Below are 576716 nucleotides of genomic sequence, written 5' to 3'. Positions count from 1 at the left end.
CCCTTTCAAGATTTCTGTTTTCTGTGTTTGATGTACCCATGCAAATTAGGCATCCTTTTGCAGGACAAGTTTTCTTTAGAAACAATAAAACTAGGGCTGAAACAACTAATCGATAATAATCGATAATGAAAATCTTTGACAACGATTTTCATTATCGATTAGTCGAATCGATTTTTATCAATTATAAAAAGAGGTTTTTTTCAGAGCAAATGCTCTGAAAAACTCCTCTCCTTATATAATCCGACCTCAAACAGAGATCGGATTGTAACACTAGAATCCAGATCCCCCGCAACGCTGCAGGGGACCTGGATTCCCCTCACCGTCGGCCGGTGGGTGTCCGTGCGACAGACAACTTCCGTCTCTCCCCTCCACTTCCATATACCCCTCTGACTCCTCCCCCCTCCCATACACCACGCTGCCTCTCTCCCGATTCCCTGGTGTTTTGTGAACCTCCGTTGCTGACAGGCGCTTTCACTGCAGCTTCATAGAAGCCTCTGCGTAAGTGAAGGGCAGTAACGGAGGCTGTCTGTGCACATCATGCAGACCCCCACCAGCTGACAGAGAATCGAGGTCTCCTGCAGAGGATCATCCTCTCTGTCAGCTGGTGGGGGTCTGCATCGCACAGACAGCCTCCGTTACTGCCCTTCACTTATGCTGAGGCTTCTATGACGCTGCAGTGAAAGTGCCTGTCGGCAACAGAGGTTCACAAAACACCAGGGAGTCGGGAGAGAGGCAGAGCAGTGTATGGGAGCCACTCTGGCTCCTCCCCCTCCCATACGCCACTCTGCCTCTCTACCCGGCTCCCTGGTGTCTTGTGAACCTCCGTTGCTGACAGGAGGCAGAGTGGAGTATGGGAGGGGGGAGGAGGCAGAGTGGAGTATGGGAGGGGGGAGGAGGCAGAGTGGAGTATGGGAGGGGGGAGGAGGCAGAGTGGTGTATGGGATGGGGAAGGAGGCAGAGTGGTGTATGGGATGGGGAAGGAGGCAGAGTGGTGTATGGGATGGGGAAGGAGGCAGAGTGGTGTATGGGATGGGGAAGAAGGCAGAGTGGTGTATGGGAGGGGGAGGAGCCAGAGTGGTGTATGGGAGGGGGAGGAGCCAGAGTGGTGTATGGGAGGGGGAGGAGGCAGAGTGGTGTTTGGGGAGGGGGGAGGAGGCAGATTGGTGTTTCAGGGAGGTAGAATGGGATATCTGGGGGAGGTAGAGTGGTGTATGGGGGTATAATGAATTTCAGGGTGGTGCAGGGCATTTATGGGCGGCGGAGTGGCATATCAGGGTGCACAGTGGCATATAGGGAGGTATAAGGCACAAATGGGGGTGAGTGGCATATTGGAAGTTATAAGGCATATGGGGGGTATAAGGCATATCGATATTAGGCATATCAGGGGGGCATAAGACATATCTGGGGGTAAAAGGTATACCAGGGAGCTCAGTTGCATATCACTGGCATATAAGGAGTATAAGGCATATCGGGGGCACAGTGGGATCTCTGGCATATAGGCGGTATAAGGCATATATGGGGGCAGAGTGGTAAGCTAGGGGTCAGATTTGCATACCTGGGAGGGGCAGTTTGGTAAATAAAAGAAAATATAAGGCTTTTTTCTCATAGTTTTTATTAAATATGAAAAATAGTTAACATATGAATTAATATTTACTAATAACTTTGTATTAAAACCTAGTTTGAGAAACACTGTTTGGGTTCTTGTAGCTTTTATTATTATGTCAGTAAAACAAGAAGGTGAATAGAGATGAAAGTGTAAATTGTACGTTTATTACATTATTTTACATTTTAGAAAAAGCATTTTTTTATCCGATTAATCGAAAAAATAATCGGCCAACTAATCGATTATTAAAATAATCGTTAGTTGCAGCCCTAAATAAAACCAAAATTACAATTTTTGTACAGAATTTCTTCTACACAGTAGGTGCCACTGCTGAAAAATTATCCAATTTATCTTCAGCGACATCTTCTGACTACAGCAATTCACAATGCATACAGTTTTTTGTGTCCCTTCTGTATAACTCTATAGTGTGCTGCTTGGTAGTAGTGTGGGTGGTTGTGTGTGTGTTGGGTATAATTATTTTACTTCTACTGCCAGGGCAAAAGCATGTTGGGGCATTTTTTTTTTTTTTTTTTTTTTTTTAAACAATCTTGTTAAAAAGTGGGTGTTTTTCAGGTCCTAAATTTCTTGGGAACAAAAAGTAGGGAACAAATTAAGCAGGATTTGCCACGCAGGGCAAATCCTTTCTTATTGAGATCTAAAACCATGTGACTGTTTAAAAACCTACTGTCTCTAAGCGGAGATGATTTAATGTAAAACTGAGATGATTTTGAAAACTACACATTGTGTGTTTCAGAGATTCCCTTAACTTTTCCTGACTAGAAATGTAATTGGCATGGATATTGCATCTTCTAAAAAGCAGTTGTGTTTTTCACTTATCTCTGTCTTTCTTGTCGCTAACATTTTCAGAGGCTGCCTATGTATCCACTCCCATAGCCATGGTGCAGGCTGCAGCAACCATTTTAAAGGAACCAGAATCACTTCCTAAAAGGTTTTTACAGACATTTCATTTTACTTGATTTTTTTTTTATACAGTGTGTTTTTAATTGAAGGTAAAAATTGTACATTTTAATTATTATTAAAATAATTATTTTTTGAAAGCGTTTCATTTCACTAAATGAAATACCAGTATTGACTTTATTGACATAAAGTAGAGCGAATCATCTAGGAACTAGAGCAAAAAACCCCACCTTCCCAAACTTATGTGTAAAACGTTAAGGTTCAGCATTTGAAACCTAAACCTATGGAACGGGTTTTATTGAGTACTATATTGATAAGAACGCTTCATGTTGCTACTCTTCATACGCAACCCCAACATTTGATAAATAAGGAGTCTGTAATAGAGCTTTAGTCACTCTTATGTTTGTCAAAGTTAATTAATGACTTGTTTTATATTGAAAAACTCAAGGAGAGTTTGATGTCTGAGCAAAACCAGAGTGTGTGAGATCACATTATTATGATAATAACCATGCCGTATACAGTAATATAGGTTAGCGTTGACAAAACCCAAGTTTTATCTCTGTTAGATTTAAAATGTTTTATCAGCAACCCTGGAGGCTGTCATTGCAGTCAGTCCTGTACTTCTTTGGGCATCTTTCTCTGATTCTTTATGGCAATGGTAATGTAGTCCCTTCCTCCATAGACTTTCATAATGTCTGGCTGTGTGATTGCCAATGATCGACTGTATGGTTTACCACAGGTAGTGTGATAAAGAGTCAAGGTGTTTGGAAAAAGATAGCAGAGCTTGAACACATATAAATGGCTGATGTGCAGCTGCCTTACTGGAACTGTTTAAAAGAAAATAGTGCTATATTTTTGAAAAATAATTTTTAATCTGAAACTGTGTGTATGTATGTATGTGTGCAGGCCCGGACTGGCCATCGGGCACACCGGGCGTTTGCCCGGTGGGCCGGGCCACGGCAGGGCCGCATTGATTTAGGGGCTGATGGAGCTGCAGCTCCAGGCCCCTACCCTACCTACGGCCGCAATGGCGGGTCTGCGGCCGCACAGGGTTTAAATTAAAACATCAGGGTTTTTTTTAACTTTATTTAACATGGAGGATGTTAAATAAAGTTGAAAAAAAACCCCGATGTTTTAATTTAAACCCTGTGCGGCCGCAGACCCCTAAGGCCGGCCCTGGTGGGGGGCTTCCCGGCCCCTTAGAGCAGGACCGGCCTTAGGGGTGTGCGACCGCACAGGGCGTCACACTCTAGGGGGCGGTCCGCACCGGGTGCCAACTTGCGGCACCCGGCACCCCTCCAGAGACGGACAGTAATGTCCGCCGCTGGAGGAGCAGGCTCGCAAGGGAGCGGTATCGGAGGTCTTTAACAGACCTCCGGTTCCCTTGAGTGATTTTAAGCCGGGTTCAACCCGGCTTAAAATCACTCAAGGGAGCCGGAGGTCTGCTAAAGACCTCCGATACCGCTCCCTTGTGATCCGCGCGGCAACAGCTGCTGTGCGCCGGGGTTTGTTGTTAGATCCCGGCGCACAACACTGAAGCCGCGCCCACCGCTGTCCGTGCCCTCTGACCCGGAAGAAGACAGAGAAGACAGAAGAACTGAAGAAGAGGAGCGAAAAGGAGGAAAAGGAGCTGTAAGGAGAAAAGAGGAAAGGTAGGAAAATATTCAGTGAGAGTGGATTAGTATATATGTGTGGATTGGTGTATACGTGTGGATTGGTGTATACGTGTGGATTGGTATATACGTGTGGATTGGTGTATGTGTGGATTGGTATATACGTGTGGATTGGTATATGTGTGTGGATTGGTATATAGGTGTGGATTGGTAAGTGTGTGAGAGTGATGGGTGTTATGCTGTACCATTTCCAATGTCTTTTTCATGATCTAATTATGCTCTAAAAGTACATCATAACTCCCATCACTCTATACTGTTCCATACAGTGGCAGAGCTGGGAGGCAGAGGCCTTGCACCCTAACCGCAGGACTCCTGAAAGGTAAGTGAACTTCAAAGAGGGAGAGGGTAGATAGTTAGGAGGGGGTAGATAGGGAGAAGGGCGTGAGATGGGGGAAAGGGGGTAGATAGGGAGAAGGGGTAGATAGGGGAGAAGGGAGTGAGAAGGGGTAGATGGGGCAGAAGGGAGTGAGAAGGGGTAGATAGGGCAATCATACTCCTATCATGCCAAGTCTGCGAGTACATCCTGGAATCTGGGTATGCCTGGGCATGATAGGAATGTGATTGCTGTTAACAATCATATATATATATATATATATATATATATATATATATATATATATATATATATATATACATATACATATAATATTGTTTTTTTAATTGTTTTGTCCTATTTTGGTGTGTTACTTACTTTAAATAAAAGTGTTTTTTTTATGGTGTGGGGAGGTCATATTCGGTTTCGGACAGGTAAATGCTGCATTTTCGGTTTCAGTCCAGAATTCGTTTCAGTGCATCCCTACTACTAAGCCAGACCATGAAGTGGTAGGCCTACACCACATCAATGTTTGGCGTAGTATATAGTGATTGGGGTTATGCTGCACTATTGTTCATGTCTGGCTCAATGTATAGTGATAGGGATTACGCTGTACCACTGTCAATGTGTGCCTCAGTATATAGTGATAGGTGTTATGCTGTACCACCGTCATTGTCTGCCTCAGTATATAGTGATAAGTATTATGCTGCACCACCGTCAATGTCTGCCTCAGTATATAATGATAACAGTGAGAAGAGGCAGAGGTGGTAGATAGTGATACAGGGGGATAGATAGTGAGAAAGGGGAGTTTTGTTACAAGTTTTTATTCCTTTCTTTTTTTGGGATGGGGGGGCACCAGAGGAGTAGTCCGCACAGGGCGCCAGAACACCTAAGGCCGGCTCTGCCTTAGAGTGGCGGACCCGGTTGCAGTTGCGGCGGGCTTAAGGGGCTCTGCGTTAATGCGGCCATATAGGCCCAGTCAGTCCAGTCCTGACTGGGCCTATTTTAAGGTAGGAGCCTGGAGCTGCAGCTCCATCAGCCCCTAAGTCAATCCTGCCCTGCCACAGGCGCGGTCGCAGTTGCTGCTTGCTCTGGCAACAAGGTAAGTAGGGTGAGGGAAGGGGCTGCAGTGAGAAGGGGCAGAGGGGGGTTAGGTAGTGAGAAAGGGGGAGAGGGGATAGATAGAGGCGGTACATATTGAGAAGTGGGGAAGGGGGTTACATAGTGAAAAGGGGGAACATAGTGAGAAGGGGCAGATAAGATGATGAGAGGGGGTAGTGTGAATGCGTATGAGAATGAATGAATAAATGTGTGGATGAATTGTGTGAATGCGTATGACAATTAATGAATTCATGTGTGGATGAATTGTGTGAATGATTTGTGTGACTGCATTAATGAATGTGTTAATGATTTGTGTGAATGATTAAATGCAAAGATGGTACATGAAGGGTGGGCTTTAACAATAAATAAATAAATAAATAAATATGGGCTGCTCAGGCTTAAATGCCCGGGCCTATTTTTTGTCCCAGTCCGGGCCTGTATGTGTGTGTGTGTATGTGTGTATATATATATATATATATGTGTGTGTGTATATATATATATATATATATATATATATATATATATATATATATATATATATATATATATATATATATATATATATATATATATATATATAATATATATGTGACATTCATGTAGGATTGGTGGAGGAAGGGAGGTATGTTTCTCCTAGATTCCTTTCCTATGTGAAGTAACACCAGAGTCTTCCACCTGCTAGGTGATTAATATAGGTGAATGTCTGTGGGAGAGACATGTGAGTAAAGGTTGCTGGACATATTATGTTAAGTTGGCAGAGAGAAGCTCTCCAGCTGGTAGTGAGGGACATCCCTTGTATAGTAAGTGCCGGACAGGCAAGGTATTTCTTTTGTTGCTGCAATCTTTCTAATAAACCTGACCCTGTGTCAGGTTGCACAAACTTACTGCTGTTTGCCTGGTTTGAATGAAGACAGGCACTTGACCTCAGCGAGGGGCGATCCCAGACCTATCTCACAATATATATAAAAATAAATGTGTAGATGTTCCCCATTAAAATCAATGTTTCCTAGTCTACGGTAGTTACATTTTGATAAAGCCAAAGCTCAACATCTGTTTACTAAAGTTATCATTCTGAGACAGTTTAAAAGCTGTTCAGACCCTTTCCAACACATTGTATTTGAATTATTTCTAGTAGCGTGTAGCATTTATTGTGTTCCTGTTCTGTTTTTCAGGGGTGGTGTATTTACGCCCGGTGCAGCCTTCTCTAAGACCAAACTGATTGACCGTCTCGACAAAGCAGGCATCAACTTTACTGTCATCAGCAAATCGGATGCCTGAATACTGTGATATGCTGCACCGATACGCATGATTAGCTGCAAGCATAGAAAAAATCTAAGTGCGTTATATTCATTTTTTTAAATGCAGGTATAGCATTAATTGCACTAATGAACTTGTTTGTCCTTGTATCAGTATACTGTTGGTTAACCCTCTGTTAACTTGAACTGAATTAAAAAAAAGCGCTTAACTTTCCCTGATAAAATCGCCTCAGAAATGATCATTTTTATGGTTGGTATATTGGTTGTTGGTATACTTCAACTTTCATGGAGTGAAATGCTAATAGTTAAATATAGACCTAAAACCAGAAGTTGATGGCAGTTCTAGAGGTGGTAAAATGGTATTTAGTTCTACCCAGCGCTTCAACCCTTTGCGGTCCAATACATTTTCACTAAGTGTGACAAGCAGGTCCAATTTAATTCAAAGAGGATATTGCACATATAAAGTACAGAAAAAAGAGAAAAGGGCAAGCCAAAATACAGTATACAAACACAGTAGGCATGTGTCAGTATCGTAGGAGGCATATGAGGTACAAATCGGTAGTAAGGAAGACACAGTCGATACATGTACAAGAAAAATACAAAAGGATCACAGAAGGCACATAATACAGACAACCCATATGATAGCAGGGATGCACAATACATAAGTAGTGTCAGTACATAAGGTGCGAAGAGTATAGGCGTAAGAAATCGTGACAGGAACTGTAGCAACAAATAACCTACATAAGGCACCAGTGTGAGGAAATATTAACAAACTATCAGAACAGCTGTCCAAAAAAGAAAAAAGGGTGACAGGGGAGTCAATGTGTACACAGGCAAGGAAGATGAAACAGAACATCCGTTAAGTAAGCAAACTTGTGATGTCTCAGCCCCATCACAATTCCTGAGACTCCACCTCAACCGTAGCCAGAGCAGGTCGGAAGCCCCGGAATCGGAGAGGACCCCTTCAGCGTTTGAAGGCGGAACCAACCAGTGGAGCGAAATGTATTGTAGAGAGATCGTTTCATAGAGTCGTCCATAACAGCAATAAAGGAAGACCTTTTTTGGAAGAAGTATTTAGCCTTTACTTCCAGCCAGTCCAGGCGAAAAATGTAATGCAGCCGGCTCACAACCATGTCTAGGTGCAGCGGGGTAGGCTGTATCCATTGGGCCAGTATAGCTTTTTTACTAACCACTGATATGGTATTCAAAAGGGTCTTTTCCTTGGCAGTAAAGGGGCGGATATCTGGAGACGGTAAAATTCCAAAATGAGCGCATTCCACAGTCAAGTGGAAAGTAATACCCAAAACTCTTAACTACATATTGATGAACGTCTTTCCAAAAGTTGGCGATGTAGGTGCAGGCCCAGAGGCTTTGATAAAGATCGGCGTCGGTTGCCGCACACTTAAAACAATTAGAACTATCTCCCAACCGGGCCGCCACATAGAGTTTCGGAGTCATGTATGCTCAGTGAAGAATTTTCAGAAACATTTGATTATAGGAACAAGACACCAAAAGCTTAGAATGTAACACTGTGGCGTCAACCAGGGCATCTAGGTATATATCAGGGAGGTCTTTCTTCTAAGCGGGTAGGCCCTGCCTAAGGGATCCCCGGGTGATAATAGGACGAATTTGCCCATAGAGAAAGGACATGGTGAGGGGGCTGGAGGGAGTACGAAATGTTATACTGCCAAGAGGATTGTTGTGATCCCTAGGTGACAACATAGTATTTTAGTATGTAAGGACGTTTTACTTTACCAAGAGGGCAATAAAGGTTAATTTAAACATGGATAGGCATGATGCTCTCCTGAATATTAGACAATATCAAGGACCGATTAAAGTTTTGAGATGTTAACAGCAAGAAAATATTGTAGGGCTAGATGGACTGAGTGGTTCTTACTACCATCAAATTCTATGTTTCAGTGGCAGGCGGTAGTAGAGCGGATGCAGTGAGGGGAAAGACATGGGGTTGTAGCGACCTGTGACACGACAGATGGCATCAGTTGATACTGGGCCTGATTTCTGATGCCAGCTCTATATCCGACTCTGCTGGCAGTTGAACGTCCATGCCCTCTCACCTACACACAAAATAAAGTCAACATACTGTTGCCCTAACTTTTAGTAGACATGCTTTCCCTTTTCTTTTTCACGATAGCAGCAACATCATTTTTCAACTTGCAAATGCAGCATTCAAGTTGCTGCCAAAAATCCTTGAACATCTGTGATTGTTTCTCAGTAAAAAGCCGCAGCGTGCAAATATTTTCTTCCTCCTGGAAGAGATATATTATATGGCTCAATTAGACGTATACTGAAAGATAAGCAAAACACTGGTATAAAATCTGTTCAATGGTCATGAGATCACATCAAAGAATTTTGTCGGATTTACAACATGGGATAAGTCGTAAAAAGAGGTATACGGCAGAAATGGGTATTTGGAGAAACAGGACACGCACTTATTAAATCACAAAGGAGGCAGGACTAGGTGGGGATTGGGAGGGAAAATATAAAAAATAAACCACTTCTGAGGACCCAGTGATCAGCTGTGATTACCATAAGCCTTTGGGACAAACCTGGAGCTTTCCCAGTTACGGTCAACATATGGTAATTGGTGCCCTTAAATGCTTTGTACATCAACTACAACATCTACAGAAACAATTTGAAATGCACCTACTTTATATTATAAGAATATTCTAATGGGTTGTCCAAAGATATTCAACAAAAAAGGAATTCAACTGGCATGATTTCACAGATGAAACAAAATATGATCCGGGCAACATTGAAGGCACCCTTCCTTAATATTTGTTTGCAGGATTTCAAATAGCCAATTTTAGCTCTTTCCAAAAGTCTTAATCAGATTGAGAGTAGGACTCAGTGGTGACCAATGTGAAAGTCTATTTTTTTTTCATTTTGTGCTTTTGGAAGAGTGCTTTGGTCATTATCATACTAAAGGACCCATGTTTGACCCATGCTTTATTTTCTTTATTTGGAATAAAATAGTAATGCACTGCTATTTCTTAATAGTTTCTTTAATGTACCTTGGGCTCTATTACTATTGCACAAACAAGAGTACATATTGTTATACCAACAGATACACTATATGACCAAAAGTATGTGGACACCCCTCTTAATTATTAAGTTTAGGAGTTTCAGTTTTAGCTGTTCATGTCGATATGCTGCATTTGGTTTTCGCCACGTGGGGCTGTGCATTATGGCCAAACATCTCCGCTTTGGCTTTGTCTGACCAAAGACATTGTTCCAGAAGATTTGTGGTTTGTTCAGAAGCAACTTTGCAAACCTAAGCTGTGCTGGCATGTTCGTTTTAAGAGAAAAGAGGCCTTCTCCTGGCAACCTTTCCAAACATGAACTTGCTTGGACGTCCTTACTCCTGGGAAGATGGGCAAATGTTTTCCATAATCTTTCTCACTGTAAAATGATGGACTTTAAATTGTTTGGAAACAGCTGTATAACCCTTCTCAGATGGATGGGCAACAACAATTGTAATTGTAATGGTCAGGTTGCCACATACTTTGGTCATATGGCTGATCTATTCAGAAGGTACAATTTGCACTGTTCATCATTAGTAAATAGATTAACATTTGCTAATGCAGTAATTAAAAGATTATTTTATGTGGCCACTGCTATGTCGCTATGGTCACAAACATTAGGTAAATGTTTGGTGGGCCAGTGCCTGAGAGCTCCCCTCTTTTTCACCTACCTGTACAGCCCTGTGCTATAAAAATGGAACATGCGCCCGCACACTTGTGGTTTACCAGTTTTTAAGTGCCAGAACTATTCAGCTGTGATACTGATCACTGATGCTGTTATAGCCATGTTCTGGTGGCTGCACATACACATATGAACAACCTTTTGTACCGTGTCATTCTGCAACGATACACAGTCCTACAATGTCTCGATGCTGCAGGCCTCAAAAAGTCACACATATTTACATACAGTATATTACTCATACTGCATGTATTCCTAGAACAATATACTACATAACATTTTTCTTTGTAGAAATAAACACCTTGTTAATATTCTTACCGGTGGTTTGTAGTGTTTTAGTCGCAGAAAGTGCCCCCTGATGGTGTTCATACTTTGATAGAAAACTTTAAGTGCTCTTGCAAAGTCAGCGTCGTAGCTGGTCTTCTGAACAGACAGCCTTCCACTTTCGTTTGAAGGAACTACGCTTTGTGTACTTTTAGCTGAACTGCCTTGGGAGGACGTTCTTATCATTTTATCACAACCTAAAATGCCATTTGTAAGATTCAGAATCATCATTATTTCATTTTTATGAATTAAAAGTAGTAATTGTGGTCTACAAAACCCTATTCACTATAACCAAACTAAAACAGAGGTTGCAACGTGCTTTCTTTTCAAGACGTAACCAGCCCAAAGTAATTAGATCTTGGGAAACACATGAGACGTCTCTCTGCTGGCAAATAACTCTCTGAAACTCTATTAAACATGTCCACCACCCTTTTTATATGTGTAGATACATTATTACTTACATTCAGCTTTGCATGATTGTGATTTCTTTAGAGACTCTTTCAGAAAACTGTTCTCCTCTCTTAGAACCCTGTTTATGTCTCTAAGAAGTTGTGTTTCTTGTTCTAAGTGTCGCAACTTTAAGCAGAGCTCTGAAATTTGGCTGTTTGAATCCTGGAAAACAGATTTAACTGAATAAACCTTAATTGTGGTCAGATTATTTGTAGTGCAATGTTGTTTTAGGATCAAAGCTGAATCATATTTCTGTGACAGAAATATCTTATAAGCTCTTTCCATCGAGTAGTATCGAGTTTATCCCAGGATTGCTATGATGATTAAGAGATTATCTCTCTGAAATTGCCTCAAATATAACAGGCCTCAAAAAAGGAAAAACAATAGAGTTCAAATATGTTACTAAGTTAAAAATAGTTATGGGTCATAAAAGGAATTAGTCAATAATTTACAATGTATTGCACATGTTACCCTTTTCATCATATTGCCATATGGCATAGCATTGTCCATAATGTCTTGGTAGTCTGAAGGGGACATACCAAGACATTTTGGACAATGCTATATTTTCAACTTTGTGGGAACAATTTAGGGTAGACTGTTTCTATTCCAGCATGACTGATTGCACAAAGACATGGACGGGTGAGTTTAGTGTGGAAGAACAACGCCGTTGGACACCTTTGGGATGAACTGGAACGGAGACTGCGAGCCAGGCCATCTTGTCTAACATCAGTGCCTGATCTCACACATCCTCTACTCAATGAATGAGCAAAAATTCCCACAGAAACACTCCAACATCTTGTGGAAAGAAGAGTGGAAGCTGTTAAAGCTGCAAAGGGTGGCCAACTACATATTAATGTCTATGTATTTAGAATGCAATGTCATAAAATCACTGTTGGTGTAATGGTAGAGTGTCCCAATACTTTTTCCATATAGTGTATTGCTATATTCTTTTTTTGCTCAGTTTTCAAATAAATGAAATGCACAGTTAAAAGAGAAACACAAAAATACAGAATTTGACGGAAGGTAAGGACCATTCCGCCCACCCAGTCTGCCTTTTCCTGATGTAGAGTACCAGACCTTAAGCAGTCCTTGGTCTTGTGTTAGATTCAAGATAGCTTTATGCATGCATGCATGTTTAAATTCACTCACTCTGTTCACCTCTACCACTTCTGAGGGGAGGCTGTTCCATTTATCTCCCACCCTAATTAAAAATTACTCCCTGATGGTTATTTGCTGTCATGCTGCACAATTCAGTAGCAGGTCTCTTTTTACAGTTTGTAGTAAGTGACAGTATAATATCAATAGTCAATAATATACCTGATACATCATATTAGTGCCTGGCTTTCATTGTGAAACTTGTTCATCCTCTAGTTTTTCTGAACATTTCATGCTGTACTATTTGGCCTGTAACATGCATTTTTCTAGTCTTTGCTTTCTCTGATTTGAAAACAAAATAACATGGTAAAAAGTAATAATTACTTACAACAAGAGTTGAGCTGGAGATCAAAGTTTTTGTACTGTCAATTAAAATCTGGCCTTCTGCTGTGCTCTCTGGATCTGACAGTGACCAATCATATTCAGAACATCCCTCTGTTGTGCAAAAAACAAAACAAACAAATGTACATTGTTTCATCTGTTTATACACTATATGACCAAATGCATGTGGATACCTGACCATCTCATCTGTATGAACATGTCGAACATCCCATTCCAAAGTCATGGGCGTAGTTGCGCACATCTTTGCGGCTACAACAGCCTCCACTCTTCTGGAAAGCTTTCCAGGCAATTTTTGAGTGTTTCTGTGGGAACTTTTGCCCATTCATCAAGTAAAGCATTTGTGAGGTCAGGCACCAATGTTGGACGAGATGGCCTGGCTCTCAATCTCCGTTCCAGTTCATCCCAATGGGGTTAACGGCACTAGAGTTCCTTCACACCAAACTCTTCAAACCATGTCTTTATGGACCTTGCTTTGTGCACAGGGGCATAGTCATGGTGGAATAGGGAAGGCGCTAAGCATCTGTGGAGGAAATACCCAAATACTACAAATTCATGCTTTGCTCTTTCACTCCTCTATCTCTCCAAACTTACTTTGTTTAGATAGCATCAGGGATAATATCCTCCCTCGTAATGCTATGTTTCTGATGTCCTCTTGTCCTCCCACCTCACAATCTGCCCACTTGACCCCATTCCCCTGCATTTCCTACAGTCTCTTTCTGGTACCACAACCCATCTTTTTAATCTCTCTAAACCACTGGCGTGGTTTCAATCCCCTTTCAAACATGCTAGCATTTTAATGAAGCCTTCTGCATCCGTATGCAACTACTGTCCTGTGTCCCTTCTCCCCCTGACCTCTAAACCACTGGAATGTTTAACCTATACCCACTTGGCCATCCATAACGCGCAACTGATACAATCCTCAAAAAAATTATTAATGATCTCCTAACAACTAAAACAAAAGGTACATTTTTCTATCTTATCCTTTCGGAACTTTCTGTAGCCTTCTGACATCTTGACAACCCCCTCCTTCTGCAAACCATACATATCATTCTACACATCATATAATGAATGTATTAAAAAGATACTTGCAACATGCTCTAATAGCACTTGGGCTCCTCCTTTACTTTCCACTCTTTCCGCCCTGCTTGTCTTGCCTCTTTCTATCCACACACACTTTTATTTCTCCTTTTTGTCCCTGTTCAGTTTTTGAGTTCTCGCTAGCCATATAACCCCATTGGCGGGATCCCGTAGCTAGCAAATGCAGGATTTGTTTCAAAATAATAAGCATGTTTTATGTTATTTTGTAATATGGTCTCAGAGCGACATTGCTGTTGACATTCTGTGGCAAACTGTATACATGTGTTTTTAGGTAAACTCTGTCTGTGTCTTGAGATTGTGGCACACCTTAAAACGGTTTAAATAAAAATGGATATTTAAAATAAAGAAAAAATACCCTGCAGACCCCACAAGTCGACAACCAATGCATTCTTCTGTAAATAGCTCAAAAGTTCATTTGATACGTTCAAGGCAACAAACTGAAGCTGGTGTTCAATAACTGGATTCACATTTTTCCAGACTGGTTTGGTGTACAATGGATATGGAACATCATAAAACTGATAGCTGCAGAAAAAAGTGGAGTATGGTTTGAAAATATGACCAAATTGTATTTTTTTTTACATAAAGTAATAATAATAATAATAATAATCTTTTAGAAAACACATTTTGTTCTTCTCATACAGTGAGTCAGTTAAACATACAGTGAAGTGTGATAATTACCCTATTTGAATACCCCGATTACTAGTTTCTTTTAACCATCGGACACCAAAACACTGTATAATATGGATCTGGAAAACAATTTTTCTTCCTAGTAATTCCAGAGGATCGATTACTATATCTTCTTCTCCAAAGGGCCTGGAATCGTCACACAAAAGAAACATAATAATAATAATGTGGTACTGTAAATGTACTCTTTTGAAGCATTTGTAGATATGTAATACCGTATTTGCTCGATTATAAGACGACCCTGATTATAAGACGACCCCCCAAAATCTGAATATTAACTTAGGAAAAAAGAAAAAGCCTGAATATAAGACGACCCTAAAGGAAAAAAGTTTTACCAGTAAATGTTAATTCATGTAAACTATTTTTTTTAATAAAAGCTATGATTGAGAAAAATATTTTTTTTGTTTTTATTTCTTGTATTTTCCAGCCTGTCCCCCAGTTACGCACATCTGCCCCCAGGCTTGCCACACCAATATGGCACTGTGGCCCATGATATGCCTTTTAACCCTCTATATGCCACTGTGCCCCATGGTATGCCTTTTGACCCCCTATATGCCACTCTGCCTCCAGAAATGCCTTATACCCCTATATCCCATTCTGGCATTTAGGGGGTTAAAATGCATATTATGGGGCAGAGTGGCATATAGGGAGGTATAAGGCATTTCAGGAGGCAGAGTGGCATTAAGGGAGTTAAAAGGCATTGTATAGAGCACTCTGCCTCCAGAAATGCCTTATACCCCTATATGCCACTCTGGCATTTAGGGGGTTAAAAGGCATATTATGGGGCAGAGTGGCATATAGGGAGGTATAAGGCATTTCAGGAGGCAGAGTGCTCTATTAAATGCCCCCTTAACGCCACTCCAGAAATGCCCTATGCCCCCATTTAACTAACACACACACACACACTCTCTCCCCCCCCCCCCCTCCCCTCTCCTCTCTCCCCTCTCAGCCCTCTCTTACCGGTGCTTCCAGCCGGGGCAGCGGGTTGACGTCGCCTTCTGCTGCAGCCGGAAGGAGGTGGAGTTGGCAGCGGGGGTTTGTATGCGTCCGTCGCGTATACTTTCCCCGGCTGTCAGAGATCAGAGATCTCTGACAGTCGGGGAAGGTCTACGCGACGGACGCAGACAACCCCCGCTGCTAGCCACACCTCCTTCCGGCTGCAGCGGACGTTGTCTACGCGGATCGCGTAGACGTCAACCCGCTGCCCCGGCAATACAGCAGGAAGCACCGGTAAGTGTGTATGATGGGGGGGGGGGTGAGACAGGAGGATCCAGGTCCCCTGCAGCGGTGCGGGGGATCTGGATCTTAGTCTCCTAATCAGACTCTATTTGAGGTCTGATTAGAAGACGACCCCGATTAGAAGACGAGGGGTATTTTTCAGAGCATTTGCTCTGAAAAAAACCTCGTCTTATAATCGAGCAAATACGGTATTTGCTTTTGGAAGTACTCATGTAATAAACATTGCAAGAAGAGAGGTTCCATGATGAAAACCCTCGTATGCTCAAAAAAAAGTAGAAAAGACCTACTACTTAGTGAGTCTTTAATTTTGTTGGAATTATTAAGTATTAGTTCTTCAGCATTATTTATCTAAGGTTGGCATTAACTCTTTGACTACCAAGGCGCTGGAGCCAATTCTTTCTGCTTGGAGCTAGGTCAATTTTTGCTGCCTTGCTTTAGGTTACAGCAAGGTTACAACCTAGCTTAGACACCTTATATACTTTACAGAAAGAAAGCTTTTTGTTTCAGGATACGTTCAGCCTAATTTAGGGCAAAAACAATATAATGGTAAAAATGTAACCCCTCCCCCACGTGCAATATATTTGTGCTATTATTATTTTCCTGTATATGCCACGCATTGTAGGATAGGCATACAATAGATTGGGTTGTTATGATTATATATAGTTTGGGATTTTTTATTGCAAGAATTTGGATTTCGAATATGTACCACTCTTTTGGGTAGCATTTATCTGAGTTTTAAGATACCAGAGTAAGAACCAAGAGTAAGAATATAAGATGAAAGCTGTTGAGTATGAGATGGAAGGAGGAGTGGTACATACAAAAGCCAGTTAAAGCAAGCAAAATATAATGATAAGAATATATTTAAAACTGCTGAGCAGGTACACAAAAAGCATTTTATAATTTCATAATTTTCAATTTACCTCTCTCATATAGTATATTGTGAAATCTCACAAGAACTCTAGTTCTTGGATTCTGTAGCTATATATACTTTCACTGTATTATTTTGTGTATTTGTTACAATTAAATGTTTTCTGTTAAATAAGAAAAACACCCAACAAGTATAAACATTCTGACATACATTACTGCCAATGACCGTAATTACTATACCTTCCACTACTGGAACAAGGTGAAATATTTATTACAAGAATTGCTTCCTCCAACCCTTCACAATTAAGAAGCTCAGTTTGTTCCTCCAATTTCATACAATAAGCTAGAGACTGGAGCCAGATGTGAGCAGAACCTAAATGAATAATTCCCACGGGGTCCCAGAACGGATCACTTTCACGGTCAAAGTTGACGTCTCCATCCAAAAAGCGCTGATACAATTCCTCCATTAAAAACTTCCTGTTGATGAACTTGGATTTCGACCAAATCCACACCTATGATGATATCACAAGAAAATAGGAGACGTTATGTGAATATTTAAAATAAAAATACTCCACTACATGTCCTTAATAAACAACTATGGAAGTAGACAACAAAAAAGGGGAACATGCAAATTTAGAATCTGTATTTAACCCCTTAAGGACAATGGCCGGTCCCAAAACCCATTGAAAACAATGCATTTTGAGCCCGTACATGTACGGGCTTTGTCATTAAGGGGTTAAGGGTATTTGCGGGAGTTTGTGCGAAGTTGGTAGAGGCACATGTATCATATTTTACATGAAATATATTCTATGAAATTTCAAGTATGTCCTGGATTAGCAGTACTGCACAACTGTTTTTTTGACATTAGTATTTTACAGACAGTAAATAATAGTGTTATTATGTTTACAATTAATATTATATTTATATCTTAAATTGGGTTTTAGCTTTTGGGTTATGTGTATAAACCACTGTGCAACCTGATCTCACTTGATTGAGTCATTATTTTACTAGTTATTCTGCAGAGTCCATTTCTCCAAGATTCCATATGAACTTGCTATACTCAGGAGATGAGCTCTGCTGTTGGGCCTTGCTTCATCTTAGTGAACACCTGGCTGATTATTCTTCTGTGTTTACCGGTGAATAGTCACCTTGGGGAAAACTCAGGACAATCAACAATCCACAGCAAGGAGGTATAAAACATATAGCGTAACCTACTTAATTACCTCTTCACTACTGAAATTGGTAATGGTGATAATCATGTATTCATGGATTTCCTAACTGCTCCATTGTCATATGCAATTTAAGGATCCCCTACACACCTCAGCTGGTATTCCAAAGGATGCCTTATACCCAGTACATAATGTTGCAATTCAAATCAGTTATGACTGGGATGTTTGATCATAAACTAGTGTTCTGTAAAATAACCAAGATCATAATTACACATAATCACCCATAGGCATAACCCCAATTTCACGGACTTTTCCCATATCACAAACAAACAATATAAAGTACCGGTATTTCTCAAATTCACTTTCTATCAATGATGCACCTGGTTAGTAGTTTGATTGATAACTTTCACCATTATTTCCTTTTTTAGATCATAACCTCTGGAATCAGTCAAGGCCAAATTTTTCACCTTCAATTCAAATTTAAGATCCTGTGCCAGGAAAAAAAATTTCATTAAATCATCATATAAAAACATATATAGCTACAGAGACATCATTCTTTGTGTATCAATATCAACCCACGTATTGTTGATATCCAAACAAAATGACCAATTGATACCTCAATAAATAGCATATAATAGGTGCCTAAGTGGCTCTTCAACTCTCCTTAAATATTGGCTTAAAAATATTTCACACTAGATGACGATGTATACTTATGCTCACATGCACTCAACCAAAGTGATAAACAAAACTGTAAATATTATCTCTGTGCGAGCTGCCTGGTGACATAACATGATCCCAATAGGTTCCTGTCTCCCCATGCCGGTTCCTTAGAATGAGGAGACAGGAACAACGGGTAACCTGTAGTTACGCCAGTCAGTTGATGTATGAGTTAAGTAAGCTTGTCACACAAGTCATTTCTCAACTAAAACCAATCTTATGAATGCATACTCATGCCGGGCTAGTGTTTACCTTCATAAGCTCATCACTCATCTGATTTGCTTCTGCAACCAATGGCATCAATTTAATGTAGTCATGGAAGACAGCAAGCACGCTTGGATCTAGTTTACCTTCTTGATCGTGGGCAGCACCTGAGGAGCACAAGGAAATCTAGCACCCACCAAACCAGAGAGAACAAAATAGAGCATTTTTTAGACTTTAAGTTAATGAAGTGGTTAATTAATTTGTAACTCCTTGATACAATCCAATTGAATGGGTAGAAATTTGAAATTATGCGTGAAGAGCTTGAAAACACGAGATGTTGGTCAAGATGCTTTCAGGCAAAATTTAGCCACATCCATGATAACTCTTAAAAACTGGTTGTCTAGTCTAATCTATTTTGTGGAAAACAGAATTGCGGTATTTTAGTCCCAAAATAGTTTTGTGAAATAATGTCATTTTTTGTTTTACCAAAACACTGATGCTTTCTTATGACTTATTGACATTGTTAGACTAATTTATGACTGCACATACCTAACTTGTCAACACTAAATCCTTCAGCTGCAGCAAGTTCTGACTGAAAGAAATCATAGTCAAATCTACCAATATCCTCAGAGCCACGCTCAACAGGAAATCCAATATAAAGGTAAGCACTGTTTGATCCAAGGATAATGCGATCCTGGGAACACAAGACAAGTTACATAGCTTTATTCTGGGAAACTCTAATATCAAATCCATACGAAAACATACACGCATGCTTCAAGCAGCCAAGACTGCAAAAAGAAGACTGGGGGGCTGGTGTGCTGCAGCTCAGTAGCTGCAGCTTCTTCTTAAGGTAAGTGATTTTTTTCTTATAGGTTAATGAATACATATTACAAAATATTTTAATATGTATTCTTCTTTGGTGGGACTGTATGTGGCAATGAACTGTCCATTTATTTGGTATTGAAGTAGACCATCAATAAAACTTGGTGGTCTTATGGAAGTGTTGATTTTTTAACAAGATTATTCTACCAGCTGCTGCAATACAAGGTGCAATACAATAACATACAAGGGCGATCAGCAATGGCATGGTCATCATGCCTTTCATTTGCCTGTCAAAATTAATTCATCTTCTCTCCCTGGAAGACCAAAATCCACATAAAAATGTTTTACCTACCCTTGCCATCTAACAGTAGGTCAAATGGACAAAAGAAACTCAAGTCCTTTAATTTAAGCAAATACATTGATTGGAGTTCCACACCAGCCAACCACAATAACTGAGCAGTTGTTGGAATGACTTTGATGTACAATATCAGATTCATGTATATTGTAGTCTGCTCATAAATGCAAAAGAAAAATGCCTTTTTATACTGGTATTTCTAACTCACAAGATGCTGAAGCTTGGTGTCGGTGACTATTGCCACTCCATTAACAATGACTTTGGCTTTGCCATGCGGTTTTACAAACACCTTACTGTCGCTGTTCACAAATGTAGCATGATTGGGTAAAATCCTAAAGGAAAGCAAAACATAGATTTAATGCCTATGGGAATTGAAAACTGCTCAACTTCATCAACTTTAATTTTTCTAATGAATTTAATGAAATAATAGACTTAACTTTGGGAGGAAATGAGACCCTGAAGCTGCAGGTTTCCATGACCTCCATGTCTAGCTATTCTGGAGACTGATTGGCTGTTTGAAGCAGCCATTAAGTGTCAGGAAAGTACTTTTTCCGCACATGAGTGGTCTCAGAACCCCCTGCAATGTTTGCTGAGCCAGTGCTGAAGCTGACAGGCGGTAAGTATATCATGTTCCAGGAGATGTGTTTGGCTGAATAGAGCTCCAGCAATGAAAATCTTACATCATAGGTGACAAATCTCGTCATGATCTTAGATAGATCATATGTGCTAAATACAAAATGCCTGGAACCTCAACAGCAAGGCTATATCATTATTTCTGAATCAACTCCTTCTGTTTACGTAATAATGGAGGTCTAAGAACTGCTGCTCATAAACCTGCTTATTATCCAGTTTTATTGCTATATAGAGTCCATGGAAGGACTGTAGACTCACTATTTGGTTTCAGGGGTATATACAGAATTGAAAACTGGTTTAAATACAGTTATTAACATACCCTAATCCCCTCAGGATTACTGCATTGGAGGGTGCCTGGCCAACATCAGATGATCCTATAGTGCAAAATATATACAGTGATTATAAGTGGCATTTCACAAAGTGATCCTCTTATGTTTTTTAAGTTTCATCTGCAAGGTCTAAAGTCAAATGCTTGAAATTACTAGCATAGTATTAAACTAAGGTTTTGCATTTTCTACTGATTTTTTTATAAAATTATTTTGATCTACTTGGAAATCCATTCATTATTTCATTGTTAACATACCAGGGAAGTCTCATGGTTTGCCCTGAGTCTCAAGGTATTTACCGCAATATTAGGGTCTCAGAGTTAAATGACAACTTCTCACAACTTCAATTTAAAACAAAGAGCAAGCACTATTAAATGTAAGCAGATCATATATTCTGACAACATTTATAAAAGTCTCTCTGTCTCTTTTCACTGGTGCATGTTACCATTTTGTATGAAGTGTTTTAGTACTCCTGTAAGCTGTGGATCCTCATTAACATTCAAGAGATAAGGGTATGTCTGCATCATGCGTCTTTCCTACAAAAAAGAAACGATATATAGCAACTAGATAATACAAATGGATACTAACCTTAGTGTTACTCAATATACCGGTAATTAATGGATTTAGTAGAAATCACACACACACACATATATATAGTCCATCAAGATACTATCTTAACAAAGGGTCACGCTCTAGTCTGAAACGTCTACATTTTGGTAATGGCAGAATAAAGATTTGAATACAAGTCCTGTAAGTGTGTGGCCCAATTTATGGACTGTGATTGTTACTGGTGGGAACAGCACCCGGGCAAGTGCCAATTCTTTAAATATATACAGACAAACTGAGTGCAAGCCCTGTGGATTGTGTACTGTATATATATATATATATATATATATCCTGTGATGGAAGCATTGGAGGCATTGAGAGCATACAACTATATAAAAATATCGGTGTTCAAAAACAACATTTTGGAGAGGAGTAAAAAAAATGACTGGCTGCTGAAGGGCTAATTGAAGCTGCCAGAGCTGTTAACATACCGAAAGCCATTTATTAAAATTACAAATAGTTTGTACTTTTTGTCTGGCAGTTGAACTGTTATGGAGACATTTGAGTTTCCAGCCTGTCTTAGACCTGTGACATGAATGGGACATTACACATTATAACATATGCATTAATGTACCTGTGTGATTGTGGCAAACTGTTGTTCCCACTCTTTCCGTGCCTCCTGTAGCTGATTTTCCCAAGTCATTTGCATGGCTTGGATACGCAGCTCATTCTCTGTAAGCAAACGATGCAGCTCCCCTAAAATGAAAAACAAATATGCCTTTTTAATTCTTTATTGACTTCTGTCTGAATAGCTTATAGCTTTGTATCAACAGGACTGGCCATATTTCAGAAAGGACACTGAAGTGTCAAGTGTGTCTTGGGCTGGTAAATTCAGACACAAAAATACTCAATCTTAGCATTGAACACTATTAGTCTAACCCCAGCTAAAGACAGATAATTGTATTAATCTAAGACCAAGTAATAAGGTTGTTAGTGCTTTTTTGTATTAGTCTTGGCCTAGCAGTCAGTAGTGTTCTGTATTAGTCTAAGCTCGGCTGTTTAAGTGTAATCCCGGTTGTCGATACTGTTCTGCATTAGTCTAGGCCTAGCTGCCAATACTGTTTTGGATTAGTCTAAACCTAGCTATCAGTACTGCTGGGCAAAACTGGTACAAAGCTGTGCACACTGTATCAACAAATGTAAAAATGTACTCAATAAGGATGAGGGTACAAATGGAAAATGGGTTAACCTGTAAAATCCTCAGGAGGAACATCTCCAGAGTATGCTCATATTTTCTGTATTTCTTATCGATCATTACCGTATAAGTCTAAGCACAGCTGTCAATACTGTGTTCTTTTACGCAAAGGGAAGATGTCAGTACTGTTTTGTACTATTCTTAGCACAGGTTTTAATACTGTTCTGTAATAGTCTAAGCTTAGCTGTCAGAACTGTTCTGTATTAGACTAAGGCTAGCTGTCAGTACTGTTCCAAATTAGTCTTATCCTAGCTGACCATACTATTCTGAATTAGTCTAAGCATAGCTCACCATACTTTATCAGTTGAAGCTCAACTTACTTGTATCTTGTTCCACCCTTTTCCCTGAATTTCCAAGCCCAGTCAACCGGGTCAGCAACTTGTCATTCTCAGCTTTTAACTCTTTAATAAGTCGCTCAGTTGGGCTGGTGTTGATAACAGCTTTATTTTTAATTTTCTTTGCCCTAAAAATAAATGAAAGGTTTTACTGGCAATTAATAAGTAAATTGGTTTATTTTGTGACCTGTGTTGAAAAATGCGCCACAAAATCCAAAAGAGCTTTAATTCACAGTGAAAACTGAAAACATTGTGTACGTTAAGCGAGTGTAGAATCACCTATCGGCATATCTGAGAGTTGACAAAGTCTCCTCGTAGCAGATATCTGCTGGACTAATAGCAGCAATCTGAAAAAAGACAATAATGTTATAAGAATAGCAAAACTCATTTGGACAGCAAAATTAAATTTTTCAAAACATTTATATTTATTGTTTTATTTCAATAGCCCTCAAAAGATTTATGTCTGGTGTATTGAAAAAAGAACATGAATCTCATCCAGTTACATTTTTACATTTAATTCAAATCCTGAAGTAATGTTAAGAAACACATCTTTATAGACACATATGTTAGCTTTTTTTCAATTCACCGTTTATTGCAAGTAAGATATGACAGAGCACAAGATCTCAACAACAGTATCGTACAATCAGGATATACATGGTACAAGGTAAGGGAGAGGTCACCTCCCACAGGATGCATACCAATAAACTGTTACCACAGACATAGATGCACAGTATCCATGAAGGGCGGACAGTCATGGGGGAAGGAGATATGTGCTACATAATATCCGCATTCGACAAACAGTGGCTGAAGGCGAAGTGTCATTAGTAACAACAACAACGGAAGTGCCTGGAGGAAACGTACAGCGTAAGGAGGAGACGGAGACCTGGCCGGGATACCGGTCAGCCCCATGCCACAGGTAAGTCAGGCACAGAAACATATCGTGTGAAACCAAACACAGTGTGAATGTGAACCAGAAAGGAAATAAAAACAAAAATTAAATGGACTGAGAGCGGAGACCTGAAGTGAAAGCAAGAGGCAGGTAAGAACTCAGGGCACTAGGGAGTCCGGGCGGTCAGCAAGGAAGGAAACATAGGTGCGCCAGTGAAACCACTGGAGCTCGACCGAGTGTTCCCGGCCCTTAGCGGCCCCCGTGAGGACCTCCATCTGGTAGATAAATTCGACGCGCCGGAATCAGGCAGACATAGAGGGGGGCTGGCGGACTTCCAGGATCTAGGAAGGGTGGTAAGGGCAGCATTAATTAAATGAAATTTGATGGAACCTTTGTAGGGCTTGTATGGGATAGTGTTGTGGTGAAGGAGCACGGATTCCGGGGTAGCTATGAAAGTCTGGTTTGCTACCATGACTGTAGACACCTTGGCCCAAAAGGGTTGGATTGCCGGGCACGACCACCAGATATGGTAGAGGGACCCAGGGAGGGCGTTGCAGTGCCAACATGTAGGGGGAATCTGGGGCAAAAACCTGTGAAGGTCAAGGGGAACTTTGTACCAGCGGGTGACGATTTTAAAGAGCGTTTCCTGCACTCTGCTGGAGACGGTCCCCTTGTGCACAATCATAAGCATCTTCTCCCACTCCTCGAGGGAAAAAAAAACCTCCAGGTCCCCCTCCCAGAGACTAAAGTAGTAGGGTTTAGTGAGCACTACCGGGGCGAGCTGGATGGTGTACAGGGCAGAGAGGAGGTGTGGGGGCTCCTTGTTCGCTAGGCAAAGCTGTTCAAACGCGGTAGGGGCACGAGTCCCACCAGCAAGGGAGCCAGAGGAAGTGAGAAAGTGCTTAATTTGGTGGTGTAAGAAGACAGTCGGGAAGGGGTTAGTCGGGAGTCCTGTCAATTCCGCCAGCGGTTTAAAGGTGGAGCCATGGGATACATGGCAGACCCTAAGTACAGAGACAGTAGGGGGTGTAAGAGACGACATACGACTGGCATCCCCCCCAGGTGCAAAATCAGAATGCCCTGAAATAGGAAATAAGGGGAAGGGTTCTATTGAGACATCGTCAGCTCGCATAGCCCCTTTGAATGCTTTCAGTGTGGGCGTAATCAAGGGAAGAACACTAAGGGGGCAGGAGAGGGCCGCAGCCTATATGTTAGCTTTTTAACATTTTATCATCCTCAGCATCACGGAGCCATAAGCACCGCACAGGAATACTGAAAGGGTGCCATTACAACAATTTCTTCTCATTAAACTCAAGTTGAGTGACAGATGCAAAATCTGCTTTTTTTAATTAATTCCCAAACTCTCTTTTCATCTTCTCATCATACCTTCTTCCTAAGCTACCAGAATCAACTTCTACCACAGAGGATGAATGAATAAATGAGGAGGAATAATTATTCACATCCTAAGATGAAGAAGTTAAGATGGTTTTGTTTCTCAAATATTGATATTACTGAAATATTGGATTTGAGATAGTAGCAGATCACTATCACTTTTGTTTTAATTTCATCAACATTGACATGTCATCCCTGTTAAATACCGCTAGTCTGCTCTGAAATCTGGCATGTTCCTTTATGTTGTATAAGAGAGTGTCAGAGGATGGAGGGTTGTCACTACATTTTACCATAACTGTCCTGCTGTTGCCCCCCAGTGCAGATTGCAGAAGTTTGGTCAAAACAGAGTCGCGATATGGAATATGTAAAACCTTCTTCCCCATTGCTGCTTCAGCAAGTGCACTACAAAATAAATGGAAGAACCAGTTAAGTATATCAACGTAGTAGTGATGAAAGTACAACAGCAACCTGAATTTGGTCTGGATTTACGCCATACAGCCACTTGCAAAACAGGAAAAAACAATTATTAAATGGCCCATTTGTTCTGCCCTTATTTATTCCTATATATTACTTATTTATTCCTATTGCTTTATGCACATCCTACTTTTGAAAATAATTTTACAGTGTTTGACTGTAGTACTTTCACTGTAATTTTATTATATATATATATATATATATGTGCACTACTTTTAAAGTTTTTAAAAATAATTAAATAATAATAAAAAATAATAATATATTTCAGATGTCACTTGTCCAGATTCAACATTCTTGTCTAGAATGCACAACACATGTCCAAAAAAGCCGTAAACATGGCAGGTGAAATAAAGTACCCTGCACATGTGCAAAAAAGCAAAAACAAATTGCTGTATATCAGTTTCACTTTTTATGCAAAAACATGGGCTGCAGCATTAAAAAAACAAACCACTATGGTTTACACTAAATTATGTCTGAATCAGATGTTATATAATTGTATTTATTAACCCACCACATTCACAGTGACATCTGTAGAAATGACGACTTCTCTAATCATATATTTTCACTTTTCATGCCAATATTTAATGAAGAAATACCAATATAATTAGCTAACCTCAATTAGAAGTTTTCGCTTGATTGCATGAGACATGTAGTGATTATGACTTCGAAACAGCACAAACAGAGGTGTGCTGATGGGATATGCATAACAAGTATGTATATCACATGCAACTGAGCAGGTAACTTTTAGTTTTTAATGTTACGGTTTTAGTGTGTAATCTTCGTTTCATGGACAAGTTTTAGGCAGGTCATAGAGAAAAAGCCCGTGCACAGGAAGACCAGAATTAAACTATTTTTGTTATTGTCAAGTAATTGAAATACACCTCCATAATTTCTGCTTTAGACAACTGCTTAGTGTTTTTATAGTTTTTATTCTGCCCATGTTCACAAAATTGAGGTAGGACCTTCCTAAAATATAATAAGACCAGCAAAACCACACTCTTTCTTAAAACGCACCACTAATTAATTTGTAACTGTTTTGCATTTTGATTAAACTACGAAGAAACGTCTCTACCTGATCACATTGCCCAATGTAGTCAAACTGAGATTAACGCAGGTGCCTTCACGAAGACGATCACCTTCAGATCCAGAAGACTTTTGTCTTTCACTTCCTGCCAGGTCCACCAAGTTTATACTGGACTGTTTAGTAATATCCTCTTCCATGAAAATCTAGAAAGGTATATACACACATGAACATCAGTGCTCCACATATATGACTTAAGAAATATGATATATATATATATATATATATATATATAATATATGGGTTAATTCATTAAATATGTGAGTTCGGCAACAGTATTTGACTTTAGGGGTAAGAGCATCTTCATAGATAGCTTGATGAGGTTTTGGGATCTGATATGTAGTTAGATACAGAGGTGGAGCTAGTAGCTAATTTGGTTACCCAAAGGTTACCCCACTTAGACTTTGAATGGTTGAGAAGTGGGCAGGGAGTAGGAAGAACCTCAGCAGGAGTGCGTTTGGCCAAATAGCCACCACCTTCTCAACTGAAGACACTAACCCCGTATCCTGGAGATGAAGTGCTCCACAATGCAAAATTACTGTTAATGAGATTTCAATTCTTCTGACAGATATAAGAAAGTTTCCACAATACTGGTGACTAAGTACCAACCACCTACCCAATGATTGCAGACACTAACCAAGTGTCCTGGAGATGGAAATGTTTATATATTTTCTATAGAGCATTTCTAGTAAAGGTGGAGAAAGCTCCAAACAGCTCTGGCCACCACCATTACTTGACATATGAATGTGTTACAGTCTTCTAAGCAGCCATGTCTTCATTACCTGTTTGAAGTGGATGGTGATAACCATGTGGGAGCGACTGCTGCTGGCATTCATACTGGTTGATGCAGTGGTTCTTATTTTTTTCCCTTGTTCCATCAGTCTTTCAATTTGTGTATAACTTTCGCATGGCACTAACTTGAGACCATCAACATAAAATCCCTGATGCTGATCTTCTCGCACTTTTAGGCCACCAGACCTCTTGGTTTTGGACAGCAAATCTGTGACCTATGAAAAAGTAAATTAGAAAACATGATAACAAGTGGCAAGTAAACTGCTTCATAATATAGGCTAAACAATAAGTTAGAGCCTTTACTATTTATAGTATTTGGAAATCCTGACTGTGTGCATTATTGCTTCCCCTATATGTTTTTAATAGCTACAACTGCATTGTTGGGTTGTAGGTTATTTCTTGGTGAGTTACAATTGTACTGACATTACCTTAAGGAGTTTTCATTATTTCAAATAACATTTAAATAACCCACATGGATAGCTGACTGTGGTATATCATGCATCATACATAAGCGGGCAATTTACCTGCTCATTATATATTTCCAGCATGCTAAAAGTTACCTGAAATAAAAAGAAAAAAAAATCATCCTGTAAAAATGGTGTACAATCAGTGTTTATTTTCTAAAAGAATAGATGACACATCCTCTTAGTAAAAGCTATCAAGCTGTATGAAGTGTCTAAAGTCAAAATCACTCTTGGGTTGACAGACTCCACACTTACTCCAGGAAACCTGCCACTAAATGAACCACGTGCATAGCAGTGATCATTCACTCACCCTAATTTGTGAGTTTCAGCCACACCCATTTCTAACAGGTGTATAAAATCCAGCATATTTCCATACACAAACTTTGGCAGTAGTATGTCAGGGGGCAACTCCATATTAAAGCAGGTGTCCACATACTTTTGGTCATATAGTTTACATCATTTATTAGTTGCTGCCCTTCACGACAAAGCGCGTACATGTACATTGTCCTTAAGGGGTCCTATGGGCTATGTGATTAATATCCAAATGGGGAGGGGCTCATGACAATGTTAGGAGATTAGATAGGCTTATCTTTCCTGGGATTAATGCTCATGGATCAAGGAAGTAGAGGTAAAGTGAAATCATAAGAGCATGTTAGCACTCATTAGAGTTTAGTACTGTATGTTACTAAAATATTGTTGCTTTTTTCTGGCATTGAAATAATTGAATCTTGTGTGTCCAGAATTGTCATATCCCTTTGATACCTACCATGAAACCTACCTGGTACCTTTGTTCTTTTTCTTGGTTATTTTCAATAGCTCGAAATAGCTCCTCACATACATTTGGGATAATACCTCCGTTAGCCCCATATCCAATCATAGAGTAGCTTTTCCCGGAGCCGGTTTGTCCGTAAGCAAGTAGGGTTGCATTGTACCCCTGCCAGGCATTATTTAATACTCCCTGACCAAGATCATGGAACACCGTTTTCTACAGAAAGGGAAAGACCCAATCAAATATAGTAAACATTTTATAACATTTCAGGTTTATTATTTCTCCAACCTTGAGACGTACAAGAATTTATATGACACCCCAAACCTTCCAGTCCTATAATCTCCAGCAGGAGTGTTTTACGAACTTGGTTGTTTGGTTGTTTGATGTCAGTGCCTCCAAAATTGATGCTCTTGAAAAAGTGATTTTTTTTAACCCAGGAAACATTGCATGATATGTTATTTAGGAGATTTACAGATTTCAGTTTTAGTTTCCTCATGAAGCAAAGAAATGTGTTGAACAGGGAACTTAGGACACAAGTTTCTGCACACTAAATAAACAAGTATAATTAATTGGTGCATAAAGGCATAGTTTACCACACATGTATAAAAAAAACTCATCTTGCCCACAGGGAAAATGTTTGGAAATTATTTCAATGTAAAATGTATATTATTCAGAAGCAATAAAAAATAGCAACACAGAAACCTAAGAATCATCAGAAAATATGGCAGAAATACTTTCTGTTCACAAGCACAAAACCCTCCATGTTGATTTACAGGATCCACACAGACTTTCCTTGTTCATGCTGTGATGTTAAATACAAAAATATATCTTACTTGATCTGCGTATCTGTTATGACCATCTGAAACTAGTGTGCCATCTTTGTTTTTCAAAAATCCATTGTGAGACCAATATGCCAGATCAAACTTAAATGTTTTTTCATTTCCAGGATTTTTTGGGTCAGAAATAGTGGTGCAATTGGTTTTCATAGAAACAATGCATTTGCTCCTTGCATATTTTTCTCTCTGAAAAAAACAGAAAACTTAGATGATGTAAATAGGATAGTTGAGGATATTTCTTTCTCTTAATTGCCTTGCTTGCATAAATAGCTTTTTGTGGGCACAAAGTATTTTTAGCCTTGTTTTACTTCTTCTCCCCGGCCACACACCATAAAACAAAAGGTCCATTATTTGGCTGTTGTGTCCCAAATAATTTGTTATAGAAACCAAACTGGAGACATTCACCACAACCAAGCTGCTACTTGCTCATTGCACTTGGATTTCCCCTACAGAATGTAAGGTCAATGTATATTTTCTTTTAATGGCATGTCACACTGTCATTAATTTTACAATTTCTGAGGTAATGAAGTACAAATTATTGATTTTGTTCTACCAGATATATTTGGGGCACACTATATAACCAATGATACAGATCATTGAGAATATTAGGGCCATCGTCCCCTGAAAGCACAGGAACAGGGCAGTGGTTGTATGTGATTATTGTACAGGGCCATGGTAAAAAGTTTGAAGAAACTGGTTTATTCTCCATCACCATTCTGATGTTGATATGTAATTTCTCAGCAACTTATTAACTCCTGGTGCTGGGGTATACAGAACTGAAAAAATAGATTTTAGATTTCCTTATGTAATAAAGTGGAAACATTGTTTGAACTGGGAATAGCAACCTGAGGCAACCTGAACATGGAGTGCTTTGGTTTTTCAGAGAAACTGACATAAATCTGCTTTGCTAGAATACAAATATTAGTAGGTTTAAAAGTTGTTGGCAATCTAAATATGTCCCTAATATTTTATTGCTAGCAATAACACACATTATACTTTAGGGAGGAAAAGGAGCTACAAATTATTATTATTATTATTATTATTATTATTATTATTATAGACTGACTATTGAGTGGGGTGCTTTATCTTACAAGAAAAATATATCTCCAGGACATTGAGGCATGTAAGCTGTTATAATACAACGATATATGTCATAAAAGCCCCAGAGAAGGACCGAAATGTGAGGTTTTCATCTGTAATACAAACAGAACACTGTAGATAAATGACCTCTTCTCTCGCTTCTCTTCTCTCTCGATCTCTCTTCTCCTTTCTCTCCTATATATATATATATATATATATATACACTCTCAAGTAATGTAGTTGTTTATTTAAAACACATTCATATTGTGCCTTAATATTTGCAAAAAGTTAATTAGCCTAACATACAAGTGTGTTCCTCAAGCAGTTTAGCATTGAGACATTTTAACCTTGTGTCATATTTAGTCATGCACACCAGATATATCACCTCCTATAATAAAAACATAACAAAAATACACCAAACGAAAACAAGTCAATAAAATGAGTTACCGTATTGAAAGGCCTCACTCGTACCGCAACTTTCACACTGTCATAGTTTGGCATCCTTCTAATGCTTGAAACAGCTTCTAAAGCAGTCGGAAATAACACAAATTCTTGGGTAAACAACATGTGCTGAACCTGCCTATTCCACCGATTGAGGTTTTTCCAATTAATTATGTATGTCTTCTTAAGTTTCAGTTACAGTATTATATACATGGGATAACTTCTCATCTTACGGAAATGTTCACTCTCTCCTTTGCGTTTGTATATTGATAGTTTCAGAGCCCTAACCAGGTAATATCACACAGTAACATGCATTATTTGTATCAGGGCCCTAGCCAGGTAATATCACACAGTAACATGCATTATCTATACCAGAGCCCCAGCCAGGTAATATCACACAGTAACATGCATTATCTATATCAGAGCCCATCACTTGTTTTTTTCCTGCCCTCCTTACATTATTGCCCTCACATCCCTTACACCCACAGTACCTGATTACAACAACAAAACTTTCCAAAGCACCACTTTGCACCCACAGGTCTTGCCAGCGCACCAAGGTTGCACACACAAGCCTTCCAAAGATTCAGATTGCCCATCCAGGCAATGCCCCAGCCAGCACCCAGATAGCACACCCAAGATGGCTGAGTATCATGGGGAATGCAGTTAACAGCTGATAAAGCTGCAGATGTTAGCTGTGAATAACATTTCCCATGATGCTCAGCCAGCCAGGGGTCCACCATGATGCTGGCTAAGCATCATTAAAAGAGTAGTCCACAGCAAAAGAGATTTTTTTTAGATTAATTACAAAAAATCTAATGTTAGCCTCATGTAATGTAATGGCCCCAGCTGCCCTCTTGTGTATTGTGACACCACTACCTTGTGTATTGCCCCCAGTCAGGCCTCTATTATGTTTTCATGCCCCCTGCCAGCCCCCTTTATGTGATACCCCTAACCTCCTTGTGTGTTGCCCACAGCCAGCCCCCCATTGTGTATTTATATCATAGCCAGCCCCCTTTTAGTATAGATGCAAGTGATGCCCCTAGCCATCCCCTTGTGTATTAATGCCCCCAGAACCTTGCGTCCCTTGCCTTCCCCCACTGTGTATGTATGCCCCCAGCCAGCATCCCCTTTAGTCTTGATCTATATAATGCCCCAGCCTTCTCCTCATTTTGTATTGTTGCCCCTATTTGTTTAGAACCATAGCTATTATCCTTTTTTCTGACTTTCCTGCCTGCTCCCTGCTCTCCTCCACGGGACTGACTGCCACACGAGGAACTCTATTGACTCTGTGAGCCTGCCCCCTCCAGCATAGGATCGCGTCTTCAAGGAGAAGCTGCTTATCAATTTGCGCAGTTTCTGTGCCCTACTGGCCTGCCCATGGGACGCTAAATCGGGACAGATTCATTCAAACTATATGATCCTTCAGAAAAAGAGGATTCCTTCTATTCAGCTGCGCGTAAGTCATGCAGCAGAATAGATAATATTTTTAGACAAAACTTTATTACAATCAGTCCTAGAATGCTCAATGGGTCTTATTACCTGGTGTGATCATGCCCCTATTTCTATGGCATTTAAGGTAGCTCATCCATTTATAGGTAAAGGCTCATGGCGCTTGAACAACAATCTTATCTTAGATGAAGCACAAATCCACACAGATCTAGCTTTATACTTTGAAGAGAATAGTTTGCCAGATACTTCTATACAAACTTTATGGAACGCCCATAAGAAGGTGATTAGGGGTAGACTCATAAGCATAGCCTCCTTCCCATGGGCGTAGGAACCCCTAAAAATCGGGGGGGGGGATAGCATTTTCTCCCATCAGATACCCCCTTTTTCTCCCCAATATACCCTACCCTACTTTCTCCTCATCTCTTTTTTTTGCAAACACATGCAATAACATATAACTGGTAAAAATAATGTATGTTTAATACATTAGGAAAAAACAGCTAATCTTTGTAACAAAATATTTTTTTTAAATATTGAAAAATTGGACCCCAGGAAAGCATTTCCTTGGGCCGCACTCCACACTCCCTCCGCTCCCACACCAAAAAAAAGATTTGCCACACTGACCATAGATTAGGGGAAGACTGTGAGAGTCAGTGCAGTCTTCCCTCCTTCTGACCCTACCGTGACACTGAGAGGTCCTCTCCCCCGTAATCATCCCCAGAGTCCCTTTGTCCCCTCATTCACTAAGCCACGCCTCTCTTTTACTTATTCCCTGTAGTTCAGGTATAGATTAAATAAAAAACACATAGAAACAGCACGTGTATGTATAGATCAACTGAATAAGACATACAAACCCTGCATTTGCAGGTATACATAAATAATGTATGGAAACATAGCATAGCAGATACACATCAACAGAAAAACCCAGCTTTGCTGGTATAAATCAACTGGAATTCACATAAAAACTCAGCGTTAAAGGTATAGATAGAAACCCCCTAAATTACAGGCATAGATCACAAGTTGCACACCCCAAAGGCCAGCCCTGGCATCCACATTCCCCACATAGAACCTGACCAGCACTCAGATTACACAACAGATAACAGCCCAGCGTGAGCCAACTTTGTCCCCAAACAGCCCAGCATGAGCCAACTTTGTCCTCAAACAGCCCAGCGTGAGCCAACTATGTCCCCAAACAGCCTAGTGTGAGCCATCTTTGTCCCATAAACACCCTGTCTGTGCCATCTTGGTCCCCAAGGCTCAAACACCCTGCTTAAGCCATTTTTGCCTTTCCCTAAATTACATCCATGGTACACATATCCATTAATGCATTCTCACAAATAATTCATACAATTCATCCACACATGGATTAATTATTTCTCTTACTCATTCACACAATTTATCCACATATTAATTAATTCATTCTCACTCTTTATTTCAATATTCTTACTACCCCTTTCTTACTTTCTATCCCCCATTCTCACACTATCTACCCCATCCACCTTCTCACACTATCTACCCCATCCACCTTCTCACACTATCTATCCCTCTCCCCCTTTTCACACTATCTAACCCCCTCTCCCCTCCTCACTATCTACTCTTTCCCTAACCCCCTTCTCACTATCTACCCTCTCCTTACCCCCCCTTCTCACTATCTACCCTCTCCCTACCTCCCTTTGTAGTTCACTTACCGTCCTGAAGTCCTGTGGTGGGAGCGTGAGGCCTATAATATTCCGGACTCCTTTGTTCAAGCTGTGATGGCCTTATATACTTCCCCATCAGCCTCAGTTTATTCATCGCAGCTAATTTCTTCTCCATTTTGCATTACAAATGGTACACCACAAGGATGTCCATTGTCCCCTGTCATTTACACCTTAGCCATGGAGCCCCTGGCAGAGTGCATACGGTAAGATACCCTTATTTCTGGCTTCTCTTCTAAAACAGGGAAGGAAACTAAATTGAGGTTATTCGCTGATGACATCCTAGGTGTTATTACTAATTCTTCTGACTCTTTATCGGCTCTATTATCTCAATTGCAACATTATGCTGATGTATGCTTCCATAAGATCAATACTCAGGCCTTAAGCTTTCATTTGCCTCAGCCTCTTAAGGAGTTTTTCCGTATTACCTATGACTTTGAATGGAGGAAACATTTTATTTCCTATCTGGGCATTAAGATGCCACGTTCATTAACTAAATTAAATGATTTTAATGTTAAATCAGGTTGGGTAGAACCACAGCCATTAAAATGATGGCCCTCCCAAAACTTATGTATATATTTCGCACCATCCCAGTGCCACTACCCCATAAGCTTTTGCTTCATATGAAAACGATACTGACTAATTTTATTAATTTCGAGAATTTCTAGATTGCTTTACACACCCAACTTCAAGGGAGGGTTGGGGGCTCCCAATTTGGCAATATATTACCGAGCTACTGTACTCTCCCAAGCGGTTCTATTTCATGCAACGGAGGCATGTCTGCAATTGGTACATGTGGTATAAGACTAGCAGAAAGTTTCCATCATTGCATTCTCTGACTAAAGCCACACCGCTGGCCACTCTAGAGATTTTAATTCCGGGTCCTGATTTGAGAAGCTGGACGGGTCCTCCTTGATGCGGATCAGTGACCTATATGATAAAGCGATCTTGAGATCATTTGAGGATATCAAAACCTCCTATTCGATTCCTACAACTGAGTTCTATAAGTATCTACAAATTAGACACTACATACAAACTTCATTGTCCCCTCCCCGGTCCTTAGAGCATATTGTTTCACTTTGTCACAGCAGAAAGGCATGATTTCCGCATGCTACATGACACTTTTGTCCCAATCGTGGGAAAACAAGTTACCCCACGTACATGCATTGGAGAGAGAGCTGGCTACCACGTTCCCTTTGGAGTCTTGGTTGAGCGCAGGGGAAGCTATGAAAGGTGTTTCCCAGTGCATGAACCATATCGAGTTACAAAAAAAAATAGTTTGTAGATGGTACCCCAGTCCGATTGGCGCACATGTTTAAGTCATGCTCGCCACTCTGTTGGAAAGGCTGCAATGAAGAGGGACCTACGATTCCACACTGTGGAAAGAGATTTTCAGGTTTCTCCACTCCTTACTTAATATTAAGTTGCCTTTCACTCCAGACTTAGCTCTTTTACATATGTTCCCAAATGGCATCACATCCCATTGGTCATTCAAATTTTTTTGGCTACTAAGCTTTTGTTAGCAAATCCTCTGATGTTCCTTCTATTGCCCATGTGTTACATCAAATAGACCAACACAGGATTTTAGAGAGGATGACCTACGTTAATGAACATAAACTCCACATATATGAAAAAGTGTGGTCTCCGTGAATGAATAGAAAGGATTCCCAAGGTCAGGTAGAGAGTGGCAATGATATTGCAATTTAGAATGCTAAAACCCTTACTTAAATTAAGGTATCCATCGCATTTAAGTGAAATTCAATAACTTCGCTAAAAATTCAGTTAGGCAGAAGTTACACTACTATATATTTCACTACTACTACTACTACACTACCAGTACTCTGATTCATGTTTACTACATATGATAATTCCGCAGGGTGCGGCCCGCGTAAGATCGGCAGCCAGGGCAACCGACTTACGCGGGCCGCACCTCGAGCCCTGCTACTTACCTGTGGGAGGGTCTTCTGTACTGCATGGAGAAAGCGGAACCTAGCAGAGTTCACGTGACATCACATGACTCTGCTCCAGTCCTGCTTCCTCTGTGCAGTACCAGAGAACGCAGAGGGAGGCCACACCCTCTGCTGAAGTCTGTGAGCGGCATCGAGGAGCTGCAGTGCAGGTAAGGGGGTGGGGAGGGTGAGGGAATTAATCTGTGAATGAATGAATATATGAATGAATGAGTGTGTGTGTGATAGCATGGATGTGTAAGTGCTGGAACCTAGGCATGATGGGACTGTGATTGCTGTTAGCAATCACACTCCTATAATGCCAAGTCAGCCAGTACATGCTGAAACCTAGCTAGCTGCCCCCCTTGTGTATTGATGCTGCCAGCAATATGGGGTCTGCACATCACTTACAGCCACCATGTACCAGCATGTACTGGCTGACTATGCATGATAGGAGTGTGATTGCTAACAGCAATCAAAGTCCCATCATGCCTAGGTTCCAGCATTTACTGGTTGGATGTGTACGTTCTGGAACCTAGGCATGATGGGACTTTGATTGCTGTTAGCAATCACACTCCTATAATGCCAAGTCAGCCAGTACATGCTGAAACCTAGCTAGCTGCCCCCCCTTGTGTATTGATGCTGCCAGTAGTATGGGGGGCTACACATTACTTACAGCCACCCTGTACCAGCATGTACTGGCTGACCTGGCATGATAGGAGTGTGATTGCTAACAGCAATCACAGCAAGCACAGTCTCATCATGCCTAGGTACCAGCATTTACTGGTTGCCTGGGTATGATAGGAGTGTGATTGCTGTGTGGGCAGTGTGGGCGCCAGGGCTGGCTTTGGGGTGTGCAACCTGTGATCTATGCCTGTAATTTAGGGGGTTTTAAATATACCTTTTAATTACGTGTTTTTATGTGAATTCCAATTGATCTATACCTGCAAAGCTGGGTTTTTGCGTTATTCTGTAGATCCATATCTATATATTTCCATACATTGTTTATGTATACCTGAAAATACAGTGTTTGTATGTCTTATTCAGTTGATTAATACCTGCAATGCTGTTTCCATGTATTTATTTGATCTAGACCTGCAATGCTACGTTTCATATACTATTGTATACCTGCAAATACAGGATTTGTATGTCTGATTCTGTTTATTATTTATTCTGTTTAAAGCTTGGTTTGTGTGTTAATATGTTGATCTATACCTGCTATCGGCAACTGGGGCTAATATTAATATATATGGGCAGCAGGGGCATCAATACAAAAGGGGCAAAAACACTAAGGGGGGTATAAACGACAATGCAGTGTGAAAAATCCATCCTGATGTAGACGTCTGTGACGTAGATTGTGTCCTGCTGTTTGTGTGTTTTTGGTTATCAGTGTAGCAGAGCCTGTCCTCGGGTGTGTGTGTGTGTATAGGTGTTGGTGTGGCAGAGCCTGTCCTGGTGTGTTTTTGGGTGTTGGTGTGGCAGAGCCTGTCTTGGTGTGTGTGTTCAGTTGTCAGTGTGGCAGAGCCTGTCCTAGGGTGTGTGTTTAGGTGTCAGTGTATCAGAGCCTGTCCTGGTGTGTGTGTTTGGATGTGGCAGAGCCTGTCCTGATGTGTGTGGGTGTCTGTGTGGCAGAGCCTGTCCTGGTGTGTGTGTGTTTGGTTGTCGGTGTGGCAGAGCCTGTCCTGGTGTGTGTGTCTGGGTGTTGGTGTGACAGAGCCTGTGTTGGTGTATGTGTTTGGTCATCTGTTTCCTGGCACTTAACTTACAGTAGGAATTTAATTTATATTTATCCAGAGATAAAATGCCCTCCTGAAGTTTTAGTGACTTCAGGGGACAAAATGTTCAAGGCCCTGAAATCATTTAGTGGAAAAGTTATTTATTGTGTTATAATATTTATTTCAAGGATTAGTCGCACTCAATTGTGGCTTCAGGCTTCCCATGTTGCATGATCAAGTATTATTTTAGTCCAATACAAAAGTATAATTCCATAGCACATTACTTTTGGAAATTATGAATGCCCCCCCAGTTTGACTGTGGTATCTTGTGTGCCCTCCCTATATATTGTTTCTAGAGAAGCCACTGCATGGCTATATCAATGTATAGAATTGGTACTTGCAAACTCAGGTTTAGTGGTTAGAGACCTTTTAGTGAATGAAGGAGATGGACATCACAGTTTTTCCTACCTTCTGCTGAGATTGGTGTATACAAAAAATTAAAAACATTGTTGTGTAAAGCAGGAGTAGCCTGGTGTCTAGACAAAATACTAGTAAAGTAAGAAACCCCACTAACATTTTCTTCAAAATCATTTATTTACTTTATTCTCCATAACCATAAACACTAACAATTTGCTATATAAAATCAGTACAGACATTTAACCAAGTTTAATTCAAATGTATTTAAAGAGGAAATATTTTATGTTTATAGTACTTTCACCCATATACCCTGCATATGTACCAAATATATACCAGATTTTGCAAACCATTCATTAACCGTGCTGTTAGTGAAAGGTTATATTAATTCATTCATTGATAGCCTTACTTTTATTTGTAATTAATGCACTTGGGCCAATAAACCCTATCCAACTACATTCTCTTTTCAGAATGAAGTCATTATGAAATCTACCATATTTTACTGTGTACAGGATTTGTAAACTTACCAGAACATATATAAGTTTGCTATTGGGATTTGTTGGATATTTTTATATGTGAAAGTACACTAGAAAAAACTGTACAAGGTCACATTTTTAAATCTCAATTTTATTGAACATAACTTCTCTCGTCTCTATCATTGCTTAAATTTATCAGACCTCCCAAACATAAACCATAGACTGCTGTAAATTCATTTTCATAGCCGCCAGTCCGTCTTCCCATTTAAATGTTCATTGCAAGGCTGATGAACTACAAATAAAAGACAATACAATAGGTTAAAATTCAGTTATAGATACTACCCTTATTAACGTTAAAATTGTGATTGCATATATTGTTTTTTCAGAAAAAGAAGGGCTTTCTTTAGATAGAATTATTTTGATCATGTCATTTAGTTTACTATATAAAAATAATAAAACATAGTGAAAAAAAAATGTTTTATGGCTTTTTACTCATCTATAAAAAATAATGGATAAACCTGCTGAGTCAATTCTAATATTTGTCCTAAGTTTAGGAATACCCAATTTTTTATTTTGCAAGTTTTAGGGCAAAAAGTTGTGCTATTCAAAACTACTACTTCTAATCTTGTAATCCTGCACCTATGTCTTATTTGGGACATCTTTGAAGCTGGCCTATTCAATTTACCCCATCAAACCACTTTTTTTGTTAACTAAGCACCCCATGTGTATTTCAAATGCTAGTATTTACAATGCTTCTTTGAGAAGATACAGTGCTAATTTTAGGACTTGCTCATAAAAATAAACTTTCTTAAATATTTTTTTTTTACATTTTGCTGGAACTGAATGGTTCCCCTGATGGTTACATAACTGGAGAATTATTCTTAAATGTTTAAATATTTCATTTTTTTAAATGTTTTCGACATTTCACAAATCCATTGTGACTACATTGCTTGTGGTCGCTCTCCAGATCAATTAAAGTGCGTCCTAGGGGTTTTTTTTGTCGTGTCACTGAATGCACACATACACATGAACACATAAAACACAAGTTTTATTACCTCAGCCTGTTTCAAACTTATGGAATCTGCATTGCTTCGATCAAGACCCTTAAACACCCCTGAAAATAAAAATGTACAATGATTTAATGCCAAAGTAATAACCATGATTTGAAATGAGGTTATATAGCTGTTTCTTACAAATGGGAGAAAAAACAAACAAGTCAATAACTTTCTATGTCCTAATGAACAGAAGATAAAATCACAATCAAAATAGATTACATTGTGTTCTAAAAGATATATGCAGAATCTCTGGCCAGTTTGTAGACCCCGATACTTGAAGAACAACCCTTGCATTAGACACATCGAACCACACACAAGAATTTTGCACTCAAGCATTTGACATGTTAACTACAAACACATGGAAATGTTGTGCTTCGTTATACAAGAGGTTAACTGCATGTACACAAGGCATCAAAGGTTAACCTAAGTAACCTAAAGTCAGAGGTTACTTACATATTGTAAGTTAGTTATATATTGGTTACATTTTGTCCACTTTGCTTACATAGGGTAGTCTACTTGGAAGATGTTATATTGTATGTACACCAGCTCCAGATGTCAGGGGGGGTACCAGGCTGTTAAGGAGCACAGCCTGCTCCCGGTAAAAAAAGGGTTCTTCCTAGAGCCAATCATGGTATGTAACAGTCATGCTTGTCAAATAACGCCCACCTGGGAACCCTACTTATTAATACTTCTTGCTCTTTTTACAGCATCTGTCTATAAAGAAGCATTAACATCAAATAAATAGTCAGATAATTATATAATGATCAAGTCAAACAGAAAAGCTACTCTTTCTCCACATAAGAGCAGAGCCATGATGCACACATGGGGACACCCTCTCCCTCATTCCTCTAATCGTGAAAGCTCTGTCCAATTGTAGAAGCGGTCCGAGAGGCCTGGTTAATGGGGCTGAAGTGGACGAAAAAAGAAGACAGAAGAAGAGGTAAGAGAAGTGGGGCTAAAGAAAAGGAGACATGGACATAGAAGCAGTTGGCAGAGAAGGTAGGGAACAAAACTCCTGAGCCCTTTGTTTCGTTTTCATTTGTTTTGTCACGGATCCCTTCCTCATTTTTGGACAAATTAACGAAATAGGCAAATTAAATTCCACACAAATTCAAATCCACATGTCTACTTCTTATAAGTAAATACTTACTGCAAGCATTTTCTAAACGAATCAGACAATTGAGAAAGTCATCAAATTCTATCTGATAATTCTCATCAGCATAACGTAGGACCACAAGTTGCAATACAATATTATTAAGTTGAAACCCTGAAAGAAATATTAAAAAGAAATATGAATTGTTTTATGTTCATAAAGCGTCATTGAGTGCATTAACTAAGTAGACAAGTGGCCAGTCTAGTTAGACTTGACTGATGATGCATAGTCTTGCATGCTAACACTCACAAAAAAATGCAAGCTACAAATGCCTGCAATTTTGCGAGAGCCAGAAGAGGGCATGCAAGTTAAATTAAAACTAACATGTCCAAACTTTACTGTAATTTTTTTTTTTTTTACTGTAACCATCAACCATATGAATAATAATAATAATGCAAAAGGCATACCTGGGCCATAAATAGGATCCGCTATTAACCAATTCTAGAGAGTGCAAATGTGATTTGACTTTAGTGAACCTGTGAATTGAATTATTGTCTAAATTGTGTGAATTTGTTGGTGCAAACTCACCCTTTTAGCCAACTCACATACACCTGCTGTTTAGTTAATAGAACTGAAAGGCAACAAATAGCAAATGCATTTCCATATTATATTACACAACACATTTTAAAAATATTTTTGAAAGAAAGAGGTGTTTCCACCTATCTCATTACCTGCGGCTTTCAAAGCAAGTCGAAGTTCATATGAAGACATAGTTCCTGACTTATCTGTGTCATACAACATAAAGATACCCTGTAAATAATAAAATTCTTAATCACTTCAGATACAAATAGTTTTGTTATATTATATGGAGTATTAATAGGTATACCAAAAAGAATGTTTGAAGGATATTAGATATGTGCTCAAAAGAAGAAACAAAGTATTAGTAAAAAAAGTGTCAATTGCATTACAGAATAAACTCAAAATGTAATCACCCAACTGAAATTGTGAATCTCCCATCAAGTTGAGTTTGGCGAGAGATATACCCTGCATAGTTCTACACAATAAACCAACCCAACATCATACCAAGTTGTATTCATCTTAATGGGTACAAGTTTAAATGTGGAAATGTTTTAAATTCCATCATGGAAACCAACACTGCTGACTGTCTAATATTTAATACTTCAATATCACAGCCGGTTCAAGCTTTCTTACTATCCAGTTTTTCATTTTGTCCCAGAAAATTTTGAATTCATCAAATTCAAGCTTTCCGTTGCCACTGGTCTGGTGCACCATGGGTTAAGGTCAATTTATAAAATCAGAAAATTATTTGGGGCATAGAAAACAAAAAGTGTTATACATCAATATAACTTTACTGAGAATTACTGAGACAGTTAGTTGTAAAATATACATTTAGTCTCCAACCTCTCATTTACCGCACATATCCAGTCTGTTCTAAAAATAAAAACCCTGCTGTCTACGTCTAAAAAATATTGTATTCTTTCACCGCTTCTCAATACAAGGTGTAAACTAAGGCTCTGGATCATCTCCCACTTGTCAACTGTATCGCAGTCTTCGGTGACCTCCCTTAGGCCCATCCTACCACCTTCAATAAATCAAAAATGCCACTGCCAGACTTATCTTCCTTACCCGTCACTCTATTAACGCCTCCACCAACTTTACTGGTTGACTTTAAGCTTCAGGATCTAAAATCTTGACTCTCACATGCATAGCCCTACGTACATCTTCTCACTTACCTCTGCATGCACTCCAACCCAGACTGTCCACTCATCTGATGATTTTTGTCTGTTCTTTTTTCTGATTTCTACTGTGTAACACTTCTTAATGGCTCTGGTATGCTATTCCCTAGCCTATCTTTGCCTATGGTCCTTACAAAAATCCCTCAAGAGCCACTTCTTTAGGGATGTCTTTTCACTCATTTCACCTACTCTATCTCCTGCTGTTGGTCTGTACTTATATCCAGAAGTATTATTATTTATTTAACTAGTGTTTCTTAATGGGATACCCTTATGAAGCTGGTCCATCACAAAGAGAGACACTTTTACCTTTTAAGTAATATACATAACTCCTTCTAGATAGGCAGTAGGTAGTAAAAGTCTGCAAGCATATGCTTACTGCTTGTTATGTCCAGTTTACCCATTGTACAGTGCTGCAAAATACAAAGACACTGAATAAATCAATAAATAAATGCTCCTGATAAATGAAACATTGGCCAGTATTACCATACTCTCTCTTTCCCTGCCTGTTACACTTTCCAATAAATAAAATTGTTAGTCTTGGGCAGAAAAAAATTAATAAAGAAGATTTCATATACAGCTTAGAATAGCCTATATTTTACCTAAACAGTTTTGTATATGCATCATTTCTAAAAACCTATAGATCCACATTTATAGTGAAGCCATTTTGTTACTAGAATATTTTAGCCATTTTTAAAAACAATTCTGAAAGGATACATCCATCAGGGAAATTATGTTTAAACATGACAGAAGACTCAATTCCTTGAATTGAATGTTCTTTGCTGAAAAAAAGGAAAATGTAAAGCTCTAGAGATTAATGGTTTGGGTAAAATGTCGACAAACCTTGTTAGGAACAGTATAATAACGCTTGTGTATGGAATATTTGTTTAGTTAAAAAGTGTGTATACTGTTAATACACAGAACTTGGCAAACAATTGTGTGTTGTTTCCTTCCCTAGTGTCACATCATAGGCAAATTAGTGTACACTGATGATGTCATAAATAAGGGGCAGCCCAAATATATGAACACATTTCTCTTTATCTACACAGCTTGCAATTCTTTTAATACAATATAAAGATCACCTTATATGAGCTACACTGACTATAAATACTGTATACGTCACCCTTTAAATTCCTTGCACGGTCATGTTTTTAATGTAATTTACAAAAACATATTTTTCTTTTTTGTGCAGTATAATGCACCATCAAGACAAATGTATTTACTTCTCCGTAGAACAGAGTTTAAGATATGTTGCAACTCTTCTGCATTAACCTCCAGGTCCTGAAAGAAAAACCAAATACATTAAGATATTTCAAGCACTATAGGATTGTTTTACAAGACAGTAAATACTAATAGCTGCCTCCTGAAAAAGTTTTCTATTATTTTGTTTACATCATTAACCACTGTGTAGATGCCATGCTTATTGTGTCAAAATGGTTAAAAATATATATTTTTATTAACCACAGACAGGCCCGGACTGGCCATTTGGCACACCGGGCATTTGCGGCCCAGGGCTGGATTGACGTAGGGGCTGATGGAGCTGCAGCTCCAGGCCCCTACCTTAAAATAGGCCCAGGACCGGACTGACTGGGCCTATGCGGCCTCTACGGCCGCATTAACGCAGGGCATAAGGGGCACCTGCCCCTTAAGCCTGCAGCAACTGCGACCGGGTCTGCCACTCTAGGAGGCCGGGCAGCCCCAACCATTGCTGGCCTTAGGGGTGTGCGGCCGCACAGGGCTTAAATTAAAACATCGGGTTTTTTGTTTTTTTTACTTTATTTAACATCCTCCATGTTAAATAAAGTTTTTTTAACAAAAAAACCCTGATGTTTTAATTTAAACCCTGTGTGGCCGCACACCCCTAAGGTCGGCCCTGGTGGGGGCTGCCCGGCCCCCTAGAGTGGCGGGCCCGTTCGCAGTTGCTGCTTACTCTGGCAACAAGGTAAGTAGGGTGAGGGAAGGGGGTGCAGTGAGAAGGGGCAGAGGGGAGAGAAGGGGTTAGATAGTGAGAAAGGGGGAGAGGGGATAGATAGTGAGAGGGGGTACATATTGAGAAGTGGGGAAGGGGGTACATAGTGATAAGGGGGAACATAATGAGAAGGGGAGGGGTAGATGGGGAGAAGGGGTAGTGTGAATGCATACAAGAATGAATAAATAAATGTGTGGATGAATTGTGTGAATGCGAATGAGAATTAATAACATAGTAGTAACATAGTTCATAAGGTTGAAAAAAGACCAAAGTCCATCAAGTTCAACCTATATACATATTGTGTCCCTACTGTGTTGATCCAGAGGAAGGCAAAAAACCCTTATGAAGCAGATGCCAATTGCCCCATACCAGGGGGAAAATTCCTTCCCGACTCCAAATATGGCAATCAGAATAAATCCCTGGATCAACGTTCTGTCCCTATTAATCTAATATCCATAACTTGTAATATTATTGCTTTCAAGAAACACGTCCAGGCTCCGTTTGAACTCTTTTATTGAGTTTACCATCACCACTTCCTCTGGCAGAGAGTTCCATAATCTCACCGCTCTTACTGTAAAGAACCCCCGTCTGTGCTGGTGTAGAAACCTTCTTTCCTCCAGCCGTAGAGGATGTCCCCTTGTTATAGATACAGTCCTGGGTATAAATAGGTCCTGGGAGTGATCTCTGTACTGCCCCCTTATATATTTATACATAGTTATTAAGTCCCCCCTAAGCCGTCTTTTTTCCAAACTAAATAACCCCAATTCTGATAATCTTTCTGGGTACTGTAGTCCTCCCATTCCCCTTATTACTCTGGTTGCCCGTCTTTGAACCCTCTCCAGCTCCACTATATCTTTCTTGTACACTGGTGCCCAGTACTGTACACAGTATTCCATGTGTGGTCTGACTAGTGACTTGTACAGTGGTAGAATTATTTCCTTGTCGTGGGCATCTATGCCCCTTTTGATGCACCCCATGATTTTATTTGCCTTAGCAGCAGCTGCCTGACACTGGTCGCTACAGGTAAATTTACTGTTTACTAAAACTCCTAAGTCCTTTTCCATGTCAGTCGTCCCCAGTGTTTTCCCATTTAATACATATTCCCAGCCTGGATTTTTCTTCCCCATGTGCATAACCTTACATTTATCTGTGTTGAACCTCATCTGCCACATCCCAGCCCAAGCCTCCAACCTATGCAGATCCATTTGTAATCGTGCGCTGTCCTCTATTGTGTTAACCACGTTACAGAGCTTAGTATCGTCTGCAAAGATTGATACTTTACTATGCAATCCCTCTACAAGGTCATTAATAAATATATTAAAAAGAATAGGACCCAAAACTGACCCCTGTGGTACCCCACTAGCAACAGTCACCCACTCAGAGTATGTACCATTAATAACCACCCTCTGTTTCCTATCACTGAGCCAGTTACTTACCCACATACACACATTCTCCCCCAGCCCAAGCATTCTCATTTTATGTACCAGCCTTTTATGTGGCACCGTATCAAATGCTTTGGAAAAATCAAGATATACGACATCCAGCGATTCACCCCGATCCAGTCTTGAGCTCACCTCCTCATAAAAGCTGATCAGGTTAGTTTGACAGGACCGATCCCTTGTAAACCCATGCTGATATGGAGTCATACATTTATTTTCATTGAGATACTCCAAAATAGCATCTCTTAGGAAACCCTCAAACAGTTTACACACAACAGAAGTTAAACTAACAGGCCTATAATTCCCCGGGTCACTTTTTGTCCCCTTTTTGAATATTGGCACAACATTTGCTATGCGCCAGTCCTGGGGAACAGACCCTGTCACTATAGAGTCCTTGAATATTAGAAATAGGGGTCTGTCTATTACATTACTTAACTCCCTTAGAACGCGGGGGTGAATGCCATCTGGACCTGGTGATTTGTCTATTTTGATTTTTTTTAGGCGGCACTGCACTTCTTCCTGCGTTAGACAGGCGACATGTACTGAGGCATTTATCTCATCCTGCTGTATATTACCTGGCATTTCATTTTCCTCTGTGAATACAGCAGAGAAGAATATATTTAATAGATTAGCTTTTTCCTGATCCCCATCTATAACTTCTCCCTCATTACTTTTTAAGGGGCCAACGCTTTCATTTTTAACCTTTTTACTATTTATATAGTTAAAGAACATTTTGGGGTTTGTTTTACTCTCTTTGGCAATGAGTCTTTCTGTCTCCAATTTTGCTGCTTTTATCTGATTTTTACATATTTTATTTTTTTCCCGATAGCTTTTTAGTGCTTCCTCACTGCCTTCCTGTTTTAGTAGCTTAAATGCCTTTTTTTTGCCATTTATTGCCCCCTTTACATTTTTATTTATCCACATTGGTTTTCTCTTGTTCCTGACTCTTTTATTCCCATACGGTATGTACCTTTCACAGTGAGAATTTAAGATATTCTTAAAAATCTCCCATTGAGTGTCTGTACTCTTGTTTTTGAGGACATTTTCCCAATTTACAGTGTTAAGGGCTTCTCTTAGTTGATCAAACTTTGCCCTCCTAAAGTTCATAGTTCTTGTGGCTCCTCTAAGAGTTCCCTTATTGAAGGACAAGTTATAATGCATCATATTGTGATCACTATTTCCTAGATGTCCCCTGACCTGCACATTAGTTACTCTGTCAGGTCTGTTGGTTAATATTAAGTCCAGTAGGGCGCCCCCTCTGGTCGGGTCCTGTACCATTTGGGACAGATAATTATCCTTACTTATAGTCAGAAACCGGTTTCCTTTATGAGATTCACAGGTCTCTCTTTCCCAGTTTATGTCAGGATAGTTAAAGTCCCCCATAATAACCACCTCATTGTGATTAGCTGCCTTGTTTATTTGCTTTAATAATTGATCTTCTGCTGCTTCCATTATATTTGGTGGCTTATAGCAAACCCCGATCATGAATTCATGTGTGGATGAATTGCTTGAATGATTTGTGAGACTGCATTAATGAATATGTGTTAATGATTTGTGTGAATGAGTGAGTAAGTGTTTGTGTCTATCATGAATGTTTAAGTGATTTGGGGAAATGCAAAGATGGTACATGATGGGTGGGCTTTAACAATAAATAAATAAAAATGGGCTGCTCAGCCTTAAATGCCCGGGCCTATTTTTTGTCCCAGTTCGGGCCTGGCCACAGACATGCTGATATGCTGGTGAAAACGTCTCTGCACAAATGAGCTAAAATTTTAGCGTCACCACGCAAATTGTACATAGCTCTTTTAAGTAAGGATGCTTTTAGCGATGCCCGCTCCCCCGAGGATGTCAGCGGAAGCATGGCCATATTCCCCTATCCTATTCTATTGCTATTCTTGCAATATCTGCACCGGGTTCCTGTGGTTTCTAGTTACGCCCCTGCAGTGTCGAATGAAGTCAGACAAGCCAGATTCAGGAATTGAGAGATACAGAATGTCAGGAATCAGGCCAAAGTCGGCATTCAGACAAAAGCAGGAACTAGCTCAGGTCAGGATTGGAGAAGTCAGGGATGTCAGTGCAGCACAACAGGACACCTAAACCATGAGAGACTGTCACTAGCAACTAGACCACACAAGGGGCTAAGAGGGTACGTCCTTATATAGGACTAGGGAATGAGTGTCAGATGAGGTAGTATCAGATAGCTACCGTAACAGGTGACCAATCCCTGTGGCAATAGTCCAACAGAAAGCATTAACACAGGAATAGCAGTCCTCCTCTGGGGAGTCTGCAAAGTACAGGATCAGCACACAAAAGGTTGTGGGTTCAAATCCAAGCTACCCCCTTTCAAGGGTGTTACAGACAGCTGTCTAAATATAGACTAAGTAGACCATGGAAAAGGGCCCTTCCAATTACAAAATATATTACAATTAGGATATAATAAAAACAGATCAAAACAATTTGTGGCTATCTATAGAGACTTACTTGTCCCGCAATTTGTTCAAATAGACTGCGAAACTGCCTCTCTTCTTCAGTCTCCTTCTGAGGGGGATTTGGTTTTGGAGGCTGTAAAAAATATATTTTTAATGGCTCTGTATTCACCTAAATCAGGAAAAAACAAGCAATAAAAAAGAAATACATTTTTACTTACATCTGGAAGATCAACATTTATTTCTCCATCAATCTCTCTGAAAAGCAAAAAAAAAAACATGTTTTTAATACCCATGATGGAATTTAAACATAAATGTATGGGATTCACGTAAGGTTATCCTGAATATTAGACAAGACCAAGGATCAAAAAGTGTTTGAGGTTTTCCACTAGGAAAACACAGGCAAACTAATTCTGTACTTACAACTGAATAATGTTGGGGAATATTTTTATGATTAAATCATTATAAATGATTAAATAAGGTTGTCTAATTTTATTTGAAAATTGGCAAAATTAAGTACCCTTTAAACAGAGTGCCTCAGTATAGTTAGGGATGATTACATTTGGAATGATTGTATGGTTATTTTTACATGTAATACATACAAGTACATTCTTCTAATGTAAGTTAGACAGTGATTCTGTTGGGGTACTTTGATTGTTTCTACTTTTATCATACCATCTCTAATACATTTATTTATACGCACAACATAAAGACTCATATTACCTACTAACACAATATACAGACAGAACACATAAATTATGCATGTTACCACACACATGCTAATTTAGACACAAATGCTCATACTGGTATATTCCTATTTATATATACATTATTGAAATGTATTGTAAATTAACATATACTCACATATACCAACTCACATGTTACATTTATGTATTAATAGTTATTCTCTATCAGACATACAAGGTCTGTATCTAGGGCCCCTGAGCTCTTTTGGCCCCAAGCTCTTTAATCCAGTTGCTACAACAGTAGTAGCCATTGTGTTGGTTACTGTAAAAAGTGAAGCAGGTGTTCAGCAGGCTTACATAATATGACCCTAGGCTTACATAATATGACCCTGCAGAATACTGTGTGCGAGGATAATTGGAGCTAAATAATCATAAATGAGAGAGTATGTATGTGGAGGGCAAAAGTACCTATGAGCCCCATATGGGGTACACAGCAAAAAAACATAACTACACACATTATTAAAAAAAAGGGAATTGTGATCAAATAAACCATGATAATATTCTAATAAATTCCCATGCTGGCATGCATAGTATTACATTTCTTACAGATTTTTTTTTAGTAGAAGCTAAACTGTTAAAATAATGGACACGATAGCTACGCTCCTGTGAAAAGATACAAAAAACCACAACACTGTAAAAACACAGAACTGACCATGGCTATAATCACCAAGGGTCAAGTTAACCAAATAATAAGCCCATGATGATTCTCAAAAATCACCTTGGAGTATTCTGGAAAAAAAATTACATTCGTCTATCAGGCCAAGCTCAGGTAAACTCACATGTCTCAGTGTTAGACATTTCAATTAAAGTATGAAAACATGAACTATTCAAAATTGTATTTCCCCACACTTAAAAATACCCCAACTAATTCACTCAAAATTCTGAAGTGTTTATGCTTCATGAATACATCGACTTATGTACTTCCGTACTTGATATCGGCTTTCTTCTCCGAAAAAATTCTCAGGCAAAAGTCTGCTTCTTGGTGAGGTTCAAATGTTGTAGGAACAAGAACATAATCTCCAGGTGGAAGCTTGAATCTCTGAGAAATTTCTCTCAGGTTAACATAAGTTTTGCTCCGTGCCTTAGAAGCACTAAATTTGAAGAAGTCTTTTGTCAACTGTGTTTCGGCACCAGGACTCTGGAAAACCACATAAACAGAATTTATTTTCCACGGCACAATCCTTCCCAAAAATATGTGGCAAAACTTGACAAAAATTAAACATGGAGCATTACTTTTTGTCTTGTAACTTTACATTACTTTATTGTAACAATTAATAACAACTATCTGGTAATACAATATTAGAAAGAGAATGTGAGCATTTGCCCCTTATATACTTATCATCAGTTAGCTAGAGCATTTGCTTGGCAACATCCTCCCCCCAGGCTCATAAAATACTCCTAAACTACATTAATATACATTCTTCAATGCACTCATTCTTCAATAAATTATTAAAACAGCTTATATCTTGTACTTTTGGGTTTTTAACCAGTCTATTTAATTTGGAAACATTTGATTTATAAGTGGGAGATTATTTCACTTCAATGATGACGAGTTTGGCTAAACCTGGATAAGAATGTCCTGTCCCATCAAACCCAAATACCCCCAAAAATTCCAAAAAAACATGTACACTTTCCACATGACTATGCTGAGATTACCAATTAAACAAACCTGATAAATAGCATATCCTATTGTTAAAAGGTCAGCTCCTGCTTTTCTTAATTTGCGTCTATTCTTTTGCATCAGAGCTGCAATGAATGTGCATTCCTTTTGTCCCTCATCCTTTTCTTTTAGGCTCAGTTTGATTTGTGGATTTGTCCAAAATGTTTCTAAGAAAATACAATGTGTATAAAAAGGACAACATATTCAAAATTAGGTAGTTTTACAATTATGATATGTTTAGTTTGTAACAAACATTTAATATTGCAAGTAAAACCGCAAGTGGTTTTGTAATATATTTCACACTAATTTTGCATTACATAGGAAACAATGTAGCTGAACAAAAAGCTCCTGAGGTGTAACATTTAAAACATAAAGGAGACTTTAAATTTCAATTTATAGAATTATTTGTGCCACTGAAGAACATGCAGGAAAAAAAACAATTAAAATAATTAAAAATGCTTATTCAGGGCCATAACTATGTTGGACTATTAAAGGAATTAACACAGTGAAGTCATAATCTATAATCTAAGGTTTATAATATGGATGTAACTAATACAATGATATAACTCACATGTTTAAATGGGTAAATAAGATAAGACATACACTATTTTTTATATAATAGAATCAGCCAGTTGTTTCACATAATTGTAAAAAAAAGTGTTTCTGATTTCTCAAGGTGCCTTGTTTAAATTTCCTTTGGATTTCAAGTCTTAGTTTCTTATTACAAACACTAAATACAAAATGTTTTTTCCAGAAAAGAATGGTCCCTGTGTGTCTCTTTTGTGTGTCTCTTTTCATGCATTCAATGCTTGTGCCATACCGAAATACTGGGCTTTCAACTTGAAACATTTAGCCACTTTGCACTATATCCCTTTATTACTTCCATATATTTAAGTTCAATGTATGATATTCAAGCAAGTGATGCATAGAAAATGATGTACCTAAAAAATTCCTGCATCCTCCAGCTGTAGAACCCCTGATCCAACTTCCTTCGTGAACCATGACTTCCCATTTTTGTGGAGTGTCATCATCCAAAGCATCAGGAGTGAGATTACAAATCTCAACTTTATCAAAGTATCTTTTGAAATCTTCCAATTTCATCCTAGTTTAAAAATGGAGCATATGTAGAAAAATGTTAGTCTCAAGGAAAACACTGTAAAAAAAAAAAAAATTAAGTTATACTTAATGCACATAATGTGTCAATCAACCATGCTTTTGGATAGATGAAATGCCCTTCTACAACCTGGATATAAAACAAATACAGTACATACATAATTGTAGATTCCATATGGCCTTTCTCATGGTGACAAATTAAGACCTGCAGGCTTGTAAATGGACACTTTATTCACAGTTACAGGGAGCCATGTTTTTCATTACACTGCATGAAAATGCATGGTTTTCTGCTATTTTACTAAAATGCAACAGTTCCCATTTTAACATGCTTTCTTTACAAATGTAACTGCTAAAAACCAAATACAATATTTTTCTATTTATGTAATCATGAGCACTGGCATTGCATTCCTTATAACTACTGATCATGAAATTACATTACCAGAATTCCCCATCATCAAGTGATGTCTGAGACAAGCGATTTTTCTCTGCAGGGTCAATCAAATTCCACTCTGAAGAGCTAAAACCAAATTGTTAAAATTGTAAGTACCTTTATTATTTTTTTTTTCACATTCAAGCAGTTACTGAAGCGCAAAACAGGGTTTCAAATAGTATGTTAAGGGCACAGTTTTGGCAGCTCCACCACATCGTATGAAGAAACAAAACACAACAATTCTTCTCCAGAGGCATTTTATGGTGTCCAAGCCCATCAGATGGGTCTTAGTCAAAACTAATGCTACTTCACAAGGATCCATATGTGTCATCTACCCTACCCCATGTGTGTAAACAACACATTTCCAAGACCTGTACCAAGAAATGAGAACTGTGTATATAATCAAATATTATTGATATTGTATGTTTTTGTAGTTGACTCAAAAAGACTCATAGTTTTGTCCCCAAGATACAATAACAGTGTCTCATATATAAACTTATAGGCCTTGGTCATAATTGGAGTTATTGAGTACCTATGTGTTAGTTAGTAGTGCTGAACCGAGTCCATACTCACTTATCACTCCAAGCACCATTCCACTCCACCTGGCCCCAAGGGTTCCTGACTCTAATAAGTTGAACTTTTTGACCCCTGTAATTTAGCTATAGACAAAAAAGTAAAAACAAGAAATAAATGAATTATTAGGAGTTTTACCAGGGCCATGGTTACAACAGACACATAGCATTCAGGAACTCTTAAAAAGGCTAAGCTAACAGAAACAAAACAAGCTGAACCATACAAAGTAATATTGCTTTGAAGCATACATTGCTTATATATCGTCTACAGAAATCACTACACATGAGGAAAATTTTTATTCAATAGTGTGAGAAGTATATGTATAGAAACATATTGTTAAATAATAATAGTATAATGGCAAAGGTAATGAGTGAATAGTCTCAAGGACTTGAAAGCATTTTATGTCAATAAATATGAATGAGAAACCAGTAAATATCTGTAGGCTGGATTTTTTAATGTACTTTATTTTGAAATAAATTGTGTTTAAGGTCATTTTAAGTTATCCCAAAAGTGACTGCTAGAACTTTAGGATTTGTTAGTATTTCTTAGAGGAGGGAGTAAGTTATGGAATAAGCCACTCAAACCAAAATCGAAAACAAAGTTTTCACTGCAGATACAGGTCCTCACATGCATCAGAAGCACAACATGAGGATACATTAGCGCTTATACCAGTTCGAGTATCTCCACCTTCCGCCATCAGAGCCATGCTATCCATGCACTATTCAAGTACAAATTATTTAGAACATACGAATAGTTAGAAATACGTGGATTATCAAGTTTTACTAAAGAATAATTTTAGAAGTTTTTGTTGTTTACTGCTCCCTTTATACCTACCGTATCCAAGCCAGTAATGGAATATGCATGTCCCTTTACAAGCCCTTGAGGAGTTTTAGCTTCTGTTTCAGCTGAACTTGTGATCTAAAAAGTACAATGTGAAATTAGCGACCTGTACAGTGAATCTATGAAATCACACACACACGTTATCTCTAACATACTACAAAACCCGAAGTCTGGTTTGTGGCCCTGGCAGCAAACAATTTAGCAAAGTGTTGCTTTGAGCTGTTTGGATGGTAGCACTACTATTCATGAAACAGAAAGGTACTTGGCAGACTTTACCAGTATTTTCGGAAAATATTATTACACAATAGTTTATAATATAGTATATTTTATATAACATGTATAGCTTTTTATTTTTTAGCATAATATTTATAAGAAAACTTTAATATATTTCAAGATTAGTAGAAATAACTATTAACCTAAAACCATAGAAAATTGAAGACAGCCCATCTAGTCTGCCTATTTTTACTGATACAGAGACTCAAACCTTAATCAGTCTTTCATTTTGTCTTAGATTTAAGATAGTGTTGTGTCTATCCAGTGCATGGTTTTAATTCCCCTCACTCTATTATCTACTACCATCTCTGTAGAGCCAAATAATAATTACAATTTATGAACTATTCAAATACTTACATCAATAGAACAGCCAAGAAGTGATCCTCTTTTAAGAGCTTTGTCCATGATCTCATAATAATTGGCTGGAGCAGTTTTATTTTCATAGGTTTCTGAAACCCCACCAGTGAAATCTTCCATAGCTTCAATTGTACTACCTCCTTTTAAAGCTTCATAGCTTCCGTGCAGTCTGCAATACATCCACAGAGTAAGACATGTCACAGAAGACAATCCAGGACACAAATGAAGCAGTATTTTGGGGGGACATCAGCACCTGATGGTTGAGTGTTTTATTGTGTCATATGATACTTAGGTTTAATTTTTGAAAATCTAAAACACAACATTTTTATCTGTTGTATGTCACTTTTTACTCTTTGTAGTATGGGTTGAAAGAGAGCCAATGATTAAACAATTAAAAATGAGAAACTGTTCTGCTCTTCAAGTGACCTGGAATTAGGGCAATTGTTTATCTTCTACAAATATATTTTGCACCTTCAAGATGCTAAGTATGTAACATGGCAAAAGTTCCAGATTGTGGAAAGAGCAAGCTACTGACAGTTTTTACTAGCCTGAGCCAATATACAGACCAAAAAAGTCCTGTAGCAATATATTAGAATTTGATTTTACTGAAAAAAAAATTGCTTAGAGTAGAACAATTTAATTACTATATTTACCTACAAATCTATCCCATCCTAATTTTAAAACATTTTCAAAAGTTGTAGAAAAAAAAACTCACTTGGCATATGCCTTTTCCAATAAAGCACTCCAAAACTCATTCAGATCAGCTGAATGCAGAAACACCAGACGATTTCTAAAGGTGGGCAGCCGGTCATCAATCACTACATCAAGCCATTCGTTATGCTGCCAAAACTGTAAAATGACAATTTTATATATACATCTATCTATATATATTCACCACAATACCTAGGTGGCAACGGTTGCTTATCCCCAGGGCCTGCCTTTAGGCCATCAGATGAAATTAATAGAAATATGCTTCCCAAAAAAAACAGCTGCATTGACAGACAGCACACTGATCAGTATATACAATCCCGGCACTAAGTGGTATTGGGCCTACAAGCAACTACACCATTAAGACTTCCCCCAAAGTTCCACCAACAGCATAGTTCCCAATATTTGAACTGGCCAAAGCGGGGCACTTTTGTTTCAGGTGGTGGGATTTGAGGCATGGCTTTGGGGGTTAGAGACATCACCTATTGATGCCTATTTACACAACTGCCTTTTTAGGATCATAAAACATTGCGATACACTCATACCTTTTAAACATTCTGAGCACAAAAAAAGCCATAAGGGGAAAAAAATGGATTCTATCTGCTAAAGAGGGACAAGTGGGGACTATCGAATAAGTTGCTGTACACAAGGCTTCTGGGGCTAATCCAGAAAGTTCCAAGGTATTTCTGTTGGTGGCTTATTTTACCAACATGCTCATTTTACTTTCTTCCTTAATATGGGGTCTGTCAGTGAAAATGACAAATATGAAAGAAGATACTTCTGCGGCAATGAAGGCTTTAATGGGGGGGGGCATTTAAAGCCTTTATTCATATGGCACATTATGTAATTTTACTGTTGCTTAGGGGACATAACAACTAGTTTGCATAATACCCTATTTTTGACAGCATCATCTGGCACCATATGCAATAGACTTGCGCATTTGGATTCATCTGCATTGCAAACTTACAGAATTTTGATGAACTCAGCAATTCATACGAAGCCACAAAAAAAGAGGCCAAACCTCCAAAGAAGTTGTCCGAAATTCGTGTTCCCTTTCACTCTCACTTTCTAAATGTTTCCCTTCCTTCTCTGCTGACCACTTCCTCTTCTGTCAACCACTTCCGCATCTTCTTGTTTTTCATCTTCATCATCCGCAGGCATAACCTGGCACAAACTTCTGTCAAAATGGGGGTGCTTCCGGTGAAGTCCTCTCACCCAATCCTCCGATCAGGGGGAAGGCATCACTGAAAGCACCGCGATTTGTCAGAAGTTCACCTTAGGGCAAAATGGTGTCACAAAAGAGGTGCGGATGCTTACATATTGCATCCGGTCATATTTAAAGCACTCAAATAAAATCAGTATAAAATGATACACATACCTGAAAATGAAATATGCCAGCATAATCAGCACCAAATGTTTGATCAAGTGGTACGACTCTGGACATCACCTTCTCATTGAGCGTCAGAGAAGCAACAGCGGCTAAAAGCCAGCAGTCTCCTGCAAGTGCAGTTTTATTTAGAATTATTTATATTTTGTAATAATGTTTTTATTGAGTGAGTTTTACAATTATGTCAAAATAAAAGACATTAGCACTCTATTTTATGTTTTTGCAAGTATTTTCTTAAGCCTTTATATGTTTAGTAAATATTAACATACTGTAGTATGTATTGTTAAATAAAGATGTTTAAGTATTTTAAAGAGGTCCTGATATTTAGAAACTGACCAGATGATGCGTACATCTTCAGACAGGCAATGAATGTATACTTATATATTTTGTGTTGCATATATTAGGTGGTTTTATCACAGAAACATATACATGAACGTGTGACACATCTTGACAGATCTATCCCATTATACCTATATATTGTATTAAATAAAATCATAAATGTATCACCTGTTAGGGATAGCTTCCTGAATAGCCAAATTTCTACCTAGTATGTCCGACTGCAACTCACAAACTTTCCAACCATCCTCCATTAATTCATAAAAAATAACAACTGAGCCCTCCATTAACCAAAGGGGACAGTGACTTTGTATGCAGTGGGACAGGGTAAAAAATAAATTTTGAGACAGAAGAGCCCGATGTACTCCTTCCTATACCACGTTTACAGGAAATTATTATTATTTTTTTAATTACATTTCAACCAGCCTATGCATGTGTGTAAATGTCCCCATATAGATATACAAATATAGATTTGTTTAATATCATGTTTAGGACAACAAGGAAAATGAAAACATTATAAACAGATCTGTTTATTTTTGTGAATGTGTATAATCCATTGCACATGGTGTTAAATAAATAACCAATGGTGGTAATTATAAAAATACAATTTTTTTTTAGAATATAAAGAACTTACCAAGGTCTCCTTGACAAACATCTGTTCGTGTTGCGCCTCCTACAATAAACTCAGGGTTTTTAACAATTTCCTGATAAAGAGAAGAAATACATTTATTTCAACAGTTAATCTTACATGTAAAAATAAGATGCAATAGTACCAAAGAACAATCAGCTATGCACAAAAGGCACTCCAGCCATCATATACAAATACATATGACAGCTGCTTGGCCCCCTTAAAAATGTTCACATTGTCCATTTTTCCAAATGCACAGGGAGTTCTACAGAACTCTTAATATGCATTTACCCCCCCTCGTGCCACCCCCGAGTTAAATGTTGTGCAGGTGATGTGTTCAGCTGATCATATCTCACTGCACATGATATACTCACCCACAGTCTGCTCCAGCGATGGGTCAGTGAACTCTGCAGGCAGGGCTCTGTACTGCAGCTCTGGAGCTTCAGCTTCTCCTAAATGCTTATTTTACAGGTTTAATGAATGTATATTAAAGTTCTTAGAAATAACTGTAATGTGCATTCTTTGATGGTAACGCTGCATGGCACATTGGACTGTCCCTTTAACACCTAAGCAACAAATTGAATGTACCTGCTCACTAGACCATTCAATATGGTGCTGTAGGCAAAAACCTTTTTTACAAATTTGCACAAGAATCATCTTATTGAAAAATGTTTGTTTTTTTTATTATAGAGATGTTTTAACATACATTCCCTTCATATGTCCCTTGGGACAACATTCCACCTTGTTATAATGGCAAAACAAGATTAACAAGGGCATAAATGTAATTCACATAAGTAACACACCCAGAGGCACACCCATCACTCCTGTGGCTTTTCTATCAGTTACAGTGATCAGTTTGCCTAACTCTTGCCTGGGGCCACCTGTGACTTCTACTTATCCCTTACCTCTGCATTCACTATCTCTCACATATGTTGTCACCAGTGTTCCCTCTAAGCTGTGCGCTTGTGCGTGCGCACATAGCTTTTTTAGAGAGCGCACACGTCCAAAAATTGTGCGCACAACAGTTTTTCCCCAAAAAAGAAAAAAATAATTTTTTTTAAAAATTTATGCGCCGCGGATATTGTGCACACAAAATTTCTGCTCTGTGAAAATTTTTGCACAAGAGAAATTTTCTGCGCACGCCAACTAAGAAAATTTAGATGGAACATTGGTTGTCACCTCCATCTACAAACAGGCCTAAGATTATGCCATAATTTACAAAAGAACCAGACCAAATCTTCACGTTTTACTAATCTTTCAAAGTATTATAATATACATATGAATCCTGTAAACACATTAAGCGGTAGACATAAGCAAGGTTCGTAGCCAACATTTCAGGGAATTACATCTATCAACCTTGTCAAAGACACCGGCGTCTTTCTATGAACATTATACCTGATCATCAACCCACTTCAGCAACTGCCCTAACCTAAATATTCCTTTACTAGGACCTTACAAGGGTTTTCAATTTATTGTTGAGTATGATTTCCTTCCTTAGGTCGTTATTATTATTATTATTATTTTTTGCTTTATATAGCGCCATCAAATTCCGTAGCCATCTTTTTAATGTAGTGTATCATTTGGAAATCCAAAGCATGAGCTGGTCGCATACTGATACAATAAATACCGGAACCATATGCACTTTATTGCATTTGATAGCAGTGTGGTCCCTTTACATTTCTTGTGATGTTCCTGGCACACAGCTTTTGCTCCTTTCTCTACCTCACCCCAGCTAAACGCCATGATGGAGATGCTTGCTTCTTTAGTGGGCATTAAACTGTTCCGTAAAAACTGTCCATTAACTAGTAGAGGATCATAGGAACCGTAATTCAGTTCAACAGGGTAGTTTTCCTATATCCCTCTGTTACCGGGTGTAGAAGTACAATTAACCTATTCTGACTAGGAGATCTTTGGTTTTATCCCCCAATATCTACCAACATTTCTCATGAATCAACTAAACAAAGAAGCATAGCCAAGAGCTAACAAGCTTTAAATTATGTAACACCAGATTTATACTCTCTATATAAACCACCAATGACTCATCTAATGCAATAAAATGTAATTAACAGAATAGGTGAAATCTTAAGAGAAGAGATTAAAGTTGTAAATGTCAAAGTTTATATGTATTAGTAAACAAATGCTAACCATTTAATAAAAGTGTATGTGGAGTCCCCCTCTCAAACAGTGATGCTGTGGGCTCCTGATATACACATTCAGGGTTTGGGTTTGGATGTCAAAATAGTTTAATGGATAAGGTTATGGTTGAATTATATTATACAGAATGTTGTAATAGTGTATATTCAAAAGAAAGTCTTATTATTAGAGTAGTGCCTCAGGTTCGCTACTGGGACCTATACTTTTAAATATTTTTATTAGTAATATTACAAAAGGTCTCATAATGTGAGGTATGTCTATTTGCTGATGATACAAAGGTCTGCAGCAGGGTAGACATTCATGGTGGAATAATCCAAATGGCAAATGATTCAGTAAATCAGAAGAATGGTCGAAAGTATGCCAGCTGCACTTCAATGTTGCTAAATCTAAGATAATGCAGCTGGGACATCAAAGTGCCAAAGCAAAATATATTAATAAGGGTATTGTGTTGAAGCAACAGAAGAGAGGGACCTGAGAGTAATTATTCCAGAGCACTTAAAGGTAAGCCAGCAATGCAACACAATGCCTGAAAAAGCAAGCAGGGTGCTGCGTTGTATTGGGAGAGGCATTAGTATAAGGAAGAGGGAGTTGGTTCTGGCACTTACAGATCTCTCCTATGGCCTTATCTAGAGTATTGTGTACAGTTCTGGAGACCCCCATCTCCAGAATGATATAGATGTGCTGGTGAGAGTTCAGAGAAGGGCTAGAAAAATGCAGAATGTGATAGAAACATTTAAATACTTGATGGCATTTAACAAAGTGCCGCAGGGAAGTTTATTTGAAAAGAGGAAAAATGTCAGAACAAGGGTCATAATCTAAACTATAGAGTAAAAGACTTCGATATAATGAAAGGAAGTTTTACTTTACTAAAAGAGTGGTTGATAACAGAAAACATTTCCCAGGAGAAGTGGTGGAGGCTAATACAGTGAATTAATCTAAATAGCATTTGGCTATTCTGCATCTGGAATGAGTCCAATAACTGATAAATATGTGTCTCCACAGTAGGAAAAATAACAGACTAGATGGGCCAAATCATTCTTAACCGGCCTCAAATTCTTTGTTTCTATATGTGTGTTGTCATAAAATCATGTTGCCTCCCTGCCCCAGGGCCAAAACATACCAGTCCTCCCCTTGCTCTTTCACATGATTCCACTTAGACTGGACACCATTTATGTGGTATAATAAAGCAAGTGCCAAATACAGCGCAATCTGTGGCCAATGTGTGTAAAGGGCCATTTCTCAGCTGTGGATAGATAGCTGCTAGCGAAATAACCAGTGAGTCATAAGAAGCAACAAAAGCAGGTTTAACAGGATATGGCAGCAGCTTCACCACCTGCTAGTCAAATATAAGATGTCATGTGATACATGTTTGCAGAAAACATGACAATTACACAAGGAATTTATATTTGGGTTATTTTACTTAAATTGGTTGACTATGGTATAGCACTGGCTCTGGATAGACTGCAAATTATTGGAAAAAAAATTTTGGTGTTTTAGAAAGACACTAACAGAGAGTTACCACTGTTTGATAATAATGAAAGGTAAAAATCTGAACAGGGATTTTTTATTTAATTTTCTTTGCTATTTCTTTTCTCGCACTCTTCTATATTTTGTCTCTCTTTTCTCTCTACTTTATTTATCCTCCACCTTTGGCCTTTTGAAAAGTTAGGAGATGTGCAGTGCTGATGATCCTTATTAGAACCAGGTTTTACTTTAATCAAAGGGAAGTCATCCAATATTTCAATCCCTTTCTACATTGACAGAATACATTGAGCTAGAATTTATTTCAAGTTCAGACTCTAAGTAATAATGGATGGTCTGTGTGGTTTTACACTTAAATCTGGGCACTTTAGTTTAAAAATATTGTCATTAAAAATGTAATCTCAAGAAGACAGAAAAAACCTGTGCAATCATGAATATCATCTTCTCAAGGCAAAAAACTATTTTGTTACATACCAGAAAGGTAATGCATTTTTGAAGCATATGATGATATATCTTACTTATTCCTTACTTGTGCCTTCATTCCACAATAATACATTATGTTTTGTGATATAGACATAGCCTCAATGATTTTTTGTCTAATATAATTTCTTAGAATGTTAGTGTTGTTATTAGCATTAAACTACTTTATAAGATAACAAAATTATGTATATGTGTGGTCAATATAAATAGCAAATTTTATAATTTTTGGATCTCATGTAATATACCAAATTCATGAGGTGCTGAGGGCACCTTAGCTACAAGACCACCAAATATAAGCTCTTGAATCAAAATATAATATTCAATTCATAAACAGTACTTAGAGCTATTCTGAATCCGTTTTATTTTAGAGAAATGCTAATAATTGTATCATTATTATAAATGAGTATAATAAAATGAAAGAACAGAAGGATTCCTGACAGAATTTGTAAGCAGAGAATAAGTAGGGGCAGGAGAAGGAGGAGTTTGCCCAAAAGATGGTTTAGTAGGAAAAGTAAAGTAATTTTGGGGTGATTTATTAAGGCCCAAATTCTGGTACAGAACCCAGAGCCCACCCCTGTGAAAAGTGGCCAGGACTGACTACGGAGGTCAGTGGGCGGTCCTGCCGACATCGCTGCAAAACCCCCATTTAAGGGTAAAATAGGCTGGAAGCGGGTTGTGTCAGGGCCCCACTCCCACAAACCGGAGAATTCGGTTGTCGGACTGAAGAAGCAGCACTTCTCCCGGAGTCTCTGGGAAAAACCTGAAGAGTTCCCAGATATGCCTATTTTATTACCCAGTACAAAATCACTAAATACTAAATGCAAATGTAAGGAACCAGTGTGCATCTAGAAAAAAATACATACTGCGAGTGCTAGTTAGAAACACCTTTCTGAAGCATAAATATTAGGGATACTATTTGTATGACTATACAGAAGTTATTATTATCATCATCGATATAGCTCCAATAATTCATGCAATGCTTCCTACAGTACATGCATTCCAAAACTAGAATTCACAGACTAATATAAACCAACACATTAGATAAAGAGGGCCTGAGAAGCTTACAATCTAGAGGAAATGGAGTGTAGAAAACCCATAAGTAGTATGGTAGAAAGAGGCAGTACTATAGATGAAGGTAGGAGTTGTATCAGCTGTAGATACGGTCTTCTGCTACTACATCCAGGTACGCCAATCTTTGCGAATCTTATCTAATCCGAACACGGCTCCTTTGTTTACCATGTGGCTGATTCAGTCGTACTACATTACTCAAAACACCACTGAGAATATCCTGCAAGTTTTGGACATCAATAATTCATCAATGTAGTGAGAGAGATCAGGACTTTAAAATATACACAAACAGGGTGTTTGTTGATTCATTGCTTGGTTTTATGTACATGGGTCATTTCAGCAGCACCGAATATGCAATTATATGCTTGTTATGGCTTGCTTTCCTATCTGGATGTTTAAAAAATATTTAATATGTGAAATGTAACCATTTAAGTGGTACTTCTCGATCCACTCAAATATTGCCACACAATTTAGGTTTTCATAATCAGAGATGGGGTTATATATAAAAGTGAACCTGGTGAAAAAGTGGTCGTGTTGCCATAGCAACAAATTAAATGGTTCAATCAACAGGGACATTCTTTTGGGTACTTTAGTAATAGGATAACTTTTCAAATTTTGCAGAATCACCGTTGTGTTGTGTTTGTTGGATTTAAAAAAAAAAATCAAAGCAAGCATTAAAATGTCAACGCATTTAATGGGCATGAAATATTTTATACAGCTTTTTAATAAAAAAAGTGCTTCTCTACATATTGATTAATGCAAAATTATCATCAGGGAGACACACCTAGATATGATTTTTATTGTGTATTTAAATGTAAGTTTGCAGCACAATAGACAAATTTCAAGCTAATCCTAAAACACACCCCTTTGTTTTGCCGAATCAAATATTTACTGATCAGACTATACGGTGCCACAATCTTTCTATAATATTTATCTCCAATATAACCACATATAGACACTTTTCAAGTCTATCTCGCTCACTCATACCTCCCAAATGTCCTATTTCTGTTGGACAGTGCCAGTTTTCAGGTAGTGGGGATAATGGGCTGGTTATGTAGAACAGATGCCCACAGAGCTATGAAATCAATAAAAAGCTTTGCTTTTGCCGCACAGACCTCAGTCACAGCTCCCACGTAGCCACCTCTTTGTGTATTGGATTAGGACATCATAATGTAAAATCAAATCCATAACTTCCCAGATTAGGCTACCTGGAGCTCTTGCTCTTCTGGGGATTGGCTTTCTGAAGAGGCAGAGGTAGTCATGTATAGGGCCAGGTCTAGTCCCAGAGAGCCATTAGCGGGAGGGCAGTAGGAGCTGCTAACCTCTCTGGAGAAACATAAACCACAGATAATACTCCAGTATGGTCATATCCCATTGTTTAACTTTAATACATAGTGAGGTGGCAAGTTAAGCTGATGGCCTCACCTCTAGCCAGGCATCCAACTAAGGTATCCCTTTTTTGGACACATGGAATGTTGGAGGTATAGCTTCATACCGGAGTCCAATGTGCATGGATTTGTATTTTAATGTATGCAACCTCTGCCTACTTCTACCAGCACACACGCTATGGAGCATCTATTGAAGTTCAAGCTGAGTTGTTTAAATTAATTGGATTTCAGCTTGCAGGAGTGGCAGTCAACACACATATGCCCATACGCTGGTTGGCATGCAGTAAAATGCCCTGTGATCCATGCAAATGAGCTCCAGTATATATTTCACTTAAATAAGGGTCTGGAGTGTTCCTATAATTCGGTGCCGATAACTTTTGCAGCTGCGTTCTCAGCATATTTTAGACCATAGATGAAAGATAAAAGAAGTCATATATATAATCCACATTAAGTTTAAATGCAGTAAAGAAATACGTATATATACACACTTCTAACCGTATATTACAACTAGAGCACTGATGGGCACCCTGGTTTCACCCTGAGCCCCATGTTTTTTGTCTCAATCTAAAGGTCTTTGGGGCAGATTCTCAGGGTCACGCAGTCTGGAGCTGACTCCTTCCTATTCTACTCCACTGCAGTCATATATAAGACTCACAATTAGTGCTTTTACATCCATTATGTAATGGCTGATATTCCTACTTGAATGCATGTGACACAATTAAGCATATCTTTAATAATGACAAGTCAAGGTTTCAACAAGGTCTTGTATTAGAGCCAGGGCCGGCCCTACAATGGAGCCAACTGGGGCAATTGCCCCAGGCGGCACTTCAGAAGGGGCGGCACTTTGCCGCCCCAAGCGGTTTTTTTTTTGGTTTTTTTGAAGCGGAGGAGAGAGGGGCACCGAGTGGTTTTCGCTTACCCGCTCAGCGCCCCTCTCTCTCTCCTCTGCGGCGAGTTTCCCTGTTCGGTCTCTGTGCCGGCTTGTAATGCAGAGTGCCGGAAGTGACGTGAGTTTCCGGCGATCAGCATTACAAGCCGGCACCGTGGCAGCACAGGGAGACTCGCCGCAGGACTGTTTAAGGGTAAGTACCGGTGGGGGGCGGGTAGATAATGCCGCCCCCCCTCGGCGGGGGGCGGCATTTTAAACTTCGCCCCAGGCGGCGTTAAGTCTTCGGCCGGCCCTGATTAGAGCCATTTGCGTAATACATTTGACGGGTCAATACATAAGAAGCACCACAATGGGTTCCTAAAGAGTTAATATTTCAAGAGTCTCAGGGCAGCTCATTTATAAATTTCCCACGTATGTCATTTTTGGCCATTACAAATAATTAACTGAATTGTATGTGTTTTGTGTATTACCATGAAGGCCAGGCTTGTCTTCTCAGGTAGGGTACCAAAGTAAACACGCAATCCTTGCACACATATTGGCTTTACATTTTCTATATAGACCTTGCCAGGTTCCTCCTCCATTTGCCACATATCCTAGGCACAAGCCAAAGTTCCGTTGTGACATAAACCCCTCCTGCTTATTTGAGACACCCAGTAGCTGAGAATGAGGACAATACTTAGTTATCTCACCTTAGGTCTTTTCCATTCAAATGGGATATTAGGCTTCTCGCCGTAGAAAAGTGAGGAACAATCAGCGGGAAAGTCCACATCTTCAAATAGGACCCCTTTCCTGAGACACTCCTGTCTGAGTTCTTCATAGGTTTTTCCAGTTGAGTGAATGCTTTTGGCTGTCTCAGGAACACTTGGGTCATTTTGACATCGATCTTGATGGATGTAAGGCATCCTTTATGCTTTAAATGAGACTGCTTGTGTGTCTTGGTACAATATCCAATGCTTTGCCAACAGGTGAGTGACACACACAGGTAGTTTGCTGCAGTCTGACAGCCTAATAGAGACTACAAAAAGCTGGACAACTAGATTGTTCACTGCAAGGTGATTAAAACAAACACTCAAACTATGTTTGCCCCTCCTTTCTTTTCCACCTGTTAGAAGCTACAGGGATCTACCTTTTGTCAAAGTTAAATAAAGGGAAATAAGTAAACGCCCTGAGAACCAACAGTATTAAGAGTGAACTTTCACTTTTTACATGCAGATATCAAGCTAATTCAACACTGCAAATATCAAAAAGAATTAGTTCTGTTGAAGAGATCATACAACATACAACAGAATTTTATATATACAGTATATATATTTATGTATAAAAATGGAATGTATATGTAAAGTCTGTGTGTATACTGTATATATATGTGTGTGTATGTATACCTTCTATGGAATTCCATAAAGTCAAACAAAATAACACAGAAAGGCTTTTTCAAAATACACATTGGCCAATTGCATACCAGTCACTGTAGTTTGTAAGTATAAATGGTTAAATAATAGCTCTGCCCAGTTACAATCTTGTTCCCTGCAAATGATGTATCCGCTTTATCCTGTCTAATCTATATCCTACCAAGAAATCCTTTATTGTTCCTAACTTGTGGTGTACTTCACAGTGCTATACAGATCTCTTTCTACTGAAATACAAAATATAAAAAAATATATAAATAGGAACACATATAATACATATATACACATATATACATAGCAGCTCATTATTAAGATTACAAAAGGTGACATTATATTGATTAGATTAAATTACCACCTACCAAGTAATAATATTGGAGCCATAAAGGTTATGCCATATAACTTATTTGACATTACCTGTAATGCTGATGGAAATTGAGATGAAGGCTATGATACACAATATAACCAATCACACCAATATCAGCTTGTTGGACATCACATTCCAAAACCAGGGGCACTAATATGGACTTACCCCCACCCCACTTAGAGGCTATAACAGATTCAACTCTTCTGGAAAGGCTTTCCACAAGATTTTGGAGGGTGTCTGTGTGAATTTGTGTCCATTTAGTCAAAAGACCATTTGTGAGGTCTGGCACTGATGTTGGATGAAAACCCCAGTCTCATAATCAGTGTTCCAATTCATCCCAAAGATGCCCAGTTGGGTTAAGGTCATAGCTCTGTGCAGGTCACTCAAGTTCTTCCTCTCATAAAACCACTTCTTTATGGACCTCGTCATGCCGGAACAGGAAGGGCCTTCCCAAAACTGTTGCCATTCAATTTTCTAAAATGTCTTTCTATGCTGTAGCATAACTAAGAGGCCATCCCAAACCCTAAAAAACTTCCCCAGACCATTATCCCTCCTTCACCAAACTTTACAGTAGGCACTATGCATTCCAGTAGGTAGGGTTCTCTTGGCATCTACCAAACCCAGATTTGTCATTCAGACTTTCAGATAGTAAAGCATGATTCATCACTCCAAAGAGCATATTTTAACTGCACCAGAGTCCAGTGGCAGCGTGATTTACACCACACTAGCGAACACTTAGCATTGCACATAGTGATCTTTTTTATGAATCTCCAGATGCACATTGCTTCCAGAACTCTGTAGATAATGGTTTAGAACTCTGTAGTGAATGGCAATCTTTATGTGCTCAATAACCCTGCAAATGATCTTCCACTTCATTGTTGTTTGGCTTGTCTGACTATGCTTAATATCTTTTTGTGCCAGCCACTCAGCTGTGCTGTCATACCTAAGACCAGACAGCTGCTCTAAGTCCAAGGGCTCAACCACCTGAGTAATTGGCTTATTCTGGCAGAAGACCTTGCTGACCTGGCTGCTGGACTCTACACCTGTTTAACATCAGTATCATTACAGTTTTTCTATGGAGATGGCATGACTATGACTACTTGATTTTATAGACCTGTTGGTACTGAGTGTGGTACTGTGAATCAATCTCCCAGACCATCTTAACAACATTGTAGCCCCCCTCCAAAAAAAACAAAAAAACATGTGAGACGAGGGTTAATCAACAGAAGTATGCATATGTGTGTACATGGGAAAGCAGGGGAGGGCTAGCTGCTTTAAGTTGGATGGGCAAGGATATGATGTTTCCCAGTGGATGCCCATACACACACATATACATATACATTGCCCTTATACACGCCTGTCTATACACACACATATATACACATATACCGCTCTTACACATGCCTGTCCATACACACACATATATATATATTTACTGCCCTTAACATATATGCACACATATGCACTACCCATATTCACACAAATACAGTGACCATACATACATAGTGGGTCACACTTTTCCTTACAGCACCCCTCTCTCCCCATATCTTACTTTTCTTATCTGCGATATCCTGTCTTCCATCTTTCATCCTGTCATGGAAGTGTGAGGTTTGCCACTTCAGAACTCTGCTTCAGTGCTTCCTAATCACTATGCCCCGGTTATTGATGCAGAGTACCGGGGTAAGATGTCATCTCCTCAACCAGCCTTGCTCATCGAGCGCCTCCTACCTAGACCAGGGCTCATGGTGCCTGGGTGCATACTGCCCATGGGGGGCGCTTGATGAGCAGAGCTGGTTGGGCAGATCACAATCTTGCACCTGCCTTGGCTTGGCTCTGAAGACTGGCTCAGAGGAGGCGGCCTCGCCCTCACATTGCTGGCAGCAATGTGACTCACCACAGGGCCCTTGGAACGCAAGGCCCCCAGCGCTTCCCACTCATGCTCACGGGACTCTTAGCAGACCCCTTCAGTGTTCACCAAGTCAGCACTAGAGTTACATGGTAGCGAGTACATAATTTGCATGGAGATATGTTTGGCTGAACACATCTCAAGAATGGGAAATAGCTAAGAGGGTGGGTAAAGGGGTAAATGCGTATAGGAGGTTTCCACATACAGAAATGTAGAGGAACCTCTTGTTACCAAATACATTAAAGTGTATATGATGGCTGAAGTGTCCCATAAATGTAAAAAAAAATGTTATATGCATGCTTTAATGATTAATTAATAGCAGAATCTATTGATCTCTGAAATATCTATATTTGCTCTGACAATTGGACAACATGTTTCATATCTTCCACAAAACTAATCACATACCACAACAATCATTTTTATTTTGATGTAAAAAAAAAATCTCAGAGAATTCACATGTTAATGTGTTTTTACTATTGTGCACAAAGTGACTTTGCAGGTTAGGCCCCTCTGGCATTAAACTGGATAAACAAGTATAGCCCCTTACAGGAATTGTAACCAAGCCCTAACACAGCATAAGATTAGCACCTGGAATGTAAAAAATCCAGTTTGACCTTACAGTTTTTGCCACCACACTTGTAGATAGCACTGGCCAGTTACATAAGAGAATGTGTGAAGTATTACATTACAAATCACTTATATGATACTATGGAGGTTATGTATAAAGGTGTCTCAAGCCCATGATATGTCTATCTAACAAGGGGAGGGTCGTAAATGTTTAATAGAGAGAAATATTCATGTAGTCTCTGAGAACAGGGAGTTAAGATAACTGTCCTATTGAATATAATGCATATACACACTCACACACACATATATACAGTATATATATAAATATATAATGTGTGTATATATAGATCTATATATATACATCTATATATATATATACAATATATACATACACTATATGGACACAGGATCATTACACCAACAGGGACTTTGATGACATTGCATTCTAAACACATAGACATTAATATGTAGTTGGTCTTCCCTTTTGCATTTATAACAGCTCTTCCACTCTTTTGGAATGTTTCTGTGGGAATGTTTGCCCATTCATCCAGTACAGCAATTGTGAGGTTAGGCATTTATGTGGTTGGTCGAGAAGGCCTGTCTCGCAATCTCCAGTTGATCCCAAAGGTGTTCGATGGAGTTGAGGTCTGGGCCAGTTAAGTTCTTCAATACCAAACTCATCCAACCAGGCCTTTATGGACCTTGCTGGAATAGAAAAGGGCCTTCCCCAAACTGTTTAGACAATGTAATGCTACCAACACAAAGTTGGTAGCATTACATTGTCCAAAATGTCTTGGTATGCTAAAGCATCACAATTTCCCTTCACTTGAAGTAAGGGACTTAACCCAACCATGGAAAAACAGCCCCATACCATTATACTTCCACCACCAAACTTTAGCACAACGCAGTCAGACATGTAATGTGCTCCTGGCATCCACCAAACCTAGACTTCAAAACAGAAAAGTGTGATTTGTCACTCCTCAGAACATGTTTCCACTGCTCCACAGTTGATGATGTCCGATTTCACGAAGCTCCCGCCACACAGTTTTTGTGCTGATATTAATGGCAGTGAAAGTGTGGAACTCTTCAGCTATGGAATCAGCACAACGTTGGCAAATGTTGTGAACCAACCAAATTACAGTTGACTGTTTTGCAGGGATGTTTTACAGGGATGAAATTTCACAAACTGACTGACTGCAAAGGTGGCATCCTATCACAGTACCACGCTTGAATTCACTGAGCTCTTCAGAACGACCCATTTTTTCACTAATGTTTGTAAATGCAGACTGCATGGCTAAGTGTTTGATGCACCTGTGGCATTGGGTCTGATTGAAACACCTGAAATATATATATATATTTACCTGTTACATGGGTTTATTTGGTGTTAATAGTGCTAACTCCAACCAGGACATATACACCTCACAGTGGGCATGTAACATGCAACGTAACATGACAACCCAGTGCCCATATATCATGAACTTACAACCTGGTACAATTGGTGCATATTACACAAAAATATTTTCCATTAAATAATAATTTATTTTCAAACAATATTTTTTCTTCAATTATTTCTCGCTTTAACCACTTGCATAACTGGTTTTACTGGCTTTCCTGAAAAGATTTTCCGAGAGCCACTAAGCAGTATTTCCTATAGACAAACACTGAGTATATATACTTCAGTGTATGAGTACTTGGAGTAATTTAATACAATTCTTAGAAATTAGTAATACATATCAAGAATATATATATATATATATATATATTCAATAAAATGATGCATTGCACAAAATATGACCAGTGTGATAGATCTGCCAGAATTATAAAGGTGTAGTTTGAAATGTTTTTCAGTGCTTTAAATCATATTAATAAAATATGCTGCTAATCTCACAATAAGAAATAACTAGAAACATAACACTGTATAGCATGTATAACATGTATAGGAAAAATAAAAAACTGACTCTAAGCACACCTACAAATTCTCCATGGAGCAAGCTGCAAAGTGGCCACGGTGTGAAAGAAACACTGCCATATGCTCCAAACAAACTCATAAGTTCTCAAAAAAGAGAAAAAGCATAATACAAAACCACATTCCGCTGCCCATATCATGGGGGATCTGGTTCACATGGCTGAAAGTATCTACTTTTTCAGTAGAGCCTACTTTGTAGACACTTTCAGCCATGTGAACCAGATTCCCCACGATATGGGCAGTGGATTACTCAGTGTTTGGTTTTTTTCTTTATATTCATCTTACAGTAAATACTGGTGGAGTATTATCACACCATACATGTCTAGATATCCTTTTTTTCTTTTTAAAACAATTTATTCAAAGAGGATAATGCACAGATGACGTACATAAAGGAGATATAAAGGGCAAACTGAAATACAGTGTACAAATACAATAAGAATGTATCAGCATCACAAAAGGCCCAAAAGGGTCAAAACATCAGGACGGAATGCTTGGCAGACCCATGTGTAAAAAAATACATATAAAGAAGGAACCAACAGGAAGGATACATAATACAGGCAGGTCTGACAGTAGCCATTTATGAACGACGTCCGTAGAGAAGGCTTGGTCGGTAAACAAGACAAGCAAAAATATAACGAACATGTAGTAACCTAACCCCATCACAACTCCTGGAGCACCCCCCCAACCATAGCCTGAGAAGGACGAAACCCTGGAATGGGGCAGATCCCCCTCAGCGCCTGAAGACAGAACCAACCAGTGGAATGAAAGGAATTATAAAGGGACAATTTGACAGAGTCATCTAGGACCGCAATAAGGGAAGACCATTTTCGGAAGAAGGATTTAGCTTTAACTTCCCTATGCATAGCGGCCTCTAACCAGTCTAGTCGAAAAATACTATGCAATCGGGAAAGAACCATGTCAAGAAGAGGCGGGGAGGACTGTATCCATTGGGTCAGAATGACCTTTTTACCAACCGCTGATACAATAAGCAGAATAGCTTTTTCTGCAGCAGAAAAGGGACGAGTACCGGAAGGCGGCAAAATACCAAAAAGAGCCCACTCCACTGTCAGGGGAAGGGGTAAACCCAAAACAGTAGTAACATATTGGTGAACGGCTTTCCAAAAGGTGGTAATAGAGGAACAAGCCCAGAGGTTATGATAGAGATCGGCATCAGGCTCTGCACACTTAAAACAATTAGAGCTATCACCCAACCGGGCCGCAACATAAAGTTTCGGAGTCATATAGGCTCTGTGGAGAATTTTCAAAAACATTTCACTATATGAGCGGGACACCAAGAGCTTAGAGTTGAACACCGTGGCGTCAACCAAGGTATCCAGGTCTATCTCCGGGAGGTCCTTCTTCCAAGCAGGCAGGCCCTGTCTAAGGGACCCCCATGTAATAATAGGGCGAATTTGCCCATAGAGAAAGGACATGGTGAGAGAACTGGTAGTAGTACGTAGGGTCACATTATCAAGAGGATTATTGTGGTCTTTGGGCGATAGCATAGCAAGAGTACTCACAACAAAACTGCGAAGCTGCAAATAATGTAGCGGGTGAACAGATACTGAGGAAAATTTCACACGGAACTGCTGCCAGGTAAGAACACACGAGGTAGTAAGGGAAAGAAAATCAGTCACAAGGCGTCCCCCAACACACTCCAGTCTCCTGAAAACAGGAGCAGATTTGCCATGCTGGAATCTGGGATTACGGACCATGGTCACATAGGGAGAGTGCAAGAATCCCAAACCCAAGCGCTTTCGCACCCGGGACCAAGCCCTAGACGTGTGATACAGCAGCGGATTTAAGCGTAAGTCACGCGGCCACAGATGGGTAGGCATATGTAGGAGGGATGGCAAACGGATATCAGGAGAAAGCCGGGATTCCAGCCCAGTAGAGGCAAAACGGTGCCTGTCTAAAATCCAGTCAACCGCATATCTGTAATTAGCTGCTAAATTATAATCAGGCAGGTGAGGGATATTCAAGCCACCATTGTTAGTGGGTTGTTGTAATTTGACCAGTGCAATCCGAGATCGCTTACCGCCCCACAGAAAACGCTGGAGAGAGCGATGGTGGGCATGTACATCAGCCCGCCGTAGCGTAATCGGGAGCATATGAATAGGGTAGAGAAGTTTAGGGAACGCAGCCATTTTATACAAGTGGCATCGTCCCGTGAAGGAAAGGGGAAATTTGGCTCACGATTTAAACAGTTCGTCCACTTGTTGGAAAAGAGGGCGAAAATTTCGCTCATACAGTTGGGAAAGAGAAGATGGGATCACAAGACCCAGGTACTTGATAGCCGAGGTGGCAGTCCAGCGGAAAGGAAAACGATCGCCCCAGCCATTCCTGGCCTGAGGGAAAATTGGGAGGGCTTCTGTTTTGGTTGCATTAATCAAAAACCCCGAAGCCCTATGAAACAGCGCAAAAAGGTCCATAAGAGGAGGGATGGACTGCTGAGGATCAGAAAGAAACAAAAGCAGATCGTCGGCAAAAGCAACCACCTTCAAGTCAGCGCCACCCACAGGGATGCCCTTTAGTTGGTTAGAGCAAAGAATCAGACGAAGCAGCGGCTCAATGGCTAAATTAAATAGCAACGGGGAAAGGGGGCAGCCCTGACGTGTACCCCTTCCCAACGGGAAGCGTGGTGAGTTAAGCCCATTAATGAGGAGTTGGGTGAGAGGAGAGCTATATAGAGACTGAAACAAGTGAGTAAAACGGATGCCAAAATGATGGAATTTGAAAAAGGACGTTAAATAATGCCACGAAATACGATCAAACGCCTTGTCAGCATCACAACTAATGACAATGGCAGACTTGTTTTTGGTCAACTTAGTGGAGACAATGGCCGAGATCAGACTGCGAACATTTTGGGTAGAATGCCTCCCACGAAGGAAGCCCGTCTGGGATGGTCCGATCAACCGAGCTAAAATGGGCTGGAGGCGAGAAGCCATTATAGCAGTAAAAATTTTAAAATCCTGATTGAGGAGAGAAATCGGGCGATAAGAGGACAACAGCTCGGGGTCACGATTGGGCTTAGCAATAAGGACCGTCCTAGAAAGATTAAAGTCTCGCGGGGGAGGTTCACCTGCAAGTAGACGGTTATATAAGTCCTGGAGATGAGGCAACAGATGGGGTGATAAAATTTTGTAGTACTCCGCACTGAGGCCGTCAGGCCCCGGCGTCTTATGAGTTGGCAGGGACTTAATAATGGACCTAATTTCTTGTAGAGAAATAGGTGCTTCTAGGTGATCCCTATCCTGTTGGGTGAGCTTAGGGATTTGAGCCCGGCTGAAAGTGTCAATCATTGCATCAAAAGCAACAGGTTCCTCGGTATAAAAGCTGCTAAAATAGTCAACAAATAGTTGGGAAATCCTGGTAGGGGACGAGGTACGAGTTTGATCACGATCCCTCAAACGGGTAATAAATTGTTTCTTATATTTAGAGCGAGTGACTAAATTGGCCAGGAGTTTCCCCGCCCTGTTGCCCCAACGGAAATATGTATTGCGCATATAGGCACAGGAGACCTGCGCCCTCTCAGTGGCCCAAGCATCATATAACGCTTTAGTCTCCCTATAAACCTTCGCAGTTTCAGCAGATTGGGACAGGACATGGTTAGAGTACGCCCGAGACAGATCACGACCCAAGTGCAGGAGCCGCTCAGCAGTCTCCCGCCTACGTCTCGACACATAGCTAATAATATGTCCGCGCAACACAGGTTTAGATGCCTCCCAAAATAGGTTCATATCATCCGTATGAGCGAGATTATCATCAACATAATTAAGCCACTCCCGTTCCAAAAAGGAGTGGAAGTCGTCGGAGTGAAAGAGATTAGAGGGGAATCTCCAATTGTAGGAGAACGATCGAGGGGCAGCAAGCCGAAGATCTAGCCCTATTGGCGCGTGGTCGGAAATAGCTATAGGAAAAATGTGGACAGCCTTGATCCTATATAGCAAAGGCTCCGGGAGAAAGAAATAATCTAGTCTAGAAAAGGAGTCGTGGGGATGTGAGTAAAATGTAAAATGCCTGTCCACCGGGTAAACATGTCTCCAGGTATCTACAAGATGGAAATGGTCTAACAGGGGTGTGGAAAGGAGCCGCGTGGGGCGAGAATCTGAGCGGGAAGTGTCCAGGCCAGGGTCAGCGGTAAGATTAAAGTCACCCCCCAGAATAATATTAACAGCAGACAGTTCTGACAATACAGCATATACTCGAGCCAGGAAGGAATACTGGCCTGAGTTTGGGGCATAGAGGTTGACCAGAGTAAAGGTGTCAGCCCCCAATCGTATTTTCAGAATCGTATACCTGCCCTCAGGGTCATACCTTTCCGCTTCCACAGAGAACGGCAACCGAGTCGTGATAATAATAGAGGTACCCCTGGATTTTTTAGAAAAAAACGTAGAGTAACAACCAGCAATCCAAGGGGCGGTAAGTTTATTAGTTAGCGGATCACACCAATGAGTTTCCTGTAGATAAATTATATCAGGATGGAGTTGGTGGAGACGGGTGAGAATTTTTTTACGTTTAACAGGAGAGTTGAGACCCTCCACATTCCAGGAGATAAGTCTAAAAGAGTCGACAGTATGCACCCCATCTGCGGAAGCGTGTAAGGCAGAAGAAGCAGAAGCCATCAGCCTAGACCCTTACGGGGAAGCAGGATTCCAGTAAAGTAAACAGTAAACAGGAGTCCCAGGGAGTCCCAGCGAGCCCCCATTGAGACAGACTTATCAATGCGAAAATATAATCGACAAACAGGTTGCCCTAAGAATGAACAAGACCTCTCATGATGCGAGAACAAACGCACCAAAAAACCCAAACAAAACAAAAAACCCTAAAACAATAGTACCGAAAACATAATAGATTCCAAGAAACATATGAAATGCAGCAGGCATTACTTGGAAGTAACCAAGGCAGAAGGAGGAGAACGAGGAGAAAGAGAAGAGGCAAGAGGCGAGGACCCGGTGCCCCTTTGTGAGGCTTGCAGGTGAGTCGGTAAAGCCAGGTCATCAGCCATGAAGCGCTTAGCATCTTCCGGGGAATCGAAGAGAAAGGACGTACCAGCATGATGTATTCTCAATTTCGCTGGGTACAATAAGGCAAACTTTATCTTCTTGGAATACAATTCCGTGCAAACCGAGGAAAACTGCCTTCTCTTCGCGGCAACAGCCGCAGAGAAGTCTTGAAAAAGCAAGATCCGATGGCCTTGGTAACGAAGATCCCGCACTTTACGGTAAGCCTCAAAAAGCCTGTGTTTGTCCTGGAAATTCAGAACTCGAAAGATAAGTGGGCGAGGTCGAGCTTGGGAGCTCTTAACGTCAGGCCCGATCCGATGCACCCTTTCCACAAGCACTTTATCATAGGGAGAGGGAAGACCTAATTCTTTCGGCAGCCAATTACTGACAATGTCCATCAGGGAGGAGGCCTTTTCAGTTTCCGGGAGACCCAGCAGTCTGATATTGTTACGCCTGCTACGATTTTCCAAATCTTCCAGGCGGTCCTGCAATTGAAGGATAGCAGCCGCTTGATCTTGCACAGTAGCCGTCAAAGATGTGCGGTCGTCCTCCAGGTCAGAAACGCGTGACTCCAATTCGCAAATTCGTTGACTCTGTGAGGTAAGCTCGGCCAACGTACTATCTATGGAAGCAGTCAGTTTGTCGAGTTTCACATCTAAGAGGGGAGAAATCAGATTGACAATATCTTGAGCCGTAAGTGGAGGTGGAGGCGTGCAATCGTCAGGGGATGCCTCAAGTGTAGCCTGCTGCGGAGAGTGAGGAGCAGGAGCAGATCTGGAGGTGCCATGTGTCTTGTCCCGTGCCTTCCCCTGCCTGGTAGACGATTTCGGTGTCGGATCCATGTAGCGTTCCATGGGGCCCAGAAGGCACCGGGCACCCCTCGTTATGAAAAAGGGGAAAAAGACGAGAGGGGAGAGAAGAAGAAAGAAAGAAGAGAGACGGAGAGGGTAAGAAAGAGCAAGGTACCAAGAACAGCTGCCAAGGTGGAAAGCAAACTGTAAATCAAGTGGTAGGAGATACACCACAACAGCCGCAAAGTAAACAAAATACAAGCAGCACGGTATATAGTGCAATATATGGTGCAGTGCAAACAGAGACGGTGAACCACGCACTGAAGAATTAAACACAGCGTATAACCTATTACAGTTCAGGGCAGTGATAAACAGCAGAAAGCAAACTGCAATGGTGTATGAAGTCCAGCAGCAGGAAGGAAACCTTTAGTCCCAAGTCCCAGTCCCAGTCCCCCCACCCAACCTATCTAGAGCCCACCCCACACCCCTACCGAGCTAGTAGCACAGGAAAACAAAATAAAAATAAAAAATAAAAAAAAAATAATAATAATAATAATAATAAAAAATAAAACAACCCACCCAGAACCCAGGCCAACCACCCAACCTAACTAGAACCCACCCTACACCCCTAACTATCTAATGCCACAGAGAAAAATAAACACAGAAAGGCCTAATAGCCACTTAGAGTCCAAAGCCTACCCCAGCAATCGTGCCAGGTATGAGGAGCAGGTGGGAGAGGAGATCAGGAACAGACGGGCACACGCTGGAATAAAGGTGATCACTCCCGGTGGCAGCAGCAGGGATGTGGAGAAGAGGACGAGGACCAGCAATCAGATCCACCGCTACGGAGCAGGTAAGTGCCTCGAAGACGCAGCCCCATCCGCGACACCTCTGGCAATGCAGCAGCCAGGCCGGAACGAAGCAAGTGCGTCGCTGGTAGGGCAGAGCAACATCGAACCTCGGCAGCACTGGGAAGGGAAAGGGCCGATGAAGGAGGCAGGTAGGGGCCCCGAGTGGGGAAGGCAAGCGAGGTCTTGTGGCGTCGGGCCTAAAGCCCCAGACTAGGCCTTGACTCCACGTTGCGGTTTAAACAATGTCCCCGCGACCGAGGAAACAAAATAACGGCAGGCCAGCAAAGGTGAGCAGCCCACCAAGCACCCTGAGGGGATGATTTGGCGCAGCAGGATCAAAATACCCGCGGATGGGAGCAGATAAAAGCTTAGGCGGCGGAGCGCAGCTAAAAAGCGGCCATCTGTAGGGCCCGCCACCCGGAAGTCCTAGATATCCTTTTTTTTTAAGCAGTTTTTTTTTCCTGTTGCTGTTATATGTAATTTGTACAGTATGAAGTTGTGCATAGGTTTAGTGCTTTTCATTGTTAGCAGATTTATAATCATTATGTTAAAAAAACAACATCAAAAAAGGATAACACAGCACCATGGATAGAAGTTCTCAAATATTTGATATCTGGGACCTATTTGGAAAACATTTTAATTTGCCAGGTGTGAACAACCAGTCTTCATCTTCTGGAGTTTGGCTTAACAGGCCACACAAACCTTTTTCATGAATTAAAATATTAGCCATACTTAATATTTGGCTGTTGGGAGGAGTTTTCCAAAATGCTTGTCTATTTTAAACTTTTTTTTTTTTACAGTATATGATGTTGATGTCACAGTCACACAAGAAAAGGAAGCAAAAGTAGGGGAATCTTGTTGCTGTATGTATTCAGATATAAGGGACATGAAGCACAATTGTTCTAGTGAACCAAAGTGATAATAACACCCATGCACAAAACAAACAAGTGCAAATAGAGTGCAATTCTATTACATCACTTATCTTTTTATGCCTCGATGTGGAAAAGGAAATGGTGAAAATACTAGAGCAACACATGTCTCCATTAAGGGCCATTGCGAGCACCAGATCCCGCACTCTTCTTTCATGGGGCCCCACTCCCCAAAGGGATATGTGACTCCCCTTCTTCCCTCCCCAACCAAAAGGCCTGCGTGAGGGGTAGATCTTCTTGGTCCCACGCTAAAATGGGAAGGGACCACTGAGCCCAGAAGGGCTACCATGCCTCCCTCATCAGAGAAACTGTATCTTTGAAGGACCCACTTCCACGAAAATAAATGTATGACTCCATATCAGCATGGGTTTACAAGGGATCGGTCCTGTCAAACTAACCTGATCAGCTTTTATGAGGAGGTGAGCTCAAGACTGGATCGGGGTGAATCGCTGGATGTCGTATATCTTGATTTTTCCAAAGCATTTGATACGGTGCCACATAAAAGGCTGGTACATAAAATGAGAATGCTTGGGCTGGGGGAGAATGTGTGTATGTGGGTAAGTAACTGGCTCAGTGATAGGAAACAGAGGGTGGTTATTAATGGTACATACTCTGAGTGGGTGACTGTTGCTAGTGGGGTACCACAGGGGTCAGTTTTGGGTCCTATTCTTTTTAATATATTTATTAATGACCTTGTAGAGGGATTGCATAGTAAAGTATCAATCTTTGCAGACGATACTAAGCTCTGTAACGTGGTTAACACAATAGAGGACAGCGCACGATTACAAATGGATCTGCATAGGTTGGAGGCTTGGGCTGGGATGTGGCAGATGAGGTTCAACACAGATAAATGTAAGGTTATGCACATGGGGAAGAAAAATCCAGGCTGGGAATATGTATTAAACGGGAAAACACTGGGGACGACTGACATGGAAAAGGACTTAGGAGTTTTAGTTAACAGTAAATTTACCTGTAGCGACCAGTGTCAGGCAGCTGCTGCTAAGGCAAATAAAATCATGGGGTGCATCAAAAGGGGCATAGATGCCCACGACAAGGAAATAATTCTACCACTGTACAAGTCACTAGTCAGACCACACATGGAATACTGTGTACAGTACTGGGCACCAGTGTACAAGAAAGATATAGTGGAGCTGGAGAGGGTTCAAAGACGGGCAACCAGAGTAATAAGGGGAATGGGAGGATTACAGTACCCAGAAAGATTATCAGAATTGGGGTTATTTAGTTTGGAAAAAAGACGGCTTAGGGGGGACTTAATAACTATGTATAAATATATAAGGGGGCAGTACAGAGATCACTCCCAGGACCTATTTATACCCAGGACTGTATCTATAACAAGGGGACATCCTCTACGGCTGGAGGAAAGAAGGTTTCTACACCAGCACAGATGGGGGTTCTTTACAGTAAGAGCGGTGAGATTATGGAACTCTCTGCCAGAGGAAGTGGTGATGGTAAACTCAATAAAAGAGTTCAAAAGGAGCCTGGACGTGTTTCTTGAAAGCAATAATATTACAAGTTATGGATATTAGATTAATAGGGACAGAACGTTGATCCAGGGATTTATTCTGATTGCCATATTTGGAGTCGGGAAGGAATTTTCCCCCTGGTATGGGGCAATTGGCATCTGCTTCATAAGGGTTTTTTGCCTTCCTCTGGATCAACACAGTAGGGACACAATATGTATATAGGTTGAACTTGATGGACTTTGGTCTTTTTTCAACCTTATGAACTATGTTACTATGTTACTATGTTACAATGAATAGTGCTCCATAGAGAATTCTGTGCACCTAAAAGGCGGGGGCAAGTGACACATTAAAATAGAAGAGCCCAAAAGCTGTGTCAATCAAAAAGTGTCATATGTTTAGAAAAACGGTGCCTCAGAGGGGATATGATAGCATTATATAAGTATATTCAGGGCCAATACAAACCAATGTCTGAAACCCTATTCATAAACAGGACTATGCATAGGACAATAAGGATGTGGAATGCCCTGCCTGCAGTCTGTACAGACATTTAAACAGCAACTGCATGAATACTTGCAAAAACATAATATTCAGGGATATAATTTTAAAATTATGGGGTAACAGCTTCTTGATCCAAGGAGAGATCTGACTGCCATTCTGGGATCAAGAAGGCATTTTTTCCACCTAGTTTGTTGCAAAATTGGAAAGAGCCACAAACTGGATTTTTTTGCCTTCTTTTGGATCAACAGCAATTAACTGATATGGGAAAGGCTGAACTTGATGGACACATTTCTTTTTTCAGCCTATGTATCTATGTAACCCTCAAAATCAAACTTAATCTGACACTGCAGGACCATGGTCATGGAGGCTCCAGGCAACCTCGGCTCTTAAGGCTGGTGTACTGTAAGGTCTTTGGGGGTTGTACTCCTCAAAGGAATAGGCAATCCCTTCCTTTTCTTCTTGGGCTGAAATAACAGCGGTGGAGGGGCATATATTCTGCACCAAAAAAAAAACCAATCTTCAGGGGACCTGGCTCCACCATGGCCTTTTCGGTTATTAAAACTTGTGAGGGTCCTTGTACATCACTGTGCTCTTTACTCTGTCCCCAGATGAAGTGGAAGACAGACTTGTTGACCCTTGTTGACAGTGGCCAGAAATACAAATATTTTTAAAATCACTACCTCCAAACCTCTTAGGTCAATAGTATTAAAAAATACATAATATGGGGTAATATGTAAAGCATGCATGTGGCCCTAAGGAACTGAAAAAAATGGTGTACTGTAATCAGGAGATGTTACTGAACATAAATTGTGTCATTGTTAACAAGATGTAGTTTTTTTTATTTTAGTTTAGGGTTTTTTGTCTATCATCACTAATCATTATGTTTTATGTATTTCTATGATTTTAAAAGAAACATAAGGTAAAAATATTTTGGTCCTTTGGTTGTGAAAACCTGAAGGGGTTAAAACATTTGTGGTAAAAGCTGTAGAGAAAACGTTTATGTAAATAGTTTCTAGAGCTTGTTCAGTCTTCTGTAACAATGCATATTAGAGCACAGGAATCACTACAGGAACTTCACTTTCACACGAGTGTTCCAATGCATTCTACATTTAGGAATCATGCTATGGAACTTCAAGAGATGTATAGCAATAAATATACCAGTCACCAACAGCAATTCTAATGCAGTTCTAAAAAGAAACAACATAGTATAAATGTACTTGAGCACTTAAACGTTGCCCTTTGTTTGTAATGCAACGACAGTAATCGGGTGTTCCATAGTTGGGATAAAGCCGAAAAGTGCCCAAGCTATCGTAAGTTGAAATTGCAACCCTAGCTTTTGAACAGCAAAATGATGTATCCCTCCCCCCAAAAATTGATAAAGGGGACAGGACCAGAGATAATGTAAAAGATCTGCACTCCCAGATTGGCACTTCAGACAGTTAGAGTGACTCTTCTATCCAATATCAAACCGCAGTTTAGTCGACATATAGGCTTTATGTAGGATTCTATGGAACATCTCACTGTAAGATCCTTATACTAAAACCTTACAACACAGATTAGTTGCCTTCACTATCTGCTTCGTCCAGAGCAGTAGACCAGAGCACCAGACATTTGCTATGTGTTTCCAGATTTAATGTTGATCAGAACATTGAGTAATTTTGGAGATATTACATGTGCGTGCCCCACTTACGATTGTGGCCTGATCAAGAGGATTGTTTAGGTCCTTCTTCTTTAATTGAAATATAACTTTCATTACAAAATTAGCTAATTTGATTTAATTTAGGTGTGGAACGACCACTCATGGAGATGTGCAAGAGGGAGCCTTTTTAGTGAGGCAGGTTTCAAGAAATCATTCAGCAGGATTGAGTGCATGAAACACCTGCACTGCCTTTCCATGTTGGAATGCCGGGTTCCAAACAAGGGGTCTTCTCACCAATCTCCAGGCCCTACATGTAGTTGACTGTAAGAGGCTGGAAGTTATATGGAAGATGTAGGAGAGAGGCGAGATGTATAACCGGAGGTATTTGCTGTTCAAGTTTAGTCCATGTAAAGGTTGCCAGTCCACTGCCATTCTATAGTTAACTGCCAAATTCTACTCATATACATAAGGCAGATTCAGTCCTACCAGTGCTGATGCCTGTTGCAATTTAAATTACAATTAAAGGGAAATGGGTTGCCCCAACCTAAGTAAGCCTGTGAATAGATGGCCAAGGATTCTGTCTTAATTTACAACAAATCATGAGGCCTTATGGAAGGAATGTAAAATAGACAACATCACTGGCACAGACTGTTGGGTCTAGAGAGGGAAATCAATATCTGAAAAGATGCTATTTTGATACCAACTTGGACGACCTGGACGACCTGTATGTCACTGTACAATTCAAAAATATGAATCAAAGGTTCTACTGCTAAATCGAAGAGGATGGGGAGAGGGGTAAACCTGCCGCACCCCTCTCTCAAGACTAAATCAAACCCACTTAAATAGATATAGAGAATCACACAGTAAGTTATTCCTACAACAACTTGTACTATTCAGCTCCATCCAGACCTGGGGACTTGCTGAGGTTATGGGACTTAATAGGATTCCTCTAATAAGGTTATGGAGCTGCTAAGCGTCTCAGGCTCCCAGGCAGAGGCGGAGTGTTTAGGAATCTTTGCGTAGAACTCAAACCATCGCCTGAAAGACAGCTGGTTCAGTTTAAAAAAATGTGAAAATAATCTGCAAACTCTGCGGTGATACCCTCCAGTTCGGCCACCTCTGTCCCCAAGGCAGGAAAGAGTTTAAGAACTGCCTGTCTTTTACCTTTTGATCTTTTAATTAGGTTAGCCAAGAGCTTCCTTGTTCTGTTCCCTCACCAAACAAAAATATTTTTAACACAATCATATGAACAATGTGCCCTCTCTGAGACCCAAGAGCAGTAGAGTGATTTTGGTTCTTTATATATCTGTGCCATAACCTCTGTACCTTTGAAATGAAGCAGCAGCTTCTTTTCAGTCTCCCTCCTGCGTCCCAACGCATAAGCAATTATGTGACCCCTCATTACAAGCTTAGGAGCCTCCCATAACAGGTTGATATCATCTAAACGCTCAAAATTGTCATCCACATAGCTGTTCCACACCTTTTCCAGGTATCACCTTAACTCATCTGAATGATATAATGGAATTAGGAAGTGCCAATTAATGGAGGTATGCTTTGGCCTATTCAAACTAGATTCAGTATCTCACAAAAGTGAGACACCCCTTACACTGCAGAAATTACACTCTGCTACAATGTAAAGTAGTCAGTGTACAGCCTGTATAACAGTGTAAATGTGCTGTCCCCTCAAATATAACTCAACACGCAGCCATAGAGGTGTCTAGGGGACATCTACAATAAGGTTTGGAGAGGCTGCACTCGATATGATTGAATAAAATTGAGCCAGAAATGCATTGGGTGCATAGACCAGAGTGAACCATTCACCTTCAATACTTAGTGACAGCACAACATATCACCCCTCTGGGTCACAGATGATTGCCTCCACAGACTGAGTCAGACCAGACCCCAACAAAATCTAAACTCTCCTTTCTCTGGTAAAGTACATAGCTGAGTAGCATTATTTTACCCAGTGAGCTTTTAAGAAATTAGCATTTGGATCTGTCCAGTGCATCTCTTGGAGAAACACAATGTCTTGGCATAATTTTTGAGGTGGATTAGCACCATTTTTGTTTAACTGGAGAGTTTAAACCCTCCACATTCCAAAACATAATTCAAAGGGTATGTTTTATATGGGATGTGTGCACTACAGGTGACATTGTAGCATTATGGTAAGGCATCTATCCAATCCCAGTCCCTGGAGTCAACCCCCCAGTCTTTTTTTCCATAGTAGCATCTCAAGGCGGTCCCAGCATACAAGGTATAAAAACATGATGCACCTGTTTGACCAAGCCATTGTGCGTTGTGTTTGATTTCCCTCCTACCTTTTTTAAACTTTCCCGCGTCCTCAACGTCGGTGCCCTTATAACTTCACCAAAAACAATAACCAAAATAAAAACAGAAACAATATGTCAGCAAATATTGACAATGAATATGAATTAGCTTCATTCTCATATCATTACCAGTGGCTATGATCATTCTTCCTGAGGCTTAGGGGAGACAGGAAGGACAAGAGGAGAGAGGAAGAGGAAGGAGAAGAGAGGGGAGGAGTAGTAGGTCCCGAAGCCCTGTACAATGCTGGAGATCTTGGCTGACCTTCTGTCTGTGATGGCAATGGCAACTCTATGGCCAGCTGGAACACCGCAAGGATTTTAGATCCTCAGAGCGCATTTGGAGCATCAGTAAAAATCTTGGATGTGCGCCTCCTGTAAGTCTTACATATAGAATTAAAAACTTTAAATACTTAAATATAAATTCATACATAATACTTCTAGGTGAGATCTGAACAGAGATCTGTAAAGCTCCATAACTACCTCTCTCTCTTTCTGTTACGAATGCCATTAACTATACAATCCACCACCATGCTTGTTTTTCCCCAGTTCCTTATTGCATTCCCTGCTTACTTTTAAGTCCTCTCAAATAATTACTTTCAAATCCATCTCTCCTGTTTTTGCTGATAGAACAGTGCCTCCAATATATCTCAAGAGCATTATTAAACATTTATCAACATTAAACTGCATCAGCCCCATTGGTCACTATCTAGTGAGACAACAGCCACACCTAACAAAGGAGATCCATGAAGATTCAAATAGAAAGCTGAAGGTGTTTTTGCATTGTTTTATAGCAATGAATAAACACACAGCACCTGCAAAGATCACTTTGTTATTAATGGTCAATGGTACCTTGTTGCTGAGACCTATAAAAGCTTACTTACATTAATGCAGTTTGTGCCAAAGGCTTCTTCTAACTCCTTACTATCTATTATATCTCAGTATGTTTAGACTATGGTCATTACACTAGCGTCATTAGATGATGATAATGCCACCGGAGGAGTGTTTGAAAACCAGATGTATGACCATATAAAGCCTATACAATTAAGTTACGTTTGCTAGTGCAAACAGATGTGCGTTGCCAAGCAAACAAATGTTTGTTGAAGATGTGTCTGGAAAGTCACTGATCAGAAAATGATTCAGTATGTAAATCTAAGTTGGCAGAAAAATGACATTAGCACTTCCTAGGCATATTATTAGTATTTGAGTTACTGAAGGGACCTCTCCCTCACTCACTCTATTTTTGTCTTAATTCATTACCGAGCCCTTTTTTTTTCTTTTTAAAGCGGAAGAGAGAGAGAGGGGCGCTGAGTGGTTTTCACTTACCAAGTTGTCAGTACCCGGTCGGCGCCCCTCTATCCTCTGCGAGCCCTCTAGCTCGGTTTCGGTGCCGGCTTGTGATGCTGAGCGCCGGAAGATGACGTCATTTCCGGCGCTCAGCATTAAAAGCCGGCACCGAGACCAAGCAGGGAGACTCGCCGCAGGATTGCTGAAAGGTAAGTACAAGGGGGGGGGTAGATAATAGGGAGGGAGAGAGAGGAAGGGTAGATAATGGGGGGGCGGCATTTTAAACTTCGCTCCAGGCGGCATTTTGTCTTGGGCCGGCCCTGCCAAGAGACAACATAATTTGGAAACACACTGGTATAATACATAATTAATAAATACATTGCCAAGCCAGCTTACATACCGTTCTGTAAAGACTACAGTAATCAGTGGCGTAGCTGTAGGGGTTGAAGCGGTCACAGCTGCAATGGGGTCCTTGCCTCTAGGGTGCCCGGGCCACCCCTGCGATCCCTTTTTCCTGTCTCCTCGTACCGGTTCGAAATTGTTAAGAAAGGGCCCTTCCGACCTGGACCACAGTGGTGAAACCATGAGAAAGTTACTGAAGAGGTAAGAAGGGCATGTATATTTGTGTGTATATATAAATATATATATGTATATGTGAGCATGGATGTCTTTGTGTGTGGCTGGATGTGTGTTTGAGCATGGCTGTGTAACTTTGTGTGTGAGCATGGATGTGTAATTGTGTGTGTGTGTAAGCATGGATGTGTAATTGTTTGTGTGTGTGAGCATGGATGTGTAAGTGGGGTCAGTTGGAGTGTGTATTAGAATGAATGTGTATTGGTGAATATGTGTGTCATGAGTGTATGTCGGAAAGGGGAGCAAGGGGCAAATAAGTTGTTTGGAGGCAATGATGCCACATACAAGCTGCTTGAGGGCAATGATGGCAGATACCAGCTATTTGGGGCAAAGATGGCACAGACAGGCTGTTTGGGGGTTAGGATCCCACTGATAAGGTGGCAGTCACAAGTTGCTTAGGGAAAAGGTGGCACTATGGCAGATCAGTGTATGTTGCTTGGTAATAAAGGTTAAAATGTATGAAGATCTGGTTTCATCTCCTTTTGTTCCAAAAAACATCCTGTATCTGGGGACCTGGAGGCTGCAGTGTTGTGATGTGATATTTTGGGTGACTTTCCCTGTACAATTACCACACTAAACGGTGTAGCAATGCTATGAAATTTGCCAATTTATCTCTTTTTTATCCAGAGTAAAAAAGGGACACTCTGTACATAGCAAACCATTGGGACTTTTACACTACCTGCAATTTTTTAACATTTGGTCTCTTTGGAGCAGGTCTTGGCACAAATCCAAGAATTTGCTGGACAGCAAGGTTTGTGTTTATACTAACTTAATTTGTGTACTTTTGTTTATACGCAGTATGGGTGCAGCTCATACCTAGAAAATTTGTGTATAAACACCTACTGGGGAACAGATGTTTCCTGCAAGAAATAAGATTGCAAAGTGTAGAAAAACAATGTGTAAGCAAAAACATAATAAAAATAACAGTCAATTCTTAATAGACTTGTAAATTGTGTATATATATAGCAATAATATATAGTTTTGAGTTCCAGACATCACATATACAATGTGTATGATAGTTGAGTTTCGTCTTTAGAGTAACTTTTTTCCAGTTGCAAATGCATTGTGAAAATCAGTAGAATCCCTCGCTAGATTTGCACTGTTTCCATGCCCCCAGCTGTCGTGCATTCACTCGAGCACATCTTCTGCACAGTAGTACCCATGTATGGAGGCTCACATCCAGCTGGCTCCAGCATTTGCTTGCGTGAGATTTCCAGAGGAGGTCTTGCGAGAAGAACCACACATGCTCAGAAAGTGCTCCCATTGATTATAATTGGATAGCTTTCCTGCCATTGATTGGTTGCTGTAGTACAGAATAGCATAGGACAAGTGTTGTGTTGCATAGTCTTTTAAAGGTAAGACTTTTATTTTTTCCCTTACTTGTAAATAATGCATATTGAAGCACTGAAGCTGAATACGTGCAGCCGGATGTTAAAGTACCCTATGTGCCATGGGAGTGACAGTAATGGTAAGTTTGGGCATTTTCCTGGTTTGGCCTCTTTAATAGTAATTAGATAATAATTATAATGTATAGTTGTTGGAAATTCCTTTAGGTCAACGTCATACCGTATATTTGGTAAAGATCTCTTCTTCATGCATATTATATTGGTAAGGTATAATATGCCTGAAGAAGAGACCTGAGTAGTTAGCCAACAAAGGCATCATCTTTACTATATTCACTTTTACTTTCCACTCCTAACATGAGCCTCTGGAGGGGGCCTGAGTCCCTCACATCCCTACCTTGAATATCAACGCATTGTTTTCAAGATAGAGAATTGTAATACGAGTGCAAGATAATCTATACTTCTTTTAACTTTGAAGGCACTGTTGGAAAAGGGAGTAGTTTGTTCTTCACGTGGAAGGCATATTGGGGCTTAAAATAATGTCCTGATATGGAGTGGGGGCTGTGTCCTAAATTGATACTGGTATCTAATATTTCTGATGGTTTCCCGGTATATGCCTAATATGACATGATGTATATTTCCTTATAGATTAATTCCTAAGAGTCAGCAATATGTCATTAATATTTGACTGAAAATGAATGATGAGACCCTATAGATTCACAGTAAAAAAAGGAAATTGAAGCGGACCATTTGTATGATTTTTCAGTTGGTTATTACAAAGGTCACCCAGAGATGACAACTGATTGGGTTAGGACTCCTCAGCAGGAATGACGTAAATAAAAGGGAAACATTCCAAACAAATTAAAAGTAGCAGGGCATACCACTGATTGTGAAACAACTCTAAACGTCATGTGTGGTTATAGAACTATATCATGCTGCGTGGAAATACAGCAAAAACAGCAAAGACAATGATTGACAGATGTAGAAATGTTTTATCTTATGTTTGCCCTCATGCTGTGTAGTAACAGATGTATGATGTTGAGAAGTAGCACAACAAAAAAAGCCAGCAAGTGGTCACAGAACATTCTGAACAGATAGAGGAGTCCACGGATATTAGCTAATAAGTAACCGCAGTTATGCAACAGTTGAAATAATATTTGAAGCAAATATATGTTTGCCCCAGTTTTGAAGAAGAGGAAACTAGAACTGGTCATCATCAGGGATCTGTGTTAGGTACGTACACATTCAATAACTCGACCGTTGCGATTTTATTTAGTTAAATAATCTGTTTGTGTAGGTATCCATCAATAAAAGTAGTAACATTTTGTTGAAATGTGTTTGGAGGACAGATTGGGGAACATCCTATATAATTTTGTAATATAATGATGTTATTCTTTCAGCGTATATTTAAAAATGGTATTTTATATTTATTAAAATAACATAAGTTATTAGGTTGGTACTGTTTTGGTTAACACTATAAAAATAATTGTTTAATATAGTGTTATAATATTACATAATACACTTGTTAGAATAAAATATTTTTCGAAATTTTAGTTTTTTTTAGTTCCTCGCAGTTTCCAGTATGTGCATCTACCTTATGTAAACTACAGTTTACAACAGTAGTTCCTAGTGGCTTAATGATGACCTCCTCAAAGTGTTGTGTCAATGTGTGTGGATCATTTAAAGTTCGTGCAAAAAAAACTTGTCATGCAACCAAAATGTTTGTCAATGTATTCACTTTTTAAAAAACAAAATGTTTTACTAAACGATTAATTGCGTCTGGGGTTGTTGACTCCCTCATGCTGCTTCTCCGAAATTTTCAGATCTTGACTGTCTTTGTCTTTAAACTGAGCAGCATCCAAAGGACAACCTATTAAATTTTGTTATTTGCTAAGCAACCCCTACACAACCACATTTTATATACCGTATATATATTTAAAAAACAATTCTCTGCAATGTCGATCTTATTGGATCATTATAGAAAACGGTAATGGTCCAATGAGCAGGGTTATAATATAACATTGTTCTTTGCACACAAATTGCTCTCTATAATTAACCTTAATTGCTTGATGGTTCTGTTGTAGGCCCCTTTGGCTAGCTTCGTTATGCAAACATCTAACTGTTCATCTAAACATCTAATCTAGCTCTTGAAATATTATGTGGCCCAATTTTTCTCATTTGCACTTGTCGGCTAATGCTATCTCCTTTTGTTTTTAACACCCACTATGTGAGCGTAACTGTTATCCATGATCTATCTAACTCTTCACACAGCTTAGATTTAAACCTACTAGAATACTCTAATCTAAAGATCTATGAAGATCTATCATATTCAGTCCCCAAGAAGAAGCAGGATAATTTGCATCCTCATAGTCCCGTTATTCATCTCAAGCCTTCCTTTTTATCCTTTGACGTCTACACCAACCAATAATTTGTCCACTATTAAATTCTTGTTAACTTGTCAGTGATGTCCCCGAACCCATTTTTATTATCTCACGTGATAATTTTCAAGTAGTCAAATTTTTCTACCCTAGTAGCATGGAGGTTTTTGTTTCCTTCTATAATAATACCTACCCATTATAATGAATGATTGTTGTTTTTTTTTGTCTTGTTTTTTGCAGATTTCTACAAATCACAACAATGAAACTTCAAATCTTTTTGTTGCATTTAGCTGCATTTTTTACTATCTCGGTATGCAACCGTGTCTATGTGCATCCTTTCACTCTGCTTATGTACAACAAAACTGAGTGTGAAAAAGTGGATAGCCAAAACTACACCACTGAAAAGCTTTTCTTACCCATTTCCATTGAATCAAAATTTGAGCCTCAAGAGACACCATTCAAAGACAAAACACCCCCCGCAAGAAAACAGCTTGGACTTACAGGTGTATTGACACCTTTAATAGATTCTGTCGGTTTGCGATCTTTCAATGCGTTGAGGAAAATCAACAAAGATGGCACTTTGCTTTTGTCCTATATTGACATATATTCATCACTTGTATCTTTCTACCTTGGTGCATCTGCAGAAACTTCAGATGATCTTCAAAGATTTTTGGGATTTGAACACCCATCTGGCAATGCAGATTGTCTTTCTAAAATGAATGGCCCAAAAGTACTTTCAACCATCAAGCAAATAGACAGCCTTTTGTTTTCCAATGATGCGAACATAGATACACTGAAAATGGTTTGCATATTTGTCTCAAAAGGTGTCCCATTATTCGAAGAATTTGTGCATCACCTGATTCCTTCTGCTAATGAACTTCATGTAAGGTCTGTCGATTTTACAAATTCACTCAAGACTACAGAATTAATCAATGAATTCATTGATAAAAGAGTATTGAAAAAAGGCAATTTTTTATTGAAGCCTGTTGATGGATCATCCAACCTTCTCTATACAAGATATAGTAACTTTAAAGGTAAGAACAATTTTCATTTACAAACATATTTTTAGGTTATAAATATACAGGAAAAAATAAATACAAAACAAAGGTTGATGTTGAGAAAGCTTTGTGCACGTCAATGTGGCATAATCTTGAGAAATAGTTTTTTAGAAGTGATTTAATTTGTTTACTTAAAGGGGAAATATAAATCTATTGCTCTAATTATTAAATCAAAGGATGCATTATCTAGGGCCAGTTTTCATCCTTATATAATTAATAATACATAATCTTCATAATTTTCACTGCAACTCATTTAGTGAATACATTTCAAGTACATACTCTGGAATGTATGAATTTTTGAGTGGAAACTCAATCTCTATTTGGTTTAAGTGAGTTATTAGTAATTGGTGCATTATTTGTTTGTAATGAGGACTTCTGTTCTGTTTACTTTTTTGGCACCCAAAAACCACTCGTTCTTCATCCCCCCTTTCCCTCAGTGCCTCTCTTTTCTAGACACTTGGAATGTCTGGTGGGTATTAGTATTTAACTCAGTGTTACATATGTTCTATAACCAGAAAGGGTACAATTAATGTTTCTGAATGTTTTTAGCAAAATTGTGACATTATTGTCATATTAGCTAAGAGTCACATAAAATGTCTACAGAAAGCCGTGTCCCCTGTAACCACTTCGCCTGAAATGCCCCTCTTTGTCTGTTTAGAATGGTGGGTGGAATAGAACGTTTTTGGCTTTCTTTTCTTTATACATGTTTATGATTTATAAAGAGGACTGTTTTTTAAATACGTCATGCCAGTTTGACAACATGGTTCCTTTTATGGACACCTCGGCATGGGCTGTATTAGGACATTGTTTCCTGTAATCTAGATAAAAATTCAGATGTGCTCATCAATACACACATGGAACATCAGTGACCAGGCAGGGAACCCATGTTTAGACAGTTTTGGAGTTTATTAACCAAAGTAATCGCTGGGAGAGTTTTCAGGAAAGTTGCAGTTTCATCTCTCTCATTTTACATTATGAATGGTCCACCCCTGTGAGCTTCTGCTTGAAGAAAAGCTTAGATGGTCCTGTATAAAGCATTTCTTGTAATTTATATCACTGACTGAACTCTCTTTAAGCAGGGTCAGCTCGGTCATGTGGAGAAATGCCAGGGATGGTCCTCACAGAGTTGAAACCACAACTCTCCTCCAACTTCTGTGGTCAACTACTGCTTTAGTAAACTGAGCTTTAGTGTTTAAAGGGCCTGAATTAGATAAGATGGTATATTTTCTTTTAATAAACCATGATGAAAATTAAAATGATTTGATTCAACCCATTGTGAAAAACTTTTAGGTTTTTCCAAGAACACCTACGGGATAATAATTTTTAGATGCTAAGGCAAGGTTGAAACTGCTTTGTCTTAGTGAATTCACAAAACACTATTCTATAGTTTGCATCTGGACCCAGTCTGAAAGTATAATCCAGGTGTTTAACACTTAGATGATGCTTTAATTGTATGCTAGACACTACTGTAAATGTATTAGTAACTTGGCTGCTCATCATTCAATAATCTGTAACCTGTATCATTTTCCAACAAGCAGACAGTATCGTATGAGATTAACCGGGATTGTGCAGCTGGACTTCCCTACTGCACCTCGTAAATGTATTGGCTAATTTCAAAACTATTATTATTAATACAGTTGTCTTCCATTTTAATTGATTAGTGCTAAGAACCCCCAGAAAATGTGGCTCCAAAAACACATCTACAATTCCAAAACTATTTTTCCAAACACTAACGCGATCCTTAAGGTCCTACTGTACCTTCTTTAATAATGATGCTAGTTTCATAGTTAAAATGTGACATGCATAAGAATTCTGCTTTTTTTTATTTACTGCCTCCAACTTTTATAATGTTTTAAAATGAATTTACAATATTGGAATCAGTTGTACCCTTTTCCCCCCTGTTTTTCATTTCTTCCCTTCAATAGAACACACCACTGCATTTGGATAATGGGAGCTAGACTGTTACAATGTATTTTATAGATTGTTCAAAAGAATTAAAGGTCTACATACATACATTTAACATGACTAAATACTAAAGTGCCAAAACAAGCCTCATACCTCTGCAAAATATAGAATATTGTTTTGTGAATTCACTAAACCAAAAGCAGCTTCAACCTTGCCTTAGAATTTGAAAATTATTATCCTGTAGGTGTTCTCGGACAAACCTAAACGCTATTCACAATGGGTTGTATTAAATAATAATAATAATAATAATAATAATAATAATTATCATGGTATAGTTCTATATATCGTCTTGATTTATACCTCAATGAGTTTGCTACTTTAAGGAACAGGGCTATCCCCAAGAAAACTGAAAGGGTGGGGAACCATAGTGACCCATGGCCCAGTAATCATACTTTCTGGAGAGTTCCCAGATTTGTAAATCGTAATTGTTTTCGAGGGTACCATATGTAGACTTGGTTTTATTAATAAATAACCAATATCTCTGTTATTTAGGCAAAGTGAGGAATTCTGTTTCAGTTCTGGAACCTCAAGACTTTTGGATTCAGCCAAACAAGAAAATTTCAGTTCCCATGATGTCAGTATCAGGAACGTTCCAATATCAACCTGGTGATAAAGTGAACCCGTCAATATTAAAGATTCCTCTCAGTGAAAATGATTTCTTGTTGCTGGTGCAACCAGACAATGAAAAGTCTCTTGAGGATATAGAGTCTACATTTTCTATGGATACATTACCAAAGTGGCTGAATAAGTTATCAGACAGGTATGAAGGTACAAGTTTCTGATAAATATTGTTTTAATTTTTTTCACAGACTAAGGAACAGTCATTTTATGCAATGTAATAATAGGAGATTTGGGGCTTTGAATTTAACCCATTTTAATATATGTATAGTCTGCGATTTAGTATGAATAATATATTTAAAAAGAAAAAAAAAGAAATTCAATTACTGTTTTTTAAATCTTTTGGTTTGAGTTCAGCAAACTATTTTATAAATAATCCTGTTGGGATAAACACTTCAGTATCAAGCTACTTGCAGACACTTTGAGCAATTCACTAATTTAGCCCAATCTCTCATGAATCATCATCCACACTATTCCACCAACAAATGTTATGACATCAGAAGCAACAACTATCAGGCTTCCTTTCCCTGGTCAGCTGAAAAATTTTAGTCATATTGGGAGAATCCTGGGGCGCCCCCACACAGCCATTCACATTTCTATTAAACAAGGCAGTCTCTTCATGTCCACTAAACTCTGAAGAAGCCAGTATTGGCGAAACGCATCAGGTTCTCCACAACACCATTTTTTGGTGTCAGTACGTAAATTCAGAGACACACAAACGGTCCTATATTTTAACAAAATGTATTTTTACGTGCTTGTTTTTTTTATTATGTAATGTTTTACAGTATTAAATATTAAAATGACCTGTCTTCGGACACTACTCCTGTACATACTGCTGTTGACTGGATTAAATAAACCTTTTATTTCTTTTCAGGAAAATAAATCTAGTGTTGCCGAAGTTGACAATCAAAAGTACTTATGATATCCAAGAAATTCTTACTGAAATACAACTGCCAACCCTTCTTGGGAGAACAGCAAATTTCAGCAAAATAAGTAATTTAGACATTCATGTTGGAAAGGTAATGATTGTATATAATATACAAAAATTAAATTGATTTTTCTATTCATTCAGCAGGCATTCATGAAATATGACTGATATACTTATACAGCACAGGGGGCCAACAAAGCTCCTTTGCAGCAGAATTGTACTTATGTTGGCACTTCATAATATGTCTTATTCAGCGCCTACATTATTTTGTATTTCTCCTTTAAGTTATTGTGTTTAGACAAATGAATCACTTGGACTACATAATATGGATAATATTAATCTTTGCGGGGCACGCCATTTTCTGTAAGATCACATAAGAAACCAATAAAAGGAAAATATTTATTGCCCTAATTTTGAAGCTTTATTCCTGAAATGCTTCAAGGAAATATGGGTATTTGTATTGGCATATAAATTAATATGCAAAGCATTATTCTGCCATAGTAATAAACGTGGTTTCCTTTTTCAGATTATAAATCAAGTTCATTTGGAATTGGAAGAAAGTGCCATGGACACAAATGAAGCCAGAGATCTCTCTTTGAATGAAGATAATATAGAAGCTCTGAACATAAAATACAACAAGCCATTTTTTCTGGCTGTTTTTGAAGGAACCACTAAGGCGTTGATGTTTTTTGGTAGAGTGATAAATCCTGATAATGCCCTTTAAGATTTAGCAGATTGTTTAAAGTCCAGATCAACTGAAATTATTGTAAGACACAGACTTGCCCAAAGCTGCCTTCTTTGAGTATTTTTATCCTATTCTTGTGTGTAACTGGGCGGCTATAAGGAGTAAACAATACAAAAACACCAATAAGCAGCATTGGCTTAAATTTCCTAAATTTAAAGCCAAGTATTCTAAACGTAGTAAATCTTTACATAATTAAAAACAAAGCTATTGTCATTTTAACAGCAAGCTGAACTATTTCAAAGCAAATGAACCATTAAAAGGAAAATATTAAAACTGTACCTTTTAACCAATATTTGTTTCAATGAGTCATTTTAAAATATGAATGACAGATGTGTTGACAAAAAGATCACACTTTCTCACATTTAATATGTATATTAACATTATACCTACCTGGTAATTTGCTAGAAATGTTAAAGCCAGGTTTTGATGGTTAGTCCCTTGCAGGCAGGGAAAGTAGCAGGGAGTAGGTGGAAGTGTGTGGTGAACCGGTGGTCTTCAAGGACCTTGTAGACCTGGTTCCTCTGCCATATCTGTAGTGCTGCAAATCTGGCAAGTACCCAGATACAAATGTACATTCAAGTATTGTATTATTAGCATCATATTTTTATTGTAGTGTTTGTTACCTTTATTGTGGTTTTTATCATAATAAAACCAAAAATCTGATTGTATCACAACTATATAAAAAACGTAATATCTTCCAATGGACAGTTTATGTATTCTTGAATTCAATATTTCAAGATAGACTATCACCCTTGCAGACCTCTCTAATAATAGCTTCCTATGAACCTACCTGCTGGTCTGTTTTGTATGTGTGTTGTGATTTTGTGATGGCCATGTGTCCACATACTTTGGGACATAGTGTACCACCACTGGGCTTGATGGAGTTTATTCAAAGCCAGAACATGCTTATAATATTCAAGGCATACTGGAACATAGTGCGGAATACAAACATTGACAACTTAAGTAAATACAGGCATATCATCTGTGTAAAGTCAACAATAATAAAAGAGTACATCCTAGATATAAAAGCTAGGTAAGAACTGTGTTTTGTCACAAATTGATGTGATACAAAGAAGCAACATTACTCATGACACAATACTACATTTGTTCTGGCAGTGTCCTTTTACAGAGGCTTAGATGTTTTGCAGTTGGTTAGATATCACATTATATAGTGGAGGGAAATAATAGAAGGGCGGCACACCCTAACAGGTATGTGGATACACATTTTGGGGTGCTGATATCTACATGCAACAACAAGAAATCAACACACAGCCAACAAATATACACTGCAAATTCCATTTGAAAGCATCTATGTCAAGGGTGTCCAACCTGCGGCCTCCAGTTGCTGCAGGACTACATCTTCCATACTTATCTGCCAGCCACTTAGCTGAAAGAGCATTATGGGAAATGTATTCCTGCAGCAGCTGGAGGGCCACAGGTTGGACACCCCCGATCTATGTGAAGCATAATTACAGGAGATTCTCCCCCACCACGTCAAGTAGCTCAGTTCTGGGTACTGTTTTCTGTTTAACCCACTAAGGTTCACCTGTAAATTAAGGCCCTTTCTGGATACCATTAATGAGGCATCCGTATGGTAGGAGAGGTGCTTAACCCAGAAGTTTGGAAGCACACTCTATATAAATACATATTTGGGGTGCTTCTGAAATGACCATTATGTAAATACAACAATTCAAGGTTGTATAGAATACATGTATGTATAAATATGTATATATATTTTGTAAAGAAATAAGAAAAGGAATTCGTAGAAAGAATAAATATTTTATTTCAATGAGTAAAAGTCAATTTATGAGCTCCAATATGTTCTAATGTTATATATATATATATATATATATATATATACTGCTCAAAATAATAAAGGGAACACTTAAACAACACAATGTAACTCGAAGTCAATCACAGTTCTGTGATATCACACTGTCCACTCAGGAAGCAACACTGATGGACGATCAATTTCACATGCTGTTGTGCAAATGGAACAGACAACAGGTGGAAATTATAGGCAATTAGCAAGACACCCCCAATAAAGGAGTGGTTCTGCAGGTGGTGACCACAGACCACTTCTCAGTTCCTATGCTTCCTGGCTGATGTGTTGGTCACTTTTGAATGCTGGCGGTGCTTTCACTCTAGTGGTAGCATGAGACGGAGTCTACAACCCACACAGGTGGCTCAGGTAGTGCAGCTCATCCAGGATGGCACATCAATGCGAGCTTTGGCAAGAAGGTTTGCTGTGTCTGTCAGCGTAGTGTCCAGAGCATGGAGGCGCTACCAGGAGACAGGCCAGTACATCAGGAGATGTGGAGGAGGCCGTAGGAGGGCAACAACCCAGCAGCAGGACCGCTACGTCCGCCTTTGTGCAAGGAGGAGCAGGAGGAGCACTGCCAGAGCCCTACAAAATGACCTCCAGCAGGCCACAAATGTGTCCACTCAAACGGTCAGAAACAGACTCCATGAGGGTGGTATGAGGGCCCGACGTCCACAGGTGGGGGTTGTGCTTACAGCCCACACCGTGCAGGACGTTTGGCATTTGCCAGAGAACACCTGGGATTACGCCAGAGGATTGGCATATTCGCCAATGGCGCCCTGTGCTCTTCACAGATGAAAGCAGGTTCACACTGAGCACATGTGACAGACGTGACAGAGTCTGGAGACGCCGTGGGGAACGTTCTTTTGCCTGCAACATCCTCCAGCATGACCGGTTTGGCGGTGGGTCAGTAATGGTGTGGGGTGGCATTTCTTTGGGGGGCCGCACAGCCCTCCATGTGCTTGCCAGGGGTAGCCTGACTGCCATTAGGTACCGAGATGAGATCCTCAGACCCTTTGTGAGACCATATGCTGGTGCAGTTGGCCCTGGATTCCTCCTAATGCAAGACAATGCTAGACCTCATGTGGCTGGAGTGTGTCAGCAGTTCCTGCAAGAGGAAGGCATTGATGCTATGGACTGGCCCGCCCGTTCCCCAGACCTGAATCCGATTGAGCACATCTGGGACATCATGTCTCGCTGCATCCACCAACGCCACGTTGCACCACAGACTGTCCAGGCGTTGTAGGGAGATCATACGGGCATGTGGAGACCACACACACACTACTCCATATCCAGACCTCCATGGGTTGTTAAATTTGATTTCCATTGAGAATTTTTGTGTGATTTTGTTTTCAGCACATTCAACTATGTAAAGACGAAAGTATGTCATACGATTAGTTCATTCATTCAGATCTAGGATGTGTAATCTTAATGTTCCCTTTATTATTTTGAGCAGTGTATATATATATATATATATATATATATATATATATATATTGTAGTAAAGCGTATGGGAAAGTGGTGGATGGGGTGTATATCTCACCTGGTTTTCTTAACCAGGCACGGTAGCAGACATCCAGGAGGATACATGCTGGTTTAGCAGGGCGTAGTCTGCTAGGGCTCTTTTGTTTAAAGGTACATGGGCTGGATTACTTGGATAAATGGGAGAGCTCCAGTCCACAACCCTAGTCCACTACGGGTTTTCCTTACTCAGGTGAGGTTTCCTATGCTCATTACTGGGGAGGAAGCCTTAAAAAAAGAGGGCTGTTAGGTTTGTAGGGTGTAGGAGAGACTGAGTCAAGGAGCAGCTACAGCCAGCGCTGCAGCCCCCCAGGTATGAAGCTTTCCCTATGGACAACCTGTTACTTTGCCCTGTGCCAGACCTTAGGCTTGTAGTGGGATAGTGAGGTATCCTGATGTTTAGTTAGAGCTGGACAGGCTTAGAGTTTGTTTTGTTTGCAAGGTGCTCTGTGCCTACATCATTTAAATAAAGACTCTTGACTTTTGAAACCTGCTGCTGGTGTGAATACTGTCATTGTCGCCCCATGTGTGAGCTGTTCCCTACAATATATATATATATATATATATATAATCTAAAGGTCCATAAAATGATTCCAATTAAGGATTATGTGCTAGGGGACATAAGGACATAATAGTACGATGGCCTTTGAACTGGTGGGGATCTTTCCACACTGCTACAGTGTTACACAGGCTGTCTCTACTGTCAGCAGAAGCTGGACTCGCCTATACAGATAGACATGTTTGGAGGACTGGACCTATGTAGCCACATCCACCCATGAACGCTGCACCCTGACCTCTATGATGGTACTCACCACAGAGTAAAACCACTGTCTGACATTAGTGAGCCAATTTAAAATAATCTTTGCCATGCACATTTATGAATACATATTTAAACCGTTTCAGGGTGTGATAACATTATATTTAATCACTTGGTGTTATAAATGTAGCTGGTTGTGGTACTTGTAGCCCTGATGGAGAATTGTGCTTTACTGCAATGAGTACAACTTGTTAGAGAGGGCTGTTCTAAAGCAAAAATAACGTAAATGATTAATTCATGCTTAACTCAAAGTTACTACTATATAACAATAGGTTATGGAAATATGCAGCCAACAGGTAGCTACTGTTGTACATCTGGTGCATTAATCCCTTTAAATCCCATTGTGCACATGTTCTGGTTTGAGTATGAACTTTGGTTTAGTCTCAGTTTGTAGACAGATCCATATGTGCACAGTACATGTTACTGGCAGAGATACTTTGTCACATTTCCATGTCCAACAAGCTTTGCCAGCAGAAGACCAGAAATTACTGGATGAAACTAACCTCTGTGCTGATAAATGTCTTCCTGGTTCTGGAAGGTTCAAGTTTGCAAAGACATGATAACCTTTTACACTTTTGGCTGGAGATCTACAGGACTTTGACCGAAAGGGCTGCCATATAAGACCACACTATTGGGGGTATATATATATATATATATATATATATACTGTATTACCATTTGGGTTACATGGGGCCCCTGCCGCTTTTCAGAGGATGATGGATAAGATCCTAAGGCCTCATGTCTGTTATGCTGCAGCATACCTCGATGATGTTGTTATCCATAGTACAGACTGGGAATCTCATCTCCCTAAAGTTCAAGCTGTACTTCATTCTATTCGCTCTGCTGGCTTAACTGCCAATCCTGCCAAGTGCACTATTGGCCTTGAAGAGGCAAAGGACTTGGGCTATTCGATAGGGAGAGGGTTGGTTAAAAGTGGAATCTATACAAAACTGGCCTCGACCACTCACAAAAAAAGCAAGTGAGGGCATTTTTAGGGTTAACTAGTTATTATAGAAGGTTCATTCGTAATTTTGCTACTATTGCAGCCCCTTTAACTGACCTTACAAAAGCAAGATCCCCGGTTTCTCCAGATCTGGTCTCCAGAAGCCGATCAAGCTTTTCATACTTTAAAAGGAGCTCTCTGTGCTCAGCCGGTCTTGGTAACTCCAGACTTTTCTAGAGAATTTATGGTACAAACTGATGCTTCTGATGTTGGCTTGGGGGCTGTCCTTTCCCAAGAGTACCAAGGTGAAGAACATCCTGTTTTTTATTTGAGCAGAAAACTAAACCCACAAGAAAAGAATTACTCCATAGTAGAGTGTCTGGCGATTAAGTGGGCTTTAGAGGCTCTTAGGTACTATCTTCTGGGGAGGAAATTTAGGTTAATTACCAACCATGCTCCCCTAACATGGATGTCTCAAAATAAAGACACAAATGCAAGGGTAACCAGGTGGTTCCTCAGTTTACAACCCTTCAATTTTACTGTGGAACATAGAGCAGGTCTTAAACAAGGAAATGCTGATGGGCTCTCCAGGGTACACTCCTTGATATCCATTAGCCTTTTGCTTTTGGATTGTCCACCCATCTGCTATGGGCGAAGGTAAATTATTATTTTTTTTTTTTATATTCAGTTACAGAATTACAAATAAATATTTTTCCCCAAAAGTTATGTTACTGCCTTACCCCCTCCCGCAGAACCACTTCAATTCTAGCAATCCGCCATTGGCCTGGTATACCAGATGGCCAGTGCAGAGATGTTGCTTGAGTTAATGCTTTTGTTATCTATTGATAACTATACATACAAATGTGTGTGTGTGTGTGTGTGCGTATATATATATATATATATATGTGACAAAAAGGCCGGTACAGTAGTGGATGGGCGGTATATACGCCCTACTTTGGCTAATTTTGTGTGTCCTTATATGTAAAATTAAAGCCCCAGGGAAAGAGAAGCACAATAAAAAAAACTACAATATAGGAAGTGACTTGTAAATTGTGTAATGGGTCCCTGGGGTGGAGTATCCAGAAGAGCAGGGTGGGCTGGTGCTCCAACAGCTTTTCAAATCCAGACCAGGATTTACAGGTGACCAAGTATAGCTCACCTGGTCTAATCAGGAGGGTTTAAAAAGCCCAGCTTGGTTCAATTCACTCTCTCTTCTTATTGCCAGCCAGGAGAGCTGCTGTATTTATTTTGTTTGTTTGGCGTGTTTTGATTTGAAGAAAATAAATATTTAAATTCTATCTGGATCTGGAATTGGCTTTTTACCCTAGAAGACAAGTGATTCTGAAAGATCTCTGACTAACTCCTTGTGCTTCAAAGGAAGTTCATTACAATATATACACACACACACGCTATATTCTACACTTACATTTATGAGAACGTTTTGCAAACGTTTAGGAAACAAGCCAATTTATTTATCTTGTCCTACATTGTTTAGTGTGATTAAGCACCGTAATAACCAGTCCGGCTGTATTTGCACACTTAATACCGAGGGTTAATGTATCACACAGTTTATTTTAGGTTTACAACCTTCTTTTTTTGTGGCTATGCAGAGGATGTGGATTAGTTCCTCATTAGTACCTAAAATAGTAATGTTGATTATCCCAAGCATAAAAGGAAACTCAGAGGTAGAGTGATACATAGGCTTTAAAGGAATTTTATTTGACCTCTATACACTTGGGCTACGTAAAGTAGAAAATCTCAGACATCAATCTCTTTATTATTGTATGTACAAGATATTTAAATCACTTTATTTTAACATATTGATTTCCCCTGAAAGTACCACTGTTGTTCGCATATACCGTTTTTTTCATTTGTATAATATTAGAAATCCAAAAACCTTGTGAAACATTGGATAAAATGGAAAGGAAAATAACAGAAAAAAGTGCATTTGATAAAATCAAGCTTGTTCTGTTGTTGCTTGTTCTTTAGCCGCTTGAACTAACTCTATAAGAGCTGGGAAGCTTTTTATGTCATTTGTTTCTAAGCCCAAATTCGCAATCTGAAGGAAAAAACAAAACATAAATATTAAGAAAACATAATGCATCTATCTCACACTCTTTTTTCATTGTTAGGCGTCTCAATCAGTGCGATCATTTACTGTACTAAATCCGATCAGAGAATGTACCAGCATGTGGTACAGAAGTGGTACTGACAAACATATGCAATTTTAAAAACTTTTTTAGCATACCTGATTCCCCATATATTCCACATCAAGCGCCAACTGAAGTCTGATTTTATTATCATCAGTAGTCCCTCCGTTAGATGTGTTAGACGATGTTGTGGTTTTTCGAGCTTGTTTAAGTCTCTTTAAACTCTCTTCCATCTTCTTTACAGAGCTGAGAACATCTGATACAGTGTCATAATACCTAAACACAACAGGGTAAAGTGTCATCTTCATGGCAACAAAAAAATGGGGGGCCAGAATGCCACATTCAATAAACTAAAACCATATCAGTTTGCAGATGAATGTTGCACAAGGAAGAGTGGTATCCATGTTTAACTTGCAGGAGACAATAGCTACAGATAATCAGCAGCTGATGACTTCTTTATGAAGCTTATCTATTGAACAGTGGAGTGACTTGCAGTAAAATTTCATAAATCACATTAAATATGCATTGTTCTACTATTAGAAAGATGACCCTTGATATATTGTTAATTTAGTGGGATCACCAATGCGATGCTTACTGAATAAAGCCACAGGGCTATGATGTTATACTCCAACATGATTTGTCACTGCTGTCATGAATGGACAAAGATAGAGATAAAGACTCCTCTGCTTCTTCCCACTACACCACCTGTTAGCAGGTGGGACATATTAGGCATGAAAGATGGGCAAGCGTAAGGATCTGAGCAACTTTTAAACGGGCCAAATTGTGATGGTTAGACGTCTGGGTCAGAGCATCCCCAGAACTGCAGCTCGTGTGGGGTGGTCAGTACCAAAAGTGGTCCAAGGAAGGAAAAGCGGTGAACCGGGGACAGGGTCATGGGCAGCCAAGGCTCATTGAAGCACTTAAAAGGGGGGGGGGGGGGTGAAGGGTGGCCCATGTGGATAAATCCAACAGATTAGCTATTGTGTGCCAAACTGCTGAAAAAGTTAATGTTGGTTCTGACAGAAAAGTGTCAGAACACACAGTGCATTACAGTTTGATGCGTATGGGGCTGTGGATTCGCAGACCAGTCAGGGTGCCCATGCTGACCCCTGTCCACTGCCGAAAGCGCCAACAATGGGCAACTGAGCCTAAGAACTAGACCAACGAGCCATGGAAGAAGGTGACCTGGTCCGATGAATGTTTTCTTTTACATCACAGGGATGGCCGGGTGCGTGTGCATCGCTTACCTGGAGAACACATGGCACCACGATGCATCCATGGAGGCCCTACCTCGCAACTTACAGGACTTAAAGAGGATCTGCTGCTACCGTCTTGGTTAAGATACCACAGGACACCTTCAGAGGTCTACTGGAGTCCATGCCTTGATGGGTCAGGGCTGTTTTCGTGGCAAAAGGGGGACTTACGCAATATTAGGCAGGTGGTCATAATGCTATGGCTGATCGGTGTATTTTTCTTTGTTGGCAGGCTAAATCTTGACTTCGACTAATAACTCCATTTATGGCAATAACTATTCTTCTTATAAAGAGTACTCATAGTATAACAAATACATGGAAGGTTTATCTGCATTGAGTCATTGGTTTTGCTTCAGCCGTACAGTAAAAAAAAAAGAAAATATATATATAGTGAGGTGCTTATCTGCATCCATCCACCCATAACACTGTAATAAATAACAGTCAAAAACAACATAATAGAGTCCCAGATTAACACTGGACAAAATTACCTTTGATCCACCTTTTTTGACCCAGAGAGCATAGATACCAAATGTCTACTGTAAAAGCAAAAACTGTGCCGATTATGACCAATTTTTCTTTATAAACATTTCGATACATACCTCTGAATGCTGCCAGACAAGGCACCTGTCAGCCAATCCTCTCTGATTGACTGCTTAAGCAGATTTTTGTATTCATTTTGAAGCTGATAAAGGTGCTTCAGGGCATTGTCCAGATAAGGAGAAGCCTTGGTCGGTAATTCCTAAGTAGTATTAAATTGGTATGTAAGCAAGGTTGATAATCAAAACAAATTTTATATAAATTTATACTAAACAATGAAACTGGGATGCTAAGATGTATTTCTCAATGAGTCTTTAAACCTTAAGAACAACTTTTTCTGATCAGTTTTAGAAAGATAATGCTATAGTTTTAAAATCAGGTGTGGGGGGGCATAAAAAGTCATGATTTAACTTTAACAAATAAGCACCGAAACTCAGCAAGAGTTGAGACCAGCTGGGTTAACTATGTGGTCACCTTCTACACATAGCACAATCTCTATCCAAACTACTATTAAGCTTTGGATATAACCTTTTTTATGAGGAATCACATATTCATGGGATTTAAACCTAATGGTATTACAACAAGTACTAACCTTGTTTGTTCTCCTGTAAAGCCTGGGGACCTCAAGGGCGCTCTTTAAATAAGCAAAGCAGGCCTCGCTAAGGTCATTTGTAATTGTCTTATTAATTGCCAACAGAGGTATGGATATTGCATTAAGAGTATCCTCTAAGGCACCTACAGAGATCATATTATAAGGGGGAAAAAAGCAGAATAAGAATATGCAAAAAAATAAGAAAAAGATACTGCACATGACCTATACTATACTACTATATATGCAACTAGTAGAAAATGTTAAACATTTTTCCAACTTGCACTTTAAGGGACACTCCAGCCATCTTCTGCTTTTTAATGAATATGATAGCCGAGTGTCTGAGTAACTAATGAGAACCCCCTCTATATATTTCCCATCGTTTTCCAACCACATCTACTTACAACGCAGAAAATGCATTTGGTCTCCTGCAAAACAGCTTACAGTTGCAAGGGGTTCTACCCAGTGAATAACTGCAGAACGCACTCCTATTGTTTTTATTGGGAACATTAATCGGCTGTTTCAAGAAGCCAAAACGGATGTCAAACACAGAATGACGATGGGTAATCAGCAGCACCCCTGAAGCTGCAGCATTTGCACCAAGTAGTGTTTTAATAAAAAAAAATATTCTCTGGTGGGGCTTTATGGAACATAAGAACACAGAAGAGCTCGTCTGTAATTTTTGTGTGTTTTTAATATAAATTATTTTTATTACAAGTTTGTTTTAGGAAAATACTGAGTGACCAACACCAGGTTGTGTTAAGAACTTGATGGTCAAGTTAGGAACCGAAAGAAAATAACTTTAAAATGCTGAACTAGATGGGAGGTTTTCTTTTTTTCTCAACAACTGGGACTCTGAGAAAAGCTCCAATAATGTCACACAGCGACAATGGAATTTATTCATTAAAGTTGGTTGCTGGGTGAAGCCAGTGAGATGGAACGGCAAACTTGTCTTCCAACAATTCCTTGGATGGCCCTGTATAAAACATTTTAACCACTGAGGATTCTCGAAAGTCATCTCACCGAACTATGCAGTTCAGATCTTCTTGTAGACAACTCTGCATAGTAAGTTGAAACCACAACCCTCCTGCCAGCTCCTTTAGTGAATAAATCCCAGTGTGTAATACTGTACTTTTTGTATAAGTTGCCAAGTAACTTAAGTCTCATAAGGAACACTTAATGAAATCATTCAATGATCCGGTATAAAATATATGAAAGCAGTCTCACCTGTTACTATGGACATGTTCTTGAAACCAACCTGATCAAGCTTTTGCCTAATTACTTCTGTTAGCTCTGGTAACTAAAAGAAATAAAAAGATCATAAATAAAACGATACTGTAACCTAGATTTTGAGCAATCTTTGTAATTGTTTTGGATTAATTACAACCTCAAAAATGTATCGTATGCCAACATGATTTGGTCCAACATTTATATTAAATTGTATAGACATGGGGCGTTAGGCTAAAAAAAACAAAAAAAAACCAAACAAACCCAAAAGCCGGCACTCGCATAACTGAAGGCTTTTGTTTGGGCCTGTATGTACTTTGTGATTAAATGCTTGGACTCTATGCAAACCGGTATATTTACTGCAGTAAAGGAAGTCTCATTTTTTCACTCTGATAGCAGAAGAATGCCTTCATCAATTACCTACGCAAATTGGACCCCAATAATCATTTCAGTTAAATATATGACCGGAGTGGGATGGAGTTTACCTTTTATACATGTCGGTGTTGTAATGCTAGCTAGTCAAAAATTATTTATTGGATGTACCTGATCCTTTATTTTGTCAACATCTGCAACAACAAGCATGAGCTGACGTGTGGAAACGACAGAAGGCTGCGACTCTGGCGCTGACCCACTTGCTTGGTCGTCACTGGTGGTCAGAGGCGAGGGGATCAAGTTACTCATTGGCTGCGGAGTTTTACCATCATTTGTTGTCTGAGATGCCAACTGGAGATAAGCATTCAAAAGACAAACATTGAAAAGAAATAATAGCCCCAAAAAATCAGGCCCAAATTCAATTTCAAATAACATTAATCTTAAATGAATATTTTTTATAAGTTTTGTTTTTATTAATTTTTTTTTTTTTTTTTTTTTAGCAGCCAAGGCAAAAAAAAACCCCTCAGAACTGGTCTGGCAAATGGAGTTTTGGGAACCGAGAACTGAAAGTTAAAACTTCCACCCTGATCTACCTTCAGCAATCTGAGGTTGGCTACGGGTCACTTTTGCCAGTATGTCCCTAAATTACTTTTTCTGCATTCAAACGTAGTTTTAGAAATGCTGCTATATAAATAAGAATATAATGAAGGCTTACCTCTTTAAGAAACAAGCAGTAACGTGACAGCAATTGAAGCGTTAGTTTCCAAAAACGATGTGCCAGTAAAGGTAAAAAGACCTGATCGGACCAGCAGGACGTCAGGCAGGTCCAGAGGACATGGGAAGCTCGAAGACAGTAAGGACTGCCAGCTGAAAGGGAAGGCAAACACATGTATGCATGAAACAACTGCGACCACAAACACTTCTTGTGTTGTACAGAGGCTCACTGGTTACAGCATGATAGAATATCCAGATTACAGGCCATACAACCCAAACACGGCTACTACAACATGTTTTATACCCTCGATGCAGAGCGGCCATTACAGTGCAACATAAAGGGTGTTATCAAAATGTATTTTATGAAATAACTACACATCATGCACTCAGATATTTTACCTGGTGCATCTTCTAGGCCAGCACACAAAGCGGATTCAAGACATCCTGCTATTTCCTTAAATCTAAACAGGAAAACAAAACATTGTAATACTTTTTGGTGCAGCAAATACTCTCCCAAACTTCGGCATAACCTTTATTATTCATAAGTAAATAACATTGATATCAAACAACATGAAACCAATTTTGGGTACCTATTAATATCTTTTGTTAAACATTATGCATTCATTAGTATTAGCTGTCTTAGAGATTTCATTATGTCATGCAAAGCCTGCAGTTACTCTTTCAGCATTCCCTATAATATTTCAGAGCTTCTGTTAATGAAGTGACCTTCACGGGTTAAGCTTGGCTAAAGAGCTGAACCCAGCAGTGGTTAGACATGAGACAACCCACTCTTCAAACGACTAGGTATAGGAGGTTTATCTACACTGTTCTTAGGGCTCATCAAGTCATCTTAGTGACAATGCCTACCCTGTATATCATCATTATAAAGAATAGTACTTGATACAGTACATACAAGAACCGACAAAGTAACTGTTATACGCTTACAATCTAGGGTTAATATAAAGAGACTTTCAACAGCATGTTGGAATCCTCCTCCCCCTTTTTGTGTTAAGAAGTGTTGGACCAATGGAATAAAATATACTGTTAAAACAACTAATTTGGCAAAAAAATTACAAATGTAACCATTATGGAATCTGTTTGCTTTTCACTTAACCCCTATGAAAGCTTCAAACGGATTTTGTGCAGCGATAACCCTGGCATAGGTTTTTGACCCGAACATTTTTGGGAGTAAAAGTCACGTGTTCACCTTATCTGGAAATACACGGGCAAATTCCACTTGTTGTTAAAACTGTGATAGGACGGATGTGCTCGTAATCGCTTAACGCTAGTTTGAGATCCACACTGTCTCTCAAACTTTCTCACAAAGTCCATGCTTATGGTGTATTTCTAAAAGGAAAAAATAAAAGCAGTAAAATAAAAGCAATTAAAAACACTTTCAAGTATAATAATTGTTTTCAATAAAGCAGCAAAACACAAGTTATCCCTCGCATTTAGCAAAAAAAAAGCACATACTACTACTATTCAGTATGGTGACAACAAAGGTATCAGTCTGGTCCCTAAATCATTTATGGACCAGACAGCAAACTATGGACGCTGTCTGTATCTGTTTTGACCTGTTCTGTCCTAATTCAGGGCTTCAGCTATTTCAGTTGTACTACGTCGGCAAGGTGGATCTTTCTTTAGAATGCCATGGGCCATTATTACCTACTATGTATGTTAAATCAGGATAAGATATTAATAAAAAAATATAAACTGAAAGAGCCCCTAAACAATCAATGCATACTTTCATACGCATTGTTTAAAGTTGGGGAAAAAATACAAAATATATTTAACTTAGGGAGAAGTTGCAGTTTTCCACCCCCTCCACGTGCCGATGTTTTACTCTACCGGGGTCTGAATAGATCTGTGCCCACAGCATTCACCACTGGAACCGACCGTTGGTAAGTAATGTCACATGCAGCGAGATCTGTTCAGCCTAAAACATCTCCGGTACAGAAAGTAACCGAGGGGTGGAGGGGAATGTATATGGGGGGATTCTGCAGAATACCTTCATGCATTTGCAAGAGGGACGTCATGTCGAATTTAAAGGACCCCTCAGGTATCATTTGCATTCAAGTGCATTTAAATTGCATGACATAAAGCTGAAAGTATGGGTGAAGCACAATCAGAAAGAGGTGCAAACATGAAGCATGACGCTAATTGTACAATACAAAATCTTGATTACAAAAATGGCAAGACCAATATTTTAATTACCTGATGAAATATGTCTGGATTTCCTGGGCTGAAAAGAGACGGTAATTTTTCCTCTAAACCTCGTGCAATTTCGGGCCAAACAGAGGTCAATAAAAAGTCATACCCAGGAACCATGTCTGCTTTATCACTATAAAAAAATAAAAAAACATGTATGAAATACAATTCAGATTGTAAGCTGACAAGTGGGGCCCTCAAAAGCCCACCATTCTTGCCAGAACCTTTGTGTAAAAGTACCATAAAGCTCATGGGAAGGGTTCGTAACGGCTGTTGTGTCTGTATGTGTTAATGTATATTTGTTATGTTTGTGTTAAAATTGCACAGCGCTGCGTAATTTGTTGGTGCTTAATAAATAAAAGGTAATAATAATAATAAAATATACAACCACAGTTATGCACCAAGGATATTGTTCAACAGTTTGTTATATCAGGCCCTCAAGTGGTCATTCTACACCATGACAGCTAAAGTTGAACACCTAATGTTATTTATTTCACAATGCCATATTTGCATTAATGTATTTTTCCACCTGAACTTGTGTTTTCTGGCTATTTCATGCGCCTCATACAGTCCATTTAAGAAAATCACACTACACTCTTATGGTACATTTTTACCTAATATTCCAAATAACCGTCAATTTGTCAACCAGAGCTTCAATGGTTTCGATACCCTTTACCTTGTCCAGTGACGGAGACCAGTTGGACAGTTTATTACAGACATTTATTAACTCTTCATCAGTTTTTAATTTATATCCTAATTACAATATGTATGGTTGTTTCAAGTTGGTCCACGAAGGGATGAGGAAGGTAGGTGAATAGGATTTTTACCTGGATATGGCTCCTCCTGTTACTTCCCTAAGAAGCCTACAATGGTAAGGAACAAACTCCAGGAGCTTATTATACATGGCTTGTAGCCCGTTGGGATGAGACTGTACATACTGTTCCACTATCACCTGCAAGCACAGAAATCATAGGTTAAGGATGAGCAGATCTAAACAGAGCCTGATCAACAAACCATTTCTTTAAATGACAGTATTATCTCTTTAAAGAAATCTAAAGGAAGAAGGACGAGAGGCTTAGGTGTAACGTAAGGAAGTTTTGACAGTGACGGTGGACATGTGTAACAACCGTCGAGCACAAGCTGTAAAGGTTAATGCATATAAAGATGCATGGAGTAGGCATATGGCTATAATGAGTGTATGACCTGGAACACATTACGTTTTTCTTGTTTTTAAGAAAATGTGACAAATTAACTTCTCTACCACATTACTAGGTACAGCGTTCCTTAGTCAATGGACCGGTTGGGGAGATGGTCGAAGCCAAGTCAGCACAGACCGTGTGTTATACATATAGGTTTCCATGCAAGTTGACAACGTATGTATATCTGCTTCCAGTAACAGTGGCCCATAATCAAAGAGGATATCTACACAAACAGTCGATGTTATACAGGTGAAGTTTACCTCCTCAATATAAGGTTTCACCAGCACCTGGCCCACTAATGCTTCCGCATCTCTGGTTTTGTCAATTGTTGCATATGTCCGTAAACAGTGACGTATTATATCCACGTTGGAAGTCTGAAGACCTTCTAAGAGCAGACCTTCCAGAGACTGCTGTAACATGGCCGTTATGCCAGCAATACGCTTCAAGGCAAAGAGAAAGAAAACAAATTTTTAGAAAGCACTCTAAATTACTGTTGTTAATGTGGTCAAGCTTTGTATGTGTGCGTGTGTGTATATATAATTATGTGTAATTATATATAAAACATACATGTCACAAGACATTAACCTGGCCAACCTCGTGTTCTAGGGAGCTGGAGAAATGGTATACCAGGTGCGATATGTAAATGTGACTGATTGTAACAGTGTAAAAATATATTTGATGACACCTGTAGGATCGTATGATCTTGTCTTATGACTGTATCATTCCCATAAAGCTACGGGAATACATTAACATTTATAAATGCTCTTTAAAGCTTCATATATCAATCTCTACATCCATACTTCAAACTGCTACATTTTCAGATGGTCTTCTCATACATATTTTAAAGATGTGAAGTTTAGTTACGACTTGAAACAATGTGGTTTATTCAATAAAAGTAGAGTCCTCATATGAGTTGTGAATTTAGCTTCCTGTTATACATAATGAAGGTCACTCCGGTGAGCTTCTGCTTCAAGAACAGCTTGTCTGGTCGGTTATAATGTATAGTTAAATCAGCAATATTTGTTTAAAGTCTTCTTGCATGTGGAATTATGTATTATAATCCCTTTCGTGATGGAGAAACCTGACCATTTTGTCCTTTCATAATGAATAGTGAAATGAGAGAGCTTTGACCACAACTGCCCTGTTCCTGCCCATGCCATTAGCAAATAATTCAAATACATGCCATGAATGGTATAAATATATATAATTTCAGATACTCACGGGTCTCAGTTTATCCAACAGAGGCATGCCCTTGCTTTGGACTGCATGGAACTGTAACTGGTTAAATTCTGTGGCAATTCGTTCCAGGACCTGTCCAGTCAACAACGGGCTAAAAAAAAATGGATAAAGTGTAATTTTACACCCTTTTCTGTGTTGGTCCAATAAAAGGCATCTCCTTTGAACATCTCACGTACCCAATAAATTTAGAATTTACTAGCCAAAAGGGCTACTTTCATTCTGAGCAGTAACAAAAAAACCTCACATTGATGTTTCCCTTTCGGAAGTTCCCCACTACTTTAATACAAGACTACTTACATAATATTCTTTTATTTCCAATATAAAAAAATAACTTCTGCCTATTATTTGCATGCCTTTTGTTTTTTGCTTGGAATTTCAGTTTCCATAAGTGCCATTTCCGTGCAATGTATTTGTGAGTTAAAAAGATGTACCATAAGGACACAGCGACACTAGATGCACACTGTATGGCCAAAAGTATGGGGGCACCTCACCATCACACCTATATGAGCTTGTTGGAGATTTCACTCCAAAACTATGGGCACTAATATGGTGTTTGTCAGCCATGTCCATCAGACTTCCAGTGAAGCATTATTCATCCCTCCAGAGTCCACTGACAATGTACAGTAATGCTTTACACCCCTCTTACGGGCGCTTGGCATTGAGAGTAGTGATCTTCAGCTTCTGTACAGCTGCTCGTTCAAGGACACCTATTTCATGTCACTGAGCTTTTCAGTACGACCCATTCTACTGCCAATGGGCGTCTATATGATTAATTTATACATCTGTTAGCAACGGGTTTGGCAGAAACACTAGCCACCGGAGATTGGCTGTATCTACTAACATGCATAAACTGATGGCATCACTCGACTGACCTGCTTTGATCAGAACCACCCTCTTTGCAGCTTTGGGAGTTAAGTATTTTTTCAATCTTTTCAACTGAGCGAATGACTTGAATCATCCTTAAAACACACATCTGTAGATAAAGATAAAGAAATCTTTTAGTTTATAACAATAACCCATCTTGAAATTTCTATATTGCAGTTCAGTAGATTTTCATTTCTACTGACACCAGTTTAACCCCTTCGTGACAAAGGCTGATTTTACTTTTTGTACCCTTCGTGACAATGGCCTTTTTAACTGAACCCACACACATTAGATATTGTTTTTTTCCGGACAAGAAGGGCTTTCTTTGGATGACATTGTTTTGATTGTATCATATTATTTACTATTAAAAAAAGTATAAAATATGGTGAAAAATTTAGAAAAAAATGACTGTTTCTAACTTTTAGTTGAAAAATCTTTTACTCATCTATAAAAGGTAATAAAAAAACCTGCTAAATAGATTCTACTAGGTAGCGTTTTGCTATTTCAAAGCCATTTTTTCCAAATCTGGTAATTCTTCCCCCCATGTGCCATTTCAGGTATCTTTGAAGCCGGCCAATGCAATTTACCCCATCAAATCATATATTTTTGAAAACTAGACAGCCCAGGGTATTCCAAATGCTGGTATTTTAACCCTTTCCAAGCACTTATTCTACCATCAGCCTTTGACAAACTTTATGGTAGTAATTTTTTTGCATTTGTTTTTTCACACACATTTTACTTTAGGTATGAATAAACAGGTTCTGGTATATGTCACTATCAAAAAACACCCCAATATGTGTTTAGCAACATCTCCTGAGTACAGCGATACCTCACATGAATGATTTTGCCTGGCTGTTTGGGGGCAAAAGGGCCACATTTGGGGCATGCACATTTTTCAATGTTGAACTTTGGCATTTGGGGATCCACTGCCCATGCCCTATTTGGTACATCTTTGAGCCGGGCCATTTCAGTGTGCCCAATAAAGCTATATATTTTTGAAAACTAGACACCCCAGGGTATTTCAAATGCTAGTATTTTAACTCTTTACATGCACCATATCTACCACCAGTCTTTGTCAAACTTTGTGGTAGTCATTTTTTTGCATTTGTTTTTTCACACACATTTTACTTTAGGTATGAATAAACAGGTTCTGGTATATGTCACTATCACAAAACACCCCAATATGTGTCCAGCAACACCTCCTGAGTACAGCGATACCTCACATGAATGATTTTGACTGGCTGTTTGGGGGCAAAAGGGCCACATTTGGGACCTGCGCATTTTTCAATGTTGAACTTTGGCATTTGGGGATCCACTGCCCATGCCCTATTTGGTACATCTTTGAGCCGGGCCATTTCAGTGTGCCCAACAAAACCATATATTTTTGAAAACTAGACACCCCAGGGTATTTTAACTCTTTGCATGCACACATTTTACCACCAGCATTTTTTTCAAAGTTTGCAGTAGTATTTTTGTGTGTGTATTTTTCCCACACACACCTACTTTATGTATGAATTTACAGCTCCTGGTATATGCTGCTGTCACACGACACCCCAATATGTGTTCAGCAACATCTCCTGAGTACAGTGATACCCCACATGCATGGAGGGAACTAAAAGGCCACATTTGGTACGTGTGCATTTTTCTAATTGGAAATTAGATGTGTGGCCATCCTTCCCCCCGTGTTAATTGGGACCTTGTTGAACCCGGCCAATTCAATTTACCCCATCAAATCATAAATTTTTTTAAAGTAGACACCCCATGGGCATTTAATATGCCAGTATTTTAACTCTTTCCATGCGAGAATTGTTTTAAGCTAATATGCTAATTTTAGTACTTGCTCACAAAAATATATTTTTTATATATATATATATTTTTTTTTTGCCTTTTTTATTTTTTTAACATTTTTTTTCAACATGAAGGTTCCCCTGATAGTGACATCAGTGGGAAATTATTTATACATTATACTGTTTTTTTACTATTTTTTTTCTAATTATTATTAATTTTATTTTTAATTTATTTTTTCTAATCACACTGTGATTAGAAAGCTGAGCTCCACTGACTTGCATGGTTGAATGCAGTACCTATATTCAACCTGCAAGTGGAGCCAGAGTTCTCTAGAGGGTCAGGAGACCGTCTAGCGAACCTTTTCATCTTTATTTTTTTTTTTCCCGGGCCGCCGTCAATTTGCTGATGGCGAAGATCACCGGCAGCTGCGGCTGTGACCGCTATCCGGAGCGGTCACAGTCCATCCCCAGGTAAGTGTTTGGTGTCGCTGGATGCCTCCTGATCGAGGCATCGTTGATCGCCTCCTAAACGCTTTTAAAACGGGCGTCCGCCGCCATACAAAGTATGGCGGATGTTGACGCCCCGGGGAGGGGCCAGAGATGGCCCCTTTGTGCCGATAATGGCGTTGCTGAATGCCTCGAGGTCGAGGCATTACAGCAACGCCGTTTCGGTGCAGAAAGCGAAAATAGATCGCTTTCTGCACCCGTTTAATGAAGTGCCGGTCCTGGCACGTCATTTGTCGTTATCGACTTGAATTTCCGTGATGTGCCCGGACCGGCAATTGTCATCAAGGGGTTAAACTAAACCACTATATTATTGTATATGGTGTTTAGTGAATTTTTAATAGCTTTTTGTAAGGAGAGAGGAAAAAAAACAGGGTGCAAACGAGGACAGTAATGAACATTAAAGAATATAATTCTCAGCTGTATTCAAGCCCTGAAACTCTATTCACACACATTTACTCAACAAGTATAGGGGCAAGAGGTTGTTCAATTGCCCTCCCAGGCAACTATTTGAATAGCAAAGGCCTGGACTAATTCCTGCATTGTAAGGGGAACCTAAGGAAGGATGCTAAGGAGTCGCGCAAGTTCTTATCGCAGATTACAAATTTAGGGTAACCTAAAGGCCTTTTACAGCACTACACAACCTGAATTTCTCCTATACAGAAAACATCAACTGGATTTATGCCGTATGCATAAAAATATCTTTATGTAACTTTTTATCCTGGTATATATCGGAGAAATGTTTACTTTTTCTACTGTTTCACAGTAAATCACATAACTGGTACCTGCTCCCTTCTACTACGAATACACAGATTCTAACATTGTTTTGGTATTTTCAAAAAGGTCAGCATGAAAGGGACTCTTTTTAATGATTCTGTTAGTACAAGAGTCCTAAATACACAGCTCGTACCTTCTTTTTCCTTATATCTTCACGTTTAGCCAAACGCTCATCTACATCCCGGATGACATCCCTTACTGATGTCTTCAGACTCTGAATAAAAGAAATTAATAAAATATGCACACGTTGCAATTATTATTTTTATCTGCAGAAAAATAATTTACATACGCATTGGTAACATGATTTAGATGGTAGATTACATTCAAAAGTTACAGTAAGTACAACACAATACGTCTATTGATATTCTATATTATTCTACTAACAAAGGACAGTGCATACCTAATGATTAAATGAAAGTGCATCTGTCGTTTTCCAAATCCTATGTAATGAGATTTATAGATTTAAAGGCACAGTGCCAGGGAAAAAATATTTCCTATATGCCATACGCTATATAAAATTGTAAATCTTTATCAAATAATATATTTGATTTCACCACTGTGTTCATGTTTCCATCTGAAGGAAAAACCTCTGAGGTTCTGAAAGTTTATGTAACGGTACATGTTCTTCTATGTTGGTCCAATAGGTATCAACCTCAACTGAATACTCCAGGAGAAATAACAATATCTTAGACAACCAAAAATATAAAGCTGTCAGCCATACCAGGACTTCTTCCCACAGCTGTCCCAATGGTACTGAAAGTTGGCTCAGTGCTTTATCCATTCCAACCTGGTCAACAAGAGAACCAAAGCACATATTCAATGTTGGACTTTTTCAAACATAGCAACATTAGTTTGGAAGACTTTTAATCCAATGATAGGGTTAAACTTCATACTTGTATACAGTATTTATGCTTGTAAATTATATCAGAGTGCAAGCTTTCACGGCTACACGTCGCTTCTTGTATATAAAGATGGGATATATGGGTGGGGTAATATTGAATATTTGTTCACTTTTATCAAGAAGAACACATGCTCAAAAGGTAAAGTAAAGCAAATGCATTAAAAAGATTCAAACTGTTTTAAAAATACAAATAATCTGGTTCACTTTCTCTCTGAGCAAGCAGATTCCACGGTATCTATTTGGGGTTCCACTGTAAAAGCTCTGGAAACGTGAGGACTTTCACCAAGAGCACAATAAAACAAAGGTCCTGGCATTATTTATACACACGCATGGTTGCTGCAGATAAGATCCATCATCCTGTTAAACAGGCCTTTATTTATTTTTTCTAAGCAAACATACGGTGTGAAAGAAAAAACACGGATCAAGCGTCTTAAAGGACAACGCTTAATTTGCTTCGCCCAGCTAAGCGAGATTTCTAAGCTAAGCTAAGAGTTTTTCTCATTTTAAAGAAAAATTTTTTTATAAACTACATTATATGTGTTATTCTAGCATATAAACCAGATATCACCCCTAGATGCACTTTGATGATGTGTTTCAAAAACCTTCCCATAGCTGGGGTGAGAAAATGGGCACATGGGGAAAACATAAGGGGTAGCAGAGCTATCACATGCATTAACAGCTGTCTCATTCATTCTGTTTTGTTCTTATGTGTCTTTTTTGTTTTTCTCTGTAGATATGCCTCAATTGCACACTTTATTTGATTCTATGTGGTTAATTCACTAAAATGGGAGCTGGAAGGAGAGTTTGTAGGAGAGTTGTGGTTTGAACCCCCAGAATTCACTATGCATTAAGAAGGACCATGCCTATCAAAATTTATTTTACTGATTTGGACCTACAAACTGCACAGTTCAAACAGTGAGTGGACCAAGGAAATTTGTACTGCCTTAAATGTGTTTCATACAGGGCAATCAGACCCATTCCTGGAACAAAGGCTCACTGGGGTTGGCTCTTTCTGATGTAAATTGAAATGGGAGATACAACTAAAAGCTCTTCTACAAACTTTCTCATTCATGCACCACTCACTTTCTCAAGGAGGGAATGAAATATGCTTCCAGCCAGCTTACAACGATGTGTCTCAAAATAACTTCCCATTGCTCTTCAATTATCATCAATAATGCTGTATCGGTACCCTTTTTGATATTAAAATGGATATATTAACACAGGGCTCGACAAATCCCAGGCGCCAGGTCGCCATGGCGACAGAGAATTTTGTCCTGGCGCCTAGGTTTTGTCAGCCTCTTACATCCAGAAAAAATTGTGGATGTAAGAGGCTAAGTCACCACACGGGGGCGCTGCTGTTGCTGTCTGCCCAGCAGTCTGGGCAGACAGCACAGCCACTCAGAGCCCGCCCCCGAGCCTGAGATCCCTCCCACGGAGTGATCCTGTAGGCTGAAACTGCGGTTGCTGCAAAACCAGCAAGCAATCGTGTTTTCAGCTGCCACAGGCAGCTTCAGGGAAGGGGGTTGTGTGTTGATTGGGTCCCCACACAAGTGTGGGGACCTGACCCAACACCCCCCAGCTGCCTGATCGCTCCATGAGAGCGACAGTGCAGCTTTAACCCCTTCAATGCCGCAATCGCGGCATTTAGGGGTTAATTCCCGTTTTGTACGGGGCTCTGCTGCTGGTGGTCTGCCTGGAAGCCCAGGCAGCCCAGCAACAGCAAAAACGAGCCCCCCACAAGCCCTTTGATGATTCCTGTAGGCATGGAAGCCTACAGCAGTCATCAGAGACTCCCCCTGCAATGGCTGCTCTATAGACCAGCAATTGCATCCCAGCTGCCAGAGGCAGCTTCAGGGACAGGGGGAGAGGGTTCTTCGGTCTCCACATGAGTGTGGAGACCAGCCCCAACACCCCCCTGCTGCCTGATCGCTCCCTGAGAGCGACAGTGCAGCGTTAACCCCTTCAATGCCACATTTGTGTATGACACATTCGTGGCATTGCAGGGGTTAACATTTGTCCCCACAAGCTTGTGGGGACTAAATATCAGTCAATGCTGTGCTCCAATGGAACATCAGCATTGAAAGGGTTAAAAAAAACAATAATTAAAAAAAAAAAAAACAGCACTGACCTGAAAGTCCAGGGTGCTTCCAGGTCAAATGCTGTGGTTTTAGTAAGTGGGCTGATGATGATCAGATCACTCCTAACCAACTGTTAGTTGAAAAAAATCCTGGCTCCTAACTTTTTTACCTGGCGCCTAGATTCACAACAACAGCTGCTGGTTGTTTAGGACTGGCACTAAATAGACTTCTGAGAGGGAACCAGGTTATGAAAAACTGCAAATCTTGATTAAAGCAATACTGAATATAAAATGAAATATACCAGGTTGGTGGAGAGATTCACAAAGTCTGCATAGTCCTTGTTGATCAGCTCTACCATAGCTGTCTTGAGAAGTCTATAATATAGTTCCAAGTCATCCCGAAGATCCTCCAGCTGTACACGTTTTCTGCATTCTGACATAAAGTTATCAACATCGAACCCATCCTAGTGAAGATCAATATAAAAGGTTAGGTTATAAAGTCATTTGGTAACATGTACATATAGCTTAGTGAGAGCCTGTATACTGATTTTAGTAGCATTCATCACAGCTCATTTAGTGGTCTCAGATGACTTATGAAGAGAATTTGAGCCCCATTGGGTTCAAGTCCGATATATCAAACTTCAACTCTAACCTTAATACAATATTTAATATTGATTAAGAGTTTGTGTCTTCCCAATAAACTCAAATCCTACCCCTTCTACTGTTTTGTTAAAGCAATTTAGAACTAGAAAGATTGTAGCCTCCATAACAGGAGAAATAAGCCTAGTTTAGGAGAGAGGAAGGTACCCCAAGAAGGTATCAGTAACAGTATTTGTTTCCTTAGTATTTCTTTCCTGAACATATGACACGACCAAGGAGCTTTCAAGGTTTTATAAAAGTTAAGTATTGGCAAACTAAATGGCATGAGTGTTACTATGAATGATATATCAATATCAGCAGAGAAATTAAATGATTGATGTGTATTGATTAATAAACAATTATCAACTCTACATCCTAGAAGAACATAACTTGACATACCGAAACAGTAAAGTCAATATAAGGTGTTTAAAGTGTACATAACTCTTTGGGAGTTATGTGCAAACAGTGATTTTGGTGCAAGAGTTCTTAGCACCGTAGAAACCCAAATAATGTTGCTGATGATATGACCAGTCAGGCGCAGAGTGGCAATCTGGCACACAGAGCATATACCTTTTGGGCTACTGGCCAACAACGCAACATACTGATCTGATCCTACGCTCCAGTGGCAGATCAGGTGCTGCAGAGTGTGAATATACCTGGCCACGTGCTACATAAGCATAAAACGTAGTCTGCAGCTGCGCATAGCCACCCGGCAACCAAACTTATGTCATCAGGCAGCGGCTGGCCTTAAAGTGCCAGCGCCGTCCCATCATCAGTCCAGCTCTGCGTCCAGCCCACTGGATGTCATGTTTTATACATATCCCATTGGAATTTAGAATTAAAGTGTATCAAATTTTATTATATACACATATTCTGCCCTATCATAAATAGGAGGGTGAGAAGGATTTTAATCTCTGAAGAATTAACACAGGCTCCTGTGGGTTAGTAATATTCAGCTTTTCTTTTTGTAATAAGTATGGTACTTGCAACCAAGCCATATATTGATCCAGAATAGGTCTTGTTTGAAGCAATAGTCATGGCAGATATCCCATAATAGTATTATTCATGACCGTCTAATTACACGACAGGTTTATTAGTATATTTGTTTGCAATGACTTATTGCGTAGGCGAGCAGTTATTCTGAAAATAATTCTGTGTAACACACAGTGAAACTTAAATAATAAGTAGCCCGAACCTTCATGAACTCGTCTTTATCAAAGCACAACGAACCCGGACCCTGCGGCAGCTGCATTCCGACCCGGTCCATATCGCAGCCAGCTCGTGGAAGGCAACAAGCTTACGCGGCACTTCCGCCAACCCCTGCAATAGAGATGCGAAAGCTGGCTGGCAGAGAAGTACAGTAATGGAGGATCTGGATGTCACAGCGACACCTAACGGCCGCCAGCAAAAATGGTGCGTCTCACTGAATGCAAATTCATGAAATATATGTTTTTGTTTTTTGCTGTTGACGCAGAAAACATCTGTGCTTAAGGGAAGAACATATATATATATACATATATATATGCTGTGTTCCAACGGCACATTGTGTTGGCTAATCCAAGTTTAAAAGGCTAATTGATCATTAGCAATTATGTTACCCAACTAGAAATTTCTTTGTTTTTCATGAAAAAGTTACCCCAATGTTTTGAATGGTAGTGTACATAGAACACGCATCAACTGCCTAGCCAAGTACAGGCATAGCATGTGTATACAACGACAGAAACTATACACCTGAAACAAGGGACATCCCAGATATCACATTTTTCCTTTCTTTTTTTGTATTTGAAGAACACAGAGTACTTTAATATGCATTTTTCTTTAGTGGGGCTGTCAGGGGGCAGTAAACACAGTGCCAGTCAAGTTATCTGCTCTGTGAAAGCACAGCACCAACTGTTCAACAATGCAATATATGATCGCAGAAGGAATTATACTTGGGACAGGTAGAAGATAAATACAAATGCCCAAGGATGTGGAGTGGAGGGCTGAGGATTGGTCCCTCTCCTCCAGACTGTCGAATATAAAAGCAATGCAAAACCAATATCATCATCATTTAAATGTATCAACCCTACTTCCTCCTCCTGCTATTTAGATAAATTGTCCCAGTCACTATTCAAAGCTAATATCATTCTCTGACAATGCACATCTTTGCCCCCAAACCACCGACTATACTTCGTATCAATCAATACAATGATTCCATGGTACTTCCGGGTCGAGCTGCCCAGAGAACTACGGCTCCCAGCGCGCTCGCGCAAAGCCTGCCGGGAGCTGTAGTTCTGGCGTTCTCCGTGAGAAGAGAACAGAATAGTGACGCCTGTGGCCTAATCCACCAATGGATCCTCCGGGAGAGAAGGTACTGCGGTAGCGTCCTCAGCCCGGCTGTTGGATCCATTTCAGCCCTCCTTAAAGGGAACAAACGAGCGTTCAGGGATGTTGCAATCCAATAAGCGCCTGAAAGCTTTTCGTTATATCTGCCGTCTTTGTTCTCGGTTACTGATGCTCTCATAAGCCGCTCCATGTTATGATTTGTGTGCTTCCGATATTTTGTTTCTGGCTTTTCATGTTTTGCTTTTAACAGGAAGACAATTCAAATGATGGAAGGGATCCAGAAGATATCTCTAATGATGGAAGCCAACCAGCGAAAAGGAGATGCACAGCATCCGAGGAGAGCTCCCCAATCTGTGAGAACTCCAACCAGGACTTTGGGTACTTTTCACAGTTACAAATCAACTCTAATTTGGGGAAAATATATTTAGGCACACGTATATGCCCTAATTTGGGGAAAATATACTTAGGCACACGTATATGCTCTAATTTGGGGAAAATATACTTAGGCACACGTATATGCTCTAATTTGGGGAAAATATACTTAGGCACACGTATATGCTCTAATTTGGGAAAAATATAGTAAGGAACACGTGTATGCTCTAATTTGGGAAAAATATAGTTGGGTACACGTGTATGCTCTAATTTGGGAAAAATATACTTAGGTACATGTGTATGCTCTAATTTGGGAAAAATATACTTAGGTACACGTGTATGCTCTAATTTGGGAAAAATATAGTTGGGTACACGTGTATGCTCTAATTTGGGAAAAATATACTTAGGTACACGTGTATTCTCCAATTTGGGAAAAATATACTTAGGTACATGTGTATGCTCTAATTTGGGAAAAATATACTTAGGTACATGTGTATGCTCTAATTTGGGAAAAATATACTTAGGTACACGTGTACAGGAAAAGGGGACCGTCTTTCCTTACGTATTCAGCTTAAGGAACTTGTGTTATAATTATTTCTGTTGCTAGGCGCTAACAATGACAATATAACGCAACCTCCACCGATCACCCGGACCCTATCAGCTCGTCCCCATCCCTCTCCTACTGTTTCACACTCCCTCTACCACCCACTAGATTGTAAGCTCACATGAGCAGGGCCCTCTTCTCCTGTTGTACCAGTTTGTTATTGTGTGTGACATTAAACTATTCCACTGATTGTAACAGCGCCACGGAATCTGCTATATAAATAAATTTATGACTGTTTGGATAATGGTTTTAAACCCGTCCTACGTGCACGTATTGCTGTTTTGGGTTGTCCAGTAAACACCGTGTTCTCTAACATGAGTATGTTCTTGGCCAGACTGCCCAAAATAAGGATGTGGTGTTGCACGACGCTGCTTAAATATTATACTATTACACTCATCTAATCTCAAATAAAATCACTTTATGAGATAGATTAACAATGACTCCTCTCACAGGTTCACAGCACCACTTTTTGTTATATGCCTGATTGCTTTAGTAATGAAAATGTGTTATTTTTAGGTCCAGCTACTTTCCTGCAGAAAATCTGATTGAGTACAAATGGCCACCAGAGGAAACGGGGGAATACTATATGCTGCAAGAGCAAGTCAGTGAATACTTGGGTGTCACGTCTTTTAAGCGTAAATATCCAGGTAATATGCCTTGTTAGGGAAAACTGTATTATGTCTGCCTTTATCTATTTCCCAATGTTAACATGCTTTACAGAGATCCTTTTTCAGTTCAGGATAAAGTGTCCTTCATTTTATAAATTAGACAATAGCTTGATTTTTGATATCTGTACCTGGTGCGCGATGGATCAGCAGGTTCTTTATGCACCGCTGGGTAAAGCATAAAGCAGTTATGTACAAAAAGTGATTTTTGGGGCAGTCTGGATAACCCTAAAGGGCATTGTCTTGCTTATTGGACCATTCCGTTGGGTGCTGTAGTATTGAGTCCGGTTTTCAAACTTTGTACCAAAATAACTTTTTTTGTACCTATTTCCAATTGTTATTAGGTCTCTGTTCATTTGAGCTAGCAGCTTTTTAAAGATATAACTCTCACAACCCCTAGCCAGTTTACATACAGACAGTTTCTAGCTGAGGGTGATCATGGGAGACGTAGTTTTAAACAAAGCTGTCTATAAATGACACCTGGTCAGAAGCAAATAATTAGATACCTAATACAATAGTTAATATGTCCTTTTCCCCATCTGTTAGATTATTTTACATTTTTGATTTAAATTTTGTGGCCAAAATTGTAAAAAAAAAAATATTTATCATAACATGCCCTGTAGATTAATGGTTTGTTTCAGTTTGGTGAAATACAAATTACATTATTATTTTCTCTTTTATAGATTTAGAGCGAAGAGATTTGTCCCACAAGGAGAAACTTTATTTAAGGGAACTTAACGTGATTACAGAAACACAGTGTACATTAGGTAATTCTGTCATAAATCTAAATTTTCATACATTTTATTATAGGTTCATAGTGTCCCTGCTGCAATTTGGTTTTATTTCATAGCTGATGACCCGCATCTTTCAGGGTACGGGTTTCATAGAATGACCTTTTTTTTTTTTTTTTTTTCTTTTTTTTTTCTTCCATAGTCTTTAAACCAATAAATACACTATTTATTAGCGAGCCTGGCTGTCTTGGCCAGGAATTGCAGATTCATAATTTATTGTCATTGTTCACTGTAATGCATAGCTTAAGACGTTATTGTAAATAAACTTTCTTTTGGACCTTAGGTCCTCTTTCAGAATACAAGGCTTTTTTTTTATCCTTCCTAAGAATGACTTGGAGTTTCCTTCATCAGAATGCATATTTTCATAACATCCCATAATATTTGCAGGCAGACGTATTCTCATTCATTCTCATCTCTCGTGAATTGCCCTTCGTTTCATTTTTTTTCTTCAATCCTCACAGGTCTGACTGCTTTAAGAAGTGATGAAGTTATTGACCTCATGATAAAGGAATATCCGACAAAGCATGCAGAGTACTCTGTCATACTGCAAGAGAAAGAGCGACAGCGCATTACAGACCATTACAAGGAGTACTCAGTAAGTGGTGTAAGAAGGAAACAATTTTCTCTAGGTGTGTGTGTGTGTATGTATATATATATATATATATATATACTCTACAATGTAAATTGGACACCTTACAACTAGTATCACCTATGTTCAATACCAATGTAGCACTAGAGTAATTGATAAGGGTTTCTATTAGAACATTGATTTTTGCCTCCTAAGAACCCAAGCGTCCTCTTTTTCGAACTACCCCAATGTATAATTTTTTCTCTAGTAATAGCCCTGTAATAACTCCTGATTTACACTGAGACTTCTTTAAAATATTTATTAAAATTTACTGTACAAAAAGATACCCAAGTAAATCCATTTTAAAGAAAGTTGTAAAAGGATTTTTGCTTGTTTGGGAAAATAGTATGTCTTAGATGACTACTAAAATGATTACAGACTTATATGGAAGCCATATGGTAAGTAGTTTGTCTTGTGAGGATATAAGAAAGCAGTTAACTGTAACTGTAGGTCTTTGGATGCTAAAGGAGTGAGCAGTACAAACGAATGGCAATGGGGGCTGCTGAGATCCCTTTCAAACCCCACTGAATATCAGGCTGGATCTGAATTCCAGATGCACATTGGGTTCAGGAAACTCATAGAGACATTAAACATTATATAATATAACATGTTATTTTTATATTGACAACGTTTAAGGATTTTTTTTTTTTAAGTCTTATTTTTATTAGAATGATGGTATGATAATATTAGACTGCTTTTGAAATCAGCAATGTTATTAAAATATTTAAGTATATTTTTATTAACTTGTAATTATAGCTTGGATGGTAAAAAGGGATCTGGCAGCATTGCTGATCTTGTATCGGTTGTAACTTTGCTCTTATTCTTTCCATTTTATCTTTATTAATAAAACAATATTTCTGCCAGAGAGCCTTTGTATTGGACTTGATTTTTTGTATGTTTGAAAGGAATGAATTTGAAATTAATTCTGATTTATGAATATTTGTGGGATTTGTAAAGGATGTAGCGTGGCTCAACTAAGATCCCGTTGTGCAAGATATCAAATTAGCCCCCTTCTCATTGAATCTTTGCACCTAATTCAAAATAAATGGACCATAGTGGCCCATGGCAGGCACCCACTTTGCCAAGGATGGATGGATTAGGCTGCCATTTTTATTGAAGGGCAGAAAACTAGATTATTTCTGTTTTTAACCTGAGAAATGTGACAGTACAACACTGTGTGTATATATATATATATATATATATATATATATATATATATATATATATATATATATATAAATGGTGATGGGGAGGAACTGTAAAGATGTTTTACTTAATTACTTTTCAGTCATCTAATTGGAATATTTGGATATAATGGTAGTGTTATTATCTTGTCTTATTATGCTTTCTTGCCTGGAATGTGTATAAACCATACAGGGTGTTATTTTTGGGTGAATTTGCAGAAAATCCCCATAAAGAATAGGGAAAAAGTCATTGAAAACGATGAGAATTAGATGGGTCAATTGGTTCCTTTTTTGTCATCATGATCATTATCAATGTATAGATAGTTGCATTGAAACATTTGAATGGCTAGGTCTTATGAAGTCACCTGGGATTATAGTAAAACGTATTTGGAAGTCTGATTCCCATCATGGTAAAGTGATCTCACTACTGTTAAATCATACAAACAATGAGATTTTTATTTATTTTATAGACTCAAGGCACAAATTGTATTTTTTATACCAATATTTTTCCGTAACAGATAACTACTGGAGGGATTCAGAATGAAGTATGTGATCAGGATGAAACGGGGAAAGTAAATACAGTTTTACTGCCAATTTATTTCTTTTCATTACTTGGCATGAATGGAACTGCGCCTAACGAGGACATCTGTTTTTCAGCAAATGCAGCAACAAAATACGCAGAAGGTGGAACCCAGCAAAGTCCCCGAGTACATTAAGAAGGCCGCCAAAAAAGCTGCCGAGTTCAACAGCAATTTAAACCGTGAGAGAATGGAAGAAAGGAGGGCCTACTTTGATTTACAAACACATGTAAGAGGAGTTAACGTGCAGAGAATTTTGTATTGTTGGTCCTCAAGAACCTGTCCCGATATTTCAAAGGTCTTTTCTAGTGAGGGCCACATCTGTCATATGTAAATAATGGATAGGAAGCCTGCGCTGTTTAGCATAGGGGGCCGGTGTTTAGAGATTTCTCAGCAGATCTTGCATTTTTGTGTTGATGAGAGAGACATGAGTGTTCACTCAAACATCTGTTCATTATTTAACAATCTAAGGTTTTTAAATATTTTCATAATCTCCTTAGTTCCAAGCCAAGCTCTTAATGGAGTTATTTAAAAACCTATAAGTGATTAACAGATCTTAAGGTGAACACTCATGTCTCTGTTGTGAACATACAAATAATTCTAATTATTATAATAGTCTCTAATTTCTATTGTGTGTGGGGTTTTTTTATTCTTGTTATCTGCACCAATTACAAATCAGGTAGAAACTACTAAAATACCAGTTGAGAAATTAGCCATCGAATGAAATAAAAAAAAAAAAAATGCATTTATACTTTTTAAATACAAATGAATTTACTTAATGGAACAGATGAGAGGCGCTGTATGTGCCTAATGTACCAATAAGCTGAAGATGTGGCACTACATTTTTTTTATATATTTAAAAAGAAAAAAAGTGGCCTTGCTGTTAAACGTACATTTTAGAGTGAAGGGTTTCATTTTAGTATTTAAATTGTATAATTTCAATGCCATACCATATTTGTATATATAATACTGTCCGTAATGTGGCATAGAGTCTCGTTAACCTTGCCAAGAACAGCTTCTTGTTATCCAGCGGCCAAAACATGAATAGGTATCATGAAATTGATAATTTACACCTTCTTAATTAAAACCAACTTTCATTGCATTCCCAGCTAAAAATGATAAACAACACAAAAATTACTCACAAATAATCGGCTGTTTGACCCACATTTATTTAGGGCTTCACCAATGTTTTTAATATTTTTTTTTTTCATCTATGGAACAATAGGTAATTCAGGTACCTAAGGGAAAATACAAAATTCTGCCCACTGAAGTAACGAAAGTGAGTCCATATCCTGTTTCTCTCATACCTGGACAGTTTCAAGAATACTACAAAAGGTATGTATTTTGTAACCGCAGTCAATAATACCACATCATTTGTTTAATTGGGGTCCTCCTCACCTTTTGTTTCTGTAAATTCATTTAGTTGTGTTATGCTATACTTGTTAAGTCTTGTTTACCCATTGTACACCACTGCAGATTATGATGGTGATATATAAATTATTAAATAATCATCATTATTAAGTAGATTCTTTTTTTTTTTCTTTTCTCTTTCATGCCAAGGTGAATTACAGTTGGATTCGTATTTCTTTCAATTTAGGGACACTCCAGCCACCGTACCCAGTTTAGTGCATATGATAGCTTAGTGATCCCTTTAAACTTGTGTGGTCCCCATAGCAAATGCTTTGGGGATATTACAGAATCCCAAATATGCATTTTGCCCACTTTCTGTACAGGTGATCAGGGGATTCTGCAGTATCCACCTATGCATTTACAACTGGGACCACATGGTATACTTACTGTCAGTCAGCTCCAGCACTGGGCCAGTAATGTTTTTTAAAGAATACAAAATAAAATGCTCACAAAGTCCTTTCGTAATCATTCTTCTTTGGTGAGGCTGCCAGAGACATTAGACTGTCCTTTTATTTTCTGATTTATTTCAACAAAATGAAGTTTGCAGGAGAGTTATAGTTTCAAATCCCTTACTTCATTGTGAAGGGCCAAACTGAGCTTTAACTTCCAAAGAGGTTTGGTTGGCCTTAGGTATTGCCTGGACACTATATGAAGATTTCTCCAATGTTACCTCAACTATTGAACTATGCATTATGCCAGGCCTTGAGAAATCCCAGGAGCCTTATATCCCCTAGATCTTTTAATCGGGCTCTTAACATTTGCCATTTTATATTGATCATTATGGGTGTACCTCTTTCTGCCGCCTTAATAATGTTAAGATGGCTCCTAACTTCTTCGCAATTATGCCCAGCCCAAAGTTTCATAATGCATACTAAGTTCGCAGAGCGGATATTTCACCTCTACTACAAACTGCGACTGGTTTGTTATGAATAGCTGCCTGCTCGAGCTTCGTCTAGATAATGAAGCAATTCTTTTTTTGCGTAGGTATTCCCCAAATGAGCTCCGCTACCTGCCACTCAACACAGCCTTATATGAACCGCCCCTCGATCCCTTGGACCCTGAACTGATTGCCCTCGACAGTGATGGAGATTCAGATGAGGTTGAAGAGGGGCGCAACGAAAAGAAAAAGAACAAAGCCTCCTCAGTAAGACTCATCTGTGTCTTTACTTGCAGAAATATATTAGAAAGACTAGCCTACGGCCTCACTATGCTTTAGGCTCATTCTGACGTATGATGTACTGTAAGAACGACATCTCTCTGTAATAAAATACAGGTTTCTTATTAGTCCTTAATCAGTCCTTGGTCTTGTGTTAGATTCAGGATAGCCATATGCATGCTTAAATTCATTCACTCTGTAAGCATCTGCCGTCGCTGGGACCACCGTCTCCAAGTATTGTGATGGAGACCCATACTTCGCTGTAAAGATCTTCATTGCCGCTGAAAGCTCAATTGCTTGTGGGATTAACCCTTTGTGAGTGGAAAGGGAATCCGACAAGCACAAGGGGAACACGGGGTCTATGAACCCATAATCCTTGGGGAAGTCGGTGAATATACTCCTTTTAACTGAGGGGTACGCGGTATATTGCTAAGTAAATACATTTTTTTCTTTTTTATGAATAAAATACCAAATCTTGTAAGGTTCATTTGCTTAACATACTAGAAACTGCAACAGCACATTTCGGGTGATTCTCAGAGTAAGTAATTTACTACTTATTATTGCCAGTAATAGCTGAATTTTTTTTTACTTTCCTACAACGCAGGGCAGCTCATCTGGAAACGTGTCTGAAGGTGAAACCACACAGGACACCCAAGAGGACTCCCTTCAGGGAAAACCGAAAGCGAAAGAGAAACCTACCCCGAAGAAAGAGGGCACCAAACGTGTACAGTCCAAATCGCTCTCCGGGTACAAGGTAGAAGAAAAAAGCCCCTGACTCGGCTTCTTTACTGACAGCCTCTCTCCCTGAAACATTAATACTCCTTTACATTTCAGCTCTTCATCCACGCTTGTTTTCTCCCAGTTTCCTGCTCCTTGCACAACCTCATCCTCGTTTCTCTTGCTTTGTGGTGTTCTTCCATCTTCCTGTCTTCCGGTTTGTTTCACTGGGGCTTTTCTGTAACCTTGACTAAGAAGTAGCGTCTATGGCCATTCTGATCCTGCTCTTTAACATTTTTATTGCCAATGTGTAAGTTCAGAGGAATGGCCATAGATATTGTTTTCTCCTTCAAACTGACTTTTATCTGGTTGTGATTGAGTTTAACCACACTACAAATTCAGTGGGCCACCAAGTTTGCCTTTCTCTAAATGTTCCCCTGGACTGAAACAATGGGATAAGTAATAAGTTAGGAATAAGACATTTTGAATGCAGTTGGTTGATTTTTGGGATCTCCATTGGGGTTCCTTCTTTTCCAAATTAGAGATTACAGTATTATATACAAGTAACAAGTAAGTAACACAGTTATAGTCTGCCATGGATCTTGATGCAGAATGTGTACCTGTGTGTGTATATACATATTAAAACACACACAAGTATGCAATCTGGGCAGTTATTCAGTGACGTAAACGTTGAAATCTCCCTTAAGCCAAGTAGGGGGATTGTGAATTTTTGGCACTAATGCACCTATAAAGTATTTAAGGCAATTCAGTTTTAACATGGAATCCAATTATCCAGCTATCTTAACTGCGTTGAATGCTAACTGACTTAGCTTTGGGAATGATGAGTTTTAAATTTGATAGACTGGTGTCTGAGCCATTGCACCTACAGGGTTCCTTGTTTTGTCTTATGTATTTCACATCCTGCTTTTGCAGTAAATAAGAACACATTTCACGTGTGAGTTAAGCATTTCCACAATTGTGGCCTGTATGCTTAGTGATCCATGTACTAACACCACATAACGTTTTCAGGGATTCTCCCTCAACTTATGTTAAGGGGTTTTTGTGCATGTTCTGTTTTATTCATTAAAACGTGTTTGAGATACTTGAGGGAGTTTCCATTGCCAAGAAAGTGGTTAAATACCTACGTTTTTCAGGAGGCAGGAGAAATAATTTTCTGTTGTAGACGTGGTTGATAATTTGTGCTAAAAGCAGCTCATAGACCACACGCACACACACACACACACACACAAAATAGCTTATTCTATTTCAAATTATAGTATTTGATCATATCTACCGATGAATGACCTCCAAATCTAGCTGTAATAGTCCTTAAAATTGGAAACCAGATTATTCTATATTTATTCCTAGACCATTCAGTGCAGTACTGTTGGTTTTAAGAAGTGTATTATTTTTGGTTTAATTCATATTTGTTACCTAAAGCTTACTCTGTATACCATTAAGCTGAGCATATGTATTCTTTGGATATTTGTGGAGCCACTACACAAATTCATTAAGTCCTGTAGGGTTAGTTATGTTCAGCCGTATGTATTCCCATAAATCTATAAAAAGGCACTATGTCTGATACTGATACTGAGATTATGTAGCTGATAATAGTCATTCATTTTATGGCATTTTGGGTGTGATGTGGAGACTGGTGCATAGACAACATAGGTTCCTACCATGAATATGCAGTATTCAGTCATTCATTGTGATGGTTGTCCCTGTATGGACAAATGCATTGAGTCTGTGACCTAAGGATCTCCCTCCTACGGGGTTTGGTTTTTCTTGTTAGGAATCGAGATCCGTTGCCATGAAATTGTGTGTATTTGTATTGACGTTTGCTGATCTGATAGGTAATTTATTTTTTGATTGTCAGTGTAATTTCCACTGATGAAGATGAACAGCTCCTATATACCTCTGAATACACCTTAACAGACCAGTCTTGTTGTGCTTATGTTATAAAACTCATGAGCTTAAAAACGGAAAAGTTTTAAAGAAGGAGTAGAATTAAAACATATGGTAATGGAAATCCCTCTCCAGTACTCTGCCCCGTATTTGTGGTAACCACATATTAGAGTTCATTTTGTATGCGTACCAATGCATTTTACCGTTTGCACATTGGCACATGCATTCTTTTGTTGCAGGAATTATAAAATTAGACTTGAGTCTCATTTTCTGGCTTCTCCCCCACACATTGAAATCAGGGAAGGTAACTAAGTATTGCGTCTATGCTTCCCGCAAGTGTGCTGGAGCTCTCCCATTGAAGTCAATAAGCAAACTTGAATGTTGCAATATAAATCAAGCTAGTTAGTCAATAAAGGTATCATCTTTACTAAATCGGCTAACACAGTTCTATGCTGATTCTATGGGAGCTCGGCTTGCGTGAGCGGCAGCCGCTCATGTGTATACAACCAGCTCCCATTGACTTTCCATGGAAAATGGACTCTAATATACATTAAACAAATCCTGTCTTTTTAAAGGTGCTGTTTTTTTCTACCCTGTTGAATTCAACACTTTTATAACATAATTCCAATTACTGTTGAATACACAAACCCTTCCCAGAAATAATTAGAGAGCAAAATTTGATCTTATTCATATCGTACCTGGCATAGAAATTTGGGGGGGGGGCATCTTAAAACTTTTGTTTTTGTGATTAATAGGAAGTATGCTAAGCTTGGTTTGCTTGACATATATGCAATTAATGACTTGACAAAGTGGAACAGCATCTTTAAAACCCAGAGACTTTTCTGAAATTTTGTAACAAACCCATTATTAATGCCATTATGGTTAATCCCGTGTCCTACACCTCTTCCCCATATCCTGTTTTGCTCCATCTATTTTCTATATAACATGAATCTCGTGAGATTTTTTGAAAGTGATTTATGCAGGACGTATAGCCTGGTGCCTCCATCGTATTTCCCATGAAGCAGCAGGAAAAACCAAAGGTTCTTAAAAAGAAACAAATATATATAAATATATATACAGTATATATTGTAGTACTTTTATTCTGTGTTTGCAAAAATGGGATAGGGTTGACTCAACCCAGCATATGGGACAGATATCCGTCTACACGTTTTAAATGTATAGTCTAATATTGGTTTATTTATTCTGTAGACACAACTCCTGTGCATGTACCAAGATTTCAATTATTTTTATTTTACTGTTTTATTTTTCTTCTCAATATGTAAATAGGCTGACAATTGCTTTATTTTTCATTTATAAATAAATGACATTTAATGTCATCCTGAAGGACTCTGTCATCTTTTTGAAGGCGATAATTCTGCCAGCAGTATCCATAATTGCAGATTACATTAAATCATTAGTTTTCTCTTTCTGTTTTTGCTTCTAACTGATGATACATAATTCAATTATCACTTAATTACCGTTAAAGTTTGTACTCGGTTACCATTCATGGACTTATTCTTGGAAATCAAACGACTGAATTCCAAGGACCTTCAGACTTGCACTATAGCTAGTGTTTCAGTTGGCTAAAGATTTGTTTCATAAGGCATTGGCTTTTTGGGTATTTGTGATGATTTTTTCCATTTTTTTGCCATCAAACCTAAATTAGTTAATACTATATACATGTTTTACCCTTAACGTCAGTACCTAAAATATAAGGATTTATACAATGGGCATATCTTGGCATTGACCTGTAGATCGTGTAAATATAGTACATTTCATAGCAATGGCCATTGACTCTCTTCACCTTGCAACTTATCTTCACACGAGCCGTGATGACAACTCTGGGCTTGGAAAAACTTCTGAGGTTTCACATACTAATACCATAGCACACAGTGGGATATTATGATTGTAATCCCATCTACTGTGTACATCTTTATCTAAAGCTCATATAGCGACTTTATTTTATATCTTAAACCTGTACTTCAATATATTTTTCCATGGACAACAAAATTATGACCTGCTACTAGCAAGGATATAAAGATTGCTGATATGACCGCAATATTTTCTGTGTACCTGCTAGTATACCCAACAGCACAGAACTTTACATTGATGATTTCCAGCACTAATCGACAGCGGAATGGAAGATGTGTCAATACAGTTTCACAATCGGTTTGGCTCATTTGAAAATTTTGAGCTTTATTAAACATTTGTTTAAACGCTTGGGAGATTTTATAACAATTGTATTTATACAGACCTATTGCGTAAATTGTCTCTAAAGAACATGATATGCACGAGCTGCAAAATTTATATTTAGTATGTAAAAGTTATGGGCTTTAATGATTCGTACTGGTGAACGAAGCCTTGCATTTTAAAGGTTGTGGAGAGACATAAAAAAAAAATCTAAAACAAATCTGTTGAGATGAATTTCCCATAGAGGTCGCTGACCTGAATGCACAGATCAAGAGTTAACTAAAGTGAAGCAAGGTGTATTCGAGAAAAAGGAGAGCAAAAATACAATTTGATTGAATTCTTGTTTTTGTAGTTGTACCCCCTTTAAATCCTCTGATGTAAGTTACATTTACGCATGACATCATTTTAATTCTACTTCCCTATATAAATAATGTGTTGTATAACAGACTATATGGTACAGACAAAAATAGTGTTATCCCCTATTAACTTGTAAATGATGATTCATATATAAGCGCTGGATCTTTGTGAATATTCTTAAATTTTTAGCAATCATAGTATTTTTCTCGGTTTAAACAATATTTATACAATTACTGATTTTGCTTTCCTATTTAAGCTAGGCGTAGTTGCAATAGTAATAGTCCTAATTTATTAAATTATGATGCAAATTATCGCTTTGAACGAAGTCTGCTCAGACGTGATCCCATTAAAAAATGTTTTTACCTATTCTCTTTATCTTAATTTTATAACTAAATGCAAATTTAGAAATATCATTTGTGGTACTGTTAAGTGTCCTGAGCTTTCCAGAAATATTTTTTTATCTAGTAAAAATTTATATTTTTTGCTAGGCAGATTTGTCATGTGGTTCAAATGCAGGCCCTGATGTAAACTTATAAAATATATATAAAATTATATATATTATTGTTTAATGTGATTCATATGAGGGGGAAAAATATAATGGCATATCTGTTAATGTTTGTCTGCGTAATGTTCTAGACCACTCAAGTAATCCCATACTTCAAGGGACTGATGTCCCATCCACTCATTTGACGAGCCTTTATAAGTGTGAGCAGACATGGTTCTTATTGAATGTTTATCCCTTTACAAACAATACTGCTGGTGTACTTAATCTATTCACACCCTTACAACTATTTGCACATATTAATTTACCAATTGATCTAAAAGTAGAGGTTAACCAAGAGGGCCCTCAATGGCATGAAATGATAGCACTTTTCTACCGTTCCAGCCAAAGTCCAATCCAAATGCTATTTGTGGGATTTGTCTGAAGGGTAAGGACGTGACCAAGAAAACAAGGGCTGAGAAACTAATACACTGCTCCCAATGTGATAACAGTGGTAAGTAGATCAGTCTCTTTTGCACAAATTCCTTTACTGTGACATTTCAAATACTTTGTGCTTCAGAGCTTCAGCTTTGGTTGTGTTATTCCATTGGTATAGAAGTAGTTCACCAAATGATGCTCAGGACATTTTTCATACAGCGTACAGTTAGATGTTAGAGTAACTTTATACTTTGTATATCGATAGCTTTGAAATAGGGCTCAACAAATGCACATCACAGTTAGGAGCTGCCGCCTCTACTGTTGAGGATGATGTTGCCCATGATGTGGTACCAAGTGACTCTGCTGAGCTTCTGTCTCCTAGAAGCATATAGCAAGGAAAAGCCAGCTCCCTATAGAGCCATTTCGTGAGTCCAAGTGAAACTCTACGTTCCATGATGCAGTTGCTAATTGCCATATCGACCTACATTTCAGGGAGCACTAAAAAAAAAAAAGTATGCAGAAAAAGATTTTGTTACTTCCTGAGTAACATCTGGGAGTATTTTTCTTACTTATAGGGGAACTGTGACATTCCAACTTAACCCCATCCCAAGTTTTTACAAATGTTAACATAATATGAACTTTACAACTGTAAACAATCATTAGATGCTTGTGCGCAGTACCTGAACTAGCAGTAGGATATCGGTGCAGTTTCCACTGGATCATCATGTAAAATGATAAATTGGTATGAAAGGGCTGTTTTTTGTTCCAGATATGATAGGTCCAAGTTGTACACCAAAATCCATGTATTCAGCATCTGTTATTTTGATATGCAGGAGAGGAACCCTTTCAGCAATTCATATGTGCAGAGCACATTTTTTTTTTATTTATGTATTATGTTATGTAGAAAATGATTTTTAGGTTGACCAGCAACTTTAATTTACTAATTTCCCTGTAGGCTTCATAATGGCCATAAAATCTCCTACACTGGTCAGATATGTGCCAATTATTAAAGTTTGATTTTGGCTATAATGGCTCATTTCATGTAATAAGAGTATACTACACACTGCTGCAATACTAATTATTATTAACTGAGATGCATGACGTTTTTCAGGATCAATATGAAATGTTTAAGTTAAATCTTAAAATGGCTGATGTATTTTTAAAGTGTGTGCATTTGTTGGGGTAAAATAGTTTTTCAACTACTATGCAGCATCTGAAGTGTTTTGGTAGCCACCAATTATCCATAATCCTTACATTCTTAGATATTTAGCAGGTTTTCTCTATTAGTCTTGGGAGTTTGGGTTGATCCTGTCAGTTAATGATACTTGAATAACCATGTACTTTATGTCTACCAGATGTCATAAATTCATTGATACAGCTGACACAAGTGATAAGATTAGAGCAGAGATGGTTACATGTTCACAGACTGTGTGTCTGGAACCTTGTACAGGATTCCATGGTTGCTGATTGCTTCGGTCTCAAAGTTTATACTGACTAAACTCAAGGCTGATGTAGAGGATGTTTGCAATTATACAATTTGTTCTTTTCATTGATCCTAGGCCACCCATCATGCTTAGATATGTCTCCAGAACTGGTCGCTGTAATAAAGAAATATCCTTGGCAATGTATGGAATGTAAAACATGTATAATCTGTGGACAGCCTCACCATGAGGAGGAGATGATGTTTTGTGACCACTGTGACCGGGGATACCACACATTCTGTGTTGGACTTGGTGCTCTCCCATCAGGTACACTTTTAAACAATCCTATTCATTTTTTTGGTGGGGATTCTAAATTCCATTTTATTATAGTTGCTGTTAGTTTAGGGGCTTGCACAATATAAAATTATAAATCAATTCTCAAATAATAGAGTGCAAATAAGATCAAAGAAGCCAGATAGAAAGTTTTATGGCCCCAGATATGCCACTCTGCCCCCCGGCTTACCTATGCATCCCTAGACTTGCTGCCCATGTTCCAGACTCCCTGTTGTCTAGTGGGGGCAGCCGGTAGACGTCTGTGCAATGCGTGTAGACAACCTCTGTTGTTGGCCGGCACTTCCGCCGGGGCTTCTATGATGAAGCACCGGAATGTCATGTCACGCCGGCGCTCCATCATAGAAGCCCCAGCGGAAGGGGCTAGGGAGCGGTGGAGGTTGTCTACGTACATCGCACAGACGTCCACTGGCTACCAGAGGAGGATCCAGGTGCCCTGCACCGTTGATACGAATTGCGCATCCCAGAGCTAAACACCAATTATAGGCCGTACCCCCACTTTAAAGACTTAAATTAGGGGGGGAGTGGGGCCTATAATCGAGCCAATACGGTTTTTGTGTGTGTGTGTGTATATATACACACTTTTTTATGTCAAAATTTAAATATTGGATTAGCATTTTGTCAATATATACATGTGTCTGGAGTGTAACATGTGGTACACCAAGTTATAAATATAAGAGGGCAGCCTATAATTGGGACAATACAGTATGTCATTAGAAACCAGTTTACATGACTAACTTGTAACGTTATTATTTCAAAAGTGTTGCCATAATAAAAAATAAATAAAACTTAATTTTATTTCAGGTCCCTGGATTTGTGACTGTTGTCAAAATGTTCCAGCCACACCAAAAAAAGGAGTCAAAAGAGGCAAAACCAGCAAAGAAGGATAGCTGGCTATTTTTATTCTCAGATGCTGTTGAATGCACAAGCCTTTCAAAACGGTGCTACATGCTCTTGGATCTCATACGTGTACCATTTTTTTTTCATATTTTTACACCAAATAATAAAACATTTGGATTCGTAATATTTTTTTTTCAGTAGCATACAGGGACCTGACATGAATGGAAGAATCATGTTTGTAGGGTGTGTGCTTGATTTTATATATTCATTATGAAAAAAGTGAATACCTCGTTATCAAGTTTAACCACAGAGGGTTGTATGTGTTCACTGATAACTTCACTTTATCCTCAGAAACCACAAAAATAGATTGTCAAGTATTTCTTTGTATATTAGTCAAAAAGAATTATGAGGGCTAAAGTCTAGTTGGTAACATTAATATTTTAGATCGTTAACTACTTGAAACGTCCATCTTACTAAAATGTCTACTGTTGTTATGCGTCTTAAAAGCATGCTCTGAACTTCTCCTTGAGCTCGGAGAATCAATTTATATATGAAATTCTGTGCTTCACCGTCGGATTACATGAGAAACCTCAAAAGCTCTTTAAAGCCCAGAAAACCATTACACACTGAGGTATCTGACAAAGAATATTGTGTTTGCCTGAATTCTTGACATTTATCCTATTGGGAAATTTCAAATGGGCTGATAGACTGGAGCCATAAAAGTTAATTTAGTTAATTCATGTTGCCAGGTGTTTTACAAATTAAAGATGGCTTTTAACAATCAACTAAAGAAACACTTTAAGCCCTAACTTGTGTTGTGATTTTATTTTTTTAAATACCAGAAACGTGATATTCTCTATACAGGTGCCTCATTTATTTTGCTGCAGTGTAAAAATCCACACCTTACTGACCTACTTGCTGCAGGGTTTATGCTGTCTGGTGACAGCTATCTTCTCATGGTAATCTTAAATTTAGCATTTTGTTATTCAAGGATTTGTCATGATGATTGCCACACTATATACTAGCCAAAGTGTTCCAACAATAAATTGTAGTAGGAATCTCTCTGGTAAACACCATGATGTCGTTGGATGGCTATGGGTTAGCAATGTAAACTTGCTTGTACTGGATTCCAAAGTGAAGGATTGTTTTTCTTTAATCCGTAGTTTTTAATATATAAGACTCTACTATAAATTCTTATAACCGGAAAATCAAGTACAAAAATATTTGCATATATATAAAAAAAATGATGCAGTACTGTGGAAAATGTTAAAAGGGTAGGTATAAAATGCATAGGACCTTAAACATGGGGGTCGGCCAAGGAAACTTGGTGCAGCAGATGAAAGACACATCATGCTCATTTCCCCTTCCAATCGGAATATGTCTAGCAGTGCCATCAGCTCTACATTGACAGAAAACAGTGGGACCCTGGTACATCCATCTGCTGTGTGGAGAAGTCTGGTAACAAGTGGTCTTTATGGAAGACTTGGTCAAAAAGCCATTCCTCCCATGTGGAAACAAGGCCAATAGACTCAACAATTCAAGAAAACACATGACCTGGAGTGCAGAAAAATTGCAGCTGATGAGTCAAAATGTGAAATATGTGAATGTAGCAGAAGGAAGTTTGTTCACCGACGGGCAGGAAAGCAATACAAGAAAAAAAAAAAAGGCTACCGCCAGCTTGTATATGACAGATCAGGTGTTGGACCGAGGCTAAACTAGTACTATAAAGGAAACAGATGAAAAACCGGCCTGTAGGAAAGTGATAGATGGTGTATAGGAGGGGAATCTAAAATATACGATAAATATATAATACTGTCCACTAAAGAAAACAAAATCAGGAATGGACATATCTCGTAAGAAATTTGTTAAAAATGGTATAGGTAAACTATGACAAAGCAACTTTTAACAATTTCAGCTTATGTTCCTAGTACTTTTTGACACCCAAGTACCTTTGCCTGAAAGGGGCTGTTTAATTTTTCTGGTTGTCCCCCTCACCTGCAAAAGTAGAAGATGTAGGAAATATGGATGTTTTTTTTCTTGTGCTAAACCATCTTCACTGTACCTTCTGAAGGTTTATTATCCCCAGTTAAATATGCAAAGGGCTAAGTAGCCCTAACTAATGCTATATATTAATATAAGAACGTTGGACATTTAGAAAAAAAATACTATGAGCCTGGATTCCAGGCTACATCTTTTTAGACATTCCAGTTTCAGATCACATGACCCCTTTTCAGGTAAATTCAGAAAACTCACAAAGTGTCAGTTAACAACAGATGATGTGCCTGGCATTAAACAAGCTTAGAAACTAAGATCAATTTAACGGTGTTGCTGTAATGCCTCGTTGTTGAGGCATTCAGTAATGCCAAAAACGGCAGTAGGGGCCCTGTGTGGCTCCTCCCCGGGGCGTCAACTTCTGCCATACACTGTATGGCGGTGGATGCCTGATTTAAAAGAGCAATCGCCTTCTAAGATTGAATGGTGTTGCTGACATGCCTTTATAGCGAGGGCATTCAGCAACACCAAAAACCCATCCCAGGACGCACTGTGACCACTCCAGAGATAACAATTTTGGAGTGATGTCACAATTGGGCACCATCCAGTTCCAACAAAATGTAAAAAGTTTATTTTCATGAGCAAGTGCTAAAGTTAACACTGTAGTAAAAGCATTTCCAATTGGGCATCTAGTTTGATGGGGTGACTTGAATTGGCCTGGCTCAAAGATGTCCCAAACAGGGCATAGGCACAGACTGACCAGATGTAAAAATGAGGAGGAAGAAAAAGCACACCTCCCAAATTTGGCCTTTTAGCTGACAAACAACCCAACAAACCTATGCATGGGTGGTGTTTGACAGTGACATATATACCAGGAGCTGAAAATTCATACCAAAAGTAAAAAAAAAAAACATGCAAAATTAAGTGAATGTAAAAACTTCAAATTTCACGATATGAAATACCGTATTTCCTTGATTATAAGACGACCCCCAAAAATCTGAATATTAATTTAGGGAAAAAAAGAAAAAGCCTGGTTATAAGATGACCCTATAGGAAAAAAGTTTTACTAGTAAATATTAATTCATGTCATTTTTGTTTTTATTTCCTTTTATTTGCCAATCTGCCCCCAGAAATGCCTTATACCCCCTATATTCCACTCTGCCTCCCTGATATGCCCTTTACCCTCCTATATGCCACGCTGCCCCATGTTATGCCTTTTAATCCCCTATATGCCACTCTGCCTCCAGAAATGTCTCATACACTTACACACCCAGACACTAATATACCCACTTACATACGCAGACACTAACATACCCACTCTGACACTTACATACCCAGACATTAACATACCCACTCAGACACACTTTCAAACCAAGACACGCACTCAAGCAACTAAGGCACTTCACTCACTGCGACGCCTCAGCAGGCATCTACCAGATCCGCTTTGGGACGACACAGTGCCGCCAGGGTTCCGGTCTTGCTTCTGGAGCGCTGCCTGTCATAGAGAGATCAATGATCTCCCCAACCGGCTCTGCTTCCCCGGCAGTGGGCGGGCTATCCCGGCAGTGGGAAGGTACGCACGTATGCAACCTCCGCTGCTGCCCGCACTTTCGCAGGCGCTTGGTGATAGATGCCCGGTGGAAGTGCCGGAAGCAGCTGAGGTTACCAGACAGGAGGATCCAGGTCCCCAGACGAGGGCTATTTTTCAGAGCATTTTTAGCAAATACGGTACCCTGGGGTGTTTAGTTTTCCACAAAATATGGTTTAAAGGGGCAAATGGAATTGGCAAGGTTCATATATGTCCCGAATAGGACATGGGGGCAGAAGGACCAGATGTCAAAGTTCCAAGTTGAAAACCTGAATTGCGCATATCCCAAATGTGGCCTTTAAGCCCCCAAATAACTTGACAAACACATGCATGGGTGGTATCACTGTACTTAGGAAATGCTGCTGAACACATATTGCGGTGCGGTTTTAAAATTAGACATTAGCAAGAGCTGTAAATTTATACCTGAAATATAATTTGTGTAGACTTTTTTTGTAATGGTAAATTATATACCGATAATTCAACCAAATAGCTGCAGGCCTGGAATAGAGAGGGATAATTTGGTAATGTCTACATTCTCTCACACTTCGCACACACAAGAAATGAGACAGCCGAGCATCTGTTTGTTACTCATCTAAAAATTAGCTAAATACAACCGCAGATGAACAACACATGACATATTACACCATGTCATGCTTTATTAAAAACGAAGCCTAAATGGCCTAAATGTGTGAAAAACTAAGTACACCTCAACATTCAATAGCTTCTGCAACCACCTCTAGCAACAATTACTTGAAGTAATTGTTTTCTGTATGACTTTATCAGTCTCTCACATCATTGTGGAAGAATTTTGTCCCACTCTTCTTTACAACGTTGCTTCAGTTCATTGTGGTTTGCGGGCATTTGTTTATGCACAGCTCTCTTAAGGTCCCACCATATCATTTCAATCGGGTTGAGGTTTGGACTTTGCACCTTGATCCTTTTCTTTTTTCAGCCATTCGGTTGTAGATTTGCGGGTGTGCTTGGGATTGTTGTCCCAAATTTTGGCCAGGTTTTAGCTGTCGGACAGATGGCCTCACATTTGACTCTAGAATACTTTGGTATACAGGAGTTCATGGTCGACTGCAAGGATCCCAGGTGCTGTGGCTGCAAAACAAGCCCAAATCATCACCTCTCCACCACCATGCTTGACAGATGTTTGTGCCGATATGCTGTGCATGATTTTAGCCAAATGTAGCGCTGTGCACTATGGCCAAACATCTCCACTTCAGTCTCATCTGTCCTATGGACATTGTTCCAGATGTCTTGTAGTTTGTTCAGATCCAATTTTGCAAACCTAAGCTGCGGGGCCATGTTTTTTTCTCCTGGCAACCTTTCAGACTGTACTGTCATGAACATTAAGATTTATCATACTGAGGCCTGTAGATTCTGAGATGCAGCTCTTGGGTTTTTTGCAATTTCCCTGAGCATGGTCTGAGCTTGGGTTGAACTTGCTGGGACGCCCACTCCTGGGAAGATTGGCAATTGTCCTAAATGGTTTCCACTTTGGAATAATCTTTCTCACTGTAGAATGATGGACTTTAAATTGCTTGGAAGTGGCCTTATATCTCCCCTAGATTGATGGGAAGTAAGAATTGCTTCTTTAAGATCATTGTTGGTGTCTTTCCTCCTTGGCATTGTGTTAACACACACCTGAATGCTCCACCCAAGCAAACTGCTAAAACGTTTAATGAAGTAGCCACACTTGCGGATGATCAATTAATCAAGGGCTGTAAATATGAAATTTAAATGAACGCCATTTTGTATTAAATATACATGTTGTTGTAGACACTTTGGCCAATGTAGACAAGTCTTGTTAATGATTTCTTTCTCATCCTTAACCCCTTCAATCCCAGGGGTTTTTGGTACCTCAAAGCCCGGAGCAATTTTGCAATTTTTGCGCTGTCGGTTCAGCGATTATTCACTTTTCCTGTGAATAGTGTACCCATATAAACGATATATTGTTTTTTCAAGGAGAGATAGAGCTTTCTTTTGATACCATAGTTGGATGATTAGCTGAAAATTTAGAATTAGAAATTTAGTAAAAACTAGCAAAAATTTTCCCTCTGAATCCTCACAAAATTAGGTAAAGAGACAGAAAATTCCATCCAGATTTATCAATTCAGGTGTCCTGATTTCAGAAATACCTAATTTATATAGAATTTTCATACTTTTCCAGCCCATAAAGCCAACATACTATAAGGTGTACATTACATATAGTTACATATAGTTCATAAGGTTGAAAAAAGACCTATGTCCATCAAGTTCAACCCTTCTACCTAACCTTTCTATTCTTGATCCAAAAGAAGGCAAAAAAACCCTAATTAAGCTACTTCGAATTCTGCCATCAGGGGAAAAAAATCCTTCTTGACTCCAAGAGGCAATCGGATTTCTCCTTGGATCAAGAAGCTCTAAAATATTAATATTATTCTATTTATATCCCTGTATATCGTGCCTTTCTAAGAAAATATCGAGGCCCCTTTTGAAGGTATCTAATGTATTGGATAACACTACCTCCCTTGGAAGTGAATTCCATACCTTAATTGTCCTCACTGTGAAGAATCCCTTCCTTTGTCGTCTATGAAACCTGCGCTCTTCCAGTCTCAGAGGGTGACCTCTTGTTCTTTGTATATTTCTGTTAATGAACAGGTCACTGAAGAGCTCTTTATATTGGCCCTGCATATATTTATATAATGTTATCATATCCCCTCTGAGACACCATTTTTCCAGTGTATATAATTTTAACTTTTTTAGTCTCTCTTCATAACTAGTATCTCCCAATCCCTTTATTAATTTCGTAGCCCTCCTTTGCACTTTTTCTAATTCCATAATGTCCTTTTTAAGGACCGGTGCCCAGAATTGTACCGCATATTCAAGGTGAGGTCTTACCAATGACCTGTAAAGAGGCAAGATAATATCCTCCTCCCTTGAATCAATACCTCTTTTTATGCATGTCAAAACCTTATTGGCCCTCGCAGCTGCTTGCTGGCATTGCGCACTGTTGTCAACCGTTATTCCTAAATCCTTCTCATTGGTAGTTTCCCCCAAGGATATTCCATTTAAAAAATAGGTTGCATTTTTATTATTTTTACCATAATGCATAACTTTGCATTTCTCTATATTGAATCTCATCTGCCACTTGCACGCCCAGTCCCCAACTCTGTCTAGATCATCCTGCAATGAAGAAACATCAAGATTAGTCTGAATTACCCGGCCTAATTTTGTGTCATCAGCAAAAACTGTGACATGGCTACTTTATACAAAGCCGTAAAATTTTTACATTAGGTATGATGGGACTGTAACTCTAATTTTAAACAAATAAAACAAAAACACCCACAAATGTATATATTTCTGTAAAGCAGACAACCCAGGCTATCCTATCAGGGGTATTTGGGCATTCTACATGCAGGTATTTGGCCACCAATCACTGTCAAAGGTGGCCACAGAAATGAGTTCCTGCGCTTTTTTCAACAACGCGTCTTAGTATTTTGTAGTATTCTTAGGATTTTTTGTACAGGGTATGTGTTACGGCAGAGAAATCTATCCTAAATTGTTCAGCCGCCTCTCCTGATTACGGAAATTTTTAGTAGACCTATGTTTCATTTGGGGCGACGCTAGCTTCTGCTGCCAGGGGGGAGTCCAGGCTGTCAAATGACAGCCTGGTCACCCGTGCAGCGGTAGGGATGTGTCCCTGACGCTGCACGAAGGGCTAGACGCACCGGTACGTCCATAGGGGTTTCTTAGTGGGCGTTTTTTTGGACGTCCCGGTACATCTATAGGGGATTGAAGGGGTTAAGTAAACCCGCTCGCAACAATGAATAAATTGAGAAGTGACTGAGAACGAACACCTTGTGTGTGTCTGAATTATTTACTTCTCCCAGAAATCTGCGCTTGCCACTCTGAAGCTTCTGCAGATTTACTCAAGAGCTCCCGGGAGGCTTTCGGTTCAAGAGAGGTGTCCCCCATAAGAGGAGGGGCGAAACCTTTTCAAGGGCATTTGATTATCAGCACCTCTCTGCTACCGAGCATCGTAATTCCTATGGAAACAATAAGGGTGTACATTGGTTTTCACACATGGCTTCACCTTTTTCCCTTTATTTTTGTTGAATAAATCATGACATAGTGTAGTATATCATGTGCTGTTCACCTGAGGTTGTATTTTAGACCTGCTAAAGAACAGATGATTGTTATTACATACTATGTAAAACCATAGAATTCAAAGAGGGTGTACTTTCTTTTTCACACAACTGTATGCTTTATGTAGTTTGTTTTTATTTTATTTTATACATTTCCCCCCAAAGACTGTGGCCATAAACCACCTCAAAATAAACTAAACAATTATTCTGACTGAAAGTGCGGAAAATATCACTAAATACATTATCACTTGATTATTTTAGGTAAGAAAATAAATTACAAAGTAAGAAGCCCACTATTTGGAGGACCTCTTAATGCCTATCTTTATTAGATGGCAGATCCAAAATTGGGTACTACCCTGGCAAAATTCATTTTGATTTTTGCTTAATCATACACAATAATAGAAGATGAGTAGTATAACATGAAAATCAACATTAGTTAATGAATTCCTATTTTCACTGTTAATACTCACACAAGAGTTATATATTTTGGAGAGTTTATGATTTCAACCAGGCTTGAAGTGTTTGTGTACGTCATATGGATAAAGAAATTGATTGTAACTCTGCTTCACAGAAACTAAAAAGGTAAAGGGAGAATCCCTACTGAGACACAACCATGAGAGTACATAGAATTTGATAGCAGATAAAACCCATTTGGTCCATCTGGACTGCCCATTATTCCTCATGTAAAGACTCAGACTTAAAGTTAGGAGAAATATAGCAGCAGCTAATATTTTATTTGGTAATACCACAAAACATTTTTTGTACAGATTCCAGTCTGTAGCTTGTATTTTTTTGTTTATTCAAAATACATTCTGACTTATCAAATTTACAGTGTGAAAATATTTGACAGTTTTATAAAAATGCAACATTCCCTTTTCATCCTTCAGATAACCTCCCCTAACAATTTACTTTATGCTTTGGTAAGCATGTGAGCACTATTAGCCAGAGATGAGGAATAATAATAAAAAGAAAAGTGTGGGATTACAACACAGTTTAGCTTCCCAGAGGCAGCAAGCTTTTCCATTAGGATTCTAGCTAAGTATCATGGGAGTTGTAGTTTCACAACAGATGGAGATCTACCACAGACAATGCATTATATAGGCCCAGCTCACCAATTTCTTTTTTGTCACCAGAGCTGTCCCTTCCTATGTATAAAGTGAATAATTTTTACTATATAAGATCATTTATATTGAAATCCCGAATAAAATAGATCAGTGTCCAATGGAGATACAAGGGAACATACTGCGGCACTCTTGAACTTCCTGGTCCTTTTTTATTGTTTGTAGAAAATTCCAGTTATTGCATGTTACAAACTTAACAAGCTTTGAGTGAACAGAATACTTAATACAAATGTCATCGCAATTAGAAAAGGATCTCAAGAATTATTTTCAAAATTCCTATAAGTATAGTCCGCAGCACGGATTCCTCCTCCTGAGCTGTGTCAACAGGAGCATGTTGCTGCATTTTATGATTGGCTTCCATCTTTTCAGGGTCAAAGGAACCATCAATAAAAGGATCATCTGGGATAGTTTGGTCGTAATACACTTTTATTTCAAATTCACTTTCCATGTAAAACGGGTGACCGTAGATTCCAATGCCCACCGGACGACTGAAATGTTCTGGAACGGTAATAGTGTCAAAGCCACACGTTGTTGACTGGAGCTCATACTCATCAAAGCTAGGGTGAAGTGTTGTAGTGGACACGTACATATCAGCATCACCTTTCAGGCTCTGCATCTGGAGTATTATCTTTCCTTCATGGTTTAATCTCAGATAACTGTAGTTTCCAGCTCCTATTTGTCCCTGAATAACATGTAATAGCATCCATTCTTCTGGGATCTCCTCCATTAACAAACATGTAACCAGAAAGAACTTGTATGACGCTAAAAGCAGGAAAAGGGCTCTTTTCCAGTGTGCCACCATTTTTTAACCAGGCTTGACATTAACGCTCTAGGGCAATAAAAGAGGACATTTAAGTTGCATTAATGAACATTTGTTTGTGCTGTTGAACATAAAGTATGTTTAGGTATTACGGATAACACAAGGTCGCCAGAATACGGTTATCAACATACTGAATTAAGAATGAAATCTAGAAGAAAGGATTATAAAACAGGCCCTTTTTAACCTATTTTATCGGTTTATTTTAGTCTGTCTATCCTAGTTTCGCCATGCCCTTTGAATGTACGCGCCGTAGGAAGCGTTGGGTAAATTATTGGCGCCATATAAAGATAACAGCATATTTTGTCCCTCACTGACTGTTAACTAAAGGATCCTTATTAATATTCACTCTTGACTGCATTAATCAAGCAGGTCATATCTTCTTGACTTGGCTCTTACTAAAAGCTTCAATAAAATCGGATGGGGTCAAAACGTTTCAACTCTAGGAAGCCCCAAGTTATGCATTATTAATTAACATGTAAGGCTCTATGCAATTTCTGATATTGTTTCTTTTTAAACTCAGCCTCCCATCTATTTACAGGCTACCCAACAGGAAGCTCTTCAGATAGGGTTTGCTGGAGCCCAGTTAATTCTGTGAGTCAGGAGTTGCAGTTCAACAACTGGAGGGAAATACCTATGGTCTATCCATTAACAAGCTAAAGAAGGTAACTCTTCCTGTGCGTATATATACGTAACTGTTACAAAAATACATGCAATACATTCTATTTCAGCAGTGACAATTCTAGAGCAATTCACAACCAGGGCTGATCATTGCTCCCAAAGCGAGGGACGGTGTTGTTCCAAAACAGTGCAAGCAGAAGGCCATAATTATTTTCCATAAACATGATATCGTTAAAGCTGCCGTGTCTGGACAAGCAGCCATGTTAAAAGAGTTCTTACAGCCAGGCTGCTACGTGTAGGCAGGTGGAGGAGGAAGCCGCGTCACCTCGGACCCCCCAAACAGAACTGCACGGACTCACCAGAGAGGAAACTGAAATTCCCCCGGAGGTGAGCAATCTCCAGTCCTTCCTGTACAGGAGTAGCTCTCGCGAGGGCTGCTGGTCGGCAAGGGGTGGAGCTAGCAGGCGGGGAGTAAGACTGGTATAGGGAGAGGGTAAAATCGCGATGGAAGTCAAACATAAGGGTGTTTACTGTTTATACGGTCATGTGCAGCGGAAGCTAAATAACGTCAATGTGGAATTATGGCGGGGGAATGTAGGAATTACAAGATACGTTTCTGCGCTGATTAATAGGGTCGTTTCCCTTATGTGTCTGATGCGGCTAATCAGTGTAATATAACAGTGCGTTAAGTTCTAACAATACAAGCTGCATTGTAGGTCCCTATGCGCAGCACTGGTGTGAAGTTAAAAATATGGGCCCGGGATATGATGGGTTCTATTCACTAAACGGACAGTTATGGCTTCAGCTCCTTGACTTCACTATATGTTTTTAAAAGGATGGTTTACTGTTCTTGGCAGCCCCACTAAAGAGGAATGTATGAGAAAATGTACATTCAAGTACTTTAATGTGCAGTCTAGCAAAATGAAACCTCAAGTACAAGCTGCAGCTCTTTAAAATAAGGTGTTTGTGTCTGACTGGCGACCTAGTTCATATTTTGGAGATGGTTTGTTTGTTTGTCTGGTATAATGGAGTGAAAAATGAACCTATTTTCACTTATTTCCTTATAATACATTGCACACATCTAGTGTAATTATGAAAAATACCCCAAAAAGGCATCCATCCTACTAATGAAACCCTCTTAGGTCAATAAACTGCACAGATTACAGCCATATCCATTGGTAACAACATATCAGGCAATCATTAAGGAAAAATGTTTGGTGTGGAAGTAATTGGCCCGTATAGTCTGCCTGTTTTTCCTGACCTCATTTAATCCTTGGTTTTGTCTTAGATTTAGAATATTTATACCTATCCCATACAGTGGATACAAAAACTCTACACACCCCTGTTAAAATGGCAGGTTCTTGTGATGTTAAAGAATGAGACAAAGATAAATCATGTCAGAACTTTTTTCAACTTTAATGTGACCTATAATGTGAACAATTCAATTGCAAAGCAAGCTGAAATCTTTGAGGAGGAAAAAAAACCTCACAATAATTGTTGAAAGGTATCAGTCAGGAGAAGGGTACAAAAGAATTTCAAAAGCATTAGATATACCATGGAACACAGTGAAGACCGTCATCGTCAAGGAGGGAAAATATGGCTCAACAGAGACATTACCAAGAACTGGATGTCCCTCCAAAATTTATGAAAAGACGAGAAGAATACTGGTCAGGGAGGCTTACAAGAGGCCTACCCCAACATAAAAGGAACTGCAGGAATTTCTGGCAAGTACTGGCTGTGTGCTGCATGTGAGAACAATCTCCCATATTCTTCATATGAATGGGCTATGGGATAGGGTGGCGAGATGGAAGACTTTTCTTACAAAGAAAAACATCCAAGATGATGTTTGCAAAAACACGTCCCCCAAAAGCACCTGGGAAAATGTGTTATGGTCTGATGAAACCAAGGTGGAACTTTTTGGCCATAATTCCAAAAGATATGTTTGGTGCAAAAACAACACTGCACATCACCCAAACAACACCATACCCACGGTGAAGCATGGTGGCGGCAGCATCATGCGTTGGGATTGGTTTTCTTCTGCTGGAACCGGTGCCTTAGTCAGTTCCAAATACCAGGCAATTCTGACACAAAACCTTCAGGCGTCCGTTAGGAAGGTGAAGAGGAAGTTCACCTTTCAGCATGACAATGACCCAAAGCACACATCCAAATCCACAAAAGCATGGCTTCACCAGAAGAAGATTAATGTTTTGGAATGGCCCAGCCAGAGCCCAGACCTGAATCCAATTGAACATCTGTGGGGTGATCTGAAGAGATGTCCTTGTGATCTGACAGATTTGGAGCGCTTTTGCCAAGAAGAGTGGGCATATATTGCCATGTTAAGATGTGCCATGCTAATAGACTCCTACCCAAAGAGACTGATTGCTGTAGCAAAATCAAAAGGTGACTCAACAAAGTATTAGTTTAACCCCTTCAATCCCCTATAGACATACCGGGACATCCAAAAAACGCCTATTAAGAAACCCCTATGGACGTCCCGGTATGTCCAGGCCTTCCGCTGCACGGGAGATCAGGCTGTCGTTTGACACCCTGGACTCCCCACTGACAGCTTTCTGCTGTCCGATCTCCTGTAACAGCTTCCGGAATGAAAGCCGGTAAGCTGTTACGTTGCAAACTGCCCGATCGCGCAGTTTCAAATGTGCGATTGGGCATTCCCTTCCGGGTTGCGTCACCCTGCGGGGATATCCTGCCCTCCGATGAGGCACAGAGACGCTGCGATTTCTATGCAGGTCTGTGAGGACCTGCATAGAGATCACAGTGTTATCGGTGCAGTGGGATCGCGGGGAGGGGAGTGAGAAACCAAGCTGGAAAAAAAAATGTTAATTCATTTAAAAAATAATATTAAAGAAATCATTAAAATAATAATAAATAATACTAAAAAAAAAATGTGAGCTGTGATGTCATTGTGACATCACTGGCATGTTCAGGAGGTCTCTAGGAGGACCTCTAACCATTTCTGTGTAAAAAAAAAATAAATAAAAAAAAAATAATAAAAAAAATTATTAAAAAACCTTACTTCCCATTGCCCTAGCATAACATCTAGCCAGTATAACCCTCCTGCCCCTGTTCACAACCCCCAAACCCGTTAAGCCATAGGCATAAAAATTATACAAAATTGTATACCTTATAGTATGCTCCCTGGTGCTGGGAAAGTCTGGAAAATCTATATAAATTAGGTATTTCTGAAATCAGGACACCTGAATTGATAAACTTGGAGGGGATTTTCCATCACTTTACCTACTTTTGTGAGGATTCAGAGGGAAAAAGTAAAAAAAATTCGCTAGTTTTTATTAAATTTCTCATTCTAAATTTTCAGCTATTCATCCAACTATGGTATCAAAGAAAGCTCTATCTCTCCTTGAAAAAACAATACATAGTTTACATGGATACACTAATCGCTAAACCGACATATCGCAAAAATGGCAAAATTGCTCCGGGCTTTGAGGTACCAAAAACCCCTGGGAAATCAACTCCCAATGAACTCTGGTAGAACATATTTATTTCACCATATGCTTTGAAATTTAAAGAGGATACATAATAAGGACACTAATTTTGGATTTCATTTCATCTCATTAGTGATGATAATATTGTTTACATAGGGATACATTGTGTCATTTGTTTTTATCTACTGTACAGAAGTACCATTGCAAGCCAGTCAAAACTCTCTTATCATTCTGCTTGACGTAAACAATAGAATATCTTGATCTTTAGGTGGAAGTGCCATGATTGTTCAAATTGATTTAATAAACCTCCGAGGAGATGCTACAAACAGCTCGTGCATTCATACCCCTTGACGTTCTAGATGTCCAAGTCTGCACCCCGAAGTTGAGGTGCATAGATCACCTCCTTACCTTACCCTAAGAGCCATCTTGGGGTACTCAGCAGTAGGACATTGTGAGGTGGAGCTGCAATGGAGGTCTGTGCTGTAACAAAAAAGACCTCCGTTGATTTTTCAGCTTACTGGGCCACTCAGGGAAGGTCAGAGGATCTTCCCAACCGGCCCATGATCCTCTGCCTGAAAATCGTGGATTGAAAACTTTTCTCCTTTCCTATTTTATTTACACAGTGCTTATAAACATTAAATCGTTTACCATCGTTATGCATGTCCAATTTTATGCTTTCATCATTTAATCATTTGAGGCTCCAATTATTCATCAGTCATGTAAAACCTAGGGACATACTTCACACATGCTCACTTGATGTAGCTCTATTATAGTGTGTTTGCTTTTTGCAATTCTAGAACTTTCTTTACCCTGCTTTGAAACCAGATCTGTAAGCACCCTGTTGTGAGGGACCATCTGTTAATTTAATGCGATTTGGATTGACCCTTCCTGCTTCTCTTACTTGGGCTTTAGTGGTTGCCAGGATACCTGTGCTGTGGAAAAGGCTTCCTGTCAGAGCAGTACAGTTACAGAACAGGTAGGTGAAACAGCAAATATAAAGGTGCTAGCCTTCTCCAGCGCCCCCGGTGCCTCTCTTTAAGTGGGGCAGTCCCTCATTTCCCTCTGATATGTTGACTAGTATTAAATCTTAATGCACAGAAAAGGAATATGATTTGATTAAACTAAGCATATTTAAAAACTACCATACCTATTCATAGCTCTTTCTGTAATTAAGGAAGAAAAGTGTATTTTATCTACACATGTTTTATAAACAAATGTCTGCTCTTTCTGCACACATCATATCATAGGGCTTCAAAACACTTATATACTGATACATTAAAAAACAAGAGAGAGCCACATGTGACTTGATGCCCCAAACAGGGATACCTACCAAGCAGGTGCCTCTTTTGCAATTGCAGTTACATGACCCCACTGTAAATGCGAGGCTACTTGCACAGTGCAGGAACAGCCAGAACGAAAGCTGTTGGTGAGGGGAGTGAGTGAGTGAGTGAGTGAGAGGGTAAGGGAGGGAGGGTGTATGTATGTAAGAGCATAGCAATACTGATGTTAAGCAGGTTTGGAGTCCAGCAGCCAGGTCAGCAAGTTCTTCTGAAAGAATTAGCCACTCACCCAAGTGGTTGAGCCCCTGAGGTCTGGTCTTAGGTACGACAGCAGAGCTGAGTGGTTGGAACAGAAGGGTAGTAAGGGTAGTCAGGCATGCTGAGGTCTGTAGGTAGGAGAAGGCAGCAAAGTCAGACGGTCAAGGATCAGTAACGGGTAAGTAGAAAACAACAGCAGGCTTTATTAAAGTGGCCCGCTTCCACCTCATATTCATCTTCACCATCTGCCAGGACTGTAAGGAACTGGAACTCCTACAAAACTAATCTCTGGTATGATAGTAGTTTCTTCTTTAATATTGAGAAGATCAGGTATCATGAACAAGGCTTGCCATTTCTGGAACCAGGCTGATGAAATAAATCAGAAAATGTAATGAAATTGTTGCTGCAGATTTTACCAAGCTTCCTCCACAATATCAGGATTTTGCAGATGTATGTGCCAAAGGCTTTATTCGTCCGTCTACTTCTCCAGCAGGCGCTCTTACATTCTTTGTAAAAAAAAAAGAAAGATGGCTGTTAATCGATTACAGTGAATTTGATAACATCACCGATAAAATTGGCTGACCCTTGCCTCTTATTCCTAAGTTTTTTTTATGAAACTTGGTTCACTAAGGGGCCTAAAATCTGGTTTGCATAAGACCGGGTGATCTTTTAGAACCAGGTACGGACATTATGAATATCTAGTAGCTGGTTGGGCTTTGTAATGCTCCTGCAACCTTTCAGCATCTAATGTTGGATCAGTTTGTTGTGGCATATTTGGATGATATACTGATATTTCATGGGACTCTGGAGGGGTCAAAGAAAAAAGGACTGCATTGTTCTTGAGCTCCTCCGTACCCACCAACTATAAATTAAACTGGAAAAAAAGCTTTTCTGGCAGAAGCAAGGTGACGACTTGAGCAGGGATAGCAGTAGCCACTGCAACATCATGTCCTCTGTAGTTGATTAATTCGCTACGCATGGTATGGATTTAAGCTATCTGATCTTTCAGCATTTGAAGGGTTTCTACCTGAGTCTCCACAGTTCTTGCATTAAATGCTGGGCTAATTCAGAATTTGTAGGACAAGGGGGCACTGAGGCCTCTTGGCTTTACCTGCCGCCTGCCAGAAGGCACCAGCCCTCCCCTACTCCCAATTGTCTCTTTTTAGGAAGAACAGTCCTTCATTTTGGATCCAAATCCCTCTACCCCTCCTTCTTCCTTTAATAATGCTTAGAGGAAAATAGGATTTCATTCTTACCATCTCTAAACAACAGCAAAGGAGGCAACAGCAGATAACTGTCTTTAGGAGACATTTGTAATATATTGTCTGACTTAAGCATTTTTAAAGGGGAACTCCAACCATTTTTATTACCAGTATCACATTGAAATAAGAAAATATAAACCTATAACACCCTGTCACGTGTTGAAGTAAAGTGGAAAAACAGAGAAATCAAAATAAAGTAAAAAAAAAGTAAAAATACTTCCCTATTTCACACTGCCGCAGCCCAACAAAACACTCCTCTCCGTGTTCAGAAAACGTACAGAAACAGCAATCGGGGCGCGTGTGTATATAGGAAAAAAAGAAAAATATATCTGATAGTGTGTTACATAGGTTATCACACTATCAGATATATTTTTCTTTTTTTCCTATATACACATGCGCCCCGTTTGCTGTTTCTGTCACATTGAAATAAGTTTTCCAAAAATATGTTATTGTATTCTGTTTGAAAACCGTTCTAGTTTTAGATAATCAGTGTTTTAAGACAGATTATCAAATAACAGAATTTTGCATTACAAATAAAAATGCAATTACACTGTATACCCAAAAGATGACACTGTGAGTTAAAAAATACAAAACGTTATACAAACCTCCTGCCCCAGTGTATTCACACCTATTGTAAATGTCTGTATATAATTATTACATGACTACAGTTAGTGTATGAGTCCATTTATTGTACACACTATTCTATTATAATATAAATTATAACGCGCTAAGTACATCTGATCTGTATTGTCTTTATTCACACATTCAAAGTTACATTTTCACAGCTAGCTCAGGTTCACTGATCAGCTTCTTTGTTTACATTGGTCTGGGGGCGGTTAGTTTACTTGAGTCACCATGGCAACACAAGACTTTTCTTGTTTGGGATTTCCAGTTTACTAGGACTAGAGAGCTCAGTCACTGTCTGGTAGAGGGTATGTTCACTTTTATATTTTCTATAAATACTTTATTTCAACAGGACCCTCCTTACCTATTGTTTCTGAAAGTCAAGTTGGTATGTTAAATACTACTTGCAATGTCCTGTTTTTCCATTGTACAGAACTGTGGAATATGCTGGCGCTATGTAAAACATTTATTAATAATAATGTTATTGTTATGAATATATGTTTGATTGAGTACTTTGTTTTGTAGATATACCAAATGAAAATGAGGATGAACAGTCTTAATTTGCAAAACACTTCTCCACAATCTGTTGTTTCTGAGAAACAATTCACAGTATCAACTACTTCTGTGTCCCACGTGGAGCTTGCTTGCAGCCAACAGTACTGTGCCTTCCCACTAAATGGAAACGAGCTTTGCATCTGGAACACAACAAATTCTGATGAACAGGTAAGATATTTGTTTACAAAAGTAATATTAGATCACTGAACTAAAATAAACCATGTAATTATGCTTATCACATGCAGTAGGTATAATCAGAGATCAGGAAGATCGTATATCCATACATATCACAATTGCAGATGTATCAATTGGGTCTGTTTCAGTTTTGGGACGAAAGTCACATTGTCCTAAGACTGGAGAAATTTAGCCAAACGCGTACAATATGTAGGTTCATAGTTTCATACCAATTTAAGCAAGAGTTTATTCTCTAAAGTGAGAGTTGGCAGGAAGGTTGAGATGTCTGTTTCTGGATGAAGTATATTATAAATGGCTGTCTCTGGCCAAATTATCTGCAAGAATGGCTGAGCCGCCCCTACATAATGCCTATTTCAGTGAGTTGGCTTTCAAAAAATCACGCTGATTTGAATATAATTTATAAAGGACCATCCAAGATCTTCTTGGAGCTGAAGTTCACTGGGGTTGAAATTTCCTGTCAACTTTTTCTTTAGTTAATAAATTGTTTTCTCCATGGTTAGACCTCATTTAGCAAGATCTATGTTCAGCAAGTATACTTTTATAGAGGCGTGATATCCATCACTGACTATACCTATAAAAGCAGTACAGATGGTGAGGTGTGTTTCCTATACATTCATCTTCGTGCGAAGGGGATGCATATGTGACTAGTTAGGCAATAGAGTCTTCAAGCACAATGCAATGGAAAATAAAGCTAGTCTGACCAAATATTGATGATGCCTAATAGCCTGCCATATGATAAGTACCAGTTAGCATCTCCCATTGAGCTTCAATTTTTATTTGATCACTTGTGCTGTTGCATCTCACACACAGCACATCAGACATTCTACAGATACGAACAGTGCAGACATGAAATATGGGCACATTGTTATTGAAACTCAACATGTATGCCTTAATGCCATCATCCTTGAAGCTGGAATCTGGCCCACTTCCATATGTTTGTGTTGCCCACTACAGACAGACCCAATTAACATGCCTCCACCCCTTGGTGAGAAGACCAGACAGAAGGGTGTCCCAGTCTTCTCTAGTCACTATGCCAGTGAAGAGGGTTGGCGATTCATCTTTGGGTCTTCTGCTGCCTGTACCCCACAGATGTATTCAAGGGGAGTAGATTAACTGGAAAATGTGGTAAACTTCATGGTGAATTGACAAAAATAAATTAATGTATAATAAATGGTGAATAAAAATAAATGACCCAAGCTGGTAGTGAAAACAAGACAACCTTTGAAAGAAATCCTTAACTATATTGATACAGATGAACAAAAGTGTCCTCTTAAGCTTATGCTAGTTTGCTCAAAAATAGAGAAAGATAATGAATAATGACTCTTAGTTCAGTCAGGAACCATATGGCATCACCACAATTGGCACCACAAATCTTACAAAACCGTATTTTTGAATTGTGAGGATGTATAGGACAGAATCTTTTACATATTCTTATAGAGAATTTTTTTTTATTTAACATGTAGTTTCATGTAACTGACTGAGCCTGCTCATTCTTCAAATGTGAACACATAGGGACATTGTTTACATATTCCTTATATTACAATGTTTCTTATCTAAGTTGTTTTTATTGAGTTTCAAAACGAGTTCATCAAATAGTTTTCCAGAGTTCCACTAAAAGTGCTGAACTTCCTGCCACATCTTTTTGTCTCCCTAGACTCGCCTGACTACGATTCCCCCGGCATAGCGATAGACTTAAACGCCTGCTACCAAAGTGTGAGAAAAATACACTTTACCTCATGCATTTTCAGTCATGCGTATTTTAGCATAAACATTTACACCCATTGAAACCATGCAGCATTGTTATTTTGCTATTATTAACAACAAATATATATTTATTATTTTTGACAGGCAATTGTGTTAAAAGGGCACCACCAAATAATCACTGCAGTTACACTTAGATATGGCACGGATTCATGCCTTGTTTGCTCTGCGTCACGTGACTATGTTATACTGTGGAACATAGATGAATGTAAGAAAAGCATACAAAGAGGTGAGTCATTTTGACAATTATGGTATATTTTTTTAGTAAACTTGCTAATTTTCTTTCCACGGCTGTACCTTGATTGCATATGTCTAGATGATCAGGATTTGTCTCTGAACCCCTGTTCCTACTTCAAGACACCAATCTTTTGTACATTATCCCACAAGACAGAGCATTGGGAGGCTGCAGGGATTTCAGTTTTTAAAATGAAGGCACACGCATGTCAAATTGACAAGACTACTCCTTTAATCATCACCTTCAATATAATTGTGTCATCACACTTTTACTGTGCTATGAGAAATGGGTGGGTTGTATTCATCATGCCACCCTAATAAAGAATAGAAAAAGGCTCCAGGCACTCAAGGGTTCCACTTAGGCAGGTTTATTGAAGGAGAAGGACAACAACGTTTCGACCTCACAATGAGGTCTTTATCAAGTTTATCATTGTGAGGTCGAAACGTTGTTGTCCTTCTCCTTCAATAAACCTGCCTGAGTGGAACCCTTGAGTGCCTGGAGCCTTTTTCTATTTTGATTTACTGGGGAGCTGGCCCTTCCTGGCACAGCTAAGCACCTGAGTTCCTGTGGTGTGTGTGCAGATACCTGATTCTGGTGACACCCTAATAAAGAATGACACAAAAATTAATTTTATTTCCATTTGTTTCAGTTTACTTTTAATACACTGAACCACAATGATCCAGGTGATCCTAGAGCAATAAAGAAACAAGAATTTTACTTTTTTCTGAAAAAAGGTTTTATATTTAAAATAAAACATTTTTTAAAGTGATCAGCAAAGTGATAAATGAAGACCTGAGTATTTAAAGTGAGGATTTAATTTTGAAATCACATTTATTTCATTTTCTTTTAAGGTTTTATTTCTTTTGTGGAGGTTTTAAGGTTTTGGTGAGGTTTATGAATATAAACCCAATTCAGAGGAAATCAAGAAAACCTGTGTTTAAAGTGGAAGCGAACAAAACACTGATTCAATGGCAATTCCGATATTAGCATTCTAATAATCTGCGACAAACACTCAAGGTTTTGTTGGTGATATAGTCAGTAGGCTGTCTAGTGTTACAGGCTGCTGTCTTTTCAGTCTTCATTGCCAGACCAAACCTTGCGCAGATCTGTCTGTTTTCCGAAATAAGGCCTTTTTAGCAATACGTGTCCTTCATGTTTATGTGATGACTTTACACGTTATGTGTAATCGCTGGAATGTTCCAAGTTCCAGGATGCTTCCATTTCGCAAGTATAGCTTCCGAAGAGTGCCAGAGAATCATGAGTAGGTGAATATACCTGTTAAAGCTCCGAGTATGTTAAAAAAAAAAAGAATTTACTGGACTGCGACAGGTTGACCAATTTATCACCTTCAGAATATAATACACTTTGACATCCAGATAAGGTTTGTGTCTTTAAATCGGTCATCCAACAAATAAACAAAATAGAATAATTCGAGCAACTAAAACAGCAACGTGCCAAACGTATGAGTATTTTTCCTTATTATTCATAGTCTTTGGCGTTTTTACATGAGCAGCTCCAAAGTAAAGGAACTATAAATGCATTGAAACCTCTGCTTTGCATATAATGACCTCTGTTAGTCTTTTGACAATATGCACTTACTCTCTCTGTTTACGTTTATTTTCTCAAGTATGTCATAATACACGATAACATATATGAAAAAGAGGCATTGATAGAAAAAGAGAATGACATTTATTAACTCCTTTATTAACTCTTCTTATTATTCGGTTTCTAGCTCTTTAGCCCTTGTCTATAGGCCACTGCTAGATGGCACTGTTGAACTGTTTAATGTAAACCAACAGCATGTTTATGATACATCTGATTTTACAGGGAAATAGCCAATTCCTAATGATTACTTTAGTTTACATTTGGTTGTAAATGTTAAATCTGTAAATCGGAATTTATTTTGCTTTTGTTTGTTATAAGAAGCTTTATTTGTTTCTGTGGTATATCACCCACCAACGCGCTTCACTTGAGTCATGTGACTACAGGCTAAATTTAAGCCTGAAAAAATATAATTGGGGTATAACTGAATTTAGGACGCACCCCTACTCTTAAGAGGGAGCAAGAGAGGTAAGATCTATGTCAGCTTTTGTCATTAAAAATTATTGAATTAACGTGGCTTTTTACCAGCGTCTAAACCTTTTTTTTTCTAATCAATATATTCAATAGGAGGGGTTCCTCGAGGCCTTGTCATCGGAACTGTTCTAGGCGAAGTGTCCTATTTGGGATTCCATCCTGATAGGATGATGGTTGTGGCTTGCGCAGGAAACGAAATATTCATTCTTAATGCAGAGGTGAACTAATTTATATGCTGCTGGCTTTCTTTTGTTTTATTAAATGGTTTAAAGCTGTAAAACTTGGCTGAGAAATATTATCTACGTAGATGTGTGCTCTTAATTAATTCTCTGTTTATTGTAAAACTAGGGAAACATATCGTACGACAATTGTACATCGCCAAAGCAGCAAAAAAATAAGCATCACAGAAAGAGATTAGTTTTGTTACAGTGTAATAATCTTGGCAGATGTCACAATATTAAGTTTCCCAGAAAATATCATACAAAGGTAACCAATGACAGAGATATGAGTAAAATAAAGAACATTGAAAATAGAGGAAAAACACGTGGTGCCACTATCCAATACAATGATAAGCAATAATAAGTTAAGTACCATGTGTCCTGACAATCAAAGCCCATTAAATGCTTGGTGTATTTTTATTTAGGACTTTTGTCTCACTCCATGTGTAGAACGTGCAGCAAATGACAACTAACCATTCATAGAATCGCCAATAAAAAATAGAAATGGTATTGGCGCAATAAATGTGTAATTTTAGAAAGCACAAAAATTAGAAAATGGATTTTTTGTCATTTTATCCAATGGACTAAATTAATAATGCATTTTTTTTATCCATATGTACTGTATGCTGTGGTTTAAGGGGCAGTGTACCATACAGTGACATACAGTCCCACCAGCAACGTCTCATATTGAATTATGTGACTATATTATTATTATTTACCTGCAGAAAAAACACCTAACATAACTATGTGTGCGTTATAAATGCTTAATTTAACAGCACGAAGATATACTGGCAGAATTAACAGGGCACTTGGGCTCAGTGACGGCAGCAGAATTTTTGGAAGACAATCTCATTGTGTCAATCTCTGAAGACAGAACATTTAAGGTACCATTGGTATACTAGCACTTAGAATTGTGTTATTGTAGAAAAAGTCCAAATATATTTTGAAGGGAGTCGGGTTAGCTTGGACGTTTTTTTTAAATCAGTCATGGGAGGAATCTTAATCATATCCATCTGAAGTGTCAAGAGGTTTTACAGAGAGGGTGGTAGACAACTGCAACAGCCTCCCATCAGAAGTGGTAGAGGCGAATACAGTGAAGGAATTTAAATATACATGGGACAGGCATAAGGCTATCCTGAATCTAACACAAGGCTAAAGACTGATCAAGGTCTGAGTCTTTACTTTAACAAAAGTGGGCAGACTAGGTGGTTGCTTCAGTATGTCTACATTAAGTTTTTTCTAAAAAAAAAATTCTAGAAGTAGGCAAAAGTCTGATATTTAGAGATTCAAAATATATTTAGGCTTCGGTTACTCTTTTGAAATGAAGGCTTTTAAGTAGTCATTTTAGATGTTAAGTCTGTTCTGTTCAACTATTAAAATGTCATTATTTAATGTGCTGTAACCAATGTGATCACGGTTACCATCTTGGTTCAGATACAATACCATGATGGTAATGCCAGTCAGTGGTCAGAGGAGGGAGGTAAGAAATACAGAATTACAATTTGGTAAACTTTTATCAATAAAGATAACGTTGTTATAAAATCATTTTTCCAAAGAGGTGGAAGACAAGCTGCGCAATAAGTTATATTATCATACGATCCATCTTATTAAATTGAATGAAGGCTTAGTATGCTTAGTAGCCACGACAATAGTATGCAGAAATAAACTTTCTGTGTTTTATTACAGGTATGGGACTATCACAAGAAATCCTTGATGTATCAGTCATCAGTGCTATCAGGTGGTTCACATATTCGTTATCTCTATGAATATATTTGCCTATAAACGGAAGACTGGCTCCATTCATTGAGGATAAAATTGATGTTACATTGCTTTTTGTAACCTTCACTCATAGCTGATAATAATTTTTAAATCAGGGATGTCTCTAGGTTTTTAGGGGACCTATGCATATACCACATATGAAACAAATAACCCATGAAATAAATATAATTTTTGTCACCAGGTCATGGTCATTGCTTTGCGATTCCTAAAATGCTTGTCATTTTTTTCCCTCACAGCTTTTCCTCTTTTGAGTATCTACATTGATGTAGAAAATAAACAGATGATTACTGGATGTGCAGATGGACAGGTGAGATTCCTAAAGCATGGTCCATGTCCCTGCCATAGACAATATTTAAATGTTTCAGGAGAGAATCTGTATTGAGCTAATTCCTAAGCAAAATGCCCTGTATTCACTAATTGTTGTTTAAACTATGAAATGTGATATTATATTACATGTCATTTGGGAGAGGTTTGGTAGTTTTACATTTGATCGGCCTAGATATAAGCAGTACTTTATTACTAAAGTACTTTATTAGAGCGATCACATTACTATTATCATGTATTGCTATATTGGATATATAGTCAACGGGAGCACTTTTCTGTCAATAATGGGTTGTTTCTAGCAGCCAATACTGGCAAAAATCTTGGACCAAAGGAGCAGAGGCAGTGTCTTCAGCTAGTTAGTAGGGAACAAATGCATATTAAAGTGTTTATTAAGTACTTTAATATGCTTTCATCATTGGTGAGATTGGGACAGCAGACGCTTCCTTATTTATTAAACTGAACTGTAAAAGGTATAATTAGTAGACTTGGGCACCAGGGGGCTCTTCGTCTTCGTGCTCGTCTTCGTAAAAAAAAAATCTTCGTATTCCGCGAATATTCGCCCGTTCCTGTTTTCTCTTCGGGCGAATATTCGTTTTTTCCGGTTACGGGGTTAATACGGGGTTAACGCGTACCGCAGCAGCTCTGCCGCCAGTAGTTTAAATGTGCGTATCGGCAACTCTATTGGTCGCCGAAGATATATTAGCCATATATGTTCGGACAGAATGCTGCCCTCTGTTTATTTTACATTAAGTAGCATAATAAATAACTGGAGTTCAAGCATATGGAACAATGCTACTTAATGTAAAACCAACAGAGGGCAATATTCTGTCCGAAGATATATTAGCCATATGCGACAGTGTGCTCATTTGCATTTATTCAAATACAATATATTCTCATGATCCTTCTGTGTAATGGTTTAATACAAAAAAAACCCAAATAAATAGAAAAAAAGAGTTTGCAAGTTCGACAGAATTAATGTCCGCGTTTTCATGTTCGCCCGAAGACGAATGCACAAGTCTAATAATTAGACAAAGTGAAAAGTTCACTTTAATATTACCGTATTGGCTCGAATATAGGCCGCACTTTTTTCCCCCACTTTAAGTTTTTAAAGTGGGGGTGTGGCCTATATTCGGGGTCTAGCGCCCGACGCCCGGGACATGCAGTCCTGGGCGCCGGGCAGGCAGCGGGGTTTGGATACAGATCCCCCGCAGCGGTGCAGGGGACCTGCATCCTACTCCCCGATACGCTCAGACAGCCTCCCCTGCCAGCACTTTCCACGGGGGGGGGGTGCCGGCACGGGAGGTTGTCTAAGTGCATCGTGCGGACCGTCCGCACGATGCGTTTTACCTCTGCCCCCCCGACTTACCGGAGCAGACTCCCGGGTGTCTTGCGGGGCCGGCGGGGGACATCTACGCAATACGCGTATACAACTTCCATACAGTTATATACGCGTATTGCGTAGATGTCCCCCGCCGGCCCCGCAAGACACCCGGGAGTCTGCTCCGGTAAGTGAGGAGGACAGTGGTAGCATATCTCGGGGAGGGAGGACAGTGGCAGCATATCTCGGGCAGGGAGGACAGTGGCAGCATATCTCGGGGAGGGAGGACAGTGGCAGCATATCTCGGGCAGGGAGGACAGTGGCAGCATATCTCGGGCAGGGAGGACAGTGGCAGCATATCTCGGGGAGGGAGGACAGTGGCAGCATATCTCGGGGAGGAGGACAGTGGCAGCATATCTCGGGGAGGAGGACAGTGGTAGCATATCTCGGGGAGGAGGACAGTGGCAGCGTATCTCGGGGAGGAGGACAGTGGCAGCGTATCTCGGGGAGGGAGGAGGACAGTGGCAGCATATCTCGGGCAGGGAGGACAGTGGCAGCATATCTCGGGCGGGGAGGAGGACAGTGGCAGCATATCTCGGGGGGGGGAGGAGGACAGTGGCAGCATATCTCGGGGGGGAGGAGGACAGTGGCAGCATATCTCGGGGAGGGAGGACAGTGGTAGCATGTTTTTTTGGTGCTTTTTTAAAGAAAAAAACTTTTTCTTTAAAAAAGCACCAAACTTTTAGGGTGCGGCCTATATACGGGGGCGGCCTATATCCGAGCCAATACGGTAATTTTGTGCAATAAAAAGAAAAATCTAGTGATGTCAAAGATTATACTGATTCCAATGTGGCCGTTTTTGTTTTGGTACAGCAAACAACAAAATTTGGAAACAGCTATCTGCGATCTTGACTATCCATTTTGTGATATGTTTGTGTAAGAATATATTTTTGCCCTCACTGCTTTGGACTTTTAAAAGAGCCAAAAGAATCTATTTCTTAAATATTCTTTTTTTTTAGCTGCGGATCTTTAGTTTGTTAAAGGAACACCAGTTTCGATGTGTTTGCCAAACCGATCTACAGAAGGAGAAAATCAGATTCTCCAGGAAGATTGGAGATGCTCACAGATATGAAAAATTAGGTGAGCAGCACACTCTGTAAGAGGAATGACATAGCACATATTTATTCTTATACGACTATTATTCACAAAGAAATAATAAAATAAAATACTCTCTTAAATTAATAATAAAATAATGATTTAATAGCATTAATAGTAAATGATCTTTCAAAAGTTTTAACAAGCTATTTAAAACGGTTTTACTGCTTATGAAACTTTTATTTCTTTTAACCCCTTAATGACAAAGCCTGTACATGTATGGGCTCAAAATGCATTGTTTTCAATGGGTTTTGGGACCGCCCATTGTCCTTAAGGGGTTAATGTAAACTACAATGTTAGACGAGTAGTAACCCAGTGTGTATTTTCCCCAAGATGCTTTAGGACCAAAAAGGCTATCCCCATGTAACTGGAGGCTTCACTTGGCTGTGGAACATATAGTGGAAATTCTGGGGGGAAAGGCAAAACATTGTTTTCTTTGGTTTCACTAAACTGTATTTTTTGTCATATAGACAGAGCTTAAAAGACTCTTATACTGTTTTAACAGAAAAAAGAGGTTTCAAAAAAGCTATTTTTTGTAATATGCTGTTCATTTACACAGATGAATTGAAATATGAATCATCTAAGACTTCTGTCAGCGAAAGGAAAGCAGATGATACGATGGATTCAAGCCTTCCTGTGCTTTCCATGCAGAAATGGGAACCATCACCAGAAGAGAATGAAAAGTAAGGCTTTTCAAATACTATTTATATATTTTCATCATCCTTGTGTATGCATAGTACAAGTGTGCCAAAAGCGTGCAATTAATTCCTAGTTACCAACTTTCAGAGCTCTTCTGACCGGTCATGGCTCTGTTCAGATTTTGTCAGTGACACAACATTGTCATATAATCCGCTTAACAAAAGGATATGTCCCACATACATCATGTGGGGTGTTGTTACTTACTCATGTGTCGTCCACGTGTCCCCTCGGGACCGTTCTAATGGCACAGTATTGATTTAGACATTGATCATGGCAGATAGTTGGCAGATATTCCAGCAATCAGAACACAGACAGCCAGCAGTTGGGACACTTGAGACTCTTGTCAACTATCCAATTTTGGGGTGCGGCTTTACTTTGCATCTTATTATAAAACCATACGATCGGTATAGTTTAAAGGATATAGGTCTGGTTTATGAACTATTGATCTGGAAGGATAATATTGATTCTGTAGAGATTTATGAGTAAATAACTGCGATGGTGCTATTAGTGAGAGACTACTTTGTTCTGCTTAGTAACAAAGGAAGAAACTAATCAATATTCTACTGATTTGTCTGTTATCTATGTAACTCATTGTTGTGCACCTGGAGGTCGTGATTCTACATTGAGCACTCCAAGGTTCCTGTATGATGCCAGATTGCATTAAAACCCCAGGCCCTGTTGCATTACTTGTCTGCAGTGTTATTTGTAATATTAAAAAAAGTATTTGTCAGCAGTTTCTTTATATTTTACACTAATATCTCTAGAGCTTTAGCTATAACCAATTCAATTTTTACGATATTGAGTATTTATATGTTTCTGTTTGCATCTAATTATTTTTTTCTGATTTAAAGCTCCTTGTTTGGGATATCGAGACGTTTGTGGATTGGAAGTTCTACTGGTTTGCTTTTAATAAATATTGCCAACCTCGAAATTGAAGCTGTTTTAAATTTTAAAGGTAAAACAAAGTTATCCCATTTTTAGTTTGGTTTTTATTTTTTAATCATGGAATCATCACATTCATCAGATATTTATTTTTCTTAATAAAATTGAATCTGCCTGTGAAAACATTCAAACCTATAAACATCTCCTGTTTTTTGGTATTTTGTTTTCTAATGGGACATTATGATGTGTGATTTTGTACAAAGTTTAAAAAGTGGTTAAGGCAATATTCCATTGGTTGCTATGGTGATGGGACAACCTTTTTAATCTTTACATCAGAATCACTTTCTATACATAACCCCCATGATCTACTGTAGTGATAATCTCCTACCTATTGTCACAAAATCTGTGTTAGCTGTCTTTAGGCACTTCAAAGCCTTAAATATACTGTTTTTGATTTATTCACCATCTGTAGACCTCATCATGGTGAGTATGCTCAGTAGAATGGAAATCGTTAGACTGCAATGATCTCACTTGAGTCATTACCTAAAATGCTTCAGATTTCTGGCATGTTGTATTTGCATATGGTGCTGTCACTCAGCTAGGTTATCATATAACGTGTAAAAGCATATATCATTTCCTCACAATCATACTTTCCCCCACCCCAATGCAAAATGTTAGGGCTCTGTGGCAAAAACTCCCAAATGGCCATGTTTGGGTATGTGGTTTGCTGGTACTATTAGGGAAGAAAAAGCTGTAGACCACATAGACATTGTTTAGAAAATGAAAGAAAAAAAACATATTTCCGGATTTGTTATATGCCTTTGATGTAATATAAGGAAGTTTTACTTAATTGAGACAGAAGATGTGGAAGAGGTTGATACTGAGGGAACTGAAACATACACAATAGAGGAAAAAGGCTGCCCTGGATCTAAGATAAGACCAAAAGCCCAAAGTAGGATTCATATTTTTACAGAAGGGGAAAATGGCAAGCAAGGACACGTTAATGCATATCACAGCTGCATGGTCCCTTTTCGTGGTGTTTTTTTATGAATGTATTGGGGATACTGCAGAATCCCCCCATATGTATTTGCCCCTTCCCTGCCCCCCAGCTATTAAGTCTGCTTCAGCACAGATCCCTGTGTTCATGTGTGGAAAGCACTACATTTTGATCCATGAGAAGATGGAGTCTTTTATGGGGTCAACATAGAAAAAGATATAGTCACATAAGCTTTTGGGGTTAGTTCTGAGTTCTCTTCTTCTTTGTACAAAATATTGTAATCAAAGTTTATAAACTGTTTGTTTGGGGGCAGGGAGACCAATCTGTTAAATTATTGATTATTTTTTGTTTAGTAGACGGGAAGAGGATCATAGAAAACCTTAGAAAAAGGGTCAAAAACAGTCAGTAGGCCTCCAGTAGCATAGCAAGAATTTAATTATATAGCTTTGTGCATTAGTCCAGTAAATGTAACACGGTTCTAAAGAGTCGCATACAAATATGACTGCTTTATGTATACATTTTGTTTTTCTTTTTTAAAGACTATGAAGGCCTCAACATACAGTTGGCTGGATCATGTTCATTGTCAAGCAGTATGGGCTATAAGGTGAGTAACATACTGAATATGTTTCATTATTATCTGTATTATGTTTAATCAGCATAATTTATGTAATTATCATGTAATAAAGCACATACTGTTCCATAGCATAATGCAATAGATTACGTACCACGGTAAAAAATGTATGTTTGTGGCCCTGTAACACTGGAGTGATGCATGTCTGATACAGATTAATACTAATAACCCAATTAGAATTCACTCCCCAACTAGCTTTTCTGTAGTATGACATATACACAAATAAAAAACCTCAACTCCGCAAGTTAACCCTGTGTGGACTAATGATGTATTAGGTACAACACAAACATTTTTACTTTTTTTTTTATATATATATATACATATTGTATTACTGTGTTTTTCTTTTTTTCTGCAGACTTTCTGTTTGCTTTCTTCAATGTTTGGAAATCAGATTTCACTTCTAGAGATTGACAACCATGGTTTGAGGAAATCCCAGCAGTGTGAATTATCGTTTAGTAGATCACACCATAATTTATCCATTGTGTCTAGGTAACAGAATATGTGCTTCATGTAATAAAGCTATTTTCATCCAGTCCTTTGTCAAGTATTGTATATGCTGTTGTTGTTGTTTATTATTATTATTTAGTTAGCATCATATGTTCTATACAATGAGGTTATGCATACATTTGATATAAGTAGAGACAAAAAGATACTGTGAAATGAAAACAAGCGACAACATAAATATCAATCTAATATGTGACTTATTTGCCCAAGTGCACTCCCTCCAAACCCATTAATTTAAGGGTTGGCAAAAGATAGCTGTCAGGTCCAGATAAATGTACAATTGTTTTGTTATATCTATATGCTCCGATGTAATAATGGTAAGCTCCATCAATGGTGGACGTCTTCAGTTGGTGCATAGATTGACTCGTGTCAATAAATATCCTCCTATAGGGTCAACCCTCTGACATGGGATTGTGTCTGGTAGATATCAGGGAGCATACAGCTTTAACAATGCTCAAACTTTATCCTGATTACCTACTGTAAGGTCACCCATTCCATGAGTCACTTAGGTCCTTTACTTAGTTAAGAATCTTGCCTATTTATTTTGTGTGTGTAAATCTTTTCGGTACATGTGCAACACAATTAAAAGCTTCATGACTATATGTAACAGTAGACCTTTTACCAAAAGCATCAGAAATATCATATTTTTTTGTTTGTTTTCTCTTTAGTGGTCCTTTGCTCACATCCTCTCCCCTGTGTGCCAAAGACTGCAAAAAGCCAGCCAGTCAAAAGGCAAAAGGTTAGTACAAACTGAAAGAAATACTATAGTTTTGCTGATTTTATTCATTATGTCATTATAAATGTAGTGCTTCGTTATGCAGTGTATAGTTGTTAATACTAATATTTAAATAGAGGTATTCTTAAAAAAGAGTGAGGACATCAGTTGGTGTAGTGGAAGACATACACTATAATTCTCTAAATCCATAGGCAACATAATCAAAAGGGGGGCTGCTTGTGCATTCCTGTAAAATGTAATTCTCAGTAAACTAAATTTAATTTAAAATTAAAATGTAATTTACAGATGCTTGCAGTCAGTCATTTTAAGCTTGTGCTGGGCTCATTGTCACTGGCCAACAGTACTTTAACAGTTCATTAATATTTATACCCATTAATTATTATTATTGTATTATTAGTTATTGTTTTATATAGCAACTTTATATTATGCAGCTCTGCACAATAGGTAAAGGGAACAGGGAAGAGCAGCGAGGCCCTTTTCAAATAGGTCTAGCAATGGAACTGCAGCCTTGACACAATGACTTTTACAGCCCCCGGACAAGGAAGATTTTCAGGGCATCCCCATTATGCTATGTCCAGGTTTAGGTGCGAGTTAGTGCATTTATATGTATATGTGTTCTGACACCTTTTAACTTTTGAAATGAAATACTGAAATTGAACATTTTCCCTTGCCTTGTATTCTAAAACAATTTTCAGTCACATATCATTGTTCTAAAATCCCCCACACCAAGAATTAAAATATTTAATAAAAAAGGAGGAACTGGGATTGGAAGTCAGACCTGGAAACTGATATATATATACTGAATGAGCTACAGCAATGTTTAAATTGTTTTCTTAGTGGGGGGTAAGCTGTATATGAATGAATAACATGTGATGGATATAGGAAGTAGTAGTTGTACTGAAACTAATGTAATGGAACATCCCGTAAGAGATTTTCAAGCTATGCTGAGAATCAAGGAAAGGGATCTATCAAACTCTTAGGATTACAGCTAAGCAGTCCTTACTTAGATATTGGAGTATATTCTCTAATATAATCAAGCAGTAGCTAGTGTGTTAGCCCAAATTAGTCAGTGTTTTTGTGGAACATTTTACTATCATTTAAGGCATAAACTAATAGTGGATTTATCCACTAACTAACTAACAGAATGAAGATACTGCGGTACGTATGATTTTGTAGTCACAAAGATTCTTCAGTGTTGATTTTGTATATAATGTACAATATACAAAATCTACATTTTTGTGTATAACTAAAACAGTGGATTATATATTGCTCTGTTTCCCTATTAAGAAGACTACTAGACTAGCTGTATTTTAGGTACTTCATGGAAGCAAAAAAAGAGGGGATGAATAGTATGAAAATCACCTTCTGGATATATACACTGTGTTTCTCACATGGCCCATCAATTTTATTCAAATATCCACCCCCTCTGTAAATTACAATCAGGCGTTTGCGAGGTTTGGGTTGTCACAATTTGTGGTGAACATCATCCTGCTGGTGTCCTCCCCTGGTGGCCTTAACTGAGCAGGGCTGGTAGAACACTGATTTCCTTATAACTGGCCCAAAATGAAGGGAACATGAGGGCTGTTCCTACAAGGAGTAAAAGAAGAGTAATAGAAAAAGAAGAGAGTAATAGAAAAGGATAGTGTCTATAACTGAATCCAGTAACTTTGAAAATGTCTGCCATGAACCATGTTTACACCTATCCCTGTTTATGACATTATGTCAATTCCCTTATCTCTCTCCCTTTGTATTCATGGTGTATGTATTTAGGAACCCCAGACCTCTGAGGCCCAGAAAGCTTATGGAAATGTTTCTAGGTTGGCCCAATAAAAGCTGCCAACTTTCAGCTAATGACTCCATTTTCTTTTGAGCTAATGCGGCAGTATCCATTCTTCTTACTAATAACCATCCCTCAAAGTATTTACTTTTTTCTGTGAAAAAATCATTAAGCTGATGTTTTAACATGCAGAAAATATTTCCCCAACATTTACCTCAAAGTGGTAAATTAAATGTAGTTAATGTTACGTGCTTGTATTATAATTTATACATCTGATATATCAGTCTTTAAATCACTCCTTGAACGTTTTACTTATTTTTGAAAGCTGTGATGATAAATTACTTTTAGAAAGTAATTACTTCACAGTGCAATTTTTTCCGCCTCATTCATCATTTGATTAAACAAATATGCAACTTTGCCCTGTGGAAGAGATTTAACTAGAAACTATAAAATGTAAGGAGCAGGATACTTTGAGCAGCGTGTGTTGGACACCTAACGTTCCGAAGTGTTTGGCAGCATTTTGGCTTTAAAGATTTTCACAGTCATGCACTGTTTAATTCATCAGCGAAGTGAAGACGGCGGCTTCTGTTTTAGTTCTTGTATGTAAGGTACAGTACTATCGAGTGTTATCTGTCTCTCTCTTCACACATGTTGATTTACAAGCATATAAAATCTTTTCGACTTGAACGTGAAGATAGGTAATAAGATCAGTAATTTATTTTACATGCGTCCAGTTCGGTCATTGTCATCTGGACTAAAAGAAAGGAATGAATCTACTAAAACAGTCCTGCTAAAGCAGTAACCAAAGTTACTTTTACCATTATTATAATCTTCTTGTAACAGATAAGATACCGTGAAATATCCAGGTTGTATGTCTTTCTATATTCAAACCTTCCCCAGCTTCTCCTTTAAGAAACCATGTTTCCACCATAGAAACATAGAATTAGACAGCAAATAAGAACCACTTGGCCCACCAAGGCCATTTTCACTAATATATTAACCTCTCCACCACTTATGCTGGGAGGCTGTTCCATTGATCTTCAATCCTCTCAGTAAAGTTAAACTACCTTACATTACATCTAAGCCTCTAAACCTTTTTAGTTTTAGAGTATGATCTTGTTCTAACATTTTTCCTCCTTTGAACCTGGCAGACCCTCCTACAGATCAGTAATAAATATGGGGGTGTAGGGTGCCTTTGGAAACTCTGATCATGAGCGTTTTGACTTTTTTTAATTTGAAATTTACATGTCAAAAATATACATTTTAGAAAATAACTGTATGTATGAAGCTATACATTATCTTTAAAGTCTTAGAACATCTACCAGCTGTTAAAAATTATTTTCTTGCCCTAAGACAGAGTAGGTAAAACACACACTCTCAATCAATATTTTATTAACAATACAATAAAGTGAAATAATGACTTGTTTATTTGACCAAAGATTGCCTTTCACTTAAGGCTTGTACCACTGCATTACAGACCAAGATCCAGTCATATTACGATAAGGTAGTTAGTTATTGGTAACTCATATTGATCACGTGCCTTGTACCTTCCACAGTGCTAGAGATGTGTGTTTGATTGTGTGTATGTGAATTAGTGTGTATGTGATATATATATATATATATATATATATATATATATTTAAATATAAAATGTACTGTAAATGTGAATCAGTGTGTATGTGAGATATATGTAATATAAAATGTATTTTATATGTATGTAATGTGTGTATATGTGAATCAGTGAGAAATATATACATATATAATATAAAATGTATTTTATGTGTATGTGACGGTGTGTATATGTGAATAAGTGTGTATGTGAGAAACAGATATATATAATAGAAAATGTATTTTATGTGTCTGTGATACACATACATATTATAAGTGTGTTTACATGGTGCCACGGACATCCTGATGAAAGTCTGAAAATAAAAGACTGAAACGTTGACTTACAATACAGAGTCTTTTGAATTTATTTGAAAACAAGTCCCACGAGTGCCGGCAACTACCCTTGGAATTTATATATATATATATATATATATATATATATATATATATATATATATATATATAATATATATATAAATAAATATAAGCCTGTATGTGTAATCTCATCCGCTTCAGAGTATGTCCTTGAATGGCAGAAATAAAATGTGGTCACCCAAGCCGTGGCACCATGTAAACCCTAATTTAGGAAGAAAAAAGCTTAAAAATATCATGGGCTAGTCTATATTTCACTCCTTACATATGACTAAAAAAGGATGGAATTTGGAGACTTGTGCTCTAAAAATACAGTGTTAGTCTAAGGCATTAGGTAAAAACACATCAGTCAGGTTTCCACATAAAATGGAATGAGACCTACAAATGAGCATGTCTGTAGCTTACACCAGCAAACCACAAGAATTCAAACCAAGCCACCAGAACCGTTCCTTCATAAAATGAACAGCCATTGTGCCAGTGAAGTACACATGCATTAAAACACTTTCTAAATGATCGATGGTCACACTTAATTTAAATGAGACGCTAGATCAACTGTACTGAGAAATGGAAAATCAATCTGTTATCTTACCACGGAGCTATCCATGATTGCTTTTACGAACTTAGCTAGGAATTTGACCAAATAGCATTTAGGAAGCTGTTTCGCTGCAATAAGTTATGTTATGGGTGGCTTTCCAGAATGCAGATTTCTCAACATCTCTACATCTGTAAAGTGTGTAAATTCAGATAATTAAGTACATTATAAATAACACTGTTTAAAAAAAGAGTGACTGGAAAGATTAAGAATAGCTTTGTTAACAAAGAAGGTAATTCATGTTTTGAATGTTTTTCTTCAGCACTCAAGTTTTGAATATTACTATTTTAGTATATAACTCAGAACCATAATTAATAGATTTAATTCTACATCTCCTTATTACCATATTTGGTTATGAAATTTCATGAGGGCCCATAGTACCTTTAGGTGACTCTCAAGGCAACATATCTTCAGAGAAATATTAGTTTGATCTTCCTTCACTGTGTCGTTGTCAACTTCTTGTTTTAGTAGTTGGGTGTTAACAGTTTTCACAGGGATATATGTAACTTACAGCAGTGCTTCTCCAACCTAGAGTGTATGAAGACCTGTAGGGGTTTTGGAACCAAAACGTGACCCACAATCATTCACCCTACTTCCAGAGTGTTAAAGCATATAAAGCATGAACCCAAGGGTGCAAAGGACCTTACAAGACAAATGCAACATTGAAAAAAATATATAATGTAGTAATTAAGACACTGTGTATCTGCCACGTAATAGTAAGATATACAATCACAAGCAATTCACCAAGCCTTGAAAGTCAAGTGTGTGGATATTCTGTGGCAGCTCTCCCCCACACTCTTCTATTAAGGGTTTGTCATGACCTCTGATCTCCCCAACCAGAAGTGTCACCTGTGGTGTGTCCGTAATGTGGTTATAACCAAATAATATGATATAACTGTATAACCATATTACAGACATACTACTTTTTTTTTATTCCTGATGAAGCCGTAAATATAAGACCAGTAAAACAAGTGAAGATAGGACCTACAACTTTCTACTACACCTGAGATTGTATGACACTCTTTTTGGGTTATCCAGGATGCTGAAAGATATTCATTTATGGTGGTCCAGGGAGACCCATTGCGTTATTTGAAAATAAGTCTGTGCATCAGTAGCTGTAAGTGGCTTTGTTGTTTTAACTGTGATACTCTGCCATTGGTGGTACTTCTTTATGCTTTTAGAATCAAATGGAAGTAAAGCTATTTTACAAATTAACTTGTTTTTATGACTGCACATAACTGGTTCAAGTGTGTTACACATTTTACACTTACCTCATTTTTTTTTACTCTCTCCTTTTACATACGCACCTCAATTTCTACTGTTTCTATTTTATTCAAGCATTTGGAGAGTGAGTGCTCTTTTTAGACAGCAGCAGTGTATGGGCTGATATTGTTTTATATGTGGTAATGATTATCATTGCTTTAGTCATCATTCTGTCTCTATCTATCGTTGTCCTATGAAGCATTATGCAACACTTGTCAGGATCGTTTCATACGTACACTACAAAAGTATTGTCTGGACGAATGGGTGAAAATTCCCACAGCAACACTCCAAAATCTTGTGGAAAGCCTTCCCAGAAGAGGGGAAACTGTTCTAACTACAGAGAGTTGACAGCTACGTATTCATGTTTATGTATTTAGAATGTAATGTCATAAAAATCCTTATTGGTGTGATGGTCAGGAGTCCCAATACTTTTTTGTCCAGATAGTGTATCTCTGCTGTATCTGTGGTCTCTGCCTAATAATAATGAAGTAGGTTAATTCTTATGCTCCTGTTTGGAGATGTATCGAATGATATACTCTCGTTGTATCACTTCCCAAGCTGGAAGAACAGAAACTACTGTGTTATTGAAGAAACAGACACAACTATATATCCAAATACCTCTTTTCTGAATACTTTTGCCACAGTGTAATACAAGAATGGAAATACAGCTGCCAGACATTAAAACAGGGAATTGGTTTAACCATAAAGATAACTTTACAATGTAATGTTTTCCATTTGAGGTATTAACCCTTTCAGCGATGTTTCCTGAGAATTTCAAACCATAAACTGTAATTTCATTTCTAGGTTCTTCCATAAGTGATAGATAACACAAAAGGTAGCTTCATTAGAACATATTTGAGAACAGATATTTTTAGTGACCTACCACTAATTTTTTATTTGCTGTTATATGTATGAAGGAATATGCTATAATTACAGTAAACCTTTATCCAAAAAATACTCTGTTCTCGTGGATATTACACACAAACACAAAAAGAAAACGGGTGGAATATATGTTTGGCACAGTTATCAGGACCGTTTTAGTCAATACTTGGTGTTACCTCACTTTGCCAGGATAACAGCTCCGAGTCTTCTAATGCCTGATGAGGTTGGAGAATACATGGCAGGGGTCCAGAATCTTTCTAGATCCTTTAAAAGTTGAGATTGACACTGGTAGACTCTCCTCTTAAGTTCACCCCACAGGTTTTTGGGATGTCCATGATAGGAGCTTGATTTTGTGGTCAGTGAACCCTTTCGATATGTGTTTTGGATCATTGTCTTGCTGGAAAATCCAGCCGTGGCCAATTTTAAGCTTTTTGGGAAAGGCAGTCAGGTGTTCATTTAATGTCTGTTGATGTTTGATAGGACACATGGCATCATGGACTCTAATAAAATGTCCAGGTCCTCTGGCAGAAAAACAGAGGTACTTTTCCATATGGCTACCTCTCTGTGTGCACCAAACCCACCTGTGGTGTTTATTGCCATAAAGCTCTATTTTGGTTTCATCTGACATAGAACCCGATCCCATTTAAAGTTCCAGTAGTTTCTGAAGACAGTTGAGTTTGTTTTTGGATGAGAGTAGAGGCTTTTTTTGTTGAAACCCTTCCAAACTACTTGTGGTGACGTAGGTGATGTCGTATTGTAGTTTTGGAGACTTTATGACCACAAGATGCAACCTGTGCAATTCCCCAGTTGTGATCCTTGGAGATTTTTTGGCCACTTGAGCCATCCTTTTCACAGTGTGTTGAGACAATTTAGACAGATGTCCCCTTCCAGGTTGATTCATAATATTTCCAGTTGACTGGAACTTCTTAATTATTGCCCTGATGGTGGAAATGAGCATGACCATAATTTTGCTATTTTCTTATAGCCACTTCCCATTTTGTGAAGCTCAACAACCTTTTGCCTCAAACCACAGCTACATTCCTTGGTTGTACTCATTGTGATGAATAAAGAGAATTTGGTCTATGTGTTACCTAATATTTATACCCCTGTGAAATAGGAAATCATAGTAATAGTTGAACAATATCCTGTTCCTAGTCACCCAGGTGTACTAAAAATGTAAAATGTCAATGGGAAAATGCTTCAAGTATGGTTTTCTCATATGAATTAACAGGGGTGCCAATAATTGTGCTACACATATAACCATTCTTTTTTTTATTATTTATAAACCTGTGTTTGTGTTTGCAATTGTTTGATATCCATGAGAGAAGAGTATTTTTTTTAGGAAAAGATCAAAGGGTTTAACAATAAAGACACAAAGGGTGCCAATATTAGTGGAGGGAACTGTATATCATATTTTTGATACTTAAAATAACTGGTATTTTTAACAGAGCCAGGGATTGCACTAGCTCAAAACAATGAGCAGCAATAAAAAATTCACAATAGAAGAAAAGCATTTAACGCAAATATTTATTAAAATTAAATTAAAATGACATAAAAATCAACTTATGTTGAATTGCACAAAATCATTATGCAACCACAAATGTCATTTTGTGTAATGATGATAAGCAGCTTAAAAACAAATGGAAATGTTGATGTATTGCAGTTTCCAGGACAAACTTATGTAGCTATTTAGAAACTGTCTTTATTTATCTTCACATCATATATCTGTATGGCCTACGTCCTGTAAAGGGACACACCAGCCATCATGCACTTTAATGCATATGATAGCTGCATGGTCCCTTTAAATTTTCATGGTGCCACCATTGCAAATTATCTGAGTTATTCTACAGAATCTTTCCATATGCATTTTTCTGTTTGTCTGCCCCCCCAGGACTGGAGGGAGACAAGATAATAAGTTTTGTTTTGGAAAGATTGCATTTTAAGAATAGTTAGACATCCAGTTAGAAACAGAGGCAAGGCACTTAGGGACACTGAGTGTCATCGACACACAAGAGGGTACTGAAAGCTAGACAAGTAAATTAGTTTGCCAAGGGAGATAGTGTAAAGTAAAAAGAAGTGTTCCTAGAACTGGGCCTTGAGGTCAACCAACTGAAAGGGGAAGGGTAGAGGAAAGAGTTACTAGAGACGGAGATGCTAAATGTGCAATTATAAAGGTAGTATGTGAACCAGGAAAGAAGAGACAATTGTGACTGCGAAGAGGAGGGAGGTCCACATTGTCATAGTAGTGCCCTTGGATCTAACAATCAGTAAATTATTGGTAACTTTAGCAAGAGCAATCTTTATAGAACGTTGAAAGTCGTAAATCCAGATTAAAGAGGGTCAAATAGCAGTAGCATTTTGGAAGCCTCTTGGCTCCTGAGATTTTTCCAACATTGAAATATGTTGTAAGATGATCTCAAGTGTAACTTTGTCTTAAATGCCTTTTCCTTTTGCCTATAATATTATATATATATATATATATATATATATATATATATATATATATATATATATATATTTAATGCAGTAGAATGATAACAGCATCATTATTTGTAAACCAGGCTCCAAGAACATGGTAAAGGACCAACCGCTTGTATTCCACAATAAGGTCAAGTCATCGGGGTATTCTACAGCACCGAGGTGAGCACATATGAACCACTGCTCATAATTTAGAAATATGTTATTTCAAAAACAATATTCTGTGTCAGAAAAAACACAGATCTTAATGATTGGTTCCACCAGTACTTTTGGGGCAGAACATGGCATCACATCCCTGTACCCTGCTCTATAAGTCATACATTTGGAGATACATGCCAAAAGAGGGACATATTTCCCATTCCTCTTCAAATAAAGGATTGGCTGTGTTACTCAAGGCCTTGTCAGCCTAGGCCCAAATATATAATAACACTTCAAATAGCTTTAAAATCACTTTATGGAGTCTTTTTTTATTTATATCTGTTCTTACAAGATAAGTAATACAAGGTCCCATAAGATTAGATGTCTACACGTTTCTCTATGTTGGCCGAATAAAAGGTTTGGACCTTTAGACAAAAGGCTCCATCTCTTAACAATGAGGACTGTTTATGCTTTGGTTTATTGTGTGATTAGGGATGTAATATGACAGCACATAAAAGAGAAATATGTCTACTTTTAAACTTTTAGAATGAAAATGTTTTCTCCAAAAACTAACATCAAGAAAACAAGTGAACCTTCTAAGGTGAAAAAAAACTCCCTAAGGTGAGCATCACACTGTAATCATGTGTCAAACTGTGCCAGGAATACTTTAAATAGGACATGCAAGACTAGTAGTTAGCCAAATGATCCATGATGAGACATGGAGCTATTACTGAAAATGTCAGACAGAGAACATAGACACATCATAGCCTGATAACGGAACATTAACAAATTAAAATAGGTTTTACAAGACAGGATAAAAACATAAAATGAAGCAAAAATTTTTTTTTTTTTAATTGTTTTCTATTTTTTTTTAGTAATGTAGGAAAGGATTATCCTTTAAATGCACTTGCTCCCAGCGTTCTTCACAAGCAGATTTCATTAGGTAACAAACCAACAGCTGTCTGCTGTATTCAGTACTCGGGTATGTATTTCATGGGGATGTATCATGTTCATTGTATCTTTTTATATTTTGTTCAACTATGTATGTACCCTAATAGGTTAAGTAAGGTTAGGTAGGTCATGCAGAGTGTGGCAGATGAACACAGAAGAAAATAAATTCTGATAAGCTTTTCTTTGTTTCCAGTAGACCTCTTAAATTAAAGTCATGGTCTTTGATCAGAAATTGCACAGAAATTAATCTTTGCCCCTGAGAGCAATAAATCTAAAAACCTAACATCCACATATATAAACACAACTAAGCTGAATCCCTTGAAATTCATGTTCTGGTCACGAAGCCCATTGTTATGACACTTAATGTTTTGGTCCCTTGTAGTTCCTGGAGACCTGTGTAATTCAGAAGCTGAACAGTAGCTGGTGCAGCTCTGTACGGCCCTGAGATACAGAGAGGTGAGAGAGGAGGACTTTCTTGTGAAGATATGTGTCATAGTCGGCCCAGATTTCTGTAGCACTGATCCTGCCTTCTCTGATAGGGCCTTTAGATGACATCATATCCCCAATCTGTCCATTCTGAGAATCCATTCAGTATAAGAGAGCAGTCCTACAGCAAACTGTGATTTTAGAAGTTCCCTCAGCAGGCCCACTAGCTAAGGCAGGGGTGGGCAATTAATTTTCCCATGGGGCCACATGAGAAATTGGAATGGTTTTAGAGGGCCAGACCTCTACAAACTACAAACTCCGAAGCCTTGTCCATTTTGTTAACTTATGTGCTGTTTAATAAAGTTATTCAAGCCTACGTCATTGGTAGAGGTGCTTGAATAAGTAAGGCCTGAATAACTATTAGCACAGCACAGAAGTGAACAAAATGAACAAGGCTTCGGAGTGCATATCGTATTTTTCGCTCTATAAGACGCACCTGCTGATAAGACGCACCTAGATTTTAGAGGAGAAAAAAAAGGAAAAAATATTTTGAGCTAAAAAATGGGCTAAAATATTTATTACAATAACTGAATAAGCTATGAACACAGTAAGACACACGCAGTAAGACACACACAGACACAGTAAGACACACACAGACACAGTGAGACACACACAGACACAGTAAGACACACACAGACACAGTAAGACACACACAGACACAGTGAGACACACACAGACACAGTAAGATACACACAGACACAGTGAGACACACACAGACACAGTAAGACACACACAGACACAGTAAGACACACACAGACACAGTGAGACACACACAGACACAGTAAGACACACACAGACACAGTAAGACACACACAGACACAGTGAGACACACACAGACACAGTAAGACACACACAGACACAGTGAGACACACACAGACACAGTAAGACACACACAGACACAGTAAGACACACACAGACACAGTGAGACACACACAGACACAGTAAGACACACACACACAGTAAGACACACACACACAAACACAGTAAGACACACACACACAAACACAGTAAGACACACACACACAGTAAGACCTCCCTCCCTAACCCCCCTTCTCAGTATCTCCCCTCTAACTCCCTAACCCCCCCTTCTCAGTATCTCCCCTCTAACTCCCTAACCCCCCCTTCTCAGGATCTCCCCCCCCGCCCCGGTCACTTACCTTAAACTCCTGTGTTGGAAGCGTGAGGCGTTTGTCTCGGGCGCCGGCGCTTCACTGCTGATCGCCGGCGTCTGACGTCATATGCCGGCGCCCAGCGTAAAGCGCCGGCACCCGAGACAAACGCTTCCAACACAGGAGTTTAAGGTAAGTGACCGGGGCGGGGGGGGACACCGGACTCATTGGTGAGTCACCAGGACACTCTTTGCGGGCCGGTCCGAGCTATTCAGCGGGCCGGATGTGGCCCGCGGGCCGTGCTTTGCCCAGGTCTGAGCTAAGGTATCAACTATTGGATTAGAAAGACAAATTCCTGCCCTGGGGGGGACAGGAAGAGTGAGAAGTGTAACATTTTTGTTTCAACTGACTTGAATATGTGCCTTCAAGGGTAATTACAGTTAGGGTATTCTAGCTTATTCATGTACCTCCTCCCCTAACATTCTACGGTATTTCTCCACTGCTCCAAACTGGGATGTTTTTCCCAAAATTTAGTATTCGTTTATTTTTAAAGTGAAAGGGCATTTTAGACCTTGTTAAAAAAAAGCTATATTTTGACTTATTATGGTAAAAAAAACCAAACAGATGGTTAAGTCAGCTCAGTTTTTTCTCTTTAAGTATGCTCCTCTTAGAGCTAGTTCCATTAATGGGCAATGTAATATGTTCAGTCTTTTAGAAAAACATATTGCTATCATTTGAAGCGTTCTATGATTGGTAAGGGTTTATCTGAGGTTAAAACTGCACTAGATGGTTGCATTGTGTTCTTTGTGGATATGCTCACATTCCATAGGAAGGCATCCTGCTTGTCATTACATCTTACTCATATCCAGGTTACGAAAGTGTGCCCATTCAAACTGTGCTATATACATATATTGGTGTTTTATCCTCAGGTTCTCTTTGTGCTATAACTAGATCCATGAAATAAGGAAGTATAGACTACACTTTAATTAAAGGCTTGAGATGTTTTACAAAATAAGTATTAAACTGATGGATTTGTATGCTTTTCCTAGAGCTAATTTCATGAACGAGCAACTTAATCTGTTCAATTTTGAATAACATAGTGCTATCATTAGAAGCATTTCTTGATTGGTAAGAGATTATCTGAGGATAAAACTACACTAGATGGTTACATTGTGTTCTTGGTGGATATGCTCACATTCCATGGGAAGTCATTCTACAACAGCATTCTGCTTGCCTTTATATCTTATATCTACATAACCAGGTTGTGAAAGCAATATAATAGTATAGTATAATATAAAAGTATAATAGTATATACAGTATAATAGTATATAGTATATGATAGTATAATATGTAGTAGGTTTACTAGATCCATGAAATAAGATAAGTACTCTTTCAATGAAATGCTTGAAATGTTTTACAGATCATGATGCTTATATACTTATTCTACTGGTAACAAGTACTAGTAAATCACAAGCCGAAAAACAAAGGCTTTTGATCCACCATAGACGTACATACTTTTGTTAGGAACAGATTGTTACATTGGGTGCAGTTATTGGTTGGGCACAATTATTTATATCATATGTACTTGTTTATTTCTGTTTAAGGAGACGGACAGAAACTGGCATGTGGATTAGCTGACAAATCTTTAATGGTGTTCAGTTCCAGTCTAAATGGGGATCCGGTTGTTTTTACAGGTACTGTATATTTCAGACTTTTGAAGTCATGTATGAAGAAATATACTGATGCATATACATACTGTGTACAATAGTAAAGTATCTAAGGACCCCAGTGAGTTCCTCCTATTATTTTACATTACATTTTATTTATAAAGTGCCAGTTGATTGTGTACCGCTAATACAATAGAGGAGACTAAAAATTCTAAGTTAAGACAAACTGGTACCTATTGGGAAGAGGGCCCTACTCTTGCAAGCTAATGATCTATTAGGCTATTCACGGCACTACAAGAAAGACTTGAGTATCCTTGCATAATACATATTTAATTTAGGAATATTTATTTTCTCTCTGTTGAACTATGATTGTATTGTTCCATCATACATACATTGCAAGTCTGATCTGAGTTTTCTACCCAAACATAAAGGGTTAAACAGTCAGCATTGTCTAATGCCCATCACAGATAGACATTCTGGAAGTAAAAAGGTCACAGAGACCGTTTTTTTTTTTTTTTATCACAGTGCTAAAGCTTAAATGATTCAGTTATTGCAAAACATTTTTATCACTTACATTCTTCACACACATTGTGCCAAATAATTTGATTCCATTGCTATGGCACATCGACATAAACATTAAAATAAAACAAGCCTAACAAACCAACAATTTACAGCTTTTTACAGAGAGATAATCTTTCAAGGCTCTACTCTGGGGCAAGAACGGAAATATGAAAATGATTAAGCCCTTAATTAAAAAAGAGAACATTGGTGTTTAAATATTTTTAGTTTAGTTTTAGTTGATATTGTGATCTGATCACTGTATCAAAATTACTATATTATTAGTAACCTCTCTGGTTGCCTACACCTTTCAGCAAGAGTCTTGAGTATGTCAGTGATAAACTGTACCTTTTTAAATATAATAGTCAATTTGAGTTGCAAATCCTCCTGTGTTTTATCTTAGGGCTATTATTGAGCCAACAGAAAGCCCTTAGTGAATAAACCTCAATGTCTTCTACGTGGATGTTAATATTACAGATTAATATTTTATCTCTTTGTCGTAGGTCATGATAGAGCAGTTAATGGATTGTCTTGGAGTCATGATAGGAACTTGCTGGTTTCTTCTTCTGAAGACAGAACAGTGAGGATCTGGAATGCTAGGAATGCAGACCCTGCATTAGTTCTGGTAAATAAATTGTATTTTACTGGCAACATTTTGCTTGATATCATATCTGTGTATTGCCTTTAGTTCTAGGTGGAGAAGCTGGCAGGATTGCTTTAACGATATTGGTCCAATTCTCCGTAAAGAAAAAAGGCCGATTTATTGCTGGAGTTTTTGTAATTCTGTACATTCTCCTTGCAATAATTAAATGAACCTGATGTACCCAGTAATGCAGTCCTAGCCTGCTAATCAATGACACAATGTGTAATGTTTCTTGTAAAAACACTGGGCTTTGCTAGAGGAAAGGGTAGGTGGTCTTGAATAATTTAAAGAAACTAGAACAAGTAATAAGAGCGTCTTATTCATGGGGAAATACGGTAGTTATAAAATTAAATATGGTTATTACAGACTAGATTTGAAATCATGTGCCTACATTTGCAGACCAATGGGCGCCATCAGTATGATTCCAGTACATTTATTTTTCACCCAGTCTCAGTTTTTCCTGACATTGGTTTATCCTTGGAATTTATCTTTGGAATTTGCCTCATCACAAAACATTTGCGAAATTTAACATACCCACACAATTATAACATTGATAGACATGGTTAGGTTAACGTTTGAATGCTAAAGCTTTGTTTAAACAATACCGATTTTCTGGATTAGTAAAATATGTATATATCCTCCAAAATTCAAGACTTTTGCCTTTCTACAGTGATTCTGCACTGGGTTTGACATCAGATACGAACAGCATATCGTTACTGTAAAACACAATTGATGGCTACTGCTGCTTCGTTAACAGCATGGATTTAGACATCATTGTATCTGTTAGATACATTGCCTAGTTTGCTCGACGCTTTTGGTCCGCCTGGACCTTTCTTCACTTGAGCTAACAATTCCCTATGAAACGTATCCTGCTTTCTCTCTGTCTGATGTAGATGTCAGCCCGAGAGGAAGTACGGTAAGCTTTTTAGTTGGCATTGGCTAACTTTTGAAAAGGGGGTATCCCAGTGCCAGTAACAACACACCATTTTATCCCAATTAGAAGTGGCAGGTTACCAGGAAAAAACTATTAAAATTCAAATGGATTTAGCCAAGTAGTGCACACCAAATATATTTGCTTTGTTAAGCACTGCATATGAAATGTATTTGTGCATATATATATATTGGTTAATACTTTTAACACCTTTGTGACCAGAGCTTTTTTGCCATCTTTACCTTATCTTTCTTCAACCATTAGTCTCCTTTTCTTTGTTTACTGTACTCACGCAAATTATGTTTTGTTTCTTCAAGGACAGATAAGGCTTTCTTTGCATACCACTTTCTTTTGTATAGTCTTTTATTTAATATGAATTAAATGTAAAAAAAAAAACCCCATATTTTTATAAACATCTTTATTTTTTTGACCAGAGATCCTTTTCAGGTCTATAGCCCCTTAAGCACTGGGTTAGTTTTTTATTTTCTGTACCCTTTGTGACAATGGTTTTAACATTTTTGCAGTGTTGCTGTAATTTTCTTCTCTCTCATTTGGTGCACCCACCAAATATATTGTTTTTTAGTTCTAATTTACTAAAAAATAAATAAAATAAAATATGGTGGAAAATTGGAAGAAAAAACACTTTTTCTGACTTTATTTGAAAAATCTTTTACTCACAAAAAAACTGCTAACTAGATTCTAAAGTGGGCCCTGAGTTTTATTTGCAAGTTATGGGGCAATAAGTACAAGTAGCATATTGCTATTTTAAACCCATTTTTTTTCCAACCCTTTTTTTCCTATTGCACCCATGTCCTATTTGGGACATCTTTGAATCTGGTCAATTTACCCCATCAAACCATACATTTTTGAAAACTAGACACCCTATGGGTATTTCAAATGCCAGTAGTTTAACTGAGCGGTATGCAAGTATTTTACAGTTGAGAAGTAATGCTTACTTTGCCCAGACTGGCAATCAGAAAAACTAGGAAAATGCTCAGTGGGCCAGTGCACCTTTTTAGCTGCTTGTTCACCAGATCCCATCCTTTAGTGAGCGTCCTCATCTGGATACACCCAGCTGCATCATTTTATTGGCCACAGGCAGGGCCGGCCGAAGACTTAACGCCGCCTGGGGCGAAGTTTAAAATGCCGCCCCCCGCCGCCCCCTGCGGCGAGTCTCCCTGTGCTGCCACGGTGCCGGCTTGTAATGCTGAGCGCCGGAAATTCGCGTCACTGCATTACAAGCCGGCACCGAGACCGAACAGGGAAACTCGCCGCAGAGGAGAGAGAGAGGGGCGCCGAGCGGGTAAGCGAAAATCACTCGGTGCCCCTCTCTCTCTCCTCCGCTTCAAAAAAAACAAAAAAAAACCTTCTGAAGTGCCGCCTGGGGCAATTGCCCCAGTCGGCCCCATTGTAGGGCCGGCCCTGGCCACAGGCCTTAAAGTACCAGGGCCAATTTTGATGTACAGTCCAGCTTGGATGCTTGACATTTTATTCCATGTCCGAGGTATGTTGAGGATGGTTTACAGAAGGGCAGGACTAGGGTTATAGTCTAATATGGGAAACATTTAGATGGCAGATAAGAACCATTTGGCCTATTCTGCCAATTTCTTCAGCTATAAAAATCCTAAACCTTATTCAGCACTTAGTCTTGAATTCAGGGTAGCCTTATACATATCCTGTGCATAGTTAAATTTGATCACTGTACCACATCTGATTGAAGGCTGTTCAACTTACCTACCTACCTCTTAGTCTAAGCCTCTGAAACTCATATCAGAGATAACCTCATATCTTTACATTATTCATCCTTAGAAAACATTCCTTCAGGTACTTTGTTGGTTACTCAGTGCTATACATGTTAAAATCCTTAAGTCATTTCTGATAAAAGTGAGAAAGCCATTGGCTTTAAGGCAGTTGTTTGTAGGAGAGCATTGAAGATACAAGAAAAAAAATTGGAAATTTTAAATTAAAAAAAGCATTCAAGATATTAACATCACTAAGCCAACTGTAAAATTCATAACAACAACAAAGAATCGTGCACAAAAAAATCCAAGTTACTTTTTTATGTGGCTGGAAATAAGCTCTTTCTTCAAAAAAAATATTTCTTGTTCTTAACTATAAATGTGATTGTAAACTTTTAATTAAGTGGTCTGTTTCAATTGTGAGAGTTTTTTGTTTTATTAAGTTTTAACGGAAAAATGGTTGTTTATTTTTTAGACCAGAAAGTTTTGGTTTGAATAACTTTCTTTTGCTCCTATTTCAGGGGAAGGAAATATTTTCTAAGTCTGTTCGCTTCCCCCAGTTTTACTACATGGATAAATTTATTTTGTTGTCGTCTGGAGCAGAGTTTCAACTTCTGAAGTATTCCCTGGATGACTGCAAGGATGAAATAAAACGGTATTTGACATTTCAAGTTTTATTGCATTTTTTTCATGTTTACAAATTATAAAAAAATAAATATTTCCATGCAAAAGCAAAAATGCACGCAGAATGCAAACAAAAAGACAAGAAGGAATAAAAGAAAGGAGGAGGAAACTCCATCCTAATCCTGTCTAACGGATGTATGAGGTTCCAGGGTTGCTGGCTATACTTTCAATATAAATTAGTTGGCAGTAAGCATCCTGGCCATAACGCAGATAAGGTATGTTGGTTAATGGTAGCAGTGGTTTAGACTGATTATTCTCAACATGTGGTACATGTACTTCATGGTCTAAATAAAAAAATATGCCAAATGGTAGTTTGATTATGTTAATTGACACATAAGATTGTGCTGAAAAGTTTTCTATGCTTCACCTGTCTAAAAAAAAATTGAATTTTGCTTTTAACATTTGCCAGCCCTAGCATTTTTAATGAGCTGTGCTGTGTATATTAACAATCGCTAATACATGCAAAGAAGGCTTGAAAACAATGGAGCTTTGTAACCTGATGAAGAGGAAAAGTAAGTTTGTGTATAGAAACACTTTCACATGGAGTGTTGTGGACAAAGAATAGTAAAAACCAACTCTCTTCACCAGATGCTGAAGAATTGTAAAGAGCATTGAGTAGAGTGGTGGGGGGAATGGGAATGGGGGACAGAAGAGGAGATGCTTTGTGTTATAGAGATGGGTTTTTGTTTGAAAAAATAACCCATGTGAACGCATGTATATGTGTAAAAAGTCTCTTAACTCACAGTTTGTTAATTAACAGCAAACAAAAGAAAAAAAACAATTCTCTTTACACATAGGCAGGTAACTAACTCACTTCCATACATGTTCTTCAAGTAGCCTCCAGTCCCAACCTGGAAACTTCTCACACTGGCCTCCCCAGGATCAGTACTGCAGCACCTTTTAAACCCAAGTGGTTAGTTTCCCTGATCCACATGTGCAGCCCTACCTGTGCACTGCAGACAGAATTGTAAATGCCCGACCCCCCACCCTTGTTTGGCGACATTAAACCCTTGGTGCCTTGTTAGGGGGAAGGTTTTATACACCCCATCACAGTGACCAAAATAGTTTAAGCTCAGTTCTGGCTCACATTCCTATCGTTCTCCATCATTCAATAGTACCTGGCTGCTGGCCAATTTTAGAGAGGACACACACACCAAAGGATGTGTCAAGATTAAGATACTCTTCCTGTACAATACTAAAATCCAGTTTATTGACTGTAATGTTACGTTGTGTCATGTTCATGAAGTTTATTTCAGTCTTGCAGAAATCCCATGTGTCTTTCTCCCATACTATATCATTGTGGATATATGTGGAAGACTGAATGCACACACACATATATCAGGAAACATCACAAGCTATATGCATATAAAACAATAAAATAATTATTGGACATGCCTCTTTGGTATTCATTCCAACTCAAATTAAGAATGTTTTCAAAAAACCTGAATTCTACAGTACATGAGCCATAAGATATGTGTACTTTAATGGATCTTTTGTCATATTTGTCACAAAGTTATGCCAAGTACTCGTATATCAAATTTATTCTACCTGACTGAGCATGACAGTCTTCCATTAATTAATTAAATTGCTCTAGGGACAGGATCATTGTAAATAATGGTGATGGGGTGTAGCGGATAGAATAATATCAGATTACCAATATGGCGAATTGAACTAGAGGATAATGCGAAAAAACACTATTCCACAATCTACTACTGTTTCAGAATTGCTTTACATTTTCCTTTTACCCCAGTGAAAATAAACTTTTATTTCTTTTGCCTTTTCTAAAATATTTTTATACATAAGGACTTTCTAAATGAGCAGACCCTAAACCGATTTGGATATTTTCTAGAATAGCCAAAGTAGGCTAAATGTAAGCATTCTTTGATTCATAGTAACATAGTAACATAGTTCATAAGGTTGAAAAAAGACCAAAGTCCATCAAGTTCAACCTATATACATATTGTGTCCCTACTGTGTTGATCCAGAGGAAGGCAAAAAACCCTTATGAAGCAGATGCCAATTGCCCCATACCAGGGGGAAAATTCCTTCCCGACTCCAAATATGGCAATCAGAATAAATCCCTGGATCAACGTTCTGTCCCTATTAATCTAATATCCATAACTTGTAATATTATTGCTTTCAAGAAACACGTCCAGGCTCCTTTTGAACTCTTTTATTGAGTTTACCATCACCACTTCCTCTGGCAGAGAGTTCCATAATCTCACCGCTCTTACTGTAAAGAACCCCCGTCTGTGCTGGTGTAGAAACCTTCTTTCCTCCAGCCGTAGAGGATGTCCCCTTGTTATAGATACAGTCCTGGGTATAAATAGGTCCTGGGAGTGATCTCTGTACTGTCCCCTTATATATTTATACATAGTTATTAAGTCCCCCCTAAGCCGTCTTTTTTCCAAACTAAATAACCCCAATTCTGATAATCTTTCTGGGTACTGTAGTCCTCCCATTCCCCTTATTACTCTGGTTGCCCGTCTTTGAACCCTCTCCAGCTCCACTATATCTTTCTTGTACACTGGTGCCCAGTACTGTACACAGTATTCCATGTGTGGTCTGACTAGTGACTTGTACAGGGGTAGAATTATTTCCTTGTCGTGGGCATCTAGGCCCCTTTTGATGCACCCCATGATTTTATTTCCCTTAGCAGCAGCTGCCTGACACTGGTCGCTACAGGTAAATTTACTGTTAACTAAAACTCCTAAGTCCTTTTCCATGTCAGTCGTCCCCAGTGTTTTCCCATTTAATACATATTCCCAGCCTGGATTTTTCTTCCCCATGTGCATAACCTTACATTTATCTGTGTTGAACCTCATCTGCCACATCCCAGCCCAAGCCTCCAACCTATGCAGATCCATTTGTAATCGTGCGCTGTCCTCTATTGTGTTAACCACGTTACAGAGCTTAGTATCGTCTGCAAAGATTGATACTTTACTATGCAATCCCTCTACAAGGTCATTAATAAATATATTAAAAAGAATAGGACCCAAAACTGACCCCTGTGGTACCCCACTAGCAACAGTCACCCACTCAGAGTATGTACCATTAATAACCACCCTGTTTCCTATCACTGAGCCAGTTACTTACCCACATACACACATTCTCCCCCAGCCCAAGCATTCTCATTTTATGTACGAGCCTTTTATGTGGCACCGTATCAAATGCTTTGGAAAAATCAAGATATACGACATCCAGCGATTCACCCCGATCCAGTCTTGAGCTCACCTCCTCATGAAAGCTGATCAGGTTAGTTTGACAGGACCGATCCCTTGTAAACCCATGCTGATATGGAGTCATACACTTATTTTCATTGAGATACTCCAAAATATCATCTCTTAGGAAACCCTCAAACAGTTTACACACAACAGAAGTTAAACTAACAGGCCTATAATTCAATTATATTAAATTTCTCTTTAGGAAAAGCATGGGCTGTCTTGGCTTATTATTATTATTTATTGTTTTATACGGTGGCATCTAGGGCTGAAACAACTAATCGATAAAATCGATAATGAAAATCGTTGTCAACGATGCTCTGAAAAACTCCTCTCTTTATATAATCCGACCTCAAACAGAGATCGGATTATAATACAAGAATCCAGATCCCCCTCAACGCTCCAGGGGACCTGGATTCCCCTCACTGTCGGCCGGTCTCTCACCTCCGTCTCTCTCCCCCTCCCATACACCCCTCTGACTCCTCCCCCCTCCCATACATCACTCTGCCTCTCTACCCGGCTCCGTTACTGACTTCATAGAAGCCTCAGCGTAAGTGAAGGTGAGAAACGGAGGCTGTCTGTGCGATGCAGACCCCCATCGGCTGACAGAGAGGATGATCCTCTGTCAGCCAGTGGGGGTCTGCACGATGCGCACATGCGGTCAGATGTGCATAACCGGGGGCAGTTTGGTAAATAAAAAAAATTTTAAACAAGGCTTTTTTCTCATAGTTTTTATTAAATATGAAAAATAGTTAACATATGAATTAATATTTACTAATATCTTTGTAATCAAACCTAGTTTGAGAAACACCATGTTTGGGTAGCTTTTATTATTATGTCAGTAAAATAAGAAGGTGAATAGAGAGCGGCCATTGCAATAAAGAGATGAAAGTGTAAATTGTACGTTTTTTATTACATTATTTTAAATTGAAAAAAATTTGCATTTTTTATCCGATTAATCAATTAATCGAAAAAATAATCGGCCAACTAATCGATTATTAAAATAATCGTTAGTTGCAGCCCTAATGGCATCATATTCCACAAAACTGTACAATCTTAAAATGTATACCAGGTTAATATTGGTTTGGATTTTTGAAATGTTTCAATGGAACTGCAAGCCCTACCTTATTTGAATGCAGTAGGGTCAGGATGGGTCTTAGACAGAAGAAACCTCAGACAAGAATACTCTTTGACACCTCTGTTGTTATTTTTAGATAGCATTAGGTATTGACACAATTATTATCTGTTTGCACAAAACATTCCAATCATTTAGAAAGAAGGGAAGTTGGGACGAAAAGGGGCACAGGGATTTTTGTTCCAATATGGTGAGCTGCCCCTAGTAAACTGTCCACATTGGACATCAGATTCGGATCCCAGCTGCTAAGACCGGCCCTGAATAGGGTTGTGCCTGGAGGGTATTTAGCATAAGTGACAACAATTAAATTAAATTGAGTGTGTTTTCAAAATGAAAAGATGGCTAAAAATAGGCCTTACATTCTTTCTTGTGAAGTTTACCCACAAATAAACCAACCAGAAAAAATACATTTGCAAATACTGTTATTTTTGAAGTTCCCGTAAAACATTTTTTTTCTAGTAGCAATTTTAATATTAGACTTTCAAAGCCATTTTTTCCATGCATGCTTACGGAAATACGTGGTTTAATGGCTTTTATGGTACAAATAGTCACTTGTGGCTTATGTTATCTGTTACATGTAGAAAAAGGAAACTTATGGGGAAATAAGTATATCATCAACTGTGGTCAAACTTAGCATAAATGTGCTTATGCCAGTATGATCGATTATTTCAGTATTTTTAGGACTTAATTGTTGAACAAATGTTTTGTCTTTCTTGAATGTTTTCCTAGGACATTTTGATGATATTTTATTTCCAGTGAACCCACTAAATGGCACATTTTGATTCATGTGGTATATTTTGTTGTTAAGCAATGCCTGGATACATTTCAAATATATCCATGTGTGATATCTCAGTTGCTAAAATTGCTAAATTTTGTGTGCAGTTTTGTGTGTGTAACAATAATGGCTTTATTTTAAATTTAGCACAAAATGGTGGACACAAGACTATTTTCTTGAGATGTGGCTTCTACATCAGACAATAAGAAAAATAATATATATTAACCATGTTAAACATGTAAACGTAGTAATCAAATTTAGTTAAGAATAAATCCTTATTGGCTAACTAAATTGCATTGGATTGCAAGCTTTCAATGTCATTTAGGATTGAAAAGAGGAAGAGACCTATGCAATCTCTAGAAACTGCTATGTAATGTGGACAATTAGCCAATAAAGGTAAAATCTTTAACAAATTTGCTTATTTAGTTTATCCCAGAATTTATACATTTTAGAACTATATTATTTGATGTTCCATAATAGTTTGGAATATTTTCTAAGAAATTAACTACAAAAATATGGAAATATATTTTTTCTACAAGTGAGAAGCAGTTATATAGGAGTTGATGACTTCCTTATGTACTTAAAATGTGCACTTATGTTTCTATTTCATGATGAATAGTTCTCATCAATCCAAAACAGGGTGTGTTGACAAAGTCTTAGGTGATCCCTATTGTGATAAAAGTGGATGATGTGAGGTCCGTGAGATCTGTAGGTCTTTGGATTAAATTTTTTTAGCCTTGTGAGCATTTGAAAAGGACACAGTTTGTACCTTGTAGACTATCAAAAACCAGGGAGAACCCTACTGGAACTAAATTTGATATACACACCTAGGTGAGGCATAGGTGAGAATGATGTTGGCTTCATTGTGGATGATATTCAAATCCTTCACCAGCAGTTTTCCTCTATCACACCCACCAATAGCAGTGATTATTCATTCGACAAAAATGTTTAGGATACATATAATGGCAGTGGAAATATTATACAATGCATCCATCACATTTTTAGACTAGAAACTGCACTTTTAATGTCAAAAAATTTAGACACAAAGGACATGCATTAAAGTTGGCAATTCTGATTATTTTTGGGTATAGTCTTGCTGAGAAAAGCATTTATGATCTCTTGAAATTACACAAATATTGTGTTTCGTTTATTCAGTCCCTGGATTTGAGTCACAAAATATTTAGATAAGATTTAAGACTTAAGAAAGTGAAATAAGAAACGATAAATGACAGCTGTTTTATAAGCTAAACTTTGGATGACAATTATTTCAGCCCATACAGTTAAACTCATATCATAATACATTTTTGTAAGATGCATATGTTTGACTTTGTTAAGATTGAATGTGATACTGAGTTCTGGACCCTCAAGTGCTATTAATAAACATGTTAAACCCGGTACTTATGGATTCATCCACAGTATGGTAGTTATACTGGAGCATAAGTATAATGAAATTCTTACCAGTTACTTACTCCGGACAGCTGTCACAACCGCCACTGCGAGTGATTTTGCCACTGGCAAAATGGCGGCGCATCCTGTAAAAAAAATAACAGAGTTGGAAAAGTTCGCCAGAGGGTCTCCAGACCCTCTACAGAACTCTGGCTCCACTTGCAGGTTGAATACAGGTACTAAATGGAGCTCAGCTTTCTAATCACAATGTGATTAGAAAAATATTTAAAAAGATATTAAAACAAAAAATATGGAAAAAAAAGATTAAAAAACAAACATCTAGTTCCAGGAAAATATAAAAAAAATAGTCCAAAAAGAATAAAATTAATAAAATACAAAAATAAAGTTTATTATTATGAGCAAGTGCTAAACCTGCGCTGTATCTTCCCAAAGATCTGGACATGGAAAGAGTTAAAGTAAAAGCATTTTTTTTAAATACCCAGGGGGTGTCTAATTTTAAAAAAATGAATGGTAAATTGGAGTGGCCGGGCTCAAGATAGGGCATAGGCACAGACTAACCAAAATGGGGACAAAAAAAGCACACTTCCCAAATGTGGCCTTTTAACCGCCATGCATGTGGTATCACAGTACTCGAGAGATGTTGCTGAACAAACATTGGGGTATTGTTTGATAGTGATGTACACCTGGAGCTATAAATTTATACCCAAACTACAATTTGTGTGAAAAAAATACAAAAAAATTACTACCACAAACTTTGGCAAAGGCTGGTGGTAGAGTCTCATGCATGGAAAGGGTTAAAATACTACCATTTGAAATACCTTGGGGTGTCTAGTTTTCAAAAATATATACGGTTTGATGGGGTAAATTGAATTAGCCGGCTTCAAAGATGGCCCTATTAGGACATGGGGGCAGTAGGACCAGATATAAAAGTTCCAAAAAATAGGCACTTACTAAATGTGGCGTTTTACCTCCCAAACAACGAGACAAACCCATGCATGAGGGGTATCACTGTACTTGGGAGATGTTGCTGAACACATATTGGGGTGTTGTTTGATAGTGATGTATACCAGGAGCTGTAAATCCATACCTGAAGTGCAATTTTAGTGATAAAAAAACATACAAAAAATTAGAATTAGTGAGAGGAAAGGGTTAAAATACCAGCATTTGAAATACTTAGAGGTGTCTAGTTTTTAAAAATATATATGGTTTGATGGGGTAAATTGCATTGGTTGGCTTCAAAGATACCCGAAATAGCACATGGGGGAAGAATTACCAGATTTGGAAAAAATGGTTTTGATATAGCAAAATGCTACTTGTACTTATTGCCCAATAACTTGCAGAAAAAAGCAAAAAAAATAAAAACATTGGGTATTTCTAAACTCAGGACAAATAGTAGAATCTATTTAGCAGGAAATTAGATAATATGATCGAAACAATGGTATCTGAAGAAAACAATATATTACTTGTGTGGGTACCCTAAATGAGTGAGTAGAAAATTACATCTAAACACGAGCACCGCAAAAGTGTTAAAACAGCCTCGGTCCCAAAGGGTACAAAAGGTAAAAAACAGCCTGGTCCTTAAGGCAGGGCTTGACAAATTTGTTTTAAATCTAGGAGCCAGCTAAAAAAGTTAGGAGCCAGGACTTTTTTGCCCCAGCACTCACACTTTGCCCTGCACTCACACTTTGCCCTGCACCCACAGTCTCACACTTTAATCCAGCCCTCACTTTGCCCCAGCACTTTGTCCCTGCACTCACACTTTGCCCTGCACTCACACTTTGCCCTGCACTCACACCTGGCCCCAGCACTCACACTTTGCCCCAGCACTCAGCAATCACAGTCCTGCCCAGACATTCCCAGGTTCCAGCATGTACTGGCTGACTTGGCATGATAAGAGTACATGCTGAAACCTGGCTTGCTGCCCCCCCCCCCCCCGTGTATTGAGGCAGCACATCCCTTAGAGCCCCTGTGCCATGCTCCTCCCCCCACTCACACAACCATGCTATCACACACTCATTCATATACTCATTCATACACCCTCCTTCACCCCCTTACCTGCACTGCAGATCTCTCACACACAGACTTCCATAGAGACCCTGCTGATTCTCTCTCTGCACAAACTTCTCTTGTCCCGCCCACTGGGAGGAGGAATGGAGCAGTCATGTGACATGAGATTAATTCATGTTACTCCTCTGGCTTCCTGCTTCCTGCGGCCAGCACAAGAGACGCTGCTTGCACAGTAAGACACACAGTTAAGCAGTGCGGCCCCTGTGGGGATTATTTTTGGCGTTTTTTTTAAATTTCGGCATTTTGCCGAAGATGTGTTTCGGCCACCGGTTTGGCTCACAAACACCTGGGATTTGTCGAGCCCTGCCTTAAGGGGTTAAAATAGCTTTACCTTATTTGGCCAATCTAATATATATGTCACCCTGGGAATCATCAGTCACACTGGTTGGGGCTTAAAGTGAGGTCCAATCAAAGTGAACATGCTGCATTCTAATTTGGTCCCTACCCCATCGAGCATTTCAATTCCCACAAGGACAAGGAAGGAAGATAGAGAGCAGTGGCTTCTCCAGCTTTCATATTTAGGGGGGGCACATGAGGGGCCAGGGACCAAAGTAGGGGAGCCAATTATAAAACAGTACATATACAATATATATATATATATATATATATATATATGCATTAGACGTGCATTTTTAACTACATAATATGTACTTATCTCTTTGAAGTAAAGACCGTGATTGAAATATGATTTCAAAATAACAGCTGAACTGGCAGTTATTTTTCATTCTTTAATATTAGCCCCTGCTGCCAATATATATTGATAATAGCCCCTGCAGCCAATATATATTAATATTAGACCCTGCTGCCTATATATATATATAAATATAAATAATCACTCCAGAAACTGCAGTTTTCCAATCAACGTTTCAGTCTATTTATTAGACTTTAATCAGGACATATAAATATTAGCCCCTGCTGCCGATATATATTAATATTAGCCCCTGCTGCTGATATATATTAATATTAGCCCCTACTGCCTATATATATTAATATTAGCCCCTGCAGCCAATATATATAACTATTAGCCCCTGCAATCAATATTTATTGATAATAGCCCCTGCAGCCAATATATATTAATATTAGACCCTGCTGCCTATATATATATATATATATATATATATATATATATATATAAATATTAGACCCTGATGCCAATATGAATATAAATACTAGACCCTGCTGCCAATAAATATTAATATTAGCCCCTGCTGCCAATATATATATATATATATATAAAAATATTAGCCCCTGCTGCCGATATATATTAATATTAGCCCCTGCTGCTGATATATATTAATATTAGCCCCTGCTGCCGAAATATATTATTAGTCCCTGCTTCTGATATATATTAATATTATCCCCTGCAGCCAATATATATTAATATTAGACCCTGCTGCCAATATATGAATACATTTTAGACCCTGCTGCCAATATATAAATAAATATTAGCCCCTGCTATTAAAACATATATAAATATTTGCCCCTGCTGCCAATATATATATATATATATAAATATTTGCCCCTGCTGCCAATATATATATAAATATTAGACCCTGTTGCCAATATATTTTATAGTGAAAAAATTGGACCCTACCCAAGCATTTCCTTGGGCCGCGCTCAATGCTCCCTTGCATGCAATCACTCCCAACGCTAGCACACCATATACAAATATATATTTGCTACACTGACTGCAGATCAGGGGAAGACGGTGAGAGTCAGTCCTTCTGGCTGCACCGTGACATTGAGCGGTCCTCTCCACTGTAATCGTCCCCAGAGTCCCTTTGTCCCCTCATTCACTAAACCATACCGCTCTTTTACTTACACCCTGTAGTTCAGGTATAGATCAAATAAACAACACATGGAAACAGCACATGCAACTGAATAAGACAAAAAAAACTTGTATTCGCAGGTATACATAAATAATGTATGGAAACATAGCATTGCAGGTATAAACCAACAGAAAACACAAACCCAGCATTCCAGGTATAGATCAACTGGAAATCACATGTAAACTCAACACTGAAGGTATAGATCAAATAAACAACACATGGAAACAGCACTCCAGGTATTGATCAACTGAATGATGTATGGAAACATAGCAGATACGGATCAACAGAATAACACAAAACCCAGCTTTGCAGGTGTATATTGTCACGTTCTGCCCAGGCTGCGGAGCTGCATATCTGTCTTGTTTCAGTTTCCCTGTTTTTCTTCGATCCATTCCTGGATTTCCTTTTGCTTTGTTCTGATCTACCATTCCTTGCTTCTGCTTCAGCTCTTTGCTTCAGCTCTGTTTCCTTTATAAGGTGTGCCCCACCTGTGTGTTCTATTTGTCTCAGTCTTCAGTCTAAAGGTATGTCTCAGTGCTATGTGTTTGGTTTACATGTTTGGTTTGTTTCGTACCACTGTCAGCAGGGATTAGCGTTAGGACCCACCGTCATTGGAGTACTTTGGTGTAGTGGTGGGCTAAGCATACTATGGCCATATGATGTGACGGAATCTCCAATTGTTATCAATCAGTTCTAGGCTAGTTCCTGTATTCATGTTTGTTTGTCTCTTATGTACCTTTGCCCTTCTTCCTTGTATCATCTGAGGATTCTGGTTCCTCTCTCCTCTCCCTATGTCCTAGTTTATATGGCCTATCCTTGCTTAAAGGAGAAGCGTCCGAGGATTCCGGCTCCTCACTCCTTCCCCTGTGTTCCTTGCCTTGTTCCCTGTCCTTTGTTGTGCCCTGTATCATGTATATCTTGTCTAGTAATGTTTATTCCTTGTCTGGTTCACTGTCGTGCCCTGTAACATGTATGTCTTGTCTGGTTATGTTTCGTGCCTGGTCTCCCTCTCCCTTGCTTGTTATGTTTCTGCTATACCCTTTGCTTAGCTTTCATACTCCCAGCCTGCAGCATCCTGCACGTGATTCTAATGATATGCTTCATGCCTGCTCCAGGATGCCTGCGGGATATCACCTCTCTTCATTCTGGACTTCATCTGCTGCCATATCAGGGCGCTGGTGTTTGGCTGCACAACCCTAGGTGCTCAACTCCTGGGTGAGTGTGGTCACCCTGCAACCAGGCCCTGTCCAAACTCCACTACTGCACTGTGACTCCTGCATACAATCATCGGGTGCGCTGGGTCCTTTCAGTCATCTGTTTGGACCCAGTCCGTGACATATATAAATTGGAATTCACATATAAACTCTGCATTAAAGGTATAGATAAAACCTTTAATGCAGAGAGGAAAAAGACAGAGAGATAAAAAAGAGTTGGAGAGACATAAGAAAGAGAAAGAGCAGAAGAAGGATGAATAGAGAGATCCAAGAATAGGAGAGAAAAGAAAAAAGTGCAAATCATATTAATAACAGGTTTATATGCTAGTATAATACCGTATTTGCTCGATTATAAGACGAGGTTTTTTTCAGAGCAAATGCTCTGAAAAATACCCCTTGTCTTATAATCGGGGTCGTCTTATAATCAGACCTCAAATAGGTCTGACTATGAGACGACTAAGATCCAGATCCCCCACAGCTGCAGGGGACCTGGATCCACCAGTGCGGGGAACTCTGATCGCTGACAGTCGGGGAAGGTCTGCGCGATGGACGCAGACAACCCCCGCTGCTAGCCATGCCTCCTTCCAGTTGCAGCGTAAGTGCGTGGGATCTACACGCTGCCCCAGCGGGGGAGTGTTAAATGGGGGACATAAGGCATTTCTGGAGGCAGAGTGCTCTGTGAAATGCCTTTTAACCCCCTTAATGCCACTCTGCCTCCAGAAATGCCTTTTTAACCCTCTATACGCCACTCTTCTCCTGAATTATTTAAACCTCCCTATATGCCACCCTTCCCCATAATATGCCTTTTAACCCTCTAAATGCCAGAGTGGCATATAGGGGTATAAGGCATTTCTGCAGGCAGAGTGGCACATAGGGGGTCAAAAGGCATATCATGGGGCACAGTGACATATAGGGTTAAAAGGCATATCATGGGGCACAGTGGCATTTAGAGGGTTAAAAGGCATATGGGGCACAGTGGCATATAGGGGGTATAAGGCATTTCTGGGGCAGATGTGCATAACTGGGGGGCAGGTTGGAAAATAGAAGGAAATAAAACCAAAATATTTTTCTCAAATCATAGCTTTTATTTAAAAAAAAAAAAGTTTAGATGAATTAACATTTACTGGTAAAACATTTTTCCTATAGGGTCGTCTTATATTCAGGCTTTTTCTTTTTTTTTCCTAAATTAATATTCAGATTTGGGGGGTCGTCTTATAATCGAGCAAATACGGTATATTCACAGGTAATAGACATAGGGCTTGTAGAAAGAGAACATTGTTCTTTTTGACTGGTTTCCCTGAATTTACCAGAATATTGTACACTTGTTTCTATCATATACTTGTTTCAAGGTTTCTTTTGGATATTTTGATTAATAAGAAGGAATGCTGTGCTCTTGTTTTGCAAACAAATTGTGAATGACTAGGTTTCATTATCCAAAATAAATTAAAACATCATTATACTTTGTACTTTATCTCACCAATTTCACATGTTTCTCTTCTTCGTAGAACAATGTTTTTGTACTAGCTGTTCCACATAATGAAAACAAATGCTGAATTGTACATTCTGAATTACAGAGATAAAATATCTTTCATGACCCTTTTTCCTTGGATGTTTCAGGACAAAATGTGATTTATTTTTTTTGTGTGAAAACATTTATCTTATGCTTAATCTCTTTATGTATTTAAATGTTTATATTACATATCCTTTCTCACCTCTTTCATCCAAGATATAGACATCAGACATTTTTTTTTTCCTGAAAAACATTTACTATTGACTATGGATGTTCTCCAAGTGTGAAGTAGAAATAAAATCTCACCTAATAACACCAATTTATAAATATTTTAATTAACTTAGTTACATGCAGATGCTTATATCATTTGTTTTGTAATTTGTTTTCCTTTTAGTTATATGAAAAAAAATGTATGTGAAACAATTCAGAAGTTTCAAATGGCGACAGCAATGGAGATCACTGGACTTTCTTCTGTAAACGACTTTTATTCCTGTATCCTTTTTGTTGTGTTAATTCTTTTTATTGTGTATGACTCCTATTATCAGCTAATTCAAAGGGTTGTTGATAAGAAAAAAAAGATACATTGAATTAACTACTTCAAAAACTTTGTAGCTGAAAAGAAGATTTTGGACTTTTTTTGCAGAGAAATCAAGATGCCAAAATAAGGTTTATCTTAGTCATATGATTTCTTTTTAAAATAGATATTAAGAATAAAATCATGGTGTGTTCTTTAGTTATTTAACTGTCATTGCTGTTAAAAGAAAGTATAAACACGTAATAATAACAGTGAATAAGGATAGACTAGAAGAAATTAAAGAGAACAACACAATGAAAAATAATGGTGAATCAAAAACATTCAACAAAAGACAACATAAGAAAGGTCTAAGTGGGTGACAACATTTTAGCTGTTTAGTTCAGCAGCAGTAAAACATACAAGCAAGTGACCAGAGTAACAAGTACAGTAGGTCTAGAGTTTTATCGGTCTATATTATAGCAGTACTCAACATAACAGAGTAAGCCTACCTGGGAACTTCTTCACTCTGGCTACCCGGAGCTTTCCCTTGTGGGGAGCGGAAAAGAAAAAATGTCGGTGCGCTAAGCTAGTCTCAGGCTCAAATAATACAAATGTATAATATGAGGCCTACCAAACAGTGTGAGTATGCTGCAAATACAGTGTGTTGGCTGTACAATGTATACAAAAAACAAAATACTGTCTGCGCTTCTCACCCTAATAAAGTTGGCAACAAATATATAAACATAATATAAATTTATATTATGTTTATATATTTGTTGCCAACTTTATTAGGGTGAGAAGCGCAGACAGTATTTTGTTTTTTGTATACCTTGTGGGGAGCGGCCAGGACTGCCCACTGACATCAGCTGTGGGAGCGCCTGCTGAAATATCCCCATTTTAAGGGCAAATGGGCGGGGACCCGGAGAATTTGGGTGTTGGCTCAGAGAACCGGTGCTTTACCCGGAGATCTCCGGATCAAACCTGGAGAGTTCCCAGGTATGCAGAGTAAAATGAAGTCTTCAATTTTACATGATGCTTGGAACACCAGGCGACTATTATTATGACTATTATGATTCCATGTACTCCATGAAAAAGTTGGAATTTTTAAGCTATTTTTGTCCTGAACACAAATCTTTCAGATATTGTACTGTCAGCTGGAAGTGACCGTACATTAGAAATTTTTGACCTAAATGTGGGTTCCAGTGTGGCAGTGATTCCAGATGTCCATTCAAGAGCAGTCCACCAAATATGCCAAAACAAGGTAACGCATTCAGTAAATGTTTTTTTTTTGCCAAATAAATACCATATTTGCTCGATTATAAGACGACCCTGATTATAAGACGACCCCCCAAAATCTGAATATTAATTTAGGAAAAAAAGAAAAAGCCTGAATATAAGACGACCCTATAGGAAAAAAGTTTTACCAGTAAATGTTAATTCATGTAAACTATTACATTTTTTAATAAAAGCTATGATTGAGAAAAATATTTTTTTGTTTTTATTTCCTTGTATTTTCCAACCTGCCCCCCAGTTACGGACATCTGCCCCCAGGCTTGCCACTCCAATATGGCACTGTGGCCCATGATATGCCTTTTAACCCTCTATATGCCACTGTGCCCCATGATATGAATTTTAACCCCCTATGTGCCACTCTGCCTCCAGAAATGCCTTATACCCCTATATGCCACTCTGGCATTTAGGGGGTTAAAAGGCATATTATGGGGCAGAGTGGCATATAGGGAGGGATAAGGCAGAGTGGTGTTCAGGGGGTTAAAAGGCATTTCATAGAGCACTCTGCCTCCAGAAATGCCCTATGCCCCCATTTAACACTCCCCCCCACACACACACACTTGCCGGTGCTTCCAATTTCCTGCTGTATACCGGGGCAGCAGTCTTCCTTCTGTCTTTCCCCCCGTTTAACACTTCCCCCACCCCACACACACTTACCGGTGCTTCCAATTTCCTGCTGTATACCGGGAATTAGAGTTCTGATCTCTGACAGTCGGGGAAGGTCTGCGCGATGGACGCAGACAACCCTCGCTGCTAGCCACACCTCCATCCGGCTGCAGCGGAAGTTGTCTGCGCGGATCACGTGGACGTCAACCCGCTTCCCCGGTATACAGCAGGAAATTGGAAGCACCGGTAAGTGTGTGTGGGGTGGGGGGGGGAGTGTTAAATGGGGGGGAGACAGAAGGATCCAGGTCCCCTGCAGCGGTGCGGGGGATCTGGATCTTAGTCTCATAGTCAGACCTCTATTTGAGGTCTGATTATAAGACGACCCCGATTAGAAGACGAGGGGTATTTTTCAGAAAAAAACCTGCTCTGAAAAAAACCTTGTCTTATAATCGAGCAAATACGGTAGTTTGGACTATAGTGCTCCGTCAGCATTATGCTTTTTCGTAATTGTGTTTAATTTCTTCTACATTATATTGATGCTAAGCACACAGTACGTAGTGCTACCTGTGTGTGCCTTGAGTAGTGGTTCAATTAAATCAATTACACCAAATGTGTCACAATCTACCCTTTTTGAGGATATATGTAAACCAAATGCCACACATAATGCAAATTACCACAGATATTTCATAAGATATATAGTCTCTACCTTCTTCTGGATCATTAACATCAGGATTGTCTCTCTGACATTTTAACTGTGGTTCCTTAATGTTCTGTAAGTATGTTTTCTCCTTCTGGGCATTTTTTTTATGATGACATCTAACCTCAACCATCAAATTATAAACTACTATTTCCTAAATGAATGGCTATTACAAGAAAGTCTTCAGCGAGCAGTTTTCTGTTAAGTTTTCCCTTAACAACTGCTTATCTGCAACTGATAACTCTCACGTGGAACACAAATGCATGCTTTTTAACAACCTTATGTCTTGTAATAAAATATTCACTCCATGGTTTTTTTTTTTTTATATCTGCATTCTCAAAATAAGCATGCCTGCAGTCCTGGGTACTGTATATATACTATAGATGCCTACAGATCCCATACCACTATTTAAATCGGCACTGTCCCTGGTTGCTGCATGGGTTGTTTGAGGGAGTGAAAAATCAATAGATTGCCTGTGCTGTCCCATGTTGCCTCCTTGTGATGCTAGCGTTGCCTCTTGCCTCTTGACACTTGAAATGTTGGAGGTATGGAGGAGAGTAAACATTAACAAGATTAAAAAGGGCAATATACAAAATCTAGCATTACAGTAATGCATGTTAAAACATACTGCACATTGCCTTGGAAACTTTCAGAGTTTTCCTATGGGAGATAAGACACCTACTTAAATAGAATGACAACCTTGTCTATGAAAATTTTTACAGACCGCATGGATTAAACAGACACTCACTGGTCACTTTATTAGGTAGACCTGATCAATTGCTTATTAACACAAATAGCTAATCACCCAATCACATGGCAGCAACTCAATGCATTTAGGCATGTAGATGTAGTCAAGACAACTTGCTGAAGTTCAAACCGAGCATCAGAATGGGAAGAAAGAGGATTTAAGTGACTTTGAACTTGGCATGGTTGTTGGTGCCAGGCGGGCTGGTCTGAGTATTTAAAAAAACTGCTGATCTACTGGGATTTCATGCACAACCATCTCTAAGGTTTACAGAGAATGGTCCGAAAAAGAGAAAATATCCAGTAAGCGGCAGTTGTGTGGACGAAAATGCCTTGTTGATATCAGAGGTCAGAGGAAAATTGGCAGACTGGTTCGAGATGACAGAAAGGCAACAGTAACTCAAATAACCACTCCTTACAACCAAGGTATGCAGAATACCATCTCTGAACGCACAACACATGGAACCTTGAAGCAGATGGGCTACAGTAGCAGAAGACCACACCGGGTGCCACTCCTGTCAACTAAGAACAGGAAACTGAGGCTACACAAAATTGGACAATGGAAGACTGGAATAACGTTGCCTTGTCTGATGAGTCTCGATTCCAGCTGCGACATTCAGATGGCAGGGTCAGACTTTGGCGTAAACAACATAAAAGCATGGATCCATTCTGCCTTATATCAATGGTTCAGGCTGTGTTAGGGACCAGGAACCAGACGGACATAAAACGTAAAATGCAATCACCTTTATTGTAATAACAATAGTGAACAGAGCCAAATCGTGATCCAAAAGCTTATGCCAAAAGACAAGCCGGGTCAGGAACCAAGACGGGTACTCAGACAAGCCGGGGTCAGGAATACGGAGATCAGCGAAGTCAGGATCAAGCCAGGAATCAGGAGCCAGGAGGGACGTCAGAGAAAGCCAGGTCATACACAGGAATTCAGGAACACAGAGATAGCACTTGCAGCCGGAAACAACACAAGGGCACAGGAGTGACAGGAGTGTAGCCATGGCAACCCATCCAGGCTATATTAGCCTCCAGCAATGCAGCAGAAAAGCAGCTAGACCATAACAGGCTGGTGGTATAATGGTGTGGGGGACATTTTCTTGGTATGCTGTAGGCCCCTTAGTACCAATTGAAGGTTGTTTAAATGTGACAGCCTACCTGAGTATTGTTGCTGATCATGTCCATCCAGTGACCAGTGAGTGTATATTGTGTTGCAATGCTCATTCTCCTCTTCAGAAGTTAAATACCCCTCAAGTATCCGTCAGTAGGAGACACGGTCCCTCTTTCCTTTCCTTACACCCGTCTTTTGTAGAAGCTTATTGATTAATTGTTTACTTAATTACATAAATAGCTGTGAATATCTCACAAAAAAGTCCCACCCCTGGCCACCACCTAAATTAAAAATGCCCCTCTGGTCATGTTGGGGGGGTTACAGTTGACAAATTATCATCTAATTAACTTTCTATACCAAGTCTTGTTAAATGAATAACAGTCATTCACTGCTTTAGTCTGCTCCTTATACCTTATTCAAATTCATTTGTGTAAGCTATGATAAAGGTGCAGTTTCATCTACAATGCTTAATTTAACCCCTTAAGGACTAAGGCTGTTTTCTCTATTTGTACACTTGAATGAAGGTTTTTTTGCACCCTTGAAGTTGTTTTACTATCTTGTTTTCAATAATAATTTCCTCCCCTATGATTTAGTTTAACCACACAAGTTATATATTGTTTTTAAGCCGTTCTTTTGACACCATACATATGTATGTAAGCCATAATTTATTATGACAACATTGGGAAAAATACAATCACAGTGTCACCTATAAAAATGACATAGCTAGTGCAAATGGAAGAAAATTCAGATATTTGTCTTGATTTTGGAAACACCACAGATGCCTGGTATTTTCATCTATTTTAGTTACTAGGCTTAATATGAAAACTGTGCATCACTGTTTCCAAATTAGATTTTTACATTTTGTTTTAATTGTGATATCCTGGTTGTTGGGCTCCCGAAAGCAGCTAGAAAACCAAAAGGTAAGGTGCAGACTGTGATCCCCTCAACTAATGATGGTAGCTTATGTAGGAGCAATCACAGGCTCATGGGGGCTTCTGCCTGCCTGTTGCTTGTCTGTCCATACTTCTAGACACAGTACCAGTGACCCCTGCTTCCGAACGCCACAGGCACTTTGAAGCCTCCAACATTATTTCTGAGAAGGAACCAGAGCTACAGATGGCTGTAGACATATCAAGGCAGTTCATCCATTACAGGACAGCAAGAGAGTCAGCTGTCTAGAGGACTTTTTGCACTATAATGGAGCAGCTTATGGATTCCTCTTGCTCTTAGAGAAGGCTACATTGCATTACAGGGATGGCAGGGACCTGAGACAGCACCTTTGATTTAGGGTCTGTCCTGGGCAATTGGTACACATGCGTATTATATACTAGCTCAGTCTACTTGGCAAATATACCAATTTCTTATCACACAACCATGGAATGCACTAAAATGGCATTGCCATAGTCTTGCTCACTAGCAGGATTCACTGACTAATGAAATGCTTCATTATATAAGCAGGATGGCATTATAATTCAATTTATTTTTCCTGATATAAGAAATGTATTGGTATAATAAAAAATAAAACCCACTTTTGTTCAGTGGTACACTACATCACTGTATATACTACTTAATGCTCAAAGGAAAAAAAATCTTCCCTTTACGTATTGTACATTTTTATAGCCGACAACATCCTTCCTATGTCTTTGATATGTTAAAACGGCTTATAAAATGTGGTAGATTTAAAGAGTATTATATACAAAAAGTAATGTTATTCTGACGTCTGTTTTGAATTCAACGTCTTATTAGATTGGGATCCTTTCAGCAGTTCTAAGAATATGGAATCATATACTTCGGTACATTGTGATCTGGTAAAATACTTAGTGGTGTTGAGATGTTAAAGTATCACTTACAACACGTGTATAAGCATTCAGCTACTGGTGTTCTGTTCTTCTGCTCAGTCAGCTGATTGATTTTGGGCAAGTAAACAGGGGATGCTGTCAAAGCTACAGACCCAGAAGATCACTTGGGACTAAAATTGAAGCACATAATTAAATGTGGTTTTGACAAGAAAGTCAAGCTTGTTTTTCTTTCATCAAAAAAATATTAATGGAACATATAAATCATTTAGCAAAAGTTAACATTCAGTAGACAAGGAACAAGGGCATTCTCTGTATCCCACAAAGTTATGCGTTAGATAGCAGCCCTGATATTAAGGAAACCCACTAGAACCTTTTTACTATCTTTTTACTTTTTACTACCCCCCAGAATTATCTCAAGACATATTTTGTGGGACACACTTATACTGAGCAGAACATCTTCATCTTTAGCTATTCTCAGACCAACTTGGCTTTTAATAATTGTTATGCGTAAAGAATGAGGGTAAATACATTCTTGGCATCATTAAGGGTGTAAATATTTACCTGCCAGTATTTATCTGAAGTATAACTTCATAGTAAATGTAGTATGCATTATTATTGTTCGTTTATTGGTTATTACATATAAAAGTTTTGTGTGCTATAAGGCAAAATCAGGCTGCCGACTGTGGGCAGGGATCACATACATGTAGCAATTATTATTAGTATTTTGCACTTCTTACAATACATATATTCAAGGCATATGACAAGACTTGTAGTGACAAAGATAAACCGATACATTAGGTAGAGAGGGCCCTGCTTGCAAGCTTACAATCTAGAATGGTGTCCCTCTTTAAGTCCTAAATTCCGGTGTCCATCTTTTGTCTTTTGATGTCCCTCTGGTTTTGGTCTCAAAATGTTTGGTGGGTATGAGTGTATCATAGTTTTCTATAGGTATATAATTTCCTATATTGTTATGTAAATCAGCCAAAATTGTGTTTATAAAGTAAATTGTGCAAATACTATGTATTCATATTTATAAAAATATGGTAAAATATTGGTAAGTCACACAGTTTCTCCCCACTAAAACAAAGATGGCCCTCATTTGAAATGACATTTTTAACAATACTTTTTCCATTTATTAAAACAGGGCTCTGCATTCAGCACTCAACAACCTGAAGCCTACAATCTTTTTGTCACAACTGCTGTTGGGGATGGTCTAAAGTTGTGGGACATAAGAAACTTACGGTATGAAAAATTATTTCTTATACATACATACATAACTTTTTATTTATTTTTATAAAAAAATAGACAGACAAATGATGCATATGTATAATACTTGTATAACTAAGCATTAGAAACATTCTTCCTAGTATGCTTGAATGCCAAACCATTCCCAGAAATCAACACAAAAGCATACAATGATAGTTTGTTGCCACATAAGCTGCAAAAAACTTCTTTAATGTTCCTGCATATGATATGATTTGATCAAACCTTGACAAATGAATAAAATGACAGATCTGCTAAGGCTTACTTACTCAGCATACCAGAGAGTGCAGTAAATGTCTTGTCTTAGTGGAAAAAAAAACTATAACAGCTATTTATAATATGACATCAATGACTGATACCTTATAATATTACCATTTATGTATTGTGGTGAGGGATATTGAGACATGGTCATCCTTGTATATTCGTTTGATAGGTTCTGGTTTGTTTATTTTTCACATTTGGTAAAATCGTATACTGTGAGCAAGATTCACTTTTATTTGAAACCAATCATTATGTATGCAGTGTGGCTTGTCTTTGTCTTGATGGTGTAGTTTCCAGTGGTTATGTGGTTTCAGCAATGGGACCATTATCTGAAATATGCGTATACTTCGAAACATATATGTACAATACTTTAGTTAGAGTTGTATTCTGACCTAGGCTGACTAGAGAGATAGGGCCTTTGGGGTACAGACTCTTTGACACAAACCAGGGGCAGATTGCTCAGTTTTGAAATGGGCTAGTTACAAGAGTGATATTTTAGCTCCTCAACTGGCCCATTTGCACTATAAAGGACCAAGTCTAGCCAGCCTTCCTTAGTAGAAGGTGTGACAGAACCCTCCATCACTGCGGCCCCTGGAGAGACCTGAGAGGCAGCCTCCTCCCTATCGACTATGGGCCCAGGCCTTGTAGAGACTTCTGTGTGTGGATACAGGGGTTCAGTTTCTGCTGATGTTCCCCATGTTTTAGCACTCAGAGTCTCAAAACTGTAACGTCAGCTGGACATCCTGTGGTAGGAAGAAGGCTGAGATTGTCTTAGCATTGTTAATTGTATAGGTGTGAAGTGTTTCCCCTGTTATTGTGTGAGTTAGCCCTTGTCTTAAGACTAGGTGTCACTGCTGCATACCTAATTATCAATTACATAACAGGTAGCTGTTAATCCTGTGAGCTCCTGTTATCCCTGTGTCCTGGCCATTGTCTGTCTTAAGCCAGACTATCGTCATTCCACGTCTGCGTCCCCAATTAATGTAATTATTTATGTCTCATGTCATTCTGTCCTTCCCCGGATATTGTGCTGCAGGATTTGATCTAATTACTTCCTTCCTGCCATGGTAATTAGATCATGTGATATTTGTCTTGCCCCTTTTCTTACTTGTGTATATATATAGCTCTGTCTTTGGTTTTAATAAAGGAGTCCTGTTTTCACCTCAACATGAGTGTTGCCTGATGTTTGGGGTGGGCTGTAGCCACACTGTGTAGCTAAGCTTCAGATAGCCACAGTGCCAATGCAGCTTTGGTGCAGCGACATCCCCCCTTCTATCTACAACGCTGGTTCTGCCTGGTGCTGAAGGGGTTACTTGTTGGTGTCCCGTCAGGAGGAAGCAACGTTTGGCGGGAGTACCCAGTTGGGGTACAGGTCGGTCCCGTCACATTGGTGGCAGCGGTGGGGTGTTTCCTTCCAGATGGGACATCCAAACCATCACCAGGATTGGTCACCCTTCGGGCAGAGAAGGAGCAACGCCAGGATCCTCAGCTATGGAAGTGGAGTTCAGACGGCGTATGCAGGAGGCATGGGCCCAACCCGATGGACCTGTATCGGCTGAGGACGAGCTGCGGTGGAGGGATCATATCCGTCAGCAACTCTGGTGGGAGACTCTGCGATGGAAACAGGAATACCTGGGTAAGTGCCTCCCAACCAGCGAGGACATTTACTGGTTCAAGCTGGAGGCACAAATGCCGTTGCTGGGAAAGCAGCCCAGGGAGGAATGGGTGTCCAAGTTAGACTGGCTGGTCCAAACAGAGATGATGTGGGATGACGGATACAGGGTGTTACGATGGTATGCAGCCCAGGTGGGTTGGTGCCTGGAAGGTACAGAGCCCACGGAGGGCTATGACTTTGGCGGCCTGGGATTGTTATGGGATAGTCTTCAGGAGGATCTGGACTTCGGCAGTACAGCGGAGTGGCGGATTATGGACCTCCGAGATTTCAGAGAATTGGACCTCCCAGGTGCACTAGGACTGAGAGGTGATTTAGACTTTTTACACAGGAGTGGGAACTGGAGAAATCATATAAAAAACTGTTTGACCGTGTTCAGCAGTATGCCCCAGTGTCCATGGATTTTTTTAATTGTTCATCCGAGGATGTTAACCCAGGATGGGTCTTCACACCGGGGTCCTCCGAATGCTGGGTAGTTCGCCCAGATCCACAACCCCCAGCTGAAGCGCTGACAACAGGGTGGAGAGCCCCTGGCCTCTGCCCCGTACCTGCAACAACAACAGGAATCCAGGGAGATGCGGTAGCCAGCCCATCTCCCCAGCGGCAGCAGGAGCACGAGGGAGTGGAGGGTACCGTCCCTCCTCCCCAGCGGCTGTTGGATGACCAGGGAGACAGCGCAGTCGGCTCATCTCCCCACCAGCAGATGGAGAACCAGGGAGGGGATGCAGACGGCATCACTCCCCAGCGGGTGGGTGAGTGTCCAGGAGATGGCGCAGCCGGCCAGTCTCCCCAGCAGCAGCTCACAACTCTGGGAGCGGAGGAACCTGTTCTCCCTCTCCAGCGGCAGATCCCAGCTGAGGGAGCTGAGGGTGTCATCCCTCCTCTCCAGCGGCTGACTGATGACCTGGGAGTGGAGGGTACCATCCCTCCTCCCCAGCGGCTGTTGGATGACCTGGGAGACAGCGCAGTCGGCTCATCTCCCCACCGGCAGATGGAGCACCAGGAGGGGATGCAGGCGACATCACTCCCCAGCGGGTGGGTGAGTGTCCAGGAGATGGTGCAGCTGGCCAGTCTCCACAGCGGAAGCTCACAACTCTGGGAGCGGAGGAACCTGTTCTCCCTCCCCAGCAGCAGATCCCAGTTGAGGGAGCTGAGAGTGTCGTCCCTCCTCCCCAGCGGCTGACGGATGACCTGGAAGATGGCGCAGCCGGCTCATCTCCCCAGCGGCAGATCCCAATTGAGGGAGCCGAGGGTGTCGTCCCTCCTCCCCAGCGGCTGATGGATAACCCGGGAGACGGCACAGCCGGCCCATGTTCCCAGCGGCAGAAGGAGCATCAAGGAGGGGGTGCAGGCGGCATCACTCCCCAGCGGCAAAGTGAGTGCACAGGAGATGGCGCAGGCGGCCAGTCTCCCCAGCAACAGCTTACAGGTTCTGAAGCGGAGGAACCTGTCCTCCCTTCCCAGCCGCAGATCCCAGTTCAGGGAGCCAAGGGTGTCTTCCCTCCTCCTCAGCGGCGGACTGATGACCTGGGAGACGGCATGCCCAACCCATCACCCCAGCGACAACAGGAGCACCAGGGAGAGTATGCACCCATCATCAATCCCCAGCGGCTGGGAAGATTCCAGAGAGAAGGTGCTGTAGGCACTTCTCTCCAGCGGCAGTTTATTTTTCTGGAGAGTCAGAGGTTGGGCCAGGGAGTACTGCTCTTGGAGGGGCAGATTATTTGGGCATTGATGGGCTAAGTGAACTAACTGACTACGGAGTCAACCCGTTTGGGGTTTCCTCCTGGGTCAGTCCTATTTGGAAGCCAGCCTCCTCCCTATCGACTATGGGCCCAGGCCTTGTAGAGACTTCTGTGTGTGGATACAGGGGTTCAGTTTCTGCTGATGTTCCCCATGTTTTAGCACTCAGAGTCTCAAAACTGTAACGTCAGCTGGACATCCTGTGGTAGGAAGAAGGCTGATTGTCTTAGCATTGTAAATTGTATAGGTGTGAAGTGTTTCCCCTGTTATTGTGTGAGTTAGCCCTTGTCTTAGCTAAGCTTCAGATAGCCACAGTGCCAATGCAGCTTTGGTGCAGCGACGTCCCCCCTTCTATCTACAACGCTGGTTCTGCCTGGCATGGAGGGGTTACTTGTTGGTGTCCCGTCAGGAGGAAGCAACGTTTGGCGGGAGTACCCAGTCGGGGTACAGGTCGGTCCCGTCACAGAAGGAGCACTTGGATACTGTGTCATATCCTGGGGCTCAACGTCAAGGACAGGGATCACGGAGTGGAGGCCACTGAAAGCCACTGTCACACCTACCATTGACACCGCAGAAGTCAATGAATGGAAAAGGAATATTAATTGTCAGGCAGTGATGCAGGGATGCCCCCTGCTTAAAATGAGGGGGCAGATCGCCCTCTTGGGTGATCAGGGCTCCTGGTGTGCTGCTGCTGCTGCTCAGTAGACTGGTTGCAGGGGAGATCACTTAATAATTTTATTTTAAAGTTCCTACAGAAACACAGCCTAGAGATGTTTGACAGAACATGGCCAGTAGTCACGACACCGGTGTAACTAGAAACCACAGGGCCCTGGTGCGAAAATTGCCCAGGGACATCCCAACTTCAACAACTGGTCTGTGCCATGATTGCTCCTTGCCTCCCTTCCAACATACACTCTGGCACACATATGTAAACACACACTTACTCATATTTACGTATGCATTCATTTCATTCAACACACATTTACGTATGCATTCTTTCAACACACATTCCATCTCACCTCACTTACACATTCATGCTCACACACAAACACCTAGACATCCATGCTCACACACACACAGTTACACATCCATGCTCACACGCACACAATTACACATCCATGCTGACACACACTATTACACATACATGATCTCACACACATTTACACATCTATGCATATATACAAACACATATACCTACATCCCACCTCTCGCCTACCCCCCTGCTTACCTCTCACCACTCCTGCAGCTTTCTTTCTAGTGTGCAAGCAACCTCAGTTTCACTGTGGTGCGGTTCAGGCCCTATGGTTACACCAAAGAAACAAACTCCAAAAATACAATATTCATTTTTGGAAGATTTATTCCAAGGTCTACCGAAACTATGTTTCTCATGTTCACAAAGAGGAAAATGCTACCTTTGTAGTATTATTGCCTTTGAATGTTAGCTTGAAAGGGATATTAATGCATGGCCGTATCCATTATAAATATTGTTTTAGATCTCTTTTAGGAGCTCTGAGTGATTAAAGTACATACTTAGATTCCACAGCCAACCCATTGTTGGTTATTAGTGTTGGATCGAAATATACAAGGGACTTTCAAAAAGTTTCCACACTTTTTTTTAACTCTATTTCAAAAAAAATTATATCAAAAACAAATTGTATCACTTTTCTAAATAGTCACCTTCCTTTGCAATAGAATTTTCCCAACGTTGTGCCAACTTTTTTCACAGAAGACGGTCTACATCAACTTTACAAACATCTAAGGGCTTGGGCTTATGCTCCTCAGTCAGCTGCTTAGGCATCCACCTGGCACACACTTTACTGAATTTAAGGCTGTCATGAATTACTTTCCTCCAACCTCTTCAACTGTTATTCTTCTGTTTTGACGAATCAGTTCCAGGGTTCTTTCTCCATTCATCATGGTCATGGCTGTAGCTAGACGTCCAGAGCGCTCTGCATCCGTCACACCAGTACAGCCATTTTCAAACGTTTTAATCCACTGATAGACGACTCTACGAGAGAGAACTTTATCCCCATACTGAGCACACATGCAAAGATGAATTTGTGCTCCCGGCACACCTTCTGCCCACAAAAAGCGTATAATAGAACCCTGTTCCTCTTTGGTGCAATTAATACGTTTTGTAGCCATCCTCACCCCAGTTATACTAAACTGCAAGGGCAGCCGGCTTGACACTCAGAACTAGTCACATGACACGCTAGGACACGACCAATTACTACTCCTCCTGCCTTTACCCTTTCCAACGAAAATATAGTGTCTTTAGAGAAACATAAAATAATTTTTGATCTCAATCATCATCTTTGATCTCAATACGGACACTTTCCTTCCACTAATTGCTTTAGCTGTCAATCAGTGACTGAAACATACTGCAACTGATTTAATTTAAAATACTATACTACCACTGATTGACAGCTTAAGCAGCCAATCGGTGGTAAGATATTTCAGATCATGGAGAAAGAAGATATTGCAGCTTGACTATAACTTCTGTTTGAGATAAGTGTTTTAATTATTTATCTTTTGTTTGGGAAGAATACATATTAAAGGTATAGGTAGCAATTTCTGGTTAATTAACTCCTAACTTTTATAGGCCTCTTATGTCTATCATGATAAGTCACGACAACTCTTTGTGTTACTGACATAGATGACTGCATTGTTAAATGTTTTTTTACACATGTATTTTGTATATTACACCTAAAGTATGTACTATATTAAAGCAAAGCTATATTAAAGATTATGACCCATAGATAATATTCTTATATTTTTTATATCATATTATACTAGAAATAACAAAGCTATTGTGTGTGATGGATCACTTATGTAATTGGTGTAATAACCAAACTTAAAAAATAATCTTAATTGAACAATAATAGCAGCTACAGTTTAGCTACTTTTTAATATATTAAATATTTAGTATTTTGGTATGCTTCAGGGACATGCTAATCCTTTCTTCCTTTAATCCAATAAGAGAGCTTCAACAAATAGAATAATAACAAACCAAAAAAATTATTCTAATCCTGCAAGATTAATAAAAGTTTTACAGAAATATCCTATGTCACCTGTTTTGATCTGTAATGTAAACCACATGATATACAGATCTGTTTCCAGTATCAAAAGATTGCCTCCATTCTTATCTCCCAATATAAATCACAAACTGTTTTCATACCATAGCTTGGAATACTAATGGAAATAGTTCATATTTCTAACATATGTTATTGTCACTTTACATATAGTGAAATGTATAAGATCACAAATTTAAAGTCCTTTAAAACCCCTTAAAATATATATTCTTCTTTGCCTGCAATTATTCATTCAGGCATTCAATCTTTTATTATAAAAAAATAAACATAGTGAAAGATAATACCCTCAGTTGTAATTATTGACCATACAGATCGGGTTACAGTGCTATTAAATATGTGGTTTAGTTAAAAAAAAAAGACTGCATTAAATTATTATCTATTAAGTTTCTTTAGAAAACATTTGCAAATGGTTTCTCCTGTAAAATGTGAATGCATCTGCAATGGCTCATGGAAATCTCGGAGTTCAGAGGAGGGCTACAGCATGCAACAACATCTATATGACCAAAAGTATGTGGACAGCTGGCCATCACATCTACATGCACAAGATTTTGGAGTGTTTTTGTGGGAATCTGTGCCCATTCAGCCAGCATTTGAGAGGTCAGGGACTGATGTTGGACAAGAAGGCCAGACTTGCAATCAGTGTTCAAGTTCATCCCAAAGGCGTTCAATGGGGTTAATGTCAGGGCTCTTTGTCAGCCAGTCAACTACCTCCACACCAGACTTATCAAACTGATGTCACAAAGTTGTAAGCATACAACTAAGGGCCCAAAGCCTGAAAAACAGCCCCAGACAGTTATCATTCCTTCACCAAACTTTACAGTAGCCATTGGCATTGGTCATAGTGATCTTCGGCTTGTGTACAGCTGTTCAGCCATGGGAACCCATTTCTTGAAGCTCATGGCAGAAAGTGCTTGTGCTCATGTTGCTTTCAGAGACAATTCATAGGTGATTTTTATACACGTCATCACTCAGCAGTGCGCACTGTGAGTGTGCGTGGTCTATCGCTGAGCTGTTGTTTCTCCTAAATGCTTTCACGTAACAATAATAGCACTTACAGTGGACTAGGGCAGATCTAACAAGACAGAAAGTTAATGAACTGATGTGACAAAGGTGGCATCTTACTGCTTACTTCTACTGCTAAAGTTTGTCTATGGAGATGGCATGCCTATGCGACCACTTCTGCATACGCTTGCAAGCTTACCTCTGTAAGTGTGCGAGCAACCTCTCTTGTATCGCCCTGGGGAAGCTGGGATGCAGCGGAGCAAGTCCATCTGGGTGCCAGGGCTGGCCTTTGGAGTGTGTGACCTGTTATCTATGTCCGCAGTTTAGGGTGTCCATACTTTTGGATTTATACATTCAATACTGAGTTTACGTGTGATTTTCAGTTGATCTATACCTGCAAGACTGGGTTTGTGTGTTATTCAGCTGCTCTATACCTGCAATGCTATGTTTCATCTGTTATTTATTAATAACTGCAAATACAGGAATTTGATGTCTTATTCAGTTGATCTATAGGGGACAGTGTAGGGCATTCAAATCATTAAAGGCAAGATAGATGGATATCTTTGTTGGGTTGTTAGGGTGATCTCTGATTTTATGTTCGTTTTGTTTTTTCTGGACCCCTCTATGTAAAACAAAGACTGTTTTCACTGATCTCATGTGCTAGATAGCCAAGATATCTCTTGATGGCACTGCATCAATTGTTTTGAAAGAAAATATTTTATACATGCCTCAATGGCTGCATCCCATTTTAGCACCTATAAATGTCATCACAAATTAGTGTTTTCTTTCTCATTTTGTAGATGTTGGATTGTTTGTCTCTGATAAGGTTCTGAATTAAAAAAATCCTTCCATTGTAAGAACAATAATTTATGATGTTACATTTTTGTCGTAAATTGGAAATGGGGTAGTTGCTAAAATAAAGAAAGTGGTAAAGACATAAGATAGGCGGATCTACATATCTTGTTTCTTTTTTCCTCAAACCATAGTGTTTTTTCCAATCCAGAAGGATTAGAAGAAACTTTTTATTGGGCCTACAAACAAAAATACAACAGGAGACAGTCAGAGACACAGGATTAATCAATATTTTCAACATCAGTAGAGATAGGTTGTGGATTATCAATTGATATTAACCCCCAACCACCTGTTCTATTTTACCTTCAATACATTTTGTATATATTTGCCTCTACCATTCCAGAAGAATTGACCTCTGAGCTCCCAAAGGCATTTGTGTCTCTACAATTGTTCTATTATGGCCCAATATGTTCTATCCATAACCAGCGTAATGGTTTAGACAATAGAAAATAGCATACAACCTTCTTATTGCACCATCCTTTTCAAGAATTTCCAGATCGTATCAAAATAAAATGAGATAATATACTATAACAATTGTAAAAAATATGTTAACTGTTCTATTAACTTGCAACCTGCAATCTTTCTTTTGCAACAGGTGTGTTCGCCGTTTTGAAGGTCATATAAACAGATGTCAGCCATGTGGAGTTGCCATAAGTCCCTGTGGGAGATTCATTGCATCTGGATCTGAAGACAGATGTGTACGTTTATTGTATGGCAAAATAACAATGCCATTTGCCACTGTGTTTTTCTTGTTAAATATTTTACTGGATGGTAAATGTGGAATAGCCTCCCATCAGAAGGGTTTAACACAGTAAAGAAATGTAAACGTGCACAGGATAGATATACAACTATTAGACAAAGGACAAATTAAGGTTTAAGTCTTTAAAGCTAGATAAAAGGGCAGACTAGATGGTTCTTAGCTGCTGTCAAATTATGTGTTTCTATGATATAGTGAATAAACCCACAAGAGGATTAATTTTAGAAGTCGGATGCATCTTATAACTTGCAGGACTTAAGTTGGCTATGAGGGTTGCATTTTGAGACCCCTCTGAGACTGCAAATTAGACAGTTTATACATTTTTGTCTAATAATTATAACCCCATAGATCTTCTAATCCCAATTTAGGGCTTCGGAATTGATGCTTATTGTGTTGTACAAACATTTTGAAAACCACTAACTCATGATATGATCTTTTGAACAGTCTGGGCAGAGGAAATAAAAAGGGAATACATTAATATCCATGCTTTAGTATTAAACATTTATATTACAGTATATGCTAGTGATTCCAGTAACATATACATTTGTAGGCCTCAGATATGTATAATACATATCTTTTGATACACTAGACTGGTATATCTCCAAACCCTTATGCCCTTTAAGCCATCCAGTGAGGGAGTTTGTATTTAGCTTTGTTTACTTCTCACCTAGTCCCATCCACTTTACTTCCATCATAGCCTTACTTGTCTCCCATTCCTATATAGACACAGAGGGGAGAAATGCAGCATAGCCAGCAAGCAGGCCTGGGCTGGTCATCTGGCACAAAGGGCAGATGCCTAGTCAGCACCACACATTCACCCAGTCTACTGCTTCTGTACTTCAACCGGCCGCATGCCACATGAGCAGAAAGACACTTGAAGAGTGTGTATATAATGTACTTACATGTTTAAAAAAAATAGGTTGTGTTTCTAGCACCAAAAAATAATACGGTAATAATATGCACCCACTTAAACATGTATTGCCCAATTAAGTGTATGAGGCTGTCTTTTTTGACATGTAAATGTTTGTCTTTAACCATGGAGTCCTTCCTTTCTGACATGGCAGGTTTTAATAGATATTCTGAAATGTTTCCCTGTGTTACATAGCTGTTTCTATACAATACAATTTTCTTTGCATACGTTTGAATGTTGCTGTGTATTTCTCTGCATAGCTTTAAATACCAGTATATATATCTATATTTTGTCTTCTAGGCATATATTTATGAAATGCGGTCCAGTACATATTTGCAAAAACTCCAAGGGCACAGAGATTCCGTCATCAGCGTAGCCTTTAATCCATCATCTGCCCAGGTACGCAATTCTTGTAACTGTAAACACATGGCTGTAATGTAAACGTGACCTACACAGAGACTGAGGTGGATGTTTTTATGTTTCACAATGTTATCAAATTTAAAAATCAGACACATATTATAAATACAGGTATACCAATGATGTGTTTTTCTGTCAAGTAATAATGCAAATCAATTGTAGAACATTTTGAAACCTTATGTATTTGGTTTCTCACTGAGTCATATGGATTGTGCACGTTTCCTCTAGACTTGGGAGCCAGCCAACTCTTTGTGTTCGTCTTAGTGGGGGGGGGGAATCTTCGTATTCCCCTAATAATCGCCCTTTCCTGTGTTCGGTTCGGGCGAATATTCGTGTACATTCTTCGTTTTTTGTAGAAGGGGTTAACGCGGTTATCTCATATTATTTTGATACGATCTAAAAATTCTTGAAAAGGATGGTGCAATAAAAAGGTTGTATGCTATTTTCTATTGTCTAAACCATTACGCTGGTTATGGATAGAACATATTGAGCCATAATAGAACAATTGTTGAGACACAAATGCCTTTGGGAGCTCAGAGGTCAATTCTTCTGGAATGGTAGAGTCAAATATACACAAAATGTATTGAAGGTAAAATAGAACGAGTGGTTGGAAGTTAATATCAATTGATAATCCACTGTAAATGTGGACCCACTAGACAGTCACAGGATTTGACTATATACCAAATGTATCGGTTTGTCTTAGTCTGTCAATTCTTGTCTTGTCATATCCCTTGAATTTATGTATTGTATTAAGCGCTGCGTAAACTGTTGGCGCTATATAAATAAAGGATAATAATAATAATAATATAGTACTTGCCACACTTGCCACACTGACTTTGCTGATTAGGAGGAAACTGTCAGTCAGTGCAGTCTTCCCTCCTTCTGACCCTAGTGTGACTCCAGGTGAAGTTTCCTCACACCACAAGTGCAGAGGAGGAGCCCAATAATGTGCTAATCGCATAGCAAATTAATGTGTCTGGCAAGTGACCTGAAACAAATGTGTGAGTGGCAATCAGGGCTGGCTTAAGGTGTTCTGGCACCCTGTGCAGGCCACCTGCGTCGTTCCCCTGTCATCACCCCCAGAGTCCCTTTGTCTCCTCCTTTATTGTGCCATACCTCTCTTTTCCTCTCTCATGTAGTTCAGGTATAGATCAAATAAAGAACACATGGAAAAACATAATTGCAGGCATAGATCAATCCTATTAGCATGCATCATATAGAGCATACAAAATTTAGGATGTGTTGAGTTTTAATCTGAATCTAAATATGTGGGTTTCAGAAAAGTATACACTGTGTTGTCAAGGGTTAACTGTGTCCCCAGTGGGAAACTTCTGAGAGGAATGGATAGAGCTGAACTCTAATGCTCCAGAGTAGTTTTTTTTGGTATAATCCCATTTAAGACCAATTGACATACTTTAATTACATTACAAGATAATGTGCATGTGGTTTTGAAGTATGGACTAATGGCTCCGATTATCATTCCTCATAAACTTTTCCTGTGTAGCTAAGGCTGTTCTGGGATTCATACAACATTTCTCTTTTAATAAACTGCAGTTGTGCCAGTTTAAAAATAGAAGCAAAATCACAATGCCAGGCAGCTATGAAAAAGCATGTGTGTAGCAGTCAAATACATTTTTTAAACCTTCCAGTTCCAGCATTTGCTCATACTGTAGAAAAATGCTGAGATGTTTATGGGTCCTGTTATGGGCACTTTCTCAGCTACAATGTCAACAAAGAGGTTGCCTGCAGTCCCTAAGACTAGAAGATTCTTTCAACAATGGAGTCCTAAGGTGCTGACAGACTGTCAAAGTTGATGACTCTAAAACTCTGCTGATATTTACACTTTTAAAACTAAATCCAACATTGGAAACATAATTTTGAGTACTGTTGATTTCCCAAGCCCTTCCTAGAAATAATTGTCTAAACAAGAAAGATTTTGTCTCATTCATAATTTCGTTCTGGGAATGCTTAATTGTCGTGTGACACAAAAGCAAGCACTGCTAGGTTGATGCCAACTAAAAAAGCTTCTTGAAAGTTTGTGTTGTTTTTCTTATATGATTAAGCCTTCAGAGTGAAAGATAATATGACAAATCTTTTGTATGCTTATCATACTAGAACTACCTAAACTTGTGCTTTTTGATATTTAATAAGTATAGTTGATTTGTATATATTGGGTATTAAAATTAGGCACTGAAAATGTCTAAACAATTAGGACCTGACGCTTGTTTCCTCCTAATATAATTGCTTTCCAGGATGTGCAATCACATATTCTGAGATACAGATATTTAGTTACAAAGCAGCACACATACACTTAAAGATGGAGCCCACACATAGCCTACAGAGAGAGGCAGAATCTTATGTTACACTATATGTCTCAAAATTTTAAGTGGCCAAAGATGGACATCTTTGCTTTAGTTGGTGTGATTAAAGGTGCGCTTGTTCCGAGACTTTTGATGTGTCTTTGTGTTGCTGAGTTTAGGATGAGAATGTATTTTACTTACAATGTTTCATTTATGAATACAATGTTTCTATACACATACAGGGTGATTTCATCTTCCATTTTTTTGTACCCTTTTTTGGTATTAAAAAAACAAACAAACAAACAACAATTTCAGGGGAGTGGTGGCAACATTCAGCATCGGGGGCAATCCCATTCAGGAGCCCAAACAGAAACATACTGGGGATTAAAATAAATCATACGTATATAGGAGTTGCAATAAGGCATATGTTCAATGTTGCTGATGGTCTGTCTGTGCATCTAACCCAGTAATAGAGAAGCCTAAAGCACACTTGGAAGACTCCATGCCCACTACATGCTATCCAGCCGTGTTCAAAATGCATTAACATTTAAGAAAATGCATAACAACTCATAAAGAGAATAAAGAATGGATTCAGTCAATTCATAAAATCTTCCTAAAGCCCTTGTAACACCATGATGTCTGTATGTGGAATTGCAAGTAAAACACATAAAAACACCCCTCTCTACACCCCTTTTGGCACTCCTGCCCAAAACTTTTTTAATTCAATTGCGAACAAATTCTAAATATGCCCCTTACTCACCACTTACATTTATTTGCCAGAGAACTGTCATTCTAATTCCAGCAGTAATTAATTTTGACTTACTCACCAGCCATGATTACAATACCAAAATAGGTGCATGCAATATGTGTTAAGCTCCCCGATGTCATGGCTCGCGTAAGCAGATCGGTTAGCAGCCCAATTGCAGGGGATATTTCAGGGTCCATCTGTACTACGCCATGCATAGCCACAGACAGGTAAATAAAGACAAAAGACTAGAGACATACACAAGGTTGGTAATAAGGAAGATCTATATTGATGAGTGTTGGCTGCTCAGGTAATATAAACAGGACTGGTTTAAATAGCAGAACAAGACACAGGCGGAAATAAAGTCTGTAAGTAATATACAGATAAGAAAGTCCCTGGACAGGAACACAGCTGGAAGCCCTCTGGCAGGGCACACAGCAGGAACAGGCACCTCAGACTTGGATAGGGGACAAGCTCCTTGGACTCGGATAGGGTACAGGCACCTGGGACTCGGATCTGTAGCTGGACTGGAGACCCTTAGGCTGGGCACATTGCAGGAAGCCCTCAGTACGGGCACACAGATTTTTTTCCTGTATACTTTTTGAAACAATACTTCATTTATACAACCCATCAGTTATATTGAGCTCACAGCTTCCACTCAGAGTAGAACATTAGGCATGAGTCTATTGGTTTGTGGTCACAGACGTAACCATTAATACGATTTAAGTTTGATGTGTCTGTCTTACACTCTTATGCCTTACAATTTTCTTTTTACACCTTGTATATAAATATATAGATTCAGGTATGGATTTGACTTATAGAACCACATGTTACTTGAATGAGCTGGCAGAAAACTATAGTTCGTACAAAATCTGCAGTTTCTATGTGCAAAAAAAGAGTCATATTAGAAACTGCTGTTCACAGAAAATTAGGATTGAAAACACATTTTCAAGATGTTCACAATGGAACGCATTTTTCCTTCCACTTGAAAGAATGTTTAGAACAAATGAACATTTGATTAAATTATGCAGTCGAAATGATTTTCATTACCAAACAGCAAGACAATCCTTAACCACACAGAGGTAAAGTTCCAGTATTCAGTGTTTTTCTAATTTGGGTTCTGGCACTCTCACACAGCCATTACTTGCAATGCTGATTTAGCAGACTGTCTGCAACCATCTGACTTTGGAGAGGTCCCATGTGGACATTCAGAGCCGAGCAGATGGATGAAAAGCAACATTTCATACTGTACAATTGTAAATTTGGGTACACGCTTTTGGGGGTCATCTGATTATTAGATATATGTTTAAGTGACAGATTACACAACATAACCTACCTGGCGTCTCCGGCTGAAGCCCTGTTTCCTGGGTCAGCTTCTTCTTTCCCTGGGTGAGAGAATGGTGTTTTGAAATGCCCATTTACCACCTACTTCTTGTCCACTAAGGGCTGTCTGGGGCCAGGCCCACCACTACATGCTCTAGCCCTGAGCAAATTAACACATTGTAATATTTCATTGTGAATAGAATGTGAGCATATGTTTTAGTTTTTTGATCAACAAAGAAAAAAAAATGTATGCTAATGATACTTGTGAAACACTAAAATGTGAGTTATTTCCACAATAGGCTTCCTTGAATTCCCAAACTGTTTGAATTTGAATGGTCTCACATTCATTTCATTACCTCCTCGCGGATGGATAGTAGTATTATGTGCACCTGGGAAACAAATGTTTCTTATGTCTTATACCATTGCTGCATTCAATTAACCTAACATCAGGAAGATTTATAAACTTTACTGTGAATGGTAATGATGAAACTTGTCAACCAAGAGTTACATATACCACCTGCTAAACACAAACATCTAAGATGCAGTTGTTCACTACGTATGAATAATATCCCTCATGGACTCTTTATGGTTTATTTATTACACTCAACCATATTTTATTACTACATAATAAAGCATGTGGTACTGCAGATACAGTGGATGGGATGATAATTCTTACATATCAACAGTCTCTTTGTAAACAACATTTGGGGTATAAACTATTTTACTTGAGGGTACCAAGCAACCCTGAATGAGAGTATGAAGAATTTTAAGCTGCCTTTTCAACTGTAGCTCTAGAAAAACTGACATACAATTGTCCATGACTAAATACAGGTGTCAGTAGATATTACAAAAGTTCTTAAAGGTAAGGTATGTCTTTTTGCAGATGATACAATGTTTTGCAATTTCTTCTGGAACAAGAAAGATTACCAATGATTTAGGTATTTTTGATCATTCCTCTTAGGTGTTAGAATTCTCGAGAATGTGGCAGATGCAGTTTCATGTTGATCAATGTAAAATAGCACACTTGGGGTGTAAAAATGCCAAGGTAGAATATAGCTGTGGGGCAATGTTCTGTCAGTGGGAACAGAAAGGAGTCACTTGGGAGTAGTGATTTGTGCTTAAAGGTGAGCAGATAATACAATAAAGTGTTGGAAAAACAAGCATGGTACTGGGCTATATAGCTAGGGATATTAGTAGTTGGAAGAGGGAGGTGTTTCTGCCAAGTTACAGATTTCTGGTCAGACCTCACCTAGAGTATTGTGTACAGTCCTGAAGACCACATCTCCAGAAGGATATTGACATTTTGGAAAAAGGTCAGAGGAGGGCTACAAAAACGATGAATTGTTTGCAGAAAAGCATGTGTCAGGAAACGCTCCGGGATCATTTAAATACATAAAAGAGCAAAAGGGCCAGAGGTTTAGATGCAATGTAAGGAAATGGGTGGTAGATCAATGAAACAGCTTACCAATATAAGTTATAGAAGCTAATACAGGGAATGTAAACATGCATGGGATAGGCATAAAGCTATCCTGAATCAAAGACAAGAGTCTTAGTGGAAGGAAGATAATTATATTTAGAGATGAGAGTAGGGTACATTTGGATCTGCCGTCACATGAAGGTACTAGAGCCTAATTTTACTTATAAATTGTATAGCTTAACAAATAATGCTGATGTGGGCTTTGCATAACATAAAATAAGTAAACATAAGATGTATCCATAGTTTAGATGAACAGTTGGTCCATACTTCATCAGAAATTGTTTCAGGAAAAATAAAAGTAACCTGCTATATTTGTTTTCATTTCTATGTTTTATTGTAGTTATTTTCATGGTTAGGGAAAGGAATGGCATATTATCACAGGACACATTAGCAGTCTTTGAAAATCCTGGCAGGGTGGATTTTTCTGATTATGAAAACAAAGTGTTAACAGTTATTTATAGCTCTTTACTATGGCATTAAAAAAATATTCATCCAATTGATTGGTGTCTTCCATGAGTGATCCTTAGCTGCATACTTAATTTTTGGCTCGAATATCTTTGCACAAGCAAAGCATTTCTTTCTATTGATATGGAAAAGTCTGGTTTAAATTTTGTCAGTACAGAACTTTGGCTTTGATTTTACTTAAATCAATCTTAGCTTTACCTCAATATTGGCTTTGCGTATTTTCCGGGATCACACATGGTAAAGAAATTTACTTTGCCAGCATCAAAAGTATTTAATCATGTTTCATTAAATTAAAATTAAGCAACAGTGTATTTACTTTATTCTGTGTTTATTGGCTGTATCATTTACAAATAAAACACAACCTTGTTATTTTGCTAAAATAAGTAGAATTAGAAGGCAGGCTTCTGAGAATTCCTTCCTAGCATGGGTTGCATAGAATAGAGGCATCCACAATGCTAAACCTGCTGGTTTCCTATTCAGTTATCAGCCTCTAAAAGTTGTAATCTCTAAATTTTTATTTACATAAGACAAAGCAAAAACTAGTGAAAAAGTGACAGTTCGGAAATTGCCTATATCTCATCTTAAAATGTATTTAAATGCACAAGGGGGCCCCTTTATATACCGTATTTGCTTGATTAAAAGACAAGGTTTTTTCCAGAGCAAACGCTCTGAAAAATACCCCTCGTTTTATAATCCGGGTCGTCTTATAATCAGACCTCAACTAGGTCTGACTATGAGACTAAGATCCAGATCCCCGCAGCGATGCAGGGGACCTGGATCCTCCTGCCCCCCCCCCACTTACCGGTACTTCTGAGTCCCCGGTGCTTAGTCCGGACAGCGTGTAGAGCTGTACGCGATTCGCGTACACAACTTCCGCTGCAACCGGGAGGAGGTGCGTTTAGCAGCGGGGGTTGTCTGTGTCAATCGCGCAGGCCTTCCCCGGCTGTCAGAGATCAGAGTTCCCTGTGATCTCAGCTGCAGCGGAAGTTGTGGACGCGAATCGCGTAGAGCTCTACACGCTGCCCGGACTACGCACCGGGGACTCAGAAGCTCCGGTAAGTTTGGAGGAGGGAGGGGGAGGGAGTGTTAAATGGGGGCATAAGGCATTTCTGGAGGCAGAGTGCTCTGTGAAATGCCTTTTAACCCCCTTAATGCCACTCTGCCTCCAGAAATGCCTTTTAACCCTCTATACACCACTCTGCCTCCTGAAATGCCTTATACTTCCCTATATGACACTCTGCCCCATAATATGCCCTTTAACCCCCTAAATGCCAGAGTGGTATATAGGGGTATAAGGCAATTCTGGAGGCAGAGTGGCACATAGGGGGTCAAAAGGCATATCATCGGGCACAGTGGCATTTAGAGGGTTAAAAGGCATATCATGGGGCACAGTGGCATATAGGGGGTATAAAGCATTTCTGGGGCAGAGTGGCAAGCCAGGGGGCAGATGTGCATAACTGTGGGGGCAGGCTGAAAAAAAAAAGGAAATAAAAACAAAATATTTTTCTCAATCATAGCTTTTATTAAAAAAAAATTGTTCACATAGTTTACATGAATTAACATTTACTGGTAAAACTTTTTTCCTATAGGGTCGTCTTATATATTCAGATTTTAGGGGGTCGTCTTATAATCGAGCAAATACGGTATTTCACTTGCAATTCCACTCATAGCCACCAGATTAAGAAGGATCTTAGCCGACATACACTATGCCTAGACCCTTTCTTTGCTTATTTTATTGGTTTGCAATGTTTTGCCTGGGGTGAATTAACATCAGCTAGGTCTAGATAGGATGCATAAAGAGTCCCCTCTGACTTACAGAGACAGCATCATAGATGTATTCTCAATATGTGTATGTCAAAATAATTTATTTAACCACATGGTTTGACATGTCGTTTGACATAATGTCTTAAATTTCAGAAGTTTATATTTGCTTGTAAGTTTTGACCACATCAGTGATAAGACAATATGTTTCCTTGAAAATCTCCCTTATTCCAGCAAGTAGTTCACCTGCGACATATTAATATGAAAACCCCTTGTTTGAAGGCATAGCATCAAATCGGTGCAGAAGATGAAGCAACTGGTATGAGACTGTATGCTCTTAAAATTGTGATGCTGAAATAATTCACTTGAGACTTATCATGGAGCCTAGCAAGGGCATTGTCTTCTCAGCAGACTGTATAGACAGCCAGCGTACTGTACTTAAAATGCAGAAGAAATTAAATATTTGCCGCTAGATTTATCGCGTTGCCATCCTGTGGAAAAAAAAAATCTTTAAATGACCATGTTTTCCACCTTTTGGTCCTCAGAGGATTAAGAGCTCAGTCTTTCCTACAAAACCTTAGATTTATTTTAGATTGGCAGACTTTTTCAATTTTTACACATTTCTACAGAGTTAGAATTTATTTAATATGGTTAAGGCAAAGCACATCTGTATTTGTTCAAAATATCTTTATATTACCATCAAAACCTTTAGTATTTTTTTTTTCAGTTTAACCCGTCACTTCTAAAATTGGACTCATTCTCCCTCTACATTTTGTAGGGTTTTGTTTTAAATATTGATGCCTCTATGTCTATGGTATATATTACTGTCTTTTTCCATTTACATAGCACAATAATTTTCATGAGTAATGACTAGAATAGTCACTTTGTTTTTTTAAATAATGTGTAAATCCTCTTTTTTTGTATAGTAGAGTATTGGTCCCATTTTGCCCCAGTAAAAGATTTCCAGAGACCTTTCCTTTTAAATGCAATAAAAGAGCCCTTCACCAGCACCCCAGCATATACCAAAGATCTGCTTCCCTTGTAAACCCCTTATGACATTGCATGTTATAGAAAAGGACCCCTTTTTATGCTGCAGTGAAGATAGTGTAGGTGAAGGGCTGAAGGGCTCTTTTATTGAAGGCCAATGTAAAAAAAAAGTTGGAGAGCCAACCTCAGAGGTGTCTTCTTCAGTTGAGGACAGTTGTCCTAGGACTCAACATCATTTTTTGGCCCAATAAAAGGTGTAAGCTTCAACTAAAGACTTTAAAGTAAAGAAGGGTAACAGAAATCTTTTATTTTTTCTCTGAAGCCTCTTTTGAAAAGTCGAGCATTAGAGTTCCTTTCCTTCTAGTAAACCACAAAAAAACTGTAATATTCAGAATGGAGAAAAGTCCAGAAAGAGCATCAGTCTGTAGTAAGGTAGTCATTTTCCACTATAGTCCGTAGTATCCAAAATCACGTCTTTCTGCTCGGTTCTTTAGCCTTTTTGATTAAAGTGTTTGTAATCTTATAAAAACTTACTTGAGTAGCAGAATCCATTTTCCTTTATTAATGATAGCCAGTGAGATATATGTTTTAACCTTGTACCTTAGATTATCTTAAAATGTTTCCATTTGTAATAAAAAAAAAAATATTTTGGTACTCTTTTGCAGATGTTCAGAAACCTCTCTTTACTAGTATAGATGAAACCCGAACCATCCTTCGATAATTTTATCAAGTAAAGAATGTTCTATATTAACAACACTATCAATAAGACATCAAAATGTATTTTTAGGAAGCATTATAATACCATAAACTTGCTATGTAAAGAACTGATTTTTCTTTTTTTTACATAGAAATGAGTTGCATCACAAGTGACTTACTGCTTGCATCAACATATAGCAAGTGGTAGCAGATACATATTATTATTATTTCTACATATTATTACTATGTTATTTATTTGTTTCTATAGTTCCATCATATTCGACAGTGTTATACAATACGCAAACAGTACATATATATATTATATCACAACATGATTTGCACGCAATTATTTTTTTTATTAAAAAAGCCACCTGTGCCTGTTTATATTTGTATAAAGGGTAAGTTTGTATCACCTTTTTATGTAGGTATTGTCTGTTTAACCATATCCTCTTTGTTTCTGTAAGAATTTATGTCTAATTAATTTTTGAGCCTTCTATGAGACCAATAAAATGAACAATGGAAACGAATATTAAGAAAAATTCAGATTTTTTTTTAATATTCAGATCAAAGTCTTGGCTACATACTTATACCTCTTCAGTAAGTGACTCGTTTAGACAAAATACAATTGTGCACTTTTTTTCTTATGAATATCTTTAACAAAACCACAAGGATGGAAAATATTTGAAGTGCAAGAGAGTGGTCTTCTAATAGAACCTGAGTAATGGAAAAAAGTTAAGGGAGAACTTAGGGGACTCTTTGCAGTTAAACAAGTTTCCAAGGTTTTCCATGAATAGCCTTTGGGGAGCATTTCTAGTCCAACTATACAAATAATATAGTGTTAGTGGTATAATATAAAAACAAGGCTTCACCAGTTAAAACATTAGTGGCCATGTTCAACTCATGTAGTTTTGTGAATGTAGTTGGCAGTAGACACTTTTACCCCAGTTGAACTGATGTCCCTTGGTGATAAAATAAAAAAGTCCCATGAAAGTATTTGAGATAAGACCCACTTAACTGTCTGAAAAGTAAAACAAAGAGAAAATACAGTGCGGCTTATCAAAACAGTTTTTTGTTTTAACTGGCACTGTGAAAAGCTCATACATCACCAGCTTCAGAATAATGTCAACCACAATATCTAAGAACACAATTTTATGCAGTACAGAAGTATTTTTAAGTTGACAATGAATTAAATGTGTTTCTTTTGTCTTTAAATAACACCTGCAGAGAGAGGCATTAAAGTTGTATATGCTTAAGTTTAAGTCTTTGAAGTATAGACTACTTAACTGTGTGCAAGTATAGCAGTGCTGTTAGTAGACCTTTACCCTTCAAGTGCCAGCTTTGTGTGTGGTGCGTTGTCAGCAGAATTTTGTAATGGTACCAACCAGCCTATGTGCATACCTAGGAACGCTTTGGATCTGAGTCTCTGGGTAAAGTGCTGCTTCTCCTGGCCACTTTACGTAGGTTGACAGGTATGCCTATGTGTGGCATTTTAAGGTCTCCTTTTTTTGTAGCGTAGTCCTCAGGCAACCAGCCAACTTTTTACCCAGTCCCAGAAGAAGTTTTAGCTGTTTAATAAGTAAATATGAGTCTACCTTTGTAGAGTAAAGGCACATGTTTACTGTTAAATGCAGAGATTTCCTTTTGTGGAGAAGAGAATTCTATAAATTGGTCACAGTATTTCAAAAAGCAAACTTAAGTTCCTGCTTGCTACATCTTAACTACTTGTTAACTAATGTGGTTTGGGAAAAAGAGCATATCATGCTGCTATCTGATCTATTGTGAGATCATCTGGCTAGCATGAGGGTAAAAAGTCTGATCCCTTCTAATATACAGGGATCAGGGATTGTGATTTAACAGGTTTCCCCCTGCCACTCTAAACCCCCTCCCTGTGGACATTCTATGATTAAAGAATTTAACAAGTTATGCTTAAACATTTTTGTATTGTGTACTGTCACTTTTATGGATTGTTTATTCAGTCTATATGTACAGTACATCCAACCGAATCTATTTGATCAATTTAGCTTAAGGGGGATGGAACCTGTTTAGAAAAATATTTAGTTTCCATTATTTTTACTCCTTTGTCTAGAATTAATGGATAAAAATTCCTTTTTTAGACCTTTATCTATATTCTGTTTGTCCTAAACCAGTCATCAATAGCTTGACTAGTCCTTAACATAAGCTGTTTAAAAGATTTTCTCCTAACTAAAGCAAAACTGCAAAAATCTTCCTGAGAACCCCCCCCCCCGAATTAGCCCTATTACTTCTCTATGTATTTTTGTTTGTAAGAATAAAATAATTTCTTATTGCTGTCAAGCATTTGGTAACAATGCTACCTTGTCCATCTTCCAGGAATACCTTAATATACTTGAAGTTGTCATTGAATGCAAGATACTTTGCAATCTGGATCATACGCATACTCCTGTTTTGTTGGTGGCTGGTGTTTCTTCATTGCCAAAAGCACAAAAGATATATGCTATAATACTAATTATTTTATGTCATTTAAACAATTGTCTTCTTTTCTTAACACTAAAATGTGGTATCTGATTTTATGGCAATTTTCAATGCAATTTAAGTAATAGTTGTCAGTCCATCCCTTCCCACAACACAACCATAAAAGATAAATACTGTATTTATGTGTATATACATACATACATATATCTTGGCTATTTGTTTAGCCATTTGAAGTATTTACATCAATTTATTCTTAGAAGACTATATACATATGTATATAATATTTGGAAATGTTAAACTTGCCCATGTGTGAAGTTTTATGGATGTTCCATGAAAGTGTGATGCAAATCCATAGAAACATTGATGGTTCATTCTTGTTGTTGTTACATTTGTCACGCACAGTAGACAAAGTGAAACTGTGTATCTCTATATATGCGTAACAGACAGTTGTATAATACGGAGGGGGAATGGGGAAGCACCTTAAATGCACTACAGCTCCAACGAGGCCTGGTGTCTCCACATTCTCTAAAGTGAGGGTGTACAAGATCAGTGCCACAGATGGAATAGTTTTATGAGCACCCTTTCAGTCTTATTTGCTGATTGCAACCACAGCTTTCAGAAAAAATATCTTTCATATCCGTATTATTTTGTGCTCATACACACATACGCACTGGCTGTTCACCGAGGCATCTTAAATAAAATAGAATAACGTTTCTCCTAGACATGCGTTTCCTAACGTTATTTTACTTAAGAAAATTGTCCTATACACATTCCTTCTTTCGTTTTGAATGCCTTTCGGTGCAATTTGTACCAATCTTTTTATTGTGTCATATACAGTTTTATTTCTTATTTCTTTTTTCCAAAAAGGTGCAGAGCATATGTATAATCTGTGCATGCAGTAAAGTGCAAGTCAAACTAGGCCCAGGCTAAACCCTGAGCTCGGTAACGCAAGCAACACTGTACAGCGAGCAATATTGGCATAAGGACCAAAACACTAAAGCTGACTCTAGCTCAACTTCCTCTTGCACCTATAGTTAAGTTTGCGGGAATGTCTTGACTAGATAGAAACAATTAAAGATTTTACAGATCTTAAGATGACCTTAATTCAAATACTGTACAACATTTTTGTGCACAAATAATAAGATGTTCGTCTCTGTCCATCCATCCATGCACCTATCTGACCTGAGGACCAAATAGCCAGTATAAAAGAAAACAATGGAAAACTCAATTGGGTAATTAACAAATAGTGTCGATATTCAATTAACATTAAATATTATATTATTTAAAGACATGAGGAGAAGTGTTAAGCTCCACATATAATTTAAATATTTTCTATAGACAGGATTTATTATCCTATCAGTCTATACTATTAGTGTTTTAGATTCTAACACTCACGATTTTCAATCCAGAATTTGACACTTCAAGGTAAATGTCTATTACAGCTGGTTAAATAAGGTCATATTCCTAGGAGACTTTGGCTACATAGACAGGAAGTTGCGGATTAAGCCGTATTCAGCTACTGCCAAGAAACACCAAAGATACTCGGTTTATCTGGAAAATAGATTTTACAGTGGTCGGGCTGTTATTTTCAGCTGCATTCACGTAATGTTGACTTTACTTGCAGGCTGTTCTTTTCCTAACCAAAGACAAAGTTTTGGATGCTTTCCTAAACCTTTTTAATAGTGAAGTGCTTCACACTGCATTATTCTGTAAAGTAGAACCTCTGAAAATGAGGTTCCTATCCAGTCCTGAATTCTTGAAAAGCGCTACTTCAATTTTTACAGTTTTACTGAATGTTCCTAAAAAGAGGTTTATTTGTTAGCTAAATTACATTCTATGTGCTCACTCTACATAACCAGTTCTTTAGGGAGACTAAAACAGCATGTGTTTAGGATATTTCCTGAACTAGTTCTTATAAAGAGTAAAACAACAGATGTTTAGCATATTTCTGATTGAATGGCTCATTTATTTTCATTCATAAAGACCAGATTTTAGATGTAGCTTATTTCATGTAATATAAACTATTTTACATAGCTGGGTATGAGTTGACCTATAAATAAATGTACAATGGCTTCTGTAGACTTAATGCAGTTTGCATATAAAGGATGATACTGGTGCAAAGTCTAAAGTGATCTTATTACCATAGTAACCAATGGAATGGTCCTGTGCTTAGAATGTTCCATTGGTTCCTGTGATAGTAAGAACACTTTTTAAACTTTGGATAACAATCACTTTTTTTTTTTATAAAACCCAAATTTTTTTATTGTTTATAATCCCCTTTGTAAAAGTTGTTACATATAATAGCATTTATCTTCTTGTTTTGTCCTGTTATCTTCTAATAGTGGTTAGAGGGACATCATTTGCAGACATGCAATATATATATATATATATATATATATATATATATATATATATATATATATATACAGTATCTCATAACCCCTCACATTTTTGCAAATACTTTATTATATCTTTTCATGTGACAACACTGAAGAAATGACATTCTGTAGTGAGTGTACAGCCTGTATAAGGCTAGGTTTCCACTTGGGTTTTTTTTTTGCAAAAACGCCCATAATAACACCAATTCTGCCACACAGCGTTTTATTAGTGAAAAAACGCTGCAGCCAGATGTTAGCTGTTCTTCAATAGGAAATCGCACAATGCCATATCCACTTGGCGTTTTTCTGTTTGGCGTTTTTTCAGTCCTCTTTGGCGTTTTACTGCTTTTTTGGGCTCTGTGGCAGTTTTTCATAATCGCAGCATGTTGACACTCTGGCGTTTTTTGCAAGGAAATCTTGGCCTTTTTCTCCAATAGAAGTCCATGGGAGAGAAAAACGCCATGAAAACGCCATGTGGGTTTTGCCTTGGCGTTTTTTATGGTGTTTTTTTCCACAGTTACAATGCAGAGGATGGACCCAGTATCTGTGTGTCCTACGATAAATAGGCTGGAAACAAACAGTTTCACACAAAACAAAGTTCATATTGAGTTTTACACCATTTGGAACAAACATGCCATTACAAACAAACATACCCGACGCATATACTGGATCCTGCTTGCCAAAAGCAACAGCAAACAATTTGCACCATGATTTGGGGCCAATCTTCCAAGAGGTGCAGACATTCGGAATAAAGCATGCCTTACAAACCACAGATAAGAGAAAAAAGGGTCCGCCGGGGCGTGTTTAAGTAGAACTCTACCAAGGAAATGACATCAGGAGGGGCAGATACTTGCCATTTATCCTAATCCCTTTTAGCTGGGTGAAAATTCTAACTTGTAAAGGCTGGCAAAACTGCCTATGGTCAAAAAAGCAATATCCACAGAAAGGCTAAAACGCCAGAAAAAACGCCAAAATGCAGGAAAATGCAGTGGCAGTTTTCCTGGCGTTTTTCCTGGCGTTTTTCATCAAGAAAATAACGCAGGAAAAATACCCAAGTGGAAACCTAGCCTAACAGTGTAAATTTGCTGTCCCCTCAGAATAACTCAACACAACAATGTCTAAGCCTTGGCATCAAAAGTGAGTACACCGCTAAGTGGAAATGTCCAAATTGGGCCCAAAGTATCAATATTTTGTGTGGCCACCATTATTTTCCAGGACTGCCTTAACCCTTCTGGGCATGGAGTTCACCAGAGCTTCACAGGTTGCCACTGGAGTCCTCTTCCACTCCTCCATGACGACATCACGGAGCTGGTGGATGTTAGAGACCTTGCGCTCCCCCACCTTCCGTTTGAGGATGCCCCACAGATGCTCAATAGGGTTTAGGTCTGAGGACATGCTTGGCCAGTCCATCACCTTTACCCTCCGCTTCTTTAGCAAGGCAGTGGTCGTCTTGGAGTTGTGTTTGGGGTCGTTATCATATTGGAATACTGCCCGAAGGGAGGGGATCATGCTCTGCTTCAGTATGTCACAGTACATGTTGGCATTCATGGTTCCCTCAATGAACTGTAGCTCCCCAGTGCCGGCAGCACTCATGCAGGCCCAGACCATGACACTCCCACCACCATGCTTGACTGTAGGCAAGATACACTTTTTTTGTACTCCTCACCAGGTTGTCGCCACACACGCTTGACACCAAAGACGTTTATCTTGGTCTCATCGGACCACAGGACATGGTTCCAGTAATCCATGTCCTTAGTCTGCTTGTCTACAGCAAACTGTTTGCCGGCTTTCTTGTGCATCATCTTTAGAAGAAGTTTTTCATGCAGACCAATTTAATGCAGTGTGCGGCTTATGGTGTGAGCACTGGCAGGCTTACCCGCCACCCCTTCAACCTCTGCAGCAATGCTGGCAGCACTCATATTTCTATTTCACAGGCTGTACACTCACTACTTTACATTGTAGCAGAGTGTCATTTCTTCAGTGTTGTCACATGAAAAGATATAATAAAATATTTGCAAAAATGTGAGGGATGTACTCACTTTTGTGAGATACTGTATACTGTATACTAACATGCAGACACACATGCACACACACTAAAATACCCAAGCAAACAGACACATACATACTCAGACACACATACATAATGTTGCTGAACATAAATTGAGTTTTTTCTAATAAATCATCTATGCTCTAAATGATGGACTCTACATATAAAGATGAATTCTGAACAAAGCCCTATCTGTCCACAAAACATTATTATGTGTACATAATTAGAGAAATCATGATTGACAAACATATGGTAAAAATGTTGCAAAATCTCTGTTCACTGGGGGGGTAGAAAAACCTGTCCTGAAAGTAATAAATGAATAGTCTTGTCAGGAACATTTTTATATGGCGGTTCGTTTAAAAAAAAGTATCTTCTTTCATATCATCTGAATACCGGGTAACTCCCTTGACAATAATCTTTTTCCCGCTCATACAAAACAGAATGACATGTGAAACAAAAGAAACTGTTATGTAAAACACATTAGGTTTTTCTCATAATGTATTTCCTAGAATACCCTAATTAAAAACTTCCATTTATTTATAATCCACGTACAGAGACTAGTCTTGCATATTGAACAAAATGTTTAACTGCTATGTTTAAAAGTCTTTTACAGTATTCCAAGTAAAGCATTAGTAATGAGTTCATCAAAAACTGTGAGAAAAACACTGTATGTTGTCAGTGTATGTATTAAGATATTGAATTACTGAAGCCGTAGGCTTTTAATTTTGTTATCGTTCTGGCAGCAATTCACATTACATCATTTCCTGGGACTATCTATCTCTTCTTTAGTAGAGGTGACAACATGGTTACAGATGAATAAAACTTGCCAGACTTTACTTTCCACCATCATTGTCAAGCAGGGATTACTTTATTTACAGCTGAGTACACAGATTTATATTTATCTGTATTTATTTACAAAGATCTTAACTTGCATATTACATTCATGGCTAGACGGTAATACTGCCTCTGTAGTCTGACAAGATTTCTCATCTCTTTACTATTTGGAATCAGAACCCTGCTTCCATTTGCTAATTGTCTCCAACATTTTCTTTGCCAGATCCCTGCGTTAGGCCATTCCTTTGTTTCTGGGAAACTTGAAATGGTTATGGCAAAGTGTAGCTTAAAACAGTAACAGTTTAACCCCTTCAATCCCAGGGGTTTTTGGTACCTCAAAGCGCAGAGCAATTTTGCCATTTTTGGGGTATGTCGGTTTAGCGATGATTCTCTTTTCCTGTGAATAGTGTACCCATATAAACTATATATTGTTTTTCAAGGAGAGATAGAGCTTTCGTTTGATACCATAGTTGGATGATTAGCTGAAAATTTAGAATGAGAAATTTAGTAAAAACTAGCGAAGATTAGAAAATTAAACTAATTTTTTTTTTACATTTTCCCTCTGAATCCTCACAAAATTAGGTAAAGTGATGGAAAATCCCCTCCAAGTTTATTAATTCAGGTGTCCTGATTTCAGAAATACCTAATTTATATAGATTTTCCAGACTTTCCCAGCACCAGGGAGCATACTATAAGGTGTACAATTTTGTATAATTTTTAGGCCTATGGCTTAATGGGTTTGGGGGTTGTGAACGGGGGCAGAAGGGTTATACTGGCTAGATGTTATGCTAGGGCAATGGGAAGTAAGGTTTTTTAATATTTTTTTTATTATATTTTTTTTATTATATTTTTTTTATTTTTTTTTATTTAAATTTTTTTACATTTTGTTTTATTTTTTATATATTATTTTTACACAGAAATGGTTAGAGGTCCTCCTAGGGACCTCCTGAACATGCCAGTGATGTCACAATGACATCACAGCTCACATTATAATTTTTTTTTGTATTTTAATGATTTATTTAATATTATTTTTTAAATTAATTAACTTTTTTTTTTTCTGCTTTTCTCTTTCAGGACGGGAGGGGGAGTGAGAGAGATGGTTTCTCACTCCCCTCCCCGCGATCCCCCTGCACCGATCACACTGTGATCTCTATGCAGGTCCTCACAGACCTGCATAGAGATCGCAGCCTCTCTGTGCCTCATCGGAGGGCAGGATATCCCCGCAGGGGATATCCTGTCCTCCGATGACCTTCCGGGTTACGTCAGCAGTGACGTAACCCGGAAGGGAATGCCCGATCGCACGTTTGCAACTGCGCGATCGTGCGATCGGGCACTTTCAACCGTAACAGCTTACCGGCTTTCATGCGATGCCGGCTTCTGCTGCCAGGGGGGAGTCCAGGCTGTCAAATGTGTCCCTGACGCTGCACGAAGGCCTGGACGTACCGGGACGTCCATAGGGGTTTCTTTGTGGGCGTTTTTTGGACGTCGCGGTACGTCTATAGGGGAATGAAGGGGTTAAAATGTTCCATCATTGGAAGGGTGACTGTCGAATGCTCTAGTTTGACACATTGGAGCTTACATATAATAAATGACTCTGTAAAGGTCACCTGTGAATTTTCTTAACAAAAAAAAAAGTATAGTTCAGAGCAAATGACAGAAAAAGAAATTCCCAGTACATGCCAAGTCAAAGAAAACTAATTATTTTTCCCTCAAAGGCCAGACCCCTCACATTAATACATTTACTTAATTGAATGGAATACATGTAGATTTTACACCAAGCCCATGTAGGTGAGAGCACACAACATAATGCTTAGTAGGCACACATAAGATGGATTTTATGTATCATAGTCATTACAAAGAAGCTCCTAGGTATAAACAATTTAATATTAAGATAGATCAGCTTGCCAGCATGTAGGGAAAATGATCTGAACCATTAGGAACTTTTTTCCTTTGTAAGAGAAACTGCCAATCCATCAGTAGTATTCTCTTCTCTGTCATTTTGGTCTATTCATTAAGAGGTTAAGTGGTCAGTTGAGTTAAGGGTTTGCTCAACTGACCCAGCTCCAGCCACAAGCCCTCACATGCTAACTTCCACAAAACAACTCTCTATAAACTCGTATGTGCTTGCATATAACTCTCGAAGTTAACCACACTATATTAACCAAGGAGAAGCAAGATTTCCCCATTCTTCACGTGCCCTGTGCACTGTGATGGGTAATTAAACCTTCGGTGTATATGTCCATTTAGCAGGGGATGGCCCCCAGCTGTGCATTTTCTTCCCCATCTTGTTCTCAGTAGGATAGAGGGGTTATTTTTCAGAGTATCTTTGACTCTAAATTAATGTGAGGATATTAAGTATATATTAAATCCCATCTCCTATGGTGTGCCAGCCATCGTTGTAGTGCCTCACCCCTAAGTCCCCTTAGTTGGAGTTATGGTCTATCCAGGCACCGTCTGGGTCCTATGAGTTTGGCACCTAAAACAATTCACCAGTAAAGGAAAAAAGGCCCATCAAGCAATGATCTATGAAGCAAATGCTCCTCAATATTCGCCATGGGCCTTGCAAAAAACAATTTTTAACCCCCCCAACAAAAGAAAATAATCCATCTTTGCCTGATGCATCTCCATCTGTATTGCATCTCCATTCACTTCATAGGTACCCATTCAAGCATATATTCAAGTCAAGGGGATGTTATATTTTTTTAAATGCTTTTTTACATTTATCCTACAGATTACATTAAAGGATGGGAACTTTTATTATCAAACCAGTATTAGATCACATTCAAATATCTACAACCATAAACTTGTTTCTTTAGGTTCCCCCTTCCCCTAAAAACAAATATTTATATATAAAAAACTCCATGGGATGATCTTTCTGTGACTGTTACATTCCAGAAAATGTTGCATAATATTTCATATTATAACAGTTTGTCCATCTTTACCCATGTTTGTAACACCAACTAAATCACCCCTGTGGAAGCAGGCAAAAATGCTAGTGTGAAAGTCTGAGTAAGAAAAGATGTTCTGTCATTAAGTGTGACCAATTGATGAAGAAGAGAAAGGGGTGCTTAAAAATGGGATCAAGGAACAAATAAGGTTTGAGATTCTTATAGCAGGGTAAAAATGGGAAGACCAGATACATCAAATAGTTCTTATCTGTCATCAAATTCTATGTTTCTATGTTTAAATGAGGCTAGCAATCCTTATATGAAAAGTTATATATTGGTAATCATTTTAAAATAAAAATGCAGAACACAAGTACAATAGGCGCTGTAATCTCTACTGCAGTGATCCTACTTGACCTCAGCTTGGTTAAAATCACTCCTACACATTGACTCCTGAACATAAACAGTATAGATGAATCAGGAACTCTCTTTATGGTGACTTATTAGACAAAGAATTTGGGAAGCATTTTCAACATTCTGCCTTCTTTTTATACAAACAAAAATAAAACATGGATATGTAGCATCCAGAGATATGCCTTATTTCTTCATTTTAGCAATCAAAATATAAATTCCCAGAAACTGTCCAGCTAAGTTACGTTTATCCAAGATGAGTTGGTCAAGGTCCAACAAATGATAATGCTGATCATTTGTTTTTACTTTATTGACTTCTTCAATTTAACTTTCTCCAATATCCTTTTAACTATTTGTTATGTCTAATTAAGAAAGTAATTTGAATATAAATTATGAACCGTGATGTGGGTAATACATTTCTAAGGTCCATGTGCTGGTGGTTTCCATTGTGATCATTTAATAATGTTAAGTCTTTGGATTTATGGAGCAGCTGATTTTGATGTCAAGATAAGATTTAGGGAGCGAGAATGCTGTCAGACTCCATTCAGGCTGCGGAGCTGCTTCTCTCTAGTGTCCCCGGTCTAGCTAGAGTTCCCCTGTTTCGCTAGAGTTCACCCTTTGCTGTAATCCATTCCTGGATTTCCTTATGCTCTGTCCTGTACTTCTGATTCTTTGATTCCAGTTCTGCTCCTGTTTCCTTTATAAGGTGTGCCCCACCCATTTGTTATGTTTGTCTCTGTCTGCAGTCTAAAGATATTTCCTTCTCTGTTCTGTCTATAGATTTAATGTTTAGTTTCAGCTTATTAGTGATTCAGTAGGCAGGGTTTAGCGCTAGGACCCACCCTATATTGGAGTACTTTGGCGTAGTGGTGGGCTAAGCATTCAATGGCCATACGATATGACTAAATCTCCAAATGTTATATTGTCCTAGGCTAGTCCTGTATTTTTGTGTGTCAGTCTTTAATGTGCCTTTTCCCTCCTTTCCCTGAATCATCTGAGGATTTCGGTTCCTCTCGCCTCTCCCCGTGTCCCAGTTAAGATATCCTATCCTTGCTTAAAGGATAAGCGTCCGAGGATCTCGGCTCCTCACTCCATCCCTTGTGTTCCTTGTTCCCTGCCCTTTGTTGTGTCCTGTATCATGTATGTCTTGTCTGGCTATGTTTCCTGCGTGGTCTCTCTGCTCCTTGTCCCCCTTGCATGCTATGTTTCTGCTGTTACTCTGCTTAGCTTTCCTACTCCCAGCCTGCAGCATCCTGCACATTATTCTAGTGCTATGTCTCATGCCTGCTCCAGGGTGCCTGCAGGATATCACCAAGTTTTGCTTTGTTCTGGACAACATCAGCTGCTATGTCAGGGCCCTAGTATGTGGCTGCACAACCCTAGATGCCCACCTGGAAGAGTGCAGTCGCCCTGTACCAGGCCCTGTCCAACTCCGCTACTGGGTCATCTGTATGGACCCAGTCCCTGACACATGCCTACCTCAAAACAACTAATCCACACCCTTGTTATCTCCCGTCTAGACTACTGCAACAACCTTCTTACCGGCCTCCCTCTCTCCCGACTATACCCCCCTCCAGTCTGTCCTCAATGCCAGACTAATCTATCTCACCTGACGCTCTGCATCTGCCGCACCTCTCTGCGAGTCCCTCCACTGGCTCCCCATCCATAGCAGAATTAAATTCAAATTACTCACTCTATCCTAAAAACCTCTCACTAACGCCACTCCCTCTACCTATCCTCCCTCATCTGCAAATATACTTAAGCCCGCCCTCTAAAATCCAACAATGACCTGCTCCTTGCTTCACTTATCACCTCCTCCCATGCCGGCCTACAGGACTTCTATCGCACAGCACCAACCCTCAGGAAGTCTCTTCTCAGTGCTGTCTGACTCTCACCAACTCTACCGTCCTTCAAACGCTCCCTAAAAATGTTTCTCTTCAGGGAAGCCTACCACTGACATAAACATCAAAACCTCTCTCTCACCCACTTACAACCCTTATCTCGCCCTACATTAACATCATTCACTACCATGCAGTCCTCACCTCCTGTTTCTCACCCCTTATCCACCTAGATTGTAAGTTCCTGTGGGAACAGGGCCCTTCATTCCTCTGTATGTGAATTGCTGTATTGTACTTGTCGTTATCTGTAACATTTTCATCTTTGTACAGCGCTGCAGAATCTGTCTGCGCTTTATAAATAAAGTATAATAATAATAATAATACCTTGTATGACAGAAGAAGGAGCTCACAGGGTGGACAATCTAGTAAAAAGTTTGAAAAGTCCTCTTATCACCATAGCAACTAATGATCTGGTCCTGCAAAATGGAACATTGGCTGCTCTGGCGATAGCATCACTTTAGCTGATTGGAAGGGGAACCAGTAGACTGTAAATACAAATAGTATGTACGTGAGTAAGAAATCCTCACCTATTATGTTCTAAAGGTTCTATAATGGCATTGCAGAAGAGAAGCAAGATTCTCCCCAGAATGTTTTAAGAACACATCAGACCAGCTTTACTCTTATTACATGGATAGGAGGTTTTTAGGGGAAAAAGAAGAAATAAAACTTGAATTGGCAAACATCCCTAATACTCATTGGAGTGAGAAACATTCAATAAGGTCAAATAGGAAAAAGATAAAATTGTGTTACAATTCTTCTGGTTTCCACTGGTACATTACAATTAACACATGGCAAAAAAGCCTTGAATTTTCCAAATGTTTAGATAACTTGTCAGGATTCTATCCTGACTGCAGGATAGCTAAAGTTTAACCCTTTGTTCGCTATGTATTTAATCCATGTTCTGTGTATTAATGTTCAGCTGTGTTTGGTTATGATGTATCTGTCTCCCCCACCTGAAGCCTATGCCATTACCACACCTGACCTAACCAACAGGCTTTATTATTCTGCCTCCCTCACCTAAAGCCAATGTCATTCACACCTGACATAATGACCAGGCCTATATCTGGACACTCCCCTGTTTGTTAGGTGCCTTTGCATTGAAGTTATAGGACCATTTTGCTCTGGCCCTGTACCTGATCCTGACTTGTTCCTGGCTTCCTGTGTACCTGATCCTGTATTGCTCCTACCTTCAGCCCTACCAGTGGGCTTCTTACCTTGTGCCCTTCCAAGTGGGCCTCCTACCTTGTGCCTTTCCAAGTGGGTTTCCTACCTTGTGCCCTTCCAAGTGGGCTTCCTGCCTTCAGCCCTTCCAAGTGAGCTTCATGCCTTCAGCCCTTCCAAGTGGGCTTCCTGCCTTTAGCCCTGTCAAGTGGGCTTCCTGTCTTCAGCCCTGCCACGTGGGCTTCCTGCCTTCAGCCCTGCGAAGTGGGCTTCCTGCCTTCAGCCCTGCCAATTGGGCTTCCTGCCTTGTGTCCTGCTAAGTGGGCTTCCTGCCATATGTGCATTTTCTTGCTAAGAGACTGTTTAACCTGTATTTGCTTGTCCTGCCATAATATACAATACATAGCATTACCTGGAATTCTGCCTGTGGTGTATTTCTTTTGTGCCTGTCTGTCTTAGCCTTCGGTTACTATGCATTGTCGTGTTCAGACAGAACCCCAGGTATCCCCTGCAATGAGGCTCCTACCCAACCTGATTACCCGGGCCCTGACATAACTAGTGTCTTATTTCTGTTGGAATTAGGAGATAGTTTGTTGTATCAGATTAAGCCCTCCTTTCTTTTTATTTTTATGCATACCATTCATTTGTTGCATATCCTCACACACAGAAACTCTAAACAGAGATTTTTGTTGCACTGTAAATACTATAAATACACTATAATAATAATATAATAATATAATCACCACCTTCTTTTTGAGTCACTTGCTTCTACAGGCATTCGAGATACAGATCTCTCCTGGATCTCCTCATATCTGTCTAACCGTTCCTTCTCTGTCAGCTTCTCTGGCAAGACATCATCACCCCTTCCACTTTCGGCTGGCAAGGCTCTGTCCTTGGCCCTCTGCTGTTCTGTCTTTATACTTCATCTCTTGGCAAACTAATCAAGTCATTTGTCCTCCAGTATCATCTATATGCAGATGATACCCAAATCTACCTGTCTTTTCCTGATCCTTCTCCATCTAGCATGTCCCTAATTACCAATTGCTTGTCTGCTATTTCTTCATGGATGTCACAACGCTACCTGAAACTTAATCTTTCTAAAACAGAACTCATTATCTTCCCTCCTTTCATCTCCACTCCACTACCCGAATTCTCTATCATCATTAACAAAACAACTATCTTTCCTACTAGTCAGGCCCAATGCCTTGGGTTCATCCTTGACTCTAACCTCTCCTTCATCCCTCACATTCAGTCCCTCACCAGATCCTGCCACCTCAACCTAAAAAACATCTCTCGCATCCGCCCATTCCTCACCCAAGAATCCACAAAAACTGATTCATTCACTTATCATTTCCCGTCTTGACTACTGCAACGCACTTCTTGTTGACATTCCTCTGTCTCGACTCGCTCATCTACAGTCTGTCCTAAATGCTGCTGCTAGGCTTATCTTCCTTGCACGCCGCTTCTCTTCTGCTTCCCCACTCTGTGAAACTCTCCACTGGCTCCCTATTACCTTTATAATTAAATTTTAAATCCAGGTACTAACATACAGGTAGCCCTCCATAACACTGCTCCTCCATACATTTCTGCCCTCATAAACAAATACTCTCCTACTCGATCCTTACATTCTTCCCATGCGCTAAGGCTCTCCTCCTCACTTATCACCTCTTCCTTTTCCCGTCTACAATATTTCCCTCGGGCTGCCCCATATCTCTGGAATCTACTTCCAAGGAACCTTCAGCATTCACCCTCCCTCCCAACATTAAAGAAACATCTCAAAACTCACTTCTTCAGAGAAGCATACCATCTTAGCACACTACCTCTCACCTTTTCTCTGTGCATTATGTTTGTCACCCCATTCCCTCAAGATTGTAAGCTTGGGAGCATGGCTCTCTCCACCTATTGTATCGGTTTGTCTTAGTCTGTCAATTCTCATCTTGTCATACCCCTTGAATATATGTATTGTATTAAGCGCTGCGTAAATTGTTGGAACTACATAAATAAAAGATAATAATATAATATATATATCTATATTAGCCCAAGAAAAAATATTTTTTTTGATCCAATTTAAATTGTTTACTGATGTTCTCCTGTACTTATCATGAAAACAATTAACATTGTATTGTACATCACAGAACTCTTGTATCCCCCAGATTGCCAACCAACAATCTGCCCACGTAAAACTCATCCTGTTAATTTTTTGGCTTCTAGAGTGTGGGTTTTGTAGAGAAATTATCTACTGTGGGTTTGAAAAGCCAATGGACCAGTTTTTGGGGTCCCGAGCAAGTTGATTTTTGCTGGCTATGTATTACTCTCATAAAAACTCAAAAATGACTTATAAGCTCACCCTTGGAAAAGCTGAAGTTTATAAACATGGTGACATTTTAGCTCAGTTAAGTTGCAAGAATATACAAAAACAATTTAATTACTAGTGTATTTTCGTTGCGTCTCAGAGTTTGTTTCCTTGGTATGCCAGGACCACCGGAATTGTGGAAACTCTTGAGTTTTTTGGCTCAAATAGGTTTTGTAATGCTTTTCCATTTTTTGTATTGGATTTTTTTCTTTTATCTATTATATATATTTGTACCTCACAGTAATTTATTTTTCGTGTTAACAGATAATTTTTCTTGATACATTGTGTATCCCTGGAATGTACCACTGGATAAAATTACATATCACATGAGTGAATATTGGAAATAAACTATTTCCAGTGCGAATATTCTTCCTAACATTGTAAATAAATGTTATTTATATTTTTATTTCATATTGTTTAGATTTTATCCCAAGTCCTGGTGTTCACAGCAGTAATGAACCAGTGGATTTATTCAAGCCCTTATTATATCACATTTAAACATTCCTAACTATGCATAATAATAGAGTGACTTAAATGAGCCAGGCTTTTCATTTACCCAGTCGTTTATCTGCATTACGTGCTGATGAACATGTGAAATACATATGCAACATATGTAACCTCTAAAAAAAAAAACACCAAAAAAAATGAGCGATACAAAAGCAAAACACTAGCCAATAAATTCAGTTTAGCTGAAAGTGATATGGCAAGAATACCAGATTCAATATGTCATCTTTTTCAATAGAAAACATTCCACATTTACATCTTACTCCTATGTACCCTTAAGGGTCTTTATATTATTGGTGTATAATGCCTAAACAATTTCTTAGTTACATCTGGAAACATTTTTGTAGTCATTTTACAACACCAATAATAAACCAAATTACATTGTGTACCAATGCAAAGCCTATGGCATACACAGTGAGTTACTTGCCTGTCCTTAAACTAGGTCATTTTCTAAGAACTATTGTGAAATGTTTTTTTTGTCTTATTGTAATGTATCTCATCATGCTGGTACTAGTAAATTGTAGCTTGGGGGAAAATGGGCAAAGTGTCTATAACTTGAGCCTGTGACAATTCTTGTTTAAGCCATTGAAGCCCGCAGGTCATTTACTGGAATGTCTAACACACTCCAGTAGGATGAAAAAAGTAAAGAAAAAAAGTAAAGAAAAAAACAATAGTTATGCAGCACCTAGACATGCCTCATTCATAAAGATTGTTTACTTTTTGTTTAAGGGTTTTGAGGTTCACCTTAAGTATGCTATCCATCAAGGACAGTGAATCAAGAAAGTTTGTTTCTACCTTCTCGTTATTTCAGTGCCTGCTGATCACTGTGAACACGCTACATCTGATAAACTACAGGGGATCATTAAGATTTCCCCGGTAAATAGGCCATCTCAATGACACATGTTCTGCCCCTCACAGAGGAGAGAAGCAGAGATTAACATTGACAAAGCTAGACTCATCCACTGAAATACCAGAAGTCTTAGGACGCATGCAGACCCAGCTACCAAAGGGTCTACATATTTTAGCTGACTTGTCTCCAGCTAAATCTTCTCCTTTTATGATTTTGCTTTGGGCTCAAGCCCATACTGGTTTGCCCTTCAACATTTAGCATACTAGCAAGAGGTAATGATAAACAGATATTACCCAGGGATGTACAGTTATGGACAACAAACTTGCATTTTATTGATTATATTACAGTTCCTTCAGTCTCTGAAATCCGCATCCCTTCTGCCAGTGACTCCTGTCTTGGCCTGGTCCTTTGTGGTTGTGGTTATACTTTTACGACTTAATCTGATACTGTATAGAAAGGAAGTGTAAGCAAGATACAAGCCAAGCAAAATGAAGATTATTTTGCGGGAAAATTCACAATACTTTCCGATGCAGCTTAGTACAAATAGCCAATGTACTTGACTTTCTGATGAAGTATTTAGCTTTTACTGGACAGGAATGTTGTTAGCATTGCTTTTAATTTAAGTGTATATTTATTTGTTAGTTATAATTATAGCTGGGTTGGTTGTAATGTTTCACGGTAAATATCATTATTGGCATGATAATGTACTATATATATATGTATTTGAGTCCACAAACGCACATGTACAGATAAGTGCAGAGCCTATTTATGTTTATTCTGCAATCATTCAATCATGGAATCATTCAACTTAATTAATTCATATGCAATATGTTGTAGGAGCCCAACTCAAGATGGTTAAGTTGTGGCCATAGAAAGTTTTCCTGATCACTCATTTTGGGGGCTTTTAAGGATTAGGTAAATTTAGGTGCAGCTCTCCATCACAAGACTTCTGCCCATACAGAACAACTAATTTATTCTTGCTTGTAGGTTGCCTATAATGCATAGCGAAAACTGTTGGAATGCACAGTTTGCCATCAATCCTCCCATTAAGCGCATACACTCCTCTAGCTGACAACCAATATTAAGTGACATGGTATATTAAGAACTGGATAATCATCAATACGGCTGCAAGGGAAAACAGCAGGGTCTGTAATGTTGTAAAATACCTTATTAAATTTGCAAAACATTGGTGTTAACCTATGTCCAGTATGCATGGAAACATTTTATTTACAATAACAATCAAAGATAAAAAAATAGTTGACGGCTCAGTCCCAGGATGATATAAGATGTTTGTATGGCAACTCAGCAACTGCATATTTTAAGCAGCTTAAGCAGTGGTTTGGGCTTTATTCTCTCCGTAGTTATGGGCAGCAATGATAAATAACTTGGTTTCTTTAAAGTGTGATCTCTTTCTACAACTTCACTAGAGGAAAAGTTAATCCTAGAAATTTTAGCCCCTGGATACTGAAAATCTTTTTCTAATTTCTTGTTGCCTTTTTGCACATGCACAGGCTACCATTGCATATCCCTAAATTAGTGCTGAAACACTACATAAAATAATTTTATACCAGTGTCAGTGTTTTCATATAGTAAATAGAAGTAGGTATAGAAGTATAACAAGAAGGGGGCTGTATCAATAAGCTATTGCCTGCAACTGGTTATGAGATCAACTCTTTTATAACTGTCACGAACGGGGTCCATACAGACGACTGTAATGACCCACAGCGCCCAATGATGTAATTTCAGGAGTCACTGTGCAAGAGTGGAGTTGGACAGGGCCTGGTGCAGGGCGACTGCACTCACCAGGGTGTTGAGCACATAAGGTTGTGTGGCCACATAACAGGGCCCTGACATAGCAGCGGATGTTGTCCAGAACAAAACAAAGTGATATCCTGCAGGCACCCTGGGACAGGCATGATACATAGCTCTACAGACGAATGTGCAGGATGCTGCAGGCTGGGAGTAGGGAAGCTAGCAGAGTACAGGAGAAACATAGCAAGCAAGACAGAGCAAGGAACAGGGAGACCAAGCTAGAAACATAGCCGTACAAGACAAACATGATACAGGACACAACAAAGGACAGGGAACAAGGCAAGGAACACAAGGTATGGAGTGAAGAGCCAAGATCCTCAGACGCTTCTCCTTTAACCAAGGATAGGATATCTTAACTGGGACATGGGGAGAGGAGAGAGGAACCGAGATCCTCATATGATTCAGGGAAAAGAGGGCAAAAGTGCATAAAAGACTGACACAGATAAATACAGGACTAGCCTAGGACTATATGATAATAATTGGAGATTAAGTCACATCTTACGGCCATAGTATGCTTAGCCCACCACTATGCCAATGTACTCCAATATTCGGTGGGTCCTAGTGCTAAACCCTGCCTACTGAGTCACTAATAAACTGAAACTAAGCTGTAATTCTAAACACAAAACAGAGAAGGACATACCTTTAGACTGCAGACTGAGACAAACATAACAAACGGGTGGGGCACACCTTATGAATGAAACAGGAGCTAAAGCTAATAGCAGGACTGGAATCAAAGAATCAAAAGTACAGGACAGAGCATAAGGAAATCCAGGAATGGATTACAGCAAAAGGGGAACTGTAGTGAGGTAGGGGAACTGTAGCGAGACTGGATGGGGCAAGACAATAACCTTATGTGATATCTGGACCAACCTTGCCTCTAGAGTTCAGCCACTCTCAGTGAGTCAAATTAAAGATGACAGGTTAGGTGTCTCGGTGCACAAACTGTAGTTGGTGTATGTATGCCTTTGAATTCTTGTCCCTAGGCTCTTGAAATCAGAGCATATTACTAGGCACCCTGGTCAATGTGTATAAGTTATGAGGAAGAATTAGTGTCCTCTCCCCACCCAGGTCTTGCCCCAATGCCAGCCCCTTTCAATTCTTTTAATGTGCAGCCACATCCCTACATGTATCAAGCATCACCTGATTAACCTTGAAAACCCTATTCCTGTCCAGGTTTAACCAAAGTCAAAATAAAATAACACAGTAAACACAGGAACATTGGCTTATAATAAAACTCAAAAGCAACATTTTATGAATAATTTCATAAAATGTAATTTACTTGTCTAAAAAAACCTCTTATTTTATTACACAGTGACTATGTTAACAATATGATGTTTGAATACAAAGTTGGCCTTTTGTCAGACATTGTTATTTGATCTAGATCGCCTCATTCACTTTAGAGATTTTAATGGATGATTAGTACCAAGGAACAGAACTTCTCCTGGGTCTTTATGCGAGTCAATGTTTGCTATTACATCACAAGTAGGGAGCTGAATTTGTTTCTGCAAAAAAGATAATTAAAATAAATTATTGGAGATTCTTTACATAAGTGAAAGTAAAAATGTTTGCCATTTAGCAGTATTCGTTGTTGGACCATATTACTAGTGCTTCATTTATGCAATATGGCAAGTACTTATTGCAATGCCTCCTACAAGGTTCTTTGTCAGCTTGTTAGACTATTAGTGCTTAATGGATAGATATGATAGAAATAAATGATCAATTCTCTTCTGAAGATGCAAATCACAATGCAGATCCTAAATATATATTTTAATTATTCTGTTAAAAACAATACAAAGGTTTGCACGTTATTCAGTATAAACAGACATCTATGTCAAGTATGTCAGAATATGTAAAAGGGATAAATGAGCTTTAAAATCATATTCAATAAATCAAAGCCAGACAGTTGAATACCTGTGGGTCAGAGCTATTTTTTTACCTACCAAGACATGGAAATGTAATTTAACAAGCATACAGAACTGAATAACATGAGGATTAGACTATATCCTGAATTCCTGTTCTTCCGGTAAAAAAAAATATAATAAATAATCCTTAGTGGCATTAAAGGCTCTATATTTCATCTAACAAGAGATAGCATCACAGACCATTGAAATCTTCCATTAATATACATCTTTTAGTGCAGCAATGATTGCCTTTCACTTTGTGGACACAATGATTTGAAATGGGTGATTTTACTGTGAAAAATAACTCTTGTAAATGAATAAACAAGGCACTAAGGAAAATGAAGCTAGGGGGCCTTAATGTTATGGTAATTAATTTTATTAGGACTAAAGAACACCGTATATGTAAATGATTTTGTTAAAATGCATTACAGTAATTGAACATTTAGATGTGGCATTTGTAGAAGTCTCAATTCTCTTGTTGCAGCAATTGTGTAATGGCACATAATACCTGGTATTTTCCCAGACATGCCTTCCATGAAGCTCCCTCTGTTGATAGATGCTAGGAAAGGAGACTGGCCCTGACAAGGGGTGAGAGACTAGCTTTGTATAGAGGCAGGGTTAGCCCCAGGGGGTGTGGAACCTGGTCAAAGAGCAAGCCTGACACCAATACTCTTCCACTGCATGAATATTGAAAACACTAACCCAGAGACACAGGGACGCAGTGTATCTCTCAGATACTCCGGGTGGAACCCAGTAAGTTTCCAAGCTCTGCTCCTCATTGACCATTGGGCCAACATCATAAAGCCCCGGCTCTTACCAAAACTGTTCCAGACAAAAGAAGTGTGAATGAAATTGTGACACGGAATGATGTCTTTCGGAAACTATGTGGGTGACACCACACTTTAACTTAAGTGTGTTATGGTGGATGCACCTCTAACCCTTGACTTTGGCTAAACTTAGATCTAGATACTGAGCTGTGCGGCACAACTCAAGATAAAGCATTTTTTTTCCTAAGTAGCATTTCAGACTGCAGTGTCATATGGTGTAACAGCATAGAAAGAATAGGAACCATATGATGCCTGGCCAGAATCTCAATTACATAGCATATTTCAAAAGGAAAGGGGGAGACGAACTTGTGTAAATGTTATTGCAAGTAACTGGAATTACTGTCCAGCACCTTACACGTTTGAACTGGTGTTCTTTTACTCAAAAAAAGAATAGGCATACTTAAGAAGAATACCGCATGTGACAGTTCTTTGTTAATGCCTAGATCTTATAGGCTTTGGGCAAGCTTTAAAAAAATATTCTTACATGGGAAATCCTTCTCAAGCCAGTCACCTGTACTGCAGATACAGAATGGGGCTGTTTCTAAAAAATGATTGCGGTGCAAAATTTGAAAAATGGTCTTATCACCAACGCAACCATTAGAATGGTCCTGCTGGTTGGACTAAGTGTGTTAGCAATCACACTCCTATCATGCCAAGTCATATTGCTAATTTTTTTTGTCCAATTGTGGTGTGTTACCTACTTTTATAAAAAATTTGAGTTTTTATTATTATTTTTAAAGGTGGGGGGTCATTTTTGGTTTTGGCTAAGTGAACCGTGAATGTTTTGGTCCAGAAGTTTCATTTTGGTGCATCCCTAGAATAAATAGAACTATTTCATTTTTCAATATCCTGAGTCCTGAATTTGTAGTCACAAAACTTTCTAGGTCCAGAAATCTTTGAGAGGAAAAGTAAAGGTTTTGTGTAATTTACTTTATTTTAATCTGCATATTTTATTAAAGGCCATATTTTCTCACACTGAGTGAAAAATGAGTGCGGCCCTCACACCTATACAATTCTGATGAAGTGGCCCACTGGAGAAAAAACTTGGACACCCCTGCTCTAATATTAACTTTTCTCTTTAAGCATAGGAGCACAAAATAGTGTTTTCCTGGAATGTTCAGATTTTGTGTTGGTCACAGTTTAATCCTTTATAAGTAAAATACAATGTTTATTTTAATTATTTAAAGATCTTAAATAAGAATATCCATTATATTATGTGTTAAAGCTTTAGCCAATGGCCTACAGTCTGTAATTACTTGAGGTTATGAAATTCAAAAGAATTACAAAACAAAATGTAATTCATTAAAATAAACTATTCCAGTGCGTAATACCGCAACATTGCCAAAATGCTGTTGGTGCTTTTTGGTTCTGTAGGAGAACACAGTAACAAAGCACTTACTATAGGCAGTAGTTCATTCCAACTCAAAAACATATCATATAGTATCCAGGTCAAAAACCTTAAAATGTAAAAACGTACTTTAAAATCATCTGATCTGGGAGATCATTACTGTTAGGTTTTGCAGCGGAAGTTGCCTACGCGAATCGCGTAGATGTCTACCTACTGCCCCGACTACACACCAGGGAGTCAGAAGTACCGGTAAGCTTGGGGGGGGGTAAATGGGGGGGCATAAGGCATTTCTGTAGGCAGAGTGCTCTATGATATGCCTTTTAACCCCCTTAATGCCGCTCTGCCTCCAGATATGCCTTTTAACCCCCTTTATGCCACTCTGCCTCCAGAAATGCCTTTTAACCCTCTATACTCCACTCTGCCTCCTGAAATGCCTTATACCTCCCTATATGCCACTCTGCCCCATAATATGCCTTTTAACCCCCTAAATGCCAGAGTGGCATAAAGGGGTATAAGGCATTTCTGGAGGCAGAGTGGCACATAGGGGGTCAAAAGGCATATTATGGGGCACAGTGGCATATATGGGGTATAAGGCATTTCTGGGGCAGAGTGGCAAGCCTGGGGGCAGATGTGCATAACTGGGGGGCAGGTTGGAAAATAAAAGGAAATAAAAACACATTTTTTTCCCCAATCATAGCTTTTAGTTAAAAAAAAAAAAAAATAGTTTACATAGTTTACATGAATTAACATTTACTAGTGAAACTTTTTTTCCTATTGGGTTGTCTTATAATCAGGCTTTTTCTTTTTTCCCTAAATTAATATTCAGATTTTGGGGGGTCGTCTTATAATCGAGCAAATACGGTATGTCCTACTTCCCCGCAGTGGACCATGTCTTCCAATTTTTTATGGATGGCAGGTCCACTTTAAATTAATGTTTGATTGGTGAAAACTTTTCCTTTGCTTGAAATCTATCTTCAGAACTTTCTAGGTTTGACCCAGAGTCTCTGGGTGAATCACATTTTTTCCTTCTCCTGGCTTGGGTGTGACATTTGGTCATGCCCACTCCCCACCCACTTCCTGCATACTGTCTGCCCACTTCCTACTCATTCCCCACCTGCTAAAGGCTATGGTGCCAGCCGTACCCCTATGTGATGTGAGACCTGCCTCTTCACAAGAGGGAGAATTCCAGGCAGCCAAAAATGAGAAAATCCCTGCTAACTCCATTGCACATATCTTTTAAATTAAATGTACTGATAATATGAAAACATATATTTGTATGATTAATAAGCTGTCATATTATATGTACAGATATATTTACCACATACAGATCAAACAACGCTCAGTGTTTGTGCTGATGTTGCTTCCAGAGCAAGTTTGGAATTCTGTATTAACCCCTTCATTCCCCTATAGACGTACCGGGACGTCCAAAAAGCGCCCACAAAGAAACCCCTATGGACGTCCCGGTACGTCCAGCCCTTCGTGCAGCGTCAGGGACACATCCACATCGTTTGACAGCCTGGACTCCCCCCTGGCAGCAGAAGCCAGCATCGCCGGCTTTCTGCTGCCCGATCTCCTGAAACAGGTTCCGGCATGAAAGCCGGTAAACTGTTACAGTTGAAAGTGCCAGATCGCGCAATTGCGCAGTTGCAAACGCGCGATCGGGCATTCCCTTGTGGGGATATCCTGCCCTCAGATGAGGCACAGAGACGCTGCGATCTCTATGCAGGTGAGGACCTGCATAGAGATCACAGTGTGATCGGTGCAGGGGGATCGCGGGGAGGGGAGTGAGAAACCATCTCTCTCACTCCCCCTCCCGTCCTGAAAGAGAAAAGCAGAAAAAAAAAAAAGTTAATTCATTTAAAAAATAATATTAAATAAATCATTAAAATAATAATTTATATATAATACAAAAAAAAATTATAATGTGAGCTGTGATGTCATTGTGACATCACTGGCATGTTCAGGAGGTCCCTAGGAGGACCTCCAACCATTTCTGTGTAAAAATAATATATAAAAAAAAAAAATGTAAAAAAAAATATATAAAAAAAGATAATAAAAAATTATTTAAAAACCTTACTTCCCATTGCCCTAGCATAACATCTAGCCAGTATAACCCTTCTGCCCCCGTTCACAACCCCCAAACCCGTTAAGCCATAGGCATAAAAATTATACAAAATTGTACACCTTATAGTATGCTCCCTGGTGCTGGGAAAGTCTGGAAAATCTATATAATTTAGGTATTTCTGAAATCAGGAAACCTGAATTAATAAACTTGGAGGGGATTTTCCATCACTTTTTTTTTTGTAAAAAAAATTAGTTTATTTTTCTAATCTTCGCAAGTTTTTACTAAATTTCTCATTCTAAATTTTCAGCTAATCATCCAACTATGGTATCAAACGAAAGCTCTATCTCTCCTTGAAAAAAACAATATATAGTTTATATGGGTACACTATTCACATGAAAAGAGAATCATCGCTAAACCGACATAATGTTATCATTATATACTGAGGCAGACATTGACGGTGGTACAGCATAACACCTATCACTATATACTGAGGCAGACATTGACGGTTGTACAGCATAACACCTACCACTATATACTGAGGCAGACAATGACGGTGGTACAACATAACACCTATCACTATATACTGAGGCACACATTGACGGTGGTACAGCGTAATCCCTATCACTATACATTGAGCCAGACATTGACAATAGTGCAGCATAACTCCTATCACTATATACTAAGCCAAACTTCTCACTCCCTTTTGTCCTACCTACCCCTTCTCACTCCCTTCTCCCTATCTACCCCCTATCCCCCCGTCTCACTCCCTTCTCCCTATCTACCCCCTCCTAACTATCTACCCTCTCCCCCTTTGAAGTTCACTTACCTTTCAGGAGTCCTGCGGTGGGGGTGCAAGGCCTCTGTCTCCCAGCTCTGCCACTGTATGGAACAGTATAGAGTGATGGGAGTTATGATGTACTAGAGCATAATTATATAATGAAAAATACATTGGAAACCCCCAAACCCGTTAAGCCATAGGCATAAAAATTCTACAAAATTGTACACCTTATAGTATGCTCCCTGGTGCTGGGAAAGTCTGGAAAATCTATATAACTTAGGCATTTCTGAAATCAGAACACCTGAATTAATAAACTTGGAGGGGATTTTCCATCACTTTACCTAATTTTGTGAGGATTCAGAGGGAAAATGTAAAAAAAAATTAGTTTATTTTTCTAATCTTCGCTAGTTTTTACTAAATTTCTCATTCTAAATTTTCAGCTAATCATCCAACTATGGTATCAAACGAAAGCTCTATCTCTCCTTGAAAAAACAATATATAGTTTATATGGGTACACTATTCACAAGAAAAGAGAATCATCGCTAAACCGATATACCCCAAAAATGGCAAAATTGCTCTGGGCTTTGAGGTACCAAAAACCCCTGGGATTGAAGGGGTTAAGTAACTCCCTCTGTAAGTGTGTGTGGGCTACCACTTAGTGGTTTACAGTTGACAAGGGAGAGGTGGCACCATATATCAGTGCCACATCTACAGTCACTGTGCTCATCAGTACAACCTATTCTATTCAGTGTTTGTCTATGGAGATGGCTGCGAATCTACTTTTATACGCCTGTTAGCAATGGGTGTGGCTAAAACACGTAAACGCAACAGTTAGGAGGCGTGTCCACATACCTTTTGTCATATAGTGTACTTGCTTCAGCAGTGTTTAGGATAAACTGAATAATAGCTGTGGAGTTTATTATGCTATGGACCCTTTTTGCGCCTAACATTCCTTTTGTATACTGTTTCCTGCACCAGCTAATAAACATAATACTATTTTTGTAAAATATACATAATGAAATGGCATTCAGGCAGGGGCGTACCTAGAGTATTTGGCACCTGGGGCGGATCCTGTATGTGGCACCCCCCCACACACACCTGTATAGCTTCTACCGTTATATACCGGCGCAGACACTGAAGGTGGTACAGCATAACACTTACTGTTATCATTATATACTGAGGCAGACATTGACGGTGGTACAGCATAACACCTATCACTATATACTGAGGCAGGCATTGACGGTTGTACAGCATAACACCTACCACTATATACTGAGGCAGACAATGACGGTGGTACAACATAACACCTATCACTATATACTGAGGCACACATTGACGGTGGTACAGCGTAATCCCTATCACTATACATTGAGCCAGACATTGACAATAGTGCAGCATAACTCCTATCACTATATACTAAGCCAAACTTCTCACTCCCTTTTGTCCTACCTACCCCTTCTCACTCCCTTCTCCCTATCTACCCCCTATCCCCCCGTCTCACTCCCTTCTCCCTATCTACCCCCTCCTAACTATCTACCCTCTCCCCCTTTGAAGTTCACTTACCTTTCAGGAGTCCTGCGGTGGGGGTGCAAGGCCTCTGTCTCCCAGCTCTGCCACTGTATGGAACAGTATAGAGTGATGGGAGTTATGATGTACTAGAGCATAATTATATAATGAAAAATACATTGGAAATGGTACAGCATAACACCCATCACTCTCACACACTTACCAATCCGCACATATACCAATCCGCACATATACCAATCCACACACATACCAATCCACACACATACCAATCCACACACATACCAATCCACACACACACCAATCCACACACATACCAATCCACACACATACCAATCCACACACACCAATCCACACACACACCAATCCACACACACACACCAATCCACACATATACTAATCCACACATATACCAATCCACATATATACCAATCCACACATACTAATCCACACATACCAATCCACACACATACCAATCCACACACATACCAATCCACACATATACCAATCCACACACATACCAATCCACACACATACCAATCCAGACATATACCAATCCACACATATACCAATCCACACATATACTAATCCACACATACCAATCCACACATACCAATCCACATATATACCAATCCACACATATACCAATCCACACATACCAATCCACACATATACCAATCCACACATATACCAATCCACACATACTAATCCACACATACCAATCCACACATATACTAATCCACACATACCAATCCACACATACCAATCCACACATATACCAATCCACTCTCACTCACTGAATGCTTTCCTACCTTTGCTCTTTTCTCCTTACAGCTTCTTTTCCTCCTCTTCGCTCCTCTTCTTCAGTTCAGTGGGCGCGGCTTTAGTGTTGTGCGCCGGGATCTGACAACAAATCCTGGCGCACAGCAGCTGTTGCCGCGTGGATCGCAAGGGAGCGATATCGGAGGTCTTTAACAGACCTCCGGCTCCCTTGAGTGATTTTAAGCCAGGTTCAAGGGTTGAACCCGTCTTAAAATCACTCAAGGGAGCCGGAGGTCTGTTAAAGACCTCAGATACCGCTCCCTTGCGAGCCTGCTCCTCCAGCGGCGGACATTACTGTCCGTCTCTGGAGGGGTGCTGGCAAGTTGGCACCCCCCTGATGAGCGGCTCCGTGGACCGCCCCCCCCGCCCCCCGCTAGGTACGCTACTGCATTCAGGTATGAAATTCAGATGCATGCAGGAAAGTGTTACTATATTCTAAGAGATCAGTTATAAACGGGAAAATGTGCCTTCTGTGTCAACATGTTGCTCAAGTCATAAGACCAGCAGATACTGTAAAAACATAACTTACTGATTATACGTTAAAAAAAACCCCAAGAAATATGAAAAATCAGAAGTACTTTTGACATTTGTAGAGCACAGCAATGACGCATGTTTTGTAGTCCAATCGAAGATGCTGATCAATCAGTGGCTTGTACATCATACACTTAAGTATGAATAATGTGTTCCTTGTTTCCGAAACTGCAGTCCATCCTACGTATTTATCAGAGAACCTACCTCACATAGAGCAAGAGAGCATAACTGGACAGCCTTTTTGCATTCATAATGTGCCTTATGTCTCTTGATGTCTGGAACTGTAGAAAATATTCGCTGTTGATTTATTTCTGGCTTTGCACCCATCTCTACACGTGTACGTGGCAAAGTTCTCTGAACATTCTGTGGTCTTTTTCAAGGAATGTAGATGATTGGTTTCAATAGCTGAACTTGGTCTGTGAGCCCAATTTTTATTCTTTCCTATTATGTTAAATGATTAGAAACGTGCACAATGTCCTCTTTTGAAAGCCTCTGGAAAAGTTGGGCTACAAAAAAATCTATTCTAGTTCCCTCTGTAAATCAGGTATTGCACATCTTGGCCACAATCAGCTAACACTTTTTTAAATATTATTAAAATATTTCAGGCATCCCCTGTAAAGTTTATCAAATAGATTTATACATGAAATTGTGTTTTATTTATACATGAAATTGTGTGAACAATAAAAATGGGATAAAAGCATAACGCAATCTAAATTCTACCTACGCTAAAGAATATCTATATCTGTGGTGAGAATCCCTAGATGATCAATAGAAAAGGCAAGTCAAAACTTAAAGTGCCTTTGGTGCACTAGTAGCCAGAATGTTCCAATGAGCTTACAAATCTCCCAGTTTGGATGATTTTGAAGACATTCTTTGCTATAATAAAGCATCATCACCATAGCTAAGCGTGGTTGTCTTCATTAAAGAAACACTTGTATAGCGACTTCATTTCAACATCTTAAAAGACTTGGCATAGAATTTTTCCACTCATATAAATGTGTTCACTATACTAGTTATGCCCTGGATGGAATTTTCTGTACCATTCAATTCTAGAATCAATATAATATCACTTGCACAGCCTACAAAGCTGGATGTCTTTTTAGTTCTTGGCTTGTTTTTATAGTTACCCCAGCTGAGAGAGCTGCACTGATCTATCTTTGGAATCTCATTTACTTTTCATTTCATAATAATTTATGTTGGCAAAGCCATTGTATGGTAGGAGAACTCAAGAGAAAGTGACAGGTTGAGCAAGTTCTCTTAACCCTGTGACTACCCTCTCAATTGGGGGTAAACAGTTGTTTTTGCCTTTTAAAATCTGTTTTTCATTAAATAATATGGAAGTTTGTATTTTCCTTTCCTCATATGCTGTTGCTGATTCAACTGTTTTATTTGGTCCAATTCTAGCAGATGTTCATAAGGTACCTTCAGTGTGCTTAGACTTTAATAGGTGAAGTCAACCAGTAAATCAACTGCTGGAATTGTGTCATCCACCTCCTCCATTAACTGAGCTTTTGCATGTTGCAACAAAAATATGTTTTATGCAATACATACTGTATATATACATATATGTAAATGTATACTTGCTGCACCTGGAGAAAGAAAAATAGTATTTTTTTTTTTAAATAATGAACAAATTAAAAAAACAGAAATAGAACAGGATTCTCCAAGAATCCCCAATAACCAAAGGTGGGGTGACGGTTGCTCCCTTCTTCTCCTACCCATCATACTGTGGGAGAGTAATAAACTCTAAAAGCTGTAGTTACGGCTACTGTGGGAGATAATTCCATCCTACGTAGACAATGGCCAAAGATCCGTAGGTCACATACCAATTGTGCTACTCTCCACAAAGAAAATAGTTTACTCCCGCAAAATTCTAATGACTCATTCTTCCCTTTGCTATATGTGTTTGTACATGTGTGTGTATGAATATATAATAAGTGATCTAATCGTAGGACACGTTTATTAAATAAGACTAAAAAATAGAGATTATTGAATTATTAATGATGCTTATTATTATTGTTTTATATAGCACAAACATGTTCCACAGCAGTGTACAATTATATGATCAAGAAGACTTAACATTTTTAACAAAAGGTTTATATTAGTAAAGAGCAATGGATTTTTGGAGTTTGGTATTTGATTTTATAGCTAGCGTTGACTATGTATCTGTCAAGGGACTTCAAGTGAAATCATATTACTCGAAGAAAGGAATACTTTAGTTTCAGGAATCTACAGGTTATGCTTAGGTTCATCGTGAATAAATTACTGTAAGCTTGAAAAAATCATTACAAACACTTTTGTTCTAATCCTGTTTTCTGTAGGTCTTTTCTGCTAAATGCTCAGAGGGGAAACAGAACATTTGGAGTAACAGTATTCTGCTACTGATTGTAGAAGATCATTAATATGGATCTCTGTTCACTGTGGCGCAAATATTTAATTAAAATTATATGTAAGCTGAAGGAGAAACCAGAAATCATTGTAACATGGCCTGACATTTCATGGATTTGGAGACACACTCACTAGTTAACCACTTAAGGCCCAGGGCTTGTTTATGTTCTAAACTGCCATTTTCTTCTTTCTTGTTTAGCAAACCTACACAAATTATATATATATATATATATATATATATATATATATATATATACATATATAGTGGCAGTAGCACTCCATTAGTTCTAGGTTCTCTTGTCTCAACGGGAGTCTGGAAGGCAACATTGGAAGCCAACTCAAGGCAGCTAGCACAAGTGACCATCAAGTGCAGCATATACCAAGGTGATGCACTGTCCCCACTACTGTTCTGCATAGGCTTGAACCCCCTTAGTCAGCTAATCACAAGGACTGGTTCAAGTCCTGGTTCAAGAGTGGAACTACCATCAGCCACCTCTTCTACATGCATGAAATCAAGCTGTATGCCAAGAGCGAACGAGACGTCTCACTGATCCACCTGACATGGATTTATAGACATTGGGATTTCATTCGGACTTTCATGCTGCCGGATTGTAGTACAGAGGGTACGTTAGACCAATATGGTGGAACCACCGACAGGCCACATAGCAGACCAGCTACAAGTACCTTGATATCCAACCATGATAAGAAGGCAAGGAAGAAAGCAACATACAAGTACCACTAAAGGATAAGGCAGATTCTGAAGAGCCAGCTTAATGGGAAGAACAAGATCTGCGTCATCAACATATTCGCCCTGCCAGTCATCAGATACCTCATGAGCTGGCCAATGGAGGGCACCGAGGCTGCCGATGTGAAGACCCGGAATCTACTTACAATGTATGGAGGTTTCTACCTCAAATCCAATGCACAGAGACTGTACACCAGCCGTAAAGAAGGCTGAATGGGTCTGTAAGTATCAAAGCCGCTGTCCTGAATGAAACCAAGAGCATATGGGAGTACATCAGTAAAGTGGCACTCAACGTTGAGCTGCTGAGAAAATGGCAGTACCAGACATGCAAGTAAGATCAAGTGGAGGAAGTACCATGGCAAGCCAAGACCCTGCATGGGATGTGCCATTGGCAAGTATCAGAGGTGGCTACAGTATATACTGGGAAAAGTAGGGCTTTTTAAACCATATTCATATCTATCTATCTATCTATCTATCTATCTATCTATCTATCTATCTATATATCTATATATATATATATATATATAAAATCAGACAATATTTTTATGACTTTTTTTAAGGAATAAAAAAAAAACACCTTTATTCACACTTTACAGGTATATAAATTATCCACAACTATAAATGAGAAAAAATATATTCTTTAACTTGCTCGGGTTTGAAAAACATGCTATATTCTAAGTCCCACCACACTTACTGCCCAATATAATCTCTAAGGAAAAATGTATTTCATCTAAGTAAGGATAGCTAAATTGTTTTCTTAAGGGTTGAAAAATAAAGTGTCACATGAAATATATGTTTGGCTTTCATAGTCTTTTGCATTGTCCTCCAATGCTTCATACTTGGAACTCAAAAAAAGACAACTATTTCCTCCTATAGTATAGGTGAATTGGTAATTTGATAAGAGTTTTTACTGGATTAAAACTTTCTAGTTCCACTGATGATTCTCGGCAGTTTTAATGTTCATATTGCATACCCAGCTGATTTTGCAGCAATATGAAAAGTTGCTTGCGAACTTGCACCATCTGAATGCAAGTGGTAGAATTCAAAAGAATGAGTAATACTATTATATTTCCTGGTCATGTGGTTAAATGGTTTTAGTTATAGAACATGGTTGTGTATAAACTGGCTCTATTCACGTGTCTTGGGGGTTTCAAATGACGTTTTTCAAGGACAGTATTCACCATTTTGGGGCAATACGATAACAACCATGTGATGCAACATGGGTGGCTTGGTTTCTCTATCCCCTGCAAAACTGGTACATTTTTACATAAATACAGACAAATTTGGTTCAATTTCGTTTTAAAATCATTGCACAGCTATAATATCTATGGCCACATGAGAAGAAAATGTGTCTATATATCCTAGGATCCTAGGAACCTCAGACAAGACCTGGTTTGGGAAAATGTGCCAGCAATAAGCATGAAACACATACGTGCCATTCCTTCAGCTCGCTTGTCAACCAGTGATTTGCCGTTTACCTAGATGTGGCATTTTTGAGTGGAAAGACTGATTAGTTGGTATGATGTATTTTTCTTTGTTCTTTTGTGGTTTTGTAAAATATATTCTCATAACTTTGGATGGAGGTTCAGAATATGAAGTCGTTTTAAAACTTGTGCATTGGACATAGAGAAATATAGAATGTATTTCATTTACATTGTAACATAGAATTTCTTACAACATAGAATTTGTTTTTACTTTTTTGTGAGCCATATCTCTGTGCAGTTGTCTTGCACGAAATAGAAATCGAAGTTAACTTTTTGGGAGACATTTTACTTATTGTGTATGCGTTAAAGCAAAATCAGCAGTTTTTGGTTCTAAACATATGAAATCTTCTCCCCAGTGCAAAATGCTATGTACGAGTTCTCGGGGTCCCTGTTTTACATACTAAGTTCAGTTTGTAAACCCAGTCAATGAATGAATGAGTAAGTGAGTGAACGTAAAAGTGTTTAGGGGCAGAAATGAGACAGACAGGCTATTAAGGGGGCATAGGTGGCACAGACAGGCTGTTTCAGGGACAGAAGTGGCACAGACAGGCTGCTTAAAGGTCAGAGGTGGCACAGGCAGGCAGTTTCAGGGGCAGAAATGGCACAGGCAGGCTGCTTCAGGGACAGAGATGGCACAGGCAGGCTCTTTCAGGGGCAGGGGTCTCACAGGCAGGCTGCTTCAGGGGCAGTATAAATATAAAGTTAAAAATATATTTAACCTTGAGCACGGGTTAGCAGGCCATCTTTGTTTAGTCTGAACCAATAAAAAAAAAAACCTATACATCTTAATACATGATCTTGTTAAAACAGACATATGTATACAAGCTGTTGGATGGTCTGTGAAATATATACTGGCAGTTCTAGGTGACACTAGTGCTTAAGAATAAAGAAACACTGTATTAGTGTGTGGGCACTGGCTCATATGAACAAAGTGATACCTAGAGTTATGTCTCACTGCTACAGAAGAATATTATTCTTAGGTGACCGCATATAACCCACACATTCCTTCACAAGTACCGGACATGATTTCATCACACAGAGATTTTACATATTGAAGCTTGTATCCCATTAGGGTTTTATACATCAATATATTTTATATATATAGACAAAGGCTTATCTATGGCAAGGAGTTATTTTTCATGTTCCCCAACAGAGAAACATATATCTTGCTAAGAAGTTTTTGTTATGCAAAAATAGTTATCTAACAATGTTAGCTTTTAAGTGTTTAGAGTGGAAGCAAAGTAAGGTAAAACACATAGACAGATGTTACAAATTGGCTAATGTGATAATGTTGCAATTTTGACCATTTGTCCAGGCATGTAATGTAGGCATCTGCAGGGCCTGGCACTAATGATATCTGCTGGTCTGCAAGTGTGTTTTGATGTAAAGGAATAACTTTTATTACTAACACCACATTTTAATCAGAAAAACAATAATATTTTATGAAAAAAGTGAAGGAGATCTAGTCTCAGGAAGTTGTCCACGCAAAATGTGCATAATGATTACTAAATGATTATCCCTGGGCTATTCCTGGGCTCTCTTGGACAGTAATTGCCCGTGGTGTTTTGGTACAAATGCACCAAATGAGTTTATGCAGAGTAGTGTTGCAAGTGCTGGACAGCTATGGACTTAATTAGCCTTATCAGGTCCATATGCTTTACTTAGTCCTACTGTACACATCAGAATTTAGACATGACCTGTTACATTTACATATATATATATATATATATATATATATATATATATATATATATACTGTCTGGGCCATGTCCCCAATTACACAAAATGTAGACTTTTATTATGTTTAATAAACATACCAGAAAGAAATAAACTTTCTAAAATATTGATGTGCAGCTATGCATTAGTAGGTAGTAATATAACTACATAGAGATAACATCATTAAATAATTAGAATAACTAGAAGAATTGATGCTGTTTGGAAGGCAAAGGGTAATCACACCAAATATTGATTTGATTCAGATTTTTCTTCTGTTCTGTCACTTTTGGGTTTTGTTAAGTGATAAAAATAAGCTATTAACATGTCTATTTTTTTAAAGCATTCTTACTTTACAGCATTTTTTTTCACACTTGCCTAAAATGTTTCCACATTACTATTTATATATAGGTTAAATCAGATGGAGAGTTAATTTTGAGAGTTAGAAGACCAAGAAAATAGGTCACATGATATCCAAACTCTTTTGCCAAGCCAGATGTTAGATTTTTCAAATTTTGATAAACCCTAAGTGTCAGTTTATCAGACATGACTCCAAATTCATTAGCAGCAGATGTCATTATTGCCATAATGAAAGTATCCTTGTGTGCACCAAGAAGCCTTTGGGATCCCCGTAGGACCTAGGGGTTACATTTTACCCCTGGATAAGAGACAAGAGCAAGTGGTATATACAGGCTTCCTGACTTAGGCCAATATGCTATTGCTGGGTCTGTCAAGGAAGGTAGTTATTTAGTGGCTATAGTTCAGTGCATGGGGTTCCAAATAAATGGGATGACAGATGAAGAAGACAATGCATACGTTGAGCATTTTCTGGTGAGTTTTCAAGTGGGAAGGCAGAAATGTCAGAGCAATACCCATTAGTTTAATGCGAAGAATATATTTCTGGGAGAAAAACAAAATATACCGTAAATGTCAATGTGGAAGATCCATTCAATAGCATTTCAGGATAGCACTACTGAAGATGCTTTTATTTCTACAGTTTGGTGAAGTTGAATCTCAGAAATGTGTTATTCCATCAGAAAGTTCTGAAATCAGAGTTAATCAGGATCTTTAAAAATATACATTATTAAAGCATCTTACAATGAACTAAAATATAAATACAACTGATCTTTATAACACAAATGACGCACTATACCTTTTGTATATTATTTTAACACTACAATAAGTATGAAATTGATAGTTTTACAGTTGTATATATTTTAGCAGTCACAGCTCTTGTATAACTCAGTAATCCAATTCATGTATGTTTTTTTCTGGAGTTACATTAAACATGAACTATTTCAACACATAGTCATTTGATAACTTCAGATTAAACCTAAACAAGATGTTGCATGTATGGAAATTTCATACTTTACTTCTGTCTCAAGAGGAAGGGTGCCTATCTTTACGTATCTTTTTCAGTAGCAAAATGAACATATCGGGAACATATGGCTTTAATAACACATTCCATGGATGGAAACTGACAGATTAAGCAACACAGCATAACATTTGACCCCTAAAAATTGTACAGGCAACTTATTGCAGATTCCTCTGATATTTATCAGTTCCTATTATATCGCTTAATGGTGATATTTAAATCTAATGATTTACTGTGCAAACAGAATCTGTTTCTTTATTACATTTAATAAATATCTAATTACTAAAATGCCAAAGGGGAGCCCATTTTTTCTTACAATATATATGAAATATTAAATATACCTATGATTGTACTTCACCATTATAACTGGACATTCCTTTTGAGTTATTTTTTTATGTTTGTATGCATTCTCTATTTTAACTATACCATTCACTTCTCATCCTCTCCTTGCCCCACCATGTCCAAATTAATTTATGGTCATGTTAGGCTTTCCTGACAATGGTATACAGACCCTTACCTTTCCTGTTCAAAGGTGGGGAAGTAGACCTTCCGAAACATTTTGACATAGAGATTAAAACAACAGTTAAGTCTCATAGGTGTTCCCAAAACTTATAAAACATGATGCAATCGCCTCCAGTTAGCTCCAACTCTAACTCTGCTGGACACTGCATGCAGGGATCTTCCTACTGATTTCAATGAGAATACTTTCCTGCCACTGATTGGCTGTTTAAGCTGCCAATTAATGACAGGAACATACTCCCATTAACTTCATTGGAAGTAATTTACTGCCAGTGATTGACAACTGTTGTGTCAGGTAAATGTTTGTTTTCTTGTTTTTGGAAGAATGAACCTCTTCAGTGCCAGAAAGAGGATGTTGTGCGATGCATTTAACCTTCTCCCATAAACTACAACATACATTATTTACATTATTTTATTATATTAAGACTTTGAACATGAAACCACTATCCTAACCAAAAATAAAATGTTTGCCGGTTACTAGTGGTAAAAGAAGGAAGTGTCTGCTTACGGTTGATAAATGTAAAATTGGTTGCTTCCAAAATAAATGATATGTTTATTTTTTCTACTTTGAAGTACAAATAGATATGGTGATAATGCCATGTCATTTCCCCTAATTTCTTTGTTGTGCATGCAATTAAAAAAATTATTAATTAAGTGAACCTTCCACTCATATGTTATAACTGGTATCACATTGAAAGATTGTGGTGTTATTTTCTTTTTTAAAATAATACTCCACCTAACATAGTTGTTGTAGACAGTTGCATATCATTTGTACATGTTCAAACTGTCTTCATTCTAAGCCAATTTTACTAGAGAAAGACAGTGCATCCTTATCATACTACCTCACACTTGTAAAATAAGAGAAATAATTGTCTTAAGTAAAAAACAAAAAATGCTTTTAAAGCTCACTTAACGTAATGTTAGTAATGAACAAAATTGATGAGCGTTCCTCTTTAACCCTTTTTAACAGCAATTATTTTGCTAATATGTTTTGAAAAAAAGGTACATTTGATTTATGTTTTCGTATAACAAATATATCTAATTTGCTGTCTGTATTTTCCTGGTTTCACAGAGAATCATTTTAGTTTTCATATGAATCATTTAGGTGGTATATAGGAAACAGGTAAACCACCTGACCGCACACACAACTAATTCAACTCAAGAGCAAATTATTTACTCACAAAAAAGCTCAGGTGCCAACTTGTTCAGTTAAGTCCCGATCAAGTTGCTGTGGGGTTTATTGTGGTGAATGTTACTATTATTTTTATTATTGTTATAATTATTATTATTATTATTGTTATTATCTTTTATTTATATAGCGCCAACAATTAACACAGCACTTCTTACAATATATACATTCAAAGGGTATGACAAAACTCTAATAATTGACAGACTAAGACAAACCAATATTAGGTAAAGAGGGCTCAGCTCACAAGCTTACAATCTACAGTGAGTCAGTTCTCTCGTGTGAATCTTTCCGCCAATCAAGTCACAGGCTGAGTCAGTGACAGAGCTAAACAATGGGAATTTAATAAAGGTATGTCCGAGATATAATTCCTATAGGACAGTAGATCTGGAGGTTTAGTGGTCAGATATTGGCATTAACAGTTCAGTTTATTCACTGTAAATTGTTGATTTAGTATTGTCCAAGCATATTCTTCTCACAGAAATAACATGATGTACTGTCCTCTGAATAGAACAAATGGGAAACACTACATCAGAGTATTATAGCTAGGAATGGTAATAATGCACAAATAATGGTGCAAAGTAACAGAAACCAACAAATAAAACTTACATTCGATTAGAGGAAAATGCCGTATTACATGGTTGTTATGGAATGTTGTATTTCATGCTTTAAGATGCATTCATTTTCATAAACTGGTTTCTGGAAGCTACCGACAGTTTTTATGTTTCATAATATTTTATATTTCATAATAAAGTCAAAGCTGTTCTCTGTTTACATTTAAATGTTATAATCCCCCTCCATATATTATAGATATTAGGAATAGTATATTTAAATTCCAATTTGAACATGGTATGCACTATGCAACTTTCAGCCACAAGGGGGCAACCAGTGTAAAACCCATCAGTAAAAGCTGAAGAGACTCCATTTATCAACATATGATACATCCGTATGATAAGTATTTTATTGTTTTATATATATTAGCACTTTGCATTGGAAATAATATCTGAATTTCAAACCAACTTGGATATAATTATCGACAAATCAGTAGGAAAACAATGCTTTTACCCAATGGATTTAATGTCTGCCTTCAGTCAGAGAGTGAGTGTGATATAATCTGATGTGTAATTTCATTGATTTAATCATACATGATACAGGGCCAACTGAGCTCTTCCTGCAGCAGAAGCTCACTGGGGTTGTGCATTCATATTGTGTTGTGAAGTCAAGGAGTTGAAATCACAACTCTCTTGCCCACTCTCCTGTCAACTCTCCATTTAGTGAATAGATACCTTTGCCTTCCATCTTAACGGTTTCCTACCCTGAGTAGGGAAAGTAGACATCCTTGGAAATTATTGGATCCTGGACAGCCTTAATTATGGCTTCTTGACCATGGGAAGCTGTGAAATGTCTGAGTTCTAAAAATACAGTAATTGTTGAGTCAAAACAGATGTAGTTCAACAGAGTTTGGGGAAAAGGGTCTGAAGAAATAATTATTGGTGAATTTAGCTATTGGTATGTTAGCTGATTATTCTGACTATATATAGAAAGTGGTTTTAATTTGTATTTCATACAGAAATAAGTATGTATTTAATAATAACATGTTTATCTATAATATAGTATCCAGTTAGATTTTCAGAGTTTCATATATATCATATCTGCTTGATTATAAGACGACCCCCCAAAATTTGAATATTAATTTAGAAAAAAAAAGAAAGCCTGAATATAAGACGACCCTATAGGAAAAAGGTTTTAGTAGTAAATATTAATTCACATGTAAACTATTATTTCATATTTAATAAAAACTATGATTGGGAAAAATGCATTTTTTTTTGTTTTTTTTCCATTTATTTGCCAAGCTGCCCCCAGTTATGCACATCTTCCCCACGGCTTGCTACTCTGCCCACATATATGCCTTATACCCCCCTATATACCACTCTGCCCCCTGATATGCCTTATACCCCTATATACCATTCTGCCCCTTTATATGCCTTATACCCCTATATGCCACTCTGCCCCGGATTCGCCTTATACCCCCCCTATTTGCCAATCTGCCCCCTTGATTTGCTTTATACCCCCCTATATGCCCCCCGACTTACTGATGCATCTGTGCTCCAGACTCCCTGCTGTCACGTGGGGGCAGCCAGTTATTGAAACCAACATCTTGTCTACATTTCAGTGCAGTGTAATTATCTGTGAAGCATAAGGTCTCTTGAGCACAGACATCTTTAATAGCCACCTGTGGTTCATTTGTGGGCTATATGGCACATTGTCATATCTTAGTACTTACTGTTACTTGCATGCATAAATATGAGGGAGTAGTGAGGTCTTTATTGGAGGAGGCACAGACACAGTCTCGATCATGCAGGATGGGACTGTTTGGAGGAATAACTATAGCTGGCCCTCAGTTGCGTCCAAACAGGCCAGTGGCCAGTACAGTGCATTGCCCCCCTGGTTACAAACTAAGGACATAATTTAGGAGCTCCTGTCACATTGGTTATAGCACTGATCTCACCAAAGAAGAGATGTTTCTTGCTGAAGCACTTTACTGAGACATAGGGCACCTTTTGCTAGGACTAATAATTTTGTGAAAAAACTAGTAGAATGCGATTGACTATGAGATCATGTCCCCTTCTTTATGCCAAGGAATTTGGGACAATACTATGCTTCCAACTTTGTGCGAACAGTTTGGGGAAGGCCCTTTTCCTTTTCAGCATAACTATGCCCCAGTGCACAAAGCAAGGTCCATAAAGACATGGTTGGAATTAGTTTGGACTTACACTGGCCTAAACCCAATCAAACACCTTTTGCGTGAACTGGAACAGAGATGGAGAGCCAGGCCTTCTTGTCCAACATCACTGCCTGAGCTCACAAATGCTCTACTGAGTGAATGGGCAAAAATCCCACAGAAACTCTTCAAAATCTTGTGGAAAGCCCTCTCAGAAAAGTGGAAGCTGTTATAGCTGCGAAGGGGGGGGCACTACATATTAATGTCTATGTATTTAGAATGAAATGTTGCTTTTGCCTAATTATTATTTTAGTGTCCTTATATTTATTATGTAATTATATTATCCTGACATTCCTTCTCCCACATGGTTAGAATATGTTTTATTGCTGTCTCCAGATTTAATGGAAAACAATTAAAGTAGTTCCCATTAACATAACTTTTATCTCACAATAAAAGCATGAAAGAAATACCATTGTTTTCAAATAAAAATAACCATTCTCTTCTTTAATTTTTTTTCTTTCCCTTTAGTTAACCACAGCTACGTTGGATGGAAAACTACAGATATTTGTGTGTTGACTACTTTCTTCAGCACTGCCACTTTTCAGCTATAAATGTTACAGAATCAGAAGACGCATTTTAGAAAGTTTTTGTAACGGATATCCTTAAAAACTTTTTAGACTGCATGTGAAATGCCTGTCCTGATGAGCTTTTAGGACATCGCTTAGTGTATTTCTATGTGATACATGTAATATTTAATAAGATGTTACTAAACCTGAGTGGCTGTGTTTTGGAATGAGCTAGGCCAAAGCCTCATGCCTGACTAAACTTGGTTTGTTAGGAGTGCAAACTGGCTGAAACTCCCCACATCCAGATGATCCTGTACTATGGTTTTTGTTTCTGGAGGCCGACGGTGTCTGAGGTTGATGTTTGGCTTGCCATTGGCCTACTCATCTCTAATTCAAATTTAAAAAGTGTTGCAGATTTTGATCCACTAGGGCCGAGTTTGATATTCCTATAATGTTTGATATTATAGTTTTAAGTAACTATTTATAAACTAGCTTTGTTTGTAAGTTTGCATGTTTATAACACCAGTAGGATGTTACAATTTACCATATTATGTATGTGAATTACAAAAGTGTACTCAACATATTTCTGTAAATACAGATCTGTATGTACATAATGTGCTTTGCTGTTTAAAACTATTTTGAATTAAGTAATTATAATATTAGCTCTTTAGTTACACTTAAGTTTGTTAATACAGCATTACAAATATTTAATATCTATGACAGCAGTGTACATTTGTGTTTTTTTTCATAAAAGATCAAAGGATTAAACAATAAAGACACATTTTCACAGCATTCTTTGCTCATATTTACCATGGGTGCCAATATTAGTGGTAAGCCCTGTATATATATATATATATATATATATATATATATATATATATATATTTGTTAAAAAATAATGTCATGTAAAATATGATGTGCAAATATGTTACCCATAAAGTACCGATAACTTATTATCCACATTAACACAGGGCATCCACAAATTGTTTTAGAAAGTGTTAAAAAAGATAACACATGCTACTGCTGTACGATACACAGCTCAATATTGCATTTGTTCTAAGGCCACTTTCTGTTAGTGGAGATAATAGCATTTCCAAAAGCTAATCTTTACTAGGCATTTCGGAAGTGATAAACCACATTATTACCCAGTGAAACATTGTGCTTCTTTTAAATATAAACTTAACATTCAGAGCATCTTCTTTAAAGAGCTATTGGAATTTTAGAATAACTTAGAAGCCACCACTGTTTTTAATCACTGTTTTAGTTTTACAGTCAGTGCCATTGTATATCTTAAGAAACGCAAACTGCTTTCTGATGCCTTGAGAAAGTAGCTTGTGACTTCAAAAAGTCAGGCTAAAACTTCAAAGACAAAAGCTATTTTTCAACTTGAGAAATGTTTCAAATTGTCTTTTGATTTACCCTCTATATCTAATTCCTTTCCCAAGAATTTTGATCAAATCAAATAATCCACACAATCTATCAGATATTTACATTGGTGACCACAACCCGGTAAATACATTGAGTCTAAAAACTGGCAGGAAATCTGACCATCACTGAGACACTATTCACTTTAATACATATGATAACCGAGTGTTCCATTTAAATGATTGTTTTCCTCTCCTGGCAAATGTATGGAGGATTCTCCAGAATTCTCTCAATGCATTTGCCTTTTTTTCCCTCGTCACCTCTATCACCTAGGATTGCAGAAGATATTTTTGGTGGAAAACTTCCCCTGCTTGTGTGTACTATACTCACTTCCAGACACCTCGAACACTGGCTTACCCAAGAGTCCTAGAGCCTCTAATGAGACCGCCAGCATGCTTGCGCAAAGTACTTCAAATTTTGTTTTACATACAGGTTAAAGAGAGTACTTTAATGATGATTTTTCATTGTTGGGAGACTAGTTAATGTTTACACATTACAATAACCAAAAAACAACAGTTTAAGACACACCACAATAAAGCATTAATCATATTTCTTCTGTAAGTCAGATTTTATTATAGTTTTACAAAGATGTACACGAAGGACTTAACATGCAAGCTCTCCACAGCTGAGAGACAGTGTGCATAAGCAGAGGAAGCCGGCACCACCATAAACAACATAACTTTGCATCTATTCACAGGGCTAGCTTAATCAGTATGTCATATCCTTCAAGCGAAGAGGAAGATAGTAGATGTCCTCAAAATAAAGATAATGGGAGAGAAAAAGTAAAAAGACATAGATAATAAAAAAAGTAAAAAAACTACTATGGAGACCCAGCATACACAGTTTTGCAGACAGGGGCCCACGTAACTTTTAAACTCAGGACAAGTTAGCTAGACTGCATTTTCTAGCTCGTAATATGCAGTTATTGTTTCAAAGAAGACCAGTTTTCTGCTTTAGTAGAGGTAGAATTACCATGTGTTCATGGTGTGATGCTGCAGCTTCATGTGACCTGTTCTGACAACAGAAAATTGACAGTAGATATTTTAGTCTCTTAAATTTTCAGGATCTACTCAAATGCAAATGTGTATATCTTGCGGCTTTGCATTATAAAGATGTACAGAGAAAATGTTGTTTGGTTCTGTTAATGGTAACACATTTATTATACAATATAATTTATACTTTCTGTACAAAAATCTTTCATTTTCCGATCCTACATTGTAGTTGGTATGCTTAAAAAAACGGTCTTTACAAATTAAAAAGCAATCTATGATGTATGTATTCAAGACCCACATTATGTGAATGCCATGGGAGCGGCCATCTTAACTTTCTATGCTTAAGAGTCTCCCCGCAGAATTATTTTAAGCATCCCATTTGGTGGAAGCTGCAGTAAAATTATTCAATATGTTTAAACAAAATACCTCCAAAGCAATTACACTAATATTTTAAAGGCTTTGAAGGTGCTGGTTCTCTAACCAATAACCATTTACTATGGGCCTAAATGACAAACTGAACTTTGCTGTGCAAATGTACATTGGCATTCAGTACACATTATATGTAAAGATGTCTCCCAATGCTGTTTAATATTGTAATCATTGCAGTCGTTGGCATAACTAAAACACTGGTCCAATCTGTTTTCCTAAAACCATCGCTTTTTCACATCTGTTTTATTATTCCATTACTAGAGCTTAGTAAGCATGAGGCATATTTGTTGTATTCACGGAACTCTCGATTGCATGTAGAGAAGCTAGAACAATTCAGATGCTCACAACTGTAATGTTTTGATACCAAATGGTTTGTATTTTAAAAAGAGACATATTTCCATTCAGCGTTACTTACATAATAATTAAAATTGACATTATGGTTTTCACAGTACAGTGTTTCCTTCAGGGTTGTACGGTGGAAATGCTTCTTGATTGCCAACCTGGAAATTGTAACCATTTATTTGGATAGCTTTCATTTAATGCCTTCAGGGTGTACAAAGTACAATATTCAGCTGATTGTTCTATGCTGAAATATGCCATGTGTTCTGCATGGGATTGAAGCCAGTTACATATTCCTAAATGTTAATTCTCCAAGAGGCATTTTTAATTATTGGATTAAATTAATTAGAGTGACTGTTTTTTCCAGTCTGTAACCTCAGTAGATCCAATATTTTTAATTCTATTTCCGTTTAACGTGGCTGTTCCACTTAGACAAAACATTAGCATGCCAAACAATTCTTGTTAATAATCCTTAGCCAATCTGTCATTTATCATAGAAAAGTATGAAATGCTTTTGAATTTCTATGGCTGCTTGTGTGTCAATTGATAGTATCCTGGTAAAAAATATAGAGGGAAGGCTAATTGGGGACAGATCAAGGGTGGTTGCCAAATTTGGTTAAACTTGGGTTAAGTTATTTGGTAGATATAAGCCATGCGGGGAGAATGACATACTTTAATGCAAACATGTGACCAATGGCTGGATATGTACGGCCGCACACTATGTTTTTCTGCTCATGTATCTGGAGAGGCAGGCCGGATGAGTGTATGGAGCAATCTGCCAGCAGCCCAGCCTGGTGTGCTAGGTGGCGAGTCCGGAATGGATTCTGACACATGAGATTTTATCGTACACATTGGTACCTTCATAAATAATGTCCACTGAGTGACCCAGTTGCTGCAAGGGGTTTTATGGGCTAGTGAAGGGTGTAATGGAAAACATCTTTAGCTGTTTGGCTTTAGATAGTTTATGTATACTGTTGTGGGTTGTGTGGTAAAATTTGGTTGAAAGTCATTAAATATCTTATCTGAGACATTTTGATGACTCATTTAGGGTGCAGTCTACATACTGTTTTTTTCATAACTATAAGTAGCATAACAATAGTGTTGATAAAAAATGACATATTTATACAAATTTTGTATCATTCTTCGCTGGAAACATTCACATATTTTTCTGATGGAATTTGTTAACATTCCATCTCATCAAAACGGTAAGATTTTATTTGTCATTTAAGTTATCTTTTCCTCAAACTGACTTATTTTATTTCCTGTTTAATTAACAACTTATCATTTCTTTATGCTCTTACCCTGTCACCAGATTTAACAATATTTATCTTGTAACACTGGAATAATAAGAGTGCAGAAATTCCAGACTGAAATATCAAGGTCACTCCAAGGGGATTCTTTCTGAGCATGCTGTATAATTCTTTTGAAAATGTTCTGGAAAATACAGCACTGGCAAATGGATACAGAATTAGAGTGTATAAAAGGTGACCACTTCGGGAGAGGTTGTATCTCTATAGCAACAAAAAAAACAATAGTTGCACCAGCCGACACCAGTATCACACAAGGAAGTCCATGCATGTATACAAAAAATATACATTTATTAAGGGTCTGTGGACAATAAAATCAAAAGGAACAACAGTACGTGAACACAAACAAAAAAAGGCTAAACCGCTTGAGGCGTTTCTTACAAACTGTGCTTAGTCATAAGCTGTATCTCTATAGCAACCAATAAAATGTTGGTAATGATTGAATCATTATATTTGTTTCTACCAGAATCACTTTTGTATACATATGCCAGATTATTATTATTATAATCTTTTTATTTATATAGCGCCAACAAGTTAGGCAGAGCTTCTTACATCTAAAAGGTATGACAAAACCAGAACTGACAGACTACAGACCGACAAACTTATTTTAAGTAAAGGAGACCTTCCACGGAAGCTTACAATCTAGGAGTTGTTTTTATTTTTATTACTACTACTGTTTACTCATTATTTTTCTTACCAGTTTTAATATTGTAGGTAAGTGTAACCAATAACACCAGAATTTATACAACTTTATCGACTAATATTGACATATGTAGTCATACTATTAATGCCTCCTGTCTCCTACATTTTGAACATTTATTGAAATATTATTCTTTTAACTATTGTTGGACCACTCTTGAATGCTCTTCAAATCAATTCTGGAGCTGAATGGCTCTTCTGGAGGGTAAATAGCTGGGGGGCTGAGAAGAGGCAAATGCATATGGGGGGATTTTACAGTCCTGAATATATATATATTTTCCTATATTATGGTTATAGCAAAACTGCATAAATTGGCACGGTCTCCCATGGGGAAAAATGTGCCCGAGCACTCAGTTATCACATGCATTAGGGTACATAAACTGGCTGTATTGTCTTTTAAACTCAATTACAAAATAGGATGTTGTCTTCAGTCTAAGGTCATAACTTTTGCTGGCCAAGGTCATAACTTTTTTTCTATTCTTCCTGTCATTTAAATCAATTTTATCTGAACTGTAAGTTGTACCTATATGAAAGCCCGCTTTCTAAAAAACAAAAAAAAATGTTAGTTTCAAAAGTTTATATCAATAGAATTAATGACTTGTGTACTTAAGCTGCTGTTAATGTTCGGAAAGAATGTTTCTTTACATACTATACTTTCTTCTGTGTCTTCCAGTAACCTTGCGCCTGCAGATTCCTTTTGAGTGGGAGTTAGGAAATTGTGAAAGGCTATATGTTACAAACAATGAGATTTAATAGAAGACAAAATAAAGTATTATATATACTTGGGTATGTGTGTTAGACTTGGAATGTTACACATGAAACAAAATGTGTTTTTATTTTCTAATAAAATAAAATAATTTCCACTATTACAATATTAAACAAAACCATAAAAACATAGCTTTATTTATTGTTATTATCCTTCATCCATATACAACTGTAGTGCCAACTTTCCCAGCGCTGTTTATAGTACATACATTGAAAGGGTTTGACAAAGCTAGAACTAATCTGATGCATTACTGACAAACCAATACATTAGGAAAAGAGGGCCCTGCTCGCAAGCTTACACTCTAAATATTATCATGTTGAATTAAAAAACAATTGATTGTTTGTTACATGTTTATTTCATATGTAGTTAGTGACAGTTTTTTTCACACATCTTAAGTATACCACAAAGCCAACCTGTGAAGTGTACAGTACAAATTATTGTAAAACTGAAAATATACACATTTAAATTCTGTCTTTGTGAACATCAGTAATGTAAACAAGTCTGTCAAATGCTGGCCATAGATAAAAGTCTAGAAAAAATACATCCGCCTTTGTATTTAATGAAGTATTTAGACTGTAATGTCAGCAACATTTATACTGTGCATTCGCATGTTGTCGAACACATTTTATAAACAAAATGTCTTGTCTGGCATTTTCTGTATTATTTGGCTGGGGAATACATAGGAGTGATGTCTTGTATTAACACTATGGTTACTTACTTCTATTACTTCAGGGGATATAAAATACATATTTTCTAAAGTTAGCAAAGATATTATAGAAATTGCTAAACTAAAAAATAAAGTTTTGATTTGTTCTATACACCATTATCTTCCAACGTTCAGGGGTGGGCTGGCCGGAGGATACATGGCAAAAGTCGACTTGGACCTGCCCACTCGCATGTTCTACACTGCAGCTAGACCCATCAGGGAGGCGTGTCTACACACAGAGCATAGCATTGCTATGGAGGCACACTTATGTCTAAACAGCCCTGTCAATTGAAAGCAGCCATGTTACTTTTTTGTACTGTCACAGAGCGAGACTGTACACAGGGACGAGCCATGGTTTAGTAGTGCCTGGTTGGAGAATTTCAGCACTCCCCATAACTAACACACACGTACAAACACACAAACTTGAACTCAATCATTCTAATACACATACACCCTTTCTCACCCTCTCCCAGGAACCATTAAAGGCTTACCCCTGACACTCCAATACAAGCTTACATAAAAACTCACACTAACACCATAGGCTAACACATATGCTAACACCAAATACTAAGAAACACACAGTCAAACTAACACTGAACATTAGCATATGCTCATAAACTGTAACACCATACACCGACTTACATACTATAACATCACACATACTAACACTGACGCACACTCTAGCCCCATGTACACACCCACACTATCCAACATTATTCACATGAGTAATACTATACAATACTATACAAATGCACACACACAGCTACACCTCATACCCTTTTTGACAATACCCAGCTTGGTAGGATCTTACTGTCAAATTAACCTAGATAATAATGCGGCAATGTTATGATTAATCAGCCTAGAATCCCTGACGTACCAGGGTTCTTCAGAATTCTAAGCTTGATTTTATCAGATCAGAGATAAAAAATGAACATTTCTGATAATCATAAATAATATGGGAAAAGCAGCCCGGTCAATGTGGACATTATTATTGCTAGAAATACAATATAGCAATTTATAGCATGCATTTTTATCATGGATGTAAAAAAAAAGGTCATCATTTTTAATTTTTTGCCAGTGTTTATATCCAACAAGCAGTTAAACAGGTCCAGTGTTGGAGATGGTTGACAAGGGTGCCCCTAGGCTGCCCTAATTGAAACATTTTGGGGTGCTACTTAAATATTTTGTTCATTTTACTATATACTCCACGTATATCCACCAAGGTGTCCACAGCATTTACATGATTGGATGCTTTCCTTTTCCCCCCATACTTTCTTTTTCCATTTTGGACCTAAGGTGAAATGGAGATATTTGTTGAACTGTTTCATTACTTGCTGCCTGATTATCACTGAATATTGCCTGGCTCAAACACATGTCAACAGTGCTATTTTTATCTATTTTTATCTATTTTTGGTGCTATTTTTTATCTCTGTGTCTTCATATGTTTGATTGCTGTAATTATTACAATGTTGAATAACATGCCGAAATGAACCTATAATTTGTCATTTTGTAGAAGTGAGAAATCATAGCCTCATTTTAAAGCATACATGCTGTGATAATATACCTTTTTGTTATAGGAAACCTTTTTAATCCTGCTAATGAAAGTTCCCCAGATTTACAGTAAGCAATTCATATTGCACTCCTACAGACCAGCTCATGACTTGCATTTTTGTTAGCAAAGAAATGTAAACTATAGCCTCACTCAGAAGCCAAGTGGCAATTAGCATTAACGGCTAAGCAATTCCGAAAAGTACAGAACTTTGTTTAATGTTCTTTTCTCTATCAACATTTAGACATAGTTACTAAATAAAGAATTGCAGAAATATGTTCTGAAACAGGCAGCCATTTTAAAATCAACTGCTATTGGGCACAATATTGATTGGTCCCCCTCCCAACTCCCTTGCATACAATCACACCCTCCACTCCAACACCAAAAAAACACAAAAACAAACAAAATTACCTGCTACACTGACTTTACAGATTAGGAGGAGACTTTCAGAGTTAGTGCGGTCTTTCCTCCTTCCGAACCTAGTATGACTCTGGGATGTGCTCAGGCCAGACATGCATGCCAGATGTCCAATATTTTGCCAATCACATAGCAAATGAATGTTGCGGGTCCGGCGAGTGACGAGAAACGGACATGCAGGTTGCAATTAGGGCTGGCCTAAGGTGTTCAGGCACCCTGTGCAGGCCACCCTTGTGGTGCCTCCTCCCCCTGTCATCACGTCCAGAATCCCTTTGTCCCCTCCTTCACTGTGCCGCATCTCTCTTTTCCTACTTCATGTAATTCAGGTATAGATCAAATAAACACATGGAATTGCAGCATTGTAGGTATAGATCAACTGAACAGCACAAACCCTGTATTTGCAGTTATTAATAAATAACCCATGAAACATAAGATTGCAGGTACAGGGCAACTAAATACACCATAAACAGCACCTTGCTGGTATAGATCAAGTGAAAAATCACAGGCAAACTCAGCATTGAATGTATGACTAAAAAAAATAATGTATGGAAACCCTAAATTTCAGACATAGATCACAGGTCGCCAACCCAAAGGGCAGCCCTGGCAACCAGATTGCATCTACGGCACCCAACCCAGCTATTGAATCATAAGGTGTATTTAGTTTTTCACACATGACTTCTCCATTTTGGCTTTATTTTTGTAATGAATACATTATGAACATACCAGAAGTTAATCACAAAGAATGTTATCATTTCACTGAAGACATCATGGGAATGTCTTCTTTTTACACTGTAACCTTTTGATACATCATATGAAATGATTTCTAGTATACTGCAGATCATTTTGACAATTAAATAGAAAGGCTTTGCAGTGAAGCTTATTACTGATTGATGTATGCATAGACTAGTTAGCTCGAAGATGTCTGGGGTCAGTTGTCTTGACAAATGGTTCCCCTGGAGTTAGACTTTTTTTGCTGAGATTGCATTCCTGCTAATATTTGCATTGCAAAAGAAAATGTTGAAATATAAACCACATTGAATTACTATTGTTTTAAAACAGTTATGTAAGTCAATATGCAGTAACTGCATTTTGTAGTTAAAGATTAAAATGTAGTTGTAAAATAATGACCTTGCAGACAGAATCACATTATATCAATGATTAACAATGGGGTTGTCATTAAAACAACATTCATTATGCATGCATTATGAAGATACCCGGGAAACGAAATGCTGTGTTAAAATTATTTACCCACATTCATATGGTGAACTATTAATCTGTCAATCTCAATTGCTGAAAGGCATCTTGTAATTTACATTTGTAACAAGTACAATAATACTAAATAAAACGAATACTGACCAATATTGTGTCCCATTAACAACCAAAAGAACCTGGCATTGTGTGTGTCTGTCCACTCAAAATCCATGACATTTCCACTTTTTAGTGTTGTGTACAGTGTTCGGTTCAGACAAGTAACGCCTGCTGTGACAACTAACTACAAGAATTTGTCTGGCTGTCAGAACTGTCTCTGCACATTCAGAATTGTAGGCAGCTATGCAGTACATCTATAAGGTTCTGTGACAATAAAAATAAACATGTTGATAGCGTTAGAAGCATAGCATCCTCTGAGGTAAACCTGTAACACATTCATGTTAAAAATAGTCAAAACATCTGTGTCCACAAATAATTTTGAAAAGATGTTGATAATAAGTACCATTGTGAAAATTGGCATTATGATAGGGTGCTTTTTATATCGCACTATATCACATTCATATGCAAGAAACAAATTAGTCCCAGCTGTGAGATCCACAAACTATGGTCCAATACAAGTCAAAACAAGCACCCCCCCAAAGAAAGAAAGTAGGATTGCATAGCTCCTCAGTGTCCCTCTTTGAGAACCTAATCCCTCTGCCCTCTTTCCTATGCTTATGTGCCTCTTTTCTTGGAGCTCAGGAGTTTGCTGAATATAAGTATTGCAGTGTTCTACAACCCTAAACATAATAATAATGTGTATCAGAGCTGGATTGCGGAAGAAAATAGGTAATGGAACTTTAAGACCAATGGTTGTACATATAGCAGCTACAAACAGCTACACACTATGCTTATATACCGTATTGGCTCGGATATAGGCCGCCCCCGTATATAGGCCGCACCCTACAAGTTTGGTGCTTTTTTAAAGAAAAAGTTTTTTTCTTTAAAAAAGCACCAAAAAAACATGCTGCCACTCTGTCTCCCCCCCCCCGAAATATGCTGCCACTGTCCTCCCTCCCCGAGATATGCTACCACTGTCCTCCCCCCCCGAGATATGCTGCCACTGTCCTCCCCCCCCGAGATATGCTACCACTGTCCTCCCCCCCCGAGATATGCTGCCACTGTCCTCCCCCCCCGAGATATGCTGCAACTGTCCTCCCCCCGAGATATGCTGCCACTGTCCCCCCCCGAGATATGCTGCCACTGTCCTCCCCCCCCGAGATATGCTGCCACTGTCCTCCCCCCGAGATATGCTGCCACTGTCCTCCCTCCCAGAGATATGCTGCCGTCGTCCCCCCCCCCCCGGAATATGCTGCCACTGTCCTCCTCTGCCCCCCCCCCCGACTTACCGGAGCAGACTCCCGGGTGTCTTGCGGGGCCGGCGGGGGACATGTACGCAATACGCGTATACAACTTGTATACGCGTATTGCGTACATGTCCCCCGCCGGCCCCGCAAGACACTCGGGAGTCTGCTCCGGTAAGTCGGGGGGGGGGCAGAGGTAAAACGCATCGTGCAGGCGGTCCGCACGATGCGCTCAGAAAACCTCCCGTGCCGGCACCCCCCCGTGGGAAGTGCTGGCAGGGGAGGCTGTCTGAGCGTATCGGGGAGTAGGATGCAGGTCCCCCTGCACCGCTGCGGGGGATCTGTATCCTAACCCCGCTGCCTGCCCGGCGCCCGGGACTGCATGTCCCGGGTGTCGGGCGCTAGACCCCGAATATAGGCCGCACCCCCACTTTAAAGACTTAAAGTGGGGGAAAAAAGTGCGGCCTATATTCGAGCCAATACGGTACTTTCACAGCACAGAAGCAGATGAGCTTACACACACATATCTATACACTGATTCACATATGCACACTGTCACATACACATAAAATACATTTTATATATTCTATATGTATACATATACATTGATTCACATATACTATTATATACAGGGCCGGCCTTAGGGGTGTGCGACCTGTGCGACCGCACAGGGCGCCATGGTTGCAGGGGCGCCTGACTGGGACTTAGATTAAAGCATCGTTTTGTTTTTTTTTGTGTTTTTTTTAAAACTTTATTTAACATCATTCATGTTAAATAAAGTTTAAAAAAAAAACGATGCTTAAATCTAAGTCCCGGTCAGGGGCGCCGAGCGGTTGCTCGTGAAGTTCTCGGCAACCGCTCGGCGCCCCTTACTCTCCGTGACTCCGTCGCTGTGCCGGCATCTCATGTTGAGCGCCGGACTATTCCGGCTCTCAACATGAAATGCCGGCACCGCGGCAGAGAGAGAAGACGGATGCCTCCCGCTCTCACCGCAGGACTCCGGCAACAAGGTAAGTGGGGGGGGGGGGGGTGTAGTTTGAAGGGTGTAGTTTGAAGGGGCAGAGGGGGGGGTGTAGTTTGATGGGGCAGAGGGGGGGGTGTAGTTTGAAGGGGCAGGGGGGGTGTAGTTTGAAGGGACAGGGGGGTGTAGTTTGAATGGACAGGGGGGGTAGTTTGAAGGGGCAGAGGGGAGGGGTAGTTTGAGGGGCATGGGGGGGTAGTTTGAAGGGGCAGTGAGGGGGGCGCCAGAGGAGTAGTCCGCACAGGGCGCCACAACGCCTAAGGCCGGCTCTGATTATATATTAACACACAGAGCCAAACACACATACCTGGTGCTGGCTGCAGCTTACTCTGAGTTGGTGTGAAGGAGGGACTCAGCCTATCAGGAGAGGTTTCTGAACTCTCAGGCAATCAGGAGAGTTGAGAAGTCTCTTTTTCTCCGGGGTAGTATGACGATGATGATAATAACATAAATTTGTGGTATAATAAAATGACAATGTAAAAACAAAATGGTATGATTTTGCAACTGTTAAATGCATTGCCTGCAGAAAGTTTTACTCAAATATAGTGAGAGCTCCATAGGTTCTGTTCCATTCTTTATCAATACCCCAACTGCTTTGATCCACTAACTTTTCATGCTCTACCATAGTTCTCTGACTTGAAGTGCCACAGAAATGTAGCTCTTGCCTGTCAGTCTTTTTAATATTAATGTGTGGGGCTTTTATAGCGATAATATTTATTACATAGTTTTGCTGAAGCATATAATGGCATTAACAATGTCTAGAATTGACCTTTCTTAACCTCCCAGAAGGCAATAAAGATAAAGTAGGAGTTTCAAGTTTAAATGTAAGGTTAAAGAATTCAGTTATCAGTGGGACAGCAGTTTCCTGAATATGGAGACATTATTAAATAGTCTGAAGAACGTATGGAAGAAAAAGACCTTTCTAATTTATGGACATTTTATGAACATGAAGATTTAACCACCTTCTTAAAGTGAACCTGTAACCCAAGCTGTGATGAGGTCATTTTTGCTATGCTTAAAAAAATTAGTTCTGCTAAAAAAAGAATCGGTAGAACAACAGGGCCTTAGCATTTGCTTTTCCTTGGAATTCCCCCCCCCCAGCTAATTTTGTGATCTACTCCACAGGCGCTGAGTCAATGAACCAACACTTTGTAACAAAAAATGTGAGGGTGAGTAAGTATGGCGTAAAATTAGTTGTGAGTACTATAGGAAATAGGAGGTTTGCTTAACAAGCCACTCACTATTACTTATGTGTGTGTCATAAAGTTATTAACTATTAACTAAAAGTTCAGCTGTGTGACATAACTGTGAAAAACAAATGCAAAGTTCTGGCCACACTAGTACTAAATCTCTGATAAACGAAATAACAGAATATGCATAAAATGAATACGACAATAATGATTTTTTTTTTGCATTTGGCCAGTTTGTAGTGATTTGTGACTAAAGGACATTCTTTCTGTTTTGAATTAAGATTGTCCTACTAATTGCAGTATATATTTTTAAAGGTTCACTTCAATCTTTGCATGCACTTTAATGCCTGTGAGTGTAGTCTTTTAATATTTTTTTTTCCTGTGGAGATACATGGAGGGATTAATCGGAATCCCCTCTATCTATTTGCTTAGTTTCCCCAGTCTCCAGCTATGTGCTTTACAGGGTCAAACGCATCTTTTGCTTAGTAATGCGCATGTGTGGGAATACTAACCGCCAGACAGCTTCAGCTTTGACTCCTGCAAGAGTCTAAGGAGAAGCCCCCCAGAAAGCACTTCAATTTCAATGGCATATGGATGAGGTGCTACGCTGCAGATTTTTTGTTTTAAAGTCTTGAACGTATATTAAAGTACCAACTAAGAGTTGAGAGTGCTTGTGGTAGTATACTGCCCCTTTAGTGACAAAGTAAAGCTCTAGCCAAGCCCTAAAAATAGAGGTTTGGATAATGTAGCAAATTCTAAAATCTACTGTGAAAAAAAAGTGTTCAAGCAGATCTCACTGGTACTCTGAAAATAAAGACTTTTATCTACTTGGACTTTACTATCTCAAATTCTAATCTACTAAATCAAATTAAAATGTATAACTTTTGTCTTCTATGTTACATATTTAACGGTGTTAATAAAGTAATCTCCGCAGTACATGTTTACAGAATTTGCACATATGGACACAGGCCCATTAATCAAACAGAAAACAAAAAACTTGAAACTAGAAATCAAAGAAAAGATGTGGGCTCATCTTATTGGAAATAAAGGTGCGCAATATGGAGCCAAGCTGGCTAAAAACACTTCCTTCCCTTCAATGTTTGGGTCCTCCCATGTCTTGAACAATGCTAGAAAGGACATTTGGTATTGAGTGGGTAGCTGTCTCACGCATCTTTTTTGCATGACACATTCACAAATAGGCCTACTGGTGACTTCCTGGTATTCTGTTTAAAAGCTTATGAAAAAATTGTTACAATAAATTAAATTACAGAATAAAAATTAAGACAATTAAAATGTAATCATACAAGATTTATTCACTTTTAACAATAAATAAGGTACGTTTCACAGTAGGAATGTTAGATATAGATTCCAAAGTGATTATTCTTTTGGCATAAGTTTGTTTTGTTTTTGCCAGAGATAAATAAGTAATAAAACGTTTGTCCTCTGTTTGACTGCTAAGCAGATGACCGTGGCATAATATCTTCCCAAAAAGTCTGTAACAATGGCAATTGTGCAATGGCAACTAGAAGGTGAAGCTTTCAGCAGGTGATTGCTTTGATGCTAAAAAGTGAATTTAAGGATGTCAAAGCTTAAAGTTGGGATCTGACCAAATCATTGAAAATGTGAATGTGTTCACAGTTGGCAGATCCCTTAAAAATGCATTGTGATTTTGTCTGGTTTACTCAAATATTATAATGCTGAAAAAACATTGCATTATTATGAATCAAGTATCCAGCTAGATCATGTCCTCATTATCACAAAAAAGGTTGTGTTTACATGGTGTAGCCAAATGCTATAAACACATCACTTCAGAGTACAAATACCACCCAAAGATTACATTCTAAGATCACCTTTAGGGAGTGTGGACATTTATCTTTTATGTTATTTTAGACTGTATTTACAGGGATTGGAGAACTACATTCAATGGTCTCTGCTTGTTTTAATTAGGCTAAAAGGATAAAAGCATGTGGTAAAACAAGTATTCCAGATTGTGTTGATTAAAGTGAAGTCACTATTGTTTGAAGTTCTACAGGTTTGCATAACATTGGGGTTTATTCAGTAAAGGGGAACTTTGAACGTGTTAGCACGAGTGTTGTGCTTTAATTTCTATCACTTCACTATTCATTATACAGGGGTCAACACTGGCATGTTTCTCTCACTCAATGGCTTCGTACCATCTCTGCTGACCACTTCTGTGTCCCTGTCCCCTTTTTTGCAGCTCTGTTTCTTTTTTTTGCCTCTTCTTGTTCTTTTTTCTGTCTTATTTCTTCCTCTATTTCTCCCTGATGTTAGCTCTGTTAACATGGGCTTCCGCAAAGGGGCAGAGCTTCTGCGCACACACACTTCCCCAATTGAAGGAACAGTGAGAGAACAGTCTCTGTTGCTCCACCCTTTTGAGGAAGTACTCCAGGAGGCCAAAATAATCTAGACTGATACACCAAGAAACAGAAGCATTTTTGCACCTCTCTTTCTCAGTGAATCTGAGCATAAGATAGAGTGTATGTGAGAGCGTGTATGAGAGTGTGAGAGACCAGCACAATGTAAACAAAACTTCAGAGCTCTCTAGTTTTGTATGAATCCAAAAGTCTGGTTAAAACCCAATTCCCCTGCAAACTCTCCTATCAACTCTTCTTGTGAATAGACCCCATTATGTATAATACACTGTTAGGAACAGACTGTATACTTTCAGCTTTGGGTAACATAATTATTTGTTTTATTATAATCTTTTATTGTTAGATAAACATGCCAACAATTCACACAGCACCCCCCCCCCCCACAATACATTTTTTTAAAGGTTATGCCAAAACTAAAACTGACAGCCAAGGACAAAACAGTTACATTAGGTAAAGAGGGTCTTTTGCCAATAATGTTATAATAATGAATGTGTAGTCATTCATTTCAAATTCACAATAGAAATCTCCTTATAGTTAGTAAGCAAGATTACTTTCAGTTACCATATTGGCCTTAAAGGACCAATGTTATGAGGATTCGCCTGCAAGAAAGACCCAGTTAGTACACAACAGCGCATGGTTCAGTCAGTTCAGTGTGAGAATTATTGAACTTAATTTTCACTGATTTAACTGTATTAAGCATGGCTAGCTCAACCCTTCTTGCAGAAGAGATTTGCAGGTTAGCTTTTCATAGGGTTGGTATACTTGACTCATCAATAAACTGTGTAGTGAATAAACTAATTCATGGTGTAGCAGTTTTACTAAAACAGACCTCTCTGTTGAGTTTTTTTTTAGGAAATTAGAAGACACACTATAATTTAGATTGAGATTTTTAAAGATTGAATATCTTCTGAATTACCCAGTGCCTATACCATACACCAGCATCCAGGGGCATCACTAGAAACCGTAGGGCCTGGGTGTGAAAATCACCAAGTAACATGTCCCACAGTGCCACCTTTAACCCAAATAGCTTGTGAGTACCTCTTTGCCCCCAAACGGCTTGTAAGTGCCACCTTTACCCAAAGCAGCTTATCTGTGCCCCATACAGCCTGCCTGTGCCATCTTTGATCCAGCATGTGAGTGCCCCAAAACATCTTGTCTGTGCCCCTTGCCCTTCTCCAACATACACTATGGCACACATATGTAAACACACTTACACAAATGTATGCATGCTAACACACAGTTACTCATACTCACTAACACACATGTAGACACTCATTCTAACACACACACTCCCACCTCTCACACTACTCATTCTAACACACCACTTACACATAAATGCTCGCACACACATGTTTACACATACACATCGATGGTCACACACACTAATACATCCACATATGGTTACATACACTTATACATAAGTATGCATGATCACATACACTTATACATAGACATCCATGCTCTCATACGCTTATACATAGACATGCATGAGTGGTAGTGAAATAATTATCAGCAAGCAGAATATTATGCAAAATTGTTAGTAAATAGATAACCTTACATTTAGGTCTTAAGTCTTCCCCACTCATCCGGTATACATAAGGTTATTCCTGATTAAGAAAAACCAAAAAAGCTGACAGAGTAACAGTAAAGAAGAACAAAATAAAAGTTCAATGTAAATTGGGACCCTTCCACGCTACACGTTTTGCTCGCTACTGATCTTCAACTAGACGTGTCAAAGGGTTCTGATAATCTTCTTATAATTATTATTATTTATTGTTTTATATAGTGCCATCAAATTCCATAGCGCTGTACAATGGGTAGACAGGACATAACAAGTAGTATATAACATAACAATTTGACTTACAGAAACAATAGGTGAGGAGGGCCCTGCTCAAGTGAATTTACAATCTAGAGGGAGGTGGGGTGTATTACACAATAGATAAAGGTGCCATTGGTAGGGATGGAGCAGCCACACTAAGTATAAGTATTACAGGAGAGGGACTAGAAAAGGTAAGCTAAAGGAATATGGGAGGGTGTTAATGTGCATTGTTGTAAGCATCCTTTAAGAAGTGGGTCTTGAGGGATTTTTTAAAGGACCGAAGGCAGGGGGAAAGACGGATAGGCCTGAGGAGGGCATTTCATAGAATAGGGGCAGTCCTTGAGAAATCTTGTAAGAGTGCATGAGAGCTAGAAATCAAAGGAGAGGATAGCAGGAGATCATTGGATGAGTGGAGGGACCGGTTAGGAGTGGATTTAGAGATGAGTGAGGAGATGTAAGCAGGTGAACCGCTGTGAAGGGCTTTGAAAGTAAGAGTCAGGATTTTGAAGTGAATCACACAGGCAACCAGTGAAGAGACTGACAGAGGGGAGAGGTGTTCGTAAAGCAGCATTGGGGGTAAACAAGAGGTCAGAGTCAAGGGTGACACCAAGTCAGCGAGCATGAGGAGACTTGGAGATGATAGCACCATTAACATTAAGGGAAACTGGTGAGGGAATCTTAGCATTGGAGGGAGGGAAGATGAGAAATTTGTTCTTGGAGAGATTGAGTTTCAGGAAACATGCACACATCCAGTTAGAGACAGATGCGAGGCAGTTAGTGAGAAGATCTAAGACAGAGGGAGAGAGATCAGGAGAGGATAGATAGGCCTGGGTGTCATCAGCATACAGGTGGTATTGAAAGTCAAAGGATGTGATTAGTTTGCCAAGTAAGGCAGTGTAAAGAGGGGTCCTAGAACTAAGCCTTGGATGACCACGATTGAGAGGGGGAGGAGAAGTGTTACTGGAGACAGAGACACTGAAGGTACGATCAGAGTGGTAAGAAGTGAATTAGGAGAGAACAGTGTCACGGAGACCAAGACCATGAAGAGTTTGAAGGAGAAGAGGGTGGTCCACAGTGTCTAAACTAGCAGAAAGGTCCAGTTGGATTAGCATGGAGTAGTGACCCTTGGATTTAGCAGTGAGTAGTCATTTGTAACATCTACCTTGCATTTCTCGCGAGAGCGCCACATTCAACACGCTCTGTACTGTGGCCATGCCCCCAATAATGGACAGGTTCTCAATGTCTCTCAACATCTTCTTACAGTTTACATTTTCCTCTCCAACATTCCACGTCATCAAGGGTATAATTAATAAAACAGCACATATTCATTAATACAGCAAGACTTTTTTAAAGTATAAAATTCATACAGACACAAATTATATAGCTGAGGATGCCTGGGATCAAGCTTTTCTATATTTTTATATAAATGTATTCAATATTTAATGTGTATATTATGTTTTTTACATTTTTAAATGTTATTAAATATTAAAAATCTGAAAATTTTATTCTTTATGTATTAAAAGTACAATAAAATACCAAAAATATCTAAATACAAAATTACAGACTTTTTGCCATAATAGAACAAAGGGTCCAAATATTCCCTATTACAAAGATTTTTATTTGCTTCTATTTGCACTACTTATGCCACATTTACAGATAAAACGATTGAGTGTTCAATCGACCTAAAAAGACACAAGGTTTTTTTTAAATGTTAAATTCCATTTAAGTACCTAGCTATAAATCAGAAAATAATAGTTAGAGATCTAAGATAAGCTGTACTTACATTGAATAACTTTAAAAATGTCACAATATCATTGTAGTATGATAAGGGAAACAGCCTATAAAGCGAATTGGTAGATATATACATATATATTTTATATTTATGACACTAAATAAAAAATAATTCTTGCATGCCACTGTTTACAAGGTAGTTTTTGACCTGGATATCAGTATCATGAAGAGTATACAAATGAAACCACATTTTCCATCTTATTAATGGACTACATTTATTACTTTAAGGAACATTTTTATCTGATAAGTTCCTAGACATTACAGCAGCACCATTCTTGATTGTACAATTGGCCTTTGATACTAACATCTAATCAGGAAGGGCTTGCATCTTCTAGCCTGGGGGGCAAGTAGAGCCAAGTGGCCAAATCAGCCCATTGTCCCTCCAACTTATGCATTGGCACACATATGTACACACACTTCCACACTCAGCTAACACATATACACATCCTTACACATACTTTCACTAATGGACATTTACTTATACTTGCTAACACACACATACTCCTTCTCATACCACTTACACCTATACATCCATGCTAACACAAAAGCTTACACATACACAATTGTGTTAACACATACACGTATACATACATCCTCATATATATATATAAATACATACATTCACACATACTCCCTCCCTTACCCACACACTCACTTCCTGTCACGAACCGGGTGAGCAGGTCTGATAGGAGCCCAGGTGCAGGGGATACGAGGGGCTCTGTCTGTACCCCACGATGCATGATGGCCTGGGGTTGTTACAGACAGGCGCAGGAAATAAACCACAGACAGAAGATCAGGATTAAGAGCTGTATTGTAGATGATGGTACAACATACAAACAAGGAAAGTCCTCTGGATGGAGCACACACGGCAGGAAGCCCACTGGATGGGGCACACATGGCAGGAAGCCCACTGGATGGGGCACACACGCCAGGAAGCCCTCGGGATGGGGCACACACGGCACGAAGCCCTCGGGATGGGGCACACACGGCAGGAAGTCCTCGGGATGGGGCACACACGGCAGGAAGCCCTCGGGATGGGGCACACACGGCAGGAAGCCCTCGGGATGGGGCACACACGGCAGGAAGCCCTCGGGATGGGGCACACACGGCAGGAAGCCCTCGGGATGGGGCACACACACGGCAGGAAGCCCTCGGGATGGGGCACACACGGCAGGAAGCCCTCGGGATGGGGCACACACGGCAGGAAGCCCTCGGGATGGGGCACACACGGCAGGAAGCCCTCGGGATGGGGCACACACGGCAGGAAGCCCTCGGGATGGGGCACACACGGCAGGAAGCCCTCTGGATGGGGCACACATGGCAGGAAGCCCTCGGGATGGGGCACACACGGCAGGAAGCCCTCGGGATGGGGCACACGGCAGGAAGCCCTCGGGAATGGGCACACACGGCAGGAAGCCCTCGGGATGAGGCACACACGGCAGGAAGCCCTCGGAATGGGGCACACACGGCAGGAAGCCCTCGGGATGGGGCACACACGGCAGGAAGCCCTCGGGATGGGGCACACACGGCAGATTGCCCACTTGCAGGGCACACGGCAGATTGCCCACTTGCAGGGCACACGGCAGATTGCCCACTTGCAGGGCACATGGCAGATTGCCCACTTGCAAGGCACTCAACTTAGGAGTCCACTAGTGGGCCGCTGGCCGCAACTCAGGAACAAATCAGGAACCAAAGCAGGAACAGATCAGGAACCAAACAGGCAGTCCTATAACGTCAATGTCAAGGCCCAGACTGCAGGGCTGGGCAGGTTTATAAAGGCTGTCTTGATCAGGTAATCAACTGCAGCTGGACCTGATAATCAGTCTGAGTGGTTCTGAGTGTCAAGGGCCGCCACTAGTGGCTGGAAACATGAAATGAGTAGCACAAAGTTTAAACAAGTCCATACAGCGAAGGGTGAACGTTACACTTCCTCCCCTTCGAATCCACTTACCTCTGGCTGTTCACACACCATGCGAGCAGTCTCGCTTTCACTTTAGGGTTATATAACCTTGTGTTATGTGACCCTGCTGCGTTCCTGACTCCCTGTGCCTACCCCTGCTTCTTATAAGCCAATTGTCAGCCAATTATATATATATATATGTAGAAAAACAGAACTGTAAAAAACTGAGTATATATATTCTTACTATATAACAACTTGTCTTTTCATAGCTTTATTATACATTATTGAAGGGATCAAATGAAACAAAGGAGAACAGAACGGACCTCTGTCTTGGCTCTTCATACTATGTTTCACTATTAAGAAAACGAGTGTTCGATGGTCAACACCACCTCATTCATGCACTACTTTTTTCCAAAATAAATCAAATTTTCAATAGTAAATTGTAGCTGTTTTTCATTATTCCAAATAAATGTTATTTCTGAGGGTTTCAAATTGTATGTTTTATTAACATTTGTATAGCACAAATAAAACAGCACCGTTCACTAAAACACTTTCCACATTATTACAGTTATTTGTAGGGTTGGTTTTAGATTACTCTCTTGTCTGAGCAGCCCCACTGCTTTTAATTTTTCTAATAATAATCTTTTGAATTAAATAATACTTAGCATTTGGTATTTTTTACATCAGACACGTCTTTAGTTACACAAAGCGTTTGGTCTATTTTCTCAAACCTAGCTTTTTGTCCTATTAGCATCCTTTTAAAAAATATATTGTTACTTCCAAATTCAAAACGAACAATGCAATATTAAAAAAATCAAAAAGATACCCACGCACAATAAACACCTTTCTATTTTTTTGGGGGGTAATAGTGATTAATGAGAAAAAGAGAGATCAGCTTACTTCTCTGTGGTACATGGTTCAGGGAAAGTTCCCCTCGCTAGTAACGCAAATGATGTTGTGTTATGTGACCCTGTCAAGCACCCACAGCTAGCTAGAATGGTCAATACTAAGACTTGGTGACTTTCTTAATAAATTAACAAAAATGTATTACTAAAGAAGCCAAGACTATTTGATTTAGGAAATGCATTGATTGGCTCTCGATGGATTAACAAATCATCTGGAAGTCATCTAGAGATTTGTAGCTTTAACACCCCTAGCAGTATGTTCCTCCAAGTATCAATAAAACTTGGATTGCGGGAAAATCAGATTTTATCTTATCATATTGAAGCCAGTTTCAGTACAGAATAAAAAACCCAGCATAACATTTTCTTTGACCTTATTCATGAGCTACTTTGTAGAGATCACATTATGTTGTGTTTTGAAGCCTGGATTGGTCTTCAGTTCACTTCTGCTTCATTCTGCATAATGTTATTGGGTTATATATTTTTTTGTCCCTTCACATACACTGGTTTTATAATGGATCTATTTTTTTTTAGCTTGTCACCTGGTGTACCATGGGTCAAACTGTTCTTATCTGTAGTCAAATGATGTCAGTCATAAAAATAGTCTAAAACTAGTGGGTCTGAGTTTTTGATGTTTAACTTAACTGAGAGTGCAAATAGGGTACTAGTGGATGTAGTAGGGTTAAATACAGGGAGTGAATTTAATTATGTATGGAATAGGGATAAGACTGCATACAGTAGTAAAAAAATGACTGTATAGAAGGGCAAAATGGTTCCTACCTTCCACCAGATTCCACCAAGTTTTATGTATCCTGATATCTACCAAAACAATAATTTGTGCTTTTATATATGTCATAGGGTATGATATATCAAGTTGTAAGATCAGGAGATTGGTTAATTTTTCACTTAAAACAATTGAATTGCTTTTTTCAGAAAGATGATTTAAACAAACATTTACTGACTCCACTGGTGTAAGTACATGGGTCCATGCCTCTAGGGGACCCGGTGCAACCCCTGCAACATCTTCCTACTGTCTCCTCGTACTGGTCCATAATTGTTTAGAAAGAGTCCTTTCTAAACTATTTTTAACCGGCATTGGGGACAGTAACATATCTGGGTCACGATACATACCACGATACATACCAAGAATAGCGGTGGAATCGAGGCTGCAGGAGAGGTGAGATGTAAGTGGGGGTGGGACATATATATATATATATATAAAGTCCAAAAATAGTTACCGGCACTCCAGGGACTTTCCAAATAACCACACAAACAACTTCGGTTTTCAAGTGACTTGAAAACCGAAGTTGTTTGTGTGGTTATTTGGAAAGTCCCTGGAGTGCCGGTAACTATTTTTGGACTTTATATTACTTACTGCTACAGCTATTTGGCACCGGGCATAAATTTGGCATTTGGAGTGCAATTGTTAATTTTGGACTTTATATATATATATATATATATAATGTGTGTGTGTGTGTATGTGTGAGCATGGATGTGTAGTTATGTGTGAGCATGCATACTTGTGTGTGTGTGATCATTCATGTGTGCTTGTATGTGTGTGTGTGAACATGGATGTGTTTTGTATATTTAGTGAGCATGGATGTGTACTTGTGTGTTTTTGTAAGCATGGATGTTTAATTGTGTGTTTGTATGTTGGAAGGGGGGGGCAAGGGTCAAAGAAGGCACAGACTAGCTTTTGAAGTTGGGGAGCCCCAGGGCAATTCTCGCTCCAGGGCCCGTGGTTTCTATTTACATCGCTGACTGGCGCACCAAGATGTAACTGCTCAGTAGTGCAAAAATGTCATTCTTAAAGCATTCTAGACATAATGGTTTTCCTTGAAAACATGTAAAGCAGTAAATTACCGTAGCCACACTTCCTAACAAATGTCTGATTCAAGAAATGAATGTACACTTTTTTAAAATGGACAGATCCTTTAGGTTAACTTGATCTGGCCTGGTTCTTTATTTTACCTTGATACTTCTGTTCCATCAATACAAAGGTGGATGGTGTTCAGCATTCATTTTCCGAAATAACACCAGAAGTAGATAAATGTTTGAGATTTGTGTTTTTTTCTTTTTTTTTTTTTTACTACTAAGTTATTTTATGCATCTGCACTTTTTGTGAAAAACTAAACAATATGATAATGAAGTGTTTATGTTTAATTTAGGAGTATGTGGTTTAGCTAAATCATGAGTTTGTGGGTGTGATATTTACAGGCTTTATTTAGGTCATAAAGCATCAAATTTAGCAAAAATTCAGAAATGGCTAAATTGGCACCACATAAGTAAATCAGTCATATAATCACATTGTCCCTTATCAATAAAGAAACTCGTCAGGTCAGGTTATAATGGACAACAGAACAGGTCAATCACTTTAGTGAATAAAACCTAATAAATATATAAATTCTAATATATTTGACACATACCATAGTTTTGAGTTACTTGTGAGAACTAGAAATAAAATATTTCCCTTTTTTTACCAGCCCAAATAAAATCGCAATATGAGGGCAATATAATTTATAGTCCAAATTCCACTAAGTTTGACACATTTCAACCCGCTGCATATTATAAAAGGCCTTCTTTATTCCTTTACCAGTTTCTTACACCAATTTCATGCTCACATGCACTTTGCTCATACCCCGTTTTGCACAAAACAAACATAACTTGAAATACTCTGAAAAATGATGCAGTGATGAGACACACTTGGCCACTGGAAAAGAACAGAACCTTCCTTTTTTTCCTGTCTTTGTTATTGTTCCATCAAATACCTCAGTCCAAGAAATGCGGAAAATACAATATGTTTTTGGACCACTACTGAAGGTTTTGAATGTGTTGGAGACTGGATTTTATTAGAGTAAATGAAACTATAATTTCATGTACTGAGCTTTCTAATGCCTTTACTATGTAATATTAAATGAAGACAAAGCGGTCTTTTTGAAGATGATTATTTTGAGTTGTCTTTTTACAAACATGTATGATGCCAATTGTATTTAAAATTAAAACTGGCACATGTCACAGATTCCTGCTTACCTGTACAGTATTATGTTCCAATATTAAGTTCGTCTTAACCAAAAGGGATCTTTAATACAATCCTGAACAAAGGTTTTGTGTCCTGGTTTAAACTAAACTAAATTTGAAGCTAAAAATAATATATGTAAAGGAATTTAATGAAAGTTGAAATATTGGGACAGAAAGTAGAAAAATATGGCATCCATGGTTGGTATTAAGTATGATGAGGCTTTCTGTGTGCCATGCCACCAGTTCCCCTATTGGATGGGTGGGTGGAACAATGTTGCAGGCAAATGGCTTATAAGGTGAGGAAAGGGGATCTTAATGACAGGCGCTAACCACCCTCCCACCACCACTCTTTGTGATATGGGAGTCGTATTTGTTGGCGGCAGCCATTCTACTTTTCTTTTTTTTTATAGTCACATCAGGAGAAGGTCCCCTATTTGGCAATAGTTGAATGGTTGGTACATTGGAGGCCTGGCCCAAAAGAGCTTGGGAAGGCAGGTCCAACGAGCAGCTGATGACACCCGCTAGCCGGGGTCTTGGCTTTACCAGGTTTGAACCGCCTGCTAGGTTTAATACCTAGCAGCTGGCAGGTTGTTTAATAGGTTAATGTTATATGGTTAACATGGCACGGGGAGTTAATAAAGCTGTGGTCAAAGCCCTTACCCACAATGGCTCGTATCTTTATTTAAGTTGGGTGGGCGAAGGCATTTGTTTTCCCTTTGTCTTGCTGGAGTATCCCAGGTGTGGGCCCCCTGTGGGAATATTGGGACCCAGGCATTGCTTATACTCCACACTTAATTTGCACTCCCAGAACTGTATTGTTCGCTATTTTGCGGTCAGGAACATATCTGGAAAAAATTATAATTATTAAGCTATCATAGGAAATATGACAAGAAGGCAGAAAAACCCCCACAATGTTTACACTAGATCTCTTGTAAGTTTTATACATTCACTCAAACATAAATGAAAGGTTATTCATAGGCATATTGGTTCATACAGGAGAAAGACTACAATTATGAACTTTATATATTCAAACGTACATCATTGGGTCATGGCAAATATATGTGTCTTCATCTAACTTTTCTACCATTATGTTCACAGAACGATACCTGATTTGTTGAACAAAACTTATTTCCTCACATTTTCAGCCTATTAAACTATAAACACTAGGATTAAGAAGAACAACTTGGGATGGTCATTAAAAAATGACTGTGCTTGGCAATGGACGATTCAAAAGAAGAAATATTTTAATAATGTGTTTGGCCAACAGAAATTCCAGGCTGCAGATGTTGAATGTTGTTTTCTCGCACTTCACTGTGTGCTTTGATTGAACTTAATTCAGTTTATTTATCACTTTAAATAACTGCAAGTAATCTACTGGACAGAATGTGCATGAGGTCACATATCAACTTCTCAGAAATAACAGGGCAAAAAAAGAGCAATGTGGAGCACCTCACTTTCTAGTAAATACCTAGACAGGTAGAATATTGAAAAGAGGATATTATCTCCAAAATCAAAACATTTTTTTTTGGTTTATCTGTAAGGTATAAAATATGAATCATTGAAAGCGCAAGACAATTTCATCCTTACATCAACACTAGAGCTTAAATGTGACACATGTCTATCATCCTCCCACATCGGAAATCAGGACAATGGACTGTATATAATTTTAAACATTTACTCATATTGAAATATTAATCTATAGACCATAAGCCTAGCCCAAAAATATGTACAGTCATGGCCAAGCGTACTTATTGACCAAGTGGCCACTATGCCCAAGCTGATTCTCTCAATGGTTAGGCAAAATGTCCATGACAAGGAAATAGGGAGTAAATTGTGCACATGGGGCATTTATTTAATATGCCTGTCACAATTCATAATGATGTCTACTGCTGCCATGGCTTGAAACCGTACCGTGTGTAGGTGTTATATACAGTTTGCACGCAGTAGTATTTAGATATGTATATACTATAGATGTTTTGTGGGGAGCACCCAAACAAATAACCACCAGACGTAGCTTGACCATAGTATATAAAATACCTAAAATTGAAACCCTAGTATATGTTCTTTTTGTCATTGGTACAGCTCTAAAAATGTTATAAAGCTTTGCTGCATGTGTTTTCATTTTCAGTGTATTTTACACCAAGGTGCTCAGTGACTATAGACATTTGCTGTTATTCTTCTGTTTAGTTGCAGTGATATGCATAGCATAAGAGTTGGGACAGCAGGTCTGATGGTGAAGCTGACAGTTAAATTGGAACTGTTGGCTACATCTGGTGAAATTGTCCAATTAAATTGGAACTGTTGACTACAAAGATGTGACTATGCAAAATACATTCTGCCTTACAAAAATTAGAATACAATTAGAAAGATACCCACCAACACTTTGTAAATAAATGAAGCTTACAAGTTGACTTAAAGAGAACAAATAGAAAAAACATCATGTCAAAACAGGTGTAATGTAATGTTATACTGATTTTTATTGTTATTTAAACATAATTAATTTGCATATAAATAAGTTTGGTGTCTAGTCTTGCAGTTTATAAAACATTTACATTAAACTGATCTCATACTTACCAGTCCCCTATAAATAACAATGCACAACTATAACATTTTGAAGGTATCCTTATCTAACCCATGAGCCAGAAGTCTTTCAACATATTCTGTAGCTTACCATACATACATTATATGCTTGCTTGTCTCCACAAACAGTTTTATAAACATTTACATCCACTTAAAATAAATTCTTGTATTTTCATGGGTGTTTCTTTAGAACATCTGGAACATAAGTAATGGTGCATGCTTCTACTGCTTTGTAGGTTTGCATATGTTAACATTAAGTAAGAAGACCCACAAATCTGTAAGATACAGCTTTAGGTATTTCTATTGTGTCTTGTAATCGTGTAGAATTTTCCGAAAGAGTGAGGTTGCTTTTATTTAGTAGCTAATCTGCACAACATTATATAAAAAGAAGATCAGATGGCAAAGCTTTGATTTTAGGTTACTTTTTGTTATGGTGTAGATGAACAATCGACCATCCTTGGTCCTGTCTCCAAGGGTTTCTCCATCCATGATTCATGTTCTGTGTCATTTTTTATGCTTTACAAAGACCATGTTAGATAGTCTATTGTCCTATGAAAACCACAGGGTTTATTCTTTATCTAAATACCTTACTGATGTAGATAGATATTTCAAATGACATTATAAATATCACTGGCAGGTCACACATACACTATCTTTTAGTTTGGTTTCACTTCCTTGTTTATGAAAGAAAAGCAAATTTGTTCCATTAAAATATAAGATATACTGTGTAGACATGTTTACTGTACATCATGTTGTAAATGACTATTCTAGCTGGAAACGGCTGATTTGTAATGGAATATCTTCATAGGCGTCCAAATGCCCTTTATCAGCAACCATGACTCCAAAGTGTTCCAAAGGCACGTTGTTTTGGCTAATCCAAGTTTAAAAGCTTTTTAATGAAAACAGCTAAGTTTACCAAGTTTTTTTACATAGAAAAATTATTGATAAAGCCCTGCCTTATAGGCACATCTCTAACCACATCACTTATAAGAAAAATGCCACTCTTTAGCCATGTGCGAAGGTATGAAAAGCCATAGCTATGTAAAACTGTGGCAGGTACCATTTACCAGGTGACACTGCTTCCTAGATACCTAAAGAGTGTTCAGAAATATGGCACACAATTTAGTTTAGAGGAAGTGTAGCCTAGAAAGAAGAGTTATGGTAGCATTCATAAAGTATGTAATTAATCAATTATATAAGAATTATTAATAATATAAAAGCTGCATATTTTGGAAAGGCTGATACATATATCAAATTATCAGACCTGCTATTGAAAATCTGCTTTATTTATTAATATTCATTTATCTAAAATATATTTATTCAATCAAAAGGAATAAAGAACTATGAGACTAAAAAATTAAGTCCTAACTGCTTGTAAGCTATGGCCTAAGTACCTTTACAGAACTACCATTATCTTCATGATACTTTCCATGTGTCCCTGTTTTGGGATCTAAATCTCTCAAACAGAATGTTTTCTCCTGATGTATTTTTTCGAGGCACACAGAATGTTTGGTTAGTATGCATGTACCACAGTGTTCTATAGACCCACAAGTCCCAATGATATAGATATAAATAGCAAGAAATATTTTTAAAATAATGTGAATTAATTGCAGAAATAAAATACTTTGTTATTCTTCTCAGTGTCTTACTTAGTAACTTAAAACAGGTCACAAGGTTTTATAAAAAGTCTTAAGTAAAACCTTTCCCCCTAGCTATGCATCTAAACAACTAAAACAAATGTGCTCCTCTTTTGTTACATGATGAAGGGAGTTAAAGGAGTATCTAGACCCAATCTGTAACCAAAAACTACTGTTATCGGTTTTAAAGTTATTCCTTCCTTCCAGGTGTTCAGGAACGAATGACAATAAACAATGAATTTTAAGTAATAGTGGTAATACTATTTATTGATAAATGTTATAAAACAAATCTCCATTGTGAGATGAATATTACTGCTAGAATTTAAGAAGTTAGTCCATACATGGGGTTAAAAGGAATGATCCTTAGAACAGTGGTATAGTGAACAAGCCAAATAATATGTAATCAGGAAAATCAGTCTATCATACAAATAAGTCAAGGGGTTAATCCAAGAAATGGTAAGGGTAAAACTTAAAATAAAACATAAAATACGCTACATTGTCTGCAGTTCAAGTTTACAAAGATAAGTAACTCAAGTGGGTAAAAAGTCTGAAAAGATAACATTTTTCTCTACTTGTTTTAGTAATTCTGCATAAAAAGCAACCCTTATTCTGATCTGTTCTGACCTGAGAGAAGGTGTGAAAGAAGATGTGGAAAATGATTGGTCCGAATCGTTTTTGGCCCATTTGCACATGTCTACAGGGCAGGCACACAGACAATAAAGGGTTAAATTGCATAATACACTATAGAAACAACGTTTACATAAAAATGATAAATTTTGCTCTTCTGGTGCACTTTTGTGGAGTACAACTTCCATCATCAGCTGGTCATAAATCCATTTAAAAATGATAAATTGTATGTGGTTGTATGGCAATTTTCGTAGCTGGTGTGTGCAGAAATGTTGCGCAATCTTTTTTTCTGATACAAAAGTATGCGTGCACTGAATTTGTAGGTATAGATTATAATATAATATACATATTAGATTTGTATATAGGTTATTACTATATAGGTTGTTATCTAAAATTGGTTAACACAACAATGCTATTTTATATGTGTACCACATACATTAATCTTTAAATTCCTTGCACAAATGTCTATCAAATTTAAAAGATCTGAAATCTATTTTTAGCTAAATTGGTCATTATGATGCTGACTTATATAATAAAAAATGAAGTTTTACATTCCACAGCTTCTCACAGTTCTGTTTGACTTATGCTGACTTTAAGAAGAGCGTGCCTTGTTTATTTTGCCAGGTGGGGTGGACAAATCAAATAATTTTCAGGATTAATAACCCAACATCAGAATAGATAAAACAAAATGATACAATATAATACCATGCAAAGTACGTAAGGCAGTTTGACAAAGTTTATGTGGTTATATGATAGTCCGCAGGCCTTAAACATAATAATCATATTACGGCGCTGTATGATTTTATTCATGGATAAAGACTATAATTCAAAAAATAGATGTATAAAACATAGACAAAAGAAGAAACAATTTTAACCACGCCAATGGAGAAATGCGTGGCCTCTCAAAGGCCACACATCATTAAATCACACAACTATCCTGTTTCTTGGCAACAGGAGATACAAGTAGGAAACATTTTGTGATTTTTAAACTGACATCATTCAGGGCCATTCACTTTAATGGGTTGAAGCATCTGATCCCCCTTTAGCATTGCATGGTTCATTGGATATCTCCTGTATATATGAAATATTATATATAACAACTTCACATTGGCTCTCTTGCAAATGAGAACTCATCTAGAGTATAATAACAGCTTCTACTTGACAGGACAAAAACAAAACCAGGTTCAACATATCTAGCTTCACCTGATCAAGCAGGGACTGTTTCCTATTACATCCAGAGCTATGCAGAAGGATTATATGTTAATGAGAAAAATAACATTGGTCAATCATGAAAACCTACACACACCAGAAAGATGGATGGTTTTTGTATGGCCCTATATTCCATATGTTCTATGACTATTACATCATTGATTAATAGCGTTCAGTTTGCAGGTAAAAAGATTTTGGAGAACCATAAATGATCCCAAAGTCAAACATAAAATGTATATATATATATATAAACAACATGAGAACAATGGAAACCTGCATTTTAGTAGGGAGCATTGCTTAGGGGTATGACCGTATGAAGTCAGTATACAATCTTTAAACAGCTAATTGATACAAGTTGGAAAAAAATCCCTCATGGGTATACAGCCCACCCATACCTCCCAATCGCCATCCCATTGCCAATAATGGACTGTTTATCAAAGATCACGAAATAACCCTCATTTAGTGTATCCCTCATCCCATACAGTGGGATAGGGGGTTAAAATATCATCTGAGGGAACAGAGCCTACCTAAGCCTTTTACTCATTACCTTTTACAGAGGAAGAGTAGCTACAGAGTAGCTACTCTGTACCTCTCTTCCTTCATCTTCTGTCCTGTGGGATTGAGGTGGTGTGCTAAATTAAAAATAACTATAAATTCAATTGAAAAAATACAATAAAAAAATCCCAATTATTACAATCAAAAATCCCTATCATACCCTATCCCTATCTTTTATCTTGTGAAATAAAGATGAATATTAAACCTATATCACTTATAACTGAACATTTAAATACAAAATGGGTTAAACTTGATACTGGTAGGACGAATATTTTTTACTGGAAATTACAGCATAGGCATAAATACGTGTTAATGTCACACTTTTGATAAAATAATCCAAGATACAAATATTTAGATCCAAAAGTCTATGGAAGGAACCCTCAACAAACCTTGCAACGGGGGTAGGGGGCGGCCAAATTTTGTCATGCATCTGAATTGCAGACTTTTGGGTTACAGAAGAGGTACTTCACCTTGGGTTAATAAGTAAAATTACCTTCTGGTAGTTGCGGTAAGGGAATTTAAGCATCTATGGGTCTATCCTGAACTTTAAGCATAATAAAAAGTTAAAAACATAAAATATAGAGGTGTATAATATATATATATATATATATATATATATATATACCATATTTGCTCGATTATAAGACGAGGTTTTTTTCAGAGCAAATGCTCTGAAAAATACCCCTCGTTTTATAATCGAGGTCGTCTTCTAATCAGACCTCAAAAAAATGTCCGCTGGGGCCAGGCTGCTTACCGGTGCTTTTGTCGCGAGCAGCGTCTCTTCTAGCAGCAGGAGAACAGGAAGCTAGCAGAGTGTCACATAATTCTGCCTCCCCCCTCCTTCCTCTGGGGGCGGGGCCAGAGAAGTTGCTCGCACAGCCGGGTCCCTGCAGAAGTCTTCGAGTGATCGAGAGATCTGCAGTTCAGGTAAGGGGGGGGGGGGGGGTTTGAGCGTGTGTGTATGTGTGATTAATGGAATGAATGAGTATTTAAATGTTTGTGAATGAGTGTGTGTGTGATAGCATGGATGTGTAAGGGGGTGGTGGTGGTGGCATGGCATAGGGAGGCTGTACTCACACTCCCATCATCCCCAGGTTCCAGCATGTACTGGCTGCCTTTGCTTGATAGGAGTGTGATTGCTGTTAGCAGTTATATATATATATATATATACACCTCCAGAAATGCCTTTTAACCCCCTATATGCCACTCTGCCCCATGATATGCCTTTTAACCCCCTATATGCCACTCTGGCATATAGGGGGTTAGAAGGCATATCATGGGGCAGAGTGGCATATAGGAGGGTATAAGACATTTCTGGAGGCAGAGTGGCATATAGAGGGTTAAAAGGCACATCATGGGGCAGCGTGGCAAATAGGAGATATAAGGCATTTCTGGGGGCAGAGTGGCAACCCTGGGGCAGATGTGCATAACTGGGGGGGGCAGGTTGGCAAATAAAAGGAAATAAAAAAATATATATATTTTTCTCAATCATAGCTTTTATTAAATATGAAAAAATTGTTTACATGAATTAATATTTACTAGTAAAACTTTTTTCCTATAGGGTAGTCTTATATTCAGGCTTTTTGTTTTTTTCCTAAATTAATATTTTGATTTTGGGGGGTCGTCTTATAATCAGGGTCATCTTATAATCGAGCAAATACGGTATATATATTAATGTATATGTACATATAGAGTATAAGGTCATCAGTAGACAATTATTGTAACGCTTTCCAATTTCCCTTCAGCATTTTTCATATGTTAGCTCTTTCAGGAAACGATGAACAGTAATAACCTCCCTCTGTACCCAGGGACCCCAAGCCAATGGTCCGCCTTTACAAAAATGAAACAGCTGGGAAAACTATGCTCACAGTGATTCATATGTTTATACATGCTGCGTTTGGTTACAGGATTTTTTTTTATATAAGGAAAACCTGTGCTTTATTCACTGTTTCTTTAGCAACTTAAATATAGTAAAAACATTAATGTTACTGATTGGGAGGTGTAATGGTATAGCAATGTATGCACCATTTACATGGTTGTTAAGCATTTAAAAAGGCAAAAGGTCCTATTTATATTACATATACGCACTGAGGGGGGCATGGTGCTTATGGACAGATAACTTAATATCATGTATCTGGAGTGACAGCTAATGTGCCTTTTATATGCTGATCATCTTTTAATGAAACTGTAATGAGAAGCACTACTTAAACATCATTATTTAAAAGAGAAGAACAGCGTATACAATGTAATTTTCAGAAGATGAAGATTTTTTTATGTGTTCTTTTCACCATAGTTACAACTTCAATAGTTCAGCTGGCCATATGAATATCATGACATAAGACATATTACATGAATTACAAATGTTTCTACTCAAAACACTCTGGTAGGGTGATAGTCTTCTTGCCTTTGCTTACTCCAGTCTGGCAGGCCAGTATGCCTATGGCATGGATCGGGTGCCACTGGGTACATCACTCAAGCAAGCTGTGAGGTAGGCAACATATTGTGATACACAGAGGAAGGCTGGCCCTTGATTGCTCTTTTTAATTTGTTTTTGCCTTTAACGCTTTTGTGCTGCATTCTACATGAAGTAATACGTATATTGGGCCACATATAAATGGCAATTTAAATGATTTTGTAACCCTTATATTTCTTTCTTATGAATTCTTATGAATTCCCCTTTTGCTAATGTGTTTTGGAGAAGACTGGGTAGTGCACATTATTAGGCCCCTTTGATGGACATGCCCTGTGGTGTGTGTGGGGGGTGAATGTTGCCACCCATCCCATCAGGATACCAAAAGAAAAATGGGAAGCTGGTGGAGTTAATAATCAATAATACATTTGTTATTATTTTTGCTTGTAGTCCCTTATATATCAGCTTCCATTGAGTGACCCTCACTGTAATAAAAAATATTTTTTTTATTACAATGGCTTTTGTAGATCTGTTACTGAGCTAAGAGAGCCGGCTAGTGGTTGGCATTAATGGTTTAGAAAGATGGTAATGCTCCTGGCAGATCTGTGGACGAGGGGGGGCTCAGGGTAGATGCTAGTTGTACAATGTATAGTTAATTTATAAATGAATGGCAAGGATTAGTCATTTATGTTAGGATGTTTGGTATTAACAAAATGCTGGTGCCTATTTATACCAACTCATGTTCAGATCTTGGTTGAGTGGGGTATTGGTAATGGGGAAAGTTGGGGTGTGGCTTCTGGGGTTAAGGGGTAACATGGTCCCCACTACCTTCATACATAGCTAATGGCAGCTCTGTTGGAGAAAATATTACAAGAACCAAATGCAATTTAACACAAGAAATATTTCAGTTGGGAATCATCTGCTGTTTATGTCAACCTACAGCTATCAACAAGTTAGGGAAATAGCTCAGTCCAAGTAATGCAGACTATTTTAAAGGAGATTCAAATAAAATGTATGAGTTTCTGCAAAACTACTCTTTTCCCTCTCACAACTATACCACCACTAACCTTAAACCATGTTATGGCATTGGTAATCGTCAATGCAGACCCCAAATAACTTTAACCATAAATGAGCATATGTAGTGGATAAATCTTTTGTGCTCCCAAAATATTGAAATATCTAAAGGTAACTAAGCTACACTTTGTTCTTCTTGGCAGCTTTGGTGTTAAGTATCTCTGTCAATGTTCAGAGCAAAAGCTGGCTGTGTAACATTTCTTACTGCTACTGCTAAATCACTAATGTGAAACAGATGAATAAGGAATTAGTTCTGGGCTTGGAAGCAAACAATGACTCCTTAGTCTCATTTGTTTAGTTACAATGGTATTCTAAAAGTAGACGATGCTCCTCTTTTAGCCAGAAAGGTCAACAGGGAGTTGCAAAGGACCAAAAGTACACTTTAAAAAAAAAAAGAAATTGGCCTTTTTGCTTTTTTCAGTTTACCATTGCCTTGCACTGTGTCAGAGTTTCAATGGAAGTTCTGAACGTTAGTCTTTTGGAGCTAAAGACACATAATGGGACAAATGCCCCAAACCCAGCTTTTCGTTTGCATAATCTACTTTTTGGCTTCAAAGCATCATTTCTTAAACTTGGCTGAACAATCATCACTGATTTGGGAGTTCTTGGAAAGTATGGAAGTGATCCTAAATGATATTCCCTGTTGTATTTACTACATTAATATTCTTATGATGTTCATTTTTTATATCTAAATTACATTGTGGTGCCGGCAGCAGTGGAGGTTGTTTGTCCGCATCCCACAGCAGGTGAATGTTTGCGGGACACGCACAGACAACCTCTGCTGCTGCCGGCACTTCCGCCAGGCTTCTATGGTGGAGCACCAGAAGGTCATATGATGCCGGCACTCAGTCATAGAAGCCCCGGTGGAAGTACTGGCCAGCAGTGGAGGTCTATATTGCACAGACGCCACTGGCTGCCCCACTAGACACCAGGGAGTCTGAAGCATGGGTCACAAGTAAAGGGATGCACTGGTAAGTCGGGGGGGGGGAGTAAGAATGGCATGGGGGGTGTTAAAGGGTTTTCTGAAGTCAGAGTGGCATATAGGGGGGTTCAAGGGCATATCAGGGAGGCAGAGTGGCAGAGTGTTTTTTAATAATGTCAATAATCACAGAAAATACAAATTTAAATGGACACTCCAGCTATCATATGCACTTTAACGCATATGGTAGCTAGGAGGCTCTTTTAAGTTATCATGATGTCCCTCTTACAAATCATTAAGGTATTCCAGAGAATCCCTCATATGCACGGGCATCCCCAGAATCTTTTTCCAGGAGGGTCAAAATATCCTTTTCACTCTCTCACCCCAATATGTACCTCCATCCCTCCTCCCCATTGTCTACCTTTGTATGCTCTGGAGAGAAGTTTCATGGGGGAGGCAAATGATAGTTAAGCATTAATAGGAATAAAAATATGACCAGGGTAGTAGTAGCTAGCAGGCCGGCATATACCTGTCCAACATGAGAACTTTAGCCACAGCTACCCTAGTCTGCAAATACCATTGCTGTTCCACCAGTAACAGCTGCAGTCAACAACAAAAAAGTTAGTGTGTAGCTCAGGCCACCACAACCCCAGTCTAAAAAAATGACATGATGAATATTATTGTAGATACAGTCAACACATGTAAGTGTTTGTCCTGTAGACTCAGTGTAGCCCCCACAAATCATATGTATTTGACCCTCTCCCCATCATTGCTATTTCTTTGCAATATACGTGTGTTCTATGCCTCTGTAGCTGTAGCTCAGGCAAGTACTTTTTTAATTTAAAAAAATAATTTTTAAAGAATGCATATTAAAATACTCATAATGTACTTATCATAATATGTATTCGTAACTGCCCTGTCAAAGGAAAACAAAGTTTCTTTTAAAATATACTTTCAATTTAAGAAGGGAAAATCCTAAAGACAAACCGAATGTCACAACTTACTTCTCGGGAGAAGCCTTGTCCGGGCACCGTTCCTCGCATTTGCGGCATAGCAGCAAACCTACTGTAGCTGCTTCTAGCCACACGTCTCCTAGCAACCTGCGTGTGAGTCATAGGAGGGGGCGTGCCCAGGCTGGGAGATGACTGGGGGTGTTGTTGCCTGAGCAATCTCCAGTGCAGTTCCGGGGGCGTGGCTTGTCTCCTAATTTAAAAGGCCTGCTGGTGTGCTGCACTTTACCCTTGTGTGGTCTTTGAGTCTGACGTGCTGTTATTTGCGCCTACTCTGATTACTACTCCGTGTACCGAATCTTGGCTTGTCTGATTAACTCCTCCGTGTACCGAATCCTGGCTTGTCTGACTAACTCCTCCGTGTACCGAATCCTGGCTTGTCTGACTAACTCCTCCGTGTACCGAATCCTGGCTTGTCTGACTAACTCCTCCGTGTACCGAATCCTGGCTTGATTTCTACACTCCATTTTGCAGTTCCGGTGCTACCTCCACTGTCTACGCTTCAGCCATCTACTCCTCAGAGACTGCCTATATTATTTTGCCTATACCCTGCCGTCTGGCTGCTCAATATCTCTTCTGCCCTTGGTGTTCCCTTTGGGCCTTCCCATTCGGTATCACTCAGGGTGAAGTTGCGGCTTTTTTCAAGTTTCGGGGTATAGGTACGGGACACCGAAGTTTTAGTCAGGGGAGTAAAAAAAATGGACTGTCAAAAAACAGCTTTATTTATAGGATACAAATAATGAAAGAGAGCCTACAGGATTTCAAAGTATATTCACTAAACTAGGAGTTTGCAGAAAAGTTGACCATTTAAACTGCCTGAAATATCTATGTATTAGAAGTGTCTCTGAGAGCCCTTCATACAGCAATGTATTCCCATTGAGTAATGCCTAAGGCATGACGTAGTGTAGCTCCCTTCACGGCCATCATCTGTACTGCAGCAGGATAACACATTATACAGTGTGCTGTGGAGGCTGTGCCACCTTGGCAACATCATCCATAATGTAAATGGACAGGGTGGGGAGATCAGAGATCCAGCTTGTGACCAAGCAATAGATTGATCTGCCCCAAGTTTTGCAGCAGAGGGCCAAGTCTACCTAGGCCAGAATAAGATGATAACTATGTAGCAGTGACCCTGCCAGAGGCTGTATTCTACTCACCCCCCCCTAAACCAAAATATTGGGCATTCTTTTACACTACTGTAAAAAAAGGAGCGGATGTATTTTGATATATATGTGTACGGAAATCAGATTATTCATGGTACATTACATTCAAGTGCAAATCAACATTGTATTCTTGTATTTTTATTTCATAACCCCAGTAATTACAAGTCATGGGCAAAATATCACATTGGCTAAAGTATGTCAACCTTTTATAAGAAAACATAATACCTTAAATCTCAAGGTCAACAGGAAAGTTCTAGTAGAATCGAGCAAAAGCAGATAACCCCAGTCATCATTCTCTATGTATTGTACGTACTTGCAACCAAAAGCGTTTTGCACAGCTGGTAACATTCCTGGAACAATTTTGTTGTCTTACCATGGCACCCATTGTTTCATGTTAGTTTTTAAGTTATATTTGAAATAATGTGAATATGGCTTCAGAACATTTTAGATTATATATAAAAAATATGATACAAAAGAAGAATTGACTTTTTCTTGGCAATGCTTTTTTACCATGTAAGGCTATTACGTATGTCAATAACAGGATTAAAAGGTCATTGCTTACCTGAGGTTGTAGGGAATACAACAGCTGGGAAACTAGAATGCTGAATACCAAATCATCAATCAACAAATTTAATTTTATCAATTGCCACGTCAAGGTTATCTTAAAGGAATAGTATTTTGTTTCAGACTGCTAGTGTGCTAAACAGTTGAAATAAACATTATTTACATTTAGTAACCTTCTTGATTGCGTTAATAACAAATTAACACATTTTGACATCAGTGACATCAATCATCACAAACGACATCAGAGAAGAAAACCCTGAACATAATCATTATAGATTAACCTCCTTCATTGTATCTTGAAGCGCCCCATATTTGCCCCTAATGTAATAGCATGTGTAATGAAACTTTACTGTTACTTTAATTCATATACTTATGTTTAGTGAAAAGGAAAGTGTTTTACTTAGTACCGCTAAACAACAGGGTCATCTTCTCGAAGTGGCTGCTTGCTAAAAGCATCTAATTAAAATACTAAATAAGTATGTAATTCTACCTATTGACTCAAAGTGTTTCTTTCTTGGAGTCAGCACAAGATATCTGACATTCTCCCATAGATAATCAGAAACTCTACGCATTTTGTAAAGCTGAGGAGCTGTAATGTTTTCCTCAAGGAGAAAATATGTCTCTACGAATAAAGGTTTATTCACTAAAGAGGGAGTTGGCAGGAGGGAATGCAGGAGAGTTTGTGATTTTATGGAATATGAAGGGCCATTCCATGGCATGTCTTCTTAGAAAACTCATGTGAGCTGAATTATCCATGTGTAAAACATACTTTTGTGCCTTTTAAGAAATCTTAAAGCTTTAACTTCAAATTATATGTGGACAGCCATGTTCTTCTGACAGCAGAACCTCACTGGGTTTGAATTTTTATAAATCAGTGGAAACTCCAAGTCACCTTTAGTGAATAGACCTCAAAAGTAGTAACATCAGTACAACTTAAAATATTATATAGTATTGTAGGTTGAAAAAAGACTTTAGTCCATCAAGTTCAACCTTTCCCACCTAGTTCTAAAGCTGATCCTCAAAAAGGCAAAAAAAACAACCTACTTGGGGCAATTACCAATTATGCCACAGCAGGGAAAAAATCCTTCTTGATAGATTTGAAGGGGCAGTCCAATAGAAGAAATATTTTTCCTTGAGCATAAAATACAGTGTTGTATGTTACAGTAAGGTATGTTAGCATTGACAAATTTTATATTTTGGGTGACTTTCTATGCTCAAACACAAACATACCCGAATCCTGGTTGTACAACTTTTCTTTCCAGACTTTGTTTAGTCAGTGGGTCCGGCTGAATGATTCAGACTAAGCTATTCTATTTCTTAATGAGTTTGGGTGTTTGCTTGTAGAAAATGACTAATATGTAGCTGTCTCGAAACATTATATTGTGCAAAAAACATATTTGTATTTTTATTTAAAGAAAACTGTACAGAGTTTGATTGTAGTCGTTGCATTCAGTATGTCCAAAACTTTTTATTATAATTTGGCCAATTTTAATTGAGACACAACCATGACCTCTTCAACCATACATGAATACACGTTGATGTGTAAATAATTAGCTGTTGTGTTAATCTTGTCTATGAAACAAATATAGTGCTGCCCTGTTTAGAAATACCACAACGATTTTATCAACTGAAAAGTGGGGTGACCAGGGCCAGACTTGACTCCATTTCACTTTCCATTGGCATCCTATACTCCATTTCGCTTTCCCCAAGGACAAACAGATGGTGTAGGTCCAATGTTTAAAAGAGAGTTATGCCTATATATTGCCTTGGGTTTAAAATGAGCTAGATAAGCCACATACATTACAAGGCAAAAGAACACTTGATGGGTTCCTAATTCTCCAAATGGTAAAGTTATTGCTCATTTAAAGAACATACTTCATTTCTTGATAGCACCTTATCCTAACACTGGACAGATGCTTCATATTTTTTTTTCTTAAGTGCAATCATCTTGTCATGACGCATATAAAATATAATAGTATAATGTGTGTGTCAAATGTATGAAAATCTAGACAATTTTCTAAATCCACTCGAAAGAGTCAAAAATTACCTTTCTATTCATCAAAGGAAACAGTGGTGGCTGCATTTTTGGGGACATTTACATTTAAGTGAGTTCACCTGTTGGAAGATCTGACCGCATCCAGAATTTACAGCATTTCCCTGTAAATCTGCAAAATATTTATTTTATTATTCACGTGAATGGCTACACACTTTTGGTAAGTGACATAATGTAATTTGTTTTAAATGCATTGAACTTTTAACCTAAGAAATGTTACACAATTGAAACAAACAAAATTTGCAATTTAGAAATAAATAAGGTAATTTCTATGATATATACTGTCCAACTGTCCAACTCTCGATTCACTGAGATCTACTGATGTTTTTCTTCTTCTTTGATTTACATATTTATTGCATATATGGGCACTTCCGTACATTTTTAAAAATAATTCTCATCATTGTCAGGCGCCTAGTCTCCTACCTGCTCCCTCTGCTACCACTGCTAACTGGAGCTCTGTTTCACTTTGGCGGGGTAGGCTGCAGCACTGGTCTGTAGTGGGCGCTTGGAGGCTCATGTGGACCATTCGGTCATGCCCCAGGAGGTATGACTATGCTAATGGTGTCCCAATTAGCTGAACAGGAGGTTGCACAGGTGAATGGACAGGTGAAATTTCTGCTGTTGGTCAGCCAGCTTCTGATGAGGGTCGCAGAGGTGCTATAGTAGTAGTAATTACATGCAGCCCCATATAATCCTATCACACCCTTCAGTCAGCGCTCAGCTGTCTGCCATTGCTCCAGATTTGCTGCAATCTGTTGCTTAACCCTTGCTCTGCTGTGGACTTTGCTGCATGACTACTGGACTTTGGCCTCTGGCTTGTTTATTGTTGCTCCTGATTGTCTCCTGCCCTGAACAGGTTTTATTGGTAACATTTTTGTCTGTCCCCTTATTTCCATTAAACAGTGGATTTATTCTAGTACAGGGGCGTCCAACATGTGACCCGCGGCACCTCGAGGTGTGGTCCACGTGAGATCAGCAACCATGGCAACCGGGATCCTAAGAGCCCTGCTGCTTACCTGTGGGATGGTCTTTTGTACTCCACAGAGAAAGCGGAACTCTGCTCAGGGCCGGCCCTACAATGGAGCCGAGTGGGGCAATTGCCCCAGGCGGCACTTTTGAAGAGGCGGCACTTTGCCACCCTAAACGCTTTTTTTTTCTTTCTTTCTTAAGCGGAGGAGAGAGAGAGGGGCGCCGAGTGGTTTTCACTTACCCGCTTGGCGCCCCTCTCTCTCCTCTGTGAGCCCTCTAGCTCGGTCTCGGTGCCAGCTTGTAATGCTTGTAATGCTGAATTACAAGCTGGCACCGTGGCAGAGCAGGGAGACTCGCCCCAGGACTGTTTAAAGGTAAGTACAAGGGGGGGGTAGATAATGGCGTCGGCGAAGTTTATAATGCCACCCCCCCAGGCGTCGGCAGAGGGGGGCGGCATTTTAAGCTTCGCCCCAGGCGGCATTATGTCTTGGGCCGGCCCTGACTCTGCTCCAGTCCTGCTTCCTCTGTGCAGTACAAGAGAACGCAGAGGGAGGCCACGCCCCCTGCTGAAGTCTGTGAACAGCATCGAGAGAGCTGCAGTGCGGGTAAGGGGGTGGGGGAGGATGTTTGAATGAGTATGCGTGATTGAGGGAATGAATTTGTGAATGAATGAATTAGGGTGTGTGTGATGTGATAGCATGGATGTGTAAGTGCTGGAACCTAGGCATGATGGGACTGTGATTGCTGTTAGCAATCACACTCCTATCATGCCAAGTCAGCCAGTACATGCTGAAACCTGGCTAGCTGCCCCATTGTGTATTGATGCTGCCAGCAGTATGGGGTCTGCACATACAGCCACCCTGTACCAGCATGTACTGGCTGACTTGGCATGATAGGAGTGTGATTGCTAGTAGCAATCACAGTCCCATCATGCCTAGGTTCCAGCATTTACTGGTTGCCTGGGTATAAAAGGAGTGTGATTGCTGTTAGCAATCACATTCATATCATGCCAAGTCATATTATTTAATTTTTTTGTCCAATTGTGGTGTGTTACTTACTTTTAATAAAAGTGTGGTTAACACACCACAATTGGACAAAAAAATACAATAACAATATTAATTTACATATGATTGTTGACAGCAATCACACTCCTATCATGCCCAGCCAACCAGTACATGCTGGAATCTGGGTATGCCTGATATTGCTGTTAACAATCATTTTATATATATATATATATATATATATATATATATATATATATATATTGTATTAAATTTTTTGTACAATTTTGGTGTGTAACTTACTTTTATTAAAAGTGTGGGATTTTTTATTATTTTTAAAGGTGGGGGGGGCCGGTTTCGGCTAAGTGAATCCTGAATTTTTGGTTTTTGGTCCAGAATTTTCATTTCTGTGTATCCCTAGGATAAATAGAACTATTTCATTTTTACTTATCCAGAATCCTGAATTTGTAGTCACAAAACTTTCTAGGCCCAGAAATCAGTGAGAGGAAAAGTAAAGGTTTTGTGTCAATTACTTTATTTTAATCTGCATATTTTATTAAAGGCCATATTTTCTCACAGTGAAAAATGAGTGCGGCCCTCGCACATATACAATTCTGATGAAGTGGCCCACTCCAAAAAAAACTTGGACACCCCTGTTCTAGTACCTTTTGCCTTGAGTTATTCTGTGTACCACCTCACTCCCAGAATCCCTGGCCTTGTGTTCCAGAAACTCAACTCCTCTGAAAAATGTTCTTTTTCACTGTAAATTAATAATTGTTGATGCAGACAAAATGGAGACTTGTTCCAAAAGACCTTAATGTTGCTGAATTATGGCATAAATATTTTGGTTGAGTTTAAGCCCAAAATTTCCAGTCGCACATACCTTTATTGGTATGAACAGTTTTTCTATTTTTTAAATAACATTGTAAGGGGAACTCTTTCAATGATGTGTCTAGTTTCTAGATTTTGGAAAAAGAATTAGCACTAAGCTCACTAATGACATGTGCTAATTATTCAAAGACATACATTCAGCACCTGTAATTCTGAAACTAATGCTGTTTTCAATTTAAATGATCAGTTAAGCAACTAAGAACAAGCTTCCAGGTGGCCAATTGAGATCAAAGTAACGGATGAATGAGGTTCAGTTAAGCTAAGCAGCCACAAAAAATGAATCCAGATCTCCTTCATATGAACTGAAGCTCAGACAAGACAAATACAACATTTACATATGCAGTCCAAATAAAATCTGACGCATATATATAACAACTCATTACTGTCAATAGTAATTAAATAGGTGTACAGGAAATCTATATGATTTCGTTCAAAATGTTAAATTTGAATTAAGGATCGAATAATAATAATTTTTATGATAAATTAATGACTGCTAAAATGGACTTTTGCATATGCAATTAAAGATGGCATTAAGGCAAAAACATTTTCTTCATTTCATATTAAATTCCACAATATAAGTAGTGGTACCTAGGGCTGAAAATTCAATTTGGAAAGTCAATCTTCAGAAATAGTTTAGTTTCATATTTTGTTGTTTTGCTTTATACTAGGTATTTATGGATTGCTTACGTCAGGGGCGTACCTAGAGTATTTGGCACCTGGGGCGGATCCTGTATGTGGCACCCCCACACACACACTTTAAAACTGCATAGCTTCTACCGTTATATACCGGCGCAGACACTGAAGGTGGTACAGCATAAAACTTACTGTTATCATTATATACTGAGGCAGACATTGAAGGTGGTACAGCATAACACTTACTGTTATCTTTATATACTGAGGCAGAAATTGACGGTGGTACAGCATAACACCTATCACTATATACGGAGGCACACATTGACGGTGGTACAGCGTAATCCCTATCACTATATACTGAGGCAGACATTGACAATAGTGCAGCATAACTCCTATCACTATATACTAAGCCAAACATTGATGTGGTGTAGGCCTACCACTTCATTAGTAATAGGGATGCACCGAAACGAATTCTGGACTGAAACCGAAAATGCAGCATTTACCTGGCCAAAACCAAATATGACCCCCCCACACACCATAAAAACATTTAAATAACAATATTAATATATATATATATATATATATATATATATATATGATTGTTAACAGCAATCACATTCCTATCATGCCCAGGCATACCCAGATTCCAGGATGTACTCGCAGACTTGGCATGATAGGAGAATGATTGCCCTATCTACCCCTTCTCACTCCCTTTTGTCCTACCTACCCCTTCTCACTCCCTTCTCCCTATCTACCCCCTATCCCCCCATGCTTTCCTACCTTTCCTCTTTTCTCCTTACAGCTTCTTTTCCTCCTCTTCGCTCCTCTTCTTCAGTTCTTCTGTCTTCTTCCGGTTCAGTGGGCGCGGCTTCAGTGTTGTGCGCCGGGATCTGACAACAAATCCCGGCGTACAGCAGCTGTTGCCGCGCGGATCACAAGGGAGCGATATCGGAGGTCTTTAACAGACCTCCGTCTCCCTTGAGTGATTTTAAGCCGGGTTCAAGGGTTGAACCCGGCTTAAAATCACTCAAGGGAGCCGGAGGTCTGTTAAAGACCTCCGATACCGCTCCCTTGCGAGCCTGCTCCTCCAGCGGCGGACATTACTGTCCGTCTCTGGAGGGGTGCCGGCAAGTTGGCACCCCCCTGATGAGTGGCACCCGGTGCGGACCGCCCCCCCGCCCCCCGCCAGGTACGCTACTGGCTTACGTTGTCCTAAAACAAATATAGATTCCCCTAGGTAAAGTGTATGCTGTTTATAAGGTTGCCACCTTAGTTTGACAGTGCCTGAATAGAAAAATTGACCCAGCCTCTCATATTGAAAAATGCATCCTGACACCGAAAGGGTTAATCTATTTTTTTGTGTAAAAATATTTTCTTAACTTTTCAAATTCATAAGGTTAGCGCAGCCGGTCATTACTCATATTGGAAAGCCCTCTTGTTATTTACATAGATAGATTTGTAGCTATAAAAGGTTTATGCAATGATTATTTGGTTATGCCTTTGGTAGCAAAGGTGGCCCTTAAAAAATGATTCAGAGAACCAGAATATGAAATTTAAAAAAGTCTGACACTAAAAAAAAAAAGGTCCTAACATTTTCTATGTAGCTACAGTAAATGAATCACCTAAACGCAGATGTCTCAATTAGCTTACATTTTAGCGTTGTTTAGCTTGTGTAGTTTAGATTCTACACCTGAGAAATTGATTTTAGGCAGGTCATGCAAACCATGCAAACCATGCAATATTCACCTTCATTAAAACCAAGTACAGTTTAAAGAGTTTGTTGAAATGGCCCATTATATCTTACAGTACATTCAGATGAATATACAGATGTATATAATACTTCATTTTGCACATGCTTGTTAGAGTGCTTAAGAAACTTGTGTTTTCATTAAAGTTATAGAGATTTGTATATTGTAGATTTGTCTTAGGCATCGGAAATGGGTATTGCCTACGCAAGTAGATTAGCTAGTCGTATTATGTGTTATTATGTTACATGTACGGTTGCCAACAATACTTGGACTCAATTCTATCAGTTTTCTTCAAAGCACCATTAAATAACATCCCTAATCCATACCCAATATTTTCTGATCATAGCCTCAGACAGAAAGATACATTTTGGCATCCCACATATGTGTGACCTGATTTACCATACCCTCTGTAGATTTGTACTGGATACATGTGTGACCTGATTTACCATACCCTCTGTAGATTTCTACTGGATACATAATTGAGGGTTGATTGACTGAGAGAAAGTGTCAGAGAGGTATGCAAACTAGACAACAGTATAGTACTGGGTAGTGGAGGAAAGGGAAAAATGTTGATATAACACATGACAACATAATATATTGTTGCACACGTCCACAAATGCCAAGTATCCCTCCTTCGACCCAAATCTTTTATTCCCATATATTTAGGAAGCATCGGCGTTTCTAAATTTTATAGAAACAGTAGAATATACCGTATTTGCTCGATTATAAGACAAGGTTTTTTCCAGCGCAAATTCTCTGAAAAATACCCCTCGTCTTATAATCAGGGTCGTCTTATAATCACCTCAAATAGGTCTGATTATGAGACTAAGATCCAGACCCCCCGCAGCGATGCAGGCGACCTGGATCCTCCTGTGCTATGCCCCTCCAACTTACCGGGGCTTATGAGTCCCCGGTGCTTAGTCCGGGCTGCGTGTAGAGCTCTACGCGATTCGTGTGGAGCTCTACATGCTGCCCGGACTAAGCACCGGGGACTCAGATGCAGGGGACCTGGATCCTCCTGTGTTATGCGCCCCCCCAACTTACCAGTGCTTCTGAGTCCCGGGTGCTTAGTTCTACGCGATTCGCGTTGACAACTTCCGCTAAAGAGTGGCAAGCCTGAGGCAGATGTGCATAACTGGGGGGGCAGGTGGAAAAAAAAGGAAATAAAAACAAAATATTTTTTTCAATCATAGCTTTTATTAACAAACAATTGTTCACATAGTTTACATGAACTAACATTTACTGGTAAAACTTTTTTCCTATAGGGTCGTCTTATATTCAGGCTTTTTCCTTTTTTCATAAGTTAATATTCAGATTTTGGGGGGTCGTCTTATAATCAAGGTCATCTTATAATCGATCAAATACTGTATATTTAGAAAATAATTTATGTAAATGGAATATGTTGCCCATTTAAAATGTTGGAAGGTAAGCACATCATATATCACACTCACCATCAGTACAATCATACTCATTTTATATTCCTAATATGGTAAGTGTGAGGGACATATCTGACAGTTACAACTATGACTGGTTTGAGTAAATGGTATGGGTAGGAAAGAGAAAAACAGTAAGGTTATGTACTTTACATGGGGAGTGGCTGAGAGAAGGAATATGGATAGAGGTATAAAACAGAAGGAATTGGAATTATAATTGAGGCAGTAAGTAAGAGAAGAGGGAGTAAGAAAACCCAGCCACAGTGAGTGGCAACTTTCCCTCTCCTTTGTGTTGGGACACAGGAGCTGCAGCAGGGCTGGCCTTAGGTGTTTAGTACCCTGTGCTAGCAACCCTTGTATTGCCCCCTGTCATCACCCCATAGTCATTTTATCCCCTCCTTCACTGTGCTACACCTCTCTTTTCCTCCCCCATTAGGTTACATAGTTACATAGTAAATAAGGTTGAAAAAGTCCATCAAGTTCAACCCTTCTACCTAACCTTCTTACTCTTGATCCAAAAGAAGGCAAAAACCCCTAATTAAGCTACTTCGAATTCTGCCATCAGGGGGACAAATTTCTTCTTGACTCCAAAAGGCAATCTGATTTCTCCTTGGATCAAGAAGCTCTAAAATAATAATGTTATTCTATTTATAGCCCTGTCTTTCTAAAACAAATATCCAGACACCTTTTGAAGGCATCCAATCTATTTGATAACAACACCTAAATTGGCAGTGAATTCCATACAGTTATTGTCCTTACTGTAAAGAATCCCTTTCTTTGTCATCTATGAAATCTCTGCTCTTCCAGTCTCAGAGGGTGACTTCTTGTTCTTTGTACATTTCTGTTAATGAACAGGTCACTGATGAGCTCATTATATTGGCCCTGCATATATTTATATAATGTTATCATAGCCTCTCCAAGACACCATTTTTCTAGTGTATATAATTCTAACTTTATTTTTAGTCTCTCTTCATATACCTAGTTCAGGTATAGATCAAATAAACAACACATAGAAACATTGTATTGCAGGTATAGATTAACTGCTTAAGACATGCAAACTTTGTATTTGCAGGTATATATTAAATAAATAACACATGGAAACATAGCATTACAGGTATAGAGCAACTGAATAACATAAATACCTAGCTTTGGACACATAGGACTTGCCCAGCAACCAGATTGCACATAGATACATGACTTGCCCAGATTGCGACAGGATTTACCCACCACCCAGAGTGCACCTACAGTGGTCTCAGTCAGGGCTTCTCTCAGTCTGGCTCACATCCACCCTTAATTCATTCTATACCCGTTAGAACCAAAACAGTAACAGTAATGGATAGATCTTTAGAATACAAACATATTCTAAACTTCTAACTCTTCTAACTATACCCTTACAAATGCCTGCACAAAAACACGAGCAAATTCACCAATGCCCCTACACATAAACAACCCAGCTTACACTTGCCATTAGCCACTAATGTACTAACAAACACTTTTAAAAACCAAGCACAATCTCTCTTCCCTTTTTCATGTCTCCCCTATCTGATTGTGTCTCCTCTTTCTCATTATCTCTCCCTTTTCTCATTTCCCCCTTCATCTCTCCCCGTCTCTTTGATTCTCTTATTTCTCATTATATAACCCATTTCTCTTTATCTCTCCTTTTTATTTATATTTCCCATTTCTCGTTAACCCTCTTCTTTCTCTTTCTCTCAATTTTCTCCCTACTTTTCCCCTTTCTCTTTTTCTCTCCCTTTTTTTGATCCCCTTCTCCTTATCTCACTACCTTTTTATCTCTTTATGCCCCCACCTTTTCTCTTTGTTTCTCCTCCTCATTCTCTTTCCTCTCATTATTTTTATATTTTCTTTTTCTCTCTCTTTGTCTCCATATCTCATCCTTTTAATTACATTTCCTCTTTCTCCCTATATTTTCCCTTATTCATTATCACTCCTCTTTCTTGTTATCTCCTCGCCCCCCCCCATTTCTCATCTTTATCATATCTCCCCTTCCTTACTATCTCCCTTCTTGCTTGTTATCCCCCCTTCTCATTATATCTCCCAGTGAGAAGCAGTTAGACTTGTTCTTGCCCCACCTTCTATGTGGTGGACTGGACTGCCTGCTGCTGGCCCCGCTTGTCCATCGATGGCAGCACTATAGCCTAGACAGAGTAGAACAAAGTCAGAAAAGCCAGGAATCAGGTTCAGGAATAAAGAGATACTGTACAGCATTTCCGGAATCGGACAGCATTTGGTACAGGCAGCGATCAGGCAAAAACAGCAACAAGCTGAGGTCATGATTGGTGAAGTCAGGAACATCAATACAGCAAACCAGGTCACAACAGTAAATCAGAACAATCAATCACACACTGCTATTAGCAGCTAGACCAGACATGCATAATGGGGATTGGAACGGGAATGGTTGTCAGCTAAGGTAATGGAAGATAGCTGACAGGTTTGCAGTCCCTGTGGCTACAGTCCAGCAGGAAGTACTACCACAGGAATAGTGGCTAACTGAAATACTCCTGTGGTGAGCCTGTATGTTTCAGGACCTGCATGCAAAAGGATGTCACAGCAAGTTGTCATACATTTTAGTTGGTACTAAGGCAAAAGGATAGCCTTGAAACAGGGTCCCTACACTAGGAGAGTCCAGAAGGTAGATCCTTGTTTAGGGTGATTAGGCTCCCCAAATGGGAGTCCTGCTGCTCGTTGGGCTGGTTACAAGAAATATCTGTAATCACCCAGCCAAATTTACTATTTGATTAGCTGGCACAGCTTCTAGGGGCAACTGGTAGTATTGCCTTGGGTCAGATGTTATGGTGTAAATCAAAAGCATTTTTTAGGAATATAGCTATTTTTTCTCTGGAAGGGAGATTATGTGTATAGTGGAATTAGCTTGTGTGAAAACAAGAACCTTTGGTTGCATGTTACCTAGTGGTTGAAACAAAAATTGGGGTCAGATAAAAATCCAATATTTTTTTATAAAGTTCACACAATGTAGTAATGACTGGATATATTATAAAGAAACATCTGCATTGTGCATATAATGCATTGGGTGTTGGGTAGATGTGATGCAAAAGTATACTTAAGGGAATTATCAAAAGCCATCTCTTGTTAGCTGCAGCAGACAGATCTTGTATGGCTTTGCATAATGTATAATTAAATAATGCTTTCTTACACATTGAATCATGTAGAGCCAGCTCAGCCCTTCATGTTGGAGAAACGAGCCAGTGTTCAGCCTTAATACATAGTGAGTGAATAAACTCCAACATTGAATGTGATCATTTGAGCTTATATGCATGCTTTATTTCCATGTATTCTAGAATATACACAGTGAATTTTACCAGACACGCATGCAGATTTCTGTACAAATTTGACCCATATGTGTACATCATATGGCAGTTGTTTGTCCACCATGTTGGTTGAGAGTAGATAATATTTACTCATTCCCAACTGCAACTTTTTACCATACTTTAAGTACAGCATATGTTACTTTGATGGAGAGTGCAAACTTAGTTTATGTAAGTCCAGTTTATGTAAGACCACCTAACACTATTAATTAATGTAATTTGTACTTGGATCACCACCTACATCCACATTGTATACCAAGGGCTTTGATATGATGTCATATCCTGACACAGAGTAGGTTTGCTATAGAGGCTGTGCTGGATAGTGTAAATGGACCAGTTACAATTTAGTGCATATGCACCAGTATTTATCTGATCCAGTAAATATATTACAAGAAAATAGCAACCAATCACAGAGTTTAGTAGTAGGCTAAATGAGGGATTCAAATGTGTATAACTGAGTAAAAGAGAGCAGATATTTTCTTCATTATCATGTGTGTTATTGACTTCTGAACACAAGTATTTTGATATATCATGAACTGATTATTTAATTGACAAAGGCTAAGACATTAATAACATAATTAGCATTATATGTCTGGACCTGAAATCTGACTTGGAGTTATGTTCTTTATACTATTTTTTTTAAAACAGTCAAAAATTACATTAGCGCCAGATAATGTGATTAATATATTTTGGCTGTACTCCAAGTTCTAAGTAGAATGTTTAATATATATGAAATATTAATGTATTCTCTTTACAGAACACAATTTAAGCAGATGGTAATGGAATGTATTCAACACACTGGATATGACGATCGAAAAATGAATTTTGCTTATTATCTCTAGAGAAAATGGAGCCTTTGGTGAACGTTGATATCTTTTAATTAGGCCACCATAGAAAAAGATGCAATGTTACATAAGCTTTCAAGATCTTCAGGGTCTCTTCTTTAGGGAAAGGGTATTATAGACCTTATGCTCTTTGTGGATTTCTTCCCTCTAGCGTGAGTTGTGTTGTTCACATGTCATTGACAGCCTGGCAGACAACATGTGTTTTGTGCATTTTTGATTTGTGCCTGGGTAAGATTATCTACAATACTGTCAGTTTTTATTTATTCTTTAACAGGATACCTTTTCACATTTAAAATTCAAATAATTTATTTTCAATAAGTCTGGATAAACCATATGTATAGTCCGAGAGCCCTGTCCCATTCATCTTCATTTCCTGTATGGGTAATCCTCCAAAACAATTGATATAATTTATTACATTTTATCATATAGTTCTTGGAAATCAGGAACGTACTGTATCTTATTATTTACTCATAAAACATAGTTTGATGTTTCATAAGGGAAATTCTTTATCCTAAATGGTATACTAAACTTTGTGACTAAATGTTGCATGTATTTTGAAAGGGCTTCTGTTGCATAATATTTCAGACCAGTGTAGACTGGCTGTGGATGTCTCATTTTCAGCTCAAAGAACACTTTTTTATGCGTTTGACTGCATTATGTGAGTCCTCCATAGGAATGTCTAATTATTTTCTTAGAAGAGTCAAACATGTAATATGTTGATGTGTTGTCTGTGAAATGTTGAAAGACTTCCATGAACAGACCTTAACTAATACACTGATGCTCTTTTGATTATGTGAATAAATCACACAGGCAATTAAAGCTGGTTCATGTGTCTTTTTACTCAAATGGTGATATATCGATGCGTTTGCACTTCTGAACTTTACTCCCCCTCCTCTACTTACTTAAACAGTAAATGCACGATACTATAGATAGTTTCTTTAGATTTACTATAGGTGATATAGTGATATATTTTACTGCTAATACAATATGCTTTCATTTCTTCATTTTCAAATTACAGAAGTAATTGGAAATAGACTGCAGATCTGTTCTATTGTAAATTTACTATTTTCTTAAATATATTGTGAAAACTGAAGTTATAAACCATTTTTTTTTGTTATTATTTAAAACAGTATTTGCAATGGATAATTTCCAAATTCCAACAAATCCTTTTTATTATATCTGAAATGCTAAAACCTTATAAAGCTATGGTAGCTCAATAAAAGGTATCAACGTTGACTAAAGGCTTGATTTATTACGGCTACATCCATTTTTCACATTTCAAATATAATTCATTTATTTTTAAAATGCATTGAATGGCAATATACTACTCCTGTTAATGTGTGTGCATTTTATAACATCACATATTTTTTTAAAGATTAATGGATTAGGTATCATACCCATCAACTCTCCCAACAATCTAGAAGCAAAGCAGAGGACATGATTTTATATACAACAGTCAATTGGGTGTGCAGTTTCATTATTATTCTATTTGAGAATGAGTATGTCTGAAACACTCTCGGGTTTACTTAATAACTAGTGAGCTCTAAGTAAGTCATGGTGAGGTCAAACATTTTATAAGTGCCATGTGTCTCAGACATCTGCTCGATTTTGGATGAAGGTGAAGGTAAATGAATATGGATTTAACCTAAATTGTAAGTGCTGTGGCTATGTATTTAACCTCTTTACATTTTATTATGTCACAACCTGGAAATAAAATTAAAATAAAATGTTTATTTAAAATAAAAAAAAAAAACGCTATGAGATTTGCACATTAAAGTCCTACAATGTTTCATGGCAAAAATATCTATCAGGTAGGATCTGAAATATTGGTAAAAAGCAATTTTCAAGTCTGGAAAAATGTTCCCAGTGAAACTTCGGCTGTCAGAAACTTCTGGAATTGCATGTATATTTACCATGTATGTGCTTATATATTAGGGAAGGTATTATACATTATAACAGTAAAAATATGTTATAGTACAGTGATAACTGTAGCCACTGCACCCCAAAAAGGATGAACTTGGCTCACAGACCAGTTGGTCACTCACAAAACACATCATAGTTATGCTGTAATTATTTCAAGCTATGTTAAAACACTAATCTTTTAACAATTTTAATAATAGAAAAAGCATCTCATATGACTTGAGATTTATTGCCATAACACAGTGGTTCCCAGAATTGTGATTTGCTAATAAATGTAGTATTATATAACCCAGGTGACTCACTGAAGAACATGCAGTATCCAGGAAACTATGATATAGGTTGGACATTGAAAGATTGATTTCTGCAGCTGGTTCTTCTGAGACACACTAAGGTATGAATAAACAAGACACCATACATGTCCATTTGTCAGGTTTTGCACAATACCCTCATTATTATACAGCTTAAAGCAAAGTGAATCATTTTCATTCCATTTGTCATAGTGTTTATGACTTTCCCAGGTGAAAAGTCCTGGAGGGTTTTTTTTTCACACGCATATTTGGCCAAATCTACTTCGTATTAAAATGTTAAGTAGACCTTTGTACATTGGGTTATGTATCAGTAATGTACATAACTCCATCAAAGTACGGATAGTCCAGGGTAAGAAATAACCTTAATTTTATGTAAGGCAGGAGTAGCCACTGTATAGCCCTCCAGCAGTTGTGGAACTAACCTTATCATTGTATTATTAATTATGACTAATAAACTATATGGCACAACAACATTTTAGACACACCTTAAGCCGGTGGTTCTGGGACCTAAAAAAGACATATTTTTTAAATAAAATTAAGAATTAAACATAAACAAACCATTTTATTTAAAAAAAAATCCATGGGTTTACAAGATCACCCAGTGTCAGAAATCACATTGGTGGCTAATGGTATTCTGAAAAATTATACTTTCAATGATATTCTTATTAGTCGTTCATCCAGTATACACCTCAAACATTCACAAGTGGGATATTTAATGTGGTTTGGTAAGGTCTTTACAATTACAAAACAGACTGTAATCTTCATGTATTATTACCATGAATGCCATGTATTGTATGTCAAGTTATCTAATGTCACCCCCCCCCCTTTTTTTGCTTTTGTTATTTCTTTTTTAGAATATGTTAGTATGGATTCCAACCCATTGCAAAGTAAGCAAATTGAAATGCGTAGAACATTTATCTAATACACCCTAATTCCCTCTAGATTATAAATTCATTTGAGCAGGACCCTCCTCATCTGTTGTTTTAGTAAATCAAATTGTTATGTTTTACGCTAATTGCATATACCTAGCAGACAATCAGTAGCATAGCTGGGGCTATGCCAATTGATTAGGTTCTACTAATCATGTGCATAAACTGACAAATACTATTGGCTATAAGGGAACTGAAGGAGATGGTTAATGAAACAGACATTTTATCTTCTAAAACCACTTTATAAGAGACCGCGACCATTTTTTTTTATTGGTTGCATGGATTTGTACATGTTCTAGCTGAATCTGCTAGATAAACACCCTAATTCTATGTTATTGGAACAAAATGGCATAAGGACAGGTTTGTGTCAACGGTAACCTATATTATTGGATAATCTACTGGATTTTTTTTCATGCGGCAAAAGAATGTCTGCCCTAATTTGCATTCAGGAAAATTTACTGGAGTCCATGGAAAATGGACTCCAATGTGCATGTAACATGAAAAAGTACAAGAGTGCCCATGTAACTTAAAAAGTAGCACACCTTTTGATGTGTTTAATTATAAACATAGGTGAGAACTCTGGGTTTGCCTGAGTTATTTGGGGAGAGAGAGCTCTGGGTAGATTTTACACTATTTATAATGATAATACACAAATCAACCTTAACATTATGACCACCTGCCTAATATTGTGTAGGTCCCCCTTTTTGGCACTAATAATCCCTGACCTGTCGACACATGGACTCCACTAGACCTCTGAAGGTGTACTGTGGTATCTGGCACCAAGGTGTTAGCAGCAGATCCTTTAAGTTCTGTAAATTGTGAGGTGCGGCCTCCATGGATCCAACTTGTTTGTCCAGCACCTCCTATAGATACGTAACAGACTGTGTTTCACTGTGTGTTCTGACACCTGTCTATCAGAACCAGCATTAACTTTATTGGTAACTTGAGCTACATTAGCTCGTCTGTTGGATTTGACCATACGGGCCAGCCTTCGTACCTCACATGCATCAATGGCCACCCATGACCCTGTTGCTGGTTCACTGCTTTTCCTTCCTTGGACCACTTTTGATTGGTACTGACCACTGTAGACTGGGATTACCCCCACAAGAGCTGCAGTTTTGAAGATGCTCTGACCCAAATCACAATTTGGCCCTTGTCAAAGTTTTTTCTTGCTTCCAACACCACTTGCCTGCTATACACCACACTTGGCATTGTACAATAATACCACTTAGAGTTGACCGTGAAATATCTAGCAGGGATGAAATCACACAAAGGTGGCATCCTATCACAGTACCATGTTTGAATTCTTCAGAAGGACCCATTTTTTCTGCAAATGTTTGTAAATGCAGACTGCGTGACTAGGTGCTTGATTTTATACACATGTGGCAATAGGTCTGATTGAAATGCCTGAATTCAATAATTAAGAGGTGTACTTTTGTCCATATAGTGTATATACTGTACACATAGTGTGCCCTTCATTGAAATGACATGGCAAAAATGTTTCACATTTTCGCCTTCCCTCTCCTCCTCTCTCTTTCTCTACCTTCTCTCTCCCTGGATCTCTCTATCCTCACCCACCATCTCTTCACCTCACCGTAACTTCTCCTTTTGTCATCTTGCTTGCACTCTCCAATCCTGACTCACATACCCTCACCTTTCCCCATCTACTATCACCAGGAGTGAGCCGAGGGTCAGGGTCGCATGGGTGCAGTATTTCTTTGTCACCCCCATAACTAAAACACACACTAATACGCAAACCCACTCTAACACCATACACTCACACATATACACGCCAACAACATACGCTAACACACACTTTACCACCATGCAGTGATGCACACACTCACTCACCATACACTACTAGACATACTCTGATGCCATGCTCTAACACATAACTACACTAACTCTACCCACACTGTCACTTTCTTCTTTTCCCATGATCAGTGTTGCTCCCTCTCCCAATTCACCTCTCCCTCTTACCTCATGCGGCATCCTGTCCTACTCTCTGTGCGAGTGCTAACATCCATAAGGTGACCCTGCGTAGGTCAGAGTAGAGAATGTGTTAATGCAGAAGGAAGCCGGAGGAAGCAGGTCAGAGCCAAACGGCCAGGACACGGCTGGAAAGAACAGAGGGGAGCTGGAGGGAATGGGTCAAAGCAAAAAGGGCAGAAAAGGGTCTGTGAGGAGAAGAGGGGGTGGGTCAGTGTAGAGAGGGCAGGAAGAAGCAGATCAGAGCAAGGGGAAGGGGCTGTTAGAAATGAGAAGGGGCAGATCAGAGGCACTGGAGGTGACAGGAGGGGACTGATCAGAGCAGAGGGAGCCTGTCAGAGGGGGGCAGGAAAGGGGTAGGCCAGCAGAAGAGGGGCTGGGTCCGAGCAGAAGGGGCTGGGAGGATCATTTTGGAGCTAGATCGGTTACAGTAGTGGGGGGGCAGGACAAAGAGGGCAACAGTGGACAGTTAAAGTGGAATTTAAAGGCTGGTCATGACATATATATATATAAATATATATTTAAAGAGGAATAGTGGCATTATTAAAAATGAATAGTAAGAACATAAGAAGAAATTGTGTGCTGCTTATTTATAACATGTCAAGGCATACTATAATCTCTTTAAAACTGTGATATATGTGAGATACAGATAAAAACAAAATATCTAATTCTATTCATCCCATATGTCTAATCATTGGGTATTATTTCATCAAATTGAAGAAAAATATGTCTAATGTTATGAATCTAGATAATTATGTCTAGCTTTAAAATATATGTACCTGCAATTGATCTTTCCCATCCTGTACACACTATGATTTTGTCTGTTTGGAATTTATTACTCATCGGTCTAAGACATTATTCCTCCTAATTTATTGTACTAACCTTATGCATTATGAACTTTTCAAAAGGGATTTGGAAGATATGGGCTTAAAAGTGAAGGTGAAGCAATTGTCTGTACTTTTAAAACCACCTACTTGTGGCATCAGTCTAATAAGCATGGGACTGAAAGGCTAAGACATATGTTTTGTGTGGGTCACAAAAGTTAGCAAGGCCATCATGAACCCCAAAAAAACCAAATAGCTAATAAACGTATAATTATTAATCAGACAACTTTGACAACAACTTTGGATCTGTGTTCTCCATGTGTTCTTGCATAGTTGGGCAAGAGCTCATCTTACCAGGGGCAAGTTTCTATGCTGTAAAGCTTTCATGCCAGTTGGGGACAGAGTACTTGCACAGCTGTCCAAATGTATTCTGCAGCATGACCACTATCTGAACTATCTTTAGCGTAAAGAAGAAAAAAGAGACCTGGAAGTGATGTATGTTTAATAGAAGTATGTTGCTTTGGACAGATGTAGGTGAAAGTTAGAACAGAAAAAAATGTCCTCACCTTTTGTTTCCTCCCTGTTTATAACCTAACCTCTACTATTAGTATACTTTAAATAGGAAGGTTATATAGTGCCCAAATAATAGATATCCTGGAATTCCAGCCTTGATCACTTTGCCATGCTGTAACATATGTGGTAATCCATATACTAATTGGATAAATAACTGCTTATTTACTTGAAATAGGAATGTATGACGCAAGTGTTGCTCAGTAACTATCAGGCCTAGCTTTGAAAAACAGACAGAATTCTAATATGTTGAACTATATTTTGAGTAACATTGCCTTGAATAAGTACTAAGGATAAAACACACCAATTTTGCAGAACGTCTAACATTTGAGGACATAATTCAAACACATAATTAGCTATGACAGAAACATAGAATTTGATGGCAGATAAAAAAATACTTGCCCATCTAGTCCCCTATCAGTCCTTGCTCCTTGGTACTTATTTGGATGCATTTAAAAAAAATGTGAACTAAGCTAAGCAGTTTCTAAATACAAAACGATTATTATTATTATCTCTTATTTATATAGCGCCAACAATTTACGCAGCGCTTAATACAATATATATTCAAGGGGTATGACAAGACGAGAATTGACAGACTAAGACAAACCGATACATTAGGTGGAGAGAGCCCTGCTCGCAAGCTTACAATCTTGAGGAAATCGGGTGACAAACATAAGGCACAGAAAAAGGTGAGAGGTAGTGTGGTGGTTGTATCAATGACAAGGAGGTTCTAGCAGCTAAGATGGTATGCTTCTCTGAAGAAGTGAGTTTTGAGATGTTTCTTGAATGTTGGGAGGGAGGGTGAAAGCTGAAGTTTCAGTGGAAGTAGATTCCAGAGATAAGGGGCAGTCCGAGTGAAATCTTGTAGACGGGAAACGTGTAGGATCGTAAGGATCGAGTAGGAGATCATTTGCTTATGAGGGCAGAAATGTATGGAGGCGCAGTGTTATGGAGGGCTCTATATGTTAGTACCAGGATTTTAAATGTAATTCTAAAAGGTAATAGGGAGCCAGTTGAGGGTTTCACAAGCGGCGTGCAAGGAAGATAAGCCTAGCAGCAGCATTTAGGACAGACTGTAGAGGAGAGAGTCAAGACAGCGGAATGCCAACCAGAAGAGTGTTGCAGTAATCAAGATGGGAAATGATAATTTTTTGTGGATTCTAGGGTGAGGAATGGTCGGATGTGAGATATGTAGGAGAGGTTAGTAGGAGAGATAGTCATGTTGTTAATGGTCATTAGAGAAATCGGGTAGTGGAATGGAGATGGAAGGAGGGAAGATAATGAGTTTAGTTTTAGAAAGATTAAGTTTCAGGTAGCGTTGTGACATCCATGAAGAAATAGCAGACAAGCAATTGGTAAAACGGGACATAAGAGATGGAGAGAGATCAGGAGAAGACAGGTAGATTTGGGTATCATCTGCATATAGATGATACTGGAGGCCAAATGAGTTGATTAGTTTGCCAAGAGATGAAGTATAAAGAAAGCACAGCAGATTGCCAAGGACTGAGCCTTGTGGGACACCAACCGAAAGTGGAAGGGGTGATGATGTCTTGCCAGAGAAGCTGACAGAGAAGGAATGGTTAGACAGATATGAGGAGATCCAGGAGAGAGCTGTATCTTGAATGCCTGTAGAAGCAAGTGAGTCAAGAAGAAGGTGGTGATCAACAGTATCAAAAGCAGCAGAGAGATCCAATAGTATTAGATAGAATGGAGAAGTGACCTTTTACCTTGGCAGAGAGCAAGTCATTGGAGACTTTTGTTAGAGCTGTTTCAGTAGAGTGAAGGGGTTTGAAACCAGACTGTAGGGAATTAGAGGAGAGGAAGTTAGTAAGGCGATTGTACACAATCCGTTCAAGCAAGTTAGGTAAAAGGAAGCAGAGAGATAGGGCGGTAGTTAGTCAGACAGATTACTAATTTACCTTACTTTTAAAACAGGATGTCCTCAAGCAGAACTGGACATATTTGTAGTAGGTGCAAATCAGAAAAATATACAGATGATTGGGGCGCAGGTACATATAGGGAAGAAAAACAAATATATATAGTGTAAATCGTATAAACACTAGAAAGTGTATGGAAATATGGATGCACTCACAAACGAACAGAATGCTTCAGGCCTCTCAAGTGTAGTAAACAGTGAAATCTTTAATTGATCTTCATATCAGATCTAGAAAATAAAACTGAACATAGTGCAGTATCTCAATAAAAGCAAAAATACTTCTTTAGATTGCACTCACAGTTCATCCATGCACGAAATGCATTTAAAAGCAAATGAAGTCCACCAAGAGGGGGGGGGGGGAAGGGGAATCCCGTATGGTGTTTTCCTCGTGAGTAAAATAATAAACGATAAATCCGCTGTGGGGGTTCCGTATAGTCCTTCTGACGCGTTTCGCCGTGTGGCTTCCTCAAGAGAAGGATTTTCTGTTCGGTTTTCGGCATCGTCGTTTCTCTTATCTGTAGGTTCCGTCGCTTTTTCTGACGTGCCCTCTGACGTTTTCAGTGTAGAGACAATCAGGCGCATTCGGCTTATTTCGGCTTTTTCCGTCAGTTGTCCGTAACGAAAACCGACCATCCGAACAGAACGTGTATACCGGACTTGCTGTGATCTACTGTGCTGATTCACTCGGCGTAAGTCAGCCAAGAAAAGAAAAAGAAGGCTGTCTCATATCGTTTTAAACTGTTGTAATGCCGAGAAATTAGAAGACTACCTTGTTGACTTGGATTCGTAAAAATTTTTTATCGTAAGTCTTGTATTAGTGTACTTTGTATATGAATCAAATAAATAAATATACATTCATATACAAAGTACACTAATACAAGACTTACGATAAAAAATTTTTACGAATCCAAGTCAACAAGGTAGTCTTCTAATTTCTCGGCATTACAACAGTTTAAAACGATATGAGACAGCCTTCTTTTTCTTTTCTTGGCTGACTTACGCCGAGTGAATCAGCACAGTAGATCACAGCAAGTCCGATATACACGTTCTGTTCGGATGGTCGGTTTTCGTTACGGACAACTGACGGAAAAAGCCGAAATAAGCCGAATGCGCCTGATTGTCTCTACACTGAAAACGTCAGAGGGCACGTCAGAAAAAGCGACGGAACCTACAGATAAGAGAAACGACGATGCCGAAAACCGAACAGAAAATCCTTCTCTTGAGGAAGCCACACGGCGAAACGCGTCAGAAGGACTATACGGAACCCCCACAGCGGATTTATCGTTTATTATTTTACTCACGAGGAAAACACCATACGGGATTCCCCTTCCCCCCCCCCCCTTGGTGGACTTCATTTGCTTTTAAATGCATTTCGTGCATGGATGAACTGTGAGTGCAATCTAAAGAAGTATTTTTGCTTTTATTGAGATACTGCACTATGTTCAGTTTTATTTTCTAGATCTGATATGAAGATCAATTAAAGATTTCACTGTTTACTACACTTGAGAGGCCTGAAGCATTCTGTTCGTTTGTGAGTGCATCCATATTTCCATACACTTTCTAGTGTTTATACGATTTACACTATATATATTTGTTTTTCTTCCCTATATGTACCTGCGCCCCAATCATCTGTATATCTTCGTATTTGCACCCTAAGGAAGAGTGCTTTTTGGGTTGCTGCGGTCATTTGGGAAGTATATTATAATTATTATTTTTCTCACTTTTTTCCACTGTTTTCATTTTACTCACATACACGTGATACAGCATATTATTTTATTTCATATTATTAGCAAATCAGAAAAATACATGATGACTGCAGCGAGGAGGGTACATTTCGTATCCAACAAACACAGATTTTTAATACTGTTACTATACTGTTACATAAAATAATGTTTAAAGAAAACAATTTGAATAATAATATGCTGCTTACATTTATAAGGGTAATGAAAACTAACCATTTGAAGGGGGCATGATTTGAATAGTTACCTTATTCATAATTAGATATTTCTGTTAGAAAGATTTCTTTGTTGCCCTTTTACCCATTTGAGTGTATTTCTTCTTCTTAGTCCATTCTTTTTTTTTACTGTCTTTAATTTAATGTATCCTCCCTTTTATCATAGCTAAATCAACTCCATGTTTGAGGTCACCATTAACATTCCAAAAATTGTACATTCCCTACCTCAAATCTGGAGATATGGACAAGGCCACTATAACTCACAAATTTAGACAAATTGGTTTAAGATGAGGTTAAGGCAGCCAGCATGCAAAGAATGTGTCAGATAAGATTACAACCTGCAGCTAATAATTATAATCAATTTATAAAAAAAACATTAAAAACTTAATTTTGCTAATCTAAATTGTCTCCTCTTATTCTTCTGCATCATGAAGCCTTCATTGCATATTAAGGTAGGATCTCTGTAGTTGATGCCAAGCAAGAACGAGGGTCTCTTATGATCAGAGGAGTAAGACACTTACAGGGGAATTCCTGTCTGATTTCAGCTTTCAAAGAATGACCATGGTGAAATGATAACTTTTATTAGTAAATTATCAAAGGCCTCACCCATCCCTGTACCAATGTGTAGTGTGTTCTTTTTTGTTATTTCCCCTACTATATTCTATGGTATCCTCAAAACAACCAGTCTTGATTTTAACTCCATTGTAATATTGCTTGAACATTTTTTTCTGCAGAGGTCTTTGTTCCCATTTAAACTGTGGTCCATCTTTGTGGATGCCACTCTACACATCCATGACATAGTTTAGCTGAGGGAGTCTCATATAGGTGTTTAAGAAATTGGGGATGGGGGGGAAGTGTAAGTGTTCCAGAGTGGGGGGGAGGAACAGCCAGCTTAGGCGGTCAAATGCCTTTTCTGTGTCAAGTGAGAAGATTATAGAAGGGAGTTTGTGCAAATCAGGTAATGTACCTGTATTATCTCCTTTTTGTCTTGGATGAATGAATCCTACCTGGTCAGGATGTATTAGAGAATTCAATATTTTTTTGAAGATTTTTAAGTCTGAGTTTAGTAATGAGAGGTCTAAAATTACTAGTAGCTAGGAGAGACTTCCCTTCTTTATAGATGAGGCATACATTGGCAGTAACCATATGAAGTGAAGGCAGTGAAGGTGGAATTTGCTACCCTCCAAGATTTGTTGAAAAATAGTTTTTAAGTGTGTGGGGAAGGATATTTTAACTTTTCTTGTAGTACAAACCTGAAAAACCATCTTGACCTGGCTTTTTTGTTCGGTTCTATATTATTAAGGACTATGTCAATCTCTTCCAAGGAGAGGTCTGCATCCAGGAGTTCCTGGATTTCTTTGAGATGAACAGGAAGTTAACCTTGCATAGGTAGTCATTTATGGTTTGTTTAAATTGTGTGTTTGCGTTGTGCCAATCTGGGGTATAATTGTATAATGATGAATAGTAGCTCCGGAAGATTTGTGCATTTGCATCAGGGTCAGCGTGCATGTGTCTTGCCTGATGCACTATGCTTGTAATAGTGTTTCTAGAGTTCCTAGTTTTGAGCCTACGGACGAGAAGGGTGTCTGACTTGTTTGCTTTCTCATATTAGAGCTGTTTAGTCCAAAGCCATAAAATACTTTTAACAATATGAGTTCAGGCTATAAGATTGGTAGGCTCAGGTTAAGACAGGGTAATATGTATTTTTGAGCACAAATATGGTTATGAACCTATAATGATAGATGCATTTTTAAAAATCAAAACAGTTATGTTTTCAGTCATTATGGGACATCAAGGTGGAAGATTTCACATAGTAAAATAGCATATTTTTATGTTTTTGTTATTGTCAATTTTAATATTATTGGTAATTTTGTAATATTAATATGCAAATCAAAATGAAAGAAAAAATGTTATGTTGAATATTGGGAAATGTATTGGTGGGGAATATCCAAATTGGGGCTGTTAATATTTGCACCTAAGTTAAACATGAATTTCATCTTTCACTTTTAAGGATGTATATATATATTACAGTTTTCAAACTGTACTCATAGTATAGTAGGATAACATATGTAGTGTTTTACATAAGTAGAGCTTTACAAAAGTGGTGTTAAACAGTCTTTAAAAAATTTTATGTCTTGGCTTAGCCACCTGGATCATTGTCTGAGTGTTAGCAGAACATGTTTACCTAATACAGAGTTATGATTATTTTCAATAACTTCTAGCGAATCAGTATAAAGTATGTCATAATGGAAAGTCATTTTAAAAATCTTGCTTTGTCTTAGATTTAATTATGGTGACAAAAACTGGATTTCATAATTTAGCTGAATTCAATAAATTGCTTTCTTGTCATTTGAATTTGTACTTTAGAGCACACAGAGAAGTGTTCTACCTCTTTCTTCCCTAGTGATTCCTTTTGCCTCTCTATGGTAAGCTAAAGGTAAACTTCTGGGTTGACAGCTACTGGTGTTGTTTCTGGAGGCTTGTAACAGCCCTGTGATGGAGGGGGAAGGGAAAGCTTAATCAGGTTGTGCTTCTGCCTCTAGCTCCTACGAAACAGCTAGGCCAAACCAGACATGAAGCTTGGGGCCACACTGATTCACCCAGCATAACGATAAGCAGCAGTATATATAAACATGTATACCGTATTTGCTCGATTATAAAATGACCCCCCAAAATCTGAATATTAATTTAGGAAAAAAAGAAAAAGCCTGAATATAAGACGATCCTACAGAAAAAAAAAAGTTTTACTAGTAAATGTTAATTCATGTAAACTATGTAAGCTATTTTAAAAAAAATAAAAGCTATGATTGAGAAAAATATTTTTTTTATTTCCTTTTATTTTCCAACCTGCCCCATGATATACCTTTTAACCCTCTAAATGCCACTGTGCCCCATGATATGCCTTTTGACCCCCTATGTGCCACCCTGCCTCCAGAAATGCCTTATACTACTATATGCCACTCTGGTATTTAGGGGGTTGAAAAGGCATATTATGGGGCAGAGGGGCATATAGGGAGGTATAAGGCATTTCAGGAGGCAGAGTGGCGTATGGAGGGTTAAAAGGCATTTCTGTAGGCAGAGTCGAATAAAGGGGGTTAAAGGCATTTCTAGAGGCAGAGTGGCATTAAGGGGATTAAAAGGCATATCATAGAGCATTCTGCCTACAGAAATGCCTTATGCCCCCGACTTAACACCCCCCCAAACTTACCGGTGCTTCTGAATCCCCGGTGTGTTGTCTGGGCAGCGGGTAGACGTCTACGCAATTCGCGTAGGCAACTTCCGCTACAGCCGGAAGGCGGTGCCATTAGCAGCGGGGGTTGTCTGCGTCCATCGCGCATACACCCTCCGACTGTCAGAAAGAATTCCCTGCACCGGTGCGGGGAACTCTGATCTCTGACAGTCGGGGAAGGTCTGTGCGATGGACGCGCTGCTAACCGCACCTCCTCCTGGCTGCAGCGGAAGCTGCCTACGCTAATCACGTAGACATCTACCCGCTGCCCGGACAGCACACCGGGGAGTCAGAAGCACTGGTAAGTTTGGGGGAGGGGGGTTACCAGACAGGAGGATCCAGGTCCCCAGCAGCACTGTGGGGGATCTGGATCTCAGTCTCATAGCCAGACATCTATTTGAGGTCTGATTATAAGATGAGGGGTATTTTTCAGAGCATTAGCTCTGAAAAAAACCTCGTCTTATAATTGAGCAAATACGGTATTTCCTCTTAGCGAACTTTCCTTTTGTCCTGATACTTTTCTTTTTGGATCAGATGGTGAACATTGAAGCAGTCAAACAGTATGTTTAAAAAACATACTAAAATATAAAACATAAGGAACAATATTTTAATGCTTCATAGCCTACATCAGTTCCCATGCAGAATGTTAATTCGAGGAAGGATTTTGTGTTTTATTTGAGTCTATTAAGTTGATGACCTGTGGCAAACTTTCTTTAACATTTACTTTACATTGTACCTTAAATAAATGATTACATTTGAAATCTTTGTAACTTCACATCTGGTGTAAACCTCTATTTTTAATAGTTTTCAAACGTAATTATCAAGTGTACTGTGTGAATGGGTATAAGCCAAATGTGTAGCTTCAACCATTACTACAACTGACAGTTTCAAGGCGACTGCATAATATGTGGGCAGCTTCCAAGTTTTCAGAACTGACCACATTCTTAGGCACATGTACAAGTCCTTAACAATATAAAAAGTAAACAGATATTTATCGAACTCTAAGTTTGTTTTTACAAATGAGCAAGATAATTAGAAAGTTAAGGGACTTATGTCAAATTCACAATATAATGAAATCTTTTGCAAATCATAACATAAATAGTAAAAATTAACAAATAATAGAAAACAATGTTTTGTCAAATAATGGCTATGTGATGGGGCACGTCAAAATCTGGAAGTGGGAATATTTGTTGTATTTGTTTAGAAGCTGTTTTGGAAACCACCTATTTTTTAATAGAGAGCAAAACAAACAGAAATGTTGATAAATATTAAAACAGCAACTTGACAGCTTGGCATGGTTAACTGACCATTTCCTTCGAAGCTGTGAAATTGAAGTTCTACCAAGTCTACTCAGAAACATCTGCAAATGTTATTCAAATTGGCAAGATAAAGTATAAAAGAGCACCTAAGGCCTAGAACAGTTTCAAGAAAACAAGTAAAGAAAGTACTTCTGGGGCATATTCATAAAAAACCCAATGCAGATTAAAGTTTAAAATGTTAAGCAATCATGCATAATGACAGAATATTCTTGCCAATTGTGGCCTTATCATCTTAGAAACCAATTTAATATTCCTGTTGAGTGGTTCGATTGATTAACATATGAACAGTAATTTAAGTTGAAAAAAGATACACGCTCCAAATAGCAGTTGGACTTCTCACAGGATCAGCAAGCTATAACTAAGCATGTCTTTATAAAAAATGCAAACTGGGGGAGGACACAACCTAAAAAAGCATAAATGTCATACACATGCAGATTCCTGGGTTGCTGCTAGAATAATAATGACTAAGTACACAAAACAAAGCAAGAATTTGGTGCATACCCAGCAAAAACCATTTGAAAAACACCTATCTAAGGCATAAATATTGGAGATTACATCATACTATATAGTTATATATTGCTTAGCCTACCAATACGCTAAAGTACCCCAAGTTTGGTGAGTTATATTTAATTTTTCATGGTTATACTACTTTCCAAGGATGTCTTTATAACATTATATTCCTGTTCTTTGCTAAAATAAATCATTCAGTCCATTTAGTTGGGTTTTTGATGTTGTTATTGTAAACAACCCATTTTGCTGCTTTAGGTGAAAATTTCCGTAAGTCTGACTGGATGACCCCTTGTTCTTTGTGCAGTCCTATTAATGAAGTGAATGTCAGAGAGTGATATATATTGTCTCAGTATGTATTTGTATAATGATATCATACACCCTCAAAGATTTTTCAAGTGTAAACAAATTCAACTTCAACTCTAGCCTTTCTTCATATCTAAGGGGTTTAATTCTCATAATTGATCTTGTAGCCTGCCTCTGCAGTTTTTAAAGTTCCATAATGTCCTTACGCATATTCAAGGTGAGGTTGTATCATTGACAGTCAGTACCCCTTTTATACATGACAATTTGTGACTGGCTTTTGCTGCAGCTGACTGACATTGAGCATACCCCAAGACCTTATAATTTTAAGATTACCCTAACAACCCCATTTAAAGTATACATTGCACATTTAGTTTTTTCCCAAAATGCAAAACTTTTCATTTCTGAATACTAAATTTCATTTGCCACTTGGCTGCATAGTCCTCCAATTTGACAAAATCTCCTCTCAGGGAAATAATATCTAGTTCAGACTGTATTGTCTTACCTAATTATGCTTCAATTGCAAATACAGATAGGTGGCTTTTAATGCCCACCGCAAGACCATTAGTAAATGAAATAGTATAATCACTTTTGTACTAGAATAGCTCATATGAATATGGTTCATAGATCTAGGGGATAACAATTGTTTGCATCTTGGAAACCCTTTTGTTACTGCTGTTTAAAGTTTAGCTTCCTGGAGACCTAATAAACTTACATTTGTATGATTTGTTACCATTAATTTGGTATAATATGTTACTTGCTAGGATGTTCTATCAAGGCTTTTAAGTCAGACCTTCCCTATTTTTAAACATATAGAAAGACCTAAATCTGTCTTTTTATCTTACTTATCCTACATTTATATAAAATTTGGTTTTAGTTTTTCCTTTAAAAAGTTTGCTTTGTTTAATATATTCCTGTGTGTGTATATAATCTATATATGTCAATCTAGTCATTTTGATTATCAAAAATGCATTGGTTTGCTGGTATTTGATAATCAGTGTTGGCCAAAGTGAATATTATGAATACTTTGCTGGGCATTTATACTTAACATATATTAAATATATTTTTACTATATACTTTTTATAGATTTTTGATAAACTGTTTGAATAACTTATTTCAACAAGAACTTTCCCTGGTCAAGGTTGTTTTACCTAAATTCATAAGAAAATGGTCAACATATGCTAGAGAGCTTTTAGGAACCAAATGCTATATAGATAAGGGTTACCATATAATATGTAATGTGTTGACTTGAAATATGCATAAAAAAAATAAAATAATTGGTACCATGTAGCCAGTGGCACAAAATGGTTAGAGAATGCATTACATCCTCCATTGGTTATTATAGTTGTGTTTCTGTTGCACGTCCATCCAGGTGGGTTTGTTGAGCCAAGTCTGGAATCTGGCCACCCAAGCGTGTCTGTTAATATGTACAATTTGCAATCTTTCTCAGTTTTGAGGATTTCACCGATATAGAGAGTAGTTGGCATTCACTACAAGAATAGGAGCTCTATAGAAAATATTCAAAATACAAAAAGTGTACAGCTATATGGAAAATAGTTTAGACTCAAGTTAGGGGAGGGGATTCATTAATGTAAAGGGTGCTTAGGCTTGTAGTAAAAGCTTAAATAAGAGCTTCAAACAGAGACAAATATCTAAAGGGCTTTGAAAGGTAAATGTGCCATAAAAGAAAAAGTGCAGACTCTTAATCACTCTGAAAGGATAAAGTACAAGTTGGCAGTCAAAGAAAGAGATGATAATTTAAGACACGTTAAGTACTTTAACATCTGTGAATCACAATCCTTTGAGTTAAATTGGGATATGAAGTGATGTCCATTTCAGAGACAGCAACTGAGATGTTTCATATTTTTTGGACTGTTACAGAATAGTAAGGAATTTTCTGGGACTTAATCCAGAGTCTGGCTGTGTAATATCTACTGATGGATCAAGTCCTATGAGAACATTTAAGCAAGAATGTTAATTATAATTAAGTCAATTGAAAAAAGTTAGCATTGATCATTATCTGCATGAAGGCAAATCCTGTTGTTATACATGGAAAGTATAATTTTATAACGGGGGGTTATCAATAGGACAATTAAATCAATTATGCCATCTGTCTAAAAATAGGGAGAACTATAGGAACAATACACAAGGATTTAGTTTACCTGGTTTAATAAAAACCCTCCCATTGCTTCTTCAATTACGCTTGTTAATAGTAACCAGATCACACAAACCGGAGCCAAGAAAGCACTGATTAACTACAATCTTTTGAGACAACAAATGTCTCTTTAGATTACAAACCTAAAAATAATTTTTTTAGCAATATGCATACTGAATATATTTTTTATGTATTTATAATAAAATAAGATGATCTCTAAATCTGTAGTGTTATTTTCCATGATTAATCATGTTGCTGTTTTTCTGTTTGTTTATATTGCTGTGATACAAAGAATAAATAAATTATATCAATAAAGGAAACAGGTTTCTTCTGGAGTTTCAATCAGAAATTTGTGAGTTACTCGAAGTCACACCAACTCACACATGTGTAGCTTTGAGAGTTGCCAGTTACTTTTTTGAGTGCACTAATGTGAGTTGGCTCTAGTGAATTTGCAAGTTTGTTGCTGCAACTCGCAAGCACTTGCAGTTTAGTAAATAGATCCAATTAAATGAAAAGCATTTTCAATGCCCCCCCCCAATGTGGGTTCCTGGAACTCACAAACCTGATAACATCTAAGTAAAAAAAGTTGTAAAGTTGTATTACAGTTGCATAAGGTGGAGCTGTCCTACTTGTCTAACTTCGGGCTCTTCCTGAGGGGAACCAAGTAAAAGTTAGACATGGAGTTCACCACAGAGCAAACAGATGGACCTCATGGACCAAATGGGCTCCCATAACACCCAGAAAAACAAACACTGTGTTCGTGACATAGTAGACTTTCCTTGGGCCTGGTAAAAGGGTGAAAAATAGGATTGGGGAGAGTAGATATGGAGTGGGTATAACCTGGGAAGGGAGCACCACCTGCTTCACCTGGTGCACTTTTTTCTTTACACCTCAACTGTTGTATGTCTCTTTTGGTCCTAAAAGTTTTCATTCATACACTGTCACAATTATAGTTTGGTAAATGTTAACCCTTTCAACAACTTTTCATGTTTTAGTGTCCCAAAACCCATACTAGATGTATTATTGGCATATGATTTGTGTGAAATGTGTTGTATTCTCAAGAGAATAGCTAAGAGTTTTCAAAAATAAATCAGACATCTAACAATATAAAAAGCTTAATTTATTGAATTGGTAACTCAGGAGTAGTCTTGCATGTGTCAATATAAAGGAAACATATAGTATAGCAGACTGACCCCACAGATGAGCGTGGTACAAATTGTGAATAAAACCACTGTTGCACAAGAGAAAACAAAAGGAAATAGATTTCATATGCTAGTTAAGTCATCTTTTGTAGCAGATCTCAGCAACATTTGAATTAAATATTTTCTTATTTTACAACTAGATTACTCCAAATTAATTAGATTGAATAACAAAAATGAAAGGTGTATTTAGTTTTACTAATTTACCATTGTTATGCCAAAAGCTGCGATTAAGACCATTTTCTTTTCCAATGAAAAGTATATTATGTGTTCTAAGTGTCTAATCTAAGTGTCCTAAGATTGCTCATAATACCCACTTCCTAGAATTTGTTGTGAGAGCTCTTTCTCACACATTTATTTAACAACTTGGCATCAAATAAGTCTACTAGTTCTTCTGAGAGGTCTTTGTGCTCAATAATGACTTCTAACAAAGCCTGGAGGAGTTCTATATTTTGTACCATTCTTAAGATATTTCTAATTATCTTAAATTGATGGAACCATTAACCCTTGAAATTCATAATAGTGTAAGCCTTAACACTGAGTTAAAACAACAATAATTCCGCTATAATGAAGCATGCATATATTTGATATTGCAAGTTACACGTTTTCTTTGTGACTCTCATGGTCTGTCCCATCTACCACCTTTACCTCATTACTTGATGAAAATGAGTAACATGCTTACCATGTGGATTAAATAATCAACATTGTAGATGTATAGGGAGTGAAGGCTCGTGATACATTGTTTTGATAGGATACAGTTTGGAGGGTAAACATAGGCCCTAGGTCTAATGAAATGCCAATAAAGAATGATGGAACAACAGAGAAACCACCACTGCTTTAGACACTAAAAATGCCAGACAGTAGTAAGTTGTTTTTCTATTGACAACTATTTTCATTCATTTTAGATTACATAGATACAATTTTTCAGTTGACAACATTTTTCTAGTGTGACTTTGTATGAAATGGGGCATAATTTATGGAAAAATAAATGTATTGGATCATTTTAAATACATTTGCTTACAAGTCATATTGCATTGCATAGTGCATTGCATCCTCCATTGTCTTGAATAGTACTCATTCAAGTCTATAGACCCAATTAAAGATGATGAGGCCCATTTAAGTTAATGGAGAACACAATACATCTTCTAAAAACTTGGGGCCACTGGTGTAAGTGAGTATATATGCTCCCATTTTGGAATCCACTTCTAAGATTGTTAGCACTATACCACAATGATTGTATTATATAGAGACTACAAAAAATATTTTGGAAATAGTAGAAGGGCATGAATGAGTGTAAATTAACAGTGGGGCAGACTGGATGCAATTGTAACATAATTAAAATATTTTTTCTCGGTTTGTTTCTTCTGATGTCTGGTGGGACTAGACCACAAGACATCTACCAATAACAATGTCTGTAGTTCATTTTATTTAGCCTAAGTTACCAAATGTGTTCAGTTTTTAAATTACTGAAAATGTCACCAAATAAAATGTAACATTATTACTACAAAGGAAGTATTAAATTCAACAAAGTGTGTAATTAAAAACGATTTTTAAGAAAAGAATGCTAAATTGAGTGTCACACTGTAGTGCATTTTGAAATGTTCCAATTGTTTGTAATATACAAGCTGTACAGATTCATTTACTGGAAATACATGCATTGAAGTCATTAAGTATATCATTTATTAAACCAACATGATGTCACCTTCTGTTAATTCTATATTTATCTGCACAATACATCACTAAGAACAAAGTAGGAAATAATAAATCTAGGAAAATATTTGAAGATATGATTCCTAATAGAATTGTTACATCTGATCTTGTTCCAATGTCAGCCACAAGGGTACAGTTAGTAATAAGACAAACAGTTATTATATTTGGCCATGGTTACAGTCTTGCACAGGCATCACCCTTGCAGAGGTATTGAAATAATTACTGTGTGTAATATATATATATATATAGAGAGAGAGAGAGAGAGAGAGAGAGAGAGAGAGAGAGAGAGATATAAGCAAATAGAAATGTTTGATGTGGTAGCCTTAGAAGCAACACAACATAAACAAACAGGAACTGTGTCACAAAGTAGTTAACGTGAAATAATCAGCAAAAAGTGGTATATTCTGACACATTTTGTTTTCCAACTGTATTTTTTGACACAGAACCAGATGCAGGTCACTCAATTGGGTGATGACACTTACTGGTGCGCTGCTCTATTGGCCAGTTACAAAGGCGATCTTTCATCTCCCAAACTGGCACATTCATACTATGCATGATTGTGCCTAGCCAGCGCAATCTCGTGCCATGAATCCTTCAAACTCGGTAGAAAGGATGCTGGCCGCATATGTGAATCCAAAGGGTGGATGGGGCACTTGCCTGTTTCAGGCCTAGAGTAGAACCCAACTTAAACACCATTTAGTGTACGCATATTTTTTTTTCAAGATGGGCTTTCTTCTGATACCATTATTTTGATCGTATTATGACTTATTTGAAAGATACTTTACTCATCTACAAAAGCAAGTAAAAAAACATCTAAATGGATTCTACTATTTGTCCTGAGTTTAGAAATACCCAATGTTTTTATGGGTTTTTTTTGTAAGTTGTAGGCATACCTGGGAACTCTCCGGGTTTGACCCGGAGATTGCTGGGTGAGCGCTGCTCTTGACACGCCCCGCTCCCCGCCCATTTTTTTCTTTAAATGGGGGAGTTTCCCGCTGCCGTCAATGGAACACCCCTGACGTCCACGGGACCGCCCACCAGCATCAGCATGCAGTCCTGGCTGCGTCCTACAAGGGAAGTCTCTGGGTAGCCGGAGCCGTGAAGTTCCCAGGTATGGTTGTATGCCCTACAAGTACCGTTTTATGATTTCCAAACCTTTTTCTCCAAATCTGGTCATTCTGCCTCCATCTCTTCTTTGGAACATCTTTGAAGCCGGTTAACTCAATATATCCCCATCAAACCATATATTTTTGAAAACTAGACACCCCAGGGTATTTCAAATGCTGGTATTTTAACCCTTTCCGTGCACTAATTATACAACCACAGTTTGTCAAACTTTGTAATAGTATTTGTAAAAAAAATTTTGAGTATACCCAGTCTCTCTTGCAGAACTTATACAATTTTATTCCATACCTGGAGCTCTTTGAAGCAATATACTGCTTGAATCACAACCTTCCTTTATAATTCATCAGGGATTCATCCACGTAGATATTCCTTCCAGGTGGCAGCGAGATGGGTAATCAGGGGGTGGATTTTATATAGCCTTTCAAACTGGGGGTGCTCCTTAGGGGGGCACAGGCTGTTATCACTAAAATGCATGAAATGAAGGATCATTTCATACCTTCTCCTACTCATAGACTGGATGAAAATGGGGATAAAAAAGATGGGGCCGGTGCTTCAGTAGGAGCGGGTGGAGGTTTTTTTATAATTCCAATTAGCATAGTTAATGCCCGGAATTTAAGAAATTCTGGCACGTCAATGGGGTTCTATGGCTGCTTTTCAAAATAGGAGTCAGGGCTAGCAGCACGGCACTGCTGGGCATAAAGGTTGGATAGGGAGATAATGTATCCCAAGGCATCTTCTCCAAAAAAATCTGCACAAACTGCAATGGGGTAAATCTTGTAACATCAATATTGATGCAAGGAGTTGCAGTAAAAGGAGGCATAGCTGGCCTATAACAATTAGGCGCTACCCACTCCTCAGCAGCACCTCCACAACTACTTGTGGCAGCGGACCCAACAGCCACAGATACATCACTAGATGTATATGTGAACTGACCAACGTCAAAATCTGACGCTGTGTCAGTGGCCTCAGAATCTCCAAATTCATACGCCTCCTCAGCAGTATACTTGCACCATAAAATAATTAACCTCTAGCCGGTAAAATAAAATAAGAAAAAATACACAGTAAGCAAAAAGATGTGATCAATCACTAAGGACTGAACTATGGCAAAGGAGGGGTTAATGGTAGCTAAAAATAATATAAAATAAACCCTGAAAAGAGGGGCTCTTATAGAGCCTTTGTGGGGGGTGGAATTGACAATTTAATAAAAGTGTAATACCTTCTTTGATACACAATCTGTCTCTCTCCCTCACTAAAAGCAAGCGATGAAGGGAGGCAGATCTTTAACGGTCAAAGGCAATGTTAATAATTGGGTATTGGGTGGACAAAATTTAGATTTGACACCTTTTTTGATTTTCAGTTGGGTTGATCATTAGTGTTGGCAAAAAAACATTTCAAACGTAATAATCTGCAAAATTTAAACAATTCAATTTTCATATCTCCCAAACGGGGAATAGCCACTGGCACAAAAGATAAACCCTTCTGTAATACTTTAGACTCAGTAGTATCCGAAGTCCTTTGAGACTTTGAAATTAACAAAGATAGAGTCTAATATCGGGGGTACCTTGAATTGCGTCCCTGCATCCTCCGTGAGTTCAGTTACCGGTAATCCTGGCGTGAAGGGCAGCGTGTCATTGGTCTGGGGGGAGGATTTTCTCTACCCTCTTGAGCATCGCCCTCTCCTGTACGTGGAGTTAAATGTTTGTGAAAATGGGGAGCTCTGAAAAACGTAGAACCTGCACCTTGTGTATATTAATCCTGGTCTTCTTATGATGAAGAATAATCAGTGGAGCCCCGGAAGATTCTGGGTGTAGAAAAACTCCAATTATACACCATCTTGTTTTCGTAGTCACGCTGAACCCGAGTGAGTTTTTTTCACTTCTGGTTTTGAGTTCACTTTTCAATTTGTCAAACTGGACTGAATATTTGTCATTTAAAGCTATAGCTTCCGATGAAAATGAAAAAATAAAAGGAATGAAAATATAGATGAAAAATAAAAAAGTTAACTGATACTTATAAAGACTGCTGTTTATAAAAACAGAGACCAATTAATCTCCTAAAAGGCCTGCATGGTTGTTTGCATTTTGCAAAGCTCCTAATTCGGTAATCCAAAATGATTTACGCGTAATAAGGCCCTCACCTTATCCCTGCCCTTATGTTGAACAGGGACCATTTCCAAACCATAAAATCTCAAAGATGTCAGAGATCCATGGCCTGCCAGATGGTAGTGGACAGCCATGGCATTATGTTTCTGTCAGTCCCAATAATTTCAATGGCATTGCGGATGGTAGATTTATGCTCAGTTCCATAGGCCGAATTGAGACTTTAGAACTAAAGCATTAACTAAAGCATTATATTACATTTATTTATATAGCGCCAGCAGATTCCATAATGCTGTTACAATTAGTGGAATCATTTAAATAACACACAATAACAAACTGGTACTAAGGAAGAAGAGGGCCCTGCTCTTGCAAGCTTACAATCTAGTCTAGTTTACAGAGCATACATTTAGCCCAGAGTCTCCGTTCTGGGCTATGGTCCGGTTGGGGAGATCCTACATCTCCCTCTAACAGGCCTCAACTGGGATGACATCATTAACCGTGCTCAGCACCAATGGGATACATAGGAAGGAGGTCTGCTACTCATGGGGTGTCCCGCAATTGGGGTGAACAATTCTGGACTGGCTCAGGGATGCTGGAACAGAGCAGGGTCACATAATGCAAGGTCACGTGTCCCTGTGACTAACGTGAGAGAATCTCACAGCTGAGCTAAGGGGGTGAGTGAGGGAAGGAGGGAGAGGGTCCGAGGGAAGGAGACAAAGCGTGTAAGTGTTTGTGACCATGAATGTATGTATGTTTGTGTCTGGTCATGTATGTGTATGTTTGTGTGTGTGTGAGCATGGATGTATGTGTGTGTGAGCACGGATATGTATGTGTAAGTCTCTGAGCATTGACGTGTATGTGTGTCCCATCTGCCGTCACTGAATGAGCACTCACTCCAATGCAAGTTCTATAGCAAGGTGTGGGGCCCCAAGCTAAGTGGACAGGGAGTTTGATGATCCCAACAGTGAGGAGGCTCAGGTGTATGCAGGTAAAGCTTGGTACTGAGTGAAGTAAGCAATGCACAGACAGAACCAGAAACCAGTATAGGTAATCGGTGATGTGGAATCACAGATGGGTGATACAGAATGCCAGGAGTTAATGCAGAATGGATGGTGAGACATATCCGGATTGAGTTCACTAAGTAGGTAGTCATACAAGTCTGAGGTTGGTACACAACACTGGTAGTCAAGCCAGGTACAGTACACAGTTAGAGTAATGCAGGATCAGAATCACAGGGCAGAAGAGAAGTTAGGCAAGTCAAGGGTTAATAGGACCACAACAGGGTGCCTCTGCTAAGCAGTTCCGGATTTTTAAACCCTCTTCACCAACTCACAGCCATCTGAATCTGGGTAAGCGCACGCCACTCAGGACCTCTGACATGACAATGTGTGTGTAAGCATGATGTGTATGTGTGAGCCCGGATGTGTGTGTGTGAACGATGATGTGAATGTGTATGTGTGTGTATGAGCATGGATGTGTCTGTGTGTTTGTGATCTTCAATGTGTATATGTAAGTGTGTGAGCTTGGATGTGTGTCTGAGTAAGGATGTGTGTCTGAGTAAGGATGTTTATGTGAGTGTGTGTGTCAGGGCCCGGGTAATCAGGTTGAGTAGGAGCCTCATTGCAGGGGATACCTGGGGTTACTGTTTGCACACGGCGATGCATGGTAACCAAAGGATAAGACAGACAGGCACAAAGGAATACACCACAGGCAGAATTCCAGGTAATGCTATGTATTGTATATTATGGCAGGACAAGCAAATACAGGATAAACAGTCTCTTAGCAAGAAAACAGACATATGGCAGGAAGCCCACTGGGCACGGCACAAGGCAGGAAGCCCACTGGGCACGGCACAAGGCAGGAAGCCCACTTGGCAGGACTGAAGGTAGGAACAATACAGGATCAGATACACAGGAAGCCAGGAACAAGTCAGGATCAGGGCCAGAGCCAGAGCAAAACAGTCCTATAACTTCAATGCAAAGACATTGACTGAAGGGCAGAGCAGGATGAAATAGGCAGGCTCAGCTGGTTGCACTGATTAGGTCTGGGTGCTCCCGAGTGAGAAGGGTTACACCCAGGTAAGCAGAGTCAGTTGGTTTGCTCATTAGCCTACTGGGTACTGTGTACACATAGGAGGCCTCTAGGGGCTGCCGCTGATATTACAATAGGTAAAATAAATACAGAGTCCTGGCTGACGGTATAATACTGACAGTGTGTGAGAATGGATGTCTGTATGTGAGCATGGACATGTATGTGTGTGTGAGAATGGATGTGTATGTGTATGTGTATGTGTGTGAGCATGGATGTATATGTGTAAGAATGTGTGAGCATAGATGTGTATGTATATGTGAGGACAGACATGTATGTGTGTAAGTAAGGGTGTATATGTGTATAGGTGTGTGTATGCATGGATGTTTATGTGCAAGCGTGTGGATGTGTGGGAGCATAATTGTGTAAATGTGTGTGTGAGCATGTATGTAAGGGTGTGTGAGCATTTATGTGTATGTGTGTGGTAGTAGGTGCGTGTATATGTGTGCTGGCGTGAATTTATCTGTGCAAATGTGAGAGCTTGTGTAAAGTGTACATGTGGCAGTGCATATGTAAGTTACTGGGGGGGTAGGCAAGGGACAAATGGGATCATGCCAAATAATGAATAAAAGGAGAGATAGGGAGAAAGGATAGAGATAATGAGATGGAGGAGAGATGGGGACAACGTGGAGTGATAAAGAGAAAGATGAGACAAAAAAAGAGAAAGAAGAGCTTGAGATACAGATAATGAGATAATGTGAGATGAGGAGGAAGCAGAGAAATAAAGAAAAGGGAGAGTGAAAATACAGTGAAATCAGAGGAGAAATAAAGAGAAATCAAAGAGATGAGATAAATAAAGTGGTGATGTAGTGAAAAGCAGGGGCGTAAATAGAACCGGTGCGAGAATCTGTTAAGTCCCCCAACCCATCTACCCCCTTCTCAGACTATCTCCCCCCTCTCCCCCTTCTCACTATTTACCCTCTCCCTACCTCCCCATTCTCACTATCTACCCTCTCCCTACCCCCTTCTCCCTATCGACCCTCTCCCTACCCCCCTTCTCCCTATCTATCCTCTCCCTACCCCCTTCTCACTATCTATCCTCTCCCTACCCCTTCTCACTATCTACCCTCTCCTTACCCCCTTTTCACTATCTACCCTCTCCCTACTCCCCTTTCTCACTATCTACCCTCTCCATACTCTCCCCTTCTCACTATCTTCCCTCTCCCTACTCCCCCTTCTCACTATCTACCCTCTCCCTACATCCCTTTGTAGGTCACTTACTGTGAAGTCCTGTGGTGGGGGCGCAAGGCCTCCGTCTTGCAGCTCACTATCTACCCTCTCCCTACCCTCCTTCTCACTCTCTATCCTCTCCCTACCCCCTTTTCACTCTACCTTCTCCCTACCCCTTCTCACTCTCTACCCTCTCCCTATGCCCCATTCTCACTCTCTACCCTCTCCCTACCCCCTCCCCTTCTCACTATTTACCCTCTCCCTACCCCCTTCTCACTATCTACCCTCTCCCTACCCCCCTTCTCACTATCTACCCTCTCCCTACCCCCTTCTCACCCTCTACCCTCTCCCTACCCCCTCCCCTTCTCACTATTTAACCTCTTCCTACCCCCTTCTCACTATCTACCCTCTCCCTACCCTCCTTCTCACTCTCTACCCTCTCCCTATGTCCCATTCTCACTCTCTACCCTCTCACTACCCCCTCCCCTTCTCACTATTTACCCTCTCCCTATCTCCCTTTTCACTATGTACCCTCTCCCTACCCCCTCCCATTCTCACTATCTACCCTCTCCCTACATGTAGGTCACTTACTGTGAAGTCCTGTGGTGGGGGCGCAAGGCCTCCGTCTTGCAGCTCTGCCGCGGTGTACATGGCTTCACTGCTGAGGCGCCTGTCTCGGGTGAAGCGCCGGCACCCGAGACAGATGCCTCACGCTCCCACCACTGCAGTTGGTGAGGCAGGGGGCGGCAGCGGCAGGGAGTAGAGGAGACAGAAGGTCGACCGCTCGGCACCCCTTGGGCCCCCCTGACTGGCAGAACTCCAGGGCCTGGTCGCAGTCGCGGCCCCTGCGACCCCGGTAGTTCCGCCACTGGTGAAAAGGGATCAAATAAATGGGGGAGAAAGAAAAGGGAGATAAGTTAGAGATAAAGACTAGGGGAGATATGGAGGAGGAGAGATAAAGAGAAAGAGGAGGGGAGATGTACAGGGGAGAGATAATAAAAGAAAAAAAGGTTAAGTAAACAGAAAGAAGATGAGAGAGAAAGGGGAGAAGAGGCAAGAGGATGAGAAATAAAGAGAAAGCTGGGAAGATAAAGAGAACAAAGAGAGATACAAATAAAGGGAACAGATAAACAGAAAGGGGAGAGGTATAAAGAGATAAAAAAAGAGGAGGTAAGGTAATGAGAAGGTGGATCAAAGAAGAGGGGGAGAGATACAGAGAAAGAAGAAAGCTAAAGAAGATAAAGAGAGATAAAGAGAGATAGAGAGATGAACGAAAAGGGGAGGAGGAAAAAAAGCAAAGGGAGTGCTGAGATAAAGAGAAATGGAAGAGATAATGAGAAAGGGAAGGCTCAAAGAGAAGGGGAGAGATTAATGAGTGTTTGTATGTTAGAGCAAGCGAGCATCTACATGCAAGGGCAGGTGTAAGCCAGGATATTTATTATTCATGGGCAGGCATTTGTAAAAATAATGCGTGTATTTTGAAAATGCGTCCATTACTGTTTCGGCCTAAAGGGTATAGAATGAATAAAGGGTGCACGTGAGAGGAGCCCTGACTGAGAGGAGACCTGAAACTCTGAAGGGAGACTTCTGTGGCTGCAATCTGGGTGCAGGGTAAGTTCTGTAAAAGCAATCTGCAGAAGTTCTGTGGGTGCAATCTGAGTGCTGGGGCAAGGCCTTATGTACATATAATAAAGGTTAAATGGGATGTTGAAAGCAGATAGACTTGGTTGCATATTTCACAGAGGTTGATGGAAATAAAGAAATTGTGTTAATGTATAAACATTTTGCAAATATTTGTGTGTGTGTATACTGTATATTTGTGCGTGTGTGCAGAGACCACTCCCAAAGCAGACTCCACTGCTATTCAATATGCTGTGGGCTCTAGCCCCGGATCTTTGGGAAACCTAGAAACACCCCTGCCAACAGTACAAATCCTTGACATAGTTAATGTAGGGTAGTATATAAGTATATGTTCATCCAGATATCTTACTTTTGGAGGCAATATAAAATATGTGTTCTTCCAAATAAAACCGCCTCAACACAACCTGACACTCAGTAGCATACCTAGCGGGGGGTGCCGCTTATCAGGGGGGTGCCAACTTGCCGGCACCCCTCCAGAGACGGACAGTAATGTACGCTGCCGGAGGAACAGGCTCGCAAGCGAGTGATATCGGAGGTCTTTAACAGACCTCCGATACCGCTCCCTTGCGATCCGCGGGGCAACTGCTGCTGTGTGCCGGGGTGCCCCCACCGCTGTCCGTGCCCTCTGAACCGGAAGAAGACAGAAGAAGAGGAGCGAAGAGCGAGAAAAGGAGCTGAATGCTGTAAGGAGAAAAGAGGAACGGTAGGAAAGCATTCAGTGAGAGTGACAGTGAGAGTGGATTGGTATGTGTGGATTAGTATGTATGTGGATTAGTATGTTTGTGGATTAGTATGTATGGATTGGTATATGTGGATTAGTATGTGTGTGGATTGGTAAATGTGTGGATTGGTAAATGTGTGGATTGGTAAATGTGTGGATTGGTATATGTGTGGATTGGTATATGTGTGGATTGGTATATGTGTGGATTGGTATGTGTGGATTAGTATTTGTGGATTGATATGTGTGGATTGGTATGTGTGGATCAGTATGTGTGGAGTGGTAGATGTGTGAGAGTGATGGGTGTTATGGTGTACCATTTCCAATGTCTTTTTCATTATATAATTATGCTCTAAAAGTACATCATAACTCCCATCACTCTATACTGTTCTATACAGTGGCAGAGCTGGGAGACAGAGGCCTTGCACCCCCACCGCAGGACTCCTGAAAGGTAAGTGAACTTCAAAGGGGGAGAGGGTAGATAGTTAGGAGGAGGTAGATAGGGAGAAGGGAGTGAGAAGGGGTAGATAGGGCAGAAGGGGATGAGAAGGGGGTAGATAGGGCAGAAAGGAGTGAGAATGGGTAGATCGCGAGAAGGAAGGAAGGAGGGTAGCAAGAATATTGAAATAAAGAGTCAGAATGAGAGAGAGAAAATGAATGGATTAATGTGTGGATGAATTGTGTGAATGAGTGAGAGAATTGATGAATTTGTGAGAATGCATCAATGAATATGTGTAATTTGTGTGAAAGAATAAATGATTGTGTGAAAGAATTGTGTGAATGAAAGTGAATTAGTGACGGTAAAAGTGTTTGTGTTCATCATAGGTGTATAATTGATTTGTCAAAAAGGCAAAGATGGTATAAGCAGGGTGTTTATGGGACAAAAATGGCACAGGCAGGGTGTTTATGGGACAAAGATGGCACAGGTAGCGTGTTTATGGGACAAAGATGGCGTACACTCGGCTGTTTGGGAACAATGCTGACTCATGCTGTTCTGTTTGGGGGCAAAGATGGCACGTCCTATGTGTGTGTGTAATTTGGGTGCTGGTCAGGTTCTATGTGGGCAATGTGGACGCTGGCTTTGGGGTGTGCAATCTGTGATCTATGCCTGTAATTTAGGGGGTTTTATCTATACTTTTATTGCTGAGTTTTTATGTGATTTCTAGTTGATCTATACCTGCAATGCTATGTTTCCGTACATTATTATTGTATACCTGCAAATACGGGATTTGTATGTCTGATTCTATGTCTCCAGTGCTGAGTTCATGTTACCTCCTCCGTCGCGTTGCCGCCTGAAGGGACGCCGAGACGTAGCCCGCGCGGTTGGCTCCCACCTCATTCCGTTGGGGTGAGCTGCCGCCGTGTCCTTCCTGCTTCGAGACACGCGTCCCCGGCGAGTTCAAGGGATCTTGACGGGGCACGCACCTCCACGTCGTGAGAGAGAAACTAAACTAATGAATATTCATGTCACTCTTAAAGTGACATTTATCATTTTTCCTCCTCCCCCTAATTAGGAGGGTAGGAGGATCTGTATTGTTGGAGGGATATTTAAACCCTCATTTGGCACTACACCTTGCCTGCCCTGACCTTTGCTTGTGACCCCGAATACTCTATTTACTGATCCCTCGGATACTATTATTATTATTTTTTATTTTATGTTCCTGAGTTTCACCCTTGACATTGCTCTCTGTGGTGAACGGCCCGCATCTCCATTGCCCTGGTGGAAGAGCGTCCTCTCTCCACTAGGTGGCGCCTTTTCTGCAGCGCGGATCCACAGCCCGTACCTCGGTCGTGACAGTTCACATGTGAACAATAATAATAACTATATATATATATATATATATATATATATATAATTGCTAACAGCAGTCACACTCCTATCATGCCCAGACAACCAGTACATGCTAGAACCTGGGTAAGCCTGGGCGTGATAGGAGTGTGATTGCTGTTAACAATTATATATATATTAATATTGCTATTTTATTTCTTTGTCCAATTTTGATGTGTTACTTACTTTTAATAAAAGTGTGAGATGGGGGAGTCATTTTCGGTTTTGGCCAAGTAAATGCTGAATTATTGGTTTTGGTCCAGAATTTTCATTTTGGTGCATCCCTACTAAGCCAGACACTGAAGTGGTAGGCCTATACCACATCAATGTTTGGCTTAATATATAGTGATAGGGGTTATGCTGCACTATTGTCAATGTCTGGCTCAGTGTATAGTGATAGGGATTACGCTGTACCACTGTCAATGTCTGCCTCAGTATATAGTGATAGGTGTTATGCTCTACCCCATGAATGTCTGCCTCAGTATATAGTGATAGATGTAATGCTGTACCCGTCAATGTCTGCCTCAGTATATAGTGATAGATGTTATGCTGTACCCTCGTCAATGTCTGCCTCAGTATATAATGATAGATGTAATGCTGTACCCCCGTCAATGTTTGCCTCAGTATATAGTGATAGATGTTATGCTGTGCCCTCGTCAATGTCTGCCTCAGTATATAATGATAGGTGTAATGCTGTACCCCCGTCAATGTCTGCCTCAGTATATAGTGATAGGTGTTATGCTGTACCACCTTCAATGTCTGTGCCAGTATATAACGATAGAAGCTATGCAGTTTTAAAGTGTGTGTGTGGGGGGGGTGCCACATACAGGATCCGCCCCAGGTGCCAAATACTCTAGGTATGCCCCTGCTGACACTTTACTATTACCAAATGCATGCAACCATAAAACTGAACTAAAATTAAACCCTACCCCCTGAAAAAAAACCACAAGGCTTGGGGACATAAGTGAGAAGAAGGACTGACATATGCAAAGGTTTTTCAGATATTGGCTGCTATCAGTCATATCTATTTAACTAAACAAACACATACATTCTAGTGAATACATAGTTTTAAATGTAGTCATCTTGTGCTTCTCTCTCTCTCTCTCTCTCTCTCTCTCTCTATATATATATATATATATATATATATTCATAATTTGAGTTATGAGCTTTGTTCCTCTTTTAATTATTAGAACTTGATATCAGGTGAGATAGTGTTGGACATTAATCAAGAGATGACCACGGACCAATGCAGTGTACAATGAGTCAGTCTCCATCTTTGAAGCTACTCACCCTAACTTAGAACTTAGTTTTCTGTATCATAACAGTGAAAATATAATAGAAGATGAGCACATCCAGTTTCCATAGGTACCAATGACTTCTACAAGCCTTCTCATAAACATGTTGGGATACTTTGCCTTCCTTGTTGACTCAATGCTAACCCCCATAAGCTAAACTAAATAAAAGCCAAACCCTCTGAACAAGACTTGCCAAATTACTTCACATAATCATACTACTCCTACATGGCACATAATTGTCAAATAGCTTTGGGAATTCAAAAATAAATGGAGGAGGGTACAGTTTTCTTCGTAGGACAGAGAAATGGCCTCTGCTGGAGTCTTATTTTATTTATGTCACTACAATGTACAGTCAATGTATTTCAAAATAATTGACTCCAATCATTTTGAGTTTTAATTTATATCATAAGGGGTCAATAAAGCTGCTGGTAAAACTAAGAATCTGAACTTATACTTCAACCCTTTCCAAGACAAATATTATGCTGGAACATTACCACGTTACACAGGTAACTTTTTAACTTAAAGATATGTTCAAAAAACAAATAATCAAATGAGGAAACTTTATTGTGTGCACATCAATACATAAATGTAACAAACCTACTACGAACACACATTCAGTTGCTAAAGCTTATAAGAAGCAGGCCAAGTAGACAAGAAGTCTGACAAAAGCTGTGACCAGCATTTAAATTTAGCAAGGCACATCTCTGGATTATGTTAAATTCTTTGTCTGGAATATGTCTGTTTGTAGTTTGTTTTCTGTTGTGACTTGTTTTGCCTGTGCGTGATTGCTTAGCAAGACAATGACATTAGCAGGACCCTATCTCTATAACAATCAAAAACACTTGGTGATAGTAAATAAGTAGTAAGATTATCTCATGGAACTGAAGCTATTCATCTCATCATGATCCAAAAGATTGCTCATCAAAGGATTTGGAAATCAATATTAAGGAATAATATGTCCGATTGCCAAATCTTCTTAAATGTAGACTGTAACTAAAATTTCAAATATTTGTGTATTAAGTTCTTTAGCCACTTGTGACAGGTCACAATTAACATTTTTGAGCTTCAGACTTAAAGTCATGACAGAACAGGGTCGAGAAAATTCACAATGGTAAGACATATTCTGGTTGTAAAAATTATGGATTTAAAACTCACCAGAAATGCAGGTTTTAGGACATATAAAAAGTAGCTGTTATGTTGTAGATGCTCTAAGAAATCAACAATGGCACAAGATGGAAACCGAGTTTGTTAAAAAAACAAATGCATTGTAACATAGCACGGAAAAACACATAAACTGTGAGACAGTATAAACAGCGATAGTTGTTTATACTATGGGGAGAGTTCCACTCCCATATTGTGTAGTAAAAGTTTAATGCATGAGAATCTACTCATTGTTATTTTTCTGCTTTCCTTAAAGGCATACTCTTTTAGTCCTAAAAGAGTTTTTGTCAGATATAAAATTGTACTATAACCCAATATCTTAAATTGACATTCTGAAAAAATTCTGGTGTGCCCTCATGCCACACACGCGCACACACACACACACACACACACACTGTAGCTCTCAGGTAGATCTAGAAGAGGATCATCGCAGCAGAAAATGGAGAAAGCTGCCCCCTAGCGGTCGACAGGGGACACTGCTACAGATGGAGCTGAATGTAGTACACGGGTACAGTAAAGGCAAAGCAGACACACTGGCATAGAGCAGAAGAATCAGAACCCAACTGTGGTCAGGAGCCAGGAACCAATAATGAACAAACATGGGTCAGGCAAAAGTGTAGCTGGGGTCACGAAACACAATTCAGGGCAGGCGGTAATCAGCGGTAGTGAGTAAAAAAGAAGAATTAAATACCAAAGGTTCAGAAATAATCAAAATGCTAGTGGAGTACAGAGGTACTGTTAGGTTACAAAGTGAGGGATAAATATCCCTCCTAGCTTGAGGATCCTCCTACCTGTTTAATTAGGGGGTGGAGAAAATTGATAACGGGCCCCTTTTATTTCCTTTAATGAATATTCATGAGATAGTCATCCGCTCATGTCGTCATGATGCGTGCCCCGTTCTGATCTACTGATGTTCGCAGGGGCGCAAGTGTTGGAACTGGGAGGACCTGCTGACAGCTCCTGCTATTTTGCATTATTCAAACTATATCGCTGCTTACTGGTCCCAGCCCATTACATCATGTCATGGGCCACAGTGATATTAGAAACTATATGTATCTTTTTTAAGACCAATGTGTTTTTCAAATTGACTTTAAAATGAAGGGTCTGTCCCCATTCTAAACAAACAATATTTGTCCCAGAACCTGACATGTGTTATGTGCCCAAATATGTCATTATAAAATATGGGGCTGGTATGAAATTTTTTCCTGGGTTGGTTTTAATTCCCATTTTGGTCCTGAGTAGTGGTCCTGCTGCTAATTGGTGGCTGCTGTTAGCCATGGTCGGTGACAGTAGCGGAGGATATGATATTATGTCCTTGGCCATGAGGCTAGTTTTGTGGAGCTGTAATATTAAGCCTTAACCCCCCCCCCCCCATCCCTGCCCTGTGGGATAGAGGAAAAACTAAGAAAACATTTTTTAAAAGTAATTAAATCATTTAAAAAATAACCTCCTACCTCTAAGTCCACCTTAAAAACCCCAATAAATTGCCCTTTTATATATTATTTTTAATGTATTTGTATAGGGAGGGGCAAGGACTTGTCAAGTCACCTCACACCCGTTTGAGTTCCAACTTGTATTTTTATCTCACAGGTTAATTAGTTTGTGAGTTGTCTGCTGTTTTACATAAATATTCAGGCTTTGCACTCCACGGATAAATATAAAGTGGTTTAATGTACAATAAAGTTCCGGTATACATGCATATACTGGAAGCACCTACAGGTTAGTGAATAGGCTTGATTGGCTTGTTCAAACATTTGGCTAAGCGATGAGTTCCTTGGTTTAAATGGCAAAAAGATTGATTGCTGACACCACTTCCATATTAACAACTAGAAAAGGAACAGAATATAGATCGGACCAGTCTTAGTACAACAAACTTAATAGTGTGTTTTCCAGGGTAAGCATTTTCTGCTGGTAATTTCTGAATATATCATTACAGGGTCAAAGTATTCTGTTGAGCAACAGATAGTAGTAATTCATATGATTTTCCTCTAACTGTTCATTAAGTCAAGGACACCGCATTCCATGGTCATGTCCCAGATAAACATTTATACGTTCTGTAATATCATAAATGGAACTGATATGGCATTACATAACCTTCATTCTCTGTAATTAATGACTTATTTGCTGATCTAGTCTTGACATTATTTTATTCCAAGAAGAGAGTTACTTAAATTTCAAATAAAGCTTACAGAACTGTATTGCTGTATAATTAACTGGAATATTGCGATACCAAAGGACATGCAATAACTAAAATTTTACATCAATAACAAATATTGAGATTAATTCAGTAGTGAAAGAATAACTTAAAGAAATACTTTGAGTATCTTATATTTTTAGGCTTAAATGTATTTAAGAATATTCAGAATTCAGTAAATTATTTCATTATGTTTGATATAATTATGAGAAGAGTCCTATGCCTGACCAAACTCTACCCTCTCCAACTTTCACCTTGCGGAGGTGTCCCCTCTGTGGTTGTCTACAGAGGCCTGTGTTGCAGTGGCTACTTTGTGTGTAACAAGAGGATATGACATCATAGCCTACTGCTCTGCACAGTAAAGGGTACTACAAAGTGGTTTCCCTTACGTCCTAACTGGCAGCACAAGAGGGGGTATTACTGCCCCTGTGAACAATTAGGACAGGTGGAAAATTAATGATTTACACAATTAAATAAGCAATTAACCCCCTTTACCCCACCTATAAAGGGAACTCCACCCCTAACCACAGTGTGCTTTTTTCTGTCCTTTGGACATATTGGGACAGGTGTCTCTGTGTGAGACCTTGTGTTAGCTTGCTAACCTTTATTTTACTTTCTTTCAGGTGCCCTCCTGTTGGATTGTGTATCCTATTTTTATCTGCTGCCCTGCTGTGCGGCAGGACGGCCTCATTTCACCCAGCATTATCTGTGTGTTTGTGCTGGATCTATACCTGACTGGTTTGGATGTCTCCTCCCAGCTGCTTATCTTCATGTCTGCTGATCTAGGCTGTGATGTTCTGGAGTTTCTCTATGCCTCCCTGTACTCGTTTTAGCTGCTGAGGGGGAGGAATGCATTTCTTTTTCCTCAGCAGCAGTAATAATCCCATAGAAAGTTTGTTCTTACTTGGATTCCTGATTTTCTTTTGTGGCGTCTGATGTCACTTCTGGGGGGGCGTGGCTTCCCGTTTTGGCTCTCTGCCAGTTATTAACCTGTTAGTGTCCTTTAGGCTGTCTCTTGGTACAGCTATCTTTGGCTTTATGTGTTATCCTTCCCTTGCATTTTCAATCTCAGGGTAGGTATAACTAAGAAGATTTTTATGTTTAATAAAACTCTTTATATTATTTTGGTCATCTCTTTTGCAGATGTCATCCCATACTCCAGAGGATCCTGCTCCTGAGGGGCGCAAGTCCACTGCCAAGCGCAGGCATTTTACCTGCCGCGGGTGTGATACACCTCTAGAGGATGCTTACCCTTATAGTCGCTGCTCAAGTTGCAGAGATCCCCCTGAAGCAGAACCCAATATACGTGATATGATTGGGTTAAAGATTTTGTTGGATCCTCTATCAAGAGATTTGAGGATACACTCCAGATAAAGAGACCTAGGGCCCAGTCCCCTCCTAGGTTGGCCCCTATGTCTGAAGACGCTTATCTCTCTGTAGATGAGCTTGACTCTTCTGAAGAAGAAGAACCTGCTTCTCCGTTCTGGTTTCCCATTGAGAAAACCCAACACTTACTAAAGTCCATCCGTTCAGGGGACGAGGATGTTGACCCTAAGGAAGCTCCAGAAACCACCTCTAGAGGGCAAAGGGCCTTCAAAGTGGATGAGTCTCTCATTAGTTAATGGAGACTGAATGGAAATTCCCGGGAAAAGGTCCGGTTATCACCTAGCGGTTTAAATCTATGTTTCCGCTTAATGTAGACCAGCAGCGCCCATGGGGTCCTCCCCCTAAAGTCGATATGGCCATCGCCAAGATGTCCAAGAGGATCTTCTTTACATGATGCCATGGATAGGCGCGTAGAGTGTTCCTTGCGCCACAATTATGCGGCTACTTCTGCCTCAGCTTCTGTGGCTATAGCCTCTAGTGAGGTTACTCATTTTCTGCGCACCAGAATGTCTCAAATCCAGTCGGATATTGATGCAGGTGTTCCAAGAGACGATATCTTGAAGCAGTTTAAAACGGCTCAACTGGCTGTGGAATTCCTTTCGGATGCTGCGCCTCAACATCTGAAGCTAGCCTCCAAATCTTTGGCGCTATCTGCTGCTGCAAGGAGACCCCAATGGTTAAAACCCTGGAAGGCGGACAACGCCTCCAAATTTTCGCTTTGTGGGTTGCCTTACGAACCTGGCAAGCTGTTTGGCAGTGAGCGTGACAGGATCATGGAGGGCCTTTCTGACAAGAAAGGCAAATCCCTCCCCCAGCAGGCTTCTAGAGGGAGGGGCAGACAGTCCACAGGATCCAGGTCCCAGGGACCTTCTAGATCCCAATGGCGTCAGGGGACTCAGAAGAGAGGAGCAGGTTGCTCCCGCGGGTCCTATGAGAAGAGAAAGGACGTCTGGCGCCAGAGAGTCCGGAGGTAACCCCTCCTCCAGTGCTAGACCCCCTGGTGGGAGGTCGTCTATCTTTTTTTCTGGAGGCTTGCGGGAGGTCCATACCAGACCTCTGGGTGTTAGATGTAGTCCGGTCAGGCTACAAAATAAGTTTTGTTTCCCTACCTCCTCTGAATTTTGTTCTGACAAGGATTCTCTTGCGCGAGAGGCACAGAGTCCTAGAGGCATCTATCCACGGCTATATACAGAAGAAGGCATTGGAGGAAGTTCCTCCAGAAGAGCGTGGATCCGGCGTCTTTTCGCCAGTCTTCCTAGTGCCCAAGATCACAGGAGACTGGCGGATGATCATAGATCTTCGCTATTTGAACAAGTTCATAGCGAGAAAGAAATTCCGCATGGAGTCCATCCGCTCTGTAATAAATATCTTACTGCCGGGAGACGTGATGGTCACTATAGACTTGAAGGACGCTTACCTTCATGTTCCTGTCTGCCAAGCCCACAGGAAGTATCTGCGTGTGGCTGTATCCCTTTGTGGCAAAGTGAAACACCTTCAGTTTGCTGCCCTTCGCTTCGGAATCTCCTCTGCTCCTCATACCTTTACCAAGGTTGTAGTTGCTGTGGTAGCAATCTTGAGTCTAGAAGGCCTAGAAATCGTCCCATATTTAGACGATTGGCTTCTAAAAGCCGCTTCTACAGAAATTCTGTATTCTCATCATCAGCAGGCTCTGGCTTTTCTACACCAGTTAGGGTGGATAGTAAACTTCCAAAAGTCCGAGTTGGTTCCATCCACTTCCAGGAAGTTTCTGGGGTTCATAATTGACTCGACCCGGATGACTCTCTCTCTGTCTCTCGACAGACACAATCGGGTTGTCAAAGCCGCCAGTTCTCTAAGGACCCCTCAGTCGGTGTCCATCAGAACGCTTAAAGATGTTAGGGCACATGTCAGCAACTGCGCATGCAGTCCCTTGGGCCCTTTGGCACCTACGCCCTCTCCAATCAGAAGTTTTGGGCATTTGGAATCGCAACCCATTAGGGTTGAACAAAAGGTGCACCCTGTCTCCTCAAGTCCGTCGCTCCCTCAGTTGGTGGGAGCATCTGAAAGATGGGAGGTCCTTGATTCAGCCAGCCTGGATTCTGTTGACCATGGATGCAGCCCATCTAGAGGACATTCCAGTACAAGGTACTTGGTCCGTCCAGAGAGCCTTTTGTCTTCGAACTTCAGAGAGCTCAGAGTAATCAGATTGGCGCTCCTTCACTTTGCTCCTCAAATCGGCGGCAAAGCGGTGAGAGTTCATTCAGACAACATGACAGCAGTTTATTATATCAACAAACAGGGTGGCAGGAGATCTCAACCTCTTCTCAAGGAAGTGGGAATGATCCTATCATGGGCAGAGCAGAACCTCTCCCACCTCTCTGCAGTCCACATTCGGGGATCTCTCAATGTGGTAGCGGACCGTCTGATTCGGGGTCTCAGTGTTCCAGGCGAATGGTCACTAAACCAGGAAGTATTTCATCAAATTACTCTTCGGTGGGGAATGCCAGAAATGGACTTAATGGCTACAAGGTTCAACGCCAAGGTGAAGATCTTCTGCTCCCTATACAGGGAGGACAATCCTTGGGCGATAGATGCTCTGTCCATCCCTTGGAGGTTCGGGCTGGCTTACATCTTCCCTCCAATTTCCATGATACCTAGGGTATTGATGAAGATCAGACAGGACCAGACCTCAATTATTCCGATAATTCCATTCTGGCCAAAGAGGTCATGGTTCACCCAGCTCATGGGGATGAGTCAGGGTCTGTACTGGAAGCGTCCAATATCAGAGAACCCTGTGTTTCTGGGAACAGGTTCTCGCCTAGATCTGAGAATTCTCAATCTGACAGCCTGGAGATTGACAGCTCCCTATTGAAGGATAGCGGACTTTCTTCTGGGGTCTTGAGGACTTTGTCTCATTCGAGAGCGGAGTCTACTAATAGAGTTTATAACCGGATTAGACGCTCTTTTTCATTATGGTGTGCGAAGAACTAAGTGGGTTTCTCAGATCCCCCCATTTCTTCCATATTACAGTTCCTCCAAGATGGACTGGATAAAGGCCTGGCTCCCTCTACACTCAGAGTGCACCCTGCAGGTGACCAATAGGCTCACTCACACTGCCCTGTAACCCCTGTCGACGAACCTGCGGATTTCCACTTCAGTCAACTCCCGCGATGCTGTGAAGATAAGGTAAGTTAGATGGGGAAGGGACCGGGGAGAATAGTAGACGAAGGCGAAGATTCTTCGTGTGTGAGTCTTCGTCTTCGCCTACGTTTTACCGGCACTGTCTTCTCTTCTTCATGTCTTCGGAACGAACACGAAAACGCACTCTTCGTGTTCGTTTTCATGTTCGCCCGAAGACGAATGCACAAGTCTAATTTCTATACAGTTACTGTATATTATTGTACCTCTTATTTTACTGTAAATGTTAGTGTTAAGTACATCTTGTAGTGCTATATTAATAAAAATATGCATGCATACACATGTAATGAAACAGAAGTATAGTAATTACTGTACCCCCACCCCAATAAAATATGAGCCAATTACCTATGGAAATGACGCTGCACGGCTACTTAGGGAAAACCAAACGTATCGTATTAAAAGTTATTGTATTAAAATCCCCATAGCTTGTGTTTATGAGTATCTGTCTGTAATTCTGATGGCAAGACAACTAGCATATTTGATCAATTTCCTGTTATCAACCACCGTTACAAAGTCCACTTCAAAAATGAAAGGAAATAATATGGAAGACCAATCATATAGATCACGAGAATAGAAAGTTAATATAGCTGCCCCCACTTGTGGAAACTTAATATCTATAGCTTTCATATATAGAACTGTTAAATGTATACTTTGGGAAAAGGGAGAGACATACTATGTCTACTATGTCTGGATGATGAAGAGTACAACATAGCTTGTTGCAAGAAACAGAAGAAATGTAATAAATAAATAAATAAGCAAATAATAAAAATAGGACACTTCTAGCCAAATGTCATAACATAGCATTAGAAATAAATAAAACAGAAACACTACATCTGGAATGTGGATTACATTGCATGAGAAAGAAAGAACAAAATGCAAAGAATTGTTGGTAGTAAAATGTAAATGAATATAAGACGTCTTTATGATGATCACCAAGGGAACATCTGCATAACACATTGTGAAGTCTGCAATGGGGATCTACCCTTTAGTTAAGGTCAAAGATATTTTGCAATGTAGAGTATTATATATAACAAGGAAAGCTTTAAAATCGCATATAAACTTATACAGTACAATCTCAGGTATAATGCGTACACTAGAAAAGGCTACTGGCTGATGATTGGTGAGACTGATAAATGATCAGTGACCTAAACAGTCATTAATTATTGGTCAAATAACCACGTATTAGGGTAAAAGCTGTAAAATAATAATATTATAAAATAAAGACTGTAATCACACTTGTAAGTGACAAGTTTAAGCCAATCAAAAATCAGTGACCCAAAATGTCACCAGTGATCTGAAAGTAAACAGTTACATAATTAAAATGTAAAAAAAATAATATTTATTGTTTATTAATAATGTAAGTGTGTGTATATGTTTTTTTTGTCTTGCTGCAGAGTGTAACTGACAACAACGGACCTGGAAATAGCTTCCAGGTCAGTTCTGTTGAAGATTTTTTGTCATAGGAGCACAGCATTAATTGTGAATTGAAGACATAAACTTTAACCCCTTCATTAACCCCTTCAATATTTGTTTAGACGTAATATTGAGTAGACCAAAGAGCTAAATTGTCAGTTCTGTCAACATTAAAACATTAAAGTTAATATGGCTACATATTGAAACACCGTAGAGTAAATTCCCATTACAGAGTGAAAATTGTCCGGAAGCATGTATGCAAGGAGTTTTTACGATGACTCAAAGACTGCAAAGAAGATATTTTTATAGGGATTACCCAAGGACATCTATGGGAATGTTGCTTATCCTATGCTAGATATCCTGTATAATATGTCACCATAGGTCCCCCCTTAATACTAAGAAGAAAAGTAGATTCATCAGTTTTTCAGGTGGATCCTACTAAGGGTGTCCTACATGGGCTCAATGTGCAATCCCAAAAATTCTCATAAGATGATTATATGTAAAATGATCATAGAACATTAATATATTGTTATCTCTGTGGGACAAGCTTCCTGATTTTATATAATGTAATAAAACAAAAACTAGAACAGAGGTAACCGGTTAATGTCACACCACCTATGAATGTTGTAGACCTCATATACCATCATGAAATATTGTGGATGGGAACCTAGCTCTTTTACTTTTGATGGCTCTTTTACCTATGTGGTATATAGGCCAACAAAAAATTGGGTTCTCCTGGCTGGAATTACCTTTCCTCTATTCTTTAAAAGCCTTTTTGCAAACATAAAGTCCTATGTATAATAACTTAGTAAATATTAATAGACAAAAAGAAATGCATAAGCCTAAACCTTGTCACGGTTTCACCCTGAATCCAAGGGGCCTCATTTAGAACCTTATCCTGTACAGCCTTGCCCTATAAGTAGCTGCTGCATTCTGCAAACAAGGCCTTTGGAGTGTTGCAGTCTTGTGTTTTGACTCTGCCATTGGCTCCCTGATCTGTTGCTACTTGCAGTGCCCTGCCTGAGGGTTATCCAGCCAAACGCCCTGTCTAAGGGCTATTCTGCCAAGTTCCCTATCCAAAGGCTATCCAGCCAAGCGTCCTGTCCGAAGTCTATCCAGCCAAGCACCTTGTCTGAAGGCTATCCAGCCTAGCGCCCTGTCTGAGGGCTATTCTGCCAAGTTCCCTATCCAAAGGCTATCCAGCCAAACGCCCTCTCCGAAGTCTATCCAACCAAGCACCCTGTCCGAAGGCTATCCAGCCTAGCGCCCTGCCCGAAGGTTAATGTTTTAATATCAGTACAAAACAAGTAAATTATTACATTGTCTGGAATTCAGAAATAGGCACATTCAAATGAAAGTGTATTAAAACTTGGTCTAAGAAGCATTGTCTTATTGTAATCATTCTGTTAGCCTCCAAGAAAAATAAAAAAATGAATATTAATAGTAATATTCCATTGGTTCCTATACTGATAAAACCACTTTGTTACTTTGCACTTTTTTCTACATATCTTATGGCACTTAAGCTTGCTTACCCAGCCCATGCTTGGCTAAATATAACACATCTTTGAGTAAACACCCGGACATTATTTTGGGATTATAATTAATTAGCATATAAATGATTTGGCAGACAGAATAAAACTTTTCTTTTCATGTTGTTTTCTCTTATAATGATCTTAAGATCTTATTGCACGATTAACTTCAAAGACCTGATTAATGAGATTGAAATTTAAGATTGGTTTTATATGTTTGAACTCTATGCAAAATTGAGTTATGTACAGTACTGGGTGTTGTGAGCTCATGCTTATGAAACTCCAGCAGTTACGAATATATGTCAGTCCGCAGTACAGCCAGCAAAAGTGTTTCTTATATCAAATCCATAAAATAAACATGAGAATGCTGCATAGTAATCCCTGCAAAAGGTGACGCAAAAGCAATGCTCAGAAGGGATAACTACTGGAGGTCTAGGACTAGTTTTCCTGTAAATCCAAGAGCTTGCTCTGGAGAGCGGTCACAGCCGCACGCAGTCTTCACCATCCGCAAGATGGCGGCGGCCCGGGAAAAAAATAATAAAGTTGAAAAAGTTCGCTAGATGGTCTTCAGACCCTCTAGAGAACTCTGGCTCCACTTGCAGGTTGAATACAGGTACTGCAGTTAACCATACAAGTCAATGGAGCCCAGCTTTCTAATCACTATGTGATTAGTAAAATATAAAAAAAAATAAAAAAAATAATGAAAAAAAAAGGAGAAAAAAAAAAAGCTTAAAAAAAACATGGTAACATTTAAAAATTATTATGCATCAGAGGAACTATCCAGTTCCAGCAAAATGTAAAAAAAAAAGTCCAAAAAGAATAAAATAAATAAAATAAAAAAATTAAGTTTATTATTATGAGCAAATGCTAAAATTAGCACTGTATCTTCCCAAAAATCCTGACATGGAAGAATTTAAATAAAAGCATTTCAAATACCCAAGGGGTGTCTAATTTAAAAAAAGTAATGGTTTGATGGGGTAAATTTGAGTGGCCGGGCTCAAAGATAGGGCAAAGGCACAGACTGACCGAAATGGGGGGAAAAAGCACACTTCCAAAATGTGGCATTTTAACCCCAAACACCAGACAAACCCATACATGTGGGGTATACAATATTTGGTATGATGGGGTAAATTGAATTAGCCGGCTTCAAAGATGGTCCTATTAGGACATGGGGGCAGAATGATCAGATATAAAAGTTCCAAGTTAAAAAATTTGCACTTCCTAAATGTGGTGTTTTAACTCCCAAACAACCCGATAAAAACCCATGCATGGGGGGTATGACTGTACTCGGGAGATGTTCCTGAACACACATTGGGGTGTTGTTTGATAGTGATGTATACCTGGAGCTATAAATTTATACCTAAAGTACAATTTGTGTGAAAAAAATACCAAAAAAAAATACTACCACAAAGTGTGGCAAAGGCTGGTGGTAGAATCTGATGCATGGAAAGGGTTAAATACTACCATTTTAAGTACCTTGGGGTGTCTAGTTTTCAAAATTATATGGCTTGATGGGGTAAATTGTAGTGGCCGGGCTCAAAGATAGGGCATAGGCACAGACTGACCAAAATAGGGGAAAAAAAGCGCACTTCCCAAATGTGGCCTTTTAACCCCAAACAGCAGTCAAACCCATGCATGGGTGGTATCACTGTACTCAAGAGATGTTGTTGAACACATATTAGGGTGTTGTTTGATAGTGACGTATACCTGGAGCTATAAATTTATACCCAAAGTACAACTTGTGTAAAAAAAATACCAAAAAAATACTACCCCAAAGTGTGGCAAAGGCTGGTGGTAGAATCTCATGCATGGAAAGGGTTAAAATACTAGCATTTGAAATACCTTGGGGTGTCTTGTTTTCAAAAATATATGGTATGATGGGGTAAATTGAATTAGCCGGCTTCAAAGATGGTCCTATTAGGACATGGGGGCAGAATGATCAGATGTAAAAGTTCCAAGTTAAAAAATGTGCACTTCCTAAATGTGGCGTTTTACCTCCCAAACAACCCGACAAACCCATACATGGGGGGGTATGACTGTACTCGGGAGATGTTGGGGTGTTATTTGAAAGTGTTACCAGGAGCTGTAAATCCATACCTGAAGAGCAATTTTAGCGATAAAAAACACAAAATAAATTACTACCACAAAGTTTGACAAAGACTGGTGGTAGAATTAGTGCATGGAAAGAGTTAAAATTCTAGCATTTGAAATACCTTGGGGTGTCTAGTTTTCAAAAATATATGATTTGATGGGGTAAATTGCGTTGGCCGGCTTCAACGGTACCCGAAATGGCACATGGGGGAAGAATTACCAGATTTGGAAAAAATGGTTTTGAAATAGCAAAACGCTACTTGTACTTAATGCTCCATAACGTGCAGAAAAAAGCAAAAAAACATAAAAACATTGGGTATTTCTAAACTCAGGACAAATAGTAGAATATATTTAGTAAGTTTTTTCATTAGCTTTTTTGGATGAGTAAAAGATTTTTGGGGTAAAAGTCAGAAAATGTTTTTTTTCATCATATTTTATTATTTTTTTTATGGGAAATTAGATAATATGATCAAAACAATGGTATCTGAAGAAAGCCCTTCTTGTCCTGAAAAAAACAACATATAATTTGTGTGGGTTCACTAAATGAGTGAGGAGAAAATTACATCTAAACACGAACACCGCAAAAGTGTTGAAACAGCCTCGGTCCCAATGGTACAAAAGGTAAAACACAGCCTGGTCCTTAAGGGGTTAAAGAGGAATGTTTTGTGTAAAAAATTAAAAAATAAGGTGCTGTATACTAATGCAGGTTAAAACCTTGGTTTAACGCATTTTGTTCAACTAGACATCCTTTATCTGCAGACATGGAGGCTGGCAGTTTAAGTCATATATTGATAGACTTTCATATACCACTGACTGAGCTGATTCTTTCAGGTATGCTATGGTAATTGTGTCAGTTCTGACCAATGGCATACATGGGAGGGGGTAAGTCCTCCCCCAGGGGCTACTCATCAGGGGGGAGGAACTGACACACATGAGCATGGATGTGTCTGTGAAAGTATGTGTGAGCATGAATGTGTATATGTGTGTGAGTGCATGAATGTATATGGGTAAATGTGTCAGCATGAATGTAAATATGTAACATATTTTGTTGCTACAAAGTCAAATGTGAGCTCAAATTTGAGTCTTCTGAAAGCAAGCTTCACCGTTGGCCAAACACATAAATGTTTTCCACAGTCGCCCGAATTAGTCCCACCCCTTTTAGTATCTATTTTGTCCCAGTAATACCACCATGCCTCTGATGGCATTACTACCAGCTTTTGCAGGATCATTTAAATACCACAAAACCTTTGCGGGGCCACAAATGTAACAAATGTTACAAACATTGTTGCCAAAGGAATTACGTGTACAAACCACATGTATGATAAAAAAAATTATCCTATTACCAGGTATTAGTTAAATACAAAATACAAGTTACTGTCCTAAAAGAAAAGGCTAGTTTTATTAGATTTCCTGGTTTCCCAGTAAGGTCTAGTAGACATTTTTTAGTGAGCTTTTAAAAAGATATTTGTACAGTCTATAGCAATCTATCTGCAACAAATTCCCAGCAGACGTCTTCCAACCAAAAAATGATGGTAGCTACAACACAAAGAGATCTGTTTTCCCACTGACATAGTATGTGATTGAATAAACATTCCTCACTGTGCAAATCTTATGCTACAATGCTACGTTTGTCAGGTTTGATAATTTGACACATTTGTCCTAATCTGTTACACAAAACACTTACAGTAGATTGTGAGTATTGGCTACAGCTGCTGGGAAACATCAGGAAAATTAAAAACGCATGGCTGTACCATTCAAGCTCCCTGAGATACAAAGGTGTTAAAATCTGTCGCCAATGTAGCATGATGGTTGGAAACATAAATCTCTATGTAATTTTATTCAACTGGTTAGTATTCATTGTGTCAGATGTCCTACATACTCAATGGAGTAAGGATTCTTAAATTAATTTTAAATTCAATGTTTATTTCATAAAATATTAAATATTAAAATATGTTTAAATATTAAAATTGAATTACTCTTCCTTATTACTTTTGGCTAACATCTCCATCCTCACCTGCCTAGCAGGTATTTGAGCCATTCGTGTTTAATTACTAAAGGTTGTGCACAGCAGAGTTGGCAAATGAAAACATAGGCACATAGATTTTCACAGCAGATGAGAAGCATTTGGCCCATCTTGTCTGTCTGTTTTTTTTCCCCCTGCTTTAAAGACTTTTCGCAGCACCTAGATTGCACACATAGGACTTGCCCCAGCAACCAGATTACACACAGACACGTGACCTACCCAGCACTCAGATTGCACCCATAGTGGCCTCCTCTCTGAGTCTTTGATCTCTTCTCAGTCTGGCTCACAGGCTCCCTTATTCAATCTATAACCTTTAGGCCCAAAACAGGAACAGTAAAGGATAGACTGTCAGAATACACGTATACAGTACACTTACAAACTCCTCCTCATTATCTCTCCCCTATATCTGTCTTGTTTCTCTCTATCCTATCTCTCCCCATCACTCACATTTTCCTTTCTGATACCCTTCATGGCGCGCAGCAGTGAGGTTGGACACACTCCCCGTTGGAGAAGATCAGTGCCACAGAGGAGGCACGCCCAAGCTCTCTGCTCTTGCATATAGGTAGTGCAGGCCCTGGTTGTATCATTTGAGCGCTAGAGGTTGAACAGTAATTTGTACATAATTATAGTGGATGTGGCTAGATAGATAGATGAAGAATAAAGCAGATTATTATTATTATTTTTATATCACCGTCATATTCCACAGTGTTATACAATGAGTAAACAGGGCATAACAAGTAGTATATAACATAACAATTTGACTTATAACAGTTTTCAGCTTATGATGCAAGCCGCTGTCTATGTTGTATGATGGTTCTGTTACCGAGCTTTAATAAGAACCTAAATTGAAATAGAAAAGCTGTGAGTGAGGATTTAAGTATGACTATGGAAGGATTATAAGGTCTAATAGACAGAACTGCATATTTTGGGTATGTAGGAGAATAATAAATATTCATGGAAGCAGGAAAAGGTTGACAAGTCTCAGACCCCACACACAGTTTTAATTTTTAATACTATGCATAATGTAAAAATATGTACCTCAATTAATCCTACTGTACAGACTTATTTCCTCTCTTCTTTTGGGGTTCTTTATTAATAATATAAAAGGCACTGTTCTTTGTCTGGCTTCCTGATGCCAAGACTGACTCATCCAAATAGAAAAAGAATGCAATTAGGCAAACTGGAAAAATAGGAAACTTGTGTATCATCTGCATATTTTTAGTCCAAAATGTGGAACGGTTTTTAAAATAATGGAAAATATGCAAAACTGACATCAAAGGAAAAGAAAGGTTCAGTTTGTGCTGGACCTTTGTACAGATACACATCATACATCAGCAATCTGTATATGATGATATCATCAGAGCGTTGACATTTAGGAGGTTACGCACAAACCCACGCTATTTACTCTATTTTAGTTTTTTCAATACATTTTTTTCAAGTAGTTGTGAATCATTTCATTTCTTTCTTTTTCTCACTTCCTTTCTTTCTTTTTTATTTTCTTCTTTTTTTTCTTTGCATGACCTTATCACTCATTCCCTTCATCCTCCCTTCCAAAGGCATCACCAAAGAAGAGGAACACCTTCATGGAAGGAAATACATCTATTAAGTATATTCAGTTTAAACATTTAAACATGTCTCACTTTATTTATTTTAAAGTTATTTTTTATTAAAATGAGACAAAAGGGGAAAAATAATGATTATGGTGCAGAGTTGAGTCTGTATAATATTTATATTATGAATATTGAAGCATAAGGAATATACAGATTTTGTCGTTTCATTGGAAGCGGAGACTAGTGGCAGCCTGGGGCAGAAACAGCATTATCTGAAATATTTCCTGTATGACCAACTAATTTTGTCAACAAGGGGGTGATATGTAAAAATGTTATTTTATGCATGAATTGTATATGTAGGTGTGCTCCTTGTTAAGTAATTTGGTGAAATATGCCCTCTTTAGGATCAGATTATAAAAATCATGAAGTAATCATGAAGTAAATCAAAAATCTCTATCAAATAAGATGAAAATTGTAATATCCTTGTATTAAAACATTTTTAAACATCCAAACCCTATCCCTGTCGGTTAGTCATTTCCTTGACCTTAGAGACACTAAATTGTGTACTAACAATAAAATCTACAGTTTACTGCAGACAGCTAATTATTTTTAATTGTTGGTGACTCCAGAACCCCATGAGCAGACTGGATTAAGTTTTCCACTCACAAAAGTATGTTAAATTTCAAGTTATTAGCCAATGTTGCTCACATATCTGACAGTAGATCACTATAATCATTTAAGCTTTTGCAGAAGTCCAAAAGAAACCATTTGCGTCTTAAGTCCACATCTAATTGCTAATATTAATAGAGATCACTATTTTTTATGTATGAATTAATTGGAAGAAATAATTGAAGAGTCACAAGATCTTCACACAGATAAGATAGACTACTACTTATTACTTGAATTTATTTATCTATTTTTGTTTTATTTGGTAATTCAGAATTAGAATTTTTAATGTAATACTTTTAAATATTTAAAAAGGTTTATTAGTATGTGTGGATTGGAGTAGAGTGGCATTCTGAAGGCCAGAGTTGCTGTAGATGTGGGATGCTACTGTCTCTACCTGGAGTTAAACGGTGCTTCAGAGTTCTGCTAATCAACTCAGATTCAAACTATGTATGTATGGTGAGGTTAACGATGCCCCATGCCTTCCCCACCCTGCTGCATTAACTGTGATGTGGGATTAACTACAATAATAAAATATATATTATATGCAGCAGTTATTGTCCCCTGGGGCAGAATAAAGTTTGGTGCCCCTCCCCATCTGGTTGTAAGCCTACAGCCTCACGCCTGCACACACACACGCCTGTCTATACATGCATACATTTACTGCCCTTACACAGACACCTACACTGCCCTTATACACACACATACACTGTTCTTAAACACACCTGCCTATGCATGCATACATTTTCTGCCCTTACACACACACATATACACTGCCCTGACAGACACACTGCCTTTACACCTGCTTCTCCATACCTGCATGCATATAGTCCCCTTACACACACAAACACTGCCCTTACACATATCTGCTCATACACCCATACACTGCCCTTACACACACATACACTGCCCTCACACACACCTGCCTATACACACACATATACACGTACACTTCTCGTTCACATGCCTGTCCATACATACACACATATACTGCTCATATGCACACAGACACTGTCCTTACACACACACACACACACACACACACACACACACATATGCACTACCCATATCATTAACATTTCCCTTTCACTGGAACTAAGGAGCCTAGGACAAACACTAAAACTGCCCCAGACCAAACTTTTCAGTAGGCACTGGGCATATTGGTAGGTAGGTGTTCAATGAGGTTTGTCCAGGCCTTAGCACCAAGCTTGTCATGCTGGAACAGGAAACTGGGGCCATAAAGTTGGAATCATACAATTATCTAAAATGAATTTGTATGCATTAGCATTACCCTTCACTTGAACTAAGGAGCCTAGCCCAAACCCTGAAAAACATCCCCAAGCCATTATTCACCCCCCATCAAACTTTACAGGAGGAACTATGCATTACCATAGGTAGTGTTATCCTGACATCCACTAAACCCAGAGTAGTCTACCAGACTTCCAGATTGTAAAGCTTGATTCATCACCACTGGTGAAACTACAGGGGTCGCAGTGGTTGCAGATGCGACTGGGCCCATACCTCTAGGGGGCCCGGTGTGACTCCTGCGACCCTTTCTTCCTTTCTCCTCATACCAGTATAAAACAGTTTAGAAAGGGCCATTCCAACCCGGACCGAACCGATACAGATTGGGAGGGCCCTTTCTAAACTATTTTGAACTGGCACGTGGAGACAGGAATGTATCGGGGTCACGTGACATCACACGATGAGATATATGTGTATTTATCTATCTATCTATATATATATGTGTACTCGTGTGTGTGAGCATGCATGTGTACTTGTGTGTGAGAATGGGTGTGTAATTGTCTAAGTGGGGTGAGATGGAGTATGTGTTAGTATGAGTAAGTGTGTTTAACTTGTGTGTGTTTAAATATGTTGTATGTTGGAAGGGGGGGCAATGATGGCACAGACTAGCTGTTGAAGTTGGGGGGCCAGGGGCAATTTTTTCACACCAAGGCCCGTTGGTTTATAGTTATGCCCCTGTTCGTCATTCCAGGGAACACGTTTCCACTGCTCCTGAGTCTAGTGACGGTGTGCTTTACACCAAGCTGATGCTTGGTATTGAAACCAGACTAAATTGGTCAAGCTCTGAAACCCATATCATGAGGCTCCCACAGTGCTTGTCCTGTTCTGCTGATCTTGCTTCCGGAGGCCATTTGGAACAATACTAGCAATTGCAGAGGACTGAGGCAGATATAGCAGGGCAGAAATTTCACAAACTGATTTGTGGCAAAGTGGCATCCTATGGCAGTGTCACATTTAAACCCTTAAGAACCACGGCTTTTTTAAGTTATATGACCAGCACAATTGTGATGTTTTCTCTATGTCCTTCTAAGACCATTATTTCTCATTTAGTAAACCCACATAGTAGGGCTTTTTTAAAAAAAACAAAAAATACCTTTATTCATACACTGTATGTACCATGTTATTTTCTATGATTTTTTTAAATAGGATTAAAGAAAACATTTATTCACACTTTACCTGAATAGAAATTATTCACAGTGAAAAACACCAAAGTACATTGCATAAAAGTTGCCCTGATTTTAAAACCCTACACTATAATTTTTATTTATAATCTTTATTTTTTTATTTTGGTTTTTAACCCCTGCCTAACCTACTCTATTTCCACACTACCCCCACAACACCCAAAAATAATATATACAAAATTAACCCCTTAGGGTCGGGTAAAAACATTTACTAGTGTTTTCCATCTCTCTCCAGCTTACAAACAGTAAAGTCACTGACCCATTCTACTGCCAATGTGTGTCTATGGAAATTACATGCCTATGTACTTGATTTTATACGCGTGTTTGGTTTGGCTGAAACACCTACAATCAATTATTAGGGAGAGTGTCTGCATATATTTGGTCATATGATGTACAAACCTCAACCTACCTGCCAGACCCTTATCACTAAGTTCCCCAGGTAGGGTGATGAAAGCTATCCAATGCACTCTTTGTGTGCCAGGACAGTGAATGGAAAAATCACTGAGCTCACCAAATACGATGGGTGAGTTGAGCGTTATTAGTAAATATGCAATCCGATGTGTTGTACTGACTGTAAACTCATGCATACAGCCAGCTTGCACGCACTAACATCTTAGTGAATATTCCAAGAGCTGAGAATTCAACTCACCCACTTTACTGAATTCCCAAGTTTGATTAAAGGGACTCTGTTTTGGAAGAATACCTATTTAAGTACTCACAAAGAAAAAGAAAAATTAGACAACATGAAAATGTAAAGGGACCGCTCAGCTATCACATGCAACAAAGTGCATACGATTGCAGGATTGTCCCTTCGACAGTTTAACCCTTTTAACTAAATATCTTTTTAATTCAGAAAGTTGACCGTTTCTATTCATGTCTCTTTCTTCAGCTAAAGACAGCTGTGATTCCTATAAATAGTAGCAAAAACAGGAGAGAAATATTGATGTTGCTTTTTCTCTGCACGTGTATAAAGTAATTGGACCCATAAGTATGAATTTAAAGAGGAACTACCTCCATATATATATAGTTTTAATACTAGCACCACTTAGTGTCATTTCAACAACAGGGTTTCAAAAAAATACATTGTATGAAGAAACTGTATTATGTTTTGATGCTGCATTTAGTTATAAAACTGTTACATTGAGCAGATTAGGTCACATGTTTTTATTGTCACATGAATTAATCTGCTGTGTTTAAAAGTTCTAAGACTTTATGGAGTTTTAACTTAGTGTGTGAAAAACAAATACACAAACAGAACCCATCAGCAATTTACTCATGACTACAACACCCATCATATGGCCATCAGGAGCCTTATGTGTATGATGGGAGTTAAAGTCCTAAGCAGTGAGGAGTTCAGATGGTGCGTGAACATCCATTAACATTCCCTCTGTAACCCAGCACAGAAAGTCACAGTTTGTCTAGAGCTGTCTGTCCATTGTCAGTTTTTCTAATGGTTCTGTTAAAAATAAGTCAGAGATCCTTCCCAATCAATGCCTCTGTAACTTTGTAAGAGGGTTTTCTTAAAAAAAAAATCTTCTGACATAAGAAATCCCTCCAGTTATTTATAGATCCCTTTCTCTGACGAAACAAAAGAAGCCAAGGAGGTTTTTGACTCCATCTAACCCCTCCTCACCAGACTGGGAATGTCCTCCTTATTCACAGAAGGGGGCAGGCTTCAACATCACCTTCAGGAAGACCAGAGCATTCAGTCAGGTCTAAGGAGGATTATGTCATCAGACAGAGGAATGATGTTTTTTTTCTTTCTTTCTTGAAAGTGCTTCCTTATGGGAGTGATTGACAGCATGGAATGGAAAGCAGACTATATAAATGGCTTTGAGCCTTTCTTCCTCATGCATTCTAGACAAGGCTCCCCTTAAGTAAAACTTACCCATTCTGGAGAATATAAGAAATCTAAGGCATTTTTGGTCTCCTTTTTTTAAAAAAAAAATAATTACTAACACACTTTGGATTGGATAAGAAAGAAAGAAGAACTTGAATCACTTTTCCTCCACAATCAGGTACTTTTTTCTTTTGTTTTAATATAATTTTAATGTATAATTCAAAGACGTTTTCTGAATAATGCTATTATTCATCTGGTCTCACTTAGATGTAAAATGATTTTATTATAGGGGGTTTCAAAGTGTTTTGTGTGCATTTATATGTAACTGGAGTAAAGGAAGACCACAGTTTATTTAACCCTTTAAGTGCCAGATGGGCACTTTTTAAGAGATGGGCTTTTTCTACTTTTGAGTCCTAAAATGGTTAAATGATTTATGTCAGCTGTAGTGAATAATGGTAATAAAATACATTCCTGGTGATTGTTAGAAATTGTTTAAGTTCTCTGTCTATAAATAATATGCAGAATGGGCTTTTAAGAAGGTGATTTTGCAGTAGCTTGAGACATTCCTTTTTGCTCTGGGATTCCGGCATGTTTCTGCAGCATGTAGAATAAACTACTTTATTTATGAATCCTAGGAGGGTTCGTCTGATACCATGTATATGCCAGGGATTTCCAGCTTTTATGGCTCATTATTTGGCCATGCCTGGATTTGTACTGAAATGGCTTTTTTTTAGGATAGGTGAATCCCTTCACTGTTGGGGTATGAGGTTGGTGTGGCTGGTCCTTCTAGGGTTTCTTTTATTCTTCTTGCTGGCTGTACAGAAAAAAAGCTCACATGGCCCTAAAGGGGTTCAGGGTGAAACTGAACTATATGAGTTAGCTACTACAATAAGATCTGGATGCGAATCAACAGCTGGATTTCATTTTAATGATACATTTCCATTTGGGAGATTGTCCAGTAGACTTTATGCGTATATTTTTTAGATTACCCTAATGACTTTACACTGTGAATTTGATTAAAACCAGTTCACAATATATATATATATATATATATATATATATATATTTCTGCTATTTGGTGACTTAACAGCAATGTACAAAAGTAAATGTTATTGCATGATTTATACATAATTCATGTGCTTATTTGCCTTTCATTATAGCCAATATTTTTATTTGTATTCTTAAACTCTGACAGTATATATGTGTGTATATATATATATATATATATATATATATATATAATTTAATGTATTTTAATGTATTGTTGTGGCTGATTTTGCGGATATTACTGTTGAGAATATAGAATTAAATTTGTACCATTGAATTACTTGTCCACGTTAAGAATTCTTTTCATATCAAAGAATGCGTGTCATTATATATAGCATGTCCTTTTAAACTGTTACATTCTTTCTGGATCACCTAGTGAGCTTTTAAGTTTTCCTACACTAGAGGCACCATAATCTATATTAAAATAATTGCAGTTTTTACTTTGAAAGGGACACTCCAGCCATTGTATGCACTTTAATTCATGTGATTGCTGAGAGGTCACTATTAAATGAATGTGATGCAAATGCATGAAGGGATGCTGCAGAATCCACACATACCGTTTGCATTTGCACCCATCAGCTATTACAGGGGAAGAGACGTGTTCGCCCGAACACCTCTACTAACAAATGATATACTTACTGTCAGCTCCAGGGTTGGCTTGGCAGTGGAGACTGATGATTGGAAAGTACTCCCACTGATCTAAATGGAAGCACTTTCCTGCCACTTATTGGCTGTTTAAGCAGCCTATCAGTGCCATGGAGTGTTGGGACATGGACTAGGCAGGGTGCTGCAGCTCTCTAACTACATCTTCTCCTTAAGTGAATAATTTAATTTTTTTATGTTTAAAATTTACTCATAAAGTACAGCTGATTTACATGTTATACATAAGATTATATGGGCTGCTTGTCAATGCTTGTAGGACATCAGTGTCTTTCCCTACATATTATCTAGAAGTTCATGTGTGTTACTCAGCATTTATGCAAGCTTTGACCACAATGGATATGGGCAAACTGGATAACCTCAGTTTATGTAACAGGTGATGGCCCAAAACAGGGTGAACTGGTAGCTTTTGTGTATGCATGGTATAGTAACATTAATCATCTGAGATAAGATTATGCTTCTTGACAGTGTACCACCAAATACCATGTAATGACAACACAGTCCATGTTTTATTAAAGATCTGACACTGAAAATAGTTTGGCTAATGTGCAGTGCTGAGTGGCTTCCTTTGTTATAACTGAACATGTGTACTTTCACGTTCACGTGCCAAGTTGGTTGTATTGGGATGTAATCAGTTTGGCAGGAAAATAGCCTTCTTCGCATTACATAAATCGTCTCTCTAATTACTATGTCATTATGAAGCATAAACTTTAAAAGTTAAGGGCTTGCAGACTACATTCCAAAGAATTAAGGAAAATTGTGCTGTCTCTGTAATTGAATAGCCACAACGTTTATATAGATTTTGAAGTGTATTGTTATGTCTTTGTTTACATTTGGAATGGATTTATTTAGCCTTGAAGCACATTTAACTTTGTGTAAGACATCTGATTCTCACAAGCGGTAATAGCAATCATGACACTACAAGTAGCTTATTATTTTTTTGTGTTGAGGTGAAATTAAGAGAATTGAGTGTTTTCTATGTTTCCTTTGATGAAATGATCAGAAGATCAAAGAAATAAGATGATCTTTTGAAGCCTCAGGAACATTCTGAAAGTTGAATAAAGCATTACAGGGAAACCAGTTACATACTTAGGGCAACTATTAATTTAGGGTACATCACAGATCACAATTAGAGAAGTTCAATATCTGTAAAGTTTGATGGCATTTTTGTTTTAGTGTTCTTTTTTATAGCAGACAGGTATTAATATCTATCTATCTATCTATCTATCTATCTATCTATCTATCTATCTATCTATCTATCTATCTGTAATGCTGTTGTAATACAAAGCATGCAGTGCTTTAAGGCAGACTGTCTGATTTGAGATATGACAATAATTGATTAAATCACTGAAAACCATCTTCCCCTTGTGTTATTACGAAATAATTTGATGAAATAATTTGATGTTCCATTATTCGGATTTATTTTTATATTTCTGTTGTTTACCAAAAGCATAGATTGATACACCTCATATAGGGCCAATGTAATAGCTTATCACTTGTGGTAAACAAAACAGTTCTACTACCTGTGCTTATTGAAACCCTATCTTGACACCAGAGTCTCCTCTTAATATGGTTGATCCAGTATGATAAACATCCAGCTTTTATATGGCCATAACTAAGAGGTCAAACATCACCCTCTTACCAGTTAATGGAAAATGTGCATCAGACACCCTCTGTGTCCTATGTATAGAAATATAGTATATTTCTGTCAAATTCACATATTGAAATGATAGATGGAAGGATAAGATGAAAGGGGAATGCTTATTGCTTTCATTTATGGCTTTATCCTCACTTGGTAAAATGTTCATTAAATCCCATTCTTGTCTATATAATACAATCATGGTTATTAAATGCTTATCCATGTTAAAGCTGTCTTTTCCAAAGCAAAAAGAAGGATTGTGCAAGGGGCACAGGTGTGATATCCTAATTGCTTTATGCCCTTTTGGCTATCTACATCTGTTTGGGACAGGCTGAGAGTAGATATGAATCAAGCCTTTCCTTGTCTTCCTAGTATGATGGATAGTTATAAATCTTACGTTAAGACTGGTATGCTTTTCACCTGCTTAAAAATAGTTAAAATGAGTTACATTTGTAAAAATTGTCATAATTTTTTGTTACAATAATTATATATATATATATATATATATATACACACATTTATTTAATGGACATAGGGAAGTTATGCTGTAATATAACCAACTTAATATATGCTCATAACTAAAAACATGTTTAGAGTTGTTTATATTCTCCATGCTAAAACGGTCAATTGTTTTTATCATGTAAAAATATAAAATCACCACTTTTAAATATGTATGAATAATAATAATAATAGAATGGCCGCAATATTGTGTCAGAAATCACAGAAAGAGAAGGCTATATGGACATGTCATTTTATATTTAACATACCATGAATACCTCCAAACTACTGACTATCTATAACTTACAAAGTTATTTAGAACCTGAGGCACACACTGTTGCTAAACAAACTGTTTTCATAGATTCTTAACTCTAGTTGAGTCTTGCTGAACCCAAGAATAGCACTGGAATCTGAAATATATATTCTTTAAATAGAACATTCTTTGTATTGCCTGATAAAAAAATGAATCTGAGGCATCTTCTATGATAAAGGCATTTTGGGAGATGCAACGTGTCTCCAAATCAAAAGCCAACATGGAGTCAGAGTTGGTTAAGGAATGCAATCATATAATTAACTAGAAAAATGAAGAGGGGGCCCAACCTTAGGGCCCCTTTGGAGCATGTGGGAGGGCCAAGATATTCCACATAAAATGTTATCACTATGATGGATTTTTTTAAGCCATCTTTAGATCATACATATTGCCTGAATTGGTGTGTCTCTAATAATCGACTTCTATTGGAGAAGGATCTATTTTTTTTTTTGCTTATAGTCCCTAAAAAGCTGGATTTGCCTTTGGATACGCAGATCATAGGCGATACATGGGAATTTCCTAGGGTAGGCTACATGGAGCGCTCCCTCTTATGAAGAAGTGGTTTTGCGAGGGGGCACGTCTGTCCTTTTGAAATGGCTTTACCGGTGAACCCATAAAAGAGCAGATCTTGCAGCCAATATACGGTGATACCGTTTCCTACTTCTCAAACTAGAGGCTGGACCCAACTTCACTGATATTTTCTATTCATATATAAAAGAAATCAAAACCAAAAATCTCCATAACGTTCGATCTTTAGATAGAGAAGCTCTGTTATCCACAAGTGACAACCTTGGCCCATCTGTAGTGAGAGGGTGGTTAGGTAAGTAGAACAGCCTCTCATCAGAAGTGGTTGAGGCTAATACAGTGAGGGAATTTAAACGTACATGGAATACGCATGAAGATATTCTGAACCTAAGACAAGACCAAGGACTGATTAAGGACTGAGTCTCTATGTCAAGAAAAATGGGCAGACTAGATCTATGATTCCCTTCTATGAGGTTAGCCGTCCCACAATTTACCTACATCATACCTCGCAAACTTCTACTCCCATCGAATCTGTACGTCAGGAGGTTGGGCTTGGGAGGCAGATTGTCAGTGCATGTTCAAAATTCTGCACATGCGTAGTATACATTCTCTAGTGTCACAGACACTGGTCAATGAAATCGAGATTGTGGTCCTGTATCCCCGATGTCCCATCGAGTGGGACAGAGCTAGAGCTCGGTGGGGACAGCAGGCTAGAGTAGCAAAGCAGGACAGTTAGGCATGCTACGCTGGACAGCAATTTGTGAAAATTATGTGTCTTAAAACAGCTATTGAAACCATCCCTAATCCAGCCCACCTAACCCTGATCCTGCATGGCCACCCCATTCACAAACTGCAGGTGCTACTGTGAGGCTACTGCAGGGGTCACACTTTATTGAGTGACTGCTTCCCAAAAAGCATTGACAAAGACAGAAGCTATGTCACAGATGCCAAAAATAGGTTCTGCAGACTCAAAACATATGTGTATGAATGCTGCTGTGAATGTAAGGTTTTTTATGTGACTTTACTGTGCCTATATAAATAAACCCTTGTGAAAATCATTGGCTGAACATTTGGAAACTGGACCGTTTTGCATCAGTCCAGTTTAGTCCTGGAACAGCAGGAGACAAGTAGGTTATAGGTGGATCTGCCTTAATCAGGGTACAAATCTTGTATAGGTAATATATGATACTGAGGAATTCTATAAATTAATTTATGTATTAGTTGCATAGTACTACCAAAGATAATGGGAATGGGGATACCACTTTTCATTGTTGAATTTGTTGTGCCTGTCTGAGGTTTTGCAAGGATTCATATGCCTGCCCATTTGGTTGAAAACACAGCTCTAATTGATGTTCAGTTATCACGCGCTCAATATATCTCTACTGAGTTATGTGCTAATTCCCTGACTATGCTTTTTCTAGGAGTTATGCTACAGAGAAGACTGTTGTGGTTATCCATCTTGCTATCTTGCTGTTTTTCACTTCACGCTCAAGGTAATAGATATATATTACAAAAGAAAACAATTTATTTACAAAGTATGACAATATTAAATTTCCACATGTTTATGTAGAGGGTCAGCTCATTGACCTTACCTTTCAGGATTAGCACCGGTGAGCTTCTTCTGCACAAGGGACTGGGCGGCCCTGTATAATGTAGAGTTAAATCGGTGAAATCAGGAAATCTCCCTGATTTCTCAATGCCTTATGCTGATAGACCAAGCTCTTCTTACGGGAGAGGCTCACAGGGCTTGATCAATGATAATGAAGTTGGCGAGTTGAAATTGCAACTCTGCTGCTAACCTACCTACCAGCTTGTGCTTTAGCGATTTCATCTTTTTTGTAATGTGCAAAATAGAAAAAAGTGTAATAGAAGGGGGAGGGTTTACCATCTTATTATTATGTCAGGCCCTTAGTTCCCATCTTTTGTCATCAGATAAAGGAGAGAAGTAGCATTGAATTTAGTCCACAAAAGATTCAGTACGCCAGTTCAATGAAATTTGTGGATGGAAGTGTAATCATTGTCCTAAAAGTTGTATAAAACAATGGGTTAACTGGTTATTACATTAGCAGATTGTTACCATTGGCACATAACATTTCTAACAATATGTTGTATTTTTAGATGAAGAGGAAAAAGAAGATGAAACAACATTTGATCTAATCGGAATCAGCAATATAAACAGAAAGACAGTAGGAGCCAAAATGTTCCGGGGGCCGGATCAAGGTTCCCCCGCATATAGATTCCTTCGATTTGATCAAATACCTCCCGTTAATGCTGAAAAGATGAAGCAGATTATTGCGCTGATGCAGCTAAATGAAGGTTTCATTCTCACAGCCACTTTCAGGCAAGATAAACAAAACAGGGGAACCATAATTGCTATGGAAGGTCCTGGCATCTCCAACAGACTATTTGAGCTTGTTTCAAATGGGAGAGCCAATACTCTGGACCTAATTTATTGGGTAGAGGGGTCCCAGAATGTTATATCCTTGGAAGACGTGGACCTGGCAGACTCACAGTGGAAAAATATTACTGTTCAGGTGACGGGTGAAAACTTCAATCTCTACGTTGGCTGTGATCTCATTGACAGCTTCCGCTTGGAGGAGCCATTCTTTGAACATTTAAATGCTGATAACAACAACAAAATGTATTTGGCTAAGGGTTCAATAAGAGAAAACCACTTTAGGGTAAGCAAATGTTTCATTTATTTTTGTAGGACATCCAGAACCAGAAATGCTGGCAAAACAGAATGTGAAGTTTTCTATTCCAAGCCTTGCAGACACACTGGAAGCCTTTTTGGTAAAATATTAAGATCCCTAAGTGGCTGAGGTTACACTTTTAAAGAGCAGTCACTAAAGCAAACAATGTAAGCCTTTTTGCAGCTAAACAAGCAGTATATCAACCTTTTTTACTTTCCCTGTGACAACCTGTTGACTGTAGATAGATGAGTCTTCTGCGCATGATAGTTACAATATTGTAAATGATTAAATGAAAATAATATAGAATTGCACCACTGTACAAAGAGCATGTGCGTCAGTACCAATGTTTTATATAAAATTCACATAAATTTGTAATTGCTGTTTCAAGGGAGCTGAGACTAACACCCTTGTCACAGTTATATCTACATCCCCCTAGTATTTTTCTTTGTTTCTATTGTATTCTAGAGTAACTTTCCATACAGTTATGTGTACTTTTTTTTTTGCTCTATTGTTATGGTCACATTGTTGCAAAGTAGCCTTCACAGCTGAATGTCTCCTTAAATAAGTGTGAAAATATCTGTAGTTATATACATTTGTGTATGTGTAGCGAGTGGCGTGTCCAGGACTAGGCCGACTAGGCCTAGAGAGGCCCTCTCAATTGATCAAGCCCCCCCCCCAAAGGTCCCAGTGCACAATGGGCTGGTTACAAGGAGATTTTTGACCTCCCCGATGAGCTTAGTTACACTCCACAGATTTCATTAAACAACACTTTGCGCCTTTAAGATCTACCCATGAACTGGTCTTAACTTAACAGTCACCTGCTGTCATTGTGGAGGGTCATCCTGGAGACTCCTCAGTTCAAAATGGTGCTAACAATGGCATGGTTTGGATTACCAATATCTACCCAATATCTTGCCTTTCAGTCAATTCCAACTGGTGAACTTCAAAAATCAAAAAAAAATTAGCACTTACATACATATATATATATATATATATATATATATATATATATATTACATATACATTGTGCTTTATAATTGACACTGGGAGGTTAAGTGTTTTTAAATATGTGCCTTGCGTTGCTAAACAATGCAACTGTATAGTCTGTATTAATGTATTTCTAATTAATTTTTTAGGGACTGCTTCAAAATGTTCACTTAATTTTTGATACTCCAGTCGAAGATGTTCTAAAGAAGAAAGGCTGTCAATTAAGCCACACAGGTACAAATACTTCCATGCATACCAAACAGTCAAGTCTTCCGTAATTTGATACCAGTAATTTAGTTGTCTAATCTTTTTTCTCTCTTCACTGATGTGTGACCTCTACACTTTTCTTGTTGCAATTGTTAAATATCTACCTTGAGGGCACGTAACACATCATTAGCTTGTTAAATGAGGTTTGAATTTTATTATTTTGTCAGTATACAGAATGCAATTTAAGTAGGATTGATGAGGTAAATGATCACCGTTGAAATGTTTAGTAATGTATATGCCTTAAAGGGGAAATGTCACCATTACTGCATTTCGTTCTTAACTAAATTAATTTATTAAAACTACCTATAGTTTGTATTTTTGGTTTTTGAGATGAAAAGTTTTTCTCATGGAAGCTGAAATCTGTTTTAGAGTGGCAAAGCCAGCACTATCTATTCATCTTCTTGTCTTGAAGTTCTCTCTTCTCCACTCTTTAGGGCTGCCTCAACCAGTCATTAACAGTTGACACTTTAACAATCGTTAAGATAACTTAATTGGGAGTAATAGTCATGCAGACCTTGAGAACAGGAAATTAAGATACATTTCCCCATTTATTGGGTAGGAGAGGCAAAGGCATAGGAAGAGATTTGTTCTTAGCAATGAATCGTGAGAGAGAAAAACATTATTTAATAGACATATGGCTATCATATGCATCAAAGAGAACCCTTCAATTTTTTCCATTATATTTTTGGAAAACATTATGCATTATTCCCGTGTCCTTGAAGTATACTGGAGGTCTGAACGCTGCACCAATTACATCACAGGCAACTTAGTGTGCAAAGTAATTTCACAAATATCGATTTGGGAGTACAAATGATGGCTTCAGTGCCCCTTTAAGAAAGTGAATCACTCCTCTAAATAATAAATTGGATAGCCTCAGAAAATGAAAGAACAGCTCCAAAGGCCCATTAAACCCTCTCTTTGATTATTTTTTTTCTGTCAGTATGCTCCATATTTTTATTATGCTTCCACATAGATGACTCAGTAAAAGGTACAGGATACAAAGTTAGGAGACTCAGTATAAATCTAACATTATAACATTATCAAGTGTTGTTAGGTTCATGTATCTGAAGCAGAAATGTTCAGGTTTAGATGCCAAAAGAAAACACTATTAAGCATGCTGAATGTTTCAAATAGTTTAACATGCCAGTGCTTACCGGGGTATTTGTAGATTTAATGCAAGATTGTTCATCAACTTTATTCCCTACAGGAGCGTTTTTTCTGGGCCTTGTCAGTAGGTCAAGGGGCAATGATCCCTCTCCTGTATTCTTTGTCTAAGAGCAATGAAATGTGAAGGTTGTAATTCCACAGGAACCTTAATCATCTTTAAAATAATTTGACTATTGAAAGATAAGAGGAAAAATAAGATACTGATGGTCTTGTCTATGCACATTAAAGATAACAGATTAATATTAGCTGCAATCCCAGCCATCCTTTCAAGACAAGTAATTGCTACATTTAAACAATAGAAGGATTGTGTCAGCAGCTATTCAAAATCATAAACGTATTTGTAATAAGTAAAACCATGTAAATATCATGAATATTCTTGCAGTTTTTTTACTTTTAGTATTTTGTACAGTCTTATAAAAATAATCCTATGATTATGGAAATAAAATATGAGGATTTTATTTGTTTTACCACTCTTCAATTACAATATTTTCATCGTTTCTGTTGTATGTCTAATCTTATGTTGAACATATCAATGTATGCAAACTATTAGATGCCTGCCAGGTTGGGACACTTAGCACCTATGATTCTGGCTTCAACCACTAGACATGATAGATGTGTTCCAAGCCCCCAACATAACAAAACCCATTACGTGAATGAGGACCAAAATATTAAAGGAGGTTCAGCAATGGCTCGTACTTTTGTACTGTTGACGTGTGGGTCCCAGCCAGGATTTGGTGTATATATATTGGTCTACGGCATTTACCTTGTTAAAACCTATTGTAATAACCTAATGCATAATATCCTGTTCAAAAAGATACTGTGGCTACTGGGATGATTCACAAGCCAATGATATGCTAGTATTAAGAGTTTTAATTTCATTACAACTGGAGAACTCCCTGCTCTCTATCTTGTCTGTTTTCTTTATAAATACCTTTTTTAGTGTTAGGTTACCCATATGTTAGGCAACATAGTTTTTGTTAATATATGTCAACTGAAGACATATTGGTCTCCAAGGGAAATACTTGGATTTCTGCACTTTAGGATCCCTTGGGATCTATCAATGAAAAAGAATGAAGACAATATGTTAAGCTCTTGAGGACACAAGACTGGAGGGATGTAAAATGTGTTGTTATCATTGAATGCCTGAGTGATTTATGACTCTTTCATTTTTCTAGAATTGTTACGGGAAAGGCCAAAATTTGCTTCTAAAAACAAATTCTGCCTTGGCTATGACACTGCTGTTTTATACGTCTGCATTTTTTTAGATGCTGAAAAATGGTGATTGCTATAAAACAAATATGTCAAGGTTTAATAGCATCACACAGATTAAAAGGTAGTAGGCTGAGTATTGGAACCCCAGGAACCCCCAGAACTCTCCAGGCACCCACACTCTTAACTGCATCCAAAATATATTGAAATAAAACACATTTTAGATCTGGAATTAACGTAGCCATAACCTACTTGGTAAAATGTTTGGGCTAAAGAAGTAATGATGTTACCTTTAGTACTACAGTGCAAGCTTTCAAGACAACTTTGGTGTTCAGGCACGTTAAAACTTTAATGCCAAATTGTCACATATATATTGCTTGGGCTATAAAACAGATAAAATAATATCAGTAAAATCAAGGTTTTTAATTAACCATTGTTAACAGTTATGGCCAACTATGGGAATGCATAATGCTATTAGAAGTCTACCTTTTGAGTCCTGTTTGACTTTAGGTTGACGTACTGTAGTTTTTAGATTGTGTGATTGATACATACATCCTAACATTTTCTTACACAACAAAATTCCCGGAACAATGTGTTCCATATACGTTATTAACATTGCAGTAGTAATTAATAGTCGCTAGTATTGTGTGCAGCAGTGCCAACAATAAATGTTTAAGTGCGCTGTCTATATGTAGTATCATGTAAGGTATCTTAATACTGCCTTATTTCAAACTAATCATAACAAAATCACAATAACAGTAGTATGAAGTACAGTAGCATGAAACATAATTATTTGTTGGGCTAAAATAATGTGACAACTTTGTGCATGTGTTTAAATACTAGTCTAAATCAAACTCCAAGGATTATATTTAAATGTTTCAAACTGTTGGCGACTACGGAATGGCAGTAGGAATAAAAATAAGGTAATAAAGTACATCAGACGGCAAAGGCTCCCTGCTTGATAATTTTATAAGTCTATGCTGTGTGTGTGTAAATTATGAGAGATGCATATGTTTTTAATCATTAGTAGTTGGAAGGCTATAAAGTTCTTGATCACTAAAAAAAAATGTGCATAAGATCCAGATTAATATACTGGATGTCCTGTAACACTATAAAGTCTGTGTTTGTGTATAAATTAATAGGATTGGTATAGAAAGGAATATTAGCCTGAACATCCCAGTACTTTCACAGCAGCTGCGAGTGACTGCAGCTTCATTTGTGGTAACCCTGTGTTAAAAGAGCACTCCAGTCTTTTTTACGGATTCCAATGCATTTTTACTACATGCAATTCGGTGCATGTATTTTAAAGTTCTGTATCATTGTCTCCTCCCCTTGGCTGCCTCTGCTGAAAGTAGGAAATGTACTTAAATATACTTCCTGCATATGTGCTGTAGAGCTCACATATTTGCTAACTGAACTCTGTGACTGGCTGCCCCAACTCTCTTCTAAATGTATTTGCTTATATGAATTGCATGCTTTTGGGGATAGATTACAAATTTGTTGCACATAGAACAGGCTAGTTAACATAATTTACCACACTGTCCCATAATAGGGCTAAAGCAGAAGGGGCAAAAAGTGAATAGTCTCTCTCTATTTAAAAGATGTTGGAATTATGGGGGTAGTTATGGTGGTAGCAAGTAAGGTCGGGGCCATCATCAAATGCATTTCATACTATAAGTTTACCATTACTTTGGTAATTACAAAAGGTAAATAAAATCAGTCTGCATCTAGATATCCTGAGCAAATAAGTTGTTTTGGCGGGTTTAATAGGTTAAATGTTGGCGAATGGCATATAAACGAATCTACAAATTCAAGACAAGTAAATATTTTAAAGCTGTTTCTATGGCAATACACTGCTTTCAAATGTTTTTACAATAACTGCTGACAATCAAACATCTTGTATTGTGAAATGTTGGTAAATGCAGAAATTAATGTGTATTGGGATTTCATGTGACATCCGTAGAATGCATATGAATATTCATAAGTCTTCTAGAGCTCATTGTTTCTATGACTGAATGGACATTTAAACCTCTTTGTTTCCTGTGGCGAGGACAGTTGCCATGGTGATAACACTGACGAGAATAAAGCTACAAAACACAACAAAAGTAAAGAAAAGGACATCTTCTGGCAGATGGATTTGTGGTTTACATCTGTAAGAAAAACATATAGTATGAAATATCAATGCTAATTTGAAGCCATTTAAAAAGTTTAGAGATGTCTGAGACTAGGGCAAAGAGAATAAACAAATCTTAATAATTTGCATTGTTATAAAACCAGGTTTAAGGTTTTTTTTGCTGAATTGTTATGAGTTGAGGAAACATCACTATAAGTGCTCTAGGTTGACCACAATGGACAGTTCCTCTGATTTATGGACTTGTCCCTGATTGCCAAGGCTCCTTCTATTTTGCTGTCGGTAGATGTAATTGCTCCACAAAGAGTACCTTAATTTCAACAACACGTATTGCAGTTGGAATCTTTAAGCATTCTGTTTAACACTTTCAGTGCAGAGCTTTATGATAGCTTCGTGCAGGACCCTTACATGGCAGTACTGATGTTTTGGAAGGACTTCATTGACATGCCCTTCCTGAAGCCATATCGACTGGGGCCCCACTCTGTTTGGAGCCACTTTCCATTTAACCGGAAACAATCATAATTATAAAATGTAGTCACTGTACCTCAGATTGATTCTCAAGTAAAAACAATTCCTGTTTATGGTCTCCCTATCCTGTTTATGGTTGGAAAGTCTTTGAAAACCCAAATAACTGAGTTTATCTCAGTCTAACCATGCATGGGCAACATTTATAGCCCAACCAAAGGTCTGAATTTTTCCAAATGTTCCATCAGTTTTGTCCCACATTTAACACAATGTAATCCAAAAGTTTGGATTTAGTTAAAATTATTGTTTCTTTAAAAGTCATTAATTTAAAAACAGATATTTGGATGCAATTGCATTCTTTTTAAAATATTGTTCCTGGTTTTAATTTTGAAAATACTGGTAAATTAATAATATTCACAAATATATTTTGTCAGACATTTAATTTAATATAACAACATTGTCTTGAAAAAGTATTAAAAAAATGGGCTTTTGTCAAACAACGCATAAAAAAAGTTTATGCAATGTGTGTAACTTGTCAAGGAATTTTCAGTCTCTGTTTGTGTCATTTAGTTTCATGGTATTTTTCTCTGACAAAGTTCTGTTGACGTAATTTAACATGACTTGGAGACCAAGAGAAACTCTTAATGCAAAACATCTGATGCCCCACTCAAACCATTTCCTTCTTCACTACTAGTGTTCTTTTGCATGTGGATTCAAAATATTCAAATCAGGGACAGAAATTTTGGAGCTAAGTACACATCAAAAATACCTTTATTTCCCTTTCTTGTAGGTGATGTTAACAGCATTAGTGAGAAAACTGAAATTCTGCACCTCAACCCCATTAGCACAGAGTATGTTGGGCAGAAGACAGACCGACAAGTGGACTTCTGTGACCGATCCTGTGAGGAATTAGGAACCATGTTTACGGAGTTGTCTGGCCTACGGATTGTTGTTAACAACCTCCTTGATAACCTACAAAAAGTGGTATGTTCAATATAACTACAGATTAATATGTTTTAATAGTTGCAAATACATGACTACATGACTAATATACATCATATCATTAGTATTTTTTAATATACTGCTCTAGAAGCCTACCTTAAATTGAGTGTAAGCAAAATGTTTTATTTCAGTCTGAAGAGAACCAAGTGTTGTGGGAACTGATTGGGCCTAACAAGACCATGAAGAACCAGTCCATGTGTTGGCAAGATGGACGCCTCTTTTCAGATAACGAAGACTGGATTGTGGACAGCTGCACAAAATGTACCTGTCAGGTAAGACTTTCCCAGTCTTCATATGTAATTACATAAATGGCAGATTTATATACTATACTTTCCAATTATCAGTAAGCAGTATCATTCGATTGCATATGCAGGGTAAATAAGATTGTGCTTTGTATAAAAAAACATGTACACACTTTTTGACCATCTTTCATCATTATCAAAAAGTATACAGGTTGGTGGCAGCCATATCTTGTAACAGTAAGATGTCTGTTTAACCTTTACTGTATAGTGATAATAAGATCCAGACGGTAAGTTAAATTGTTTAAACCAACTTATGTTTATAAACTACAACAGTTGCTAAAATGCTCTGGAAAATATTATATGTGATTTAAATCTGTCTTTGTTAAAAATAAATAACATTTTGGAAATGGAATCTGGGTTGAAACATAACAATTAAAAGTAAAACGGAAACAGATTGTTTTAGATATTTTTTTAGACAACGCAATTGCAGGCTTTAGTATATTGCCTAATCATTAGGACGTTTTAGGACATTTTTGTTGGAAAAAAAAATATTAAACTAGTGCAGGAAAAAAAGAAAAGAGAGCATGAGCTTTCAAAAAAAACTACTTATGTTTGTTCTAAGGCTGCTAGAATAAGAGGAAATGGCAAATGTTTGAAAAAATATACAATGAGGATAGTAAAACGTGATCCTGGTGGAAATTTTAAATATCCAGTGGGCGGCAGTCCCCTTACTGCAAAACGGAGGGGCGGCGGGACAGATAACTCCCTGGTGTCCCCCTTCTCAACCAGCCTATTTAAACTATGACGGCTGTGTTGGCTCAGTACAGACTCCATAGATTGTATTAGAAAGCACTACATCATATCCTGGCACTTATTTACTAGTGAAAGTAAATACACTGCTGGTTTTATCACCATAGCAACCAACTGTTTGGGCTATTCAGTTGGTTGCCGTGGTGTTAATACCACTTTCCAAACTTTGCACCAGAATAATTTTTCATACATAACCTCAAGTTGCCTCTTTTAATGCATGTTGAATTTTGTGTAAGATTTTTTTGTGCAATGCCTAGTAGGCGAAATTATATATTGCCATTGCAGCTGAACTTATATCCTGACTACAGGTCGTGATAATTACTATACTCCTTACACCACAAAGACTATTTTTACATTGCATATTTGTCTGAAAAGTGTTGTGTGTATCGTTGCAGGCCTCTGTCACTCCTTCATTATTTAAAGTGTGGTTACAATTATTTTTATATCCCATGCAGAATTCCAAAACCGTGTGTCATCAGATCACATGCCCAGCTGTGCATTGCGATAGCCCTTCTTTCATTGAGGGAGAGTGTTGTCCAGTCTGCTTTCGTAAGTTTCATTCCCTGCTGTGAACTTTCAAGATTAGCAATTTGAACTATAACACAATTCATTACATAGTCTAGCAAGGGAGGTATTTTTACTGCGTGTGGTCAACATGTGGCTTTTCAGCTCTTACAAGATTACTATTCATTCCACTTCTAATTTAAAGGATCTACTTTGAATGAATTACATGTAATGACATATGAATGTAAAGAGTTTCCAAGATATTTAACAAAACAGTTATTATTCTTTTGTGTATATATTTTTTAAAAAGAACATCAATAATGTATGTAATCTTGGTCTGTGGAGAAATACTAATATCCACATAGTGCTTCCTGGAAGTCATACATGTACAAAGTTGAGCCTAAAATTTCATTCTGAATCTAAGTGGAGCTAGAAAATTACATTGGCTCCTCTAGTAGTTACACCACCTTTACAACTTTACAAATATTTTAGCATAATGTGATTGTAGCTTGTATTCTGAGATATCTAGAATTAAAGAAATGTTGGAAAGGTAGTAAGGAACAATTGCTGTTAGCAGAAAGGACTTATTTAAATGACTTGTGTAAGTATTTATGTGTATAACCTGCTTATAATGTACTTATATTTTATTTATCATTTTTTCTAGCCATGGATAGTGAAGCTGGTTGGTCTCCATGGTCTGAGTGGACAGAATGCTCAGTCACTTGTGGCTCTGGAACTCAGCAGCGTGGAAGATCATGTGATGCCACCAGTAGCACTTGCGCAGGTTCATCAATCCAAACCAGGACATGTAACCTTGGCAAATGTGACCTCCGAAGTAAGTTTAGGGAGAAAACCACACATCCATGACACATCCAAAGTGCTGGAACCTTTATGTAAATTCCAAATTTGCACTGAAATATTTTTTCTTAATTTTTTTGTTCCAACAACTTTGATTCATCTTATACTTAAGTGTGTCTCATATTCCAAAAAATAATAGAATTAAATAAAAAGTTCAGTGGGTCTCTGGTAAAATGTGGATCATGTAATTTAGTAGCAACAAGAGATGTCTTTCACAAGATGCTATATGTTGACTGTGAAAACTGACAAGTGTCTTCACACATTCTTGAGAAATGCTTGGGATATCATCTTTCAAAATGACTCTCTGGCAATTATGTCTTCTTTGCTTAAAGAAGATATATGATTAGGGAAACTAAATCCGAGCATTCATTTTGTAACATGGTAATGAAAATTCAATTTAAAGCATTCTTGCAGGAAGTCTTTAGTCAAGTTGCTGATTTTTCAAGACATCAGGATGCATTTGGACTGTTTCAGGTGTTTACTGGAGCCCCAAGGAACAGTTTGATAGATTAGTATTTTGTTATAAAGTAAAGAATTGCCTCAACTATCCCATGAAATGTTATCATTGTTACATTTTAACAATAGTTTTTTGGTTTTTTTTTTAAAAGTACGTCAGGATGGAGGATGGAGTCATTGGTCTCCCTGGTCTGCTTGTTCTGTCACATGCGGTATTGGTAACATTACTCGCATTCGCTTGTGCAACTCTCCTAAACCACAACTAGGAGGAAAGAACTGCACAGGAGCTGGACGTGAAACCAAACAATGTGAAGGAGTGCCATGTCCAAGTAAGATTCACTACAATATATACCTATATTTATATAGTAAGTATACCAGGAGAGGCAACCGAAGCATTTGATACATTTCTTTCTATTTATTGGCTACCTCTAGCAGCCATAATTGAATCTTGAGATTATGTAAGTAGTTGCTTCTGGGGAGGGCATAAAGTATTAAAGTACTTTTATGTACCTTGATCCTTGGTGAGACTGTTAAATTAACAAAGGGGAGGAAAATTTTATTGAGGAGGGAGAATAATTCCATGAAAAGTAAGTTAAGGTGTCAATAGGTGAGATTCTAGTTTAGATTGATGCACACCATCATGTTGTTTAGTCTACTGAACTTTAACCTATAGGATTAGGGAAACCGGCAAATGTACTTTAACTTAACTGGTTGAATGTACTGTTATCTGATACACTAAAATCTGTTACTATGTGCGTAGGGATAAGACCCATATGGAAATGGTTCATTGACTTTATAACATTCTGTGCTTAGACAAAATGTAACAATACAATTCCTTCTCTTACAGTTAATGGTCAATGGGGTCCTTGGTCTCCGTGGTCCAGTTGTAGTGTCACCTGTGGAGGAGGATTACGAGATAGGTCTCGACTTTGTAATAACCCAAAACCACAGTATGGTGGGAAGAAGTGTACAGGAGATACCAAAGAGAAGGATATATGCAATAAGCAAGACTGCCCTATTGGTAAGTAAATCAGTATTACGTAGGTTTATCTGAGCTCTCATTTTATAAAATTATGTGTTATTTTTTTCAGTGTATTAATAATTTAGCAATTGTCATTGCTAGAAAAATCATGTGAACCTATTTCATAATGCTTTACCTTGTTTCTGTAAAACGCAGCCATATTAAAATAATTTTGGTTTTGTCTGTGATAGAATTCATATTAAGGAAACATTTCAGTGGAGCTGAATTTCATACTCTAATAAAGAAAACATCCCAAACTGGACTACAATTTCCACCTAAAATGTATTTATTGTGCTGGAATTTTTTTTTTAGGTAATTTAGAAAATATTCTTGCGTTTCTGATGCAGACTAGCGTGTCTCTGAAGGACATTCTAATGCCTATATGATTCATTAGAATCTACATTGTGCATTCACACTATGTCCAAACCCCTCAGCAACTTGGCTTGCAGGAGATGTGTTTGGCTGAACACATCTCCCATGTGTCATTGCACACATACTCAATGCTGACCGCTAGCATGGGAATTCCATGGGGTCTAACAACACCACCCCACCCGTGCTTATGCACAGAAAGCACTTCCTTTGAATTCAGTAGGAGCGCTTTCTTGCCATTAAGGGGCTACCTGAAGCAGGGGTGTGGCACACTGCAGCTCTTGGGTGCATCTTCTTCTAAAGGTAAATGGCTTTATTTTTACAGGTAAAAATGCATATTGAAGCATTTACAGAGTATTTTAATATGCATTCTTTATTGGTGAGGCTTCATGGGACTGTGGATTGTTTCCTAAAACTGTGTCTTAGTGACTAAATTACCAGTAACTCAAGTGTGAATTAAGTTCACAGGTTCCACTCAAGTGAAACTCACCACACCTCATTACTTCATTTTCTTGGAGCTGCTAATGCATTTTGTACCGATTTCAGAAGGATCTCGTTCAACAAATAATTCAGACGCACACACATTGTTACTTTTTGTAATATGAGCTAATATTATACAGTTTCATCAAAGAATGCCTTTCTCATATTACAGTGCTTAGCTTAGCAGTATTCTGATGATCATATAAAGCGCATAGAAAGCAGATTCTGTTACCCATGACTCACTCCATTATTGTTAGACATTGTTACAAAATACCTCTGGGGAAATAGGGTCTATATAAAGAGTTTTACTTTCATGGCTAAATACAATACTAGTATGGAGTAAACAGCTAGATTAAATTACATTTGATAAACATACCATGAGGTTTATCTCAGAATCCTTGTATAAATCATAATAGAGGATGTTGTTTTAATGTTGTTTATCTTAGGTAATTTACTGTATCCTTAGTTTTATTTCTTGGCTGATTAGTACTAGAGTTTTATAGATATTTAAACAAAATATTAGGACAATCCGCCAGCAGCTATGATAAAACCACTTTTCAACAGAATATTCTTATACATAACCCCCCAAGGTATCAATAAAAGTCAGTTTGCTCTGCTTTTCACACAATTCTTTTTTTTCATTTTCAAACATGCTTCACCCATTTATACATGTGGCCCACTCATGTTGTTCCATACTCCTCACCTACATAGCATTTTTAAAGAACATTTGTGTATATTATTGTTTGGGTTTTTTACAATGTATTTTCAGCTTGGTTAAACATTAAAAACCCCTACTTCAGGAAACATTATGATTCCTTAATAAGGCACTGGATTCTACCACAAGTAGAAAGCGTTATAGGAACACAAGATTAATTCCCATTACCTATGAGTTAGTCGGTCATCTGTTTAAGTGAAATACTTCCTAGGTTGAAGCGTCATTGTTTTATGAACACAATCTTTTCATTTTGATTATTAGATGGATGTCTGTCCAATCCTTGTTTCCATGGAGCAGAGTGTAATAGCTACCCTGATGGGTCTTGGTCATGTGGTGCATGTCCTGCAGGCTACATTGGTAATGGAACATTTTGTGAGGATCTGGATGAGGTATAACCTTCTGTTTAGCAATATTTGTTGTCTGTTGAATGTGTTTTTCCCCAAATACTCAAGAGTTATTCCTTTCTTACCAGTGTGCATTGGTAACCGATGCCTGCTTCAAAATCGGTGGAGTTCATCGCTGCGTAAATACAGATCCTGGCTTCCACTGTCTTCCATGTCCACCACGGTACAAGGGTAACCAGCCTTTTGGTGTCGGGCTAGAAGTAGCCAAGCAGAAAAAGCAAGTATGTGTAGCTTACAGTACTAATTGAAGAATCTGAAAGCCACATTTCTGTGTAGTACAATTTAAAGCAGGGGTCTCCAAACATTTCAGTACAAGGGCCACATACTAGTATATTTTATACGCTTTTGCAGGCCAAAGAAAAAAAATAGTTTTATAAATGAATGAATAACTTTTTGGGGGTTATTTTTGGGGTAATCAGCATTGCAGGTGTAAAGTGAGAAACACAATGTAGCAAAAAAGCCTATAACATTTTTTAAAAATAAATATCCTAAGAAGATCTTCAATTTTAATTAAAAAGTGCATATGTATGTGTAAGTTTATAGTGTTGGAGTGTCTGTGTGTGTATGTATGTGCAAGGTGTTAGAATATTTGTGTGTGTATATGTAAGTGTAGAGCTGCCCCTGATCATCATTACACCAACCCACATGATAATTCATGTAAGTCATGTCCCCATATTCATACCTCCCACCATCATCAACATGTTCTTCCCCACCATCATTTCCAATCCCTATCATCAACCCATATTGCACCAAAATCATCCTCCTCCATCTCTGTACCCTTTATTATTTCCCCTGCATACCCTTCCCCAGCATGCCCTGATTCGTATTGTTTTTAACTGTCCCTGGCCGAGTGTGTCAGTCTGCCTGCTTTGCGGTCTTGCTCTGCGAGCCTGCCCATGAGCGGCTGCATATGATATGAGAGGCGCCGACTTGCACATATACAGTGGATGGGAGATATCAAATATCAAATATTCATATAGGGGCGGACTCAAGACGGGCCCAAGGGTGAGGCGCACTACCAAGAAATTTCCTGGTATGCCTGTAGGACAGTCTGTCCCTGCTGCCTGAGCAACTTGTTGCGGGCCAGATAAAAACTTGTGGCAGGCCGGATGTGGCTTGTGGGCTGTAGTTTGGAAACCCCTCCTTTACAGAACGATAGCCACAAGATCACAAACTAACTATAAAAAGAAACCATTTTGACAAGCACAGTTAGGGACCACACAAGGGTATGCATGTGTTCTTTGTTTTAAAATAAGGTCATAAGGCCTTCAAGGTAGCTGTCATTGTGTCATTGATTGCTCTAGCAGCCTGAGATGAAATGTTTTCTGCATTTTAAATGAGCAACATCTGTCATCAGACACTGTGAAGACTGACAGGGAGAATGGGGAAAATGGAAAGTTTCTGGTGGAAGAGATTGGAACGTGGTCAGCTAAATAAATGTTGTTTATTTAGTAGTTTCAGCAAATATGTTAAACTCAGATGATTCCTGTATGTATTGTGATGTTTTTGAACATTCCAGATATACAATTCTGCTTTAACACATACTTTTATTTTATCATTGAAGATGAAAGGGACATATTTAATTATATGAATTATCTACTTTCAGGAATGTGAACCTATAAACCCATGCAAAGACAAAACTCACAACTGCCACAAATATGCAGAGTGTATCTACATTGGCCACTTCAGTGACCCATCTTACAAGTGCGAATGTCGAACAGGTTATGCCGGGGATGGTATTATCTGTGGGGAAGACTCAGATTTAGATGGATGGCCAAATAGCGATTTAGTCTGTGCTACTAATGCTACATATCACTGCAGTAAGGTAAATAGATAAAATATAAAAAAAGATAAAAAATAGATAACAATATAATTTTTATTAACTAAGCCTAAAGTGCAACAAATAGTACCAGTAGGTACTTACATCTTTTTATGTCTCTGTCAGGACCTGTTTTTGTTTCATTAAAAAAAATATCTTTTTGTACCTGATAGTGGTGTTTCTAGTTTTGAAGTCCGTAAGCTCTTTAAAAGGGCTGCTTAATTTTTGTATATGGTAGTTCCTTCCTGGTAACAGTGACATACATGATGATCTTGCAGTATGTTATAAAGGGGAGTCTGTTTTATTATCGTGCTTGAATTCTCTTATATGTGAAAGTTAAACTGTTAAATAATAACATGGCTTGAAGTTGCAGAAACTACAAAACATATATATATATATATATATATAGTGTCAGTAAACTATTTGTTGGACTGGGTCCTTTGCTTACTTTCTTCTATTTTTCCCACAGGATAATTGTCCCCTTCTGCCAAACTCAGGACAAGAAGACTTTGACAAGGATGGCATGGGTGATGCTTGTGATAAAGATGATGACAATGATGGAGTGGATGATGAAAAGGTAAGTTGACAATAGACATTTTACTTTGAACACACAGTAATACCTCCAATTACAGTAGGTTAAACTTATATGGAGGATCTCACTTATAGCAGTTTAACTCTGTATGTAGATGTAATGGGCATTTTGGTAATTTTAGTGTTTTCCGTGCTTTTATAATATTTTAGACAGGAAGCCACTGTTTGTCCTTATAGTCTGCATATTTTGTGGCCAGTAACCATGGTTTAAAAACTAGCTGTATTAGGAAATCCCACTTTTATTACCTGCATTCTTTGAAATGAATAGCAAGGCCTTTATGTATCTATGATCTTCTCTTGGTGTGTTATTGTGTATAAAACATGTGTATATAAAAACAGTGCTGACCCTTTTACTTATGCTACAAACTATTTAAGTGAGAGGGAAGACACATTTCAATCTCTTTGCTTCTTCTTGAACTGCAACCTGACACAACTTAATAGAAGACATGACATTTCAAACATGACAAGACTAGACGTTTAGTGAATATCCAATTTCCTGTTCAAAGAAAGTCAGCCCTGTCTCTGTTGATCTTTCTCATTCCCTTTTGATGAAGATTCATCATACTCTATATCCTGTTCATCAGGGCAAGACTGGCGGTTAAAATAGGTCCCGGCACACTAAGGCCAGTGGTCAATAAATGTGAGGCTGCCTCCTGCCAACATGTCTGCCTCATGAAGTGTGTCCACACAGTGGTTAACCAGGGGTCCAGTGGGACATCTCTGCCTGTTGTCACGACCTTCCTCGTGTGGTGTTTAAACCAAATATAAAAATATATCTCACAAAGGTTCGTCTACATTTAACAGATATTTAATAAGAGCCAGAAACACAGTAACATACAATAAATGAGTGACAGCCCAACATACAAAGCAACACTTTCCAAGACTAACCTGCAACCTAAAGGTCCAACATAACCCAGCACACCACCGATTACCCCATCCATGCAGGATGGTGGGCAGAGAGAAACTGAACTAAGATTTTGCATTCAACAGGCATATTGAATCACTGTAGGTGTGCCCTCGTTAACATATCAAAAGACATGTAATACAGGAAGAGTTCAACTGGCTAAAACATTGACCACAATACTTATGTCACCACATTCCCCCACTTTATTTTCTCTTGTGTTGCACATTTTCTAAGTATCCCCCCTCTAATGCAGAAAGCCTAGTGGGAGCGAAAAACCCTTTGGGTAAAAATTCAGCCCACCGTCCCTCCGGAATAAATTCCCTCAGCGACGTAAGTCTTTCTGCAATTGACCTAGGACTGTCACTTTACATTAAAACATGCATATATCAACATATTTACATTACAATCTTAAATACTCCCCCCTACCCAAATGCAAGAAAACCCAGTGGGAGCAAAAAAACCTTATAGGTAAAAATTCAGCCCACCGTCCCTCCGGAATAAATTCCCTCAGCGACATGAGTTTTCCTGCAATGTATTTTACAATACCCGTGACCCACAAATTACAGTACATTTATTATACAAAGCATAGGCATAAATTAAATGAAGTGATGGTAATGAAGTGGTGGTCCAGGATTATAACTGTAAACTCTTTCATGGTTCTATGGATTTAAAAGAATAAAATAAATATTAAAATCAAAAAGTTATATTGTCTTTTTGGCAATCCCTCTTTTGGCCATCAAAATAAACTATTGCCAGAACACATTCTCCTCAGTTTTGCCAGTAACTAATTACTTTATGTTGGGATGAACATGTATTTCAGCATCCCACTCGCCCCCTTTAAAAAAACTTTTAACATTTAACCTAAACCATGATTTTCTTCCCTTTACAATAATACAATTTGATACAGTGTATACTTATCCACTGGTCCATCACCACTGTCTCTTAAGCTCTGAGATGTCCTGTAAGATCAAAAAATAATTGTTGTGGGGTAGGGTGGGGTTGATGGCAGGGTTAGTGTCTAGGTTGAGACCCAAAGAGAAGTTGATCTGCTAGGTTTGTTCTGTGTTGTGGAGATTGTTGTTCAGAATATTCTTCACAACCAGGCAATACTTCGCTCATATAACTTTGTGACCCTGAGCTGAAGGAACAATCAGATAATCCATCATCTAAATCAGATGCAGGCACTGCCAATAATTCTGACTTCTTATGCTCTTCTTCCTCTTTCTTGATCCCCCTTTTTAACTCCCTAGCCTGTTTTCCCAATGTTTCTACACCACCCCTCATTCTCTCAGTTTGTTGTCTTGGTTCCCTATAGTTACTGACCCCTTCTTTCCTCCTCCAATTATTATTTTGCCTTGTGCCATTTCTCTGAGGATTCCCCCATCTCTGATTTCTCCAGTAACCCTCTCTCTCTCTTTTAATTTCCCAGTTATTATCTTGCCAGTAGTAGTTGTACCTTTGTGGCTCATCCCATCTCTGTTTCCCCAAATTATTACCTATCCTTCTGGTATTCCAATTATTACTCCCCCAGTATCTATTGTCTTTCTCTGGCTCCTCCCATCTCAGATTTTTAAACTTATCTTCCTTTTCATTTCTCCTCCAGTTACCAGTCTCCCTGTTTCTTCCATTATTATTACAGTCTCCAAATCTCTGGTTTCTCCAATTATTTCCTTCTTTCCTCCTCCAATTCTGACTAAATCTATGTCTATTTCCCTGAAGCTCCTCCCGTTGCCGATTTCTCCAATTATTCTCCTTGCATTTCATATCTCTAGGTTCTCTTTGAAACCGTCTCACTGCTGAGACAACAAACGCATATTCAGTGTGAAGATGATCAATCCACCACTTGTCTGCTCTAGTTAGCAGCAGTTCTAGGTCTGTGGGCCTTTGGTCAAACAGCCTCACAAACTCCTGACATTCATGGGGTAGAGCATCCAACACTCTGGATATATGTTCTGGTGAACCCAACACCATTGGCTGCTGTGGCTGGCGTAGTGTAGACCAGAATAATATTCGATGAGCTACTTCTCTAGGACCATCTGTTCGTTTCATTGTAATGCCGGCTAATTCTTTCTCTACACTGAGTAAATAGAATTGCTTTGCTGCAATTCTTCCTGCCTGTTTAGACACACTGTCATTAAATCCCAGTAAAATACTAGCTATGGGTCCCATAGCATACTCTAACAGCTCTGTCCATTCCTCTAATTTAAGGCCTCCTTTTCTAGCTTTCTCAGCTCCCCTCTGAAACCAATGTATAAAATTGTTAAAATCATTGGTTGGCATGTTTCCCCACCATTTTTGGAAACTATCCTTCTCAGCCATAGACAAAGGATGTGTCTGAGTAGAAAAACCTATTGGCATTTGTTGCACATTGAAATTTTCTGAGATAATTATTGGGGCTTGTGGAAGATTAAGTTTTGGGCTATTATGTAAATCTTCCCTTGCGTTTTCAGGTTTTATTTTATTTTTATACTCCATTACCATGTTCTGGAGTTCAGTGATTTTAACCAAATATGTATCCCTCTGTTCCTCTATGTCTTTTAATTCCTTTTGTAAGTTATCCACGATAGTGGTGGTCTTTAAGGCAGCTAGCATAATGCAGTCCTTTTTATTTTGTGCTTCCTCCATTTTGCCTGCTAATTCCCTATTCTCTTTTTTTAATTTCTGTACCATGTCTGCCAAACCTCCAATTGTAGACAGTACAGATTGTGCAATTAAACTTTTTCTTTTCTTAGCACTTAGCTTTGCTTTAATAATGTTTGTTAAAACATCCATAAATCCTTCATATTCCCCACAGTTTGAATCTATTGGTTCTGGGAGCATGTATGGACCATTATGCTTTTGAATATAATTTCTAAAATAATTGTGCACTTCTACAGAAAAATAGTTAGCACCTGGGAATGCCATTGTACAGTAAAAAACTGTTAATTCTCAAAAACAAATTCAAATGAAACCTTCTTTAACCCCTTCGCGACCTTTGCCGGTTCAGGACCGTCATGACATGAAGGTCACTAAATGACCTTTGACGGTCCTGAACCGTCAAAAAGTAAAATAAGCTTAGAAAGTGATCAACGATCACTTTCTTCGCTTAAACGGCGTTACTGTAATGCCTCGATGTCGAGGCATTCAGCAAGGCCGAGATCAGCATCAGGGGCCATGTCTGGCCCCTCCCGGAGGCGTCAACAGCCGCCATACATTGTATGGCGGCGGACGCCCGTTTTAAAAGCGTTTAGGAGGCGATCAACGATCGCCTCCTAAACTTAAATGGTGTCGCTGGAATGCCTCGATCAGGAGGCATCCAGCGACACCAAACACTTACCTCTGGGTGGGCTGTGACCGCTCCGGAGAGCGGTCACAGCCGCCGCTGCCGGTGATCTTCGCCATCAAGCAAGATGGCGGCGGCCCGGGAAATAAAACAATAAAGACGAAAAAGTTTGCTAGAGGGTCTCCAGACCCTCTAGAGAACTGGCTCCACTTGCTGGTTGAATACAGGTACTGCATTCAACCATGCAAGTCAATGGAGCCCAGCTTTCTAATCACTATGTGATTAGTAAAATATTCAAAAAAAATAAAAATAAATAAAAAATGGAAAAAAAAATTAAAAAAAAATGTGCTAACATTTAAAAATTATTATGCAGTGATGTCACTAGATGAACCATCCAGTACCAGAAAAATGTGTAAAAAAAAATATAAAAAAAGTATTAAAAAAATAAAATAAAATTAAAAAATAAAGTTTATTATTTTGAGCAAGTGCTAAAATTTCTCAAAAATCTCAACAAAGAGTTAAAAAAAAGCACTTCAAATACCCAAGGGGTGTCTAATATATAAAAAAAATGGCTGATGGGGTAAATTGGAGTGGCCTAGCTCAAAGATAGGGCATAGGTACAGACTGACCAAAATGGAGAAAAAAAGCGCACTTCCCAAATGTGGCATTTTAAATCTGAAACAACCCGACAAACCCATGCATGTCGGGTATCACTGCACTCAGGAGATGTTCCTGAACACACATTGGGGTGTTGTTTGACAGTGGCATATACCAGGACCTGTATATCTATAACTAAAGTACAATTTGTGTGAAAAAAAAATAAAAAAAATTACTATTACAAAGTTTGACAAAGTGTAGTTCTATAATTGGTGCATGGAAAGGGTTAAAATAACAGCATTTGGAATACCCTGGGGTGTCTAGTTTTCAAAAATATATGGTTTGAATGGGTTAAATTGAGTTAACCGGCTTCAAAGATATTCCAAAGAGGAGAGGGAGGCACAATGACCAAATGACCACCTGAATTACGCATGCCCCAAAAGTAGCCTTTTACCAGCCAAACAATCTGACAAACCCATGCATGTGGGGTATCGCTGTACTCAGGAGATGTTGCTGAACACACATTGGGGTGTTGTTTGACAGTGACATATACCAGCACCTGTATATCTATAACTAAAGTACAATTTGTGTGGAAAAAAAAAAAAAAAAATTACTATTACAAAGTTTGACAAAGTGTAGTTGTATAATTGGTGCATGGAAAGGGTTAAAATAACAGCATTTGGAATACCCTGGGGTGTCTAGTTTTCAAAAATATATGGTTTGAATGGGTTAAATTGAGTTAACCGGCTTCAAAGATGTTCCAAAGAGGAGATGGAGGCAGACTGACCAGATTTGTTAAAAAAGATTTGGAAATCATAAAACGCTGCTTGTACTTATTGCCCTATAACTTACAAAAAACAGCAAAAAAACATAAAAACATTGGGTATTTCTAAACTCAGGACAAGTAGTAGAATCTATTTAGCTAGTTTTTTTACTTGCTTTTTTAGGTGAGTAAAAGATTTTTCAAATAAAAGTCATAAAATGTGTTTTTTTTTCAATTTTTCACCATGTTTTTTAAATTTTTTTATAGTAAATAAGATGATACGATCAAAATAATGGTATCTGAAGAAAGCCCATCCTGAAAAAAACAATATATAACTTATGTGGGTACACTAAATGGGTGAGGAGAAAATTACAGCTGAACACAAGCACCACAAAAGTGTCAAAACAGCCTCGGTCCCACAGGGTACAAAACGAAAAATGAGCCCGGTCCTTAAGGGGTTAAATAGTGCAGACAATGGTAACAATGCTTATATGTTAACTAAGGTGAATACAGAAAAGTTCCTTTCCTGAAATGAGAAACAAAGAAAATGGTGAGAAAACCAAACAAAACCCCCCACACACAATTCAATTCACCATGAGGCAAAGGGTTTTTGTATTCAACTAGGCCTCACACATGCACCAGGCCTACCCCACCATCAATGGCAAAGATATTAAAACTGGTGTATAAAGAAAAAAATTACAAATAAAATTGCTACTAAAATTATGCACAAATGTAAGAACGGAATAAGACACCATTTGCAATAAAGATGTTGAAGATATCTCCACAGTGAGGGATAGTGTCTTACTATCACCAGGCCTCATACACAAATCAGGCCAAGATTTCAAACAAACAAAACATCAACAAGATTATGCACAATATATATTAAAATCAGTAATTACACCCCTGTCTTGTGAAAATGCTGCACTGCAGTTGCGCTGTGCACTAAAAATGCGATTTAGTCACTGGCCTCATAAATATCTGCTGTAGAAGTCTGATATTCGTGGTCGCCAAATGTGGTGTTTAAACCAAATATAAAAATATATCTCACAAAGGTTCGTCTACATTTAACAGATATTTAATAAGAGCCAGAAACACAGTAACATACAATAAATGAGTGACAGCCCAACATACAAAGCAACACTTTCCAAGACTAACCTGCAACCTAAAGGTCCAACATAACCCAGCACACCACCGATTACCCCATCCATGCAGGATGGTGGGCAGAGAGAAACTGAACTAAGATTTTGCATTCAACAGGCATATTGAATCACTGTAGGTGTGCCCTCGTTAACATATCAAAAGACATGTAATACAGGAAGAGTTCAACTGGCTAAAACATTGACCACAATACTTATGTCACCACACCTCGTAGTGAAAGTCAACTACGATTCTCAGAGTAATGGTGTTCCTCTGGGGAAAAAGAGTCTCCCAAAGAACATTGCCACCAGTCACCACACAACAGTCAGGATGCAAGAAATCACTTTGGACTGGGCATAGTTTTTGTAGCCACTTTACCAGGGGAGAGTAAATTTGCTTAGGATTAGGATTAGGGAACTAACACTTCAACGTAGACTACACAGTAAGGCATTCTTAATATACATACAAATGGAAACAAGAGGGTGAAAATACAAAATATCACAATTTAACCCCTGTAAATCAACATAAAATTTCAGTCCCAAGAATTTCCTTAAAGTAGGGCTGCAGCATCCGTTACACTCATTGAAACACACCTGACTCATATAGCAATTTATATAAGAAATAGGCTCACAAAATATTCTTGTTGTTTAAAAAGAAAACGGCCCCTTGTTTTCGATCCATGTTATGTTTTCCGGGGTTATAATACATTTTCCTTCAAATTAAAAAGCATAAGAATTATATTATGTTACACTCAGATTACTTTATTATATATTTTGTAAAACTCACAATATAAATTCCCTAGAAACATATTGTACGCAAATACAAGGGATATTACAGATGAGAATGTTATAAGCCATGATGTGAAAATTTAGATGAGAACTTAGTGAACCCATCTGGTAAAAATCAAGCCGTATATGAAAGATCCCTGTAAAGGCTGTATTTCTGCCCAGTGATTGCTTCATTCTATAGGGATATAAGTATCAACATAGTGCCAGAATAAACATATTTAGTTGCTGTCAGTTTTTAGCCTGATTTAGCTTGAGATTTTAGCTGGGGCAGAGTGAAATAAAAATATATTATTCTTTAAATTGTCCAGCTCAATTTTGGGGAAGTTATATTACAAACAGGACCCTTGGACAATAAAGTTACTTTCGCTATATTATTGTGTATTTACAGTGTACCAAAATGTGGGAAATGTTATTTCTAGTTTGTTGTATAAACACCAAGGTGTTCTTTGGCAAACTCTTCCTGTTACCTAAATGGTCATTGAGCCTTATGACAAAGATGGTTATTTAACATAAGCATGGACTTCTTGTGCAATAAATATACAACAATGTAGACAAATTCTTTATACCACCTATTTGTCAGTAATTATGTCTAAGAGTAGCATGTAAATCCATTTGAGATATTTGGGGTTTATGCCTGAATATGTATATCCACCTAACTTTCAATGTCTGACTGTTGGTCTTAAGAAAACATTTGTCAAATCAAAGTAGTGCAATGTAAAGATAATTCTTCTACAATGTAATCCTCCTGCACATGGGAAATTTGAAGCAATTACTTTTAATTCACCTCTATGCATTCTTTTTCTTCTGGCAAGGTCATATTTCTATGACTTAACCATTTTAGTACCAGCAATGGTACGCTTACCCAGATGTACTGAAAAGGCTATATAACAGGGAGAAGGCTTCTTCATTGGCCCTTGAAAAGACGTGAACAAATGTTCTAAAGCTATCCTTAATCTAGGGAAAAACCAAGGACTGATTAAGTCTTTGCATCAGGCTTAATGGTTCTTATCTGCCGTTAACTTCTATGTTTCTATTGCTGGGGTTTTCAGTATCAGATGTCCTCAGTGCAGGCAGTTTAGTTAATTGCACCAGTGGCAGTAAAGGAGAAACAAGGAGATTTCTGCAGATATCCGGAAAACCAGCACTGATAGGGGGCCTTGAGGACCAAACTTCTAGACCACTAGAAGCTGAGCTACTTTCCACAGCTTGACTCTGCAGCTGAACTTGTGAACTTGCAGCGAACCTGGTCACGATTAGTTTCTCTAGTACAGTTGAACGAGCAGCCTTAAATGAACATTCCACTAAACCCAACACAATCATGACAAATTCCAATGTAGAGGCAATCAGAACTTGACCTGTACCCCTTCAATACTTTGTTTAAAATGTAAACAAAACTGTCTCTTCACTATAATATAGGAACTAATAATCACTAAATAGTTAATAGTATACAAAAAGGCACAGAATGTAGATTATCGTAACTTCCCAGCAAGCAGAAGGTTGTTTGGGGTTTTTTTGAAAAATGCTTACTGGTTTTACATATTTTGGATATTTACTGTAAGATAAATACACCCACGACAACAAGCTCAAACATAAACCTCATCTCCTCCTTACTTATCAAGTCACGCTCACTTCAAACCCCTCTAGCCAGATCTAATAAACCATAAGACTGATCAATATCATTTAGAATCATTGTGTCTGAAACGACAGAAATTGGTTAAATCCTTTACATCTTATTGTCATGGCAGGTAAACGTCTCGAGAAAATTCAGCCAGTCTCTAAGTTTTGTGGACATAAAAACAATTTAAAATTGCAGATCATTTCATATTTTTTTTTCTCACATGTTCTTTCGTCATAGTATAAATGCATGCTATAGGGGTCGGAGAAATCGACAAAAAACTGCACTTCCTGCCTCCTGCAGGATTTTCTCGAACTCACAACAGTCAGTTTGGTGGAATTTCGCTTATTAACATTTTATGGGAATTTTCCATAAAAAACATACCATTTCCAGTACAGATACCAAAATTAGTCCAGAGAGAATATGGAAGTTCCCACCCTTCTCTAATTATCTATTTCCTTCAGAGTCTGGCTCTGTGATGGTCATTTTTACTAACAGACTAGACAACACTGAAAAAATTACTGATCGTTTTTGGAAACCTCTAGATTTTGTGGCATTTACCAACACAAGGTTTGCCCAAAGGAACCTGGGAGAAAAACTTAAATCTTTCACAAATAACTTGACAGTCAGTTTGACTTGGTAGGATCTTTCAAAAGTTGTCTTGATTGCCATCATTTTTAGTTGGCAAGCAAATGTCTTCGTTTTTCAAGAAGAGACTAGGCATGCACATACAAGGAACTTCAGAGTTGATTATCTGACTCCTATTAAACCTGCTTTACTTTAGTTTAGCTTCAGAAAAAATACTTGATACTTCGTGGATGGAGTATCATCTATTAAAATATTTTAGCATTACTAAGTTCAATTGCAATTTGTTTGCGTTGTGAACTGTTCTATTATCGTACAGGTGGACATGTTTTCATTTTCTTCAGTTACTTCTAATTTATGTAATACAAGGTAATGCCTTAGGACATCTGCCACCAGTTCGTTTTCAATGTCATCGCACTGCTCCAGAGAGATTTAGACTAAAAGCTTGCTCATAGTGTTTTCAAAATGTAATGTATTGGTTTCTCTCTGCCTGTCAAAAGAGTTTTGCGATAACATTTTATTTGTAAATCTAAAGATTTAGATATATGTGTCATTATTAGGGGGAGGTAAGGGACTGAAGTTCCAAGTTTATCATAAAAAAGCTTGGATTATAGGAAGCACAGAGGCACATCAGGCAGTGTATATGATGGTTGGTGTGTAGAATATATGAGCATTATGACTATATTATCTGAATAAATAAAACATAATCTTTATAGATTAAAATCTTGATAACAATGAACATGATGTTTAGAAACATCTTAGTGAGGCGAATAGGAAAACCGACTGGCCAGATTAATGGAATGCATTACTTGACTTCTTTAGTGTCCTACGAATATATACCGAAATGTTGAAATACATATTCTAACAATGTTTTTGTCTCTAGGGGCTTGGTGTAAGGTATAAAAAATCATTGGGTGGTTTGTTGAACATATACCATCTTCTTTTGCAGGATAATTGTGCTCTGTTGTACAACCCCCGTCAGTTTGACTACGACAAGGATGAGGTTGGTGATCGCTGTGACAATTGTCCTTATGTGCACAACCCTGCTCAGATCGACACAGATAACAATGGAGAGGGTGATGCTTGCTCGGTGGATATTGATGGCGATGGTATGTTGTTGCAATATACACTGTAATAAGGGTGACATTTTTAATGACCCATATTTTATTTTTTTGTAATTGCGCATAAAGCATAAGATTGTTTTTAAATGTATTATTTGTTTTTGTTTGAAAGTATCTTGTATGTAAATTACTAGTAGCTTTAAAATGATTGTGTAGTGGACTTTAATAGTATAATAATCTGAATATAGGTTTCCCTTAGTTATATGCCTTCCAATTTTGGAATTTGGGACATTGCATTGGGAATAAAAAATATGATTTACGATAAATATTAAAAGTTTTCACGGGGCACACATATTTAGGACAATACTGTGTTGTGCATGTTATTTTATACGAGTACATGAAAAAAAATTGTTGTTTCCTCCAAAAGTAACTATAGACTATTATTGATTTGCTATATCTCACATATCTTTATCTTTAGACGTCTTAAATGAGCGGGATAATTGCCCATATGTGTACAATACCGATCAGACTGATACAGATAAGGATGGAGTTGGTGATCAGTGTGATAACTGCCCATTAATGCACAATCCAGATCAGGTATAGTATGCTCTGAAAAAAAGTCTAATCAATGAAAGCACAAGTAATGTTACTCCTTAAACAGCAACTGATTTAAAAAAAAGTCTTTCTTAAAATAACCATGGTGTGTCTTGCACACTGAGTTAATGGGCTAATTAGAAGTTTGACAGTCTCTAGGCTTAAATGCAGCGCTCGATAATTTTGTTTTCTGTTTAACCAAGACATTAGCTGTGGAATGTAGAATTACACACAAGTGTACCTTCAAGCTGAATAGCGAAAGTCAATGGCAGTCGTTCACAGCCTAAGGGCTTTGTTTGGACAAGGCAGTTCAATGTGAAATTCAGAATCTCGCAGTTCACCGTAAGAATGCCTCGCATACAAACTCAGCCATGTGTAAATTACAAATACCCATTGTCCATGAAAACACTCTGAAACTTTTTTATGCAGTTAGCGAAGATAATGTTGCTGACAATACTGAGCGTTTGGTAACAAGTTGAGTAACAATGTCCCCTTGTACTTAAAATTCTAAACTTAAAACCTGTCTTCAAGAGTCATATTTTGATTGATCACTTTCAAACTATATTCTGTAAAAACCTGAATGTTAAAGTGATGAGTGTATAAAATATTTTGAGATGTTTTGTGAATTTGAAGATTACTCAATCTCTCTTCGTGTTCATGAACATGTTACCACAGAGAAAATGCACCAAGTATAGCTAACAAGATAATTGTAGTGTTTTGCATGACACCTGTTGTGTACGCAGCTGCCCTATTGTGCTTCACAACCATTTATTGCTGTTTACTTTTAGGCCGATGTGGATAATGACCTTGTTGGAGATCAGTGTGACAACAACCAAGATATTGATGATGATGGACACCAGAACAATTTAGATAACTGTCCCTATATTCCCAATGCTAATCAGGCTGATCATGATAAGGATGGGAGAGGGGATGCTTGTGATTCAGATGATGACAACGATGGTGTTCCTGATGACAGAGACAACTGTAGACTGGTTCATAACCCAGATCAAAAGGATTCCAATGGTAAGAAACATTCTAGAGTGTTTTATATTCATTTCTTAGGAATGTTACAGTGCTGTTTAAGATATAACTTTTATACATCAGGCAAAACGGACAAACAAGGTGGGCCAAATAGTTCTTATCTGCTTTCAAATTCTATGTTTCCATGCTTTTGTATGCTGAACAAAAATTGGGTAAGATTTTCTGGAAATATTGAATAAACATTTTTAAAAAGGTCAGAAGCTTGTATCTGTTACAAGTAAATACACACTCTAAAGAATACACAGTATAAACATTAAATACGGGGATCCGACTGGCACCATTTTACTGAACAAACAGTGCAGTGTAATTTCATAACTTAAAGAAGATACAAGTGTAGCTTGTCCAAAGAAAAGCTCTCACCTTTTTGGATTCTCTTGGGAATCAGCTACCAGTCACTAATGTATGTTTTTAAATAATAGAGATTGTGCATAACATAATGTCTCTCTGATAAAATTCCTTTTTGAAATTTTTACTGAATTTTACAGGTGATAGCACACTGTTATTGATCTTTTCCGTTTGCGTAATAAAAAATATGTTTCTATATATTAATATTTTATTTTTTGACCACATTGTGTTTATACTTATCCAAAGTTAAAACAGAGCTGAGAAAAGCACTGGGAAAAAATGTATGCTGATAAGCGCATGGTTATTCTTACAGAGCAGATGGCACAGTGTGTAGGATGTGGACACTCGCTGCTTCTGAAGTATTAAGCAATTAGGTAGATAGCACTGATTCAAGATTCCATGCCTGTATTAGAGCAGTTGGTAGTGTGGTCTAATAAAATAAATGGTCTGCTATTGATATGTCAATTTTGTGTTGTAGAGTTACGTTCCCTTTCTTGTTGCGTTTTTTTTTATAAAAAGTGGGGTTTTTTTCACGCTCATATGGCCCAAAGCTTTTTTTGTGATTTACTGTATCTTTTTCTGGATAGAAAGGCTACAAGAGTATGTGTTTGATATTAAATATCAGTCATGGAATGTTGCTGCAGGCAGTCTTGTCAAGATAAAAGCTCTAAGCCGGTCACAGCTAAATAACATACCTTGTTGCATGCCATAATATAATGAATCAAGAACGTCTGACTTTACCAGGTATCACCAGCAACATTACTAGGACAGAGGCCCAGAGATATATACTGCTCTGTTGTGATAGATGTGACCACAACTGTCATACAAAATGAATCACAGTGAACAGTTTGTGTGCTATGAGTTGCATATTGACTGATAGGGTGGTGGGCGGAAAAATGCATAATTTCATGTGCAAGCAGCAACCTATTCAACTCCAAGGCGGAGAAGGCTGTGTAGTACATGTATGATAAAAATATTCTGCTAACAACGCTTTGATTTCTTTTTAGGGGATGGCCGGGGAGATGCCTGCAAGGATGACTTTGATAATGACAGCGTACCTGACATAATTGATGTCTGCCCAGAGAACAGTGAAATTAGCGAGACTGATTTTAGGAAATTCCAGATGGTTCCATTAGATCCAAAGGGAACAGCTCAAATTGATCCCAACTGGGTCATTCGCCATCAGGGCAAGGAGCTGGTACAGACTGCAAACTCAGATCCTGGCATTGCAGTGGGTAGGTGCATTTGATGTTTAGCAAAAAAAAAATCAATAATTGTTCTATTTTTATAAGAACGCTCCTCAAAATATCTAAATAATGTAATGATTTAAATGATAAATCTTTACTATTTAACGTATAGGCCACAAAATAAGAAAATAATAGAAAATACAGCTTATATTTGCGTTATTGATTATAATATTTCCGCACATTAAACTGTGCCTATTTTTTTCCACTGATGCACAGGCTTTGATGAATTCAGTGCAGTTGACTTCAGTGGCACGTTTTACGTCAACACCGATCGTGATGATGATTACGCAGGATTTGTGTTTGGCTATCAATCCAGCAGCAGATTCTACGTTCTCATGTGGAAACAGACCACCCAGACGTATTGGGAAGACAAGCCTTCTAGAGCTTATGGATATTCTGGTGTGTCTCTAAAAGTTGTCAACTCAACAACAGGCACTGGGGAACACTTGAGAAATGCTCTTTGGCACACTGGAAACACACAGGGAGAGGTATGAAGCAAGCTTAACTTTAATTTCAGCAATTTTAACTTCTATGAAATTCATTTCTATAAAACATTGTTGCTTTTTAAAGGTTATGCAAAACAGTGATAATGCACTTTGAAGATATATCAAAGTTCGGTTCCCTTACAAGCTGTTTATTTAATTTGCGACTCTTGCTTTATCTTCAGACACGTATGCTAGCGGAACCCAGCTGTGTTTTCAGTCTCCATTCAGAGATTGAGAAATAGAACTAGCGTGTTTATATATATATATATATATATATATATATATATATATATATATATATATATATATATATAGAATGTTTACATTCCAACATGTTGCAAGAAAGAAATAGGTTGACCTTAATATGTTGTTAAATGCTTTTTGTTATTTTATATGACTATTTATCTATGACATATAAAGAAGTGTTCTGTTTTTTTTTCCCCCTTAGGTAAGAACCTTGTGGCATGACCCCAAAAACATTGGCTGGAAGGACTACACAGCTTACAGATGGCATCTAACCCACAGGCCTAGGACTGGCTTTATTAGGTATGTTAACCATCAGGAGAGAACATTGTCAGCACGCAACATGCCAGTGTTTTTTTATCCTTAAAGGCACTCCTTCAAGTCCCTTTTTGAATTTACTATTTTTGTTACTACACAATTAGAAGCATTATTCCTAATGCTACGCCAGAAATAATGTATTTATGATGTAAAACTGTGCCTGGGATATAGTTCTAGCTGGGAACACTTAATTGTCAAGTGACAATACAGCTATTATATAGACTGTTTCCACAGAAACTGAAACGGCTTCTTAAAGGTCTGTGTTGTTTTTATAGGAATGAATACAATGTAGTAATGTTTTCTTTATAAGATATTGATAAAGATTTCTTTAACACATTTCTACTGTCAAAATACATCTATTTTTGGTGGCTATTTTGTTCATTATTCAAGTATTAGATATAAGGTAACAAAGTACATTGGTAACAAACAACAAAAAAATAGTGGTATTTGTAATCATTGCACCTTTCTGGAGTATTAACGCTTAGATTAATTAAGGGGTGGGTTTGGTGGAAAAAGTTAAAACCTGGTCTAGTTAATGGATGACATACTAGAGTGTGAGATGTAGTTTCAAGAATTCCATTTGGCGGCAGGTTTAATAATCTCAAAAACAATATTTTAGTACTTTAAGGAGCTCTACTGGAGGTTTTTAAATGATAGATCTGGCCCAACAAAGAGAAGCTTTCATGGGAGGGCTTGCACATTTCTTGGTCACCAGCCAATAAATCAGTAACATCAGGCAGCTGTTACAGCTTGTGGTTTTGGGGGGTTTAAAGTTTTTTTGATATATGTATGCTTAAAGTGACTGTTTTGCCTTACAGGGTAGTTGTGTATGAGGGAAAACAGATAATGGCAGACTCTGGGCCACTATACGACAAGACATATGCAGGTGGAAGGCTGGGACTCTTTGTGTTTTCTCAAGAAATGGTTTTCTTTTCTGATCTTAAATATGAATGTAAAGGTTAGTACTCTACTTATGTTTGAAAATGTACACAATTAAAAGGAAGCATTGAAATGCTGATTACCCTGGTTTACTGTTGTACAGTGTTGAAATGGTCTTGGAACCAATTTGTTTTTGTATTTTTAGTTTCATAAATAAAATTGTAAAATGAAACTGTTTTTAAAGAAAAAATTAGCTATGTCATATACAAATGGGCTATAATACCATAATAAAAAAAAAAACATACAAAGGAAATATTTTTACTGATCAGTACAAATTTAGTGTACACTTGGTATAAAGAACTTGTGACTGGATAAAAAAGTAGAATTCAATGTGGAAGGGCAGAATTCACTATTAAATAAGGTTTATAAAAAGGGAATGTGGAAGAAGTGCAGACGTGGAGAGCCTGAGAAAATAAGTAGTGTTTCCATGGAAATGCTGCTGGCCAGAGTTTAATACTTGTCTCTGATCCCACAAGAACTTTTTGATTGAAGCGAGCCTGTTCTTTATGAGTCCTCATTAATAACTCCATATGTTTATACAGTGCATTAAGTCATCTTTCTGTGTGCATCCAAAAAGTAATTCTTTTTATAATGTAACTGTATGGAATCTCTGGAGGATTTAGTCTCTCAACATCTGCTGAGTTTTTAGCATAATCAGCATAAAAATGCATTGGAGTACATTTGCTTCAAATATACAAAAAACTATAACTATTATGCATTATACAAAAAATATAATGATTGTGTGTTATTAATTATAATCTTAATCTACAATATAAAAATAAAAAACCCTCCTGCTTCATCTAACACCCCACTCTCCATCGACACTGAAGGGATAAAATAAAATAAACAGTATAGACATAAACTCTGCTTGCAGTTTTATGCAAAAGTTCCCAATCATTATTAAATTGTTATTAATTATTAAATAATTATTAAGTGAAAATCATGCATGTTATCCTTTACTTATACGACAGAGGGAATTTGTGTTTAGGTGTTTGCAGAAATACCAATTCATTTTTTTAGAATAAAAAAATCCCCGCTGAAAATAAATAAGGTCTTTTCCTTAATCCATCAGCCTGCTGATCCCTTGGGGGAATGGGTATATAATATAATGGGTGTACAGATATCCTTTGCAATACTGTTAGTACTTGGTGGTATCAAAACCAGGTTATACACTATGCTCCATAGAAGCCGAACAAGAGCATTGCTTAACGACCCCCTTTTGTTATAACACTGAATAATTAAAAAGTATATATAAATCACATACATAATAGAAAAGCATTGTTTAGGTTATTTTTATTTTGTAACAAGAGACCAAGTGGAAAAATGGAAAGGTGTCCTTGTAATGGTGTATTTATATTGCATTCTGCTGGTATGTACTATTTGAATTCCAGCTTCACATTCTGGAAAATTTTATATTTTGCAGATTTCTAAGATTCATGGTGAACTGAGCATGCTGTGCGACCAAGACACCTCAGCTCACCCCAATACACCTCCAAATGTAATTAAGTTTACCTCTGGGCAACAGGGATGGGCTATTGTTTAAGAACATTTTGAACACAAAAAGAAGAGGAACAAAGGGTGAACATCAGACTCATGAGAGAAGAGGAACAAAAATGACATCTTATACATTTCTTATGTTGACAAACCAGCAACATAGAGATGGGTGAATTTTTGAGACTTTCTCTGATGATATTTTAGTAATAACAGATAAATTAGACGTGAATATAAAATGCAATTCCAGGACAAGCTTTGTACATGTTTTGACATACTCTTGTATTGCCTTCATGTAACTAATATTCTCAATTATATAATTTTCTACATTATACACTTTAAAATATTTTACCTGAAGTTTGAAGATTTTATTTAAATAATACATTTTATTCCAGGATGATATAATAGATAGTTTAAGATTCTTAAGATGCTGTTGTGTCACATTACCGTTTTTTTTACCAAAAACATGACCTTCCCATAAGGGTACTTAGTGCTTTTGATACAATGTGTGATGTCTACTTTAAAAACGAGTACCTTAATAATGCTCCAAAAATTAACAAAATTATGTCTTTACTAAAACAGTGACATTTTCCCACAACCCTCATATTTTTAAGCAGCTTAGGTATAACGCTTGCAAGTTTCAGGTGGATGCTAATGGAACACGCTTCATTAGGCTAGATCAGAGGAGACTCATAGCACAGGTGGATCTAGTAATTTTTCATGCTACAGGGGCTTATTTAAAGAGATTATTAACCCCAGCACTCAACACCAGATTGCCTTTATGTGGTCTGAGCACATGCATGCAAAGCCTGTTTTTCAAAAATACCATAGGAAGCCACTTTAGCCTATATTCTGTGTATTGTTATGCATTGTTCAACCTAGTTTCCCAATGTTCCATCTATACCTCACCTATAAGGTATATTTTTGTATTATTATTTTTGTTGGTGTGTGGCTGAGCCTGAAATGTTTGGGTAAATGTGCCCAGGCTTATCACCCCAGTCTTCATCCAGAGTGCCTTAAATGTTCCTAGGGCATGTTTTATAAAGAAGAAATGTTTTCCGCTTATGGCTAGATGTACTATATAATAAATCCCTCAGAAAATCTGTTTATCACGTGCACAGAAGGACTTTACTACGACTTCCATTATATTGTAGCTTAAACACAGTGTTTAGCACTGCACACCAAAATAAAATGTTGGTGTCGAGTGATTACATTTTAACACAATAGGTCATAATAAACACATACTGGGAAAAAACATAACCTAATCTTTATGGGCAGGAGCCTTCCTTCAAGAGGACATGCCCAACCAAATGTTCCACAGCTATTGGTAGCATCATAGGCCAAAACTTGTGTACAGGGGAGTTTGATTATAGCCAACAAAACAGAGGATACAATGGCACTTTATAACTTTATATTGTTTACCTGTGATCTGCCAAGGATCTTAGTTAATTTAGGTGGATCATTCATGTTGTGTACGTAACAATGCAAAGAGTGTAAATAGATAACACCCTCAAGAGTTAGCTCGGCTTTTTAAATGGTTCAGCTGTCTTCCTTTGTCTTTAGAAACTGAAAAATCTAAACAATTTAGCCTTATATATATATATAACACGCAAATGTATACGCAATGTGCTTTTTAATGGCAAACATTACATTGGTTTGTTAACATTTAACTTGTAGCACCGTCACTCTATCCCAGACATTCTTTGACTTTAGCTCTGTAAGTGCCGTTGGTGTGAGAAGTAATGGTAGTGCAAAGTGTGTAAAGTGGTTTGATTTCAACCCCTTAATGACAAAGCCCGTACAAAAATGCAAAATGCATTGTTTTCAATGGGTTTAGGAACCGCCCATTATCCTTAAGGGGTTAATAGTAATCAATAGAGTGGTCCATTATGCAGAAACATTGATTGCTAAGATGAAAAGACCACTTTTCAGACCCTGCTTTTATGTCGTATGGCACTTAGGCTTAATCTGGTGATTTTATTTTGACACCTAGAAATTTATACCACATTAATGTATTGCTTGGTCATAGTCATTTTTATACTTACGGAATGCTGGTGTAAATAAGACTTTTTGTTAAACATTATTGACATATACAAGAAGGAATAAAATATTCAGTTATACTTTACCATTTTTATAATTCATTTCCTCATTACTATGTTTAATATAAAAAAAGGTTTTTGGATGTATAGAAGGGAATCATAATATTGGTAACTAATTCAGAAGAAATCTTATTAATACTTCTTTAACTCTCCTACATTTTGTTATTTTATCTGTTAGACTAAATCTGGCTTTCACTGCATTTTATTTAACTGTTCTGTTAAAAAAATGATTTTTTGTTTGAAATTTGGTTTTTGTAATGCCCTTTTCCTATTCAGCACATTTCATTAAATGTATGCATTGTAATTGATGTGTAGTCTGAGGTTTTGTTCCACAAATTTCAAAGTGGGACAAATGATGTTAATATTAACATACTGTACTATATTTTTCCTGTGTAAATTATTTGTGATGTTATTTTTCTTTTCTTTTCTGCTTATTTTTTATTTTGTTGAAGTCAGAAAAAAATAATTTTGTTTGCCAAAAATTGTAAATAATTATTTATTTGTTTACGTGGACAAAGTTTTACAAATGGACGTCCTTCATTCAGCCAGGTACTACTACCTTTTTATACTACTCAAAAATATTAGGAAATAAACTATAAACAAAGGATCATTTCTCTTTATATTTTGTCCACATTCTTCTACTTAACCTGGATAGTGATAATCAATCCAAAAATTGCTATAAACCTTTCACTTTAGTGTATACTGCAATATACTGATTTAACTCTTTCAGTGACATGTGGTTGGCAATGTGGACCTAGGGTGCCAACTATGTATCCCATTCATGGTAAAACCCCCTTCCCCTTCCACCCCCACCACTACTGCATAATAATTGCATAATGGGATCACAAAATAGGTAGGGTTAGGGCAAACATGTTCTGCAGGTACAACAGAAATCTTTTAAAGAGATACTTTGCATTTACAGTTATATGGGAAGAAGAGAATCCTGAAAGCCGTTTAAAGACTGATCAGCAGCTTTCATAAAGTAGAGGAAAAATATGATCCCATTAGACAGGGATAGGTCCATGGGGGCAGAAAGCCTGCTTGCTACTATTGCAGTTTATATAGTAAGAGGTAAGAGTATCGATATGTTACCAAAGTTTTGTTAGATCAGCTTGACAGCATTGAGGAAAAAACATGCTGAAGTCAGTAAGTGTGATGTCACACAGAATCATGTGAGAAATGGGATTTGTAACCCTGAATAGTCGGACCATCAGAAATGCTGTATTTATGAAGATGTGCATGTTCTACCTGAACAAAAAAAAACCATTTTGGAGGCTAAGACCCCACAAATGTGTTGTGCAATGATGACACTATGACATTGGGGACTGGTGTTTAATTATTTCCATGCCTAGTTTTTATTTCCAGTCCAGCCCTCACTGGGGCAAGTGTTGGGCTCTAAGCCACACAAGCTCATAGCGATCTACTGAAAAGATGCGTCAAAGCATCCAGCTTCCACCTCTTGCTGATTGGCTGCCTATCAAAATCTTGTCTAATGACACCAGCTGAAAACAGGAGATAGTAGGAGGTTGAGTTTCCAGTTGAGTTTCGCAACATGTAGTCTGAAATCTTTATTTATTGCAACTATTGTAGAACACGCTGTATAATGTGTTGAACTGCTAGACCAGCATATTTAGTGATAGCCAGAAAATAAAAAGAAATACAGGGGATAACTGAAGCACAACTTACACAACAGTTACAGAGTATGCCAAGAAAGTTGGGTGTCCAGGCACAGCTGAAGTTGAATTTATATTTTTATGTGGATAATCATTGTACCGATATGATATATATATATATATATGTATATATATATATATATATTCCAATAATAGTTACCGGCACTCCTGGGACTTCTATAAATGATCACACGAAAACTCCAATTTTCTGGTCAGAAAATTGGAGTTTTCGTGTGATTATTTATAGAAGTCCCAGGAGTGCCGGTAACTATTATTGGAATTTATATGATTTATTGTGGCAGCTACTTGGCACCGGGCAGCAAAACAGTGGTTGGTGTGCAATTGTAACCTTTGGACTTTATATATATATATACTGTATAGTGATCCCATAAACACTTTAATATGATCTTAATTTTTTTTAAAGGAATTAAAAAACAAATAGGAAACAAAACACTTTCAAACTCTGGGCAGACCCGGCAATGAACCCATTGACTATAGACGTGATAAGATAAACTAACTTGGAAACGACACATAGACTTACATTTACAGAGCATACATTCAATAAAACACACTATTTTGCTATATAAGTATCATTAACCTAAAGTTGTCTGGAATCTGTTACTTCCATACATTTTGTTATAATACCCCTGAGACATAATTCATATCAATGGGACCTGGGATTGACAAAAAAGGCATAAAGTAAATTGGTTTGCCACAGAACTAGCATTGGGTTAGTAGGTGAAATACAACATAACTTCAATAAATAGAGAGATTTGTTTCATAAAAAGTGAGTGGAGAAAATTGAACTCCAAGGTCATATAAAAACCACAATATTTTGGTTTTCAAACAGAATCATTTTTAAATTATTTTAGAATAGACCATGACATTAATATAATGTTTTCAGTTAAAAAATGAACAATATTGTTTGTTGACCTTTCTGCAACGGTGGAAATTAAGTTATATTGTTTTCATGATTAAATTAAACTCATTCCATACAAATACCAACATTAGCTAAAATATATTTCCATTTGTCAAGGGGGAAGGTTAATTTACAATGCAGCAGTTGTTCCTGAAACTATAACACACGGTGAATTCTCTACCAGGTTGATATACATATCCCATAGGACAGGTATGGACAAGAAATGAAGCCTGGGAAATCTTGTGTTGAATGTGAGATAAGTCACTGACATTACTTTTATTTGTATTATTTTGTTCAATGTTCTATTACTCATTATATTAATATCTAATAATATGTTAATATTTCAAGCAGACAAAGGAGGCACATTATAAATAACAATATGCATAATATTTATACAAATGTTAATGCGTACAAGCTTGGAAAGAAACATCATCAGGGGATAGTGTATGAAAAAGGACAAAATTTACTGTCACAAAGATTCATACACAAATAAATCACAAAACACCAGTCTTTGAAAGAACAATGGCCCCAAATGGACAAGAAATAAGAAATATATATATATATATATATATATATATATATATATATATATAATGCATTTTGGAAACATAAAAGCACATACAAATATGATCCCATAGTAATGAATGTTAAATCCTATACATTATACTGTAAATAATGCAATAAATTCAAAATAAATGTAATTCAAAATGGTCTCATAATGGATCACAAAGAGAATGATTTACTGAGACTGAGAATTATTAAGCATAATCTCAGGTAAGGAGGAGAAACCTAAACAGGGATTCCTCTGGAGAGTAACACACCAAAGTGGATATGGAAGAAACAAAGTAAGAGATGTACAACATGACAGCTTCAGTTAAACCTTTTCACTCCTTTTTTCTGATATTTTAAGGTGTTAAGATGTTTAATGTAGGACAGAGTACTGATTATACACTTGTATGTATCGGGTATATTTTACTATGTATTAGAACTTGATGGAAGTTATCATGAACTAGACGTGTATTTAAATGTATAAGCTGAGTTTAACAATAATAATACATGCAGGACCATATCTTGCCAACATGGCCATTAGTACATTTTCTGGCTAGAAGACAGATCTAGAAGACTTACAGAGACCAATGGCTGGATGCTGGGTCACATAACCTCACATGCCCCTACATGTAACACTTAGAGAGGGCAAGCAGGGTTGCTGCTTAGGAAGAGCAAATGTGGGGAGAGTTGACCTGTGCATTTGGATTCGTACAAACCTTATTTTTAACAAAATTTGACAATTTTTAGCTTTCGTACAATCTCAACTAATAATAATTTTGAGGGTTCCCAACAAAACAATTGCAAAATCTAAGAAATTTTAAGATTTGTTACTTTGCCATATTTTGGCGCCGTTACAACCTGTTTTGGTGCTCTTTGATGAGGTCAAGTGACTGATAGCTAGAAGGAGCCAAATCATCGGAGGATGATCTCATTGATAGTTATGGCTGTGATTGATGGTTTGATGCCAAACAACCTGTGGGGTGTTTTTTCTTTACTTTTTCACTCAGCATTTATAAGGGGAAAGCACAAAATTAAATATCTAAGAGTGCTGATGCCATTTAAACCTGTCAGTAGTAGTAGTAGCAGACTGATGAGAGTTGGAGTATGAGACAGTCAGTAACAATTACAGTGTTGATACAAAACCTCTAGTTTGTGAACAACACAAAACAATAAATCATTAAAATATTGGTGGCAAATGTAGCCATTTAAATGTGCTTCCACACAGTGTGTTTCTGTTCAAGAGTAGAGTTTAAGACAGTTGCACATTTATGCTACCAGCAAAACCTCTAGTTTGTGGACAACACAAAACAGTAAATCATAGATAAATATTGGTGGCAGGCATGCATGAAAAAGTAGTCAGATAACTCCTGGTATCCCAGTCCCAAATAGTCTAAAACCTTCTTGCTCAGAGTCAAAACTATAATGAGCCACATGCAGCAGCGGCAACACAGAACATCTTTGCTCGAGTAGTGATAAAATCTAGTACACCGCACCTACCAAAGTAAAGCGTGATTTTATTTACTACCAAGGACTTACAGAGGGGCAAGGCTGTATCTTGTCCTAGGCTGACTAGGACTAGGGCCACACTTTACTGGGGGCATAGAAAAGCTACCCCACCACTTGCCCCTACACAGAGCAGGCCCTTATATGGTATGGGTCCCAAAATGAATGTGCAAGTCTCTTTCTCCCCTTTCTCCCCATCTCTTGCCTTTCTTAACTCCTGTGGTGAGAGTGTGTATTTTCTACAGACCCCTGTTTCAGTGCTCCATTCAATCTGTGGTTACTTTAACCAGGGAAGAGGGTGTGTGCGTGGGTTCAGTCCTTTTTGGGAAGAGCTCTAGGAAGCCCTCTGAATTTTGTTTCAAGTGAAAGGGCAGGAAATTAAATTTGTTGTCCGAAGACAATGGCCCAAAAACCAAAATGAAAAATTTGAAATGTCTTCAGTCCATTTGTGCAAGTCTAGTGATTGTCTTACCAGTGTTGACAAATACAAACTATATTATGTTATAAATTATATTATTATATTTATTAGATTAGATAAACTTTACTTGGAAAGACAGTACCAGTGAATGCTTGAAAATTCGCCTGGCAGAACATATTAAGAACATTGTAAAAATATAGATTCTGGGGTATTGTGCTATTGTCTCAATAATCCTAGTAGAACAAATTGTTCCAGAATGGCTGTCATTATTTTTATCCTTTAACAAAGTTAAGTTATTTTATATTAATCAAATTAACAATAACTAATAAGAATAGTTTTATTTTCCTGTGACCAAATGATTGCACAATTCTTTTTTTCTTTCTTTACTATTAATGTGTCTTCCAAGGGTGATTTGTACAGTGAGCATACATACTTTTGAATATCTGCAGCTGCTGTTAGCAATAAACCAGATGTATTTTGCAATCACAAATCCATCATCTGATTTGCACATTTAAATATCTTACAAGGCATACAAAAATCGCAGTAAGACGAGACCAAGGATTGATTAAGATCTTGAAAGCAGGAAAAATGGGCATACTAGATGGGTTGAGTGGTTCTTATCAGCCATAAAATTATATGCTTCTATGGGCAGAAATCAGTGTCCTCTGAATCATCAAAATGATTAAGTTCTTTGAGCTTAATATTGTTTTGAGAAAGGTGTGGCTTGGCCATACATCCCATTTCTTCACTGAAATCACGCACTGTAGGCGTTAATAGAAAAAAAGTTATTTTGATAGATTTTCTCATAGAGCAGGTTTGGTTGAGTCAAAGCAGTCTTTTAATGCAGATTATTCCTTAATAATAGTAGATTTATATTTAGATGCTTAAGTGGGACATAAAGTAGGGCAAGATATTAATTAGGAATTCCAGATCCCTAATTCTTACTCATATGCACAATATATTCTTATATTATCCTGTTTTCTTAAAAGAAAAAAGGTTAAGATTCATATACTATCCTTTTTTCTTTTTGTTTTTACTTAAGTGAAGGAATTTAAACATTCATGGTATAGCCATATGGTTGTCCTGAATATAAGACAAGGTGAAGTGCTTGTTATTGTTTAACTTTTTACAGCGGGACAGAAGAGGATGTTTTACAGCACATACAATTAAGTGGTGGTGTTTCTGTAAAGTAAAGAAAAAAACTAATGTGTGTTAGAAATAAGCATATATAGTTAAGATGGTTACATTTGGCGTGAAGTTAAAATAAAGACTGTGGACGATACAATCTGAGAATTATTTGTAACCACTGCTAATTACAGCAGGAATATTATGTACATTTAATTTGTCTTCCATATCAACTAAAACAAGTACCGTATTTTCCGGCATATAAGACGACATAAGGGGTGTAAGTGCAGTGCATGTGTATATATGTGTGTCTAAGGTCAGTGTATGTGTATGGTCAGGTGTGTGTAAGAGCAGTGTAGGTATTTGTGTGTATTTGTGTGTTTGTAAGCAGGTGTGTGTATATATATATATACTGTATATATGTGTATATATATATATATATATATATATATATATATACACCATATATATGTATATATATATATATATATATATATATATATACACCATATATATGTATATATATATATATATATATATATATATATATATATATATATATATATATATATATATGTGTGTGTGTGTAAAGGCAGGGGTGTGTGGTGAGGGCAGTGTATAAATGTGTATGTATGGACAGGCGTATGTTAGTATGTGTAGATATATATGTCTGTGTAGATGTATATGTCTGTATATGGGCAGTGTATGTGTATGGACAGGTCTGTGTAAGGGCAGTGCATGTGTATATGTGTGTAAAGGAAGGGTTGTGTGAGGGCAGTGTATGTCTATACATGTGTGTGTGGACAGGCATATGTTAGGGAGAGCTGACCCACCCAATCCAAGCAGGCTTTGTATACAACAACCAGCCAATCACCGGTAAGGTACATCGCTTGCCGTGATTGGCTGGTTGTTGTATACTGGGTAGAGGGGTAGTCTTATATGGCGAGTATAGCCCAAACTCTATATTTTAACTGGAAAAGTTGGGGGTCTTCTTATACGCCGGAAAATACGGTATGTGTTCTGAACTATGAAATATCTACCCTTACAGCTATGCAACTCACAGGGAAGCATGATTTCCTTATATTACTTAACACAATCCCTGATGGAGAATTGGATTATGATCAAACATCTATGAGTTTTTCAAGTTCTTTAATACACTAAAATAAAGCAATCCCACAAGAAATACAAGAAATACTTAAAAAGCAACCTTACAAACATGTATATCTCCTTTCTTTAACTTATTTCTTCAGTGGTTACTTGAGAAGAATCCAAAATGCTTTCACATATAATACTAGGAGGATTTGGGTGCACTTAAGTCACTTGGATTCATTATGTGTTTCACTTCCCACTGTATAATTCCATGCATTTCCACTATAATACGTTTCAGCTGATGGTTATTCATCCATCTATCCATCTACATCCTAAAGGACCCAATGAAAATGTGAGAAACAGCAGGGAAAACATTATAAGGAGACTAAGTTACAAGCATTCAGCCCTTTGTTCCATATCTCTTAAGCCATCTATGTGCCAAATCATAGCACAAAAAATATATTAATTGATAAACAATTCTACAGATAAATTCATAGGAATGTTATTTTATCTTTTAGCCACATTCTTAAGGGAATGTAAATCCACAAATATTACAGTCAGTTTTGGCACAATACACTCTCGTCTGCTGAGGCAAAAATACATGTTTATTTGTGCTGACTCAAGCATATTTTTGCAGGGTGAGCAGAGGATAAGAAACATACGGTTGATACATTTCAAAGCTCTGTGTCTTTTTCTAGGCCTAACTGTGACAAAAGGTGATAGTGGAAGCCATCCAGGAGAAAAATATTTAAAAGAACTAGTCATAAATTTGAAACAAACTTCGTTCCTATCCCCACAAAAAATAGCAAAGATTAAATATTTCCACAGAGCTAAGCTTTTATAATATTTAATACTATTTTTTTTCCAGTGGGAACTGGGCAGCATACCTGGGAACTTTCTAAATAAGCCAACCCTGAATGTCTCGAAATATTAACCTTTTATTTCCCCATTGTGAAAATTCTTTGTAATGACTCGCCGAATGTGTTAACATACTGGGAACAAAGGCACAAAATGGATATGATCACAGAGTTGGAGAATAGGAAGGAGTCAGCTCCAGCCTGCGTGACCCTGAGAATCTACCCCCTCATCCTTACATCCTGAGAATGGGGCAAAACAGGTGTGCTGGGGAGAGTTCCTAGTTTTTATGGTAATATGAGAATAGACAACTTAACAGTCTGATCTACAGTATCTGATGGTAGTTGTAGATGAGTAGTAGTGGTAGAATCTTTAGATCTCCTAAAGTAGGCATCATTCAATAGTTCAAGCTATTACGCTAGGTACATTTTAATTTGATTAGCTCATACCTATAGATGATTTCATTTTGAGCTCTCCTTGGAAAAACAAGGAAACTTATAAATTGTGCCAAAGAGGAACAGCATTTTTTATAGGCAGAAGGTATGCTGGGAGCACAAATTTCTGCATGTGTGCTTATATGATGAGGTTTGCAGGAAAGCTGAATGTGAGTCTTGGATCTGCCTATGCCCTGATTCATGGCAGCCATAATTTAAGTAAAGTGGGTGCCAGGTGGGTGCCTAAGCAGCTGACAGAGAAGCATAAGCGCAAGAGTTTAGACGTTTGTTCCTGACACATGGCCCGTTATTGTGAAGAAAGTGATGATATTCTGCAGAAGATAGTCACTGGTGATGAACTGTGGGTTCACCATTATGAGCGCGAAGGCAAGCGGCAGAGTATGCAGTGGAAGCATCCATCATGATGATGATGTGAAAGCAGCGGTGCATCAGTGGCTACTTATTCAACCAAAATCATTTTTTGCTGATGGCATTAAAAAGTTGGTATGGGTTAAAAAAAGTGTGGAAACTTCTTGAACGTCCCTCGTATAAATATATTTTAGACTTGTGTGTTTAGGTTCATCAACGTTTTGCATTTGTAGGAATCTCTTTAAACAAGTTTGGACGCCCCCAAAAACACAAAACCTCTGCATATTTGTCATCCATTCATTTGTTTGTACATGTGGCACTATTACAACCTGTTTTGGCCCTCTTTCAGCAGGAAAAATGGGAAGGGACTATGTGTAGAAGGGTATCAAATAAGTAATTGATAGAAGTAGCCAATACAATCATGGCATGATGTGTAGAGACTGTCTCATTGGCTGGCTTGGTAATGGCTATGATGGTGGCAACTGTACAACCAGGGCCACGACACCATCCCTGGTCGTCGTTGTCACCTTTCTCGTAGTGTTGTTTTGGATGCTTTCCAATAAAGCCTTTCTTCAATTGTTGAACTGCTCCAAATTATGTGAATATAAATGTACGTGCACGGAGAGAGAAATAAGACACACGACACACTCTGGGTCAGGTCCAAAATCACTCTGCTTTATTTTGTTTATATTATAGATTATATAGTGTCCGGAAAGAGAGACGTCAGGTTACGTAAAGCTTATTAATTGGTTAATCCTGAAACTATGCGGAAATAGGCAGAAAACCGTTAGAAGCAAATGTTAGATACTTTCCTGCAACTAGATATAGCCGGATGGCGCTTGTGGTTAGTAAAACATAGATAATTGAATACACTGCTACTTGCGTCTCCCACGTATCTGCGTGAGGTGTAACCCTTTATTGGTCGAGGCCAGCTTATATTCATTAAAGCAATAAGCGTTTCTTGCTGATATATAGTGGTTCCATAACAGTGTAAGCCGACTACACTATGAGTAGCTGCTACAGTTCTCGGAGTAAATGTGCTCCTCAGGGGAAAAATGTCTTGCAAAGCACAGTAGCACCAGTCACAACATTACTCACCAGTCTGGATGCAAAACACACCTTATTGGGTCTGGACAATAAAACTAACAATGAATACATCATTATAAAAAAAGAAACCAGAGTCCCTACCCTGTGTACCGGTTGAACCTTGGGGAGTTTAGGTTTAAGTTTACCCCCAATCCTCATCCCCTATGCAGGGGAATGGAAGTTTTATGTATAATAAAAAAAATCCTAAGGGAGTCACAAAACTTATGCCATGGTTATCTATGCCCCCCTGCTCATTAGAGTGGAAGGTGGGTTAAGTTACCCAAATATCCAAATACCCTTTGCATAGTATCCAAATACCCTTTGGAGAGGTATGGATCGTATTCCATGCCACTCCCACTCCATTCATCTTGGTCTTGGAAGGGGTTAGTTTAAGAAATAAAGTAAAACAAAAATGCTACCTCAAATTCTAAAGGTAAGGGGATGTGTTCCATCCAAGTACCCTATAATTATTTATTAATTTAGTCACATATGGGTAGGTATACTATGTGAGTCAGGGAAAATGTCCTCACCTGAATTTAATACTTTAATACTTCCAGGTTGCAAACAACCTGTATATTAGTGAATATAGAAGTTGTTTTGCAAGTGTTATTGTACAAGGGCTGCTGCCTCAGTCAGGTCTGGACAGTTAACCTTTAACTTCACTAGCCACTCTACTTCATAGTGAAAAGATCCCAGTGAGAAAGATACACACAAATACAACTGGAGGTGTAATGAAGAAGTCTGTTGATAAATGGCATTTTAATTTCATGTGGAATAATTATGATGGCATGAAATTTTAGAAAGGATCGACTAGTTTCACTCATCGAAACTACGTACGGTTGCCACCTGGCCAGTATTTTACAGGCACAGCCTCATCAACTATTTGAAGCCGGTGTGGGCATCAGTAAAATACCAGCAATGCAAAAGCTAGTATTTTTTTGTGCAGTGTGGACTATCTTCTATATTTTCTGGGAATGGCATTTTTGGCAGCTTTCCCAGAAAATGTGGTTAAGGTTCAAAGTGTGTCCAATAAAAGTAACAGGTGCTGCTTATTAAGTATTAGCAAATACAGCAAATACGACTTTATTACATTAAATGAAAGTACAAATCTCAAGGGGTTCTGTGAACCTCAAGCTTCTTCTGCTGGGAGGCTGTTTCACATATCCACCACCCCCTCAGTAAAGGACATCTTCCTTATTTTAAGCAAAATGTAAAAATAACAAGGGAGCATAAATAATATGCTCCCTTGAGCATACGATTTCAATGACTGTAAGAATTTGCCACTACAGACAAGCAAGTGTCATATTATAATTTAGGACAGCTTCTATTGCAGGCATTGAGTACATATACCCGTTCGCATTCTTCTGTTGTCTTTTTTGTCTGCACCAGGACACTACCTCACATTCTGACCCCCTCCTCCACTCTTCTTACTACCCTCTCCCACCTCTCCTGCTTTTGCAAAAGAGAGATCAGAGGAGACCAGAAAATGACTGTATAAGGTAAATGAGCAGGTAGGAGCCGATACAAGTGCAGGGTGCACAGGCAGGACTGAGGGACAGGAGGCATGGCATTTTTTGGGGCAACAAATTTAGTTTCCAAGTAAAAAATCCCCCTTTCCCAAAGGGCAGGAAACCAAATTTGTTGTCTAAAAAAAAAATAGTCCAAAATGATTTTTGGCCTGTGCAGAAGTCTAATATTTAATGTACACCTGGGCGTGTAATCAAATCAGTGTCCTTTAATAGCAAAAATAAAATGTGGCCACCCTAGCCCTCAGTGGTAGAGCTGTCGCTAGTCTCCTTTTATCGCTGGTGGTGCTGAGTGTTCGTGGGCCCAGACCATTTGTTTTGTAAGGGGCCCTCAAAACTACTGATGGTGGCAACGGGGAGCAGCAAGCTGATAGAATATGCAAATGCATATTGAGATGGTGCACTGTGCACATTTGTGCCATAAACGTCAAAGGAAGGAAGTGCGGGCTCTACATCAGTCTCCAGAAGTGTGAGTGTCAATATCACAGGTGGTCAGACACTGCTCCAGTCTTCCAGCCTTCACTACTTGTAACTCATTGCATTATGGCTCCACCCTTCGTAGCACCACCGTTTTATAGCTCCACTCTCACAACTATAGCCAATATTTTTTGGAGGAAAAGGTTGCTACTACTACAATGGTTTCTAGCACCACAATAGCACACAGCCTATGTTCAAAGGCTTTCCATAAAATATATTATGTATTGAACTTTCTTTTTAATGTTGACCATATTTCTTGATCTGTATTCATGTTTCACAATTACAAGGCTAATGAAGAGAGTAAATAATTTAAATAGTGATAGTTTGTGTTATGTGTATTTGATCATCTTTAACCTGACATATCGGATCTGTAAAGAAGCTTCAGCTTTCTAGACTATAAGAAAATACCTACAGTTACTAAAGATTCCAAGAAGAATGGCTGGTATAATGGAATGCTTACTGGAAGTATCACCCATATGTAAGGAAATTGTAACCGAGCTGTATGGAAACAAATACAAGTTGATGAAAGAAAAACATCTCATAGGCCTGGCACAGACTACAAAGAGTCCAACTACAGGCTACAAAAAGCATGATGTATGACAGGAAAACTGTCCCTAGCAATCTGGGAGTTCTAAAGAAGAAGAATGCAAATCATTCATTAGAGAACTAACCCATCTGTGTTCTTTGGGAATTGGTATGTCTGATCATTTCTGGAAAATTTAAAAGATGTGTATTTTAATGTGAATGCACAATAAATGTACTTAGTAAGACTTCCTTGTGTTTACATTATTTCTACACAGTGAAGACTATGCTGTGAAGACTATGCTTATTAATTATAATCAGAGCCGGCCTTAGGTGTTCTGGCGCCCTGTGCGTACTACTCCTCTGGTGCCCCCCCTTCTGACTGCCTTCCCCCCCTCTGCCCTTTCTGACTGCCTTTCCCCCCTCTGCCCCTTCTCACTGCCTCCCCTGCCCCTTCTCACTGCCCCCCCTCTGCCCCTTCTCACTGCCCCCCCTCTGCCCCTTCTCACTGCCACCCCTCTGCCCCTTCTCACTGCCTTCCTCCCCCTCCCTTACTTACCTTGTTGAGTCCTGCGGTGGGAGCGGGAGGCGTCCGTCTTCCCGATCTGCCGCGGTGCACGCTTCACAGCTGAGCGTGAAACGCCAGCACCGCGACGGAGTCACGGAGAGTGGGGGCGTCGAGCGGTTGCTGAAAACTTCACGAGCGACCGCTCGGCGCCCCTGCCCGGGACTTAAATTAAAACATAGGGGGGGTTTTTTGTTTTAACTTTATTTAACATCCTCCATGTTAAATAAAGTAAAAAAAAACTTTATTTAACATGGAGGATGTTAAATAAAGTTAAAAAACAACAACAAAAAACCCCTGATGTTTTAATTTAAGTCCTGGGCAGGCACCCCTGTCGCCATGGCGCCCTGTGCGGCCGCAGAGGTTGCACACCCCTAAGGCCGGCCCTGATTATAATATTGTTATTTATGTGCATATAGTCAAAATCTATTATGCTAACATAACGTAAACTTCCTCCTATATATTCTAGACAAAAATCTATTGGTCATCCAGAAAGAGTGGCAGTTAATGCCATTTTAATTTTTGTTGAACAAGGTTACTATCTTGTAATCTATGTGATCTGCAGTTTCCCAGACTATATTTCATTAATGCTGATACAGGTGGGCAACAGAGGTGTATTTTACCATTAACAGCATACAATCAGAATCTACTAGTGACAATGCAGACAACAGAAAGACTGTGTTGACTCGATAACGCCATTAAAGATGAAGAGTACAAAACTGGTCAACGCATAGAATACTGCAAACCAGGGGGAAGGAAAGATCATAGTTAGGATGTTTGAACTTTGGTGAATGCATACTGCATTGGATTCTTCTCAAGATTATCTCTGTCCTATAGAGAATGTGTGCCAAAAATTAAAGGCACAGGACACAACTGTAGACATTATGAATAACGGGCACCTACATTTATTAAACCAAGGTGATATTCTGCATTAAACTATACTTTCCCAAGGAATAACTAATTTGAATGTACGAATGAATTGACACCTTAATTTATTTTGGGAAACATATGAATAATATCTGTTTTCCAAACATATGGCTTTGATATAGGCTGTCTAGTCAGTCATTTGGCAGTGTTACTATTCAGGCATCATCAAAGATGAGTCTTCGGCTATCAAGATAACAGGGTTGGTAAGGCACAAAAAAATTATAAGACTTGCTTACTTAATCCATGAATATTTCAAGAACGTAGACATGGTTATTGCCAGATGTATTACTTATGTGATTTTGCGCAAATGTGGATTCAGCAAACGTTTGTGTTTTGGCAAATTTTTTAAAACAGACCATCTGTAGGTTTTGAGATAAGCCCTTTTCGGCCAAAAATCCTTTAATATTCAGCTGTGAATTCCAGCATAGTAAAAAATAAAGAACATCAAACAGCATTCCGGATCACAGAAACATCAAATAAAAAAACAATTGTAAAAAATACCGTGAATAAGAGCATGGACATATGTTTGTTTCCCATGTGTGATGGTAACCTAATGCAATTATCTTTCATACATATATTGTTTGTAATCTGAAAACAAGGGGAGTTCAACGTGTGCTCAGTTTATAAAAAGTGAATATTGAGTGGAATACAATCTGATATATCTTTGTTATCCACTTTCCAGGTTCTTAATTGTTTTATGCTTGATCATATACACTGGCAACTTTATTAGGTACACCTCTTCAATTGCTTGTTAACACAAATAGCTAATCAGCCAATCACATGGCAGCAACTCAATGCATTTAGGCATGTAGACGTGGTCAAGACAACTTGCTGAAGTTCAAACCGAGCATCAGAATGGGGAAGATAGGGGATTTAAGTGACTTTGAACGTGGCATGGTTGTTGGTGCCAGACAGGCTGGTCTGAGTATTCCAGAAACTGCTGATCTACTGGGGTTTTCAGGCACAACCATCTCTTGGTCCGAAAAAGAGAAAATATCTAGTGAGTGGCACTTGTGTGGATGAAAATGCCTTGTTGATGTCAGAGGTCAGAGGAAAATGGGCAGAAAGGCAACAGTAACTCAAATAACCACTCGTTACAACAGGTCTAACCATGAAGCTGGTGGGCTCCAGCAACAGAAGACCATACTGGGTGCCACTGCTGTTAGCTAAGAACAGGAAACTGAGGCTACAAATCATACAGGCTCACCAAAATTGGACAATGGGAGACTGGAAGAAAGTTGCCTCATGTGATAAGTCTTGATTCCAGGTGCGACATTCAGATGGCAAGGTCAGACTTTGGCATAAACAACATGAAAGCATGGATCCATCCTGCCTTGTATCAACGGTTCAGGCTGGTGGTGGTGCTGTAGTGGTGTGGGGGAAATTTTCTGAGCAGACTTTGGGACCCTTAGTACCAAATAAGCATTGTTTAAACACGACAGCCTACCTGAGTATTGTTGCTGACCATGTCCATCCCTTTATAACCAGTGCACCCATCTTCTGATGGCTACTTCCAGCAGGATATTGCACCATGTCACAAAGTTCACATAATCTCAAACAGGTTTCGTGAACATGACAATGAGTTTACTGTACTCCAATGGCATCCATAGTCATTAGATCTCAATCCAATAGAGCACCTTTGGGATATGGTGGAAAGGGAGATTTGCATCATGGATGTGCAGCCGACAAATCTGTAGCAACTGCGTGATGCCATCATGTCCTTGTCATGGAATGTTTCCAGCACCTTGTAGAAAGTACGCTACGAAGAATGAAGGCAGTTCTGAAGGCAAAAGGGGTCCAACCCAGTACCAGCAAGGTGTACCTAACAAAGTGGCCAGTGAGCCATAAATAAAAAACATAAAAGCCGCTCTCTCCTGCCCTATTGACGTCCTTCCTTGGATCGAGGATCCGTCCCGCTGCATTTCTCAAACTCCTCACCCTCTAGTGGGCCACACACTCAAGACCTTTCGATACATTACGTGGACGGGGGACTATCACCTGTGCCTACCCCTTTATTCCCCGTTTCCGGCCATCCTGACTTTGCCTCGGGGGGGTCCTCTACCTGTCTGGCATCTTTTCTACCTCCCAATGTCACTACCCTTAGGGTATGCCCCATAACGCAAGGCTCCTCCTTCAAGCCCCTGGCCGAGGTGACGGGGACGACTGCCAACTCATTCCCGACACTTTTCCTCTACCATCAAATTAAGCATTTTATTGCCTCTTCGGGTGCCCTGGCGGGCGCTGCGCATTCCCTCTCCGCGTTTGAACAGCTCTGCCTTGGGGCGGATGAACCCCCTCACTTGCTCTTTACCCTGTACGCTGCCCAACTCACCCCAGCGGTGGTTACTAAACCTTACTATTTTAGCCTCTGGGAGGGGGATCTAGGTCTATCCTTTTCCCTGGAAGACTGGGAGAGGATGCTCATGGTTGTCCACAAGGGCATCGTCTCCAGCAGGGTGCAGGAAACACTTTTTAAAATTACCACTCGCTGGTACAAAGTCCCCCTTGATCTCCATAGGTTCCTCCCCCAGGTGCCGGCGACCTGCTGGAGATGCAATATCCACCCTGGTTCCCTACTTCATATCTGGTGGGATTGCCCAGTTATCCGACCATTCTGGGACGGGGTGTCACAAGTCATTCAAGAGGTGTCTGACCCTGCTTTTAAGGCTACCCCGCCATCTATCATACTCCACTACAACACTATTCTGTATAAATCCTATAAGGGGTCCATCACGTTCCACTTGCTCAACGCTGCACTCACAGTTCTTCCTAGATCCTGGAAGTCCGCCAGTCCCCCTTCCATGTCCGCCTGGTTTCGCCGGGTTGAATTTATATACCACATGGAGGCTCTCTCGGGTGCTGCCAGGAGTCAGGATCATTCAGTAGAACTTCGCTGGTTCAACTGGCGTTCTTATGTTTCCTCCCTTGAACGACGCCCCAATATTGCCTTGATCTGAGCTCCTGTGTGATTTGGTTCAAATCGCAGTTTTCAGTCCACTGGTTTTTTTTTTTACATTTTCTGGTTCTGGTTTCTACTCCCACTGGTTTGGTTCTCTACTGTAAGCTATGGCGCCTACCCGCACAGGCCCTAGGCTAGGCCACTGACCAGACGGGCTCAGCTCCACCGGTGTGGTACCCACACCCCCTAGGTGCTATTGTCATCAATGTCCACTAGGTATCCAAACTTTATGTGGTTATGAATCGATTTCTTGCATTCCACTGTATGCATTTCTCCATGTTGTACTTACCTTTTCGTTTTGATGTATGCTGCCAAAACAGGACTTTGTGTTGCTGCTCTACCACCATGTACTCGTACAATCCGCGGTTCCTTTACGTGCTCTGTACCTTAACTGACACGACTGTATCTCTTGTATCATTGCGAATTACCTGTTTTGCCTTACGTTATATGCAATAAACGGAGAATTGGAAAAAAACAAAAAACAAACATAAAATCATAGTGTAACTTATTTTTGTAAGAATATGTGATTAAGAATGTTTGTAAGTTGCATTCACAAAATTGGTGGTTATATAGAGCTCTTCAAACAGCAGTGGCACCAGGGACATACCTAGCGTACAGAGTGTGTATGTGGCAACCCCCCCCCCCCGTATGTCAACTGGAAAAAACTAGAAAACTGATGATTGGACCCGGGGCGGACCCCCCCCTCCCCTTTAAGTACGCTACTGAGTGGCACTATTTCAATTCACAATAATATTCCAGTATGCGGAAAAATTATTCTTTTTTTCAATCAATACAATAGGCTGAGTCTGTATTATAGTCTTTGAAAAGCCACCAGTTATCATTCGTGACATGTTTCATTCAAAGTGAATGTATTGTTTTTAGATTTTGTTTTTGCTGTTATTCAAAGCAATGGTTGCCAGAATAATAGTAGTCATTCACATTTAAATGATTCATAGGTAAATTAACAGATGATGCTACCACTGCTTTTTATACGTGCCTCTTTGATTTTATGGGGTTAAATAGGAAAGTAGTTATTAAAGTCTCCTTAATTGGTCTCCTGAGCAAAAATGCTTCACAGCAAAAATGTAATAGCCCCAAAATTCTGTGAGGCATAAATACAAACCTATTCTTCATCTCATCTGATAATGTTCCTTCTTTGGGGTTTGCCTCAGATTTTACATTATCGCAGCTGATTACAGGGTCTCTGCGGCAGCACCTTATTTCCTGGCTGGAACTAGTGGCATTTGTCCCACAACTCCCACCCAGTTCCTACCACTCCAATGCCATGCTGGTCCAACGTAATGATAATACGCAGAAAATATGTGAGATTATGTAACTAATTTAAGCTTTAAAGTGGCTGGAGTCAGGCATATTTTTCCCTGCCAGAGCCTAAAACAATTTTCACAATTTTCTAATAGATACATTTAGGTGCCTATACACTTACACTTTAACCTAGATATTATTTTAAGTTATTCACAGATATCTAGGTTATAAATAAATAATAATAAATAATAATAAATATTAGATATTACAATATTTCCACCCATTATTGCCCATAAATTCCAAAACAAAGTAACTTAAAGGGATAATTTTCTTAAAAGCCCCCAACCCCTTGGTAAATGTATGCATTATATGTGGTTGTACATAGATGTAAATTGCCTACTTAGCCAACGAAGGTCACAATGAACAATACAATGCACGGTAGGCACATATAGGAGAACGTTAAACTCTGTAATCATGCTAAAATACAAACTCTGGTTTGAAAATACAAGAATGACAACCTTATTACACCTCTGGTGCACAAAGCTTTTGACGACTACAACTCCTGAGAGTGATGGGTTTTCAAGTCAACAAAGGCTCATCCATCCATTTCTTTAAAAAACCCTAATAAGTACATTTATTTTAATAAAATGTATCTTTGATTTTATTTGCTATTTTTAATCGGTTTTATTGAGAGAAATTAGTTTTAGAGGGGGTAGCATTTGTGCCCCTGCAGTCCCAGATCATTGTAGCATTGATCAGGGTGCCAGTTCAGTCTGCTGATCTCACAATAAATCAGCTAACGGCATGTTGTAACATTAACTCCTTCCATACCAAGGCTTTTTAGTGCTCTTTTCCGTGTTTGATGTACCCACACAAATAATAATATTTTTTCTTAAAAAACTGTGCTAGTATGTAAAAAAACCTATAGTAAAATAAAAATATGCAATTTTCTACACAGTAGGCACCACTGATGAAGATATAGATCGAGATCCCAATGACATCACTGAGCTCACTGTATTGTTTATGATTTATTTTATTTTATGTACAGGGTAAGGAAGGGGTTAAATCACCATCCAAACCATTGTAGCAAGCAGCGATATTGGACTGTAAGCCAATGCGTTTGAATGGAAACATGCAGCTTTCATTTTTAACAGACATTTTTCATGTTCTTTCATATACACAAGGCTTCCTCCTGGAATAGCTAAAGATTCCTGCTGCTGATCAGCACGGGAGCTTACTCCGCGATTGAGTATAGCAATCACAGAGAGGGGAATCCAGAGTAGCTGGCACTTTAATGATAAACCATGCACTGTTGAGAGGACTCTGCTGAAAGAAGAAACTTGGTGGGGTGGGCACATCATCATGCATATTAAAGCTTACATGTAATTTATCTTATCTAAACTTTTCTGTTACCAACAATTTATAGAATGAACCTCCTCTATGCAGATAATTAAGTTTGATGACATTTTGCGCCAGTGTACATAAGGAATGCGCTTGTTCCCTGCAATGTGCAACCCCTTTGACAAATTCAGCTTAGCGGCTCATTAAAGCTAATACTAATAGTTAAAATTAATGATATTAAGTTTACACTAGTTAACGTATATGCCCCAAATAGGACTTCTGTCCGTTTCTTGGATAAACTCATTACTAAAATTGATTCTCTTCAGACGGGTACTCTCCTATTTGGTGGAGATTTCAACTCTGTTCAAGATCCTAAGTTAGATCGCAGTCATCCTAAAAATTCACCTTTTGGGATTCAAGACTTTTTGTTAAGAAATTCATTGTTTGATTGTTGGCGCACTATCCACCCACTAGAGAGAGACTACACCTTCTTCTCAAATATGCACCAAACGTACTCGCAAATTGATTTTTTCTTGACAAAACCAAATTCTTTGAAAATGGTGAAAGACTCCAAGATAGGAAATATCACATGGTCGGACCATGCACGGGTCTTTCTAGAGATCATTAATAATCCTGATTATATAATAAGAAATAAATGGAGATTAAATGAATCCTTATTGAGAAAATCATCAATTTTAGATGAATTGTCACAGGAGGCTAAGCAATTTTGTCAGGTTAATGATAACGGGGAAGTATCCGACCCTATTCTTTGGTGCGCATTTAAGGCTTACATGAGGGGAGTATTGATAAAAATAGGCACTAGAGAGAAGAAACGAAGGGGATTTACATTGACTGAATTGCATATAAAATTAGCAGAGTTAGAGAGAATTAATAAAAATAACAGGGACCTTCCTATGTTTCATCAGATAAAAGTTATTAGAACCATTAAAAAGATTATAGTCGGAAATAACCATTTTCTTACCCCTAAAGATATATCCAATGCTTTCGCCAATTATTATAAAACTTTATATAACCTTCCCGAGCCCCCACACTCGGATTTAGAAATAAATAAATTCTTACAGAAATTAAATCTTTCAAAGATTTCGGCCTCACAATCACAATTTCTAAATCAACCAATTTCATTATTAGAAATCATGACGTCAATAAAGGAAATGAAATTAGGAAAAGCTCCCGGCCCAGACGGATTTTCTTCTCTTTTTTATACATCGCTTCAGCAAACGATTGCCCCGCTACTACTGCGAGTATATTCCTCCTTCTCCCTAACGGTGCAACCACCAGTAGAACTTTTTCAAGCAGCGATAATTCCAATACTCAAGGAAGGCAAGGACCCAAGCTCCACACTGAACTATAGGCCTATTTCCTTAATTAATTTAGATATTAAGATCTACTCTAAAATATTAGCACAGAGGCTAAAACAAGTGATACCAAATATCGTTAATAAGGATCAGACAGGATTTGTGGAAGGCAGGGGTCCTATGGACAACACCCGTAAGATCTTAAACCTTTTACACAAGGCCAACTCCCTTCGAATCAAATCAGCTTTTTTGGCGCTTGACGCCGAAAAGGCGTTTGATCGGGTGAATTGGAGATACCTAGATGCGGTGCTAACAAACTACGGTTTTGAGGGAACATTTAGGAATTTCGTCATGAATCTTTATACTAATCCAACTGCCAAGGTGGTCGGTCATTTATTGGATTCAGATTGGTTCCCTCTAAAAAATGGAACCCGCCAAGGATGTCCATTAGCCCCGTTACTTTATATTCTTACCATAGAGCCTTTTGCGGAGTTCTTGAGACAATCGCCTGATATATTTGGTATACAAATTAATTCAGAGTCATTCAAGATTTCTCTTTACGCAGATGACGTAATTCTTTCAATGACGAACTTAACTTCTTCTCTTCCTGCACTCTTTAAAGCGATAGATAAATATAGTTCAATTTCTAATTACAAAATCAACCTTGGTAAAACGCAGGTTATTACGACCTGCTTTACGCAAGACGAAATAAATGAGCTTGGGTCCTTGTGTTCACTTGACTGGAACGCTCACATTATAGATTACCTCGGAATTAATATTACAAAAGAGCTCCCTCTACTTATTAATTTCAACTATAATAAATTAATCGACAAAATGAAAGTACAGCTTTTAAGGTGGAAAAACTTAGAAATCTCTTGGCTTGGCCGAATCCACCTAATAAATGGATATATAATCCCCAAAATCCTCTATCTTTTTAGGACAATTCCTCTAAGAGTCCACCCCCCTATTTTGAAACCAATTTATTTGGCAGCAGAAAAGACCAAGAATTACATATAATATCTTAACTAAAAATCTAAATAGAGGGGGAATTTCTTACCCTAGTATTAACAAACTCCATGAAGCTACAATGCTGACCCACTATCTGGCTTGGGATAAAAAATCCAATAACTTCCCAAAATGGCTATATATAGAGGAATTAGACATTGGATTTGGTGAATTATACTCTCTTTTTTGGGCGGATACACTTAGATTGAAAAACATAAAAGTCTTGAATCCCATAATTTTTGATACACTTAAAACACTTTCCAAACTAAAACGAACTATGGGAATAAAGAGAACTCTTATGCCCTTCACCCCTATTGAGGCCATTCGATTTTTTATTAGAGATATAGACTTGACCAGATGGCAAGGATGTGGCATTTCCTGTATTGGTAATTTCTTAGATCAAAACTCCATTATACCCTTTCCCCAGTTATGTAAATCTTTTACCTTACCACCATCTGAACTATTCTCTTATTTGAGGATGAAGAACCTTATCAATCAGGTAGGAATTGATAGCAACCCTGAATTAGAACATTGGTTAACAACACATAAAAATAAGAAACAAATCTCAAGCTCATCTATACTTTTATTATCTTTGCAAAAAGATGAGAAAGACCCACCGATCCTGAAGTGGGAAAGTGATCTAGGTATTGAGTTCTCCTTGGACCAATGACGTCAGGCCTTTGTCTATACAAAAAAGTTTGTCCACTCAATAAATCTAATAGAGACTTACATTAAGATAACCTATAGATGGTACCTGGTTCCAACTAGACTCAACAAAATCAGCACTGTACATTCAAATAGATGCAGGCGTTGCCTCTCCCATACGGGCACTTTTGCCCATATTTGGTGGGAGTGCCCGCAACTGTTAAACTTAAGAAACAATCTTTGGCAACTACTCGGTTCACTTTTCCCCTGTCAGGAACAACTAGATTCACAGGTGTTCCTTTTCCACCTGGGACTTGAGAATTATTGTCTAAATCATAGAATCCTAATTACGCATGTTCTTATGGCCGCAAAGATATGCATAGCTAGGCACTCGAGACAGGCAGGTTTATTTAACTGGAGATTAGTTATTAATCAAATTAACCATCAGTATCTAATGGAAAGAGGATATTATACCAAAATTAATAAACTTGACAAATTTGACAATATCTGGCGACCTTGGAAACATGTTTGTGATATTGATTCTTAGAATGTTAGAGATTTTATTTGAGGATTAATCTTTTTACTTCCTTTTTTATATATATATACATAAATTACTACCTAATATTTACCTACTTTTTTTATTTTATTTTTTTTTTACCCCTGGGCGGACAATTTATCACGACTCAATCTATGACCAACAGCTAGCCCCTATATGTCTCTCATCTCCTCCCAAGTATGACTGATGTATGAATGATATGGTATTTGTGACTGACCTTTGGCTGTTCCCTTACGAAAAAATTACTGCAGTTTTTCTGAAGTAATACTGCTGTTTTTTGGACATGAAAAAACTGCAATACTGCACTTTTACTGCAGTATTACTGCACATTTACTGCAGTTGTACTGCATTTGTACTTCACTGTACTGCAGTTGTACTGCAGTTATTTTTGTACAGAAGTACAAATGCAATAAAGCTGCAGTACATTGAAGTACACCTGTAGGTTTGCAATATTAAAAAAAAAAGTGCAGTAAATGTGCAGTAAAACTGCAGTACAGTGAAGTACAAATGCAGTACAACTGCAGTAAATGTGCAGTATTGCAGTTTTTTCATGTCCAAAAAACAGCAGTATTACTTCAGAAAAACTGCAGTAATTTTTCGGAAGGGTTATACTTACAGCTTATACTAAATATCCTGTAATTTACTTTTTTGTTGTTTTTCTTTCATTCGGTGGGGCCAGAATTATAGTGTTTGATTGCTCATAATTTGTCCTTAAACAAATATACAATTTATTGTAGTACTAAATACAGTAACGAATAAGGACTGGATATTTTGTTTTGTTTTGATTAAGCGTTTATATCTATTTAAGTTTATATACTTTTTTGTTGGCAAGAAAGAATTGACATTGTAATGCCCTACCGATGTACTTTACATTTGTGTCGAACTGTTTGAAAATTTAAATAAATATAAATATCAAAAATGCATATTAAAGTACTTTATAAACACATTTATATGTATTAGACTTGTGCATTCAGATTTGTACATATTGCAGATTTTTCAAATTTTGGTAAATTCAGCAATTCGTACGAAGCCCCGAAAATGAGGCCAGACCCCTCATGAAATGGATGAAAATGAAACAAAAAGCTCAGAATTTCTGTCCCCAAATTTGTGGGTTCACATTTACTCATACTCTCTCACACTCACATTCTAGTTCACGCTCTCTCTCATGCCCACTAAATGTTTCCCTGCCTCCTCTGCCGACCACTTCCGCAACCACATCTTTCTCTGTGTCTTCTTCATCTTCTCTTCTCCATTCTATCTAGCAGATTGAGGATAGCAAGTTACCGTGAATGTGGGCACCAGGCAAAAAAATTGGTTCATGAATTCAAAATGCCCCCAAACCGAATGGGCAAGGAACAAAATGTGTTGCACATGTCTAATACGAATGATTTAAAAACAAAACAAAAAAACAAAAACACTGACCTGATGTAGTAGCTGCAGCCCTGCAGCTGTCCTCCTTTTCTGTGGTCCAACGATTCTTGCCACTTATTGGCTGCTTTAAGCTTATATTAAGTATCTATCGATTTCAATGGTCTCCATATACTTTTATGGGCCCCATTGAAGTTATTATAACCTGAAAAAAATCATACATGCTGAACTTAAATTTAAGAGGTTAATTAAAATGTTACCACCGAATTTAAATGTCTATTGTGTATTGTTTTACAGCATGGAGACACCTTCTAAATATTCCTCTTTAGAAGGGACAGTCTCTCTTTAGAACCAATGTCTCTGTGCCTGAACAATATTATTTTGGAAGTGCTCAATATCTCTGACCCCCTCACAAGAACCTCCCCCGGGTTAGCCCCCCCATATTAAATTTTTTTACAAAAGATCATGGCATTTGTTAGATCATTGTTAGATCAGGTTTGATCAACTGTTTTTTTCGTTAGATCTACTCTAAAATAGGCAATATTAACAATCTTTTTCAGGGGGGGCTAACCCGTAGCCAGCCCCCCCTCAACAAAAATTTCAACAAAATGTTACTGATTATGATAGCTCTACGTTAGATCAGGTTTGATCAGACAAAATTTTTGTTAGATCTAGTCTAATTACTGAGATATTGCATATTTAATGAGGGGGGGCTGGCCCCCCCTCAACTGAAATTTGGATTTTTTTTAATGGATCTTGGTAGATATTCGTTAGATCAGGTTAGATCAACTGTTTTTTTCGTTAGATCTACCACGCAGGAGGCGGTATTCACAATCCTATTTTGTGTGCGGGGGATGGGTACACATACGGTCTGGCCCCCCCTCAACTGAAATTTTGATTTTTTTTTAATGGATCTTGGTAGATATTCGTTAGATCAGGTTAGATCAACAGTTTTTTTCGTTAGATCTATCACACAGGAGGCGATATTCACAATCCTATTTTGTGTGCGGGTAATGGGTATACATAGGGGCTGGCCCCCCCTCAACTGAAATTTGGATTTTTTTTAATGGATCTTGGTAGATATTCGTTAGATCAGGTTAGATCAACAGTTTTTTTCGTTAGATCTACCACGCAGGAGGCGGTATTCACAATCCTATTTTGTGTGCGGGGGATGGGTACACATACGGTCTGGCCCCCCCTCAACTGAAATTTGGATTTTTTTTAATGGATCTTGGTAGATATTCGTTAGATCAGGTTAGATCAACTGTTTTTTTCGTTAGATCTACCACGCAGGAGGCGGTATTCACAATCCTATTTTGTGTGCGGGGGATGGGTACACATACGGTCTGGCCCCCCCTCAACTGAAATTTGGATTTTTTTTAATGGATCTTGGTAGATATTCGTTAGATCAGGTTAGATCAACTGTTTTTTTCGTTAGATCTATCACACAGGAGGCGGTATTCACAATCCTATTTTGTGTGCGGGGGATGGGTATACATAGGGGCTGGCCCCCCCTCAACTGAAATTTGGATTTTTTTTAATGGATCTTGGTAGATATTCGTTAGATCAGGTTAGATCAACTGTTTTTTTCGTTAGATCTATCACACAGGAGGCGATATTCACAATCCTATTTTGTGTGCGGGGGATGGGTATACATAGGGGCTGGCCCCCCCTCAACTGAAATTTGGATTTTTTTTAATGGATCTTGGTAGATATTCGTTAGATCAGGTTAGATCAACAGTTTTTTTCGTTAGATCTATCACACAGGAGGCGATATTCACAATCCTATTTTGTGTGCGGGTAATGGGTATACATAGGGGCTGGCCCCCCCTCAACTGAAATTTGGATTTTTTTTAATGGATCTTGGTAGATATTCGTTAGATCAGGTTAGATCAACAGTTTTTTTCGTTAGATCTACCACGCAGGAGGCGGTATTCACAATCCTATTTTGTGTGCGGGGGATGGGTACACATACGGTCTGGCCCCCCCTCAACTGAAATTTTGATTTTTTTTAATGGATCTTGGTAGATATTCGTTAGATCAGGTTAGATCAACTGTTTTTTTCGTTAGATCTACCACGCAGGAGGCGGTATTCACAATCCTATTTTGTGTGCGGGGGATGGGTACACATACGGTCTGGCCCCCCCTCAACTGAAATTTGGATTTTTTTTAATGGATCTTGGTAGATATTCGTTACATCAGGTTAGATCAACTGTTTTTTTCGTTAGATCTACCACGCAGGAGGCGGTATTCACAATCCTATTTTGTGTGCGGGGGATGGGTACACATACGGTCTGGCCCCCCCTCAACTGAAATTTTGATTTCTTTTTAATGGATCTTGGTAGATATTCGTTAGATCAGGTTAGATCAACTGTTTTTTTCGTTAGATCTACCACGCAGGAGGCGGTATTCACAATCCTATTTTGTGTGCGGGGGATGGGTACACATACGGTCTGGCCCCCCCTCAACTGAAATTTGGATTTTTTTTAATGGATCTTGGTAGATATTCGTTAGATCAGGTTAGATCAACTGTTTTTTTCGTTAGATCTATCACACAGGAGGCGATATTCACAATCCTATTTTGTGTGCGGGGGATGGGTATACATAGGGGCTGGCCCCCCCTCAACTGAAATTTGGATTTTTTTTAATGGATCTTGGTAGATATTCGTTAGATCAGGTTAGATCAACTGTTTTTTTCGTTAGATCTATCACACAGGAGGCGATATTCACAATCCTATTTTGTGTGCGGGGGATGGGTATACATAGGGGCTGGCCCCCCCTCAACTGAAATTTGGATTTTTTTTAATGGATCTTGGTAGATATTCGTTAGATCAGGTTAGATCAACAGAGCTATCATAATCAGTAACATTTTGTTGAAATTTTTGTTGAGGGGGGGGCTGGCTACGGGTTAGCCCCCCCTGAAAAAGATTGTTAATATTGCCTATTTTAGAGTAGATCTAACGAAAAAAACAGTTGATCAAACCTGATCTAACAATGATCTAACAAATGCCATGATCTTTTGTAAAAAAATTTAATATGGGGGGGCTAACCCGGGGGAGGTCAAAAAGTCAGGAATTTTGTAGGCATATAGTTAGATGTATGATTAAGCAATTATGCCAAACACATGTTAATGATGAGCAATTTATATGTAGGATGCAGGGCCGGACTGGGACTGAAAAGCAGCCCTGGAAAAATTTGGAGACCAGCCCCATATAGTTTATCTCACGGTCAAGCTCTTATACCCACACGCACCCCTTATACATACCCGCGTCACACTATTCGCCATTCTTTTTATCTCATTATTTGTATTAAAATGCCAGAAAGCAAAAGTGTTAAAAGGCCCTAATAAATTAAATACATTACACATAATGGGATCAAAACATTTGCTACTGCGAACATTTTTAGATTAAAAAGTTCCATTTTATTCAGTGGAACAAAACACTGATCACATTATTCTTCACGATATTCTGGTAAGAAACTTTTATTTCTTTATTAATTCATGTAGACTATTTTTTTCCATATTTAATAAAAGCTATGATTGAGACATGTTTGGTTTTTATTTCCTTTCATTTGACAACCTACCCCCGAGTTATGCACCTCTGCCCCCAGGCTTGCCACTCTGCCCCCCTGATATGCCTTCTAACCCCCTATATGCCACTCTACCATATAGGGGGTTAAAAGGCATATCATGGGACAGAGTGGCATATAGGGGGTATAAGGCATTTCTGGAGGCAGAGTGGCATGAAGGGGGTTAAAAGGCATATAATGGGGCACTCTGCCTCCAGAAAAGCCTTATGCCCCCTATATGCCACTCTGCCTCCCTGATATGCTTTATACCCTCCTATATGCTCCTCTGCCCCATGATATGCCTTTTAACCCCGTTTATGCCACTCTGCCTCCAGATATGCCTTTTGACCCCCTATATGTCACTCTGCATCCAGAAATGCCTTATACCCCTATATGCAACTCTGGCATATAGGGGGTTAAAAGGCATATCATGGGACAGAGTGGCATATAGGGGGGTATAAGGCATTTCTGGAGGCAGAGTGGCATATAGGGGGACACACATACACACACATGCCGATTTTTTTGGTTTTTAACAAATACAAAAAAATATTATACAGTACAAAAAATACATTGGTTTACTGACCTTCTACTTTTGACTTCCGTCCTCTGGTAGCTGCACACTGTTCTCCTCTATGCTGACAGGAAGTCACTGACCTGACATCCGGTGCTGCAGCAGTCTGAGTGCGAGGGGGCGGAGCTTTCACCCCTCACACTGCTCCCATCACTATGCAGCCATCAGACTGCTGGGAATGTAATCTAAACGGCCGATGCGTGCTGATGCCGCCGGCCGGAGCTACTTTAACACTTTTTTTTTATTTATATGGTAAGCTGGATCGGCTTGCCATATAAAGTAAAAAAAAAGTATTAAAGCAGAGCCGGCCGGCGGCATCAGCACGCATCGGCCGTTTAGATTACATTCCCAGCAGTCTGATGGCCGCATAGTGATGGGAGCAGCGTGAGGGGTGAAAGGTCAGTGCGAGGGGGCGGAGCTTTCACCCCTGACGCTGCTCCCATCACTAGACGGCCATCACACACGGCTACTGGGTGCTGATGCCGGCCGGCCGCATCAGCCCCCAGCAGCCGCTTTGATTAGATTTTGGGCAGCCTGGGGGGCAATTGCCCCCCTGCACAGCCCGCCCCTGGCGCCGAGGGAGGCCTTCAATGCCATTTGCAGCCGCTCAGCTGCTGTCTTCAGGGTTAGTCTGCCGGCCGCCCAGCCCACGGACCTTCCGGCCCACCGGGAAATTTCCCGGTATCCCGGTGGGCCAGTCCGGCTCTGGTAGGATGAAACACATTTATTAACTGAAACAGAAACAGCTACGTAGAAGGAATAAAACTGGGTGATAAACAGCCAAACAGTCAAACAAGACGAGGTTGCTGAAGATGGTTTAATGTCAAAGGACATACACTATGGCAAGACTGAGGACAGCAACAAGACATAAGCAAAAGTTTACTGCATCAGCAAAGTTTCTCCTAGACAGAAATTTCAAAGCAGAAAGGGGTCTCAACATCATCGAGTCTGTCTGGGATTACATAAGCAGAGAAGAAGGCTGCATAAATTCATAGAAGAAATGTGTTTAGATCTTCAATGTGTTTGGAACAACTTACCTGCCTAGTTCCTTAACCCCTTAAAGGACCAGGCTGTTTTTTTTTTTTTTTTTATTCTTTGTGACCAAGGCTGTTTTTTGCGGTGCTCGTGTTTAGCTTTAATTTTCTTCTTTCTCATTTACTAATCTCACACAATTTATATATATAAAGCAAGAAGGGCTTTCTTTGAATACCACTTTTTTAACCTATGATCTAATTTCCTTTAAAAAAAATAATAAAATATGGTGAAATATTGAAAAAGGCAACTTTACTCATTTTTATTTAAAAAAAACTTTTACTCATCTACAAAACATGAAAAAACCTTCTAAATAGATTCTGCTATTTGTCCCGAGTTTAGAAATACCCTATTATTATAGGGCAATAAGTACAAGTAGCATTTTGCAATTTCAAAACCATTTTTTTCAAATCTGGTAATCCTGCCCCTATATCCTATTTGGGACATATTTGAATCTGGCCAATTCAATTTAACCCCATCAAACCATATATTTTTGAAAACTAGCCACCCCAAGGTATTTCAGATGCTGGTATTTTAACAGTTTCCGTGCACTAATTCTGCTATGAGCCTTTGTCAAATTTTGTGGTAGTAATTTATTTTGTGTTTTGATCCACACAAATCATATTTTAGCTATGAATTTATAGCTCCTGGTATATGTCACTGTGAGTGCCACCCATGCATTGGTTTGTTCAGGGGCTAAAAGGCCATATTTGGGACATGTACATTTTTCAATTTAGAGTTTTACCATTTGGTCATCCTGCCCCCTCTGTTCTATTTGGGACCTTTTTTAACGCAGCCAATCCAATTTACCCCATCAAACTGTCACGTGCACCGCCGCCACGGCTCGCTCTCCGGCTGCTCACGCCGGCTCGCCGGGCGCCGGCAACCCCACCTCCGTCCCACACGCGTGCGGCACTTACCTCGGCCGCACACGCTGGGTCCCCCGACATCGGCGTCTCCACCTCCGGTCCTGCCGTGGTCACTCGGGAGGCTTGCAGTCCTGCTTCTTCGGGCGCGCGCACCCGCTCACGCTCCAGGCGCGTGGCCGCGCGCACACGCCAGGAACACGACGGAAGTGCACGATCTAGTGGTGGGACCAGCAAACACACCTGATATCAATTTAGGGCGCGACACGCTCTACGGCGCGGCTGATGACGTGAGTGTTTCCTTTTTCTATATAAACCTCATTTGTTTGCCCTGTCTTTGCCCGTTCTAAGCGTTATCTAGCGTTGGGTGTGCTATTTTCTCGTTCTACTTGATCTCTGCCTTGTGTACCGACCTCTTGCCTGTTTAAACGACCACGATTCTTCTCTGCCTGCCTACGAACCCGGACCTGTTTACCGTTTTTGCACCTGATCTACCTGCCCTCGACCTCGGACTGTGTTCTGGACTTTCTTTAGCTGTGCTTACCTGCATTGTTGGATCCCTCGTCTACCTGACCGTAACACAAACCATATTTCTTTTTAAACTATACACCCGGGGTATTTCAAATGGTGGTATTTTAACCCTTTGCATGCACTAATTCTATCACCAGTCTATGTCAAATGTATATGTCACTGATAAACAACATCCTCATATGTGTTCAGCAACATCTGATACCTCTCATGAATGGGTTGTTGGGGGGTTAAATCTGGTCAGTGTGCACTCATGCCCTATTTGGGACATCTTTGAACCCAGCCACTTCAATTTACTATATATTACTATACATTTGTTTAAACTAGACACTCCATGGGTATTTCAATTGCTAATATTTTAACTCTTGCCATGCCAGGAAGATACAGCCCTAATTATAGCACTTGCTCATAAAAACAAACTTTTTATTTTTGACATCACTGCATAGTTATTTTTAAACATTGACACATTTTATTTTTTATTGTTTTAACTATTTTTGTATTCTTCCATTTTGTTTTTAGATTTTACTGATTATGATTAGAAAGCTGGGCTGCATTGACTTCCATGGTTGAATACAGTACTTGTATTTAACATACAGGGTGAGTCCAGAGTTCTCAAGAGGGGAAAAGGGATGGTGATAGGGTCAGGATGAGACTACGTGCCCACCTTACCCAGTGAGTCACCTTGTGATACACATTATGAGGAGGTTACAGCATACCACATGGGAGCTGCAAAGTGCTGGAATAAAACAAATATTTATTGATTTAATAGCTCATAAATGGGCAGCTAACTCACAAAACAATGGGACAGTTACAAAGTATTATAGCAGTGTCTCTGTACTAGACCTGCTACCACCACCCCACTAGTATGAAACCTACAAACTTAACTAAAGGCTTTGAAAAACATGCTTCCAATCAATCTGAATAACTTAAAATGGAACGTTAATGGTAATATACATAAATAAATCCATAACTAACAACTATCAAACTTTTAGTTTGCTGACTTAAATGTATTAACATGTGTGTGTTCCATCCTTAACATGACATCTATGTCCCAGAAGGTGTATTAAATGGAAATCTTTTATTTCCCTCGATCCTTCAGTGAAGAAGAAGCTTCAGAAAAGCTCTTGTCAGAAAAAGTAGTGAATGCAGTGTTTTGAATAGATGGTTTACCGTGTATTCTCTTTGTATAGTTTTTACTGCAGATATGTTAGCGCAAAAAAGCAAGTAAAATGTATTGTGGTAATAAGATGGTGACTCCCACTTGCAGCAAGAAAGAAAATACCATACGTTGTTATTAATATATAATATGTCTAATATGTTATATACAGGGATACGTTAATTTGACCCAGAGTCTCATGGGGAAGTGGTGATCCTCCGGGTATAGTTCCCTTTTCTCTGGGCATGGGAGTAATATTTAGTCATACCCATTGTCTACTTCTCAGCTATCCCTGCTACATGCATGGCTAGTTCAATCAGAGAAGGCAGAGCTCTGTGTGATCCATCTTGGCAAGTTCCCATGCACAGGTGTAGGAACAAGGATAATTTGGAACATGGCTGTTTCAATGTATGTAATAATAACAGGAAAGAGTTAGTTTGATTATTTGTTTGATTATGGACTTATTTTTATCTTTAAAAGAGATATGTATTGGAAACCTGCTTAAAAACACGCTTTATCTCCGTAATAATGCAAAACTCCAGCCAAAACCAATAAATATGTTTATGAAATATGGTCCCTGTGGTGCACCCCAGTCAGAATGGATCACATTAATTTTCCCCTGACAATAAATGCATTCTCTTGAGCTCTCTCTAAATTTGAATGGTTGCAGAGAGGTGGGAGCATTAGAAGCCGGCATGCTAGCCTCATGTTTGAGAAAGACTACAGCTGATTATCATCTATTTTACTTATATAATATATACAATATGTCACTGACTGTTTTTGGACAAAGGCAAGAGCAGCCACCAATTTGTGACTTTTTATGGCTAGTTTTGAGGTGGGGACAAGCTTTGATGTAGCCCCTCTCATTACAAAGCATATGTATTTCTCTAGAGCTGCAAGAAACATGGAGCTGAAATTGTAGAACTTTGTTAAGACCCAGTTGGCTAACTGTTTTAGGAGCTCAAAAGCCTTCTGCTTTTGAGCTCCTAAAACAGTTAGCCAGCTGGATCTTAACAAAGTTAAGGTAATTAGAGGATCGCTCGCCAAGGGTGAGCCCCAGCATTAGGCCTGCATCGAAAAGGTATTCCATACAACAATCCAAGAGTGAAATAGGCAGGCGACATGTAGTAGAATAAATCAGATACAATCCAGTGGTCAAATAGATAGGCAGAGGTCAGTAGAATAATCAGGTACAATCCAAGGGTCAAATAGGGAGGCAGGGGTCAGTAGACTTAAGAAGAACACAAGTGGTTCAATAGGTATTCTGTGTGTTGCCGCTGACTCTGTCTCTCAAACACTTCCCTAACAGAGGCCATAAAGAAGGCAACATTGAAAAAGTGGGCTGACGCTCTGCCCCTCTTGTCAACGTCACCACTGCCCTCTCACCATGCCTCCCTGCTCCCTGTGAGGAATGAAAGAACAGAGGGTCAGGGTCGCAATTAATGCTGCACAGAGAAGTGGGACCCTAATACCCGGCTATGTTCCCCCCTGCAGGTAAGTGAGCTGGGTTGCACTGCGGCCGTAAGGCAAATCCCAACAAACATCTCCTTGTACTAGAAATTAGAATCTTCCCACATATTCCCCATGCCTCTCAAGTAAGCTTTAAAGTGGGACAGTCCTGATTTTTACACACAGTCCCACTAAAAGGTCCCATTCTTCTTGTTCTGCAGGTAATGAGGATTATGGTCCAGTTATACATTGTGAAGTTTTGAAATCAAGTTTTGCTTCAATACACCACAAGGTGACTGTATGGGTAAGGTCCTGCACACCAATAAACACACCCCTGCCAAAACGCTTACAAAGCCCCAACAAAGGTGTCCAGCTTTGGGTACCAAAAATATGGGGGTATAATATGCAGCTGTTAATACTATTTGGTAAAATGGTGATCTCAGCTATTAACAGCCACTAGAGTGGGTAATACGATTATTAGGTAACGAGAGAGATGAATAAATTAGACAACCTGAATATTCTGTTAAGCAATGTTATCTCATGTGCTTGGTTGAAACATTGCACACAGGTTAAAATTACAGGATTTTTAAGAACAAAATTTATAACATGACAAAGCATCAAAATAAGTACTCTGAAATTATTTTAGCAGAAACAGTAGTCCAAATAAAAAGAATTTGTAAAAATTTCTCAGGGTATAATTTGATATGCATGCAATTATTCCAAAGGGTTTTGGGACACTTTACTACAAAGATGAGGATATTGATTAATGTAAACATTCTACCATTCTTGATTTCAGATCACCACAATCCACGGCCAGTTGCTGACTGCCAAAATAAATGCAGCATGAGTCATTTGATGAACAGGGGGCCATGCTATTTTGAGCACAAAAGATAAAAATATGTACAGCATAAATAAAAAAAAACAATGTATTTCACCTTTTTTCTTTTGATAAGAATTATGAAACTTCTTATTTTGAAATTCAAGCTACATCAATATTTTAATGTCACACCAAAAAAATCACTTTAATATAAAGCAAATCACAATTACATTTCAGTGAGAAACACTATGTTAGAATTTAGCTTTCACCCTCTGCCATGACAGGTATCAATGAAGGGAACAAGCAATTTAGGAAGAAACAGCTTTTAGTTTTTGTTATGCATTTCTTGTGTCCCAGATCACAGATTTGATATATCCATCCATAACAAAGCAAGGGGGTGCTAGCAATGATTAGTAATTTCAAATACCGTTGCTAGAACAGAAAAATATAGCCATGTATTTTGCCTGATCTCCAATCATCATGCTTTTCTTTGTCTATACAATTATCTTCCAACTTTACTGATCAGTGGCTGACTGTCCCATCTTAGCAATTTAAATAACTCAAAGCTTCTCTTGCTTTCTCAGCTGCACAAACTGTACCAGAACAACCTACAAAACCTTGTCAATTCCTTCCAAAAATGCCCCTTCACACATAACACATTTTGCCCTACTGAGCATCTTCAAAGAGCACCACTACTCACAAGGGTGATAAAATACATCAATTACGCCCCCAGTTAGCGCATAAATGTTATGGAGGACTGTGAGTCAGAACAGCCACCACAGTTTATGTCCATCCTTAAAAGGCAGAGTGCCAGGATATGACATTATATCCCAGCACTTAACAGTAAAGACCCTCTCACTTCATTATTCAACACTAGCATATTTCTCCAGCAAGTATGGCCAAACCAGCACTGGATAATACAACGTACGAGGAGGCTTTGAAAAGTCTCACCAATTTATAACGTGTTATAATGGGCCAGCCGTTCACGACCTGCAGCAGAAGCTCACTGGGGTCAGTCATTCATACTGAATAATGAAGTGAGGGAGTTAAAACCACAAATGTCCTGCAAATTATCCTGTCATTTTACTATTTAGTGAATAGACCCAAATGTTACTAAAGTGTGTACTCACTTATAGTAAAACAGATTATATATATTTTTTTTTAAAATTCTTACCAACCAGACTTTATAGGAACTAAAATTAGAATGGACATTTTACAAATGTATTTTCAATACTAAGTATTTTTTTGTTACACAAGTAGTCCAGATTTCCAGTAACCTATAGGTCCAAGCAGATTCCATGACATTTAAATATGAAAATATCAGTATCTATTTAGTTAAGCTGTAATGGTTAAATATACCAAAATGTTAATAATTGCTACTTTACAAAATATAAATAGGTTGAGAATTCTTAAAAAAAACAAGCATTCTAAAGAAACCCAAGCAAGACATACCATACTATGATAAGAGGCTATCAAATGTCCTCACAAAAAAAGCCTTATAGGTCTTTCATGTGGTTTTGTTGGACTGACGCCCAGGTCTTTTGGGTACTGGATAGTCAAGAACAATTTAAACAGATTCTCAATCTAGAGAATCATGCCATATGGAAGCATAATTTTTTCTGTGTAGGAGAAACAAAATGCCTAAAAGTTAATAAGGTTTAGGAGTGGTAATGTTGTTAGTGTTTCATAGGTGTCTCGAGGGGACAGGTTGAGTGTAAAAACAGAAAAACATTAAAGACGGAGGAAATGTCATTCTAGAAAGCAGCACAAACATATGGCCCCCAATGTGACCACAACCAAGCTCTGGTGGCAACATTGTTTGATTACACATTGAAATCTTTGTCTGTATAACCAACGTTTTATATATCTTAAATACTGTGTATGTACTTGAATACTTTTTATTGTGTGTCAGTGCGTTCTGCAAGTGTTGATCAGTCTAGATTGTCTGCTGAACAGCAGGGCCAGTGTAGTCCCCTTCTCTGGCACAACCCTAGGTAAGCAACAGAGAACACAGACATCCATTAAGCACACTAGGTACGTGCCTAGGAGTCTTACTGGGTAATCAAGAAAGCGGCAGTATGTCTGGTGACAGCACAAAGCAGTTGGCAGTTGGCTACAATAGTCCAGTGCTCAGCATGATAAAGTAACCCAGCAGTACTTGTGCGGCAGTATAAAGGACAACATGCAAGTTAAACTTTATATTTTAATTACCGGTATTAAAAGTCTATAACAAAAATGTGTTGGGCATAGACAAGGTTTGGCTACTATGATTAGTAATGACTTGTGTCCAATTTGTCATCATCAGTAATTCATTAGTTAGGTGGTTTACTTTCCTCGTTCTGGATGAACTGAAGGGTGATATGGAAAGGTTTATATCGATTATGGTTGATGGCTGCCCAAAAAAACCTGGGCAGATTAGCATCTGGCTAATTCCAGTTACTTGTGATTGCGTGTAGGGAAAACCACGTAGGTAAGTGGAAGCTAGAATTTTTAATTGAAGATAACCAGGTGATATATTGCTGGGTTATATTAGATCTTTTAAGTTTGTGTGTAGCTTTGAGAATATCTTGAATAATCAGCAGGGCCGCCTTTAATATTGATTGGGCCCTGGGCAACCATTTACTTTCTTGGCATGCAATCACACCCTCCATCTCAACAACAAAAACTCACATAAAAACAAAAGTACTTGCCATGCTGACTCTACACATTAGGAGGAGACTCTCAGAGCCATTGTGGTCTTCCCTCCTTTTGGCCCTAGTGTGACTCTGTGTTAGACGTCCTAACGCTACACACGCATGATAGGGGAGCAGCGCATGACTATTTAGATTTCATAGAAAATTAATGGTACAGGTCCAGCGAGTGACCTGAAAAGACATGTGAGCCATAACCAGCCCTGTGCACACCCCCTCCTAGGTGTCCCCTCATAACATAAAAAATGAACAAGTTGTTCTCTCTAGGTTGGGTGGCTTCCCCACTTCCCATGAAAACACTCAGGGGTGTACCTAGAGTATTTGGCACCCAGGGCGGATCCTGGATGTGGCAACCCCCCCCACACACACACACACATACACACAAAAATTAATGTTTAAATAAATAACATTTACTGAACAGATATGGTACAGCATAACTCTCATTACTATATACTGGGCCAAACATTGACAGTAGTGCAGCATAACCCCTATCACTATACAGGAAGCCAGACTTTGATGTGGTAGGCCTCTGCCCCTAAAACAGCTTCCTCGTGCCACTGCTGCACTTAAAACAGCCTGTCTGTGCCGCAGCTGCCCCTAAAACAGCCTCCCCATGCCACCTCTGCCCCTAAAACAGCTTCCTCATGCCACTACTGCACTTAAAACAGCCTGTCTGTGCTACCGCTGCCCCTAAAACAGCCTGCCTGTGCCACAGCTGCCCCTAAAACAGCCTGCCTGGGCTTTAGTTGTTCAGGCCCCTGTGCACACCCCCTCCTAGGTGTCCCCTCCACCATCATCAGCCCAGAGTTCCTTTGTCCCCTCCTTCACTGTGACACACCTCTTTTCCTCCCTCATGTAGTTAAGGTATAGATCAAATAAATAGATCGAAACACAGCATGGAAACCTTAAATTGCAGACATAAATCCCAGGTCACACACTCCCCAAAGGCCAGCCCTACCACCCAAATCGCATCCACAAGACCAACCTAGCATGCAGTTCTTAATATAACCGTGGCCCATGACATCATGTAATCGGTTGGGACCATCTAGGAGAGCAGCAATTATATGCTAAATAATATTTTAAGTGTCAAATTAACTATTTTTAAATTTACTTAAATTAGTGAAAAAAAGGTTATTTAAACACAGAAATCACTCTCACAGTGGATGATAAACAGGCAAATAAACATGTAGCTCTCCTAAAGAACTAGAGCTTAAGATGTCCAAAATGATTTGCTTAACATTCTGCAAAACAGTGAAAATTATTCTTTAGGGGTAAACATGTGTAAAACATTTGTTAACCAATAATTAATTTTATAACAGGCCTAATTACCCTTTAATGTTTAAAATATTTTTCTAAGCTATATTGTAACAGTCCAAAAACATTTCAAGGTCAAAATATGCTAATATTTTTGGCGTTTCATAAAGTAGGAATGCGTCTTAAACCCCCCCCAGATCAACTGAATATCACATGCAAACCCCACTCTCTATGTTTTCATGTGGTTCTCATTTGATCTATACCTGCTATAGATCAAATGAGAACCACATGGAAACATAGAGATCAACTGAGTAACACATGCAAACCCTGCTTTGTATATATCCAATGAAACATACATTATTAACAGAAATGCCTATGACATGTTTTAATAAATATCCTAACAAGATCTATAATTATAATAATAAAAATTGTATGTTTGTGTGTTTTGTGACTGAATGTCTTTTAATAGATAAATAAAGGCTCCAGGCACTCAAGAGTTCCAGTGTCAGGCAAATTTATTGGGATAAAGAACAACGTTTTAACCTCACAATGAGTGTCTTTTAAAGCACAAGGAGTTTGTCAGATCTGGATCTTTAAGAACCACTTGTCTTTTATGATAAAATGTAAGCCAATTCCAGATTCAGCTAAAATTAAAGTATTTATTTTCTTCAAAACAGCAGCAAAACCAATATACAATATAAACAAAATACATCCTTGCTTCTCTGAGCACTGACTGAAAAAGGTTTTCTCTCTAAGTTGGGTGGCTTCCCCACTTCGCAAGAAAACACGCAGGGGTGTACCTAGAGTATTTGGCACCCGGGGCGGATCCCCACCCCCCCACACACAAAAATTAATGTGGGCAAGAATATTTATTTCACATATTTGTAAACGGTATGTCAACTGAAAAAACGTAAATTAATTAAGTTTAAATAAATAACATTTACTGAACAGATATGGTACAGCATAACTCTCATTACTATATACTGGGCCAGACATTGACAATAGTGCAGCATAACCCCTATCACTATACGGTAAGCCAGACTTTGCCGTGGTAGGCCTCTGCCCCTAAACCAGCTTCCTCATGCCACCGCTGCACTTAAAACAGCCTGTCTGTGCCACTGCTGCTCCTAAATCTGCCTCCCCATGCCACCGATGCCCCTAAAACAGCCTGACTCGTGCCACAGCGGCCCCTACAACAGCCTGCTTGTGCCACCGCTGCCACTAAAACAGCCTGCCTGTGCCACCGCTGCCCCTGAAGCAGCCTGGCTGTGCCACTGCTGTCCCTGAAGCAGCCTGCCTGTGCCACTGCTGTCCCTGAAGCAGCCTGCCTGTGCCACCGTTGTCCCTGAAGCAGCCTGCCTGTGCACCGCTGCCCCTGAAGGAGCCTACCTGTGCTACCTCTTGCCCCTAAAACAGCCTGCTTGAGCAACCTCTGCCCCTGAAGCAGCCTACTTGTGCCACTTCTGGCGCTGGCAGGCTGTTTCAGGGGCAGAGGTGGCACAACCAGGCTTCTTCAGGGGCAGAGGTGGCACAACCAGGCTGCTTCAGGGGCAGAGGTGGCACAACCAGGCTGCTTTGCCTCCTTTTAACTAGAAGCAACCTGCCTATGCCCCTCTAAAATGCCTGCATGTCCAATTTCTGCCCCCTAAATAGCCTGCCTGTCCCCTTTGCGCCCCCTAAACACTTGACTGCGGACTTCCCCCCTCGCCCCCTTTTAGGTGTGCTACTGAAAACACTGCAATCAAACAAAATAAAACCTTTAAATGGGGGTGTTTCCTGTGATGCCAGAGGGTACGCCCACTGACATCAGAGGGTACGCCCACTGACATCAGCGGGACCGCCTGCTGATGTCAGTGGACAGTCCTGGTCGCATCCCACAAGGGAAGGCTCCGGGTAGCTTCCCAGGTATGATGATCATGCAACATTAGTTGAGCCTGGTCAGTTGAGATAATTCTTAAAATCGACTGACCAATTGACTTCATATTGAATGCACAAAGGGGTCCAGAGCATGTATGTAAAATGAAAATGTACTTAAAATAAAACACTGCCTTTTTTCACTCATCAATGTATGTACTGCACTGCAATCCTCAGCTCATTTCCACAACAAAACAAGAATCGCTCAAAAGACACAAAAGATGCATGAGACAAACTGACGTGCTGTATGGGTACATGAAACATAAAAAGGGAAATCACAATTGAACAAACATTGAGCAAAAACTGTTTGGGATATCCGTGGGATGGTCATCAAGGAGTTAACCTAAGTATGTTCAAAACAATTACACTTATTGACAAAAGTTTGTGAACTGTGGAGATGAAATTTCCCCTTTAAAAAACAAGAGCCACGCAAATTCAGAAACTTGGCTTTATTTTGGTCTCATTTTATAAACACCATTTTCCCTGAATTCTGAGGCTCATGATGTCTCTAAAGGGTATCATTATGGAAGGTAGAGAAACATAAACAAAGCAAAAGATTTACAGCCACAGTAGTTTGAAAAAATTCAAAGATTGCTAAGGATTGCAAAGTAAGAGAAAAAAAAAACGGTATTACCGCACACCTAAAAAGAAAATAGCACCAGTAAATTAACATACTTTCCAAACCTGTGTAAGAAAGACATCCATGTGGAACTTACTATGTAATAAAAAAAAAATCCCATAATCACAAATGGAATGCTATACAGTTAACAACAGTGAACAGCCACTGATATAATTCATCTGCATTTACGGAATTTCTACATTTTGGGGTTTTTTATTTCTTGCTATTGATAAAGATATTACTAAGGAACAAGGGAATCAGTTTATTAATTGTTTATTGATTTATTATTATATTTAAGGTAGGACTTATGTCCGTCTTTAGAGAGAAGTAACTTATTATGCGTTTCAATGTACATTAATACCAGGCAAGGATTAGAACTGACATAGAAAAAAGAGCTGTTTATTGCCTCTGCAGCTCCATTCACTGTGCTAACTGTGCTACCATGTATGATACTTTGTTGGCATCCTGATCCTACTTTGACAAGCTTGTTCATCTTATATGCGGTGACACTCAAAGGTATAAAAGAAATGAGTGGCATGATGGCTGGTATCTCTCTTCATATCTAGATTACATTACTTATAGAGAGGCATAACGTTCTGTAGTGCTTTTACAATATGGAGAATGAAAACAAACAACGTTTAACATTTACAATATACCAAATTTACACACACAGTAACATTGGTACAGAAGGATAAGAAGGAGCTGCTCTTGCAAGTGGGGTGAACTGAGGGTTTCCTTTCAGAGTTCCGAATAGACAGGCAGTTTTTTTTTAGTAAGCGTTTTAAAAAAGTCGGTTAGTGTCTGATAGAGTCTGCCGTCCCATTTCTCCTTGCCCCAACTATCCCCCTCTCTCTTCCTCTACCGATTCCATTCTCTTTTAACCCTTCTGTCTCCCTCCTCTCTCCCACCCCTTCTATTTTACTTCCATATCTGTCTCTGCACCCCAACTATGTTTCCACCATTCCAGGCCCTGATATTCTCCTCTGTGTCCTCTCTGCCCTCTTTGGGCTTCCAGTCACCTTACCTTCTTGGCTCTGTGGGTGACTGTAGGTCCCGGATGTTTCAGGCCAGCAAAACAGAATAACCAGGTCCCCTAGTAAGCAGGACCAGCAGCTCAAGACGGACACAATCTTATTGCATCTTGATGGAGATAGAAGGGAACATGACATATCTAGAAACATGTTGAGATATTACTGTATTGCTTTCACAGATCTAGGAGGTGTGATGGGAGTAGGACTGTTGGTGCCTAGCAGGGGAAGAGATGTTCCAGGATTGGCATTGGGCGGCCACATATATTAAATGTCATGCCCCATAGAATAATATTGAGAAGGCAGGCTTTATTCCAATTGATCACCTATTCCGTTAAGGATAACATGTAGAAGGTAGGAGCGTCTTCTATGGGTTGCCCTCCCTCTAGAGACGGGAAGTAATTCTCCAATGAGCCTCCTTATCTTCACCCCAAGGGTGTGCAATAATCTGCCTCTTCTTATGGGTTGTTTTTGTGAAGGTCCCTCTGTTTATTGTTTAAAATGTTCCAAAGCCTAATTTAAATTATTATTGATTATTAAATAATCTTCCCAGTGTTCTGGTTTAAAGAAAGGACCCGCAAGAAAAGCGATGAATAAATAAAATAAAATAAAAATTAAATAGAAAAATAAATAATTACAAGACTCTCTTGTTGTGGCTAGGTGCTAGTTACAAGAGAGATGCCAGGAGTCTACAAATCTCAAGTCACGTTACACTGCTATTTTATGGCATAGTTTGATGGTGAATTAAGCAATGCATTGCCATATAGTGTGATAAAGTCATTGCTTTTTGTGCAAACCTTCAGAGGAAAGTAGAAAAAGAGAGATCTGCTAAGGTGTATTTGTTTAAAATTAGTAGTTAGATATTGCTTATTTAAAAATGTAAACACGATTACATAGGTTTACTTAGTGTACAGAAATGTAAAATGTTGTATATTGGAAAAAACTACAGGTCTGCTTTAAATAATTCCTCCATCATCTCCTGTTCACCATCATCTCCTGGTCACCTTAAATTGAATGAAATTGCAGATGACTAACCATACCAGTCTGAATTCCATGGAAGTCTTTGTAGAATCCTGACTGAAACATTTCTAACAGGATAATGTACATTTCCTATACAAACTTTCCCTTACCCTTCCACTGAAGGAGCCAGATATAACCAGTGCAACGCTAAAAGAATCTGGAATTGTGGTCTCAATAAACAAACCTAACCAGTGCCATCTGTTAGTATTTAACAGCTAAGATCTATTCAATCTTAAATCCTGTATAACTCTATATAGAAGAGATCAATCAAAGCCTTATGGAAACGGTGTAAGCAAATGAGAATTAAAATAATATGTTACCTGAGAGGTATGAGTTTCCAGCAGAATTTGAATTACAATGCATACTGTTTTTTTAAGCGTTATAGAACAAAGGAAATGCTTGTTTCATTGAATGGATCTGTCACATATCAAGAACTAAAAAGCTATTGTTACGAGAAAAAACATCATTTGATATCAACTGGACATCTCAAGGCGCTGTGGTTTGTTATGGGCGAACCTAGGCAAGAACAATGAATCCTACTAATGGACCAATATAGACAAGAAAATCCAATCCTTGAAAACATATACAAGAAAATTCAATCCTTGAAAGCAAGATTTTAAATGAAGGCTAGACCATGAAGTATAGTAATTTTATAATGGATTTTACTCAGGGTCTAAAAAAAAGATTAATGGTCGGTCAACCTTGCATGTATATTCCCTTATATACTGATTTAAATATTGGAAGCTGCAGACAAGGTTGACCATTGTAATTTGACCATTTGTACAATAAATAATCCATGTATTCCAAAAAACCCTAATACATTGCCACATTAATACAATGTGATATATACTTCACGTAGGTGGTACGGTATACAGTACATAATCTGCAGTTAATAGGATGGCGAAAACTCAAAAATTATAATGTACAATCATCCATTTTAGCAGAAATGTATATAATACAACCACTTACTTTAGTATCTGGGGCCTTATTAGAAATATTTTAAGTATTTTTAACATTTCTGATTATTGCCAACTATAATAGCAACGCAAGAGATAAAACAGATTGTTTATAGAACCATGGAATTCTGAAGATGTGTTAAGATTTAAAGACTGCATAATATTAACTCTTATTTAATCTTAATTAAATGAACATAGCAAGAAGTTTCAGACAGGAATTTTTACCAATATTTATATAGTGCTGATTATAACTTAAACAAATTTTTTCTGTTCTTTACAATTATATTTAGAATCAAGGTTTAGCTTGAAAAGGGTATTCTCAAGGCATCAATATAAAACATACAAAGGTAACAATGTGTGTACATTGCAACAAAAAATAACACAACAAAGTGTATACATTGCACATTTCTATTCACAAAGGCTATTCAGAAGAGAATTATCTGTAGAGTCCATGTAGTAATGGAAAGATTAAGTTAGGACACTGCGCTCATGAATGGAACCCTTCGGCAACCAGGGACCCGACGGCAGTATAAACCACAACAACAGGATATTGGACCACATGGATAACACAAACCAAGGTCAGGACAAGCCAGGTCAGGATACCAAGAGAGGAAACAAGGTCAACATATGCCAGGTAAACCTGGACAGAACACTACTGGGAGTGTGCAGGGTTAATATAGGGCGCAGGCACAGACTGATGATTTCACAAACATTATTTAGAGGAGGAAGCAGCAGGGGCAGCTTCCCTAGTAGCCAGAGGATGCACAGAAGATGCAACCACATTTCTGTGTAATGCCACACTGTGATTTTTTTAAGTATTTTATGCGTCATAGAGAAATTTAGTAAATGACTAACTAGTATTCTAGCAGTGCATGTGTTTCTTCAATAGCAACAATGCCTTGTCCTCTAATTCCAGGGAAGTGATGGGTATGATGGGAGCAATTAAATGTAAAATGGGCATTCAAACATACAGAAGTCAGTAATTTAGATATTATTATATTATATCTAAGAAAGGGTATTCCAAGGTCTTGAAAGTACAACAATAAATCCTATTCTTTGAATGTTGGTTTACTAAATGGCTTTTCTGGGACCAATACGGAAATATCAATCTTTGTACGATGGGAACTGAAATCAACAAACAGCAGGAGTTTAGTGGTTGCTTAATTCATGGCCCTAAATGCTAATTGGAAAGTGAATTGCCTCATGCCTTGTCAAATGTGATTTAAAAATCCAGTGGGGGTAACAAGAAAGAGAAATAAAGTGTAAAGGTCACAAGAAGGCAAGATGTCCCTCCTTTAAGAAGAGGTTTATTTACATAGGCATAATGTGCACGGAAAAAATATATGTGGATTCTGTGTAAAAAGCTAATTTGCGGAAGCACAATTGGAAGCATTAACAAAATTAATTCAGTTTATGGAGGTCAACCAACCAGAAAAAAAGAAAAAATACCCAGTATTGTAGTATTGGGGGGTTAAATTAAAAATATTAAGTTTAAGAATGTTTTTGTTATGGTCAAGTATGATAGAATAAAACAATAAACATCTTAACATAAAAATTTTAAACGAAGTCATAAACACAAAACAGGATCAACATAGATTATTTTTCACTTTTTATACCTTGATGCCTGCAGACTTCAAATGCATGTCACATTGTCTTAGGAGATGACTTGTTGAAAACTCTTTTTTTTAGCCTTTAGTTAACCTATGAATCTGCCAATCATCTATCAAAATGATCACTTACAGTATCTCACAAAAGTGAGTACACCTGTAAGTGGAAGTGTCCAAATTGGGCCCAAAGTGTCAATATTTTGTGTGGCCACCATTATTTTCCAGCACTACCTTAACCATCTCAGGCATGGAGTTCACCAGAGATTCACAGTTTGCCACTGGAGTCCTCTTCCACTCCTCCATGACCACATCACGGAGCTGGTGGATGTTAGAGACCTTGCGCTTCCCCCACCTTCCGTTTGAGGATTCCCCACAGATGCTCAATAGGGTTTAGGTCTGCAGACATGCTTGGTCAGTCCATCACCTTTACCCTCAGCTTCTTTAGCAAGGCAGTGGGCATATTGGAGGTGTGTTTGGGGTTGTTATCATGTTGGAATACTGCACTCCGACCCAGTCTCCAAAGGGAGGGGATCATGCTCTGCTTCAGTATGTCACAGTACATGTTGGCATTCATGGTTCCCTCTATAAACTGTAGCTCCCCAGTTTCGGCAGCACTCATGCAAGCCCAGACCATGTGTAAGGCACCTACCTGGCAGATGCTGGGAGGTTCCGCTCTGTCCTCCCGGCAGAAACGCCGGCACCATTCCCTGCTACATGAAGCAGCCGCTCACACGCGCGGCCGCTTCATGAATATTTATGCGGCTGACCGCCGCCTGGATTCCGCCGCGTCGCTATGGCGACGGTGGACGCGGTTACGTCAGAGACGCCGGGGAACGCCTCCCCGGGCTATTTAAACTTCTCTCACTCATCCACCGGTGCTCAGTTGTACTGGTGCTTCCGTACTTATTGAGCCCCCTCCTGTGTTACATTATTGTCCGTGCTATTTCTGGTATCTTGACCCTGGTCTGCTCAACGGCTATCGTGAACTTCTGGTATCCTGACCCTGGCTATCCTAACGACTCTGAGTACCTCTGGCATCCTGACCCCGGTCTGCTAAACGGCTATCGTATATTTCTGGCATCCTGACCTCGGCTATCCTTACGGCTCCTGTGTACTTCTGGCATCCTGACCCCGGCTATCCTAACGACTCTGAGAACCTCCGGTATCCTGACTCTGGTCTGCTTAATGGCTCCGTCCAGATCACCCGTGCTTACAGCTACACTGCCAAGTGCCCTGTTATCCTCCTCAGGCCCCTTGTGCGTGTCCTGTACTGAGCAAGCGTGTTCCTTTCCTGCATCCTGGATTCCTTCCGGTAAGACGATCTTCACACCATGACACTCCCGCCACCATGCTTGACTGTAGGCAAGAAACACTTGTCTTTGTACTCCTCACCTGGTTGCCCCCACACACGCTTGACACCATCTGAACCAAATAAGTTTATCTTGGTCTCATCGGACCACAGGACATGGTTCCAGTAATCCATGTCCTTATTCTGCTTGTCTTCAGAAGAGGCTTCCTTCTGGGACGACAGCCATGCAGACCAATTTGATGCAGTGTACGGTGTATGGTCTGAGCACTGAGAGGCTGAGGTCCCACCCCTTCAACCTCTGCAGCAATGCTGGCAGCACTCATACGCCTATTTCCCAAAGACAACCTCTGGAGATGACGCTAAGCACGTGCACTCAACTTCTTTGATCGACTATGGCGAGGCCTGTTCTGAGGGGAACCTGTCCTGTGAAGCCGCTGTATGGTCATGCCCACCGTGCTGCAGCTCAGTTTCAGGGTCTTGGCAATCTTCTTATAGCCTAGGCCATCTTTATGTAGAGCAACAATTCTTGTTTTTCAGATACTTAGAACTTCCAGTGACCAGTATGAGAGAGTGTGAGAGCGATAACACCAAATTTAATACACCTGCTCCCTATTCACAACCGAGACCTTGTAACACTAACAAGTCACGTGAAGCCGGGAAGGGGAAATGGCTAATTGGGCCCAATTTGGACATTTCCACTTAGGGATGTACTCACTTTTGTTGCCAAGGTTTAGACATTAATGGCTGTGTGTTGCGTTATTTTGAGGGGACAGCAAATTTACACTGTTACACAGGCTGTTCACCCACTACTTTACATTGTAGTAGAGTGTCATTTCTTCAGTATTGTCACATGAAAAGAGATAATAAAATATTTACAAAAATGTGAGGGGTGTACTCTCTTTTGTGAGATACTGTACCTGGTATTGTTCACAATATCTATGTGTTGCATTTGTTTGATCGTGTTTGCTTCTCTTGTGAAAACAGGTTAAGAGCACCATTTCACATAGGAGCAGTTATATTGTATTAAGAAACAATCCCTATTAAAACATGTGAGTGATTTCAAAATACTTATAACATTTCATAACCATGAAAAAAAACAAAGTTCAACATGTCAAGATTATAGTGTATTAATCAAATATTAGAATATTTAGTCTATCTTGCAGATCAATAGAGCCTCTAATCGTTTTCTGAGTATGGTTGATATACTGCAAAAGGCTTGAACCCCAAACGTAGAGAGGTAATTTTGTGGTTTCTGTGGAGTCGTTTGTCTGCTGATTTGATAGAACCAGATGGAATGTAGGAAGCATGGAGATCCTTCAGATTATACTGATCATGGAAACCTTTGTATTCCAGCAGTCCAACCTTAAAATAGATTTGTAAATTCTTGGAAGCCAACAAACAGGCATATGGAATGTGCACAGAGCCTTTCATTGTAAATTGAACAGTAGTCCATCAGTCCCTAGCTAATAGAATGAGGCCCCATCTGACAAATAATATTTTCTTTCTGCAGATAAATATAAATATATATATTATGTATAAAAGTTTTTTTTATTATTATGCTTTCTGTAATTCCGCATAACACATGCCCATTTAGACTTGCAATAGTAATCTTAAATTAATTAATCTCAAATCTGGCCCAGACCTTTTCTCTTACCAATTTACATTTAATCAATTTATATCATATTAATAATAAAGCAATCTCTGATATCAAACCCCTTATATATCAGCGAAAAATAATTCATTGGCCAAAGTCAGATCCCTACCTGAAATGTGTGGCTTTTTTAAGAGCAAACTGTCTGTTTAAATCACACAATGCTGATAAAAGATTGCCTTGAATTGATAAATGTTTACATAAAAATTGTCTTAATTGGCTCTGCAATTGCACAGCTTGTTAAATGTATAAATACATACCCAGCAGAGATATCACAGGATATTTACTCTTTTATTTGCTACCTTTCATTTTACACAGGATACACATTTGGTAAAAATTCTGGTTAACGAGACTGCAAAAGAAGATTTTTCAGGGATATGAATTTTCTTCAAGATTCTTGAAGACAATTAAAAATACATCTTTTTTATACTCTTTGATACTTAACATTCAACAAGTGAAAGTATGTTATGTTTGTAATAACCCCTCACCTATTGCTCGTAGGAATAGTACTAAAAGAGTAACAAAAGAACAGTATGACTTTCTATAAGGATTGAACATAACTTCATTGTGCAATGATATATCAGCAGCATCACACATCTTCAAATTTACCAATAAAAGTAGAACATGGAATACTATGTTATTTGGCATAAAAACATGCATTGCTATTTTACCATATATACAAGTTTGGGGGAGATAAAAGGTTTCTGTTACAAATATAGAGTAAATATAACCTATAGATTGACACAATATAATTGAAGATTATTATTTTTTTTCCAAACTTGTACTTGACCTTTGATATTACAGGATAGGTCACCATTTTGTTATATGAAAATTCTCTTGAACTGATTACATAAAAATATTATTTGAAGGCCTGATCTGTTTAAAGGTTTACTAATAGGTCTTGGCTAATCCAAGGATAAATGTATACCACCTCTACTCATGAATGAGTAGATAAACTTTTAACATGTAATATTATGATACAAACAGGAATTGGGGTAAGCAATGAGCACTAGCTATGCCCCATTCTACACCAATCTGTTTTTTGGGATAGTGAGAACATAAGATCAATCATCTGGATTCAACATTCCACTACCTCTCAAAAATTAAAGGGTGGATACACTATATAGATGATATATTTTTTGTGTGGCACTCTTCTATTGAACAATTTCCTCAACCTTTTCAATTTCTAAACAAGAATACAATTAGTTTGAAATGAATCTCAATTATTAATCCTACTAACTTTTTCTTTATAATCATTAAGAGGGGATCAAATAGCAAATTATTCACTTCATCATTTTGAAAACCCACCTCAAGCAACAAGATTGGGGAGCATTCCATCCTAGCCCCTTAAAATAAAATATACCTGTGAAACAATATCTGTGAGCCAAAAGAAACAGCTTTAGCCAGGAAACTTCTGTGAAACCATTTGGGGAGAACCTAGAAAGGGGTTAATCAGGCTACAATTAGGGAACAGCTTCTCTGTGACACATCTCCACACAATAATTCTGACATTGTCTGCTGTGTTGGTACATAGGACACAGGATGGTGCCACAAAGGTGGCACATTAATGGTGTCCAGAGGAGGCTTTAGATTGCTGGAGAGTCTCATTTTGGGTTAAAATGCAAAGCAGTCCTTTGATTAATCTCCTTGGTAAGCAATATAGCCATAAAAATTAGATAGGACTCATCAAACTTAGAAGTACTTTGACGTCGTGGCGTGATAAGTAATAAGTGGCCATATAGTGTGACGGAGTGGTCAGTAGTTATGATTTACATACAGTTGTGTGTAAAAAGAAAGTACACCCTATTTAAATTCTATGGCTTTACATATCAGGACATAATAACAATCGTGTGCTCCTTAACACCTTGAAAAATTAGGTAACGTCAACCTCAGATGAACAACAACACATGACATATTACACTGTTTCATGACTTATACAACAAACATAAAGCCAGAATGTAAAAGCCATGTGTGAAGAATTAAGTACACCCTTACTGCTTACATAGGAATTAAGATGAGACGTACCAGACATGTGCTGCTCATCAAATTCCCTTGATTAATTGATCATCAGCAAGTGTGACCACCAACTCCCTGCAATTTCACCCCAAGGTCAGGATCCTGTCTGATGCCAGGAAGGAAACTCTGGAGAATATATCTGTTTCTACACATAGGACAATATTGATTCTCATTAAGAACTACTGACTATTTTGGGGAGAAATATACAAACTGTTGGAAAGGAAATTAAGTAGCAGGCACAGAACATCAACGATCATGAACATCAGAGACAGTGATCATAATAACCCTGCCATATGGGGAACTACTAATAAATTATATCTCATTAATTCTTGTCAGATATACCTATTTAAAGGATTCTTTATGTGAATTGAGATGCATGAGGTAAGGATGGTAGACACTTTTTAGTAATTTGCTCTGGTGAAGAGTTAATTATGTGTGAATTGGTGTAGGTACTTGCATTGAAGGCATTTTCAAATAAAAGCCCCATCAGGGCTATTAAATGTAATATTATTTTTCCACTTCTTGAATCCCAGATTTCCAGATGGAAAAGTATGATTATTGTATATACAACTACACCCTGTGTGGAAACTTCCTTATAGAAACTGAACAGAGATGGGCTCATGATTTCATTAGAGTCACAAAAAGGTTACCAAGGTTATGCAACAACATTGCAAAAGAAAAGAAAGCACTTTTAACTTTTTTAAATCATTATATTTTCAAAATAACTAATGTTCTCTGTATCATTTTAATAATCTGCTATTTAAAAATAATCCAAAATGAAAAAACGAATTGACATCTGGATTGAAACAACTTGAACAGCCAGCATTCCACACAACAGTCAAATGCAGCCACCTCATAGGTGAGTATCCATACTACCCAGCACATCTTAGAAAATGAATTCAATGAGTTACATTAACCCTTAATATACATGCAAGGGTGAATTTTATTAATTACATTAAATCCTGCTGTACCTGCAATAGTTTAATAGTGCACATCAATAAAAATAAAGTTCTGGACAATACATTTAGAAACAAAAGCAGAGAGATTAATATATTAAAAGGTTATCCTAACCTTTCTACAGTTTATGATGAATCTCAAATTTATATAAAGACAATTTCACTATGCTGCAATTTACTACATATCTTGTTAAACAACACTGCATTTCAATTAGACTTACCAGAGGCTGTAGCACTATAGTTTACTTATTCCTATTAAATTACAATCACTGTAAATTATATAAATTAATTTCCTTCATAAAGTGGGAAACGTTCTACTCTGTGTTTAACCCTTGATGTCTCCTTGTATCTAAAATAAATGTTTATTTTTTTAATTCCTTGAAGCCTAAACAACTTTAAATCTCCTCCTCCACATTGCTGGGAATGTGTATTAATTGGATACTTTTGTTCATCTGTGTTAATATAATTTATGTGGTCTCTTATATGTTTCCTTAAAGCTCTTAGTTTTCCCTACATACTGTAGAAAACACTTAATAGGTGTAATTAAATTCAGAACATGTGTTGTATTAATTAATACAAGAAACTATGGGAAATTGTTTTTGTTTATATTTGGACTTAACTGTGGGCTCGGTCGGGACAAAATCACAGCATTTACATCTCCCACCACACTTAAAAGTCCCCTTACAATGCAACCACGTCTCACCTTTTTGTCTTGTAGGAAAATGACATAGAGACAGTAAGGATCCCAATGACCTACCTTTTTCTAGTTACACATCTGATACCTTCCTCAAGCATTTTATTATAAGTATCATTATTTTTCAAAATTGACAGATGTTGTTTAATAATATATTCTAGTTTATGTTTTTTTTAATTGAGTTACAAATACTATCAACTTTTTATTCTCCCAAAGTTCTCTTATGCAACTTTCTGGCCAATTCCTAGCCTTCAGAAGAAGTAACACTGGAACCATATTTTAAGGAGCCTGATCCTAACTTTCTCTGCCTTTCTCATTGTTAATTAAATACTTCAAAAACTCTCTGCCTGTGATTGATCCCCTTGCCATATAACCAACAGGTAATCTATATACCATCCGCCCCAGTCATTCCCACCACCCCATAAAGAGGTTTGCATAGGAAGGAGCAAAACAAGCACCCATGGTTGTTCTGTATCCCTGGAGATAAAACAAAAAGTAACCTATATCATCCAAAATAAATTCTCACTTGCTCTGTGTACAAAGAAAAATAATCCAAAAAATATAACTGTTGGTATTCTAAGGTGGTGTGCTATTGAGAACTATAATGAAGAGACAGCCAATGTTAACTAACTATAGTTAGATTCCCATACACACTGATCTAACTGTGTTAACACACAGGTAGTAACTTTAATATATCCTTTAAGTGCCTGTGCTAGGGACTCGAAACCCTATCAATTTTAGTAGACATTCCCCTATGGAGCCTCACCCCAAAATAATGGCCTGTTTATGATTTTTTTAAATATGATAATATGTAGGTATAACAGGATTTTCCTTTATGAAAATATGTAATTCACCTTCTTTCTGTTAACCAAACATAATTAAATTCTGCAATGAGCTATTCAAATTTGTTGGTAGGATCTGGCGAGAGTTAAGTGTATCAACATCTGCAAGCTGTATCTGCTTCTGCCATATACATTTCTATATCTTGTACAACAATGTTGCCACCCATATCAGATTTTTTACATCAATTCTACATTAATTGTTTCAAAGCTTCACGTACCTCCCAGTTTTTATAATTGTACCTAGTCTTCCAATGTAACTGCTTTAAATCATTTTTCGGCAATTTAAGGAACATAAATCTGTTTAGGGTAGCATGTGGATCTAGCTTTAAGCAATCTACTAAAAACACTTACTTCAGGATCCCTCTCTTGATGTTGATGTTGCTCTATGTATAGTTGTTCTAAATCAATAATATGGCATTAATCTGTAAAAGTAACATATTATCCCAAACCTCATCTGAACCTACTGACTCCATAAATGCATGCTCAAATACCAAGTCAGCATTGTTTGATAATTACAATTGTTTAACCGTGATATCCCTTACAAATTTATTACCATCTAAAATAGTGTCAAATAAATAAAAAATATTGACAGGAACAAAAGCCAGCCCCTTTGCCAACAAATGATTTTGCCCCTCTGTTAATTTAATTTTTGATAGATTCATTACTGCTACTAGGTCTTCCTGTGTTTGTTCCGCTTGTATATTTGCCTTTGTTTTCTTCTATGGTATTTGTTCTCTGTGTCTCCAGCGCCTTCTTGATCTTTTTCAATTTACTTTAAATTCCTCTGATAATAAGTTCTTGTTTGGTATGCCCTGTTTTTTCAATAGGCTTCATCATCATCGCCATCATCAAAAGTTGTAGCTATTCTCTTATTCCTTTTTATGTTTTTGAGCAGGAAGACACTGACCTCGATGAGGCTGAATTCAATTCCTTGGAAGACGTTTCCATACTAGAAAAGGATACAGTCTGCCTTTTCTTTTTCAAAATTGATTTTTAAGGTTGTATCTTTAAACTAGACAAGATCCCCTCTGCAGTTTTAAAATATTGATATTTACCTTTGCCTCATAATCTGCTTATGAGTAATGATTTGTTGCATTAATTTCAGAGAACAATCACTCAGCGTTTTGTTCCATTCCTCCATAAATCTTTCATCTTCAATTACATAGGTTAGAATGTTCTTAATCCCTTATGGATTCTATTACACGCCACATATCTTTGCAAACTGACAACATCCCACCATAACCTTTTTCCCTTTAAGGCATTATGTGAAATATATTAGGCAATACATGAAAAAGTTGCAACAAAATTTTATCCACATTTTGTACACCTGTAACTTCAATAAAACATAGTATTTTAATATCTCTTAGTGAAGAATGTACTTCCTCTGTATTTTGTACCCCCTGCCATATGAGCCATAAACAGTTAAGTGTGGGAGTGACGTTATAGGCAGCTGACTATTAAAGGCTAGTCAATTGACTTCTATTTGTGTTTTGTGAGCAAGTGTATTATTACACTTCAATGTTTGCTGGAATATTTGGCTGGAATTAGCCCACTTACCACTTCTCTACCGACCATTGCCTACTTGACATCTGGAATGATACAAAATGTAATACGTCATAATGTAGGTTATTTTGTGGGCACTGAACATTTTCTTCTCTCTTTCCTCATTTTTCTTTTAAAGTTTATTTTTTTCATATGACACAAAGCATTATCCTACTAGGGTACTGAGTGTATTCAAACTAAGGACTTGTCTATGAATATATTTTGGGGTTTGGTTCCTCATTTTCCTCTACACATATAGAAATGGTTTCAAAAGAAAACTACAGTATTCCAGAAAAATAATATACAATTTGAACGGGTACACTAAATGAGAAAGATATAAATTGCAGTTGAACCAGAACATAACAGAAATGTTTAAACTGCTGTTGCTTGTGTCCTGAAACAATAACACTTAATGAGAAACAAAAGGTATACAATGTAGGTAGTAACAGCACATTTTGTTATAGTAAAAGCTGTAACGACAACAGTTTTCCTTTAAACTGTTAAATTCAGGACAGGGTTAAATAATATTTCTTGAGACAGAGTTAACTTATACTTTAGCTTTACTTTTTACCCGAATGTGGAATTAAGTCGAATGACAGTCCAGTCAAAATAAAAAAGTAGTCTTTCAGGTAATTTCCATAGGATAGGACAGTTTAAGGTGTAACAGAAATGGATTGTTCTATATTTACTGTGAATCAGACGTCAGACTTGGCAGGAAAGTCCTGGATCGCAGTCAAGTAAAATATTGTGTCTGGAAAATGTTTAAAAGTGTGAAATTCCCCTGTAGGAAATAAAAGAGTCTACATGTATTTTAACATCTCATGTCACTATCTGATTATTATACTAGACCAGACATTGCATTTTGAGGAAGTAAAAAAAACTGCAAAGAAATTCTCTTCAGATGTAAGTTCTTTTATTCCAGCTGTTATATTGTGAACACAGTGCCTGGGATTTAAAAAACCCTTTTCTCCCAAGTGGTGTTTTATCAGCTTTTCCTCAGAACAACCCTATCTTTGTTAAGCATTCAACCATATCTTATTCATATTCATGATCCTAGACAAATGTAATACTCTGGTTTACTCTGGCTTCTTTATGCTGGTGTTTTAATGGTGATATTAAAACATCTTCAGCTATATTAGCTTACTAATTAGCAATACCATACCAGGGTTGAGCAACCTCTGTATGGAAGGCAAGGAAAGCACGATGGGGTGCACCTAGCTACCCTTCTGGACTACAATGTTAAGTTGTGACTTGCTGGTCCTGGGAGAATACTCGAGCAGGGAATTTTAGGAAGGTGGTGCAAGAAAAAAAGGAGCCCCCTGCCTGGAGCTGTGAGGCAGCGAACATCACAGGGAATGTGGCTGAGGGACACGTTTAGGGATTTGCTAGGTATTAATGGTCAGGATCTTGGGTCCTCCTAGGCAATATTATATACCAGGTTCTCCATGGCTAGGCCTTCCCGCCCTCTAGAGCGTCAATCCCCCCTCCTCAAAGAAACAGCAAGCCACACTTACCTCGGGTAGGCGCGAACACTCTTTTTCCTCCACAGGTAATGTTGTTTGTTTTGTTTGTTTTTTTCACTTATTTTGATGAGTACAAGGGTTGAGGTGAATAGTGAGGAAACTGGAGGTATTGGTATTAGTGTGAAGGCATCACATATTTTGGTAGCTTTTAAGAGCCTGTCCATTGTAGTTGCTGCTTCATCTCAGGCTTCATCCTTATGAGCGCCAGGTGCAGTTTCTCAAGGTGTAAGTCTCCACATGTGGATCCACGGTTTCCCCTCCCCTCTCAGTCGGGGTACCCCAAGGCTCAATTCTAGGACCATTTCTGTTCTCTTTCCCCCTGCCTTCAGTCCTTCAAAAAATCCCTCAAGACCCACTTCTTTAAGGACGCTTACAATATTGCACATTAATGCCCTCCCATATTCCTTTAGCTCACCTTTCCTAGTCCCGTTCCTGCAATACTTATAGTAGTGTGGCTTGTCCATCCCTAAAAACTAATTCTATATTGTAAGCTCGTTTGAGCAGGGCCCCCCTTACGAAAAAATTACTGCAGTTTTTCTGAAGTAATACTAGAGTTTTTTGGACATGAAAAAACTGCAATACTGCACTTTTACTGCAGTATTACTGCATTTGTACTTCACTGTACTGCACTTTTACTGCTGTTGTTTTTGTATGGAAGTACAAATTCAATAAAGCTGCAGTACATTGAAGTACAACTGTAGGTTTGCAATATAAAAAAAATTGTTTTTTTTATTGTTTTTTTGTCCAAAAAACTGCAGTATTACTTCAGAAAAACTGCAGTAATTTTTTCGTAAGGGCCGCCTTACCTGTTGTTTCTGTAAGTCAAATTATGTTATAAACTACATGTTATGTCCCATCTACTCTTTGTACAGTGCTACGGAATTTGATGGTGCTATATAAAACATTAAATAATAATGTCGGGTGTTCGGGGGGCAAGCTTGGCTGCAATACGATAGGCAGTTCCAACAGATGATGGCCTGTTGTCCACTGGGATCACAAAGACATTGCTTTGTGGTTGCGCATCATGGCACTGTAACACAACCCCTCTGCATTAGCCTCATGTAAGGCAGCAGGTTTTTGTAATTAAGGCAGTTGTACGTGAGGCAAAACATGCTGGCATGAATTCCCCTAGCGGCTTGCATCCTCTTGTTCGATGTTTCAAGTGAAAGAAAGCGTCTAAGGCTGGAGTCACTGGGGCTAAAGGGGGTGATGACAGTGAACATAGAACAGATGCCTCCCTGGCTTAGGTGTTGTAATGATAGGGAGGTGGATATATTGCTTGAATTGGCATATTCTGAGGATTTTCACCTGGGCTTGATGGCTCTTTTGGGAGTGTCTTTTGTCTCTGAACTTGGGAGCTCTTTTTTTAGGTAATGGACAGTGATGCAGCTCAATTACACTCCCAACCCCTTGGTGATCTTTCAGCATAGACAGCTCGACCACTTCTGTCACTCTGTTCCGCAGAGTCACAACTTGGTAGGAAGGTGCCCTAGGGATATTAATAGATCAGAAGCACAAAGTGCTGGACTAGAGGACTGTGAGTAAAGGTGTATCAGTTTTCCCCATTGGGTCTAGGGGACCAGTACAGTGCCACTTAGAGGGCACCTATCCCGCATTGCTCAGCAGTTACTCTGGGTCTTTACATGATATACCAATGTCTATTATGAATCAGTTTGATGTACAATACTGAGCTTTGTATTTCTCATCCAAAACTCAATAAAAAAAAATTTCAGGAAAAAAAAAACTTATGTAAGGCTTCACCTTGTAAGGGAGTATTAAAGGCTCTTCAGTTGTTATATGTTCTTTGTGTTGATGAGTTTGTGCTTCTTTTGTTGCAGGTATGCACTTTATAACTTATCACTTTTAGATAACTTGTAAAGCCATGTAAAAAAATTACTTATTCGTAGATTCAAGTAAAACACTTAGACACACACTTTATGTTCTATATTTCTATTAGCATATAACTAACATGCTATAATGAAATTATATGTTATGAAGCTATGTACTTGTAATTTACTATTTTTAGACATTTTTAAATTGGTATACTGTGTGTTATTTTTGATTATTTTTTAATAATTGAGTATCTTATGACATATTCTCACACAATAGATCCCAAGAGATTATAACTTAAGCTTTTTGGGCTCTACTATTAAGATTTTTAAAATAACAGCATTTATAGAACTAAAGTGAAATTTACATACTAATTATCCTCCATATGCCTTGAACTTGTCCTGCTGCAAGATGTAAGATTAGTTATTTTTTTTCTGATTAAGATTGCCATTTTACATGTCCAGGGTCTGGATTTACCCCAGAAAAGAGATTGTCTATATTGGTTTCTAAAAGATAATTAAATTGATGTAATTGATATAAATACAGACTACTTCTAGTGCCATGCCAGCACTGTGACAAAGCTCATTCCTGGTAAAATGCGGCGTGTGCGAATGTGGCGGGAGTGTCCAGATTATGTTGAATGTGTAAGGGGTTTGCAAGAAAAAAGCTAAACAGAAAGCCTGAATCGGACTCTCGTGGGATTGTGACCTTTCTACCATAGGCAGAGCCGAATGCAAGTATATTAACTGCTTTTAAAATAAGCTTCATTGTATAGGGGCCAAAAAATAATTTGTTACTTTTTCACACTACCGTATTTGTTCGATTATAAGACGATCCTGATTATAAGACGACCACCCAAAATCTGAATATTAATTTATGAAAAAAAGAAAAAGCCTGAATATAAGACGACCCTATAGGAAAAAAGTTTTACCAGTAAATGTTAATTCATGTAAACTATGTGAACAATTTTTTTTTTAATAAAAGCTATGATTGAGAAAAATATTTTGTTTTTATTTCCTTTTTTTCCTTTTGGCTTGCCACTGTTCCCCAGAAATGCCTTATACCCCCTATATGCCACTGTGCCCCATGATATGCCTTTTAACCCTCTAAATGCCACTGTGCCCCATGATATGCCTTTTGACCCCCTATGTGCCACTCTGCCTCCAGAATTGCATTATACCCCTATATGCCACTCTAGCATTTAGGGGGTTAAAAGGCATATTATGGGGCAGAGTGGCATATAGGGAGGTATAATGCATTTCAGGAGGCAGAGTGGCATATAGAGGGTTAAAAAGCATTTCTGGAGGTAGAGTGGCATTAAGGGGGTTTAAAAGGCATTTCACAGAGCACTCTGCCTCCAGAAATGCCTTATGCCCCCCATTTAACACTCCCTCCCCCTCCCTCCTCCAAACTTACCGGAGCTTCTGAGTCCCGGTGCGTAGTCCAAGCAGCGTGTAGAGCTCTACGCGATTCGCGTAGACAACTTCCGCTGCAGCCAGGAGGAGCTGCGGTTAGCGGCGGGGGTTGTCTGCGTCCATCCCGGCTGCAGCGGAAGTTGTGTACGCAAATCGCGTAGAGCTCTACACGCTGCCCGGACTAAGCACCGGGGACTCAGAAGTACCGGTAAGTGGGGGGGGGACAGGAGGATCCAGGTCCCCTGAATCGCTGCGGGGATCTGGATCTTAGTCTCATAGTCAATAGCATTTGCTCTGGAAAAAAACCTCGTCTTATAATCGAACAAATACGGGATGTCCAGTTTACATTCCTACTCCTCCCTGCTATTTACAACTTATACTTCAATCTCCATTATCTCCTGGTGGAGGGAGCAGGTGTGTAAGGTCAACTGAGAAAATAAAAGTTCCTTATATACTTGAGCCAGTATTTACAGGCTCAAAAAATATGTGAGCGAATTTCTAAAGGGGATATCAAAAATACATTTTGGGTTCTAGCTTGTGGTGATAGATGTCTTTTATTTTTAAATTTTGTGTGTTATATGCACATCTTCCATTCACCTTTTCTCTTATTTTGAGTGGTTGAGAAGTAAACTATTGTGTTCGCTGCACTTTTTAACTTTTTTTCTGTAAAATTTTCATTAGATAGAACAAACTGCTAAAGTTATGTTTTAAAATTGTCTATCAATGGTATTTGGTTCCCACTAGAATTAGTAAAATCTTTGGTAGGAATGCGACAAACTAAATTCTCAGAAAAATCAACTTGTTCAGCGTTTAAATAAGATGTTTCCACCTATTACTCAATTATCTCCTTAGATGTTCTTTTGTAAAGTAGACCTAAGATATATCTTGAGTTCACCATTACCCCCAATTCAGCTATAAATTAATAGCACACCTTTGGTATTAACTTTGGTAAGTAGACCTACCTTTACGTAATAGAGCACAAAAAACCATAATTGTTCAGATTTTTATGGCAGTTAAGATCTGTATGTCCAGGAATTGGAAAAAGTTTGGATAAATCCTTTATCCAAGATAAATAACCAAATTGTCTATCAATACAAAATGGAATTGGGCTTCTATTCTTCAAAAGGCCAAAAATTGACATTTCTAGGACTTTTGGTGACCCTGGATTTTGCGCATGAATCTTTCTTATAAAGTGGCTTATAAATAACATTTTTCCCCCCCATCCAACACTGATCCATGCCCTTTGTTGTTGATACATATTTACATTCTGTTCTGAATACAATTTTAGTTTTAACATTTTACACATATTGATATCTGTAAAATTTTACTGTAAAAATTAAAAACATTTTATTAAAATACAGTAAAAAATTGACACTTGATTTTCTAATTGTGTCTCTGCATAGCTGAAGAAACACATGCAGAAGTACTTCCCTCTAACACTTTATTATGTGCTTGGCTGAAGTTTCATTTTGTATGCAATACCCCCCCACACACTCTTTTTTGAGACTTTTAGAAGAAGCCAAGAGATTTGGCACCCCTATTCTAGGTTACGGAATCACTCCATTCAAAGTTTTGTAGAGCATTTACTTATGTAATTATGTTTTGTAACGGTTGGCCAATGATATACCTGTCTTTCTCAGTCTTGCTTTATTAAAAATAAATAGAAATGCTTTCCATTGAAAATAAATGTAATGCATTGCATTGGAAACATTGCTCTGAGGAAGCATAGTTTTACAGAAATCCCAGATATGCCACTCTGCCCCCGTGAAATGCCATCCCCCCAACTTACCAATGCACCCCTAGTGGTGTCTAGCGAGGCTGGCCGGTGGACATCAGCACGATGCGTGCAGACAACCTCCGCTGCCGACGCTTCCACCGGGGCTTCTATGGTGGAGCACCGGAAGGTTATGTCACGCTGGTCCTCCACCATAGAAGCCCCAGTGCCGGCAGAAGAGGTATCGCACTATATATTGTGTAGGTCCCGCTTTTGCGGTCAAAACAGCCCTGACCCATCCAGGCACCAAGACGTTAGCAGTAGATCTTTTAAGTCCTGTGAAATATGAGGCGGGGCCATGTTTTCTCCAGGTAAGCAACACACACCAATCTGGCCATCCATGCGATGTAAAAGAAAACGTGATTTATCAGGCCACCTTCTTCCATTGCTCTGTGGTCCAGTTCTTATGCTTACGTGTCCATTGTAGGCACTTTCGGCAGTGGGCACGGGTCAGCATGGGCACCCTGTCTGGTCTGTGGCTATGTAGCCCCATACGCAACAAACTGCAATGCACTGTGTGTTCTGACACCTTTCTCTCTGAACCACCATTAACTTTTTCAGCAATTTGAGATACAAATAGCTGTTGGATTTGACCTCACGGGTCCCATGACCCTGTTGCCGGTTCACCAATTTTCCTTCCTTGGACCACTTTTGACGGGGTTAACGTGGTACGCACTATGCAGCAGCTTTGGCGCCAGGATTTTAAAGATCCGTACGAGCAACTCTATTGGTCGCTGGCAGGGGCCTCCCCTGCCATCAACCAATGAAATGCACCTGTACTTCATTGGTTGATGGCAGACGAGCCCCCTGCTGGCGACTAAAAAAATCGCTCGTACAGACTTTAAAAATCCTGGTGCCGCAACTTGGCCAGGGGAGACCAGTGTATCCCTGCTCCAAGTGATAAAGGTCCATACGAACAACCAATAGAGTCCCTCGTATGGACCTTTAACTCTTGGAGCGGGGAGACCCCAGGCCAAGTTCTGCGGTCAGGAGTTAAAGGGCCGTGTGAGCGACTCAATTGTTTTTCTTTTTTTGTTTATTATGTTTTAACTGATCTAATTAAAATTTTAAATTTTAAACTCCTATTTTTGTAGAGCGGGATTCCTCCTTGCATCGCTATAAGGTTCTTTTATAGTCAGGGCCGTTAAGATGTGGAATGCACTGCCAAGTGAATTGGTTAATGCTTTCTAAAACAAAAAAGTTGGATTTAACTTTAGCATTGGGTACTGTTGATACAGGGGAAAATCTTTTGTTGTTGATTTTGTTTTGTCTAATTTTGGTGTGTTAACTACACTTTTATTAATAGTAAGTAACACACCAAAATTGGACAGAAAAATTAAATAACAATATTAATATATATATATATATATATGTATATATATATATATATATATATATATATATGATTGCTAACAGCAATCACACTCTTATCATGCCCAGGCAACCAGTACATGCTAGAACCCAGGAATGTTATTGCTGTTAACAATCATATATATATATATATATATATATATTCATATTGTTATTGATTTTTTTTTTTCGATTTAAAAGATTTTTATTGACAACCAGGCACAGCATGCGACAGAATAAGCAAATACCGTATTTGCTCAATTATAAGACAAGGTTTTTTTCAGAGCAAATGCTCTGAAAAATACCCCTCGTCTTCTAATCGGGGTCGTCTTATAATCAGACCTCAAAAAGAGGTCTGACTATGAGACTAAGATCCAGATCCCCCGCACCGCTGCAGGGGACCTGGATCCTTCTGTCTCCCCCCCCACCCCACACACACTTACCGGTGCTTCCAATTTCCTGCTGTATACAGGGGCAGCGGGTTGACGTCCACGCGATCCGCGTAGACAACTTACGCTGCAGCCGGAAGGAGGTGTGGCTAGCAGCGGGGGTTGTCTGCGTCCATCGCGCAGACCTTCCCCGGCTGTCAGAGATCAGAGTTCCCCGGCACCGGCACCGGTGCGGGGAACTCTGATCTCTGACAGCCGGGGAAGGTCTGCGCGATGGACGCAGACAACCCCCGCTGCTAGCCACACCTCCTTCCGGCTGCAGCGGGAGACAGAAGGAAGACTGCTGCCCCGGTATACAGCAGGAAATTGGAAGCCCCGGTAAGTGTGTGTGTGGGGGGGGAGTGTTAAATGGGGGCATAGGGCATTTCTGGAGGCAGAGTGCTCTATGAAATGCCTTTTAACCCCCTGAACGCCACTCTGCCTCCTGAAATGCCTTATACCTCCCTATATGCCACTCTGCCCCATAATATGCCTTTTAACCCCCTAAATGCCAGAGTGGCATATAGGGGTATAAGGCATTTCTGGAGGCAGAGTGGCACATAGGGGGTTAAAAGGCATATCATGGGCCACAGTGCCATATTGGAGTGGCAAGCCTGGGGGCAGATGTGCGTAACTGGGGGGCAGGTTGGAAAATACAAGGAAATAAAAACAAAAAATTTTTTTTCTCAATCATAGCTTTTATTAAAAAATGTAATAGTTTACATGAATTAACATTTACTGGTAAAACTTTTTTCCTATAGGGTCGTCTTATAGTCAAGCTTTTTCTTTTTTTCCTAAATTAATATTCAGATTTTGGGGGGTCGTCTTATAATCAGGGTCGTCTTATAATCGAGCAAATACGGTATTTATAGATATCCTCAAGTCAGATACACCTTTAATCTGCAAGCCAAAATATTTAGCAAATATACACTGGGAATTGGACACTGGTTGGTGAGTTAGCTGGATTTCCAAATCGCTGGCTCTTTTCACTGATGCCAGACAACCTTTGTCTCCTAAAAGCCTTAATCTACTGGGTTAAATACACACCATAAATTGGAAAATCTGTTCCTCTATAAATTTGCCTGTAGTAAGAATATTAATGTACTGTAGTGCTATATCGCAGTGAAAATTTGGCAAAGGCTGCCTAAAGCTAAATTTTATTTAACTCAGAAACATCTCACATTTCATGACACTTGACTGGCAACTGCGAATCTGCAGCAACGGTTGGCATGTGACATATATTTATTATAAGAAACATGAGTCAAGTCGATCCGAACAAATCTCAAAATAAAACCAAAAAATACAATTAAAAAAATGACTGCATTTTTTAACATCCGCTATGAGGGCACTATATTGCAAATGGCTTGCTGACTATGAAATTGTGCCGTGAATGTTAGTTAGTGTGTTAGAATATTTATGGATTATTTAATATGACAAAACCTCTAACAAAAGCATACATATAATGTATTACTGTCTTTTTTATTTGTTTTTTTCCTTTTTTTTGTCCAGGGACATTGTTAAATGTTATGTTTATATGATTCCAACAAGTTATAGGTTAAGGTTATATTATATATATCAATGTTAGTTTTTTCTATATATTTAGGTGCCAATCATATAAGCAGTTTACCATTCTCCTTTTTATAAATTACTACTACCACCAGAGACGTTTGGTCTCCCCAACTGGCCCATTTACACTAAGCCGACTCAGCACAGCATCCATAGACTGCATTAAAAGGCGATGTGCGTCTTTAAAAGACAGAATTCTGGGATATGTTGTAATATCCCAGCACTGTGTCTTAAAGGCACAGCACACCTTTTAATGCAGGGGAGACGCTGACTGTAGAGGGGACGTTGCTCTAAGTCAGGCTTAGGGCTGCGGAGACAGTAAATATATCTCTGGTGACAGTACTATATATAAATCCCATCAAGTCGTGATAAATCTGGTTGAGGATGACTGTAGTTAATTAAAATAAAAAATATGAATAAACCTGCTATACTATTTAACATCTCCGTCTGCACTACATATCTTAAATATACATGTGGTTATACTGGTGCAAAACCTCTAAAAATTCAGAGAAGCAAAATTCTAAGTTTGCGTTATTTGGCTTCCTAGAAGACCTTCATGATTTTCAGTAGACTTTTCAACTTTGGTGTAATTAAGTCCTATGTGCCAGCATCAAAGTGAGTTCATGTTTATTCTTTGCAAAGAGTTCTTACTGAACAACCTAAGGAGTATAACTATGCTGCACGCATAAAGAAAGCCAGTAACAAAATCATTAGCATAGTACTACTGTAATGATTCTACAATCAATTCTCAGTTGTGCAGCGGAATATATTATTGTAAAAGTCAGTTGTAACATCAGATGTGCTACAATGCAGTGTTTCATTCTATAACCCATGAAAAATATGTTTTTATAAAATACACAACAAAATCAAATGTAAGTACTATTGTTTACATTTAAGATGATGTACTCCAAGGCTGCATCTGTATGTCTTTTTAAGCCTTTGCATGTCAATGTGGTGAGCAACACATAGGCTTGCTATGAGCTCCATACCACTCTGGGACTAGAAGGGTTAAGGATTCTGTCCTTAGATAATAGGGACCAGTGCCGCACCGGTGCGGGGAACTCTGATCTCTGACAGCTGGGGAAGGTCTGCGCGATGGACGCAGACAACCCCCGCTGCTAGCCACACCTCCTTCTGGCTGCAGCGGGAGACAGAAGGAAGACTGCTGCCCTGGTATACAGCAGGAAATTGGAAGCACCGGTAAGTGTGTGTGGGGTGGGGGGGGGTGTTAAATGGGGGGGAGACAGAAGGAAGACTGCTGCCCCGGTATACAGCAGGAAATTGGAAGCCCCGGTAAGTGTGTGTGTGGGGGGGGGAGTGTTAAATGGGGGCATAGGGCATTTCTGGAGGCAGAGTGCTCTATGAAATGCCTTTTAACCCCCTGAACGCCACTCTGCCTCCTGAAATGCCTTATACCTCCCTATATGCCACTCTGCCCCATAATATGCCTTTTAACCCCCTAAATGCCAGAGTGGCATATAGAGGGTTAAAAGGCATATCATGGGCCACAGTGCCATATTGGAGTGGCAAGCCTGGGGGCAGATGTGCGTAACTGGGGGGCAGGTTGGAAAATACAAGGAAATAAAAAAATATTTTTCTCAATCATAGCTTTTATTAAAAAATTTAATAGTTTACATGAATTAACATTTACTGGTAAAACTTTTTTCCTATAGGGTCGGCTTATATTCAGGCTTTTTCTTTTTTTCCTAAATTAATATTCAGATTTTGGGGGGTCGTTTTATAATCAGGGTCATCTTATAATCGAGCAAATACGGTACATACAAATCAGAGCAGACAGGAGCGGCGCCTGGACGTCAGTTTTTTGGTCTTAGACATGTGGTAACAAATGTAACACGTAACATGTGGAAATACAGTGGAACATCAACAATACCAGTATTGCCAGAGTTCACGGGCCACATCTAAATGTGGAGGCGACGAGAAGATAACGAGGGATGAAGGCCCGGAAGTGGCGACATAGCAAATACTAGTACTGTACTTGTAAGACAAAAGCACGATAGCATTTAGTGCAAACAACTGAGGGGAGGGAAACCCCAACAGGTAACGGGCAATTCCGTAGGCAGAAACCCCATATGGACACGGATTAAGCCGCTAGGCGGCTAGAGATAGGAGAGGATCGGCCCAGTTGGCAGGGGACCACCGAACAGGAACCAGGGGGGGAAGGGAGTACCATGGCGGAAGGCGAGAAGGGCCAAACGGGTGACATAGTCACAGTAACAAAAAATGGAATTGATCCCTGTCGGAACCTCAATCGCACCCCCCCCCGCACCAGGACTCCCTAGAAAAGATGGATAGGAAGAGAGAGAGACAGGAGGGGAGAGAATAAAAATAAAGTAAAAAAAAAAAAAGGGGGGTGGGGAGGAAAGAGGGAGAGAGCCCTCGAGAAGCGGCGAGTGGATACCTCACAGAGCAGCGATCCATCCTGTGGAGCCATCAGCATAAGCAGAAGACATCCAGGGGGCCCACACCTTTAGGAACAGCTCAGTAGTGTTGTGTATGTATGCGGTGAGTTTTTCCATGTGCATTATATGCCAGATTTTGGTCACAATTTGTGTTCGGGAAGGGATGCATGTATTCCAATTCTTAGCGCAGCCGCACTAACTCTGTGAATGAGACGATGAGTGCACTTGGGGAACTGAGGATTAGGGTGGTCCTTGTTGAGTAAAGCTGTCAAAGGACATCTGTCTACACGTGTACCTACAATTTCGCTAAGAAGGTCAAAGACCCAAGTCCACATATCGACAACTAGAGGACACGTCCACCACATGTGAAAGTACGAGCCAATCTCTCCACAACCTCTCGTGCAACCACCACTGGAACCCGGGAAAATCTGGGCAACCCGGGAAGGATGGAGATACCACCTGGCAACCACCTTGAACTCTTTAATGAGAGTATTAGCAGTAAGTGAGAACGTGTTAGCGTATATTTCCGCCCAGTCCGTTTGAGCTAGAGGGACAGCAAGATCATGTTCCCACAATCGGCAGTGGGGAGGGGCGTCAGGAAAGGCATGGGTGACAAGGTGAGTATAAAGCTGCGAGATCGCGCCCGGTCGTCTCCCCTCAGCCCAACACAGTCGTTCAAACGGAGTCAAGGGTGGTAAGGTGCGGGGAAATTTGAGCGCTGTCAAAAAAGGCCGGAGCTGAAGGAAGTGAAAAGCCTCCGTAGGGGGCATCTGTAGGGAGGTAGTGAGTGTGTGCAAAGTGTGTAGGTAGCCCCGGAGGTACATGTGACCAACTTTAGTAATGCCATGGGACCTCCACCAGTGGAAGGACGCTAGTGTCAGCCCAGCAGGGAAGGCAGGGTTACGAAACAGAGGAGTGAGGACAGACGGTGTGTGTTGCAATTTGTAGCGTGTTTCAAGGTGTTCCCACAAAGAGAGGGAAAAGGACAGCGTGGGGCTATCGGCACAGGATCTCCGAGACGTCAGGTAAGTGGCACATTGCCTCCTCAAGGGGGACCCATCTAGGACCCATCTAGGGGCCTGAGAACCGAGATGGACCAGAGCAAGCTGCGCCAATTGGACAGCATGAAAATAGGACAGCAGGTGAGGTACCCCCAGGCCCCCCGCGTCGCATGGCCTATAAAGGTGGGAGCGTCGCCACCTTGGTCTGGCACCCTGTCACGGTCAGGACTACTTGCCAAGCCGTGACTGTGTGGAGGGCGTGGGCATGAAGGGGTTAATAGCACCAGGCCTCTGGATTTACTAACTTCACCCCTTAACAAGGCATAAGTTACACCAAATTAACCCCCAAATCCTGCCTGTATCCCCCCAGGTAGTCTGCCACCACTCACGATTTTGATACCGGATTCGTGAGAAATCCGAATTAGAACCTTTATCTCTATATATATATCAACCCACCCCGGGCAACTAACATATATATATATATATATATATATATATATATCCTGTAAAACTTAATAACAATATGGTAACGTGTTATCCTCTCTTAGGGTTTGTGGATATCGATACTAGAGCCCAAAGACAGACTTGGATTATGAATATTTTAATAACAAAAAGACAAAGATTACACAGTGCCAGAATTACAAAAACAAGACATACAAAATAAAAGTAAAACAGCAAACAGTTCTTAAAAACAATGGGACTTAAACACAGGACCCTCACTCACGAGTTTCTCCAATAAGTAGGCCTGTGGGAACTCCTTAAGTCCAGATGGTTTCTTGTGATGTTGTTCCGATCAGAGTATATCATGGAGTTCTCCTTTGAGGTCGCTGCATTGTCCCTAAATCAGACTTTTGCAAGCAAACGCCCCTCTGACCACATGACTGATTATATGACCCCATCCCCAAGAATCGGGTCCCATCTTTGATGTGCCAATAAGTTATGGTGGGGTAAAGGTGATGGAAACCCCTCCACTTAAGATAGGAATGGAATTCCTATAACTAAGGATCCTTATCTGTTAGGCCATGAATCACCACAGGGGTCCTTTGGGAAGATGACACCTCTAGCCAGAACAGATACAGAGGGCATTCACAAAGAAACACATTAATTCAACCTCAGATTAACTCATTGAATGCTTAAACAAAGAAACTAACCACCTCTGCTGGGTTACCCTTCCATGCATCCACTACGTTATATGAGTTAATCATGACACCTCCCCCTTTAAGATGGTGGACAGAGGAGGTCAGCACACGCTGATCTACTATGTCTGCCTAAATCCTAGTCTCCCCCTGACAAGACAAACTGTCAGCACAGGACTCCATCTGAGTAACTTGCTAAACTTCCCATCTACTCTATCTGCCTGAAGAGAAGGGTTGTGATAGATTATAACAGTGAAGTCACAACCATACAAGCATGGCCGTAACTCCTGCAAAGCACACACCATAGCTAAGCACTCTCTGCCAACCCTTGAATAAGCCTCTTCCTTTGGCGATAAGTTACTCGGATGTTTTAAGGCCTCATCCATTTGTTTCTCTGCCCTGCTTAGGATAGCTAAACGCTGCCCATTCCCAAGCAAGACAGCAAACGGGTGTCCATTGTCCTGGGCATCCGGTGTGGATCCCAGGTTCTTGGCTTCACCGACACTCACAGGGCGAGGGGTTTCTTGCTGACTGGTCAATGTAGCTGTCTTTTCATCAACCCATACTATATTATCCTCTATAGCTGTTGCCCCAGCATCTTGCTGGTATGCCACTACAGCTACAGGGGAAATATTCTGCCCCTCACACTGCCCACTCGGTAAACACACAAAAGGGATAACAGGGTGTGAATTTTCCTCCCCCTCCTCCTTATCTCCAGACTTTACAGCTTTAGGGGTCTTAGGCACGGTGGAGAAACTACCCCCTTCCTGCTTCTTAACCTCCAGCACTTTAAGAGTTAAATGAAGCATTTCCTCTGGAGCATGAAAGCAGGGTTTTGGCTGTTGACACACAGATACATCACATTCCATATATCCCTTGTTTTCCCTTTGAGGAAAGTCAGTAACTTTAATATCCTCAGACACCCCTACATCATGCATACTTTCTCCTGCATCCAGATCTAAGTACTCAGGTGCTGTAGACACGGTTGGGCACACATCCCCAGTCCCGTTTAGTTTTCCAGGGATAATACGTTCAGGGCATACAACTTCTGAAGACACGTTGACAGAAATATCCCCAGCATCCCTGAATCCCTTGACTATCTTATCACCCATAGTCACACAATGCTCTTCAGTATCAGGGGGCATTGCACCAGAAGAGCCACTACAGACTCCCTGTTCTTGAAACTCTGCCTCTCCAAATGTCAAACCACACTTTTCCCCTAGAGCTTGATCGCTAGGTGTGGTCCCTTGGTGCACATCCCCCTTCATCTCTTCAGGAGACCGGATCCTGGGTGCTGGTTCAGACAGGCATACCTCTACCTTCCGGGCTTCCTCCCAGCTACCCACTACTCCCAAAGTTTCAGACAGTACCTTAGGTTGGACAGAGCCCTCTACCAGCCCTCCAGGTTTGCAGGTTTCCTCAACTGGTGCATACTGGCAAACAAGTTGACCCAGATCCTTGCCCAGCAAAACATTAACAGGAATATCCTCGGATATCCCCACCTCCCGCAAACCCTTGCCCACACCACAATCAAGGTACACACGTGCCACTGGCACTGCAGGGCGCACCCCGCCAATTCCATGGATGGACATGGTCTTCCCAGGGATATGATCCTCCAATTTTACCATCTCAGGCCGCACCAGAGTGCAAGCAGCCCCCGTATCCCTGAGTCCCATAGTCACACAGTCACCTACAGTCACTCTTTGTAGGTTCTCCTCTTCATTCCCCTGAACCCTGGAAACAAACGAGACAGCTGGGTGTTCCCCAACTGGCACACACTGCAAGTTGTCTCCTTGTGCCTCCTTTGGTCTAGCCACAAATAAAACAGGTGCAGCTCCCCCTGCTGCACCTACATTTCCATTTGTCAGTGGAGATGGTCTCTTAGGAGGGCAGGTGGCACTCAAGTGCCCAATCTGGTTACACCGATAACACCGGCGGGTATCCCCCTGGCCCGATGTGGCCCCTGCTCTGTTGGCTAGAAAAGGTATTGGTGATGGTCTCCCTGCTGGCTTAGGAGTTGGTGGCTGGTAGGCTGCTCCTTTCCAGGTAGATGGTCCCTCTGGTGCCTGTACCCGCTTGGTTGTTGGAGTACGGTTGGCATAATCCTTAGCCATTTCTGCCGCCTCTGTTTTTCTTTCCCAAGCCTTGTACTGCAGAATCAGTTTGAGCCTTAGCTGGGGATCCACATCCTGCACATCTTGTAGTGCCAATTGTATCACATAGTCCATTTCACTCAAGGAGTTAACTTTATCAACCAACAGTCCTTGATCCACAGGCTTCTCCAAAACCACATCTCCTCCAATGGTCTGCTCTGCACAGAGTTTATCATGTTCCAGGAGATCCAAAATCAGCTCTTCTTTGCTTTTGCAAAATATTTGTATATTCCTCTCTTGACAAACCAGCTCCAGAGATTCTTTTGGCTGTCGTCGATATGCCTCCATAATGCAGTATGGTAGAGAAAAACAAAAGGGAGAGGAACGAACTGTTTTGCACTGTATGTCTGTAATTAGGCACTGAGTAATGTCTTTGGGAAATTACACAAAACCCATGTAATTTCTTCTAGTACTAAAATCACCAAACCGGGCAATACAAATAGCACTAAAAAACTCTAGATATCCCACCTAGCTGCCGCCAAGTTTGTCACGGTCAGGACTACTTGCCAAGCCGTGACTGTGTGGAGGGCGTGGGCATGAAGGGGTTAATAGCACCAGGCCTCTGGATTTACTAACTTCACCCCTTAACAAGGCATAAGTTACACCAAATTAACCCCCAAATCCTGCCTGTATCCCCCCAGGTAGTCTGCCACCACTCACGATTTTGATACCGGATTCGTGAGAAATCCGAATTAGAACCTTTATCTCTATATATATATCAACCCACCCCGGGCAACTAACATATATATATATATATATATATATATATATATATATCCTGTAAAACTTAATAACAATATGGTAACGTGTTATCCTCTCTTAGGGTTTGTGGATATCGATACTAGAGCCCAAAGACAGACTTGGATTATGAATATTTTAATAACAAAAAGACAAAGATTACACAGTGCCAGAATTACAAAAACAAGACATACAAAATAAAAGTAAAACAGCAAACAGTTCTTAAAAACAATGGACTTAAACACAGGACCCTCACTCACGAGTTTCTCCAATAAGTAGGCCTGTGGGAACTCCTTAAGTCCAGATGGTTTCTTGTGATGTTGTTCCGATCAGAGTATATCATGGAGTTCTCCTTTGAGGTCGCTGCATTGTCCCTAAATCAGACTTTTGCAAGCAAACGCCCCTCTGACCACATGACTGATTATATGACCCCATCCCCAAGAATCGGGTCCCATCTTTGATGTGCCAATAAGTTATGGTGGGGTAAAGGTGATGGAAACCCCTCCACTTAAGATAGGAATGGAATTCCTATAACTAAGGATCCTTATCTGTTAGGCCATGAATCACCACAGGGGTCCTTTGGGAAGATGACACCTCTAGCCAAAACAGATACAGAGGGCATTCACAAAGAAACACATTAAATCAACCTCAGATTAACTCATTGAATGCTTAAACAAAGAAACTAACCACCTCTGCTGGGTTACCCTTCCATGCATCCACTACGTTATATGAGTTAATCATGACACACCCCTCCAGACAAAGCGAAAAATCTCCGCCTGAAGAAGGTCCAGGTCTCGAGACACCAGAGGAATTGGGAGCAAGCGAAAGAGGTAAAGTATTTTAGGCAAAAGTGTCATTTTGACACTATAAACCCTACCAAGTAGAGATATGTTGTAGGGCATCCACCTATGGAGGTCACCTTTCAAGCGTTGCAGCATCGGAAGGTAATTAGCTTTGTAGAGATCAGAGAGTTGGGCAGTCAGGTAGACCCCCAAATAGCAAAGTCGATGAGGCTGCCACTTAAAGTCAAAATTAAGGGCTATAAGTTTAACGGTGTGGGAAGGTAAGGAGATGTTCAGCGCCTCACATTTTGAACTGTTGATCTTGTAGCCTGATATAGCAGAAAAGCGGGACAGGAGGGCATATAAATTAAGCAGGGACACCAGGGGGGACGTGATGGAGAGGAGCACATCGTCTGCGAAGAGACTGACCTTGTAATGGGAACCCCCCACTCGTACCCCACTAATGTCTGGATTCAGACGGATGGAAGCAGCCAGTGGTTCGATGCAAAGAGCAAATAGAAGGGGAGAAAGGGGACAGCCCTGCCTTGTACCATTCCGAATGGGGAACGGGGAGGACACTGCCCCCCTGGTGTCCACCACCGCACTGGGGGAGGAATAGAGACCTCGCAGAGCAGTTAGAATACCCCCAGTGAAACCAAAAGCCCCGAGCGTCGCCCACATATAATCCCAATCGACCCGGTCAAATGCTTTTTCCGCATCAAGCGAAAGCAGTAAGGCCGGAGACCGGGCCAACCAGGACGCATGGACGACGCCCAGGGTGCGGCGAATGTTGTCATCCCTACCCAACACGAAGCCCAACTGGTCAGGGTGGATCAGGCGTGGTAAACAAGGAGCAAGACGCAATGCCAAAATCTTGGCATAGAGTTTGATGTCCACATTAATAAGGGAAATGGGACGATAATTGGAGCAAAAGGAAGCGTCCTTCCCCTCCTTAGGGATCACAACAATTTTGGCAGACAGCATCTCAGCAGGTATCGGGGAACCCGAAAGGAACTTATTGAACAACGTAGTCAAATGTGGGGATAAAATGTGTTTGAAGTGTTTGTAATAGGTAGCCGTGAAACCGTCAAGGCCGGGGCCTTAGCGCCTTTCATGGTACTTAGGGCTAGGTCCAACTCCTCCTGAGTGATCTCCATGGATAAAAGGAGCACCTTCGGCCGGGGAGAGGGTCGGCAACCGAGAATCTCGCAGGAAATCCTGCATACTTTGGGCAATATGTGGTGTGTGGGAGGTTTTATGACCATCATAAAGTGAAGTGTAGTGGTCCGTAAATTGTTTACAAATTTCATCCGGATGGGAGGACGTACCCCCAGCGGATGTGTGTATTTGTCTCATATTATGTGACTGCGTGGCCAGGCGGAGGCGCCGGCCAGCATGGTATCAGGCTTATTGCTCATTCAGCTTCCACGTGTAACCCGGGGGGCGGGGGGAAAGATCAGAGAACACACCCTCAACTATCCCATGATCAGACCAGGTGATTTCATGGATTTGGGAAGATAGCAAGGAGCCAAGCAAATTTAGCAAAATAAAGATATGGTCTATGCGGGAGTAGCTGTCTTGGGGGTTGGAGTAAAAGGAGTAATCCCTGTCCCTGGGGTGGAGCGCGCCAGGCATCGAACAGAAGAGCCGTACGAAGAGCTGAAGGGGTTTATACGATGACCGAGGGGACGTGGTGCGTCGGAAGTCAGATCTGTCCAAGTAAGGGTCAGGAGTGGCATTAAAGTCCCCACCCACAATCAGGGCGGTAGACCTGGGAACATCGATCAGAGCCTCCAGCTGGGAATAGAAGCCCGAGAGGTTGGGAGAGGGTGCGTAAATATTAAGGATACACACATTTCTGCCAAACAGGGTACCCCGTAAACGTAAATATCTACCATCAGGATCTTTGGTCAAGCTAGTGAAAAGAAAGTCAAGCCTTTTGTGTAGAAGAATCGTGAGATGGGTGGCATGAAAGTGTTGGAGGTAATGTTTGCCCCAGTACCTAGGGACATGGTCATGTTTAAAGTGGGTTTCCTGTAAGAGGACTACGTCCGCCTGTATTGAAGGTGTAGTTTTTGATAGCTTTAAGACGTTTTTGTGGTGAATTGAGGCCGTGTGTGTTATGGGTTATTACCTTTAGCGTGGACCCCCTAGACGACTCCAGCGGATCCATCAGGCTCCACAGCCGCCTGGCGCAAGACGCAAGGAGAGGACACGAGTTGTCCCTATAAGGGAAAAATATAAAATGAACAAAAGAAAAAAAAACTGAATGTAAGTAAAGAGAAGGGGAGTGGACCCGAGAGAGGTCCTGAAGGGTCCAGAAAAGAAAACAAAGAGGGCAGGACGGGCAGGAAAAAATTACCACAGGGGCGAGGAAGGGGAATCCGCCTACGGGTGCCTAGTGAATGGATGATCTCAGAACGAAGGCGGCAGTTAAGCAAAAAACTATATGTGTCGTGGGATAAGCACCCCAATCACTGAAGTGAGAAGGGAGTGCCTATGGAGTGAGATCAAGGACGAAGAGCAGAGTTCTCACCGATACCGGCAAGCCTGTTCTATGGGGGGACCTGGGAGACCAGACAGGACCCCCCGCCGAGAACATCATAGTGCAATGAGACAAACATAATGGTAACTCAAACAGAATTCGTGTATCGTAGTGCATGCGTACCTATATGTGTATATTAAAAAAAAATAAAAAAAAACCCCGGTGGACCAGACAGTAGTAGATAATTTGACCCCCCCACCCCCCCTCGACTTAAGTATACCCACGGGGCAGACCCGACAAGGGTAAGATGCCACTGACCACCGGACATCAGCGAGTGGAGTTGAGATGTGGTGTGGCAGAGGCAGACAAAGGTGTTAGCTGTACCAGGGAAGGCGCCAGGCGTAAGCCACAAAAAGTAATGGACGCCGGGGGCTCAAAGGCGTACAATCGAGGAGTAGGAGAAGGGGTGGGGGGAAGAGAAAAAGAAAAAAAAAGGGAAAAAAAATAAATATATATATTCACACAATTTTTTTTTTCCCGTTGTTGTCAATAGACCCGGCGTGAACAAAAGGTATTAACCCCTAGGGGGGGAATTCACAGCGGGACAATGGCAGAAACCAAGGCATTTAAACATAATTTAAAAAAAGGAAAAAATACTATAGCTCTCAGTCCCTTTGGGTAAGTAGCGACGGAGTGGGGTCTTCAGCGTTGTCGGTGTCCCCCGAAGCAACCTCGAGTGGCGGGGAGGACGAAGTAGCCCGACCGGAGCGAGGGCGAGGATCCATCAGGTTTTGCAGGTAAAGGACTTCTTGGGTGACCATGATCCCCAGGTGTTTCAGAAAGTCCGGGCCATCGAAGGGGTCTCAGAGGACATGTAGAGCGGAGCCATGGTGTGCAATAAGGCAGAATGGGAACTCCCTACATTTAACACCGTTGGAGCGAAGGAGTGATGGGTTTAAGTACCTTCCTCTTTTGTAGCGTTGACAGAGCAATATCCGCGTAGAGGTGAGGCGTAATACCGTCCAAGGACGGCTAGCCATTGCGAACTGCACGGAAGATGGCTTCTTTCGTCGTGTAGCGGTGGCATTTGAGGATGATATCTCTCGGGTTGTCCGACGGTGCAGGTCGCGGCCGAAGCGCTCGGTGAACCCGGTCTAGATGGAGATCCTCAGCCGAGGCCTCGGGTAGCAGGAGGCGTAGGTAACGATCAATAAATTCAGGTAAGGGAGCCGTTTCGGGCACATTACGTACCCTAATGTTACAGCATCTCGACCGATTGTCCAGGTCCTCGACCTGCTCCTGCAAGCTGCGGTATTTAGACCGGAGTCCCTCCAGGTCTGCTCTGGCAGCCTGTTGTTCCTCGGCCATGACCACGTGGTTGTGTTCGAGTTCAGTGGTGCGGGATTGCAGATCTCGGACCTCTTTCGTCAGGGTCATCAGACCATCCTTGATGTCTCGGTGCAGGTCTTTCTTGACCGTCTTGAGGAGGTCTGTAAGGTCTGCGATGTCTTTTTTTCGTGCAGGGACAATCCAAATCCTCATCACCAGGATCCGGGCTGCTCGAAGCACGCGGTTGGGCGGGATCCTTCCTCCGAAAGTAAGAGGCGACCGCAGTCGAAGAATCCTTCGGGGGATGTTTAGGCAACGTTATCCGTCGAGGTGGCGCTCATTAAGTAGTGTTTGGCGCGTAAGAAAGCCGTAATTCTCGGCGGGTAAATCAGGAGCAACTCAACGTGCGGTCATCTTGGTCTAGCTCCAGGACACGCTCCTCCATATTGTTATTGATTTTTATTGTCTCATTTTGGTGTGTTACTTACTTTTAATAAAAGTGTTTTTTTTTTAAAGATGGGGTGTCATTTTTGGTTTTGGCCAAGTGAATGCTAAATTTTTGGTTTCGGTCCAGAATTTTCATTTCGGTACATCCCTACTATATACTAAGCCAGGCACTGAAGTAGTAGGCGTACACCACATCAATGTTTGGCTTAGTATATGGCGATAGGGGTTATGCTGTACCACCGTCAATGTGTGCCTCATTACATAGTGATATGTGATATGCTGTACCCCCATCAATGTTTGCCTCAGTATATAGTGATAAGTGTTATGCTGTACTCCCATTAACATTTGCCTCAATATATAGTGATAGGTGTTATGCTGTACTCCCGTCAACGTTTGCCTCAGTATATAGTGATAGGTGATATGCTGTAACACCGTCAATGTCTGCCTCAGTATATAGTGTTATGCTGTACCCCAGTCAATGTTTGCCTAACGATAGAAGCTATGCAGTTTTAAAGTGTGTGTGAGAGGGGTGCCACATACAGGATCTGCCCCAGGTGCCAAATACACCCCTGGGGTATGTGATATATCTCTATTGTGTTTATCCCATAATATTTATTCTGTTGGTATTTGGAACTAAACCATTGAAGAATTGATCAAAATTTAAAAATCCAACCCACTGAATTCTATTTAATGTGAATTCATGGGTTTAGTAGTAAAATAAAAGTTTTTTGTGCTCCAGAAGCTTGGTCTATCTCTACTGAGAAACAGGAACAGTAGCTGCCAATTGGACTAGCATTCCTGATTCTTTCTCCAGAGTATTTCGCTCTGACAAATCCAATCCTGCATCTGGCACCATTATTCTCCATTTTTGTTTCATTCCACTTTTCCATCTCAGTTGGTAATGACTTGAGCCAAAAGAAACAGACCGGAGTACAGCATAGTTTAAGTTAAAAGTGACTCAATCTTTTTACCGTCACATTACACCACTGGCAAAATATTTAAATGTTGCACAGTTGAAATGGAAAAAAGGAAAAAGCTTTTTCTTTAAGTAATATGCAAATGAAACTGAAGATTTTCACATTAGTACAATGTGTCTGTGCACTTTTTTTCAAAACAGGCAGATTAGCATCTACAAAAAGGGTAGTGTGTGCAAGTTAGAACTGGACTATGATTTATTTATATCTACTGATCACTGCAGATGCTTCAAAGGTACTAAGGGGCCCAAAGTGTGCCAAGAAAATGTCTCCCACACCATTACACCACCACCAGCCTGAACTGTTGATATAAGGCAGGATGGATCCATCCTTTCATGTTGTTTACCCCAAAGTCTGACCCTGCCATCTGAATGGCACAGCTGGAATCGAGACTCTTCAGAGCAGGCAACGTTCTTCCAGTCTTCCATTGTCCAATTTTGGTGAGCCTGTGCGAATTTTTGCCTCAGTTTCCTGTTTTTAGCTGACAGGAGTGGCACCCGGTGTGGTCTTCTGCTGCTGTAGGCCATCTGCTTCAAGGTTCGACGTGTTGTACGTTTAGAGATGGTATTATGCATACCTTGGTTGTAACGAGTGGTTATTTTAGTTGCTGTTGCCTTTTTGTTATCTCGAACCAGTCTGCCCATTCTCATCTGACCTCTGACATCAACAAGGCATTTTCATCCACACAACTGCTGCTTACTGGATATTTTCTCTTTTTTGGACCATTCTCTGTAAACCCTAGAGATGGTTGTGACAGAACCCTCCATCACTGGGGCCACTGGAGAGGCTTGAGAGCCAGCCTCCTCCCTATTGACTATGGGCCTTGACTTTGCAAAGACTTCTGTGGCTACCCCCAGCAGTATATCATCCCATCACTGGTTGAGGGGATTATCTCTGGCAGACGGCCAGGATCTGCAACCAGGGAGTGACCATCATTGTTTTAGTTTAATGTTGTATAAGTCAGTCTCCCCCAGTTCCACCACTACAGATATTTATCACTGCCATCCCTGGAACTGGTTTTGGCCAGTAATAGTGGAGGTTGGGACCCTATTGTATTGTAAATCCCCCTACTGCACTTGTTGTCTCTGGGAGGCAGATTAAGGGGGCGGTTTGTATCCCAATATCTTGTTTTATGTTAATGTGTGTTTTGCTGGATATATCCAGCCCTGTGTGTCTAAAATAAATCAGTTCTCCTCTTGTTGTACCTAAAGACTAGTCTTGCCTGGTTATTTGGGTACTGGATAGCGATATCCCTTTACTTTGCTTGGGGATATTTTGCCGACGAATTGCGGGGAATTATTGTCCTGAAGGGAGAAGTCGCTCTTGGCGGAGAGGGACAACCTGAGGTCCCTGGTCGGTCTGTCACAATGGTTGTGCGTGAAAATCCCAGTAGATTAGCAGGGTTTGAAATACTCAGACTAGCCCTTCTGGCACCAAGTCACTAAAATCCCCTTTCTTTCCCATTCTGATGCTCAGTTTGAACTTCAGCATGTTGTCTTGACCACGTCGAGATGTCTGTCTCTCTGCAGTGTGCAGTGCCGCTGGAAGAGGCGCAGAGAAATATGCCTCACTCCTACAAATTGGTAACTTTAAGTGCTCCAACACCATAAACTAATAGATAGACTAACACCATAGACAAGTGATGGCGAACCTATGGCACATGTGCCACAACAGTGTCAGGGTCCGTACGCCAGACCCCGGAGCAGTAACTCACCGGAGTACCGCTGTTTATACCTACTCCTGCCGTACCCTGACATATACGCTGACAAACAGGCACGCAGAGCCTTCAGTTGTGGCACGCGGCCAGGTTGCCGACTGACAGGGCCAGCCTTTGGGGCGTGTGGGAGGAGAGAGAGGGGCACAGAGTGCCAGTGGTATAAAAAGTCTCTCTAGGGGGACAGCCGATCCCTTGCTCCTGCCTCCTTGTGCCACTTCAAAATTGTTCAAGAAGGGCAATGATAGGGGTGATGGCACAGAAAAGCTGTTTGGGGGCAAAGATGGTACAGATAAGCTATTTGGGGCCACTGAGAAGCTAGGGCAATGATGACACGGGCAGGCTGTTTGGGGGTTAGGAGGTCACTGATAAGCTGCCTGGGGCAAAGAAGGCACTCACAAGCTGTTTATGAGCAAAGGTGGCACTCACAAGCTGTTTGGAGGTAAATATGGCACTGTGGGACATGTTGCTTGGTAAAGTTTGGTGGCCCAGAGGAAATTTTTGCATCCGGGCCCCGTGGCTTTTGTTACGTCCCTGTCCAGTGCCAATCACAATGCCAACGAGCTGGCCTGGGATGCGTGGTGGGGCATAATCCTAACAGGGGCTAGCCCACTCCTATACATGTATAGCCCTACCATTACATGCAGTTAGGCCTGCCCCTTCATGAAGCCACTTCCTCAGAAACGGGAGAGTTGTGTAGCTTACCTAGACATACAAGGGCACCACCAAACACAGTCTTGTTATGAATTATAAATCGTTTCCACCATTAAAGCACCCACTTTGACTACCTGAAGCAGACATGAAAGGTCAGAGACATACATGTAGTGACAAAAAAAACCACAGTCACTGAGAACTGCCCATCCAACATAGACATACCTGCAAACACTCAGGGGCTTACCCCAGGGCGGTCTTCATGACTAGCCACACTCACAAAAACCCAGCTCTGTCCCCCTGGCTGCCATATTGATCTGGGCGTTCCAGCTGGAGTTCCTAAGTATGAACGTAGGGATAGTTTGTCAGTAGGACTGCATTGTTCATTAATGAACCAGACATCTCTGTTTGTTTTAAAGGAAGCAAACAATCCTTGAGGCACAGTAATAAGGGTGATACAATCTGCCAGCAGTTTTATTGGATCTGTACAATACATTGCTGGATTCAAGAAAAGCAAGCTTTTATTTTACATTATACTAAACTGTCAGAATATTTGAAAACCAAAACAGCAATTTTATGTAACAGCTGATAAACTGCATACTACAAGTTGTGAAACAAGTACATTACTTGTGAACACGATTCTTGCACCAGGCTTGCTTTATATTATGGAATGTTTCTTTTTTTTTAAATGTAATTTACCAGTACGATGTCTGTAGATATTCTTTGCTAAAAACCTTATGCACATACTTAACCAATTATTTATGAGTTTTCCATATTCATAACACCCAAGTTTATGGCATCTAAACAATCTTAGGTATAAAGACGATCAGAATCCGGGATGTACATAAAAGATAAAAGAAACAAATAATAGTACAACCTGTATGCAACACAAATGAATGCCATAAAAGTAATGGGCTAGAACACTCATATGAGTGGAGCCAATGTGACTGGCTGCAATCGAAATCGCTATGTGTGATTTGGGATCACACACCCATCTGTTGCACTATTATTTGTTTCTTTTATCTTTTATGTACATCCCGGATTCTGATGGTCTTTAACCCCAAAGGGGTAACTATATCTCCTTATTTGCTTATTCGCTCCACTCACTGGTGGGTTACACCACCTCTATTCTCTTTTGCATTATTGTTTTTGTGTGGGACAGCGGGATTCCCACAGAGTGTTGTTGCGATTTGTACACATCTTAGACCCTGCCTTTTTACTCTGTAAATCTTAAGTATAAGTTTAATTCCTTGCAGCTTGGCTCCTAAAGAGCTCTAGTACCTAGGTAGAACTAGAAACTATAGATATAAATAAGTGGGCTAAGGGTTATACAATGTGGTACAGCAAGAACACAGTTATGGGTTGTATCATACCAATCTTCCATTGCATGCCACATTACCAAACTTCCATTGCATGCCACATTACCAAATTCAGTCTTTAAACATAAAGTGTACCTAAGTGTAGGTGAAGGTCTCTGTAGCTATTGGCACCAACCGATCTGGTAACGCGTACTCTGCCTGCCAACTGCATCTTATCCTGGCACTCTCCAATAGCGGGGGAAGTCAATGGTGTATTAGTAGGGGTTTGTGCTGGAATGTGCACTGTCTTTCACTTACACCAGAATATCATGGCTGTTGATGGGCCCAAAGACAGCTGCTCCATGACCCTAAGGAAACCCTTGGCCCTAGGCAGCTGCTCCCTTTGCCCCACCTTAAAGAAATCCCTGACCAAACATACCACCTGTTGTATGAACCACATGCTCCCATAATCAACAGCAGAGCTCACTGCATGTATTGTATGTGAGTGTGTGTATGTGATTGTCTAGGGTATGTGTATCAGTGTCTTTTCCCCAAAAAATAAAGTCCAAAACAGTCCAAAATTGTTATATGCAAAACAATATGTCTTCATCTTTATCGTCTTTGTTTTGAGATTGTTGAAAATTACTGGTTGTGTAATTATTTTGTGTATATTTTCTTTAATGGATCCTAAAGGCAGTTGATCTATTTCATATGTATATTTTCCTTGCCTTTTGTTCATGTAAGGCAAATCTCTTTGTGTAAACATTTTTCAAAAAGCAGGGTTTTTTTTCCTATTGTGCATGTGGGTCCAAACCAAAAAACACATTCGTAGGAAAAAGATGGACGTGGTACCTGCCCCTTTTTTTAATTTCTTTTTATTATGTTTGCTCTGAATGTCTGCTGTCCGAAGACAGATTTCCATGAAAGACAGGTGTAAACATTGGTACAACACATCATAATATCAGGACATAAAATATTTCGAAAAAAAAAAAAAGAAAACAGATATAATCAGCTTAATGATTATACAATGTACAAATTTGATACAAGAAAACAGAAAAACTGAACATAAGAGGTTTGAATTGCACCTAAGGGATACAAAATGCCCGTATCCCCTTCAGCTTGTCATGCTGTGCACTCCACATGTTCCACCCTATCTATATACCAACTAGTTGTCCTGATTTAACAAACTGACACCATGCGAGCCACCTCAACTCAATCTCAGCCCCTTGATGTGTGGACCAAATTTTCCATCACCCTTATCCTATCCACCTCCGCCACCCATTCCCTGTGGGAGCCGATACCTGCTTCCAGTGTCTAGGTATGACAGCATTCACAGCATTGAGCATATGGAGTGACAGCAACCTCTTGTAAAACCCTAAGGATCTGGAAGTGTGGTGCAACAATACAGAGGCCGGGTTTGCCTCGAAGTTCGAATCAGGCACCCCCTTCACGGCACCAATCACTGATTTCCAAAAGGCAACCCCACCAAATGTGTATATAGGTTCCCTGCTCATCCAAGCACCTCCAGCATCTATCAGACTTGTCAGGAAATAGTCTATGAATCTCTATGGGAACCTGGTTCATCTAGTAAGAAGCATGTATGCCGCCTCCTGACTGGCTTGGGATACAGAACATTTTTGTGTAATAATAAAGATTTTATATGTTTCTTCTTGTGTGAACTCAATTCCTATATTCCTCTCCCATAGCCCCATGAAGTATGGCACTGTCAGGGTCCACCCTGCGAGCCTGGACTATGCAATAATTATTTGAACTCTTGTCTACCTGCATCCACTAGTGGCCACCCTTCCCTCTCAGGAGCACCCATATCCAATTACTTGGGACAGCTGAGTCTCGTTACCTGAGTCTAGCCCTGCCCTTTATATACCGTATTTATCGGGGCATACCACACACTGGGGTATAACACGCACCCCCGCCCGGACCGGAAGAGAGGGAGACGCGGCTGCAAACCGTGCATATAACACGCAGGTAGGGTTTCCGCTTCTTATTTTAGTTATAAAAGTGCGTGTAATACGCCCTTCAGTCTGGGCCTGTGCATTGTTTGGCTTGGGTCCCTGTTAGTCTGCTTGCATCTAAAGATCCGTTTACTTGTTCTGATTTCCTGTGTATGACCATGGCTCATTCTCGATCCTGATTTGTGTCCCAGACTTACCTACCTTTCAAGTCGTGTGCCCTGCCTGAGGACTTCCAAGCTGTGTGCCCTATCTGAGGGCTTGCAAGCCATGTACCCTGCCTGAGGGCTTCAAATCCGTGTGCCCTGTCCTTGCTACAGTTCCCCTGCCAGTGGGCTTCCTGCCGTGTGCCCTGCCAGTGGGTCTCCAGTTCCAGCCCTGTCCATCAAGACGTCCCATGTGTTACGATTAACTGTATCCTGTTTATGCTTTATTCCACTGTATACACCAGTCCTGTTCCCGATCAGCCAGCTTTCATCAACACAATCTATTCTTGTATACCAGCCTGGTGTGAGACTGATATCTCTTGTCTGTACTTACCTGTCTGTCAGTATGAATCTTGCAGTACAGACAGAGCGTCATATATCCCCTGCAAGTGGGCTTCTACCCGACCTGCTGACCCGGGTCCTGACAGGCACCAACCACGAAGTCCCCCCGGCAAGCTATCTATATACTTCAGATATGAGTCTAGTCGGGGTAGCCAGGTTGAAACACACCTTCTCAAACACCGTCATGTCTACTGGTACGGTCACCGTACGTTGTAAGGTTTGAAGGTGGTGCGTTAACTGGTGATATGTGAACATGGGTACCTGCCACTTTAACCCCTTCAGTCCCCTATGGACATACCAGTTCTTGCAGCGGCATGGACACATCCCTGCCTCTGCACGGGAGACAGCCTGGGGCCCCCCCCCGACAGCAGAAGCCAGCATCGCCGGAAAGCTGTTACATTTTTAAACGCCGATCACGCATTCCCTTCCAGGTCACGTCACTGCTTACGTCACCCGGAAGGTCATCGGAGGACAGGATATCCCCTGCAGGGTCTTTACAGATCTCTATGCAAGTCTGTGGGGACTTGCATAGAGATCACAGTGTGATCAGTGTAGGGGGATTGCAGGAAAGAGAGTGAGAAACCATGTTTCTCACCCTCCTCCCATGCTGAAAAACAAAACAGAGGGAAAAAAGGTTAGGGATTTTAAAAAAAATAAAAAAATCACTAAATAATACAATAATAATTTAAAAAAATAAAGTGAATTAAGTGATGTCATTGTGACATCACTGGCATTAACCTCTTAATGACAAAGCCCGTACATAGGGACCGCCCATTGTCCTTAAGGGGTTAATAACATGTTCAAGAGGTCCCTAAGAGGACCTCTAACCATTTTTTTAAAACATATATATAAAAAATACAAAAAAATAAAATGATGAATGGTTTGCAGGATAAAAATATCAGGAAAAGGTACCTCAATCAGTATATGTTGGAGGAGAGGAGATGCCACAGAATAACAAAGTAGAGAGTAAATGAGTAAAAATGTTAGAGCAAGAGGTCACAATCTAAAACGAGAGGGTCAGAGGCATAGATGGAATGTAAGGAAGTTTTGCTGTACAGTGTGGTAAAGGGATTTGTAAAAGTCTTTCATCAGAAGCAGTAAAGGAGTACTGTGAGGGAATGTACACATGCATGGGATAGGCATCCAGCTATCCTGAATCTAAGACCAATCACTGCTTACGATCTGAGAAAAATAGGCAGACTAGATGGATTAAATCTTCACTCAAATTATATGTTTCTATCCATAGCTGCTTGATAGGGTGCTTGATTATAAGTAATGCAAATTTTGGAAACTTCACAAATTCACAGGACACTGCAGACACCTGGGTACTCCAGCAGGATGCCCATGAAAGATGAGGCATTGTTTTGATATGAGAAGGAAAACCACAATCAGGCTAGGTTTCCACTTGGGTTTTTGTCCTGCGTTTTTTTCTTGATGAAAAACACCAGGAAAAATGCCAAGAAAACTGCCACTGCATTTACCTGCGTTTTGGCGTTTTTTCTGGAGTTTTTTCTGGCGTTTTAGCCTTTCTGTGGAAATTGCTTTTTTTGACCTTAGGCAGTTTTTCCAGCCTTTACAAGTTAGAAGTTTCACCCAGCTAAAAGGGATTAGGATAAATGGCAAGTATCTGCCCCCTCCTGATGTCCTTTACTTGGTAGAGTTCTACTTAAACGCCCCGGCGGACCCTTCTGTCTCTTTTCTGTGGTTTGTAAGGCATGCTTTATTCCGAATGTCTGCTCCTCTAGGAAGATTGGCCCCAAATGATGGTGCAAATTGCTTTCTGTTGCTTTTGGTACGCAGGATCCAGTTGATGCGTCGGGTATGTTTGTTTGTAATGGCATGTTTGGTCCAAATGGTGTAAAATTCAATATGAACTTTGTTTTGTGTGAAACTGTTTGTTTCCAGCCTATTTCTCGTAGGACACACAGATACTGGGTCCATCCTCTGCATTGTAACTGTGGAAAAAAACGCCATAAAAAACGCCAAGGCAAAAAACCCACATAGCTTTTTCATTGCGTTTTTTCTCTCCCATTGACTTCTATTGGAGAAAAACGCCAAGATTTCCTTGCAAAAAACGCCAGAGTGTCAACATGCTGCGATTTTTAAAAACTGCCACCCCAGATTTTATTAGCACCTGGTTGTTGAGATGTCATTATTAAGAAATTGAGAGCTCTCACATTGTTACTTGACATTGTTACCAATGGGGGCCCACAAAAGTCAAGTCGCCCTCGGCCACATACCTAACTTAGGATGGCCCCTTAGGATGGCCCTGGCACAGCAGCATGAATCACAATGCACCTCCTTTTTATTTTAGTTGCTCGATCAACAGCAACCCTTAATTTGGATTCTTAGAAATCATGCTGGGAAACTTTCTCATAAATTGGAGAAGATCACCATCTGCTGCCTAAAATTGAAAAATACATCCTTCTGAATAGTAATGATTTTTGGTATAAAAATAAGGGACTATTTTATCTTGTGAAAGCTGAGATCTGTGACAAAAAGTGGCAGAGCGAGAATAATTATTTTTCTGTCTCAATGCTCTAGAGCACCCCATCATTTCTGATGAACGCTATGCAGGTGGGGAAGGGCCCAGATGAAGGCACCCTTTATGAAGGCACCCTTTATGTAGCCTTGCTTAACGCCATTAGAGAGGGAGGGAAGCTCCATTCTCACTCCCTGGAGGCCGCAATTACCATGACTCCTAAGGAGGGTAAGGATCCACTATACTGCTATAGACCTGATAAACGTGGATAGAAAGATCTTTGCAAAGGTCCTGGTGACTAAACTACAGGGTGCACTTCCAAAACTAATCAACTCGTATGAAACAGATTTTGTGCCCGGTAGAGAAGCTTGGGATATTGCCATTAGTCTAGAACACATCCACGTTGCTCAGTCCACAGTACACCAGATGCTTCTACTCTATACGGACCTGAAGAGGGCCTACGACAGGGTAGCATGAGACTTCATGATGTCTACCTTGGTACATGTAGGGTTTGGTTCTATGATTCTAAAGTGGATAAGATCCCTGTATTATTGAAAGTAGCACAGCACCGTGCAGCTACAACAGCAGCAGTGCATTAAACAAAACGGTGGAAGTCAACTTTGTAACAATATGGAAGAAGTACAAAATGTAACAGTGAAAACGTATAAATGTGAAAGTGAATTCAAAAAGTAGTTACACAGGAAACGTATCAATCTCTTATTTTCATATTGCCCTCCCCCTTCTCTGCCTCCTTTTCCATCCCTTCTCAAAAACTTTACAACAAAATCTTTGTAGTTTCACCTTTTTTTTTCCTTTCCTCTCCTTCCTTTTCCCTCTTTCACCAACTGTTATGGGTGGCAGTACAGGGTGCTGGTATGTACAACACCCCCAGTTTTACAGCTCAGGCACATATGGAGGAATCTAGGAGCGCTCTTTCCAGGGGTTCCAAGATAACAAGGTCCACCTAGAATTTATATATGCTGACCAGACATATGATTAATCTCAAATGGATGTACAATCAGGGCCGTAGGAAGGGTGAGGCCAGTGAGGTACTTGCCTTGGGTGCAGTTGCGAAGGAGCGCACAGGCGCCTGATCAGCAGCTGCAGGACTGGTTGGGGAGATAACAATCTCCCTCTAACCAGTCCAACATTAGGGAGTGTGAGGTCTGTCACTTCAGACCTCGGCTTCCGTGCTCCTTAATCATTATGGGCCGGCAATTAATGCTGAGCACCGAGATATGACGACATCCCCGCGCTCTGCATCAATAGCCAGCGCATAGTGATTAGGGAGCACTAAAGCAGAGGCCTGGAGTGACAGACCTTGTGCTCCCAATTTAAGAATTTGACGTTACAATCTAAAATAGTGTAGTCGTGTGAAAGTACACCATTCTTAAATTCTATGGTTTTACATATCAGGACATAACAATCATCTGTTTCTTAGCAGGTCTAAAAATTAGGTTAATACAATCTAAGATGAACAACAGTACATGATATATTACACTGTGTCATGATTTACTAAAAAATAAAGCCAAAATAGAGAAGCCATGTGTGTAAGTCCACCCTTACAACTTCCACAGAAATTAAGCTGCTAAGTAGCAGACAGGTGTGGCTAATCAAATACCCTTGATTAATTGATCATCAGTGTGACCGCCACTACAAAAGTCAAAGTTTTAGCAGTTTGCTGATCATTCAGGTGTGTGTTAAAAAAACGCCAAAGAGGAAAGACATCAGCAGTGATCTTAGAGAAACAATTGTTGCAGCCCATCAGGGTTATGAGACCATTTCCAAACAATTTAAAGTCCATTATTCTACAATGAGAAAGATTATTCAAAAGTGGAAAACATTCAAGAAAGTTGCTAATCTTCCTAGGAGTGGATATCCCAGCAAATTCACCCCAAGGTCAGACTGCAGAGATATTGAAAAAAACCCATCTCACATCTCAGACTCTAAAGGCCTCATTTTAGCATGTCAAGTGTTAAAGTTCATAACAGTGTAATTAGAAAAAGACTGAACAATTATGGTTTGTTTGGAATGGTTGCCAGGGGAAAACCTCTTCTCTCTAAAAAGAAAATGGCAACACGGCTTAAGACTTCTGGAACAAAGTTCTTTGGACAGACAAAGAAAACCAAAACACAGCATATCAGCACAAACACGTCATACCAACTGTCAAGCACGGTGGTGGAGGACATGAACTCCTCTGTGTACCAAAGTATTCTAGAGTCAAATGTGAGGCCATCTGTCGGACAGCAAAATAATGGTTGAAATTGGGTCATGTTACAGGGCAATAAGACCAAGCACACCAGCACATCTACAACAGAATGGATGAAAAAGAATAGAATCACTGGGGCACAGTGAATTTCGTATTCCGGATTAAAAAAAGCCCTTGAATTTCGTCAAAAACAAAAGGGCAGGAAACAAAAATTGTTGCTCGAAAACGATTTAGTAAAAGAAAATGAAATTAATAATGTGTCCGAAATTATTTGGACCTCATGCACAAGTCTAGTATAAATCACTTTATATATATGGGATTAATTTACTAAGGGAGTGTGAGTAGTTACAAAAAAATAATATATAAAGTTATTTTCCCCCACTATATCATGTGATGAGATGCATGATTTGCCTTAAATTATGTATTTGCCAATACCTTAGCTTACCCTCAGGAAAAACATCTTTCCCTTGGTAAAGCTTGATCTGTTTATAAGGTTGTCTTTCAAGTATAAGAACTAAGAAAACTCAGAAAAATGCCACAGCCTCTCAGGGGGGACAATGGGAGGCTACGAAAACACTTAAAGGCTTAAATAATTTTAAAGGGGAATTTTTTGTCACATTTCACATGCTTTTTAGGACAAGAAGGGTTTTCATTATTTTGATCATAGCATTTAATTTACTATAAAAATAACATGGTGAAAAAGGAAAACACTTTTTCCTGATTTAATTTGAAAAATATTTTACTCATCTAGTAAAGCTAATGGATTAACATGCTAAATTTTGAGTTTAGAAACCCTGTTTCTTGCAAGCTATAGGGCAAATAGCATAAGTGGCATATTGCTATTTCAATAACCAAATCTGGTTATCGTGTACCTATTTGGTACATCTTTGATGACGGAATTTTTGTTAAAATTTGTGGTAGTCAATTTTTTTTGTGTAATTAAATTACTGCCAAAAACTTTGACTAAGGCGGATGGAACAATTACTGCTTGGAAAGGGTTCAAAAACCACCATTTGAGATACCCTAAAGTGTCTAATTCTCAAAAATACGTGGTTTGATAGGGTAAACTGAATTGGCCGGCTTCAAGATGTCTCATGTATTAAAATATATTTTGTTTAATGCAAACTAGCTATATTTACATTTGACAGCATTCACACCAATTTATTCTATTATCGTGGCAAATCTCAGTATTCAAGCCGACAGACTATGTTCTTGTTACATAAACAACAAATAACCCTGTTTTTCTGGATAATTAGGTATATATATATGTTTTAATTTACGGGTTAATCTTGAAGTATCTATTTGTTTACAGGTTTAAAATGTTAATCTTCAACCTATTTAAGGCTGTTGGTGAGACGTTACCGGTAAGTTAAAAAAGCAGATATTAAAACATATATAGTTATATAGCTATTTTAACTGCAAACATCCTATAACAATGTAACGCACGACGCACGCATATACAACCGCTCGCAAACGAAAAAACAATAAGCTAGATTTCCTCTGTGCGCTTTTCCAACTGGTGCGTCGAGTTACGTGATGACATCACTTGGTGCGTCTGGTATCCTGCGGCATGCGCATGCGTAACAGAGGAAGACGGGGACCTGGCCGAGGAGAAAGTTTTCTATTTTTCGCGCATCTTTCGCTGTTACCGGGAACCGGCAGGTAAGTGAGAGGGGTTAGTGGAAGGGAACTGTTATTATTGAAGGGGTGTCGGTTGCTGCTTTTGCTTTCACCGGGACCAGACCCTGGGGTTATTTCCTCCGTTTGGGACCTCTGGCAACCTTGTGTTTACACTCTGTAACCATGTGTAATACTCTACATGGCTACTCTTTACATACAGACTGTGCTGTACCGCTAGCGGAGGCATTGGCAGTCTTTTGTAGACGACTTTATTGAGTCTTTGTCGTTTTACCACAAAATACTTCATAAACAGACATTTGTTGTGGCACAAAGTCCTAATACGTGCGCACCATGCCTTCTTAAAGTCTTACTAATTCTCTTTTCCTGTATGCTTAGTAGTTGTCCTTCGATAGCATATCCCTTGTAATTGTTATATTCAATGCCTTGGTGTTTAGTTTTATATATTAGAGGGATGTGTTATTCTCTTTATGACCGATATGCTAAGTGTCCCTGTTTTAGGAGTGACAGCCCCTCTTTAGGACAAAAACCTGTTCTGTGCCCCAAAGAGTAATCCGCATTTCTAAATGAAGTTGTATAAATGCAATACTTGCAGGTGCCTTACTTGGTTAAATAATTATTTAATTATTAATCTGATACAAAGGCACACAACGTTTTTGTATAATTGACCTCTTGCCGTAACATTTTCAGTATAAGGAGGCATGTATTTTAAACTCATAACACAATTCTAAAGGTTTGATTTAGTTATGTGCATTGGAACCACTATGATTGTTAGGAAGGCTGCTGTTTAGGATTAAGTGTGTGTATTTTTTAGTATCGCAGTGTTCTAATGGACCACCCCTGCCGCAAAATGCTGCTTTTCAAAGCCGGGCAAACCCTGATGCAGAAATCTTGTATTTATTAAAATTACTATACCTCCTACTCATAAAACACTCAAAACAAAATATGCTCAAAAGTAAAAAAAAAATTAAAAAATAAACCCAATACCTGTGCCAACGAGGTATAGAGAAAGTGGCGGTGGTGTATACCCAGGAAGCGTAATATAGCTGCATACCTGTTTGCATTTTTGCATACAAGCTTTGTTATGCTGTGTTAGCATATTGCTTGCCTTGTGGGCGGCATGATTATATTGCTCATTTCTGGTCAACAAGCCCTTGAGTTGCTGACCTCCTATTATATATGTATAGACATTTTCTTCATATTACTGTGTAAATTTTTAGGCAACATATTAACATATATGTATATTTTTTGTTTAGGGGCATTCGCTGTTAGTGCAATTCTTACCATGGAAGGCGAACAGAGTATGGAGAGCCAAACACAGGTACTGGAAAATGAAAGACTCTCCATGATGCTTAGCCCTGGCAAAGGAGAGCAATGTGCCTGGAGCCTGGCTGACTAGTGTTTTATTTTACAGGTTTCGGAAAATCCTCATTCTGAATATGGTCTCACAGAAAATGTTGAGGTACCAAACCATGAGCTGTCTTGCAGCCCTGATTCTAGCAGAATCAAAGTGAAAATCCTTAGATTAGTTTTGATTAAACAATAATTTTACAGATTCTGGTTATTAACCTCCTGGCTTGACCTTTCACATTTGTGCATGGTAGCATTTAGTCTTGTGTAGTCATATGTAACATAGATCACAGAATCGGGTTGTGTTTGATTTAATCCTAGCCCAAAACGGACAAGAATCAGGGTAACCAGTATTTATAGATTTAACTCTTTTCTCTAGTTCAGCTCTTTCATTTTGCTTCGCTATTTCAGCATTTTCTGGTTTTATTTTTTATTTATTTATTAATTTTTTTGCTAACTTCAGGTTTTGTAATTATTTGACATACACTACGGTTCAGAAGTTTAGGATCACATATGTCCTTGTTTTTGAATAAAAACAAATTTTGTTCATTAAGATTACATGAAATGGATCAGAAATACAGTGTAGGCATAGTTGATGTCTTAAATGACTATTGTATCTGGAAACGACTGATTTTTAATTGAATATCTTCAATCGGCACGCAGAGGTGCTTTATCAGCAACCATGACTCCAGTGTTCCAATGGCACATTGTGTTAGGCTAATTGATCCTTAAAAAAACTCCTTTGATAGCAATGTCTTTGTTTCCTATGAAAACAGCTATGTGACCCCAAACTTTTGAATGGTAGTGTAAATATTTCATCTAATCGTGTGTTAGGGAATGTGTACATTTTGCACGCACACTTGAAAACACATCATCTCCTTATGTCCCATCTAAAGTGTGATTAGAGATTAGACCTCGTTTTCTCGGTGTAATTAAGACCAATGTGGATGTGTAATTGACTGGCTAAAATAACATCTGAGTATTTTTTTGTGAAATGCCTGCCTTTTATGCTTTATAGGTAAGTGGTTGTATCAGCAGACAATTATTATTGTTGCTTAGGGCTTCTAATGTTTAAAATAAATGTGCCTAATCTATTAAGAAAGGTGGTGTGTTTTGGTGGTATTGGAGTTCTAGGGCATGTCTCATTGAAGCAAGCAGACTGACCAAGTATATTGCATTCTAGGTAATGTGTAATCCACCGTGGAAGTCAACTGGTTGTTTGTGTACAAAATGAAGCAAAAAGGCACAGGCTTGATTTAAAATAAATTACTTTTTCCCCCACTGAGAAACTGCACAACTGTTACCCCATAGAAGTTACTGAGCCACAAGAGTTTGGCTTTAACTTTCGTACTTCGGTGTTCATTATCAGTGATTATTAGAAACAGCCATTGCAAAACATTTCGTGAGTATACACAGCGAACTGAGGAGGAAAAAAATATTTTACTAAATCTAATACAAAATCTTGGTTTGGAAATGTTCCATAATATTCTACTGCTTGATAGGTACTTTTATTGTAGCTTTGGTGTTGAGTGACTGGACCTGTTTAGATTAATCCCACAACCATGGCTGATGTTAGACGTAGGCCACATGAAGATTTCTCAGCAGGGTGGGTGTAAATATTTAATTTTGGGTTTTGTTTGATTAAATGTGAAAAAACTGCAGTTCTGTAGTATGTATTTTTTAAAAAGCTGTATGTTTGCAATTTATCTATCTAATGCTGAAATTAAACTTCTTCTCAGAGAATAGTAGAAAACGAGAAAGCCAGCACAGAAAAAGTGTCCAAACAGAAGGTTGATCTTCAGGCCTTGCCTACCCGAGCATACCTTGACCAGACGGTGGTACCAATACTATTACAGGGCCTGTCTGTCCTTGCAAAGGAAAGGTGAGTATTTTATGTGTTATTGTAACACATAAGGTACTTCTAGAGAGGTTACAGAGTGTACAATATCCTTTTTTATTTAGTAAGGAAGAAACAGAATTTTGGGACACAAGGCTTATTTTTAAAATATGTTTAACAAAGGCTGCATTCTGGGGTGAACTACTGTAAATAAATATCTGTTTTGTTCCACAGGCCTGCTAACCCAATAGAATACCTAGCAGCTTATCTGTTAAAGAACAAGACTCAGTTTGAAGAACGAAGTTAAAAGGCATGGAGACACCTGGCTTGCCACAGTTTATAATATTCACCATGATCTGCTAAAACAGACTGTATTGAAAATATCACTGTTTTGAACCCGTGCAAGACTGAAACATTTTTTTTATTTAAGTTTTACACTGTACTTTTGCAAAAATCTCTAGGCTTTGTAGTAAGTGACCTTAAAAGAAATAAAAATATTTAAAAAATGGGCAGGATTTTGCAGTTGTTTGAAGTATTAAAAAAGGTAAGGAATTAAGGTAATTGAGTCACATTCCTTTTTAAATAATGAGGACTGCTATAAGAAAATACTTAACTCTTGTAAGTATTCTATCCTTCAGCAGATACATAGGCCACAATAATATATCGCACTATATTCATTCAAGTCTCCTGTGAGACTTGTCGTTGGTAAAAAATGTTCCCCCAAAGCTATGATCCTATGTTAAAGAACATGTTTTGTTATATTTAAAAAAAATGCAGCCTTAGTTTAATCTGGTTTTTTTTATTTGGTGGTGGAAGTCTGGCAAAATAAGTATCTGCATATATATATGTATTTGTATTTGTAGTTGGCAAAACATGGCAACTGTAATGCTAACATGTCATTTCACTATTCATTATGAAGGCCCAACAATGACAAGTTTTTTTTTTTATCCAACAAGGACTGAGTTGGCCATGTATGATATATAATTCAAAGTGTTAGGACACTTCACTAGGGGTGTGTTCATGGGTGTAGTTTCTCTGGTGGCAGCTAAAGTGTTTGGTTTACTAGAGGGAATTAAGAAATAGAAGCAGGAAGAAAGGGAAAAGGGGAGATAAATGAGACACAAGAAGGGGGTGAGGGTGGATAAAGTATAAGACAGGTAAAGAAAGACAAAAATGAGAAGAGAGCGAACAGCATGATAGGAGATAAGAGCAAAATGGGGAATAAAAGAACAAAGGGAGGCAGATAAAGAGAAGCTTTAATGCATATGATAGCTAAATGGTCCTTTATAATTTTCTGTTTTACAAATGCATAGGAAGATTCTGTAGCGTTCACCTATATGTATCTGCCCGTTTCCACACCCCAAGCTAGAGGCTCTGCAGGAGATTGTTCGGCATTTGCTATACTTTGTTCCAGTGCTGCAGCGCGTATGTGTGGAAAGCGCTGCCATTGATTTCAATTGTTGATTTTCCTGCCACTGTTTGATTATGGAGAAGGAGGGCAGCCAATCTTTACTTCTTTTTTTCATTTAAAGCAGTTGGAAGCATTCTCCAAAATATCTTGGTATGCTGAAGCATTAAGAGTTCCCTTCACTGGAAGGAGCCTAGTCCAAACCCTGAAAAACAGCCCCATACCATCATCCCTCTTCCACCAAACAGTTTGCAGAGTACAACACAGGTAACACTTTCCTGGCATTGGCCAAAATTAGACTCGCCCATCAGACTCCCAAACAGAGAAGCCTGATTCGTCACTCCACAAAACACATTTCCACTGCTCCAGATTCCAGTGCCGGCATGCTTTACACCACTATGATGCATGGCATTGTACTTGGTGATGTGAGGCTTGCATGGCATTGTACTTGGTGATGGAAACCCATATAGGGATTTTTCTTAAAAAAAAAAAGTAAAATTCCAAATGCATGTCTACTTTCTACCAGTTTTATGAACCCCTATTCCTGTATTTTGCTATGACTATTGTCATTAGGTTATTACAATATGGTATTGGTAAACTGAATAAAATTGCACCCGTGCCAGTCTAACACAAAATTCAGTTTCTGCCATGATGGTGGTATCATAGCAGACTTTAAACGGGAGCCCCAACCTTTTTTCCCCGAAAGTGGCATATTTAATTTGTCTATGTATATGCAGGAACCTACACACAGTTTTGCATGGGTGTCCCAGGTCCTTTAGTTCCTGGTTTTCCCAGTGTGACTTACAGTGCATCCATTGCTCGCTACAGTTTTGTCTCCTTTCCTAGCTGATACAAATCGGCGGTTCTAGTCTAAACTGGTGAGAGTATAATCTAACTTTGTTTCTTTGTGATAAGTGGCCTTCGTAAGTATGTTTGTCATTATTTGCATCAATATTTGTGTGATAACATTGCATGCTGCGTCAGGTGCGATGCAAATCAGTGCCATGTTTTAATGTGCACATAGGCTTCCTGGTTCAATGGACCATTTCTTATATGTTATATGGACATTGGAGTCTGCTTTGTCTGGAGTGTATTTTACTATGCGAGTATTGGGTCAGGTCACGAAGCTGGCTAGTCCGACCGACTACCTCCGCTGACTTGTGCTCCCTTAGCCTGGGACACCACGCTTTCCCTGGTTCCCCAGTCACTAGCCGAGACTCAGTGTAGGGTAAAACCAAACGAAGACTGATTTATTTCTCACACACAGGACTGGATATATCCAGCAAAACACACATTAACATTAACACAAGATATTGGGATACAAATCGCCCCCTTAATCTGCCTCCCAGAGACAACAGGGGCAGTAACGGGATTAACAATACAATACAAAGGGGGGGGGACTGATTTATACAACATTAAACTGAAAGAATGGTGGTCACTCCCTGGTGGCAGATCCTGGCTGTCTGCTGGAGATAATCCCCTCAGCCAGTGATGAGATGACACTGCTGGGGGTGACACAGAAGTCTGCAAATCCAGGGCCCATAGTCAATAGGGAGGAGGCTGGCAGTCAGGCCTCTCCAGTGGCCCCAGTGATGGAGGTTTCCGTCACATATGTTTATTTTATTATTGGAGTTAGAAATTGAGACTTACATACCATTTTCCCATCTGTGTCTACTTAATCAAGACTTATGTCCACTGCCTATGCAAGAGCCCGTGCTGTTGTGTTTTGAGTGGCAGCCACTCCTGAATATGAGATGAACTCCTATTTCATGTAATTTGAAGTTGGTGCATACAGAAGTCTCACTTTCTAAAAATAAATTAGCATGCTGGGTAACATATTTTTCCCAACATACAGTGGCAGTACGATGGGTAATGTTCTTTTCTTGGGACAAGCTGATCTAAAGATAAAAACAATTAAGTGCCCCGGAAGCCCTCCTCCTTACCCATAAAAACCGGGGCCGAACCGGAGGTAGACAGTTCTTTTCTTGTCCCTTACAGGGACGGACAGGTGTTTCGTCGGCCGGACAGGAGTTCGGCATCTGGTGAGGCGCACAGGTTGCTGCCTGGGGGTCTTCGTTGCCTCCGATTGCTCCCCGGGTGGTGAGCAGAGAGAGGCTTCCCTCCGTAGCGGTCCGCGTTACGGAGGATGTACTGAGTTCTTCCTTTTCTGAGCAAGGAAGTGGGAGCATGCGCAGTGTAGGTGGAACGCACGCCCGGGTGGCGTTGCGTTCCACTGAAGATCCGATCGCGCTACTGAGCATGCGCGAATCGGATCTTCCGGAGGGCGGCAATTTTAAAATTGCATTCAAGCGCTTTTGCCTGTCTGACTGCTGGAGCTTTCGTCAGTACAGTGCAGCCGTGTCACCAGCCCCCCCACACGGTTCAGAGGAGGTTAGGGTAAGATATTTTTATCTTTATCTTGACTCTTTCCTATCCTCTTCCCTCCTAAAAATATAAAAAAAAAATATATATATATTTTTCTTTTTAATATACATTTTTTATTTTTCATCAGATGTCTAGTCCGTTACCATCAGAGAATCCGGATAAGGATAAAAGACCTGCTTCCGCTCCCAAAAAGGCCACTTCCAAAGCTAAGCATTTGTCATGTGCTGAATGTGCTACTCCACTGCCGGATGGCTGCAGGAAAAAGGTGTGCAACGCCTGCTCTGCTGACCAGCTTGCTGCTGAGAAGCACAAAGACCTTCAATCCTTCCTCGGGTGGTTCCAGGAAAATTTGGCGCAAACTTTTGAAGCTTTTCAATTTTCGGCAGCTCAATCTCAGGAGAGAGTTAAGTTGGTTTCCACGCACAAGCGCAAGAGATCCAGGTCTTCCTCTCATTCAGACCTTTCCTCGGGTGAGGTCTCCCGGTCCTCTAGTTCTTCTAGTGATAGTTCGGAGGAAGAGATTATTTTCCCCTCCCAGGATCTCCGTAGGTTCACCAAGGAGGTGACTCGTATGCTCCTAGTAGGTGACGTGGGGAAGGTTAAAGGTTTTCCTGTACTCCCTAAAGTGGATGACCTTATCGCCAGGGAATGGAAGCACCCTGAAAAAAGAGCCTTCATTTCTAAACGCTTTAAGCAGTTGTTCAGGCTTCAGGGGGAATATTCTTGGGAAGATCCCCCCAAAGTGGACATACAGGTGGCCCAGCTCTCCAAAAAGACTACTCTCCCCATCGGTGAAGTGTCCGGGCTCAAAGACTCTATGGACAGGAGAGCAGAGACTTCTTGCAGGCAGGTGTTCCAGGCGGCAGGAGCTCAATGTAAGGTGGCAGTGTCGAGTGCTGCAGTGGCTAGGGCCCAGCACATGTGGCTTCAACTTTTGCAAGATTGTCTTGCGGATGATGCTGATTCTGAGATCAATCAACTGTTGAAAAATTTAAAACTTTCCAACAATTTTCTTGTGGATGCAGCTCAGGAGTCCCTTAAACTCTCAGCCAAGAACATGGCCTTGTCATCCGTGTCACGCAGAGCCCTTTGGTTACGGTCCTGGACGGCGGATTCAGCTTCTAAATCTGCGCTTTGTGAATTACCTTTAGAGAGTAAGAAGTTGTTTGGTGCTCCGTTGGAAGATCTTATTAAGCAGATCTCGGATACTAAAAGAGCTTTGCCTCAGGATCGAAGGCCAAGGTGGAACCGCAGATATCCTTATAGGAACCCGAGACCCGTCTTCCAATCCTCCAGATCTCAGAATTTTCGTGGGCCTTTTGGAGATAAAAAATTCCACGAGCGGCCGAAAAAGCAGGATAAAAGAAAATTCTGACTGCAAAGTGGGAGGACGCCTACGACTCTTCGGCCTATCCTGGGAACAGACCACACAAAATCCGTGGGTTCGTCAGATTATTTCGGAGGGTTACAGGATAGAGTTCTTTCGGCCTCCGGTCCGCCAGTTCCTGATTTCGTCCTACCCTTTGGAAAGGAAAAATTGGACTCTCTTTTCCGAAAGCATGAAACTTCTGGGAAAAGCGGTGATAGAGAAAGTTCCTGTTCACCAAAGATTTCAAGGGGTCTATTCCCGGTTGTTTCTGGTACCAAAGCCGGATGGCTCCTTGCGTCCGGTTCTGGACCTGAAGTCAGTAAACAGCTGTATCCCCTACCAGCATTTCCGGATGGAGAGTATCACCTCGGTCACTCAGGTACTAAAGGAGGGAGATTTTATGGTCACCTTAGACCTGAAAGACGCTTATCTTCATGTACCGATTGCCGAAGCATCCAGGAAGTTTCTGAGGTTTGCCTTGCGCGGCAATCACAGGGTGCATCATTTCCAGTTCAAAGCCCTTCCATTCGGTCTGGCATGAGCCCCAAGAGTTTTTACGAAAATCCTTTGTCCTTTGACAGCTCATCTCAGAGAACAGGGTATCTCGATAATTCCTTACCTGGACGATTGGCTGATCATGGCGGCCTCCCGGGAGAAACTTTTGTCAGACCTTTCCACTACTATGAGGTTCCTGGAACTCCACAGATGGTTAATCAACAAGAAAAAATCTTGCCTCATTCCCGCTTCCAGGACTCTTTTTCTGGGGTTTTTGGTGGACTCAATGTCCCTTTGCGTTTATCTTCTGCGTTCCAAGCGCCTCAAGATAAAACAAGAGATCTCGTCACTGCAAAGAGATCCAATTTGCTCTGTCAGGAAGGCTATGAGCGTTCTGGGTCTTCTCACCGCTGCCATCCCAGCGGTTCCTTGGGCAAGGTGTCAACTTCGTCCCTTGCAATGGCAGATCCTCTCGAACTGGTCCAGGCAAGAAGAAGATCTGGAAACGTCCTTCACTATAAGTGGCCAGGTTCTCTCCCAGTTGAATTGGTGGAAGCAGTCGTCCCATCTCGCCAGAGGACTCTCTTTCCGTCCCCGAAGTTGGATTATTCTTACCACGGATGCCTCCGGCCGAGGATGGGGAGCCCATTTGGGCTCCCTTTTTCGAAGAGGAGATTGGGCTCCAGTAGATGCTGTCCGCTCTTCAAATTTCCTAGAGCTAAAAGCAATTCTTCAGGCTCTCCTGGCCTTCAGATCGTTTATAGAGGATCAAGCTGTCAAGATCCAATCAGACAACGCAGCGGCCGTCGCATATATCAACAAGCAGGGCGGCACGCGGATCCGGAGTCTTCAGATCCTGTGCTCAGTTATTATGGAGTGGGCCCAACTTCATTTGACGGACATTTCGGCGACACACATCAGAGGCCGCTACAATGTAATCGCGGACGATTTAAGCAGAGCAAGATGGTCGCAGACAGAATGGTCTTTGACCCCTCAAACCTTCTCCACTCTGATGTCACTCTTCGGTCTTCCGGAAATAGATTTGATGGCGACTCGCAAGAACCGCAAGGTCCCGGTGTTCGCATCCCTCAACCGATGGGATCGTCCACAATTTTTGGACGGTCTTTCCATGGTGTGGAATTTCCGGTTGGCCTACATCTTCCCGCCAGTGGCATTGATTCCTCGAGTTCTGCTGAAAATCCGAAACGACAAGGCCAGGGTCTTGGCCATCCTTCCATACTGGCCCAACAGGGGTTGGTTTGTCCTCCTCCGGCAGTTGACTATCACCTTTTGGGAGCTTCCAATTTCTCCACATCTTCTCGAGAACATCGACCTTCGCCTGGAACTTCTTCAGATGTTCCGTTTGACAGCCTGGCTGTTGCAAGGCTGATCTTGAGTGACCAGGGTTTGGACAAGGACGTCGCAGACTTTCTGTTGACTTCAGTCAGGAGTTCAACTTCCAAAATGTATTTTCGGGTATGGACCAAGTTCCTCCGATGGTGCACCGCTAGGCACCTTCCCATTTTCCCTCCTGCCATCATTTCCGTCATTTGTTTCTTACGGGAAGGTCTGACTTTGGGCCTGAGTGTCTCGACCCTAAAAGGGCAGATCTCGGCCCTTAGTCATTTTTTTCTTTCGGATCTGGCCTCTCACGTGCTTATTAGACGTTTTTTTAAGGCCGCTACTATTCGCCGTCCTCCTAGGAGGTCCTTGTTTCCATCATGGGATCTTGCCGTTGTACTTCGAGCCTTATGTTCAGCTCCCTTTGAACCTCTGGAGGAGGTATCCATGAAGTTTCTGTCGCTGAAAACGGTTTTTTTAGTGGCTATTACATCGGCTAGGAGAGTTGGAGAAATCCAGGCGCTTTCGTCCTCTCCGGAGTTCACGATTTTTCATGACGATAAAGTGGTTCTCCATGTTAAACCTTCTTTTCTCCCCAAGGTCATTTCCCGTTCCACTATTAGTCAGCCCTTGGTTCTTCCTACTTTTTTTCCGTGTCCTTCTTCTCCGGAGGAATTGTTTTGGCACACGTTAGATGTCAAGAGGGCTTTGGAGATTTATATTGCTCGTACCTCCTCCATCCGTTCTTCGGACCAGCTATTTATCAAATTTTTTGGACGGTCGGCCGGGTCAGCAGTTTCTAAGGCTTCTATTTCTCGTTGGCTAGTGGACGCCATCCGCATGGCTTACCACTCTAGTGGTCTCACTCTGCAATGGCCCATCAGGGCACATTCTACTCGGGCTATGGCGGCCTCCTGGGCTGAAAGAGCTGCAGCTTCTCCTGAGGACATTTGTACGGCTGCTACCTGGTCCTCATTTTCCACTTTCGTGCACCATTATCGGCTAGACATCTTTTCCTCCTCTGCGGCGGATTTTGGGCGTAAGGTGCTCCAGGCAGTGGTCTCTTAAGATGGCCCCCCCATTTCTGGGATCTTGCTATATCCCATCGTACTGCCACTGTATGTTGGGAAAAACGGAAATTTTTACTCACCGTAAATTCCTTTTTCCTTAATACAGTGGCAGTACCGGTTTCCCTCCCTTGTTTAATAAATTATGTTTGCAAGCTATTTGGTGTCTGTCTTGTTACTTACTGTCTACCTCCGGTTCGGCCCCGGTTTTTATGGGTAAGGAGGAGGGCTTCCGGGGCACTTAATTGTTTTTATCTTTAGATCCGCTTGTCCCAAGAAAAGAACATTACCCATCGTACTGCCACTGTATTAAGGAAAAAGGAATTTAGGGTGAGTAAAAATTTCCGTTTTGAATGTCCTTCTAATTAAAACAGAGGGAAAGGATATTCAGTAAATCTTTATTTATTTATATTTTTTTATTGATTTTGTTTTCCAAGTTCCAAGTTTTATCAGCAGAAGCTATAATGTAAGAGATTTCAAATGCTCCCTGTCAGTACTTTTCTACAATTGGACTTACATATTAAAACAGAAAGCTTTGTTAACACCTTCTTGATAATGCTTGCTTTAGTCTAATCATCACGTTTCCTTTTTACGGTACATAACTGTGTTCTTCTGTCAGTTGTCGATGGAATACAGTTGCATCCTCCAAGACTGGTGATACTCGTGCTGTTGTTATCGTCTATAGTGGATGCATTCTCTTTAAGTACCAGTAATTCTAATTTGTGAGTTTTGTTTTCCATTAATCCCTGGATCCCTCTCCTAAAACCATCGGAGTGGTGTTATTCTGGCAAAATGTTAAAGGGACATTGTATCATGTGTCTGCAACAAAGCTGGAATATATATATATATACTATACAGTGGATATAAAAAGTTTACACACCCCTTATAAAATGCCAGGTCCTTGTAATTTTAAAGAATGAGAGAAAGATAAATCATAGAAAAAGTCAAAACTTTTTCCACCTTTAATGTGACCTATAATGTGAACAATTCAATTGCAAAGCAAGCTGAAATATTTGACCATAACACATTTTTCCCACGTGATTTTGGGGGACTTATTGTTTGTTTTTGCAAACTTCAGCGGTGCCACCCTAACCCATAGCCCATTCATATGAAGATTACGGGAGATTGTTGTCACATGTAGCACACAGCCAGTACTTGCCAGAAATTCCTGCAGTTCCTTTAGGCTAGGTTTCCACTTGGGTTTTTGTCCTGCGTTTTTTTCTTGATAAAAAACGCCAGGAAAAATGCCAAGAAAACTGCCACTGCATTTACCTGCGTTTTGGCGTTTTTTCTGGCGTTTTAGCCTTTCTGTGGAAATTGCTTTTATTGACCTTAGGCAGTTTTTCCAGCCTTTACAAGTTAGAAGTTTCACCCAGCTAAAAGTGATTAGCATAAATGGCAAGTATCTGCCCCCTCCTGATGCCATTTACTTGGTAGAGTTCTACTTAAACACCCCGGCGGACCCTTTTGTCTCTTTTCTGTGGTTTGTAAGGCCTGCTTTATTCCAAATGTCTGCTCCTCTAGGAAGATTGGCCCCAAATGATGGTGCAAATTGTTTTCTGTTGCTTTTGGCAGGCAGGATCCAAGATTTCCTTGCAAAAAACGCCAGAGTGTCAACATGCTGCGATTTTGAAAAACTGCCACAGAGCCCAAAAAAGCAGAAAAACGCCAGAGGACTGAAAAAACGCCAAACAAAAAAACGCCAAGTGGATATGGCATTCTGCGATTTCCTATTGAAGAACAGCTAACATCTGGCTGCTATTGGCGTTTTTATGGGCGTTTTTAGCAAAAAAAAACCAAGTGGAAACCTAGCCTTAAGGCTAGGTTTCCACTTGTTTTTTTTTAGCTAAAAACGCCAATAGCGCCACCTGGTGTTTTTTTAGTGAAAAAAAGCAGCAGCCAGATGTTAGCTGTTCTTCAATAGGAAATCGCAGAATGCCATATCCACTTGGCGTTTTTTTGTTTGGCGTTTTTTCAGTCCTCTGGCGTTTTTCTGCTTTTTTGGGCTCTGTGGCAGTTTTTCAAAATCGCAGCATGTTGACACTCTGGCGTTTTTTGCAAGGAAATCTTGGCGTTTTTCTCCAATAGAAGTCTATGGGAGAGAAAAAACGCCATGAAAAAGCCATGTGGGTTTATTGCCTTGGCGTTTTTTATGGCGTTTTTTCCACAGTTACAATGCAGAGGATGGACTCAGTATCTGTGTGTCCTACGAGAAATAGGCTGGAAACAAACAGTTTCACACAAAACAAAGTTCATATTGAATTCTACACCATTTGGAACAAACATGCCATTACAAACAAACATACGCGACGCATCAACTGGATCCTGCGTGCCAAAAGCAACAGCAAACAATTTGCACCATCATTTGGGGCCAATCTTCCTAGAGGAGCAGACATTCGGAATAAAGCAGGCCTTACAAACCACAGAAAAGAGACAAAAGGGTCCGCCGGGGCGTTTAAGTAGAACTCTACCAAGTAAATGACATCAGGGGGCAGATACTTGCCATTTATCCTAATCCCTTTTAGCTGGGTGAAACTTCTAACTTGCAAAGGCTGGAAAAACTGCCTAAGGTCAAAAAAAGCAATTTCCACAGAAAGGCTAAAACGCCAGAAAAAACTCCAGAAAAAAACGCCAAAACGCAGGAAAATGCAGTGGCAGTTTTCTTGGCGTTTTTCATCAAGAAAAAATACGCAGGACAAAAACCCAAGTGGAAACCTAGCCTAATGTTGCAGTAGGCCTCTTGTAAGCCTCACTGACCAGTTTTCTTCTCATCTTTTCATCAATTTTGAAGGGAAGTCCAGTTCTAGGTAATGTCTCTGTTGTGCATCCACTTGATGACTGTCTTCACTGTCGGTGCCCCTCGTTCTCCCCCGCATCAAAAAAAAAAAAAAAAAGACAGCGTTTAAAAGCCGCTCGCTGGTGCCCGCTGCTTCACTGCTGACCGCCGAAATATGATGTCATATTACGGCGCTCAGCAGTGAAGCAGCGGGCACCGCAGCAGTGCAAGAAGGCAGAAGCCTCGTGCTCCCGTCGCTGGACCTCAAGATGAGAACTACAAAGGGGGACAGGGGGGTTAGGGAGTGATAAGGGAGGGAGAGGGGTTAGGGAGTGATAAGGGAGAGAGAGGGGTTAGGGAGTGATAAGGGAAGGAGAGGGGTTGGGGTTAGGGAGTGATAAGGGAAGGAGAGGGGTTAGAGAGTGATAAGGGAGGGAGAGGGGTTAGAGAGTGATATAAGTAAAGAGTGAATTAATGTGTGCATGCATTGAGTGAATGAGGGAGAGCATGAGTTAATATGGGGATGAGTTGTCTGAATGAGGGAGAGCATGAGTTAATATGGGGATGAGTTGTCTGAATGAGGGAGAACATGAGTTAATGTGTGGATGAATTGTCTGAGGGAGAGCATGAGTTAATGTGTGGATGAATTGTCTGAATGAGGGAGAGCATGAGTTAATATGGGGATGAGTTGTCTGAATGAGGGAGAGCATGAGTTAATATGGGGATGAGTTGTCTGAATGAGGGAGAACATGAGTTAATGTGTGGATGAATTGTCTGAGGGAGAGCATGAGTTAATGTGTGGATGAGTTGTCTGAATGAGGGAGAACATGAGTTAATGTGTGGATGAATTGTCTGAGGGAGAGCATGAGTTAATATGGGGATGAATTGTCTGAATGAGGGAGAGCATGAGTTAATGTGTGGATGAGTTGTCTGAATGAAAGTGTGAATTAGTGACTGTAAAAGTGTTTGTGTGTATCATAGATGTATAATTGTGGGGGGGACCAAGATGGCACAGGCAGGGTATATATGGGACAAAGATGGCACAGGCCGGACTGTTTGGGAACAAAGTTGACTTGTGCTGGGCTATTTGGGGACAAAGATGGCAAATCTTATGTGTGTGTAATTTGGGTGCTGGTCAGGTTCTATGCGGGTAGTGTGGACGCCAGGGCTGGCTTTGGGGTGTGCAACCTGTGAACTATGTCTGTAATTTAGGGGGTTTTAAATATACCTTTTAATGCCGTGTTTTTATGTGAATTCCAATTGATCTATACCTGCAAAGCTGGGTTTTTGTGTTATTCTGTAGATCCATATCTGCTATGCTATGTTTCCATACATTATTTATGTATACCTGCAAATACAGGGTTAATATGTCTTATTCAGTTGATTAATACCTGCAATGCTGTTTCCATGTATTTATTTGATCTACACCTGCAATGCTACGTTTCATATATTATTATTGTATACCTGCAAATATAGGATTTGTATGTCTGATTCTGTTTATTTGATATATACCTTCAGTGCTGAGATCACAAGTGAATTTCAATTGATCTGGGTTTGTGTGTTGATCTATACCTGCTATCGGCAGCAGGGTCTAATATTTACCGTATTGGCTCGAATATAGGCCGCACCCTTAAAGTTAGGTGCTTTTTTAAAGAAAAAAATTTCTTAGTAAAAAACAAAAAAACACTTAGTGGAACAGATATGCTGCCACTCTGCCCTCCCCAGACATGCTGCCACTCTGCCCCCCCAAGATATGTTGCCACTCTATCCCCCCTGAGATATGCACTCTGCCCCCAAGATGTGCCCCCCCCGAGATATGCTGCCACTCTACTCCCCCCCTGAGATATGCTGCCACTCTGCCCCCAAGAGGCCCCCCCCCCTAGACTTACCGGTGCAGACTCCCCGGGGTCTTGCAGGGCCGGCGGGGGACATCTACGCAGTACGCGTATTCAACTTCCCGTGCTGGCACTTCCCGGCAAGGAAGATTGTTAGCGTACATCGCGCAGACGTCCACTGGCTGCAGCGATGCAAGCGTTAACAACCTCTCGCTGCTGGCACGTCTGCACGATGTGCTTTAACAATCTCCCTTGCCAGGACTCCCCCCGTGGGAATTCCCGGCAAGGGAGATTGTTAAAGCACATCGTGCAGATGTGCCGGCAGCGGGGGCTGTTTATAGGCGCATTGCCGGTGAACGTCTGCACGATGCGCTTAGACAACCTCCCGTGCCGGCACTCCCCCCATTGAAAGTGCTGGCAGGGGAGGCTGTCTGAGCGTATCAGAGAGTAGGATACGGGTCCCCTGCACCGCTGCGGGGGATCTGTATCCTAACCCTGCGGCCTGCCCCGCGCCCGGAACTGCATGTCCCGGGTGTCGGGCGATACAAATTGCGCATACCTGCGCTGGACCCCGAATATAGGCCACACTCCCACTTTAAAGACTTAAAGTGGGGGGAAAAAGTGCGGCCTATATTCGAGCCAATACGGTATATATATATATATATATATATCGGCAGCAGGGACTAATATTTATATATATATATGAGCAGCAGGGGCTAATAAATGGTTTTAGATATTTGGACAGGGCGCAATTTCAGTGCTTGCCATAGGCGCTATTTTCGGTAGATACGCCTCTGTATGCAACCAGGTTATTGTGAGGTTTTTTTTTGTTTTTGTTTTTTAAAGTTCCCCCTCAAAGAATTCAGCTTGTTTTGCAATTGAATTGTTCACATTATAGGTCACATTAAAGGTGGAAAAAGTTCTGACATGATTTATCTTTGTCTTCTCATACTTTAAAATCACAGGAACTTGACATTTTAACAGGGGTGTGTAGACTTTTTATATCCACTGTGTCTGTTTAGAAGTTGTGAAAAATCTAGGTAAAAAGGCAAAATCTTTGCATGATGAAGAAACTTCTGAACTTGTAATTCTCTAGACTACACGTTAACAGAATCCCAGTAATTTCTATTAACTTTCATGATATTAGCAACATTACCTTGGAATGCAAGATTAGTGAGATGCATTCACAGAGTTTCACTATGTCAGCTGAGTAGTTCAAGACTGGTAAATGTTTGTTGATATTAGACGACCCACATAGAGATAGCTACATTTTTAAGAAATACCATTACATAAGTTATGGTGAGTAAATGTGAGGGAAACCCTTCCACTTAAATTTAACTCATCTACAGACACCAGACAAGCCAGAAGGCTTGTTTTTCCCTCAGAAATCTCATGGTGCTGCCACGACCACAAGGGGTTCTGGGTAGGCCCATGCAAATTATCACCTTTGCCTCCTTTAACTCTTGAAGAGGGGAGACAGGCCAAGTTCCCCGTCAGGAGTTAAAGGGCCATGCAAGCCCTTCAATTGGTTGATGCCAGAGGAGGCCCCTGCAGGTGACCAATAGACTCACTTGCACGACCCTGATGGCGCAACTTGGCCTGGGAGGCTACCAAATGGACAATGCTTTACTAAATTTTTGGTTTAAAATTGGAAGCACAAGTATTGCTAAAAATTTTTACATTATATTAAACAACTTACTCTGTCTGGAATATGGAGTGTAGCAATATCAATGAAATGAATAAATTAATTTACCCTTTTGTTGATTGTTTTTTTTCTTAGTAATGAAGAAACATTCTGAGCATGCCCACTTGCAATGTAAACTAACCAGGGATGAACATGCCAAATGAGTTCCATTTGCTCCACAATAGCGACAACGTACTATATTCCACTTGCTAAGAAAGAAGAGATGATATGCTGAAAATTCAACGTATTTTCATAAATGTCTGCTATGTAAATATAGTTCAATATATGGCCTACCTTTTTTCTTTATAATAACCCCTTCCTAATTTACAGAGACATATCTCTACATCACATCTACGATGAACATGTAGCAGTTCAACAAAAGCATTTTCCTCAAGTTCCCAAGATGCATCTCTGAAATAAATAACAATGTATAAACGTTCACTGTTCCAACAGATGATAAATGTCACAGACAATGGGTTACATTTGGTAATTTTTGGGTAAGTGGAACGCAGAACGATGAGACACATTGAGAATAAAATATCAAACTTCCCGAAGCCCAGAGCTCAAAAGGTGTCTTAGAAGCCCAGTGATCAGATGTGATACAAACTCATTATGAACATACGATACAAAAAATTCTATTAAATGAGAAGAGAAGAAAAGCAGGAGGAGGAGGGGGTCACATCTAATAATCTTTGCAGGTAATTTTAAATATTTTAATAAAAACATTGAAAATTGCTAGTTTGATAAAACCAATTTATGAAAAATAGTATGCATTAAGTGCATACATCACAATCACATACCTTTCAGGAATATGAATGCCCATTCGAAGCATTTCTTTCTGAAAGCAATCTTTTGTGTTGCATTTTGGACATTTGAAGAAATATAGGGCTGCACTCAGCGCGTATTTCTGTAAAATTAAATACATAACAGGGTTGTTTAAAATGTGCAATTCCAGTTTCTTTTTTTAATTTTATACTTGAATAAATAAACGCATCATTAGAAATATGCTGTACATCTAGTAAAATATATGTTCTTTATGCCTGCTTCCTTACAAGTGATCAGCAGTAGACACCTATTGATACTAACAGTTCCCAAACCCAGGGATGAAAAAACACGCACATATACAAACGCACTCTAACAGTATACACACACACTCATTTCCTCCTCTCCCTCGTATAACTAATCATAGGCTCACCCCTGACAATCTAAAACAATATGTTCACACACTCAAGCTAACACCATACATTAACACACACTCTAACACCACGTAATAACACCATAAACTCACATATACTAACATCTGATACACTAACAACATACAAACACACATACTCACCATAGACTTACACATATACACATACACACATACACACTCACTCACTCACTCGCACCATACACTTACACATTCATACATATTGAGAGAGAAAGTGTGGTACAGTCATTGAGGGAAGATACATTAGGCCTGCTTTGGTAAATAGTCTCCTATAATGTCCCAAGGAAGGATGTCGGGTTTGCAAACACAATACTGGTAATTTGCATGGTAAAGGTCCCATGACGGCACAGTACTCCAACAGCACTAGTTCTGAGTTTGCACGAAAACTCTGCTTTATTAAGAAAGCTTTATACATCAGAATACAATCTTCTGGTTCCATAATGCACTATATGGGATCAAACTAAATCTACCACCATAGGTGATAATGGACAACACAAATGTTTGTGACAATAAATACTGCTATTTGCTATGTGTTGCACATAGGGTATTTGATCTTAAATATATTTTGTTAAACATGATGGGGAAAGAGACAAAAAGAAACCCTTTTGTCACAATTTACCATAAAATACTAAACAGTAGCATACACAGCACAAATGAAGTAAAATAATAGTAACAGTTAAATATGATACCTGTAAACATGGCCTATGAAACCAAGTCATTTTACAGCAAGGGCTTTTGATGACATCATAACTTGGAACAGGGTCAAGCTTTTCCAAACAGATACAACATTCACTAGGACATTTATCTGCAGGGACTTTCTGAACTGGAATATGGGCCGAACAAAATGACCTAACAGGAAGAAAAATAAATTATCAAAACTGTTTGTTTCTAAGTATTATTAAACTATGACATTTTTATGTTTTATCAACATTCTCTGTATTGAGAATGAGCTGCCCTTTACACAAGTCCAAAGGCATAGTCTTTCGGGATAGATTGGTGGAGAAAGAGGATTAACAGACACAACCTCTCTCCGTTAATCTAATGGAGGGAGAAGGTGTCCCTGGAAGCTCTGCCCTTTTGTGGAAGTGCTAGCGGGAGGCTAGGTTCACAGAGGAGTGGACGAAGAAATAAGACGCAGGGAGAAGCAGACAAAAAAAGAAGACACACAATTTAAAGCAGCAGAGCTGTGGGCAAGGGCATAACTAGAAACCACCAGGTCCTGGTGTGAAATATTGCCCCAGGCCCCCCAACTTTAACAGCTGATCTGTGCTATTATTACCCTCACACAACTGGTCTGTGCCTTTTTGCCTTTTGCAAACATACAACATATGTAAACACACTCACCCAAATTCATTATCACACACACAAAAGTACACATCCATGCTCACACAAGCACACAAGTGCACATCCATGTTCACACACACAAGTGCACATTCATTATCACACGAAAAAAAAGTACACATCCATAATCACACACACACGTGCACATCCATGCTCAAACACACACAGGTACAGGATTCAGCCCCATCCCTGCAAACTACCAAAGAAAATCCACTTGGGGGTGCTCACATAAGAAAAGAGGGAAAGAAACAGACCATAATAGTATAGACTGTTGGCAATGATAATACAGTAATGCAGTCAATAATTGCACTCACAAGTGTAATGTGGTTTTCAAGTGAACAATCTTGTAATACCCAACTGGAACTGGAAGAAAAAGGCAAATACCCAATGGTGCAGTATGTAATTCAAGTAAAAAATAGGAATGAATAATTAATGCACTCACATGGAGTTTTGCACACCAGGACATGTGCAAAAAAGCTTGTTCATCTCTCAATGGTTGTTTGAGGCAGGGCTGAACTCCTCTCCACAGCTTCCCTTATACATCTGAGGATCTCAGCTCTTCACTCCATCCCCTGTGTTCCTTGCCTTGTTCCCTGTCCTTTGTGGCATCTTGTACCATGGATGCATGTCTATGTATATAATGAATGTGCTGTGTATTTCTGTTCAGCTGTGTTTGGTTTTGCTATTACCCTGCCTTCCTCACCTGAATCCTAGACCACTCACACCTCACCTAATGAACAGGCTTTATATCCCTGCCTCCCAGTAACAGAGTTGTGAGTTCATTAAGTTCTTTGGAGCCACAGTTCATGCCAGATTCTGGATCTGTCTTTTGGATTTACCCTTTTGTCAGCCTGTTTGACCTGGACTGCCTACTGGATTTCCCATTTTTGCTTGCTACCTGTCCCAGACCCTTTTGGATACTTACCTGGACTTTTCTACCTTTATACCCCCCAGCAGTCTGTATACATGATATGACTCCTACTCTACTGCTTACGGTGAGATGTCTGCTTTGCTTTGTTTAATATGCCTATAACCCAAAATTCCGCTTGTGTCTCATTTTTGAAGTGTGTTTCTATTGCTGTGTGTCTTCTTACACTCCTGCGCTCTGGACTCCAACATCCAGTAAGGGCTGAGAGGATGAGCCTGACAGGTACACATCCATGCTCAAACACACACAAGTACACATCCATGCTCAAACACACACAAGTACATATCCATGCTCAAACACATACAAGTGCACACGCATGTTCACAACACAATACACACACACATATATATACCCCACCTCCGGCCCCCCACTTACCTTTCACCGCTCCTCCAGCTTTCCATCTGGCTGCTCACACACTGCGCGAACAGCCTCTGTTTCACAGTGTCACGTGGCTCTGATATGCTTCTGTCTCCCCGGTTCAAAATAGTTTCGTAAGAACCCTTACTAAACTATTTTGAACTGGCATGGGGAGGCAGGAAGAAGGGGTCGCAGCGACCGCTGTAGTTACACCAGTGGCTGCAGGAAAGGAAACAGGGACACAGAAGCAGTAGGCAGAGAAGGTAGGAAGTGTGTGAGTGTGAGAGAGTGTGAAAGAGAATGTGAGAGAGCATGAGAGGGTGAATTTATTATTTATCATGACATAATATAATGGATGTGGGCATGGTTTTCGTTGAGGAGGGTGCATTTCATCCTTGGATCCAGACAGCACAATGTCTTGGGCTGGCCCTGTGTCCAGACTAGTTTTCTGTCATGACCATTATGTGTTTATTTCTCTCTTTCATAATAGCATTTTATTTTAGCACCACTGTAACTTACAAACCTTGACTTGACACATACATCCCCTTCTCCCAACTGATCTGCTATTCCACTTACTCCCTATTGCAACTTATGCTCTAAGTTCTACGGGGCACTGACCTCCTTTCCTAATTACATAGTTACATAGTTATATAGGCTGAAAAAAGACATGCGTCCATCAAGTTCAGCCTTTCCTATATTTGTTAATTTGTTGCTGTTGATCCAAAAGAAGGCAAAAAACCCCAGTTTGGGTCTTTCCAATTTTGCACTAACCAGGGAAAAAATGGCAGTCAGATTTCTCCATGGATCAATAAGCCGTTTCCCCATAATTAAAGATTATATCCCTGAATATTATGTTTTTCCAAGTATCCATCCAGTTGCAGTTTAAACGTCTGTACAGACTCAGATAAAACTACCTCTGCAGGCAGAGAATTCCACATCCTTATTGTCCTTACTGGAAAAAACCCTTTCCTCTGCTTTAGACTAAATCTCCTTTCTTCCAGTCTGAACGCATGACCACGTGTCCTATGCATAGTCCTGTTTATGAACAGATTTCCACACAATGGTTTGTATTGGCCCCGAATATATTTATATAATGTTATCATATCTCCCCTCTGAGGCGCCGTTTTTCTAAACTAAACAGATTTAAATTTGTTAACCTTTCTTCATAACTATAGTGCTCCATTCCTTTTATTAATTTTGTAGCCCGCCTCTGCACCCTTTCTAGTGCTATGATATCCTTCTTTAGAATAGGTGCCCAAAATTGCACAGCATATTCAAGGTGCGGCCTTACCATTGATTTATACAGAGGCAAAATTATATCTTTATCCCGCGAATTGATGCCCCTTTTTATACACGACAATACTTTACTGGCCTTAGCAACTGCTGACTGACATTGCACATTGTTGCCTAGTTTGTTGTCTATAACAATTCCCAAATCCTTCTCATTTGTCGTTACCCCTAATTCACTACCGTTTAGGATGTAGGTTGCTTGTGCGTTCCGTACCCCGAAGTGCATAACTTTGCATTTATCTACATTGAATTTAATCTGCCATTTGTGTGCCCAGTCCCCCAGTCTATCTAGATCCCTCTGCAGCACTGTAATATCCTGCTTGCACTGTATTGCTAATGTATTCATAGCTATTCATTTTCAAAATATATTATGTATTCATTTGTTGTATTTACATACAATGAATTATTTACATATTTGAACACTATTTATAGTTATTGTCTTATAAATGTTACCATGATAACAGAATACTTTATGTTACAACTATTTTGTTCTTTTGTTATGTGTGAATAAGTAAGGTATTGTTACCAGTTGACTCCTAGGGGGTGGGGCTTCAGAACTGTTTTGGCTCTCAGGAGAGCAAGGATACACCTCAAATGATTCATGTCTGCATGAATATAAAGTATGTCCATTGGGACCTGAAGCCTCTTTTTTCATTTGTGGGTACTGAAACCATTGGTTTACCCACTTTCATAACTGGACTGTTTTCTTACTAACTTAATCTGTGTAATTTTTGTACTCACACATATGTGTCAAAATACTGGAAAAGAAACTTGTTTTCTTGCCCGCAAGGAAAATGGAATGTTTTTCGACAGTTCTTTTTATTGCAGGCTATAGACGCTCCTTTCTTCTTGCATATGATGCAGACCTGTAGAATATTTGACATTACATACAGCAGAAGAAGTGAAAGGGCAATGCCCCTTGTCAACTTTAAATCAATTTAAAACTGCCTTTAGCCTATACTGCTTGTGAAAGGTGAGTTGGGAGGGTGTCTGTGACAGACTCAGCATTACCTAATAAGTTTCTTGCCCAGATATTGTCTCCCTTCTCCTAATACATCCTAGAAATGCTACCCGAACCAATCAACAACAATCAGAAACCTAACAATAAGGAAGAAAAAATGTATGGGGAGACACACAAACACATTATGTAGATCCAGAGAACAGGAAGTTAAAATAACTGCTCTAATTGTATACACACAAGTGAATTTCATATATACGAGGGGCGTTCAAAAAGTTTCCACAGTTTTTTATTTATTTCAAAACAAATTACATCAAAAAACAAATTACATCATTTTCTACATAGTCACCTTCCTTTGCGATGCAATTTTCCCAACGTCGTACCAACTTTTTCCCAGAATATGGTCAACATCAACTTTCCTGTCGTCAGTTGCGTCTTGAATTTCTTTACTACAGGAGATGATGGATGCTTCCACTGCATTCTCTGCCGCTTGCTTTGGGGCTCGTAATGGTGAGCCCACGTCTTATCAGCAGTGACTATCTTCTGCAGAAAATCATCATCTTCTTTGGGTGTCGGGAACATCTAAACCTCTAAACTCTTGCACTTATGCTCCTCTGTCCGCTGCTTAGGCACCCACCTGGCACACACTTTACTGAACTTAAGGCTGCCATGAATCAGGGCATAGGCAGATCCAACACTCACATTAAGCATTTCTGCAACCTCTTCAACTGTTATTCTCCTGTTTTCGCGAATCAGTTCCAGGGTTCTTTCTTCATTCCTTGTGGTCGTGGCTGTAGCTGGACGTCCAGAACACTCTGCATCCTTCACACCAGTAAGGCCATTTTCAAACGTTTTAATCCACTTATAGACGACTCTACTGAGCACACATGCGTAGCTTAATTTTAGCTCCCGGCACACCTTCTGCTCACAAAAAGCGTATGATAGAACGCTGTTCCTCTTTGATACAATTTATACGGTTCACAGCCATCTTCAACCAAGGGTAAACTGCAAGTGCGGAAACTTTTTGGAGGCCCCTCATATAAATATTTGTTATTGTAAACTGTAAACTCTATTACATAGGTTTATTTAGTGTAGAACTATACAATGTAATATTTAAGAAAAGTGACTAAACTAAATGTATTTTGAAACTAAGTAGCTCTTTAATTTGCTTATATTAGTGCCAACCTGCTAAAGCAACATAGACTACATAGGTAGCATTTACTCTATAATCAAGTCTTTGCTCTGTTCTTTTATGGAAGAAAATTACCAGTAAAATCATCAATGGTTCTTTGCTATATTACCCAGCCATACACCTTTGGCTGGAAACCCAATAAAGTATGTATATATATTTTGCCTTCAGGAGTGCCTTCATTCTTCGTGGCATACTTTCAACAAGGTGCTGGAAACATTCCTCAGAGATTTTAGTCCATGGGCATGATGGCATCACGCAGTTGCTTCAGATTTGTTGGCTGCACATCCATGATGCGAATCTCCATATCCAAAAGGTGCTCTATTGATTGAGATCTGTGACTGTGGATGCCATTGGAGTACAGTGAACTCATTGTCATGTTCAAGAAACCAGTTTGAGGTGATGTGAGCTTTGTGACATGGTGCATTATCCTGCTGGAAGTAGCCATCAGAAGATGGGTACACTGTGGTCATAAAGGGATGGACATTGTCAGCAACAATACTCAGGTAGGCTGTCGCGTTTAAATGATGCTCAGTTAGCACAAAGGGGCCCAAAGTGTTTAGGCTGGTGGTGTAGTGGTGTAATGTCCCCTACACCATTACACCACTACACCACCACTATGTTTTCATGTTGTTTATGTAACTGGAATCAAGACTCATCAAACCAGTCAACGTTCTTCCAGTATTTCATTGCCCAATTTTGGTGACCCTGTGCGAATAGCTGACAGGAGTGGCACCCGGTGTGGTCTTCTGCTGCTGTAGCCCATCTGCTTCAAGGTTCGACGTGTTGTGCTTTCAGAGATGGTATTCTGCACCTTGGTTGTAACGAGTGGTTATATGAGTTACTGTTGACTTTCTCTTATCTCGAACCAGTCTGCCCATACTCCTTTGACATCAATAAGGCATTTTTGCCCACACAACTGCAGTTCACTGGATATTTTCTCCTTTTCAGACCATTCTCTGTAAACCTTAGAGATGGTTGTGTGTGAAAATCCCAGTAGATCAGCAGTTTCTGAAATACTCAGACCATCCCGTCTGGAACTAACAACCGTGCCACGTTCAAAGTCACTTAAATCCCCTTTCTTTCCCATTCCGATGCTCGGTTTAAACTTCAGCAAGTTGTCTTGGCCATGTCTACATGCCTAAATGTATTGAGTTGTTGCCATGTGGTTGGCTGATTAGCTATTTGTGTTAACAAGCAATTCAACAGGTGTACCTAATAAAGTGGCCAGTGAGTGTGTGTGTATGTATATATATATATATATATATATATATATATATATATATACACACAACCTAGCATAGAGTGAGTGCAATGTTATATCTATAATCTTCTATAATGTTCTTACCACTTTTGATGCTTGCTTGATTTTGTTCTTTACATCATTGATCAGAAATCCATAAAAACCATCCGTTTCCTCTCCTTCTTGAAGCAAACCAGTAGCAAGTATCTTTGTAAAATAAATCCAAATATTAATAATATAAATAAAATAATAGTAAACATAATTTTTGCAAATCTTGAAATCAGTATATTAACTGTAAAATTAATCTGTCAAGAACTAGATAGTTCAATTACATGAAGCTAAAGTAGTTAAACACAAAATAAGACACAGACTACACTCAAACGCATTTTGGAGTTTTTGTTGCCCCATACTTACTAAACAGTTATAATGAACAGTAAGTTTTGTTTCCTCATCAACCAGTTTCTCTCCATACTTTTCAAGGTCATGTTCTATCCGACCACAGAGACCACATGCTATGGAATTTACAAAAAACACAGGCACAAGTTAAACAAAAAACATCACCAAAGGAATTATATGTGTATAGTTTGTTATAAATAATCCAAATGTGTGTCATTGATATTTAAACAACAATGACCTTTGTCAGATGGCAGATACATACACAGGGAAGGAATGACACCTTCTGGCCCGAGTAAGGGGTGGGGGTTAGGTAAAGCCAAGTAGGCCCCATCAGCTCCTTACCTCCATATCGGTAAATAACATAAGCAGTCGCACACATATTTGCATACCCTCTTACATGTACATGCACACACGATAACACACATACTTAACTAACACACATTCCTAATATACTTACACATACACACACTTACAAAAACACTCATGTTTACACACACTTACACAAACACACACTTACACATACACACTCATGCTAACATGCATATACCCTGTAAAACAACATACATACATACACACACCTACACACTTGTGGTGATTTTTTTGTCTAAGGCTATCACCTAGTTTTTTTTAGCCTTGCACACAATGTGCTATTCTGTCAACACATGAAGATTTGTAGTTTTGTATATTATTATATTTTATATGAATTACAATAAAATGTATTTTATTGATTTGGTGCACATAGCTTTATACATACTGACTCTATCCATTCCTCCCTCTCTCTTACTCCTTACCCCCCCCTCACCCATTACCATCTTAGAGTTTTCTAGCTGTGGGCATACACTGTGCAGTTATGCTTTGATTTGGTTGGGCCAGCCCAACCTTGTACGTAGACATTTTGCCCTCTGGTCTGTCCATATTTTTCTACCTGCTGTAACACTTACATCCTTACTTGGCTAATGCCTTATGCCTGGCTAGTTGATGCTGAAATATGCCCAAGTAATTTCCAGATAATGGTGTTCCATCTGCACTCTTTGTCTAACAATCAGAAAAGACGATGACTAAAACAATGACATGGGCTTTACATAGAGAAATTAAGGAATGATCAAGAGTTGCTAGGGAGTGGGGGTACATTTTCTAAACTTATTGTTTGACAGTATGCAATTGAATCTGGTGGATATTAGTAACTAACAAACAAAGCCACGTAAAATTGCCAAAAGAACACATCAGTTTTACAGCACTTAAAGCCTATAAGAACCAGAATACCATGTTCCTCAAAGATTGACATTTATCCCTTCTTTAGGATATATTTTACTTATGGCTTCTAGGTATATTCAGGCTAATCTGCTGTTTTTTTTGGTTAATATACACCTAGTTTTTATGAGAAAAATTGCATATGTGAGCAACCAATTTATTGATGCCAGAGGAGGCCCCTGCAGGTGACCAATAGAGTCACTTGCATGGCCCTTTAACTCCCGACTGTGAACCTACGGATTTCTGCTCCCGTTAGCTACGCAGCATCGCAGGGGTTAAGAAAAGCAGAAAGAGCAGAAATCTTTAGGTTCACCATCAGGAGTTAAAGGGCCATAAGAATGACTTTATTGGTCGCCAGCAGGGGCCTCCTCTGGCATCAACCAATTGGCTCCTGCTGGCGATAATAGCACACACACACTATAACACCACCTACAACACTCACTCACACTTGTGCGTATACTGTCTTCACAACATCTTGCATTGTCCATCCCTGTCGAGCTCTCACGGGCCACACACAGATTAGGATTTTTTATATTTCAGTTTGGCTCGATACCTCTGTGTCCTTGACAATTTGTGGGTCTGTCCAAGGGATTTTAAGAGAGAGTGTGTGTGTGTGTGTATATATATATATATAAACACCAAGAGACTTTTCAAATGTTTCATGAATACAATTTCCCATAAACTAAGTTGATCGACAAACTGTTTGTCGAGTGCTGGTCGACAAACAAAGCATCAATTTTTATTGTTTTTGTGCTTCCCACATAAAAACAACATCAAGATGTTTTTAATGTTGCAATTAGTTCGACAAGTGTTCAGCTGGAGGAGTAGCTAATTTAAAGGAAAAGTCCCACTGAAAAAATTTCTCCTTGGACATAAAATACAGTGCTGTTTTGTTCCAATAAATGTCCATTATCTACAGAACTGACAGCTGCCATGGTAGTGATATTTTCAATGACTTTATACTGCTCAAACACGACATTGAGCTGATTTTTTGGGGGCAATTCTAATAAAGTCCTAAATCTATAATGAAATATTTTCTTTTCATAGACTTATTAGTCAGCGTGTCAAGTTTTTAAGCTATTCTGTTGACTATCTTAAGGAGTCAGGATCATTGTCTAGTAGATAGGAGCAAGAGAAGAGATACAGAACAAATACAAAAGCTCTCTGAAAACATTTTGGTGGACGTTCCACTTTAAATAAATTAACATTTTGTGCATGTTTGTGCAAGTTTTGAGCAGGAAAAAACAGGCAGACTGTTTTTTTTTTATCAGGATGGAGAAGTAGTATTCTGGTTTTTATTCGGGCAACTATCTAACTTTTGGCAGGAAATCATTACAAGTTGGTGGTAAAAGTTCACCTGGTGTCTCGTCTGTCACTGTGGAGCTGATAGAATCTTCATTGTTATGGTTTTTTTTCTCCTCCATTCCTAAAAAACAAAAACATGTAAATAGTGAAACTAACCCCGAAAATACGCCATTTACCCTTATTTTTTACGAGCAAGAGTAGCAATGCAATACTTTCTCATTTTTTATTTTAAACATTTAAGGTTTAACATTGTATACCACTCTTTGTTACCATGGTTGAACCCGGCCAATACAAAGTAACTATTTCTTTAGTCCTCGAGTGTTTTGGTTATAAGCTCACTGATGTTTAATTCAAAATATGCACTTTTTATATACCTAGAAAATGCATATAATACCAGAGCGAGAAAGATGCCTATTGATAAGGCTTGCGTCAGCATATTTTGGAATAAATAATACATAAACACTCTAATGCGTCTATTATTTTATGTAACTTTTGCCAAAATTGTTTCCACCCTGTTATATTGCACTATAAATCATGCATGAACAGTATCATTAGAGGCTTCTGCAGACTGTAATGGCTTTATCAGCCAGATTTCAGACACTTATTTCAGTGTGAAAGACAAAAAGTGCCTGTAGAGGGGCTATTATTTTTTTTTTTTTTTTAAACCTAACCTTATTCTCCTTGGGGTAAAAGGAAATGTCCTGGAAAAAAGTATTGCCGTTCCAGGAATACGTTTGAGTCGAGCAGATAGAACGGACATAGTGTGCACTGTAACGTCACTGAAAAGGCAGTAATGTATGAATCATGCTGGCAAGCAGATATGGTCAACGCAAAGGATTAACAATAAATCAGCATTTACGAACTTTTATTTTACAATGGTACTCATGTATAAGACATTCAAAAGCCATAAGACCACTGAAGCTACCTTGGTGGAGAGCTTTCCCCTCTGGGTGGAATGAAAAGGACCGTTACAAAAATACACTAGGTGCAGAGGATAATTGATACCATCTGTGAAACCACGTGACTTCAAAGATTTCTTTTCATAATGATGACCATTGCGTATTACAAAGTAATACTACGTTAACATTCTAAATAATACAGTTTGACAGAATTTATATGAGATCATAATTCATCACACACAAGTGTTTTTAATTTTTATTTTTGCAGTTGTCTGTTGTAGATTCTTCATGTTGTGTACCATAGGGCAGAAGTTTGAATAAACATGTCTATACTCATTCCCCAAAAAGGACATTGAAACAATGACAAGAATTTGGTGAGCTGCAACTTTTATCAAGTGGACAAGATTAATAGATATATCTTTAAGTATCCACCCTTAAAGTACAACAAAACACATAACACATCCAAAATAAAGAAAAGTAGGCCAGCTCGACTAAACTCCACCTGGGTCCAATTCAAACGGGGCTAAACTCAGGAGCCTTTCTTGGGACCGTGGAGTTTCCCAACAATTCAGAAAATAGTAACGTTGAATGGCAGTAATACTCACCGAACCTAGGACCAATGTTTAATCAGTTTCAAATATGAACATTATAATACCCTTGAAGGTATACCCAGACAAAGCCCTCCATAGTACTAGTTTATTAGCCATCAATGAATAATCATGAACATGATGGGCCAGTGATCGAGTAGGTGAACATATTTACTCTTTTTCTTGATGTACAGTTTTTGGATAATTCAAAGCAGGGGTGTTGAAGACAAGTGATTCAACAATTTTATTGTGACTGAAGAGCTCCAGCTGGGATATCCTAAAAAATAAAGGCCTTCTTGTGGATGTATTTAAAATACAAGACTTTTGTGAGGAGATTATGTTGGACAACATTCACATTGCTATTTTGATATATACCCTGCTTTGTCACAAGAACACAGGTTTTACAAATTCTCTGACCAGTTACTTATTTTCTAAGCTATATAGTTTCAGGACATACAATTATGAAATGCAATACCTGGTTAATTTAGAACATCAGCCGGCAGTATACACATCAAGACAGAAACACGAGCCATTGCTGTTTCATTGCACGTATAATACAGCTATAATGATTGCAAAATTACTAGCATACGGAAAATCATACAAATTATCATTCGCACAAACGGATTAACACAAATCAGTGCAGTGAATGTCATATAATACATAATCTTTATAACACAGAATAACCTGTTGTTGTAATTTTATGTTGACACAGTTATCGAAGTGTTAAAGGAATGATCAGTTGTATGAAATTTGGTAATATCTAGGGATGTTGACTTACAGGAGATGCATTTAGCTTTCCAGCCAGTGATTGCTGTAGGTATTTTATTTTTTTTGGGGGGGGGGGGGGTTTAAAAGTGCATACTAAAATACTAAGTAGTTTAAAATGCATTTGTAGTTGGTGTCTACAAAGCAGACTATTTCTTTAATAGCAAAACAAACAAGGATTAACTCATGTCTAGTTACTCACGTTATTACTCTACAAGCACCAACAACCCTTATATCATAGAATCTTTAGGTCATGGATCACCGTATGACATTTTTTTTAAAACATTACCGCTGATTTGGGCTGTTATTTGGAATGTTCTATAATAACCTTTGATATCTTGAACCCTAAAGGGCCTTTTATGCGAATGGCAAGTAATACCTCTGGCACTTTCATGTCTAGTTTGTGTCATTTAGTATTAAATGTATTGATGAAATAATATCCTATTCTCTTAGGTCTATGTACAGCTCTACCCAACACCCCAATGCAAGCAGTTACTGCACGCACTGCAAGTATGGATTCAGCCCGTTGACTGACAATGTAAAAGTAAATCATAACTTCATGCCTTTTGCATTCTCATACCTACATAATGATGAAAGGTTATTGTCAAGTGATATTTGTTAACAATTCCATCCTTGTAATTGTTTTTAAGTGAAATTACATTACATGACTTATCCATTGTTTACTGCTTACCTGTATCAGCTACGTTCAAGGTCATACATTATGGTTCAACTAAATGCTTGCCATCCCATGGTCATTTACAGCTAAACGTTTGAGTTATATCCTCAGCAAGGTGAGACACGCCTTTTAGATGCCAGATTACAGATTCCACAATTTACTGAATTGTGAAGTTACTAAAACATGGCTTGTAAAGTGTAAAGTGTGTGTAAAGTAACAAAAAATAAATTGGCATTTCACCCCCAAATAATGCTTTACTTAATCAACAACTCGGTGTCACATATTCTCTGATCCTTTAAACATATCTGTGTTCGCTGGCTCTAAACAGGCAGCTTACCTCATTGTCAGTTCCCCAAGAGAGGAGAGATCTTACTGTAAAGTCAGTTTCCAACTGTCATTGTTAAAAGTTTAAGATGGCAGCCACCAACTGCTGCTGTGATCTCATCAAACTGCAGTTAATGAAACTTTATAATCAATATATAAAATGTAACTAACATAGCTGATAATTGTTATTACATTAATGTTGTAATGTTGCTGGGTTTATTTATTCTAACTATGTCAAGGGGACCTATACTTATGTACCACCGGTTAAAAACATGACCTCATACAATGATATATCTATATACCACTGTATCAGACCACATTTTAACTTACGGTTAAAATGTGTGTGTGTATATATACAAACATATATACATATATACACACACACACACCATAAGCTGAAAAAAGGCAGAGTTCAAGAGTGGCGTATTTTGGCATAGGGGTCGGTAGCTTATCTGCCAAACGGGGGCAGATAACCCGTTTGAGGTATTAGGCTCCCTGGTGTGTCACTGCTTAATGGGGCACTTGCATTGATATAAACCTTGGAAAGCACATATGCAGTATAGTGTATTTGTACCCAGAGTACAAGCTTTATCACAGTGCAATATATTATTAGTGGCTATATGGATTCACTGTGTTATAAATATAAGAGACCTCTGTTGATGTCCTGAACTGTGCCATACCTTCCTGAACTGTGCCATACCTTCCTGACCAGGCTAAAGACTCTTGTTTCTTCCTATGATTACTGTTAGTTGTGTACATTGTCCCATCTGTCATAAAAAAAATTATGGCACTATACATGTACATTCACATACATCACACTTCAATTCACGACCTTAAAAAAGTGCTCATTGAGAACATAATGCTAGATGTACATCTGGTGAGCAGCTAAGGTGTCCATGAAAGGTTGTACAATGTTGTCAGTAGAGAAGTAGAATATCAATCCAAAGGTGATAGAAATTGGTAGGGCAGGCAAAGCTTTCTTGAAAACAGCCAGCAGCAACAAGGTCAGACATAATCCCTGGGGGGGGAAAACAACAGTATTGTCTGGTGCTAAACATTCACAAGATTCTCCTGTCTATGACAACAGGCTGCATAACAATCATATGTATAATTATATGCTAACAAAAAATAAAATCTTACTAGTATCTAGAATTACTAGTAAAATTACTACGGGCCTGTGAGATCATTTTTTGGTGGGACGAAAGCCTTGCATGGCCGAAACATTGGCAGAATACTTAACTTGAATCCTACGTGTGAACGATAACTTCTGATGTGCGCCGACCGACTGCTATAACTGTTCGTATATAGAAGTATATTAAAACATAGGGACACCTATGAGGCTAGAGGGCAGGGCTGGACTGTGGATGATGAGGTACCCCTGGCTGGGTATGAGGGGACCCACATTACATTTTATGTTGACGAGCTGTCAGGCATATTAAGCCAATTGCCGCACAGTGTAGCTGAAGTGGCAGATTGGGCTACTATGGAGCAGTGTCGGTAAAAGTAAGAATATTCCATCATTCGTATAGGAACACGTAATACCGTCATTAACAATTTCCAATGCCCAAATCATCACTTGACTTACTATTAATATGGCCACAAAACAGGCCAGGGTGGTGTTCCAGTCTCCACTGGCAGTTGCTGCTGCCTTTCCCACAAGAACACTGTAGAATATGAAGTCGCCAAGACCAAGCTTCACTCCCCCTGCGGGAAATTAGATGATTAGGAAAGCCACAGTCTGCAGTGTATACCCGTACTCAGATAGGGCTTGTCAGACTAAATATGCCTCCCCTCATCCAACCTCATGCAACTCATTGTATTCTAGCTACAGGAGATTTCAGGCTTCTTTTAGACGTCCTTTTTTAAACATTTAATGAATAAAACTCAACATGTATAGCTTTGAGGACTGGTTAGGGAATGGATTTAAATGCATACAAGGGATTTAACAAAGTACAAGAGGCAAGTATATTGCAAAGAATGAGAAATGTTAGTACAGGAGGTCATACTCTAAGACTGGAGGGCCAGAGGCTTAGATGTAATATAAATATGTTTTAATTCACTGAGAGGGTGATAGTTAAGTGGAACAACTTCCAGCAGAAGCGCTAGGTTAATTTATTTTTATTATTCTTATTTGACATCAAATTATATGTTTTAACTCTATATCCAATATTAAAATACATTCTTCTATCTGTTTTGTGTAAATTACTTTCTGTAAACCTTTGGCATGTGTATCCAACACTATACTTTTGATGGGTAAAGTGGGTAATTCAAAACCTGATTTTGTATTTTTTTATTTACTCAATTAATCTTCTTTGATACCAGCAAATATTTACCCCTAATACGGTTAGAATTTATGATTTCTAACTATAATAAACAAGAGCATTCTTCGATCAGACTCTCAATGGACACAACATAATGATGAAGATATTCAGACGACATTGTGGCACACAAAAAGGACGATTGACTTACTTTCTTCTTCTGGGTCATCAGAAGATGCAGATGGGTTGCTTGGAGTTTCAACTCTTGTCTCTATAACATCACTGTCTACTTGTTGTAAGCTATTTACATTGTCATCTGACAAAAAGCAATTTTAAATAAGTTCAAGCCACTCTTTTTGTGATATCCCCAGGCTGTACCATATGCATATACATGAATAATTTCCAAACTATGCTAATTAGGACATATCTAAATGATGAAGAGTATACTGAGGCCTTCTCAGTGATATATATATATATATATATATATATATATATATCATATATACAGCTGTGTGCATATACATATATGTCTATACATTGGAATATGTATTTACTATATTGAAAGATTTATAACTGTTTGCTCCCACCCATCTACAACTGCTGTGTAAAGTTACATTATTAAACCCGTTTTTAACCAAAAGCAGTCTCCTTTAGTGGTCAATGTAAACGGAGTATTAATGCCTGATGCAGTTATCATGCAATTTAATGCTACGTGCATCCACTAAAATAATGTGTCTTCATTGTACCCTACACTCACTTCACACCGTCTTCCCTTGAAGTATCATTAAAACAGCATAATTACATGTATCTTGTGGTGGTTCATTCAGCCTACTGTTCCTTCTCTCAGAATCTGCCATTCCCACCGTCCACACCATAGCAGCTTTCAAGTAAAAAGATATACGATTAAAACAAGTGTTAATTAAGTACAAGTTCTATATATTGCTTTGTAATATATGAGACAAACAGAACGATGTTCTGTATCACCGATCACAATTACTGGTATTTTGTGCAACTGAATTTTTGGACATGGAAAGATCATCTCCAGTCAATGTGATAAAATCCGCATGTTTCTGTTGAAGTACCACTTGTAATGGGTTATTTTTAGTTCACCTAAAAAGCTAATCATTTCCATTACCAAATAATGAAATCTGATCTAATTTTTATACTGGTACTACAGTGATCCACTCTTTCCATCTCGCTTATCCGAAAACTTTTTTTCATGGAATCCATGTAGCAGCAATGGATGGTTTTCCCAAACTTATCTTCCCTAAAGCCAAAAAGATTTTCAGTCCAGCAAGCTGTTGTAAATCAGAATGTGCTTAAACGTGAGGGGGTTCTATATACTGTATATAATTATTTTTCTCTCTAATATTCTACTGCTTTTCCAAATGGCATTAGGACTATTGGCTTTTTTCCCAATTAGCTACGTGATATCACAATCACCTATATGGCACTTGGGTGAAAGGATGAAACAAACAAGTATTTTTACACCTCGCTTACACACAAAAAAAAGCAGGAGCATGCATAGAGCTAAAAGGGGAAAAAAAGCAAAAAAACTTTCCCTTCATATAATAACAAAACATTGATGTAACTGGTAAAAGTACTTACAAGAATAAATCAATGCAGGGAATATGGGTTCATTCCTTTCCTGTGCAGTTTCCACCAGCATTCTCAAAGGACCCTTTGGGCACAGCACAGCTAACAGATCTGTCGGAAAAATTGCAATATATCAGTTTCCGGTAAGATGCCTTGTTAAATTTCAAGTCAAATCCTCAAGGATTCAGGACAAGCGTTCCTACCAAATGGGCTCTTTTTTTTCTCGTGTATTTTTTTAAGGTGTTGTTCCATTTCGACACACCTGTCTATTTTATTTTGTTACTAGTATCAGATTGAAAACAATGTCCAAAATTCTGCGCTGATTTTTTAAATTATTATTTTTTAACAGTTTGAGTTTTTAAACAATATAATATTTTCAGGTGGATGCATATGCGTAATTTACATGTGTTCTAGCTCTGTTATGATACCCCAATCTACAAGGCAATACCCCGACTCTTTATTACGCTGTCTGTGGTAAACAACACAATGGAACCCTTGAGCAGGGGACATCAACCAATCACAACTGACAACAATGGCTGCCTCCAAGACTGGAGATGAAGGAAGTTTATCGCCACAAAATAAGGAGGTTTGTGTCAATGCTCCTGTATACAGCAAAAAGGCTCATACAGTACTTAACAAGGTTTTTGTCACCTTTCCTCGACAAAATTAGAGATAACACCATGTTACTATATTAATGTTTTGTTGATAACAACTGTATGAGATTGCAAAAGAAAAATTACTTAATCAGGGCACTACATACTAACCTCTTAGTCACCAAGACCATGTCTCTTAATCAGAATGATAGAATGGGTTGTCAGCTTAATAGAATAACAGAGTTTAAGGCTATCACCCACAGCTAGCTCCAAATTGTTAAATATTTGGATATTTTCACAGATTTATAGCTTATAATACGGACTAATACAACAAATATATGTATGGATGCCATTTTGTGTGTGCATACCGTAAACTGAAATAGCTCCTAGTATAACCCACGCAGACCATTCAGGTAGATATTTGATGAATACCAATGCCATGAGTGCACTGATCATGATAAGATAAGCTTGCTGGAGCTGAAGAGGGCCTTTCCAATGAATGCAGATCATTCCGACTGCCCCGAAATTCCAGATTACCATGAAAAGGGTTGGATAATCCATTGCCACATTGTAGGTCTTGAACACTTCACTGGATTAACAGAAGTAAGACAAGCATATTGAAAACCATTGCAAGAATAACAAGCTATAGAATAGCAAGTCAATAAATCTGGATTATTTATGGTGTACCTACAGCTAAACCTCTATTGTACAGCAGGGCAGTATGGCTGGGCACCTTTAGTAGGTGCTGACCCATATGATCTTTTGTGTCATCCAACAAGCAGACACATATTTCATTATGGAGGATAACAATCTTGCAGTCCAACTAGTTTGACAGAACAGATCTTAATGGGACCCTTGAGCATGGGAAAAAATGTAACCTAACATGGAACTCTTCTGAAGAAATGAAACATGATCGACTTTAAGTTGTATATGTTGTAGTTATCAATGTGTAAGATTTTCATGTGTAAATTCACTGGTCCCTCAGTGCTCTTTGCAAGTGACATCAGTAAGATTATACTAGTGTTTGTGTCGGCGAGAAGGGTAAAGCTGGACCTGCATAGAGCATGGGTCTGATCTTATTGCTAGCCTTACCTGCAGAAAGGTTCATTGACCTCTATTATTAACTGGTTCTTCTCAGACAAATGGTCAGAGAAAATGCAAATAGAATGCAAATGGAATTTGATTTAAAATAAATAAATATGTGATGTGTACATGGAAAGGTTTCGTCGGCTAGACTGTTGATTTTTCTTAGTGTTAGCCTATAACAAGTCATATAGCACATTATTTTGCAATCACTTATAAACACTCACCCAAGATATATATATGTGAACATGAAAAGCAGCATTAAGGATGACAGAATTAACCATCCGTGGATGAACTACAAAACAAAATGTTAAATGTAATTTTACAAATTGAAGATATGTTAGTGCCTTCCACAATTACATAAATAGCCACCAACAGGATATCAAAAGTCTATGAAAGTTCCGTCACACCTTTAACACCATCTCTCACACACACACTTCCACTTTGGCTATTTCAAGTGGACATTTTCCATTGACTATACATACACTTTACCTCTGGTAACTCAATCTAGAATCTGTATAATTTCTGTACTGTTAGCAACTGATGTTCAACCTGAAGTTCATTCTTACCTTGTAGCATCTGTACTTGTATAACAAAACAAGGAATATTGTCATCACGAGAATCACGCTGATCATTATGATTGTATTTAGCACAGAATTTAATAAGCGTTGGCCAACAGACGTGGTGTCTTCAGAAAAAGGTGTATAGATTCTGAAAGTAACAAGCACAACACATAAAAAAAAACCACATACAACTTAAATGTTTTTGGGTTTTTTTGCCCTAACCTGAAATACTAAAATTATTGCATAGTGATTAGGGTAAATAAATATCTGAAACATATATTAACCCCTTCAATCCCAGGGGTTTTTGGTACCTCAAAGCCCGGAGCAATTTTGCCATTTTTGGGGTATGTCGGTTTAGTGATTATTCTTCTTTCCTGTGAATAGTGTACTCATGTAAACTATATATTGTTTTTTCAAGGAAAGATAGAGCTTTCGTTTGATACCATAGTTGGATGATTAGCTGAAGATTTAGAATGAGAAATTTAGTAAAAACTAGCGAAGATTAGAAAAAAAAACAAATTTTTTTTTACATTTTCCCTCTGAATCCTCACAAAATTAGGTAAAGTGATGGAAAATCCCCTCCAAGTTTATCAATTCAGGTGTCCTGATTTCAGAAATACCTAATTTATATAGATTTTCCAGACTTTCCCAGCACCAGGGAGCATACTATAAGGTGTACAATTTTGTATACTTTTCATGCCTATGGCTTAACGGGTTTGGGGGTTGTGAACGGGGGCAGGAGGGTTATACTGGCTAGATGTTATGCTAGGGCAATGGGAAGTAAGGTTTTTTAAATTTTTTATTATCTTTTTTTTTTTATTTACAATTTTTTTATTTTTTTTTTTATATATTTTTTAACACAGAAATGGTTAGAGGTCCTCTTAGGGACCTCCTGAACATGCCAGTGATGTCACAATGACATCACAGCTCACATAATTTATTTTAGTATTATTTATATTATTATTTTAATGAATTAAAACTTTTTTTTTCCTCCAGCTTTTCTGTTACAGGACGGGAGGGGGAGTGAGAGAGATGGTTTCTCACTCCCCTCCCCGCGATCCCCCTGCACCGATCACACTGTGATCTCTATGCAGGTCCTCACAGACCTGCATAGAGATCGCAGCGTCTCTGTGCCTCATCGGAGGGCAGGATGACCTTCCGGGTTACGTCAGCAGTGACGCAACCCGGAAGGGAATGCCCGATCGCGCAGTTTGCAATGTAACAGCTTACCGGCTTTCATGCCGGAAGCTGTTACAGGAGATCGGGCAGCAGAAAGCCGGAAATGCCGGCTTCTGCTGTCAGAGGGGAGTCCAGGCTGTCAAACAATGTGTCCCTGACACTGCACGAAGGGCTGGACGTACCGGGACGTCCATAGGAGATTCTTAATTGCCGTTTTTTGGATGTCCTGGTACGTCTATAGGGGAATGAAGGGGTTAAAGAAGCTACAGTGACAATATACCAGCTTCATTATGCATTATGATATAGTGAGTTTCTTCTGCAAAAAGCTTGAGTTGGCCTGGAAAAATGCATAGTTAATGTTCGGATATTTGAAAGTCAACATAGTACTGTGACTATACATTTCATGAGGCCAGTTTAGTCCTTCATGCAGACGTTCACTGTGGCTGATCCTCTGTAATAACTCACAGCAACTTAAAGTTTGCTAAATAGACATTTGGTCAAAATGTAACTTTCACAAGTTAACAATGACTTTGATTAGAACTTGGGTCTACAGATGATCCTGGTTAGAACTTGGAATCATTTAGTCAGGAGAATAGCAACCATGGAGTGACAAACTTAGGAACTCATCATAGATGCAATACCGAGCTCACACCAGTGTGGTTGTGATGTATATTTATTGTTTAACTGATAAAAAAAAAACAAAAAAAAAACATTCATACTCACAATTGCCCGTTTTTTTCTGTGTAGAAACTGACTGACTTTATTGTGGCAACAACAACAACCATGCAAAGAGTGACTGGAACAAAGAGCATGATGACGTGCCGAGCCCCATATTTCAGAGTCAGCTCTTCCTCATCACCATTTGCTGGGCCTTCCCTGTTAGAAACTCTTGTACCAGATGTTTCCCCATTAGGTGCATTGCCTGCCTCTTGTGTCCTGTTAGTGTGTTGTTTCTGTTAAGAACAAGCATTACACAAGAAAAATAACATTCACGACAACCTAGCATGGTGATAAACTGTGCTGTCAGCTTTATATAATAAAACAACAATCTTACACATGGGATGGGGTACATGCAAATGGAAGATTGCTGTATGTAAGGTTGCTGTCCCTGCCAAAATGGAGGGTCCTTTTTTGGTGAGGAAAACAAAGAATTTTAGCACATTGTTATAATTTGTTTGCCAGCTTCTAGTACGTTTAAACTTACACAATATACGCTAGTCCATAGTCTTTCAATAAAGTATCTCCAAAACAATCAAAAACTGTAGATGTTTTCAGTCTATAAGTTTAATCAAGGTAAAAGCAATATAGGAGACAGTCCGTTTTTAAATAAAAGCTGTTTTACTGAAAAGTTACAAAATAAAATTGTCTAAACACTGCACGTGGGCTTCACCGAACAAGAACAAATTAAGTATTTTAAGAGGGATTAATTGGTCTGTATTTTTTTTTTTAAACATTCTTATGATATATAGTATCGTACGAAAGTTTTACGCAGGGTAAAGAAAAAATACATATTAATAGCCGAGTTTTTTTTAAAATCATTTAACAAAATGCAAAGTGAGTAAAGAGATGAAAAATCAAAATCAAAATCAATGGTTTGATGCGTAGAGGAAAGTAAAAGTGAGAAAGCATGAGAGAGTGAGTGTGTGAAAGCGTGAGTGAGAAAAATGCCTGGTTCAGTATATCGTGATTGGAGTTATGCTGTACCACCGTCTGTGTCTAGTTCACTAGATAACGATAGACGCCACGTTGTACCACCGTCTGTGTCTGGCTTGCTATATATTGATAGGATTCATGCTGTGATTTTTGAAGAAAAATCTGTATAGATATTCAAACCTTCAATCTTAGAATCTTTCAGTACATCATGGGAGGGGGGGTTTGATTTTTTTTCTGTTCGCTCACTTTGCATTTTGTGAAATGATAAAAATATTATTGAAATTTATTTTTGAAAGCATTCTTACTTCACAGCATTTTTTCACACCTGCCTAAAACTTGTGCACATAAATGTACACACATGACATTTTCTCTTTGCTTGAAAAAGCAGCGGACTTATTCTTTGTAACAGTGTGTGCATCCTGTCAGACGCCACTATCCAGAAGATACCATGTCTTCTGCAGCGAACTCCATATGGCTAGATGCTCACAGGAGCTGTGCAGTTTCTATATCCTGATCTTTTTTTAAATCCAGATAGATTTGATTTTATGTTTTCATTTAAACTCAACACATTATATACCTGTAAAACAAAGGCTTGCGCTAGAAGGCCTATTTTACTTGGAATTATGCTATATTAAACCTGTATCAAAAGACAGGATATATGTTACCCTGTGGTTTGTAGACTCTTCTTCTCTCGGTGTCTGATGACCATCTTGATACGATGGGAGCAGCGGGCTTTCAGCTGCTATCAGTGATGTTCGCTCGTTGCATTCTTCTTCTTCTTCACTGTCTGAGCTGTTCATGAATGCCATCATACGCAAATACTGAAATTAAAAGCATATACCAATAAACTAAGTAGAAAACAACTAAAGTTCCTATGTTTACCTTTCATATACCCGGTATTATATATATATATATAACTTGCCTCAATCTAATCAACATGTGACATAGGCAATTAACATATCCAATAACATAGTAGGCCAGTACCATTTGCATGTTCGGAGTACATACATGTTTGTTTGCATGTAGGAAGTATCTAATGCAAATAACATAGCATGATCGATTATAGACGCCAAAAAAGTGTGCAAGACCCTTCATGGCAAACAGATAACCTGTTATTGAAAGTATGTGATGTTTTGGGTAATTCCCCGCTCAAACACTGCATGAAGCTGAATCTTTATGGCAATGATAGTGAAGCGTGTTCCTCCATAGACTTTCATTAGTCAGAGTGTCCGACTAGGCGATTAACACAGAGCCGCCTGTTTACCACATGCAGTATAATGAGTGTCTGTTTGGGATAGAAACTTGTTTTTAATCTGACACTAGTAATAAAAAATGGTGGGTTTCAAAAAAAAAAAAAAAGGTGGCATTCTCCTTAAACGGAGATCAAGTAAAATAAGATTCATTTTAATAAGAAGAATCTTCTAAGTACTTCTAGTTTATTTTAATTCCAATGACATTCATATACAGCAACAAAGAACACTTCAGTGACAGACTGAATGATTCCATTGAGCTTCACTAAAAATCACTTTTGGTCATAAGACTAAACTGTGTCACTATGAATGCTTAGCAACTCAAAAAAAAAAAAACTTTCTTCAAACTATTGAAACTCTGAAAAATCATGCATAACTTTTTTCCCCAATAAATGTAGAACGGTCAAAAAAAGCAAGTTGGTGCAAAACACCGTTATTAGCAGAATCAAAATAATATGAATTACAAAAGTAATTTACATCATATCCATTCATTGTTTTTGTTATGAAGAAGGCTGCAAGTGTTTGATTTTGTAGTGAATGGCAGCAGTTTTAACCCCGTCTGTCATACAAACTTGACCCTAATGTACTTGGAAGTGATGAGTCTACCTTTACATTCTGTTAGCCAAACTGCTTGCATGTGTATAGATCAAAAGAGAATTTGCAGTGTATTTTTTATTCAATCAGTATACTAAAAATAGAAAACCTTTAAGCAAATCTCAGAATTTACGAGCGCACTGATAGTTGTAATTTTTATTTCTGGATACTGTTGGGCATGCTTGTCAAGTAATTAAAATTGCTTATTGTTAGATCTCTAAGAATAAGGTGCTAATTATTCTGAATAAGTGTATTCAATATTAAGATGTCAGAATACAACACAAATTTATTTTATTAATTGTCACATTTTCACACCTTTGGCAGACCATCAGACCCCAACTGTTTAATCATCGCATACTGGCTTGGGGATGTTAAGTACGAAAAAAAATAAATAAGGAACTGTACTTTTATATTCTTTTAACACGTTGCAACTTAACACAAATACACTGACAGAACTTAAAAGATGTCAGAATAAAGAAAGACGTGACACCAGTAGGTAATAATAATGGGAAAAAAAAGAATAAGAAGAAAACATAACTGGCACAACATATTTCCTACCTAGGCGAAGGAGGCACCCGTTTCCGCAAAATACAGGAAAGACCTTCCGAGGACACCGTACCAAAGCATGTATGCGTTCCACGCCTCGTTTGGCTCCGCTCTGTCATCATGTTTTCATTTGATGGAGCTCTAAACACTAGAGACAAAACAAATCGTTTACGGGACTTCGTTCTGTAAAGGAATATGTATAGTAAATGCTTTATTACTATCATTATACTAGAAAGTAGAAATGCAAAATATTTGTGATAAAGAATCATTTTAAATTAAAACGTAAGCTTCCAAATTGTAGTAAAATCTGGCAAACTATTTTTTGGATGCTCCTTTTAACCATGGAAGAAGCTTATAATTAAAACACATGCAGGTCATCCTATATGGTACTAGAAGGGAAAGTGTATATAGGCCACACTATATGCATCTGAGTTGCCATTATTGTACATTCTATTCAAACTTCCACTCTCTCCATGCAATATTATTTTCAGACTTCCAGAGCAATAATCTAACACCGCAGTGTTTTACTTTAATAAGACGGTGCTGAATGCGTGGAACAGCTTCCCAGCAGAAGCGGTAGTCAAGAACTTAATGTCTTTAAGAGTCTTTAAAGCAGGAATAAACGGGTAGATTAAATGGTTCTTACCTGCCATCAAATTCTGTATATTTCTATTGTCCAAATTCATTCAAAATATTTATGAGCTAATAAAGCAGTTTGTTTAACCCTCACCCTCAAGATTATAACTAGTGCCACTAATTAACCCTTCAGGACTAACTGTGTTCAACACTTTAGATCAAGATGAATTCTTGCATTCTGTCGCATTCATCCACAATCTCATTCAATGGCCAACACAAACCATACACAGTTGTTCTTATTACCCCTTACGTACAACAGGTTGTCCTTAAATCCATTAATGACAAAACATTGTGAGCCGGTGCATGTACGGGCTTTGTCGTGAATGGGTTAAGAACTTCCTTTAAAAACAGAATAATATTTAGAAATTAATTTTAATATTAAATACTCTAAATGGATATATGACAGTGTACGCCAATAGTTTCTCCTACACAGGAATAGGAAGGAGCACTCTTTGGTGTTTATTATGAAGGGCCAATCTTGGCAATTTTCTTTGGAAAGTAGGGCTGAGCTGATACTTTAATGAGCAAGGAGCCTTTTGAGAAAGCTGATTTAGTTATTCATTATAAAGGACCAGCCAAGTTCTCCCTGCATTAGAAGCTCTCTATTAACTCTTGGTCCTTATACTTATAATGAATATAGTGATCATGGAAAGGGTACAGGGCATCATTTGGTGAAGGGGATCAGCGCGTTGAGGATCCCTTTACGCATATACCCGTGGATCAAGAGATTGGTCTTTAGCATGATTGTTTCAGAAAGGCTGCAAAGATGGCCACCACGTTAATAATAAGCCTTGTCTGCTCTGTCCTCATCCATGGGTTAAGGATAGAGGAAAACACTTCCCTGCTCTTTATTTCTATATAGGCCTCGCTAGGCTTCTGTTAGATTTCAATGGAAATCAAATGCATATTAGAAGTTTAAAATAATGTAAAATTAAAAAAAAAAGGGATTACACTAATAGGGATCTTTCCAGTCCTACAACACTTCCAATTTAGATTTCCAATCTACACTATACATAAAATCTGCCTTCTTCTTCCTCCTAGAGACAAGCTAGCCAATCAGTAAAAGCAACTGCCCCTCCACCCTTCTTCATTAGTAGTTCCCCAGTTCAGCCTTATGCGTTCAAGCCCAGACCCTCCTGACCAATCCCTTTCTGACCCCTAGCTACTGACGTCACCACCGGCGAACTCCAAATACTCCGCCCCACCACAGCAAACTGCTACTCATACCAATCACCAATCCTTATTTTCTCCGCCCCCATAACCCCTACATCGACCGCAGCCGACAAGGGACAAAACACCTCCCTTTTACCAATTCGATCCCTCCCACTGTTCACTTATCATTAGGCTGCAAGGGCCTAATCCTACTTGGGCCTCCTTTTGTCCCCAAACTTCCCGTTGTTATGTTGAGACATTTACCCGTGCAAATGAAACAAAACAGCTGAGACTAGCACTTCCGCCATTTTTTTTGTTATTATCAATCCCCTACTCGCATTGTAATAAAGTACCTTGTGCTTGCTACCCATTTTCATTCGAGTCTCTTATTGGTTGCATTGTTTGCCAGACTGTTTATTATTATGATTTAAGGCCTAATGTCCTGCAGAAATCCCTTCCTTAGTTTAGGACAGGGAAGGCCGGTGCATTTATATAATGTCTGCCGGTGTTCTGATTGTGAATGCTTTAATGACACGCTAGGTTTGTGTATGTCTCTCGTTTTGTTGGAGCCGGAGGAGTGTCAGTCGTGTGCTCCGTCCGCCTCCTCCTCCTCTTCTTAGTGGCTGCACCATTCATCCAGCCCTCACACACAGGCACCGACACATATAGGGATATACACAAAGCAAAGTGAGGTGCATGCACAACAGGGTGTGTACACAGCACAGACTCGCAGAGCGACAAAGCACAGCAATCCCCCTTTCTGCATCTCAGTGGCTGTGCAGCCCCAGTGAAACACACACACAACCTGCAGCCAGCCCGGTCACCACAGTGACACACAAACTGCACCCCAAGTCACACACTGTACAACATAGGCGGCTCCAGCACCAAGATGTCCAACCGAGCTGTGTGCCGGGAGGCAAGTCATGCCGGGAGCTGGTACACCGCCTCAGGTACTGCGTTGGGGGTGCAGGGTAGGAACGGGGATGTGCGAGAGGCGGCAGTGGTGGGGGTGGAAGAAAGGTGGGAAGAGATTGGGGGAGGGGTAGTTATGTGCTTGTCTATGGGTTTGGAGTGGCAGTAAAGAGTAGGGTTGGGATGTAGATTACCTTAAAAGTGGTGGTTTTGTGGCTATTAGCCACAAGCATGAGGATTTTGTAAGCATTGAGTGTGCTACATGCCAGTGTATGGCTTCTATGTCTCTCTTAACCTGTACCGCCATGCAGGAGTTCCACATGATCCTTTGTTCCCTCCCTGGGAGGGTTATTTTTACCAAAGAGCCAAAACTCCTGAAATGGCTACCTCTCCTACTGCTGTCTGATGAACATTATTCACATCTAAGTAACGCAAGTCAGAATTACCTGTCTGGCCTGGCCATATGATGGTGCTTATTCGCTTACCTGTGCATTGGCAGCAATCGCTAATCTTACCGACATCCCTAGCATTATCATTGGCCTAGGGTGTTTTCTTTTATGGCGTGGGTTTGCCCTGCATAATGCATGGTTGAATTACTGAGCTTTATTTGGTTTTAACAATACATGCCGCAGGGTCGAAGATTGGGCACATTGGGACTGGCCCTTTATAACGTATAGTTTTTTTAGTGACATAAAAGGTTCTATTTCACCAAAAATTCATGTGCGTGACACCAAATTAGAGCTAATAGTATGCCCCAAATATAGCCCATTTCTAGAATGTTTCATAGTACATAAGGCCTACAGGAAGTACAATAAATTCCCTTAATCCTGGAACAATTAAAATATTTGGGATGGTGGTGTTTGGAATCACAAATGGCCATCAGCATTTTCATTGTCTTAATAACAAAGGATTGTCACGTGGTGCGTTTATGATCTCATAACCCCTTATATGCCTAACTTTCTCGCATGCTATTCTGTCAGCTGTATCCTTGGCCTCAATCGTGAGGCGTTATCCCCATTCCCCCTATTATTTGTAGATACCTTTTCATCAACATTACCCTATGTTGGCAAAAACATTTACGCTACACAGCACAATAGAGGACAATTTGGTTGCCATTTTAGCCTTGCGTGTGTAATGGAGATGCCCGATTCTAAATATGCAGTACATGTATGATGGCGGCCATGTGTATTTTAGTACCTGTGTTTTTGTTCAAACATTGAAGCTCCCTTTGAAAATGCGGAGGTTTGTGCCCAAGTCTCACCAATCTCTCAGCTTTGGCATTATAGCCTTAAAGCAAGCCTCAGTGCTAGCTAAAATGGTGCATTCATCTTCCATCTTAGCACAGTGTCCTAACATCATACTCAACAAAATCCAACAGGTGCAACCAAGTCTTCATGTATGGAGAGAACCTGTCCAGCAGGGCCAGACTGGGCATGTTTAACCCACGTTAAGGATTGTAAAGCATTTTAGTGATGTCACAGCAGGCTTGAATACATGTACACCATACGCAGACACTATTATTATTATTATGTGGCACCAACAATTTAGGCAGCGCTTACGATACATATATTCAAGGAGTATGACACAACCAGAACTGACAGAGAACCAATTCATTGGAGATAGAAGGCTCTGCTCACAGGCTTACCTTGTGCAGAGTAGGCTTGCCGTGCATTTCAGGTCTGGACTGCCCCAATGAGTGAGGCCAATCTGATATGCTCATAGACAGGTCTACTCTGTAATTGTGCAAGTGAGCCAAAAACTCGCAATGCCCCCTCCTGAAAAGGCACTTTCCTATAGGGCAGGCTATTTCAGCGCTGTCAGTTCTCGGTTTGAAAAGTGGCTCCCATTTTGGTTTACTCACCTTGGGTCGTTAAGATGTGCCCAGACCTGGCTCACTGCGCTTAGTGGGATATCAGCCCTACCACGCTGACGAGGCGTATGAGAGGACTCTGTGGTTGCTGTGTTCCTTGTGCAGAGGAGGCTTGGCATGCATTTCGGGTCTGGACTGCCCCGAGGGGTGAGGCCAATCTGATATGCTAATAGGGACATCTACTCTGTAATGGTGCAAGTGGACAAAAAAACTGTGATGTCGCTCCTGAGTAGCCACTTTCCTATAGGGCAGGCTAGTTCAGCGGTGTCAGTACTCGGTCTGAGATTTGGCTCCCATTTTGTTCTTCTCATCACAATCTAGAGGATATGGGGTGAAGGGAAACAAAGGGAAAAGGGGAGAGATGCTTCCATTTGAACAATCTATACATTTTACATTAAACGATACACTATACATTAAACATGACAGTGTTGGCTATTTGAATGATTTGTTAAGTGAGGGAGTTGAAACCACAACTCTTCCTTCAGTGAATAAACCCCTGTGTGTCAAGTACAGATACAGCCAGCCACACACAAAATCAAAAGCACAATGCAGATTGTGTGTTTATGTATGTATATCGTGTGCAGCCAACGTGCCACAGTCTTTCCCAGCCATGACTATGTCTTCTTTTAAAATAAATAAAGGCTCCAGGGACTCAAGGGTTTCAGCCTTTATTTATTTTGATCTACTGGGGAGCTGGCCCTTCCTGGCACAGTTAAGCACCTGAGTTCCTTTGTGTGTGCAGATTCCTCATTCTGGTGACTCGCTATGTCTTCTTTTTGTCATGGAAATGTGGCGTCTGTCTTCTAAAATGCAGGATTACTGATAATGAAGCAGGCGACGATAGTAATAAATGACCATTTGTAATTTTTTTCTCCGTTAATTAGCATTCCCGTTCATAAATAAAGCTAGGGAACATATAACCTCATTATTAACAATATATCACATTATTGGATGATTAGGGATAATGAGTGGTGGCCTTAAAGGTTTACACTTATCAACGCTGAGATTCTTCCAAGTTGGCACTGAGCAAACTTCCTCGGAGACTTTGTAATGTAAGAAGCCATTGTGGTGAGGCTGACAGGTTGCTTCTATACGGTTTCTTGGCCAACAACACCCTGTATACCTAGCCTTCTTTGGGTATTTCAATATACCTGATACAGGTGGCTGGTACACACCCAAACTGGGTTCCTGCTGTCAACAACCAGACTCCAGCCGTCTATTAGATTCTGGTTAGGTGTCCTCTCTATGATACGGCTACAGCTCTGTGAATCGCTACACTGATACAGCTGCTTGAGGGCAAAATCAGTCCACTGGTTGGATCGGTGTAAATGCAGCTTTTGCTGTTCATAGTGAGTTTTGAAACTGGGCTTTAGGTGGATGTAGGCCAAGTGGCTGGTACACGCTGCCCTATGTCAGGTGCAGAAGTAGTTCAATTGAACATGCTTCTTTGATTATTCCTATTCAAGCAGCAATCAGCTGAGTAATATCTTGTTTTCAGGAAGATAATTGGTTTACTAACCAATCAGAGGGTAGTTCACTTTTTAGGGGCAGAGAGTTTCATATATATCATTCAATAGCATATACAAAAGGATGGGACGATTACAGTCATTTCAATTTAGTGTTTGGATTATACAATAAGTCCTTTGCTGTGTAAATGATTTGTTCCATTGATTTGTTGTTTCTTAAGAAGTATGTCATTGGAAGTGGAGGCGGCCATGTCACTTTCTTTCTTTTTCATCTATTGCTGTGCAATGCGTATATTTGATACCATTATAAGTGGAATATTCTGCCATTTCTCCTAAAACAAAGATCAAGCATATCACTGGGTAAAACTGGGCTGCTGTGGACAGTTGAAGGGGGCTAAACTTAGTAGTATTGTCTCTTCTCCCCACAGCAAGAATCGTAGACTGTGTAAAACACAAAGGCCTCCTTTCCTCCCCTCTTTTCTTGCTGTCCTGAAATGCCCTCTGCTCAGCTGTTTTGCTTACGCAGCCATTCTCTCTGTTGTAGATTGCGGCCCCCTCTTCACTTCATTTTGATGCACTGTGTTCTTGCATTGTGTTAAATTCTAGTTAAATATTGAAGTCTACATTGCTTACACAATTCAAGGACCAGGAAATAACAGATGCCTTTGTCATTTTGATGAAGAATTGTATGTCTCTGTATTAACTATGGCCTTTAAAGGCCAACCGTGATTTTATTTTTGTGTTAATAATGAATATGTTGGTCTTCCTAATGCACGGTTAATGCACGTTACCTCTACACACTGTTACAATGATTAAACACCACTGCTATTCCCGGTAATTTCCGCTTTGTACATACACACATTTTCTAAATGTGCACAGTGCATTCATAATGCTGCAGTATTGCATACAAAGCATACATTGTTAGACCTCAAAATCAAGTAAATGCGTGTGCCATTTTTAATATTATTACTATATCAATCTGGGATAAGAAAAGTGGATACAGCATATGGATGAAACATCTTTTTCAATGTTGACCCAATTAAAGGGATCCACTTCAACTAAAGACTTAGACCAGGGATAGGGATAATAAGGCTTTTCTATGTGTATTGATTAATTACATTCATTAGGCTTACTGAAGTGTGCAGAGGGCATTTGGGGAAGCGATAGGCTCACTTTTTTATTGTGATGTGTATGAGTTGATTTTTTTATGCATTGTGAATTTGTTTTTGTAGGACCCCAGCTGAGTGCGCAGTTGGATGGGTGGCTGTCCCATGCGCAAACATCTAAAAGACCTGCAAGGGCCATCATTGCACCGTGAGTAGTATTGTTTGTCTTAACTATTATGTAAATAGTTCTTGCATTTACAGATGATATATAAAATATTTGGTTCTAGGAGTCCTAGGCACCAAGCAGCATGGGGTGTACCTTTTAACTCTCTGGGTTTTGCCTGGAGACTCAAGGTGAAGCTGCTGCTCCCACCCTTTACCCACTTCCCCTCCAACCATGATGTTTTCCCGTGTGTGTGAGGCTAGCTCTGCACGCAATGAGCACGGTACAGCCCACTGACTTCTGCAGGGCCCCCTACTTGCATCTTGAAAAGTGAGAGCTCCGGCTACCTGGGGCCTTGATGTTCCCAGGTATGCATGGGGGTTGATTCTGTGTGTCCACATTGATTGGAAGAGGTCTGTGATCTCCCTTGTAACTGTCCCTGTAGCGTCAAAACAAGCAAAAAATAAGACACAAGAGTTTTATACCAATGCTTCGGCCACAATTTGCAGGCTGGTATGGGATGTCATATTGTGCAGAACCTCATGAGATGGTCTGTGGCAGCACCAACACCTTCTCTATGCAGATCTAGGAGATGGCACAAAAGTACAGTTAAGTTGTACCTCAAGGAAAGAGTTGGGCCCATTTATACAGTGGGGTATAGGATCTTTGTCTTCATGCCTATGATTAATGGGAGCCCAGTGCAAAGTGTGGGAGATAAGCTAAGGCCATCATCATCAAACTGTATGCTGAAATAAAATATTTAGACAAAGGTTTTTATTGCGCCAACATAGGAAAATATTTAATCTTGTATAATTACACCTTTGCCTTAAAACCCTTGGGCCAATATGATAATAAACATTTTCCTTATTTTATGTAATAAAACACCTATAAATGTATCATATGGGGGGAGCTGATCACCTTTGCATTTTCATAGTGATAAATTGTGAAGCAGATCCAAAAGTTGGTCAGTCATCAGGAGCATTCTGCTGGGTTCTTTGGCAGTTGGTCCACATTATAGCTTTGGCCATAGCTCTGCATATATTTTTTTATTTTATTTCTTTACTTCAGCCCACAAAATGTGGAGTTCAGCTTGTGTAATTTTGTCTAATTTTCTAATTACTATTATTATAATATTACTATTATTAAAAATAAACACATGCCCTGATTTGCGGTCATTAAGATGGATGTATATTGGATTTAAACCTGCACGAAAATATATAGGCGGATGTCCAGCACCCTCAATGCTATATAAGTGGAACAATACACATATAATTTATATTGTATTTTTACATTTTACCTTGTAAATAGTGTGTGGTGGACAGTTCTTTGATGTCTAGTTTGTTTTGACCACCCAAACCCTTTGTAACATGCATATTATATTTTTGTCCTTAGTCACGCCGGGTACACCTACTGTGGGTCCTGTGCTGCTCATGCCTATAAACAAGTAGACCCTTCCATTACGTAAGTTATTGCTGTTTGTGGTTCTCTATCCTATACATGAATTCAGGGGTATATCCCTTTCGTAAGTGGTTTATATCTTGTTTTTTAAACCTTGACCAGTTGTTAAAATATAGCTTGTTTTTTCTGAATAGTATGTATTATGAGATCTATTTTACGCATCTCTGCATATTACCAGCATTAGTTTCTTTGTTGGGTATAAGTTCTGTAGTATCTCACTGGATGTACTTATCCTTGAGGACCAAGCCCATGATTAAGGGTGGCTCTAGGTCATGGAGGGGGTCATCTCCAATGCAAACTTCTAATCTGAATTTACAAATACAGAGGGACACAACCTATACATTCATATGTATTAAAAAATACATCATAGTGATTTTACATGGCTCACCTGACATTTGTTGAGCAAGTAGTAACCCTGATAAATCATAAACCTTCCAACTTTATTATATTTCTTATCATTAATATCTGTCATTTCTGTTTCTGCTTTGTAATCGGCTTTCACCAGTGAAAGTTTCACTGCATCAGCAGGTTAGGTTCAGTGTTGGGCCATGAGGAAACTGCTTACTGAGCAAAAAGACGTTGTTCTGCATTAATTGTAGCTTGCAGAACACATCCACAACCCTTGCTATTATTCAAAAACCATCAGTCAACAATAGCAGTTGTAAAACAGTGGTACATTTTGTGAAGAAAAAATCTTAACGCTAGCTGTATAGTGCTGTCTTGGATATAGTCTGCCCCACAGTTATAGATATCTACTTAAATCTGGATGTATTTTGGATTACTATCATTTTAGTGAAGCTACCATTATAGGGCTGCACATTATTATTTATTATTATTACTACAGGGCTCAACAAACCCCCCCCGGTGCCAGGTCGCCATGGCGAATAGAAACCTCTTCCTGGCGCCCAGGGTGTTGCGTCACAAATCCGGTGTAGTGGGTGCTGTGAGATGCCCAGTGGGGTCACATAACACACGCTACATCACCCCGCTGGGTGCCTCACGTCACTCACTTCACCGCACACCTGCAGGAAAGCATAGCGTGCCGGATTATTGATGGCAGAAGATAGCCAGCGCCGTGGAAGGTGAGAGGGGGAACAGAGGAATCTCCGTTAATAAGTGGAGAGTTAAGATTCAGGATTTTCATACCTGGATGCAGGATTAACGGTTATTTTGCAAATTCAGTTTCAGTGTATTCCTAATTAACTAGAGAGCTTTTTGGTAGGCAGATAGTAGGCCGAGTAGAACGCCTGTTCTAGTGTGTTATATCACGTGTATGAAGTAGGTGTTTTTTTTTGTTTTTGTTTTTTCTTTTAGGAAAAGAGTCTTTATTCTTGGTCCATCCCATCACGTAGCCCTCTCTAGATGTGCACTGTCCACTGTAGAAATGTATAGGACACCTCTGTATGATCTCCATATTGATCAAAAAGGTAGGTTCTAGAACACCTGATTTGCTGGAAACACCAACAAGGGGGACGCCGAACTAGAAGATTATTTTAAGTGCGTAATCTTCTTTAGGCTACCCTTCATTTGGATGCTTTGGTGTTGCATTGTGATCATACTTGGGATTAAAGGTCCCTGGTCCAATGTAGCTATGATTTGGACTGCTACAATATTAAATAAGTCATCCTTTGTATCTTTTCAGTGTACGGAGAATTGTGGAAGACAGGGATGTTTGAGAGAATGTCTCTGCAGACAGATGAAGATGAGCACAGCATTGAAATGCATTTACCATACACTGCTAAAGCAATGGAAAGGTAAATTACCTCTTTAGTGTACATTGCCTTTCAAGGAAATTGCTGTACATATGAAGACCAGTGACACTCTAAATGTGACTGCTCATTTTACTCACAGTAATAATGTAACTATTAATGGATCTCCATGTACAACTATGCTACACATTTCATTGAGCGGGTTATACTGCTGTCCTTATTTTCTGCTATTCACTCTAATGCAGTTCCTCTTCAGATCTCTATAATGATGGAGCGGGAGCTACACAAGCTTCCCACTAAGTTTGCTGGCCTTTTATAAAGAGTAAAAAGGTGTCCAACCATAAAATGTAAAGAGATACTCACTGCTGTATAAGGACTTTAAAGGAGTCCTATTTTCATGTTATGTTCATAGAGTGCTACGAGGCGGCGCTATATAAATAAATGTAATGTAATATTGGAGTCCATTTTGTAGATATTCTTTAGGTATTTGAGTTCTTTTGTTTTAATGTGTCCCCATGCTGCTTCTACTGAATGCAGGGATCATGCTGCAGAATGCTTCTTGCACATGCTCTGTAGAACTCTCCATTCTAGTCAATGGGAAAATCAACAACCAATCACATATGATACCTCACCAGCTAATGTTTTCTTAGTATTCATTGGCTGTTAAAAATAATGCTGATATACCACAAAAACAAAAGAGGGATATATACACAGATTAGACTTATAATTAACACCACCTGCCTAATATTGACTGTATCGCCGGTTCACCGCTTTTCCTTGCTTGGACGACTTTTGATAGGTACTGACCGCTGCAGACTGGAACACCCCACAAGAGCTGCAGTTTTGGAGATGCTCTCTAACCATCACAATTTGGCCCTTTCAAAGTTGCTGAGAACCTTACCCTTGCCCATTTTTCCTGCTTCTAACACATCAATTTTGAGGACAAAATGTTCACTTGCTACTTAATATATGCCACCCACTGACAGGTGCCATAATAATATCAGTGATATTCACTTCACCTGTCAGTGTTCATAATGTTATGGCTGATCGGTGTATTATATGTTGAAACTTACTGTAAGTATTTTCTTTTCAAGAGGAAACTCAAAAGAATTAATTCAAACCATTTTTGTTATGTGACATATATCCCTAATTTCTTTTATATATTTTTTTTCTTCTTCAAGCCATAAGGATGAGTTTACCATAGTTCCTGTGTTGGTTGGAGCCCTTAGTGAATCAAAGGAACAGGAATTTGGAAAGCTTTTTAGTAAATACCTAGCAGATCCCAGTAACCTTTTTGTAATTTCATCAGATTTCTGTCACTGGGGTAAGTAAAGCATTTTTGTATCAAATACATGACAAGCAGTTTATCAAGATAACCTTTAGGGCGTTCCATATATGATGGATAAATGGTGGCAAACATTTAACACACCTCAATTGCTTAAAGGCTTTTTTAAATTTGTCAAGTGTCTATGTATGCAACACTCTTTAGTGTTTTTATAGACTTCATGCAAATGGAAATGTATTGTATAGTTACAAATAAAAACATGCCTATTCCTGTATGCTTATCAGTCAAACAGTTCACAGATCAGCAAAACACAGTTAGCAACTGAACCAAGTGATATTGCTAAATGAAATTGCATGAATATAGTCATAAAAAAGCTTTAATCTCAAATGTCCATTAAATAGGTTTTATAGTCGTGTGTTTTTTGCTCTTCTTTCCTTTTGGCTCATAGTCCCTCTTCTGTGTAAGTTTGCTAGACTGTATTTGCCCAGTTAGGGCAGGCTCTACACATTTTATTGCCAGCAGCACAACCCAGATCTCTGAGGGAAACTTTCTTTATCAAAACCTGTTGCTTAAGATCAGCAGATTAGTTATATGAAATGCTATATTTTCAGATATGTCTTAAGTTTTCATTCTTTCAAGATCATGTAGTGACTTATTCTTGCCGATCCTTTTTTTCCTCTCCAGGGCAAAGATTTCGCTACACATATTATGACGAGTCTCAAGGAGAAATTTACAGGTCAATCGAACATTTAGATAAAATGGTAAATAATTTTTTTTTTTGTTAATTACAGTAAAATTTTTAATTTTAAGGCTAAATTAGTCCCATTTCTATCCCACCTTTTTATTCACTGCTTGCTGAAATATGATTATAAATTATGGAATCATAATTAAAGATAATTAGGCTATTTGGTAAAACTGAAAGCTATTTCCCTTTGCATTTGTATGTTGTGCTGTCATTGTAAAAAAATTGTATACAAAGAGTTAAAAAGTCACTCTGCTCTAACACTGATCCATTGACATTGGTATTCTGCAGTTGAGTAACACATAATATCAGTGAAATTTGAGATTACGAGATTTCAGTCATTGATTTAGAGGGTACTTAACTGAACCTCATTCACCTTTTACTATTGAAATACAACACAATGACTGCATCATACCATTTATGTCATCTCATCAGACTTATGTCTTATCATGTAGCCATGCATGTGCTGTACTGCTACAGCAGTAGTTCTGGCAAAACACAGCTGAAATCATACAGTTCATTGCCTCTCACGTAAAGGCCTGAAGACTGTGGAAAGAAAGCATGAGCTCAGACTAGATTGACCACATTCTTTTTCTAGGAACCACATCAACTTTTGTTGAGAAGAATATTTAAAGTGCTACCCTGCATTTTGCATAATGTATTAACAGATACAAAGAAATCAGTTACTCAATTATACATGCCACATGCTGTGAGCAACATGTGAAATGTTACACCAATGTGGTAACTGTGCCAAAGACACATTGCTATTGTTAATATTCAACTTTGATACCAGATCTTATTGCACGTTTTTTTGTCTTTATTTATTTCTTTAACATAGGGTATGGGCATTATAGAGCAACTAGATCCTGTGCCATTTAGTAATTACTTGAAGAAATACCACAACACTATATGCGGAAGACATCCCATTGGGGTTTTATTAAACGTATGTATTACTTCTTTAATTCATGAATGCGTTTGGATAAACCCGTCCTGTCTCTTCACTTTCCACTTACTGTTAACAATATGGTATATCCAGGAAGTTTAACTTGTGCATCAATCAAGAAAATGTCAAGTCTGTGTCATAAGAATAATTTCGATTCCCCTTAAGTGATCCCAAATTAAATTAAAAATAATCTTATCTGTATCTTATGTTGGAAGAATTCTCTCTACTTCCCTAAATACCTTGAAAGTCACGGTTACTTTTGATCAGATTCCAGCTGGATATTTTTCTCTTCCTGTTTCAACAAGCATCAATAAATATAGTCTATCATCACAATTTTTTTTACATATATTAGGTTTTTTAATACTTCCCAAAACATTTTATTAATATTTTCAGACAAAGCTATCTCGGAGATTCACTTATTAAAAATTACATTAGATATTTAAGCATTGTTTTTAGCAATCTTAAAGCAATTGCTTAAAAAAAATCAGTGCATATAAAGCGTTTTTTTCAAAAACTGCAGTAAAATATATTTTAACAAAGTTGTGTGTTAGCGCTAGACTAGAAGATACCACTGAAAGTAAAACTAACTCTTACAAGCGTTAGACTTTAATTCATTGTACTTCCCTTATGCTGTATTGAGACTGAAAAACAGTATCTTAGAAGAAAGATAGATACAAGTTGTAATTCACAAATTCTTGCTTTCTTTTTCCCCTCTAGGCTGCATCAGAACTCCAGAAAAGTGGAGTTAATATGAGCTTTTCATTTTTGAATTATGCCCAGTCTAGCCAGTGCAGAAGTTGGCAAGACAGCTCAGTGAGTTACGCTGCTGGAGCACTCATAGTGCATTGATCCACTGAAGTCTCAGGGATGCCACCTGAAAACACAATGCTGACACAAACCTTTCCTTTTCTGTCCACGGGGCCATTGTCAAGCAGTGGCTTCGTACTGCCCTGCCTTGTGGGTTTAGTGGAGCCTCAATCTAGTTTAAATCTTCCCTGTTCCTTTTTTAGTAGGTGTAGTCCTATCTTGATTTTTGACTCCATTGAAAAATAAAATGTCTTTCTTGGTTAAGGTAACAGAAATTAAGTTGTGTCGAAGTGTTTGTGAAAGTTGGTGGTGGCAAATCATTGAAAAATGCTAGTTACATGGGTTAAGTTAGCCTTTACCATAACCCAAATTTGCACTCTTTGCAGATATGTGCACATATATTCAGCTTTCAGAATAGTTTTGCAAGTTGTAAAACAGAAACAGTTTAAAAAAGAGGAGTGGAAGCTTTTTAATAATAAAAAAGCATTTATAAATTATCCTTTATCCTGTATTAGAATATAATACAATTCATGTATAGTTGGTTATTACCAGTGTTGTACAACAAATACCTTCTATTTTAGTTGCTAATAAAGGGCTACACAACCAAACGTGATATCTTTATTTTTTGTGCTTAAAGTTCAGGACGTCATCTAGGTGGTTTCTGTATACAACATTATGGGGCTTTTATATCACTCTGTTATGCTGCATTTTTTATGGAATCAACTAGCTGCATTTATATGCATTGTATTGTCAGAAAGGACATAGTATGTGCTCAGCCAACATATTTGCAGGTTATGTCTGAGGTCAGCTGGATGGCAAAACGTATACTGGTAATTTGTAAAGCCAAAACTATGACCCTGCTAATTTTACTTCCTAGAAGACCTCTCTCATTGAGTTTACCTACACAAATTATATATTGTTTATATTGTGTATGTGAGGACAAAAGAAGGGCTTTCTTTAGATACTATTTTTTATCATATCTAATCTCCTGTAAAATAAAAGATGGTGAAAAATTGGAAGAAAAAACTCCTTTTCTCACTTTTATTTGAATAACCTTTTACACATCTACAAGAGCTAATGACAAATCCTGCTAAGTGGACTCTAATATTTGTCCTGAGATTAAAAATACCCAGTGTTTTTATGGGTGTTTTTTTTGCAAGTTATAGGGCTTATTTGGGACATCTTTGAAGCTGGCCAATTCAATTTACCTTGATCAAACCATATATTTTTGAAAACTAGACACCCCACTAACACTTTCCGTTTGTCTTTGTCAAAGTTTGTGGTGTTTTTTTTTCCACACAAATTGTACTTCAGGTATGAATTTATAGCTCCTGGTATTTGTCACTGTCAAACAAGACCCCGATATGTGTTCAGCTATATCTCCTGCGTAAGGTGGGGGCTGAAAGGCCACATTTGGGATGTGTGCATTTTTTTAATTTAGAATTTTACCATCTGGTCTTTCTGCCATCATGTCCTATTTGGGACATCTTTGAAGCTGGCCAATTCAATTTACCCCAATCAAACAATATGTATTTTTTTAACACTAGACATTGCATGCTATTTCAAATGCTAGTATTTAACTCTTTCCATGCACAAATTCTACCACTACCAAACTTTGTGGTAGTAATTTTTGTGTGTTTTTTCCCCAATATGTGTTCAGCAACATCTCCCGAGTAAAGTGATACCACCCATGCGTATGTACGGTTGCGTGGGGACTAAAAGGCCACACTTAGGAGGTGCACGTTTTAATTCATTTTGACATCTGGTCAGTGTGTGCCCGTGTCCTATTTGGGACATCTTTGAACCTAGCCTATAATTAACGCTGTCAAACCATACATTTTTTTAAACTAGACACTCCGTGGGTATTTCAAATGGTAGTATTTTAACTCCATGCCAGGATTTTTGGGAATATACAGTGCTATTTTAGCACTTGCTCATAAAAATAAACAATTTTATTTTTTTATATTTTTGGACTTTTGATGGAACTGGATGGTTCCCATGATGCTGACATCACTGTATAATTATGTTTACCTGTTTCAACATTTTTATTTATTTTAACTATTTAAAATGTTTAATTGTTTTTAAATATATTTTACTAATCACATTGTGATTAGAAAGTTGGGCTGCTTTGACTTGGATATTGAATGCAGTACCTTTATTTATTTTTTTAATAGGTGCCACCATCTTGCAAAATCTCGCAATGGTGCTTGTGACCGCTCTTCGGTGTCACAACGCCTTGAGGTGTTTCAACAACACTGTTTGAGTTTAGGAGGTGACTGTTGATTGCCTTCTTAGCTCCTTTAAAGCAGGCATCTGCCGCTATTTTGTATATGGCGCACATGGACAATTCAGCAAAAGAAAGTGATCTTTGATTTAATGTCATGAAGTGCTATGTCATCTGCCATTAACTGACCTTTTTGCTGTGACAGGGGCACATCATTGGTCGTTAATACCCGTTTGTGCCACAACTGTGGGTACCAGGTCAGGCAGGGAATAAATGCTTGTTCAGGACCCTGTGTTAGTCTGCTGCAGCTTTAACTCTGGGGTTGGGGACCATCTGCCTACAAGGTTCAACAGGTCAATCGGATGGAAGCAGGGCAGACAGAGAGGTGGTCGAGATCAAAGTAAAAAAAGTATAAGGCAAGGGATACTCCAAATGCAAGCCAATGTTGAATACTTAGTATGGTGGGCTAAACAGAGGCAGAGTCAAAGTCCAGTCAGGATAAAACAAGGTACCAATGGTTGTAGAACGAAAGCTAGAAAACAGGCAACCATGAACCAGACAGATAAATTACCAAACTGAAAGAGCAACAAAGAGCGGAATTAATGGTCCAGCAAGGGAAGCTGGGAGGAACACTGGTATATAAAGGCCACCAATGACAACATTGCCCACAGGTGTGTCAGGATCCTGAACAAGGAATGCAGAGGGGGCATGAAAGGACAGAAATCCCAGCAACCACAGATCCATGTGCTGGTGAAACGAGTAAGGGTATAACCATATTTACATTAAAAGGGCATTAGCCCCTGCTATTTGGCTAAGTAACATTGTTATAACATGAAACAAACCAAATAAAGGTTAATACTACAAAAGAGATCCTGGTCATGCAATATATATTACTGCCTTTGTTAGCGCTCTGTTTTATGGTAAACCAAACTTTCTATTACTTTTAAACAGTATGTAATGTGCACGACAATTCTTCCTCTGTATAGGTCCCTGGGAATGATTTATGATTTAGATCCCACGATGAAAATGCGAACAAAACACTGATAACATCCAAAGCCACTTATTATATGGATCCTGACCTGTGGGTGTATTATTACAAAATTCTTCATTTTGTTCTCATTTCTATTTCGGTCTATAAATCCTAGTATGTATAATCTCAAAATTTACCTCCAATTAACCCACAGCTGTGATGCCAAGATGACTTAATCACTCAGGAATCTTTATAAAAAAAGAATGTGCATGCTGCAGGGCAGTCATTATATTAATGCAGCCAAGCACTTTTTTTGCATAGACAGGGAAATCAGGATACTATGACCAACATTACTTTGCGTAATATTGTAAATGTAATTTGTGTAAATATACTGTTTTGAATTTTCCATACATACATTTGAAATAAAGGTGATGCTTAGAGCAAAATGCAACCAAGTTAGGACAACCATGACCTTACTCTATAAGCAGTCCTATGGTCAATGCAGTCACTTTTATGGAAAGTGTTATCTTAACACCAGTTTCTCATTATTTGCATGCTTGTTCTGTCCTTTAATGTTATATCTCCCCTATTGTTAACTTTCTTATTACTACTTGTTAGTTCAAGGAAACCATTTTTCCAGAATGAATGAGGTAACAGAAGAGAAATCTAGGGCCGAAAAGGGATTAAATATGCTGGTTTGAGGCCACAAATCCCACCATCCATGAGGTGAACTTGGTAAATATCTACCAAAACAAGACATTGATTGCCAAAAACAAAAGCTGTAACTGAGACAGTTCCCCTTTAATTCGAGCCGTTACAAGGTAATCAAGCAGTGTGACAAGACACATATCGAAAAATGTATTTTAAAGTATAACATTTGCTATTATTGTCAAGGTTATTATTATAAAGATTATAGTAGTAGTAGTAGCAATATAGTTATTAACCTTAGTATTTGTTTGCAGATTACAAGCAGATGCAGTCATTTTTTTGTTGTAAATATATCTTGCACGAAGAAGCATCTTGACTTTTTCTGTATTGGCATCACCTTCAACCAAAGACTTCATCTTCTCTAGGACCAATACGGCTATGTCTATTTATGCTATATTCTATTTTCTTGATCCAATATGCTTCAGGAACAGTTCTGTTTCCCAGTTGAAATATTGTTATCCTTTGTCTGTATACACTACTTGTTGTGCAGTTTTGTGCTGTAGATTCTTATGTACTTATTTATAGAAGATATGTTGTAGTGGTGTAAAACAATAGGTACTATTATCACGCAAGTAAATTATACAGCTCCTAAGGGTCATACCATTAAAACAATATATTAGTTGCAAGCATTTTTTTTTCATGCTAATGGCAGTGAAGAAAGCTGTCAGTTTCCATACTCTGATTACTCTTCACAGAAGAAAAAGACATATTTGCTGTGTGCTTAGAGTGATTTACTGCATTACACTCAGCTGGTGTTTCATGGTACATCTGTAATATTTTCCTTATACTTTCTTCCCTTTCTTTCTTATGACCACAAGATGGCAGAGCCACAAATCAAATGCTAGTTTTTGTATTAAGGAAACATAGGACATGTGTTTAATGTCATAACAATCAGTCCCTACACTCATCAGATATGTGTTAGAAGGAAGACATTGAATATTCCAGGTATTTTCATATCACAGAATTACTCAAAAATTATATTTTTTAGCGTGGGCCTGTGTTGAGATCTTGAAAGGTCCAAACACTCAAGGAGTGAATTTGCTCAAGCATGAAGACTTTATGTACAGCAACTTCCCCTGATTACAGTAATACTGTAATAATGTTTTTCTTTTTTTATAGGGCCACATCCCCTCTTATGTATTACCTATAGTACACTATTTTTTTTAATACTACATGGATTTGGGAGTAGTGAGTGATCTTGTTTACTATAGTTTTTACTCGCAGTGCTAGAACAATAGGACGTTGATTAAAAAATAATTATTACTTTTTACTCTGTTTTCTTTGGGGATCTCTATAATTTCTTATGGATTCCAGTTATATCATGGTGACATTACTGAGCTTGCTATTATTATGATCTTTTATTTATATAGCAGCAGCGTAGGACAAATCTTTAACTGGCAGACTAAGCCAAGCCAATACATTACTTAAGAGTGCCCTACCGACAAGCCTACAATCTGTATTTATTTATTTATTTTTTATTTTTTTTATTTACTTTTTCCTTTTCAGCAAGCATGGCTCAAAGCTCCACGAAATCCACGATCAGCCATTCCTGCTATAATGGTGTACCCCATGCTCTGTCGGAAGAAAGCCAGATCTTCTGAGCAGCGGCAGGGAGATGTCCCTGTCGCTGCAAAAAAAGCAGTATGTCCTAAGTTCACCTTTTATAGACATACCAGTACAGCCACGGCAGCGAAGGGGTTATAGTGCATGGAAAAATGAGTCCAAGGATGACTCAGGATAGGGAGAAGACACAGCACTTCTTGTATTGTGGTGAGAAGAAAGCCAGATCTTTCTGGCTTTGTCAGAAGAAAGCCAGCTCTTCTGAGCAGCGGCAGGGAGATGTCCCTGTCGCTGCAAAAAAGCCTGGAAATACAAGTATGTCCTAACCTTACCTTTTATAGAATCTAAAACCTTTTTATAGAAGAATATAAAATCCATTAGATGGATGAGATACACGATGAGGAAGTTAAGATAATTTTCAATCATATCCAATTTAGCATTTCATTTTTTTTTGGATAAGCCTTAAGTGCATAGGGCATTAGGAACATTCTTGGCAGAAATACTAGTTCAAAGGGAACTTGAAGATGGAACTTCAAACCAGCAAGATAAGGCATTGGCCTTGGTGTTTATGGAACCAGGTTAATATGTAGTTTGGAAAAACTACAAAAAGTAAAAATCTCACCAACCCTTACAGGAATTCAGTTTCTTGGCACCCTCAAGCTACTAGATATTCTTGTGGTGAGTGGCAATAATATGGATTTACACAATAAGAAAATAGGTGCATACAGGTGCTAAAAGTGTATCAATTGTAATGAAATAATAATACCTCTAATAGAGGGGTGCAGTCATAACAATTGGTGTTCTATTTTGTTTCAGGACAAGAATGCTTTCCTTAGATACCATATCATCTAATCTACTATATAAAAAATATGGGGAAGAAAATGTTTTTATATATATATATCTATAAAGGCTAATGAAAAATACAGCTAAGCACATTCTAAAATTTGTCCAGAGTTTAAAAATACCCAATGTTTTTATGCTTTTCTGTTTAAGGTAATACGTTTGTTGGCAAGCCCAGAGGGACACAGGGCCTAGGAACCTCCAGGCAGGATGGAATGCCAGGCCAGGAAGAACATTCAGGGAGATGTACAGCAGGTAAATCAGGAACCAGATACCTAGTCTCAAAACAAGCCGGGGTCAGTAACGGGTTAACAGGATCAGGAGACAGAGACTGGTCTTAGTACAAGCCAAGGTCAGCAACGGTTAACAGGGTTAGGGGACAGAGATGTGGTCGTAGTACAAGTCAAGTTCAAAAATGGGTTAACAGGTTCAGGAGACAGAGACATGGTCTTAGTACAAGTCGAGGTAAGCAACGGGTTAACAGGTAAGGGAATGGGAGTTGATACAGGACTTAGCGTAGGGAACTGAGACGCAGGAACGAATCACGGAGCTGGCTAGTCCGACCGACTACCTTCGCTGTCTTGTGCTCCCTTAGCCTGGGACAACACACTTTCCCCGGTTCCCCAGTCACTAGCCGAGACTCAGTGTAGGGTAAAACCAAACGAAGACTGATTTATTTTGGACACACAGGGCTGGATATATCCAGCAAAACACACATTTACATAAAATAAGATATTGGGACACAAACCGCCCCCTTAATCTGCCTCCCAGAGACAACAGGGGCAGTAACGGGATTAACAATACAATGGAGGGGAGACTGATTTATACAACATTAAATTGAAACAATGGCGGTCACTCCCTGGTGGCAGATCCTGGCTGTCTACTGGAGATAATCCCCTCAGGCAGTGATGAGATGATACTGCTGGGGGTAGCCACAGAAGTCTTTACAAACCCAGGGCCCATAGTCAATAGGGAGGAGGCTGGCAGTCAGGCCTCTCCAGTGGCCCCAGTGATGGAGGGTTCCGTCACAGTAGAGGCAAGCTCTAAAGACAACGGAGCACCCAACTAGGGGTGCCAAAGGCTTAAATAGCGTCCCAGGGTACTTAGGGGTCATCCCGCCAAAATTGGGTGCAGGTCCATTTAAGAGTAGGTGTGCACACGGGAATGCGCTTCACAGACACTCACAGGATGCCGGTGCTGGCAGACGGAGTGGGTCAGCTCCAGGATGCCGGATCCTTTGTTTACGAAGCAAAGCAGAGCCTGCAGGAGGGCAGAGGACCCGGGAACATCGGGGGTGAGTGTCGGTTTTGACAAGGTTCAAGTAAACATTTTTTCAAATCTGGTCATAAACATCCATATCTGATTTGGGACATCATTGAAGCTGGCAAATTCAATCTACTCCCATAAAACCATATAGTTTAGAAAACTAGACACCCCAGGTAATTTCAAACAGTGGCATTTCCGTGCACTAATTCTGCCACCAGTGTCAGTGTTTGTGGTAGTGTTTTTTTACACATTGTAATTCACTGCCAAACAACACCCCAATATGTGTTCAGCAATATCTGCTGTGTATAGTGATAACACCCATGCATGGAATTGACAGCTTGTTTGGGGGCTAAAAGCCACTTTTGGGACATGCCCAATTCTGTTTTTCAACTTTGAATTTTGACATCTGGTCATCCTGAGCCCTTTTGCATCTCGTATATACTGTTTGGCCTGAGAGTCTATGTGGTTGAAAGCTTGATATTCTGAGCATGATTAATGTTTATAGCTGTGTAAGTGGAACTGTTTTGTCTCATATATGAGTTATAATTGAATACAGTGGACATATCTGTTTTTTCCTTTTGAGATTTGAAAACCATATACCTGGATGTTTTGATCTATTTGTCCTATATAACAGTGGCATATGTCTGGAGATTACTTGAACAATCTGGATATGACTGCCTTCTGGTAAATTTCTCATTTGTTTTAGGGCCCATTTGATAGACAGGATAATCCAACTGTCTACATTATAACTTGTCTGGTTGAAAAATAACAGAAGCTACACAAAAGGGGTTTCTTCACTAAAGGGAAAGTCAACACTTGCTGGGTAAGGAGACTTTGAAGACATATCCCTGGTTTTACTATGCTTACTGGGGTTGGTCCTTTATAATGTCTAGTGAAGTTAAGGTAGTGAAACAACAACTCATTTTAAGAACCCAGGACTTACCTATGTTTGGAC

The 576716-nt window shown here is 39.0% G+C and overlaps 12 protein-coding genes across 14 annotated transcripts in view; 7 read left to right on the top strand and 5 right to left on the bottom strand.

The window, feature by feature from the left end:
• LOC149275609 (saccharopine dehydrogenase-like oxidoreductase) overlaps positions 1-6886 on the top strand; it is a 22875-nt gene extending 15989 nt beyond the window's left edge. The window contains exons 11-12 of the mRNA XM_089504549.1: positions 2471-2552; positions 6781-6886. Coding sequence (XP_089360675.1) covers positions 2471-2552; positions 6781-6886 — 188 coding nt within the window. The remainder of the gene's footprint in view (positions 1-2470; positions 2553-6780) is intronic.
• A 2086-nt stretch (positions 6887-8972) lies between these two features.
• LOC149275608 (kinesin-like protein KIF28) lies at positions 8973-31365 on the bottom strand. Its single transcript, XM_089504542.1, has 23 exons — positions 31330-31365; positions 29800-29988; positions 28976-29182; positions 28258-28293; positions 27724-27948; positions 26933-27087; positions 25677-25788; positions 23385-23452; positions 23091-23233; positions 22150-22271; positions 21415-21505; positions 20963-21017; positions 20219-20342; positions 19383-19527; positions 18882-19000; positions 18293-18400; positions 16984-17255; positions 14632-14766; positions 14309-14475; positions 12845-12948; positions 11370-11520; positions 10903-11105; positions 8973-9131 (listed from the first exon to the last, which is right to left on the bottom strand). The coding sequence occupies exons 2-23, from the start codon at positions 29950-29952 to the stop codon at positions 8973-8975; spliced, it is 3054 nt and encodes a 1017-aa protein (XP_089360668.1). The 5' UTR covers positions 29953-29988; positions 31330-31365.
• A 7917-nt stretch (positions 31366-39282) lies between these two features.
• Positions 39283-66167, bottom strand: LOC149275607 (calpain-9-like). The gene is made up of 20 exons (XM_089504533.1): positions 65955-66167; positions 57811-57880; positions 56832-56950; positions 55461-55594; positions 54746-54914; positions 54110-54193; positions 53276-53361; positions 52712-52789; positions 52101-52261; positions 51169-51326; positions 50429-50637; positions 48975-49011; positions 48809-48889; positions 44143-44200; positions 43637-43701; positions 42378-42446; positions 41897-41975; positions 41223-41339; positions 40073-40131; positions 39283-39309 (listed from the first exon to the last, which is right to left on the bottom strand). The coding sequence occupies exons 1-20, from the start codon at positions 66165-66167 to the stop codon at positions 39283-39285; spliced, it is 2073 nt and encodes a 690-aa protein (XP_089360659.1).
• Positions 66168-77910: 11743 nt separating this feature from the next.
• On the top strand, positions 77911-95930 carry LOC149275606 (angiotensinogen-like). The gene is made up of 6 exons (XM_089504541.1): positions 77911-78124; positions 78923-78985; positions 90928-91671; positions 94153-94420; positions 95153-95297; positions 95733-95930. The coding sequence occupies exons 1-6, from the start codon at positions 77911-77913 to the stop codon at positions 95928-95930; spliced, it is 1632 nt and encodes a 543-aa protein (XP_089360667.1).
• A 7081-nt stretch (positions 95931-103011) lies between these two features.
• LOC149275605 (conserved oligomeric Golgi complex subunit 2-like) lies at positions 103012-121358 on the bottom strand. The gene is made up of 18 exons (XM_089504540.1): positions 121287-121358; positions 119755-119916; positions 117196-117261; positions 116608-116688; positions 113415-113515; positions 112525-112633; positions 111564-111743; positions 110932-111056; positions 110111-110237; positions 109104-109243; positions 108296-108357; positions 107898-108049; positions 107354-107533; positions 106811-106883; positions 105587-105729; positions 105057-105196; positions 103303-103480; positions 103012-103113 (listed from the first exon to the last, which is right to left on the bottom strand). Exons 1-18 carry the CDS (start codon positions 121356-121358, stop codon positions 103012-103014), a joined length of 2193 nt encoding a protein of 730 aa, XP_089360666.1.
• Positions 121359-122420: 1062 nt separating this feature from the next.
• On the top strand, positions 122421-138554 carry LOC149275604 (PHD finger protein 10-like). Its single transcript, XM_089504539.1, has 12 exons — positions 122421-122441; positions 122667-122794; positions 123909-124039; positions 124741-124824; positions 125310-125443; positions 127318-127467; positions 128464-128573; positions 129633-129792; positions 130409-130558; positions 135860-135968; positions 137452-137640; positions 138469-138554. Exons 1-12 carry the CDS (start codon positions 122421-122423, stop codon positions 138552-138554), a joined length of 1452 nt encoding a protein of 483 aa, XP_089360665.1.
• Positions 138555-147579: 9025 nt separating this feature from the next.
• LOC149275603 (UPF0669 protein C6orf120 homolog) lies at positions 147580-148140 on the bottom strand. The gene has a single exon (XM_089504550.1). The coding sequence runs from the start codon at positions 148138-148140 to the stop codon at positions 147580-147582; it is 561 nt and encodes a 186-aa protein (XP_089360676.1).
• A 9240-nt stretch (positions 148141-157380) lies between these two features.
• LOC149275602 (WD repeat-containing protein 27-like) lies at positions 157381-360755 on the top strand. Its single transcript, XM_089504538.1, has 26 exons — positions 157381-157396; positions 158066-158124; positions 158260-158401; positions 160577-160701; positions 161478-161585; positions 162388-162439; positions 162717-162787; positions 165142-165262; positions 165837-165960; positions 166828-166931; positions 168395-168459; positions 168842-168975; positions 169659-169729; positions 178782-178860; positions 179383-179457; positions 179512-179528; positions 179720-179818; positions 182987-183076; positions 184111-184232; positions 187442-187575; positions 201157-201254; positions 202416-202537; positions 208674-208771; positions 218010-218112; positions 219382-219480; positions 360525-360755. The coding sequence occupies exons 1-26, from the start codon at positions 157381-157383 to the stop codon at positions 360753-360755; spliced, it is 2559 nt and encodes an 852-aa protein (XP_089360664.1).
• A 22892-nt stretch (positions 360756-383647) lies between these two features.
• LOC149275601 (thrombospondin-2-like) lies at positions 383648-416359 on the top strand. The gene is made up of 20 exons (XM_089504537.1): positions 383648-383714; positions 384340-384902; positions 386051-386135; positions 391931-392124; positions 392274-392414; positions 393650-393743; positions 394363-394533; positions 395165-395341; positions 395860-396033; positions 397859-397986; positions 398070-398222; positions 399608-399826; positions 400290-400397; positions 411012-411171; positions 411602-411720; positions 412506-412740; positions 414111-414338; positions 414567-414838; positions 415284-415381; positions 416215-416359. The coding sequence occupies exons 1-20, from the start codon at positions 383648-383650 to the stop codon at positions 416357-416359; spliced, it is 3531 nt and encodes a 1176-aa protein (XP_089360663.1).
• A 95286-nt stretch (positions 416360-511645) lies between these two features.
• LOC149275600 (protein dpy-30 homolog) lies at positions 511646-513854 on the top strand. Its single transcript, XM_089504548.1, has 4 exons — positions 511646-511681; positions 511775-511822; positions 513450-513592; positions 513782-513854. The coding sequence occupies exons 1-4, from the start codon at positions 511646-511648 to the stop codon at positions 513852-513854; spliced, it is 300 nt and encodes a 99-aa protein (XP_089360674.1).
• Positions 513855-543491: 29637 nt separating this feature from the next.
• On the bottom strand, positions 543492-552366 carry LOC149275599 (presenilin-2-like). The gene is made up of 10 exons (XM_089504546.1): positions 552220-552366; positions 550625-550854; positions 548729-548870; positions 548387-548454; positions 547445-547665; positions 546496-546594; positions 545690-545767; positions 545099-545203; positions 544215-544333; positions 543492-543647 (listed from the first exon to the last, which is right to left on the bottom strand). The coding sequence occupies exons 1-10, from the start codon at positions 552364-552366 to the stop codon at positions 543492-543494; spliced, it is 1365 nt and encodes a 454-aa protein (XP_089360672.1).
• Positions 552367-556621: 4255 nt separating this feature from the next.
• On the top strand, positions 556622-568235 carry LOC149275598 (protein MEMO1). 3 transcript variants are annotated; one of them, XM_089504543.1, is made up of 9 exons: positions 556622-556682; positions 561213-561294; positions 562642-562710; positions 564022-564134; positions 564350-564461; positions 565598-565740; positions 566386-566462; positions 567282-567386; positions 568104-568235. In XM_089504543.1, exons 1-9 carry the CDS (start codon positions 556622-556624, stop codon positions 568233-568235), a joined length of 894 nt encoding a protein of 297 aa, XP_089360669.1. The 3 variants fall into 3 exon arrangements, with proteins under 3 accessions (XP_089360669.1, XP_089360670.1, XP_089360671.1); XM_089504544.1 differs by lacking the exon at positions 562642-562710; XM_089504545.1 differs by lacking the exons at positions 562642-562710; positions 564022-564134; positions 564350-564461.
• Positions 568236-576716: the final 8481 nt, after the last annotated feature.

The sequence above is a fragment of the Sceloporus occidentalis genome, unplaced genomic scaffold, assembly GCF_023333645.1.
Source record: "Sceloporus occidentalis isolate IW3139 unplaced genomic scaffold, rSceOcc1.0.p SCAF_277, whole genome shotgun sequence".
Taxonomy (NCBI): Eukaryota; Metazoa; Chordata; class Lepidosauria; order Squamata; family Phrynosomatidae; genus Sceloporus; species Sceloporus occidentalis.
The sequence above is the reverse complement of the archived record's forward strand: the minus strand, read 5'-3'. Positions and strand labels throughout refer to the sequence as shown.

Coding starts and splice junctions, on each gene's coding strand:
- LOC149275605 (XM_089504540.1), bottom strand. CDS start 121,358: ATGGACCGGGTCGGAATGCAGCTGCCGCAGGGTCCGGGTTCGTTGTGC. Junction 113,516..116,607: donor AAGATATAAGGAAAAAGAAG/GTACGAGCTGTG, acceptor CTTTATCTACAG/ATGTGTGTTTTAAGGATGAT. Junction 107,534..107,897: donor ACTGCTTGTTTCTTAAAGAG/GTAAGCCTTCAT, acceptor GCTTATCTCCAG/TTGGCATCTCAGACAACAAA.
- LOC149275606 (XM_089504541.1), top strand. CDS start 77,911: ATGCCACAGAGAAAAATAAACACAGAAAGGCCTAATAGCCACTTAGAG. Junction 91,672..94,152: donor AAGATATAGTAACTTTAAAG/GTAAGAACAATT, acceptor TCTGTTATTTAG/GCAAAGTGAGGAATTCTGTT. Junction 94,421..95,152: donor CTGAATAAGTTATCAGACAG/GTATGAAGGTAC, acceptor ATTTCTTTTCAG/GAAAATAAATCTAGTGTTGC.
- LOC149275601 (XM_089504537.1), top strand. CDS start 383,648: ATGCTACAGAGAAGACTGTTGTGGTTATCCATCTTGCTATCTTGCTGT. Junction 394,534..395,164: donor TGGCAAATGTGACCTCCGAA/GTAAGTTTAGGG, acceptor TTTTTTTAAAAG/TACGTCAGGATGGAGGATGG. Junction 398,223..399,607: donor TAGCCAAGCAGAAAAAGCAA/GTATGTGTAGCT, acceptor ATCTACTTTCAG/GAATGTGAACCTATAAACCC.
- LOC149275599 (XM_089504546.1), bottom strand. CDS start 552,366: ATGATGGCATTCATGAACAGCTCAGACAGTGAAGAAGAAGAAGAATGC. Junction 550,855..552,219: donor AAGAGTCTACAAACCACAGG/GTAACATATATC, acceptor TGTTCTTAACAG/AAACAACACACTAACAGGAC. Junction 544,334..545,098: donor TGATGACCCAGAAGAAGAAA/GTAAGTCAATCG, acceptor AATTTCCCGCAG/GGGGAGTGAAGCTTGGTCTT.
- LOC149275602 (XM_089504538.1), top strand. Junction 166,932..168,394: donor AGCTGTTTTAAATTTTAAAG/GTAAAACAAAGT, acceptor TCTTTTTTAAAG/ACTATGAAGGCCTCAACATA. Junction 184,233..187,441: donor CAGACCCTGCATTAGTTCTG/GTAAATAAATTG, acceptor CTCCTATTTCAG/GGGAAGGAAATATTTTCTAA.
- LOC149275598 (XM_089504543.1), top strand. CDS start 556,622: ATGTCCAACCGAGCTGTGTGCCGGGAGGCAAGTCATGCCGGGAGCTGG. Junction 556,683..561,212: donor GAGCTGGTACACCGCCTCAG/GTACTGCGTTGG, acceptor TTGTTTTTGTAG/GACCCCAGCTGAGTGCGCAG. Junction 561,295..562,641: donor GCAAGGGCCATCATTGCACC/GTGAGTAGTATT, acceptor TTTTGTCCTTAG/TCACGCCGGGTACACCTACT.
- LOC149275600 (XM_089504548.1), top strand. CDS start 511,646: ATGGAAGGCGAACAGAGTATGGAGAGCCAAACACAG. Junction 511,682..511,774: donor GTATGGAGAGCCAAACACAG/GTACTGGAAAAT, acceptor TTTATTTTACAG/GTTTCGGAAAATCCTCATTC. Junction 511,823..513,449: donor GTCTCACAGAAAATGTTGAG/GTACCAAACCAT, acceptor ACTTCTTCTCAG/AGAATAGTAGAAAACGAGAA.
- LOC149275604 (XM_089504539.1), top strand. CDS start 122,421: ATGGATCCTCCGGGAGAGAAG. Junction 130,559..135,859: donor AATCGCTCTCCGGGTACAAG/GTAGAAGAAAAA, acceptor CTACCGTTCCAG/CCAAAGTCCAATCCAAATGC. Junction 137,641..138,468: donor ACTTGGTGCTCTCCCATCAG/GTACACTTTTAA, acceptor ATTTTATTTCAG/GTCCCTGGATTTGTGACTGT.
- LOC149275608 (XM_089504542.1), bottom strand. CDS start 29,952: ATGAAAACCAATTGCACCACTATTTCTGACCCAAAAAATCCTGGAAAT. Junction 23,453..25,676: donor GCAACAGCAGGACAGTTATG/GTAAAATGTAGT, acceptor GTCTTTTTTCAG/ATTGCTGCTATTAGTCCAGC. Junction 12,949..14,308: donor CGACTTGTGGGGTCTGCAGG/GTATTTTTTCTT, acceptor TTTGCACAACAG/AGGGATGTTCTGAATATGAT.
- LOC149275603 (XM_089504550.1), bottom strand. CDS start 148,140: ATGGTGGCACACTGGAAAAGAGCCCTTTTCCTGCTTTTAGCGTCATAC.
- LOC149275607 (XM_089504533.1), bottom strand. CDS start 66,167: ATGCCTTACATCCATCAAGATCGATGTCAAAATGACCCAAGTGTTCCT. Junction 41,976..42,377: donor ACAAAATGAAAAACTGGATA/GTAAGAAAGCTT, acceptor TATTATTTACAG/GGTATCTTTATGTTGTATGA. Junction 41,340..41,896: donor ACTTGCTTTGAAAGCCGCAG/GTAATGAGATAG, acceptor TATTTCTTTCAG/GGTTTCAACTTAATAATATT.